The sequence below is a fragment of the Oryctolagus cuniculus genome, chromosome 8, assembly GCF_051225735.1.
Source record: "Oryctolagus cuniculus isolate XC-2025 breed Fujian yellow rabbit chromosome 8, ASM5122573v1, whole genome shotgun sequence".
In the NCBI taxonomy this organism is placed as follows: domain Eukaryota; kingdom Metazoa; phylum Chordata; class Mammalia; order Lagomorpha; family Leporidae; genus Oryctolagus; species Oryctolagus cuniculus.
In genome coordinates this window covers 129172061-129748776 of record NC_142874.1, presented here as the reverse complement: position 1 = coordinate 129748776, position 576716 = coordinate 129172061, and the positions used below count along the sequence as shown (strand labels likewise).

Here is a 576716-nt window from a genome sequence, read left to right as displayed (position 1 = left end):
TGATGTAAACCTCCAGAACTTTGAGCCAGTATTTTTATACAGTTAATTCCCTCAGGTGTTTTGTTACAGTGGCAGAAAGCAGACTAATACACAAGTTAAAGTTGGATATGCATGTTGATAATGCTTACATATGCCTACAGTAAAATAGATAATATTTTCTAACTAGTTAGAAGGCTAGGCAAAATTCCTATCTGGAAAGAAAACCACTCATTTCTATATAAGTTCTGTCCAAAGTTAAGGCCAGAAATCCCTTTTAAGACCCTCTTCAGTTAGTTGAGCATATTATCAAGTGGTCTAGTCCCATCAATTTTCTGCATCATAAACCAAAGTTGAAATAATTTGATCCAGACAAGCATTTCTATGGTTTCACCATAAGAAAGGGTAAAATAGCCATGGAATGATATGATTGAATAGATACCATACTGATGAATCTATGCTGGTAAGTTAATTGCAAAATATGATTTCTATTGCTAGTCAAATCTCAATTGATTTGGGTGAAGTAAGCAATGATTATGGAGCATAATAGTAAGGGTAATATCAGTAAGAATAAATATCAGAAAATTTTTCTATCAGGTTTATTTTTATTAAGCATTGTTTTATACAAATTATCTTTCAAAACATAACAATTTACCTAGATCATCTAATAGTTCACAGATATCAATTAAACCACAGTAGTGATACAATATGATATTGTTTGATCTATCAGGAAATTCTTACTGGTAAGACTCCTGCAGATGTGTTAATTTAAAGTTATATAACATCAGTAACTATAAGTTTACATTTAGCTTTTATCAATTGTTATTATTTTCAGCATACAAAAAAGGATCAAGAACATTGCCAATAATTTTAAATCGCTCTTTACATAATTCACAAAATTATAATGATCACAGCAGTTATCAATGGGTGAAGTAGTCGTGCTTTTCTGTACAAAATATTGCACTTGAAACTCCAACCTGGTAAGGAGGAAGTGAGTACCAAAGTTAAATGGGTGAAAGTTTGCAGTTAGTCATAGGACTAGGACTCAAATATGAGCTAAATTTATTGGAGTCAATCTTAAGTTTTCCCATCAGAACAATTGCCCTTTAATCTTTTATAAACAAATAGATTGAAAAGGGTCAGATTCCCTGAGATTTATTAAGAATATTTAATAATAATTAACATTACTTATGTTTATCAAAATAAAATCATGGATGAAGCATTTCACATTATCTTATCAAATAATTTCAACATAAGCATTATGAGTCTCTTGTTACATATGTACTAACCTCTTCCTAAACAGGTCTACTTGTTTGAAAATTTTCTGAACTTAAAACTAGCATTTGTTCATGAATCTAATATTTGGAGGAGTCCTATTGCAAGATTTTATGGAAAGTAAAGTGAGTGTGTCAGTTAGCTATTGTTACATTCGTTTCATAACAAACAATCCCAAAATTCAGTTGCTTAAAACAACCATCTTTTCTTTTTTTAATTACCAAGCCCCATCTCTACTGACCCCACACATTTAGTTATCGGATGCCTGGGAAATTTATGGAATGGAGATAGTGCCTAAGATTGGAAAATGTATTTATTGTCTATCAAAGAAAATACACGGATGATATGTAACCACATAGGAAAACAAAATCAGTATGGTGGTTAATAGTGCAAAATATAGGACATGAAGACAAAGTCTGAATCCTGAGTCCTGGAGTTACTAACAGTGTGACTTTTAGAAAGTCACTGAATTTGTCTAACAATAAATTTTCTTATCTTCATAGCATAGATAATAGAAGCTGCCACATACAGTTTTTATGAAGAGTCTATGAGTTGATACAGGTAACCATTTAGAGCAGTGTCTGGCATAAATTTGTTTGGCTATTATTATTAAATTTTCTATTCACAAGATAATATCTATAATTCCAATAAGAGTGAATAAACATGTTTATCATTTCATATACCTGCTCCCACTACTTGTCTCTTCAAATGCAATCATGCATCAAATATTTTGTACCCAAGCAAACTTGTCTTTTAATTCAATGAACTCTTTGATGTTACTTCATATTCCTAAATTTAGGAGAAAGTATTCTTTATTTAAGAGTATCTTTTGAATTAAGGAAGATAAGAACCAAGTAACGGATAGCATAGAGGAAATCTACTTGTACACAAATTTATGACCTTAAGCCATCTCATAATCATGCCTGTGGTTTCTATCCAGGGAAAGATACTAAAGAGTCACCTTCTCTAATGTTTTTAGAAGGCTATATCTAGTCTCTGCAGACTACTCGAGGTAAATGATTCTGAACTTCATGGATTCATGCAGCATAGCTAATTAGAAAGCAGAATAGAGGTTGAATAAGCCAATTTTAACAGGGTATATAAATCATAACAATTCAGAAAAAGATGCAAGATTTTTGTAACCAGTTTTTCTCCTTTTATGGTTCACAGTTCTCACTTCTAATCCAGAGCAAAATACTTTCCAATGTAGATAAAAATAAATAACTTTGGAAGCTGATTCCAGTGAATTATAACACAGCAGGGTAAAATTTTTCATGTGCACATAAACGCTTAATGATTTCCTTTTACCCATTAGACAAAATATATGCTACATGATTTAATATGTTGATATACATATCTAGATGTATATGTGTGCATATATGTGTTTGCATTTATGTCCTTATACATGACTACTAGATATGAGTATATAATATGCACATAAATAATCAGTTATACAATTTACATGATTCTTATGTGGCAATTCTGCCTTTTGTAATAACAACCTTGTGTATTTTTATTGTTTGATATTATTTGTTATTTATAGATATCTGTCAAAAGCTATTGGTGGATGCCTTAGGCTATTTTATTTAATAAAAATCTTATTGATGTTAGTTTAACCAGATTTTTCTGCTTATTTTCAATGACTTCCTTTTGTATTCAAATCAATAAACACCAAGAAATCATTTGAGTTCTAAAATGAGATATGCTTCTAATATTAAACATTTGCTATTTCCACCCACACAGAATGGTGACAAGTGTGAAAGGGTAATGCTTGCACTTTTATGACTAATGTGCTCTCAAAATTGTTACCTAATCATGATCCAGTAACAGCTTGTTACTGAGTTCTGAGGTAGCTTCAATTTTCCTTCTTTAACTGTTCTTTCTTATCCCCTCACCCCACCCCCACAGTCTATCAGTATAAATTTGCTACATTTCTTGTAGCTTTTTCTTATCTGAAAGCAACTGCTGGTCTTAGTCTAATATAAATGGTATTTTATTGATTTCGGTTCATGACATCTTTGTTTACTTCATCTCTGAATATATAAACCAAAACTTTATATAGATCATACTAAAAGAAGGCAAAGGATTATATAAGATATTGGGGAAATCCATCCAGTCTCAAGAGAGGCAATAATACTTGAGTGTCAAATGTGACACCCTAAAAGTACTACATAATTAGTGGCAGCCAAAAAGAAACATAAATACACCAAAAGTGTAGCCAGTTAATGCCCTATAACAGATGAATAGGGTGTTGTCTTCTTTGGATCCTCCCTGGAAGCCAGAAAATGGAAGGGAATTTGTCTTCTCTAAGTCCTGCAGATTTTGCAAACTTTTCATGAATACTTACTAAAAGAAATTGTGGAAAACAAGCCAAGGACAAAGTTCAATAACGGTAAACAAATTACCTTATAGTAAGATAGTTCAGTCTTTAAAATACTAATTCAGTATTGGAATATATAAGAGTCATAAAATCTGACTTTTCCTAAAAGGAATAACACTTCTTTCTTTGTGGCATATATCAATGTCTCATATATCTTTACTGTTTCATGGAACACAGTTTTGGGGATTTTGCCTTAAAATATAAATTATCTCTCTTTTGACCTTTTCTCCTAAGTCAACAAGTTGTTATTACAATTCCCTGAACTGAGAGAGGTTTTCCATTCAGCTGCTTGTCATTCAGTTGACTGAATAAAGAAATTGAGTTCTTTATAGGTGGAATAAAAGCTTTCTTGAATATCAGGGAGCAGTCTGAAATGTATCAAGAGACAGAAAAGTGCTCTCTGCCCTGACTTCCCAATCAGCATCTGCTGTACTCAGAAGATGGCCTTTTTCTTGTCTTTGAAGGACAAAGGTTTAATTTCTCCTGAGCTTCCACTTTACTGCAGCTTATATCATGTGGGTCACTTATTTAGTATTCATAACAGATGATTGATATCCACTTTACATTTAAACCACAATAAAATTATTTTGGTGAAAGTTATTTTGAAGATCCCAAGAACCAGTTGTATACTGTTATTCCAAAAGTTGATTCTAAGTGTACCTCCCATTTTCAGACGTTCCAATCTAAAATGGTATCTGTTGAATAAGTGGTGAGACCTGACTCACAGCAATAGATGCACATCACATATTTGCCTCTGAGATGGCACATTTCTCTTTTTAGTTTGATATTCAAAAATGTGATTCATTAGTTTCAATAAGATTATTGAATTAGTAAGTCTCCTTCAAATCTGTCTCTTAACCCCTTATTTAAATCACTTTGAACATGTTACTAATTACTTTATCCAAAAAGTTATATTTTATCAACTTTCTCATATCTGTACCTTCTGTCTTTTGTATTATTTTAAATTCATATCTTCTGATGAACCGAAATGATGATAACTGGTTATTCCTTAGTTTTTTTTTTCTTTCCAACTACTTAAAGACTTAGCTAAATCAGTATTTTATCTAAAATTCTAAAATGTAAATTTTGTATACCCAGTATGAAATATATATAGACATTTTTAACTGTAATTGATATTTCTCTTGAGAAATGGTTGAATCATTAATACATATGCTTTATTTCAAACAAGTCCATCTGAGAGCACAAGTCCTGAAACAGAGCATATGTTCCATCTTACAGTGTATCTCACTTTCATGGTGGTTGTATTATGTTTCATAGATTTACGTTGTTACAAACTGACTGACATTTTCTCCAAAGAGTTTCATAGAGCTATATAGAAGGTTTCAATAGATATATAAAATTATTATATATTTGTGTATGAATTTATTATGTTTTAGTAGCATTATATTCTCTGGAAGTACACAGAATCTCATTTTCAGAAATGAACTGATACTCAAATACATTGGACAGTACAGTTCTCCCTTGAAGCAATAGTGTGAAATAGTAAAATGCTGGAACCAAAGAATGGTTTTCAAGGATAGTAGGTGACCATAAGTTCCCAATGAATAGGTCAAAGCAAACTTACGAATGCTAAGACTCTGATGACAGATAACAAATTCATTTATCTTTGTATTACCTCATACCTATGTCAGTGGCCTGCCCACAGATGAGTAACAAACTCCTGTTGAGTAACTGGTTAAACATAACTGCTTGGCTAGATGGAAATATGTTACATCTCTATACAAAATAGGGGTACAAAATCTCTCAGTATTCATGGGGGGTTGGCCCAGGACCCAACATTGTGGATACCAAAATCTGCATAGGCTCAAATTCACTACATAAAATAGAGTAGAGTAGTATTTCTCACATAACAAATGCGATCCTCCTATTTACTTTAAACCATCTCTAGATTACTCATTATATGCAGTTTAATTTAAATATTATGTAAATAATTGTTACACTATATTATTTAGGGAATATGACAAGAAAAAGTGTCTGGAGATTGGTGCTGTGGCATAGCGGGTAAAACTACTGCCTGCAGTGCCAGCATCCCATGTGAGCAGATAAGCGTAGCTCCAGCCATTGCAGCCAATTGAGGAGTGAACCAGCGGATAGAAGACATCTCTGCCTCTCCTTCTCTCTTTGTGTAACTCTGATTTTCAAATAAATAAATAAATATTAAAAAGAAAAAGAAAAAGTGTCTGTATATGTTCAGTACATAATTTTTAGGAATATTTTCAATCTGACTGAACTTCCAGATGTAGAACCTGCAGATACAGAAGGCCAAATTACACACACACACACACAAGTATACACGTATCTGTATGGCATTATATATGACTGTGTATAAAAACATACATGTGTGCTAACATATACATACATGCACCTGTGTATATATAATGTATGAGAACCTCATGTCTCCCTGAAGATCAGATAAGCATGGAAAGTCAATAGGAAAAAAAGTCAGATTTATCCATTCATTTTTCAAAACTACATTTTGAATAAATGCTGAAAATTTCCTCCATGCATGGCATTTATAAAGGCTTAGTGCATATCAAAATATGAGATAAGTATCTTTTCCTTAATAAATTTCCAGAATAGTTTTATGGAGCCTAGAAGAAACATACATACACAAACCCACACAAAAATTCTTCAATTTTGCTTCATGAAAATGTCCTTTAAAGAAGAATCTATTGATAGAAAAATTAAGTGATGTATCCTTAGGCTAAATGACAATACGTGAAGAACCACTTGACAATGTCCAAAAACTGCAAAGATTCTGATCTGAACCTATGTTGAAATGAAAGCCATCAGAGCCCTTGTGGGGCTTACAAATATATATCCCATCTCTCTGGAAGTGAGCAACATTTGTAACTACTGTTGTTCTCTATTGAACAAAAATCCAGACTAAGTTCTCATTGGCAAGACAAATGTAAAACAGCAAGGAGATTCATTAAATTCTCAAAGTCCATCCCTCCTTCCTCAAAAATCCTATGTTGGGAACTTCTGAGGTTAGATTCTGTTCTAGTTCACCCTGGTGATTTTGACACATTTTCAGCTTTACTGCAAGAGGTTGCATTGAAATTCCTCATGACTGATATTTTTTGTCAGATTGTAATGGTATTTTCATTAATTTTATTAAATCTAGATAATATTCATTGCTCCTTTGTAGTGTTTGCAAGGGTAGTGCTGAAAGTACTGTGACACGCTGGTTAAAAGGATAATAGAAAAAGGTCACATGATGACCAGTGTCCCTGACAGTTCTTCCAATTTTAACACGAGTACCTGTCTGATAGCAAGGCTGATATCTGACAGCTGCTAGGATGAGGAAAGCCAAGCTCTTGAAAAGGATGTAAACCTTCATTCCAGTGCCCTTCAGGAATAACAATTTCACACGGTCCTCTGTGAAAATTCCTGATGGACAGCTCATATGTAATTGACATACCCAGGGAGGTGGGCTTTAATAGTTGATTTTGTCTTTAAAGCAATACTTGTATTTTACAATGTCCTCTTCTAAAATATGATTACTTCATCATTTAATAACTAAAATTCTGTGAAAAACATTCATGTACTTGTATATTTAGATACGTAGACTAATATAAGAAGTGAAATCTCTGGCTTACAGTAGGAGAATCTTTAACATTTTCATATAGCAGGATACATTTACCTCCCAGACAGCTGACAAGAATTTGTAAGATCAACCAGTAGCCAAACAATTATTATTTCATATATCTTTGAAAAAGAGCAATAGCTAAAATCTTTGCAGTCTTTTCCAAGGTATTAAATGAAAGAATGCTATGTATATTTTAAAATGTTTATCTAAGATGAGTGATAATTGTTCATAATTTATTAAATATTTATAATTATTAAATAATTTATATAATATATATTAATTAAATAATTTATATATAAATTTAATATCAATTAAATAATTTATATATAAATTATTAAATAATTTATATTGACAACTTGCCAATGCCATTTAATTATTTTTCTGTTACTGCTTTTCATTATAACTAGAAAACAAGAAACTTCTCAGTCTACCTCCTCCATATAACTGCCACTTACTGAAGAGTCAAAAAATAAAAGCAGCACATACCTGAACACATACCGAGACAATCTTACTGTATTCTCTTGAGGTAAGAACAAAGGAAAACATACTTTAAAGGGAAGAAATAAACAATGTTTGTAGTAATGCTAGGAGATGATGCTAACCATTACAAAATAATTATTACAAAAGACCATATACTCTATTTTTGCAGAACTTCAGGGAGAAATATAGATAATCCCTTCTCTTTAGCAAAACTGTACAGGATATATGACTGTTAGGTCTTAGTGGTTTCAATGGCTAACATATCTGTGTTCCACCAATGAAAAAAAATAGTTCATAAATATGCCCTAAGAAAAGCCAAGAGAAATTTATATAATCTGTCTACTGGGAAATAATCATAATAAACATTCCCTTATTTTGGAAAAATGGGTATCAAATACGAAAATATTTCAAAGTTTTGTGTAAAATAGGTATTATGAAAAGCTTTATGTAATATTTCAAAAAGTTTTTGCATCAGAGCCTATTGGGACAGGCATTTTCACTGCCATTTAGGATAGCCAATCCCACAACAAAGAGCCTGACTTCACCTCTTGTTTCCAGAAACTAATCCCAGCTTCCAGCTAATGCTCACCCTGGGAGGCAGTGGTTAGGTTGCTGCCACCCACATGGGAGATCAAAATTTATTGAATTCTTGTCTCCTGGTTTCTGCCCAGCTCAGCAGAACCACTGGATGGGAGATGAGAGTTATACGACTCTCTCTCTCTCTCTCTCTTTTTGTTTCTGTCTCTGTCTCTCTCTCTCTCTCCTGTTCCTTCCCTCTCTCCCACCCCCCTTTTCTATCTGTTTCTGTGTCTTTTAATTTTAATTGTAAATATATATGCACACATGTGATATATTTATTATGCATTATAAATGTGTATAAATAGAAATTGTAAATCTATTTCCCTTTGTTTCAGATTACCTGCTATTTATACCTGCTGAGAAAATTCCTACTTAAGTGTACAGATACATATGCAGTGAAGTTTATCACATTGTTTGAGGAATTCTATATTGAAGGCAATCATGAGAACCTCTGTGGGTAAATGAATTGTGAAATATGTTGAATGCACATTAAAGAATACTATGCAAGAGTTAAAATCAGAGGCAGGAATAGGTATAGCAATGCTTTTCAAAGATTTATGTATTTATTTGAGAGGCAGAGTTACAGATAGAGAGAGGGAGAGACAGAGAGAAAGGCCTACAGTCTGCTGGCTTACTGCCCAACTGACTGCAACGGTCAGAGCTGGGCCAGTCCAATACCAGGAACAAGGAGCTTCTTCCAGGTCCCCCAGGCAGGTGTAGGGGCCCAAGCACTTGGGCCATCCTCCACTCTTTTCCTTGGCTGTAGAGTTGCTGCATAAGTGCCTCTCAGTGGGGCACACATCACTGAAATTGGAGGCAAGGCTGCAGTTACTGCTGGAGCCAAAACAGGCCTGGGATGGGCACACCAGCCCTATAAGAATATGGCAGTGGGAGCAGCAGGGGGCTAATGGAGGTTAATTGGCAGCCCGAGTATTTTCAGGAATTTGTAAATTTGCATGAGCATCTAAATGAGCCTGTCTCTGAAGATTTACAACACTGCTCTAATCCCTATCTTGGACCACCAGACCGAATTCCCTTTCCCAAATCCTTCAGTTGATGTATAACCTTGCCTACGTGACAGCTGGTTTATAGAACTGCTGGTACCCTCTATATAAAAGTGGGAGTTCATAGCTATCCAGAGGTGTTCTCTTAGAATGGATGTTCCCGTCCTGTCTCCTCATTTGAAAAACCTCATACCAAGTCATTAGTAGGGAGCCGGATTGGAAGTAGAGCAGCCGGAACTGGAACCAGCAAACGTATGGGATCCAGTGCAGCAGGCAGAGGCTTAACCTACTACTCCACAGCATTGGCCCTGGTGTAGTAATTAAAAAATAACTTGGAACATCAAAATCTCAAAGCAGAGTCCTTGGACTTGAGTCCTGGCTCTGCTTCCAATCCAACTTCCTGCTAATTTACACCCTAGAAGGAAGCAGATGATGGCTCACATACTTGGGATCCTGCCAATGTGGGAGACCAAAACTGAATTCTTGGTCCCTGGCTTCAGCATGGCCCAACCTCTGCTGTTAAGGGGCATTTACGGGGTGGACTAGCAGATTGGCAATGGACCTTGTATTCTCCCCTCCCCCGTCTCTCTTTCAAATAAATAAATAATTTTAAATGTTAAATATCACCTTGATCATAGTAAAAACAATATGCAGAGCACTGTGTGAACAGAAGTAAAAAATAAACTTAGGTTCATAGCATGTTTCTCCATTTATGTGAAATAAAAATACATGTAACAAAGCTATGCACAGATATATGTACATATATACTTACCTATATATATGTATATCTTCCAAAAGAACATATAGAATAATAAGAATATACATCAGCACATCAGAAGACTTTCCATGATAAAACTGAAAATAGTGATTCGTTATTGGGAATATATTGGAATAAAACCATATTACACATACTATTAGTATATTATCAAGAATTTGATAAGAACTTGAAGTTTTCTCTCTGTACAGTTGATTAAAGTTTAGAAGACCGCCTTCCCAAGTATAGATTAATGAGTCAGTTCCAAACAATATCATAAACATGTTTACTTAGGAATTTGTAAACAGAAAAAAATGACAAACGACAAACTAAAAACAGATTTTCCAATAAATATGACAGGCATTTCCATATTGCATTGATATGGAAATTTTGAGCAGCAATAAGTTAACCCAAAATTCCTTTAAATTACATGTAAGTATTAATGGTCTATTCACTAGAATAAATATAAATGCCAAAAAACAGGTAAAAATACCCAATCTCATTCAAACCAATGCAAATTAACAAATAATATATTTTTATCAGAATTAAGCAAATACAAAATTTTATAATATTCAGTGCCTTTCACAGAGGAAGGGAAAACATAAACTAACAAATAATTCTATAAGAAAATTTTACAATAGCTAATGTTAAGCATAAGTGTCCTAAATAATGAGCAAAACTGAAGGTTGGAAATGTGACAGAAAATTTATTGAAATGGAAACAAGAAAAAAAAATTTTAAAAAGCCCTCATTTCTCAGGAAATAAAATATTATTGAGTAAATATTTAACACTAAAAGAACAAGAAGATTTATGAACCAACTAATCTTGAGTTATTCCACATTTTGATCTACATGCTAACTGAAGCTGTCATTAAGTAAGGCAGTCACAGAGACACTGAGTATGGACAGCACAGAGCTTCTGCAAAAAGCTCACAGCTAAAGAGATATCTAAGCCATAAAAGGCTCATGAAGTCAAATATCTCAATATTGAGAGGAATATAATAAACTAAGAAAAGTTGATAATGCATTTCATTCAAAAATCAGTATTAAAATCAAAACACAACATTTATATTATTTTTGATTATTTGTTCTTATCAAATACAGATTGTTGGGCCGGTGCCGTGGCTCACTTGTTAATCCTCCGCCTGCGGCACCAGCATCCCATTTTGGCACTGGGTTCTAGTCCCGGTTTCTCCTCTTCCAGTCCAGCTCTCTGCTGTGGCCCTGGAAAGCAGTGGAGGATAGCCCAAGTGCTTGGGCCCCTGCACCCGCTTGGGAGACCAGAAGGAAGCACCTGGCTCCTGGCTTCAGATCTGCGTAGGCCAGCCATAGTAGCCATTTAGGGGGTGAACCAATGGAAGGAAGACCTTTCTCTCTGTCTCTCTCCCTCTCTCACTGACTAACTCTATCAGCAAAAAAAAAAAAACAAAAAAAAAAAAAAACAGATTGTCTCTGACTGAAAGTTGTTGTTTGATTAGGACTTTTCAACTTTACATTGATGCAAAAGCCATAAATATATTCAGTAGAAACAGCACGCTTTTTTTTTTTTTTTTTTTTTTTTTTTTTTAATTTTGATCTTTTCCTAGGCTAGCAAAATGTACTACAATACTCTGTCCTGACACTGGGCAGCAGTAGTGAGCTGCAGCCTCCTGTCAGATTCATGTCACAAGAGTATTGGTTTAAGGACAGACACTCCAAAGTGTCCTGCACTGCTAAGCTTGATGTTTGCTATGAGAATTAAATGCATTTTTGACTTATGATATTTTAAAGTTTGGGATGTAGCCCCATTGTAATTAAAGGAGTACCTGCGTTGAAAGTCATTATCTCTCAATGGTAACTGGGGAACAATTTTTATTTTTGTCTTTAGTACTTTTTTATTTAGTAAATGTTCAACCATGCACAAAAATCGCATTCATATTCTCAAATATATTTAGAAAAATGTTTTAAGAAAAGTCTAATCACAACTGCAAATTAAATTATTAAACTCGAGTTCTAGTAGTGGACTTGTGTTCCTAGTTGAGAACATTCACTTCTTGAGGGTGTTTCCTGGATGAACTGGGCAAGGTCTGCGGAATCTAGGAAACTCGTGATATGAAAGGAAAACGTGAAGAACATGTGGATGTCCATCTCAGTCACTCTTGTACGGCTGTAGCAGAAAACCTCAGACTGTGTAATTTGTAAGAATAGAATGCAGTTCTTACAGTTCTGGAGCCTGCCCAGTCCGATGTCAAGGGAGTCACATCAGCCTATGGGCTTCTTGTGCGGCATCCTCTGGCACAGAGGCAGAACCAGGAAAGGGAAGAAACTCAGAGCCTCACATCCTCTTGGGATCAGCATGCATCCCTTCCTGAGGACAGAGGCACTCTGGTCTAGTACCCTCTTAAAGGAACCACATTAATTTGATGTTGATGGTTATCTTTACAGCACAACCTTTGGGGGTACACATTCCAACAACAACAACAATATTCCCAATCACAAACGAGGGCTCCAACACCATTTTATGAAAAACCTGAAAAAAGGATCTTTACAAAAATTGTCAGCTTTACAGAATAATGTGAAAATATTACAAAAGAGTCGATAATATTTTGGGATATGAAAAGTCAGAGAAGAATCAAAGTTTTGCTACCAAGTCACAAGAATAGTGAGTGACAAGCAATCTCAAAACAAAAATGATTGCATCTCTTCACATAGCTCTCATGGTTGTACCACCAGAAAAGCTGTCACATCTTCAGAGAAGCCCCTAATTTTAAAAGCAATCCTGCCAACATCTTTCATCTTGTTTTATTTCACCTGACAAAAAATATTTACCTCGTGTGATAGGAACTGTTTCATAGCTATAATTAAGAAAGTGTAATGAGCAAATGTTGGAGGCAAAACACTTTATTATTGATTTGGGTGATGTCTTTATATACACAGTTTAAAATGCAAAATATTATTGACATTTAAAAAAGGACAGGATCTCTCATACAAATCATCATGCCTGGCAGGCAATAGCTCATAAATAACATCCATTGTGGTTTTCAATGAAACATAGTCCTTAAATGTGAAGATCCCGAACCTGAATGTAACACCTTAAATATCCTCATATAATTCTCCATTTGACTCAACACCCTGCTTTCTTTAACTGCATGTTTCTGTTACCTGTTACTTCACCTTCCTTCCTCTAAATATATATATACCACAGCCTTCGTTTCCATGGCAACATGGCTCTGTTCTGCCAGTAATCAGAAGCCAGGAAACGGGAATATATTCTGTCTGATAAATAGCTAAATTGAGACTATTTACCATGGTTGAGTCATACATCAGATTATATACTATTCCATAAAATAACAGGAAACCCGTGTTTAGTGAAAACACCAGAAATATTAATACATTTGTCTGAGTACTTTATCTGACCTAATTATATTTTGGAAGATCACTTAGTCAAAAAACACGCTATTTAGCTGCATTAGATAGACCAGTGTTTATCATATTATGAGTGTGCGGAGTATAAACAAATATTACAGGATAAAAGTGTTTCATAGGTGAGGATGTTTGGAACTGTTTATTTCAGTGGTGTAAACTGTTCCTGACAAAAGTTTAGAGCATTTTCATGAACTGTGAGGGTCTAGGTTTTTTACCCTACTTGTGAACTAACAAGATACACTTCATTTCACAGATGCACAGAGATCTCATAAAACTCCTGGGTTGGAGACAAATTTCTTTGTTACTCATAACACAGAGGCAGCATAAGCAGGAAGATATTTATGTCTGTCCCCTATGGTCTTCAGTCCCAGGGAAGCAGAGTGAATGCATCCCGAGGAAGGCAGCACATGTAGCAGGTTGCATGACAACAGCAGAGGAACCCTGAATTTAGGAAATCCACATTTGTGATAACAATTAACTTGCTCCCCCCTTTGTCCCTGAGATAATCATTATTTTTATTAGACAAGACAGTAAGCATGGCTTACTTTTGCTCCACAGAGAGTATTGCTATCTTCCAAGGCTTTTCACTATAACAAATACATTTGCAAGATAGTCCAGATTGAGAACACCTTGGCTTCTGCTCACAACATGTTCAGAAATGCGAGAATCATAGGAAGAATGATCACTTAATAAACCTTTAATATGATTATCTGCATTGTGAGTAGTTAAGGAGTAAAAAGCTGTCCAAATCTAAATTTGAATATGAAAAATGTCGGGGGGGACATCTCTTAGTGCAAATAATTGAAGTAAAACTTTTCAATCATATAGACCAGACAAGATTCCCAGCAATCAACTTAATATTCCCTTACTATTACATTCCTAACTACTTTAAAGTATCACAGGACATGGAATCCTTTCATGGAATTTGATCAAAATATTTACTCAACTATAATGGTTTGTATTTGAATTCCAGCTCCAATATTTCATGTTTAAACATGAGGATTGAAAAAAAAAAAAACTCTATGGCTGGCACTGTGGTAAAGTGAGTTAAGCGCTGTCTGCAGTGCTGGTATCCCATGTGGGCTCCAGTTTGAGTCCTAGCTGCTCCACTTCTGATCCAGCTCCTTGCTAATGTTCCTGAGAAAGCAAAGGAGATAACCCAAGAGCTTGGGCCCCTGCACCCACGTGGGAGTACCAGATGAAGCTCCTGCCTCCTGGCTTCAGCCTGGCCCAGCCCAGCTATTGCAGCCATTTAGGGAGTGAGCATTCATATCAATTCTCTCTCTCTCTCTCTCTCTCTCTTTCTCTGTCTGCCTCTCCCTCTCTCTGTGTAATTCCTTCAAATCATATAAAATTCACCTTGTGAATATGTTTCTTTTTTTTTCTTTGATTACATAAAATAACTAATGTAAATATTAATTCCTAGTAAATAGATATTTTATATTAATATGTTAAAGTATGTTATTATAGAATAATATATATTGGCTTGTTTTACATAGTATAATTTGGGTAACTTCAAAATAAATCTGAAAATTATATTAATGGAAGCTCTAAAGTAAGGATAAAGTGAAAACTCAAATAAGCAGTAAATACTCACTTGTTCAGGCACAGAGAATCACGCACATAGATGAATAAAAGCATTTTCACTAGAAGATAACTAGCAGGGGTTACAGTTATGTCACCAAGATGGCAGAGTAGGAGATATCAGCCCTCAACCTTGACCCAAGAAACAAATATAGACACCCACCCAAAAGCCAGAATAGTCCATAGTAGTGTAAAAAAACAGAGTATCTACATGGCCAAGGTCACTTTGTCAGACTGTCCTACATAAGTCACCAGGAGAAAGCTAAGAGCAACTAGGAAACGCAGAGGCTGTTGGAGTCAGCCCCAAACCAGAGAGTTCCAGGTGTGCCACACTCTACTGTGCAAGGCACGAGTATCTCATCCCTCCGCGGTAATCAACAACCATTTTCACTGAGGAACCCCAGAGAGGGTGACTTGGCAGTACGCCCATGCCACACCAAGAAATGACTACCAGTGATCTTCTTGGAGAAAAAAGCCACCCCTTCTCTCAGCATGCCCTATATATGAATCAATCCATGGCTCTGCCTGAGTGCCCACACGCCCATCATGGGCTCTGTGGTGCCCTGAACCTGCTCACAAATACTGAGATACCAGGGCCATCACCATAGCAATCTGGTTCACACTCCAAAACCCTGAAACCAGCTGTGGCTGCATACCTCTGAACTCCAGGAATTGGCAGGACCACCATAAAGTTAAGGTACTCTTAGAGCAGGCATTTGGTGCTATGGTGGTGACTTGAGGTGCCACGGTGCTGTATCAGAGTGGGGACCTTGAGCCCTAGCTAGGGCACTTCCAATCTAGCTCCCTGCTAATGTGCAACCCGGGAGACAACGTATAAGGACACAAGGACTTGCTACTCCCATGAGAGATCCAGATTGAGTTTTGGGTCCCTGGCTTTGCCCTGGCCCAGTCCAAATTGTTGAAGGCATTTTGGGAGTGCACCATCAGATAAAAAATCTCTCTCTCTCTTTTTATATCTCTCTCATCTCCCCCTGTCTTTCAAATAAATGAAAATTAGTCAACACTTCTTAAATTTGTCAAATCTAAAGAGTATGATTTCCAGGTGGCTGACCTCAGAGAAATGGAGGTATGTGAATATTTGATGAACAATTCAAAGTAATTATTTTAAGGAATGTCAAAAACATCAAAGAATTTAAAGAACCATTTCAACAAAAATGAGACTAAATATGACTAAATATGAAATTTACCCAAGATTAGAAATTATTTATAAACTAAAATGGAAATTTGAATATAAAAACATGATATGTGAATGAAAATGCAATAGAAATCATACATATCAGAATTGAAAAAGTCAAAGAAAAAAACTGAAGTTTTCAAGACAGTTTATTTAAATGAAATGGGTTAAAGATATCTGACAGGATTTGTAAAGCAACAACAAAAGAGCCAATAATTTTTGTATCATATATCAAAAAGAATAGAGACACAATGCATCAAGGTGATTATTTTAAAAAGCAATGAGAGAAAAGTTCTCAAATATAGGAAAATACATAAATATCCCAATACAGGAAGGCTAAAAGTCTTTAGTCAGATTTAATCCAAATAAGAATCTACCGAGACATATCATGATCAAGTTGCCAAACAAAACAAAGACAAATAAAGTTCCTAAAGTAGTAGGAGAAAATAATAAAATTAACAAAAAGTGAGTTTCAATAAATTTAGCAACAGATTTCTTATGTGCAAACCTTATAACCAAGGAAAGAGTGGGATGATATAGTCAAATTTAACTTTATTTAGGATAGACCATATGCTAGTCCATAAAGCAAATCTGAACAAATTAAAAAATAAAATAAAATAAAATAAAACCTGTATCTTTCCTGACCACAGTAGAATAAAGCTGAAAATCAACAACTTAAGAATCTTTAGAAAATATGCAAACACATGGAGTCTGAACAATATACTCTTGAATGAATAGTGGGTCATAGAAGAAATCAAAAGGGAAATAAAAAATTCCTGGAGATGAATGAAGATGATAATACAACATATAAAAGATATGGAGACAGTAAAAGCAATGTTAAGGGGGAAGTTTACAGCAATTTGTGCCTACATCAAAAAAATTGGAAGGCATCAAAAAATGATCTACCAATGTATTTCAAAGATGTAGAAAAAACAACAAACCAAACCCAAAATTAATAGGGGAAAAGAACTTGATGTATACTAAGCTGATCTTCTGTATATTAAGATAATCAAAAATGAATCTTGATGTGAATGGAAGGGGAGAGGGAGTGGGAAAGGGGAGGGTTGTGGGTGGGAGGGACGGTGTGGGGGGGAAGCCATTGTAATCCATAAGTCGTACTTTGGAAATTTATATGCATTAAATAAAAGTTAAAAAAAATTAATAGGGGAAAAGAAATAATTAAAATTAGAGAAGAAATTTTAAAAACTAAAACAAAAAGTGAAAAAGATCAGTGAAGTGAAGGGCTTTCTCTTTTTAAAAATATTTATTTATTTATTTGAAAGTCAGAGTTACACAGAGAGAGGAGAGGCAGAGAGAGAGAGACGGGTCTTCCATCCACTGATTCACTCCCCATTTGGCTGCAACAGCCAGAGCCATGCTGATCTGAAGCCAGGGGCCTGGAGATTCCTCCAGGTTTTCCACACAGGTGCAGAGGCCCAAGGTCTTGAGCCATCTTCCACTGATTTCCCAGGCCACAGCAGAGACCTCGATCAGAAGTGGAGCAGATGGGACTGGAACCGGTGCCCATATGGGATGTTGCCTTTGTAGGTAACAGGTTTATCTGCTACGCTACAGTGTCAGCCCCAAGAGCTCATTTGAAAAAAAAAAAAATATAAGCAAAATTGATACATCACTGAACCAACCAACCCCCCCCCAAAAAAAAGAGGCAGAAGACCAAAATCAATAAAATCAGCGATGAAAAATGAAAAATGAAATGTAACAACAGATACAACATAAATAAAAAGAATCATCAAGATTAACAAACACTGACAACAGCTGTGTAACAATAAGTTGTGAAATCTAGAAGAAATGGGTAGATTCCTGGACACACACAATCTACCAAAATTGAGTCATGAAGACATAGGAAACCTAAATAGACCAATAACCAAGCAAAGATTGAATCAATAATAAAAACCCTCCCAACAAAAAGCCCAGGACCAGATGGCTTCACTGCTGAATTCTACTAGATATTTAAAAAACTAATTCCATTTCTAACAAAGATATTAAAAATAAATAAAAGGGAGGGAATTCGCCCAAATTCCTTCTATGAGGACAGCATCACCTTAAATCCGAAACCAAAAAGAGACACAATAATGATAGAGAACCATAGACCAATATCCCTGATGAACTTAGATGCAAAAGTTGGAAGTTTTTCCACTAAGATGCAGAACCAGGCAGGGATGCCATTGCTATTCAATATGGTTCTGATATTTTTATCCAGAACCATTAGGCAAGAAAAGGAAATCAAAGTGATACAAATTAGAAAGGCAGAAACAAACATTGTCCCTGTTTGATGATGACATTATTCTATATATAAGGAATGAAGACTCCGGTAAGACACTACTGAAATTCATAAGGGAGTTTGTTAAAACTGAAAGATAAAATCAAAACGCAAAAATCATTAGATTTTGTATATGCAGACAATGCCATGGCTGAGAAAGGTCTTGTAAGATCAGTCCAATTCACAATAGCTACAAAAAATATAAATACGTTGGAAGTGAGAGATCTCTACAATGGAAATTATAAAACATTAAATAAAGAAATAGATGAAGTCATTAAAAATCAAAAATTACATTCCTAGATTGGAAGAACTAATGTCATCAATAAGTCCATACTACCAAAAGCAATGCACAGATTCTATGTAAACACAATCAAATCACCAGTGACAGTGTTCTCAGATCTAGAAAAATGATGCCAAAATTCATATGGAACCAACACAGACCCTGAATAGCTAAAGCAATTGTAAATAACAAAAACAAATCAGGGGGCATCACAATACCAGATTTCAAGACATAAGCAGTTGTAATCAAAGCAGCCTGGTACCTGCACAAAAAATAGACAAATAGAAAAATGGAACAGAGTAGATATTCCCAAAATCAATTCATGCATCTACGACCAACTAATCTTTGACAAAGGAGCTGAAACTAATCTCTGGTAAAAGGATAGTCTCTTCAACAAAGGATGCTGAGAAAATTGGATCTCTACATCCAAAAGTATGAGACAAGACCTCTGCTTTACATCTTATATAAAAATCAACTCAAAATGGATCAAAGATTTAAATCTACAGCCTAATACCATCAAATCACTAGAGGAAAACATCAGGGAAACTATGCAAGACATTGTCTTAGGCAAAAACTTCTTGGCAAAGATCACAGAAACACGGGAAATAAAAACAAAAATAGACAAATACAATCACATCAAGCTGAGAATCTTCTGCACTGAAAAGGAAACATTCAACAAATTGAAGGGACAGCCACCAGAAAGGGAGGAATATTAGCGAACTATGCACCTGGTAAAGGATTAATATCCATTATCAATAAAGAGCTTAAGAAACTCAATAACAACAAAACAAACAATCCAGTTAAGAAATGGGCAAAGGGCTTGACAGACATTTTTGAAAAGATGAAATTCAAATGGCCAAAAACACAAGAAAAAATGCTTAGGACCTTTAGCCATCAAGGAAAAGCAAATGAAAATTAGAATGAGGTTTTACCTCACACCAGTCAGAATGGCTCTCCTGCAGGAATCAAGAAACAATCAATGCTGTTAAGGATGTGAGGAAAAGGTACCCTAATCCACTGTTGGTGGGAAGTAAACAAGCACAGCCACTGTGGAAGACAGTACAGAGAGACCTCAGCAATCTGAACATAGACCTACCATATAATCCAGCCATTCCATTCCTGGGAATTTACTCAAATGACATAAAATCAGCGTATGAAAGAGTTATTGCAGGCTGGCGCTGCGGCTCACTAGGCTAATCCTCCACCTAGCGGCGCCGGCACACCGGGTTCTAGTCCCAGTCGGGGCGCCAGATTCTGTCCCGGTTGCCCCTCTTCCAGGCCAGCTCTCTGCTGTGGCCAGGGAAGGCAGTGGAAGATGGCCCAAGTACTTGGGCCCTGCACCCCATGGGAGACCAGGAGAAGCACCTGGCTCCTGCTTTCGGATCAGTGCGGTGCGCAGGCCACAGCGCGCCAGCCGTGGCGGCCATTGGAGGGTGAACCAATGGCAAAGGAAGACCTTTCTCTCTGTCTCTCTCTCTCTCTCTCACTGTCCACTCTGCCTGTCAAAAAAAAAAAAAAGAGTTATTGCAGCTCAATTCACAATAGCTAAGTTCAGAATCAATCCAGATGTCCATCAACCAATGACTATGTAAAGAAAATGTGAATGTGGTATACATACACTATGGAATTCTACTCAGTCATAAAAAGGAATGAAATACTGTCTTTTGCAACAAAGTAGATGCAATGAAAACCATTATAGTTAGTAAACTAACCCAGTCTCAAAAATATAAATATCATGTTTTCCCTGATCTTTGGTAACTAATAGAGTCCAAGAAATGCAATGTATGAGCTAAATTGACATTTTGAGATTTGATTATTATTTACAGAAACAGTGTTTTTTTTTTCTTCTTACTATTTGTTGAATTCTTTACTTAGTGGAGGACTAAGCTTATGACTACAAAATAAACTGGAAGTATGTCATTGCAAAAATTAAAAAAGGAATTAGAATAGAAGGAGGAGAGTGCCGGCGCCATAGCTCACTAGATTAATCCTCCGCCTGCAGCACTGGCATCCCATATGGGCGCCGGGTTCTAGTCCCAGTTGCTCCTCTTCCAGTCCAGCTCTCTGCTGTGGCCCAAGAGGCAGTGGAGGATGGTCCAAGTACTTGGGCCCCTGCACCCACATGGGAGACCAGGGAGAAGCACCTGGCTCCTGGCTTCGGATCGGTGCAGCACCAGCCGTAGAGGCCATTTGGGGAGTGAACCAACAGAAGGAAGACCTTTCTCTCTCTCTCTCTCACTGTCTATCTGTCAAATAAAAAAAAATTTAAAAAAAGAAAACAAGGAGGAGAGAGGGAAGTTGACAGCCTCGGTGGGAGGGAATTTAGGGTGGGAGGTGTCACTATGCTCCTAAATCTCTATACAAAAATTATGAAATTTGTTCATTATATAAATTTTAAAAAATTATTTAAACAAAAAAGAAATTGTAAACAAGAACACTGAATAGGGTTCTTCAGAAATGAAAGAGAGATAGACTTCTTTTTTTTTTTTTAACTTTTATTTAATGAATATAAATTTCCAAAGTACAACCTATGGATTACAATGGCTTCCCCCCCCCATACCGTCCCTCCAACCACAACCCTCCCCCCTCCCACTCCCTCTCCCCTTCCGTTCACATCAAGATTCATTTTTGATTATCTTAATATACAAAGATCAGCTTAGTATACATTAAGTAAGGATTTCAACAGTTTGCTCCCACACAGAAACATAAAGTGAAAAATAATAGATGATTTTTTTTAAATGATGATGAAATCAGATCAGACCTATTGTCATGTTTAATCCCAGTGAGAGTCTAGTTGGGAATTGATAATTTCTTTTTTTTTTTTTTTTTTTTTTTTTTTTTTACAGAAGATCAGTTTAGTATGCATTAAGTAAAGATGAGAGATAGACTTCTTAAGCCAAACAAAAAACCGAAGGCATTCACTCGTCTTGCAAGATATACTATAAGAGTTCTTCAACTGAAAGAAAAACATGCCAATTAGCAACAGAAAAACTGATAAAGTAATAATGTAGTCAAATTCAGAATAATCTAAAAGTATAGCAGGGGTGTGTACATCACTTGTATCTTAGATAAGAAGGCTAAATAATAAAACTATTAAAATATGTCTGATGAGCTAACACCCAAGCATTTATAAGGCATTCAAACAACTCAATAACAACAAAACCATGTGATCACAAGATGTGTGAAGGAAGCAGGCATTGAGGCGCAGTCCATTAAGCCAATGTTTGGGAAGCCCGCATCTCATATGAGAGAATTTCCATTTGAGTCTTGCCTCTTCTTCTGAGCCAGCTTCCAGATAATGTGCATCATCTAAGGCAGAATATCATAGCTCCAGTATTTGGGTTTCTGTCACTTATATTTGAGATCTGAATGGAGTTTCTGTCTCCAAGGGTCAGCCTGGCCCACGCTGGCTGTTATGAGGATTTGTGACGTGAAACAACAGTTGTAGGTATCTCTCCTTGACTCTTTCTCTGTTTTCGCCTTTCAAATAAATCAAAATAAATACACATTTTTAAACGAGCAAAGTACATAAATAGACATATTGTTCAAAAAAGACACACAAATGAAGAGTGAGTAAATAAAAAAAAATGTCCATCTTCATTTCAGTGAGGGAATGCAAGTTAATAACATAATGTATCTCAAGAGCTAGTATTAAAAAGATGAAAGATATCTAATGTTGTAGAAAAAAATTGAAGATAGGAAATTCTTGTATACTGTTAGATCATCACTTGGTACAATCACTATAGAAAATCGTATGGAGATCAAGCTTCCGGCTAATGCATCTTGGGTGGCAGAAATAATGACTAGAGAGCTTGCTGCCCTACCTCCCTTGTTGTAGAACTGGATAGAATTCTGAGCTCCTGGCTTCAGCTTGACCAACGGTGGCTGTTTCAGGTATTTGAGACAGTGAACCAGTACATGGAAAATAATCTCTCTCCTTCCTTCTTTATCTCTCTGTGTATGTTTGTTTGTCTCTCTCTCTCTCTCTCTCTCTCTCTCTCTATTTCTCTGTCACTCTCCTTTAAAAACAGATTAAAATAAATAAATAATTTAAAAATAGAACTACCTCATCATCCAATAATTCCACTCCTGAGTATGCACTCAAAGAATATAATATCTGTATGTCCATCTTATGTATGTGGAATTTCATCAAGTCAAATTCACAGGAACTATGACCAAAATGGTGGTTACCAGAGGCTGTGTTTGAAAGCATTGGGTAGATATTAGCAATATGCCTACGGTATGTGATTACTAGTAATATATTATATGGCCAACAAGTAGATTTTATGTGTTATCACTACACTAAAAAAAGTAAGTGAAATAAGGCATATACTTTATAGTCTAACATAGCCATTCCACAATGCTTCAATATTTCAAAACATTATGTTTATTCAGATTTACTTGTAAGTCAAAACCATATCAAAAATTGTATGTATAAACATAGAAAAAGAATGTTTTCTTTTTTAAAAAGATTTATTTATTTATTTGAAAGTCAGAGTTACAGAGAATCACAGGCAGAGGCAGAGAGAGAATGATCATCCATCCGCTAGTTCATTCCCAAAATGGCCACAACAGCCAGAGCTGGACCCATTAGAAACCAGGAGCCAGGAACTTCTCCAGGTCTCCCAGAAGGGTGCAAGAGCCCAAGCCCATTGGACCATCTTCTAATGTTTTCCCAGGCCATAGCAGAGAGTTGGATCAGAAGTAGAACAGCTAGGTCTCTAACCAGCACCCATATGGGATGCTGGCACTGCAGGCAGCGGCTTTACCCGTTACTGATAAAGAGTAATAATAATTTCAAATATCAAATATAAATAAATAAAGACCATGCACCAGGTAGTAATTTCTAATAAAGACTAAATACAAGGGGCCGGCACCGTGGCTCACTTGGTTAATCCTCCGCCTGTGGCGCCGGCATAACAGATGAGCGCCAGGTTCTAGTCCCGGTTGCTCCTCTTCCAATCCAGCTCTCTGCTGGCTGTAGTGGCCATTTGGGGAGTGAACCAATGGAAGGAAGACCTTTCTCTCTGTCTCTCTCTCTCACTGTCTAACTCTACCTGTAGAAGAAGAAGGAGAAGGAGAAGGAGAAGGAGAAGGAGAAGGAGAAGGAGAAGGAGAAGGAGAAGGAGAAGGAGAAGAAAATCCTAAAACCAATCTGGAATAAGCTCCTTGCTCCTGGCTTTGGGCCTGGCCTACCTCAGCCTTTGCAGCTATCTGGGGAGTGAATCAGCAGATAGAAGATTTCACTCTCTCTCTGTCTCTCCCTTTCTCTCTCTAACTCTGACTTTCAAATAAATAAATCTTCAAAAAACTAGTTGCATCTTATAAACATAGCAGTGGTAGTTCTCCCTCTTTGCTCATATTCTCAATTCCAACAATGTAATTTATGTTTCCTATTTAATAAAATTATTGTAATTCATAAGATAAACAAATATGTTAAACACTGTTGAAATAAATTATAATTACTAATATCTAATAGAATATAGAGTTTCTGCCACATTCCTTTGAAGATGCTTAGATTAAAATGTGGAATTAATATTTTCATTATTTGTGTTGCTATTATTCATTATATATACTAGAGTTTTCAGTTGTGTATCATAACTGTAAAAAAGAAGTGTTTATCAATATTACTATTGACTGTCCCCCATGTTCTATAAACTACCCATGTCTATATATTTCTTCTAGTGAGTCACTTTTAAAAATTCTTAAAAGGAAATCCGGCTGGAAGTTTTAAAGCGTTGAGACTGCCAAAGCCCAGAACACCTTGGCAGTGCATCCTTCGTTAATGAGTTTGGCAGAAAGATTCTCCAGATGAGATGTCAATGGAAGTGTTTTCTGTATAAGCAAATATTCTTACTTGAGCTCTTCCCAAACGGTCTTATCTAAGCTGTCATTTTTCAGTTGTCCATGAAACTAATGCTAGATCAACATTTGTTTAGGAATTACTTTGCCAGAGTGATCAAAATATGAAAAAAAGATGATATTTTTCTGTTGGATGATTTGACTCTGAGATGTGTTTCTGACATCCAAGACATATCTTCAGAGACTTTGGGGACTGAATAGATACGGTGTCCAGAGACTAGGTCTTGGTTGAGATTTAAATCTAGAAAGAATGCCAATAGTTGATAATTAAAGTTGTGAGTAATGGTGAGATTGCCCATGGAACAAGTATAGGAAAAAAAGATTTGGGACGCACTTGAGGAATCAAAACTTTGATAGGAAGCGAAGAGCTGGCCACAGACAGGGACATATGGAACAGAGTTGGGAGATAATCACAGGAAGAAAATGTTACAGAAATGAGACTTATGAGTAAGTGAGTGTATTCAGTGTTGCTTGAAGTTATAATGTGATGAGGTGGGTTGGCACTGTGGCGTAGCAAGTAAAGCTGCGGCCTGCAGTGCCAGCATCCCATATGGGTGCCAGTTAGAGTCTTGGCTGCTCCTTTTCTGATCCAGCATTCTGCTATGGCCTTGGAAGGCAGTAGAAGATGACCCAGATGCTTGGGCCCCTGCACCCAAGTGGGAGACCTGGAAGAAACTCCAGGCTCCTGGTTTTGGACTGGCCCCACTCCAGCCATTGCAGCCACTTGGGGAGTGAACCAGAGGATGGAAGTTCTCCCTCTCTCTCTGTCTGCCTCTGCCTCTCTGTAACTCTGCCTATCAAATAAATACATAAATCTTTTGAAAAATAATGCAGTGGTGCATGAAAAATATATTTAAATATAGTGATCAAGGATTCATATGAGTTTAGTGATTCTGAAATAGAAGAATAGAGATAAAACTGCTTCCACAAAAGTGTTTATCTGAATGAATCAATTTAAAATTAGTTTCAAAGGATTAATGTGTTTACTGTACAATATGCAGCTGATATAAAGTAGAAAATATTTGCATCACAACATCCAGGAAAGAAAATTCTGAAGTATTCCCGACACGCAGTTCTATGTTGTGGCGACGAGCATAGCGTGTGGTAAGAATCCCGGGAGTCACAATGCATTCACTCAAAGCTAAACTTCACGTCCTGGCTGCTCCATTTGTGTTACAGCCGGCGGCTAATGTGCCTGGGAAAGCAGTGAAAGATGACCCAAGTCTTCAGGCCTTTCATCCACACGGGGCACCCAGTGCAGTTCCAGGCTTTTGGCTTCGGTCTGGCTCAGCCATGCCTGTTGCAGCCATTTCAGGAGTGAAACAGCAGATGGAAGAGCTCTCCCTCCCTCTCTCTCTGTGCATCTCTCCCTCTCTCTCTATAACTCCGCCTTTCAGATAAATAAATAAATATTTTTAAAAGTGTATAATTGAAATAAATATTCATAAGGCAAATCCAGCCATTTAAAGCTTGTTGGATCTTTGTTATCTACGCATTTATCCGAAGTCAAAATGTTGACTGTTGGTGTTAAATACACTTATTTGATCTGGCCCTGTGTTAAACACAATTGCATTTTCTCTTTCTTTTGTAGCTTCTTTGTTTTCTGCTTCCACTATGTTGAGTCAGTAAACAATGACCAGGCTTCACTCTCTGCTAAGGGACACACAGCTTAATAAGCCCCACGTGGAAGCCTGACAGGACTCCGCTGTGCCCCTCTCCAGGCTGATGAGCCTTTTCCAGGAAGCTTTAATGTGCACATAAAATGTCAACCCTCTGAAATAATTTGTAGAAGATTACTTCTGTGGTGATTCAGTTTGATAAGAACGGGTTTTAACAGCTACCTTAGTGGACTTACTTGTGCTGGTCTGGCTTATTGAGCATTTCTATAAAGATCACTGACGTGTGGGTGATAAGTTACAAGAAGAAGAGCTCTCAGACCACCAGCCCCCAACCATCCAGACATGCGAGCCTGTGGCTGCTGAGTGTTTGCTCACTCAGTGAATCTCTGTGTTTCACTTACGATCCAGCAGACGAGCAGCCTCCAACCTCCAGCCTGTTGGCCTCAGGTGACAGCAACTCAATTCCAGTCATCTCGAAATTTTTGTTTGTTTTTAAATAAAAGAACTGTACTATTATTTTCCATCTAAAAGGTAATAAGCTGGAGGGAAAATGTCAAAATAGGAAATATCTTTGCCTTTGAACAGCGTGATCATGAGTAATAGTTCTGGGGTGGTGTTTGTTATCTTCACTACATTTCAAATCATTTCTTTATTGGGGGAAAAATCATGTGGAAAATTTTTAAGTAAAGGATGAATTCAGATGCTCAGCCACACAGATCATTCAGATAGTTCTCATCAAACTCAGAAAGGAACCAGTATCATTTTAGTTGAAACCAAGAGTGTCATTTAACGATAAAACTTAATATATGAGAAAAAAATGTTAAACAAACAGTTACATAAAGAACATTTTTCATAATTCACAGTGTGGTAGTTTTTAATTCAAAAGATCCCAAGATCAAGAGATACACTTTTCAAAGACTACTTAATGATTATTTTCTAGAGCTGAGCTATTGTGAATCATTTGTGTTCACTCTCTCAAGTCTTTAGAAATATCTCACATTTGTCCATTTTTTAAATTTTGCTACCTCATTTCATATCTTGCTTTTTTTTTTCTCGTTGAACTGAAAAACACCAGTGCATATATTAAGGAAATTTCCTTTTTTCCCATTACTCTCATCAAATATTTTCAGACTTAAATGTTAGAGAATACAAACAAACTTCACAAAGCTTATCAAAAATTATGCACAGATTTCAAAATATCTTAAACTAAAAACAAACTTTTCATTTCCATTTTTCTATGAACTTTTTGAAGTGCCCTCATAAATTGAAATACATTCTTCAAAGTCAGATAAATTGAACTACAAAGTCAGGTCTTTAACTACATTAGAATCTAGTACCTGGGTGACAAGACGAGAATAAGCTAGAAAATTCATTTGGAAAATTAAACTTCAAAGAGGTATGTTTCCATATACAGAGACCTGATGGGTATAACTATGACGTTAATGATCTTAGTTGAAAATGTTGCATATAAATATTTGCATACTCATACAGCTGAGGGCTACATAAAGGGGGGAGCCCTGTTTTGAATCCATGTTTGCCATTATCTTCCATGTAAAGACTTAGTGCCTCAGTGTTCTAGGATTTCCACACTAATTTTTCTTTTGCTTTTAATGAGGCATGCGAAGCCCCACTTCTTCTCAGTTGTTTTATTCTACCACTCCACTTTTTCCCCTGACATACTGCAGACCCATTGTCTGAGGGAAGAGCCGCTCTGTTTCCTGCATACACCACATACCCCAGTCCACTGCTGCTGCTGCTAGTACTAAATGTGCAATATTGTCTCCCAGCCGCTTTCCGGATCCCGTTAACACTTCAGCCAGCTTCACCTATGCCCCTCATGGCGCTCTACTTTTCAACAGACTGCAGCTGTGTCTGGTAAATTGTAGTTAAAACTGATGCTATTTTTTTCTTTTATAGTATGTTTAAAAGAGTTTCTTTACCTCTCAGCCCAATTCGACTAAATTCTTGCTAAAAGTCATTCTTACAGATTTAAATTACAGATTATACTTCTTTCCTAGTACCTACATGTGTGTTCATGAAGTGAACTGGCAACGGCTTGGAGTAACACACATTAATTGATCCTAAAATCATTTCTTCTCACCAAACCTGATACACTCTTACCAAGTCATGTTTGATGTCTGTAAATTATGCTTGCTTAAAAAAGTTTATAGCATTTAATTTGTGCTAAATATTTTCTATATATTCTGTCAACCTTAAGTCATTTAATGTTCACCTCATTTTACAGAAATGGAAGTTGTGATATAAAGAGATTAAACAATATGTTCTGTGTCACATGACCAGTGAAAGGAAGAAGAGTCAGGCTTCAAACTCAGACATCCTGTGCTGTTCACTGCTTCCCAGAGGCTTCTGAGAAACACCTCGGGAGCACACGTGAACAAGCGCCTTAACGAGCCCAAGCTACCAGTGAGTTCTCTATTCCAGCTTTGGCTGAAGGAGCAGCCCGTTGCATAGACTTCACGCCCTTGTGTTTGGCTTCATTCATAAGAAATAGACCATGGATTTGCCTCAGAGATGAGGCACATATTCAGATGTACATGCGTCATCTTTCCTTCTATTTCTAAACATTCTTCTAAAAATAGCTTTCTGCTTCTAATAATATTACTTTGATGTTAGACAACTCTAAGCGGGTAAAATAGAATAGAATTTAATAGCATTGATTCTGCTGTCAGATTGCCTGGGTAGGAATCCAGACTATTGCTTATTGTGTGACTGAGGCAAGGTATCCTCTTGATAGCTCTGCTTTACAATGTGTAAAATAAGGATAATAATAGAACTTACTCCTGAGGGTTACTGTGAGAATCTAATTAGATAAAGCATGGTAACAGTGCTTAACATGAGGTAAGATTTATGTAAGTGCACAGGATAAATAAAATATGTATTATATGTTGCCATTTATTTGTATGTTAATATATAATGTATATTTAAATATATATATTTGGCCTTTGCCAGTTATTGAACAGTTATTCATATATTTTAATGACTCTAAATGTGCACAAAGAGTTTGATTCCTAAGTTTCATAAGTAAAACCAAAGAAAAACTGCTTGCTAAAGCCATTTATCCCTACATTGTTAATAAGAAGCTATTTAGAAGGTAAAGACTTAAAACTTAAAATGTAGCCTAAATTTCTCCAAGTTGGTTATAGCTCTGACTTTGTGTACATCCACCAAAGTGTAGATTTTGTTTCTATTTTATGGGAAGTGCATCCACTAAATTACAAATATTAATAGCTTGTTATAAATTTCGCTGTAATTTTTTAACCTTTCTGCTAATGTGCCCATAGATTGGGAATCAAAGAGATTTCAATGCTTTGAAAGACATATCCTAGGCATATTCCATGTTTTAGCTAACTGATGTATTAGGCTGACTTTAAAAACAACAGACAAAATTTTAGATATATAAAAGTATTAAATATAATGTAGCATATGTAAACATAAGTACAAAACACTTAATTCACATTTCTCACAGACATATTAGTGAGTATTTTAAACTCTTACAAAGTCATAGGATTTGATCACACGTGATTGCAATAAATATGCTCATGAACTGAGGTCAAATTCTAAGATGATTAGTTGAGCTATATCTAATATTGTCATAATCCTCTGCTATTTAGAAATGTCAACTGAGCAGTGACTTTAAAAAACTGACACTCCATTTTCTTATCTTTCTTTTAAATGTCATGCTGAAGAGCAAAATACATGTGGGCCAGAGAGTATTTTGAGTTGTTTTCAGTCTAAAGTGTTTATATGTTGAGGTCAATATTTATTTTGGCCTCATTTATGTGATAACATAAAACCTATTTCAATGAAACATAGAATGCAAACAAATTGAAATAGAGCATAGAAGGGAAATCTCTGTGTAACATGAAAGAGAAGAGAAAGCCTAATGCCTTCAATTCTGCTTCATGGGCCATTCAAGCTCCTATGTCAATTCTTCAATGTGTGTTCAACTGGGATACACAGGTAGAAGGAATTCTTCTCTCAAATGGCCTTTTTATGTTATTCCACACTGATTCATATTCAACTTTTGTTAGCTCCTGACATACAGTTTACCAGATTTCCACTGGGTAATGGAACTCTATTTGCACAACATATGCTTATTGAAATCTTAATATGTGACAGTCGCTGTAGTGAGTTCTGAGACAATCCTCACTATAGAGTTCTTGACAGGTCACCGAGGAAAATCAGCAGTCACAATCAATAGGATGAGGTCTTGTCAGAAACATCTGTTAAGAGGTAATGGGAGAGTGTGGAGAGTGACCCAGTTCAGAAAAAGGCACTTGGAAAAGGAATCTGGAGGAAGGAGAGAAAACCGATCTGAGATTTGAAGTCTTCACGAGAGTTCTGAGAATCTGAAGAACGTAGCAGTGACAAATACAAGTTTTGGAGTAATAGAATTCTAGTTCTACTGTGTAGGGAGATCACGCAGGTTGTTCACTGTACGGATATCACTGGGCAAAGTAGTAATCAGTGTGAGAGCTGGCCAGAGCTTTGCTTGCCAACCCAAAATCCATGCTAAGAACCGTGGCTTCTTAGAGGGAATACATTTTTCTCCGTCAGAGGCTCAGTAGGGGCTAATTTAAGCCCTGATCCTTGGATCACTCACTTAGCCTCACTAGCCCCCATGTCAAATTTGGAGACCATAAACGCAGCTGCTTCATAATGTTGTAGGGATGACATGAAACGCTTTCTACACTTTGCTTTGCGTGTACGTGGTAAGAGCTCAAAGACTGCAGTTTTCATCACCAGAGGAGATGGAGTGGAAGAGGTGAAGATGGATAAGGCTGGTTACCAACATCAACATCCCTCAAGGTTGAAGGCTTACAATAAGGAAGCAAGAGGTAAACTACTCTGAGATATGGAATAAGTCCCAAACACAAAACACAGGTGCCTCTGACCTCTTGAATGTAGAACAAGTCACTTCTCACTAGATAAAACTATTTGTTTAGTTTCTGCATTTTTTACTATCTTCCATCTACATGTTATTCCTCTTATTTCCCCTTCCTATCAAGGAGGTGAGCAAGGCACATTAGTCTTCCCGTGAATGTTGCCAGTAACAACAAAACCTTCATAGTCCTCAACCAATTGCATGGTTAGCCATTGCTCTTTTTTTTTTCTCAAAGAAATGGCTTTCACTCTGTGCAGAGATAAAGAAATTAACTTCCATTTTCATTTTTTTCAGGAAAATTTGGAGAGAATTGATATTTCAACTATCATACACTTTGCCCCTGCTAATTCTGTTCCTTCCTCCTGAACTGCTCAGGCCAGTCCCAGTGCCAAGGAAATGACTCTTTTTGATTAGAAAATAAATGGAAATTGAAGATCTGTCACAATGTATCCAGCAGAATCGCACAAAGCAAAATAATTCTTCAGCTCTGTGATGAAAGGATGAGCTCCCTCTGTGATCATTACTTCCTAGGATTGAAGAATTTATGGTTGTGTGGTTTGAAATGAAACTGAGTTCAAAAGTGAGAAAGATTTTTTGTTGTTGTTTATCTCCCAGAGGTGGATGTGCCCTGAAAAGTCTCTACCAGAGGAATATTTTTATAACCATACAGCAAAACTCACTATTGACAGATTAAATAAGTGACTGACACGAGTTGTTAATAATGTCTGATATCATTGTATTTTACTCAGATGTCCATTAAATGAAAGAAATTACCCAGGTTTTAGCCTATATGCTTTGGCCTTTAGTTCTCTGTTACGTCATTCTACTACTCATGCTGCTGAGTATACGAAAATTTCCTAACTTTAGTACTAGAGACTATGATGGATGGCAAGTATTGCCAGTTTATGTGGAAAGTGAAATCAAAGTACCAGGAAACATGCAAACACATCTATAATAAATTCAATTGTAAATTTTAAAAAGTTGATCTTTCAGGTAGCATTCAAGAACGTACTAATCAAAGATGGAAAAACAGATATTGTTCATCACAAACTCATCATGTCACATATGAAAGATTACACGTATCTCCTCCATTTCTCTGCAATGGAAATTGTATATTAGTAAGAAACATAACAAAATAATCACATCACAACCATTTAAATGGTAAAATATGTATTTATTTTACAACAGTGAATATTTTTTCATCAAATTAGAAAATAAAGACAAAACTAGATCACATTGCCTAAAATTTTGCGTAGAATTCAATTACTCAGTGTTTCATTCATACTCTTTTTTTTTTTTTTTTTTTTTTTTTGGCAGGCGGAGTTACAGAGTGAGAGAGAGAGAGACAGAGAGAAAGGTCTTCCTTCCATTGGTTCACCCCCCAAATGGTCACTATGGTCAGCGCGCTGTGGCTGGCTCACCGTGCTGATCCGAAGCCAGGAGCCAGGTGCTTCCTCCTGGTCTCCCATGGGGTGCAGGGCCCAAGCACTTGGGCCATCCTCCACTACACTCCTGGGCCACAGCAGAGAGATGGACTGGAAGAGGAGCAACCAGGACAGAATCTGACACCCTGACCAGGACTAGAACCAGGGTCCTGGCGCTGCTTTAGCTATTTTGAGTCTCTTATGTTTTCTTTCTTTTATATCAGTGTTCTTCTATTTTAAAACTTATACTGTCTTAAAGTTCTCTCGTTGTTGCCTGCTACCTATATACATTGCTACAAAATTAGACTTAAAAGATTTGCCTTCTATTTTTAAAATGTGATGTCTCGGGCCGGCGCCGCGGCTCACTAGGCTAATCCTCCGCCTAGCGGCGCCAGCACACCGGGTTCTAGTCCCGGATGGGGCGCTGGATTCTGTCCCGGTTGCCCTTCTTCCAGGCCAGCTCTCTGCTGTGGCCAGGGAGTGCAGTGGAGGATGGCCCAGGTGCTTGGGCCCTGCACCCCATGGGAGACCAGGAAAAGCACCTGGCTCCTGGCTCCTGCCATCGGATCAGCGTGGTGCACCGGCCGCAGCGCGCCGGCCGCGGCGGCCATTGGAGGGTGAACCAACGGCAAAAGAAGACCTTTCTCTCTGTCTCTCTCTCTCACTGTCCACTCTGCCTGTCAAAAAATTAAAAAAAATAAAAATAAAAATAAATAAAAAATAAAAATGTGATGTCTCAGATCTACATTTTATAAACAGCCTACCATTTTAATCCCCCTTGCATAATTTTCCCAGTTTTGACCTGTTTCTAAAGGCAACCACAGCTCCTTTTCCCAAACCAAACCTAACTCTCAGCCTAACTATTCTCTTCACCTCTCATACTCCCCCCCTATTTCTTATCAAAATAAATAAATAAATAAAATGTATGTTATCCAGATTCGGGGTACATTTCTTCTATTCTCTGTATTAAAACAAAACATTTTCCCAAAGACAAAAATCAGTTCCACTTTCTCTAGCACTGCTTGTGAAAACACATCAGTACATTAACAATCCTATAGTTTTCCATTTTATTATGTACATTTCATTACTTTATTACTTTATTATGTATATTTCATTACATGTCTTTATATTTTCTACCTAATTTAATCATCAATGGCTCATCTACCTATGTAGGTTGATGGTAACCTTGGAAGTAATCATTTCTTGCATTTAGACACATCCTCAGTGGTTAGTAAAATAGTAGCTAATGCTAGTAGTATTTAAACAAGCAAAATATGTATACAATTTTAAATATTAATCATTAACAGCATTTAACAAAATGTAATTCATTTTTTTAAGCTTTTTTCAGTTGTACTGTTTTGGAATGGCCAGCCAAATGAATGTTTGGGAAGAAATTCTTTCTAAAGAAATTAAAATTATCAAATGAAAAGCCATAACAGGAGGTCTTCCAAATTTGCTTTGAGGGGGAAAAAATACCGTATGGTTCTAACAACAACACAATCCAATTCCAGGCAATTTTGTGTGCCTAACAGATTGGGGTTTTATCACAAATATGTTGGTTAGCTAATGAATTCATTTGAGTGTGATTAACTTCTGGATTGTTGCAAACCTGTTTGTGTATGAAATTATGTTTTGGAATGATCACTTGTTGGCTTGTGATTCAAATAATTTGGTTTGTATATAGAAAATCCACTGTGCATATGGTGTGAATGCCACTTGCAAAAATATAATTCATATGAAAGGGGTAGTGTGAATTTGTGGTGACTTTGTAAATTGGCTGACAACTTATTTGGTGACATATGCCTAGAAAGAATGCTTCATGAGTCCTACAAAAAAGGATTGTAAATCCTGAATCTGAATCCCTTACTTATTCTCTTACTCATCAAAATGATATGAAGTGATCTCCTGGGGAAGCTTCTCCCAACATTTCACCTTAATCATTTCAAATAATCGTGAAGAAACATTTTGTAGTTTGTTCTATTTAATTGTAGTTTCATATGTATAATATTTGTTATATTTGCATGACATGGTTTTTAGGACATGGTAGTAAAATTAAAACAAATCCTCACAGCATTGACATCTATACAATAATAAGCATGAGAAAGAAGGCTTTGAACCAAACACCTACTGTGGCCATTTTTTAAAAACTGCTTTCTGAGGGCAGCACTGTGGTGTAGTGGGCTAAGCCTCCAGAAGAAACTCCTGGCCCCTGGCTTTGGCTTGGCCTAGCTTCAGACCTTGCAGCCATTTGGGAAATGAACCAGCAGAGGGAAGACCTTTCTTTCTTTCCTTCTCTCAGTAACTCTACCTCTCAAATAAATAATCTTAAAAAAAAAAAAAAAAAACCACTTTCTTTAGTTTCACCAAAATATTACTATCTGGTTGGTGTTTATTGTATGTAGTTAAGGCATAAAACATGACATTTTGATGTAAAAAAGCACAATGAAATTGTTATTATAGTCAAGGAGATTAAAGTTTTAAATAGAGACTATTTTTAGAGACTTATTTTGGGGAATATAGAAGAACAATATTTAAAAAATTCTTCTGACACACAATGTCTAGAAATGTTGCCAATAGATTAAGCTTTTAAACTACTTGTAAATCAATAATATAACATATGAATTATTGAGTTTACTAACACAAGAATTATAATTCACCAAAAATGAATGTGTTGGCCACTTAATATCTCATATATAATATATCCATTCTACACTGCTGGTTTTTGTTTTCCATTGGTGTTGAGAGTGAAATGATACTCTCTGTGTTCATGATGTAACAGATTTTTATAAAAAAGAAAATACTGCAATTCATTTTAATACAAATGGTATTGTTCAGCAACTCACTCGAAAAACTGCCAATCAAAAATATTCAGGAGGAATAAAGATAATTCAATTTAGAAAGTTATTGGGTTTTTACCATGTGCCACATAATCTCCTGAAACACAACGTCTTTATCTACCCTGCTCAAACATGGTGTCTGAAATCTGACATCAATAAGTTAAACTATTAAGGAAATGACTTTGTTTCCAACAACAGTTGGAACTGTTCCAACTGTTGTTGGAAACAAAGGCTGATGGTTGTATTTATTACCCATGTAACCTTTGGTACAGGGAAAAAAAGGTTAAAAAACTTGCTTCTTTTTTATTTAATTTTTTGTTTATATAAATGGAACAAATTTCATGTATCTCATACATACAACTGTATGTTATAAGTACATAATAATACTTCTCACCCCATTCTCCCTGCCTCCCTCACTCCCACCCTTATTCCTGCCTCCTTTCTTATTTTTCTTTTAATTCTTGTTATAATATACCTTTTTCCCCTTGAGAACAAGTTTTACCATTAATTGAAGCACATAAGGAAACAGGCAATGGAGTTGGGCACTTAAGCTTATCTAAAACTTATGAAACATAAGAATATCCTCCACTTAATACACTAAAATGAATTAAATCTTCAAGAAAAAGCTTTACTATTAACCCTCATAATACAACTCTTTGAGGACAGAAGTCCTGCATGGGAAGTTAGTGCACAGTGACTCTTGTTGTTAATTTAACAACACTCTTATGTATGATGTCAGTGATCACTCAAGGCTTTTGACATGAGCTTCCCAGGCTATGGAAGCCTTTTGAATCCACAAACTCCTTCAATATTTAAACAAGGCCATAAGCAAAGTGGAAGTTCTCTCCTCCTTTCAGAGAAAATTCTGAACATCCTTCTTTGATCACCAATTCTTTCCTCTGGTTTCTCACCCAGAGGTCTTTTATGTAGGATATTTCTTACCACAGTGTCTTGGCTTTCCATGACTGACATGCTCCAATGGGCTTTGCAGTCAGACCAGAATGCCTTAATGGCTGATTATGAGGCCAGAGTGCTACTTAAAGTGATTGTCTTTCTATGAGTCTGCTGTATGGACTGTTTCCATGTTGGAGCATTCACCTCTTTTTAATTCTGTCTATTATTATAATCAAACACTTAATCCTATTTGTATGATCACTTTAAAACTTAATCCTATCTATATGACCACTTTAACACTTTATCCTATCCCTATGATCACTTTAACAGTTAAAATGCTATTTCTACCACCCCAATTATGGGGACTTGGCGTCCCATGGCAAGTTTTTAAACTGCACCCTTAGAAGTAAATACATAGGGATGTATGCAGAACTATACAGTTTTACAGTTACAAGCTTCATACATTTCATAATTACAACTATAGGAACATGGTGATTCTTCCCACTGTGCCTTCCACCCACCCATACTCCCATTTCCTCCTACCTCTCTTATTCCTGCTCTTATTTTTCATTAACATAACACATATGATTAAACCTATGTTAAGAGTTCAGCGAGTAGTATGAAAAAAATAAAACTGTTCAACACTCAGGACAAGGGCTCTTCAAAGTCATCGCTTCTCAGAGTGTCAATTTCACTTCTACAGATTGCCTTTTAAGTGCTCTATTAGCTATCACAGATCAGGGAGAACACGTGGTATTTGTCACTTTGGGACTGGCTTATTTCACTCAGTATGATGTTTTCTAGTTTCATCCATTTTGTTGAAAATTACCAGATTTATTTTTTTTCTTTTACCACTGTGTAGTATTATATAGTATACATATCCCATAATTTCATTATCCAGTCTTCAGTTGATGGGCATTTGGGTTCATTCCATTTCTTAACTAATGTGAATTGAGCTGCAATAAACATGAGAGTTCAAACACTCTTTCCTATGCTGATTTCATTTCCCTTGGATAAATTCCCAGGATGGGATGGCTGGGTCATATGGTAGGTCTATATTCATATTTCTGCGGAATAGAGCTTTACCAGTTTACATTCCCACCCACAGTGGCTGATGGATCTGCCCCAGGTTTATGATGTCTCAGAGTTTATTAATATAAATGGCAAATTAAAAGATATCCTCTTTAATATTACCCAGATTTCCTCAAACAATAGGATTGTCTTAAATCAAATAGAAAACATTTGACGTTAAGGGATTAAATAACTTTTCAGAGGTCACACAGTTTCTAAGCGGCCATACTTTGACTTCTCATCCTATCTTTTTCTGAGTCTTATGCCCTCTAGACCGGAGGAACTTACCACTAAACCACACTGTCTGCCTTTTTCAGAACATAACTACTATGGGGCAGAGAGTATAATGTACTTTTGTCATTGCCACATTTTTAGCACCCAGGACAATGCTAGACATGTTACAGGCACTGAAGAAACACTTCTGGAATGAATAAACATTCGGGCCGGTTTGAAATGGCTCACTAGTATGTATGTATATTTATATACATATATGCCTGTCTAGATACACACATATATAGGTATACACATAGGAGTAAGCCTTAAGTTAATAAATAGAACATTAGCTATATCTTTGCTTTCTAATCTATCTCATTTTTACAAATCACTGGTGAATCAAAGAAGCAACCAAACAAAAATAATCATTACTTCAAGAAAAATATACTTTATAAAGTTTATATTAGAGGCAAGACTTGAATCTTTCCTTTACTATCTGAGTTAATGTATTGATGCTCCATATGATGTCAAGGGCCTATGATATTCTCTGCAAGAAAGATAGAAATAAAATAAATTATTTTAAAAAGTGAAAACTGAAACTGAACAACATTGCTGTAACAGTTAGGGTCCACCAGAGAAAGAGAACCAACAGGAGAAATAGATTGATACAAAAAGAGATTTAGAAGCATATTTATTATCAAGAAATAGTTCATGTTGTTATGGAGGCAAATGGCATCCCCACATCTCAGTGGGTGAGCTGGAGGCCCAAAAGAGCCAAAAATTTGATCCCAATGTACGTCTGAAAGTCTCAGGAGCAGGAAGGTTGATGATGTAAATTCCAGGCACAGAGGCAGCAGCTTTGAGAACCAAGAAGAACTAAGGTTTTAGTTCATGTCCAAAGGCAAGGAAAGACTATTGTTCCAGCAGGAGGATTTCACCCTAACTCCTGAAAGGATCCATTTTTGTTGTGTTTAGACCTTCAATAGATGGGATGGAAGCCACCTGTTTTACTCAGTATTCGTATTCAGTTGTGAATTTCATCCAAAAACCTTGACAGACCTTTACAAATGTACTCAGCTAAATGCCTGGGCCTCTTGGACCTGTCAAGTTGACACATAAATCTGGCTATTCACAAACCTTTCCTCCTGGTCCACTGTGAGAAACTCCTTTCACTACATCCCTTCACTCCCAGGTCTCTATTCCAAGCCTATAGTGTTTTACTGCTGTGAAAGAACTACATTGTGGTTTAAGAACATTATTAAACCTTGAGTCTTCTTTTAAAAGTCAACCTTGAAAAGTATTGCATTTCAAAAATCGAGTTTTAATTTATTTTTGATATATATGTCCTTGTTTGAAAAAAAAACCCAAACACTGTCAGATTTACTTTCTTGTTTTTACTAATATACTACTCATTGATGTGGAGCCTCCTGAAAAGAACACTCTCTTGGCCATTGTCATTGTTTTGTATGTGTTTGTGTGTCTGTGTGTGTGTGTATTCCCAAATTCTTGAATATCAAGCAACTCCAGTCTTTTTTTTTTCTTCATAGCCAATAGATTTTCATATCATTGTTTCTTAATTATTTACCTGAGGCATAGAAAATTACATATTCTTGATGAAAGTGATATCACACACATTTATACAACTTATTTGTATTATTTTATCACCTGAAAAAATATAGTATTTTTTCTCCTCTTTGTGAAATATTTGTGTGTGTGTAAGTATGCATACTAGAGGTGGGGAGAATTATCACTTATGTACCTAGCAAGGTTTATTTTTCTCTCTTCAGCTAAAAAATACTGTTGTCTGTCTTCAGTCTTTTCCAACAGAAAAATATGTTAGTCCATAGCTCCAGAGAGAGGGGGATTTCAGGAAGTTTTTCTTCTGATACACCTGCAGCTGACGCTTGTGTGTCTTTGAAGAAATAGCTCAGATTGGTGAAATGTCATTTTTGTTGTTTGTCTTTTGCAGTTTGTAATCTTGGAACGCTCCAGAAGTTTAAGAGCCAAGAGCAATGTTGGCATGAATATAAGGTCACTGGTACCTTAACACATGCCAAAAATATGATGATTGTTCTCAAAATATTTTAAGTTCAGAGAAAAAGGATATTGAGAAGCACGTATGTTAGTTTCTCCACTGCAAAAATTAAGTGAAATTGTTTTACTGAATTCAACCATGCTCATTTGATGCTGCATTTCACCAGCTCTTGAGATCAACTCAGAACACGGCCCAGACGTTTAAATAGCTATGAACTAACTCCACGTTAAGGAGTACTGACACCTGGTTTCCGTAGATGAGGCGTGGGTTCTACTGGGAATTTGGAGAAGAAACAGATTCTGCCAGTGTCTTTGCTCCAAACAGAAACATATATTGACTGAACTGTTGTAAAATCTGTGATTTGGCCTTAACTTCATATGAGACAACACTATCAAATCACTTTAAAAATAAATGCTTAGAATTAGTATGAGTAGCTACAAATACCAACATTTTCATCAGAGCTAATTGTAGGATTTTCTGGAACTATTCCAAGATTTTTCATCTAATATATTATACAGTAGTGGTGAAGATTACATGCCATATTATATGAACATAATTATAAATTAAATGAAAAATGTACACAGGGAATGTTCTTTTCAATTCACAAAAGGTTACTCTAGAATTCTAAGCATTACTTTATTTTTATTCAGTTTATTTCCAGCTAGACTAAAATATCTTGTAACTCCATTAATACTCTGTCAGATTCACAGGGCTCCACTGGTCCTCATGGACAAACTTCACCAAGAGTGACATTTTCCCTTTAGTATGACTTTAAGGTGAGTCTTTGACACAGTCTGATGTTGAAGCAGGTTATTCTCATGTGCTGTTCCTGGATGAATGGTGGCAGTCTGTCAGTGCCATGGACCTGCTTCAGGCAGGGATCAGATAACCACCAAATTAAGGGTTCTATCTAAAGATCCTTTTCAGAAATTTAGGGATTCTTGTCCCTTCTCTTACTCCTGTATTCAGTCTCAGTCAGTCACCAGGTGTTTCTTTCATGAAGGGAGTGTAAGCTACTCTGGTGAGGGTGAGCTTTGTATTAAGCTCCATGACAATCACATCTGTGCTAAGGTGACTTTCTTTGTAGGATATATAGGGTTTTTAGGTTCTATTATCATAGAGACCTGGTAATTCCTGGCCAGAGATGGAAATTCCCAGGTCAAGTTGCATGAGACTACTAAGTGGCACATTGTGTAGGCCCTGAGAGGTGCTTGAGTGTGCAGTATGGCTATTTAATATCACAAGTCTCTCTAATAATATATTACCACCCACTCCGTCTAACAAAACTCAGGGTAGTTACCTTTTTAAGCTGAAAAGAAGTCTACAGTCTACAGTATCTTGAATGATCAATGCCAAGACTCTGTTTTATAGTATAAAAAATGAACAAGATTTCAAAGTACAAGCATGAGCTTCAGTAGGAAAGAAATGAAAGGAAATATGGAAAGTATGGAATATGTTTGATGCTTATTCTTTCCAGTATATTTTATATTATCAATAATTTTAACTAATTATAAAAGTTTGAAGAGAAAATGCACATGCAGCTGAAAATATGGCATGATTACAGAACTGTAGTGATAGTAACTATTGTCCCATTTCTGACCATGTACAATGTTAAAAATACACAATACTGAGGAAAAACTGAAACAAATTATAGTTATGTTCATATAAAGATTGCTCTTTCAATAGAATCTATTGATTTCATTTATACTTAGAACCTTGTTTTAAGTAATTCTCAACAATGCACTAAACTGAGAGAAGTTAATAGGAAATACAAAAGTAATGTTCCATAATTAATAATTCTAAACCTGTTCTATAGCAAGATCTTTACTTTTTATTTTGTTAGTCATCTGTATGAACAGGGTGGGAGATAACATACATATTTTTACAAATAGGTTTATGCCTTGATCATTCCTAGCCAAAATTCGTTTTTCTTTCCCCTCATAACAAGCAAAGCTGCTCTGATTTCTGCTCTATTCAGTTTATTTGTATTCTCATCCAGCCTTTTGCGCTTTCTTGTTAACACAGTTCAAGGTCATGATGAATACTTGGTTAAGTACACTGCTTATTAGGGCCACCCTAGAGTGGCCCCCTTGGGTCAAGGTGGAGGATATAACAAGTTTCTGTACATTTTATAAAAATTCCCTTGAATATCTTGCACCTGATCATACTGGACAAAATGTCTGAGTATGAGTAGATGATTAGAAAAAAGGAGGAATTATAGCTGCTGGGCTAGGATGCAGGATTTCATGAAGAACTACAATCATGGTACCTGGAGAGAAAATACTTCAGACTTCAATAGGGTTGGGAATGGGAAGGGTCATTTATGATCTTTTTCAGAACCACAGCTGGAAGCTTCTCGTGAATGAAAGCAGTCTGACTTGGCTATCCTAAACTGTTGCAAGTGCATTAAATTTAACTGCCTGCTGCTTCTGACATTCTCTGCCAGATGCCTCTGACCATGATTTGATAGATATCCCTTCTAATCTTGCCTAGACATTTATTGGAAACAGCAGGTAATGATCCAATTTCCTGCATCTCCCATGAAAAATATCTGTCAGACTCTCTGGATACCTGCCACACCCATGTTCCCACAGGCATCACTCAGGTATTCCAAGGATAGACAAGTGCTATCCAGTGAATAGGATGGATTGGATTGACTACTTTTAGGCAGTTTCCCAAAAGCAAACACTGAATGCAATCATTCTGGCTAAATTAAAATCACTAAGACTTACTATCCAGGCAGAGACCTTGTTGGAAGTGCCATCAACTAGTATTCCCTTAGTAGTGTAGGTCCCATCTGCAGATCTGTAGCAATTATCAACATTTTCCCTCCAGGAATACCACATTTGTCTCTGGGACTGTATTTCTTGTAGGGAGCCAGAAAGTAACCTACATCCTTCCCAGAAATATAGTGATTACAGCTTACAAACAGTCATGAGAGATCTTCAGTTTTTTTAAGGAAATAATACAGTAGAGTTGTAGTTTTAAGCAACTATGGAAGTTTCTCAAAAGAGGAGGTTATATTTGATTACTTGGTATGCTTGGATGAATGATGACCTCCAAAATTTATATCCATGTTCTAATCCTTATAACCTTCAAATACTATCTTATTTGAAAAATAAGAAAAATGATCTTTGAAAATGCAATTTAGTTAAGGATCTTGAGTTAACAAGATTATCTTGGATTTTCCAGGTGGACCTTGAATCCAAAGACAGACAGAGGGAGATTCAACAGACAGAAACAGGAGGCAATGCGACTGAGAAAGAAGAGAGTGGAGCTGGCGCCGCGGCTCACTAGGCTAATCCTCCGCCTAGCGGCGCCGGCACACCGGGTTCTAGTCCCGGTCGGGGCGCCGGATTCTGTCCCGGTTGCCCCTCTTCCAGGCCAGCTCTCTGCTGTGGCCAGGGAGTGCAGTGGAGGATGGCCCAGGTGCTTGGGCCCTGCACCCCATGGGAGACCAGGAAAAGCACCTGGCTCCTGGCTCCTGCCATCGGATCAGCGCGGTGCGCCGGCCGCAGCGCGCCGGCCGCGGCGGCCATTGGAGGGTGAACCAACGGCAAAAGAAGACCTTTCTCTCTGTCTCTCTCTCTCACTGTCCCCTCTGCCTGTCAAAAAAAAAAAAAAAAAAAAAAAAAAAAGAAGAGAGTGGAGTGGTTCAATTACAAGTCAAAGGAAACACGGAGCTACCTAAAATTGGAATAGAGTGTTCCATGGAGCCTGTAGAAGAAATAATTAGCCAACCAACATTTTGATTTTGGACTTCTGGAACTGGAGATCTATAAAAGAATAATCTTCTATTGTTTAAAGCCACCAAATTAGTTATTATAACCATAGAAATGAAATTTACTAAAGAAAGTACTCCAGAATTATAAGTAATTCATTAATGTTGTGTTTCTTGTAGACAACTATCTTTAAGAAGGGAGTCATTTTACTGAAAAAAAATTGTGTAAAATATGTTTAAGATTTATTTATTTATTTGGAAATCAGAGTTACACAGAGAGAGGGAGGTAGAGAGAGAAAGAGGGGTCCTCCATCCAATGGCTCACTCCACAGCTGGCCACAACAACCGGAGCTGCACCAACCCTAAGCCAGGAGCCAGGAGCCTCCTCCGGGTCTCCCATGTGATGCAGGGGCCCAAGGACTTGGGCCATCCTCCACTGCTTTCCCAAGCCACAGCAGAGAGCTGAATCGGAAATGGAGCAGCCAGGATGTGAATTGGCACCCGCATGGGATGCCGGCACCTCAGGCCAGGGCGTTACAATAATCAATGACACAACATTGCATACAGGTCATCGTCAAGTCTCTAGCAAGGGATGTTATGAATAATAGATTTGTTCTAACTTCTTTTTTATGAATCATGGCAGTGGCTTTAAAATTGTTAACACATCCTGCTGCAACTAGAGGCGTGCTTCTGCCAAAGGAAAGACCAATCAACAAGAATAAAGATAAAATCTCCTTCTTTCCTTAGGTAGATACTGATGTTGGTTCATCTTTGTTCAACAAAACATGAGGGTGGATGTTGAACTCTAGGGTCCATGTTGAGGTCAGTATCATAAATCCTACTGCTTGGATTCTTGTTGAAAATAGCCTTAATTAAATAGTGAATAAAAAATTGAACATATTTGGTCCCTATTGTTCAGGTTAATCAGAGTGGCCAACAAAAATGGTGTGCTCATGGGAAAATTCATCAGAAGCCCAGATGGTGAGGCAACAAGTGTAATTATTATTGGGTCACAATTCTCCATGAGTCTTTCTTATCTATGAACATCTTACAAGAAGAGGTACTGACTATTTCTGATCATCTTTTCCAAAATATTTACTAAACAAAATCACCCTAGAAATAATAAAGTGCCAGATGGCCAAGTGATCCAAAACACCAGACCCAAGAAATGACAAAATATAGGCCAAGTTTACATATTGTCTAGTATCAGAAAGCTAAGATTGCCCTCTGGAAAAAGACAATCTGTCATTATAAAATACCCAGGTTCTCTAAGCTACATAATTCTTTCCTGTAATATGCCCTATTGCAAGTGCAAGTACAATCTGGCTTTCTTTGCAAAGTTTTATAGGGATTGTGGCTCAGAAAACTGGGAGAAATGCTACCACTGTGCATAATAAAGTCTTCTGAAACTCATCCAGGGGACTCTTTTGCCAGCATCCATGAAACTATGGTAGGTTAACATACAAATTTTCAAAGTAAAACTACAGAGCCTCAAATCCTTCACTGTTCTTGCTACTTCACAACATAAAAGGGATGATCAACATTGTGTGCATATTAAATCTAGTTAAAAAACCATTAATAAAAAAAGTGATTGAAAATCATGCAGAAAATCTTTTTGCCTTTTATTTTTCATAAATCTGTTTTTCTAAATTACAAATCATATTTTAGTATTAATTTCATTAACATTAGTCTTATAAAATTTACTCCTAACATATGTATGTACATCAGCTCTCTGATAATTTTTACTGTATCATATATCCTAAAGCTACATTTAAAAAAATTCTACATAGGGTGCTATGGTTTAAGTGTTTGTGTGCCCTCCATAATTCATATTTTAAGTTAATCCACAATGCAATCATATTAAGAAGTAGGGCCAAGGCTGGTACTGTGGTGCAGTGGGTTAAGCTATCATCTGCAGTGCTGGCATTCCATATGGGCACCAGTTCGAGTCCCTGTTGCTCTGCTTCTGATCCAGCTCTCTGCTAATGCACCCAGGAAAGCAGTGGAAGATAGCCCTAGTTATTGAGCTCCTGCACCATGTGGGAAACTCAGAAGAGTTTCCTTTCTCCTAGTTTCAGACCAGTCCAGTTCTGGCCATTCACAGCCATTTTGGAAATGAACCAATGTATGGATGATTCTCTCCTTTGTCTATCCCCTCTTTCTCTGTGCATTGCTGTCTTTCAAATAAAGAAATGAATCTTAAAACAAAAGAAGTCTTACTGGATTGATAAGAATGTACATTATCTTAATGTATTATCTTAAAAAATGTATTATCTTAAAAATGTATTATCTTAAAAAAAAAAAAAAGGAGGTCCTGGGGCATGGCAGGTAAAGCCACTTGCTATATCATTGGCATGCCATATAGACAATGGTTCGTGTACCAGCTGCTCCACTTCTAACCCAACTCCTTTTTTTAAAAGGCCTAGGAAAAGCAGTAGAAGATGGCCCAAGTGTCTGAACCTGGATGAAATTGCTGGCTTCTGGCTTTGGCTTAGTCCAAGCTGGCTGTTGTGACTATCTGGGGAGTGAATCAGTAGATGGAAGATGTCACTCTCTCTCTTCCTGTGTTTCACTCTCTTTCCATAACTCTTTCAAAATAAATAAATAAATCATTAAAATGAGTAGGGCCAGTAAGAGGTCATTAGACTTTAGGATTCTGCCCTCAAAGACAAGGTTGGCACCTTATGTAAAGGTTGAAGGAATTTCTTGAGATCCTTATATATCATGGATATTAATATTTTATCAGATCCATAGTTTACAAATATTTTCCCATTCTGTCAATTGCCTCTTCACTTTGTTGAGTGTTAAATTTATTCTGCAGAAGCTTCCGAGTTTAAAGTAATCCCATTTGTCTATTTTTGCTTTTATTTCCTGTGCTTCTGGGGTATTATCTAAGAAGTTTTTGCTTATACTCTTGTCTTTGATAGTTTCCCCAATGTTTCCCTCTGGTAATTTGATGTATTAGGTCAAAGATTTAGTTCCTTGACCCATTGTGAACTGATTTTTGTATGAGGTGTAATGTAGGGGTCTTCTGCATGCATGGATCCAATATTCCCCCATCAATTGTGGGTGAGATTTCCCTTTCTCTAAGTATTGATTTTAGCTTCTTTGTCAAATATTATTTGATTGTGGATATGGAATCATCCCCATGATTGTATTCTGTTTCATGGTCTACATGTCTATTTTTATGCCAGAACCAGGCTGTTTTGATTATAATTCCCTATAGTATTCTTAAAATCTTGTTATTGTGATGCTTCTCACTTTGCTTCATTGTTTAAGGTTGCTTTAGCTATTTTGAGTCTCTTATGTTTCTATATGAATTTCAGGGTCATTTTTCTAGATCCGAGAAGAATATCCTTGGTATTTTGATTGGAAACATATTTAATCTGTTGGACTATATAAGCCCTTTTCTGTAGTGTCCAGTAAGCTCAAGAAGACCCATCATCCATTCCTTCTGGAGAATACAGCAGCATGGCACCATCTTGGAAGCAGAGACTGGGCCTCTGTTACATGAATGAGTTCTCATTCTCATAGGATTGGATTAGTTACCATGGGAACAGGTTGTTACAAAGCAAGTTCACTTCTGTGGCTGACTAGTGTTTCCTCTCTTTGCCATGTGATGTCTCATCCAATGTTCTTGCCTTTCTGCTTTCTGCCATGAGGTCTTAATCATAAACCAAGAGGACACTGGTAACATGCTCTGTGATTTCCAGAATTGTGAACAAAAATACACCCCCTTCCTTTATAAATTGCCCCTTCACAGATCTTTCATTAGAGAAACAGAAAAGGACCAAGAAACTGTTAACCAAATTTCAAACCCTTAATCACATTTGGGAAGCTGATTTTGCCATTTTTGATAAATATAGCACTGTCTAGAGATTAGGTTTGGACAAATGGAGGCAGAGGGTGTTATTCTGCTATGACAATGCAACATAATTTTCCCTTGCTGTGTTAAAATATGTTACCCACAGGGAGATTTGTCATTGTTGTAGAAATTATTAAATTAATTAAACACATAAAACTGATTTTATGTTAAGTAATGTCATGGGCATTAACTAATGTCATGGTATCATTAACATTTATAATGCTTGAAAGAATTTGGCTTAATTAATATTTTATATTAATATGTTATGTGTAATTATAAGTCAAAATTTTGCTCAGGTTAGAAGCCTTATTTAAATGAACTTAATAGTAAAAATATTTATAAGTTTAATTTATTAGATTCACAAGTGTTATTTAAGTACTTAAGAAGATTTATTCTAGTACTTAATAAGAAAACCAAATGGATTAAATATGTAAATGCAGTTTAAAACTTTAGAGAATTTATCAAAGTTCATACCTTAGAATATTAATCAACCACTTGAAGTAACTATTAAAATTTTCTAGTTTCATAAATAGAATAATACTTGTACCATATAAATAAATACTTAAGAATAATGGAGAGTTTTGAGTCTAATAATTTGAACTAATATGAAATAATAGTTTGAATTAATGAAATATCACTTTAAACCAAAAGAAATACCTGATTAGTATGTATTTCCAAATGAACACAAATGAACACCAATGTCATATGTCTTATAACTTCTCAATATGTAGCATTATCCAGGCACAGAATAGGAAAAGGGAAGAGGATTACAGAGATGAAGTGAAAATAAGGGACACAGAAAGAGAACAGCTTGTACCAAAGCATTTTGCTGAGAGAATGGACCATTCATTAGCCTAAACTACTGGGATCTCTTAGTTAATTTAAGCAATTCATTGCATTGAAAAATTGTAAAAAGAGAAATATTTAATTGTCGCTCCCCGTCTTCATGGAGGAACGACACAGGACCCTGCGTTGTTCTTTTGTCTGCTCGGCCCTCCCCGGGTTTGCTGCTGGTTCTTCCCGGGTTGGCTACCGTCCCTTCCACCTCCGTGGAAGGGCGGTTCCCCCTGCCACTTTCCCCACTTCTGCGGGGGAGCAGCACACCACCGGCCAGCTCTCTCGGGGGCTGCACAGGTGTTCCTTCTGATAGATGTTCCTGGTGCATGTTGTCTCTCTCCTCCTTTATAGTCCTCTTCCACCAATCCCAACTCTGCTACCCACAGGCCGAGTATGATGCTCTCCTCCAATCAGGAGCAGGTCCTGCTGTTTATTGGTTGAACTGGAGGCAGCTGTGTAGAAGCTGTTTCCTCCTCTCCCAGAGCCATATTGTGGGAGAGCAGATGCATAGAATAAGTCTTAATTCCAGTAACAGTCTAGTCCGAGTTGCTCCCCAAGATCCCCCTTTCTTTTTATTTTTGGCGTTGATACGCGCCTGACTTCGGTGCCCCACGGCACACACTCTGCTCTGCTTGCTAGAGTTGCCCACAGGTGCTTACAAGCCCTACCAATCAGGCAAACTGAATCCGGGTCCTCTCTTCGCCATGTTGTGAGGAGGTTTTTAGGCACTGATGCGTGCCTGTGTTCGGTGCCCTGCAGCGCATGCTCTGCTAGAACTGCCTGCAGGTGTTTACAAGCCCTACCAATCAGGCAAACCGAATCCAAGCCTTCTCATTGCCGTCTTGTGGGGACACTTATTGATGTTGATAAAGTGCCTGTCTTCGGTGACCTGCAGCCGCCCACAGGTGCTTATCGTCTTACTAATCAGGCAGACCGAATCCAAGCTCTCTCATTGCCATGTTGTGGGGAGGCCTTATTTTTCTCTATTTCTCTATCTCCGGGCATTCCTATCTCTCCTATTTTACTTCTATCTGCCAGCATTCCTATTTCTCTCATTTTACTTCTAAACTTCTGTTTCTCTTATCCCCGCGGTTTCCCGGCGCCCGCCCCGAGGCTGCTTCTCGGCGCCTCGCCCCACGGTGGCTTCCAGGCTTCGCACGCACTCTGCGGTCTCCGCGCCCTTTGCGCCTGCACCATGGCCTTCGCGCTAGCCCCGCATTCCCTATCTACTTGCTTCCCGTGCGCTCTCCCCGCTTGTGCCCCACGCGCTCTCTGCACGCGGCGGCTTCCGCGAATCACACAGCCTAGCTCACGTTTCTGCCACTAGTATTCAATCTAAGTTCCCCGGGCTAACCTGGTGAATTCAACCTAGCTCACGTTTCCGCCTTACGGTTTGGCTTCCCGTCTTTTGCTCCCCGGGCTAATCTGATGGATTCCAACCTGGCCCACGTTTCTCTGCCTCTGGTTTTAGATTTTTGCCTTTTGTTCCCCGGGCTGACTTGAAGAATTACAACCTGGCTTACGTCTCCGCCTCAGCCTGCCCCCGCGGCTTCATCCTCCCTAACATATTTTTCTCTACCCGGTATGTTTCCTAACTTTTCTTCCAACAATATTCCCCTCTCATTTCTCCTGGCTTCTCCCCACAGTCCGTATCCAAGTCTAAGTTTCTTCTAGGTTTCACATTCACTTTTAATCTCCTAGCTTCCCTGCCATAGTCCGCATCCGAGTTTAAGTTTCTTCTTCCTTTTACTTTCACTTTCAATCCTAGCTTTCAATCCTAACTTCTTTCCCACAGTCCGTATCCGAGTCTATGCCTAGGCTTTGGATAGCTTCTTCCGGCACCTTTTCTGTCCAGCTTTTCCCTAGGCTCTTTGCTAGTCTCTCTCTCCGGTATTTTCCCACTTCTTCCCGCTTCTTCCCTCCTGGGTTTCCTATCCGAGTCACGGCACCATTATGTCCCTCCCTGTCTTCGTGGAGGAACGACACAGGACCCTGCGTTGTTCTTTTGTCTGCTCAGCCCTTCCCGGGTTTGCTGCTGGTTCTTCCCGGGTTGGCTACCGTCCCTTCCACCTCTGTGGAAGGGAGGTTCCCCCTGCCACTTTCCCCACTTCTGCGGGGGAGCGGCACACCACCGGCCGGCTCTCTCGGGGGCTGCACAGGTGTTCCTTCAGATAGATGTTCCCTTTAGATGTTCCTGGTACAAGTTGTCTCTCTCCTCCTTTATAGTCCTCTTCCGCCAATCCCAACTCTGCTACCCACATGCCGAGTACGCTGCTCTCCTCCAATCAGGAGCAGGTCCTGCTGTTTATTGGTTGAACTGGAGGCAGCTGTGTAGAAGCTGTTTCCTCCTCTCCCAGCGCCATATTGTGGGAGAGCAGATGCATAGAATAAGTCTTAATTCCAGTAACAGTCTAGTCCGAGTTGCTCCCCACATTTAATTTTCATTTAAAATATATGTGCTATGTTCTCAACTTGATTTGGCTCCCAAACTCATGTGGGACTTTAAGTTCCAAATTCAGAAGTTAATGATGATACAAGGGTGGAAACTATAACCCACTGTGGTGTGCAGGAGATGGGCTTAGTGAGAGGCCTCAGGCCAAAGGGATGCACCCTTGGAAGAGAGTTCTTGCAAAAGAGTTGGCTATAAAAACCAAGGGAGATCTAGATTCTCTCTCTTCTTTTTTATTTTTTTTTTCTTTTCCACTTAACAGGTAGAGTTATAGACAGTGAGAGACCGAGACAGAAAGAAAGGTCTTCCTTCCATTGGCTCACCCCCCAAATGGTTGCCATGGCCGGCGCCGCACCAATCTGAAGCCAGGAGCAAGGTGCCTCCCCTTGGTCTCCCATGCAGGTGCAGGGACCCAAGCACCTGGGCCATCCTCCACTGCCCTCCCAGGCCACAGCAGAGAGCCAGACTGGAAGAGGAGCAACCAGGACTAGAACCTGGCACCTACATGGGATGCCGGAGCCGCAGGCGGAGGACCAACCAAGCGAGCCATAGAGTCAGCCTCTCTCTCTCTTCTTTTTTTTTTAAAGATTTTATTTATTTATTTGAGAGGTATAGTTACAGACACAGAGGGGAAAAAACAGAGAGAAACTTCTTCCATCCACTGGCTCACTCCCCAGATGGCCCAATGATCGGAACTGGATCAATATGAAGCCAAGAGCCAGTACCTTCTTCCCGGTCTCCCACGTGGGTGCAGGGGCCTAAGAACTTGGGCCATCTTCTACTGCTTTCCCAGGCCATGGGCAGAAAGCTGGATCACAAGATTATCAGTGGGAACTAGAATCAGCGCCGATATGGGACTTAGCACTGCAGGTGGAGGCTTAGCCGACTAAGCCACAGTGCTGGCGCCCTCTCTCTGCTTATTGGTTCTACTAGTGCTACAGCACTGCTATCCACCTCAGAGAGCAAAACAATGGAGCTGCCAGAATTTGGACTTCAGTGTCCAAAATGGTGAGCTAAATAAACCTTTCTAATATATAATTTTCTTAAGTATTACATTTTAGTGATAATATGATAATAGAATATGTAAACATGTTTAGTTAAAACTTTGCTAGAGTATGAAGTTCCAAAATTAGAATTCTATGTAACTTTCTTTCATAAATCGTATATATAGTTAATAGTCTGCACTCTAGTTTCATTTTTATTTAAAATGTAGCCACTTGTAAAGACTTTTGTAAAGCTATACATTTAGATTTTCCCCTATATTTTATAGTACTCATTTCACTTCATTTACTTTCTCTCTTCTTTCTAAAATATTTCATTTGATTTTCATGTAAATAATGGCCTTTTCCCATGCAAGTTTCATTTGTTTAATGAAAAACTAATAAAATTATAATGATATCATTTCTATCATTTCTATCATTTCTCTTAGTTAGTATGGATTTTATCAAGTAGAAAAAAAATGAAGGTAAGTTTGTAGAGAAATGATAACACATATACACTATTGGCAGAAATGTAAATAAATTAATACAGATACCAGAATAGAGTTTCCTCAAAAAAACTAAAAGTAGAGCCACCAAATGATACAGCATGTCCACTGTGGGTGCATATATCCAAAGGAAATGAAATTCTTTCATTGATGAAATATTTGCACTCCCATATTTTTGTAACACTATTCACAATTGCCAAGATACAGAATCAGCCAAGGTATGCATTAAAGGATGAGTGATAAATAAACTGCAGTACCTATACCCAATGGAAGATCATTCAGGCATTAAAAGAATGAAACCCTGTTATTTGCAACATGATGGAATTGGAGATCATGTTGTTATAATAATTAAATCAGACAGAATGACTAATTGCACATTTTTACTCATTTTTGTGTGCCAAAAGCTAGAAACCCCAGAAGAGTATAATCAAAGTCACTAGATACTTGGGAAGGTAAAGCACGAGGGAGATGAGGAAAGGCTAGATAGTATGAAAAGACAGTTATGTAGGAAGAATAAGTTCTAGTGTTCTATGTCACTTACAGGGTAACTGGAATCTGCAGCAGCTTATGCAATATTTCAAAATAACTACAAGAGTTGAGTCCAATCCTTCCAAATACATAGAAATGATGAATGTTTGAGATGACAATGTTAAATATCCTGACTTGACATTTTACGTTGCAAATATATATTCATAGTATACATTAATTGAATTATCCACTGTACTCCCTAAATATATAGAGAACATGTCAAATTAAAAATTAATTAAAATTTAAATTATGCTAACAATAACATGAACAAGTGCACAAAATGATGTAGAAGTAAATATAAAATATTTAGGAAATAAATAGGGGTAGAAATATGTTGGTTTGTAGGAAAGAATTGTGGGAATCTATCAGTATGATTTATAGGGGAATGAAGAACTTTAGTTAATCCACCAAAGTGGTAAAGTAGCAGTTAGTTTTGTTTTAATTTCATCCTATTTTCTTATCAATGCTGCATAGAATCTGGAAGAGGAAAATGAGTTACAAAATTAAATAAGAAACAGATAATTAAAGGCATTGTGTACCATAGTAAACTGCTTTAAGGAAACATCTTACTTTTTACCATCTTGAGTATCTAATTCAATGTTTTTTGCACAGCACGTACTAAATAGTTGCTGTACTGCCTTTAAGACAGGAAGAACCATCAAGAATTGAGAATTTGTGCAGAAGATGAGAGTCTGTAAAAGACTTTCACAACACTAAGAAAATTTGAGGGTCCAGGCTATTAAAAACTACATGGGTTATTTGTTATAACTCATTAATCTGTGAACTATTTTTATCCGCTCAAACCCTCACACATTTTTAAAATAATTTCTCTGCAAATGAAAGAAAAAAAAATTGTGAAATCCACAAATACCACAATCACTAATGCAATAGAAATAGTTGTTCCTTTTTTTGGAAGTGAACTCTAAAGTTATTCAAATAATCTGCCTTCCAGTTGATCAACCCTGAAGAAATCCATAGTCCTAAAACCCTGCTCGGTATAGTTGGTCTTTGGCTTTCACTGGAAGACCATACATGTGGAACACTATACTCATGAACTAACATGGGGAGCAAGAAACTCACATTGCTTTCTCTTTTGGAATGAAAGAGGCTGAAGGTGTTCAATGAAAGATGTGCCAAAGAAGACACAGTCCCTAAATAAATCACTTTCTAAGCAGATAACTTTTCAGAAACATCTTTTTAAACATTAAGACAAAACCCAAAACACTGGCAGTGCTTCACATACCCAACACCTTGTATGAATTCTTATCATTACACTAAAGGAAAATAATCCTCTCACTGGAGTTTAAATACGGAATACCAGTAAGAGACTGGAGAAAAGAGAGGGAAGAAAAAAAAAAAGAAGAAGAAGAAGAAATGAAGAAAGAACAAATCTAATGAGTTCAGGCTAGTTGAGACTTAATTTAGCCAGGCTGTTATCTCATTAGTAAGGTGAATTTTTGCCCTGAAGGTCCCTCTTTCTTTATTTCTTTTGTTCATTAGAAGCAAATTATTCAACCAGTCCTCTCGTTATACTGCTTTTGTCAGGTCACAGTTTTCTCAGGGCTTGTGACGTGAGTACAGGACAGAGGGCTGCTCAAGAGAGTATGAAGTTCTATTTCTAGGAATGTCAATCTCTCGGTACATGGTAGAGGATTTCCTCTTTTCAGCTGCATTTTTTTTATCATAAACAATCAAAATATCAGATGCCTAGTTCTTTTCCAACATGACCTTGTAAGTGAATATTGTTGAATATTTAAATTTCTACTCAGAAATATTGTGTCCCACACTTATGTCTATGCTGAAAAGTAGTAAACAGAAGAGTTGTAAAAAGAATGTGTTTCAAATGAATGGCATATTTGTTATGTTAGTAAGAATTATTTGTTTTTAATTTAATGTAATGTAATGTAAACAATGATAGCACCATAATGTTTTGAATTTTTCTATCACTCAGAACAGGCAAAGAAATTTAGCTTTATAATATCTCTCTGATCTCTTGTTATACACCACAGTGGAATTTGATCTCCAATTGAATATCGCACAGACTCTTGACTGGAAGTACTGCGGACTGCCAAAATTTTCCCCTGAATGAGCAGCTGGTCATGCCACAAGAAATGCAACCCATCCAATCCTGTAAAACTCTTAAAAATGGTTTTACATCAGATTGTCCTCTATTTTCTTTCCAAATAATAGCATTTCTCAGCCTCCACTCCTCTTATATCCAAGTCATAATTTATATGCAAATAGAATTCTGATTATGAAACTCGATCCCCCTCAGATGAAACCTACAGAAGATTGTGAATGTACTTTTGGCTTGCTGACAACAAACACATTTAGGGAAGAAAGACTGCAACTTAGAAAAGCTTCCTTACAAAAGCTAAACCAGTCTCAAAGCCACTGAACTAATAGGACGGAATTAGCTGGGAGGAGGGGAGTGAGCCATGTGTGGAGTGTTAAGTATATCATGGCCCTGTGCTTCTTCCCCTGGCCTCACTGCCTTGATCAGCTAATTAGGAAACCTTTACTCAAACTAGTGTTAATTTGTTATTTAACCCCCAAGGGAAATGTTCACAGCTAGACGCCACTGGTGTTAGAATTTGTAGAGATACTTAGTTTGGAAATAAGGAATATCTTGAAAAATGCAATATGATAAAAGGAGAATATCCACTAAAAATTATGGTTTCATTATTTAATGTCATAAAAAATGACTTTCAGAATGAGGAGAGGCAGTTTGTGTGCAGTGTCTCAACTTTGGATCACTTGGCATATAATGTGAGTCATGTGGCTGATTAAATCCATCTCCAATGCTCCTCATAAAGCCTACTTACAACAAAAGTCACCCAAGTATCACTGGGTTCTTGGACCTGACTGACAGGAACAGTATTCATGGCCAGGGCTTGTTGAAGCCGGGCCCCTTGGTGCCATAAACGTTCATAGAACAGGCAGATTGAAATTTAAAACACATCTCCTAGGATGGAATTTCTCGGTTATAACAGGGACACACCCTGGTCAATGGTTCCTTCTGTTTCTGAAAGCTGACTATAATAGATACCAGACTGGTAAAAAACATTAGCCCACGTAGGGGACTAATCTTTGATTAGTAGTTAAGAAGCAATCTTGATTCCTAAGGTGGTGTTAATTTTCTGCATTATTTTTTATTTCCATGGGAAGGAAGTGGTCTTTCACAAAATCCAGATACTTAGAGAATATCAACATATTTGAGCAGTTTCTGAAATTAAATACAGAACCAGACTAAAAAAAGTTTTTAAATTACAGATTTTAATCCCCTTATTTTAAAAGGAAACCTTTTAGATAAAAACAATTTTAAATGTCTCCTTTAATCTTTAGAAATATTAAAAATAGATTTGAGATACTGAGAGGAAGTTTATACCTAAAGCTCAGTCATGATATGCCAGGCATTGTCCCAAGTACTTTGTGTGTATGAAATAATGTAATCTTCACAACAACCACATGAAATAGGTTTGTTATGATCTCCATTATGCAAATTAGGAAACAAGGCCCTAGAAATTTTAAGCAACTTACCCAAAGTCATACATAAGTAGGTGTTATAAATTCATTCCAAGTTTTCAGGATTTAAAATGCCTCCAAGGTAGTCTAACAGACATTATATATAATTATCATGATCATTCTTCCATGTGTTCATTGCATTTCCAAAGCCCCTTGAATCCATTTATTAGCAATTTATATAGCTCTTGCAGTTAGTGCTCTAAGCAAGGAACATGCCCCCGAAAATCAACTTCATTAAACCTTCTTTGTTTAACACTGTATGTTATACACTTCCTGCAGCCAGAAGCTGTATATGACCAGGGATGTTATTGTAGTAGCCCTTAGCATTTCCTTCATCCTCTGCTTGTGTCAAATAATCTTCAGAATCTAGGTGAGTACTCATTTTCTGTGTAGGAAACCATGAGATTCTCACATATCAAAAAACTGGAAACATGGGCAGGCACTGTGGTGCAATGGGTTAATCCACTGCTTGAACAACTGTATGCCATATCTTAATGGCTGTTTAGAGGTCATACTATTACGTGTTGCCTATCCATCTCCCTGCTAACACTGTTAGGAGGCAAAAAATCATGACCCTAGTACTTGAGTTCCTGTCATCCACATGGGATGCCCAGAGGAATTCCGGCTTCTGATACCCACCTGGCCTAGCCACAGCTATTCTGGAAATTTGCAGAGTGAACCAGATGATGGGAGATAACATCTATTTCTCTCTCTCTCTCTCTCTCTCTCTCTCTCTCTCACACACACACACACACACACACACACAACTACTTTGCCTTTCAAATAACTATAGATAAATCTTTAAAAAGACCTGGAAACTCAAGATATTTATAGAAACTTGTTCAAATGGTCTCTGTTTAGACATTGATTTCACAGAAAATTTTCCAAAAAAATTCCACTTGTCATCAGTGTAAGAACTGGAAAGCAGGTGCCAGCATTGTGGCACATCAAGTAAACCACTGGCTGCAACATTTGCATCCCGTATGGGCTTCAGTTTCTGCCCTGGCTGTTTCACTTCCAATTTCACTCCCTGCTAATGGCCTGGGAAAACAGTGCAAGATAGCCCAAGTGTTTGGGCCACTGCCACCTACATGGGAGACCCAGATGTAGCTCCTGGCTCCTGGCTTCAACCTGGACCAGCCCCAGCCATTGCAGCCATCTGAGGAGTGAACCGGTGGATAAAAGATTGATCTCTCTCTCTCTAGCTCTCTTTTTTCCCTTCTTTGTCTCTGTAACTCTGCCTTATATGGAAATACATATTTAAATAAAAGAATTAGGAAATAAAGATACGCTGGCAAATTAATAGCTTAAAATGAGTGAAAATAAAATTCAAACATAAGATTAAATTTGTACAAATTATTGATTTTGGTCAATTGCCCTTTTCTTCAGCAAATATTTATGGAGCCTGTTGTATCAGGGGAAGCCCCCTACTCAAAAGACTTAAGATTCTGAAGAATGAAAGGATTAATGAAAAGATAAAACTTTAAATACAGAAAAAGTCAAATCTGCAAGACTAAATAAAGTTGTCCCTGGGAAGAGGGTGGTGAATGAGAAAAACTCACTATAAATCATAATGGACATGCTACATGTACTTGGCTCAGAGGAAATCAAATGAAAAGTCCAGCTCATACCTGAGTATTCCAGGAGGCCAAGGGGCTGGAGTAGTGTAAGAGAGGCGCAGGAATCATGGATGGCTGCGAGAAGTGAACAGAAGGAAAGGCTGTGCAGGATATTTTTAATAACTGTGAAATTTACTCTCACTGAGATAGGGACAAGAATGACCTGAGCTCAGGAAATCAGTCTGCTGGGTGAGAAATAGGGACAATTTTGGAAAGAGAAAGACCATTTAGGAATCTTAATTAAATGTGGCTTGTAATAGGAAAGAATGGTATACATAGGTAATAAAAAGAAGTTGGTTTCTGTGCATCTTTTTGAACATAGATTTCTATTGAATCTGTCTTATTCCATTTGAGCAGTTACTAGAAACTACCAAAAACCTGTCAGTTATAAACAGCAGGAATGCATTTCTCATTGTTCCAGAGGAGGCCTGGGGAATCCAAGAGGAAGGTGCCAAAAGATTCCGTGTCGGGAAAAGCCCCATTTCCCGGTTCATAGAAACTCCTGGTGGCTGTGTGCACACATGGTGATTCAATGAGAGGTCTCTCCACAGCTATTCTATAAGGACATCAGTCCCATTCTTTTGGCCCCATGCCTGTACCCTAACTATGTACCAATTCCCCATCTCCAAACACCACCACACTGGGGATTAGGGTTCCACATAAGAATGTCCATAGGCTTAACTATGAAGTCCCTGGCTGAGTCTTTAAACAGAAAATACCAGTGGCATGGTGATGGGGAATAAGAGAAACAGAAGGGTCAAGGGTAACCCAAAAGTTCTTGTCTTGAACAATGGAAGAACATCTAACAATTCACTGAGGGGCAGAAAAGTATAGGCAGAACATATATGGGGAATAAGTTAAAAGTTCAGACTTGGGAATATATATGTTTGACACAAGTTATTAGACACATATTAGATTTCAAGTACAGATATCAAGTAAGTTGGAGTGCAAGCATTACTTAAGGACAAAGATACAAACTGAAAGAGTACATTCAGAATAACCCACATATAGACGATGAACAAGATCATGAGCTTAGGTAAGATGACCAGGGGAAGACAAGAGAACATGAGAGGATTAGGAAATAGCACATGATCTAAAATTATTTGGGAACTTCTGTTGTCAAATGGAGCAAAGGTATATGATAAAAACTCTAGATATGCATACCTAAGTATTTTTTAATTTTATGAGAGATGTTGTAGTGTATTTTTTATATTAGAGAATGATCCAACCAATTTGAAATAACTCATAGTGTAAGAGGAAACAGGCCTCCTGTAGGAGTACTGTCATCAGAAGGAAAAAATGTGTGAAGTCAGTTCTGAGAGTGTAGGTTGGGCTTCAAAGGGAATATCACCTTATACTTCTCAATGCCATGAGGCCCATTACTTCTGTTTGATAGCTTGTCCTTTGCACTACAAAAAGTATATTCCTATAAAATACAACATCTTTAAACTTAACTTGCCTAATCTTGGCTAACTATATAAAAATAAAAACAAAAAAACATATACTATAACAAAATAATAATTTTCTTTAATTTTTAGAACATGATAACAAGAGAAAAATTAAGTAGTAATGATTGCACTGATTTTGAGGATCCCTATTAACATCACAGATACAGGTACATGGTGACACAATTTCCATAGTTGTTAGATCTTCAATAGGTGTGCTCCAAATCCTTCATAGTCTAGTGGATGCCTGAAACCAGATAATAGCAAACCATACACAGACGCACACACACACTGCTCTATTAAATACATACCCACACAAATTTAATGTCTTTCCCACCTTAACTCACCAGTGACCTCTTTCCCAGTCATTTCACAAATAAAAACAGTTCCTCTCTCTTGGAGGTGACGTCACTGACGTCAGCAATGTCCAGGGCTGAGTCAGGATGAAGTCAGGAGCCTGGAACTCTATCCAGATCTCCCACATAGTTCCTGGGGCCCAAGAGCCTGGACCATCTTGTGCTGCTTCTCCAGGCATATTAGCAGAAAGCTTGAAGCCAGATCTTGTACCGACACCCATATGAAATGTCAATGTTGCAGGTAGAGGTTTAACTTGCTGTGCTACAGTGCCAGTCCAAATTTTATTTTCTCAGTGTGAGAATAGGGGTGGACCTATTGGAGGCTGAGGAAGAGAAAAAAAAAAAATCTATGAGTAAGAGGAGAGAGTTAAGGAATTAAGAATGTAGTAAGATTTTGGGGAATATTTATGGGCTTAAATAATACTGATGATTATCAGGCATCATGGCTTATAACTCTTCCTCACCAAGAAAGTCACACCAGTTGCATTAAACCAGATGTGAGGCTCTGAGTGGTGGCAGTGAGTGTTTTAGATGACAGGATAGCAACGAGGTCCAGTACAAAGTGGTTTATTCTTATGGATTAACCCTAAAGCTGGAATGTTAAGATGGAGGAAGAAACAATTCTAAATTGTTCATAAACTCCAAGCATGATAGCATGCATGTCTGGGGAACTGCCTATGTATGATGAGAGCTACTAGGGCAATGGCATGCTCAAGGCGGAGCCTACCTAAAGGTGAAGCAAGTGAAGGAAAGACTCACAAGATAAGGACATAGAAGTTGTTCCAAGTTCAGGCTGGCACCCGTGGGAACGATGGAAAATTTTGCAGTTTGAACTGTATAGCGTCTCAGCCTTGACTAGAAACAGGTAACACTCTTGGCCTGGACAATAAGTTTGAGAGTTTAACGAACAAGGACATAAAGTTTGGGGAAGGTGAATGAAAGCCACACAGAAACTAATAGCAGGGTGCCTTTTCTTTCCCTATTCCTGAAGAAGCAGGAGGGGGGATCAAAGAATGAGAAATAACTATGCAAAGAAGCCACCTGATAGACACAAGACCTTTAGTGTAGAAAACACTAACACACACTGTCCTCACAGGAAAGTCCTTGAGGAATAAACATATCAACCCCTTCCCCGCCCTGTCTTGGATCTTCTGCAAGTGATTGCCATTGATTGAATCCATAGAGAAAACAGTAAAATGTTGGCCAGTGTTGTGGCACAGAGGGTGAAGCCACCACCTGAGACGCCAGCATCACACACTGGAGCACCCGTTCGAGTTCTGGCTCCTCTGCTTCAACTTATCTCCATGCTAATGCACCTAGGAATACAGCAACTGATGACCTAAGTGCTTGGATCTCTCTGCCATCCAGGTGGGAGACCCAGATGGAGTTTTTGGATCCAGCCATGCCTGTTGTAGCCATGTGCAGATTGAATGAGTGGATGGCAGAGCTCTCTCTCTCTCTCTCTATCTCTTTCTCTCTCTCTCTTTCTCTCTCCCTTTCTCTCTCTTTCTCTCTCTCTCTCTTTCTCTCTCTATCTCTTTCTCCCTCTCTCTCTTTCTCTCTCTCTCTTTCTCCCTCTCTCTCTTTCTCTCTTTCTCTCTCTCTCTCTCTCTCTCTCTCTTTCTCTCTCTCTCTCTCTGCCTCCCTCCCTACCCATCCCCCTTCCTCTCATAACTCTACCTTTCATATAGGAAGGAAGGAAGAAGGAAAGAAGAAAGGCAGGACAGAGCTAAATAGTACAAGTAAATTGTTGAAGTAACCCTTATTCATCAGCCTTTTGGAGAATAGAGGCAATTGGGAAAGTTCAGAGAATATATAAGAAGGGTTGGGAGATGTGGTCAGACTGGGAAAAATGGTCCTCTACCTGGATGGGAGTCCAGGGATTCTGTGTAACCTGCATGATTGTAGGAAAGTGGTTTCATGGTTTGAGTCCTAATGGTCTTCTTACAAGCTTTATTGAAAAGAGACCAGGAAGAGCAGACACCACATGGAGCATGAGGAACTCTAAGAACTTCTCTTCAATTTGTTACACAGAGTTCCCTGATTTTTTTTGAAAAATTTCAAATGCAAAAATTACATTTAATACTAAAACATCATCATAATAATAAAAATAGCAGTTTTGTACACAATACTTTTTTATGTTTCTAGTACATTAAATGGATTTTTTGATACTTCACACAAAGCCCTATGAAGTATACAATGCTATCATTGCTGTCTTCTTGTTTGCAATTGAACAAGGTGTTCTGGTCACACAGACCAATAATGACAGAGTCAGCATGTAAATCTACCTTGTGTCCATTTTAAGAAACATAGCAAGAATGTAAGAAAGTATAATAAAACCATTTAATTCTCAAATGAGAAGGGCAATATTAGTAAAGAAAAAATCCAGATCATGAATATTTAAAATATAATTTCAAATATTACACTTTAAAATAATATATTTAAAATAATATATGAACAATCTAGAATTAATAAGTTGGTGTAACTTAATGAGTAAATTCATATACACACACAAATCTACATGTAAAAGTAGAGGTAAGGTAGTTACGTGTGCAAGGTATGGAATTGGATTCCCTTAAAGTTAAGTACCCACCTTACCTGGAGGCCAAATCTCTCTAGATCTCAGACTTCTCATGTGTGAAATGGAAATGCTAATCATATCAAATCCATAGTGTTGCTCTGTTAATGAGATTGTGTTCAATTTAAATTATCACAATATCTGAATTACATCATGATATTCTGGGAGTGGTTATAGGATTAGAAAACGATTGTCAGAGAAACTCATCATTGTGACTTAAGAAGAAAAAGTTATAGTTGTTTAGACTCAGTTACTATATTTATATATATTTATAAATATATAAATATATGCTATATTTATATATATAAATAGCTGATTGATAGATAGATAGATAGATAGATAATGTTTTCCCCCAAAGCTAAAGCCTTCAAAATAAGAAAGTCTTCTAAAGCAATGTAATAGGCAAGAAATTGCTAAAACTGAAGTTCTAAGACAATGTGCATTTTACTAAAAGCTGCTACCTAATGGGAATTCATGTGTGAAATTTTATTTATTTGTTAAACATTTGCTGTATGCTGCGACTAATTTCTGGTATCTACAGACCCTTTAAATCAGTACAGTTTCTGTCATTACAAATACATGATTGGTCTATTTTTAGTCTCTTCCAGATCACAGGCTCCATGCTCAAGGGTCTATGTGTTTCCAACTTCATTTCTCCATTGGTAAATATTGCCAGGGTGTGAGCATCATTGCTCCCTGATGTTTCAAGAGCCTGATGCCATTTTATTTTAATTGTGGCTTGAATCTACTGACAAGTGTACAGAATGAATAATCAAAAGAACTCAATGCACTAGGATAATGTCTTTTGTTCCAGGAGCTCCTGTTATTAACATTTTGCCTTTTGTATTAACATCTGATTTTGCATTACCATCTCCATTCCCATTTTTATGTAAATAATGGCTGACCTCTGGCACTCAATGTGTTATTAAAAATGCACACTTGGAAGCACATGTATTTACTAATTAGAACCACTCAGGGGCTTTGCAGGAAAAGAAAAGAATAGCATTCATGGTGGTTAAGTCTTCCCACTTCTTGCTGCTGCTTAAATTTTAAAATGGTATTCTTTGTTCATCTATTTTTGAAAGTGATAACAAAGATGCTTGGAAAATAATTTAATGAAACACTACTTAGTGGAGCTAACAGTATTTGAACTCAATAAATAAAGCACAAACTAAAATATGACATTTTGCTACTGATGTATATTTTGAGGTCCTTGCTGTGTAGAGGCTTAAAATTTGTATTTACCAATACCCATGAAAATGAATTTACAAAATAGATCTCATGAGGTCATTCTTTAGGAGGCACTAATTCCAATGGATTTTGAATTCATTTGTACTTCAAAAATATTTTTAAATCTCATTTTTATTAATTTTGAGCAACACACAGAAAAATTATATAGATGCTCTACTTTTATATTTTAACATATTAAACATTAACACATTTGGATTTCTTCATCATGCCTTGTGTTACTAAGAAAAGAAATTTCTAGACATATTATTATTAATGATTGAGGTACAGTGAACTACTTTTACACATCATATACACATTTATGAATTTTTTATGTGGATGCCTAAAATTTTTAGATTTCTTTCCTTTCTCATCTGATGAAATAAGAAGAACAAAGACGAACAGAAAATTTGGCTTTTGATAATTACTCTTACATTTGGACATGTGTGGGTGTGATATTCTAAAAATAAACAAATTATATTTTTCTGATTAAAAACTAGCATTCTTAGGATAAAAACGAAACATAAAATTATAGATTACCAAGGAAAATTGCACACAAACCAACCACAACAAAATAACTACTTTTAATAATTTGTTATGCATCCTATTAGACTTTTTTCTGCATTTGATTTTGGGTATACATATTTTCCCCAAAAAATAAGTTCAAACTTTCATAATATTTTAAAATCAGTTTTAATAATATTAAATGTGAACATTTCATATATTAATAAAGAATTGTCATTACCTTCATGATGATTGCAGAACTTTATAATATTCTGAGTATCATAATTTATTTAGCCAGGCCTTTCTCAATTACATTTTATTTGATGTTGTTATTTTGATGCTATTAATAGCACTGTGAAAAGAATTTCTGTACATCTTTGCACTTTTCCAATTATTTCCCTTTGCATAAATCACTAGAGGTGAAATTGCTAAGTCAGAGTGTATGCACACTTTTAATTTTTATGCATATTGCCTTCTAGAAAGGTCGAACAAATTTCCACACTGGTCAATAGGATGTGATAGTGCTTATTTTCTCATGCCCTCAGTAATTAAAGTGGGTGAAAGTGTCAATCAGCAGAAACGGCATCACCTTAACTGGCTTTTTAAAATTACAGATGATTGAAAGCATCTTCGTGTATAGTGTTAGCTTTCTAATATTTTTTTTAAATTGCAATTATCTATCTTATATTTCATGAATTTTCCAAGTTACTTTGTTTATGTTTTATACAGTAGTAGGTGTTGTTATTGCTTCAGTGGAGAAGCTTAAGATTTTTATAAATGAATAGGTAAGTTGATTTCTAAGTTATGAAAAACGAGGACTTCAAACATTTCACAGAAAATAGCATTAAATGACAAAAATATCAACTTTATTTCTCAACACAAGCTTCATACAGTTCAAGGGAATTTTTCAAAAAGATTTTATTTATTTGCAAGACAGAGTTACAGAGATGAAGAGACTGAGAGAGAGAGGGAGAGGGAAAGATATCTTTCATCTGCTCGTCCCTCTCCAATTGGCCACAACAGCCAGGGCTATGCAGACAGAAGCCAGGAACCAGGACCTTCATCTGGGTTTCCCATGTGGGTAGCAGGGGCCCAAACACCTATGCTGTCTCTACTGCTTTCCCAACAGCATTAGCAGGAAACTGGATCAGAAGTGGAGCAGCTGGTACTTGAACTGGTGCCGATAAGGGATGCCAGCATTGCAGACGGCAGCTTAACCTGATACCAGTCATTTAGTCCATTCCTAAAGACCTGAGGGTTCTAGTAATTTAAGTCTGTCAAATCAGTATTTTCAAATTATTAACTGAAAAAAAAATGGGTACTCTTTAAAGATATTTTAAAGATTAGGAAATAGGGATTGATGATTGTACTTGCTATGCCTACACGCCATATCAAAGTGCCTAAGTTCAAGTCCTAGCTCTCTTTTTGATTCCAACTATCTGAGATAATGACTCAAATACTTGGGTTACCAACACTCATGTGAATAATCCAGATGGAGTTTATGACTCCTGTCTTTAGCCTGGCCGCCAAGTCTATTGTGGCTATTTGAGGAGTAAAGCAACAGATGGAAGACAATCTCTCTCTCTCTCTCTCTCTCTCTCTCTCTCTCTCTCCCTTCCTGTTCATTGCTCATCTCCCTCCCTCCTCTTTTTTCCAACACACACACACACACACACACACATGCACACACAAACTTTTGATTTCACTTTATCTGCCTTTCAAATTAATAAAATAGATAAGAAAAAATGTTTTTTAAAAAAGATTAGGAAACAAGAAGTCAAAGGGAAGCAAAGCAAGACTATAAGGTGGGTACCTAATGACCTTCCATGGAAACATTCACAAAATTGTCCTTGTTTGCTGAAAGGAATGTGAGCAGGGGGATTATCATGGGGGAGAACTTCTTGGAAAAGACTTGTCTGGCATTTGCCAAAGTTTTGGCTAACTTCTCAGAACATTCTCACAATAAACACATGATATGACTCTTCAATCATCCAGAAAGTCAACAGTAAAATGCCTTCAGCAACCCCCAGAGTTCTTGCTATGATCTTGTCTTTGCTCTTGACCTTCACCTTGACTGGGCCACAGCCATCCCTTGGTAGCCATTACTTTGATTATGCTTTGTCTTCAGTATTATACTGAAATCATATTTCACCTCCTGTTATAACTCTTAGAGAAATGCATTAAGATCTTGATTTCACTTTTTGAAAATTTCCATTTAAATTTCTGTTCTTCTCTGCAGCTGATCTGAACAAAACAGTTCAGCCACTCATCAAGCAGAAAGTTTGCTCAACTGTAATGTTTCAGTTGGCATTGTATGAGCTGACCCAATTGAGATGTCTTTGTTGTTGCTGTTAATCATGTGTCCTCTTCAATTACAGCACAAGCAAGAAGAATTTATTCCTCACAAAATTATGAGAATGCTCTGTCAATGTGGAATTCTATTCAATATCATTTCATCCCTTCTTAAAATGCATAACCCATTAGTAAAATTCTGATTATTTGGAGATATTATCATGAGACATCAGTTATTTCACCATTCTTTTACCCAAATTTCACCATCGATTTGATGTGTGGTTTTTGCTTCAATTTTAGCAGAATTCATGATGTTCTGATACAGCTTCTTTTCAAACTTATGCTCCTTAGTGCCACAAATTAGATATTATTTAGACATTTTTAATAATTTAGTATGAGTTGATTTTGCTACAAAAATTTTTGAAATTTGTGCATATTTTTCATAATATGTATTTTCCATGAAGTTTGTGATAACCCTTCCTACAAATAAATATACTTACCATTACTTGCATGTAGTGATTCTTTTCTTCTATTTATGACTTTAGCTTACATTCAACAAACAAGAAGCCCTTATTCCTCAAACATTGCAGACTTCTATCTTTAGACACTACTCTCTAAGACCAAAATGTGCTTGCAGTAAAAACAACAAATTTTAGGATCTCCACCATTTGATTCCTAGGGCTGGAAACTTCCTTTACTGCTCTAAATACTCTTACCCATCCCCTCTTCTGCATGTGTGTATGGATTAGATATGAGTTTCTCTACCTCATATGTATTGAATAGATTTTGTAATTGTCATGACAATATTTTCCTGAGAAATAAAGTGACTGAGTAATATCGAGCTTCTAAGAATATTTATGAAATTTCAGTACAATATCCTCCTTTAAAGAAAAGTTCTTTAAATAATTATAATAATTCATATATATATACACCCAAGTTTTTAATCATTTAAATTGGAAAACAGATAAGTCATATAAATTTTTCCTATATAGAAGATGAATAAATACTATAGTCTAAGTTTTTTTATCCTACCAAGTATTTTAAATTCATTTGTAAATATTCTTGAAAAAATATCTTTCCTTAAAGTAAATCTTAGAAGGAAAAATTTCAAGAAAATTTCAGGAAACAGGGATATTTTCCCATAAAGGGAAATGTCAGATTTAAATTAATAATCCTGAAGCAAATTTTGATTAAAGAAGAAAAAGAATGCAGTAACAAGACCACACAGTTCCCATTAACCATAATCATGTAATGTAAAGGAATTCACATAATTCTTACATTTCTGATACTTCCATTATACAAAATATGGGATTCATGCTGTTAGGACTTAATTTGACAAATAAGGTATATACATGAGGACTGACCATCAAGCGTAAATATTGAATCAAAACTTTTTGAGAGGGGCCGGCACCGTGGCTCACTAGGTTAACCCTCCACCTTGCGGCACTGGCATCCCATGTGGGCCCCAGTTCTAGTCCCAGTTGCTCCACTTCCGATGGAGCTCTCTGCTATGGGCTGGGAGAGCAGTAGAAGATGATCCAAGTTCCTAGTCCCCTGCACCTACATGGGCGGCAGGGAAGAAGTACCTGGCTCCTGGCTTCGGATTGTCACAGTTCCGGCTATTGCGGCCATTTGGAGAGTGATCCAACAGAAGAAAACCTTTCTCTCTGTCTCTCTCTCTCTCACTGTCTGTAACTCTAACTCTCAAATAAAATAAACGACATCTAAAAAAAAAAAAAAAAAACCCACAACTGTTTGAAGGCCGGAGCTTTGGCAATGCAGGTTAAGCTGTTGCCTACAGCACTGGCATCCCATATAGGCACTGGTTCTTGCCTTGGCTGCTCTACTTCAAATCCAGCTCCCTGAATTACCCACCTGGGAAAGCAGCAGAAAATGACCCAATGTTTGAGCCCCTGTACCCACATGGGAAAACCAGAAGATCTTGGCTCCTGGCTTCCACCTGGCCCTGCTGGTCCTGCTGTGGCCACTGTGGCCATTTGAGAAGTGAACCAGCAGATAGAAGACCTCTCTCTCTCTCTCCCTCTCTCTCTCACTCTCTGTAATTCTGTCTTTCAAATAATATAAATAAATATTTAAGAATGAACTTTTTAGACATCTGCAGAATCAAAAAATATCTCACATACACTGTTTCATAGAAAACTCATCATAAATGTACTTTGGAAGTGAAGGAATAAACCAGTTAAGAGAAAATTATGAGACATAAGAATCAGAAAACCCAAAAGAAAGAAGTGGTGAAAGGATGTCCATGATGCTGGAGTCACAGCAGTCTTGGGGACCAATCTGGCCATAATGGAGCTGGAGAAAGAGGAGTGATTGGGAATAAGGTGAAATGATTGAGAAGCTGATGCAGTCTTCCTCTGAAAACATCGCACAGAGCATATGGGAAAAAATAAATGGCAACTATATAGACAATTGAATAATTAGAAAAAAGAAAACAAATATAGATATCATAAATGAGAATAATTGATAATACAATAGTCACTTCTTCAATGAATATTTTTATAGATTGTAAGAGAGAGGTAACTACTGGTTTAAATAAAATAGCAAGATACATTTTTAGGAGGATGGGAAAATGGGAAAGTCAGCATGTGAGACTGAGAATGGAGTTTAAAAAGTAAACCCTCTCCATTATAATGACTACTAAGTAGAAATGTTTACAATTGTTAAATAAAAATAGCAGCATAATCTAATATTTAGAAACATAAGATGCATAAAACAAGAAGCAGTTGGATGACTTAAAAACAGTTGCCTGTGAGGAGCACAAGGTGTATAGGAATGGGGCAGGTCCTACCATTTTGCATTTATTAAACTTACTGTAGCATAAGATTTTTAAAAATATATACACACACATTGCTTTTAAAAATAATTGATTTAAAACAGTTTTGCAAATGAAAAGCTTTTAAATGTTACTTCAATATAATAAAAAAAAAATCAGGAGTTTGCTGCTGCTCAAACATTAATTGGCTACATCCCTAATCAGTAAAGTACTTAGTCTATAGCTATTTTAATGATCAATGTATGTATTTGTAAGAAAATCTTTCACAGGCATGTGAAATGTTATTTTTATGTAGAACATTAATATGTTGTTTTTCCCCATCATCTTTGAAACCCCAATTCCCATAACTAGCAGTTTATTAGTTTTCTTTTCCTCCATTATTTGTGTCTAAAGTCAATTTTGAAAGTACTGTGATTTTAAGATTATAAAAAAACTAATTATTGGAGCTTTCAAATGATTTTGCATAGAATACAAATCACCAAACCAGTTTTGTTATCTTTGGCACCAGCAGTTGTTATATATTTCCTGTCTTGACTATATTCTGATTGTAATTTTTTAAAAATAGACTTAATCAAAATCAAGAAACTCTCATTTGCTCCATAAAGAGTTATATTACCACACTTAAAGACAATTCTTTACAACCCTGGAAAGCACATCAATCAATCTTCCAGAAACAGAAAACAATGGAAGTGGAATTTAGATCTTCACTACTTTTTGAAAAATTAAGAGTGAGTCATCTTAAATTCATTCTGTTTATATGATCTTTAAACATGTTAATATGTAAAAGAATTGTATTGTTATAATGTAATTTAAAATCAAATTTTGCTAAAATGGACAAAATAGAACAAATTGTGGCAGTCTATAAGAAGAAACAAAAAGATCACTGTATTTTTGTGTGTAAAATATATTAAAGTTCACTTAATCTAGAGTCATAGTATAACAAGAAAAAGCACCACAGTGAAGAAACCAAATTTCTCCAATATGTCAAATAACAAACGCAAAAACCGAGGAAATAAGAACAAGGAAGTCACTATGAAGCCCGCAAATGAAAAAGACACCCCAATTCAAGATTATGAAGATGATGACATAGAAGAAATGCAAGAAGCAGATCTCAAAAAATTGATAAGAACATTAAGAAGTTCTCAAAAACAAATTCTTGAACTACAGAAATCCTTAATGGACAAGATAGAAAATCTCTCTCATGATAATGAAATATTAAGGAGGAATCAAAATGAAATGAAACAACTAGTAGAACAGGAAACTGTGACAGTGACAAGAAATCATAATGAAGTGAAGAATTCAATAGATCAAATGACAAACACATTAGAGAGCCTTAAAAACAGAATGGGTGAAGCAGAAGAGACAATATCGGACTTAGAAGACAGAGAACAGGAAAGGATACAGTCAGACAAAAGAAAAGAAGAGGAAATTAGAAATCTAAAACATATTGTCGGGAATCTTCAGGATACTATTAAAACACCCAACATTCAGGTTCTAGGAGTTCCTGAAGTCATGGAGAGGGAGAAAGGATTAGAAGGCCTTTTTAGTGAGATATTAGCAGAAAATTTCCCAGGTTTGGAGAAGGACAGAGAAACCCTAGTACAGGAAGCTCACAGAACCCCTAATAAACACGACCAAAAGAGATCTTCACCACGACACGTTGTAATTAAACTCTCCACAGTGAAACATAAAGAAAAGATCCTAAAATGTGCAAGAGAGAAATGTCAGATTACTCTCAGATGATCTCCAATCAGACTCACAGCAGACTTCTCATCAGAAACCCTACAAGCTAAGAGGGAATGGCGAGATATAGCCCAAGTACAAGGGAGAAAAACTGCCAGCCCAGAATATTATATCCTGCAAAGCTCTCATTTGTGAATGAAGGTGAAATAAAGACTTTTCATAGCAAACAGAAATTGAAAGAATTTCTCGCCACTCGTCCAGCCCTGCAAAAGATGCTTAAAGGTGTGTTGCACACAGAAACACAGAAACATGGTCATCAATATGAAAGAAGGTAAAGGAAGGAAACCTCACAGCAAAAGATCACAGGGAATTCAAAGCATATATTAGAACTTATCTTTGGCAAATGGCAGGGCAAAGTTACCACTTATCATTAGTCACATTGAACATTAATTGCCTGAACTGTCCAGCTAAAAGACACCGATTGGCTGATTGGCTTAAGGAACAAAACCCTTCTATTTGCTGCTTACAAGAAACACATCTTTCCAACAAAGATGCATACAGACTGAAAGTGAAAGGCTGGAAAAAGATATACCATGCCAACAGAAATGAAAAAAGAGCAGGCGTAGCCATCTTAATATCGGACAACATAAACTTTACCACAAAAACTGTTAAGAGAGACAAAGAGGGACACTATATAATGATGAAGGGATCAATTCAACAGGAAGATATAACAATTTTCAATGTATATGAACCTAATTACAGGGCACCGGTTTATTTAAAAGATTTGTTAAGGGACTTAAAGATTTAGATTCCAATACAATAGTACTGGGGGACTTCAATACTCCACTCTCAGAAATAGATCATCCGGGCCGGCGCCGCGGCTCACTAGGCTAATCCTCCGCCTAGCGGCGCCGGCACACCGGGTTCTAGTCCCGGTCGGGGCGCCGGATTCTGTCCCGGTTGCCCCTCTTCCAGGCCAGCTCTCTGCTGTGGCCAGGGAGTGCAGTGGAGGATGGCCCAGGTGCTTGGGCCCTGCACCCCATGGGAGACCAGGAAAAGCACCTGGCTCCTGGCTCCTGCCATCGGATCAGCGCGGTGCGCCGGCCGCAGCGCGCCGGCCGTGGCGGCCATTGGAGGGTGAACCAACGGCAAAGGAAGACCTTTCTCTCTGTCTCTCTCTCTCACTGTCCACTCTGCCTGTCAAAAAAAAAAATAAAAAATAAAAAAAAAAGAATTTTAAAAAAGAAATAGATCATCCGGACAGAAGATCAACAAGGAAACAGCAGACTTAAATGACACTATAGCCCAAATGGATCTAACAGATATATACAGAACTTCTCATCCTACACATAAAGATTTTACATTCTTCTCAGCAGTACATGGAACCTTCTCTAGGATTGACCACATACTAGGCCATAAAGCAAGTCTCAGCAAATTCAAAAGAATTAGAATCATACCATGCAGCTTCTCAGACCATAAAGGAATGAAGTTGGAAATTAGCAACTCAGGAATCCCTAGAGCATATGCAAACACATGGAGATTGAACAACATGCTCCTGAATGAACAATGGGTCATAGAAGAAATTAAAAGAGAAATCAAAAATTTTCTGGAAGTAAATGAGGATAACAGCACAACATACCAAAACTTTTGGGACACAGCAAAAGCAATCTTAAGAGGAAAGTTTATATCAATAGGTGCCTACATCAAGAAATTGGAAAGGCACCAAATAGATGAGCTTTCAATTCACCTCAAGGATCTAGAAAATCTACAGCAAACCAGACCCAAATCTAGTAGGAGAAGAGAAATAATTGAAATCAGAGAAAAAATCAACAAGATTGAATCCAAAAAAACATTACAAAAAATAGGCCAAATGAGGAGCTGGTTTTTTGAGAAAATAAACAAAATTGACACCCCATTGGCCCAACTAACTAAAAAAAGAAGAGAAAAGACCCAAATCAATAAAATCAGAGATGAAAAAGGAAACGTAACAATAGACAACACAGAAATAAAAAGAATCATCAGAAATTACTACAAGGACTTGTATGCCAGCAAACAGGGAAACCTATCAGAAATGGATAGATTCCTGGACACATGCAACCTACCTAAATTGAACCAGGAAGACATCGAAAACCTAAACAGACCCATAACTGAGACAGAAATTGAAACAGTAATAAAGGCCCTCCCAACAAAGAAAAGCCCAGGACCAGATGGATTCACTGCTAAATTAAACCAGACATTTAAAGAAGAACTAACTCCAATTCTACTCAAACTATTCAGAACAATCAAAAAAGAGGGAGTGCTCCCAAATTCTTTCCATGAAGCCAGCATCACCTTAATTCCTAAGCCAGAAAGATGCAGCATTGAAAGAGAATTACATACCAATATCCCTGATGAACGTAGATGCAAAAATCCTATAGATTTTGTTGCCAATAGAATGCAACAACACATCAGAAAGATCATCCACCCAGACCAAGTGGGATTTATCCCTGGTATGTAGGGATGGTTCAATGTGCGCAAAACAATCAATGTGATACACCACATTAACAGACTGCAGAAGAAAAATCATATGATTATCTCAATAGATGCCGAGAAAGCATTTGATAAAATACAACACCCTTTCATGATGAAAACTCTAAGCAAACGGGTTTGGAAGGAACATTCCTCAATATAATCAAAGCAATCTATGAAAAACCCACAGCCAACATCCTATTGAATGGGGAAAAGTTGGAAGCATTTCCACTGAGATCTGGTACTAGACAGGGATGCCCACTCTCACCACTGCTATTCAATATAGTTCTGGAAGTTCTAGCCAGAGCTATTAGGCAAGAAAAAGAAATTAAAGGGATATAAATTGGGAAGGAAGAACTCAAACTATCCCTCTTTGCAGATGATATGATTCTCTACTTAGGGGACCCAAAGAACTCTACTAAGAGACTATTGGAACTCATAGAAGAGTTTGGCAAAGTAGCAGGGTATAAAATCAATGCACAAAAATCAACAGCCTTTGTATACACAGACAATGCCATGGCTGAGGAAGAACTTCTAAGATCAATCCCATTCACAATAGCTACAAAAACAATCAAATACCTTGGAATAAACTTAACCAAGGATGTTAAGAATCTCTATGATGAAAATTACAAAACCTTAAAGAAATAGAAGAGGATACCAAGAAATGGAAAAATCTTCCATGCTCATGGATTGGAAGAATCAATATCATCAAAATGTCCATTCTCCCAAAAGCAATTTATAGATTCAATGCAATACCAATCAAGATACCGAAGACCTTCTTCTCAGATCTAGAAAAAATAATGCTGAAATTCATATGGAGACACAGGAGACCTTGAATAGCTAAAGCAATCTTGTACAACAAAAACAAAGCCGGAGACATCACAATACCAGATTTCAGGACATACTACAGGGCAGTTGTAATCAAAACAGCATGGTACTGGTACAGAAACAGATGGATAGACCAATGGAACAGAATTGAAACACCAGAAATCAATCCAAACATCTACAGCCAACTCATATTTGATCAAGGATCCAAAATCAATCCCTGGAGTTAGGACAGACTGTTCAATAAATGGTGCTAGGAAAACTGGATTTCCACATGCAGAAGCATGAAGCAAGACCCCTACCTTTCACCTTACACAAAAATTCACTCAACATGGATTAAAGACTTCAATCTACGACCTGACACCATCAAATAATTAAAGAGCATTGGAAAAACCCTTCAAGATATAGGTACCGGCAATGACTTCTTGGAAAACACCCCAGAAGCACAGGCAGTCAAAGCCAAAATTAACATTTGGGATTGCATCAAATTGAGAAGTTTCTGTACTTCAAAAGAAAAAGTCAGGAAAATGAAGAGGCAACCAACACAATGGGAAAATATATTTGCAAACTATGCAACTGATAAAGGTTTGATAACCAGAATCTACAAAAAATCAAGAAACTCCACAACATCAAAACAAACAACCAACTTAAGAGATGGGCCAAGGACCTCAATAAACATTTTTCAAAAGAGGAAATCCAAATGGCCAACAGGCACATGAAAAATGTTCAAGATCACTAGCAATCAGGGAAATGCAAATCAAAACCACAATGAGGTTTCACCTCACCCCGGTTAGAATGGCTCACATTCAGAAATCTACCAACAATAGATGCTGGAGAGGATGTGAGGAAAAAGGGACACTACCCCACTGCTGGTGGGAATGCAAATTGGTTAAGCCACTATGGAAATCAGTCTGGAGATTCCTCGGAAACCTGAATATAACCCTACCATTCAACCCAACTGTCCCACTCCTTGGAATTTAGCCAAAGGAAATTAAATTGGCAAACAAAACAGCTGTCTGCCCATTAATGTGTTTTGCAGCTCAATTCACAATAGCCAAGGCCTTGAACCAACCCAAATGCCCATCACCAATAGACTGGATCAAGAAATTATGGGACATGTACTCTATAGAATACTATACAGCAGTCAAAAACAACGAAACCCAGTCATTTGCAACAAGATGGAGGAATTTGGAAAACATCCTGCTGAGTGAATTAAGCCAGTCCCAAAGGGACAAATACCATATGTTCTCCCTGATCAGCGACAACTAACTGAGCACCAAATGGAAACTTGTTGAAGTGAAATGGACACTATGAGAAATGGTGAGTTGATCAGCCCGTGGCCTGACTGTTGAAGAACAACTTAATATGTTATCCCTCTTAGTATTTTTGTTTGTTTGTTCTACTTAATACTTTTGGTTGAATACTGTAATCAACACACAAGTATTCTTTATGCTGAAACTTAACTGAAAAGTGATCACTGTTAAATATAAGAGTGGGAATAAGAGAGGGAAGAGATGTGCAATTCCGTACATGCTCAGGCTGACTTACCTCAAACGGTAGAATTAGAAACATACCAGGGGATTCCAATTCAATCCCATCAAGGTGGCATGTACCAATGCCATCTCACTAGTCCCAGTGATCAATTTCAGTTCACAATTGATCATAATGATAGGCCTAAGAACCAAAGGGATCACATAAACAAGACTAGTGTCTGCAAATACTAGCTGATAGAATCAAAAAGGGAGAGAACGATCCAACATGGGAAGTGAGATACACAGCAGACCCATAGAATGGCAGATGTCTTAAACAGCACTCTGGCCTCAGAATCAGCCCTTAAGGCATGCGGATCCAACTGAAAAGCCCATGAGACTATTTCAGGCATGGAAAGCCAATGCACTCTGGGGAAAAAAAAAAAAAAAACCTAAATGAAAAATCTCTGTGAGTGAGATCCCAGTAGAAAGAACGGGTCATCAAAGAAGGAGGTACCTTTCTCTGAAGGGAGGAGAGAACTTCCACTTTGACCATGGCCTTGTCTAAATATGATCAGAGTCAGTGAACTCAGGGGGCTTCCATAGCCTTGGCAGCTCATGACAAGAGCCTAGGGTGATTACTGATGCCATAAACAAGAGTGTCAATTTGTTAAGTCAACAACAGGAGTCACTGTGCACTTACTCCTCATGTAGGATCTTTGTCCTTAGTGTGCTGTACATTGAGATTTAATGCTATAACTAGTACTCAAACAGTATTTTTCACTTTATGTTTCTGTGTGGGAGCAAACTGTTGAAATCTTTACTTAATGTATGCTAAACCGATCTTCTGTATATAAAGAGAATCAAATAAGAAAAAAAAAGTTTGCTTAATGTCAGTTGCAAATTAAAACATTATAAATTTCAGATTAATATAAATGCCTATATTTGTGAAGATTTGTTTAAATTTTTAAATCTTTTCAGATAAAAAGAAAAGCAAGTGAACACAGCAGTTTAAAAATTAACCAGAAAGAAGAGCCAGGACTGGCACTCTGGCATAGCAAGTAAAGCTGCCACCTGCAGTGCCGGCATCCCTTACAGGCACCAGTTTCAGTCCCAGCTGCTCCACTTCCAATCCAGCTCTCTTCTACTGGGAAAGCAGTAGAAGATGGCCCAAGTCCTTGGGCCCTTGGACCTACTTGGGAGACCAGGAAGAACCTCTAGGCTCCTGGCTTTGGATCAGCATGGCTCCAGCTTTTGTGGCTATCTAGGGAGTGAATCAGCAGATAGAAGCACTCTCTCTCTCTCTCTCTCTCTCTCTCAGCCTCTGCCTCACTGTAACTCTGCTTTTCAAATAAATAAATAATATTTAAAAAATAAGAGCCAGTACAATCCAAGTAAAATATACAACTGAAAGTCTCAATAAGTGATTAACCCAAGCAAAAGAAAGATTATCTGGACTTGAAGACAGATCTTTTGTAATATCACCATCAGACAAAATAATAAAAAGTACTATAGAAAAATAATAAGAATATCAAAGCAATGAAGATAGCCAGTAGGATCCTTTGGACAAGGATAAATGATCTAATATTCACCTAACTGAAATTCCAGAGGGAACAGAGGAGAAAGATACAAAAACCTATTTAATATAGGGATAGTTAACATTTCCCTAATCTGGAAAAAAGATAGGGTATATAAAACACTCAGGATTCCAAATAGACATGATCAGTGAAGATCATCCCCATAACACATTATAGTGAAACTTCTCAAGTGCAACACAGACAGAATTTTTTAATTTGGAAGAGAAAAATCTCCAGATTACTTTCAAGGGAAACCCTATTTGTTTAACTTATTTGGGTTTTTTTCATATGAATTTTAGCATCATTTTTTTGAGATCTGCAAAGAATGTCATTGATATTTTTATTGGGATGGAATTTAATATGTTAATTGCTTTTGGTAGAATGGACATTTCAATGATGTTGATTCTTCCAATCCATAGACATAGAAAACTTTTCAGAAGCCTGAATATAGATCTACCATATGATCCAGCTATCCTACTCTTGGGAATTTACCCAAACAAAAAGAAATCAGCATATGAAAGAGTCATCTGTGCCCCTGTGTTCATTGCAGCACATTCACAATAGCTAAGATGTAGAATCAACCCCGATGTCCATCAACTATTGGCTGGATAAAGAAATTATGGTGTATATACACTATGGAGTACTACTCAGCTGTAAAACAACAACAAAAAAAAATTAAACATGCTTTGGTATTTTGTAACATAGCACAGCGAGTGTGTCTCATGACAATATCTAATATCCTGTAGAAAGAACTGTAACAGGGTCTGGTAGACTCCAAACAAAGAAAATATAAGGTCACAGAAAGGTGAGTTCACTGGTCTGGTCAATAGAAAGTATATATAAATGTGTTGAATAGCTGTGTTGGACCCCTTCAAAATGTGCCACTATCACGCGTTAATCTGAAGTTTAAGAATTGAGGGCCATCAGCTGATGCTAGAAACCTATATAGGTGCTGATTCGCATCCCAGCTGCTCCATTTCCAATCCAGCTTCCTGCTAATGGCCTGTGAAAAGCAGCAGAAGGTGGCCCAAATGCTTGGGGCCTTGCCACCCACATAGCAGAGAGACCCTGAAGAAGCTTCTGGCTCCTGGCTTTGGCCTGACCCAGCTGTGGCCGTTGCAGCCATCTGGGGAGTAAAACAGAGTATGAAAGATCTCTCTGTCTCTCTGTCTCTGTCTTTGTGTGTGTGTGTGTGTGTGTTTCCACTCTATAACTCTTTCAAATAAATAAATCTTTAAAAAATAAAATTTAAGAATTAAAATTAATACTCACTACAATAAATCTATTTAGAATGCTAACCTGGTAGGCTGGCACCTCGGCTCACTAGGCTAATCCTCTGCCTGTGGCACCAGTACCCCAAGTTCTAGTCCTGGTTGGGGTGCCGGATTCTGTCCCGGTTGCTCCTCTTCCAGTCCAGCTCTCTGCTGTGGCCTGGGAAAGCAGTGGAGGATGGCTTGAGCCCTACACCTGCATGGGAGACCGGCAGAAAGCCCCTGGCTTCTGGCTTCGAATCAGCGCAGCGCGCCAGCCCTAGCAGCAATTTGGGGGAGTGAACCAATGGAAAGAAGACCTTTCTCTCTGTCTCTCTCTCTCTCACTGTTTAACTCTGCCTGTCAAAAAAAAAAAAAAAAAAGAATGCTAAGCTGGTATAAATGTTGTTTTAGGTTTCAGCTATTATTATAGACTATACAGCACAGCTGGAGGAGAGTGACCTACAAAATCACCTGGAATCCAAATAAACATGATTCTAAAGGGTTTGAGCACAGTTAGGCTAATGCAACACCTGCAAAAATATGAGCCACCAACTTTAGTGATTATTGAACTTAAGGCTTTTACTACATAAATGCTATTGCCAATAGACACATCAAAACATAACAATGCAACTGCCCCAGATTAAACTATATACACAATATTTTTTTCCTGTACAAAGTTGAGAGCTTTAAATCTACTTACAAGTCAGCAATATTAGTATTAACCTAAATCTAAATCATTAATCACATCCAATACCAACTTTTTGATGGTCTCTAAGAATATTTGTAATTACTATTTTACAGAAATTGATGTTCAAAACGTCTCCTCGTGAGTTTCAAATTTCTAAATAATGCAACATTAATCATATTATTTGAAGCTAGTTAAAAATAAATATTTCACTAAAAGAACATACAAAGTTACTTCTACAAATTCATGGAAAATGCACATTATGAAAAAACTTCAGGGGTTTCAAAACTTTTTTGCAACAAAATAAATTTATCATGAGCCATCATCCACTGCACACCAGGATGGATTGGAAGGAAGTGGGGTTGGAAGCAGAGGAGCTGAGACTTAAACTAGTACTCAAAAATGGTATGCAAGCATCCCAAGTGGTTGGCTTAATCCTCTATGCTACAACACCCTCTCCACCATAGTAAATTTTATATGGCAGCTTGGCTGGGCCATGGTATCAATATATGTGGTTAAACATTATTCTGTGTATTTTAGGAAGGTGACTTTTGGATTGGATTAATGTTTAAGTCAGCAGAATTTTAAAAAAGAAGATTGCCTTCTATGAGCTCTCATGAGCAAGAGGGAATTCTGCCTGAAGGCTGCCTTTAGAAGCAACCTTCAACTCTTCCTTGAGTCTCCCCACTGTGCAGGCTGCTCTGCTACTTCAACCATCCCACCAGCAGATCCAAAGGTGCCTATGGCGTCATTGGAAGATCAAGGTGCTGATGGATGCCTTCATTTGTCACCTATAATGCAATCAAAATGCAAACACTTGGGATATTGAAGCAAATCACTGGTATCAGTGGGTTATTTCTCTCCTTTCAGGAAATAGCTAGGCCTCAGCAGAGAAGAAATGCTTAGCCAAGGTTCACCAAGTAACTGCCCATCAAAAACTAAATATTGGGCCAGCGCCACGGCTCAACAGGCTAATCCTCCACCTGCGGTGCCGGCACACCAGGTTCTAGTCCCGGTCGGGGTGCCAGATTCTGTCCCAGTTGCCCCTCTTCCAGGCCAGCTCTCTGCTGTGGCCCGGGAGTGCAGTGGAGGATGGCCCAAGTCCTTGGGCCCTGCACCCCATGGGAGACCAGGAGAAGCACCTGGCTCCTGCCTTTGGATCAGCACGGTGCACTGGCCGCGGCGGCCATTGGAGGCTGAACAACGGCAAAGGAAGACCTTTCTGTCTCTCTCACTCACTGTCCCCTCTGCCTGTCAAAAAACAAACAAACAAAACTAAATATTATCTCACACATCAAGTGATAAATTTGGATCTGTTTACAGCAACAGCAGCACTACATCACATAGAAGTGGGATATATAAGGGCCACCCCAAGCAGAGCTTGAAGGTACAAACAGTTATGTGAAGAAATGGCCCAAATACTCATGCTCCCCATTCCTGCTGTAGTGCCTTCTCTCTCCCATTTATTAGTATGACTTCATGATGAATTCCTCATGATCAAGGGACCGATGAAGAGAAGATTCAGGCCTCGTTTAAAATTTGTTCTGCATGATATTCAGGTGCCACCTGAGAGTGAACAGCTGGGACATTCCTCACAGACACTGGAAATGGGAAATCCCTCCAGCAGGCAGAACTTCAGCAGGGCATCTAGTTGGTGATTTTCCTTAGAAGGAGAAATGCTCAGATATGCAATTATATATGCTTAGTGATGAGCAGTGGCCAGTGGTTTGGTAGGGTAGTCAGAGACTTGGAGAGAACATAATAAAAAAAAAATTAGTGACAAGGAAGTCTGTAGAAGAGGTATTCAAGTAGGCTCTCTGAATGAGCAAAAGTGAAAATATCTGTGTCTCATTTGAGGACTCACCAAAGGGAGACTTCAACAGAAGAAGGGTTTTATAACCAAATGAGCAAATGGGAAATTCTATGGATACCAGTTTTTATTTTAAGATTTATTTATTTATTTAAAGAAAGAGTTATACAGAGGAAGTGGCAGAGAGAAAGAAGTCTTCTGTCTGCTCTTCCACTCCCCCAAATGGCTACAATGGCTAGAGATGTGCCAATCTGAAGTCGGGAGCCAGAAGCTTCTTCTAGGTCTCCCACATGGACGCAGGGGCCCAAGCATTTGGGGCATCTTCTACTGCTTTCCCAGGCCATAGCACAGAGTTGGACCAGGTCTCCAACCGACACTCATATGGTATGCGGCATTGCAGGCAGCAGCTTTACCCGCTACACCGTAGCACCAGCCCCAAACCAATCAATCTCTTTCTTCCAAAACTCCTGTCATTGCCCATTGGGTTCATGAACCAAGTCCTACCTGGTTATAATCAATTTGAGTGCCCTATTTTCCAGCGGGAGAAACCCAGCCTTGAGTTCCTAATAGGGTATCTTCTCAGAAGTAATTCTCAAGCTACCTCTTGGAAAACTGAGTGTATTGGAGCACTCCCATCAAAAGAAAGGGCATGTTTTCCTCTTACTGAAGTATACACAGTATGGATTTGTCTTCCTTGTAATCCTTCTGCTGAAACTACAATCTACAGACTCATAGAATGCCTTCTCCACCATGATTACATTCCACACAGCATCACTGACCAAGTACTTTAATGCAGATAGACACGGTGTGGCAATGGGCTCATGGTCACTGAATTTGTGGTCTTACCATGTTCCCCAGCACCCTGAAACACCTATCTGGAGATAATGCTGGAAAGGCCTTACAAATACTGAGTAACAGCACCAGCTAAGCAATTCCACACAAAAATAGGGCAAGTCTCTGAAAGAGTTGGTACATGTTTTGAATCAGCATCTAATACATGGTGCTATTTCTCCCAAAGCTAAATTCAAAGATCCAGAAATCAAAGGGAAGTTGATAATAGGGGAAATCGTGGGGTCAGTGGGTTTTTGGGAAATCTCTGTACCATTCTCTTAATTTTTCTGTGCACTAAAATGGCTCTAAAAAGGTCTTTACAGAAAATATGTGGGAGTCTACAAGAGATAATGAAGGCAATGCATCTATGATGATAGATGAAAACAAGAAGGTGGTGTAGCAAATATATATTGTTATTGTTAGGCCTTGGCAAGGGAATTAATCATTTCTAATGAAGAGTATGAAACCAGGAGAACAACTGAGGAAATGAAAGTATCAGTCTGACCATTTAGTCCATTTAAGAAAAAAGTGATACCCTAATAAAATGATGCCACATAAAAAGTTAAGAAAAAATTAAGAGACGCAGAAAACAGATTCAGAAATTGATAGGATAGTTTTATTATGAAATGTCATTGGAAAGACTGAGGTAGTGAAGAAAAGCAATGTTGAAAGAAACAAAAATGATTACTTTCTCAGAGATGAAGAAAATAAAGCTCCAATGCACTAATCAGAACCATCCTTCCGGCTAGAGCTACTGAGATAAATACGCCAGACTCCAGCAAGCATCGTGCCTTTAATTGTAGGGGTGCATGTTGAAAGCAGTCCTTCATAGAATATTAATTCCAAAAAATTGTCATCTGTTATCAACATCCTCCTGGTCTTGCTCTCACCATTACTTTACATGAAATTTGTACCCAAGTACCAGCCTACTTCCCTGTATTCATTCTTTGTTACAATCTACATACTATAAAAAGTTCTCAATTGCTTGAAAGTAATCAATAAGTAATGAACGCATGAATAAATGTCAAACAGAAGGAATATATGTAACATTATTAAACCTGTAAAGGGAAATAGAAGGTATTTTCAGAACAAACTGAGTGCATGGTTTGAAGAGATAATTTAATAATTCCAGAATTTAGTAGAAATTTCATCAGCTCATTTCACATTGTAAATTCACATCATTGCCAGCTTGAACTGATAATATACATAAATATAACCCAATTATGTCTGTTGTCATGAAATACTTCAGAACTGCATCTACTAAAGTTTTCCAAAATATTTAGATATTTCTGGAACTTTATATAAATTGATTCATTTAACTGTGCCCTAAATATTTCTATTTTACTAGTCTCTGCATTCGTTGTATGGAAAGCAAATCACCTATCAAAATTTCAGTAAATAATGATGTACTATTAAGGTTCAAGAAGTCCTCAAAAGTGTTTTAATCTTCTGTTTATTACTCATTAGGAAGTAGATTTTGGTTACCATTTTGATAAGTATATGTTGCTTATGAATATTATATGTACTTCACGGATAACAGAGAATTCACCAATGGGATAGGATCAGACTTTGTATTATAACTTTGAGTTCTACTACAGGTGAGAGTTGGATGCTGTATATCGTCTCTATCCATCCTCTCTTTCTCTTACACATCTTAAGTTCTAAGAGTGGGAAAGCATATTAAAGTTTACTCTTTCAAGGCCATATTCAAATTTTCTATCACTGAGATAAATATTACACATGACCTTCTAATTGTAATAATATTCTGTTCTATTCAGTTGATTAGATCATTGGATACATATCACCTGCAAGCTACTTTGAAATCCCCTTTTTCCTTCCATGTATGCTCATATTCTACTGTTTCTAGATCACAGATATCTGAGGAACCGGAGTGACTTTCATTTCTCAGATTTTGCAAGGGCTAGAGTCTGAATCAAACATACACATGTACATACATATTTATATTGGAGTTTCAAAGGATCGCATTATAGAAATACAAGTAAAAGTGCAATGTGGAAAGTTGAAAATCAGAGAGTGAAATAGTGGCTACTCCTCTTCCAATCTAGCTCTTTGCTAATGGCCTGGGAAAGCAGTGGAAGATAGCCCAGGTGATTGGGCCCTTGCACACACTTGGGAGACCCAGAAGAAACTCCCAGCTCCTGGCTTCAGATTGGTTCAGCTCTGGCCATTGTGGCCATATGTGGAGTGAACCAGCAGATGGAAGACCTCTCTGTCTCTCCCCCCTCCCCCCCGTAACTCTGCCTCTCAAATAAATAAATCTTTTTAAAAGTAGAGTGAACATATAAAGAGTATAGAGACAAGAGAAACGTTAGAATTCCAAAAGTTGCAAGTATAGACTGAGTCTAATGAACAAAATTTATTTGACAGCATTGAGTTATGCTCCAGTCACTATAGGCCTTGTAGGTCAGGTATTTGGATTTCATTTGAGAGAAACGGTGGAAATTATTATACATATTTCAGTGGCAAGCTCATCCACTTTCATCTTTTAATGAAATCAATACAGTATTGGTATTGATTCTTGATTTTCATTTTTATGAGAATTTTTATGTTAAAATATATGATAATAATACAGTGTTTCAGAGTTGGGCTAAAGGCCTGAACGCATTTAGAACAGTACCTCTGACATTTGCAGGGGCATATGCATCACTTGGTCATCTTGGTAATGGAAATCATGGTCTTTTGTGCATTTCTCAGAGTCCAGCCGAACATACTGAGTCAGAGTATTTTGCTCTTTATGGAGCTACATGAAACAGGCCGACCATGAGCTACAATTACCCCTCCTCAATTCTGAAGATCATTTTTCATGTTTCTTAGGCTGAGAAAATAGTAGACATCTCACAATAAAGAGAAAACAATCAAAGGGGTGAATCTGTTAGATTGCCACCTAACATTGCTACTAGGAATTTTATGTAAATCTCAGAATTTTTCAAGATAATTCTACCAGAATTTTTTGAAAATGATAGCCTAGATTCAAACACATTAAATGGGTACTACTGAGAGAAATGCTCGGTGGTTTCAGAGTTCAGAATGATTAGAATATATTTAAAACTCTGTAAGCATTTTACTTTCTCACCTCTATTGTATAGATTTAATGAGAATTTCAGGATAATCTTTCTAAATCCCTAGTATCTTTCTTACTTTTATCTCTAAAGATAAGTCAAAAGGAACATCTAACTATTGCCATTTGCATTGATATGTAAATTTGGTCATACATATTTTATAGAGACATGTAAATGGCTCAGTTGAAGCAGATTCACCTGTTTATCCTTGGATGGATGTGTGTACCCCTCTTAAGAGTACAACAATTGCAGACACCCACTTAGCATAAGCAGCTTATTAAAATGCAGTAAGGATGAGAGTACCTTGGTGAGCAATTTTCTTACGGTATTAATAATCCTGATGAAAAAACAATAGAATGCAGATATGGGCCTTTTCACCAGTGAATCGTCTAGATGTTTTCAGCGGTGTGAATTAATATAAAGGGCATGATGGTTTCAGAGAGGTTCATGCCCACTGACAAGGTTCACATTACCAGAGAAGGTAAAAAGAGGAAGTAGAATGAAAGAATGTTCTTTGACTTGGAAACAGGAAAAATAAAATGGAACTTTTACTTGGAGCCTACTTGGTAGCAAATCATAGGATGTACATATTTTTAAACGTAAAATAAATATTTTTATTATAAAATCTTTTCAGATTTTGTTATCTGAATTCTGATGAGAAACGAATGAGAGGAGCTAAACAAACAAAAAAACCTGGTCTCTATGCATAGTCAGATTATACTCTGCACTTACTGATAATTTAATTGTGAACTAAATTAGTGTTTTAAAATTTGGAGATATAAAACATGATCATAAGACTGATCATGGGTTTTCCCATATTTAAATGTTTGTTTAAGAGATGTGATGAGGACTGGCGCTGTGGTGCAGTGGTTAACACCCTGGCCTGAAGCACTGGCATCCCATATGGGCGCCGGCTAGAGACTCAGATGTTCCACTTCTGATCCAGCTCTCTGCTATGGCCTGAGAAAGCAGTAGAAGATGGCCCAAGCTCCTGGGCCCCTGCACCCGCGTGGGAGACCCGGAGGAAGCTCCTGGCTCCTGGCTTCATATCGGTGCAGGTCCAGCCATTGTGGCCAATTGGGGAATGAACCATCCGATGGAAGACCTCTGTCTCTCTCTCTCTCTCTCTCTCTCTGCCTCTCCTCTGTGTAACTCTGACTTTCAAATAATAATAAAAAAATTCTCTCTTTAAAAAAAAGAGATGTGATATTGACATTTTAAATTAAAAAATACTGATAGTTCTAAACTCAAGAGTTTTAAAAAATTAATACATTTTTTCATGTTTTTAATTCAGAATAGCTCTAAATTTACAAAATAAAACTTATGAAGTAGTACAAATAGTACCCCCATACCATATGCCATGCTTCTCCTATTGTTAATATATTAGTATATTTGTCACAATCTATAAACCACCCCCATTTACACTATTATTAACATCTGATATTAGTAATATGTATTTGTCACAATAAATTTATAGTTTAATTATAATGTAATTAGTAATATTTATTCTTTTCAGTATACATTTAAAAAGAGACAGAAGAACAAATCTTCAAATAAATTTTCATCAATCTGCTTCTGTTTATAGCAAATTTAAGATGTTAAATGGACTTTTGTTTTGATCATTCTATGGCTATCTGAACATTAGAAATCTAAGAGCAACATTTTTTTTCACTTCCTCATCATCTTCCATGAGTGAATCTCTAAGGATTTCCTTTTTCTTTTTTTGTAGCAAAATTAACTCATCCTTTCACTGCATGGATTTTTTGAAGCACACTATTATTAGTAAATTTATTTAAAGATTTATTCATTTTATTTGAAAGGCTGAGTTACAGAGGCAGAGAGAGAGAAAGAGGTCTTCCATTCGCTAGTTCACTCCCTAAATGGCCTCAACAGAGGGCGCTGGTTGGGAAGTGGAGCAGCCAGGGTTTGAACCAGTCCCCATGTGGGATCCCGGCACTGCAGGTGGCAACTTTACCTTCTATGCCACAGCGCTGTCCCTATTAGTAAATTTGTAAGCATTCCTAGTCGCCTATTCATGAAGAACATAGCTACCTAGATGAAAATAATGCATGCCTATTCTTTAGAATACTCTGAATCTAATAACATCTTTGACACAATTGTTTTTGATTTATATGTTAGCTATGATTTTACTTTTTAGAAATACACAGCCTTTAGTATTTGTTGATATAAAGAAGATCTCTTACCCTTGGATGTGGTTCACTGGCCCAATGTTTAGAACATGGAAGCATGACTGAGCATATACTATATTAATAAGGTGGTCAAATCAGCCATGCATATTTTTAAGTTGAAATGAGAATTTACATAGTGAAGAAAATTATTTTGCTATGAAACTATTGAATTACTAAATAAAATAATTCAAACAAATTATATGTGAAATTCAATTTGATGAATTGCAATAATCTCATTTTCCCTGCTAATCAGAATATGCTTCATGTATTTTTGTACTAATATAGTTTGAAATATAGAAAGTCAGAGAAAAAGACACATCTCCCATTCACTGGCTCACCCCACAAATGCCTGTAACAACTAGGGCTAGGCAAAACTGAAGCTAGGAGCCTTGAAATCAGCCTGGGTCTCCCACCTGAGTATCAGTGATGCAACCATCTGTGGCATCACCTGCTGCTTGCCATAGTGCATTTTATCAAGAAGCCGAAATTAGAAATGAAAATGGGGCTCAAATCCAGGACTTCTAAAATGGGAAGCAGACATCCCTCTCCCACCCCATCTATTATTTCTATGTTCAGAAAATTCTATGTCAATATTTGCCTTTTAAGTGTATGTGAGCACTTTTTTTTACTATGCCACATAATTACTCATTATTCTGTATGATGAGTAGGCTCCTCCAATTTTTAAGTATGCTATGTACCTCTTTTGATTTTTCTTCAATTAATGAGTCAACATGGGCATTATCTACGTCAACTGAAGTATTGAGAAAAATTTTGTAAAAAATGATTTAGGAAACTTAGAATCGTATTCCGCCTAGGTGCAGAATTTTGCAACCTGTGTGCTATAAAAAGATTGTGCTTTCCATGTTGATTCAATGATCTAGAGAAGGAGAAATCTGTGATCCAGACTTGGAAGAGGGATATCTTGACAAAGTAAGAAGGATGGAGTGGATGTAGAATGGGACATGAATATAAAATTTGTCGGACCTAGTTGGCATAAAGGAAATATAGAATGGCAAACATGGTAGGTCATTCTCAAAAATGAGGTAAGGTGATAAGATGAGACTAAAGCATTTTTACCCCAGCTTTCATAAAAAGATGATACTCAGAAGTAAAGGCAGTGATATGGATGGGTGGAAAATATATAAAATGTCAAGAAATTACAAATTATCTAGTGTAAGAAATGAAAGGCAAATGCAGTGGTTAGGAAGCTTTTGTAGTAGCACATTTTTTAGTCCTTTGAAGGCCAAATGAAAATAGTATAACTAGAAAAAAAAAAGAAAAAAATCACAGAAATTGAGGAAAGCTTATTGAGATTGTTTAAAGATAAAGCCTCTGTATACTATTTTTACTCCAAAGAATACTTTTATTTAAGGAATACAAACTTCATACATTTCATAAGTACAACTTTAGGAATATAATGATTATTCCCACCACACCCGCCCTCTCACCCACTCTCTTCTCCTCCTCCTCCTTCTCCCTATCCCATAACCAGTCCCATTCTCCACTAAGATCCATTTTTGGTTAACTTTATACACAGAAGACCAGTCCTATACTAAGTAAAGAGTTCGACAATTTGCACATAAAAAAAAAAGAAGCAAAAAAAATCTGTTCCTCAACAGTCAACACAAGGGATGTTCAAAACTATCACACTTTGAAGTTAATTTCACTTTTTTTATAAAAACTTTAAAGAAGCACCCAAGAATGGTATGTCTTTTGTGACCACTTAGACATAATTATAAGACAATTCTTTGAGGATAGAGGTCTTGCATGGGGAGTTAGTGCACAGTGACTCTTGCAGTTAATTTAACAATTATCACTCTTATGTTGACGTCAGTGATCAACTGAGGTTCTTGACATGAGCTGCCTAGGCTATGGAAGACTTTCAAATCCACACCAGTATTTAGACAAGGCCATAAGCAAAGTGGAAGTTCTCTCCTCCCTTCAGAGTAAAGTACCTCCTTCTTTGATGACCACTTCTTTCCACAGGGGTCTCAGGCACCAAGGTCCTTCATGTAGGACACTTTTCGCCACAGTTTCTTGGCTTTCCATGCCTGAGATGCTCTTGTGGGTTGTTCAGCCAGACCAGAATGCCTTAAGGGCTGGTTCTGAGGTCAGAATGCTATTTAAAGTAATTGTCATTCTATGAGTCTGCTGTGTGGACAGTTTTCCTATGTTAGAGCATTCACTCCTTTTTAACTCTATCTATTATTATTACCAGAAATTTAATCATATCCATATCATCACTTTAACACTTAAGGTAGAATTTTTACCACCCAGCTTAAGGGGATTTGGTGTTGCATGGCAAGGTTTTAAATTGTACCCTTAGAAGTGAGTCTGTAGGAATGTATGTAGAAAATGCAGCTTTACAGTAACAAATTTGATACACTTCAGAATTATAAGTTTAGGAACATGGTGATTCTTCTCACCATGCCTGCCTTCCCACCCATACTCCCACCCTCTTCCACCTCCCTCTCTTATTCACACCCTTATTTTTTATTAGGATCTATTTTCAATTGACTTTATACACATATGTTTAACTGTATGTTAAGTAAAGATTTTAAGAAATAGTATATAAAAAAACTGTTCCTCAACAGTCAAGACAAGGGTTATTCAAAGTCTCAATTTCACCTCTGCAGATTGCCTTTTAGGTGCTCTATTAGCTATCACAAGTCAGGGAGAACATATGGTATTTGCCCCTCAGAGACTGGCTTATTTTGCTAAGTATGATGTTTTCCAGATTCAAACATTTTGCTGTAAATGACTGATTTCATATTTTTACCACTGTTTAGTATTCTATAATGTACATATCCCATAATTTCTTTATCTAGTCTTCAGGTGATGGGCACCTGGGTTGATTCTATGTCTTAGCTATTGTGAATTCAGCTGCAAAAACATGGGGGTGTAATAACTCTTTCACATGCTGATTTCCTTTCCCTTTGTTTAATTCCTAGGGATGGGATGGCTGGGTCATATGGTAGGTCTATACTCAGATTTCTGAGGTATCTCCAACTGTCTTCCATGGTTACTTTACCAGTTACATTCCCACCAACAGTGGAGTAAATACCTCTTTCCCTTCATCCTTGCAAGCATTTTGTTTTTATAGTTGAGTTTTTGTATGAAAGCCATTCTAACTCGTGTGAAGTGAAACCTCATTGTAATTTTGTTTTGCATTTCTCTGATTGCTAGTGATCCTGAGCATTTTGTCATGTGTCTGTTGGCTATCTGGATTTCTTCTTTTAAACAATATCTGTTTAAGTCCTTTGCCCATTTCTTCACTGGGTTTTGTTGTTGTTGTTGGCTTTCTTGTTCTCTTTATGTATTCTGGTTATTAATCCTTTTTCAGTTCAATAGCTTACAAATAATTTCTCCCATCCTATTGGTTGCCTTTCCACTTTTCTGAGTGTTCCTTTTGCAGTACAGAAGCTGCTCAATTTGATATAAAACCATTTATTAATTTTGGATTTGATTGCTTGTGTCTCGGGGCCTTTTCTTTTTTTAACTTTTATTTAGTAAATATAAATTTCCAAAGTACAATTTATGGATTACAATGGCTCCCCTCCCCCATAACTTCCCTCCCACTCGCAACCCTCCCATCTCCCACTCCCTCTCCCATTCCATTCACGTCAAGATTCATTTTCAATTATCTTTATAGACAGAAGATCAATTTAGTATATATTAAGTAAAGATTTCATCAGTTTGCACCCACACAGAACATAAAGTGTAAAATAGTGTTTCAGTACTAGTTATAACATTAATTCACATTGGACAACACATTAAGGACAGAGATCCATATGAGGAGTAAGTACACAGTGACTCCTCTTGTTGACTTAAGAATTTGACACTCTTGTTTATGGCATCAGTAATCTCCTTAGGCTCTAGTCATGAGTTGCCAAGGCTATGGAAGCCTTTTGAGTTCGCCAACTTCAATCTTTTTCAGACAAGGTCATAGTCAAAGTGGAAATTCTCTCCTCCCTTCAGAGAAAGGTACCTCCTTCTTTGATGACCCCGTTCTAGTAGAGTTCTTTGGATCCCCTAAATAAAGAATCATATTATCTGCATAGAGGGATAGTTTGAGTTCTTCCTTCCCAATTTGTATCTCTGGGGCCTTTTCCAAGAAGTTTTTGCCTATGCCAATATCTTACAGTGTTTTAGCAATATTCTCTAATAATTTGATGGTATGGGGTCATACATTTAGGTCTTTAATCCATTCTGAGTGATTTTTGTGTAAAGTGTAAGGTAGGGGTCTTGGCTTAATGCTTCTGCAGGTGGAAATCCAGTTTTCCAAGCACCATTTTTTTGAAGACTTCCCTTGCTCTAGGGATTGATTTTATCTCTTTTGTCAATATAAGTTGCTTTGTAGAGGGTTGGATTGATTTCTGGCATCTCTATTCTGTTCCATTATTCTATCCATCTGTTTTTGTATCAGTACCAGGCAGTTTTGATTATAACTGCCCTATAGATTTTCTTGAAATTTGGTATTATGACTCCTCCAGGTTTGTTTTTGTTATATAAAATTGCTTTAGCTATTCAGGATCTCCTGTGTTTCAATATGAATATTTGAGGATGCCCTCGGTATTTTGATTGGTATTGTGTTCAATCTGTAAATTGCTTTTGGAAGTATGGGCATTTTCCTGATATTGATTCTTCCAATCAATGAACATGGAAGGTTTTTTTCCATTTATTTGTATCTTATTCTATTTCTTTCTTTAATATTTTGTAATTCTCCTCATAGAGAACTGTGACATCCTTGGATAAATTTATTTGAAGGTATTTGATTTTTTTTGTAGCTGTTGTAAATGGGATTGATCTTGGAACTTCTTTCTCAGCTGCAGCATCATCTGTGTATACAAAGGTTGTTGATTTTTGTGTATTGATTTTATATCCTGCTACTTTACCAAACTCTTCCGCGAGTTCCAGTAGTCTCTTAGTGGAGTCTTTTGGATCCCCTATATATAGATTCATGTCATCTGCAAATATGGAGAGTTTGACTTCCTCCTTCCCAATTTGTATCCCTTTGATTTCTTTTTCTTGCCTAATGGCTCTGGCTAAAACTTCCAGGACTAGATTTAATAGCAATGGTGAGAGTGGGCATCCTGTCTGCCTGCCAGAAACCAGCCTGCGGGGTCTCTCTCAACCTCCTGCATGGGTAGGGCAGGCAGCCTCACAGGATCATCCTTAGGATTCGATTGGCTAGAATTCTGTTGAAGATTTTTGTTCCTATGTACTTCAGGAAAACTGGTCTGTAGTTCTTTCTCAGTTGCACTTTTTCAGGTTTAGGAATTAAGGTGATGCTGACTTCATAGAAAGAATTTGGAAGTATTCCCTGCCTTTCAATTGTTTTGAATAGCTTGAGAAGATTTGGAGTTAGTTCTTTATATGTCTGGTATAATTCAGCAGTGAAGCCATGTCCTGGTTTTTTCTTTTTGGGGAGGGTCTTTTTTTTAAGGATTTATTTATTTATTTGAAAGTCAGAGTTGCACAGAGAGAGAAGGAGAGGCAGAGAGAGAGAGAGAGAGAGAGAGAGATCTTCCATCAGCTGGTTCACTCCTCAAATGGCCACAGTGGCTGGAGCTGGACTGATCAGAAGCCAGGAGCCAGGAGCTTCTACCGGGTCTCCCATGCAGATGCAGGGGTTCGAGGACTTGGGCCATCTTCTCCTGCCTTCCCAGGCCATAGCAGAGAACTGTATTGAAAATGGATCAGCTGGGACTTGAACTGGCACCCGTATGGGATGCCAGCACTGCAGGTAGCAGCTTTACCAGCTACGCCACATTGCTGGGTCCTGGGAGGCTCTTTATTACTGATTTAATTTCTGTCTTGGTTATGTGTCTGTTTAGATTTTATGTCTTTGAGGCTCAATTTAGTTAGGTTGTATGTGTCCAGGAATCTATCCATTTCTCCTAGGTTTCCCAGAAGAGCATACAGAGAGCATACAAAGAGCATACAGCTGGTGATTCTTTTTATTTCTGTGGTGTCTGTCATTATATTTCCTCTTTCATCTCAATTTTTAATTTGGGTATTCTCTCTCCTTTTTTTTTTTTTTTTTGACTAGTTGGGCCAATGGTGTGTCAATTTTATTTATTTTTTCAAAAAACCAGCTCTTCATTTCCCTGATCTTTTTTATTGTTCCTTTGGTTTCAATTTGTTTATTTCTTCACCAATTTTAATTATTTCTTTTCTCCTACTAGTTTTGGATTGGCTTGCTGTTGTTTTTCTAGGTCTTTGAGATGCATTAATAACTCAGTGATGTAAGCATCAATTGCTATAAACTTTTTCTTAACACTGCTTTTGCTGCATACCATCAATTTTGTTATGTTGCATTATCATCTTCACTCATTTCCAGAAATTTTGTGATTTCTCTTTTGATTTCTTCAATGACCTACTGTTCATTCAGGAGCATGTTGTTCAGTCTCTATGTGTTTCCATATGTTCTAGAGATTCCTAAGATGCTGATTTCCAGCTTCATTCCACTGTGGTCTGAGAAGATGCACGGTATGATTTCGTTTTTTTTGAATTTGCTGAGACTTGCTTTTTTACCTAGCATGTGGTCAATTCTAGAGAAAGTTCCTTGCACTGGTGAGAAGAATGTATACCCTGCAACTGTAGGATGGAAAGTTCTGTAAACTGTCAGGTCCATTTGGTCTATAGTGTCAATTAACTCAGTTGTTTCCTTGCAGATTTTTTGTTTTACTGATCTGTCCATTGCTGAAAGCAGGGTATTGAAGTCCCCTATTACTATTGTATTGGAGTCTATGTCTCCCTTTAGCTCTCTTAACATTTGTTTTAAATAGCCAGGTGTCATGTAATTAGGTACATATACATTTATAATAGCTATATCTTCCTGTTGAATTGATCCCTTAATCATTACATAGTGCTCTTATTTGTCTCTTTTAACAGTTTTTTGTGTTAAAGTCTATTTTGTCTGATTTAGGATGGCTGTACCAGCTCTTAATTGGTTTCTGTTAGCATAAAATATCTTTTTCCATGCTTTCAGTTTCAGTCTATGTGCATCTTTGTTGATGAGCTGTGTTTCTTGTAGGCAGCAAATAGATGGGTTTTGGTTTTTTTTAATCCATTTATCCAGTCTTTGTCTTTTAATTAGAGAAATGAGGCCATTTACATTCAAGGTGACTATTGATAAGTAATGACTTTGCCCTGCCATATTCCTATTTTTAACTTTGGATTTCCTTTGTACTTTTTTTTTTTTTGACAGGCAGAGTTATAGAAGCTGATCCGAAGCCAGAGGCCAGGTGCTTCCTCCTGGTCTCCCATGAGGATGCAGGGCCCAAGGACCAGGGCCATCCTCCATTGCACTCCCAGGCCACAGCAGAGAGCTGGACTGGAAGAGGAGCAACAGGGACAGAATCCGATGCCCCGACCGGGACTAGAACCTGGGTTGCCAGCACCCACAGGCAGAGGATTAGCCTAGTGAGCCATGGCACCAGCCTTTCCTTTGTACTTTTACTGAGAAATTTTATGCCTTTACCTTCTTGCGTTGTGATGATCATGTTTCTGTGTTTTTGTGTGCAGCACATCCTTAAGCATCTTTTGAAAGGCTGGATGGGTGGTGACAAATTCAATTTCTGCTTGTTATGGAATGTTTTATTTCACCTTCATTCATAAATGGGAGCTTTACAGGGTACAGTATTCTGGGTTGACAGTTCTGTTTTTTCTCTTAAAACTTGGAATATATCTCACCATTCTCTCAGCCTGTATAGTTTATGATAAGTCTGCTGTGAGTCTAATTGGAGACCCTCTGAAAGTAATCTGGCACTTCTCTTGTGCACATTTTAGAATCTTTATGTTTTACTGTTTAGAATCTTTCTGTTTTACTGTGGAGAGTTTGATTAAAATGAGTCATGTTGAAAATCTTTTCTTGTCATGTCTATTAGGAGTTCTTATGTGTTTTCTGTATTTGGATGTCCCTTTCTCCAAATTAGGGAAATTTTCTGTTATTATTTCATGAAAAAAAAGGCCTTCTAATCTTTTCTCAATTCCCATGCCTTCAGGAACTCATAGAACCCATATATTGGGTTAAATAGCATCTTGTAGATTACCGACAGTGTTTTTTAGTTTTCTAATTTCTTCTTGTTTTTTGTCTGACTGTATAATTTCCTGCAATTTGTATTCTAAGTTGGATATTCCTTCTTCTGCTTCACTGATTTTGTTGGCTTTCCACTGCATTTTTTATTTGTTTATTGAATTCTTCATTTCCAAGATTTCATTTTGCTTTCTCTTTAAGATCTCAAATTAGTAGGAGAAATTTTATTTCATATGATGTATGGATTTCATTAGTTCATGCATTTGCTTCTGATTACTTCTAAATAATCATATGATCAATTTATTGAATTCCATTTCTGGCATTTCTTCAATCTCTTTATCTTCACAATCTAGTAGTGAAGTATTACATCCTTTTGGGGAGTGTCATGTTATGTTCCTTATTTTTGTTTCTTGAATTGGTCCATTTATGATTTGGCATTTGTAGAGATACTCACTGGTGTCTTCTTTGTTTTTCTGCTGTGATGGCTTTTATCTTTTTACTATTCCTATGTGGATTACTGGAGTGTCTGCTTTCAGGGTATACCTAGAGGCATGTGGTGGGTGTAGCCAGAGAGCTCTGTTCAGTGCTCCAGGGTGAAGGGAGTGTTGAGGTGATACTTGGGTTTGGCATGGTTAATCTCTCTCTCTCTTTTAATATTTTATTGGAGGGGAGGTTTGTTCTGTTGGTACAAACTCAGCTCACTTCCTCTCCTCAAAGGATACCAGTGCCTGAGTGCTAGCTCCAGTGGGTATAATATTTGTCCACGCTGCCACATGGACCATGCAAAGGATCTCTGCAGTCCATGTTGTAAGCAGATTCCCCTGCAATGTCCCTCACCAGGGAACCAGGGAACCCTGAGCCTTCTCACACAGCCTCAGTGTTTTCACAGTCCCACAGCCTCAGCGTTTACACAGTCCTGGCACAGAAGCCTCCCACAGTCATGAGCACTCATCCCCCTGTCAGTTCTCCCCACCAGACTGAGGAGTCTCTGCTTAGCTGGCTGCTGTACCTGGACATGAGCTGGCGTAGCTGTTACATAAATCCAAAATGGCACCTACTCTCTATCTGCTTGTTACAGGGAATCATTGCAGGGTGATTGGGGAGAGAGAAATGTGACCCCCCACACACACACACTTTCTCCTCTAGTTTGGCAGGTACACTATCCCCCACAGGGCTCCAAGCTGGATTCCCTCCATCCTTTTCCTGCAGCTTTTTTTCTAGTGGCTTAGGCTGCTGCAGTCTTGTCTCACCTCACTCTCCAAGGCTGGTGCAGAGGCTCTTGGCTACTGGGGTCCTGATTGTGTGTGACCACACCCTCCAGGTAGGTCCACTGTGTCCCGCTAATTTACATGGAGTTTAATTTGCTGTTTTCTCCCTAGTTCTTCCCTGAGACTGCACTCTCTCCAGTTTTTTTAAAACCATCTTCCTGACTAGAGCAGTAAATTCCCTCTCTAATCCACCATCTTAATCTAATAATATACTCATTTATTCAAAGAAATATATACCATAAAGTTGCCACCCATCTTTTTGCAAATGAGGGAAGTGTCTACTATTTCATAAAACTATCTATGGCTAGGATATAATTTCAGTTATGCTAACTAATCAGTTTATGTCAATGTACTTTCAATATACTCCATACCTATCTGCTTAAGGAATGAAAGTACTTCTGGAAAAAAATGATATTGCACTTTGTGTGAATATTATATTTAATATATAATAAATTAATCATAAAGCACAGGTAAAATTCATTGCTCTTAATGTGGTATGGGCAAATCATAGAATAATGTATTTTTCTAGCTTATTAGAACCATAGCAATCACCATCTGCATTTTATATCCAAGCAAAGTGATAGAAAAGTTATTTAAAAAACAATGGTATATGCACCTTTACTTAGAGTGACAAAATTGTTGTTACTGTTTTAACAGTCTCCTTTATTTCTTAACTTGGAGTTTTCATAGATTCTGAGTTAATAGAAAAAAATTCAACCAAGTGAGGATTTATGGTTTGCTCTCAAGGACTGCTTTGCTGGATTGGTGCACAACAAAAATTGCTCTCTGTGAATGCATAGCCAATTTGCTGAGTTGCTTTTTCAAGGCCCTTGTGATATGCCAGCTTACTTGTCCCAATTCAAGTGTTCTAAGACCAATGCTTTGGAGAGGCCTTGAATTGTCTTCATTTCCCTGTCCCTGAAATCACTTTTTATTGGTGTGTGACAGCCCAGGAAGATTCTTCAGTTGTGAGGATAAAAGAGATGTATATGATACTGACAACCTTAGTCAACATAGACATTTGAAAGCCTTTTACAATGTGAACCATCACTGTGTAATTAAGTAAAGCAATTCAATTTCCTTGAAAATTTTGCTTATAGCTTAAAAGTTCACATTATTTTTCTTCTTGTAAGAATTTGTGTCTAGGGTATCTTTTTATCTTTCCATATACATCAGAGGGAAAATATTGACCATAAATAAAAATAAGAATGTAGTTGTATATTTTTGTAAGGATTTAAAGTAAAACATGTAGGGAAGATACCTATAATCAACAGAAACAGAAGCTAATAGATTTATTTTATTTTTAATCTGCAAGAATGATTCCAAAAGCAAAGTTAAAGAGCTGGTGATAGCAAGTTCTCTGACTGCTGCTAGAAGATTGAAATGAAGGCAAGAATGGGGTGAGTGGCTTAATAGTAGATGGCAGGCCAGGGCACTCATTCACTAGCTCCTATTATCCATTTCTTGGGGTGTGTCATGAGATAATTTATTCCCCTTTCTGTGATTACTTGGTTTTCTATAGTTTATTAAATAAGATCAGGTTTTGGGACCCATTCATTTCCTTCTTTTACATAAACATAAAAGATAATATGAAGAAGCCACTAGTTACTTCCATTCAGCATAGGCATTGCTAGATTTCTGCCTCCCTAATTACTTAAAATAATTAAACCTTGATATCTTTTATATATATGTTGGGGAATCCTTTTCTCACTTGAAACATCATGACATTTTACAGCAATTCTTTTCACAGTGTATCTTTCTTCACAGCATCATATTACAAATGTGCTTGGCCATACCACAGACCAAAAGTGAACAAAAAGAAAAAGGAAAAAGGGAGAGACAGACATTGAATGAAAAAGCTATGGTGGGAATAATCCAGCCACCCACCTGTCCTCATAGCTGGTGTGGTAGTCAAGCTGACTCGATTTGCTGAAAGAGAATGCGACTACCCCATTATGGAGGAGAGAACTCTAACTTCCTTAGTCTCAATAATTCACCATTGTGAAAACTAAATATGTTCCTTAGTATTACATTAAAAAATGATGAAGAAAAATGAGTAGAGTTTTAAAAGCTTTTTTAATCGGGTTTCCATGCTTATCCTATTACTGCGTTCCAGTAAGTAGACCTGAGTATCTTTTCTTTTATGACTGTTTGCCTTTTTTAATGGAGAGACAGAAAAATAGATTTTATGATGGATTGTTCTCCAGACAATGTTCCTTTTGATTGAGTTTTCTCTTTTCACTCTTGTTAGACCAAAGGATTATAGCAATTAGAGGAATGTGGGCTCTTCTAACTGAAAAAAAAATTTTTCATTATATCATTTCTTTATGATTCTTGTCTATGATAGAAAAATCTTAGCATAATAGCCAAAGTTCCAAAGCAATATAATTGTATAATTTTTGAGTTACAACTCTGTGTTTATCTGAAAAGACCAATTATTAAAATATATATGAAAACATTAGGCCATATTTTCCAGAAGTCATGTAATATATTTTTGAATCTCTTATTAAATTGTTACATAAGGTTTTATAAAGAAAAAGAATTTTTTTCCTTGGTATATGAATTCAAAAAAGAAATCTGACAATATACATATGACTAAATAAAGAAAAGCTACTGCTGGTCAAAGGAATGCACTATACTCCTGGGTCTTGTGAAGACCAGAAGTAACTACTACATTAAATAATATCATATTTTATTAAGTAAATTCTAGCATTGTGACAATTATGATTCAAAGAAAACCTAGGGTAAGTGTGGCACAGTGGCTTACATTGCCACTTGTGAGACCTGCATCCCATATTACAGTGCCTGTTCAACTCCCAGCTACTTCACTTCAGATGCAGCTTCCTGCTGATGAGCATCTTGGGCTAGCTGCTTGGGTGCTTGGGTACCTGCCACCCAAGACTGAGAAACCCAGATAAAGTCTGGTCTCCTGGTTTTGGTCTGACCCACCACTGGCTGTCGTGTGCATCTGTGTAGTGGATCAGCAGGTGGAAATTCTCTATGTGTCTTTTTCTCTATATATACACTTTTTAAATAAAATTAAAATAAGTACTTTTTTTAAAAGAAAAACTGGTAAATTTGTTAGAAAAAAGAAATAAATTACAGCAAGAAAATGAGACAAACAAACCTATAGGGATGATATCTACTTCTCTAGAATGTTTTGGGGAGATGAGAATGTAGAGATCTAACAAATAAGTTCTTGTGGCTAAGATCTTTTAAGCTTAGAATTTGCAAGCATAGGGGCCAGTGCTGTGGCTCAGTAGGCTAAGCCTTTACCTATGACACTGTCATCCCATATGAGTGCCAGTTCCTGTCCTTGCTTTTCCTCTTCTGGTCCAGCTCTCTGCTATGGCCTGGGAAAGCAGTAGCGGATGGCCCAAGTGCTTGGGCCTCTGCACTTGTGTGGGAGACCTAGCAGAAGCTCCTGGCTCCTGCCTTCAGATCGTCCCAGCTCAGGCTGTTGTGGCCATCTGGGGAGTGAACCAGCAGATGGAAGACCTTTCTCTTTGTCTCTCCTTCTTTCTTTCTTCAACTCTACCTCTTAAATAAATTTAAAAAATTAACAAGCATAAATTCTTAACTATTGTCCTTGTGTTATTGTGAAACCTGTACACTTCCTCTGAATGATACATTTGTTTATGTCTCACTTTTGGTCATATTAATAATTGACTAGTTCACAGGTAATATAAACTTAATCATTTATACTAAGAATCATTTAGGAATGTTAAGTATTTTGCAGTTGTGGTAATGAAAATAATATGAATTTCAGTCGATCTCATGCCCTGTACTGATAGTAATTGTGATCGTTTTAATTTTGGCATTTAGGTCTCAGGGCTAGAACGTTCTATTAATTTGAGTAGGAAAATAGTCTAACAATAGTAAAAACATAAAACTCAACCAAAAGGAACATTATCTGGAAGACAATCCATCACAACCTAATAGAGATCGCTGTTAACTTGATAGAATAATCCTTAGTTTGTGTACTTTGAAACTCAGGAAGGTAGTGTAATCCTTCTGAAATTGTAACGGGTAAATCATCATAAAACTCACTAAAATGTAAATTTTGTATATGAAGGTCTATGGTGGAGCACAAGATTCTGGCGTTTTTATTGAGCTCTTTGGTAATGCAGATGCTGCTAGACCACGGACTACACTGGAGTCGTCTCTAGGAGGCCAGCGGTGTGGCACAGGGTGTTAAGCCTCTGACTACAGCGAAGGCATCCCATATGGGTGCAGGTTGGAGTCTCAGCTGTTTCACTTCTGATCCAGCTCTCTACTAATGGCCTGGGAAAGCAGTAGAGGATGGCCCAAGTGCTTGGGCCTCTGTACCTGTATGGAAGACTAGGAAGAAGCTCCTGGCTCCTGGCTTCAGATCTGCCCAGCTCCAGTTGTTGTGGCCATCTAGGGAGTGAACCAGCACATGGGAGACCTTTCTCTCTGTCTCTAATGCCAACTCTCAAATAAATAGCTAAATCTTAAAAAAAAAAAAAAAAAAGTTTAGTAATTCTTGGTACACATGCTTATCTGTCCAATCAGAAAATTTTCTTAGTTATTATGTCAAGAGATAGAGATTTTAAGGAGTTGGCTCATGTGTTTTTGAGGGATAGCAAGTTTAAAATTCATAAGGCAGACTGGAAATTCCAACCAGATTCAATGCTGCAGTCTTCATCCTGAAGGCCTTCCAGAGTCAATCATGTCTAAGACTGTTTTCACAGCACCATCTAGCCTGGTGTTTGAGCAAACAAATAAATTAAAAATACTAGCAAGTAAGAGAAGATAACAACCTAGCTAAGTTTCCATGTAAGAGAATTAAATATCAAAAGTAGCAGGGATTAATAGAACAGTGGGAAAATTACGGCCTCTGGGCCACATCTGGCCAGCCCCTGCCTGCCTCTGTATATCCTACATGCTTAGTGGGGTTGGCATTTACAAGCATAAATGATTGAAAAGTGTGAAGAATGATACTTCATGTGCATCAGTAAAGTTATATTGGGACATAACCATATTCAGTCATTTATATGTTGTCTCTGATTGGTTTCCTGGATTCATAATTGAGCAGTCATCACAGAAATCATATCGTTCACAAAGAATGAAGATCTCATCCTTCACATACAGAGTTTAAATGTATCATTTATATATATATAATATATATATAATTATATATGATTAGATTTGAGATGAGAACACAGAGTAAGGAAAGACAATAATGGATTATAGATGTTCTCCTATTTTAGATTTTATGAGAAAGATTTGCTAAAACACACATTCCTGGCCTTCACTTCAAGTTGGCGGCTCTGTATTTCTATGAAGGGACATTAGAATTTGTATTTCTAGTGAATTACAGGTTGATGCTGATGCCGCTGGTCTGGAAATCAGAATTTGTGCTCACGTTGAAGAAATGTCTATCTTTCTTGGCTGAATAGTGGCAGAAGAACCCGTAAAGAAGTCAGGTAAAAAGCTAAAAGAGAAAACTAACACAGAATAAAAGACACAGTTTTGAGAGACATGGCATATTCCAGGATGTCAGCATGGCTCACCAATCCATACACTGATGAGTGAAAATAGCTTAGATTTATGGAAAAGAAATCTCTGCTGGTCCTTCCTAGTGAGGACTCTGTCCAGGGACCATTAATAACTATGGTACTAGAACTTCTTGACATCTTGTACCTGGAATTTGAATGCAAGAAAATCAAAGTTAATAACTGATACTTCCTAAATTATAATGATGTCACCAGACAACCTTGTTATATTCGAGATGGACACATGCTATTCCATTATATGACAAAATACTCAGGTCCATTTGATATTGAAAGAGATGAAATAGCGTATTTGCAAGTTGATACTTCTTTGTAAAATCAAAATAAACATAACTAATGTTAAAAGCCATCAAGTACCAAATTTTCAGTTCTGCAAGTAATTCAATGACAAAATATTTAATTCAAAGTTACCGTAAGTAGAACATTCTTTCCTCAATTTAAGCCTTTATAACTGATATACATATATGGCAATGGGACTTAATGCATTAAATCTGACAATCTGTTGGTATTTTCTATCATTAGCATGTGATATTTTAATCATCTTTGAAAATAAATAGGTAAATAAATAAATAAATGAAAACAGAGCCAAATTTAAAGCCTAAATAGAACTGGTATGCTTCTGAGATCTTCATAAATGAATTACTCCCAAGGAAATGTTCTCAAATTGCTGCCATTTTCCTAATGGTTTGTTTGAGAGAAAACAAAACAAACAAAACATTTCCTGCTATCTAAGAGAAAAAGGTAGGATTCTTTTACTAGAACCGGTTTGTTTTGATTTTAAAGCTATGCAAAATGATTGAATATTCTATTATAGTCACTTCTCATATTTTAGTTATAAGACAAAAAATATTTTATAATCTTATTGAAAAATAAAAATCATAATTTAAGTAAAATGTTTGACAAGTTTTCCCTTCTAATTATCTGAATGTGACAAAATTCACTAAATCACAACCAGAGTCCTATCCCCCAAATCACACACTGGAAGGCACATCTAGAAGAGTATCTACTAATATGGTTTATTGCTGCTCTGCTTTGCAAGTTTCCCATGAGTTTAGGGACAAATATCAGCAAAGGACACTACTCAAAAATATGCATATTCTTAGCTATTATGTTTTTCCTCTGAATATTTACTTGAAAAGATAGATGCGTGTGCTGAGAAAGAGAATACTCTTATTGACTATGCTTGGGCTGGCTGAGATTCTTTGCTATTTGGACAACTTTTAAAAAAAATCTGAGGACCTGAATCATGGAGGACAAACCAGAATAAATTTCTTCCCTTAAATGTGTTTTTCTTCAAATTTGTCAACTTTATTTTTTTGTTTTTATTTTTATTTATTTATTTTTTTTTTATTTTTTGACAGGCAGAGTGGAGAGTGAGAGAGAGAGACAGAGAGAAAGGTCTTCCTTTGCCGTTGGTTCACCCTCCAATGGCGCACCGCGCTGATCCGATGGCAGGAGCCAGGTACTTATCCTGGTCTCCCATGGGGTTCAGGGCCCAAGGACTTGGGCCATCCTCCACTGCACTCCCTGGCCACAGGAGAGAGCTGGCCTGGAAGAGGGGTAACCGGGACAGAATCTGGTACCCCGACCGGGACTAGAACCCGGTGTGCCAGTGCCTCAAGGCGGAGGATTAGCCTAGCGAGCCACGGTGCTGGCCAAATTTGTCAACTTTAAAGTTCTTCAATTAGGAAAAATATTTACTTGTTATACATGAATAGAAATTATGGTTGGCTTTTTTTTCTTTTAATAATCAAGAGAACGCTGTGTATGAGTCCTTGTTTTGCAATCATCACTCAGCATTTGGGAAGATTTTTGCTAAATTCTTGATTCCATCTCTGTGTCCAACTAAAATACCCAGAATGGCTTAAAAATGAAAAAGAATGAAAACTGCAATCAGAAACTCAAAGACCAAATGGAAATATAAATAGAAGGAGACAAAACAAAACAGCATGAAGTATGATCATGGTCCTACTCCATGTCATTCCATTCTTTTGCAGAGGGCCAATAATGGAAAAGATAATGTGACCCCAAGAAAAACATTCAAGAAAACATAGTAAGTTGGGAAAGAGAAAAGTAAAAATAAGAACCAATGGGAATGGACCTTTTAAGAGTGGGTAGAAGAATGAGTGGATAGCCAAATTGACTGGATCCAAATCATCATTATGTGATCTTAGGCAAATCACTCTACTCTGCTTTTAGCTGACAGAAAAAAAGTAACTCTCTCAAGCAGCTGTTATACAATTTAATATCAATGTTCAAAAACCACCTAGCACATAATACTCACAAAATATTTTATTATAACTATTCTTGTCTGCTAGTGCTTTATATGGCAAAATTAATAATGAAACATGATGATTGTCTAAAACCCATTCAGTTTAAGCACCTCTTAATGATTTTGTGCCAATACTTAAAAATTACAATCAAATTACATTTTCTTAGGAAGTTTTTTCTTTTTTTTTTTTTTTTGACAGGAAGAGTTAGACAGTGAGAGAGACAGAGAGAAAGGTCTTCTTTCCTTCCATTGGTTCACCCCCCAAATGGCAGCTATGGCCGGCGCACTGCACCCATCTGAAGCCAGGAGCCAGGTGCTTCCTCCTGGTCTCCCATGCGAGTGCAGAGCCCAAGTACTTGGGCCAACCTCCAATGCCTTCCCGGGCCACAGCAGAGAGCTGGAATGGAAGAGGAGCAACTGGGACAGAACCGGTGCCCCAACCGGGACTAGAACCCAGGGTGCCGGCGCCACAGGCGGAGGATTGGCCTAGTGAGCCGGGGCGCCGGCCTATTAGGAAGTTTTACAATTAGTCAAAAACAGTATTTAAATCTGTCTTGAAGACCACCTTAACAAAATTTCTAATGTCTCTAGTAAAATTAAATTATAAATATATATATATATAATTATAAGCTACAGTAACCTATCAGAATTCAAATTCCAGAAGTACTATAAAATTCGTTCAAACTTAAGCATGAAATGTGGGCATTCTATGGAACAAGAAAGAGGTAATCCTTTGTCACAGAGTCACGCTATGTTCTTAGGGCATTTTTTTTCAGATCTTTGTATTTCACCCAAGTTTAATTTACCTGAATTGGGTTTCAAGTTATTTGTCACAAAGCATCTCGATTTTTTTCTTGTATTACAGGCAGAAGGAAGAACTGTTTATTTTGAAAACATAATTATGTGGAAGCTCTTCATTATGGCAACATTTCCATTCCAGATTCATATTATAATATTTATTTTATTATTGCCTCTTTGTGAGGAAGTGTTTGTAAGAAATTAGCAAAAGCCTACAGTTTTTTTTTTTCAGTTTAGATTCTTGATACATAATCACAATATAAAATGAGCTAGAGTTACTCTTAAAAATGTAAACTATTTTTCTTTTGCCTTTTTAAAATCCAGAAAAGTCATTTTAAAACATATTCGACTTTTACTATAAATGGTACATCTTTCCCCAAATATCTCTGTCTTAATAAAAGCACGGAAAACACTAGATTATCCAGGTAGTGTTACTAAGTTTGAGTAGTCCATCATTAATGGAGTAACTCTGGTCTCACAGTCAAATTTAAAACTTACATACAAATATTTTCACAACTCATTCATTCTACAGCTAGAAGATATTTTTGTTATTAAACATCAGTTTTCTCGATGGAATACAATTAACAACACAGCAAGTTTTCCAAAATAACATAGATAAGATAATAAATTTCATAAAATAAAAAGTTTTAAGAGGAAAGGCAATAACCTCCTGATAAAATTCTGACAAAGCTATAATAGTGGTCACATTTCATCTACTAAAATACTGAAATATTATATAAAGTTATTAGCCTAAAACATAGCAAAATATACAAAATTTTATGAATTTTTTGTGCTTCAAATATGCAAGGTTTAATACTTAAACAACTACAACTTGAATAATACTTGGAATCTTTTCCATCTTTTTAAAGACTATTATTCAAAGGCCGGCGCCGCGGCTCACTAGGCTAATCCTCCGCCTAGCGGCGCCGGCACACCAGGTTCTAGTCCCGGTCGGGGCGCCGGATTCTGTCCCGGTTGCCCCTCTTCCAGGCCAGCCCTCTGCTGTGGCCAGGGAGTGCAGTGGAGGATGGCCCAGGTGCTTGGGCCCTGCACCCCATGGGAGACCAGGAAAAGCACCTGGCTCCTGGCTCCTGCCATCGGATCAGCGCGGTGCGCCGGCCGCAGCGCGCCGGCCGCGGCGGCCATTGGAGGGTGAACCAACGGCAAAAGGAAGACCTTTCTCTCTGTCTCTCTCTCTCACTGTCCACTCTGCCTGTCAAAAAAAAAAAAAAAAATAAAGACTATTATTCAAGCTGATGTATTTTATGGTTACTTTGTTTCAACACACAAATGAAACATTATTTAATAATACAAATGTATATCCAGTCAATATTACGTGGTTACAGTACTAGTTAACACTCTGAAGGAGAGCTTTCTTGTGCAAAGGAAAGGAGAAATGACAGAGAGAGAGAGAGAGAGAGAGAAAGAGAGAGAGAGCAAGAGAAAGTGCAAAAGAACTGGCAGAGAAGGAATGCATAGAAGAAGGAACTATAAATTGATAATTCTATAGAGGAATGGGAAATGATGGATATCTTTGAATATTAAGTGCTTTTTTGCAACTTCAGAGACCTAAATAAAAAATTATTAAAAGGTGTTGTTTCACTCAAATATCCACTGACTATAAAAAGGGCAGATTTTGCTAGATGTTAAGTCAGGTGCTAGAACATTAAAGCTGTGGACCTGATCATTTGAGTAGATGGATGCCAGGAAAATAAAGCTATTCAAGAAATGTAAAGCATTCTGTAAATTTCTTACTTTTTCACAAAATTCACTTTCCTCCTATAGTACATATGTGACTGAACTCTCAGTTTCTGTCGCTCCCCCTCTTCATGGAGGAACGACACAGGACCCTGCGCTGTTCTTTCGTCTGCTCGGCCCTCCCCGGGTTTGCTGCTGGTTCTTCCCGGGTTGGCTACTATCCCTTCCACCTCCGTGGAAGGGCAGTTCCCCCTGGCCACATTCCCCACTTCCGCAGGGGAGCGGCACAACGCCGGCCGGCTTTCTCGGGGGCTGCACGGGTGTTCCTTCAGCTAGATGTTCCCCTTAGATGTTCCTGGTGCATGCCGTCTCTCTCCTCCTTTATAGTCCTCCTCCGCCAATCCTAACTCGGCTGCCCACACGCCGAGTACGCTGCTCTCCAATCAGGAGCAAGTCCTACAGTTTATTGGTTGAACTGGAGGCAGCTGTGCGGAAGCTGTTTACTTCTCTCCCAACGCCATATTGTGGGAGAGCAGATGCACAGAATAAGTCTTAATTCCAGTAACTCAGTCTAGTCCGGTTTGCTCCCCACAGCATTCTGTAAATTTCTTACTTTTTCACAAAATTCATTTCCTCCTATAGTACATATGTGACTGAACTCTCAGTTTCAAACTTCTTGCTGAGTTTCTGGAAGATGTTGTTCTAATGGAAAAATTTGTTTCAGTTGGTAACTGATATAAACATCAACAGCACAGACCAGTTTTTTCTGCTGAGCTAATCGAGGCCGTGAACTGCTGAGTGAGAGATAAAGCATCCACTTCACAAATACAGTCAATGGTTACAGAATGGATTTTGCCTCTTGTCCACCACTCTGTTAAAATAAAAGGCAATGACACCTACCACCTCATTCAACTTTACCTTTCTTCTGTGATGGACTTGCAAATATTCTCATCATTATAGTGACAGTTTTGAGGAAATGACATAAATTGTCCCCTAAATAAGATGTTTTTCTTTTTTCTCGAGAAGCATGTATTTTCCACAGGCATAATAAATGGCTCAAAGATGGCTACTGGACAGTTGGACAAAACAGACTTCTTTCTCATCGCTTCTCGGCCTTTTGGCTAAGATCAAGTGTAGTAACAAAATTCTTTCTCTGGATATTGCTAAGAGAGCCTCTATACTGACTGAGTCACACAGCCATTCCTTAATCTCTTCATTCAACAAATATCTACAGGCAGCTGATATTTTCTATGAGGCACAGTGTTAAGATGCAATTGAGATGCAATAGTAAGCACAGATCCTCTGTACACTCTAATTAAGCAGGATAGATATATAAGCTAACTATGCAATTGTGGTAAAATCCAGCAAATATTGTAAATACTATCATTCTTCTTACCAAATTGCTTTTACAACCTATAGTAAAGATTTGATCTGTCTCATTTGGGGTGTAGTACACCATCTAAATTATTCCCCTTCTTCTGAACTGACTAATAAATTTGTTCTGTCACTGAATAAACACCTGTATGCCAGTTATTCATGTAGAAATTGGAATAAATACAATGAGAGGCAGATGCAATCTTAGTTCTTAAAGAGATTATATTTTCATGGGGTTAATGAACAGTAAGTACAAATACATAAATGAATTCAAACAGCAATGGATCCTTTTGTGATAAATAAAGCAGATTAAAAACTAATAATCATGAAGATGGAGGAGGGAAGTGATATTTGAACAGAAATCCAATGAAATTAGGAAAATCACAGAAATATCTGGAGCAAAAGTGCACCAAGAGGAGAGAGAAAGAAGTGAGAGGAATATAGCACATTTGAAATAGATCAATAAGAATAGGCAATGTCACTAGAATTTAAAATAGCAGACAAATGTGTATGTGTATGTATATAGGCTCTCATATAAGCTGCATATGTATGGAGAGAAGAGAATTGTTTAGGATATAGTGTAATTAGAGTTATGTTAGACATATTTAAAATTTCAATTGTGGAATAAGGAGTTGTTTTAGGGTTGTAGCAGCAGGCTACCATGGTACAATGTGATTTTTAAAAACATAACCCTGGGGATCGGCACTGTGGCATAGCAGGTAAAGCCACCATCTGCAGTGCCGACATCCCTTATGGGCACTGGTTCAAGTCCCAGCTGCTCCACTTCTATTCAGCTCTCTGCTACAGCCTAGGAAATGAGTAGAAGATGGCCCAAGTCCTTGGGCCCCTACACCCACCAGGGGAGACTTGGAAGAAGCTCCTGGCTCCTACCTTCAGATTAGCCCAGTTCCAGCCACTGTGGCCATTTGGGGAGTGAACCAATGGATGAAAGAATTCTCTCTCTCTCTCTCTCTCTCTCTGCCTCTCTGTAATTCTACCTTTCAAATAAATAAATAAATGTTAAAAGAATCCCTGATTAGTTTTGAATAATTTGTATATGGAAATAATGAAAGCAAGAAAACCAGTTAAATGGTAGCTTATACAATAAAAATAGTTGTCGGTGGAAGATGGGAAATTTAGGAAAATATTTTGAATGTGTAGCCAATATATCTTGTGAAGAAATTTATATGGGACTTGCACAGAGAGATGAGTAGCAGTTCCAGCATTTCTGGCTTTGGAGCACACGGATCAAGAGTACAGTTTTGCACTCATAAAACCCATGAAGCTTTTCAGCCAAAGGAAGCTCTCTGGCAGACAGCTGGGACTGGGTCTGCAGCTGGAGGGCTGTGAGTCCTGCAAGCAGATGTTTTAGGCATACTAGCACAGGTGCTGTTGAAGTCATTTACAGCTAGGAGAGGGGATGTGGACTGAGTGTAGATGGGGTAGAGGTGAAGAATACAAAGGAGGACAGAACTTTAAGGAATCGAGAGACCTGGTAGTGACTGGGCTACAGCTACACCATAGCAGTTAGGATGATAAAGAGACCTGGGTAAGAAGAAAATAAGGCAAGGGGAAATACTCAAAAATTGAACATCCTTTACAAAGGCTGGAAAACTGGATTGATAGTAAATAACATATTTGCAAATGTTGTTTTCACCAAGAGGGAGGGATTTCACATATGAGGCTTGAAATAATGATGAACTATCCGTCTCTGAATGAAACTCCTCAGATAAGCATGTTCATGGTAAAATCTCATTGTCTCCCTAGCTCATATACCCATTGCATCAACAGCTACAGCACAATGAGGACTACTTAATAAAAAGAAAATTGCAGCTTTTATTTTAGTGATTACTATCTGTTAGGAAATGCTTTATGTCCTCTAAGTAAATTATCTTTGTAGCTCCTCACTGCAATCTGACAATTTAGATGGGGTCATTCCACACTAAAGATAAAGAAATTAAAGCAGAGAAAATGTAAATAATGAGGAGACAAATACATTAAATGGTAAAGCCAGGAAACAAATGCTCCTCTGTAAAGACACATTTTCATCTTCTTAAACTAATTGCAATCTCCTATTACCTCAGACACTGCTTTCCTGGCAGCCTTACCAAGGCATGGTAGACTTCACACACAGAGGGTTGTAGGCAGACAGGTATCTACCCCACTTCTAAAGCTACCCCCAGAAAATAATCTTTTCCTCCTGTTTGTAACACCTCAATCTCTGAAACAAATACCAGAAGAACCTACTCTCTAATACCCTTTTCTGTGCCTTCATGCACAAACTTTCTTGTCTGTCATTTACTGAAAATGTTAACACCCTGAATCCTTATTATTGTTTTGGTGGGTTTTGTGATTTCACATGATGGCCTTCTAATACAATGAATGCATTAGTGAAAATTATCTTATTTGTTTTTTTAAGAGATTTGTGTAATTATTTTAAAGGCAGGACTTCAGAGAGAGAGAGGGAGGGAGAGAGGGAAAGGGAGAGGAGGGAGAGGAGGGAGAGGGAGAGGAGGGAGAGGGAGAGGAGGGAGAGTGAGAGGATGGAGAGGGAGGGGAGGGGGAGGGAGGGGGGGGAGGGAGAGAGGCTGACTATCACTCCATCCTCTGGATCACTCCCTGAAATGGCCAGAATGTCCAGAGCTGGGCCAGGCTGAAGTCAGGTGCCAGGAACTTCATCTAGGTCTCCCACATAGGTGCAGAGGTCCAAAAACTTGGGGCATCTTCTGCTGCTTCCCCAAGTACATTAACTTTTTGGTAGATCAGAAGTGGAGCAGCCAGGACTCAAATTGGCACCACATGGGATGGCAGCCTTGCAAGCAGCAGCTCAACCCGCTATGCCACAACAGCGGTTCTAAAAAAAGTATTTTAAATGGCTCTTTCCATGTGTATGAGTTTCCATGAAGCATTCCCTAGTGGCAGATGAATTTAAATTAGTCTGCTCTTCCAGATTGGGATTAGCCTCAATCCAGTCACCCTGGTAGGAAGGAGAGGGTGGCCTCACTCTGCACCCAGACCTCCTTGGTTCTCAGATGGTCCCAAGAAAATAATTCCTCTAATTCCCTCTTCTATTCATTTTCTTACTTTCATCATTATCAATGATTCTACCTTCACACAACCTCTGCCACAAACTTCCAGCATGATACCATAACTTCTACTGTGAAAGACTGAATAATTCCCAAAGTATAATTAATGCCAGCCATAAGTGGAATCACTTTGTATTAATTATCACAAATGTCAGGTGAGTTCATAACACTGCCAGCAATTTTGTTGCATTTATTTAGTCAATTCACCCGATCATCCTCCTCACCTATGTAAAGGTCCGTTTTATAAGAAATAAGCTCTTGTTTCCACAGTATCTTATCCCATCATTCTCCTTATGATACCAGCATGTGGCAATATCCTCCATCCACAGTGACTCTACCTTCAACCCTCCCCCACCCAATTCTCTAGGGTCTCCTTTCCATTCTCTACGTCTTTATGTAGCAATAATTTTAAACACTCATTTTACTACTCCATTTTGGCAACTCATCTATCTTTCTTAAACCACTCCAGTTAAGCTTTTCTGTCAAGTTCATTACTAGTATTGACTTCCATATTGACAAACGCAATAGTCAAGTCTTAGTCCTTATTTTATATAGCTTCTGTGGTGGTCCAGGTTTTCTTCCTGATACTCGTTGTTCACTCAGCCTCATACATAGAGCAGCATCCTATCAGGATAAGGCAAGTTTCAAGTTTCTCCTCACTTTCCTTCAATGGAGTATGAATAATTATTTAACAAGTAGCTAGCTGGAGGTAGTAGCAAAAATAAAAAGCCCTGATGTATACTACTTGCTGATTTCCAGGATGTAAATATCACCAACATGACCAATTTCAAGCTGCAGCATGATGAATTGAATGCATTTTTGGGAAGAGATACACAGGAGCACCCTATCGTACTATTTGTATTCCATCACACAGATAACAATAGACTTAAGTAACATCAAGAGAGTAGATAATAGAAACTAATGAAGACATAATGGGTTTTTTGGTTTTAATTACCTTTGTGTTGCACATAATTTCATTATAAATTTACAGAATTTTAAAATGATGGCTGTGTTTTGTAACAGATTGTCAGAAACCTTGAAAGATTTCTGCTACTGGGCCAGCTCTGGAGCCAAGGACTTCTCAAAACACATAGTAGAATTCTGATGTGCATATCAGTGCTACCTCAGAGCATAGGGGAGGAACATCCCCCAACCAATATCAAATGAGAACTCCTAAATAGGTGCCCTGCATTTCATGTCTCAAGCAGGCATTTGTGGGAGGCAATTTATTACACTTCTCAGCCATCCTAGCCAAACATCATAACACACTCTGATACTCTTCCTCCTTGATTGCGTCACTTTCTCTCCTAAATCTTGCTTTCTAGGAATCTCTTAAATAAATAACTTGCAACTATGTCCTTGACTCTGATTTTCCTCTGAGGGCACCCCCCTCAAAAAAAAAAAAAAAAACTAATAAAAAACAGAAGTGAAAACCAGAGGTGTTTCTAGCAAGCAATGATTTCAACAAGATTGTAAAACTAGGCCACTGTGTAAGATAAAGTTATCTTAAGGCAGAATTGCTTATCTACGTTATCCATGGGGATTTGTAGAGTCTGATACTGACTCTAGGCCAAAATAACTAGGAGATAGGCTATCTGGTAATTTATAATTTGCTATTTAATGTTTGCAACCCCCCTGGCAACAGCCAGGGCCATCTTGTTTATATTGTTTAGGGCTGTGTACCTTGGTGACTTAGACTTGGTGAAACTTCTTAGCGGCTGGCTTGGATATGTGTCCAGTGGGGCATAAAACCTCCTCCAGGAAACCATTGCCCTCACTCACCTGACAGGAAGACCCTTTCTATATGTAGTTCTCAATCGGGAGTCAAACATCACCCTCTCTGAGTGAGAAGATTCATCAGTCCCCTGTGCTTATATGCACATTATTTCTACTACTAGTATAACATCTCATAATTTCATAAATGCCTGTTAGAGTTTGGATGTTATTGCTATGCCCTCAAAAGTTCATGTGTTAGGAGCTTGGTCTTCAATGTGGTCATGTTGGGAGGCTGAACTTTTAGGAAGTGGAACCTAGTGGGAGATTCTCAGGTCAAGCAGGGATTGTTCTTGAAACAGTTAAAGGTAGGTCCCTGTGGCCCCCTTGGTGGTGTTGGTGAGATGATTGTTATAAAAGCCAGCTGCTAACCCCAACCAGTTATTTTGCTTCCTTTCTGGTGTTGTGATTTCTTCCCAAACAAGCTCTCACCATGCCATATGGCACAAGGTGATGCAACCAAGAAGGTCTTCATTATGAAGTACATAAACCCTATTTCTTTATAAAGTTAAGTCTAATACAGGTCTTTCATTATGGCAACAAAAAACTGGCTCATGCAGAATTTTGCGAATATCTTCTGTGGATTTCTGTGTAGAATTACACTGACCTGTAGAATCATTGCAGTTTCTCATCAGCCAAATATAAAATGAATCCCATTGCTGGTGGTAATTGGTATACTGACACATCACTACTGAAAGGATTCTCATTTGAGCTGGCTTGGAATTAGGTAGAGGTGAAGTGGAAACACTGGAGTAGGCAGTTCTGGAACTTGATTGGTACTGTGTATTACCAGGTAGTAGCACAGACTGATAATGAGTGATTTCATGACTGGATAGAACCTCTGCGTGCTTTCAGTCGTATTAATTCATAAGCCCCAGTGAGAGCAACAGAAGCCCATGACGCAACAGAAAAGGCCCAACTAGGATCAATCCCCAGCACATCTAGGTGACCTAAGTCAGTTTTACAAAGTGGTGGCACAGCTGCCCATGTTACCTGCTTCTGGGGCTCTGATGTCTCTCCTGTGGGTTACATCTATATGACTCAAGAGGGTTAGATCCCCCATGAACAGCTGTAACTGAAGAAAACGAGGGGTCTGTTGGACAAATTGTTTAGTCTGTTGTTTTGATGTTTGCCAAAAATGGACTTTTATGGCATTGAGTAGACTTGTGAGCAGTACACTTGGATATATATTGTGCAGGGGTGAGAAGCGTCCTGAAGTGCTGACAAACATGAAGGCTGGGGAGCAGCAAGTACCTTGGCATGTGGAAGATCAGAGACATGGTTATCTGGAGAACCAACATGTGGATGGGATCCATAGTGAGAGCATTTTTGAGTTTCACAATAATGACCCTTGAAGAGAACTCAATTCAGACAGACACCTCAAAACCAGGTGCACATGACGTTAGGTAGGAAGCTAGTAGCCTATGTGTGTGTGTGAGAAGGGCCTGAGGAAACTGGCAACTGCAAAAGTCTAGCATCTACAATTCAAAGTCCTGCCCAGACCCTGGTAACCTTCCAGGTGGTCCCAGCCCTTCCCCCATGGGAAAGCTCTCTCCTCAGCACCAAATGGGTTAGCTGGCCTGATAAGACATCCTCTTGTCAAGGCAGGCACCCTAGGGGGAAGCCCGATTGCTAACGCTAGCAAGATTCCTGCTGTCTGATAGCAAACTTGGGAAGAAATTTTTCTTATTACCTTTAGTCCTAGAGGAGGAAGCGAAGGAGAAACCTGGACCCCTTTCCCTTATAAGCTCGAGTCTAAACAAACACTGTGCACCCAGCTCTCTGTGCTCTGCTGAGCCGCCCACCTGGTCTGCCAGGTGTATTCTCTCCATTCAACCATGTACCCTTGCTTTGCCCAGTCTGAGTGACTGGGCGCTCTCTCTGTCCCTTCCATTCCCCTGAAAACCTTGTTATTTCACTCTGTGTCTCACACTTGGATTCTTTCTTGCATGAAGACAAGCACCCCACGACTTTGCTCTGGTGTCAAGGATACTTACCCCGTAGAGTTCAGTGACTCCTATCTTTGGCTTCCAAATGTATATGAAATCAGTTCATGTGTAGAAAAGTCATGATGGGAGGAGTGAAAGTTGTTCAGGGTCTCAACACATTTCCTCCTTTGTGAGGACAATTGAGCTACTGCCTCCCTGGCAGTAAGCACTTGATAACAGACGAATCCCTAGGCAGTACATTAACTATAGAAGCCACCTTCCATCCAGCTACACCTATGTCACATATGGGTGTCCCTACTCTGATTACAGGTTCTCTGCCAGTCCCATTATAGGACAGCAAATGTCTCATGTACCGACAAGTTGTCACCCAGCAGATCCTAAGGCAAAGTTTAATTTTCCAGTGGGAAATTTATGACCATGAGTACATGACTTTATGACTTATACCATATACACATCATGCTAAAGTAGCAGTCTGTCATTAGTCACCAATAGGGAAGGTCCATTAAGGGCTCATCTGAGGTATCAAAAGAGAAACTAGATAGTCTATAAAGTCAGGGTATTATCCTACTATGAATATTTTTGATAATTCAAGAACTAATGTGTTGGGGCCACTGTTGTGGCACAGTAGGTTTAGGATACCAACTATGATACTGGCATCCTGTATCAGATAGTGTGCTCCCGCCACTTTTAGTCCAGCTCCTTGCTAATGCCTCTGGGAAAGCAGCAGAAGATGGTCCAAGTGCTTGGAACCCTGTCACCTATGGGACATCTAGGCTCCTGGCTTTGGCTTGGTCCAGTCCCTAGCTACTGGCAGCATCTGGGGAGTTAACCAGTGTATGGAAGATATTTTCCTTTTTTTCTGTCATTCATTAAAAAAAAAAAAAACAACTAATACTTCCTGCTCTATCCCTAAGAACTAGAATGCTTGGGACTGGAAATTTAAGATTAAGATTTATCATCATATTCTGGGAATGCCATGGGTTGCATTGGTTCTTCCCACCACAAATTCAAATGCTGAAGCCCCAGTTCTGTGTATGTGACTATATTTACAGATGCGGTCTTCAAACAGACAAAGTTAAAAATGAGATTATCATGGTGGGCCATAATAATAAGGAAATGGGGTCCTTATGAAGAGAGATCAGGATACAGAACACACAATGGACACAGAACACACAATGGGAACACCACAAGCCAAGGAGAGCACCCTCAGAAGAACCAAACAGGGGATGCTTTGACCTTAGATGTCCAACCTTCAGAACTGTAAGAAAATGCCCCCCACCCCCAGACTGGTTTTTTATGACAGCTCTAGAAAATTAGCACAGCAATCAATTTGCAAAATTTGTTGTTTTCTATCTGCTTCCTTTACTCTGCTGTGTTGAATGTACTGGTTTGAGATTGGAAGAAAATTCTTCCTGTTCTGAACCTGAAATATGAGTATTGAACCAACAGACCAGGGCATCATTGCACTGACAGGAGTAATTGGATTTGAGTATCAGGAGGAGTATTAACTGCTTTTACAGAAGGGGGGGGGGCGCACAGAAATCTGACACTTTGGGCTCACTGGGAGCATTTCTCCAGACTTGCTATGTAACTTTTATTGCCTTGGCAAATGTATCAACCAGAGGGTGACCAGACTCAAGCAATCAAGGGCTCAGACCACTTGGGGTTGATAGAATGTCCCCAAATCAGGCAAGCAAGTAAGAATGGCTACAATGTCAGCTAAGAGCAACAGGAAATTGGAACAGGTGGTAGGGAAGGGTAAGATGAATACCGTTTTCACCTGCATGTGAACTGCAATGCTTCTTTTGTATTATATACTTTTCTACAGGTTGTGGCTGACCAATTTGTAACAGGGCAGACTAAGTGATTTGTGGTTCCCACTGCAAAAGTAAAATGTGAGATTCAGTGCTCGAAAGTAGAAAGAAAATGATGTGTAAGATACTGAAATACTGCATAAAACATTTTCCTTTCTACCTTCTGCTCTCTTTTTCTTGTCTACAGTGTTGTAAATTTCATATTTGATGTTGTGCTCCTTCTTGTAAACAGATACCCCAGCTCAGTGGTAGGCCTTCACAAGTACCTGGGATTCCCCATTAACTTATCATGTCTGTGAGTAGTTAACGGGACTGTCAGGTCAGCCCTCCTGCCAGCTGCAGGACCAATACACTTTTCATTTTTCCTAGCATTCATTGTCCTAACCCAGAGTGGACCAGTGTCCTCCAGGTGAGTGCAACTTCCATTTTGGAAAGTGTTTGGGCATCTGGGTTGGGAGTGGGCAAAATACCTGTCCCTGACTGATTGCCTGCCATGACCTTGAAGCCAGGAGCAGCACTGCCACTGCTGTGGCCCATACAGACACGGAGAGCGTGTGACTCAACACCGACCCTCTCTGCTAATGTGTCCAGGCTAGTGCTGGGAGCAAACCGGGAGAGTACAAGCCACAGACCTCACCGCATGGACGTGACCTGATGGCTACAGGGAAGGGCAGGTTGGCAGCAGTGGTCTATGGGCCAACGTGGTTAGGGGAATCTCGGCATCTGTGGTGCTGGGGCAAAGGTAGCAGAGAGCATCACATCCTTCCTAGGAGGCAGGGGGAGATGGCATTGCACTACATATAAGTTCCTAATACCCTTCTCTCCTCTCCTCCAAAGTCCACCATGGTTCTTTGCTGGGTAAGATTTCACTCCCAAAACACAAAGTCAGAGATGAAACCTGTTAAGGTGGCAACTACTGGGCAATAAGCCACACACATCAAGCCCTACTGAACATTACACTGAGTGGAACTACACAGGTCACAGGACATGAGGCTGTCTTTTTCCCGAAGGTGACTTAATACAAGACCTGAGTGTTTATCAGCCCTTGTCCTGTTGATGTACAATGTAATACATTATCCCTTTTAGTATTTTTTTTGTTCTAGTTAATACTATTGGTTGAACTCTGTAATCAACACACATTTATTCTTAGGTGTTGAAATTTAACTGAAAAGTGATCCCTGTTAAATATAAGAGTGGGAATAAGAGAGGGAGGAGATGTACAATTTGGGACATGCTCAATCGGACTTGCCCCAAATGGTGGAGTTAGAAATGTGCCAAGGGATTCCGATACAATCCCATCAAGGTGGCATGTACCAATGCCATCTCACTAGTCCAAGTGATCAATTTCAATTCACAATTGATCACACTTATAGGTCTAAGAGTCAAAGGGATCACAAAAACAAGACTAGTGTCTGCGAATACTAACTGATAGAATAAAAAAGGGAGAGGAAGATCCAACATGGGAAGTGGGATACACAGCAGACTCATAGCATGGCAGATGTCCTAAACAGCACTCTGACCTCAGAATCAACCCTTAAGGCACTCGAATCTGGCTCAAGAGCCCATGAGAGTATTTCAGGCATGGAAAGCAAAGACATTCTGGCAAAAAAAAAGAACCTAAATGAAAGGTCTCTGCAACTGAGATGTGAGATCCCAGTGGAAAGAACGGGGCAATCAAAGGAGGAGATACCTTTCTCTGAAGGAAGGAGTGAACTTCTACTTTGACTATGACCTTGTCTAAATAAGATCAAAGTCAGCGAACTCAAGAGGCTTCCACAGCCTTGAAAACTCATGACTAGAGCCTAGGGAGATTTCTGACGCCATAAACAAGAGTGTCAAATTGTTAAGTCAACAACAAGAGTCACTGTGTACTTACTCCATATGTGGGATCTCTGTCCTTAATGTGTTGTCCAACGTGAAGTAATGCTATAACTAGTACTCCAGCAGTATTTTACACTTTATGTTCTGTGTGGGTGCAAACTGATGAAATCTTTACTTAATATATACTAAATTGATCTTCTGTATATAAAGATAATTGAAAATGAATCTTGATGTGAATGGAATGGGAGAGGGAGCGGGAGATGGGAGGGGTGCGGGTGGGAGGGAGGTTATGGGGGGGAGTCATTGTAATTCATAAAATGTACTCTGGAAAATTATATTTAATAAATAAAAGTTAAAAAAAAGACCTGAGTGTACCTGGGTGGTGGAAGAGGTAGACGGGAGTAAACACCTGCAGTATCCTGGGCCATGCTGTTTTGACCTAACTTGGATGTTGTCTACAGTCATGTTGGATAATTCTGGTAACAAAATACCTGGACTACTGGATGCGTATCTTAACTTTTCTTCTTCAGGACCCACTGCTGAATCCAAAGGAACATGCAAAGGCCAACGATCCTTATGGCATGGAAGTTTGTGGATGCTAAAGCCCCTGAGGTCAAATTTCATTCATTGTGGGATGGAGACTGATGGACAAAGGCACAGGCCTTTACCTCTTGAGTCCTATTTCTGAGAGACATTCACAAAACTTTCCAGAGATCCTGGTGAAAAAGGAGTCCTTGGTTTCTAACACATCATCCTGCTGATTTTTCTTCCTTTCCCTTTCCTCATGCTTGCTTTCTAGCGTCACCTCTTGCTTTCTGGTGTCGCCTCACCTCCCAAGTACACTGATTTTAGAGATGGCAAACCAAGGTGTAGGTGGTGGGAAATGAGTGGTGAGTGATTCCACAATAGGATTTTTTCTACCAGTGTATCCTTCAATCATTGACAATAACTTCTACTAATAGGATTATTTAAAGTGTACAGTTCTGATGAGATTTTTAGAAACTAGCAAAATAAAAACAAATGTTCAGAGATGTAAACAGTTTTCTACATGCATTCAAGAAGTGGAGATGTTAAATGCCTCTCCCCTCTTTCTGAGAGTATGTTTGCTTATTTGTTTTATTTTTGTACCCTGGAAGGGTCTCAAGAATTATCTCTTTAATTCCACACAAATACAGCAAATAAATAAACTGCTATTTGGAATAAAATCTTTAATAAAATCTTTGAGGTAGTAATGGAGTTTTGAACTTTAAAGCTAAGGATTCTTTTGAAAATGTAGATTGATGTCCATTGTTTTTTTTTTTTTTTTTTGAGCTAGAGCTTGGTCAATAAAAATTGTGTTGCTGTTTTTGGGAGAGACATTTCATTTGCAGACATTGATTATAGCTTCACTATGCAGCATGTTGATGTTTATTTGTGTGGACATGAATGTTTTCCTATTTTAATTGTTACTAGATTCCAAGCTGAGATCTATGTGCTTACAGACAAGATGTGAGAGATGGTCCTTATCTTTGGCCCTAAAAGTAACCTTGAAGGCTAGATTTTGTTGAAGTTCACCCTGGTGCACAATACAATCTGTTTTATATTCTTTTTATAATTTTTATTTATTTATTTGGAAGGGGAGAGAGAGAAAGAGAGAGAAATTACTGAGAGAGAGAGAGAGAGAGAGAGAGAGAGAGAATTACCTATTCCTTCCCCAAATTCCCACAACAGCTGAGGTTAGTCCAGGCAGAAGCCAGGAGACAGGAACTAAATCTGGGACTCCCTCATGAGTCAGAACTTGAACTCGGACATTCCTGTGTGGAACACAAGTGTCTCAAGCAGTGTTTTAACTGCTAGGCCAAATGTCTGTACCTCTCTTTATATTCTAAACCCTGTAAATGGATTCTGGTATACATAATCCAGAAACTTTGTACTTAACCTTCTATGTTCCTAAACAATCGTCATCAGTCCATAAATGTGTTCTTTCACTTTTCTAGTAGCCATCTCTTATCTCAATCCACACCATTGGTTCCTTGGTTTAAGCATTTCTCATGTTTCTCCTCATTACTATGTTTCTCTCCTAATTGGTCTTCTTGACCCTACACTTTCTCCCCCATAGACATCCCACACAGAGGAACACATAAAGGTGCCAGTCCTTGAGATTAGTGATGTTCAGTAGAACCCTCTGCAATGATGGGCACAGTCTGTATTTCTGATGTCCAGCAGAATAACTCCTAGCCACATACTACTATTAAGAACTTGAGATGTGGACAGAGAAAACTGAAGAGCTGTCTCATGCTACTAGGTTCCAACTTCTTGAGGACAGGCAGTATGTTACCCTATGCTTTCTTGGAAATGTCTTCAAAACCTCTTTTCCTCATGCCACCATTTACTCTTTATTGGGGGGAAATTATTGGATCTTATTCCAGAAAACCTAACACTCATTGGGCCACTTCACATGTAATAATATGTGGGGGGTATTTTGCCTTAAAATTTGGTAACCAAAAATACATCTGAATCAGGGATGTGACAGCCTTTTAGAGGAGGCCTGGGAGAAAGGAGATTCCTCTTTCCCATTTTCCATTACAGCAGAAACTAAGCTTGTGAGGTAAGTGAAAATCTTCTATATAAGTAGCATGTAAGTGGATTTGAAGCTACCTTTTATGGGCCTTTTATCCATAAACAAAAAGTTGTTTTTAAGCTCTTGATTTGGGGTAGAAATAACTGAAATCTCCTGTTTAATCCCAAATTCAAGCCACCTTCTTCAATTTAGAGCTCCCTGAGGACATTTCAAAGAGCTCATGGAAAATGGAATTAATAGAGCTTAGTTTGGCGCAAAAATTTTTGAAATCTCTAGATAGCTTTTTAAATAATACTCATTTTCTATAAAGGTTTTCAACACTGCTCACGTAGCTGGGACTTAAAGATTTCTGCAGCAAAATAAACTTGTCTTGTGATTCTATTTTCCACAAACATTATGAAGTACTCTAGGATTTAAAAGGGCTTCATTTAATAATGATTTGAAGGCCGGCACCGCGGCTCACTAGGCTAATCCTCCGCCTTGCGGTGCCGGCACACCAGGTTCTAGTCCTGGTAGGGGCGCTGGATTCTGTCCCAGTTGCCCCTCTTCCAGGCCAGCTCTCTGCTGTGGCCAGGGAGTGCAGTGGAGGATGGCCCAAGTCCTTGGGCCCTGCACCCCATGGGAGACCAGGAGAAGCACCTGGCTCCTGCCTTCGGATCAGCGCGGTGCGCCAGCCGCGGCGGCCACTGGAAGGTGAACCAACGGCAAAGGAAGACCTTTCTCTCTGTCTCTCTTTCTCACTGTCCACTCTGCCTGTCAAAAAAAAAAAAAAAAAAAAAAGATTTGATTATCATAGGTTACTTATATCTTGGCTCAACTGGTTAAAACCAAGAAGGAACAACTCGTTAGTGCTTTGTATTTCATGTTCCCCAGGACTAATACTTGCTAACATTTCTTTGTCACTTACTCTATGCCACAATATGTTGGATGCTTTATCGATTGTTTCATTTCTATATATATATATATATATATTGAATGCCTATGCTGTTCCAAGAACTGTACTATATAATGGTGACACAGTAGTAAGTAAAACAGACATGGTTTCTACTTTTATGGAGTTTATATTCCAGAAGGAAAGGCAGGTAACAATAAAATAGGAAAACACAATAAATATGTATTTGCGATGTACTTCAAAGGAAAAAAACAGAATGCTATGATGAATAAAAATGGAGAATGGTATACTGTTTTTGACAGGAAAAGTAAGTAACCAATCCCAGTAGACATTTAACAAATGGAAGACCTTAATAATAATAATCAGCCATACAAAGTTATGAGGAAGGGGTGTTCCCCAAAAGGAAATAGCACATGCCATGATTCTGAGGTAGACAGAATCAGGAAAATCTGTGGGACAGGAATATTGAGAGTGTGGGGTGGGTGACATGCTCAGAATAAATTTATTATTGCCCCTGCTGCAGATGAGGGGGCTGTGAAAGGAGGATGGGAACCAATTTCCTCAAAGTGGAAGAGCCAGTTAAACCAAATCTATGGAATTCCACAGCCCATAAGCTTGACCATGAATAGCTAACATACCAGATGATTAAATTAATGATTCAGTGAATAAGTGAGTGTTGGGAAAGGAGTCTAGAAAGATCCGTGGGTTTCTTCAGTGAGAAACATACACAATGGTTTACTAACAGGGATTTTACTTAAGCGACAGTCCCTGCTAATGGCAGCTGATTCAGTAATGACAATCATAATTCCACCTGAGTATAGGCCTTGAGGACACAGGGATTTGCTACCATTAGATTTTGATACTCACAGAATCTAGTAGTTAAGTGATTTCTTACCATCTTAAAGTTATATTTTGTTATAATACATTATTTCAGATATATAGAACTTAGTGTTTGTTTAAACAGCTTTATATTTTATAGAAATGAGATTTTTATTTCTAGATTCCACTATATTACTACCATTAGTATATTTCACTATCAATAATGATTACTATCACAATCTTTTCTATATACAGAACAATAGCTATAATGAATTTCACCTCTTTGGAGTAACATCTCAGGAGGAGAATTTACATCAAACTTTTGAAAAAGAAAATTAAATAGGAGGAGAGTTCTATTACTGTTTCTTTACAAAATATTACCAGCTAGAATTTATACAAAGATTATTTTAAACCAGGAATTTAAAAAAAAACTTATTAGAAAAGAGAGACAGTGGGAAGAAAGAGGGAGAGAGAGAAATGAAATAGAGAGAGAGAACTTCATCAGTTGGTTCACTCAGAGAGAGACAGAGAGAGAGAGAGGAGAGAGAGAGAGAGAGAACGAGCTTCATCAGTTGGTTCACTCCCCAGTCCCCCAAGGCTGGCCTGACTGGACTGAACCTGGAACACTGAATCCTGGTCTCACATGTGGGTAGCAGAAAACCCAATTATTTGAGCCATTACCACTGCCTCACAGGATACACATTAATAGGAAGATGGATTTAGAAGCCAGAGGTATGCGTCAAACCTAGAATTTAATATGGGCAGATTTCATTCCAACCAGCATCTTAAGCCTAGGTCAAAGGTCTGCCCCCTAAGTCAATGATTTTTAACACTCTGAGAATGAGTAGACAGCCAGGAGTCCTTTCTTTTCAAAATGAACATGAACAAATGCTGAAGTATTCCCTTTTTGCCAGTTCCCTATGGCTCTCATCTATGAATGTTAAATACCATTGAAAACAGTAGACAATGCCTACTTTTAAACCTGTGCTTCTGGATCATTTCCCCAAAAGCATCTGCTTAGAACTGCCCCCTATACTTGATTTTATGCTTTTCTAAATCCTATATACGTGCATTCTATTTTTTTGCTTCTCTTTTTCTTCTTCTTAATAGTTCTTTTAAAAGACATATTTATTTGAAAGGCAAAGTTTACAGAGAAAGAAATCTTCCATCCGCTGGTTCACTCCCCAAATAGCCACAATGGCTGGAACTGAGCTAGACCAAAGCCAGGAGCCAGTAGCTTCTTCCAAGTCTCCCAAATGGATGCAGGGGCCCAAGCACTTCGGCCGTCTCCTGATACTTTCCCAGGCACATTACCAGAGAGCTGGATCAGAGGTGGAGCAGTCAGGACTGGAACTGGTGCCCATTAGGGGTGCTTAGGTGTTGTCTTAATCCACTATACCAGCCCCCAATACTACCCTTATTTTACAGTCTAATAAAATGAGTATGTAGGTGTTTATAGGTCTTTGAAAAGTTCATGGAAAATGAATGTATGATAAAACTATGCTTACTTTGCAAATTTTAAATGAGTTTATCTTTTAATACATTTTTTCTCCAAACTTTTGGATATGCTCATATGTGCACATGAACATGTCTACATACACATACCAAAACCACTTTCTCAATTTTCAGTTTCTAGGCCCTAGTCCTTCACAATTGATGCACTCATTTCTACTAAGGTATTTACTCTATTACAAGTTTCCTGATATACATTTCTTTTCTTTTAAACAAGCATCATCATCTAACTCCTTTCCTCAAGTCATTAGAATTAAAATATGAGGAAGTATGGAGATATCTCAGAAATCTGGATATAGACCTACCATATGATCTAGCCATCCCACTCCTGGGAATTTATCCAAACCAAAAGAAATCATATATGAAAGAGTCATCTGTACCTGCGTGTTCATTGTAGCACAGTTCACAACAGCAAAGATATGGAATCAACACAGATGTCCATCAACTGTTGACTAGATAACAATATTACGGGCTACATACACTATGGAGTACTACTCCGCTGTAAAAACAAACAAAAAAACTGAAATCCCATCTTTCAGAACAAGATGGTCACAACTGGAATTCATTATACTTAGTGAAATAAGCCAGTACCAAAAGACAGATCCATTTCCCCTGATCTAATAGAATACATGAAATGTAATGTATTGGACTGAGACAAAAAAATTGTATATTTTATAATATTTATATCAAATGACTCGGTTCACCAGGGTGATAGGAACAGTAAGTACAAGATCAGATCATAGTTCAATTTTTTTTAAATACTTTGTTCAGTAAGCTGTTCTTTTAATAAAGGCCATATTCTAAATGGCAGCTATTAATGAAGTATAATGTTCCATAGATGGAAAATTCTAGTTTTCTATCTTTTAGGGCCCACCTGACTCCATCTATATTCATCATCATCACAGTGTTGTGCTGATTCCCAGGAAAATCATGCAAGGTTGTGGATGGATGGCTATGAAAATACATTGAGCTGAAAAAGATGTAACTCAGAATAGAATAATTTTGACAATGTTTCCCCAGGGTGATGTTGATTAAGAGAACAGAACGTTCTTTAAGTTAACTTGATTAGCGTTCACATGGCTGCTCTCCACTCAGCATCGCCATGTAAGAGTAATATTTGCTGCAACTAAAACAGTCCTGTGGTCAAACATTTGGGGAACAAAACTTCACAGAGCCTTTGTATCTCTAGGATGTTTTGTGAAGCTCTAAGAGAAGATGAAATACTAAGGGTTTTCAAAACAAATTTGACTTTGACCTTGGGACCACTTTTAGTTAAACATCTAGAAACATTTCTTTTTTGGTGAAAACTTTCTGCTAGAGAAAAAAGGAACTTTTTATTTAATAAGCTCTCTTCTGTATTATGGAAAATCAGAACCATGTGCTTTGACAGGCTGTGAAGGTATTAAACACAAGGACTGTCAGCAAATCCTGAGAAAGACCTGAGCTACAGCACAAAATTAGAACATCATTCTTCACTTTTTTCTTAGCCTTAGCCTAGCAATGGATGGAGGAGGAGCTGCAACCCATTTGTCCTGAAAAAACCTTAGACATCACGTTTCTGATGTATTTTCCTTGATATTAATGTGTATTCTAAATGGATATCATGGATTTGGAGAGGATACAGGATCATGGACATGTTCTCTCTGACCTCCCTACCTCATACAGTTAGTGCCGTACTGCCTGGCAGGGCACTCAACACTCACACATTGTTATTTTTCATGCTGACGTCAGAGTGAAAGCCCTTCAAGCTTTAACTTTTTAAAATTACTGACGGGTTTTATCTTTAAAAACAAACTTTCAATATGATCCAAAGCAGTTTATATGCTGATGTGGCTCACAAAATATCCTCTTTACAGTCAATATTCTTGCTAATTTCTACTTTAATGGTAGCAAATCATAATAGTTGGCAGAACTTTGGATAAAAATGTGCTGTTTGGGTAGTCAGAATTTTTTTTAAATGTTCACTCTGAACATACATAATACAAAGCATTATAAAGCAGGAGTTTCCCTTTGGTTCTGGGTGAAATATTTGATTTTTAGTCCATTTCCTATTCACTGCTACCACTGACTTTTTCTAACTTCTTCTACATTTGCCAGTAATACATAAAAAACTATAAGAATGAAACTGACACCTTATGATTTGATTGTTTATAGCCCTTGTCTATATTCCCATAGAACAGTGGGTCTATTTTTTACTTGTTGAACATAATGGTAAGTGGTGTATAAGCCTGTAATTATATAGTAAATTGAAAGTTTATTATTACAAAAATTAAAAAAAAGAAAGGGAGAGAGGGAGATAGGGAAGGAGGGAGAAAGGAAGGGAGGAAGGAAGGAGGGAGGGAGAAGGGACTGAGGGACAGATGGAGGGAGGAGGGTTTGATTTTCTTTTTAGAACTATAGCTATGAAATACTTGAAATCTGTTCTCTTTGTATGAATAAACATTTTTAAAACACAGAGAAACATATCAGATGTGAACCTAATAAAATTTTGTGTAAAAGTTTGATGGAGGATAAAGAAAATTTGAAATATATTTTGTTACCTATATATAAGATAGAACCTTCTACTGGCTAGGAAATATTGGGGAAACCTAAGTTTCATTGAAAGTAAGGAAGTCAGTTTGATATGGTAATTTTAAAATGCTAACAGTGAAGCTAACTGGAGATATTCATGAAAAAGTTATACACAGAGCAAAATATTAGATAAAAGATCACCACTGGAGATTAGTATCACACTATATGAGGCTGAGTATGTAGAGACAAAGGGGTATGTCCCAGGTCCTTTTCCCTCTGTCTCACAATGCTCCTTTGGCCTTCGTCAGTCCACCATGGAGCGAGGCAGCAAAAAGGCTCTCCCAAGAGAGCAAGCATCGGCAGGCATTGTGGTGTGGTGGGTTAAGCTGCCACTAGGGGTGCCCATACCCCATATCAGATTGAGTCCCACTTCCACTTCTGAGCCAACTTCCTGTTAATGTACCAAGGAGGCTGCAGATGATGGCTCAAGTACTTGGCCTTAGCCTAGTAGTCATTGGCCTGCCACCCATGTAGGAGACCCTGATTAGTGATTGGCTTGTTTGGGGCATTTGGGGAGAAAACCAGTGGAATAAGGATCTCTTTGTGTCCCTTTCTCTCTCTCCGTCACTCTATTTTTCAAATAAATTAACAAAATCACCAGATGCAGCCCCTCTGTCTTGAACCTCACAGATTCCAAAGCCATGAACCAAATAAACTTCTGTTGTTCATAAATCACTCAGCGTGTGACAGTTTGTACAGCAACACAAAACAGACAACTGGATTCTGGGTACAAGGGAATTTATTAAAATATTATTGAATTTTATGACACTAAAACAAAAGTGGAATGAGAAGAAAGAATGCAGTAGATGAAGAGAGAAAGAGATAAGAAAGTGAAGGTAATTCTTTTATATGGCCTGACAGTGAAGGAACTGTAGTGGAGAGTCTATAAAAATAGCATATACTGAAGATATACTATGCACTGTGCATTTTCTCCACATGATGAACAACCACTTAGATTGTTCTAACAGCCAAGTTTTTCCTCAGTTAGTAGATGAGGTAACTGATGGCAGAGTAGTTAATGGCTGAGTTCATACAACTGGTAAATAACAAAGCAGGATTCGACATATTAGTTCCAAAGAACCATGTAGCCAGTGAAGACAAGCAAAACCTGGTATTTAACCCCTAGCAGAAACTAAAGCATGCTATTTTCTAAGGAGGGCAGAGGGAAGGCAGTATGAACTCATTTTTGTACATGTTGTGTTTGCAATGTCTGTGAACTAAGAAAGCAGTTATGTCAAGAACACAATTATACCCAGAGCTCTATGAAACCTAGGAGTCCTACGCTTGAGTTAAAAAAAATTCAGTCAATACTTGGCCAGTTTTATTTCAGGCCAGGGAATATTTTAAGAATAAAATGATTACAGCTGAAGACCAAATGAATACTATGAAAGATGGAATCCAGAAAACCTTCCAGAAGGCAAAGGGGAAAGTTCAGAGATAAACTAAAACACACTGAGAAGATCGTTGAGATGTTGTGAAAAGTTGCAAAGGGCAAGAACATAAGAGAAGAAAAGAAGGAAGAAGGAAGAAGGGAGAAGGGAGAAGGAAGAAGGGAGGGAGGGAGGGAGGGAGGGAGGCAGAGATTTCCCCGAATTGAAGTTTGGCATCCAGATTGAGAGTACAAAGTAAGCAGCAGGAAAATCACTTAAGGGGAAATGAAAAGACAGTGAACAATACCCTCAACGTTCTGGGAGAAAAATATTTGAACCTAGAATTCTATAGCCAGGTGAGCCATCAGTCAAATGTGAGGACACAAATGGTCAACTATGAGCATACAAAGTGTTAATAATTAACCACCATTTTTTTTAATTCAAATACTTTCAAATTCAATTTCAAGCTACAATTCTGAATGTTTTGGTAACAGAAATGTAGGAAAACATGATTTTTACAAAAACAGTCAAATGTCTACTTGTCAGATACCGAGTTTAGGCCTGGCTGAACACAGATCAAGTGCAAAATTTCTGATTTTGTAATACAGTTTATTCATAATGAGTGTATTTCATTCCATGGGGTTGCCACACAAAGAATATATTTAATTTTAGAATGTCATTCTTTAATCGTTTATTTTAGGGAGTGTTCTTGAACTTAGTAGTTAGTGCTGAAATGTATTATCATTATAATAATGCAAACAAATAGGGAGTATCCAGGCCAGCTCAGTGTCTTAGTAGGCTAAGCCTCCACCTGTGGTGCCAGAGTTCTATACTGGTGCTGGTTTGTGTCCTGGCTGCTCCTCTTCTCATCCAGTTCTCTGTTGATGGCCTGGGAAACCAGTGATGGATGGCCCAAGTGCTTGGCACCCTTCACCTGCATAGCAGGCCAGGAAGAAGCTCCTGGTTCCTGACTTCAGATCAGATCAGCTCCGGCCATGGCAGCCAGTTGGGGAGTGAACCAGCAGAGATAGAAGACCTTTCTCTCTATCTCTATCTGTGACTCTACCTCTCAAATAGATAAATAATCTTAAAAAAATAGAAAGTATTTTCTCTTTGTTTACAAATCTAATATCATGAAGTTGTAGGAGATTCATGACAAATTTTTACTTTCTAGAAATTTAGGATCAATTATGTCTTACACTTAAAAATAATCATCGCATCATCTTAATATTTTCATAATCAAACTATTTTTAAAATTAACTGCTGCCATGAAAACAAAATCTGTATTTCAGCATTTTTTTCAGCTTCATCCAGTTTGCAATTTTTAACTTGCTAAGTTCAAATAAAATTATTTTTAATATTTTATGTACAGTTCAGCCTGATTTGAATGGCTCGTGTGGATTTTCATAACGGCAAAACATTTTACTTTGCGTTTGATGACAACTTAGACAGTGAATCATGTGGTGGACTTCAAAGTTCTATAAGTGAAATTCAGGTATTATAGCTGGAAATAACTCATAAATATTTACTGCAACTTCCTGGGCTTGTAGGAACTTCCAAAACTGAGGTAGTTCAAAAATTTCAACCTTTACTAGAAGAATCTCCTGAATTATAATGTATAGCTCTTCGGTGACAGAATCATAAATCTGAAAAACTATGTTTCAGTGCCAATGTTTGGCTTACTTAATAAACCTGAACATTAAAAAAGAGTGATCAGCTGGACCCTGCATCCCATGGAGGGTCTACACTTTGCTTGGTGAAAATGTGCAGTGCATTTTTTCCTGAATGTCTCTCAGTTATTACATCAACTAAGTTAGAAAGTTGGCATGCATGATGCTTCTATCTCAATAGCATGATCAAAATTGTGGAATTTTTTGACAGATGTGGCAGGAAGTTCATGTTTTTGTTTTTTTTTTTTTTTTTCAGATAAATGTGTCACATTTATCTTTGGAGAGCAATCAGGCCTTGGGTAACTTCTTAACAGCTTTGAGTTGTTTCCTCATCAGTAAAATGGAGGTGATAATATGAATGATGCATTTCCATAAAGTACTACATTTTTCTCTATTTCATCTTTTCTACCTTTTCAATTTTAACTGCAGGATTAGGCAACATCTCTCTCCTTTTGCTTTCATAAATCTTTACTTCCTTAGCAAAGGAAGGGGAGGGACAGTCTACTTGGAGACAAAGATGTCAGATTTATTTAACTGGGACTATTTATTGAAATACTAAATAATACCCTTATAATAGTGATTTTATGCATGGTCAAAGGAGTTAGGGATTTTTCCTGGGCCTGGTGATGTCACTTTTATGAAGCAAATGCAAAAACAATCACAAATGATTCATTTCACTGAATATAGCAGATTGTCATCTCTGCTATTTACAAAAAGTGACCAATATGATACAATAGTTACAGAAAAAGAGGGTGCGTTCCCAATGGCACCACGTCCTGTGACAAGGCAAACCCTCAGCCCATCACATAAGCAGATGTATGGCAATGAGGAGGTCTTAGGCTGATCCCACTCCAAAAATGAACCTTTGCAGATGATACCCATGGTTTTCTGGTGATTTTTCTTCAAGTAATATTGCCTTACACGGTCACAAATCAACTTCTAATTAGGTTTTGACAGAGAAATGCTTATATCTTACAGTTTCTGTGTCAATCTTTATTTGCTACGATTATTTGAGTGCAAATACTCATTAATGTGACTTTGAGGAAATCAGATGCTGATCACCTTTTACATAGTTAGCATAGGACATTCAGATGTTTTTATCAGATATAACAGAAACCATTATACAAAAGCTGTAAGTTTAAAGTCTTGGGAGAGGTTTAAGCATGACAATCGGATTTAACTGTATTCAAAGGGTATTTTTATTTTCTGAAAAAATATAAAATTTCATATCTTACACTACAAAAACATGTACACAAACCAAAAACACACAGAACTTCAAATGGGAAAAAAATTTACAGAAATGCTAATCCTTCCTTGAATTAACTCTGAGACAGGGAGTTCAGACGACCTGCTGCCTATCACAGAGTAAAGTACACAATAAAGCTGTGTCCGACCTGGCTGACACCAAGAGATTTTCATCAACATATTCACAAATGACTGGGTCTAAGTATTATTCTCAGACTATTATAAATGCAATATACACACTTATAAATAATTAACATTACAACTACAGCAGTCTAAAGATTCACAAATATGTTGATCACTGCAATTTCCCTTAACAGAGTCCCAGGCTGAACAAACATGACATATTATGCCATCTTTAATTCTTTGAACATTTAGAAGGAAAAACAACATTTAATTCTGATTATCATAGATAGACTTTCAATTGGTGTGTTCTCCTAATTTATAATTGCATGGTCCTTCTGAAAAAGAACATTCAACAATTTACATTTGAAAAGAACTTTTTTTAAAGAAATGAACAAGAAATAAAAATAAAATTATTATCATTTTATACATTACTATGAAATTAACAGCATAACAGAAAAAATATCCAATGTAACCTTCTGTGCCAGAGTTGGGAACATGATGACTTATTCTAATTATTAAATTTAAATCAAGTTAGCATTTTGTTTACTTTGAGGTTAAACATCAAGCAGGACATAAGACAGTAAACTATTCTTACTCTATTACACAACAACACACATCCAATAAATTCTTAACACCTGACTCAAACTCTGTTTGCCAGTCATATGCACCATTACAGCCAAAACATTGTCCAATGTAAATATCTCTGCTTGTGCTTCCAATAACCCACTTTAAATGGAAGAAAGAATGGCAGTAGAAAATATTTAACTTTCATGTAGAGATTAAATAGCAGATATACAAACATGTAAGTGCTTAACTATACTAATTTTCCATTTTGAACTTGAGATGAGAAACTGTGTCCTCACCATTGCACACTGTTTAAAACTCTTTTGCAAACTGAGTTAAGGATGTTTGGTATTGGTTAGGGAACACTGAAACTAATAGTGTTGGCCACACAAGTTTAGATAATATTTCAGAATATAAATTTTACAGTAATCCTACAGCTTTAGAACACTGACATGGTAAATAAAATATAAGAAATGAAAGACCATGCATGTTAAAATTTTTAAAATGGGAAAATTAAAATCTACATTTTTACATATAATTGATACATTTCAGAAAGAGTAAATGACTAGATATCATAGTACATGTAAGGAAATAGCAGGATTAGAAACAAATTATGATTGATAAAGTAGTAACTGAGCATCTTTATCAGGTACTAGTAAGTTGAAGATGATTCCCTGCTTGTACCTATTTTTTTAGAGTCCAACAATGAGAAAGACTGACACCCTACAGTTCTTGCTACTGACAATAACCATAACGTTATCTGTTATTTGACAAATCTACAGTATGTGCTAAAATTATCAATGCAATATTTTTTGTAGTATTGTGGATAACAAGATGAACCAACAGCATAAGAAATCACACAATCAAATCGGTCAGGCCTTGCCCTGGGTTACTGCCTCACCATACTGCACAAGGGCCTCCTCCTCTACTTGTTCAATTTCTCACATTTATAGATGAGACGGGCGCTTTCCAATTGGTGAAATATCCAGTAGTGATCAAATGTTTTAGAAAGGCATTCTTTCCTCTTTTGGGAGGGAATGTACACCTTATTCAGAAGTATCATCCCCTAGAAATTCTCAAACAGATGGAGATATGGTTGAAAGATGTGTGGATATGGAGCTATAATTTCAAATTATTTTCCACAATGAACACCAGAATTTCAAAGCAGGCAAATACATTTGATCGAAATTCATTTATATTCTTCCTCTCTGGGAAAGAGGAAACTTACATTATAACTGCAAACTGTGGTCACTCAAATTTTCCCCTACCCCTCCAACTGTCTCTGCACAGAGGACGTTAGGAAAAAATTTAGAAAATATCTTTGTTATGTCTAAGCATTTGCAGCTAGTCCACCAGCTGTAAAAATGTTTTCCTTTTAAATCACTAAGTCTATTCTTATTTTGAAGTTGCTCAATTGTTACTTTATCAGTGGAATTAAAAAATTCTAACAAAATTCTGTAATGTGCAACACAATCTCCAATTATTTATACAAAAGGAATTAGTTTCCTTAATTTTCTGTTAACTGAAGTAACAAATGCAACTTTAATAATGTGACACCTACTTGTGAGTTTATCAACACACTGCTGTCAGCTTTCTCTGAAAACATCATTGCAGTGCTAGAACATAGTCTCTGAGGGCCCATGGTACTTTTCAGCACTGTTAACAATCACTTGAAAATTCATCCAATTTCTTTTCTTTTTTTTCTTTTTTTGTGGTAACTGTCAGTTTGGCTTTTCATTGTTCCTTAGCAAAGAGCTACTTTACTGCTTAAGTAAAGGGTGAGTCGGATAGAAAGAAGTTTATTCTTATATTTGCTAACATTCAAGTAAAACAAGTGCTTGGGTGAAAGTGGCGTTAATATAATACTAGCATATGTCCTACACATTCATTAATCCAGGCTGCTCTGATATTCTACTGTCATTGCTAATCATGAGGAGACTACAATTTACATAAATACTCTGTTCTCTGAATAACCACATACCATTCCAAGATGTATATAAAGTATGATAGCACAAAAATGTTGGTTTTCTCACCAAGGAACAGAGGTTTGTACAATTTCCAATAAGCTGTGGAATGTGTGCCATAAATATATCTTTACCTGCTGTGGTATACAGAGTATATGTGACAGGTCTTATACTCTGATAAGTCTAATTCATTATAACTTCAAACTGGTTCATCCAGATAAATTCAATACCATGTAACTTGACACAAAATAAAATTAGCCAATGAACAGAATCAACAAATGAAACTTGTCAAAACATGAAACAGAAAATTCTCAAGGAAAAAAAAACTATATATAGAAAGTGGTCATCATTTCATTGCTGCCCTAATATCAACTTTTCTTGAGCTGAGCTACAATGGAAATGGATACAAAGGATTAACACTTGAGGGTGATGCTTAGTGCTATGTGTCTGGATTTAACAACATTAACAGACGCCTGCAAAGTTAAATCCTTCTACATCCCGCTGAAAATGTGCCCTTCAGTGTCAACTTTGCCTGACAAGATATTTTCTGGGACTCAGAAAGGTGAAATTTCTTACAGGGGTGCAAGATTAATGGCTGGAAGAACTGCATTGTCACAGATAACACAAAGTGTGTTTAAAAAGTCAAAGGGGATTTTCTCTTACAGACATTTCCTGTTAGTGAATGGAGAGATTAGTAGCTTTTGGACACTGAAGAGGCAAAAGAGACACGAGCCTGTGTTAAAGATTCTTTTCATTGCTTCCTTATCCCCCTATTCATATTACACTCTTGTACACTTGTTCCTGTACACTTCTAAAATTAAAATACTATTTAAAAGGCAAGCAGAATGGTAATGCACACATGTGCAAGCACACATACACAACTCCAACTTAAATCAGTACCTGCATATATTGCAAATTATACAGTATATACACATGTATACCCAATAGTCTCCAGAAGAGCAACTAAAAGGAAATCTGATAACACAGAAAAATAAATATACACCCTGTATTGTACTTGTACTTGTTCCACCAAGTGACATGTTTATACACTAGTTTCTATAACTTAGTGCTGTGTAACAGCATTTTTAAATTACAAAAGAAGATATCTATTAAGAAAGAATCTAATCATATTGCTCTTCAATACACTTCTGTAGACAATTAAGACTTTAAGTAAACTTCAGTGAACTGCAGCTTTCTTAGCCCACCAATGGCTATAAAACTTTTCCTTTCAAGTAGATCCCTGGAAGTTTTGAAAGGGACTGCCTTAGTTCAGTCTATAAAGGTGCTATATAGTCATCTATTTCAGGTAAAATGGGAAGAATGTTCTTGCTATAACCTAACGTTTAAGATCATGGTCTTATCCTAGACAGGTTTCGGCTGCTTCATGAAAACTGAAGAAACCGAGAGGAAGATACGGAGATTTCAGGAAAACATTGGTTACAAATACTGTGGCCAAGGCCAATGCTCTTTCCTAACATTTAGGAATCACTGCTTTCCCTTTTCTCTACTTTTTTGATAAAATAGCTCTCAGGGTAGTTAACAAAGTGCAGACTCTTTCACTTTCAGAAGTGACATTAGCATGAAGTTACAACGGCACCATCCCGGTTACCAGCTGCACCTTCATTTCTTGAAGGCTGTTCATGATCTTCTTCTGGTGACCGACAAGAGTCACTCCAAGCCGCCTCAAATCCCTGCGTGAAGAGAGCACATGTTGGGTGTATGCATTGATTCAATTGGCAGCACACCTCAATATGCCACACTGGCCAAAGGGCACACACTTCACAGACCCTCGTTAGATTACAGTCAATTAAGACGAAGAAGGTCCAATTCTCAGACAGGCTCTAAAACTGTACCTTGAAAACACTTGTTTGCAATCAAAGAGTATTTACCCCATGAAGTGATATAATAATATACATTTGCCCCTGTTTGGAGAAATTATTTCAGTGGCACACAGGGGAGGCACAGAGAACAAATTTGTACATCTTACCAACAAATATTAAACTTAAAGGGTACAATCGCACCAAAGAGTTTTGAAAATGTAGACCTATAATATACACAAGCGTTTTTTCCCTTCTGCTAAGAAAAGCATATAATATACTGCTAGAATTTTACAGCCAAGCAATTGAAGATTCCACTTTTCAATGATGTATTCTATATAGTCACTTTATGTAACAGGTATGCTTAGGAGATAATCATCACTACATCGCCCCATAACAATATTTTAAGCTATTTTCGAATTTAGACCTAAAGTAGCAGATATTTCTTCCTTTTCATGTAACACCTAGGCTTTACTGGCATTTAGAGCATTGGGAAGATTACACGGTATCAGATAGTCTTTGCAACCAAGATACTTCTATGAATTTTATTTTAAAGAGGTTATTGTATAAAAACTGCAAATGTTTATATTTTAAATTGACCTATCATGGAGCTCAAGATAAACATCCATGGTTTTAAAAATTTTATTTCATAGGATATTCAGGAATGATGTTGCTCTAAACTATGTATTTTCTTTCTTTTTTTTTTTTTTTTTTTTTTTTTTTTTTTTTTTTTTGGACAGGCAGAGTGGACAGTGAGAGAGAGAGAGACAGAGAGAAAGGTCTTCCTTTTGCCGTTGGTTCACCGCGGCCGGCGCATCGCGCTGATCGGATGGCAGGAGCCAGGTACTTCTGGTCTCCCATGGGGTACAGGGCCCAAGCACTTGGGCCATCCTCCACTGCACTCCCGGGCCATAGCTGGCCTGGAAGAGGGGCAACTGGGACAGAATCCGGCGCCCTGACCGGGACTAGAACCCGGTGTGCTGGCGCCGCAAGGTGGAGGATTAGCCTAGTGAGCCGCGGCGCCAGCCAAAACTATGTATTTTCAAATACAATAATTCAGGTAAGTTTCACAAATGAGAAGTATTAATTACAGAAAAAGAAAATGAGCACGAACCACTTTAAATCCTAAAGAGCAAAGATGTTTGCCATGTTAGACTTCTTTAGAGCAACATATTCTTTACAATATTCTGCCAGGAGTACAATATGTTTGCATATCAGTAAATATATTAATTTCAGAGTACCTTGGACTTTATAGAATTGATATCAGGATATTGGTATAATTACAAGTAAATTTGCATAGTTTCAGGTAAATCAAAGAAATCTCTTAATTATTAGAAAATAAAAATGGAAAGATACTGAGGCTGTGCAAGTATTAATCTTAGAAAGTTCTGCTTGTTGAAATCATCTCTTAGGTTTCTAGTTCCCTGTTTGGATTCTTGATAGCTTATGAGTGTTTCAGGAAATGACAAGTACCCACCCAAGAAAAAAATCTACTGATTCTTATGATGGAAACATTTTTTCTCAGAATATGTAAGATATCAAAGTTAATTATAAAAATAACAAAGGTATGGAAAACAGTCATCAGCAGAACTAAAAATCAGTAAAAATTCATTTTGAAGCAAAATCACCACACGTAAAGTAAAGAAATTGAGTATAAAACAGGCAACTCCAGACTAAGCAAGGGATGAGAGACTTGAATTTAATCTTGTCTCTTTTCATCAAAATGCACATTTCCTTCCTTGCCCATGTTAACACATGGGCTGGATAATTCTTTGTTGTGGGAGCTGTCCTGTGCACTGTAGTACTGTACTACATTCAGCAGTATCCCAAGCCTTCAGCCACTGACATCAGAAGCAAGGAACTACAACCAGCCTTTGGCTGCAACACAAAGTCTTCAGATACTACCAAATGTCCCCAGAGTGGCCAAGTCTCCTCTAGCTGTGAACCATATCATTCAATGTAAATCTAACAGGTATCACCTACTTCTATGCTAAAATATATAATCCCAGGAGACAGAGTTTTTAAGTTTCCCTGTTTTTGATCAGGAAACAAAGGCTTGAGAGTTTAAATCACTTGGCTAGATACCACAGGTAGTTGCTTTAGGACTATAACCAGAATTACGACTAAAACAGGTACATGAGAATAAAGTCCATTTCTTGTATTTCTGAGATATGGTATTGAGACAAGCACTTCATACTACTGTAACAATTTATTCATTTGTAAAATGAGAACTATATTGGGGCCGGCACTGCAGCACAGCAGGTTAAAGCCCTGGCCTTTAGTGCTGGCATCCCCTACGGGCGCTGGTTCTAGTCCCAGCTGCTCTACTTCCGATCCAGCTCTCTGCTGTGGCTTGGGAAAGCAGTAGACGATGGCCCAAGTGCTTGGGCTCCTGCACCCTCATGGGAGACCAGGAAGAAGCTCCTGGCTCCTGGCTTTGGATCAGCACAGCTCCAGTCATTGCAGCCATCTGGGGAGTGAACCAGTGGATGGAAGAACTCTCTCTCTCTCTGTCTCTACCACTCTCTCTAACTCTTTCAAATAAATAAATCTTGTAAAAAAAATGAGAACTATAGATGTAACATCAAATATTCAAGTTTATCAAATGAAGAGAATATTGAATAAAGAGAACCAAATGCAGATGAGGGAATCTCATAAATTAGTGGAAAAATAAATTAGAGGTGGGTATTATTGGGCAGAATAAGGCACAGCTTGTGACATCGGCATCCCAAAAGGGAGTGCTTGTTCGAGTTTGGGTACCTCTGCGTACAATCCAGCTTCCTGCTAATGCATTTTGCGAAGCAGGGGATCATGGCCCATGTACATGGGTCACCGCCACTCATGTGGGAGACTTGCATGCAGTTTTGGGCTCCTGGCTTTGGCCTGGCCCAGCCTTGGCTGCTGTGGGCACTTGGGGAGTGAAACAGCAGAAAAAGGGTCCCTCTCTCTTTTCTTTGCCTCTCTGCCACTCTGCCTTCCAAATAGACTAAAATAAATAAAATATAAACATTTTAAAAAGTGGAATTAACATATAAAAGTATTTTGGCACAAAAAGTTCTAAAATCCATGGAAAGTTTTCATAACATGTATTATCCATGAGCTTTTAGAAGACTCTTGGTATTTCTTTGATAAACACTATGATAATCAAATTTATACTTATCAGTTTCCATTATGGGCTATTTAACATTCTCATATTTCCACTTATGTGTTGTGCAGAACTGTGTAGACGTGAATACTCATGGGTGCTCATGGTTCAAACCCAGGAGGGAAAAGAAAACCTAAAATTTTAAATTTCTGAACCTGAAAATAATTCACTGGCAGAAAATTTGGATTAGAAATACTATGCTCCTAAATCTGTATATATGAAATACATAAAATGCATTTACCCTATATAAATAAAAAATTAAAATTAAATTAGATTAAATAAATTAAGAAAAATGTAGAAAAAAGAATAAGCCTGATTTCAAACCCCCTGCCCTCTGTCTGGGCAGGCTCAACCTCCACCCTCTGACCTCCCCTAAAGTCTTATTTACTTAAAAAAGAAAGGAAGTTTTAAAATATATTTGTATGATATAAACATTTTTAAACCCATGGTTGATACTCACAAACCCAGATTGGGAAATGCAGCTAAGCAACCGCAGACTAAGTGAATTATTCACTCTTCATAATTGCTATGTGTATTAGGAGTGAGATTTGAGAATGAGTATTAGTTTATTCTTCATGACCTGAGCATAAAGAGTTTATAGATTTCCTCTCTCTAACAACACAGACTTTTCATATAAAAACAAATATCCCATTTGATGTGTGAGCATGTGTATGTATGTGTATGTATTCCATATTCCAAGTCTGCTTTATCAGTACATTATTTCAGTTTATATATTCATGTATTTACTTGAAAGCCAAGAGGGAACAGAGAGAGAGTGGGAGGGAAGGAGGGGAGAAAGAAGCAGTGAGGAAGAAAGAGGGTTGAGAGAGACAGAGACAGAGAGAAAGAGAGAAAGAGAGAGAGGCAAAGACAGAACCAAATCTTCCATCTGCTGGTTCACTCCCCAGATGCCTCCAAACCCAGAACTTGGCCAGGCCAAAGCCAGGACTCCACCCTGATCTCCCCTATGGCTGACCGGGCAGTATCTAAGCTCTCACCTACTGCCTTCCCAGTTTGAACAACAGCAGAAGACTGGATGGAAAACAATGTAGTATGGATTGGAACTAGGCAATCCAATGTGAGATACAGTGTCCCGAGATGAGATTTAACTTGCTATGCCACAATGCCCATCCCTATTCCAACTACAGATTGTTGGTCTATAAATGATATCAAGTCTCTGGTTTGACTTATTTTTATTTCTATACCTGAACTTGTTTTATAGCAATTAGATATAAATATTATTTCATCCTCTAGAAATCATTTAACCACAAGAATGACCAAATTTACCACGATGCTTATATCATGCTAAAGAATACTGTTTTGAGGAATTGTGTTTGGTTAATCAATGCAGATATAGAATTAGTGTTTATGTAAAAATGACCTTTATACTACCTTAGAACATTTCATATATGTAGCTATTAAGTTAAATTTGTTTTGAATTTCCTCAGTGAACTAATCATGTACAATTTTCTATCAATATCAATTACTCTGCTCCACTTTTTTCTTTTGCTCTCTCTCCCTCCTTTTCACTTCCTCTCCCCACGGGAGGTATGAAAACAAAGCACTGCATTTTACACACTGCCATAAATGATGTGTCTGTAATGAAATGCTGCTGTTTTTCTCTAAATCTGACCTGTTATTTCAAGAGCTGTCCAATTAATGTGCAGAGATTTAGAAATAGCATGTTTACAATGCATGCAATATACAAATATCTCTATACAATGTGGCTTTCAGAGAAAAAGCAAAGGAGAAATAAGACTATGCAATTTAAACAGTATCAATAGTAAAACAGTTGCCTTAAAATAATCCATTTTACTGTTTTGTTTTTCTAATGGTATTACATTTGAGAGCTAAAATGGCATTAGAAAAATATATGGTAAAGGATAACTTTAATCCAATATTGGTCAATGAATTAAAGTATTTTACATACTTTTATCTTCCACTTTTGTATTTCCAACAATTCTCATTGTATTACCTGAATTATATTACCTGAGATGGTCAAATTGGCAATAAAATATCAGATATTTGATAAAATAAAATGTTTTAACATTTAATGATGAAGTTGCTGACTTATTTATAATGCTGTTTTAAAAATCTGGAAATGATGTGATATACTATTTTTCTCATTTCCACTTTCTATAGAAGGAAATTTCTAGGTAATTAGTTTTAAATGTTTCCTCTTTTAAATATTTTGTTACTTTAATCATGACCACGTGTAATCTTATGCAATACCCAAGGCCAATTCTAATGATAAACTGCATTTCAACATAGGCTTATGACTTGAAACATAGCAAAAATATATTTGGCACATAAACATAGTTTAATTTTGTGGATAAAGCATGACTAGTTTTATGAGTCAAAAATATAAGAGTTGCAATTTGGGGGATTACATTCCAACATTTTTTCAAACATGATTCCACAGTATTAAATATGGGAATGAAAACACTGTTTCAGCATATTATAATGCTAAACTGGAGGAATTAAAAAACAGAGAATAAGCTGTGTCTGTTTGATGTTGGAGTCAACTCTTGATTATTCAGGATTGAACTCATCTGATTGTGGATGGCTCCTTGCTCATCCTTCTCCCTTCTGCTTTACACACTTTTCAGCCACATCACTGGAACTAAGCCCCCCATTATCAACTGGACAGGAGAAGGGAGAAGAAAGTTCAACGAAGATTCACTCACTTTCAGTGTGTATTGTTTTTGTCCTCTTTCTGCTATGCAGTTGTATGTTTGTCCTATTTTGATTAACTTAGGAAAATTCTATTACCAGTTTTTACAGTGATTATACAAATAAACATATCTGCCTTTGGCAACAGGAGATTTAACAACAACTCATTAATATTTTTCACAACAGGTAAGCTACTATGAGGGGTAAATGTGGAATTTTAGAATAATTATGTAGAAAAAAAAGGACAGTAAATTCTCCTATGTGTACTTTAAGCAAATAACAAATTATGCATAATATTTATTGGTAAATTAGTAAATCTAATTGAGTTAGTCAAATAAATTTTGGCTCTAGATTTGGAAAACTTTCATTTTAGTAGTTTAAGATTCCCTTGCATTGAAAGTGACAGGAATCTCTTCCATTTATACGAAATTTAAATTAATTGGATTTTGCTAATTTTCTGAATAATCAAAAGTTGACAGTACTGACAATAATGCTTTAAGCAGCTGTTATTCTGTTCTTAACTGAGAACGTCAGATTCAATTTGTAGCTCAAAATTCACCCTGTTGACAATAACTCACTGCACATATACATGAGCATACAATTTGTACCATTACTGCCACAACCATCATTCTAGGATGAATTCTACACACAGAGCAGCAAGATTTCAGCATGGAGAACAAAGCAGACAGAAACATATAAGGTTGAGAGGCATTTTCATTGAACATGTTTTGACTTCAAAATCTCTCTAAGTTCTTCATTTCCTTTCCCCATTAACCCATACAGGTATGTACTGGCAAACAATTCATAAACAAGTCAAACCTCCATGAAATAAATTTTTAACCAAAGCATATGATTAAAGAAAACTAACATTTTACTTTTATATTTCTAAACCCACCACTGAAACAAATTTGATGTCCAAATTATAACAAATTTTTAGTTAATTTATGGCAGTTTGGTTATCTGCTGCTGCTTTATAGGGATTGATTTTTATACCTTTCTCTACACAGTGGTAACAGCTATGAATGCATTCTTTCATTATATTTCTGCCATGTCATGGCAATAACTCTAGGAACAATATTATGTTATACTATATATATGAGGCTTCATTAAATTATTATTTATATAGTTGAGTGAAAAATTTGACCGGGTGTTTTGAGAGTTGTCTTTGTCTTTTGCTGATAATCCCAGTTCCCTGTTACTAGCCTGTAGCAGAGTTGTCTTTTTTCTCTTTTTTGGGGAGGAAAAACAAGTAAAAAGTATAGTTTTTTTTAATTCTTGAACAACCAAGTAACTGATTAATCACTATTTTGTGAATAATTTCATATTTCAGTAATTTTTTTTATGAATTACAAAAAATGCAGTCAAAAACACAGTGGACAACTGTTGAACTCTGCAAGACATTAGCTTCACCGGAGTTATGGCTTTTTGTTTCAATTCCTAGTCAGGAATATGTTCATGATTATAGGCTCCAGGATTATGAAACAATCGACTCAAGTGGATGAACATTCTCTGAACAGGAAGAACTTAAATGTGTAAAGCTGCTTATGTCACTTTACTGTCTTCAAGTAAAATGATTAAAACACAAAAATATTTCCAAGAATGTAATACAGCTAAAGGCAATAAGCTGGGAAGAACCATCTTGTAAGAAGACAGAAGAAGTTGTCCTGTTACTGATTGAAAGAAAACACAGAAAATGAGGAGAATTTGGGGACAGCAATGCAGACAGTAAAGTAAATACAAAAGAATGAAAGGAATAAGAAAAAGTGAAATCATAATGCTAAAATATTTAGTTTATTTGTGGTATTTTGGGCCCCCCCCAGAGATTAAGTAAAATAGATAATTAATACAGAGAACATTCTTTATAATTATTCTATGAAGAAGCTAAAATGTAGAAGATGTGACTATAATGAATGTGCTATTTGAATAAAAAAGAGGCTTTGTTTAATGCAAATAATTTTATTGCATATTTACAAGTAAACTGACATTGGGTAGAAGAAATACCTACAGTATCATTTTAATATAAAATGACAAATGACTTTAATAAATTAAAATGACCATTTTTACTGAAAAATTAAATAGCAATCATGTAAAAATATTTTTAAATTATCAGTCAATTTTCAGTACACTATTTTAAATATAGCACAAATGAGTTCCTTGAGTGTCCAAAGAAATAATGAGCAAAGCATATTTGCAGTCAAGTAGATATGATTTGGTGGTGACAGTGAGAATGGGGTTCAATAAATTAAGATTGCAAGCTGAGCGCTGGTTGACTTCAGGTCCTCTTACCTAGTGGTATGAAGGAAGAGAATGCTGAGAGGGTGACTTTAATGGGTGATAAATGGTGGTACCCTGTTACCTTTTGTGGAGATGAGCAATGAACTCAATGAATTAAAGAATGCCAGAATCAAAGAGATGGTGAGAGTGATTGCTTAATATTCGTATTATGTGAAGCAGTGTAATAAGGAATGTGGCTTAGTGCTTCAGAATATTCTATCATTTTCTAATCCTCACAACAATATGTTAACCTTTCAATTTGCAGGTAATTCGAAGTAATTGTTATAGTCACAGGTTAAAACCTTATTAATGTTAATGTGATCTAGATGGAACCACCATAAGGACAGTTAATTTTCACAAATAACAATTAGGCTAAAATAATTACACATACAGAGTATTTAATAAAATACAAACAATGTACAACCTTAAAGAATTTAATATTTAACTCTAGTGATTTTCATTTGATAAGATTTGATAAACTTTATCTTAAACGTGCAAACAGAAAAGGGCACAATTGGTTCCACTGAGATTGTAACAAATAACAAATCAGAGGCAGGACTGCATATATCCTTAGATTGTAAGAATATAAGGTGCACCATTCAGAGGTTAAGTGGGATTCCTGCCAGGAACACTTTCTTTAAGCTGTAGTTGCCTGGGTGGTATATGAAGAGAGCCAAAATTTATGAAAGTTTGGTTGTTAGGTAGGATTAGCCACACCAATTGTGCTTACAGTTTGTTTCGTTTCATATTTACATTCATAAACATAGCTATCAGTATAAAAACTTGTCAAGAAAACATCTTTTCCACAACACAAAATACCAGTATCTTGCCAAGGATCTGTGAGTCCAATTTTTCAAATACTCAAGTGCTATTTGTTTGAAGCACAGAGGCAAAGATACCGGCACAGAAGCATTAACCATGCAGTTGTTAACAACACGGGCTAAAAAAGATGAGGCATCTTTGAAAGCTGCCACACAGGGACAAAGATTAACTGATTTCATACCTTGACCTCATCCAGATTGGTTTCTGAACATTTTTCTTTGCCCTAGCAATTATGTAAAAATTATCAGAAAAATTACTCACTCCAAGGTCACCTGAGCCACAGCGTCCATAGAACTGTATCCATTTTCCATGAAAATCTCTGTATACCGGCCCATCTTGATTGCTTCTAGCCATTCACCTACTGATCTGTAGGCCCCCGATCCTAGTGGGACATGTTCTGCCAATAAATTAGATACTCTAAAACACAGAAAACATAAATGTTAGAAGCAATACTTTAACTCTTTTACAGCAACATTTATTATAAAGTTAACTAATTTTCAATTGCTATTTGAGTCTTTAAGTATACTTGCCGGGCAAAAATATACAAGTGTAAACATGAAAGAAAATGATCCAATAGACATGATGATACAAAATCAGTCCACAGAGATTTTACCCATAATTAATGAGGACTTTTAACAAGTAACTTTTCTACAAAGTAAAATAACAGCTAAAGATTTTATATAGTATAAACACATAGACAGGAGGGCAATAAAACTACTCTAAGCCACCATAATGGTAGTTGCCATCTCATTATAATTTTTTTCAATCCTACAATATGTATAACACCAGGAATGAACCCTAGTGAAACTGTGGATTGTGAATGATAAGTCCATGTAGGTCCATCAAGCTATAATAAATATGCCATTCAAGGGGTGGTTGTTAATGCAATTGAAGAAGTGAAGACTGTGTGGTATGAGGTACTTTTCACTCAGTTTGGCTGAGAATCTAACCTAAAATTGTGTTCAAAAGTGGTATACTAAAATTGTTTCAGGTAAAGAAATTTATCTGTGAGTATTTTCTACTACTTTTCTGTTTATTAAAATAACATAGGAAATGATAATCATTAGATATATTTGGAGTTATTCCTGTAAATCAAATTGTTTCTAAACTTTGCTAGAGGAACTCATGTTAATTTAAGCTCATTTCTCAGGAAGTCCAGAAATTATTTATCCTTTACTCATGCTCTTACATAAGGAAGCTTAATTATTCACCTAGAAGTAGTAAAACCTGGAAAACAAAATGTAAACCCAAATATACCATAAGATACTTTTAACTATATTAAGTTCAAATTTTTTGGCCAATAATGATAATAACATGATGATGGTGGTGGTGGTGGTGATTTGTAGAAACATATCTTAATGAAGTAATGAAGAAAAATGGTAAAAGGTACATGTATCAAAACATAAAAAAATGCAGGTCCATAAACAGGAAGTTACTTAAGTAAATTTCAACTGTAAGGTGCAAGACACAAATATTTTTTTTTCTACATAAGCTTTCAGCACTTCCTCACATTCCATTTATACTACAACCTACTTGTAATTTTTTCAAATTCAATTATATGAAAATTTCTCTCAGGTAGCTATGATCTCTATGTTGCCAAAATCCATGGACAAAATTCAATCTATAAGTGCCTGATCTCTTAGAAATATTAAACTACCTTAGCCGGCGCCGCGGCTCACTAGGCTAATCCTCCGCCTAGCGGCGCCGGCACACCGGGTTCTAGTCCCGGTCGGGGCGCCGGATTCTGTCCCGGTTGCCCCTCTTCCAGGCCAGCCCTCTGCTGTGGCCAGGGAGTGCAGTGGAGGATGGCCCAGGTGCTTGGGCCCTGCACCCCATGGGAGACCAGGAAAAGCACCTGGCTCCTGGCTCCTGCCATCGGATCAGCGCGGTGTGCCGGCCGCAGCGCGCCGGCCGTGGCGGCCATTGGAGGGTGAACCAACGGCAAAGGAAGACCTTTCTCTCTCTGTCTCTCTCTCTCACTATCCACTCTGCCTGTAAAAAAAAAAAAAAAAAGAAAGAAATATTAAACTACCACATAACCACTTGCCTCTCCAAAAAGTTATTTATTTATTTATTTAAAAACCAGAATGTCAGAGAAAGAGGGAGGGAAAAATGAGAGAGAGAGAGAAACAGCGAGAGAGAGACAGGTAGAGAGAGATATATATCTTCCATCTGCTGGTTCAAAGAGCCTCACCAAACAGGTCTGGGACAGGAACTCCGTTCTGGTCTCCCACATGAGTGATGGGGCCTCAGTGCTGTGGCATCTTCTACTGCCTTTCTAGGCTTGTTGCCAAGAAGGTGGCCAGCACACACTTAAGCACTCTGATCGGGGATACCAGCATCCTAAGCCGTGGCTTAACCTGCTATGCCATAATGCCAGCCCCTATCATCCGTCTCTTGAAATGCGGTTTATAGATTGTTACAAATAAATCTTACTAATGTAAGTGGATAACAATATAGCAAGCTGGGTGTGGGGTATATGGGAACTCTGCACTACCTCACAATTTTTGTTTTGTAAATTTAAAACTATTCCAAAACAAAGTTAAAGGAAAACAGAGATCATACTATATCTCAACAGTTTTTGAACCACTATTTTCTCTCTTTTTTTTTTTTTTTTTTCTGGCTACCAGGACCTCATGTGTACTTGGATTCTCTTGACTGTTCTTTGCCTGTTATTTCTTATTTTAAAATCAGGAGGGAACCATGACTTGGCCCTACATCTTCTGTACTCAGGCTATCATTCAACTCTTGTTTGGATGACTTTACCTATTTTGAAGGCTTCAAATAGAAATCTAATTTTTCAAATTTTATATATACACTAGAATACATATTCTTACACCTACTTTTTTCCTCCTCCATTCTCTTAGGAATATCACCCAACATGGCCAAGCTAAATTCTGTACCTTCTCCCATTCCACTTCTCCTGAAGCACTCCCCGTAATAGAGTATGATGCAAGTGTCCACTTTGGCTGCCCTCATTCTCAGCATAATCTATCATGGTGCATACTATCCATTCTACTTCCAGTAGATGTCACACCTATTTCTTTATCTCATTTATCACCACTATTTCCAAGACAGCACCATGCTCACCTGCACAATAGTTCAAGTCTCCTAGTCATCTTCTTGAATTCTATTCTCAATCCCATTCCAAAACCAAACACAAGTTTTCTTTTGAGGTTTGTTTTTATTTTGTGGACTCCATAAAGACAGATAAATAGGACTATTAGCTTAATGTTATATACTAGGCACATAGCATACAATATGACACCGAGTTGAAATATTAGTGAATAAATGAACATATTCTCATAATTTTTAGTCATTAAGCAATGGAATTCAAGAATTTTTAGAGATCAAAGTGTAAGAAAAAATATTTAGAAGGTAGAATCATTGAAGGTGAAATTATGGAAGAGTTGCAATTTTCTTTTGTAATAGCAGGGTCTATAGTATGATCATGGCAATGACAGTTCAAGAAAGGTTAGAGAACAAAATGACTGAAGAAATTTTCAAGGTATTGAGAGATATATAAGTATCACCTACATGAACACTGAAACCATCAAATCTTGTAACAGGATAGGGATGGAGTGCAAATATGACAATGAATAAAGAATGAATATCTTCTAGAATTTGGCTTTGCAAATGATTCAATAAAGGAGGGTAGTTAATGCTATGGCCTAAAGCTACATTTGTTTAAATAAAACCAAGCAAACTCAGTCCTACAGAGTGCACACAAGGAAACACAAAAATCTTTAGAGGATTTTAAGCTGCTCTTAACTACTATAATAATGCTCATGTAAATTAATGCAATTTCAGAACATTGAGCATTTCCTTTTAATATTTCATTTCCTTATGTCCATTTGTGACAGCATAACTAATTCAAACAAACAAATGAAAGAAAGGTCTAATATTTTATAAACAACTTAAAAACAGATACTCAGGGAACAATGTAAGGGACAATTGCTAAGAAGATGGATTTTGCAGTTGCTGCTAGAGAAAGTTAATGATGCCTGAACAGAGTGTGAAGATTCATTCCTCATTTGTATTTAAAATGACTTTTGCCTAGTAAACAAGTGTTATGTCAAAATCATAGAACTTATGTAACTTTATCAACAAATTGTTTCTCATTTAGTTAATGCTAATAGGCAGCCAATTCAGTCACTGCCACAACATTCTTTCTATATAAATATACAACTGCCTCATGTATAGGGAACGTTTCTTGCATGGAATCAAATGAATTCATTTTTTGAGAGGATAATTCTACTCAGATAAACAGAAAAACATGTTTTATAAGTATGAAACATTATTTAAATTCATTTAAGTATTATGCAGAAAAGTAAAAAAATATGGTTACTTGCTCATAACTTTTATCCATAACTCATTTATCAGTTTTAAGTCTATATTAAGCTCATATTAAGTGATTAACTGAGTATCTCTTACAACTGTTAAGCGCCAAAGAGTCTCCAAAGTTGTCAATTTTCATAAAATATGAACACTAAAATGACGTCATAAGTAAATGACAAGAACTAAAGTACATTCTGAAGAAATCAAAGAGTAATTAGTTTGATTTTTTTAAGATTCTGTTTATTATTTGAGTGTTAGAGTTACAGAAAGATGGAGAGACAGAAAGGTCTTCCACCCACTGGCTCACTCCCCAGATGGTTGCAATGGCTAGAGCTTGGCCGATACAAAGCCAGGAGCCAGGAGCTCCCTCTATTCTCCCACATGGGTGCAGGAGCCCAAGCACTTGGGCCATCCTCTACTCTTTCCCAGGCCATAGCAGAGAGCTGGATCATAAAAGGAACAGCCAGGACAAGAACCAGCACCCAGTGGGCTGCCAGTGCCGCAGGCAGAGGCTTAGCCAACTACACCACAGCATCAGCCTCTGTATGATATTTCTAACTTAAAATTTATCAGTGCTTAATTGCCTTTGCTTTATTGGTCATATAAAGTTGTCTCCTCCATTCACATCTATCCTTCAATGTACAGGAAGATACATAAAGGTAAGAGTTTTATTTTTATGCTACCTCACTATGGCTCCAGCTCACATATTTCTGAAACTAGCATGTTATAGTGTACTATTAGATTAGGTGACAGTTGCTTTTAAGTATATTTTATTCACTTTTATTTCACTCACTATAAGATAGTAACATTATACAAAAAGTCATATGCAAATAAATTAGCATCATATATACTCAGATTAGCATGTATACAAAAAGGAATTAATTGATGACATATTTGTGGCATTAATCTGAATTAGTTATTTTCAGGAAAAATGCTCATGCCTGGCTTTGTACCTGCTTGATGCATTAACCAATGTCTTCAGACTACTTGGGTTGCGTATCAGCTTGTCCAGCATGTTGACTATTTCATCAAACTTGGGCCTACTATTTCGGTCCTTCTGCCAGCAGTCCAGCATTAGTTGATAGAGAGCAGCAGGGCAGTCCATGGGGCTTGGCAGACGGTAGCCTTCCTCTACTGCTTTAATCACCTGCAGAAGGCAAAGCAAAATCAGAACCTCAACACTGCACATCTAACAGAGTAATCTGAATCTTTCCACCGTCCATTTTCATTCTCTCTTATCCATACTCTTGCAAAATCATGGGCATCACTATCTTTCCACTTCTACTAGCTGCAAAATAAAACAACATTAAAAACACACTATCACTACATGAAAAGCAAAGCTTTCTTCACATATTTTAGAAGTAAAATAAATGGCAATCATTTTTATTGAAAATGTTGGCAAAGGGTAATTTGTAAAATTAATTGACATAAAATATACAGTTCATGTTTTATTTATCCTTGCATTCTGGAATCAAACAGAGATTAAATTTTCTAGTGATTTCTCCCAAAAGTTAATGTCTTTTTAATGAAAAATATGTGCAGAGCAACATTTTTTAAAGTAATAGAACTGCAATTTTACTTCAAAAGAGACTTGTGGATGGTAAATGATGGATAAGTCAAAGGCTAAATTAGCATAACTGTCTCATGTATCATTTAATAATATCAAGCTTTGACTGTTTATTATCATCTGCTGATTCTGTCGGGAATTCTGAATGACTGTCTAGTAGCATAAGCATTACAAATGTCATTGATTTTAACCATAACCACATATGTGTGCATCGGTCTAGTTGTGATGCTGTTTTATTGGAAATGGTTGTAATGTGGCTGTTACCATCAAAATATCTAACTCCAGAAGAGAACTGCACAGGATGCTTCACAATTCATGTCTTATTCAAACTAAAATCTCCAATATTTGAGAGACACCAAAAACCAATATCGGTGAACATATTTCTGATATCTTAGAATGGATATATCTTTAACAGCTGAATTGGTTACATTTTTCCAAGGGGCATTTAGATTTGGTCAATGGAAAAAAAAATGAACAGAAGAGGAATTTTACAAAGATAATTCTTAATGACTGGAAAGAAACCAGTCCCTCTGTGATAGTCACTGGCACCTGAGTAAGTGCTGCTGCAGTGGGAAAGAAGATGATTCGGCCAGTTTGAGATGTGTCTGGCACAGGAGTGGCGGGGGGCAGTAGTCGAGAGCAAAGGAGTTCAAGCCCATCACACTGGACGGCTGTGTCTATTATCATCAAGTAAGCAAGTGTATGGAGGAGAAGCTACCAGGTGTAATTCAGGCTTCTCTTATTCGAGGTGAGTGGAGAACACCCAGATGGCAATTTGCAGGGACCTTGCTGGCGCACAGGATCTGGGCTGATAATCCACATGTGAGGGTCATCAGCGATTGGTCACAGCTTGAGGTCGGTGTAGTTTATTTCTCCACAGGAAAAGCCTATAATAAAGGTTCCCGAGAAGCACCAATAATTATGTGCAGAGAGAGAAATAAAGTACTCAAGGACTCTGAACATCAGTGCTCAGAGAAATAATTGGATCACTACAGGCAAAAGATCCAAGGGCCATCTATCACCTTAATTAACTCACTTAACTCAAAAACAATTATAGGAAAATCATAGAAAAAATATTTTCAACTGTAATGTCTGGCTAACATAGCCACTGCATTAAAACTTAACAAATATTGAAAAAAATGAAATCATAAAATAATGAAGAAGAAATAGAGGGTAACCAAAATCACACACAAACACAAAAGGTAAAAATGCTGAATAATTTTTGGAAGCTATCCTCACTGGTAATAAACAACACTAAAAGAATAACAAGTATCATTTGCACTCATGTATTAATGGAGATTCATTAGTTTACTTTTTGTAACATGTCTTACTGCTGATAAGAATACTGAGTATTCTCTTTAAGGACATCTTTGTCCCAAAATAAGAAGTCCTAATATAGCTAGTATGAATCATGAAATGGTTTCAGTATGCAATGATAATGGTAATTCACATTTACTTAAATTATGATTTATTTCACAATGTGCCTTTTCCCCAATGCTATTATCAATTAGTTCTATTTTCTTCTTTCGCACTTATCTAAAAATAGTCTTAACTACACTTAGCACTGACTTTTATATGTTACTATGAAAAGAATAAATTAAATCAATTCATTAGTTTTACAGCAACTTAATAAGTTATTTGACCTGTGAAGTCATTTATAGAATCTGTTACTTAATCACTTTTATTTTCAGGTAAATTTGTATGTAGAAATATGACTTCCTGTCAATAAGTTAACTTAAAACTTGACCCAGATAATTAAGTCTCTAAACGTAACTGTAAATTCATCTTTAGCATTTATCTTTAAAGTAGGAAGTATCGCTTCAAATTTTGTCTAGAATTGTTGAATTGTTTTCATCTTAACTATTGTTCCCTTCATGGTTTTAGTCATACATGATAGTACTAGTACTCGATTGATTGGTGAAATCTACCTACATCAACATGAGTTCCATTTAGGCTGTGAACTTTACCATAGAGTTTATACCATACAACCAGATGAGTCATAATCTCAAATGACTTCCTCATTACTACTATATTTGTTAATCTGGATGTTTGAGATGATCAAAGGGAGGCAGACTTCTTAAGACAATTAGGGCCAGTTCAGAGGTGTTACATCTAAAACATTAATGTAAGTCATGCATTTTCTTGGCATTGACACGTAAATATTCTGAGCACAATTTAAAGAATGCCACCTTTCCTTTTTAAGGCTTACACTCCAAACACTATAGCCCTGATATAGTATTGTTTTAAAGATTTATTTATTTATTTGAAAGGTAAAGTTACAGAGAAGAGGCAAGGGGGGTGGGGCAGAAGAGAGAGGAGAGAGGTCTTCCATCTGCTGGTTCACTCCCCAAGTGGCTGCAAAGGCCAGAGATGGGCTGATCTAAAGCCAGGAGCCGGGAGCTTTCTCTGGGTCTCCCACATGAGTGCAGGGGCCCAAAGACTTGGGCCATCTTCTACTGCTTTCCCAGGCCATAGCAGAGAGCTGGATTGAAAGTGGAGCAGCCGGGACTTGAATTGGTGCCCATATGGGATGCCAGCACTACAGGCAGTAGCTTTACCCATTACGGAAGAGAAGTCCATGGAACCACGGAAGAGATGCTCTCTGGAAAACAGGTCTGTGCTAGAAAAGGGGCAGAGTGTGACCACCATGCAAATGTGTCTCTGAGATCTTCATCTGCAGAAAAGATACCTGATCAATGAGCTTCACTGCTGCACTCTAAACGCTTTATCACATTGGCACCAAGGCCATGCTTTGTATAGTTTCCTACCAGCAGTCACTGACCATGGTAGGGACAATAAGACAAGTCACTCTCATGAGGCCAGGGACTCCCAGGACAGGCCGTGTCGGATTAAGGATTCCCCAGGTGTTCCAAATTCTTTTGAACTGCAATTCTTTCTCACATGCTTGCACCCAATCATCCTTTCTCCAATCTCATTGTATCTGGGAATAAAGAAGTGTCATACATTCGGATCTGACTAAAAGGTCCATGAGAGTCTCGCAGGCATGGAAAGCCATGACACGGTGGCAAAAAAACAATCTAAATGAAGGATCCTGGCGAACAACACTCCAGCAGAAGGATCAGGCCATCAAGGAGAGAGGCGCCTTTCTCTGAAGGGAGGAAGGAACCTCCACTGTGATATGGCCTTGACTAAACAAATACAGAGTTGGTGAACTCAAGGGGCCTCCATAGCCTAGACAGCTCATAGCAAGAGTCTCGGGTGATTGCTGACGTCATAAATAAGAGTGCCAATTGTTAAATCAACAACGGAGTCACTGGGTTCATGCTCCCCTCGCAGGATCTCTGTCCTTAATATGTTTATCTATGAAACTCAAAAACAACACTACTAGTCGAACAATACCCTATACCTGGTTCGGTTGTGTGAGTGCAACCTGTTGAAATCCCTGCTTAGTATAGACTAAATTGATCTTCGGTATATGAAGGTAACCGAAAATGAAACGTGATGAAGGGGGGAGAGGGGAGAGGAAGTGGGTGAGGGGAGGGCCATGGGAGGGAGGGAGGTTGGGGGGAAGCCACAACAATGCAAAAGATGCATTTTATATTCTACTTAAAACTATTGGTTGAGCTATGTAATTAATACACAATTACTCTTAGGTGTTTAATTAATGCTATAACTAGTACTCAAATAGTATTTTACACTTTATGTTTCTGTGTGGGAGCAAAATGTGGTAATCTTTACTTAACATACGCTAAATTGATCTTCTGTATATAAAGATAATTGAAAATTAATTGTGATGTGAAAGGGAAGGGAAGAGGGAGTGGGAGAGGGGAGCATTGTGGATGGGAGGGAAGACACGGGTGGGGGGGGGAGGCTATTGTGGTCCATAAGCTGTACTTTGGAAATTTATGCTCATTAAATAAATTAAAAAAAAATAAAAAAATAAAAATTATAGAAAAAAAAAAAAAAAAAAGAAGTGTCATAGACTGGTATCTTTTCAGTTCTCTCTTTCGTTTCTCCATAATTTCTCTTGCAAACACCCCCCCCATTCTAAGGATTTATTTATTTTTAAGACAGAGTTACAGAGAGAGGTAGAGACAGAGAGAGGTCGTCCATCCGCTGGTTCACTCCCCAGTTGGCTGTAACGGCCGGAGCTGCACAGATCCAAAGCCAGGAGCTTCTCCCAGGTTTCCCATGTGGGTGCAGGGGCCCAAGGACTTGGGCCATCTTCCACTGCTTTCCCAGTCCATCGCAGAGAGCTGGATTGGAAGAGGAGCAGCCTGGACTAGAACTGGCACTCATATGGGATACTGGTGCTTCAGGCCAGGGCGTTAACCTGTTGCACCACAGCGCCCACCCCCTTTCCCCTATACTAATAATCACATATATCTAACGTCCTCTTGGCATAGCTTCTCAGAGTACCCCAACTCCAGATTATCTCAGAGGGTCTCTGATGCAGACTGTGCATGTGTTATCTATATTTATCCTGCAGCAGAGTATCTACAAGGTGAGAATTATTATGCACACTCTGGAGAGGAAACACTTGAGGGTCCAGATGGTTAAGTAACTGTTCAGGTAACATAGCTAAGAAATGGTGGTGGTACCTCTCACATTCACAGATTTTTGACATGTAAACCTATCCTCTTTTCATCCTGGCATTGAGTTACATCAATTAAAATCAGGAATAAGTAACATCTCCCAGGAAAATTATGAGAGAAGAACCTTCCACAATAGAATCATATTTATGCCCCATAAAATCTACGTGTATGCATAAAGTTCACAGAAAATAGAATTAAAATAGCTTAAACAGATTTTTTGGTAAAATTTATTTTAAAAGATTTTATTTGTTTACTTAAGAGGCATAGTTACAGACAGAGACAGAGAGAGAGGACCTCCATGCACTGGTTTATTCCCCAAATGGCCAAAAGGGCCGAAGATGCACCCATCCGAAGTCAGGAGTCAGAAGCTTCCTATGGGTATCCCACGTGGGTGCAGTGGCCCAAGCACTTAGAAGAGGAGGGTTATACAGGGAACTTGGGCATCTGCAGTGCGTTTCTATGAACTAAATTCTATCTAAGGAGCACTATACCACTATTATTTGATTGAAATTTCACATATAGGGCTATTACTACAAACTTTGAGAATCACCACATATGACTATATATATTTTAATGTATTTCTGGAACTAATCTCAGATAACATAACACAATTAGATGTACCAGTACCGTCTCAAAGTTTCTTTCTTGTTTTCAATACTTATTAAAGAAATATTAGTATGTATTTTTCTTAGTGCATCAATCCTGACCAACACAGTTCCAAAGATTAAGGAGATCTAAGGAATTCTCAGTTTAGATTCTTTTCCTGTATAATCATTGGAACTGACAGAGAGTTACAGAATTCAAGGTATTCTTGGCTTTAAATTGAAGAATTTTATTTTGTTATTATTTTTGTTAAACATCAAGGTCCATGAATTTTAAGTCAAAGCACTGATATTTCTGTATCATTCTTTCAAAAGAAGTCAGACTTACAGTGAAGATACCAGTTCCAAAAAAAGTTACTTAGATCCAAGGGCAGCATTATCCTCAGAAAACCGGTATTACGTGGGACCGACGCTATGTCACAGTGAGTAAAGCTGCCGCCTGCCCTGCCAGCATCCCATATGGGTGCCAACTGAGTCCCAGCTGTTCCACTCCCAACCAGTTCCCTGATAATGTGCCTGGGAAAGCAGCCGAAGACGGTCCAAGTACTTGGGCCCCTGCTCCTGCGTAGGTGGCACAGAAGAAGCTCCTGGCTAGCAGATGGAAGATCATTCTTTCTCTCTGTCTCTCCTTCTTTTTCTCTGTAATTCTGCCTTTCAAATAAATAAAATAAATCTAAAAAAAAAAAAACCCAAAGGTACATTATATTCCTTTGTCCAATATTCTCACTTTAGACATTATTACACTGTGGCTAAGAAAGCTGAATCAGGTACTCATTGTCAAGTCCCAGTAATCTGCAGGATGAGAATTAAATTCCCCATACGCCTACTTTAGTTGGTAACAGTATTTTACCTGTTTGTTTTTACCATAAAATATTCCTGCTTTTATAGTTTCAGATGTAGGTGTGTCACATCAGACACTGAAACAAGGAACAGGAAGTGGATGAGACAGGGTCCACTACAAAGTATGTTGACCTCCTGTGGCGTTACCTCTTCTACCTGCCATCCAACCAGATCTGGGCTGCCAGAAGAAGTAATACCTGCTGGCTTACACTGTGTAGCACAAGGAATGCAGAGAAAACTGATTCTTACAAAAGTGACAACAATAATTCTAATATAACACGATTAAAAGATGACTTAAATGAATTTCTGAAACATTCTGAAATCCTCATGCTTAGTGGAATCTGTGTTCATACACTCTACAGCACACAAAAGAGAAAGACTGTCATTAAACACAAAGGCATAATGGAATGGGGGCTGGAGCTGTGGTGCAGTAGTTTAAAGCCCTTGCCTGAAGCACCAGCATCCCAATCCAGCTCTCTGTTGTGGCCTGGGAAAGCAGTAGAAGATGGTCCAAGTCCTTGGGATCCTCCACCCACTGGGAGACCTGGAAGAAGCTCCTGGCTCCCGGCTTTGGATCAGCACAGCTCTGGCTGCTGCGGCCATCAGGGGAGTGAACAATGAACCAGCGGATGGAAGACCTCTCTCTGTCTCTACCTCTCTCTGTAACTCTGTCTTTCAAATAAATGAAATAATTTTTTTTTTTTTAAAAAGGTACAATGGAATTGTCTTTGCTGGTTATTTTAGATTCTGAAAAATGTTGACACTTAAAATGTTTGCTGTTAATAAATACACTTCTCTCCAGATTACAGGACATTATTTTAGCATCTTAAGCTTGAATCAAGTTAATAGTTTGATATTTATTTTAAAATGTCTCAGGCCGGTGCCGTGGCTCACTAGGCTAATCCTCTGCCTAGTGGCGCCGGCACTCCAGGTTCTAGTCCCGGTCGGGGCGCCGGATTCTGTCCCGGTTGCTCCTCTTCCAGGCCAGCTCTCTGCTGTGGCCCGGGAGTGCAGTGGAGGATGGCCCAAGTGCTTGGGCCCTGCACCCCTGGGAGACCAGGAGAAGCACCTGGCTCCTGTCTTCAGGATTGGCGCGGTGCGCCGGCCGCGGCGGCCATTGGAGGGTGAACCAACGGCAAAGGAAGACCTTTCTCTCTTTCTCTCTCTCTCACTGTCTACTCTGCCTGTCCAAAAAAAAAAAAAAAAAAAAAAAGTCTCAGTCATTCTAGTTGATTTTTAGGATATGTTGTTACAATTTTTCTCTGTGATGGCAGCAGCAAATGTAAATCAAAAGAAAGCACTGCTGCATTCTGCCCCCTTGACAAAGAGGAAAGTCTTCTCGATACAATTTACATCGTCCTAGATGGACTGGAAATGTAACATTTTCATTTTCATGGTGGCAAAGTCCTTTCAGAATCAGAGTATTTGGGATACAGAGACTGTGGGATGTGTCACTTAGAACTGTCAAATCAGTGCTTCTACTTTGCTCTCAGCACTTTTTTCTAAACAAATATTCACTGATCATTATCTTCAAATACAGTTGCTTTGTCATGTTTCCTGGATACAAAATAGGATAGCAATTTTGGCATATCAAACTTAGTGCTATCTCTAAAACCTAAATGTCACTGTGATCATGGACTTGCTGAAGAAATAAGAAAGCATGTAACAGGCATTGTATTGAGAACAGACATTTTAGAAAGATCTGTAATTATATGATCAATTTCCAGAAACCTCATTCTAATTCTTAGAAAAATTTTCCAAAGCCAAAATATTATTTGTATTGTTATAACTTCCTAAAAACATTACATCAGCATCATCCTGGGTTTTTCTCAATAGTTTGAAATAACATTATCTGAAAAGAGTATCAAGACAGCCAATTGCAGAAATCAGGAAAAAGATTTACAAAGCAGTAATAAAATGCAAAGGAAGCAACTGTGAAAGTAAGATTGTCTGATGCCACAATGCCAAAGGAGCTACTGAGTATCAAATATTTGAAAATAGAAAGCAAAAATACATGGTGGAGAAACAGCATTATTACACAAGCTATAGGCTGCATCAAGAATGCTACTGGAACAGGAAGAGGTAAAGGATTAGGGAATTCATCCCACATCCTCACATCTTCTTGCTGCTACATCCTTCTCTGTGTAACACTAGTGCCCACCCACTGGAACAGTGTACACTGACTCACAGCTTTGATGATGGATTTTAGCAGGCAAATATATTACAGGCTGAGGTACAACTGGGTTCCTGTTGACTTTAAAGTCCTTGGTATATGAAATCACATTTGAGTTAGCCTGATAGTTTCAGGAAAAAGATGAGAGGCTTGTGAAGGGGTCTGTGGTGGACCAGCATAGATCGACAGACCTCCAGAAACAAGTGAATATGACAAGCCTGAAGAAACTTCATCTATCACCACTGTCTACTATGGTACATAATTTTATCTGTGACAGATATAAGTATGTTATGCATATTTTTCAATAATGAGGATGATCGGCTACAGATTCGGAAAGACTAGTAAGTATAACCAACAGAATCAAAATTTCAACTATCTTACATATGAGTACCAGTTAACTAGGCAAATCAGAGACAAACATTTCCTTTGAATGAAGCAGGCTCATGGTGGGGAACAGTGCTTGAATTCTTATGGGCAGAAAGCAAAACAATAATTTCACAAAAATTAAAGGGCATAATAGTCCTGAAATAAGACCCAAGATTAAGTTACAAGCAAAACCACATAGTGCTCTGTTGGTCATGTCAGCATTTGGCATTTATCTGAAGAATAAGAAGTAGTGAGTCTGGTCTCAGTCTAGCCTAGATCAATCCAAAGTAATCATTACATATTGAATTGAATATGTTATATTTTATATTCAATGAGAAGGCTGATCATTGACTGGAAATGAAAAGAAGAAATCAGACATAGATTCAACTGGAGACAGTGTGTTAGGTTAAAAAAATTTATTTTTGGAGAATGATGTTGAAATTCTTGGTGTAGCTTTCACTGTTTCTGTGTCCTTAAGAGTTATTTAACCTCACTATGCCTTTGTTTAGTGACCACAAATCAGGAATAGAAATAGTGCTTCTCTAACCACAAATCAGGAATAGAAATAGTGTTTCTCTAATGGGTGGTTAAATAAAAATATATAAATACACATAGCAGAAATTGAATGACAGATACACTATGGTTCTGCCATTAAATCACGAAGCTAAAGACAACAGAAACTATCTTCTCCCAGAATGAAGAAATACAAGACAGCACCGCCCTCCCCAGGTTAAGAGAGTGAGGCACCCAGGAAACCGACTGCAGCCGTTTCAGGTGACTTCAAGTTTCACCAGCCTGCTGTTGGCTTGCTGAGAGGCAGGGACCCACAGACACACTTGGCGGTTGCCATCAGAGAAAAGCAGCATGAAATAATTCTTGGGAAAGCTGCTATGTGGTCATAGCTTCACACCTGCGGACATCTGAAAGAAGCCAGGCCGGCTGCAGCAGCTTGTGTGGGAATCTCTACAGGGGGAGCACCAGGAAAGCATTCAACTTAGTAAAGCAGACCCCAGCGTGGTGCAGAAGACTCACAGACAGTGACCAGGGGCAAGGCAGTGGTCTTGTGCAAGTGGTGGTGGTAGGGGTGGGCATCTGCCTCCTTTAGGGGCCTCGTCCAAAGGAGGCCCCCATCAAAGGCCACTCATGCTCCTCCCTGGAGAAGTCACATCTGGGTGTCTGCCCACAGGCAGCTTCAACAACCTAATGCTAGGAAAGTCATCTTGCACTCTTCTTTGCTAACTCTTCATCTGGACCCCTCAAGAAGAACCCAGATGCAGACATTGGCAGAGGAGGAGGCAAAAAAATCTCACCATGCTTCTTTGTCAAGCCTCCTAACTAGGCGCAGGGTGACCTGGGGTTGTGGACAACACCATGAACTGATTTGAGATTGACTTTAAATCACACTTAATGTCATGTGATGATTTTAAAATGTGCACTTATTTAAGGGGAAGAGAGACATAAAGAGAGCTCTCATACACTAGTTCACTCCCCAAATGCATGCAAAGCTGGGGCTGCAAAAGGCCAAACTTGTGCCTGGATCCCAATTCAGGTTTCCCAGCTGGGCGGCAGGAACTCAAGTACTAGAGTCATCACCTGCTGCCTCCACCCGTCAGCAGGAAGCAGGAGCACAGCTGAAACGGAAACCCAGACAACCTGATGGGGGATCTAAGTGTTTCAACTGGCATCTTAACTATGAATTTAACCTGCACCTCTAACTTCTATAATAGAACATAGGTGCTAATACTGGCTTGGGACTGCTGTTTCAACACAATTTGGCTGGATATATGGCATATGTCCAACAATCCCTGGGACTTGCACGGGAAAGGAGAATCTTATAGAACATGGAGGGAAAAAACATTGGAGAACAAAACAATAATTTAATAAGTATATTATGGAGTTAGAACTGTTCAATGTACTAGCTTTACAAAGAAATTGTAAAAATATTCATTAATAAAGCATTTAAGACAGTATATGACATGAGGCTCCATAAATGTTTACCGCTTATATAATGCTTGCTATTTGAATGAAAAAGATCAAATTTTAATATGATACAAAATGGAAAGGCCTGCACTAAGCATTTAATGACAGAAAATACAAAACAAAGACCAAAGAACCAGGTGTCAGACCTCATATCATAAACATTTTGAAAGTGAGAAGATTCTTTCATGGTTCCCTTAATTCTAGGATTCTATTATAACAAGTATGAATTGTTTTTTCACTGTGGGAAAAAAAGTCTGTTTTTCTCCTCCAATTAAATAGACAATTCAACTCTTCTTAATGTGTTTTAATTTAAAGAAACATAGACTATTCTCTTTTGTCTTTTAAGAGCATCCACTATTAGATCAATATCACTCATCCTTTCAGTTTGAGCCTTAGCTGCCTTTATCAAATGCAAATCATAGAAATCTGCCTGTCAGGATTCATTCTTTGATGGCTCTTTCTTCATCTTTGAAAATGATACTGACATAAATTGAGTGAAACATCACTCTGGTGCAGCTAAAACTGTCTGGCAAGGGACTAGATTTTTATATAACTGTAACTTATGTTACTTTGTACTAAGACATCATTAGCTTTTGCATGAAGGCTATTTCGACAATAACAAAATGGGTCACAGGGTAAGAAAAGTATTTCATATTCTTTAAGGAACTGTCATTTTAGGAAATGCAAAACACTACAACTGTCTTGACTCAGAGGACACAGCATTTCTTTCCCAACTCGAGAGACAGTATTTCCATACTCACATCTTGATTGGTCATCTCCCAGTAGGGTCTCTCTCCGTAAGACACAACTTCCCACATTACAATTCCATAGCTCCAGACATCACTGGCGGAGGTGAACTTTCGGAAAGCGATTGCTTCTGGGGCAGTCCATCGGATTGGAATTTTGCCTCCCTAAAAGTGGAAAAAAAGAATAAAACAAACTCCTTGCATATTTCAGATCGATGTGGGGATATGGCTGTCTCATGGAGAAGGTCTGGACGGAGATGTAGCGTTTTTAAAGTGAAACTGTTGGACTGAACGTGGTCTCTTTTCACATCTCTCCGTCCATAAGCACTTGTAGACTAACTACTGATTGGTTGCGCAGAAGTTCTCTAGTTTAAATTCTGCTTGACTCGTGGAGCACAAACAGGACCTACAGCTCAATTACAGTACTCAGGATGGCAGCTCTAAGTACGGGAAAGCAGGGATCAAGCAGATCAATAAGTAAGACGCTAGGAATATCTGAGCATGAGTGAAAGACTCCAATTCCCTCTGAGCTGCTTTTGACACAGAAGATTTAAGTGCAAAGCCCATGCTGCTGAATACAATCTTAATAAGTTTACCAGTTAATAAGACAAGCATGAAGATCAGGTAGAAAGCTATTCTTTCCCTCCACATTGCGTCCTTTTTTAAATTTTGTTTTTATACAGTTTAGCCTAAGATTTTGGTATCTTGGAAAATTCAACCAAAAGAAAAAGTATTGAACCTGGGTTATCGGTAAAATATTATGATATTGTCAAATGTGAGATTTTTCTACATGGTGGAAAAATGGGTTTGATCTTTTTTTTAGTTCACATCAATACTTTTATATCCTGCTCCTTTCAGGGTAAAAATTTTCTCTTAAGTTTTAAAAGCAGCCCAAACTAGAAAACTAAGTATTTTACCCCAAAGCAAACACAAAAGGTCTCTCAAAAGTTCATAGAAAATGCATATTACAAGCTAACTGTGTGTGAAAGGCATATTTGTAGAAAGAGAGGGAGGGAGGGGAGATGCAGAGGGAGAGAGAGAATGGGGGAGGAGAAGGAGAGAGAGAGAGAGAAAGAGTGAGATTGGTTGACTGAGATATTGCTCTTCCATCCACTGGTTCACCCCCCCCCCCCCCCCCCCGCAGATGGCCACAATAGCTGGGGCTAGGCCACATAAGCCAGGAGCCAGGAGCTTCATCCAGGTCTCCTACGTGAGTGGCAGGAGCTCAAATACTTGGGCCATCTTCTGCTTTCCCAGGGACATTAGCATGGAGCTAACATTGGAAGTGGAACAACCGGGACTTGAACCAGCACCCGTATGGGATGCTGGTGTTGCAGGTAACAGCCTACCCACTGTACCACAATATCAGTCCCAATTTCAAAATGTCTTGTTCCAAATAAACTTGTCTTTAAATTCCATTTTTCCAGGAATATTCAAAGTACCCTCCTATTGAAAAAAAAAATAGAAAAGTAAGTTTCCAGTATTTTATTCTAAAAAAGACTAACATATGCCTTCCCATTTTTCAGGAAAGGAATTATTTAATTCATGACCCAGGGAAAAAAATGGAACTTAAATTGCTGTTATGAATCAAATTACAAGATATATGAGGAAATAACACTTTTGCATTATGCCTGAAATTATTCTGGAAGTTGAAGGTAGGTTCAAATTGTTTGCTCCTTAGATCTATGGCAATGCCATTTGAAGACAACTGTTCTGAAAATTATTTATTTTACTTTTTTAATTAAATAAAGGAAGCAAATCTCATGTATTTCATACATACAGTTTTAAGACCATAATAATACTTCCCAATCTACCTCCCCTACCACCCTCCTTATTTTCATTAATTAAATATTTTCATAGCTCACTCAAGACTTAGTTATTCATAGAACTGATGTTCTAAAATGTCCAATTAATAAGACTCTTCGGTTTGTATTTTCTTGAGTGTGTTAAACATCAGCCCATACTTTTTCTGCTGGTCCTCTGAGCATCCCATGTGTCATCAATAACATCCAAAGTTCCAATACCATCTCATCTCTAAGTACATACAATTCCTTCAAGCTGCCACCATTCCCCTCCTCAGAGTACATCTTGAGGGTCTCTGGATATCTGTTCATATCCCTGGCCTGAAGCATGACATACTGACACTGACCTTGAAGGATATAAATTTGCATGTAACTAAGACACCAACCAATCACCCTGGTAAAGAACTATTCTATGACCCCAAGTGCCAATTTTATTAAGTGCAACTTTTATCCCAGGAGAACTCTTAATTGAGCTTTCATTTAATGCAAATACTTGGACTGAAAATGGCAGTTAGGTCTAGAGGAGGAGACCTATCCCAGCATTCAATTGATTGATTTATTGAGCTGACCTTTGGAAGCCTTTGTCTGCTTGGGTAAGTTACACTTGTGCATTGAATATAGTGCAAATACCCAAACATATGTAGTCACAAAGCAACAACATAAGTAAAAAAAACAAAAAAAAAACTTGCTTTATAAACCATGAAATAAACTTCATTAGACTATCAGCAGATGTCTAATAATTTTAAAAAGGTGAATGAGTGGTGGGCATGTTGAGATGCTGCATGTGACACCCATATCCCATCCAAATTGGAGAACCTGGGAACAAGTCCCAGCTCTACCTCTCATTCCAGCTTCCTGTTAACGCAGGAAGGTAGATCTTAGCAGACAACAGATGATGGCTCAAATGATAGGGTCCATGCAACCATCTAGGGAGACCTGGATGGCATTCCTGGCTCCTGATGTGGCGTGGGCAAAACTTAGCTGCTGTGGATAGAATGATCCAGTGGATGGGATCAATCTCTCCCTCCTCCCACTTGCATGTTCTCTCATTCTCTCTATCAAGCAAATAAATTTTTAAATGTTGAATTCAATAAAACATGTAAGTCAGCTACCCAGAGTATGAGAACTAGGAAAACACTGCTCTGTTTAAACAAAAGGTAACTGAATTGTATGGCTAAGGGATCAAATGATGAATCCTTGATTTCAAAACAGGCATTCTGACACAGAGGATATCTAGCGGATGCCACTGAAAAGATTTACAATCAAATATGGGACCTTATGAGGGATTCAAACCCAGGAGGTACAATATCACAAACTGTCCAGAAAATTCTGTTGTAGTCAGGTTGGCAATCATCTATAGGAAAAACTCAATTATATACCCTATCATCAGGAAGCAATTACTTCACTGGAAAAGCGTTAATTTATGCTAATTATGACCACATGAGTTAGTGACTGATTTTCCATCGAGGGGGGCTTAACAGTTTCCATGGTATGTGAAAAAAGCAATTAAGCATTGCAATACCTCATGTCAATCAAAAATATTGAAGAACTAGGTCTTTTTTTTTTTTTTTTCTTTTCGACAGGCAGAGTGGACAGTGAGAGAGAGAGACAGAGAGAAAGGTCTTCCTTTTGCTGTTGGTTCACCCTCCAATGGCCGCCGCGGCCGGCGCACTGCGGCCGGCGCACCGCGCTGATCCGATGGCAGGAGCCAGGTGCTTACCCTGGTCTCCCATGGAGTGCAGGGCCCAAGCACTTGGGCCATCCTCGACTGCACTCCCGGGCCATAGCAGAGAGCTGGCCTGGAAGAGGGGCAACCGGGACAGAATCCGGTGCCCCAACTGGGACTAGAACCCGCGTGCCGGCGCTGCAAGGCGAAGGATTAGCCTTTTGAGCCACGGCGCCAGCCATGAAGTAGGTCTTTCTTCCAGCACAAGGGACATCCTTTATAAAAAGTTGGATCTAGGTATTATCATATTTATTTTATAAGGGCTTATACTATACAGCAGAGAGCTTAATCTACTCAATAATGCTATATAAGATATACATTCATATATATTTGTATACACATACTATATACATACATATATATTTGTCTTAATATAGGATCATTGGTCTTGGATTTTTTTACACTTAAAACTGTTATTTACTTTGTTGCATCCATTCTGAATTCAGAATATTTTTAGTATGTTTAGCTAAAATAAATGATCAAGACTGGGAAAGTGAATACTGAGTGTCATTGAGTTTAATATTTGAGTTTGCTGATTTCTAAAATGAGAATTATCTGATTTTGATCCTCCCTCTCTCTGCAAGACTTTGTTGGAGAGATGCCCTTTTGCTATTTCCTTTAACAGCTTTAAAAATTAAATGTCTCTAGTCTGTGTTTCAGAAATGCATTCTGTTAGATCTTACCCTTGTGGTGTAGGCTGCCTCAGGATCATCTTCCAGTACCCTGGAAAGTCCAAAGTCAGACACTTTGCACACAAGGTTGCTGTTGATTAAGATGTTCCTGGCAGCAAGGTCTCGGTGCACGTAGCCCATGTCAGACAGGTACTTCACTCCTGCAGCGATGCCTCTCAGCATGCCGACGAGCTGAATCACTGTGAACTGCCCATCGTTCTTCTGCAGAAGCAGTGTGGAAATATTAGTCTACCTAATCACCGGGGGACCGTTTCAAAGGGTCTTCCTACAGTCTCCAAATGAATCCCGTCATCCATCAAGACTCACACGCAATTTCTATCTGACGGAGAACGGAAAATGTCGGAACGTACATGGATAACTTGGTAACGCTTATCTGTCCTCTGCTCAAAGCAGACACAGGCTTTGAAAGACCTTTTCAAAAACCTCATTTAGTTACCCTTTGCTGCATTGTAACTCCGTTATTCTCAGTCATCAGAGGAGTCTATTTGTCACCCTAGCCTAGTACTTGCCTTGGGTTAACACTGCATGTATTTGGAAGTGATTTAAACAAAGCCAGTTGGGGTGGTACACTGGGGGAAGATGAAGTGACTAGCGGGGACACGGGGCTTCCTGCAGCAACACAGGGGAAAGGGATGGCTGAACAGGGACCAGGACAGTGTTAGCGGCGCTTAGAAGCGGGCTGTGTTCGCTAATCAGCGCTGTCACACAGCCTCCAGAGGGCTTTACTGATGCTTATTCTGAAGTAAAGAAATGATGTGACTTTCTAAGACTAGAAAACTTCCGGGTAAGAAGAAGAAATTTGGCACAAGAATCTGGTGGGGGCTTGAAATTGGAAGAGAAATTTGGACAACTATCAATTCATTGCACAGGGTCCACTTATAACTACTATAATTATAATCATGCTACCATCCCATCCCTTTTCCTGATCCATAGCAACAGTCACCAATTTGCAGACACAAACTGTCAGCCTATGGGTGTAATCAGGCCCACAAAGACGTTACAACAGATAACAAAGTGTGTTTACTATTAAGGGAAGATACCAACATTTACAGTTGTTTGACCATCTGACATGTTGGTGCTTCCATGTCACCGATGTGAGTACTGTGCTGGTGCCAGGAGTGCCTGCCATGAGCTCCATAGACCTTCCAACAAGTGTACTTTTCTGATTTCATGAGCGCTAAGTAAGTTAAGAAGATGTAAAGGCTTCCCTCCTCTCCCCTCCCTCAAGTTCCCCCTCCTTCTTCTTCAAACCCTTTCCCTCTCCTGTTTCCTTACTTCTTTATTCTTCGTTTTTTGTGTATTTCTTTTTCTGCAAATTAATAGATACTTCAATAAAACCGTAGGGATGTGTAATTTGTGTAAGGTTCTGGAAAGGATAATTTTCAAACCAAAGTGAATTTTGGAGTATAATTATTCTGACTCCATATATTTCCACCCTATTTAAAAGTTTAACTCTAAAGTGGCCTAATTTCAAGTTCACCATCACAGTCACTATATAAATAATACTTTGAACAACTAAATGAAGACTAAATTGTACCTTTAAAAATGTATCGAGAGAGCCATTCTCCATGTACTCTGTCACAATCATCACGGGTTTACCTGAAAAGAGAAGGGAGTGAGCAAGGCCTCTGCTTCTCGATTTCTGCATTCTTATCTGGGAAAATTTAACTAGAAGATTTTCTTATCACATATATTTACATATATATATATGTATCTATGTATATGAATGCATACACATGTGTATATATATATACATATATAAAACATCTTCTTGAGTATCAAGTATATTCCTGACATGATGAGATCTTAACCTGGTATGATGGATGGGATTAGTGAGAAATAAAAAAGAACAAAGTTAATAACAGATGTACACACAAGCCTACACACAAATATACAAGTGCCAATACCAGAACTGAGTTATATAAATAAGCAAGCTTAAGGGTCATTGTATTTTCATGGAGATAATGATATATCAAATAATATCTATGAAAACACTGGGGACATATTCTTCCTCTTCAAATTCCTACACAAAAACACCTATCCTATCTACCTGACCTGCTTAGGATTCCTTAAGTAAATATTGTATTCTCCACTTTACTTTTTGGTTATTCCTTCCTTTACGGTAAATCTCCATTCTTCTCTTCACTGCACACTTAGAATTTCTATCACCGTATTTTTTCATTCTTCAGAGCTCTGGTCTAATTCACGTGGCGAGCGACAGCTTCCCTAGCCATCATTTCCGGGAGGGGTTTCCTCCTGTCAGACCTGTCAAGGAGAGGTGGCCTAGAGAGTACATCAACAGGCCCTGGAGCCTTCCTCCCTGGCATTTAATCCAGAAACAATCACACATTCAGATGGTTTTTTTAGGCATCAACTTCACTAGATAAAGGGATACCTGACAACGTGGCAAATATTATTTCTAGTGCACAGGTGGTAACGTTTTCAGAAATAACTAGCTGAGCATCCGAGTGTATGAAACATGGACGAACTTGGCTTCAAGTGGGTGGACACCACCAGCTGGCCCTTCTGCACTGGGGCCAACAAATGCAGAAGGTGGACTGGTTTTCTTTCTCTGAGAAGTGGGAGAGATGGGAGAGACCTTTGCCTTGCTGGAGATCAAAACCGCAGGCTTGCCCTTTTGGATGCCAGGGCTCATTACAATGACCTTTCCTCGCCCCACTCGCAGGTTTGGACATCCAACACCATCTACTCTCCCAATTTTAAGGCCTTTGGACTTGGACTGAGCCAAGCTAATAACATTCTAGACTATCCAGCCTATCAAAGGACTTGTAGGCAGCCATAACTGCATGAACTAATTCCTGTGATAAATCCCCTCCCACATATCCGTATACATATCCTATTGGTTCCATCTCTCTGGAGAACCCCAACTAACTCGCAGTCTTGAGCAATTCAATTTACTCTTTTTCTCATCTTTGAAAGGAAAACAACTCTGGCATCCACAGCACAGGGCTGTTTTGAGAACCCACCAAGTCACATGGTCACCTAAGGCACAGAGAACACTCCCTGTCACTTTGAATTTGCTATGTAAGAGTTAAATATTGTAGCTTTATAAATTTTATTAATTTTCAATGTGTTGGGTTAACATCCTTGCTAGACATAGTTGACTAAGAGAATAAATCATATGTTGTTAGCTCCCATAAAATGACTGTACATCTGTAATCAGTATATCTGCAATACAGAATGAAAAATGCTAGATTATCACAAAAATCAAAAAAGCAAAAAGAAAGAATGGAGGAAAGCATCATTATGTTCTTAGAATTATAACTATGAACTACATGAAATCTGTTCCCTTATATTAACAAATAAGTAAAAAAATATTTAAAATACAGTGGTCAGTTTTATTAGTCAATATTAACCTTACTATGTTTTAAACAGTGCTCCTTTACTTTTTAACATAAACATACTAAATAAAATTAAAGCATTAATTTAAATTATTTTGAGTTGAGAAAGAAGAGATTTATGACAGCACAATTATATATCCATTTAATTAACTTTTTCTATTATGAAAGGAAATAAGGCCTACACAACTGTGAAATGAATTACGATGAACTAAATGGTATTCTCCAGAAGGGCATCTGTATTTTACTCGAGTACTAATTAATTCAGGTCACAGAATTAGAGCATGCACTTTATACACACCACGTTATTCAGACGTGCAAACAGAGATAAAGTATGACAATCACATATGAAAAAGAAATAACTGGAGGAAAAGGAATTTCTCATTCCAAGATCACTTAAAACTCAGTTTGCATAATAAGGTAGGGCAGTCTAAATTCCCACTTAGATACTGATCTTTTACAAACCTTTAAAATTAGTATTCCTTTATTGGAATGTGACAAGTGCATTACAAAGGCAGACACAACTCCCCTCATGAGATTTATAAAAGTTATAAAAAGTTTTATCAATATAATTCAGTTAACATACGCTTGTAGATGCTTAGTTTATGAAAAATATCACATGTGTAGAAAAGGTGTATTAGAGATACCACTTGATCTGAAGCCTGATGAGAGAAGGCGCCCCTGGCATAATAACAGGAGACCTGTATTCTGGCAAAAGCAGCAGGATGTGCCGAGGCAGCTTGACATGAAAAAGCCTATCAGATTCAAACATGGCTGGAGTTTCAAATTTTGTTATTTATTTTTTTTTAAACAGTGAACTGACAGGACATGAGGTAAGGACTACTGATTTTATTTTATTTTATTTTAATTTTTTATTTTTTTTTAGGACTACTGATTTTAAAATGAGGTAGAAACGCAGTACCTTACTTAAAAAAAAAATAAAGAAAAAAAGAAAAAACCCAATGATTTAGATTGTATTTGAAAATGGTCCTGACATCCTGACAGAATGATAAGGAAAATTATGTACATTTTTTTCTTAGTATGACTATAATCATACTAATTAAAAGAAATGCTTCCAATTTAAATTTTATATAAAGGTATTACCACACCCATTTTAGTATACATCAGATTAACTCTAAAATAGACAACATTTTGCACTGCATGCTTTTGGTTCTACTCTCACATCTCACAGCCCACATTAGCCTTTTATTTCTATATGAGGTCATCTTTTAAGAGCCCAAAATTAATAATGCCTTCTGGGGATGATAGTCCAACTTCTTTAGCACAGTACTCATGCGGCAGAATTTACACCAGCTACAAGACTGGAGAGCCAGGGCACCCTGCTTTCCTAGGCATTGCCCCTGCACTGGCCTGATCCTCAGAATTCAGAAATACCCAAGGATGATGCAGTATATTCATACAAAGGGGACATATGGGCACTTCTCAGAGCAGCACTTACTAAACAGTACAGTACTATTTCAATGCACTTACAGCTAACAAAGCCAAAAGAATACATTCAATTCCCTGGAATTAGCCAGAGATTCCAGGAATCCTCCCTGTGTGGCTATACTCAGACTCGCCATCACTTATACAAATCTTTGTGACATCATAAGGGATTTGCAGAACTGAATTCTAGAAAACACCACAGGACAACAGCCTTATGTCTCCTTGGCACATCTTAGGCCTTATGAGCAAAGACCTTGTCCATCAAAGCAAAACACTGGTCTACTGCTATCATTATCTACTGCACCCCTCACCCTTTATGCTTACAGATCTTTCCCTATAAATCTACATGCAACATTTTCAGTTTCTTCTCTCTTGGCTTAGAGGTCCTTCTTTCTGCCTATCTTTCATCTTTTTTAAGATTTTATTTATCTATTTGAGAGGCAAAGTTACAGACAAAGAGGAAGAGACACAGAGAAATGTCTTCCATCCACCAGTTTACTCCCCAACTGGCTGCAACAGCTGGAACTGGACCATTCTGAAGCCAGGAGCTGCTTCTGCGTTTCTAACATGGGCGTAGGTGTGGGGAGCAACTGGGAGCAACTCAGACTAGACTGTTACTGGAATTAAGACTTATTCTATGCATCTGCTCTCCCACAATATGGCGCTGGGAGAGGAGGAAACAGCTTCTACACAGCTGCCTCCAGTTCAACCATTAAGCAGCAGGAGCTGACTCTGATTGGAGGAGAGCAGCGTACTCGGTGTGTGGGTAGCCGAGTTAGGATTGGTGGAAGAGGACTATAAAGGAGGAGAGAGACAACATGCACCAGGAACATCTATCTGAAGGAACACCTGTGCAGCCCTCCAGAGAGCCGGCCGGCGGTGTGCCGCTCCCCCGCGGAAGTGGGGAAAGTGGCTAGGGGGAACCGCCCTTCCACGGAGGTGGAAGGGACGGTAGCCAACCCGGGAAGAACCAGCAGCAAACCCGGGGAGGGCCGAGCAGACAAAAGAACAACGCAGGGTCCTGTGTCGTTCCTCTGCGAAGAGGGGGAGCGATATAATGGTGCCGTGACTCGGATATGAAGCCTAGGCAGGGTTTAGTGTCGTTCCTCCACGAAGAGGGGGAGCGACACGTAGTGGCCCAAGGACTTGGGCCAACTTCTACTTCTTTCCTAGGCATTCGGCAGGGAGGTGGATTGGAAGAGGAGCAGCTGGGACACAAGCTGGCACTCAGATGTGATCCGTGCTGCAGGCGGAGGCTCAGCCTACCACGCTATAGCGCTGGACCCTATTTTCTCTTATACTCTTTCAGTTATGAGTCAGTGGGAAATACATTCACCCCGCAGCATCCAAGGGAGACTGCTCAGCATCTCTCTAGACACCAAAAATCTGTCAGTTTCCAAGTCCTTTATATAACATAGGGTATTATTTGCATATAACCCATATCCATTCTTCTATACCCTTTCAATCATCTCTAGACTACACCCTTACAATCATCTCTAGATTATGTAAAAAGCCTAATGCAATGTAAATGCTATATATGTAATTGTTAGATGTATTGTTTATGAAAAGTAACAACAGATAAAAAATCAACTCTGTATGTGTTCAAAACAGAAGCAATTATTTTTCCCCCAGATATTTGGAGTTGGTTGAATCCAGGGATGCAGAATATGTAGATGTGGAGGGATAACGGCATTGACCACCGCTCACTCAGTCTAGTAAGCAGGGTTTGCACAGGATTCCCTGTAAGAGTATCTCCTTCCTGGGTAAATTTGTATAATAAATACAACTCAAATTCATTGAACTTAGAGAACAGAATTTATACAAGAGAATTCCCTGATCAGAAAATGTATGAACTGAATAATATACACTTGGAAAGAAAAAGTGATTACTTTTTGGGAGATGGGCACCCGATTTTCATCTTGAAACATTTTTTAGCTAGCATCACCTAGTTTTAAAAGTCAAATTAATTATACATGACAGCACAGGTTGTAATGTCAAAAACAAAAAAACGTTTTTTGAGAAATATGATAGGAACCTAAATCATTTCTTATATCTCAGATGATGAGGGAAAACCAATTAAAATGAATATTTGCAAACAAATATGGTCTTCTTCTGCTGACAAGGATAAGATGCTTCAGAAACCATTCGATTATTTTCCATGCTGGACTCATTTTAATGCTAATTACATTTAGTTTGGCTTATGTTTTGTCTCAGTTCCTGCTAGCCTGCAAGAATGACATAGCAATAATTAACCTGGCTTACTCTAACCCTTGCAAATTCAATAAAACTGTATAAATCATTTTCCATTATCCAGTTTGAAGTACAGGCAAAGAATGGATCTGCCAATAATTTTGAAAGCAAATTATCAAAAATCCATAGAAAAAGAGCTCATAAAGCATGTCAAAACATGATTTTAATCAGAGTAGAGTTTCCATATTACTTTGTATTTATAATTCACCTAGGGTCCAGCCCAGGCAGAGTCCAAAAAATAGAAACACATTATTTATGGAAGTCATCTTTGTAATTGATAATAATAAAAGGGCTCCAATTTATTGCTTTATTGACCGCCTACTATTTATAAGGCACTATCTTCTTATTAATTCTTACAAAAACTAGGATAGCTCATCAGACTTTTTCAAAGAAAGAGAAGTTCAGAAAAGATCCCTGCATTATGAGTTGACAACAGGTCATATAAGAAGCAAAGCTGGAAATCCAATTCATATCTATTTAAATATAAAGGCTTTTTCCCTTCTTCCATACAAGGACCCCCATAATTTTGAAATATTTGCTTTAAATGTTAAAGTTCATTTTAAAATCTCAGAAATATTCACTTTCTTGTATTAATACAAAATTGATCATCATGACTATGTCATTCAAACAATTCCATCACTGAAGGTTGGCCTCATAGGAATTCAGCTTCTCTCAATAAATATTCTATTTTTGCTGAAGGTCATTACTTGCATATGCCCCAAGCAGTCTACTGTGGAATGACCTTGGACCCCACTTATAAAGGTACCTCAAGTACTTCAAATCACAGAAGTAGACAGTAGAAAGGTGGCTGCCAGCGGCTGAGGCAGGGAGGGGCTGGGCAGCTGCTGTTCCATGACTATGGAGCTGCAGTTACGCAAGGCAAGAAAGTTCCGGAAGCCTGCAGTACAACACTGTGCTGAGTGTCAACAACAGTTCACCATACAATTAAACATTTATGAGGAGATCAGATCTCATGGTATATATTTTTTTCTTTCCCTTACAATGAACAAGAAATGAGTTTGTTTCCTTACTGTGTAATACTTTGGTGCCAACATTCAGTACAAATGCTGCAAGAGAGAACACAGTATGTCGTTCCGGACCATGCAATCCTTGGCATCAGACATCTCCACGTTTGGAGAAAAGAACACGGGAGGTGTGCTCTAACTCTGCTTCTCAGAGCAGGGTCCCTGACAGTAGCAGGAGAATGGTCTGGGAGGCTGTGAGAAATGCAAAATGCAGTCCCATCGCGTGCGTTGAAAGATATTCTGCAATTTCATGATATCCCCTGAGGCACATTGAATTTTGTGAAATTTAGCTAGGCTGTATCACGAGAGTTGCTGCTAACTCTGGACTATTTTATCTGCATTCGTTCCAACTGCTCTGCTGAACCCACTAAGTCATCAATAAACACGTGATCCCACTCAGGGTCACCGGGGAGCTTTCCACTTGGAAGCAGCCTAATTCACTGGAAAGCTACCCAGACGTCTACATGGCTATACCCTGCTTAAACTTCTACACCTATAGTTTCATTTTAGGATGACACCTTCTTTAGGTTGTATTCTATTTAGCATAAGAACAATGGAGATTGTTTGAAATGACTTTAATTTTATTCCAAGAGAAACTTGGGATAAAACAAATATGGTGAATCAATTATTAATGGCCAACCAGAACATAGGATCTTGTGCTTGTACTGGAAATAGATAAGTTTTTTTAAGAGGGATAAACAAACCAGATGACAGCAACAACATGTAAAAGCTATGGAGTGGCTAGTTAGCATGCAGAAGGGTACTCAGATATTTTAATTTTATTATGGTCTTTATCGGCTGGCTAACATGTTAGGGTAAATCACTTATAAAATTATATAATTCTAATTTAGGGAAATATGATTAAAAAGCTTTATACCTCCCTTGAGAGAAGAACATAAAAATGCAAAATGTCCCCACAAGTAGAAATCCCAACCTTTCAAAACATCCTCCTTTATTTCAGATTCTTTATATTAATGCGAATTTTCTTAGTAGATACTCAATTCTCAAATTAGAAAATAAACTGAAATTTCACATTGGTGAATGTGCAGAAATTAGACTTTTCGAGGGGGGGGGTAGGTACAGAATCAAAACACTGTGAAATGTGACAAATTTTGTTAATAATGATAAAAACTGGGCCAGTGTTGTGGTACAGCAGGTAAAGCCACTGCCTGAGAAGCTGGCATCCCATTCGGGAACCTGCTACTGTCCCAGCTGCTCTACTTCCAGTGCAGCTTCATGCAAATGGCCTGTGAAAAGCCAGCAGTGGAAGACAGCCCAAGTACTTGGGACACTGCCACTCACACAGCAGACCCAGAAGAGGCTCCTGGTTTCAGCCTGGCCCAGTGCTGACTGCTGTGGCCATCCGGGGAATGAACCAGTGGATAGAAGATATCTTTCTCTCTACCTCCCCCCTCCTCTAATTCTGACATTAAAATAAATAAATAAATATTTTAAAAATTAAAGTAACAAAACACAATGTTAGTATTGGTCAATTTATAAATCAATAAATATCTATTTCTATAGAGCTATGTTTTTTCTCAAATAACTATTAGTTAGATTTTTTAAAAAAAAAGGTAATTTCTAAATTACTCATAATTACTTTCATGTATTTATTAAACCTCTGTACATGCCCTAAAGAAAAGCAACTATCAAATAAAGAGCTGGCTTCTGTATAAATTTCAGTTTTAAAATTGCTTATTTTCTTCATAGTTTATGACTGGTTCATATAATTTAAGTTTTTGTCTGTGTGAAATGGAACATAGAAAATTCAAGCATACTGAGGCAGGCCTTGTGGTGCAGTGGGTTAAGCCTGCATCACATACTGGAGTATCTCATTGAAATTCCAGCTACTCTGCGCTTCCAATCTGGCTTTTTGCTAATGGTCTGGGAAGCCCAAGAACTTGGGCTCCCGCTACACACATGAAAGACCTGGTTGGAGTGCCTGGCTCCTGGCTTTGGCATGGCCTATCATTGGCTGTTGCAGGCAATTTGGGGGCAAACCAATAGATGGAAGACACCTCTCTCTCCCTCCCACCTGTCCTCACTCTCTGTGACCTACCTTTCAAAAAATAAATAAATCTTTACAAAATTTCAAGTATATTCATATTCAGACATTTTCACTTGTGCTCTTTATCACTAAAGGCACATCCAACTTTATATACAACATTCTGTAATTCTATGCTGACATCCCAATTTTCATATGTCCACAACTGATTACTCACCATAATCATGCTCCTGCCAAACTCTTCTCCATAAATCTTCCCTCTTTCCTTTAAGGCACCCAGGGCAAAATAGATAATTATCCTAGACTCCTTTCATTCACAAGGAACCTTACTGGGACTGATTTCAAATTATCTAGACAGGAAGTGGGAAGTAAAGCTAGCAGGTAGGATGCCCTCATCTCACACTGGAAAACTTGGGTTTGAGTCCAGCTCAAATTCCTGAATCCAGTTTCTCTCCAGTGCAGATACCTGAAGAGAGCTGTAATGGCTCAATATCGCACTCCTGCTGTTCACATTGAAGACCTGAGTCCCAGGCTCCCAGCCACTCCATTAAGACCAGTGAATACTGTGAGTTGCTTCCTGACTGCCTCTCTGGCTCCTAAACTGATAGATAAATATTTTTAAAATGAAGGGATGAAGATTTGACTGAACGATAAACTTGCTGTTTGGGATGCTCATATCCCATACAGAGTGCCTGAGTCTGCATCCCGGCTATGTTCTCCATCCCAGTTTCCTAGCGTGGACTCTGGGACGCAGCACATGAAGGCTCAAGCACTTGGGTTCCTGTCACTCACGTGAAGGACATGATCTGAGTTCTCAGCTCCGAGCCAGGCCTGCCCAGGGTCTGCTTGTTGCAGGTAGTTGAGGAATAAAACAGCAGATGGGCTCTCTCTCTCTCTGTCTTGCCCTTCTCTCTGCTTTTCAAATAAATAATGTAAATAAATTTAAAAATTAAAAAAAGAAACACTGGCTCAAACTGACTATCCAGACCAAGCCACCTGACTGCTCCTATTAATGTACAAATTGCATTTTATCACATTTAGGCTATAAAGTTTTTATCAGATCAGAGAGACTGAAAAGTCTTTATAAAATCTCTCTTCTTCTGATATCTCTACTATGAGCTCTGATCAGACACCTGTCCCTCGTTCCTTTGCAGCAACACTGGCCTACTTGCTGTTTCATGAATATTGTAAACAAGTATGATTACAACCTTGCTGGTCCCTCTTCCTGTACCCATGTCCCCAGATGTCTGTAAGGCCCATGTCACCCTTTTCAAGCCTTCTCTAAGAAAAACCAGAAACCAACAAGCCTCAGGTCCTAATCTGCTTACTCAGTTTGGTGTTTTACATTGAACGCATTTTAAGTTATGTGCTTATTTGTTTGAATCTCTGCCACCCAAAGGCAACCTCTGTAAAGACAGGAACTCAGTCTGTTTAATCTCTGCTGTAGCCTCACTGATTAACAGGATAGACAAACATTAGGTTATCAATTAATATTTTGAATAAACAAGTGTTTCTTTTCTTGAGTACACAGTATGATGAGATACGATGTTGATTATACAGTTTAAGAGCTTAGGTTTTAGAGTCAGACAGAGCAACTGTTTTAAAATATGGCACTAACTCATGCTAGTTTCAGGATTTTGGATAAGGTACTTTACATCTTTAATGATAATGTTTCCCATACGTAAAATGAGAACAAATACTAGTGCCTATAGCGTAGCATCAGTGCACAGATCAAAGGGACAGATAAAGGGTATTACACTTGGTAAACTTCTGCTGCTAATGATTAGTAGTAGTAATAACTTATATGTGCTAGATCCTGTGAAAGGATTCTGAGGCAGTTTTTCTTACATTTTTAAAATTTTTTCTAAAAAGCCAGTGGTCTTACAGAATAAAGTTCTTTAAAAGAAAATACAAATGATATTATTCTAACCAATTTAAATGTTTCCACAAGTACAGTTTAGTCATTCACTTAGTTCATTTCATTCATGTCTTTAAAAACATTTACTGAATGTGTCTGCAACTGTGAGACTAGAAACCTATGTCAATTTCAAGGAGAAGGGGGAAGAAAACATGCAGATACAGCTGTGACATCATGGATAGTACGCCCAAGTGCAGAGACAAGCTATTGACTCTCTTGGCAAAGAAGTCATTCATTCAACAAACACCTGAAGTGCTTACATATGCAGGACACTTCATCTCAAAACAAACCAATGAAAAACAAAAATCCCTGCCCTCTAAAACTGGTATTATAATGTAGACGTGGGAAGCTTTCCACTACTCAATCATTCAGCATTACTGAGTGCCTACTCTTTGCTCTGCAGACACTCAAGACTGAATAAAAATGAAGGCAAATGACGCTGACCTCATGGAGACACCTGCCTTTGAACTAAATCTGAAAGCAGAAAGGGAAGACAAACTAGGATGAGGTGAAGAATCTCAAAAGAACACAGCAAGAGATTTGGAGAAGACAATAGGATATGGAAAGGTAGTGTAGTTGTATCAGAAGAAGTATCTGATTATTTGCATTTTGATCAGTTGGTTTACTTGCATGATGATGAAGTTTGACAGGAGTGCAGTGATTTAGCAACAGCTACATGAAGCAGTGTGTACAGAACAGACTAAGGCTGAGGCGCTGTCAGACTGTTGGAATAGTCCTAGGTAATACACAATAAGAGCCCTTCAAGGGAAAGACCTGATGAGGCAGAATGAAATAATAAGGTAATTATAATAAATTGATAAATGAGTCAAAATTGTCTGATAACTTATGTCATCACTGTCACTGAGTGTACAATCTATTTAAAGTAAGAGGAGGCAGAGATTCTTCTAATATTTTTGTAATATTTTGCATGCATTTATTAATTTCATAGGAGAACTAAGGTTTGTTATATATGATTAGAAATTGTAACACTATTCTCCTTTATATTTTTTTTCTTTGATCTTATTAAATAGTGAAAGCTGGCACTGGGTATATTCCAATAAAGTGTGGTGCATTGCAAATCAATCAATTAAGCCAGGACCTGTGAGTCTTTTACAGCATGTGTTATGGAAGCTCTGCAGAATAACTACACACACACACACACACACATGCACATCCTGTTTCATAACAAATCACAAAAGGAATCTGAATGGGAGCCCAAGCTTCCGGCACATCACACAGTGACAGGAAAGCTGAAAGCTCTCAATGACACCACCCACAGGAGTGCTACTTCGGCTCCTGCCCCAGCTCCAATCAGAAGAATCACAAGATTTAGTTGCACTTATGTCTCATTATCTGTGTGCTGCAGGTTGAGAATAATTGCTGAATAAATTAGCATCAGATCAGAGAGCATGAAATTAAGGACACAAATAAAGTGAGATGCAACATGGTAAATTAAAAACAAGTTGAAGACTTCCTAAGTTGAATACCAAGAGCTACATTTATAAAAGGGATGATTTCAATTCACACAGAATATAAAGTATACACAAGTAAATATTTAAGTATTTACGTTTTCCTTTGCTTATAAATTTAGCCTCATGGTGGGCAGTAAAATCGCAGAATTATTCATTAACAGGTCAGAAATGTAAAACTGTCATCAAATCATACTATAATTTTTTAGGCTAGAATTCACAGAATCTAGATATGTTCATTTGTTGATACTGATACTAGTTTCTAAAAATAAAGGTTTCAGATATACATACATATAATATTTATATTATATAAATTTATATATAATATATATAAAATTTAGCCATAATAATATTAGAGGTTGTCTTACTTCATCTCAGTCAATACTCACGGAAAACAAATTCTGTAGTAATTATTATTACTGTATAATTAATAATTTCTAATAATTACTGGAAATTGTCCAATACTATATGATGCATTCACTTGAACAGATTGAAACAAAATAATATTCACCAAAATAATTCCCTGCCATTTTTTCATACACACAATTCTACTTACACATCCTTAGACACTCACACTCACATAACTTGACATGAGACTCACATGACAACCATTTTTTTTTTAATTTTATTTTTTTGACAGGCAGAGTGGACAGTGAGAGAGACAGAGAAAAAGGTCTTCCTTTGCCATTGGTTCACCCTCCAATGGCCGCTGCGGGCCATGGGGTGCAGGGCCCAAGTACTTGGGCAATCCTCCACTGCACTCCCTGGCCACAGCAGAGAGCTAGCCTGGAAGAGGGCAACCAGGACAGAATCCGGTGCCCCGACCGGGACTAGAACCCAGTGTGCTGGCGCCGCAAGGCGGAGGATTAGCCTAGTGAGCCGTGGCACCGGTCCCACTTGACAATCATTTAAAATGTGCATTATATTCCTCTTTTTATGTGACATTGAGGCTCCAAATGTTCAAATCAAGTACAAGTGATTGGCACAGATTTAGACACAACAGCTTACACAAATGCTTAGGACATGATCTGTGTCTTCAAGGGTTAGAAGGTTTTAGGCAAGGAGCTGAAAAATACATGTAAAAGAGACAAAAAATCTAAAATTTGGATACTATTTTTAGATCAAAGAAAGAAACATAGTCTACTGCAAAAGTTTTACACAAGCACAGTGGTCATGAAAGAGATGATATCAGGGTCATGTGATGAGCAATTGCTTCATGGAAGTAAAAAAAAATTGAATAGAGATTTGAAGGAATTGAACAAGTAGTGAATATGAGGATGTAAGTTTCAGAGAAAGAAGCAATATAGAGGACAATTTAAGAAACATAAAAATTGACTAAGAATAAAATGGATATGGAAGAATTCAGAACCTAGGAAGAGAGATAAATGGAAAAATACCAACTGTGTAATATCATGTGCTGACTGTGTGCTGCATCCATTCTAAACTTTATCTGACTTTTAAAACAATGATGTAGTTATTTTGAAAAGCAAATTTACAGAGAGGGAGAGTGGGGAGGGAGGGAAGAAGGAGAGAGAGAGGGAGAGAAATATCTTTTATCCATTGGTTCATTCCTCAAGATGGCAGCAATGGCTACTGATAGGCCAGGCCTAAGCCCAAATCCAGGAGCTTCATACAGCCTCCCACATGGGTGACAGGAGCCCAAATATTTGGCTCATCTTCCATTGCTTTTCCCAGGCCATAAGCAGGGAGCTTCATTGAAAGTAGAGCAGCTAGGGGAAGTGGTGCCCATATGGGATGCTGGTGCCACAGGCAGCAGCTTTACTGATACATTAACACCGGCCTCTGAAATTTTTTCTGACTTAATTCATGTTGTGTTCAAAATAACACTGAGATTTTCTCACCCCACGTCATTCATAGGAAACTAAGGTTCCGAAGGCTTAACAAAGTGGTGCCCAGCCACACAGTGTTTGTGACAGAACCAAAATCCAAACTGAGTGACCAGATTCATAGTTCAGTTTCTTGAGCAGCATGGAAAGTGATCTTCCATGGTCAAATTGATCCAGCACAATTCTGAACACTGCATCGTATTTTGTGTACATCATTAGGGAGGGTAGCCTGCTTGTCCAGGGAGCTTGCCCTTCACCCTGGGTGATGGGAGGTCATGGTCAGAGTTCATTTGAGGGAAGTTAAACTTGGCAGCCATGTAAAGGATGAGATGAAGACATGAAATTTATCAAATATTTGCTCCTTATTGATTACTAGTATCATCATAAAACCTATATTTTACATCATGTATATTATATATCATAAAACATAAGAACTATATATTATATACCATAATATTTATTATGATACCATTTCTGCATAGGCAATCATTTTATGGAATCTTTGCTATTATGATTCTTATTCTTTTTTTTTTTTTTTTTTATCTTGGTGTTTGGTGGTTTTTTTTTTTTTTTTTTTTTTTTTTTTTATCTTTTATTTAATGAATATAAATTTCCAAAGTACGACTCATGGGTTACAATGGCTTTCCCCCCCAAAACTGTCCCTCCCACCCACCACCCTCCCCTTTCCCACTCCCTCTCCCCTTCCATTCACATCAAGATTCATTTTCGATTATCTTAGTATACAGAAGATCAGCTTAGTATACCTTAAGTAAGGATTTCAACAGTTTGTTCCCACACAGAAACATAAAGTGAAAAATAATAGATGATTTTTTTTTAAATGATGATGAAATCAGATCAGACCTATTGTCATGTTTAATCCCAGTGAGAGTCAAGTTGGGAATTGATAATTTCTTTTTTTTTTTTTTTTTTTTTTACAGAAGATCAGTTTAGTGTACATTAAGTAAAGATTTCAATCGTTTGCACCCCCATAGAAACACAAAGTGAAATATACTGTTTGAGTACTCGTTATAGCATTAAGCCTCAGTGTACAGCACATTAAGGACAGAGATCCTACATGAGGAGTAAGTGCACCGTGACTCCTGTTGTTGACTTTACAAATTGACACTCCTGTTTATGGCATCAGTAATCTCCCTATGCACCAGTCATGAGTTTCCAAGGCTATGGAAGCCCCTTGAGTTCTCCGACTCTTATCTTGTTTAGACAAGGTCATAGTCAAAGTGGAGGTTCTCTCCTCCCTTCAGAGAAAGGCACCTCCCTCTTTGAAGACCTGTTCTTTCCACTGGGATCTCACTCACAGAGATCTTTTGCCAGAGTGTCTTGGCTTTCCATGCCTGAAATACTCTCATGGGCTTTTCAGCCAGATCCGAGTGCCTTTAGGGCTGATTCTGAGGCCAGAGTGCTATTTAGGACATGCGCCATTCTATGAGTCTGCTGAGTATCTCACTTCCCATGTTGGATCACTCTCCCCTTTATTTATTCTATCGGTTAGTGTTAGCAGATACTAGACTTGTTTATGTGCTCCCTTTGACTCTTAGTCCTTTCATTATGATCAATTGTGAACTGAAATTGATCACTTGGAATAGTGAGATGGCATTGGTACATGCCACCTTGATGGGATTGGATTGGAATCCCCTGGTATGTTTCCAACTCTACCAATTGGGGCAAGTCAGCCCGAGCATGCCCCAAATTATACATCTCTTCCCTCTCTTATTCCCACTTTTATGTTTAACAGGGATCACATTTCAGTTAATTTTCAACACTTAAGAATAACTGTGTGATAATTACAGAATTAAACCAGTCATATTAAGTAGAACAGACAAAAAAAAAATACTATGAGGGATAATGTATTAAGTTGTCCATTAGCAGTCAGGGCTATGCTGATCAAGTCACCATTTCTCATAGTGTCCATTTCACTTCAGGAGGTTTCCTTTTTGGTGTTCAGTCAGTTGTCACCGATCAGGGAGAACATATGGTATTTGTCCCTTTGGGACTGGCTTACTTCACTCAGCATGATGTGTTCCAGATTCCTCCATTTTGTTGCAAATGACTGGATTTCATTGTTTCTTACTGCGGTATAGTATTCTAAAGAATACATATCCCATAATTTCTTTATCCAGTCTACCATTGATGGGCATTTAGGTTGGTTCCAGGTCTTGGCTATTGTGAATTGTGCTGCAATAAACATTAGGGTGCAGACCGCTTTTTTGTTTATCAATTTAAACTCCTTTGGGTAAATTCCAAGGAGTGGGATGGCTGGGTCGAACGGTAGGGTTATCTTCAGGTTTCTGAGGAATCTCCAGACTGATTTCCATAGTGGCTTGACCAGTTTGCATTCCCACCAACAGTGGGTTAGTGTCCCTTTTTCCCCACATCCTCGCCAGCATCTGTTGTTGGTAGATTTCTGTATGTGAGCCATTCTAACCGGGGTGAGGTGAAACCTCATTGTGCTTTTGATTTGCATTTCCCTGATTGCTAGTGACCTTGAACATTTTTTCATGTGCCTGTTGGCCATTTGGATTTCCTCTTTTGAAAAATGTCTATTGAGGTCCTTGGCCCATCTCTTAAGTGGGTTGTTGGTTTTGTTTTTGTGGAGTTTCTTGATCTCTTTGTAGATTCTGGTTATTAACCCTTTATCTGTTGCATAGCTTGCAAATATTTTTTCCCATTCTGTCGGTTGTCTCTTCACTCTCCTGACTGTTTCTTTTGCAGTACAGAAACTTCTCAATTTGATGCAATCCCAATAGTTGATTTTGGCTTTGACTGTCTGTGCCTCCCGGGTCTATTCCAGAAATTCTTTGCCTGTGCCAATATCTTGAAGGGTTTCTCCAATGTTCTCTAATAACTTAATGGTGTCAGGACGTAGATTTAGGTCTTTAATCCATGTTGAGTGGATTTTTGTGTAAGGTGTAAGGTAGGGGTCTTGCTTCATGCTTCTGCATGTGGAAATCCAATTTTCCCAGCACCATTTATTGAATAGACTGTCCTTGCTCCAGGAATTAGTTTTAGATCCTTGATCAAATATAAGTTGGCTGTAGATGTTTGGGTTGATTTCTGGTGTTTCAATTCTGTTCCATTGGTCTATCCATCTGTTTCTGTACCAGTACCATGCTGTTTTGATTACAACTGCCCTGTAGTATGTCCTGAAATCTGGTATTGTGATGCCTCTGGCTTTGTTTTTGTTGTACAAGATTGCTTTAGCTATTCGAGGTCTCTTGTGCCTCCATATGAATTTCAGCATCATTTTTTCTAGATCTGCGAAGAATGTCTTTGGTATCTTGATTGGGATTGCATTGAATCTATAAATTGCTTTTGGGAGAATGGACATTTTGATGATGTTGATTCTTCCAATCCATGAGCATGGAAGATTTTTCCATTTTTTGGTATCCTCTTCTATTTCTTTCTTTAAGGTTTTGTAATTTTCATCATAGAGATCTTTAACGTCCTTGGTTAAGTTTATTCCAAGGTATTTGATTGTTTTTGTAGCTATTGTGAATGGGATTGATCTTAGCAGTTCTTTCTCAGTCATGGCATTACTTGTGTATACAAAGGCTGTTGATTTTTGTGCATTGATTTTATATCCTGCCACTTTGCCAAACTCCTCTATGAGTTCCAATAGTCTCTTAGTAGAGTTCTTTGGATCCTCTAAGTACAGAATCATATCGTCTGCAAAGAGGGATAGTTTGACTTCTTCCTTCTTGATTTGTATTCCTTTGATTTCTTTTTCTTGTCTGATGGCTCTGGCTAAAACTTCCAGAACTATGTTAAATAGCAGTGGTGAGAGTGGGCATCCCTGCCTGGTGCCAGATTTCAGTGGAAATGCTTCCAACTTTTCCCCATTCAATAGGATGCTGGCTGTGGGTTTTTTATAAATTGCTTTGATTATATTGAGGAATGTTCCTTCTATACCCAATTTGCTTAGAGTTTTCATCATGAAAGGGTGTTGAATTTTATCAAATGCTTTCTCGGCATCAATTGAGATAATCATATGGTTTTTCTTCTGCAGTCTGTTAATGTGGTGAATCACATTGATTGATTTGCGAATGTTGAACCATCCCTGCATACCAGGGATGAATCCCACTTGGTCTGGGTGGATGATTTTCCTGATGTGTTGTTGTATTCTATTGGCCAGAATTTTATTGAGGATTTTTGCATCTATGTTCATCAGGGATATTGGTCTGTAATTTCTTTCAGTGCTGCATCTTTCTCTGGGTTAGGGATTAAGGTGATGCTGGCTTCATAGAAAGAATTTGGGAGGATTCCCTCTTCTTCGATTGTTCTGAATAGTTTGAGAAGAAATGGGATTAGTTCTTCTTTAAATGTCTGGTAGAATTCAGCAGTGAATCCATCTGGTCCTGGGCTTTTCTTTGTTGGGAGGGCCTTTATTACTGTTTCAATTTCTGTTTCAGTTATGGGTCTATTTAGGTTTTCGATGTCTTCATGGTTCAATTTTGGTAGATTGCATGTGTCCAGGAATCTATCCATTTCTGATAGGTTTTCCTGTTTGCTGGCATACAAGTCCTTGTAGTAATTTCTGATGATTCTTTTTATTTCTGTGGTGTCTGTTGTTACGTTTCCTTTTTCATCTCTGATTTTATTGATTTGGGTCTTTTCTCTTCTTTTTTTAGTTAGTTGGGCCAATGGGGTGTCAATTTTGTTTATTTTTTCAAAAAACCAGCTTCTCGCTTGGCTGATTTTTTGTAATGTTTTTTTGGATTCAATCCTGTTAATTTCTTCTCTGGTTTTAATTATTTCTCTTCTCCTACTAGATTTGGGTTTGGTTTGCTGCAGTTTTTCTAGGTCCTTGAGGTGCGCTGAAAGCTCATTTATTTGGTACCTTTCCAATTTCTTGATATAGGCACCTATTGCTATAAATTTGCCTCTCAATACTGCTTTTGCTGTATCCCATAAGTTTTGATATGTTGTGTTGTTGTCTTCATTTACTTCCAGAAAGTTTTTGATTTCTCTTTTGATTTCTTGAATGACCCAGTGTTCATTCAGGAGCATGTTGTTCAGTCTCCATGTGTTTGCATACTTTCTGGGGTTTCCTGAGTTGCTAATTTCCAGCTTCATCCCGCTGTGGTCTGAGAAGCTGCATGGTATGATTCTAATTCTTTTAAATTTGCTGAGACTTGCTTTATGGCCTAGTATGTGATCAATCCTAGAGAAGGTTCCATGCGCTGCTGAGAAGAATGTGAAGTCTGTAGATGTAGGGTTGAAAGTTCTGTAGATATCTGTTAGATCCATTTGGGCAATAGTGTCAATTAAATCTGCTGTTTCCTTGTTGATCTTCTGTCCGGATGATCTGTCTATTTCTGAGAGTGGAGTATTGAAGTCCCCCAGTACTATTGTATTGGAATCTAAATCTCCCTTTAAGTCCCTTAACATATCTTTTAAATAGACTGGTGCCCTGTAATTAGGTGCATATACATTTATAATAGTTACATCTTCCTGTTGAATTGAACCCTTAATCATTATATAGTGTCCCTCTTTGTCTCTCTTAACAGTTTTTGTATTAAAGTTTATTTTGTCTGATATTAATATGGCTACACCTGCTTTTTTTTGGTTTCTGTTGGCATGGAATATCTTTTTCCAACCTTTCACTTTCAGTCTGCATGCCTCTTTGTTAGAGAGATGTGTTTCTTGTAGGCAACAAATAGTTGGGTTGTGTTCTGTGAGCCAGTCAGTCAAACGGTGTCTTTTAACTGAAGAATTCAGACCATTAATGTTCAATGTGACAATTGATGCGTAGTGACTTTGCCCTGCCATTTTCCCGGAAATATTTTCTAGTATATGCTTTGAGCTTCCCATGCTCTTTTACTGGTAGGTGTTCTTCCTTTCCCTTCTTTCATATTGATGGCCGTGTTTCTGTGTTTCTGAGTGTAGCACATCTTTAAGTATCTTTTGCAGGGCCGGACGAGTGGCCACAAAGTCTTTCAATTTCTGTTTGCTATGAAAGGTCTTTATTTCACCTTCATTCACAAATGAGAGCTTGGCAGGATATAATATTCTGGGCTGGCAATTTTTCTCTCTTAGCACCTGTGCTATGTCTCGCCATTCCCTCCTAGCTTGTAGGGTTTCTGATGAGAAGTCAGCTGTGAGTCTGATTGGAGATCCTCTGAGAGTAATCTGACGTTTCTCTCTTGCACATTTTAGGATCTTTTCTTTATGTTTCACTGTGGTAAGTTTAATTACCACGTGTCGTGGTGAGGATCTCTTTTGGTCATGTTTATTGGGGGTTCTATGAGCTTCCTGTACTAGGATATCTCTGTCCTTCTCCAAACCTGGAAAGTTCTCTGCTAGTATCTCACTAAAAAGGCCTTCCAATCCTTTCTCTCTCTCCATGCCTTCAGGAGCTCCTAGAACTCGAATGTTGGTTTTTTTAATAGTATCCTGTAGATTCCCAACAATATTTTTTAGGTTTCTAATTTCCTCTTCTTTTCTTTGGTTTGACTGTATGTTTTCCTGTGCTCTATCTTCTAAGTCCGATATTCTCTCTTCTGCTTCACCCATTCTGTTTTTAAGGCTTTCTAATGTGTTTGTCATTTGATCTATTGAGCTCTTCATTTCATTTTGATTTCTCTTGACTATTACACTTTCCTGTTCTACTAGTTTCTGAGTTTCATTTTGACTCTTCCTTAAAATTTCATTTTCACGAGAAAGATTTTCAATCTTGTCCATTAAGGATTTCTGTAGTTCAAGGATTTGCTTTTGAAAACTTCTAAATGTTCTTATCATAAATTTTTTGAAATCCGTATCTTGCATTTCTTCTATCTCATCATCTTCATACTCTTGGCTTGGGGTGTTTTGCTTATTTGGAGGCATCATAGTGTCATCGTTGATCTTGCTCCCTCTATTTCTGTGTTTGTTACTCGGCATAGTTAATTCTTCTTGCGTCACTGTGCGCTTTTTTTTTTTTCTTTTTTTTTTTTTTTTTTATACTGTGTCCGTGTTAAGTGGACTGCCTGCTGTTGGAGGAGCCTTGGAGGCTTGAGACTGAGAGCTCTGCCTGGTTCTTCCTGGTTAAGGGTGTGCAAAGGTGACACCCTCAGGTTATGCGTGGTAAATCTCTCTCTTTTTATTTATTTATTTATTTTATTTATTCAGGGGGTAAGTAACACTGCAGGGCAGGGCTGTGCAGAATTGATGGTATTTAGCTTCCAGTCTTTGGCTCCTCTGGACTCCCACTGGGTTGCCTAGGCTACTGAATTGTAGTGACTCAGTTCCTTAACTCTCCCCCATTGATATGTAAATCCAAAGAGCAGGCCTGCTCTTTGTCTCTTGGGAATTCTTCAAGCCGGCCTTGTAACCTTTGCAAGGTTAGGGGGAAGAGAAACCCCGAAGCTTTTTTTTTTTTCCTTCTTTCCGGTAGTGAGTTTGCTGCACTTTCCGGTCCCCCTCTAGATTCTGACCCCCGTTTCCCCACCAATGTCTCGGGTTATTGAGCTCACCTCCCCTTCCAGCGCCGATGTGTGGACTCGGAGCCCTGAGCGTCCCAAGTCTCCCCGCTGTTTTCTGTGTGGCATGCACTCTCCTTGGAGCACTGTTGCGCAGACCCTGGGGCTTCTGCGGCTGGGTCCCGCGACTTGGCTTCCGCGCGGTGGGCGACCTTGTTCTCCCAGTAGGTCCTCCGATTCACGCCTGCTCCATTCAGAAGGGTTTCCCCTGCAATTTTTTGTTTGGTTCTATTTTCTGCGGCTACCGTAACTCCCCTTTTATTAAACTAAATTTTCCCGGACTATCGGTGCGCGCCCTCACTATTCCGCCATCTTGGCTCCGCCTCCTCTATTATGATTCTTATTCTACAGTATCTAGCACCAGACAGTATCTAGCCCACAGATGGAAGACCAGTGTAGTGACATCAATATTATTAATTTATTTTAGTGTAGCTTACATGATATTCTTTACTATTCTTATTAATAATATCACCACAAATTCATCCTAGTATATAATTATTATAAAGCATTTTTCTTTCTTTTTTTTCAAAAAATATATTTGTTTCCTATCTGCTGTCTGATTCTCTCTTGTTGCTGTCTCCCACTTTTCTATAGCAACTAATTCTTTCTGATAAGACCTCAGAGTGTCCTTTTTGCACCAGCAATGCCTGCCTTGGGTTACAAGTAAGAGAAAAATAATGTACGGTGTTCACTAAAAAGTTGGGAGAAATACATCTAAAATGTGAGATAACCTACAAGTCTGCAGGTAACTCTCTTTCATTGTTGTATTTCTCGTAGAGTATCCATACTGGATATGTGGATCTCTTTAACATGTGTGGAGAAAAACTCTTCCAGGAACACAGGCTAATTCCAAAGCACATTCAATCATTCACATGATAAATTGTACTACGCACTTTTTCTAGGACATGTGAGGGCTTTCTGTTTTCTGTCCCCAACTTCAGAATGATTCATGAATTGAGTATGAACTTAAATGATAGACTATTTCATTTGCTTCTTTGGGCCTTTTTTTGTGAAAAGGCTTTGTTTTTGTTGCTGTTGCTGTTGATTTGTATTATTTGCCATATTTAAAATATAAATGGCATAAATGGATGTTGAATCAATTGAAATTGCTTTCTAAGTTGTGTACTAACTGAATATATTGCTGGTAGCCATGCTTGAGGCATATTAATCTCAACCTTTGTGGATAGAAACTGGAAGTTGATAAAGCAATTGAAAGCAAGTCGACAGAATTATCTTTGTCAAAGTTCTCAGATAATTTTAATAATTGGCATGTCAGGAAGGAGGGATGAAGGCAGAGCACATAATACATAGGAGTGCTAAAGCAAGAATGAACTAAACATAAAAAATGGTTTCCGTTCATGCCACATAAGATATTTGGTGACTGAAAATGATTTTAATCCTTTTTTGGGATGGTTTGTTACACATTTGTAAGACATTACAAGAAATTTAAAAGGGATGTAAAAATCGAGATATTTCTGAGTAGGAACCAGATCTGCTTTAGCAAAAGTTGGTCACAAGGGCCTTCTCCAGTCTTCTGAGGTTGTTTCCTTCCTGAGAACTATTAAGATACCATATAGACAAGCATGGAAAGCCAAGACACTATGGAAAAATGTTCTACATGAAGGATCTTTGTGAGTGAGACCCCAGTGGAAAGAAGTGGCCAGCAAAGAAGGATGCACTTTTCTTTAATGGGAGGAGAGAACTTCCACCTTGCTTATGGCCTTGTCTAAATACTGAAGGAGATTGTGGACTCAAAAGGCTTCCATAGCCTAGGCACCTCATACCAAGAGTTTCGAGTGGTCACCGATGTATACATAAGAGTATTAATTGTTAAATTAACAACAGGAGTCACTGTGCACTAACTCCCCATGTAAAACCTCTGTCCTCAATGGATTGTATTATGAGAGTTAACTGTAAAACTAGTTCTCACTGTTTGTGTATGTATATAAATTGTTGAAATATTTACTTTGTATAGAGTTGGTCTTCCATGTACAAAGTTAATTGAAAATGAATCTTGGGGCTGGTGTTGTGGCATAGCAGATAAAGCCTCCACCTGCAGTGCTGGCATCCCATATGGATGCTGGTTTGAGTCCCAGCTGCTCCGCTTCTAATCTGGCTCTTTGCTATGACTTGGGAAAACAGTAAAAGATGACACAAGTCCTTGGGCCTCTGCACCTGTGTGGGAGACCTAGAAAAAGCTCCTGGCTCCTGGCTTTGGATCACTGCAGCTCTGCCCATTGTGGCCATCTGGGGAGTGAGTCAGCAGATACAAGATCTCTCTCTCTTTCTCTCTGCCTCTGCCTCTCTGTAACTCTGCCTTTCAAATAAATAAATCTTAAAAAAAAAAAGAAAATGAATCTTAACAGAGAATGGGACTGGGAATGGGAGAGGGAAGAGAAGGAGGGGTGGGAGTGTGGGTTGGAGGGTGGGTATGTTAGGAATAACTATATTCCTAAATTTGTATTTGTGAAATTTGCATTCCTTAATAAATAAATTTAATTAATTAAAAAGAAACCATGTAGAAAAATTAAATACACCAATGCATCTGGCTATGAAGAACTGCTTGAAACATGGCAGGGCATCTAGCTGTCCTATTAAATGTTTAACTTCAATCCCACAATCAAAACTTTGAAGTTAACATTTCATTAGGATAAAAAGTGAAAAAGTCAGTATGAAAACCTGTGGCTGTCTTTACTACTTCTTTTATCTGTATATATTTTTCCCTGTTATGTCATTCCTAGTTAATGGGTTCATACATATTACTGGGAAAAAATAAAAATTCAGCTCATTTAAATAATCTTTGACAAATATATAAACAATATAGGAGAAATATCATTGAAAATGGAGAAGTCAATGCATTACTATGGTTAATGTCTCATGAATCTAACATTAATAGCAGTCTATGTAGATATTCATGAGATGCATGCACACATGCACACTTTGCCATTGAACTTACTTTTGGTCACAACACCTTCCAAGTGGATGATGTTAGGATGATCGAACTGCCCCATGATACTTGCTTCACCAAGGAAATCTCTGCGCTGCTTCTCAGTGTAGCCCACCTTCAGGGTTTTGATAGCCACAGGTAATTCTCTTTTACCTGGCAGCTTCAGACGTCCACTACACACCTCGCCAAATTCACCTGTGATAAAGAGGGGAAAAACACATATTCTCATTTGAAATTCTTACTACAATGTTCTGAGCGTATTAAGACTTAGACCAAAATAAAAAACAGAGAAAGGAATCCAGGCTTTATTATTATTAATGTGAACAGAAATAAGTAGTATGTTGGGAAAAATCATCTGCAGATGATGGTAACACACTGGTGTCATCAGCTTCACCCACTTCATCTACAAATTTAATAAAAATTTATAAAGAAATTTAAAGACACTGACTGCAAATCACTTCTTGCTTTTATTTCTCATCTAGTAGTACTATTAATAAAGAGACAAAATAATAAAAGTTTACAACTCTACAAAAAGGAAACAATTTAAGGCAGAAATGAATGGTGTAAATAATTTTGGATATTATAAATTTCCTACATACATATATATATATATACACATTAACAGTAGAAGGTAAAAACTTATTTAGCTGAAAAACACATATGTATTTTATTTTGTCAACCATATATTTGCTAGTTTAAGCATGCATGAGATAGAAGGCTGCAGTAAGAAAAGGTCAATTACATACAACTTTGAAAGGAAGACAATTATGAAAGATTAAAGACATTCCATGTTTGATTAGGACATTAACCTATTATATTCTGTAGTACAAACAAAACTCAGAAGTCAGAAGGAAACATTGCCTTACCTGCTCCAATAACTCTTTCGATGGTAATACATGAAGCTTCTATCTCCTTGGCAAATTCATGTACAGCTTGGTTGGGATCCTCATAGGTATGTGGATCAATGTAAGTTCTTACTCCAGGCAGTTTAACTGTAAAAATAAATGGGCATTACAATACAAGTGGCCATCATGGGTGAGTACATTATAAACTTTAACATACTCTATGGTTTATATCTCTAATTTCTAGAAAGAAGAAGCTAAGCTTCAAGGATAGATCATCTCCAGAGTTCTGAGAGTCATTTGTACAGCTTTTGCATATTGTTCTTGTCATTTAAAAAAAAAATCTGGATTATTGCATGTATACAAAATACATGTGTGGTGATGTATTTGAGTAAATACATCTTTCAAAAATAATATTCAGAACATCAGCTTCTGAGGCAAAATGAGACAATTCTGTTTATTAAACTGGAAAATGAAATGCCTGGAATTTATTTTCTGTTTTATTTTTCACTTAGAGATATCATCACAGATTACTAATTTTGACTTTATAAGGAATAATTTGTAACAATTTTTCTGGTGCTACGGTAAAACAAAGGCTAAACACACATATCAAAAGAAAAGAAGAATTCTACATGTTGCATAATGCTAAACCGGTTCTTCTGTTTCATGAGTCAATTTTTTCAATTTCAGAAACTACCACTGCCACATGCACAGTGTTAGTGTTTTTGAGGAAAAATATTAAATAAGCCTATGAAATGGACTTGAACATTGAAACATGAGGTATGCCTATAGAGATTTTACTTTATGTTCATGCCAGTAACAAAAACAGAAGAAACTCTTCATCATTGACTTGACAAATTAACTGAGCCATCATTATTTATGGAAAAATTAAAATATCATGCTTAATTTTTAAAGTTCTTATTAAAATTAGATTTTCTACATTTCTTAGAAGTATCATCTTTTTCAAGGCACTTGACCCAAGGTTGCTGATATCGGATTACAACTGTAGTGTTAGAGGGAGGAAAAAAACTGAGTAATTTTACTCATATAACCTAATGGTGTTATTCATTGATAGATTTCTACCTATAGTGCTGTTAGGAATTAGAATTAGCTTAGAAATTCCCCACCCTGAAAAGAGAACAAAGCAATCAACAAGTCTCTCCTACTTTGTTTTGCTTTTATTGTACAACGTGCTTACTGTGCCCATTATGAAAATGCATCTTTTCCTCTTCCGGATCTTGCTTTGCTTTGCTGTAGCCACACCGCCTGGAATAAAGTAAGCTACAATTAGCTTCATCGCAAAGGGGTGAATCAGCCACATCTACCCAGAAGCACGGAATGCTACTGAAATTACCGTAATCCTACACTGATCATCATCCTAACAACAGGACATAATACCCATATTCCTTTTGGATGCAAGGAATGAAGGGAATCCTTTTGCATGAAAGGACTTCTCCCACCAGTATTCCTCACTCTGACTCACCTAGATTTTACAGGGAAGTCTGATGTTCTACAAACCCATTTTTAAACTTCTCTTCACCACATACCCACATGCGGAACATTGCTCTTCTTGCTCCCTCTTTAACTTGTTTTGTCAGCTCAGGGACTTCTGCCTGTTTTGTCAGTTCAGTGGCCTCTGCTGAGACAGTGCCTCTGATCCAATAGCCTCCCAACTATACACCCTCCTCTACAGGTTTTGTTTGTCTTCTTCTCTCTCTTTCTCTATCTATGTCTCTCTCTCCATTTCTATCTCTATCTCTGCCTCTCCTCTTTATCTCTCTTCCTCTCCACAGTTTTGTCGTCTTCAGTGGTTTCTCTGGCTATATTCCACTCACATGCAGCCAGGTCACTATGAAATTGACCACAACCTGCTATACCTCCTAGTTCCACTCCTTAAAACTTAAGTCTGTTTTTCTCATCAACCCACTGATTTGCAGGTCTTGCAAACTGTTCTTAACGCTGACAAACTCTGTCCTTCTAAGACTCACAGATGAGCTCTTAACCTCTACATCCAAGGATGTGTCTCCCTTGTTGATGGTGTTGAGGAACCCCCATCACTAAGGACTTTTCTAATGCTTCTTGCTGCTCCCTACATTTATGCAGGACATCTCTTAAGGACCTCTGAATGACCTTATCTAGTTTTCTTCTCAAATAATCTGTTTCTACCAATGTAATTAATACTCCCTATCTCTGATTTAGTTGTTTAGGATTATACTCTTATTCCTGATATATTTATTCTATGGGGATAGATGTATTTATTGTATAGGGATATCCCCCTGGCATTCACACTCAACGGCTCTGAAGACAGACAGCAGTGAATTTCTCTTTACTTCTCCCAGTGCAGAGGTCTTTTTCTTTTCTTGTTCATAACACTGTCATGGCCTTGGTCACTTAAGTTCAAAGCTTTACTCTGTGTCCTTCACAACAAAGTAGTTGCCAAATCCCAGGCATTAAACAATGTAAATATCTTACAATCCATCGTTGCCTTTTCATTAGCTCTACCTCAATTAAGGCCTTGCCATTTTTCATCTGGATTACCCTAAGTGCCTCTGAAATGATGCTTCTTCATTCTGTAACTCCTTCTCTAAACTATGATAGATACGTTTGTAGCCAAATTAACTGTCTATAAGACGTGTTTGATTGCATTAGCTCTCTACTGCAAAATCTTCAATAAAATAGCAAGGCAAATATTCCTAAATGTAGCCTTAAAACATATTTGCAGCATCATGTCCAAATGTTTGTCTTCAGGAATACTAAACCTTTCCCTAAAATAATCAAGCTCTCTCTCCATGCTTCTATACCTTTGCACATAATTCTATAGGCTCCTTCACTGAATATGTTCTTCCTAGCAATTTTTAGTCATCAAAGTCCAGTTCAATTTTGTCCTTGATACTCCAACTTAATGTAATCTTATCTTTTCCGAAAATAATAGCTTTATCTAAACTCTTTTTGTTAGACTCCCAACTCCACGGTACAGCATATTCATTTTGGTACACTGCTCAGCTCCCTTACTGCCTGTCAACTTCTTGAATGATGACAACTAGCAGTCATCTATAAATTCCTCCAGTGATCTAGCACCTGACTCAGAGTTGGCACCAAAAATATCTGTCACACTGATGAATGAGTAAATGAATGAGTGAAAGACATTTTATTGTGTCTACACAATGACAGGTATTTGGAAAAGAACCATGAAGATGAATACTGAATTGATGTGGGACATGATTAACCACAGAACATGAAACAACTAGCTGAAATGAAAATATTTAAATTAGCTTTAGTGAAACTCCAAGGAAGTGACTGTACTGTTCGTAAGGCCCCACCACAAAACTGAGTTAATTTAAAACAAAATCTTCATTTATTTTTGCATTGAGAAAACAGAGCCAAGATGGTAGACAAAGTATTTTCATCATAAATTTGGTTGAAAATCAATTGTTGTGTAAATAAGGTATCTAATATATACTCACTAACAGAGACTGCTCCTAGGTTACAACTCTAGCATATTTTAAATATCTTGTATATTTTGATAAACATTAAAAACTATTTTGTCATTTCATGGTATGCAATTAAATATGTATTAGAAAAACTGGACAATACAATTAATATATCATTATTTTTTAAAAATACAATTTCCTTTTCACATCAAGGAACTGGCAATTAATTGGAGAAGTTTAGCTAGTGCACTTTTTGAGTAAATTTGAAGTAATATACTTAATAGATAGAGAGTTCTTGGGCTAGGGAAAATACACAACAGGAACTGGGTGGTTTTTCAAATTTTATCCTTAACACTTGGATTCATTTGTCATTTAAGAGCCCTTAAGACATCTTGAATCACCTCACTGCAGTGAAATGGGGAGAAAAATCAAACACATGAAACCATACGGAAATCGTATTTGGTCTGTTCAGTAAAGATTTGAGGTATTTTATTGTATTTGTTCATAATTTTGCTAGGTGTTACATTATCCTTCCCATCTCTAATGTATGTATCCCTGGAGGAAAGCATTATTGATAGTTCTTTTTAACAGTGTTCCAAACACAACTGTGTGAAATTATCTTGAGATTTATGTTAAATAATACTACCAAAAAGTTTTGTAATTGGAATCTAAAAGACCTAAATGTATACACTTTCTTACAATTTACAACAGGAAATTAACATCTACTCCACCTTCAACTCTTCCAACTTCAAAAACAAAAACAATCGGCTTTCAAAATAGCCTTTATCTAAATAAGCTTCATGGATACTTAATTTGCATGCAAATTCCTCTTATGAACATGGAAATAAAACTTTGTATTATATCTAAAAATGATTTGGGAATACACTGGTGAGGAACGGTTAACATTTTATTGTGGTTATTAGTTGGGAAGGCAATGGAAAACAGTTATTTTTGACTATGGGCAACTCTGGAGTTCTAAAACATATACGGCTGTATGTTGCATTAACATATAAAATAAGTTCTGGAATTCCCCCCAAAGCATCATTAAAACAAGTCTCAACAAGATACAGCAAGTAAACTTGCAGCTGGCAGGACTGGCACTCCACAGCCGTTCAAGCTCACTAACAGAGCATTGCAGGAAGCCTGTTCAATCAGAATCATCTACTGTGCCTACTCCAGATGTATAATTTTCAGCAATGAGCTCGTCAAGAATATGGTATCCTGTACATAAATTATGTCATCCTGTACATAAATTATGCCTCCTACTTTGTGGAAATATGTTTTTTTCTGAATGAAAAAGAAAGCATCTTCATTTTACTTCTTATCACAATTTTAATGAGCTTTTAAATTATTGCACTAATATATCTGTAGTGTTTGTATTTAGGATAATAATCTTTTAATCATTTATACTCATATTCTTCCAGAAAACAATGTGGTTTAAGCTTTTAGAAATGAAGATGGGTATGAGAAATTATATTACATGAAGGCATAACTAACATCATTTAATTAATATTCAATAAAAGTCCCAGAAATGCTTGATATATAAATATCACAATTACCTTATGAGTGATTTAGAAATTAATTCATTTTCTAGCATACCTATTCTAAGGAGTTGGATAACACCACTTTGATAATAATAATAATACCAACCTTAAGAATTTGGTCCCAGCCATAACATCTAAATTTGAAACTTCCAAATTATATGAACTAGAAAACGATAATCTTTATGCATGCATGGAGATGCCAGTGAATAATTTAGTTCTTGGGCATAAATCTAGGGCTTGATAATGAGTTAAAGATATGAATGTCAAGCACTCCAGAGAACCAATGCCCAAAGAGTAATTGACTAAATGGCTCTCTAGTGGCCAATGTGGAAAGATGAACGAATAGACAGCCAAAGAGAATGCAAATCCTTGCTCAACAAAAGCCTCTGCAAAGTCAGATTTTTTCCCTTGCTTTACCTACAGAACTAAACACTGAAAGCTTTTTCACCTTAATCTAAAAAAAGGAGGAGTGGGACAAAATGGTGAAAGAGGAGTGTGTTTGTAATTCTATTTCATTGAGCACATGCAGACTACCTCAGAAAAAGGCACTACTAGTTTTTCTAGTTGAAATTGATTAAGAAATGCTTTTCCTATACTCAGAAAACTGTAGAAAAGTATTCAAAAGAATTACAGTACACACAATTTCTGTGTTTTACTTACTGAAAACGAAATACTCTTAATTTAGTATTTTTTAAAATCACATGATCTATTCAACGTGAGTTGACATAACAATGACCACAACCATTGCATATAGTATTATTCAAAAATTTTGCTCCTGGAGTATTTAAATAACGTTACAGCTTTTTGGAAAATACATTGACTTTTTCAAATCAGGATTCTCTCCAATTAAACAAAATTAGTTTTAATAAAAGTTCAGCTGATTGAGCCTCATAAACTAAAGATGTTTTTGCAAAGAATGAATGAAATGTTTAGATAACATCTTCAATAACAGTGTAGCACACATGAATTTGTACATCTTCCATTAATAAACTATTAAAAGTCTTTTTAGGCAAAATGTTCCTTAGCATTAACAGGAGTACCTGAACAATTTCAAATACTTCCACAAATTCACAGATTGATTTTAATCTATTTTCAGTGTTGAATTAAATTTTGACTTAGACTTCTGATTTAACAATATGTTTCCTAAATTATGTCATATGATTATAAGCTCTCCTTGTTTTTTTTTTTTTCTTTTTTTTAAAAATTTTTTTTTTTTTTTTGACAGGCAGAGTGGACAGTGAGAGAGAGAGACAGAGAGAAAGGTCTTCCTTTGCCTTTGGTTCACCCTCCAATGGCCGCCGTGGTTGGCGCACTGCGACCGGCGGCACCTCCAATGGCCGCCGTGGTTGGCCCACTGCAACTGGCGCACCGCGCTGATCCGATGGCAGGAGCCAGGTACTTATCCTGGTCTCCCATGGGGTGCAGGGCCCAAGCACTTGGGCCATCCTCCACTGCACTCCCTGGCCACAGCAGAGAGCTGGCCTGGAAGAGGGGCAACCGGGACAGAATCCGGCGCCCCGACCGGGACTAGAACCCAGAGTGCCGGCGCCGCAAGGTGGAGGATTAGCCTAGTGAGCCGCGGTGCTGGCCTATAAGCTCTCCTTGTTTTCAACCAGTTTTGTTCTAGTGCTGGAATGTGTAAATTCCTATTAATTATTACCTACTATATGGGTGCCTCCACTGGATTTTTCAGTCAGAGCAGGCTCACTTAATATCTCCTATCATCTGAGTTTCCCAATATTATTTAACAATAGGACTTTGGAATAGTTCACGGTTATATTTTACACAGCATACCTTCCATCAGAATTTAATATACTCTGCATTTCAATCAATCCTCACATCTGCTTTAAAATGGGGGTCTAAAATTGTTACAAGTGTCTAATTTCTATCCTTTAGCTCCCGTCCTGCTGTACAAAAGGTAAGAATGTTCCACATAAATCCTGGTGAACATCTTGTAATGTTGAATGAATAATGTCTGCAAAGTATGTGTGGAAATAAAAAGCAACTCACTTAAAATTTCAAGATGCTATAAATAAGACAGTTAAATAAAATTAAGCTACTAATTAACTTTAACATCACTAATACTCCTTTTTGCCAGAGAAATTGTTTTTTGCTTTACATCTCTGAAGAGAAATTTTAAAATATCTATTATAACAAGAGTTACAGTTCTGCTTATGTCTCTAGTCATAAATATATGGTAAGAAAATGTATTTAAAAATGAACTTGATTTTCTAAAGATCACAGAAGTGAACAAACTAAATATTTCCACATTCAAAATAGTGAACTCCCTTCTCCCTGTCATTTGAACGCCTCTGAAAAAGGAATAAATGAAATGAAAACACTGGAAAGCATGAAAACAGGTGAATGAGGGAAACAATCTGACATATGTTTGATATAAGAAATAGATGTCAGGACTCTGGGATACTTCATATGGACTCATAATTGTATTATACATATAAGTGTATGTATTGGTTTCTGTAAACATAAATTTAAGTAAATACTCAGGGATAACTGGGGACAATATTTTAGAAATTATACATCGTATTTCCATTTAAAAATCAACTAAACACTGTTCATTAGCAAAAACATATATTTTCTTTCAGTAGTGAAACAATGATTAGGTTCTCAAGCCAGTTGCAATGGCATAAAGGCAGTGACGACTGATAAAAGACACCTCTGTAAAAAACAGGGGCAATCCTAGAGACAGGTGCTGAATTTTATTCAGAAATAATACAGAACAGTGTCCATCACTGCATAGGTTTCAGTCAAAGCAGGGAGACTATTTGGAAAATTAACACCATGTTTATGGAGGCCACAACAAAGCAAGAAACTATAGGGACGAAAAATAACTTGAGGTAGAAGGATCAATGTTGGCAACGTGTGATCACAATTTTCATTTCATAAATGGAGAATTATATATTTTAAAAATAATAAAAATGCTGCTTACTGGTGGGAAACATGACAGACTAAATATCAAAACCACTGAGCCAGACAGAAGTTTTCATTTAGCCAGTTGTAGAATCAAGGGTCTCGATCAATGGATTTCAAATAATGTTCATTGGAACCTAGATTTCCATACGGTATCTCGAGGTATTTCTAAAAGCCAACATATGTACCAAAGGTTTTTAATGTATATGAGTCACCGTTAAGGTCAAAATGAATCAAACATATATTCATGAGTGATATTCCAATAAATGAAAACAATGAGATTCTTACAATCAAAATCAAACTGTCTGTTTATTAATGCTGATGACAGTGTTCCCTGAAAATTATTTATATAGTAATTGACAAATGCTAGTATAGTTACACATGCAAAATTAGGAACAAGATTTCATATTTCTTAGGATTTTACTGACTATAGTAGAAAAATGGTTCTTCTCAATAATTTGATTTCCATTAGGTAAAGTTTTTTTTTTTATCTCTAATGGTATATTCTAAACTAAAGCCAACTATACTGAAACAATGTTGTGACTTGAAATTGTAAAACAGAAGTTCAGCAAACAGTGATCAAAACATTTGCAACTTTCATTCTTCCAAAGTAATAATCTTAAACAATATTTTCATTGTCTAATTTACATATGCAAAATTAAAGTTTGTTTCTTTTGCTTTATTCAGTTTTTTTAAAATTAAGATTGCATTAAGAAAAATTTCTAGCTGGTCCATGAATCTTTCCATGAAGATTATTAGTCTTTTATTGAGTTCCTAAATGCATCTGTGACTAAATTTTATTTTGCACACACACATACATGTACACCCACACACATTACATGCACCCATATATATGCCTCCATAAGTCCTAGAATTATTCAAAGAAAGATATTAGAAAGAAGGTTTTTATCTTCAGTTTCCTGATGAACTCTCTGTGAAGGAACAATTTCACCTTTTACTATATAAACCTCCAAATAGTAGTTGTTAGTTGTGAAGCCAACTATGCAGTGGAAAAAAGGTATCACTTTTAAAAGTAAAAGCATATCAATCTAGCTAAACTTAGTCTTCAATTTCCTAAGCCAAGGACTCATACACATTCACACAGCCATCGAGGTACTTTTGAGTTTAGTTCTGGGTAGACATAGATGTCAATCTTTCTTTTTTCCTAAGATGATAAATTTTGCCTATATTGCTTCAATAAGAATTTATCTCTTAAAACAACTGTATTTGAAACTGAAGCAGAATAGGCAATTCAGCGACCATTTTTTTTTTTAGTTTTTCATAGTACAGTATAGAAAAGACCACAATACAAAGCCATTTAACATTTTAGCCACAGACACATTTCAGTTTTTATTTGCTCTGTCACTGAAGCTCCATGCTTCTAAGAATTTCCCAGACAAGTTAACTATTTTGAGATAAATTGATACTTTTATATTAGCTTTAAGTTTTTACAAATATGAAATTTGCAAAAGCTTGAGAGAAAGATCTCTGAATTATATCAGTCTGTGCTTGTTTACTCTCCCTTGTTCTCAAGAGATCACTGGTATACATTGCACCATTTCTCTCATGTGCACTTGAGTGACGCATTCACACACACTTTTTTTTCACACCTGCACACATTCACACACTTTATTTAATCAACAAAACTTATGCCTAGACAATACAAGTCACAACTTATAATGCATCTAGAAAATGTAATAATTCTCTAAGATGCATCTTGTATATTATCTTTTCTTTGTAGTTTGACAATGAATGACAACTCATTCCAATAGTGCAAGGAGTTAGAACCCTTAATCTATGAAGTAATCATCTGAAGTATTTAATTTTTACAGGGAGGTTCACCATTGTGTAGGAGTTCCTCTAAATCTGTGAATAGAGTTCTCTTCTGACTTTTACATTCCAGGCTACACTATTATATAATCCAGATGCATATTTAGGGTTTGTCTTCATAAATAATTGTGACTATCTCATTTAACCAGTGATTCCAAAAATGTTTTTTTTTTTTTTCACTTTACTGGTATCAAATTAGGAATATCCCTCCTACCATCAACAATAGTTCAGGCTTAATAAAATAAGGTAAAACATTTTAAATTGCACATAGTTTCCTTCCCCCATGCCATATATAGCCACGATAATTATGACAATAGCTGATTGCAGTCACGTTATGGTCATCGCATGGTTCTTGAAGATGGAGAAGGGGATTTCACCTTGACAGAAGTAGCACTTTATTTCCATGAGTGATATGGTTTTTACTAATGGAACAACAAAAACAGCGACATGTTAAATGCGGAACACATGTTAAATCTTACAGTGTCCTGGCTTTCCGTCAGAACCATGCTAACAGCCTCAGAAGAGAGGTATGAAAGCTTGACATCAGGATGATGTGCTGCTATGTACAGTGTTTTATTTGGAATAATCCACTGTGACGTCACTTGTCAGGCTTCACATCTGGGGACCAGTTTCACCATCTTCTTCTCACTGTTAGGGTGTACGCGTGTACTAACTGTTAAGAATGTACACAAATGGAGAAAGCAAAGGAACGCTGGCGGCGATACACAGAGGTGGACAGCACAGAGGAGTGAAAGCGGGAGGCACCACTAACCATATTAGGCTTGGATGGGCAACAGCGCACAGGGAAGAAGCCCTTCCACAGCCACATTCGCAGCAACTGTAAAGCAAACAAGAGAGCCCAAGATAAGGAAGAGATCCCAACCCCTGGAAGACAGAATCAAGACACTAAGAATTTATGCAGGTGTCTGCTTTGCTTTCCAAAAGCAAAAACCCCTAGATGCATGCAATCAAGTATTTTCCACATTACCTTTCAAGTTAAGAAGCATTTTACGGATTAAAAAAGTAGAGTTGCTCTAAGCAGTTTTCATTTCACTTAAAGTGATTACTTAGTAGGAAATATAACGAGCCACTATATTTTAATTCATTGTATATAATTAATAAAGACATACAAATAAAGAGGTAAGGCCATTTAAATATATCTTCCCTCAAAAATTCCCTCAAAATTTGCATTGGAAGACATTCTATGTAGCCCTTTAAATACATGTTTTGCATGTAGCCCACAAGTTTAGAGTAACAATGAAGTCTTCCTCATTAGGTTCACTGATTTCTTAGGTCAGTGGTATTACATTATCACAGTCAATGTTATGCTTATGTGATTTCTCCAATCACTTCTGGAAGGCTCCTGATATAAATTTTCATTTTCAGATTTTAAAACTGCATTTCCAAATATGTATTTTCAGACCTATTTGTCACATTAAAAGAAAGCAAACTTTATATTACAGGTATTTTTCTGGATATTGCAACGTTTGAGACTCCTTAAACTTTTCCATATATTTATAGCAAAAATAATCCAGAAAATACAAAGTAACTTATTTAATAAAATGCACTTTATTGATAGAAACCACATAACTGGCTGGCAGAATATAGTGAAGAAGTTATTTAGTGCTTCAATGCATTTGCTTTCAAGTATTTTTTCTGAATAACATTCACAATGATTTCAAGAGAACTGTAATGTGAACTCAGTTATGATACAAAATACTATGTCTTGGCTTTTGTATAAAATCTATTTGGGGCTTGAATTACTGGAAATGTATCTACTATGTTTTAAAACAAATAAGGAAAAGATAATAAAATTTAAACACCCAAACTGATGCAGACAGACAATATTTCCAAGTCAGACTCAAATGGGTCTTTTTCAAAAGAAAACATTGTTCCATAAATATTTTTGTAACACTCACAATGTCTCAATTTTTAGTAATATGAATTGAGATTTGGCTGTCACTCAAATGGAATATTAATAAACAAATGGGTACTAGAACAATTATTTTGAATTTGACTATCTATTAAAATATACTCTTAAAATTATGATAATTATTTTCCTCATAGAAATACTGGAAGTTGCAGTAACAGTATATCAAAATATTAAAATATTCAAAGACTACATTAAGCATCTGTGGAATATTCTGGACCTCTTGTATGTTATATTTCTTTGTATTTACACTTATTTCATTAATGTTGTTAAGATTTACTATACTCCTACATGAGTTCATTTTCCTATTGCTTCATTCTTATCACAGCACTCAGATCAAGGTTAGGAAAACCACAGCACACAGGATAAATCCAGCCACCATTTGTTTGCAAAATGCAATCTCATTGGAACACAGCCAGGCCCCTCCTTCTTGCTCAGACTCTTGAGTGCCAGTGTGGCTCAGTGAAGCAGCCGTGACAGGGACTGAACTGCCTGCAGAGCCGAGGCAGTAGCTCTCTGGCCCCACCGAGGAACTGTACCCTCCTTTCTTGTACTATTAGTTTCTTGAAATGAGGATGACTCCTTGATCTTTCTTCTTTCGGTCACAATTTAAGCATGCGATGAATGACACTTGTTAAGTGGCCAATGTTTCACTGTAACTGCTATTAACAGAACAATTACCTCAATTTACTGATATCTGACACAGAAACTTCGCATACATATGTCCATTTCAAACAGCACAGTTCCAACTCAATAAATAATAAATAATGTTTGATTGTTAATGAGCGTATTCAGTTGGATTTTAGTGAGAAAAGATGATGATGTCTGCTCAAGCAGTCAAACCATCCTTGTAGATGAAAGTGTGTGCATAGTTTACAAACGTATACAGGACTGTGCTGGAGAGCGTGCTCATTGCTCTCTGGCCATTCCCTAAAAGGATTTGTCTAATACTCTGTTGGACCTGCATACTCAAGAGACCCATTAATTATTCCAAAGAAAACAGAACATTTTTTCAGTTCTCTCAAATTAAAAAAAATTAGTGAGACCTGTGTCTTACCAATTAGTACACACACACACTCACACACTCACATGCAATTCACTGTAATATCAAATTGACATTTTAGTTCTGAAGAAAGCATTAAGAAAGAACTAAATCACCTTACCTATCATTAGAATTCTCCTTAACACTTTCAATAAAATTCATTCAAAAATCCTGATACATGTAAAATCAAGCACTTCTTCTCTGATTTTTTCTTAATCATTGTTATAGATTTTATTGATATTAGATTTTCTTTGTCTTAGCCTGAATAAACTGCCCTGGGTAACTCAGTGAACTCTTCTTTGTCTAGGGTGACAGCGGTAGAGTAGTGATAACAATGGATCTTATAGCACAGGTTTGTGGAAATACAGTGAGAGAATATGTATATTTCACTTTGAACAGATTCTTACACATCAAACATTTTGGGTAAAAAGCGGTTGCTGTTACTCTCAGTAACATTATAATCAGTAGTATAGAATAGAATCTCATTCTCTGGACAGAATTTTTTTCATGACTCATGTGATATTACCATCCTAACTAATCGTATTTATAATATAAATGAATAATTATATTCACTTCAATTCATATAAATAGTGAATGTAATTAAAAATAACTTTCTACAAAATATGTTTTCTAAGAATTTAAAAGATCAGAGCATCTGTGGATTAATATGTGACTAAGAAAATTCAAACTGAAGTCCCTTTTCTAGAAACATCTGAAGTGGATTAACAACCCCCAAACAAGTTTTCTGGAATCAACTCAGAGAACGCTGTTACAGTAACATCTCAGCACCAGGTGGTATAAGGCATAGTTTTTCCTCAATCAATCAATTCTCAGATAAGTGCAGGCTGAAAAGCCTTACAACTCTTGGAGATAATTTAGAAATAGAAACCAAAATGTGCTAGAAATAGCAACCAATCTAATTTCTGTGAACTACAGTTCAAAGTGGGGTACATTTGCATTCCCATCAGTTTTTAGCACCTGGAACTCCGTAAGTAACTGCATGAAGCTATTACAAGATCATTATTATCCAAGTTTAAAATAGGTAAGCACTTCCTGGCTTATAATCAAACACTGTTGGTCTCTGTTTTAACAGGATATTTCAACATGTCCTTCAGAAGATAAAAATATGATAACATAAGCTTTCCAGACCTGGTGTAGATTTGAATGAAATTACTTTAGCCAGAGCTTTCTGAAAGGTGTATATATGTATGTATATGGTGTAACTGTAAGAGAGAACCTCCCCCCAGCAAGCAAGGCCATTATACCTCCAGGGGAAAGATTCTCAAAGGTAGTAGATCAGGGAAGCAAAACCACAGCCCATGGATACATGATGACTTAGATTCTTAAACAAGAGATCAGACAAGTGGATAAGAAAAACACTAACATGCTCATAGATAAATGAAATGAAGGCAGGAAGAGTAATTTCACAAAAAGAAATACTCGGAAAATATTTTCCCTTTGTTTGTAAACAATGGGGGAGCTGAGACTATAATATTACCTTGTTTACTGGTTTTAAACTGAAATAACCAGGAATGAAGGTTCTCATTGAGCCAATGCCCTCACTCAGGGCAGATGGGATAGATCCTTTAGAAAACAACACATATGAGCCCTGACTTTTCATAGTTCAGCAACAGTTCTACTTCATAAGAGTGAGAAAGCAGTACATAATCAGGAGAGACCCTTCAGACGTTAAAGGATGATCTTTTTCCTGGGCAGGTGGGAATGAGGCAGTGGGAATGCAGCTGCCACACTGCCCTCTGGCTACCAGGGGAAGCCCCCACCACTATTCTGTGTCTCTGAGCTTCAGTATTTAGCAGCTTAGATCTGCTCAGTGCATTTTCAAACTAACAATACATTCAGCCTACGCTTGCTTTATAACCATGTTAAATTGAGAAGCATCTGTACAGTAAAATGTATCAAAGATCATCATGGTGCTACAAAAACAGTGAAGAACATGAGGTCTGTAGTCAAACTAGAAGTAGGCCTGGATGTATTCATTACTATAGGTATGGCTTTGGGTTGAACAGTTATTGATGAAAATGAGGTAATAACACTATACCACAAAAGGTTGAAGAATGGCTTAATAACACACATAAAATTCTCTGTGCTGTTCTGTGATCACAGCACTTAAAAGTTTCTAACTGATATTACTGTCTTAGCACAAAGAGTGGGATGAAAATAATAAACACGAGGCTGGACAAATATTTTAAAGGAATTAAATAAACAACATAGTAAATGAATACAGGAAACAAAAACATTTGTGGAGTCGATGAAGCAATGAGATACTAATTTTTTGGTATAAAATAAATGTAGAAGTTACCTATGGGTGAGGGGATGGGAAGAAATACACTATAGTATTAACCTCTTTAAATCAGATAAAACTGAGTGTGAAGAGAAATAAAATGATGGAACAAACATAACAAACCTCTAAGATCTACTGTTGTAGTGTTACATTAAATATCATTATGGGAAGACTTTTAGTTTTGTTTTTGTTAGGCCATTTCACTTCAGAATTTGAGTACAACAATAAAATAATTGAAACAATTCCAACTGTGCTGATTTCTGCAATACACTTTCACCATTTACCAGTTTTAAAGTGAGAAAACTAATTAAAATGTATAATTAACATTCACAACATGGGAAACTGGGGAAACTGTCCACTGTCATTAATACTGACGATGTTAACTGTGTTATACATTTGTTGAGGTATCCCATGATGCTCTGCTGCCACATCCAGAATGTCCACATCTCTATGAAATCCCAGGTTGACATCCTGACCTCTGTAGTGGTATTACAGGTGATCAGGTTGTGAGGCATAGCCTCCAGCGAGGAAATCAGGGCTCCCTCTCCAAGTGTCCTTGTCCCTTTTTGATTATGTGGACAAGAAGAAAGAACTGCCTGCAGGCCAGGACAGCCCTCATCAGGATCCAAACAGACCAGCTTCTTTTAAAAAGCATTTACTAACTGGGGCTTGTGCTGTGGTGTAGTGGGCTAAGCCTCTGCCTGTGGCTCTGGCATCCATATGGTCACTGGTTTGTGTCCCAGCTGCTCCTCTTCCCATCCAGCCCTCTGCTGATGGGCTAGGAAGGCCGTGGACTCTGCACCCATTGCGAAACCCAGAAGAAACTCCTGGCTCCTGGTTCAGATGGGCCCGGCTCCTGCCATTATGACCGTTTGGGAAGTGAACAGTGGGTGGATGATCTTTCTCTCCATCTCTCCTTTCTGTCCCTGAGTCTGCCTCTCAAAACCATAAATCAATCTTTACAAAAAGTATTTATTATTTATTTAGAGAGACAGAGAGGGGGAGACAGAGACAGAGATCTCCCATATTCTGTGAACTTAAAGCCCTTCTAAAATTTACAGCTGACTTCCTGATGATGTAGGGCTAAAACTGTAAAGCAATCTTTCATATAATTCTAGCCCTTAGTAGTAAAATTTTCTAAAGCATTAAAGGATGGGTAGCTTCATAATATTCAATGTCCCAAACTCTACTATATATAGATATTTTTAAGATTTATTTATTTATTTTGAAAGTCAGAGACTCAGAGTGGGAGGGAGGGGGAGAGAGAGAGAGAGAGTGAGTTTTTCCATCTGTTGGTTCTCACCCTTCTCTCCCTAGAGGCCCGCAATGGCTAGCACTGGACCAGGCCGAAGCCAGGAGCCAGAAGATTCTTCCAGGTCTCTCACTTGAGTGGCAGGGGCCTAGGTACTTCAGCCATCTTCAGTTGCTTTTCCCAGGCCATTAGTAGGGAGCTGGCTGGAAACTGGTGCCCATATGGGATACCTGCTTTGTAGGCATCGGCTTTACCCACAATGATACAACGCTGTCTTTTCTGTTATATTATTTAAATGCATATTTAAAATAGACAATAAATCATATAAATAACTGAGGTAAACTACACATGCTTCAAGAATTTATAAAACAAACAAACCAAAACTCTACTAAGTGTCCCACTTAATGTTTTAAGGACAAAGTCACAATCAAATACTCACTTTAATGTTGGGATCAAAATCTCTCCTAATTTTTTTGTGGAAAATAACTACTAGGACCTAAAAATATCAAACTAAATGAAAGAAAAAAGAAGACAAGGTGAAATAGATTTAGACTGCGAAGCAATTGCTTTTTCCCCAATCTATACTTTAACGATAGTTCTCTGTACTTTCCTTGTTCCTTCATTGCAGTGGGCCAGGCATGCTTACAACACATTAGCTTCTTCTCCCATGAATGCCACAATGTAAAGGGATTGATGTAGCAAGCAAACGTTATTGAACCCTTTAAATACAGTTTGCTTATTCCAGCATATAATTGAACTCAAAACAAATTTCATGAAATATTAACCACCTTTTGTAAACATTTTGTAGACACAATTATTGTCTCTATTAGCAAATATTGACTGAGAATCTATGTGCTACCTATTCTTTAAGAATGGAGAAATCATGTATTAAGAATTTTCTACCTCCATATAATATAGTTGTTCAAAAGCTGGATACAGATTAGATTCTGCAAGGGAGCTTGTAAGCAAAAAACAAATTAAAAACAATGTCCAGTCCTTACCTTTTAGCAATTAGGTAAGAACAGGTTGATCTTGGAACCCAAACATCACTATTTTTCAAAAGCTCTTAGTTACTTTCTAAATTCTCTTCAAGCTAAAAACTACAGATCCAATATATACTCAATGAATAGTTACTGCATTGAGTGATGTGTCTTACAACAGTCTTAGGGGAATTTACTTAATGAATGAAAAGGGAAAGGTTTGTAATTAGCATATAAATGATCTGCATGCTAATACAAACTTCTAAAGTGCCTGTAGGTGCTTAAAAACAATTTGTTCTCTAGTAAGTACTTTAAATAATTCTCCAGTAATTTGTTTACAATGTTAATTTGTATTATATACAAATGACAACTGGTTTTGCAAAGTAACTAAACTTCATTGTATCTCCTATTAATTTAAATCACAATTGTTCCCTTTAATACTTTAAAGATTTATTTTAACTTTAAGTTTAGTGGTCTTTAAAATTATTCTGTTCTTTTCCGTTCTATATTTCAATACTTGGTACTTGGATTTTCTAGGAGTCATAAAATCTCAAACAATAACTAAAATTATCTATATTCAACATCCCCATTTTGTACTTCTGAGCTATTGGACCATAGACTTAAATTCATGTAAAAGCAAAATCCAATTTTCTGCCCAGACTTGCAAGGAAAGAATCTTGAAGAAGTGGTGAATATTTGAAATACAATATCATTCTTTGTGACCTGTTTTAGAGCTAGATTATATCAGAGCTATACTACATTTAATATAACGTGTATGTAATATAGTGATGCTCCTCATACTGACATTTCAGTTAATGACAGAACATATGAGGGTATGGATTACACAGCCCAGATGTGAAGTAGGCTATAAACCACACAGATTTGTATAAATGCACTCTCTTATGCCTGTACAATGAGGAAATCAACAAATGTCATCTATCAGGACGCAGATCTTTCGTTAGGTAACCCATGATAAGGTGCTGAAATTACACACACATATACACACACATACACACAATCAGGGGCAATTCTAATAAGAAATTAAAGATATGATTTCTTCTTTGCTTTCCCATACAATTTTCTGAAATTAATACAAGCCTCCTGGACATGAGATTGTGGCAAAAATAATGGGTCAGAAAGACATATGCCTTCCCATAGGAATCTTAAATTTTCTCTCTTGAAAAATAAAAAACCATTATCACTACTATCACCACAAAAACTAAAAAGGCCAAATATTAAGAAAATCTTACTTATTTTCACTGGAGGCAGGAGGAGCAGGAGGGTGGAGGGGAACAACCCATCACGAGATGTTTTAAAAGCTGACGAAATCCTTCTGTGGTTTTGAGAGCACACGTTTCACAAAGTTCACCACAGAGTCTGTGTCCCACTGGAGGATTCTCCAGGGCCGCCCTGCTGCTAACATCAGTACTTCTGTAGGAGTCATGGTACTCCCCTGCTAACTAGCTGTACTCACATGTAAATGATCTGAGCATTTGGGAACCTCTTCCTCCCTGAGTGTTTAAGAGTAGGAAACACAGTGTGGGGAAAGCAGGAAGAAAGGTGTGCCTTTAAAATTTTTAAATGCTTTATGAATGAGTCATAATCTGAAACAAAAAGAGACAGACAACATAGAAGTCATGCATTCCCCTGAAACAGCAATGAAAACAAAACTGTTTTAAACTCTATCATGTGCCGTAAAAATATCACACCCAACGATGAAAATCTCGAGTGCTTATGGGTGTGAAAACTAACTTCGTTATGTTTAAAAGAACAGTTTGTATATGAGAAAGTGCATATCATCAACCAGGCAGGAAGCAATGGGTGATGAGCCTAAGGATCATCAGTAAGGACTGTGGAAAGCCTGCGGGCTGGGCTAAGGAGTGGCAGGAGACTGGACACGCTGTGTGCATCCATGCCTACGTGCCTCCTCTATCGTCCTCTCAAACCTCTCAGGTAACGTTTGTCTTCATCCGCAAGGTGCACACAGCTCAAATCAATCATTTCTGTCACAATATTTCTATACTCACTCTGGCATGAATAATCGTATCTTATATCCTCACACCAATTTGTTCTCAATTCTCTCCAAATAGCCACAATCTATAGCAACCAGTTCAGGAAGCCAACCCATGACCCATGTAATCACTGGACCAAGTAGTCAAGACTTGCTAACTGCCAGCTTCCCTTGTTCTTGTCCCCACTTCTAAATTAGGACCAACCAAAGGGAGCCGAATCCCCTGGGATGCTCTGATTCCAGCTGGCCCACTTTCAGCTTCCCCAGGCCAGCAAGCTCCGATCAGGCCATACACAGAGCCTTCCCTTTTTTCCATCATAGAGCTTTCACCCTATCCAGCCTGCTTTTAAATCTCTGCCAAATTCAAGAGATGTTGGCTGACTCCCTTCTACTGCACGCTCCGGAAAAATATAGCTCAAATTTGTTTTCATCGTGGTGGCTTCAGTTTATTTCCACAGAAGACAGCTTTACTTCGTCAGTGAAGGGAAAAGCCAAAGATTCATTTGTGCAATCAAGCACCATCTTAGTTCTGTCTGAATCTTGGGATTCTGTTTCCAGCAGGCTGCTGCCTATGCTAAGCAGACATCAATTACCTTCTAACTAGAAGCCTAAAGTTACTAGAAGCTTCTTCCATTGAACTTCTGCCTCCCTCTCATTTCACAGCTGAATTAGGTCTCTCTCTGAGACCACTTGGAGAAGAGCACGTGACTTTAATGACGCACCTGCAGTGTGCTCAGCTATTTCAGGTTTTAATTTATTTTGAGAAAAGTAGAGAGAAAATGTTCCAGCAGATAAAGTTGCAAAAATGTGATGCTAATTTTGCCAGCTTAAAAAAAGTAAGACTAATAGCAAGGCTTTGATGATAACATGGGTTTTAAAAGCTCATTTGTTTTAATAAAAAACAGTATTGATTAAAATAGGAGTGAGTTCCAAAGAAGATAAATAAGTCAAAGAAACAAGACAATCATGTAATTCCTTATTTTTTAAATTCTTTCATGATGAAGTCAGTAGTTGAAGCACATCTACCAGCAATAAATATTTAAGGTGGAAAAAATCAAAAGGACTAAGGTTTCAACAATTATTTCACTTTCAAATAATAAAAGTAATTGTGAAAGCATATTGAAATTACCAAAATCCAATGTATGTATGTATTTTTGGGTTAACATAAAAGTGTTAAGATAACTGATTATATGGTAATGAGTTAAAATGAAGCTAGATGCTACATTTTCATGTCAAACTATTCATATTCCACATAAGCACACTCTGTTTTCTATAATTATTGACTACTAGTACCAAATAACATACTTTAGTAATTATAAATGTTTAAGAGTAAATATTGTGATGATGATGATAAATTGGAACTAATCCATACATTTACACATATATTGTATAACTGGTTAATTATGGATTAAGCTGCTTTGTACAAACACGTGTAAAAATATATTGTGTACAAAATGCTCAAATGAAATATTTATAATTCTAATTATTTATGATCCCCAATAAGAATTCACCTGATCAAACATGAATAAATATTTCAACATTACAATATTTAAACTCATATGATACTACTACAAGCTAGACAAACTAACAGGATACCTTTGATAGCCCGGACCCAATTTGGAGACAAAAATATCTATGAATACCTTTATTTGAGTTTTGGGGGCTCAGTGATAAAATACTACACACTTGCATAAATTTGTGAAAAATATAAACTCAAATTCCCAAACAGAATTACTATTTTAAAATGCAAAATATTATTCTGGAGACAAGATTTGACCCTTTCAATAATACATCTTTACTATATCAAGGACTAAAATCCCCCTAGCCTATAGTTAAAGAGACTGTATATGCGGTTTACAAAATAGGTAATAAAATTGCTAATTACTATATTTTCCCTTATATATAAATGAACCTATTAAATCTTGAATATAAAAAAGAAATGCAATTGAAAACACAGAGCTGTTTTTCTCCTATTAAATTAGTAAACATTTACTAGGTTGCACACTACCAGGCAATTTAATGCCTGCTGGGAATGCTGTCTAGTATAAAGATTTAACAGCTGTTTGTCAATATGTATCAACAATCTTAAAATAATTGTATCAGTTTACCTAACTGTAAACTAGATGACCATATTCTAATGTTTAAAGACATTAAAGACAGAAATAGTAACAAAAGAAAACACAAATCCTTTCTAAAACAACCCCAGAAAACTAAATGAGGAAAACATGTAAGAAAGTATTTGCTCTTAAAATATTTTCAGTTACTCAGGTATATTTTATGTGATAATGTTAAATGAAATGAAATGAAGAACCAAACTATATTATGAACTCAATTTTAAATATAAAACAACTTAAATATGACAAAGTATTAGTAGTGATTGTCATTCATATTTGCATGACTTTTCTTTGTACATTTTGTCTTATATGTTCTTTATGATTTTTAACCAAAAAAACTAGCCTAAAGAAAAGAGCAGCTAGAAAGAAGTCAGATCAATCAACTTAATCATGCCAACTTTGTAAAATGCAATGTAAAACACACACTGAAATGTACAGAAAAGGGAAACTTACAGGAGCAGGGAGCAGAAAGAGTACCCAGTAACATCAGGGAGTGACCGATAATCTGACATCCAAGGAGAGGTTGGAATCCAGCTATCCTTGGATTGTGCGATCTGTATAACTGTGTGTATGGAGTTACATTGCAATGACTGGGTAGGCGGATGGAAGCAAAACAACGATTTTCACTTCAGGACCAGTGGTGTCCCAGGATCCCCCTCAGAGATTTCCAACCTGGGTTATCTGAATCCTCTAATTAGAGTGGGGCTTTTCACGGGTTTGGAAGAGTCGGTACTGTGACTTTGGGTCCTGATGAGACCTAATGAGTTAAACTGCACAGGCCCCATTCAGATATGTGGAATGTCAGCAGGGATTTCTTCTCATTTCAATTTTTTGGTTGAACATTCAGAAGCCCTGAGGTTCAAGCAGAAAGATACTGGATGGTAAAATAGATATTTACTTGGAATTAAAAAGTCTCTATTTCCCTCTTGGACTTGCAGCGTGATAATACACAGCAGCACAACTTTGGAATGATGAATTATAAATTGTTTAGACTCTAGAGAAGGCCAGCTTTTAGGTTTTTGTTGTTGTTGTGTATTTGTTTGAAAGGCTGAGTGAGAGTGAGAAAGAGAGAAAGGAGAGAGAGAGAGAGAGAGAATATCTTTCATTTGTTGGTTCACTCTCCAAATGACCACAACAGCTAGGTCTGGACCAGGCCAAACCAGAACCAGGAACTCCATCCTAGTCTCTCATATGGGTGGCAGGAGCCCAAGTACTTGGGCCATATTCCAGTGTCTTCCTAGGTGCATTAGCAGGAAGCCAGATTAGAAGTGGAGAAGCCAGAACTGGAAACACATTTTCCAACTTACAGCCATGAGCCTAGTTAATGATGGCAGTATGTTCTGAAAAATGTGTCCCTGATCAATTTCATCATGTGCAAACACTCTGGTATGTACTTAGACAAAGCTAGATGGTGGAGCCTACTGAACACCTAGGCTTTTTGGTCAAATCCATTGCTTCTAGGTCACAAACCTGTATAGCATCTATTCTCCTGAATACCAAAGGCAATTACAACAATTATTATATAAAAATATATATATTTGTATATATAAACCAAAAAGGTACTGTAAAAATAAAACATCAGCGATTTTTCAGCTTCATATGGGACCACCATCATATACAGGGTCCGTCCTTGTTTGAAGTGTAGTTAATGACTACTAGAGAAGATGTGAATCCAGAAGACCACTATAGATACAATTGAAACAGGTGGAACAGGACTAGGTAAGAAAAAAGCAGATATGGACATAAAAATCAAGAAGGCCCTGTGTGTTACAAACCATGCAAGTGATAACAAATGTCGATTTCTGGTTTCTAAAATATTTTTCTTTCCAAAATATTTTTCACAAGAGAACAATCGTCAGCATCACCTGGCATGTGAATACTGAATTCATGCTGATTTGATGAAGCCTTGTTAGATTTAAGTGCACCTTTTTCATGACAAGATAGATTAGTCATTTCAATAGCTAACTTTCATCTTAAAAGTTTTCTGAGGGAAACAGAACCTATGGTATTTACTGAAATTGCAGCAAATTAAGAAAGTCAGAATAACTGTACTTTTAATGTCACTAACTAGATAAATAGTTATATTGAATTTGAAATCCTTCAAACTATAGTATTACAGCTGTGGCATATTTGACCTTTTCATAAACAATATTAGGTCTGAGGGCTTATAGTGAGATTCCAGCATATTCAGGAAAATTAACATTGGTAGATGCAATATTCAACTCATCCTACATTATTAGAAGTTTTAAAGATTCTTCTTTGACTCTTGGTTCTATAGTTGTATGAGTACCATTTACAGTCTGATATATAATATGTGAATTTATTAAATATTTAATGGGTAATATGAGCATTCATATTTTACAATAGGTATCAGTGTACATTCATTACTATATATTAAACAGTGAGTGTATCAAACAATTGAGTTGTTAAACAACCAAAGATACATGACTTTAAACTGAACATAGATAACAGATTTTTTGATATTTTAATGTTGGTAAAACGTACAAATCATTTATGGATAGAATCAGTCTTAACAAACGCTATTAAATTTGCTTCAGGAAAATCAAATGAAATAGGCCTGCTGGTGTCAGAATAACAGTAGCACCCCTAATACAGAGGGATGGAGAATTTTCAGAGGTGTGTACATGTTGTTTGTGCGGTACAGGGTACTGTTTGAATCTACTTCAATGGTCAATTTGAAGGAACACTAAAAGAAATTATAAAGTTTGTCTGAACATAGCACAAGAAAATGTGTGAGAAAGAAAGCTTTCCTGGCCTGACTTGATACGTTCTTGGTTTTAGGACAGAAAGTAGACCTGTGAGTAGCTAATGGAAAAAATAATGTCTGCACTAGTTTTTTTGCTACCATAATGAAATATCTAAAAGAGTCTTCTTATAAATAAAGGAAAAAGTTTATTTCACATGGTTTTGGAAGTTCAAGAACAAGATTGGGTAGCCCTACCGGCTGGTAACCAGTGAAAGTGGTAGATGGCAATGTCATGACATTGGAGGAATAATCACATTGCAAACCAAGAAGGCAAGAAGAGACTGGTTCCAACTCAACTTTTATGAGTACCCATCTCACACTAATTCCCTTAGGAAAGCACGCATGCTCCCAGAGGACTAAAGACCTTCCAGTGGGTGCACCTCCTAAATATCCATATTGGACCAATTTTCCACACTAGTATCATTAGTAATGGTTCTAAGCATGAGTTTGGAAACCATAGTCTATTCAAACCATAGCAACATCATAACTATATTTCTAATATCTCAATTATAGTATTTATATATTTTTATTTTATCCATAATAAGAAATTTCAAAATCTCAACAAGCATTCTGGCTACAGAGAATGCTCTTCTAAGGAGCTAGTCAATTCTTAGACGTAGCGGAGGGATTATCATGTTAAATGCCTTGGATTAAAAAAACTAACCCATTCAGAACCATACCTCTTCCATCCACTCTGTACCCTCTGTAGGCAATACTTTCTCTGCCTTAATCGTCCCTGCCCTGGCTTATCAGAATGAGTCAGTCCTAAACTATTTGCCCTGCTCTGCCTTGCATTTACCACAGAAACCACAATTTAGGTCCTGGTTCTGACTTTACTCTCACTCCTCTTTTGCTTCCAGACATAAATCCAGTGTTTTACCCTGTCTACATAGGGTGTCATATCTCCTCTTTCTAGGGCCCACGAGTACAGTAAACTGTTATTCTGAGATGTTTCTGTATTTCTCCTTTTGCTACTAGATGATTGACCTTCATATAATATATACAGGAACTGGAACAAATAATGGATATAGGGTTCCCAAAACCAAACCTTAATCTTACAAAGAGAAAACAGCTCATTAACAAAAACAACAACCCTGAAAGAGTCACCAAACCACAACTAAAACCAACTGAGGTTATCTGTAATACTTATGGCAACAAGATATGGAATGTGTATCAACTAGTGAAAGCACACATATGTCAAAGATCTGAAATACAAAAGTATGATACTTTGTGAAATTCAAAAGTCAGAGGATTAAGAAGTACCAAAAGAAACAAGGAGTGAAACCTGGTAAAAGAATTTTGGTAAGCAAGATTACTGGGATTTAATATGCTACTGTTAGTATCACAGTCATCAGATGTACCTGAAGTCACTCCTTCCATTGACATAATAAGAATTCAACTTTTCAAGAATGAGTTGTTAGAAGCTTATCTTTTTTTTTTTTTTTTCTGGTTCATGCAGGTCTTTCAAGGCACAAATCTTGAATACATATGACTTTCAGCTGGCATTGAAAATCATTTGGGACATTTTGCTTCATTTTTCAGCAATGAGTATACTCCTAACATGGCTCAGAAAATTAACTGATTTTTTTTTTGTTGTTGTTGTTGAATAGATGTTCTACCCTTTGACACAGGACAGTGCTATTGATTTTCATTGCGGAGTCAGGTATCGGGTTCCTGTGAGAGCCTGCATTATTGTCGACTCTGAAAGATGTGGTAAAATTCCCAGAAACCAGCAAGGTCTTCCCCAGAGCCCTGGATCTTCTGAACACGCCAGCTGCTCTCGATTTCAGGTGGGGATCACATTCTTACAGAAATGGAGCTTCGAGCAAATGGAACTTAAGAGAAAAAGTGTATTTTGTTCTTGTGGTTGGGCTTTTGACCTGCCCTTTGCTTCCTATTAGCTGAAATCTAAGAGTGTCTACATTCTTTACTAAAATAATTTGCATTGCTGCCAATCAACATGAGCCTTTTGTCTCCAGGACCAGGAAGTTTTCCTTTTGAAAGGTTTTCCTCAGTGAAACTGCCTGAGAGTTATGCTGATTTCCATGCTTCCTCTGTGAGAAGCTTCAGCTGGGATATTCAATAGTGTTGAACAATTGAGATGGTAACCCTTCTAGGCTCAGTGTCCTAGGACAACTGACTTCCCACACTAGGCCATTAGTTACTGCTATGCCTCTAGTATTTCTGGCATTATTCTGCCCTGATCTCCATTTTTCAGTCATTAATAAATTATGATATGCTCTATAATTATTTTTGATTCAGTCTTTGAAGAAAAAATATGTAATCACAAGAAAATAAAAGGGATTACAAACCTCAGATACTAACCCAATACACATGTCTGGATTTATTATTGTTTTATAACATCACATCTATTGTTAATTCATATAGTGCAGAGATTTAATGAGCTCTTGGATTACATGTGCAATTAGAAATATTGGTCTATCATTTAAAAATAAAAGCATCAGAGTAAAATATTTTCATAAATTTTTACTTATAAAAAGAGAAACCATATTATCCTAGTTATATTAAAGATGACAAATACATCAATGGATCCATGACACTCCCAACCTACAGAAAATTAGGAGGGAAAGATCAGAAAGCTTATGAAAAATACATATTACTGGAAAATATTTGTTTTGTATCAAAAATAAATATATTTTAAATATACTTTCCATGAACTTTTTGAATTTCCCTAGCACAAATATTTTTATCTACATTATTATATATAAAAGATATTCCTGCCTGATATACCAGGTACGTCATGACATTGGCACAAGTGGGTCTACACATCCAATAAAGCACAGTGTAAGTCAATGAAGATTTCTTAACTGCTATGTAGTACTTCTTGAAAATCATTCCATGTATTTTGTGACAGCACCAAAAAGTGTTTTATTTAGAGAATGCATATTTATGGGTTGGGCATTCTATTATGCTTCTGTTATAACTGCTAACATGTTTAACCTTCTAAACTATCAACATTAATATGCATAAATGGACAAGGAATTTCAAATGGAGTTGATGCACTGCTCATCTTTAGTTCCATAATTCATGAGGCATTCATTCAGTTACATTACGTGTGAGAGCCACACAAGTCTTTATCTTCTAAATACTTACTGGCAGGAAGAAGACAGAAAATATGTATGCTACATCCTATACTACGTGGTTTCAAGTGTTAAACTCCATGAGATATACTGATACTGTTCGAAGTCTTCAATGGAAGATGAAAGTGCTTGGGCGAAGGAATGGAGGAAGGCTGTATGATAAACTGGACGGTGCAGGTCTTGACATACGCATAAGGCTTCGATTTTGAGAAACGGTAGGAAGCTTCTTCTGTGATAATGTTGGATATGAGTAAAAGTGCACAGTGAGATCCTCTTTCTTCCCTCGGGTCCTGGAGTTTTTGTGATACTGACCTTATCTTCAGGTTCACGTGCCAGCTCCTACTGTGCTGGGCCTTAAAATGTAACTTTTCCATCTCTTCAACTTTAGTGAAGGTCACGGTGCTGGGTGTCAAATTTCTGTGAGACCCTGTGCTATGTGAGCTCTGACAGTGAAGAGCATCAAATCAGAGCTGGGTTCAATGCAGTGGCTACTCTCCCATGGGTAGATTCATAGCTGTGCAGTCTCCTGATACCTCATGGCCATTCCTTCTCAGATTGTTTGGCTGGAAACTTTCCCAAGGGCTTCCCAGGGCTCTACACAACAACTTCATTAGTTTTAGGACTCAACCCAATGATGTCACTGTATTTGTGCCACAGCATTCTTCAGTCTTGTGTCTCAAATGGCACAGCAGACATCATTTTAACAGGTCGAACTATCAGCACCTACATTTTGGATTTTTGTTTTAAATATATGGAACCTTTTAGTTACTTGATCTATCTCTTTTGGATTAAATTACTTTGAATCTGGCTTTTGCCATTTGCAACCAAAGAATTCTACAAAAACAAAATAAAATATAACAAAACAAAACCATCACACAGCAGTATCATTGGAAAGGCAGTTTGAACAACATCTTCAAAATTCTTGATCTCCAGATCTGCTCCTTCAGTCATACAGTAGACATCTCCTGGGACTCTTCATGACTATCTGTGTATTAAAGCCAAACACATATCTCTAAAGACAGACATCATATTAATGATCAAATAAAAGCACTTCAGTGGGAGAGTAAAATGTTAAGGGTTCACAGAGGTGACACTAACCAGCCTTCACAAAATCAGGACTGCTAATAGATCTAGGGATATTTGGATTTTGTGTGATTTTATAATAAATGCAATTTGCCAACTATAATATTCTAGTAATAGGTAAAGGCAAAACCATTAAGATTCAATGTATTTTTAGGCCGGCGCCGCGGCTCACTAGGCTAATCCTCCGCCTTGCGGCGCTGGCACACCGGGTTCTGGTCACGGTCAGGACGCCGGATTCTGTCCCGGTTGCCCCTCTTCCAGGCCAGCTCTCTGCTGTGGCCAGGGAGTGCAGTGGAGGATGGCCCAAGTGCTTGGGCCCTGCACCCCATGGGAGACCAGGATAAGCACCTGGCTCCTGCCTTCGGATCAGCGCCATGCGCCAGCCACAGCAGCCATTGTAGGGTGAACCAACGGCAAAAGGAAGACCTCTCTCTCTCTCTCTCTCTCTCTCTCTCTGTCTACTCTGCCTGTCAAAAAAAAAAAAAAGATTCAATGTATTTTTTAGTTTATGTTAGCATAGTTACATTGACATTAATTTCTAATTGACAATCCTATTACTGATCAGTTTGGAAAAATTTTAAATGTTAGTACAACTGTTTTTAACAGAGAATCAGAGGCTTTGTACACAAGATTTCAAAAGTTTGAATGTCAAATGTTCTGGGGAAATTATATAGTGAAGATCAAGAACCCTAAAGTTAGAGCAGGGTTCAAGACCCAGTTCCTCACTGACTAGTTGTGTACAATAATCTATCTTCTAGACACTTTTCCAAGGGAAGAGTGGGGATAAAAATCTCCTCTCTACTGGTCTGTGACTTATACTCTTGCAGAAATGAAATGTCAAAGTCAATAAAAGACATAGGCAAGTGCTATGTAACAGCAATCAAAGATGAGAAAACAGATCTGGCATGCAGAGGAAGGAAGCATGGGTCAGAAGCTGAGTAAGTGCACTTGAGAGGATGTCACTGAGCACAGAATTGAAAGAAGTGAGGAGAAAACCATGCCTTTCTCCAGGGTCAGTGAGTTTTGGGCAACAGGAAGAGTCGGTGCCAATGTCCTAGGCAGTGGCCAATTTAACAACGTTTAAACAGCAAAGGGATACTGGTATCAGTATCTACAGATTGAATATAAAACTGGCACTGAGATACTGCTTGGGAAGCCCATAGAAGAAGGACTAGCAATAGGGCAATATGTAATTATAATGTAATAACCATGCTACTTGCATCAGGCAAAGTGGCTTCTCTGAAGGCTTTAGAACATTTCAGACCCATTGAAAAGTACTCCTTTGAGAAATTACGATGCAATGATGTCAGTTGTAGGCAGAGTTTTGGCCTTTGCCTAAATTAAACAGTTGCATTCAAAACAGTTGCATAATTATTTTATTTGGCTCCCAATGAGCTTGAAGAAGACATTTTATATCCTAAGGATTTTACTCTTAAGCCATTGCTTTTGTTAACACAGGAACTGGGACAGGCATGTAATAAGAACTCAGATATTTCTAGAAGTAATGAATAGAACATCATGTTGGTACAAATGAGAAGTTACCACGAAAAGAATGATTCCAGTCTTACTTAAATTCTTCACTTCATCCTTGTTTTAGGCCTCAAAAACAAGGCTGAAAACATCTGGGGCAAAGGATATTGATTTTTTTTTTTTTTTTTTGTCTTCCATGAATGCGACTTACCTTGGTTTTACATGCAAAGGGGCTTAGTAAATCTTTATAATGGATGATTATGCAGAAGCCGTCATTTACAGCCTGTTTTACTCTTCAGGGAACTTGAAAATAATTACAAAAAGACTAAATTTTAATGTGATTTTTCAAGTAACAAAAACATATAAAGAAGTATTTTATGAGTCTGCTTGTTTCTCTAAGCTTCTGACATGGTCTTAGTATCTTAATGTAGACAGGCTAGCTTCCAAATAGAGTAATAGAGTATCTACTGACTACTGAAGAATTTTTGCCTCTGCAAACTATGAGACTTTTTCAAATGGATCAAGTTTCAGTTGTTTAATGGAAAGCCAGGGAAATAGGATTTAGTAGTTCTATGCCCTGGCACAGGATTTCAAAATGACCAGGGCATACAAAGGAAGACATTTTGCCTGGAAAACAATAATTTCTTGAGGTCTTAAGCTACCCCTTAGACTAAATGTATCATCTCAAGAATATCATAGCAAGAAAGTTGCATATGAATAATAGCCTTAAAGTCACATTCAAGGCCATGCAGCATAAAGGGATCATTCATTCTCCTAGGGAGATTTTTTCTGTTTTTTTTTTTTTTTTGTCTTCCAATTTCAAAGTTGGCAAGAAGCTTTACCTTTTTTGGTGTTTATATGAAAGAATATGTGCAATATAGCAATATAGGTAGCAGTGTGTATCATTTTTCTTTTCATAAATATGTGGGATTAATCTGAAATGAAAGAAAGCTCAGGCATTTTCTTGAAATATAATTAAATTCATGAATATGAAATAAATGAGCAATCAAAAATAAAATATTATAAGTAGTAGTTAATCTCAATACCTTGATATTGAGGAAGAATCAAATAAGAAATAGATTCTGTACACTAAAAGATGATTTGCTTTGTATTTTCTATACCACTAAAGCCCATAATTTTGAGCTTTATTTTAGACTACGAAGTACCCAGTACTTAACATTCAAATTTAGGCTGTAAGATTCAAATGTGAACACAGAGGGGGAAAACCTCCACTTCATCAAAGGAAGCTCAGAGACCAGAAAGGGCACAAACACTTTCTCAGACATTACCTGGAAGAGCTTGGAAATGAAAGAGCGATAGCTTAAAGAATTATATCTATAAAGTTGTTTCTTCACAAAATTATGATACCAGAAAATTATCAGTGACCAATGTCTCCATTGACAAAAGAAAAAGATTAAAGAGCCATTACAATAAGCCAGCCATGTGAAAGGGTTTAACTTATATTCATCCTAAGATAATTAGTTTATGGTTTGCTGAGGGCATATCAATTGTTTTGTAATCCCACAGAAAAATCATTTAAAGATAATTGGGAAAAAACGTAGTGAAAGGAGAGTTTGAACCTTGCAGAAAATGCTATGTAATAATGAAAACCTTTAAAACAGACAGCCACTTCGCCATTTTTTAAAACTAGTCATTTGCTTCAAGATTGATATCTGTCTATGACATTTTAAACTATGTGTAGGTATGAAGCTTCCAAAAGATTTCTACATAATCAACTGAAGCCTCAAAAAAGAATTAGAAAGTCTCTATATTGACTTCTTTTTTTCTCCTTGAATGCATTTTATCATTTAAAAACTAGAGTATTTTTTCTTTAAAATGGATACAAGTATGCAAGAACTTAAAATTCTTTTTCTTCTGGTCTAAATAAAAATATAAATTGCCAATGAATATGGATCTAGAAGATATGTTTTCTCTTTGGTCCAAATAATGACAGAAATCACCAATCATTGTTACATACAGGTCATATTAATGTTTTACTATATATAAAAGTAAAATAAGGTTATAATGTACAGATAAGTCAAATTATTTTTAATTAAAAGACGTTACCTAGAAGTAAATAGTTGGTTTACAATATAATAATCAGAAGAAGAAAAGTGATGAAAGAGGGAAAGCTCAAGGTGAGAAAAGTGTCATAACATTTTATGTATGTGGATCATATTTTGGAACAGAAAGGAGAGAGGATCACACAGAATTCAACTTCTTACATCATTCTTTGGACTGTCTTTTATTCTATAATATGGTAGAACTCATAGTTTTCCAAATTTGCTTAGATTTTGGCTATATTTTTTCATTTAGCATTCTTCTTATTTGACAAATAACTGCATTGAGTCACAGCAATCTCCCTCCAATAGTGCAGGAAACACAAGATTCAGTCAAAAATTGCAATGTTCATTGCATCCAATGAGATGGGAAAGTCTTTCAAGAATCCTGTCATTTAGGTTTTGAGTAAACATAGGTACATCTATTGCAATCATCAAGTAATTTGTTCATAGAGTAAAACAGAATAGCCAATTATATTTCTATCATATAACACATGTCCCCTTAAGTTCAAGAATATAAAAATGAAGCAGGGAAAATTTCTTGCAAAAAAATTTGCTTGTAAAATATTTAAGCCTCAGTTTTTTTTTTCTTTTTTTGTTTTTGGTGGTGGTGGTGGCCCTGGGGATGGGGTAGGGGGTTGAATTTGCTATCTTGTCAACTGTACAGTTTTTATGACAAGATTGGAGAAATCCGCTTATCTTCCAGAAAGCAGGGTCAGACTGGACATTCTTCTCAGTTACTACAGAGATCAAGGGATCACACCCTGGGTTCCCTGGGTTGAGTAGGCCTTTTTTTTTTTTTTTTTTTTTTTTTTTTGTAATATTTGTTTATTTAGTTGAAAGGCCGAGCAACAGAGACAGTGACAGAGAAGCAGAGGAAGAACCAGGTAAAAAGAGATGTTTCAACTGTTTGTTTACTCCCCAACTGGCCTCAGTAGCCAAATCTGGGCCAAGCAGAAGCAAGGAGCCAGGGACTCCAACCTGGTGACGGGGCTCCAGGATCCAATGCCTTCCCACTTGCATTAGCAGGAAGCTGGATCTCATGGGGTCTAGCTAAGACTTGACACAGGTACTCCCCTCACATGCTGGCCCCTGCTTGGTCTTTTTTTTTTTTTTTTTTAGATTTTTTACTTATTTATTTGACAGGTAGAGTTTACAGATAGTGAGAGAGAGAAAGAGAGAGAGAGAGAGGGAGAGGGAGAGGGAGAGGGAGAGGGAGAGGGAGAGAGAGAGAGAGAAAGGTCCTCCTTCCATTGATTCATTCTCCAAATGGCCACAACGGCCAGAGCTGCACCGATCCAAAGCCAGGAGCCAGGCGTTTCCTCCTGGTCTCCCATGCAGGTGCAGGAGCCCAAGCACTTGGGCCATCCTCCACTGCCCTCTCGGGCCACAGCAGAGAGCCGGACTGAAAGAGGAGCAACAGAGACTAGAACCAGTGCCCATATGGGATGCCAGCGCCGCAGACAGAGGATTAACCTAGTGTGCCATGGCACTGGCCCTCCTGATTGGTCTTAATTGTCCTTAACAGACCACAAACTTCTCTCTACCCAGAATTCTAAAGATGCATAACTGCCCTTCTCATATTAAAAGTAAGCAATGGATCACTAAATATATTCTTGAGAAACTTCCAACAGTCTTAACAAGAACTAGAAGAAATAGAATTTTCAGCTACAAAGAGAATGTTAAGGGAGTAGCAATACATTATGAAAATAAACTGTTACTTTTGTAATTTAAGTATATGGTCATAAATCTTTTTGGGTCACAATACAGTGTATTGAAAAGTGCCTAATTTTGTATATTTATGAGTTGAAGAGGTGCTGAAGAGCCAACAATAAATGAATAGAACAGTAACAAAATCAATATGAATATTGATTTCCTGACCTTCTTTTGGGAGCCTTTCAGTACATTTTCCCATTTTTGTCAGGTTTAAATATTTCCTTGAAGATTTTCATCAGGTTTTCTTTAATGGTCTAACTCGAAATACCTTTTCAAATGGACAGCTCTCATTACTAAATATCCCTTCTACCAGTGGCCTGGATAAAACATATGAAGATGTGTTTGTTGCAGCTATAGAGCATACCTATTTACATATTTACTTATTTTGTTTTATTTTTAGGGAGTCTGATTATGTTTAGCTCAATGTCAGAAAATGGCTTGTACTAAAGCTCTCCTTTGGATTTTTTTAGTTTTGTTCAAAAGCAAAAATGTAGATATGTAATACACATATTCATGTATCTATGCATATGACATTCGATAAAGTTCACTCTTAAATCAGTATACACCATGACTGATGTATTCTGGTTAAACTTCAGCAGCGGAAAATAAAAGCAGTCACTGAAAGGGCTTGGTTATTTCCCCAACTCCTTGTCTGCCAGGACAAGGAGTTCTGTCCATCAGGCTGTAGGAACAGATGCTGCTAACCAGTATCATCAGTTCTATCTCAAAGGTCTACTGGTCAGAGATATGGACCATCTTGAACACTAAAGAAAACTAAATTAGGCAAGTATATATACTCTCGAGACAGAAAATAATCCAGAATGAGAAGTAAACTACATCAGTAAAAGAGATCGAGTTATGCTAATAACAGAGTAAACAATAACATGTTAACACTACTCTTAAGAAGAGAGCATCCCCGGAGAGACAATTCCTGTGCTTAAAAAAATTAGCACTCACATGCACAAGATAAGGCTTAGGAAGTAAGTCATACACTGGGGTTATCTACTGCATGCCTTATTTGTTTTGGGATGTGCTACAGAACCAAGTGGTCAGATCAAGGTAGGGAAGGGATCAGCTGCAAAATTTCAGAATCATAGCTTCCTCTCTTACCTTCCACTGAGGAGGAAGCCGATAACCACTGCCAACAAAATGACTCCCACTGTCACGGACACAGCAATTATAGGAATCTGGCTTTGATCGCTGGATGCTGCAACTGCTGATAGGAGACACAGAAAATGGAGCTTGTGGTTAAAGTGATCATCTGCATTCAAAATAAAAGCTGCTTAATAGCTGGCAATCAAGTCATGGTCCCAGCCCTTTACCCACACACGGCTGAGATTCCCCCCTACTATCTTTTCTCAAAAGTATGTAATTGAAAAGTCATCTTTAGGAGAAAATATTTACACTTCAAATAGAAATGCAAAACCATCACTAAATTCAGTGATAATTTCTTTGTCTTCACAAAAAAATGAATGCATATTATTTTCACAGTATCCATCTAGCGGCCTTAGGTTTGCAAGATACAATGGGACATCCTGCTTGGCTTGAAATACCTTTATCCAAGAAGGAGGTGTTAGGTATGTAAGATTTGACAATTTTAGAGTTTGCATGCTGTTGTTGTCTAGAAAAAAAAGAATGTGATTAATTCAGATGGGATTTTTTTTCCCCAGAGACATAGCTTGAAGTCTAAAATAATGGGGCTATGAACTCATTGAAGTTCAATATAATATCACTGTTCTGAATATAATTTAAAAGAAAACACAATTTTAAGCAGAATATAATCAGTGAGTGAGATCATTTTTTGAAAAACATCAAGGCATATATTTCCAAGTTCAAGATGTCTGCAGTTAGATTACATTCATTTTTATTACATTTTATTAAAAAAGCACATGGATTTAGATAAATATTTATATTTTAATAACATAATTTCTATGATAAGAGAAACATGGACATGATTATCTGTACCTAAATAAGCAAAGATATGTTTCACTTGTATTAATAACTAACCCTGATTAAAATAAGAAACCTCTAGTGCATAATACATTTTACTAATAGCCTCAAGAATTCTTTAAGACAATTCCTACGTATTTCCTGTTTAAGACATACTCACTTGGAAAAATCGAGAAAATTGCTAGTTCACCTCCATGACACCAAATTTTAAGGAAGCAAAACTAAGAACACATTCTCCGTGCTTTGCTTTTATGCCTTGCCAAATTTGGGCCCAAAAAGAGTTTTGGATTTCACACTTCCCTTTTATTTTGATCACCTTGTCCTTAATTCATCTTTAATCCTTAAGATACATTAATTTGTTGGAAAGGCAAAGAAGGAGAGAGAGAGAGAGAGGAGAGATTGAGAGAGTGAGAGATTTTCTGTTAGCTCATTCTCCAAAAGCCCACAACAGCCAGGACTGGGCCAAGCAGAAGCAGGGAGCCTGGAAATCCATGCAGGTCTCCCAAGTGTGTGGCAGGAACCAAAATACTTGGACCATCAGATGCTGCCTCCCAGGCACATTAGCAGGAAGCTGCACTGGAAGCGTGCAGCAATGGGTCCCTGCTCCAGGCACTCTGATACGGAACACTGGCAGGCCAAACAGGAACCCCACCTGCTGGGCCATAATGCCCACCCCCTTAATTGTCAACATCCAAAATGGACTCATTCTCTGGCCACTTTTTTGCCTTCAGAACCCAATACTATGGACAACAAGTTTGAATGGAACTATGATCCATCAACCTGTATTCTTACTTTCTGGGTGATAACATTTACGACTCAGTAATCCTTCACCCCGATTTCTCCTATTCGCTGATGCTACAGTCTATGGTAAGGAATTTAGTTACTGAGTACAGTGGAAATGGGGTGCGGGAAAAACTACCCCTCAGGCACAGTAGCCTTCACTAAGATTTGCTTTATTAATCTCTAAACTCAGACCACTTCTCTCCCTGCTTTTTCTCAATTATTTTTCTTTTTTGGCAGAAGGCACCTTTCTGGAAAAAACCATGCAGACTTGGCCTACAGAAGTTTGGTGTTGCTGGTGCTGCGGCTCACTAGGCTAATCCTCCACCTTGCAGCGCCGGCACACCGGGTTCTAGTCCCGGTCGGGGTGCCGGATTCTGTCCCGGTTGCCCCTCTTCCAGGCCAGCCCTCTGCTATGGCCCAGGAGTGCAGTGGAGGATGGCCCAAGTGCTTGGGCCCTGCACCCCATGGGAGACCAGGAGAAGCACCTGGCTCCTGCCTTCGGATCAGCACGGTGCGCCGGCCGCAACGGCCATTGTAGGGTGAACCAACGGCAAAAGGAAGACCTTTCTCTCTGTCTCTCTCTCTCTCTCACTGTCCACTCTGCCTGTCAAGAAAAAAAAAAAAAGTTTGGTGTTATTTTGAATGGGTTCTAACTGTTGCATGGAAGCCTCTGAACCTCCTTATTAAGTAAAAAAATTATCTCCCTAAAATCCTTTCTCATTTTCTCAATGCACTAATCCATTCCACTCCCCTTGTTTAGAAATGCAACATTTGATAGATAAAAGTGAGTGGCGGCCTGTACTGTGGCATACTGGGCTAAGCCTCTGCCTGCAGCACACCGACATCCCATATGGGTACTGATTCAGTTCCCACCTGCTCCTCTTCTGATCCAGCTTTCCAATAATGGCTGGGGAAAGCACAGAGGATGGCCCAAGTGCTTGGACCCCTGCACCCATGTGGGAGACCTGGAAGAAGCTCCTGGCTCCTGCCTTCAGCCTGGCCCAGTTCAGGCTGTTGCGGCCATTTGGGGAGTAAACCAGCAGATGGAAGACCTTTCTCTCTGTCTCTCCCTCTCTCTGTCTGTAATTCTACCTCTCAAATAAATGACAAAATATAAAATAAATAAATAAAAGTTACTGGTGGTGGCCTCTGACACCATTGTTAAAACCCCTTTGGCCTTTTCTGAGACCCTGCTTCTTCAAATATCCTCCAAAATTAAAAAAAAAAGAAAGAAAACAGGAAAAAAAGAAATACCCCTGTGCCACACTACTGTTGCAAATCTAGTTTTGTGATATTCTGTTTTCATCTTTGTCAACAAGTTCCTTAGAATGATATACTACCATAGTTTTAATCATGTTATTATTTTAAAATTTATTATATTGGTAAAAAAATTAAACAAAAGCCTCCCTTCAGAAGAGATTTTTGTTCCCTGACAGGCTGCTTCTGTGCTACATACAAGCCTTTGGGGAAAAAGAAATGCTTATACTTCAATCTACTGGCATTATTTCAACCTGATTAGAAATCAGGACCAACGTTTAGTAGACACAAGGGCCAAGAAAATTGTATAACCTTTTAAGATCGCATTCCTTTACTTTTCAAAGAGGGATAATTTCCCTTGACCATTGTATTTCTGTTAAGATCAGCAATTATATATAAAAAGCAATTAGCAGAGTGCTTCAACTACTGCCAACTTTAAATAAATAGCATCAGCTCCTAGTTTATTTACTATTATTATTTGTCAGCCTCCTGTCTGGGTTATATGGAACCTGCCCTGTCCTCTGATGGCCAGCATTATTAAATTCTCTCTGAAACTTTTCTTTTCTGCTTTGGATTCCAAGGATGATATGCTATTCACTAAATGGAGTAAGTACTTCTACATTCATCTTACCTTGCACAATAGTAAGGAATCTGACCTTGGTGAACCTATACCTCATCCTGGAAGCTATTTGCTTCCTATGATATCAGACAACACGTTTTCTCTTTTTCCTCTCCTGAAGTGGTGCTTTGTCAGCTCTGCTGGATCCACATTCTCTTCCAATGTCTTCGATGTGATTCTTGGTGAGTGCTCACCCCTGATCTTCCTCACTTCTCCCCTGCCTTTCTGCTTTTGCTCCTTCCTTAACTTTCTTCCTCCCTCTCATGGATACTTCTTTGCTTGTGACAAAATAACTGTCAGCTGCTGTACTCTAACAATTATTTCTCTCCAAGCACCACTTTTTTTTTTAAAAAATAACAGACTGTTTTCCCCTTTATTGGGATTTTATTGTCACATAAAACCAAACTTTTAAAACTGACCCTTATACCACATCCACCGTCAAGGGCATTAACAAAACACATCAAAAAATGAACATACCATAAATCAAGCCAATAATCAAAACTGACTTGACATCTTTCTGGTTTCTTTTAGCAACCATTGAGTCTTTCTTAACCGTTACTCCCCCATGAATTACTTAAATATTTTTCTGTTTCCTTTTCCCCCTATATATCACTTCCTTTCATCCAATAATCATGCATTTGATTAAAATGTATACAATCATAATCACTTTATAAGTACTGTCAAATAACAAACATTCATGTTTCTATGTCTTTATCTAATGCACATTGAAATCAAGTCTTTTTTTGGTAGGACAGTCAAATAAATCATGGAATTAGGAGAACTTAAGGAATACATTTTTATTTTTCTTTAAATTTTGCAGCATTTTCTAAGTTCTTTGCTAGCTTTTATCATTGACTATTTCACATTCACTGATTAATGTGATTTCTAATAGCAATTATTTACACAGATTTTGTATTATTTACTCCTAGTTTGTCTTCAGAGCATAAAGAGTATCATTCATTGTATTAATTAAGATGGCAACAGAGACTTTATATGGCTGTCAGTGCTTCATGCTTGCTCATTCATTACTAGTGGGATAAAACGGAGGCCCAGCATGACCTATGTTTATCATTGAACACATTCTAAACTTGTAATCCATAGGAATATGAATCTTTAGGCACCCTTTTATCCAGATTTCTTCTGTACTTAAAACAATTCGTTGAGAGAGTTGATATTGTCTTGGAAAAATAGTTGAGCAGTAGCTCCTGAAGACTGAAAAGCCAAGTTTAAAGCAATGGTAACACAATTACAGAAACTATTCTAGTATCCTTAACATATTACATTTAAGGATTTATTTTTTATTTTTTATTTTTTGACAGGCAGAGTGGACAGTGAGAGAGAGAGGCAGAGAGAAAGGTCCTCCTTTGCCGTTGGTCCACCCTCCAATGGCCGCCACGGCCAGCGCGCTGCGGCCAGCGCACCGCGCTGATCCGATGGCAGGAGCCAGGTACTTCTCCTGGTCTCCCATGGGGTGCAGGGCCCAAGCACTTGGGCCATCCTCCACTGCATTCCCTGGCCACAGCAGAGAGCTGGCCTGGAAGAGGGGCAACCGGGACAGAATCCAGTGCACCGACCGGGACTAGAACCCGGTGTGCCGGCGCCGCAAGGTGGAGGATTAGCCTAGTGAGCCGCGGTGCTGGCCACATTTAAGGTTTTTTAACAGTTACACATTCACACCATTCTTGGAAATTTTGAGGTAGTATATATTGAAAAAAATCACAATTCTTTTTAACCTCACATGTTTCCTAGCTTATGTTTGAAAAGTTAATAACAGAGGCTGACACACGTTTTAGAACCAGGTTATAAGAGCTTTCGAAGACCAGGCTGAGATATGAGACCCTTCTCCCAACAATAGGCACTAGTTAACTTTCTTAATCAGGAGAATCTCATTGAAGTTATAATTTTTCATAAATGATGTGAGCATCTAGGAGGCAGTGGAAAAATTTGAAACCCATTGGCAAGTAAGTAATCCCATGAAAAGACATCGAATATCTTAGCTATCAGGAAAGTTCAATATGAAAACCAAAATGAAAGGTCATTGCCCAACAATCCAAAATGACTAGCAAATAGTGACACCACCAAACGTTAATGAAGATGCAGAGAACCTATCATCCATGCGTCTCTGGTGGGAACGTAAAATGATGAGGTGATTCTGGAGAACAATTGGCAGCTGTTTAGAAAACTAAACATATAATTACCTTATAACCCAGCAATTCTACACTTGGGAATTTATCCCAGGAAAATGAAAACTTATCTTGACTCAAAAAAATATACACAGTTGTTCATGGCATCTTCATCTGTAATAATGAAGGCTAAAATAAGCCTAGATGTCCTTTTACATATTAACAAACCATGATAAGAAAAGGGGCATTTGGTTAAACAAACAATGATATGCACATACCATGAAACACTCTTAGTTATCAAAAATAAGCAAACAGGATGCCCCCAACAACATGAATCAATCTCTGGGAAATCATGTTGAGGAGGAACAAAAGCCAATTCAAACCATAGGTCAACTCCTGAATAATTCCACTAATGAAACATTTTTGAAATATCAAAATGAAGGACAGATGAGTGGTTTCCAGGAGATTAGTGATGGAATAGGTGTTGTTCCTAAAGGTAGTGTGTATGGTTTTAAAGGCAACACTTGGGATCTTTATGATGTTTACACTATTTGATATTTTCATACCTACCTCAACCCAAACAAGTGATCAACCTGTCACACAATGTCCAAACACACCCATACAAAGGAGCATCAGATAATAGGACTTAAATCTGTGGGTTGTTTAAATATAAATATCTTGGCGGTGATATTATATTTTAGTTTAACAATATGTTACCATTTGGGAAAACAGAAATTTATACTAGACTTTTCTGTATTATTGAAAACAATTGCATATGAATTTAAAGTATCTCAATAAAATTCAAATTAAAGACCATAATAGCATTATTCTATAAGTTTTTTTTTTTTTTTTTTGACAGAGTCAGACAGTGAGAGAGTGAGAGACAGAGCGAAAGGTCTTCCTTCTGTTGGTTCACCCCTCAAATGGCTGCTATGTCCAGAGCACTGTGCTGATCCAAAGCCAGGAGCCAGGTGCTTCCTCCTGGTCTCCCATGCAGGTGCAGGGCCCAAGCACTTGGGCCATCCTCCACTGCCTTCCCAGGCCACAGCAGAGAGCTGGACTGGAAGAGGAACAACTGGGACAGAATCCGACATCACAACCGGGACCAGAACCCGGGGTGCCGGCACCACAGGCGTAAGATTAGCCTAGTGATTCGTGGCGCTGAATCTATTCTATAAGTTTTTAATACAGCCTTGAGAATAGGTAAGAGTTGGATAAAAGAAAGTGATGCATTTAAAAATCTGAAGAAAATAAAAGTGATTACTGAATTTAGGCCAAATAGGATTTAAGACAGATTCAATGACAATCTTGAAGTTTCAAGACAAGTTAGGTTAAAAGAAGTAAGAAAGAGTAAGTAGAATGGTTTCCTTCACAATACGTTGATTTGTTGGTATGCTGATAGTCAGTCTTTGAGAACAAGCTAAATACATGGAATCAATTGAAAAAAAAAATATTTATTTAAGAGGTAGAGGAACAAGGGGGGGAGGGGCCGAGAGAGAGAGAGAGAGAGAGAGAGAGAGAGAGAGAGGGAGAGATACCACCACCTGCTGGTTTCTCTCTCCAAATGCCTATAAAGCTGAATCCAAAGCCAGGGACTCAGTCACTTGAGTCATCATTGCTACCTCCCAGGATCTGCAAGAGCAGGAAGCTGGATTCAAAAGCAGAGGCAAATACTGAACTCAGGCACACAGATACGGAAAATGCATATTCCAACCAGCACCTGAACTGCTAGCTAACACCTGCTGATAAGGTTTAAATGCATGATTTTTATGCATGATAAAGTTAAAATGAAGAAGATAATAGTCAAAGCTTGGGGGGGGGGGAAGAAGGCTGGAGATTTTACATCTTAACCCTCATATTAAATAGTCTTTTGCAAATAAATATTATTACATTCCTACTTTTACTAATATTTCCATTTAGTTTGAGGGCTCTATTTTTTACTTACAACATAATGTAGATCGGAAAAGAAAGTTCCTGTAATCATTTTACTTTCTTTTAAATAAATGACCAAAGCATAATGTAAATTAATAAATAATTTTAATTAAGCAAATCAATAATGAATCTATGAATTATTACATATCATTTTAGGAATGGAGTAATCTATTAGAAAATTCTTTTAAAAGTGTGTTTAAGCTAGCTTTCCCATAATATTTTTGTCCACATACATCCCTGAGTGATACAATTTACTTGTCTTAGTAGTGTGACTCATTAAGGAGAGTATGCTTAACTGTCACCACTGGGAGAAAAAGCACTGATCACTTTAGGGGAAAATAAAAATACTTCTATGACAGCATAATTCTTGCATTCAAACACTATGAGACCTTGCTGGGGAAATAATATATGCAAGTAAATAATTAATTATATTACCAAGAAATTGCCATATAAAATAATTAATATTATTTCACAAAAGCCTGCACAACAATAGTCAAGTGAAAGGCTTCTCACACAAATGCTACATCCCTTCAGAATGAAGTCTAATTTGAATCATCATTGCACCTCAGCTTTTACTCCCTGTGAGACGATCTGTCTTGAGAAAGAAGGGAATGCATCCTACAACTTTTTGAGTCACTCACAGTACCCATGGTGAAAGGCCTTCTGATAGACTGATGGTAAAAACCAAATGTCTTTAAACAATCAAAAACGATTATTATAAAGTGGTATTTGTAATAAGTATTTCATTCTTCAGCACTAAATGCATGATAAACTCACTGTCTGCATAGATGTGTGCATCTGATTCTCATGATTTCTCCAAAGCCTCATAGATACTACACACTCAACATACTCCTGCTGAATATGTCCACAAAGCATTCTACATCCAGATCAAGACTAGTGCGTATAATGCTCCCAAGTGCTTGCAAACACTTGCACACATACTCAAGTAAAAATAAGATCTACCAACAGCTAGGAGGCAGTAGAACCCTAAAATATTTTCATTACCTGTTGCTAATAACACAAAATTTATTTTTGAAAAAATATTTTCCTGCTTTTACATTTCCTCTAGAAATTATGTAGGAAAAATTTTAAAGCAGCAAGTCTCAAGTGAGACGTTGTAAAATTGTAAAAGAAAATAAGTGCATATTAGTTCTCTCAGTACTCTGATGAATTTTGGCATGCCTAGAAACTGCTATTTAATAAAGTATCAGATGGATGTTGAAAAGTCTGCAGGAAAAATAGTTGCTGAACATGTCAATATCCTAAAAGCGAGTAGAATTTTGCAATAGTTTTTAAAATGGCATTTTTCATTTGCATAGCTATAAAGACCTCAGGCATATTTTGAGATATTAAATATGGCTTTGTTCCCAGAGTTGGCAGGTCGCACAAGAAGTACATATTACTAATGTCCTAAATAGCACCAAGAGCTATTAGAATGGTCAGCTTACATTACACATCTTTTGTCATTAATCCATTTTGGGTTCAAGGTGTGAAACCAAATAACTAATTCATCACCAAAATTATGGGACTTTTCTAATTAACCTTATTTATTATTATCAAATCTATGAAGAAAATTTTCTAAACACCATTAGTGATTCAAATTTTATTTCCTCCAATTAGATCTCAGCTATGGAATTTTCCTTTGATTTGCAAGAAAATTTCTACCATTTTTCTCAATGGCACACTTACCTATATAAGATTCAGTGGGGTGTCACATAGGAAACTACCTTTTTACCGTTTAAGTAATGAAAAATATTTTCTGGGGCTGGCATTGTGGCATAGTGGGTTCAGCCACTGCCTGCAGTGCTAGGATCCCAAACGGATACACACTCGAGTCCTGGCTGTGCCACTTCTGATTTAGTTCCCTGGTACCAGCCTTAAAAAGCAGACAAAGATGGCCCAAGAGGTTAAGCCCCTGCACCTTCGTGGGAGACCTAGAAGCTTCTGGATCCTGGATTTGGCTTAGCCCAGCTCTGACCATTGCAGGAATTTTGGGAGAGAACTAGGATGGAAGATATCTTTCTCCCTCTCTCTGCATATAACTGATTTTCAAAATAAACTGATAAATCTTCAAAAAATTATTTTGTAATTCTATTCAACATGCTTCCTATAGCATATCTTGAATTTTCTAGAGTCATTTTCCATAGATTCACTAAAATTTTAATAATTCTTCTAATACTTGCAAAATTAATTCAACAACTAGGGTTTCATTTTGTTGATTTTTAAAAAATGGGCATGTTATTTTCTTTATTTTAACATCACTAATTTTATAAAAATAGGCTTTACAAAGTGTACATATACACATTTATGTTTTTTTAAGGTTTACATATCTATTTGAAAGGCAGAATTACAGAGAAGCAGAGCCAGAGAGAGAGAGAGAGAGAGAGAGAGAGAGAGAAAGAGAGAAGAGTCTTCCATCCACTGGTTCACTTCCCAGGTGGCCCCAACAGCCAGAGCTGTGCCAGTCTGAAGGCAGGAACCAGGCGCTTCCTCTGGGCCTCCCATGCTGGTGCAGGGGCCTGAGGACTTGAGAGCTGGATCAGAAATGGGGAAGCCAGGTCTTGAACCAGCGCCAATATTGGCAGCCTGCACTGCAGGTGGTGGCTTTACCTGCTACGCCATAGTGCCAGCCCCATGTACATACACATTTAACATTTCACAGTACTCTTGTATGGTATTCTTTTATAATAATATTTTAATAGTGTCTGTTCTTTCATCTATTAACAAGTCAAGTTATTGAACTCTTTTTCTAATCCTACTTTCAATATATTTTCTTTAAGAACAAGTAAATAATGTCAACATTTTGTTGAACTTAAAGAGGAAAAGATTTTAATGACATTTGTTTGGGGGGGGGAGCAAAAGAGTACCAAAAGCATATTCAGAACATTTTCAGATTCTCCACTGAAAAATACTATGAGATATTTAAAAGTTTTTAAGAAATCAGAGCAGCCCCAGAGCACCATTTTCTTACCAAACTCAATACTGGAGTTCGTTCTCTGTGGAATTTTCCTGGAAAGAGTAAACCTAGTAACTTCGCTCAATAAAGCAAAAAAGTAAATGGCAATAATTCAATAAAGTGTGGCAGCCATGGGAAGAAAGCCTTTAAAAGTGAGGTTGAAGCATTTTGAAGGATTTCCTGATGCACCATCTCCCAGCAGATAAAGGCGATGAGGATGAGCAGGAGTGTTAACCTGCAGACCTACCATAATAGCATGACACAACGCTTCCTACCTGAGGGGGTCATGCCTGGGAGACAGAGAAGGACAGTGAGACTGACAGAGGGCCCAGGGAGGGTATTGATCCACTGACTCTTTTCTGGTAACCATTACAGAGACATGAGTTGACAGTAATTAAAATGACTTACACACTGGGATGGTTTCAAACTCGAATCTTCGACTGAAGACCCCATAGCCTGCTGCTGTACGTGCTCGAATTTGGAAGACATAGACTGACGCTGGTTTCAGGCCCTCTGCGGTAATGGTTGTCTCTTTAGATTTGATAATTGTGTAGCTGGTCTCTTGGTCCTGGATTACACAAAGATATAAAAAAAAAGAATATGAGTTTCTCATGGCAGCAAAACTTAGACTCACAGATCACAAAGTGAACCAGAAACCAATGAACTGTCTATTAGTACAAACATCATGTCTTAGGAGAAAAAGCCCTGTGTGTCCTAGGTGTGCTACTTCCAGAAAAATCCTGAAGTATTTTCTAGAACCTAAAGTGGTAGTGACATGCCCGCCACCCATCTACCATCCTTGCCTTTGGCAAAAATAGACCTGTAAAACTGTAAACACTGTGTTGCAGATCAATTAGTTTACAGAGGTTTCCATGATGTTTTTGCTGTGCCTGTTTTCCTCTGAAATGTTGTATTAGAGCATATCAATTGCGATGTCAGTCCAGAGAAAGATGACAGTGTCTCACACGCTGTTATGTGTGACTTCATGCTTTACGTCTTTGGTGAATGAACTTCATAACTGCAGTTAAGGCTTGGGAGCAGAAATCAGCACCTCACTGGAGAACGTTAATTCATTAAACTTTAAAAAGGATCATTAATGGAAAAATACAAATAACCTGGAATTTTCTTTTCTTTAAAAAATATTCCCTATGGAGGGGGGAGATGGCAAAGAAAGAAGTGACGGAGTAGGAAAAAAAAATGACTGGCTTCTATTTTGACAGCTAACTATAAAGTAACCATCCATAACCCCTCTGAGGTTACCACCTGATTTTAGTGTTGCCACTGAAAGCCCATGCTAGAATAAAGCAGTTGCACTATTACTGCTCTCCCCAGTGCCCTTGACTGTGATATTGGGGTAGAAACTCTTGCTTGCATTTATTTACAGAGATGTTATTATAATGAAACATGTCATGCACAAGAAAACAATTTATAAACTGAAATATACGTTTTCATTTCCGTTATTTTTAATTGTTTTCTCAACTCAAATCTGACTAATAAATGCTGATTTCTAATCACTTTCAATAATACCACTAATCCCATTTAAAATAAATAGCCTGTATTCTTCTTTTAAAATACTCATATCATTCCTCTTTTAGTGTTCTAACGTAGGAAATTATTTCTTAGAGATAAGTATATCCAAATTTCTCTCTAAATAAATATGCTTTAATTTCAAAACCAAATATGTGTTTCTCACTCATTCGAGGCAAATGATTGAACTTTAGGTTTCAATGGGCAGATTAATTTATTATTAGAAAGACTTTAAGAAGGTAATTAAGACCTACAAAACTTTAGTACATCAGCTAGTTTCTTCATTCACTCCATGCATTGATCTTCTACTGTCTATTATGTCTTCTATATACAGCAGTAAAAAGCCAATTTCTTAAAAAAAAAAAAAATATTTATTTATTTATTTAAAAGACAGAGTTACAGAGAGGCAGAGGGAGGGAGGGAGGGAGGGAGGGGGAGAGAGAGAGAGAGAGGTCTTCCATCTGCTGGTTCATCCCCAAAAAGGTCCAACGACCAGAGCTGTGCCAAACAGAAGCCAGGAGCAAGGAGCCTCCTCTGTGTCTCCTACATGGGTGCAGGGGCCCAAGCACTTGGGCCATCTTCTACTGCTTTCCCAAGCCATTGCATAGAGCTGGATCAGAAGTGGAGCAGCTTGGATTCGAACCGAAGCCCATATGGGATGCTGGCACTGTAGGTGGTGGCTCTACCCACTACGCCATAGCGCAGGCCCCCCAGATAATTTCTTGATGTATTTCTTCTAAAACTTGTAAGAAGCTTCTATAACATATGGAGAGTCCTGGCAAAGCTCAGGTTTATTAATGAATAAACCTGATGATAAGGTTTATTACTTCTCAATATTAGAATAAATATTATTGCTCAATAATATAATTATCAGTTCAGCTATGTTGCAGAAATATTTTCAGTAAGAAATGATTAAATGTCTGCTGATACTATTCTCATTTATTTAGAGAGATTTAACGTGGTTAAAAATTTGCTCAAAACTAAAATATGATTCTGACATATTTTATATCATAATGATTTTAACAAAATAGTAACATTTACAATGTAAAACAAGAAGGTTTTTTTAAAAATAAATAACAGTTTTAAAAGGAATAACAGCATTAGAATTCCAGACACATCATTAACTAAGTAGGTGTCAAGAGAGATGTGAGTACAGAATTCTGAACCTCAGTTTATGCCTCTGTGAAATGGAGATTATCGATCAAGAGTTTCTGCGGGAGAATAAAATACAGTTCACAGATGTAGCTCAAAGCACAGCCTGTACAATGTAGTCAGTTCTTGTGGAATTTGATTATTCTTAACTCCACAGCATGCTGGTAAAATCTTCCACTGAAAAGTAAAAATCAGGGGCCAGTGTTGTGGCTCAGCAGGTTAAACTACTGTCTTCCATGCTGGCATCTCATCTTTGAGACCCAGCTGCTCAACTTCTCATCCAGTTCTCAGCTTAATGAGCCTGGGAAAGTACTGGATGATGGCCCAAATCCTAGGGCCTTTGCCACCTACATGGGAAAACTGGAAAGTATTTAAGCCTGGCTCAAGCCTGGCTCAGCCATGGCTGTTGTGGCCATTTGGGGGAGTGAACCAGTGGATGAAGATCTCTCTCTTTTTTTTCTCTCTCTGCTTTTTAAATAAACAAATCTTTTTTTTTTAAAAAAGAGAAAAGTAAAAATCAAGACAATGTATAAAAATTGGTATGGCTATAAACATTAACCATTAAACATATAATGAATATATTCTGTAGAATGTATTGAAACTGATACTTCTGTGAATAGGTGAAAAACATTACAAAGAAACCAGTTATGGCACTCCTTGTAATAGTGTATGATTAAGTACCAACTGCAAATATTAGACAACACTCTAACAATTAAAGTTATATACTAGAGTTATATATATAATGTTATATATTATAACATTAATTAATGTTATATATATGTTAGAATCTAATTGTATATCAATGTTATATATATATATATGTTAGTTAGAATCTAATTGTACATTTCATCTCTGAGTTAGCTGAATACTGTACTAGAGAAGAGAATTTAGCCAAGCATCTACGTAAGGGATGAAAATGAATGAATTGATTTTGTGGGTGATCTAAGTGTGTTCCAGAATTTACTTCTGTTCCTGTCCTTTAACCTACTCACCTGTTAAATTTTTTTTTCCCATTACAAACCCTCTATACATGTCGTCAACACCCACAACCACCTGGATGCCAATTCCTGGCTCAGGGCAGTGGCTTTTGCAGCTTTGTGCCCCAGCTGAGCAAATGAGCTGCATTCCCCAGCTGCTCTGCAAACACTGTTCCCACGCGGGGAGGGGCGGGCCTCCGCAGCCCCAGCCAGCTGGCAAACACTCTGCCAAGGGGCAGCTTCCCTCTTCCTCTGCCTTTAATTAAGAGATGGCAAGGGGCCCATCACCACGCCAGAGCAGAGAAGCCCAGTGACCTCCATTAGAGGCGAGCAGTGCAAGGCAGGAACGCCAGCTGGCAAGCGCATGTGCCCTGGAAAACTCTGCCACCTGTGTCTGGCCAAAAGCCATCCACTAAAACAAGTGGTGTCTGCAGGTTCAAAATGAGCTCCAGAGATCCATCCAGACCTGTCATCTCAATTCACGGTATGAAAACCCCATGGTCCCATTTTTTTTTTTTCTTTCTTGAAAGTCTTAAAAGATACGTACATGTATTTTATTCATACAGTGTGTTCAATAACCAGGTTTGACAAAAAGGTCTGGGAATTAGCATCTTCATGTAAAAAAGCAAACAGTGATTAAGTGGAGTTAATAATTATCTATTATATAAAGATTTTGCTCTTTTTAAACATATCACAGGTGATATATATATATATGGAAATCTTGGTTTCTTTTTCGAAATCATCGTTGCTTACTGAGCTTTGCAAACTGCTGTAGTTTTGCAGCATTAAATGTAACTTCAGTAGAAACAATCCCTACTTAAATAAATTAATTCAAAAAAATTAATGGATAAAGAAAATAATTGCACAACATGGATAAAATTCACTGGAAGAAATATTAAGGGAAATGATCTCCTCCCTCAGTTTGTTGAGTAACTCTATTAAAATGTACCAACTTGGGGCCAGCGCCGTGGCTCACTTGGTTAATCCTCCGCCTGTGATGCCAGCATCCCATATGGGTGCCAGGTTCTAGTCCAGGTTGCTCCTTTTCCAGTCCAGCTCTCTGCTATGGCCCGGGAGGGCAGTGGAAGATGACCCAAGTGCTTGGGCCCCTGCACCCGCAGAGGAGACCAGGAAGAAGCACCTGGCTCCTGGCTTCGGATCAGTGCAGGGCTGGCCATAGCGGCCATTTGGCGGGTGATCCAACAGAAGGAAGACCTTTCTCTCTGTCTCTGTCTCTGTCTCTCTGTCTATAACTCTACCTGTCAAATAAAAAAAAAAGTGTACTAACTTAAAAGCATTTAAATATTTGCTCTTCTTAAATAGTATACACAGAATGAGAGTCATGCATATGTCGAATAGTGGAAGTGAAAATATCCAAGGTTGCATGTATAGGGGAAATGAGGGATACAATGGTTTCTAGAGGCTGGCAAGGGCATCCATCTACTGTGCCTCTTTGAGCACTGTCAGATTGTTCTCCAGAGCACATTTCAGATGCAGGCTGCATATAGATCACAGTGGAATGGGGCACAGTTGGCTCCATTTCTAAGTCACACACTCTAGGTCAGCTCTGCAAGTTCCAACCCCATCTTTAGCATCCATTTGCATAACTCTATCAATAGCTCACAGGGCTGTGGAATAAAAGAGAGGAAAGGGGATGATTATTCCCTTTAGGCTGCAACTACCATATGTTAAAACAGGGAAGGTTGAACAAAAGAGACAAGTCAGGGAAGAAGAGAATAGCAAGGAACTATAGGGAATATGAGGCACCCATATTTGATTTTGAATCTCCCAAATGAAAAGTAACGCATAACACAGTGTCAGATGTGTCTTATGGATCTTTACAAAAAATATGGAAGGGCATTACTATGCCACTAAATTTTCTTTTATCCTAGTAATAATTTTTTCAATATGTACTTTAAATATGAACTGTCTTATGAATATAAATCCAACAAAAATTTTAAGAAAAATGGAATTAAAAGGTAATTTTATTTTGATGCAACGATTTTCTGAAATCTATGAGCACTGTTTCATAAGGTGCACGTCCCATGAACTTTCTGTAGGTCCCTCATGTGTTGGATGTGCACCTATTTGGTCAGTTCTTCCTGAACAGAGTGGGATTTATGTCCTTTTACTGGCTAGATGCAGGTATGGTTTTCCCCATAGCACGTGCTGTCACTACTGAAGATCAGCAGCTTAAGTGTTAGGCATACTTTCAAAACGCCCTGTGGTTTCATCTTTTTAGTGCTGGGAAATCTAGTTAAGCCAGTGTTGGACTACACCACAGCACACAGGCAGCAAAAGCTATCTGCAGTGGAAGAGCATGTGCAGAGCACTCCTTGTACACTTGTAGCCTCCATAGTCGTGCCCGGAGAATCAATTGTCATCGATTCACACATGAAACTGCAACATACTCTTCTACAAATTGGGTAATTGCAGCTGCTGAAATGAGAGACAGGGAAGAAAGGACAATTTTCATTCTATTAGTCCCACCTTTTCAAAATATTTGATTTCATATTCTAGGATGATTCCATTGGGGCGATCTGGCTCTTGCCAAGACAGAGAGATGCTGTTTTTGGCAATTTTCCCCTTCTTCACGTTGGTGACTGGCGAGGGGGCTGCAAAACAATACAAGTAAAAAGAAACTTGATTAATAGAATCCCTGAGATTGTATCTTGTTCTCCCTATTGCAAATATTAACACTTTTAGAATATAGTGTAATACAAAACCCAAACAGTGACACTTTCTTTTAACATGGTAACTACTTAACTTTCTCTATGTGAGTATATTATGAAGTGATTTACAAATGTAAGTCAGGTAAATATTCTGAGGATTTTTTTTATAATAAAACTGTAGTAACAGAATGTTGCCTTAATTTTCTCTTTAGAAGTTCAGAAATACAGACAGATTATTATACTTTTTTGGAAAATGAAGAAGGTTTCTGTAGCCTTACATGTATCTTTTATGTTTGTAAAATTTATAGAATATGTAAGATTCCCCATGATGCTAATGCATTCATAATTACATACATTACCACATTTCCACAACTTTAAGGCTCTTTAACATATTTATTAGTTTTGAAACACATGGGTCCTGCAACCATTAATAAATTTATGTGTTACATTTAGTGAGAGTTTCCTTCAAAATGCTATTAAATGTGTACTATGTATTGAAATCTATAGCAAATAGATGAAACATTTTCTTTGCTTTCCATTTTACCCTAATATTTCATGAGAAAACACACACACAATCAGTGTGTACACCAATTTCTCTTACAGTGTCTTTTAGATGACTACTTTCCTCATGAAAATAGGAAAAAGCTGTATATGCTATTTCAGACAGGTCTGGATATTCTGAGTTCACAAAACATCTGGATATTGAAATCAAGGTCTGTATTTATCAATTTGTTGAGTTTGCATAGACCTTCTTGGTTTAACCACAATGCAGGGTATTGATGAATAGTTTTTGCTGATGCCGATGTCCTCTAGCTGTCAGATCTCAGCTTTCATAAAAGATGTAAGAAAACCATCATGGTCCAGTCATCCGTGCTATGTATTTAAAAATCAGGCATAGTGAGTCGTGTAGAATCTAGGGCATAGCCTGATCAGAGTATTAACCAACAACTAGTGAGGTTAAATTTTAAATATAACCTTGTTCAGACAACCGGTCATGTTTAACCTTTCTAACACCCCTAGAAAAGGCAACCAAAGCAGAGGCTCCACTTTGAGCAATAGACCGCAAGAGCAATGCGTACTGGTGTCCTCTGAAACCCAACAGCAGTGTGAAAGTGAAGGAGGTAAGCTGATGATTTTTAAACAGCAGCAAAATCAACTCATGTTTCCTCTGCTCAGACATCAACTGGGACAGCCACATTGCACAGCCCAGTGGCCGGGTTCAAGTCCTGGCCCTGCCTCCTGATTCCAGCTCCCTCTAATGCAGACCCTGATAGGCAATGGTGATGGGTAAAGTAACTAAGCTCCTGCCATTTACATGGGAGACCTGGATTGAGGTATTCAGGCTTTGGTCTGACTCAGCACTGGCTACTGTGCGTGAAAGGAGCAAGGGGATCTCTCTCTCTTCAATAAAACTGATTTTTAAAAATTTGTTTATTTGCATTCAAAAAATCTTGAAATTTTGAAAAATACATACATTTACATAATACACATTTCTATGAACTTTCTGAATATCTCTCATATGCATGGTTTTCAAAAATATTCTAAATCAAACTAAACCAATCTTTTAATTTCACTTTATATGAACATTTTGAAATACCCTTATATATCTTACCTTTACTTTCTTTTTAACCCTTCCAACTATAACATAGACTGTACAATGGTAGGGATATCATTTGTTTCATTCTGTGGTATCTTTAGTATCTACAATTGTCTCTGGTATAGTGCAACAGTCAACACATGCTTACAAAATGAACAGATGTAAAAATTCAAGAGTAGATATTCATAATGTTTAAAATTTGTTAGTTTTGATCAATGACAAAAACTTAATGAAACTCAGGGTACATTTGTCTTTCAGGGAAAATAAGATACACAGAAATAAATATAATTTGTAAGAGACAAAATGAGTTAACTGGTGTTTTATATACTTATAAAAGGGTGACAGCGTTTTTGCATTTTAATGCATATGTTCATTCTTTTCATTTCAGAACCTGTTGACATTTGGGTGAATGATGCTTTGCTCTTGTCTTGCTGCCTTAACCATGGACAGTTCTATAAAATTATCTGAACATGAAAAGAAATGACTGCCTAAGAGTGATACTGATATTGCAGTTTACTTTCTTGGAAATTGTAACTGAAAGGCAGCTCTCACAGTCAGATTTGGGCATCACAGATTCCCCCTCAGGGAGGAGTCATGCCGTGTTCAGCTCTGAGGATGCTGCACCCTGAGACACAGCAATGTGGAAGAGTGAGCTATGAGCTGCCTACTTCAAGGTAGCATCTGCAGCAAAACAGCGAGTTTCCTTAAATAGAAACAGTAACAAAGGATTAAGGAAGGCAATCGATTCTTTTAATGTGTTTTGTCTAGTAGTAAATATTTTGTCATAAATTTAATCACAAATTAACTTACTCTCCATATATATATATTATGCATTATATAAAGATTAATTCTTTTACTAAAGATTAAAATTCCTCCACATTCTTTTTCACTTCATTATGGTGCAAACATCCCTTGAACAGGATATATTTTTCAGAGACAAATGCCAGTTTTCCTTGACAAGACTTCTGGTATTACAACCTTTCTATTCATGAATCACATTTAACACATATGCTCCATGAAGGCAAGTATTTATTTGGTTTGGTTCACTGCTATATTTCCAGGGAAAGACTATTACTTGGCACATAATAATTTACTAAACCATTCTGAATGGACGGATGGATGAATAACTGAATGGCAAATACATACATCATCATGTACCATTCTAAACCATTTTGGTCCATCTTCGATGTACATGTAAGGATAATCTTAGTTTGTGAATTGTGCTTTATTTTAAAACAATCTATTCTTTCACAAAATAATCAACCATTTCAAAGTTAAGCTATCGAATAACTGCAAATACAGATACAACCAGCTCAAAGTGGAATATTTAGTGAATTACTCGTGTCCATCAAAGTGAAACCTGAATTGTTTAGCTTTCAAAAATCGCTTAACAAATGCCACTGTTTTCCAAAGTTGGTTTTCTCAGGGCCTAAAATATTCTTTAAAATAATGGTTCAAAATGGGAGAAGATTACTTTTGATCTTAGAATAGTTCAGGAATAACTTCCTTTGTGACAAGAGCATGTCCACATTGCTTGAGAAAAGGTGATCAAAGTGGGGGTACGGCCGCTCCCACGCAGGACCCCACCACAGCAAAGCCAATCAACTGTGCATAGATCTTTCAGTACTGGGGACACGTTCAGTTTATCCTACCTCTCTCCCTCACTGATACCTCTTGCTCATTCTCTGCCCACTCAAACTTCTATTAAATCTGACATCAAACAAGAATAACAGAGCACGTCTGCCTATAAAATGGTTTTGGATGATGTCAAATTATAGACTGATTCCTGTTCTTGAATAATACAAAAACTGTCAAAGATACAAATTTGTAGAGAGACAAAATGATTTACATGACTCCCAAGTTTTAGTACTGGATTTTTCTGTAGTATAACTTCCATATAGGATCTGATTTTTGGTACCGGTATAACTTGTAAGAACCTAATCCTTTAGACTAGTAACAGTTCTCATTACAGACTAATTCTTGTCTGTTTGAATATTTTAAATTACCTTTTGAATTGATGTGATATACTGATTAAAAAGAGAAGACTATTAAGTTCCCACATATCTCATACCCAGAGTGCTATATTAGGTACATATTACATTATTATAGTGTATCTATCATAATGACCACTACTGACTTAGTAACTGAAGCCCTTATTCAGATGCCCTTAGTTTCCTCCGTGTTCTGTCTCAGAGCCCCAGCCAGGACACCACATTATTTGTGGTCATCATCTTTCTTTATGCTCTTCTCAGCTATGACAGTCTTCAGACTCTCCTTAAATGAATGACCTTGACAGTTTACAGACATATTGATCACATATTTTACAGACTGTCCCATAACTGGAATTAATTTTTTTGGTAATGATTATACTAGGATAGTGAGTTTTTTGGGGGGGAAATCACAGAGGCAAGTTATTATTCCCATTACATCACATCAAGAGTACCTGTGATCTGTATAACATCAAGGTTCTATTAATGTAGATCACAATACTGAGGTAATATTTCTAAGTTTCTCCATCGCAGTTATCTTTTTTCCAGCTTCTCACACTTTACCCTATAGAAGTCACTAGATGCAGTTCACATCGAAGGAGTAGAGATTTATGATCTGCCTTTGTGAGGATGGAGTGTCCACTTAATTTATTAGGAAATTTGTACACTACATTTATCTTTTCTTTCTCATTTTAAAATATATTTAATCATAAATTGACATCAACATGGAGTCATGGAGTTTTATAATACATTGATTTATAATCTAATATCTTATTTTGTTCTTCAAACTGTTAGTTTTTGGCCACTAGAAGTTCCTTCACAGATCCTTTTTCTTTGGCAGTCCTTCAGCTTTTGAAAGCTGCGTTTGTTAGTTTTCTCTGTTCTTAATTCTTGAAATACACAAGACACTCCAAGGTCATGTTGCTTATCTACTGCCCCATTCCTAGAAGGAGTCATTTCTTTAAGGAACATTGATTTCTTTATTGGAGAAGGGCATCAGAAACCCAGATCTGGGTGCTAGTGTGCTCCTTGCAACTGAGATGCTAATACTTCTAGGCTGACAGAACAAGCAAATGAATACATTAACTCAGGTATATCTGTAAGTATTTCTTCATGTTTCCATCTATGTTAAGCTACATAAGTATACCCTGACATTGCCAGCTCTTATCAATCACTCCATGGATCATTCTACCCTCGTTACCTTACTTACCTGTAACCTCCCTTTCAAACAGAGTCTCCCTCGGCTCCCACATCTGCCATCCACTTGTCTAAATGTTCATGCATGACTAATTATTTAGAAAGTGTTACCCCATGTGCAAGTTACTGATAAGGATATTTTGCAGCAACCTTAACACCTAAATGGCAAAAAGCAGTAGTATAGAAAGCTCTGTCATCAGCTGTATGAGGATATTTCAAAATGTTTATAACACATGGAATTAAAATTTAAGTGTAAAAACCTACATATATCTTAACTGCATCTCCACTGTTTGAAAGTGCGCCATCAGTAACTGACAGCTGGAGCCATGTTTTTCTCTGCCATGTGCAATTTATCATACTTAGAGGCCTTTAGTGACCTAGGTGAGTCTAGGCTAGTATACCCCAAAGTACAGATTACTACATATCTTTCTTGGAAATTTTGACACAGTAGGTCCGACTAAGATCAAAGGGTCTCACTTTTAACAAAGATGCCAGTGGAATCATTTTACTGGTAAAATTCAGAGAACATCAAGGAAGATTAATTTTTAATGGACTTGTATAAACTTAAATATGTATAGCTGGAACCTGGGTCGATATTGCATGTTATCCTGATCTTTGTGACCACGTTTGTCTTCCTGCACTTAAGGAATTTTTTTGCTCCTGATATTTGATATTTTCCTGACCCTTTAGTATATTTTGGTAAACTGATATCCTGGTTCATTCAAACATAATGCAATTTATTCTAATCAAGCTAACATCTCCATTTAATTAGAAACACTTATGTGCTGTTCACTCTTGCCTGCTAAGTCCTTTTGAGAGCTTCTGACTTTTTAAAATGTACAACTACTGCTTTGTTGAAGACACTGTGATCTCCCTTCTGACTGAACTCTCACACCTTGCACACCTTCAGTGATTTCTCCTAAGTATAATCAGTGTGTCATTCTTCACACCGTCTTGGTCATGTCATCACTATGCTCAAAACGGCAACGTGGTACAGTACACCACAAATGTTCTGCCCTCTACCTGAATCGCCAAACGCATCTCCTCTACTGTCCTTGGTTCCCTGTGTTACTCATGAACACTCTCAGTTTTTCCTGCCTTGGGAACTTGACACATGTATGTCTCTTTGTTGAGAACATACTTCCTGAATTCTGTATGAATTTCTCTTCAGTCTATTCAGGTCTTTGAAAAGCATCAGTTGTATTTTTAGAAACAAGCTATATTTACACACTAATCTATCATTCAATAGCTCCATTATTTTCTTTATTTTGGCCCTGCCTGAAATAATGTTTATTTCTTCACTGTCCCTTCTGGCTATCCGATTCACTGCTTATCTCCTGTGTCTTGAAAATTCCTGGAATATAGAATGATCTTTAATTTTTTATTATGAATAAGTTACTTCTGTAGGATTTAAAGCTAATAAATTATATGTAATATGTAACACATGGTTGTACTTTCCAGTTATCAAATAAACTGTCACATGGACCAGTCAAGTCTCCTACCTTACCTGTTTGTACTCTCCCATGCCAAAAGCAGCTACCACTATTTGCCATCCATTGGCATAATTGTTTAATTCTCATATAGACATACTCACAATGACATACTTCCAACGTATTTATGACACAGCACAATACAGATAAAGTTACATGTGAATTTAGTACATGCTGAATACGTACATGATGTACTGCTGAATATGTACATCAGAGGTTATTAAAACAAAAATAGCTATTTAAGTATTTAATAAGTCTAGAGATTTATGGGGTAGAAAGTAAAGAACTGGTTTTTAGTCTATATTCTATCACCCCAAACAAAATGAGGGCTACTGAAATATATTTTAAAGCATAATACATATATATATAATTTCAAATTTATACAGATAAAAACAATTGCATATATAGGAATAAAATGATAAAAAAAAACTTGAGTGTATTTTGAAATTCAAATACATTATCTGAGTAAAGAATAGACTTTTGAAATGATAACAAAGAAGGTACAGGTTTTAGATCTACTGTCTCTGATTTCGCTCTCCATAAAATTTTCTTTCATTTCTTCATAAAAGAAGATGGAAAAGGAGAATGGATTAAATTGGAAGACATTTCCCAAATAACATTAAAGTAAGATACAGTGATAGAAATTTCAGAGACATTATATTCTGGAACACCACAAAACATAAATCCAACCCATTATCTGTAACTTACGTTTTCCAAGATGAAATTACATTGATATTGACATAGTAATTTTATTCCTGCTTTTCCTAAGTGTACCCAAGTATACACTCATGATAACAATTCCAATTAAAATCTTCCCAGAGACTACACACACACACTAGTCTGTGGATTTTATGTATGCATATGTATATGTACATATGCTAAATGCATATTTAAAGAAATGTGTGTTTAGATAATTCTTTCTTTACATACACACATGCACACATCTGTGCTAAGATTATCATATATGCTAATGATATGTATATTTAAATAAATGTACATATAGATAATTTCTCTCTGCACACACACACACATACAGAGAACATACAAGAGGGAAACAGAAAAAGAAAGGAACGTCATGTGTAGATTGATGTTTTTGATAGCAGTTTTAATGAAATACATAAAATGATCCCTTTCCTATATTTGTTTTAGAGTATGCGTCTATCACTTGAAGATAAGGAAATGAGTACATAGCTTTCCTAAAGTAAGTCAGAAATGCAGTTGTTGAATTATCCTATGTACATATCTAAAATTGTTAACAGGACAGTATTGTAAAATACACACACACAAATCTATGTATTTAGTATATTTTACATTTCTTAGAATATATGCAGTCTATAAGCTGCAAATATCTATTATATCTTTATACTCTTATTATGTTGCCATTTGAGACTACTGGACCAAGGAAAATTACTATAATGCACTCGCAACACACCTGGTACCCATGGTCTCTACAAAAGAAAGAGGGCATTTAAAGGTTTCTTTCTCAAATAAAAATTCAATCTGCTCATTCATTCAAAAACCTACAATCACTTCATCTTAAAAGCCTGCAAGTAGATCTTTTGATATATGATCTCAGTGAAGTTTTAAAATGACCATTTCACAAAAATCTGGCTTTAAATGTCACTAGCTCTAGAGAGATTTCATCTTTTTTAATAAAAAGAACCTATGAACCAGCTTGTTCCATTAGACATAGTTTTTTTTTTTTTTTTGGACAAACATTTGAAAATCACAGAGTCTTAAAAACATAGCACTTTAACTGGGAATTAAGAGTAACCTAAGTGCAAAACTATGTGTGTCAAATATTATTCTGAAGTCACACTTACAATGATCTAGTTAGAAAATTGTGATAATACAAATAGAGAACTGTCTCACTGGGGCTTATAGTTACCATTCTGCAATTGTGCAGACTATAAAAACAAATTGTGTACATAACAAGGTGTAAAATGACGGCATGCCTTTTTCAGATAGCATAATTAATTCCATACCAAATAAAATATACTGTAGAATTTATTTTTCATTTATTACTCACTATTATCTTATAGTGAAATTGTAATACACCAAATGGTCCTAACATCAACAATTACTTAGTCTTAGTAACCACAATACTCATTTTATAAGAAACCAAATTTAAACAAAGTTTACAATAACCTTTTTAAAATAAAATGAGGTTATATCTAGGAAATAATGAGGCACAGTTGGAAAACTTTAATCAACAATGTATTAAGTTATATTATGTTCAAGGGAATAGAGTCCCATAATTTTCAATATTGTTTTATCAATATTAAACCTTAATTATGGGTTATGGCAATTAATTTTATAGGTAGATAAGTAGTAATTAGGTCAAAAAACAAACTCCCACAGCTCATGTCCTTTTTTAATGAGAAAAAATTAATCTCTTCTTATAAATCCACCTTATGTAACATCTTGTTAAACACAGAATAAGCCACTAATAGTTACAAAGCCATAAAGTACAAACTCTAATTGAATTCTTAATTACTTCAAGATTTTCACAATATAGCGTCACTGACAAAATACTGTAAAAAGCAACACAAATATATCATAAATATAAACACGGTACATGTCCTCTTTTTTCTCATTGGTCTTAATCTTAAAACACATAAGAGAGGAATCATTTAATTCACGACAAACCACAACAATAACTTGTCATTTACATATTGATTATATTTCCGTTACACTATTAAAATCCAGGACCATTACATCTTCTTTTCCTAAATATATTTTCTCTGAGGCCATCTGCCAAGATTACTTTGAAATTTGAAGTTGGGCCAATGGACACAGAAAATTGAACTTCATGGCTACAGAACAACCATGGAGACCTGAGCAGTGTTTATCAGGTGCGCTTACAAACATTCCAATCACAATGTTTTTACACAGCGCAATTTCTTGCAGCAGCACCACAGGCTGGTACTAGAGCTAGAGAATTAATGCTACAGCTGGTCAACCTGTTACAGTGCAGGAGAATGCCAAATTACTACAACATTCTGTTTTGAAATCAGTGATGTTACCAGATATTTAATTTCGCAGTTCTTTCCATAGGACTAACTTTAGTGAATCAAACTAGATATTCTCCAAGTTGTGGAAAATGTCAACTAATGCTGAAGTGACACAGGTCATGTCATTTTCTTCTTGGAGGGATCACACAGAGACATGGTCAAAGAACACAAAAATATAGCCCTACACATTTGTCATCAGAAGTTCAAATGACCTAAAGTCCATAATTTTGTGCCACTGAAAGAGTAGTTTGTGCTTATATATACAAAAATTAAAATTGTATGTAGTTCTGACTATAAAATGCTCAAGGTGAGGGATTTTGTAAAAATTTCAGGTATTACAAAGAACTAAGTTCAACTTTATTTTGAGAACTTTAAAAGTGTTTGAAAATGTTGGCTAAATAAATTAACAAATGCATGTAGATGAATGAAAAGATATATATGTTATTATAATCATATTACCATGGGGATACAATAATTTATATTTAACATTATGAGCCAAACACTTTATAGTCTAAGCTCTTCATACACATTAACTCATTCAATTTTCCCAACATCCCGAAAACTACAATCACCCTCCTTGAGGCACAGGAAACTTCAGTAACTTGGCCAAATTCATCCACCAGGCTTTGGCAAATCAAAGCCATCCCACATCAGATTGTACTCCTAAATATTATTCCATAAAATAGGAAGTGGGAAAGGGGAGGGTTGCGGGTGGGAGGGACGTTACGGGGGGAAGCCATTGTAATCCATAAGCCGTATTTTGGAAATTTATATTCATTAAATAAAAGTTAAAAAAAAAATAAATATATAGAAAAATAAAAAAAATCCATAAAATAAAGAAAGAAGGCTCATAATAGAGTTGTTACACTTACTGTGTATCACAAATCAGATTAGAGATTATTACAATTATATAATTTTTCTTTTAAACATTTTAACATCTTTATTTTTTTTTCAATATCCTTAGAGGTTTGCATAGCTGATGACAACAAAAAGGAAAACAACACTGTTTCATAGTTATTAGGTAATCCTTTATTGTCACATATCATGTATATAATCCATGCCATGTAATTTTGTCTGAGTTGTATTTCCTAATCAATAGTCCTTAAATTTTTATTATCTATTTGAAAGGGAGCGGGAGAGAGAGAAAGAGAGATTGAAAGAGACAGAGAGAAATTCCCAACCACTGGTTCTCACTTAAAGTTCATATTTATTTAGGAATGATATAATTTTCTATATTTAAGGTATCTATTATTTTACTCAGTTTATTTTTACTAGTCCATGTTTTATATTCATTGACCACTATGTGTAGTGTTGTTGATTGCTACAGACTGACTTAGTAGTCCCAGCTATGTGTTAGGTTGTCAGGGTCTCCCTTGTGGATAGGGGGACTCCAAGTGCTTCATCCGTAGCCTGCTACCTCTCGGGGTGCACATTAGCAGAAGGCCAGGAGTGGGAGCAAATCCAGATGCTCTGATAAGCAATATGGCCACGGTGACCACTAGGTCAAATGCTTATGCCAGTTTACAAGTTGTATCTGCTGTAACACATCTACAGTTACCTGTAGAGATATCTTGGATTTAAATTCCTCTCTCTCTCTCTCTCTCTCTCTCTCTCTCTCTCTCTCTGCCTCTCCTCTCTGTGTAACTCTGACTTTCAAATAAATAAATAAATCATAAAAAGAAAAAAAAGGGCGCCAGCACTGTGGTGCAGTGGGTTAACACCCTTGCCTGAAGCGCCAGCATCCCATATGGACTCTGGTTCTAGTCCTGGCTGCTCCACTTCCCATCCAGCTCTCTGCTGTGGCCTGGGAAAGCAGTAGAAGATGGCTCAAGTCCTTGGGCTCCTACACCCACATGGGAAGCTCCTGGCTTCGGATCTGTGTAGCTCTGGCCGTTACAGTAAATTGGGGAGTGAACCAGTGGATGGAAAACCTCTCTCTCTCTCTCTCTCTGCCTCTCCTCTCTATGTAACTCTGACTTTCAAATAAATAAATAAATCTTAAAAAAAAACCCTGAAACTTATAAAATCTCATGGAATGTCCCAAGTCAAGTCATAATCTTCGCCCTCGTTTAAAATTCATATGGAATGACAACACTCCATGTGTTCCATGATACCAAAGGTAAACTATGCATTTTTTGAGTGATTCCTTGAAAGCTAAGTGCAAGTTCAACCTTCTCTACTCCTCATAAATTCACATGCAGACACTGTGAAGCAAATATTACCATACAGAGTCATAAATACCCTCTAGGTTATGTATATTCAAAATTTATACTTAACAAAATTAGTATTTCTTTTTTTTAACTTTTATTTAATGAATATAAATTTCCAAAGTACGGCTTATGGATTACAATGGCTTCCCCCCCCATAACGTCCCTCCAACCCACAACCCTCCCCTTTCCCACTCCCTCTCCCCTTCCATTCACATCAAGATTCATTTTCAATTCTCTTTATATACAGAAGATCAGTTTAGCATACATTAAGTAAAGATTTCAACAGGTTGCTCCCACACAGAAACATAAAGTGAAAAATACTGTTTGGGTACTAGTTATAGCATTAAATCTCAATGTACAGCACATTAAGGACAGAGATCCTACATGAGGAGTAAGTGCACAGTGACTCCTGTTGTTGACTTAACAAATTGACACTCTTGTTTATGGCATCAGTAATCACCCTAGGCTCTTGTCCTGAGCTGCCAAGGCTATGGAAGCCCCCTGAGTTCACCGACTCTGATCATATTTAGACAAGGCCATGGTCAAAGTGGAAGTTCTCTCCTCCCTTCAGAGAAAGGTACCTCCTTCTTTGATGACCTGTTCTTTCCACTGGGATCTCACTCGCGGAGATCTTTCATTTAGGGTTTTTTTTTTTTTTTTTTTTTTTTTTTTTTTTTCCCAGAGTGTCTTGGCTTTTCATGCCTGAAATACTCTCATGGGCATTTCAGCCGGATCTGCATGCCTTAAGGGCTGATTCTGAGGCCAGAGTGCTGTTTAGGACATCTGCCATTCTATGGGTCTGCTGTGTATCTCACTTCCCATGTTAGATCATTCTCTCCCTTTTTTATTCTATCAACTAGTATTTGCAGACACTATTCTTGTTTATGTGATCCCTTTGGTTCTTAGTCCTATCATTATGATCAATTGTGAACTGAAATGGATCACTGGGACTAGTGAGATGGCATTGGTACATGCCACCTCGATGGGATTGAATTGGAATCCCCTGGTATGTTTCTAACTCTACCGTTTGAGGTAAGTCAGCTTGAGCATGTCCCAAATTGCACATCTCTTCCCTCTCTTATTCCCACTCTTATATTTAACAGCGATCACTTTTAAGTTTTAGCACTTAAAAATAATTTCAAGGTTAATAAATGAACAGTAAATTTAAAAAGAAGTCATAAAACAGAACACACATGTCAAGTAATACAGGAGAGACATGCAATATTCATAGGATAAACTCTCCCTCTTTCCTCCACTGTACTCCTGTCCTCAAAACTCATGCCATCTCTCTCTCTCATTCTCTGGGGGAATTCTAGACACCCCCAGAAGGAAACAATTGGTTCAGCAATTATCTGCATTGCCCCATTCTTCTTTCTTAATATTGCTGACAACCTAACATGTACGAGGGACTAGTCAATCAGTCTGTAGCAATCAACAACTCTATACATTTAGGCCAATGAACATAAACCTGGAATATTAAAAAAAAGTCTGGCAAAAGTACTGGATACCATAAATATTAAAAGTTACAGGACAATTCCTCTGAGAGTTCATACACCTGCTTCCCAAACTGTACCATTCCTGTGTACAGTGGGTGGCCTCATTTATCTTTGTAGCCTCTGTAACTAGAAAGAGAACAAGTACATGGTTTGCGCCCAATAAATAAAATGGTTCCATCAATCAAGAAACCAATGAAACAGGAAAGTGACACCAGATATTTCTGACAAGTAGTGGAGATGTAATATCATCATTAAAAACATAATGGGATTTTGGCTTTTCAAAATCTATGGATTAAACTGACAAATACCATGTTCCTTGTATATGAGCTTCATTGGAAAAATACAAAAGGAAATAAACCTGCAAAACATCCTCATGCTATTCACAAGTTTGAGTTTATCTCCAGTTGAATGTCTACCCATACTATTGATTAGTAGAAATGAAAAGATAACCAGTTCACATGAATACAAAGAAGACTTGAGGCAGCTGAAAATCACCAAGTACTGCAATCCATGTAACTTCATCATATGCCTCAAGGATATGTTATATGCAATTAACTGCTGTAACAGCATATTTACAAATGTAGAAATTCACCATTTTTTACAGTAAAGCAAGAGTAATCAGTAATCCATTTTAAGACACTGAAAAACAAGTTTATTAACTCTTCTTTGTAGAGAGTGTCTGTAAGTTTCTAATTGGAAACAAAAGTGAGAATATTTCTGGTATCCTCCTTGGAAATCATCTAACTAGTCCTAGACTGTCAATTTGTTAAGTTCATTAGTTTGCCGTTTTTATTCTTCATTGAGTAGAATGTATCCTACATTTTTTAAGTTTAATTATTTATTTGAGAGGTAGAGTTAGAGAGAGAGGGAGAGACAGAGAGAAAAGTCGTCCATCTTCTGGTTCATTCCCCAAATGGCCACAATGGCTGGAGCTGAGCCCATCCAAAGACAGGAGCTAGGAGCTTCTTCTCCAAGCACTTGGGCCATCTTTCACTACTTTCACAGGCCAAAGCAGAAAGGGGGCTCAGGAGAAGAGCAGCCGGGATGCTGGCACCACAGGCAGAGGCTTAGCCTACAGCACCACAGCACTGGCCCCTGTATCTTACGTTTTATACAGTAGGTAGATACAGTTACTGTGTGCATTCATATATTACATATATGTATATATGTAAATATATTTAATAACTCTTTGTTTTAGTACTAAGAGCTTGTAAGTAGTAGAGTTGTGATTTAAATAGGAAAGTACAAATCTGATGGTACCTCACATGTTGCTTCTTTATATAGTGATACAAAAAGGTGCTCACCAAAATCAATCTGAAGTGAGTTGTAATACTGTAAAATATATACATATATACATGAAATGTTCACCTCCTAATTCAAAATATCATATTTATATTTAACTATCTAAACTGGAACAAAATAAAGAATATAAGTATAATTAAAGAGTGAATAATATTTTTTAATTCATTAAAAACCTCACAAGGTATTTGTTTTTAACACAGATTCTTTATATTTGGTAAACTTAAAAATGACAAATAATATAAACATTTCATTCTGTAAAAACAGAAACTAAATGATTTACATAAAATTTAGGTAAAGCTTATATTAAAATATATACAAATATATAACAAACTATTCCAAGGTCCAGTCTAATTATTTGACCTGTGATTGGTGAAACACAGCCCTAAACACACACAGCCATCTTTGAGATTATCCTGGAATGTCTAATCAGCTTACTGTGGCAGGAATAGTGCATGTGGGTCTGGATTCCACTCATCCAGATACTCACACACATTCCAGTACTGTGTTGTTCTGTTGTGTCAATTTCCTGCAAAACTCACCATAAACTTATTATCTCACATTTCTAGAGGTCTAAGGGTTGTAGCGTTGTGAGGCTCCAGGAGAGAATCCATTCCTATGCCTTCTGCAGTTTCCAGAGACTGCCAGTATCCGGGCTACAGCCTTCCTCTGCACTTTCAGTGCATATCCCTCCAGCACTGAATTCAATCAACACATCCCCTTTTTATCCAAGTCCAACTCTCCTGCCTGCTTTGTGTAAGGAGCCTTATGATTATATTGCTTTGATTCACCATACATAAAAAGCATCCCAATCTCAACATCCATCCTTTGATCACTTCAGTAAAGTTTCTTTTCCATGTCACGTAGTATATTCTAGGGATTAGTATGTGAATATTTTTGCCTGAGTGCCATTATATAGTCTCCCACAGTTATACGTACTCTAATTTTTACCTTCGTTGTTGTGTGCAATGTGGATCACTGTATGTGGCTTGTCTTCCTATACAACACTCTTAGGAAGCATTTTTATGAAAATGTCTGTTACTGAATTATTAAATGCATCTTTCCAATTACATTTTAGATACGCATAGATAAACACTTTCCATGGGTTTCCTCAGACACAGTTAGCATATTAGTATCCTATTTGTACTTATTCATGCAGGATTTTCCCCTGAAAATTGATCTCATCTCTGAAACATCACTAAATATGTTTTGCAAGGCATCCCTTTTCTGTGTTACCTCCAAATCGTTTTTCATTCTTCACTTGCCTTGTTCAGATATTAATGTGCCCTTCCTTAAATTGTTTTGAAATTCCAACAGGATAAGCACAAAATTCTCCCCTTGAATCAAGATTACTGACCTACATAACTTTGCAACCAATTTCATTAATAAGTACTAATGTTGAGACCAAAATGTAACTATTCTTATCAGACTATGAAGTAATTAACACAAGGCATATTCTGTATAGGAAGATATATGACTTTTCTGCCTGTTTCAGAGACCGAAAAACACAGGTGTGCATTGTGTTTTGTTAAGATATAGTGATAAAAACTAAGACTTTTATTCAAGTGGGACACCACAAAAAATGTAAGTCCTTATAATTTCCCCAATTCCCTCCCTATATGAAAACTGTGATATACAAAGGAACACAAGTTTCCCATTAATTGCCTATGTTAGATATAATAACCTCAAAAAAGAAAGCAAATCACCTATACTATGCAATTCCTAACACTTGGCCATAAACTATAGATATATACACACACACACACACATACACACCATGGGCAAGTTCATGAATGTTTTATTACCACATATTAAATCCCAGTATACTGTCACTGACTATTATAGATTTTGGTAATAGGTGTCTTGGATTAGTACATGATTTGTATCTACTGTTACAGATTTCTGTACTCAGAGCAGAAGCAGTTTCATTGATTTGACCACACAGATGGGCTAAGGAAAATATTTGCAGCATTTAAATAAAAAACTATGCTGGAAGGCATAATATATAGTCATAATAGCATTTTTCATGGTATTTTCATCTTCAAAGGATTTTTTAAGTATAGAAGATACTGAAAAATCAAAATATTACAGGTCTTGATGCTGATTCACTTGGCCTTAAGGAAAGAGCTGGAGTAACCAATGAGATTGAAAGTTTCTAGAAATAACCTCAAAGGAATTAAGAGTTGCCAGAGAAAGAATTCTGTTAGCTGTGGCAATATTTGCCATTCCCCACTCCTTGTTTTCTGAAAAGTCTTGGTGCCTACTTGAAAACCCACTTCTTGTACTGAGAAGAGGTTTTATTCTGGCTCTACCACTATCTTAGGCTGATAGGAAATGCTTTTCTATATTTCAAGTTAGGATTCTGCAGTAGACTGGAGCAGACGCTCTCCACTATGCTCTCTGAAAGTTAAAAGAAAAATATGTACACAGGTAAGGAAACATCACATGGGCCCTATTAGGTACATAGGATGTACTATGTGTCAATTCAAAAACAACACTTTTAAAGGACTGGAAAGAAAAAACACCCTTCTGAATTGAAAAACTCAGTCCTCTGACAAGCAGTAAGTATACTGCCCATCATTCCAATTAAATACTCGCATTAACGAAAATTATCCTATCAACATGATTTTTGCCTACTCTAGGGTTTTGAACATTTATCATGTTTCAATTTAATTAAAAATCTTATCTAGTAGTGGTAAGCATAATATTCTGAATGAACAATAAAAGCATCACTTGATAAAATAACTGTAAACAAGATCAAGCTCCTTTATGAAGTAGATTAAACTTGATGACTGCTTATTAATTTGATCTATATTTACAGGATGTAGATTAGTTGAGGTAGATTCTTCTTTTGAGACTGAGTTCTGATGAAACAGAACTTGAATTAGGAGTCATATATAAAAATTATTATTGAATTATTTGTATTGTTCAAACAGTATTTAATACCTTGAAGAAAAGTGTTCTGTGTTTTCTAGCCCATAGCTCTCTAGGTTGACTAAAAACTACCAAAAGCACACACATAAAGCCAATCTCTAATGAAAAACATTTTCTTGGGAAAGTTCCATATTAAATCTACATTTTTTCCCTCATAATTTAAAACTTCTAATGGCCTAAAACCTTCAACAATTATATGTCCTGATTAAATAAGCACTAAAGATGACGACGTATTGATGGAGCAATCCAATGAGATGGATAAAACAAAGATAGTTTGGCACTGTATTTGTACTAGAAATTGATTAATTTGTGATTCAATATTTTCCATTTCTTAATATGACCAAATTTCAGTAAAACATTCCTAGACTCTGTAAAATATTCTTAGATTCAGCTGCACAGCAGGTTTTTTAAAAGCATATATTTTAAATAGTCAAGTCAGCATGAGCTCACATAAATATATGAATGACTACAAGGATAACTACCGTGGACTATTTATATATGAGATTACCTTCCCATAACTACCTTGCACCTACTGGTAGGTGGAAATCTCACTGACACTGATTACTTACATGATGTCAAAGGTTTTTTTTTTCCCCCCAATAATTCAGCACTCATTCTTCTTCTTTTTACCTTCTCTTGAGTGAATGGTACCAGGATTTTGATCTGTGTATTTCCATCACAATAGTGTGATAAGGGAAGAAAGAAAACTCTTTTAGCAGTGCTCACTGCCCAGAATTTATGAATAATCTTCTAATTTTTAAGTGTACCTGAATAAACTGAAAGGGACATTTCAAGAATATGTAAAGAAGAAAAAATATCAAAAACACAATAATTCCTAATAGGAATAAATAAATGCTACCATAATTATAATTTATCTTATTTCAAGTCCTTGTTTACTCCTGCATTTCTAAGGTATTTTTCTCCGACTACTACAGAGTCTCTGCTTACAATATTCTTGCAAAAAGTGAAACAAAGTCACCTTACTGGGCTTTCATATTCTCTTAAAAAACTCTGACTTCCTGCCAATCCCAGACTTCTTTCTGCACACAATGACCATGCTTACAAGTGTTGGCAAACCTTTCCAAAAAGGCCTTGAGGGTGTCCATTTTCCAGCATGAAGGTTAGTTGCTCATCTCTTCAATTCATAAAAATCACATATCATATTTTAAATAATTCATAAATACTAAATGATATTTCATTTTAATAGATGTTAAAATACAACTGACTATATTTCAGTAGTAGTATTAAGCAAGAATATAACATTCTGAAAGATATAATAATTAGGAAACTGCCCACATTTCTAATACAGAGACAATATTACCAATCTCTCTGATTGCAAACATCTTGCTTCTATTTATGAAACTGGATTGCATTCTGGAATTCAGAGTGAACCTGGACTCTAGCTTAAAATCTGCCAAAATGTGGCAAATTCAGAAATCCTTCAAGTGCCTCAGTAGATCCATTAGTAAAATTAGGATAATATCAGTTTTCTCTAACTCACAAAGTCTCAGGGATGATGGTATATTAAATGTAATGCTAAAATCATTAAACCATAAAACTCTCTATATTAAAAATTAAAAAACTTTCACATCATGAATTTACACCATTAAATTTTAAGCATCATTTCCTTTTTGTCTCCTGTGATATGTGATAAAATGCCATAGTCATCATGCTGTATCCTTTCAAAATCGTGTCACAAATGAAAGCAGTATTTACCTATTCTCATAAGCTCATGGTACAATCATTCTTTCACTTAATTAAATACTTGCAGAGGGCCTGCCATGTGTCAGGTACCAATTAAATGTCTGGAAAGACAGCAATGAACAACAGAGTGAGGCCCACCCATTCTTGAAGCTTACATTCAAATTTCTATTGATTAATCTCTAAACCTATCTACTTAGTGGCCAGGATGTGAAAAAAATCATATTTATAATACAAAATGTTCCATTGAACTCTGTGAATTCAGATCACTGCAAAAGGTGCACATCTGCTTTTCAACTCATTCTTCACTCTATGAAATGCCTACATCGGTTTAATTAATTAATTAGTAGAGTTAAAGTCAGTCACTTCTTGGAATTATATCTATAGACATGGATATTAATGTAAAAGAAAAGTGACTATAAATATATATCTGTATGTTACACACACACACACACACACATATATGCATATATTTTCGTCGAATGTCATCCCATCACTGCTTTCTAAAATATCAGCTGAAAACTATGGAAACACATAAAAGACAGCTGAGGACAGATTGAAAATTTGAATATGGAAGAAGATAGGGTGAAGCAATAGCTAAGACATGGAATCAACCTAAATGTCCATCAACGGATGACTGGATAAAGAAACTATGGGATATGTACTCTATGGAACACTATACAGCAGTAAAAAACAATGAAATCCGGGCATTTACAACAAAATGGAGGAAGCTCGAAAACATTGTGCTGAGTGAAATAAGCCAGTCCAAAAGGGACAAATATCATATGTTCTCCCTGATCGATGGCAACTAAACGAGCATCTAAAATGATACCCATTGAAGTGAGAGACAATGACATGATCAGCCCTTGTCTAGACTGTTGAGGAACAACTTACTATTTTATTCCTTTTAGTATTTTTGCTGTTGTTGTTGTTGCTCTGTTTGTTCTACATAAGACCACTGATTGAACTCTGTAATCAATGCACAATCATTCTTAGGCGTTTAAAATTGACAGAAAAGTGATCTCTGTTAAACATAGGAGCGGGAATAAGAGAGGGAGTAGATATATAGGTTGGCACATTCTCACTCGGACTTACCTCCAATGGCGGAACTAGAAATGTGCCAGGGGATTTCAACTCAACCTTACCAAGGAGTCAGGTACCAATGCCAACGCACTTGGTAAAGTGATAAGTATAAATACACAACCAATCAATAAGATGGGGTAAGTGTCGAAGAGATTACACAAATAAGACCAGTGTAAGCAAATAATGAAGGATAGAATTAAAAGGGAGAGAATGATCCTGCAGGGGAAGTAGGACACACAGCAGACTCATAGAATGGCAAACGCCCAAAACAGTACTCCTGCCTCAGAATCAACCCTTGGGACTTTCGGATCTGGCTAAAAGGTCCATGAGAGTCTCACAGGCATGGAAAGCCATGACACGGTGGCAAAAAACAATCTAAATGAAAGATCCTGGTGAACAAGACCCCAGCAGAAGGAACAGGCCATCAAGGAGAGAGGTGCCTTTCTCTGAAGGGAGGAAGGAACCTCCACTGTGATACGGCCTTGACTAAACAAGTTCAGAGTTGGTGAACTCAAGGGGCTTCCATAGCCTAGACAGCTCGTAGCAAGAGTCTCGGGTGATTGCTGATGTCATAAATAAGAGTGCCAATTGTTAAAACAACAATGGGAGTCACTGGGTACATGCTCCCCACATAGGATCTCTGTCCTTAATGTGTTTTACTAGGAAACTTAAAAACAACACTACTAGTCAAACAATACCCTATACCTTGTGCGGTTGTGTGAGTGCAGCCTGTTGAAATCCTTGCTTAGTATATACTAAGTTGATCTTCAGTATATGAAGGCAATTGAAAATGAAACTCGATGAAGAGCGGGATGGGAGAGGGAGTGGGAGAGGGGAGGGTTGCGGAGGGAGGGAGGTTGGAGGGGGGAAGCCACAACAATACAAAAGTTGCACTTTGTAAATTCACATTTATTAAATAAAAAAATTATAAAAAAGAATATAGGGTGAAGATTAATGGGGAAAATGTCCATTGCACAAAATCTTAATAAACCATTAAGATTAAGGGACTGCAAGTAAGAAGCCCTAGAGTTTTAGAAACCATTATATTGAGTAGCAGTGGCAGCAGCTCAGTGCATGCAGACAGCAACATGAGGGGTGAAGGAGCCATTCTGACATCAGTACCAGCTGTAGAGGCTCTTGTTGGCACCTGGAAAAATCAACAGCCTTTGTATACACAGACAATACCATGGCTGAGAAAGAACTTCTAAGATGAATCCCATTCACAATAACTCCCCCAGAACTAAGTACCTTGGAACAAATTTAACCAAGGAGGTCAAAGATCTCTATGATGAAAAGTATAAAACAGTAAAGAAAGAAATAGGAAAATACATGCAAAAAATGGACATTTGGCAATATAAAGGAAATGTATGGTGGGTGACAGCAGAAAAAGAGTCTTGAATAGGAGTTTTAATCAGATAAATGTATCATTGATTTTGTAATTGGGATATTTTACATTAATGTTGTTAATATTACTATTGTTATTACTCTCTTATTTCATGTGTGAATATAGATTCTACAAATCAATTATAAGCTCCTGAAAACAATGAATCCTCTTCTCCAACTTTAGTCTCCCAAATTCTAGTGGAAGCAATTGTATATGAGTAGCAATTTTTAAATGATTGTGATCCCTCTTGTGGACACTTGTTACTGTTGGTGATGGTGATGATACTAGTAAATGACAAATCATTTAGTGACAATGCAAAAGGTTGCAGAAATAAAAGTAAACTGAATATGCAAGAATCTGATAGACTTGAATTACATGATATGAACAGGCAGACAAGAGCGAAGAGATCTTAACAAATATCAAATTCTCAGCTGGGCTAAGTAGTAAACAGAGGTAAGCATAAAGATACTAAAATAATTGTACCTCTACATGGAAGGGCTTTTACTTACCAGTATTTGGGTACTAGATCTAAAGAGTTCTGAGGAATAACAGTACCAGGAGCTTGAATATAGGACTGTATTGCAGAGAAGAAGAAAGGAGTCCATACACAGCATATACATACATGTTAGTTATATTCTTAAATATGTATTACTGAACCATCATCATATATGTGCCATATTAGGAAGATATCTCTATAAAAGTGCACAGACTGTCTGGGATAGGAAGAAGGCTAGTGCACTGAACAGGAGATAGTAGGAAAACATAAAAGTAAGGAATTTTGTTTAGTCATTAATCTATAGTTTTATTTGAGAAGTGGAGAGACAGACTTAGAGAGAGCTCCCATGCACTTGCTCACATGCCAAGTGTCCGCAACAGCTGGGGCTGGCACAGGCTGAAGCAGGAGCCAGCAACCCAGTCCAGGTCTCCCATATGGAGGAAAGTACCCAAGAATTTGAACCATCACCTGTTAACTCCCAGGGTATGTATGCATAAACACAAAGATGGGGTTGGAAACAGATCCAGGACTCAAATCCAGGCACTTCAATAAGGAATATGGGTGCTCCAAGTAGCACCATAACTATCTAGCTAAATACTCACCCCAACTATGGATTTTTAAAACAATAAAGAAAATTAAAATGAACCCCCATCAATTTTTTGCCCTTTTTAAAGTAAATTCTGTTTTTTTTTCCCAAGAAATTTATAAGGCATTAACTGCTTTGACTAAAAACCCTACTCACCCCACTTCTCCCACATAACACACATTTTTAGTGAAGAAAAATGAGCACTTACCCAGTTGGAAAGCTGAAGGACATCATGTACCCTACAGTAACATATTAAATCAACCATAAACTAATCAAAAGTTAAATATGTCACAAACTTCTACTGATTTATTCACAACAGGGTTTTTTTCTCTATCAATCTTTCCTAACCTCCACTCCAATGCCATCCATAGGCAAGGGTCCTGCAATCTAACTCAACAATTTCAATAGTCTCTACATGGTGAATTACTGCCATCCTATGTAAAATTTAAGCTCTTAGCCTGGTATACAAAGACCCTGTCCTTTCCTAAGCCTATGCTTCTGGTTTCACCTTTCACTGCCCTATCGCATGCATTTCCCTCCAGCCATCACATCTTTCCGCTCAACACTGATCGCGAGCAGAGCCAACACTTAGCAAGTCTGGAGGTCACAAGGAAAGACAAATTCCTTAGGGAAATCAACCAGGCTGGGGCCCGAAAATGATTTTTTCCAGTTACCAACAAAATGGCTAATGGTTTTATTTGAAAAAGAAAAAAATGCAAGAATATTAGGTCAAAGGAACAAAGAATAGGAAAAGAAAATTAAAAGTAAGTTGTTACCACAAGAGATGAGACTGTGTAACTGAAAATAAAAGTGAGAGTTCAGAGCTATTGATAGTGAGGAGATGGCAGAGCAGAGTTGAAGGGATTTCTATTTGAAAATACCTCTAACAGGCAACACTTGCAGACAGACTGTATAACTCTACACACAGAACTAAATTAAATATACTAAACTTGGACAAAATCTTACAAAACTCAAAATAATCCCATGTAGTAGATGCTATTAACCTCATTTTACAGATAAGGATACTGAAGTAAGAACAGACTACCATTAGTGTTGGAGTTTATCACACCCAAGGAATCTTACACATTGTTTGTTACCATAATGTGTAATAGGGGTAATATCCCAGAAGAGGTAGAAAAACTTGGATACTTGAAAACATTCATATTCATATATAAAAACTACAATGCATTTTGTAAAGAAAACAGAAATATTTAGCAGTATAGTTTAGTTAGAACAATATACAAGTTAGCTTAATGTGTGATCTGTTTGTGTCCAATTCCTAATATAAAGGATACATCATCATTTGGTAACAGAAACATCTCCCATGGGACACTTAGGATCAGAATCTATCACTCTTTAAATCTCTCAGTTGATCAAGATTGTATTATGCAAACGCTGGCTAGAAATTCCACCCTAAACTCAAGTGAAATTACAATATACTGACATTAAAATATTTAAGTTAAGAAGAAAGCTCATTGGGCTGACGTGTGGCATATCAGGCAAGGCCATCGCCTACAGTGCCAGCAACGGTTCGCGTTCCAGCTACTCCACTTCTGATTAAGCTCCCACAAATATGAATGGGAAAGCAGCAGAATATGGCCCAAGTGCTCAGAGCCCTGTACCCATCTGGGAGACCCAGAAGAAGCTCCTGGCTCCTGGCTTCGGTCTGGCCCAGGCCTGTCCACTTGGGGAGTGAACCAGCAGATGGAAGAATCTGTCTCTCTCCCCCACCACTGTTTCTCTCTTCCTGTAACTCTGCCTTTAAATTTTTTAAAAAAATCTTGATCATATATAATATATAAATGAATGTAAATGTAATAGTTTTATTATAACTTCAGAATTTCATCAATGATTATAATTTAATCATGAGATTATGGAAAAATATATGAATTTATTATTTTCTTCTAACAGAATTTTCCCTAAGTCTTCACAAAGAAAAGCAAATACAGGGAGAAATTCTCTCTTCTTGTCAGAGGAGATATGAAGTTATCTTCTCTTAGTTGATAACATGAAGTGTATTTCAATTAAACCTGCTACTTTGTGGTAGTTCAACATGTATGTTAAATGTTATTTTTCAAGAAACATTCATTCATATTAAGTACACCTCTGTCTACTGCGAGGTATGTGCTTGTCCCTTTTAAAGTTACTGGATATCAAAACACATCCCACCTACCAGGCAAATGGAAAGCAAGTCTTTGGGGATTGAGGGAGTAGACACCAATTTGGGAAGGACTCTGATGCCTATAAGAAGAGAGAGAGGCCGGCGCCGTGGCTCAACAGGCTAATCCTCTGCCTAGTGGCGCCGGCACTCCAGGTTCTAGTCCCGGTCGGGGCGCCGGATTCTGTCCCGGTTGCCCCTCTTCCAGGCCAGCTCTCTGCTGTGGCCGGGGAGTGCAGTGGAGGATGGCCCAAGTGCTTGGGCCCTGCACCCCATGTAGACCAGGAGAAGCACCTGGCTCCTGCCATCGGATCAGCATGGTGTGCCGGCCGCGGCGGCCATTGTAGGGTGAACCAATGGCAAAGGAAGACCTTTGTCTCTGTCTCTCTCACTGTCCACTCTGCCTGTCAATAATAATAATAAGAAGAAGAAGAGAGAGAAGCAGATGGAGAGCAAGAGTGGGAGCCCAGTGGGTATTTTGGGGGAGCAGTAGTTTGGAGGAAGGCAAACCAAAGGAAGTGGGTCAATGGACTTGTGTGCAACATATAAACTGTAGTAGGAGCGAGCTGTGCTGGAACTTCTGTCTATAGCTGTCTGCCCAGGCCCATGTGAAACGTTCAAACAAATGTCATTTTGCCATGAGCAACTCAGTTTCCAAACTTGTTTTCCTGCCAGTAAATTATCAGAAGTCATTCACCGGATAACAGACAAAAAGTTAACAATTTAAAAATGAATAATGCTTGTCAATACACTTGCATATATACTTTATAGCACACTTGAATATCCTGATATCACAATTAAAGAATACATAATTAAGGAAAACAATGAATAAGCATTAGGGATTCATCTTGACCACACTCATTTTGAATACAGCCTCAGTCTTGTTCTTCAGGTACACCTGAGAGTCACTCCAAGCTATTAAGGATAAACAAGTCATGAAGCTAGACTTCTAGGGACTGGCACTAATGCCGTAGTTCAGGTCCTGACTGCTCCACTTCCAATCCAGCTCCCTGCTAATGCACCTGAGAAAGCCTGTGGAAGATGGTCCAAGTGCTGTGGCCCCTGCACCCACACAGGTGACACAGAAACTGCTCCACACTCCCATTTTGGGAGTGAACCAGAGAGTGGAAGATCTCTCTCTCTCTTGCTCTTTCTCCTTCTAAGAAATAAAAAAAAAAATTTAAAAACATAAACTTCTACTCTTACCTGACACTCTTATCTGATGCCTGAAAATGCAAGTATTTCTTGAAAGAGTACAGGTGCATTCAGATTAGCCAAGGAGAGCTGGGTCTTCAAAATCCCCTTTCTCAGACCTCATTGCACAGGGAACTACACTTGTCTCACTGCTGCCAACCTAGGGACATGCCTCTGCCCCTAAATCCTCCAAATAAATCACATCTTTTGTAATATTAACTGTTTTATTTCATTCTTGACCACTTTCACCCTTTGGTGGCTTGTTTTCCTATACTGAGCATTTCCATAACAGATAAGTAAACATGAAAAAAAGTGCTTACATTCATGTAAATTAAAGCATTACTCATCCAAATGGCAAACATAAAAATTCAAAAACATCATACATTATTAAGCATGTGGGATATTTCCATACTTTATTAGTAAACCCACAAATTATTTGAAAAACATTTTTAAGCTATTAATTAAATTTAAAATGTATAAACATAACAGAATTTATCTTTACTACTTGGAAGGCATATGCATAAAGTTACCATTTCCTCTAGCTTTATTTATAATGGGAAAAACAATAAAGACAAAAAGGAAGAAAGGAAGGGAAGGAGAGAAAGAGGGAGAGAGAAGAAAACTGAGAAATTGAATGAACAATAAATCACACTATATTCACTTGATAGAATAAGCTACAACGTTAAACAGCAAAATAGAGGAGCTACTGTGCTATAGCACAGTAGGGAAAGCCACTGCCTGCAGCTCCAGCATCCCACTGGGCTCCGGTTCGAGTTCCAGCTGCTCCATTTTCAATCCACCTCTCTGTTGTGGCCTAGGGAAGCAGTAGAAGATGGCCCCAGACCTTGGGCCCCTGCTTCCTCCTGGGAGACCTGGAAGAAGCTCCAGGCTGCTGGCTTCCAACAGGAACAGCTCCAGCCATTGAGGCCATTTGGGGAGTGAGTGAATCAGTGGATAAAAGACCTCTCTCTCTCTGCCTCTCTGTAACTCTTTCAAATCAATAAATAAATCTTTAAAAAACAAAATAGATTATGTTACAATTATTATAAGTTATACAAATTCTGACTTGGGAATTTGTAGAAGACATTTTAAGAAGAAAATAAATGGATCATTTGGACCATCAAGCTTATCAGAGTGAGAAACTATCTCAATTTAAGAATATGATTTGTGCTAATTAAGCAAGGAAGATCTAGCCAGCTCAAATGAATTTCTTGATTATATCTTTGTTGTAATATAGGCACATATCAAGGATCTTTCACTGTGTTCAAGTATCATGCTAGGCATTTTGCAGAATTGAAATCAATTAATCTTCTACATATCCACATGTGTTAACTAATGTTATTATCCTATTAAAAATACAGGCAAGGGCTAAGTAAATGTTCCTAAGCAAAATGTCCAATGTTATCTGTCTTGTAAGAAGCAGCTCTTTGCGAGTCATGATGGATTTCATATTTGATGCTCCCCTACATTCATATGTTGAAGCACTAACACCCAATGTCATGGTATATGGAGATGGGGCTATGAAAGGAACATGAGCTCATGAGGGTAGGGTCCTCAGAATGGGAACAGTGCCCATACAAGTTGAGAAAAAGTGCATTTTCCTCCCTGCATGCATGAATGAAAGAGAGGCTCACCACTGAGGACACGGTAAGAAGGCAGTCGTCTGCAAGCCAAGGAAGCAAAGCTGCTAGCACTTCAACCTTGGATTCTCTAGCTCCCAGAGCTATGAGAAAATAAAGGTCTGCAGTTTGTGCCATCCCTTCTATGGTATCTGGTTGCCATATCCCTAGCTGACTACAAAGATTGACCACCTACTTCTATGCTATAAATTTTTAAGGAAGCCTCGCTCTGTGCACCTTTGCATCTCAGGGGTTGGATTTGGGTAAATAACTATTCACACTTACACATTCAGGTGATAAAGTTCTAAAATCCCAAATTTCTCTACATGTATAAACAATACAGTGCAATAAAATAAAATTCATCCACTAAAATGATTTTTTTTTCTTACAGACAGCAATAAGAAATTGCATAGCCATTTTGTGTTGTCCACAGTGGCATGGGAAAGTCAGCACAAACTGGCAAAGTCCTGTAAGGTGAGAAGGCACTGAGACCAGAAGAGGGTAAGTGACTTGCTGGCAGTCACACAGTCACTGCCTGATACTCAGATGCAACTGTCAAGACTCAGATCTGTACTAAGTTCACTGGATCACGATCATTTATACAGTGAACTTCAAAAGTCAGAAACCTTTTAAAGTCCCTATTTGAACAAACTATCTTCTCCAACAGCTCTTTTCATAGAACAATGCTAGAATCCTCAAACACCTTGGAGACTTACCTTTTAGAAGAGCAAATCTGAAATGTCAGGTTTAGTGGATGAGAAGGCATGGCTGCAGTGTCCTGGGGTGTGCCCTAGTTATTTACAACTTGTCTAAACTCAGGCATTTTACTTCATAGATGTTTCTGCTTTTCAAGACTAAAAAAGTGTATCCATATAAAATCTCTCCTATCTGAATGCTATAAAGCTCTCCAAATTTTCTAAGATGAACATGGATTCTATTTACTTAAAACTAAACCTGAATTACAGTGGGTCTAAATAGGTATCATGTCAGATATTTCAACAATGGGTATTTAATATAGGAGGTTGTTTTTACTGGTGGTAAAGTACTGACTTAGATAAAGAGGAAATATTGATGCAACCCAGTGGCAACAACTCCAAGAAGCAGTTAACATTCCTAGGTCAAAGGAAAGGAAAATTGGGAGGATATCAGAACCAAGAAGCCTGGCAACAGCTGGCAGCTCAGGAGTCTCCAAGGAGAGCCTCTGAAGGGTGCAGAGAGGCTGGTTCTGAAAATGCCTAAGTGGGGAAGGTGGCTGGAACCACCTGCTGCTGTGAACAGGAAGAATTATAGCTAGGACAAAATGCCTGGGACTGCAAGCAAATGGGATGGATGACTTCCCTTCTCCATTCCAATCTCCTATGGCTTCCCATTAGTACACTCTTGACTGTGGAGAAACCAGTTTGCTGGGTCTCAGCCCTAGCTTGGCAAAGTGGCCTGCACTAGGGTGGGTTTCCAGTGGAGAGAAACTCATATACCATCTAATTCTCCTACAAAACACCTTGTACTCCTAAGCTCTTTGGTGTCTATGTGTGTGTGCATGTGTGTATGCGTGTGTGTGTGTGTGTGTGTGTGTAAGGGGACAATGACGGGGAGAGTGCACAGGTACTTTCTGCTGCTTTGGTTTCCACTATGACAATCAACATCTATCAGCAAAAGGTTGTATATTATATAGTGCTCCCCATTATAATATTCTTACTGTGAATACTAGGTATTTTCATTTGAATTATCATATTCAACATTCATCAAATCACAGTGGAAAAGATGAAATCAAAGTTCTATTTACTGGATAATTACTGTGGACAGTACACTGATAGAAAGACTTGTATAGATGTCCTTTTACAGGTATATTGTCAGATTTTCCAAGCTAGAGGAAGTTTAGAAAGGTGAAGTGCATGGCTCACTTCTGCACAACAGCATTTGAAATCACTGTATTCTTGTTGTTGCCATTGCATTTGGTTGCTGTTTTATTTTGCCTTAATCACAATTCTGGAAATACCAAATGTGTCCATTAGGTTCTCATGAATTTAGCTAAAATAGCATCCAAGAGTACTGAGTACACATGTACTTCTCATTCCAGATCAGGAACACATTTTATTTAGTTCGTTTTTCATGCCACTGTAGCTAACATTTATCTTCTCTTTGGGTAGCTCAATTATAATACTTTACTAATATTTATTGAGAAATAAATAGTAATTCCAAATAGTGATACATTTTTTATTGCTTTAGAAGCATTTGTAGATATTTGCTCAAAAATTTAAAATTCTTTTGTCTTTACACATTTCCTATGGCCATAGATACCTATAAAATAGATCTTATTCTTAGTTTTGTTTGACTTAGACATTTAACACATTTTATTTTGTTGAACCAATACAGAAAACAAACAAAAGACTGGTTTTAGAAGATCTGCACACAGCAAATTCACTATGTTTTATCATTTATTCTTTAATTCCTATAAGTAATTATTCTTTCGGATTTTCTTTCTACTTTGAAAACATTTATTTTCCTTTTCAATGTCTGGTATAAATGTCTGGTATAAAAGTTTATGAAATAGTAATAAAACAAGGGTTGTGGCAACTTCATAGTAATTCCATTTTAAACTCATCGAACTTTAGTGGTAACACCACAATAAACTGTTTTTCAAAAAGTAAACTACGAGAGAAGGGTATTATTTATTGTTTATGCAGTACATAATGTTTCTTAAGTGCTCAATAGACATTTGCCAAAACAGACAAAACATTATGATTGGGGACTGGTGTCATGGCATAGCGGGTTAAGTCCCATCCAGCAGTGCTGGCATCCCATAAGGGCACTTGAATGCAAGTCCTGGCTGCTCCACTTCCAATCCAGCTCCCTTCTAATGCGCCTGTGACGGCAGCCGAAGATGGCACAAGTGCTGTGCTCCTGAATCCACATGGGAGACCTGGATGAAGTTCCTGACTCCTGGCTCCAGCCTGACTCAGCCCCAGCCACTGATGCCATTTCGGGAGAGAACCAGCAAATGGAAAAGTGGAAGATTTTCTCTCTCCCCCACCTCCTTCCCTCCCTCTCTCCCCCTCCCTCCCTCTCCCTTTCTCTCTCTCTCCCTCTCCCTTTCTATGAAACTGCCTTTCAAATAAATAAATAAAACTTGAAAATATTTATGATTTGAACTGTGTTATATGTACATTTTAGGTTTATATGCAAATTTTTAAAAGCCATTTATATTTTCTTCTTGCCATGAAGTATCTGACTAAAGTTTATAATGAGTGGACAGAAATATTAACATTTTAAACAAAAAATTGTATTTTCCTGACTTTATTGTCAATGCAAAAGAATACTGATGGTCACAGATGTAAGAAAATTGCTTAAAATGAAATATGGACACCAATAAGCCTTCAAATATTGCTGTTTATTAGATAATTTAATTGATCATTTAAAGCTTTCTGGGTAGTGAAGATGCCAACAGGATTGTGAATACTCTAAATAAAATTTATCATCAAAAATGCTAACTACATCTGAAACTGCTTCTTTGCAGACCAAACTTTTAGCTGTTCTATACAGAATTAGCCATAAAAATGAAACATTAATATATGAGAAGTAGAGGCTCATCATTTTTTATTACAAGCAGTTTTCACTTCACCACATTAAACAGAATATCTGTGTATGACAGTCTTAACTTGCAAGCTTGAAAAAGTTAGTTGTCATCTAAAATTTGAGCACTTTTTTTCCTATAGATTAGTGGGCCATGTATTTACACAGTGACCTTCTCCCTGACAGATTAGACTTGCAGCATTCATCATTCAAACCAACAAAAGGATTAATGTTCTTGCACAAAAATATTAATCTTGGTTCAAATAGCTGTGCTCAAATCAAATATTTCAAATCCATATATGAGGACAGCCTCAGGAGCAAAGCTGACAATTCCTTCCTCCTTCTCCCCTAGTAGCTGAAGGAACGAAGTGCTACCAATGAAGGATGCTACCATTTGTGAAGTCCACAACTCCTATTAACACTGAATTCATTCTCAAATTTAACAATCAAAATACACCCCTCCTTTTTTCACTATTGTCCTCTGAGCCACTGTCATATATCTTGGGTCCATCATTAATATCCTAACTGATCAGCCTTCTGCCACTCTGTCCACATCACCATTAACAAAATGGTTGCCAAAGTTATATGTTTAAAAGAAACCTCGTATTTGTAGAATCAGGCAAGTTTGTCCAAAAGAAATGAGTTATAAATCAAGATACAAATAATGTCCAGAATTCAGCCACTTAAAGGAATTCAGGGAAGCATGTTATTGGTGGAAAGAGCACTGCATGTGGGGTGTGTGTGTGTGTGTGTGTGTGTATGTATGTGTGTGTGGTGTACACATTGTAGCACAGGAGGAGGGCACTGGATGATATTTGGGGCACAGACAATAATGGGCTACATATATGCCAATGGTCCCATAAGACTCTATCACATGGTGACATAGCCATCTTAGTTTGTGTGAGTATAGTCTATGAAGTTCTCACGAAGATTAAATAAACTAACTTTGCATTTCTCAAAATATTTCCCTGTCATTAAGTGACATATGACTGTACTTAAATCTGCTTCTGTGTATCTATAACACAATTGTGAATTTGGAGAATGAAATATGAAGCTAATGAGGTAAGCAAGGGTACATATAACGAGCCAATTAGGTTTATTGAGGAGTTTATGCTTATTCTAAGATCAACCAGGACTATTGAATACTTAGAATTAAAGAGTGATATCACCAAGTCGGTATTTTCAAAAGCTTACTTTACTTACAATGGAAACAGTGGATAGTGTGGGTGCTGTAAATGGACCTTTTAGACATGACAATATTGTCCATGCAGACATTTGCTGCTGGGTGAAGACCATGACTCTGATATTTCAAAGGCTTCTGCAAGTTAATTCTACTACATCACTGTACTACAGCCACCAGTATGGCTGATGCTAAACACAACCATGGCTCCTTATGTCTTAGCTGCTACCTGCAAGGAGGTTTTTACAGTGTTATGTGTACATCAAATATCAGGTAATACACACACACACACACACACACATATCTGACTATCTATCTACCTATAAGAAAATAACTTTCAAGTTTAGACTTGAGAGTAATTCAATCACATTGGTTACTCTTCAAGCAGAAATGGACAGAAACCAGATTTCAGATTCTTACTGAATATTATGCTTGGGTTCATAGTCTCCAATCAACAAGAGGCATTTATAACCTATACCCTGTCAACACAGACAGTTTACAATTTGATTTCTTTGCCACAGATGATCTCACTGAGTTGCAGAAAAGTGTAATGATAAGACAGGAAATGAACTAAAAATAACTTGGAATTTCTGGCATTTGAAGAAATTTATCCTAGTCTAGCAAAAAGAAGCCATAGAAACATCTATAAGATAGACCTGAAAAATCACAACATAATGACAAATATTTTAAGATGATCCCTTCAGAGGGAAGAAATACAGTAAATACAATGAAAAAATCTAATGAAGTTCAAAAAGAAGACTATGAAGAGCCAAGAGAAGAAAATATTTGAAGACACAATGGTGATCAATGTACAAAATATGAAAAGGTTATATCCTCATATTCGATAATAATGTCTTCTATGAAAATATGACATCAATGTCAACTTCTTGTTCTATGGAACCTGTAAACCACAAAGACAAAAACAAGATAAAATCTGAGTCCCCAGAGAAGAAAGGAGGAAAATCTACACAGATAATTCACACTGATAACAGGAGGCTACTCCAGAACACAACCCAAGACTCTCAAAAGAAATTTAAAAACATTTATTGTCATGCTAAGAAATAAAGATTAGCCACAGTTCCCCATAATTATTAAGTTATAATTTTTGCACTCAATTATACATAGAAATAAATAATAAAATTAATAAATAGGTAAAAACACAATGGACAGTCTATGAAATGATTCAAATATATAGGTATAAAGTGCACTGTATACTACAGAGTGTCTTTAAAATCGATAAGAAAACAAAGAAATGTCAAAACAAAATTTTTTAATTAAAATACCTCCCACATCATAATGAAAATAAATTACAGATAAATTGAAGATTATTATATGGAGACCCAAACATAAATTTTGAGAACAGAAAACATAAGAATATGAATGTTTTTTAAAGACTGACATAGAAAAGTACAAACCATGTAAAGCAAAAAAATTTTTAAATATATTTAGATGAAAGGCAATGTGTTTTTTTGGAAAAGCTTTTTCCAAAAATCACACATTTATAAAAATTGACATAGCTTAAGAACAATAAAAATTACTATCTAATGAATGTGAATAAAGAAGATTATTACCATAAAATTTTATTTTAAAAATAACTAGGGAATTTATAGGATAAATTCCAATGCCCAAAATTTCATGAAAACTTTTAAAAATTTTTTATTAGCACAAAGAAAATGAAAAAAAATTGGATTCATTTAACACCCAAAATTTTAAAAATCTGATAAAAACCAAGTATTAACAAGAGTTTATGGGAAGGATCTTTTACATTGATTTCCATTTTTGTGAATTCCAACCTGCATAATCTGGTGGGAAATTTGAAAACTCTGCCATCAAAGAAATTTGAATCTATATATCTTAGCCAATAAAACTAGAAAATGAGAAAAAGGAGCAATGTACGACGATTGCTTGCATTAGAAAAAGAAACTGTCAATATGAAACCCTATGTCAGTGCAAGGTTTGAATAGAGATTATATGTTCGGTAAAGTTGATGCACAGGTACTGTAACAGGTTGCACTGTTTTCCAACCAAAGAAGGTGTCGTCCTAATCTCCAGTACCTATGAATGTAACCTTATTTGGAAATACATGTAGAGTCCTTGCAGATGATCAAGATAAGATGAATCCATTAAAGTGACCCCTATCAGGATGGCAGCCTCAAAAATAAAAGGAATTTGGCTAGAGACCATGACAGAGAGAATGCCTTCTGAGGATACAGATTAGGATACCATGAGCCAGAGAAATACCAGAAACTGAGAGGAAGACTGGAACTACTCCTTTGCAGGAGCTTTCACATCTTGATCTGAGATACTAGACTGTGGAACTGTTGAGACAAGAATTCTGCTGTTTAATTCACTCAGTTTGAGGTACATATGGCTATCAAACACAGCAAATTCATGCAAATATCAAATTAACTAAGTCTTTAAAAGCACTGAAAAAAAAAAGATGTGCAAGAGTCATCTATTCTGGGGAGGCTACTAGAAGGTGTTTGTAGAAATTTTAATGTCTTTTTTGGAAAGAGAAAGCAAACTTAAGCTCATGAGGGAGATGATTCTTTCTGCTGATTAGGAAGTGTATCCCATCATTTTAGGTAGGCATTTAATTGTTTCAACTTTTAAAATACTATCAATGAAACATATAGAACTTACATTATTTTGCATTTTAATACCCAATAGATCTATCTATGCTATTATAGCAAATACAAAATTATTCATGACCATTATGTGGAGAAAAAGATTTTTAGATCAACATGAAATCTTGAAGTCAGTTGTTTCACTCACACATTTAAAGCAGAACAGCAAATTATGTCTGATTGTATGAAACATTATAAACATCCTTCCTCCTTGTAACTATCATTCACATCAAGTCATTAGATATTGGATTAAAAAATGAAAGTGACATAGTAGCATACCAGTCTATTTTCCCTGATGGGATGAAGTCACCTACATATTGATTTCCCGTTTCAATCTCTCAAATGATTAATTTGTTCACATAGTAATCGCAGAACAAAGTATAATATTCCTAAAGAAACTTAAAATAACCATGACATCTAATTTATCAGTACAAATCCTAAATCACTTTTTTTGTTCTGGTTCTGTGTCTTAAAATTGAAACATGAGTAGTGCTTTGCCCCTTTAAGTATAACTTTACACAGTCTGAAAGGGTATTCACGTGTGAGAGGAAAGGCTTTCCCCACTTTGGCTAATGCCTGCAGCATGAACAGTGAAACCTTATTCTTTACCGCAGACCTTCTAATGATACTTCAAAGCCTTCAAGAGCACACTACAGGCTGTTCAGAAGTGTCCACTGTTACACGATGAAGCTCGGCTAACAGAACAGGTAGATTTAGCAACACTGTAGGATAAGCAGCTTTCTCCTAGGAGGTACTGTATATCCTAGACATTGGCTGGCTGAAAGGCAACACTACATTTTTACTTTTTAATTGAGGAAAGATTATTTGAACGCAAAAACAGGTAGATTGTATTTTTCTCACAGTATGTTTTAAAGGATCATCAAATTGTTAACATTTTTTGACAAAACAATTTTTTTAAAGATATATCTATTTATTTGAAAGTCAGAGTTACACAGAGAGAGGAGAGGCAGAGAGAGGTCTTCTATCCGATGGTTCACTCCCCAATTGGCCGCAATGGTCAGAGCTACACCAGGAGCCAGGAGCTTCCTCTGGGTCTCCCATGCGGGTGCAGGGGCCCAAAGACTTGGGCCATCCTCCACCGCCTTCCCAGGCCATAGCAGAGAGCTGGATTGGAAGAGGAGCAGCCGGGACTAGAACCGGCGCCCATATGGGACGCTGGCACTTCAGGCCAGGGTGTCAACCCACTGCGCCACAGTGCCGGCCCCGATAAAACAATTTTGAACAAGACTTTTAACCACGTTAAACAATCCAAAACACAATACCACAGTGAATATATTATGTTTTCCTAACCACTGAATTTAGGAGGTTCCAGGCATATAGATTTAGAATCTAGATTTAGGAATCCTAGTTATGGTATCTAAACATGATATATAAAGGACAGGACTACTCCTTTATAACAACTAAAATCACAGGTAAGAAACAACCAGACAATACAGCCTTGAGCACTAAAGTATTATGTAATATGACTATTTTCCATAATCATAGTCTGGGTTGGTTAACAGTAGACTATTTAAAACTTACTTTATACTTGTAATATCATTACAAGATTTCTAAAATAACTCCAATAGGCCTAATGTCAAGGTCAGGTCTTTATATATACACATCACTGCTATGTCAGATGCTTATGAATATTTATGTGTGTGGCCCATGAGGAAGAAGTATGGATGTTATCACGAGTGGAAGGAATCTGTGAAAGATACAGGAGGAATCAGACACCGGCTATTTATGAGACCGCCTGACGCCAAAACGACCTTTTGGTCTCCTTAACTTATTTATTTTCAGTTATTTGAGGGAGTGGAGGGGAGCGGAGGGGAGGAGAGGAGAGAGAGGAGAGAGAGAGAGAGAGGAGAGAGAGAGACACACACACAGACACAAAGAGCACTCCCAAAATACCACAAATGGCCAGAGCTGAGGCATGCCAAAGCCAGAGCCAAGAATTCAATCCAGTTTGCCACATGGGTGCTGGGACCAAGTAGTCGAGCCCACCTGCTGTCTCCCATGGTGAAAGAAAGCAGAAAGCTGGAACTAGGAGCAGAGCCAGGAACTGAACTCAGGTACTCTGATACGGGATGCAGGCATCCCAAGCTGCCCCTTAACCAGTGCAACAAACACCATCTCCTTCCCCCCATTTAATTATTGCCATTTTCTCCTTTAAATTTCCAATAAACTTCTATTATTTTGTTAGTCAAAGCTAATATTTCAATTCCTTAAAACCTTTTAATGGATGATGGTGGAGAAATCTATCTAGTTAACAATGTTACAATCATTAGAAGAATGGATTGTAGAGAAAGAAAAAATCAATTCCAGTGAAAAGTTTCAAGCACTTTCAGTTTATCAAAAATGCTACTGATAGCCCCTGTGGGTAACTTATTGGTAAGTTACTTCTCACAAGCTCAGTGATTGGTATGCAGTGAGGCAGGAGTCAGGATTTATAATTGATTTCTGTGTAATTCTTTAGACAAAAAGAAATTAATACTTTTTACATGCAAAATTTAATTTTTGTAATAAAGTAGTTTGAAATGCGTACTCAAAAAGAAGTGAGAAGATAGTATAAAAATTTTGTTCTAAATGATGAGGTATGTCAGATATATTATTCTGCACTGTTTCCACTTAAGTTACACACAGACATACACATTTTGGCAAAAGGCATGGGAGGGTTAGTTACTCTAAATAGTATCTTTTGGCTATAATGTAAATTAAAATGTGTTATCTCAAGAATTAAGAAAGAGAGAGAGAAGGAAGGGAGGGAGAGAGGGAGAGGGAGAGAGGGAGAGAGGGAGAGCAACAGAGAAGGAGGGAGGGAGGGGGGAGGAGGAGGGAAGGGAGAGAGGGAAGGAGGGGGAAGGGGGGAGGGAGAAGAGAGGGAGAAAAGGAGTGAAGAGGAGAAGGAAAGGGATAAAAGGAAGTATTATATTTTTAGAATTCCATTTGTGAACTACACTCTTTCTAGCTATATCACATTAACAGGAGACTTGAAAAGAACTGTGTTGTAGCAATTACCATGCTTTTGCTATGACACCGAGATTCTAATATATTGACAAATTCCATAAAAACACTCATTTTGCTGTGGTTATTAAATGAAACAATATATAAAAATTAATTTAGAACTAAAATATTTTAAAGTATTATAAAGGTTAATTTTTATTATAAATATTACAAACTTTTTTCAAACTATTGATCTTATGAAATGGTCAATGGACCTCCAGTAAATTTGTCAGACACGTAGTTAACTCAGTGAAAAATTATTCTAGTGTTTCTAGAAGTTCAGATCAATGTCAGATGCACACTGGACAAATAGTAACACAAGCCAAAGTCTAGGACTGGTTCTATTTAAAGGATGGTAAAAAAGCGTAAGAGAACACTGATCTGTAGCTGCAGTTGTGTCCACAGATTCAGCAGCCTTTAGAATGTACATGTTATCCAAGTCAGTCAATGAGATCATGTAACAGCGCAAAAATGCATCACAACACTCAGAGTTTATCAACAAAGGGTGAACCTGCCTCAACAAATTTCAAAGTGCAGGAAAACTATGTCTGGGGAAATGATCCCATTCTAACTTAAATCGACAAGAGAGACTGCAAAGCTTGATTTTAAAATTTCAAAGTAAGACCTCAAGTGCTACACAGTGGAAATACTTTCAAAACTGCAATCTTTAAACTTTCTTATAAACAGCCTTCAAAAATTAACCTTTTTTTTTACAGAGGGATGTCTACATTACTTTCTTAGCTCTCTCATTCTCTCATTCATAATTTTGAATAAATGAGTCATTTCTCTTTTTTAATAGAACACTGCCTAAATTTCAATGCACAATTTATTTGGGTTTGCATATGCAAACAGCTGCATACCAGACCTGCTGTTTTTTTTTATTCCTTGTTGTTTTTGCTCCCTACCTCTTGAGAAGGCCTATCACAAATACTGACAATTCAAAGTTCCTGGTGGAAGTCACTTCTCAAATTTGCTCATAACTTGAGTAATCAGGATACATTGAACACTGTGAGGAAGGCATATCGATGCATAAAAATCATTGATGCATGCCAGATAAACACTGATGAGCAATTTTCAGAATCTTATTTCTATTTCTGAATTTAAACACAAATGCTCAAAACATGTACAACAGGTTTTCACACATTCTGAAAAGTTATGAGTTCTGAGGTTATTAGAAATATTATGTCCCTAATAAGAACAGAAACTACATTCCAAGCTCACTAATTATACAAGTTCTATTAGTTACACATCTTTAATTTTTATTAACTGAATTTGGAAAGAACTTTCTCCCCCTCTTTATGGAAAGATCAGATTTCAGAGCTATTCACAATTACAATATTTTCCCCACTTATCAAGGTAGGAGAGGCTTCCTAAAACAAAGCTGGTGGGGGGGCAGAAATGCTTGTTAAAGAGAACCATGAATCAGTGAGAAAAACTACTATGCAAATATGCTGGAAATCAGCAGAGTCAGAGTGAATGCCTGAACTGTGCTCTGGCAATGAAAGAAAAGGGACCTCTAAGAGGACAGCAGAGAGAAATTCTACACTAGAAGCAGATCTTTACTGCTTTTGCCTGCTTCAGATTTCACAGCATTAATTTCTGTGGTTCCATTTGTGACCTATTCTTTACCATCCTCCAATTTCCTGTTCCTTCATAGGAAAGGAAGAAAGTCGGATGATTCCAGGCACAATGTGGAAAGCACTCTACTTTTCCAAATACACCAGAAAAAGAAGCCGTGCATTTCCTTTTAGAATCAATGATGAAATGCCAGTGATGATTAGTATGTCACATCAAGATTTTAAACTAATCTGATATGCTGCTTAATTTATGATAAAGTTTGAAGGAAGCCAATTAATGGATGAATCTTGGAAATGTATGATTGAGATTTTAATAAACATAAAAGGTTCACAGAACACAGTTATTCTAAACAAATATGACTTCATAAAAGAATATCAGGAATGAGAGAAAAATGCATATAAACATACAAATACAATGCTATTCACTGGCTTTTAATACATCACCTACTTCAAAATTATTAGTACTATATGAAAATTTTTCTTTCCATTAAAAAAGTCACCTATTGACTTCTCAAAAATTGATTAGCAATATATAAGTTTTCCTTCTATTTTTAAGAAAGCCATGGAAGCAGTCTGATGGACATGCAGTTATTATTCCTTCCTTTCAATTTGGTTAAACTGCTCAATACCTGAAAACGCATAACCCTACGAGTGCTGCTGCTGCCTCAATGCAGCGATAAATATCACATACACTGTAAATATTACTGTTTTATTAGGATGTAATATGTCAGTATGACCCAGAAAATGACAGAGGGGAAGAAGTGATCATCTGAGAAATTACCTCCAAAAAAATCCCATTAGTATTATTTTTAGAGGTAGGAGAAATAAAACTTTTAGTATGCTATCATTGATGAATTTAAATAAACATATCACAGTCATTTCTCCTGTAGGACTGGATGGGAAGGGGCACAGCGGGTTTTCCATGAAGAAATCACACACTGCTTGATTAATGAAGTGCACATGTGAGGATTCTGCCACGCTGCTTCGTGATGAAGGCAAGTTAGCTAAACTCAGTTGCCTCGACGGCTAGATGGGGACAACACCATGTGTACATCACAGGGACACATATTTTCTCTCAATGTGGGTATACATTCTATTTTTGTTAACTAGCATTTTCTGAGAATCACTTTAAAATGTGTTTCTCAACTAAGAAGTCAAGAATTCAAAACTGGGGGCTGCCACTGTGACGTAGCAGGCTGAACCTGCACCTTCAGCGCCAGCATCCTATATGGGTGCCAGTTCTAAACCCGGCTGCTCCTCTTCTGTTCCAGCTCTCGGCTATAGCCTGGGAAAGCAGTGGAAGATGGATGGCCCAGGTACTTAGGCCCCTGCACCCACGTGGAAGACTGGAAGAAGCTCCTCGTTCCTGGCTTTGGATCAGCCCAGCTCTGGCTGTTGCAGCCATTTGGAGAGTGAACTAGCAGATAGAAGATCTCTCTCTGTCTCTCTCTCTGCCCATAATTCTGCCTCCCAAATAAACAAATAAATATTTAAAAACAATAATTCAAAACTGCAAATCGTTTTTTCTCCTTCTTCATGATTATTTTTCTGATCACTAAAGAGTTTCAGAGGTTAACACAAAGCTTCCCTAAATATAGAACAGCACCTACTACATCAGGATTAATAGCAAAAATTGGGTGAAACATAGATATTTTGTCCTACATTACATCTGTATACCACGGGGTCTCTGACTTTGGAAATGCCAAGGTAGCAGATATTTATGCATTTCAGTTTTACTTTTATGGAGGAATACTGAAGACTAACCTTTTGGAAGCAGTTCCCGATACTATGATAAATGATAACATAAACATCATTGTAAGATATTTTTCACATTTCCTGTTGTTCCTTTATTTTTTTGACAGAGTTAGACAGTGAGAGAGAAAGAGAGAAAGGTCTTCCTTCCGTTGGTTCACCCCCCAAATGGCCACTGCGGCCAGCACACTGCAGCCAGTGCGCTGCACTGATCCAAAGCCAGGAGCCAGGTGCTTCTCCTGGTCTCCCACGCGGGCGCAGGGCCCAAACACTTGGGCCATCCTCCACTGCCTTCCTGGGCCACAGCAGAGAGCTGGCCTGGAAGAGGAGCAACCAGGACAGAATCCAGCACCCCGACTGGGACTAGAACCCCGGGTACCGGCGCCACAGCCGGAGGATTAGCCTAGTGAGCCGTGGCACCGGCTCCCGTTGTTCCTTTCAACAACTAACAAAAAATGTAGGAGGGGCTGGCCTTGTGGTACATCCAACTAAGCTGCTCCTGTGGATCGTGGCCTCCCAAGCTGGGGTACCAGTTCAAGTCCCAGCTGCTCTGCTTGTGATTCAGCTTCCTGTTAACACATCTGGGAATTCGGGGAATGAACCACTGGATGGAACATGTCTGTCTCTCTCTCTCATTCTGTGTACGTGTGTGTTTGTGTTTGTGTTTATGTCTCCCTGTCTCTCTGTCCCTCTGCCTTTCCATGCTTGAAATACTCTCATGGGCTTTTTAACTCAAAAGGCCTCCATAACCTTGGCAATTCATGACTAGAGCCTAGGGAGATTACTGACACCATAAACAAGAGTGTCAAATTGTTAAGTCAACAACAGGAGTCACTGTGCACTTACTCCCCATGTAGGATCTCTGTCCTTAATGTGTTGTCCAATGTGAATTAATGCTATAACTAATACTCCAACAGTATTTTACACTTTATGTTCTGTGTGGGTGCAAACTGATGAAATCTTTACTTAATATATACTAAATTGATCCTCTGTATATAAGGATAATTAAAATGAATCTTGATGTGAATGGAAGGGGAGAGGGAGTGTGAGATGGGAGGGGTGCGAGTGTGAGGGAAGTTATGGGGGGGAAGCCATTGTAATCCATAAACTGTACTTTGGAAATTTATATTTACTAAATAAAAGTTAAAAAAAAGAAAAAAACAAAATTGTTATAGAGTAAATGTATAAATGGAGGTAGGTTTATTGTATCACTCATATATTAATTCATTTAACCATTTATTTAGCCATTCATTTATATCATTTGTTAACAAATTTGTTATTTTGCTCCTTTTAGGAGATGATTATCATCAGTAGGAAGCCAGTTAACAAAGTCATTAATATGTAATTGAGTATAAATTTATTCTTCCATTATAGGCTGTAACTTTCTAATTCAAAATGATTTTTCAGTATAATTAATTTTAAGGGTCTATGTCATACAAATGATAACGCATGTGAATTTTCATACTTAGACTTTTGCAAGAGACTAAGAATGAATTTAATTTTCATAGTGCCTGTAAACCAGGTAAGCAAGAAAAGTATAAACAGAAATTAGAATTACCATGTTTCTTTCTTCTAGAAATTAAATAGTGGTCAATTCCATGCAACACACATCCAACGATTTTATGATCCAATAACCACATTCAATGCTTAGTTCAATTCGTAACTCATTTTAATCTGTAAACAATGTAAGAGGCATAGTACAACTTAATAATGCATTTCAATTCAAATTTTCTGACCTAACATTTGCAAATTACCTTTCCCATCACTATAAAGTAAGCAAGGCAACAATTCGAAATACTAAGCTGTATTCACGGAAAATTACCTTTCCAATTTTCCTCAACTGTTACGCTATACAATGCACAAATCACAATTCTCTATGGATTTTCATATGTCTTATAATATATAAAACTATTTCCATTTACCCAATAGCACAACAAAAATGTGAATTAATAGCTGGATATGAGGTTTTTTCTTTCAATAAGGATATCAGTTCAGTGGTCTTAAATGCAACTGATCACTGACAGAAGATTTACTGTTAAGGCATGATTATCTTCAAATGTTATAATTCTCCACATACAGAAAATTATAATGGAGGAATCTGTATCAAATAATATAGTGTTTACTGAAGACATCTGCCATTATAAAATTCTGAAAAGAGGAAAAACAAAATAAAGAGATTTCTTTGCCTGTGCATTTTCAGCCTTTTATTAGTTAGAATGACAATGAAAGAAATGCTGAAGCCAATAGAGCTGATACTGGGGGCTTAATTTTTTTTTTGCAGGAAACCTAAGGTAGAAGTCATTTTGAAATAGAAAAGCCAAAGAGAAAGCTATGAAGGAAAAACCATATTTGTTGATTCTAAAATATCCAGTTACCCAATCCAACATAAACTGCTTGGACAGTTTCACTGAAATTATGTCTAGTGCTAAATTGTGAACAGGGAACACTACTCAAGTCATATATTGAAATGATCTCCCCTCTACATGGGATTATCTAGGAATCACAGCATAAGACACTTGAAATATAAATTCTTGACCTTTTTCCCAGATTCATTTTCATTTTAACGCAATGTCTTGAAAATAAGTAAACGTATTTTTATCTTGAAATAATATTTACATATATTGACATATATATATATATATATTCTGGAGATGGAAATACACTAAATATGCATGAATGAACAATTATGTTAACCTACATAGAATTTTAATACTAAGTAGTATCAAATTTGAAATGAATATTTATATGACCTACATATTTCCAAACATGGATTTAACTGACTGGAGATAGTCAAACATTTTTTAAGGATTTATTTTATTTATTTGAAAGACAGAATTACATAAACAGAAAGGGAGAGACAGAGAAAGAGAAATTTTCTATCTGCCGGTTCACCCTTCAAATGATCATAACGGTCAGGGCTGGGCCAGGCCAAAACCGGGAGCCAGGAGCTTCTCCAGATTTCCCACTTGGGTCATTTTCCTATGCCATCCTTCAGCAGGGAGCTGGATAGGAAATGGAACAGCTGGGACTCAAACCTGTGCCCATATGGGATACTGACATTATAGGCAGCGGCCCGATTCAGCACACCACAGTGCCAGCCCCCAAACATGGCTTTTAATTTCAGCCTCACCATTAACCATATTATTGAAAAATTACTTAATTTTCTTATGCCTTAGTTTTCTTAATTTCCAATGAAGATTCTAAATAGAAATAATAGAGAATTAAATAAAACAGCATACAAATTACTTAGTTTTTTGCCTGGAACATCCTAAATGCTCTGTAACTATTAGCTACAAGTAATAGCTTTCCAAGGCCAACAGCCTTAGAGAATACATACAATATTATATTTAAATAATTTCATAACAGAGAAACATTTGAATATTACTCATTCTCTTTTTGAATATAATGATGAAAAATAAACTGCTAGATACTTACATTGACTTTTTCAAATAATTTTTACTTATTTTACATTGGAGAATTATTTAAATATATTTTTCTCTAACATTTATAATAGTAATGGTGAAAAAGTGTGTGTGTTTATGTTTACAAGTGTGTTTCTGCAAATATATGAATGTATTTGTGGGGGTTCTTGTTTGAGGTAAGAAGAGAGGAGAATTAGATTATATCATATCGATTTTTAGTATTTTTCATTTTCTCAGATTTCATTTTTAACCACTTTACAACATTATAATGTGAAAAGTCAGCAGTTTGCTATTCATGCTATAAATCCTATGGGTGATAAAACATACAGGAACACTGAAAACAACAGAAAGATTTACTGCACTTTCATTCACGTTGTATCTCTACAATGCTCCACAATATTCCCACAGTTTAATCTTTTTGAGATTTTTGTTCACCTAATAACAAACCAACAACCAACTCTGAGAGCTGCATTGAAAATTTATTCCTAGCCATCGGGACTAAAGAAATGTATGCACCAAGTTTGGTTTTCTGGTGATGAAGATGTATGTGAAGAACAAATCCAATCACTATTCATGATTAACACTACACTTGTGTTTGGCTATACAATTTTGGACTTCGGGTTTTTTATGTAGTTTATTAATATGTATTTAAAAATCTATTAACAATAAATCCTATGAATGCAAAGAAACTGTCTATTGCTCTAAATCTAAATGTGTTACATTATCCTCTTTTAAAGAACTTCCAACTCACTGTAATATATTTTACATATAACAAGTAAAATCCCAATTATTTCTCAGTATTATCTTGTGCTTTTTAAAAAGTATTTATTTTACTATACACTTCTTTAAAATGTCACCAAATATATATCACCGAAGGTTAGATTAATGAAAGCCATCAAGAAAGAATTGCTTTTAAGCACATTATCTAGCCTTTAAAAGTATGGATCATGATCTCCTCAAAAGATACATAAACCTTGTAACCTCAGACACAATGACACATTTAAGGGTACAGAAAAAATTCTTTGACAGCTATAAAAAAGGGGCAAATTTTAAAACTGATGTATCCAGAGATTCAAGCTTAGGCTTTGAAAAAGGGCCATGAACATGTTGTGAAATGTAAAATGGAACAAGGTAGAGCAAAAGACAATGAAGAGAGTATTATTATAAAAGGAAGTCTGAGCAGGTCCACTGAGATACAGTGACACAATATAATTGATGTTGCACAATCAGGCAGCTAAGCAAGCAGAACATGCTGTCTACTTCAGGAATCAGGTCTATGCACACATAAGATGACAGAGATGGTGGACAGAGTGACAGATGGATGAACAGATAAGCACATTCAAACATTTTCATACATAGGGCACGGCTACTGGAAAAGCCCGGCTTTTACAATTTAAGAATAAACCGGCTGTGTAGATTTGTGGATCATCTTATGAGAACTAATATAGTCTGTGGTTAAAATGACATTTCTGAAGCAAAACACTCTGGGCTCTAATTCTGATTTCCCTACTGATTGGTTGTATGCAAATGACTTAGATTCTTGATCTGTCAGTGTTCTCTTAAGTCAATGAGAAATTATTGTAACATGATGATAATATAATTGTCATTTTCTGCCCAGAGCAACATCATGGATTTTGCAATATTTGGTAAATATTGCTTCTTGCTGTAAAGAAACTTCCCTCACATTTGGTGACTTAAGAACAATGATTTAATAATCTTAATAATCCAAAGCACTAGCTGGGTGATTCTTCTGCAGAGCTTGACTGCATTCATCTTGTAAGAACTGGCCCTGGGTTTGTCCTAGAGGGGTGTACTTTCAAGCCTCAGGTGTCAGCTGGGGATATGGGAGTGACTGCCATGGCTGGAGCTCCAGCTCCCATCAAGGGCTCTCCATCCTCAAGGGAGATGGACTGGGTTTCTTCAACATATGGTGGTGTCAGGGCTCCAAGGATGGCAGGGAAGCTGCAAACCCTTAGAGGCACAGCCATTAGCAAAACACGTGATTCCTGTGGCCCTCTATGAGCTGGCCATACTCCAGAGCTGATGGATTAGACTCAGCCTCTTGACTAAAGAAGTGTGACTAGAGGCTGGTGGTACAGTGGGTCGAGCCGCCACCTGCAACGCCAGCATCCACATGAGCACCACTTCAAATATCAGCTGCTCCACTCCAGATCCAGCTCCCCGGTAACACACTTGGGAAAGCAGAGGAAGATGGCCCAACTGCCTGGGCCCCTGCCACCCCTGTGGGAGAGCCAGATGGAATTCTGAGCTCTTGGCCCAGTTCCAGTTCTTGCGACTATTTGGCAAAGCGAACCAACTGATTGAAGATCTCTTTCTCTCCCTCTGATTCTTCCTGTTTCTAACTCTGCCTTTAAAACAAATAAATAAATCTTTAAAAAAATGTGTGGCTATATTTTTATAGTCTACCATAGCTGTTATTTTTATTTTGGGAACTGGATGATTAAACAGAATCCCTATCTCTGCATAAAAAATAGAATGAAATAAAATTTTCCCTCAGGTCTCTAAAGAAGCCCACAATTGATATGTGTAATCACTGGAATACAGAAACTGCACTTACTACCCATTATTTTTCAATAATGTTTCCTAATATTTTCTCAAGAAATCAGTATGTGGTACACAGAGGTATGTATTGGTACATAAACAGTATTAACAACATCTTTCACCTCCACTTTTTAAAATGAAGTGGATCCTTCTACCATGTAAACAGTGTGTGTACTTGCACGATGCACGTTTGCTCACTCTGAAATCGCACACAGCTCTCCATGTGGAAGTCCACTCAGCTGAGATGACTTTTTATGTGGGCATTTAATCGTGACAGTCACACCATGAAATCAGTGGTATCAGTGAGGTCAATCATTTGGCCCAAACTGAACTGTAGTTACTGCAAATGAAGTCATGAATCTGTAAAAATGATTCTTCAAAAGTTATGTGAAATGTCATTGCTATTTTAAAAAGTTTCTTTGATGTAACAGAAAACTCGTTAAACAATCAGTACTGCACTACTATAAGAGCAGGACCCCAAAGAAATAAACAAGGTACAATGTGAACAAGTGCAGAATGAAGATTCTAGAACTCTGCACCGTAGAACTGTACTTTCCAATTATCGGGTAGCCTTTGACAAATACTTCACTTGCTACCATCTTCACTTAAATATTGATGCACTCAGATGTGGTAAAAAATCATTGTCTACAAGCCAAATCATACAAAATCTTCAGTCTTTTTCTCTTGGAACTTAGGTGTTTATTTACTACAAAATTATTTAACTTTAGTATGAATCTTTGGGGATTTTACATTTAGTCAGACAGTGTAGGTTAATGCATACTGAGATGCTGAAATAGGTAAGGAATAAGAAGTTATAATGAAAATGCTAAAATGCAGACATCAAGCTGATTTAGTGTATTAGTGAAAATGTATCCTGACTCCTATATCTAAAATTTCTACTTTAATATTTAAGTTTAAGTAAGTGATTCAATATTATATTTGATTCTCATACTAAAAACCTGTACCCATTAAAACTATAACAATATGAAGCAGATTGACATAGAGATCTCATAAAGCTGTGACTTTCATCCAGTCTAAGAATTTAGAAAATGTGGTAGTAGAGTATCATGAAGTAAATGAGTGCAACTCCAAATACATGAGAGATCTTCAAAAAGTTCATAGAAAATGGATTTTATGAAAGAAACTGCATGGACTTGAAAAAAAATGGAACCAAAATAAACTCACATCCACTTGTTATCATGTGTCAGAACAGCAGCTACTATGAGTCACCAAGAAGGATAAAACATCAATTTGAAAAGAGTCCTTATCATGGCAACACGAACTGCTAACATTTAAGCAAGAAGAAACATCGAGTTAATGGTGAAGCTTGGGTGGAAAAATAGTGAAATTATTGATGCTTTATAAAAAAGTAATGGTGACAATGTCCCAAACAAATCAGCAGTCTCCAAATGGATAAATTACTTTAAGAAGGGATGAGGTGAAGGGCTGGCGCTGTGGTGCAGCCTGCAGTGTCAGCAATTCCATATGTGTGCTAGATTGAGTCTCAGCTGTTCCACTTCCAATGCAGCTCCCTGGTAATGCACCTGGGAAAGCAGCAGAGGAAGGCCCAGGTCTTTGGGCCCCGGCACCAACGTAGGAGACCCAGAAGCTGCTCCTGGCTACTGGCGTTGGATCAGCTCAGCTCCAGCCACTGTGGCCATTTGGGTAATGAACCAGCAGATGGAAGACCTCTCTCTCTCTCTCTCTCTCTCTCTCTCTCTGTGTATGTCTACCTCCCTTTGTACCTCTATCTTTCAAATAAAATAAATCTTTAAAAAAGAAGGTATGAGATAATGTTGAAGATGAAACCCACAATGGTAGATCATGCAAATCAATTTTTGCATGTAAATTTAATCTTGTTTGTGCCCTCACGGAAGACTCTGACAATTAACAGCAGAAACGAAAACAAACATCATAAACAACTCTACTTGTCTAGCTTACACAATTCTGACTGATACATTAAAATTAAAAGACCTTTTGCTTGATGGATGCTGAAACCATTGCATACAAATCAACTGACAACAAGAACAGAGCTTTCAATGGAAGTTGTAAACAAATGAAACCAAGATCATGAAGCCTTTCTTCCAAGTATTGTACTGGGAGACGAAACATGGTTTTAGCAGTACCATCCTAGAGACAAAACACAATGAAAGCAATGGCTACCAGAAGATGGAAGTGATATGGTCATGACAAAAGTGGATTGATTACTCAAGAGCAAATGCTAGGCAACAGTTTTGTAGATGTTCAAGATATTTTGCTTGTTGACTGCAGGGTCAGAAGCTATAGCACCAGTTTATCCTGCTTATTATGACAGTGGTTTGACAAAGTCAGCCCAAGCTTCAGCAGAAAAATGCCCGAGAAAGTTCCCTCAGTGCCCTTCTCCACCATCACAATGCTCCTGCTCATCCCTCTCATCAAACAAGCCCAGTTTTGTGACAGTTTTCCTGGGGAATCATTGCGGAATAAAATGTATAATTTTTATTTTACCTTTTAATTCCATTTCCACAAACTTTTTGTTGTATGCTAAATAAAATATACAAGTTGTGTACTAAATAAAGTAATAAGTTCATATACAGATGCATTGTAGAAGTTTTGCTCATGCACATTGACTGAAACTCAATTTCATTCAATGTATTAAGTTTTAAAACTTGTAAAATTTCATATATATACAGTATTTTCTGATTTTTTTTTCTATTTCTAATCAATTTAAAATGACTGGTTTGCCTGGAAATTAAAAAGTAAAAAAAAAAAAGCTAGGTACAATCTGCCTCAAAGAACTGATAAAGCAACACCAAATGAGAAACAAGCACATTAAAAAAAACTTAAATAACCTAACTTCAATAAATAATAATTTATACAATCTTACAAATATCTGAAAATCTACAGGTTGTGATCATTAAAATGAACAATGATTTTGATATAACAATGAAATTTTAATGCTGAATGATGTACACATGATGAAGTCAATTTTTTTAAAGATTTATTTATTTATTTCAAAGTCAGAGTTACACAGAGAGAGAAGGAGAGGCAGAGAGAGAAAGAGACAGAGAGAGAGACAGAGAGAGAGACAGAGAGAGATCTTTTATCCGCTGGTTCACTCCCTTATTTGCAGCAATGGCTGGAGCTGCGCTGATCTGCAGCTAAGAGCCAGGAGCTTCTTCCCAGTCTCCCACAAGGGTGCAGGGGATCAAGGACTTGGGCCATCTCCTGCTTTCCCAGGCCACAGCAGAGAGCTGGATTGGAAGTGGAGCAGCTAAGACTCAACCCGGTGCCCATATGTGATGCCAGCACTGCAGGCAGTGGCTTTACCCTCTACACCACAATGTCAGCCCCAAAGTCGATTTTTAAAAAGCATTTGAAGAGGAAAGTACACAAAATCATAAAATTATGACCAAAGGCCAAGGTTGATGAAATTGTAATAATCCATCTTGGAAACAAAGTTGATCTGGAGGTGATGAAAGAGTCACAAAGAATTGGTATTAGTATTTTTTCAAGGAGATCAGTTTTCTCTTTATGAAATAACACGTGGACCAGCATTGTGACGCAGTGCGCTAAGCTGCCGTCTGTGATGTTGGCAACACATATGGGCTCCCGTGCGAACTCTGGTTGCTCCCTTCCAATCCTGCTCTATGCTAATGTGTCTGGGAAGGCAGTGGAAGATGAACCACATGCTTGAGAACTGCCACCCACATGAGACACCCAGATGGGTTTCCTGGTTTCTGGATTCAGCTCCTGCCATTGTGACCATTTGAAGAGTGAACCAGCAGATGGGAGCACTTGTATGTGTTCTCTCTCTCTCTCTCTCTCTCTCTGTCAGTAGCTGTCCCCCCCACTCTGTAACTCTGCCTCAGATTAAATAACTAAAATGTTTTTTAAAAAGTTTTATGATTAAAATAGATGCTTAGTTTTCCTGATTTGAAACCAATAAACTATCAATTAATTATGTCAATTTATTCATCCATTAAATATTCATTAGTACCTGTTACATGTAAAAAGCATAGCAGCTGCTGCAAATTCAGTCATTAATAATACATGCACAATGACTGATTAGAGGCCAACAAACAAAAAGCGAAGGGAATCAGAGCAAGACCGATGTCTCCCCCATAGAGTCCTGCACTGTCACACTATGTAACAACATCTTCCAGAATGAGAATAGCAAATGATCTGAGAATTAGGAAAAACGTACAAACTGAGTAAGCTACATAGTTTTAGAGGGAAAAACAAAATGCTGATGTATGGAATAGAAAAATCTAGAGGGATAAAGGCTGTGTGTATGTGTGCGTGTGTGTGTGGCTGTGTGAGGTGGGGGCACATCCTTTTAAATGGGATGGTCACTGTCGCTCCCCCTCTTCGTGGAGGAACGACACAGGACCCTGCACTGTTCTTTTGTCTGCTTGGCCCTCGCCGGGTTTGCTGCTGGTTCTTCCCGGGTTGGCTACCGTCCCTTCCACCTCCGTGGAAGGGCGGTTCCCCCTGCCACTTTCCCCACTTCCGCGGGGGAGCGGCACACCACCGGCCGGCTCTCTCGGGGGCTGCTCAGATGTTCCTCAGGTGTTCCTGGTGCATGTTGTCTCCCTCCTCCTTTATAGTCCTCTTCCACCAATCCCAACTCTGCTACCCACGCCGAGTACGCTGCTCTCCTCCAATCAGGAGCAGGTCCTACTGTTTATTGGTTGAACTGGAGGCAGCCGTGTAGAAGCTGTTTCCTCCTCTCCCAGTGCCATATTGTGGGAGAGCAGATGCATAGAATAAGTCTTAATTCCAGTAACAGTCTAGTCCGAGTTGCTCCCCACAGTCATGAAATGGTTTTGAAAATATATTTGAATCAAAGGTGGCCCAGGTGGGGAAAAGCATGAATATTTTGGAGAGGATAATTCTATACAAGCATAAAATAAGTATGAATGTCTTGAGGACAGAATAACCCCAGAAAGTTTAATGATTAGCAAACAAGCAAGTGGATCTCACGAAATGAGTGAGCCAGAAGATGTTGGGAGATACGTACGATCAGCCAGTGAGTGAAAAAGCCCCAGTTCCCATAGGATTATGTCTTGTAATAAAATGCAAATTCAGTAGAGGCTTGTGAGCAGGATGTATATCAATTGATTTTTTTGTTTTTAAATATTTACTTATTTACTTGAAAGGCAGGGTTACAAAGAGGGAGAGGCAGAGAAAGAGAGACAGAGACAGAGACAGACGGAGAGACAGAGACAGAGACAGAGAGGTCTTCCATCTGCTGGTTCACTCCCCAAACAGACACACAGCTAAAGCTGGGCCAGTCCAAAGCCAGGAGCCAGGATCTTCTGAGTTTCCTAGTGGGTGCAAGGGCCCAAGGACTGGCCATCTTCCACTGCTTTCCCAGGCACATTAGCAGGAAGCTTGATCGGAAGTGGAGTAGCTGGGTCTCAATCCGGTACCCATATGGGATGCCGATGCTGTGGCATAGCGGGTTAAGCCACAGCCTGCCGCAACTGATATGTTTTTAAAAGATCCTGGTGGCTGCTATATTGAAAATAAACTATAGCAGTCAAGATGCTAAACAAGGACATGAATTAGGAGACTATCGCAGGAATCTAGTTAAGAAACAATGGTGGTTTGGATCAAGATATTAACAACGGAAGAAGTGATAACTAATGAGTGATAGATAAATTTAGTTGTAGACTAGTTAGGAGTTACTGAAGCTTAAATGTGACATTTTTAGGGAAAAAACACACCAAAGTATTGGAACTGTCAAAGCACACTTGACAATACCTGATGATAAGCACAGTCATTCCTGGATTGTTTCTTTTCTTTCTGCTTTTATGGCAAACAGGCCTGTTATTAAAGTCAGATACTCAGTGAGGATGGCTGCATCTTTTCTGTATCATTTCATTCATGTCTAAGGAAGCAAACCCAATGCACTTTAGTCAGCAGCTGCTTCTCACGAATTTCCCACATCTTGCCCACATCTGGGAACATACAGCAAGAAATGAGGCAACAAAAATTGGTACCTGTTAAATCACCACTGGAACACAGGAGTGGGTTATGAAAGATATAACAAAAAGATGACAAGAAAAAAAAAGAGTAAAATTTAACTCTGGTTCTCAAGAGATACTCACATAGCAAACCAAAGTTACAATGATTAATTCATTTTCTACTCAGAATAATCACGGGGAATAAGGCAGGGTGCCACTCTGTCTGAACAACATATATGAATGGGAAGAGGAAAAGCAAAAGAGAATTTGCATGCTCACAAAATAAATCAGAGTTCTTCTGGTGATTTCCGAGTGAGAAGTAAATTCTTCAGTTAGGAAAGTATTCCAACGATTGTAGATTTGTTTCAAAAAATGGCCCTAATTCTCCAACTCCTCAATCTCTATGCCATTTGTCATGTGACTTTGCAGCTCCTCCTTGTTGTTAGATGGAAAACCAATATTGTGATTTTTTGAGATTTCTTACAAGTTTCTGGCAGCAGATTACTTTGAAGTGATGACACGCTATTTATTTCATAAACCTGATTTATTATGATAAAAACCTTGGCCGACCTGTTGCAAGTTTAAAGATCATAAAGAGAAAAGGTTAGTTATTGCAACTCAAGTCATCTTAAAGCAGCCTGTCTTCTGTTCTTCATGTGCATAAGAGTTCAAATAACATCAACAAAGTCACTGTGGTAGGCAGAATAAAGGCCGTCCCAAGAGACCCATGTTCTAATCCATAGAACCTCTGCATACGGTACATTTTAAGGGCAAAGGGAAGTTAAAGCTACAGATGGAATAAAGGTTGCTAATGAGCAGATAAATTATTCTGGATTATCCAGGTGAGCCCAGAATAATCACAACAGTACATAAGAGTGAAGACGGAGGGAGAAGAGGCGGCCAAGGTAAGGCAATGCATGGAAGTAAGCTATCACTGATAGCCTTGAAGAGGGAGAAATGGGACTATCATCAAAGAACGCAGAAGTCCTGAAGCAAGACAGGCAAGGAAATAAATTCTTAAGCTCTGCTAACACTGGGATTTTAGCCCATGAGAGACTTGTATTTCTGACTTACAGAATTTGAGGCAATAAATGTTGGTTAAGTGTGGTAATTTGTTTTACTAGCAGCCAGAAGGAACATAGTTAACTATGCAACCTGCCCTGATTACACGAGGTTAAGGAAGCAAGGTAAGGCAAGCAGGTACATCCAGGGGATAGTGAGTTTGGAGGTGGTTTCTTACATAGTACACACTTTTGAAATGAAATGTCCTAACACTTTTTTTTTGAAATGTCCTAACACTTTTTTAGTGACAAGAGAAGAAGTTCTAGAGCAGCGCTCTGAGGAACAAGTAGGTACAGACTGATAGGAAGGGTAAAATAATTTTCCAAAGGAAATACAAAAACTACTCAAAGGAAAAAAAAATACTCATGTGTTATCTTCAAAACATCTATGAGATGGATCACGTGAAATACCTCTGCATTGATTCCAAGATTTTTTGCACCCAAAATTAATTTTTGAAGTCTATTTTTCCATGGACTTTTTGAAGTATCATATTTGAGTGTGTGTATCCCTGTTTGAGTGTCAGTGTGTGTGAGTATCTGTGTGTAGGACTGGATTTTCCAGGAGCAAAGGATTTTACTCACAGGGATACTTGGAATACCAAGAGGCAACCCTTCAGAAAACTCTTACGGATAAGAACAATGCTCTACAACATGCTGGCTGAGTTCTAATGCCCAAAGCAACTCCATCAACCCTGTACATCTGGATACATCGGGAGTTCCACAGAGAACATCTATCAGAACAGACAAGCTGGCTTATTCCTAACTCCTCCTCACAGTGATGGCTTCCTGGATATGGACTCTCAAACTGGCCCTTGAGAGTCAAGTCTGAGTCTTTTAACAATTGAAGGAAGCAAAGTTTTCTTGCCTTCTGGATGATATGGTACATACATAAATTCTGGAACTGCTCTAGTCATTTTTCTGTGAAGGGAGAATTGCAGCTTGATATAAAGTAGACTGAGAAGATCCAGTTGTGCAAATCTCAGAGAAAAGAGGACAGATTCATAATCACAGCTCTTCTGAAACCGATGCTTTTCCATGATAAAACAGAACCTCTGCATTGTTTAAGTAAGCTCTAGCTGAATTTATGTTACTTGCAGCTTCAAGGCTGCTACAGTAACTATGAATTTAAATCTCTGGATTACTAACTGTGCATAAAATTGAGATACAAGTTATATACTTCAGAGTTGCTGTGATGAGCAAAAATGGTACTGGATGATGCTTTTTATCATTTGTCTTTTAGAAAATATTGTGTAAGGAAAAATGACTCATGGGAGAATTAAAAACCAAAGCAATATTTGGGTCAGAAAAAGCCTGGTATACCTTTAGTTTTTCTGAGTAAGAAGCCACAGGGTTAGACGCCAGTGAGCAGTGTAAGGATTATTTAAGAACTGCTTGGAAAAAAGGAACACATTCAGGACAAAAGCAGATTCTGGATTTTGTATTAATTTCACCAAAAATATTTTAGACCCTTTCTTAGGTAATTTATTTAACATACCCCATTAAAATTTAGGATAACTTGAAATGGACCAAATAGTTTAGCTACAACCACCACTGCTGTTGCCAGCATTTTTAAAATAAGTTTAAAGGACACAGAGTTTTCGGATAAATCCTGATTACAAATGAAAATATGAAAAATAAACTATACACTTAATGAAATAAATCCAAAGGAGAGCAGTGTGCTGTCAAACCAAAGTATAGCTGCACCAACAACCAATGTGATATTCTCTCTCTCTCTCTCTCTCTCTCTCTCTCTCTCACACACACACACACACACACACACACACAGTATCTGGTTCTAAAGATGTTCATGGTTTGTCTCTATAAAGGCTTTTACAATTTCAGCCCAAGAATTTAATCTCATGTGAAAGTAACTGAAGAAGCTACAGAAGCATTTTCTAAATATATGCAGAACATTTTTTCTAAAGTAAATACCTGCAGTACATATTTTCTAAATAGTTGCAGAACATTCATTGCCTCTGCAGCCTTGTACTAACCAACTACTTCATACCATCTCTCGAAAAGAGCACAGCGACATAGAGCAATGAATGTTTTCCTTAGAGAAAGTAGAGAAATTGTAGGACTAGAAATAATGGTGGTAGTTAGATACCAGAGAAAAATGTAAAGCTGCATGATGTTTAAAGTCCCCATCAATTACGTTTAGTAATTTCACAGTCTTTATGGATACACCACTCATGTTTCCAGGCGAAAGTCTGGAGAAATATCTGTAAATTCCAGGAGAAACTGAATGTATATTTTCCTTCAGAGGGTACTGATGACACCATCTTATTGGGAAACACTGAAAATCATTAACATTTGAATGCTTTTATTCTCAGATACTTTAGTTATCTGAAATGGGTGAAAATAGAAACCATTAGTAGCAGCCCTACCACTACCCATATTAAGTTCAAAATGTTATCAATTTGCTTTTTTGAAGGAAACTTTTTTTCTGACATAGAAACATTTCCTCTTAAATGAATAGCATATCAAAAATTCATTAAGTGCATATACTATGAAATGAAGCCTTCCTACTATGAATATACTGTTAATAGAAAAAATAAACTGAATGATTAATAATTCCTAAGAAAATCAGTTTCATCTTCAAATAGCACCTGCTATTTTATTAGGGAAGAAAGAAGATAACTCAAAAAATAGACACAGACTCTCTAAATTTGTATACTTTAAACAAGCAGATGTAATAAAATCAGAGAAATTTTAGTGTCAGAAAAAAAAATATTGTATATATACTGTGCTCATATTACAAGTCTAGAAATTATTAAATGAGCCATAATTCAAGCATCAGTTTTTAATGTAGGTCATATTCTTGGGCTTTAAAGGCTTGAAAATTCAATAAATTATTGCATCTTCTTCTATTGGAGGAAAATTTGTAAAAAAAAAAAAAAGTGAGAAAAAAAGCTGGTACTCAAAGGAAATTTGCTTAATGGAGTACATTTCCATCTGGAAAAAATCTCTTCAATCTATGTGCTCCTTCTGAAAAAGAAAATATTGTTGTCTTGGAGCCAAAGTACACATAGGTAAGTTGCTTTGACTCTATTTCAATGAAGTATCAAATGGCATGTGAATTATTAATAAAATGTAATACAACTGAGAAAATAAAAATGCTCCCAATAGTAAGATAATCTTGATAGTTTTTTCTCATTTCACTGTGTGTTAACAGTTCATTGAACAATGGGTCTTATCACTAAAGATTGACTATGCTGGCATTGATTCTCCTCAACAAGGCATGGACATGTAAATAGACAACAGAGCAGTTGCGAAAATGAATTTTAATCAATTGTTAATCACTGCAAAAGTGTACCGTGATTAAGCAGACTTGAGTGAAGTTTCCACAGACACACCCATGTCATAATAGAGGAAAATGAGACAGAAAAAAAGACACTGTGAAGTCCACAGGCCAATCCATGCAGTCACTCAAAATAATGAATGTGATGCTATCACTATTGATTTTAATGCCCAACTGCACATTAATTCCTTACTAATTATCTTATTTCATTAGTCTTTATCATTCAATTTTTATCCAGTGGGAAAATAAGATCCTATATAGACAGAGCATGGCTTTGACTACTTCAGTATATTTCAGGATGCTCTGTAGAGTAGAATAAATACAGGAGAAAGTGAATAAATACGTGATATTTGAATGTCAGGGAGTTAATTTCAGGGAAACCACTTGAAAAAGTTATTTCAATACACTGTGCCACAAATTTTCTGTATCCCAAGTACTCTGGGTTTATAATATAACAGTGGATTCATGCATATGCTTGACTTAAACATGATTTTGCATCTGTGGTTTCACTACTATAAGACATCTATAAAGCACACTGACAAGACTTACACAAGGCACAATTACAGTGCCTAAAGAAGACACAAATCATACAGTTAGGCTGTGGAGTCTACGAGAATGCACTTTAAGATACATGTTTAGGTAATTCTTAAATGAAAAATATTGTGAATTTCCAATAAACAGCACGGTAATCATTGCATAAAATCTTTCAAGAACGGACTTAGTCATATTCAGTGAATCCTTTTGGCAAGATTACAGTGTCTAAACAAGACATATTAAGAAAGTAGACTGGCTATTTAAGCATGACATTAAAGAATATCTATTTCAGGGTTCTGAAAACCTAAACCTATGAATTAGGGTTGTATCTGGATCTGGATCCTCAATTAAAAAAAAAAAAAGAAATGTCAAATAAATAAAAAATAGTATTCAGACAACATCTCTATAGTAACTGGAATTATAACACTGATTTGAATAAGAGAAGCCATCAAACAACTTCTCAATGAATTATATTAACAAACACAAGTATGTGAACTTTCTTGTTCCCCTGTTCCCAGGAAACATCTTAGAAAAGCAGAGAGAACAGATAGTTCTAGAGCCCTGTATTCAGAGTAACCTCATGGAGGCAGAATTGGCTCATATCAGAGATCAGAAGCAGCTTTGGCACGGAAGCAGCAATTTAACAGGATCCGAAAATGGAGCTATCTTGGATAATTTGTAAGAAAACAGGCTCCCATAGAGGAAACAGCACTGTGACGCTCTATAGTAACTCAGAATATAACAGCTGTAGAGTAAGAATTCCTTGATTCAGATTCCTATTCCCTCACTTAACAGATCCAAGATCTTGGGAAAATCACTACACATATTTATCTTCCAGTTTAAAAATGGCAACAGTAATTTTCTATCATGAGGATATTGCTAGGATCAAATAAAGAGAGGTAAATGAAGTTCTTTGTATAAAAACGTGAGGAGGTGCTGACATGTGCTCAGCATCATTTTCAGATATTCATGTTGCCCCAACAGGGAGAAAGAGAAGAGACAGAAGGCCCTGTACTGTTTTTGCAGTCTTTTAGGTGAGTATCTAGCGAAGATAGTCAGTGAACAAAATCATTAAGTTTTCATCAATGAACAAAGCATGCACGTTGACAGGTTCTAAAAATGGTCCACACCATCCTCTAATCCATATTAACTAACAGTGATGAATTATGGACATGTTCATTGCATTAGAATCTCATCTTTGAACGGTTTTCAAAACAGCAAACAGGCATGGTAGCAAGCACAAGCCAGAGCCTCAAGCAAGCCAGGTTCACAATAGACAGACAGCTTCAGTTGGCAAAATTTAAAGGATTTGTTGGCAACCATACCAGAAATCTAATCTTGACAGAGACACTTCAGTGTGAGGCCAATATATGTAATTAAACAAAACATTTTTTCTCCAGATATTTTCCTTTTAAAATTCAATAATTCACCAAATACCCATCCCCATGTGAAAACGATGTAGTCAATGAGATTTACACTTTTCCAAATACATACTGATTTAAATAAAAATTTTGAATGTTTTCTATACAAAAAGTATCTTCGCAGTTTGCTCTTATTTTGATACTATCACATTGCTGTTTCTTTATGCTATTGCTATGGATATTTAACAAAACTAGAAAGATTCAATGTTAATATTAAACTCAATGTTTTAAAAAATCATTGTCTGTTTAGTTCACATTATAGAAGAACTTTCTTGGTTTAATCCAAGCTTATAGCAGGTGACTTTTGTTATCAATAGTGTCAGTACTTCTAGTCACTATTTTCATTTTCAAATGTTCATCTTTTTCTACACATTATACTCATAAAGTCCAAACCCTATTTTCCCCATAGTTTATCCCATGAATTCATACTATTTGGAATATTACTGAAAAGTCTCTTAAGTGTTACTATGATAGCATTTTCATGTACTTTGTTACATGCCAGATATTATACTAGCTGTTTTAAAAATATTAACTCATTTAATTGTTGTAATCATCCTATGTCATATGCATATTATTTTATTGCTCTTTATAAGTGGATAAACCGTGGCCTTGGGATAGCTATCTAGATCAAAACACTAGCTAATGACACAGGCAAGTCAGAAACCAGATACTTTGGCTCAAAAAGTCCAGATCTTTAGCCAAAATTCTAATCATCAGTCTTATGTAACAGATATAAGAAAACACAGTTTCTTCTTTGTTTATTTCATTTTGAAGATAATAAAATATATTCAGTCCACCATGTAGGAAAAAGGTAAAGTAACTGACAACAAGGTCCAGTACTTTGTTTTGTGTTCTTTTTTTTTAATTTTATAAACTTGTATATAACTGAATTTAAAAATCACTATTCCAGGACTTCAATCTGAATATAGACTTCCTACAAATAGGGTGGTCAAAGAATCTAGGCCCCTATGACTGGTGAAAGTTCGTAAGACAAATGTAGTGCATATGTAGCAGTAAAAAGCAGTACGTTAGATGGTCAAAATCAACATGTGTGAATGTAAAGACATTTTGATTATGGTGGAAAATTTCTGGACAGAAAGAGGCATATAATATAGCCAACAATTACATTAAAATATATGTATATACTATTAAATAAACATTCTGTAATAAGAAAACGCAAACATATAAAATAGTTGCTCTTAATTTATGAAAATATTCATTTATTTATTTGAAAGGCAGAGGTAGAGAGAGAGAGAGAGGAGAGAAAGAGAGAGAATCTTCTTGCTTGCTGGTTCATTCCCCAAATGGACACAATGGCAAGAGGACCCCATTTTGATTTCTTACATGGGTGGTAGGGGCCCAAGCACTTGGGCCATGTACTTTCCCCATGCATTACCAGGGATCTGGATTAGAAGTGGAGCAACTGGGTCTTGAACCAGTGCCCATATGGGATGCTGGAATTGCACATAGAAGCTTAACCTGCTGCACCACAATATCAGTCCCCAAAATGGTTGCTCTTTAACTCAGGAGAAGAACAAATGGATTTGGGATAGGAATCAAGGATCTGTTTAGTGTCAGAGGATGGCAAATCTGACAATATCAGGTATATAGGGGCAGGTGTATCATCATGTATGCCCACCTCAAATAAAGTACTTCTTGAAGACAGTATTTTTTGTGAACAAACTTCATCTGTTTTAGTATTTTAAGTATGTGAGAAATACAAAAATATGCAAATGGCAGACTGTAGAAAAACGTATTTCAAGGCTATAGGACTAGGCCGGTGCCACGGGTCAATAGGCTAATCCTCTGCCTGCAGCGCCGGCACACCGGGTTCTAGTCCCGGTCGGGGTGCCGGATTCTGTCCCAGTTGCTCCTCTTCCAGGCCAGCTCTCCGCTGTGGCCCAGGAATGCAGTGGAGGATGGCCCAAGTCCTTGGGCTCTGCACCCGCATGGGAGACCAGGAGAAGCACCTGGCTCCTGGCTTTGGATCAGTGCGGTTTGCTGGCCGCAGCACGCCAGCCGCAGCGGCCATTGGGGGGTGAACCAATGGAAAAGGAAGACCTTTCTCTCTGTCTCTTTCTCTCACTGTCCACTTTGCCTGTCAAAAAAAAAAAAAAAAAAAAAAAAAAAAGAATATAGGACTAGCATTGTGGCGTGGCACTGCAGGTAAAGCCACCACCTGATATGCCGGCATTCAATATGGGCACTGGTTGAGTGCTGGCTGCCCCACTTCCAATTCAGCTCCCTGCTAATATGCCTGGAAAAGCAGAGGAAGGTGGCCTAAGTGCTTGGACCCCTCTACCCACATGAGACACCTCAATAAAGTTCCTGGCTCCTGGCTTCAGCCTGATCCAGCCCTGGCTGTTGTGGCCATTTGGAGAGTAACCCAGCAGATGGAAGATTTCTCTCTGTGTCTCTCCCCCTTTCTATGTAACTCTGACTTTTAAATAAACAAATAAATCTTCTTTAAAAAATTCACTGAGAGCTTAAAGACATAAAATAATCAGCTCAAACAAGTGCTCAGTTTAAGGGACCCTAAGAAGAGGAGGGAGCCCCCAGGATGCCTGTGAAGACGGATGGCAGCCATTCATCAAGATCCAGTGTGTTTCCCCAGACTGTCTGAATTACAATGCGGATGGAATATATTCACTTTACAAAAGGACCACTGACTTGGGGGGGAGTGAGAAATCCAGGTCATTAGAATTTTCAAATAAACAGGAGAACTCAGGTGACTCAAAATATTCTTAACTTCTAAAACATAAGCACTTTGTGCTACCATTTAATCTATTCCAAAACTGACAAGAGAAGCCATTCCTTCATTTCTTCAATATCCACTTCGTACCTCATCTAACTTGGTTAACTGAAGGCAGGAAGCAATTCTCTTCCTGCTCATTTTCTTCTACCTCAAGAACCCAACATCCTCTTGGGAGCCAATTATCTAGTTAATGTGGTACAACCTTCTTAAACCTGAGACATGCAGGGTCTACAGCTTCAGTGTGAACACACACAGGAAGCTGTCTGTGTGTGTGAAAATGGATTTTACAAAAAAAAAAAAAAGAAAGAAAATGGATTTTACATTTTCCTGATATAGAGGCAAGAACGAATCGTGTAGATGATTAGATTGTAGAGTCAACCTGCTACCCCTGGTAGCTGGCACAGGTGCTAAATGCTTCTTTAATCATTTGAATACAATCTGGACTGGAAAGTGGTCTAAGTTAAATTACAGTCCTGGGCATTACTTTTATGAACTGGGAGAAGGAACTCAATGACCTACTGAAATAGAAATTTTAAGGCAGATTTATTGTCCAGATCTGTGAAATCATCCACCGATTACATCTTCAGAAATGGCCCCAGAGACACTCTCTTTGCCACGACAACAATAGAAAAAAATAAGGATGTTGTTGCTTTTTAAAAATTTCTGTCACTTCTGTTCTCTGTATGTGTGAACACAGAGCTTGAAACTCCACTGAAATGACTGCCTGGTTACAGCAGGTTTCAGGAGTGGAAGAAGCCAGAGCTGAGCTTCAGCCTGAAAGGAGGGTGAGCACAGATCTCATACAGGCAGTAGGGCTGGAATGGTAAGAACTACAGTCTCTGAACTAATAGGACAGTTGATGTGAGCTCCCAATGGTAACAAAGTCCAGGAATCAAATCTAAATGTAGTGACCCAGTCAGTTAGGGCCTTTTCATGACCTTCAGACTTCCATTAGTTTATGAGCCCATGGCCATTTAACCAAGAGAAAGGGGCTACCCTTAAAGAAGGCCTCGGCAAGAGCAATGCATGTTAACACTTTTCATCTTCCGCTAGCATTTCTGAAAGGCATCTGCAACCATTTCTAAATACACTGGAGAGCAAAGGGCTTGGAGGTAAACAGCCCAGCCTTTCAGAGGTTATTGACTATTGCCCTTTGAGCTAGCTCTGATACCAGAAAACCATTAAGAAACAATGATGGAGATGGAGGCTACAAGGGGCTTGGGTGAATGGGATTTGGGGCTGAGTCCACTTTATAGTTGGCACAGTGATACCTCTGATCTATCTTTCAGTTATTTCACTAGTCCTCTGTGGTGTACTTGGAAAGTTTATTCTGTAACTATAAAAACAGCCCTTTTTGCCTCAGGGGTCTATGAAATAAAAGCTGTAAAATTGTAGAAATGGCAAAACTAAGGACCTCTTTCCTCTCCTACTAAACGAGGAAACACAAATTCCTAGGAGAATCTGTGCCAACATCAATAATATGGAAAAAGAAAGAGGGTTACAAATACATAAGGAGATTTAAATTGTCTGATCTATATAGAAGAAAACAATGTTGGCAACTAAAAATGTGTTTCATCACACTTTGACTAAAATGAAAAGTGTTCTATCCACCAAAGAGAATCAACAAACACCCTGGCACCTGAAAGAGAGGAGGAAGAAGGGTGAGAGTGTGGGCGGGAGGGAGGGTAAGGTGGGAAGAATCATTATGTTTCTAAAGCTGTATATATGAAATGCATGAAGTGTGTATACCTTAAATAAAATTTAAAATAACACAATGGTCAAACAAGTGATAATCAAGCTTTAAATATCTCAATAGAGATCACCAGAAAATGACTCCTCTCTTTTTACAGGAACAACAGTGCCCTTTCACCCTCTTATTTCTGTTTTCTTAAATGTCTACCTCTACAGCTTAAGCCATCGTGCTGGTCAACAAGGTTGGGAGTAAAATGAAAGGGTCTGGTGAACTGGGATGATCACATCCTCCAGATACCACAGCGAGAAGCAAGAAACCACACCTTCAAAAGACAGGGATCCTCAACTTTAGTGATATTTCCAGTACACTGGGGCCAATGAGGAGATAGTCTCCAAAGTAAGAGACAAGTTTGCTGCACTTACACTGATGTCATGTCAACACAGCTCTCCTGAGGGCAGGTTCCAAGCACTTAAACAATTAAAATTTGGTATACTTCAGTCTTTATGCAGAATTCTGTCCCTTTGCATATTAAATAGTAATTCTTGTTTTGTGATTAGATTGAGCTTATTTTCTCTTGGGATAAAATATACATATGTGTACATTAAAAGAGCTATAAACTAGCTTAAATGTACCTAGTGCAGTTATTTTTAGGGAAAACTTTACATAGAAAATATGATAAATAGATACAAATTTATGAGCCAACAAAACTTTCAATGAAACTGCTTTCAACAGAATTTTTAATTCGTATACTATATGGCTGTCATTCAATAAAATAATAATAATCATAGCATTTAACAAATTCCACAATGATTTTTAATCCATTTACAATTAAAATAAATCACTTAAACACATTTATCAGAAAAAAATCTTTAAAAGAACTTGCGACTAAAGTTTTATACAAAATCCAGATAGGGTTCAGATTATTTACAAAATATTCAGACACTGAAAATTAAATACAACAACTCACTGCCTGCAGGATTGGTACTTGATGTTTCTTCAGTCAAGTAGCCTGAAATTTAAAGCTTTTGAGGAGTTACTTGGACTTGATGATTTTTGTGGAAATTGAGTTGGTCTGGAATGATGATACTAGGGAAAACCTTGTTTTGACTTTTGGTTAGGCTTGGAAGAATTTTACACTGTATACCATGAACAAATGGGAAAAAAGTAGCCAGCAAAAGTCAACAAGATGTGTGCTCTGAATATGAGTGTTTGTTTTATGTGATAGCTATGCCATAACCAGCTAGATAAAAATTAATCTTTCTCGGCATTTAAGATAGTCAAGTCCAAATAACATACTTTGAAGTCTAATGGGCCAGTGCATCAAAGACAACTAGAACAAGTATTTATTTATTTACCACATCATGAAACAAATAAACAGTCACTTTCTGTATCTAGCTCATCAATGGAGTCTTTCAAGGAAGTTAAGGTTTCTCAAGCAAGAGAATTTTCAACTGAAGAGAATGTCAACTGAAGTTTCCTATTGTGACCAAGTAAGTCTGAAAGATGCTATATAGGGGTGGGTACTGTGATGCAGTACGTTAAACCTCCACCTATGGCGCTGGCATTCCATATGGGTGCCAGTTCGAGTCCCAGATGCTCTAATTCTGATCCAGCTCCCTGCTGGTGGTCTGGAGAACAGCAGAGGATGACCTCAGTGCTTGGGCCCCTGTACCCACGTGGAAGGAGCTCCTGGCTAGAGATCTGCCCAGCTCTGGCCATTGTGGCTATCTGGGGAATGAACCAGTAGATGGAAGACTCTCTGTGTCTCTCCATCTTTGTGTAACCCTGCCTCTCAGATAAATAAATAAACCTTTAAAAAAAAAAAGAAATATGCTAGGTAAGAAATGTCAAATCATAGATTTTATAGCCAGAATTATTTGAGAGGTCATAATTTTAGAACAACAAGTTAAGTCAACATTTGTGATGCCAGCATCTCGTATCAGAGTACTGGCTTCAGTTCTGGCTGCCCAGCTTCTGATCCAGCTTCCTGCTAATATGCCTGGGAAGGCAGCAGAAGATGGCTCAAGTACTTGGGTCCCTGACACACAAGTGGGAGAGAAGGATGGAGTTTCTGTGTCCTGCTTTGGCCTGTCCCAGACCTGGCTGTAGTGGCCATTTTGGGAAGTGAACTAGTGAATGGACAGTCGGTCGGTCTCTCTCTCTCGCTCTCTCTCTCCCCTTCTCTGTCCATTGTTCTGCCTTTTAAATAAATATATAAATAAATCTTTAATAAAGCCAGTATTTTTCTGATATGTGAAGATGTCCAGAATGACTCTAACTGAATTACCCAGATACCGTGCATTATTTGGGGGTACTCTTGACTGTTTCCCCCAACTTTATGCATCAGAGGAAACTGAACTCAGTGTTAAGCGCTTTCTTTTTCTTAAGAAAAACTCTTAAGTGGCATCCGATAGTTTCTGAGACTTATTTTGGATAAGAATTGATAACCAACTCCATTTCCTCCTTCCACAACTGAGAAGCTTACACTAACATTACGTGAATCAGTCATGCACATCCTATGTCATTGTGCACACTGGTGGCAAGGATGCTTTCCCAGTCCAAAGCCCAGCAGAGACACCAGTGAGGGACAAAGCTGGACAACCCTGGACTGAGTTGAGGTCCAATCACAGGGGACAGCTACATATTTTGGCTTTTAATGTCTTTATCTTCTCCTCCCAGATACTTTTCTACTTTTTGTTAGAAAAAAAAAAAGTTACACGTAATTCTTGGGCTTAGAATGATTTCTTTCCGCACAGTTGCCTGAGTTTTTAAATCAGCTGCAGTTTATCTTGGACTTCCATTTGATCATGTTGGTTTGCTTAAAATCGAACATGTGAAGGGAAAATGCAGAGGTGTTAGCAGCACAGACAATAGTCTCTACTCGCTAGTAACAATGAAATACACACGTGGAGCTTAGATTTGTTTTTACATGGTTGCACAGCAGTTCACAGCTATTCAAATTTTGCTAAAATGAACCTAGCAAAATTGGCTTAACTCACTTGTGTTAAAATAACAATAGAAATAAATTTTCAAAAGACTATCAAAATCTGCAAAGAAAATTCAGCAGTGATGCCAAGCAAGCAATCAAATAAATAAGCAAATAAATTCTGCCTGATCACAAGGTAAATGAACAAATTAAAAAAAAAAAAAAAACTTGAATGTAACAGAACAACAATGAAAGTAAATTTAAGGTATAAACATGCTCTGAATGGAATTAGATAAGACTAAACACTTTCCCGCAAATGTATGTGATACAAAAATATATTTTTAAAGCAAAATACTAAATTAGGATATATGTATATTTTGATCTGTGGGTATATGTGGGCTTAGCTTTTATTCGTTTAAAACTCATAAAGCATTTTGAGATGTTTTCTGATCTACATCCTGGCTTTCAGCTGATGGGTATTCTCGCACAGAGCTGTCAACCTAGCGCCCCGGCTGCAGAGACAACGGAAGGAGCTAGGCCTGAGATACCCGAAGTGGTGGGACATGGCACTTACCTGCTTGATTTGTGGTTACATTTACAGACACAAACTGCCGGGCTCCTGGGCTCAAGTCGGACACTCCGTTCACTGCCTCAATCTCAAAGGTATAGTTTGTGTGAGCGAGCAGATCCACCATCATGACAGAGGTGTTTTTCAGGCCGATTTGCTGGGGGAGGTACCTGACATGACGGCCACACTCCTCACACACACCTGCATGGGAGTTGCACTTCTTGCATGCAATATAATAGGACACATCTTTCCTTCCACCAGTGTCAGCAGGCGGAATCCATTCCAGAAAGACACTAGTCTCATTAACATTTGAGATGGCATTCCGAGGGGCTGAGGGGGGTCCTGGTTTGGAAAGTAAAGTGAGAAAAACATATTTTCAGATGATATGAATAAGGCATTGTTTACCCACTAATCCCTGGCCTGCAGGAAATAAATCAAGGAGATCTGCAACCTCTCTTTTAGGTCATCATTTGTAATTATCTTTGTCAAAGCGTGCCTCGGTTTTTAGGGATAGCAGTAGAGGTTACACCCTATGGGAATAATTAATCTTAGCATTGTTCTAACACTAGTGCAGGAAAGACAGATGTTTTGCTTGGTGTATATGAAAATAAATCATGGAGTAAAACTATGTATGCACAAGAAATGCTAGATAAGATCAGACATTTGAACACTAACTAGTAGGTGGATCTCTAGGGGCCATGCTGATTATGTCCTTGTTGATAGTAATCTGTGAAAACCAGGAAGCAAACATGAAGTGCCTCCTAATCCATGAGCCAGTGTGGCTCTTGGAAGCAGATTCTGTAGCAAGTAAATTACCAGCCTTGCCTCCCATCAAAAGTCGCCTCTTAGTTGGTAAATCACCAGTGTAATTTGAGACCCTATATCCTATGCCAAGAAACCAGTAGGATTTAAGTAGCTGGTCAACGTCGCAACATCGCATAAAATTTCTCTTATTTCACTTTTCTTTTCATATTATGGTTTGGCGACTTGTGAATATTACTTCACTGGAAAATCTAAAATACACTTTAAAAATAGCCGTAAGAAACACTACTAGGATGAATGAAATTGTTCACATTTTCGAAGATCGTAGAACAAATTTTAGTCTCTAATAACCCACTACAATAAGGAATGAAATGCACTTAAATCAAACATAATACAGACTATAGAATAACATCTTCGAGTACTACCAATGTAAATTTCCTAACTTCAGAAACTATTTAGCAGACATTTCATTTTTTCAGCCATATGGGAATGGAGACTGGATGTAAAAATCTCACTTCAGTGAGATGGAACAGTTCCAGTAAAATTCTAGTAATAGGATTCACATTTAGCATTGCTTAAATGATTTCTCAGGTACAATGTAACAATACTCTATTTTTATATATTTTTTTTGCTTCTGAACCTAATAATTAGCATATAGTAAAATCTAAAGTTGATTATATAATGTGTAACTCTACAGTTGACTTTTAGATGGATTTGAAACTTCAATCATCTGTTCATGTTATATGATCAGATATTCTCAAAACAAAAATTCAGTAGTCTTGATTTTAGAGCCTTAATTATTACATCTCTCCCTACTGGGAAGAAAATAGAGCATGATGGGTGTTGAATATTTCAAAAACCAAATGAAAGTATGTAGGATGAACTAAAGTTTATCTCAGCATACATTGTGTGTTCTAAATATAAGCAGTTGCACTAATTTCTACTTAAATTTTCTAATCATGACTGTTGAGGAACAAATTTAAAATTGGAAAGAAAGCTACCTAGTACTTAGTGATACAGCTGTATGAATGACATTTAAATGAATAAATCCCATAACTAAGGAATTGAACTTTTTCCCCAAAACAATCCGCACATTGACTACATTTAAGATTAAATCCCATGAATTTTCCATATATGCAAACTCATATACTTCAATACAGAACAGTTCCTTTTATGTTGAAACAATTCTAAAGTGGACAGACAAGCATTATTGTTTACTAAAAACTTTAGCTTATAACATTATGGAGAAAATGGAATTTGTGATCAAAATGTTACATGATTAACTTCTAAGAACCAACAGAAAATAAGAGTCAAATATGTCTAGCTTAAAAATACGTTATCTGGTTTTTCTTTCGTCAGCTGAAATGCACTTGCATTTAACACCTTCCCTGGAAGTTTGTAAAACTGATAAACATTTAACTCTTCTTTCACTTCTGACTTTTTTGCTAACAGCTCCTCTAAGTCAAAATGAAACTCAAACTCAAGCAAAGTACTCCAAGTTAAAAAAGTAAAGGCTCCACCTAACGTAAACTTAAAGAAAAATGTAATGATATTCCACTGCCCCATAAAAGTTACAGTGCTTGAACCAAAGTAGAGTTGTGATAAGTAAGCTTCATTAAAAAGCAGATCCATCACAATCTTAGTTTTCATTTTTGTTTGATTTTTTCTTCTGTGTCTGTAAAATTCTGTTTTCTAGATTAAAAATATTTACAACTATATATTCCAGAAAAAATTATCAAAATGAGGTTAAACTGTGAGTACAATTCCAAAGATCCAAAAGCAAAGTGAGGTTCATGATCTTCATCTGAACATCCACCTAGCCATTAATGGATCAAATGCAGAATTTGTGGTACTGCAAATGCAACTAAAAACAGACACACACAGGCACACACACTTTAAGGTTATATATTTGAAAGATCTCATACATGAATGCCAAGAGTCTTTTTTTCTTAAGAAATGCATACAAATCAGTGTTCTTTTGACAAACTCACTAGAAACTCACATACCTGCACAGAGAGAAAATGCCAAGCCTGCCTGTGATCTTTCTACCTAAGAGTGCTGCCGATCAGACCCTGCCATCAAAGCACAGCCTCTCCCCCTTCCCCAACCCTAACAAATCTACAGAAAGGAAGGCTCACTTCATGCCAGTAAAAGCAAGGCAATAGCTGGACTATTTAAGTAGGGCACTAATTAGAAAATTAACAATATTTCAAAGGTAATTCAATACATGTTCTCTCTAACGTCACCAACTCCACTCTCTAGCCAACATTTTTTTTTTTTTTCTATTTAGGGTCATTCTTTTGCTCTGATTTAAATAATTGTTTACATCCCCACTTCAATCAATACAAATCACATCCACTCATGATTTGTATCTCCTCCATTCAGATGCCCTCCAAAAGCCTGTATAATAATGTCACCTACTCATCTGCAGAGGAATCTTTTCTCACTAGTAATTGTTTACTACATAAAATTATCTGTCTATGGACAAAAGAAGGATCTTTACAAATGTAAAGCGAATTAATGACAATTATTTGAGAAATTCTGAAAGTATGTTCAATTGACACTATGAAATTCAGACAAACTTCAGCTTGTGATTATTTTACAAGAAGGACTTAATACTGTTTTTCTATTATTAATGATGAACAGCAAAAATTCTTAAGACTTTAGAATACTTCTAAGAATAAATACAAGTTACTGGGACCTAAAATAGTAACATAAGGTAGATAACAGAAATTGAGAGAGGAATTCACTTTTATTCCCTTTTATTTCTGTTTTTGTTTGAAATTTTGCTTTTGGGAAAAAAAATTCAGGAAATGATGTCATCTAGTAAAAACTCCATAAATCTATGACATTCCCAGAAAACTAGGAAAACCAAAGTACCAAAAGCCTGGACAGATCACTGCAGATTTTGAAATTAAATGTTCAATATTCATCTACTCTGATTACACAATTAGCGAATATGTTTTTAATAGTAAAGGCCACGCACTAACAAGAAACATGACAGCTTTTTGGAAACCCTAAAGTGTGGTTTGCATTATACTCTTGAATCTGATTGGCAACCCCAGACCTCCAGGTTCTTGAAATGCTTCCTATCTTTTATAAATGACCCATTCATCAGCCTTGACAGCTTAGTGGGACATGCTAGCTAAGAAGGGGAAAGTGCCACTTACTCCATGTATATGTGAACAGAAAACTGACCTAGGAGGCAAAAAACAAAAACAAAAACAAAATAGAGCCTGAAAAGGAAGTGGATTAACCAGTAATGTTGGCTATCGTGAGCATTTAAATAAAAGACAAAATAAAAGGAAAATTTCTGGGTCTATGTCTCTGATGCTGACATAAAAGTTAGGGGAAACGATGCTTCTAAAAGCAAATAATACAAAGATACTCAGATGTTTCAATGCTTCTCAAGGAAAGAGAAATCTAGTGACAGTTATATGAAGATCTAACATTATGCCTGTTTCAGAGGAAATGCTAATAGAATGTAACAGGCTCAGTCATGCTGTTTCTTCAAACGGGTGAAAGCTAGCATCACCACATATCCATGGGTTTCCTTACTTGTGCATGCCATTGTGGGTGGATCAGACTCCCTCCTGAAATAATCCTTTTCACAGACACAAGAGGTGGATGCTTCCTCATGGGTGTAACTGTGAGGTGGACATTTGCTGCAGCTCTGGCTGTGAGGTGAGGCTTTGAAGAACCCAGGTCTGCACACTGTCAAGAGAAATAAGAAACTAAGCGTTTCCCAGGAATAGATGCAGCATTTGTTTTGTGAGTCATGTCAATATTCCGAACAGCATACACCAATTACAGATAACACAAGTTTTTGCATCAATTTCAAGAGATTGTCATTAGCTTCTGGCTCTTAAATATCAGGATATTCATTCAGATAATCAAATATTTATGTAAGGTATTTAAATTAAACACGTATGGAAAGCACAGATGTTTATTTTTATGATACAGGAGCTTCTAAGAAATATTTGTAAAAGGCAAATAATTATGTGTATTTGAAAATGAAGTGGTTCTTTGGGTACAATTTCCTTTATTCTATTATTATTGAACATCTATGATGAAGAAATGCAATTATCCCATGTGTTCCTTGAATAGCAAAGTACATAGTAGGTCATCAGAATTTTGTTACTGAATTAATCAATTAATTAGTAGATGCTAAAAGCTTACAATTCCAGTCGATTGGGGTGGCAGCATACTGAACTAGTATATCACTCATATTATGTTAATGTCAGTTGGAGTCAGACTTAAGGTATTTTGTTTTACATTCAACTCCATTTTAGAATTTGTCTAACATTTAATTATTCTAATATCTACAGTATTTATTCCATACAAATTATAATGATCTATAAAGAATAGAAACCATACCTTACTAGTTTTACATTCATAATATGTACCCCAGTGTTTGGCCATAATTGGTGTTCAAAAAATGTTACAAAATGTATGTGAATAAATGACATAGTAGGAAGGTTGTAACTGTGAGAAGTTGTTTGAGAACATTCCCTGCTATTTTTGTTAATTTTTATAAGTTGGTAGTCAGGTAAATAAATTCTTGTAAAGTAAATCTTTGATCCTGTGGATTTCCTAGCCATTTATATGTCTTTCTTCTCAATCACTAATGAAATCAAATTGTAGAATTCCAATTGCTTAGTGGGAGCAACTGAAGCACACCTAACTGATGCCTAGAATACTTTTTAGGGCTTACTTTTCATAAAACTAATCAATTCTTCTATTTTTTTCTATTTAAAAAATTCACTACATTTACTGAAAAGTATTTTTTCAAGCATCAATACACACTTGCTGCTGCTCAAAGGTCAACTTGTATTTCAACAGAAATTTTGATAGACATAATGAATTGGGACTGATTTTCATATGCTGTAAATGATCTTGGGCTTTAGTAATCCATCACCACGAGTAATCAGGAGTTGGCAAAAATGAGAAGGTACTCTTTTCTGTGGATCTAATTATGGTAATACTAAAGCCTTAATGCTCTTATAAACTCAGAGAGAATGTGAAGGTCTTTGAAAGATAAGAAGAGCTTTTGATAGTATTAAGGGTACTCTTGTAGTTAAATGATTAGGAGAAGATTTAAAATATAATTTTTCTCATAATAGGATTCCTCCAGCAGCCAATACCATATGTAACTAAGTTATCCAATTTTTCTTCTTTTATCCTTTTAGGAAACCCATTCTCATTTTAAACTCTATTTGCTTTCAAAGACAGAAAGTGTCAATTCACATATTCTGCATACTTGGAATTCACTTATCACTCATCAAAGAAAGTCACTTACTTTCTTTTTAATAACTGCCTTTCAAATGCTTTACATATTAGCATATATAGCACTGCTGTTCAAACAACCATGGCAGCTTTGAAAACAGAAATGATATAAACATATGGAAACAACAGACAAATGGATCTTCCTCTGCAGAAATTCAACAAAATTCTCTTGGCAGGTGCAATGGGCCTCAGATCCTGCGTGGTACTGGGTTACAGAGGTAAACAGGATGCACATGCCCTTGCTCATAGGAGTCTTAAAGATATCACACAAAAAATTATGAATGCGATTTTTTCCCAGGATAGAGAAAGAGAGGTAGGAGGGTACACAGACAACTAGGATTTACTTATTTAACTTGTATTGGTTTATTTGATAGAAGACTAGAAAGAGAGAGTGCCAGACAGACAGATGGACAAAAAGAGCTCCCATCCACTAGCTCACTCACCAGGTGCCTGCAAAGGTCAGTACTGAGGCAGGGCCAAAACTGGAAGTCAAATGCAATCTAGATCTTCCATGTGGGATGGAATTTACTTGGACCATCACCCTGCCTCCAAGGCTCTGCATTAGCAGGAATGCTGGAGTCAGGAGCCAGAGATGGGATTTGAACTCTAGTCAATGGATATGATTCACAGGCATCTTAATCACTAGGTCAAACAACCAGTCAAGATATCTAGTTGAAATGGAATTATCAAACACTTCCATCAGGAAGTTAGGTCTCTGCTGGTATTTGAGAGAACAGGAAAATTATCCAACTTGAGCAGGCACAAAGCAGTGTTTTAGAAGGAGAAATCCGTTCCAGGGACTATACAGTGAGGATAGACAGCTGGAATAAACTGGAAAGGACAAATTTATACAAGGAAGAGATCACCAGGTCACAAACCTCATTTTTCATTAATTACAGATGGTCCTTAACTTGCAATGGTTCTAGTGGTGAGTTTCTAGCTTCAACAGGGAGGGAAAGCAATGCACATTCTGTAGAAACCATGCTTCAAAATTTGCATTTTGGTATTTGCCTGGGTTGGCAATATACACTTTGATAATCTGTAATTTTGAGCAGTGGCAGTGGCTGCAGCTCCCAGCTTCCCAATCCTATGGTTATGATATACAAAATTTGTGCTTGGTGTTAGATGGACTTTGTCCAATTGTAGGCTTAATGTAAGTATTCTAAGCACCTCTAATGTAGATGAGGTTCAGTTATGATTTTTCATAAGAGTTTGAATACATTTTTGAAGTATGATATGTACGCTTTATAATGGGTTTATCAAGATGGAAAACCACTGAAAGTCGAGGAGCGTCTGTATTTGCAACTTTATTGTATAGATAAAAGGAGGTCATTACAAGTGTTTTCCCCCTCTAATATTACTAAGACATAACTGACAAAATTAATATATATTTGCAGTAACTGAAGGTTTCAAACAGGGAAACAATGAGATCAAAGTGGTGTTTAAGAGATAATTTCTCCATGCATCCAGGTGCATTCTAGTCCTTTAAATCCATTATTTAAGCAAGTCTCCGCAAATTCAAAAAAAACAAAAGTATACCATACATCTTTTGGGACTACAATAGAATGAAGCTGGAAATTAACAACTCTAGAATCTCGAGAACATATGCAAACACATGGAGACTGAATAATATGATTCTGAATGAACAGTGGGTCATAGAAAAAATCAAAAGAGAAACAAAAGAAAACGACAATACAACATATCAAAACTTCCGTGATACAGCAAAAGCAGTGCTAAGAGGAAAGTTTGGCTAATCCTCCGCCTTGCGGCGTCGGCACCCCGGGTTCTAGTCCCGGTTGGGGCACCGGTTCTGTCCCGGTTGCTCCTCTTCCAGTCCAGCTCTCTGCTGTGGCCTGGGAGGGCAATGGAGGATGGCCCAAGTGCTTGGGCCCTGCACCCACATGGGAGACCAGGAGGAAGCACCTGCCTCCTGGCTTCGGATTGACGGATTGACGCAGCGCGCCAGCCGTGGAGGCCATTTCAGGGGTGAACCAACGGAAAAGGAAGACCTTTCTCTCTCTCCCTCTAACTCTGCCTGTCCAAAAAAAAAAAAAAAAAAAAGAGGGAAGTTTATAGTCATCAGTGCCTACATCAAGAAACTGGAAAGGTATCAAAGAAACAAGCTATCAAAGCCCACCTTTGCTGTGGGAGTAATTTTTTCTCTGTCTCCAATTCAATTGCTGCTCTCTTCTGCAAAGACCCTCAAAGACACACACAAAAATAGCCTCTCTTCAGCTACCCTGGCACTAACCCAGTCCAGTTGACATATAAGCTTAACCTTTGTAGCTCTGTTATATCCTTCAGGAAAGTTTCACGCATTTCTACACACAGCTAGTATTTACTACTTTCATGAGTACTTTTTTCATAACTTGGTTGACATAATAAATAAATACTTTATTAAATATGCTAATAGATATATTTTATATATGAAAAGTTTTGATTTTATATATTTATCTTATGTCTGCTTACATAATTTTTCTTGTATGTAAAGTTGTTTTTCTTTAGATTCTATTGTCTCTTAAAGGTAGATAATCATAATATTTACAATGATGATATTCTTTGGTTTGTGTCATAAAATTTAGAATTGTATGATACATTTTATATACATATATCAAAGGAAAGGGAAATAAAATGTACAGTCTGTTGTGTTCTACAGGGTTCAAGATACAATTAACCTTCAGAAAAGTTATTGGATATATCCAATTATGCATTATTGAGAATGACAGAAAATCACTATAAACAAGATTTTTACCATAGCTCTATCATATGAGAATTATCAGAGGATAGCAGCTAAGTCAAATTTGATTATTTAATAGATTTTTCAAAATGAGGGACCATGAAGATAAGCCTGCCCAACTTTAAGAGATGTGTTTACTAAGAAAAACAGCTTAACACAGAACACTATAAAGAAACTAGAAACTCAAAATGTATCATATTTAAATCTTATAAATAGCACTGTTGTTATTGACAATATTTGAACAATTCTCATAATTAAAACATCTTATTAGTACAAAAACAGGTATTGTGTAAAAATATGGACACAATTAAAATATAATTAAATTGTGAACTATAAAATTAGGCAACACCACTTGAGTGACTACAAACAGGAACAGGAAAAGTATCCTGTTTAAGACCCTGGCTTGGGCCGACACTGTGGCTCACTTGGCTAATTCTCCACCTGCGGCGCAGGCACCCCAGGTTCTAGTCCCGGTTGGGGTGCCGGATTCTGTCCTGGTTGCCACCCTTCCAGTCCTTCTCTGCTGTGGGCCAGGAAGGCAGTGGAGGATGGCCCAGGTCCTTGGGCCCTGTACCTGCATGTGAGACCAGGCTGCAGCGGCCACTGGGGGATGAACCAACGGAAGGAAGACCTTTCTCTCTGTCTCTATCTCTCTCACTGTCTAACTCTGCCTGTCAAAAAAAAAAAAAAAAAAAAAAAAAGACTCAGGCTTGTTGGCTAATAGGATAGGAGATTCAGTGACTGAAAGCAACAAGGCTACTATTTTTTTTAAATATTTATTTGAAAGTTGGAGTTACACAGAGATAGAAGCAGAGGCAGAGTGAGAGGTCTTCCATCTCCTGGTTCACTCTCCAAATGGCTGCAAGGGATGGAGCTGTGCCAATCTGAAGCCAGGAGCCAGGAGCTTCTTCCAGGTCTCCCACATGGGTGCAGGGGCCCAAGGACTTGGGCTGTCTTATATAATATAACTCAGTCAATAGGTGTCTGTGATTTAAATGTTGTATGGCACATATGTACACCTTCACTAGTTGTTTAATGGTATTTAATATAAATATATCCAATTAAAAGAACATTAAAGCAACAGCTTTAAAAAATAGCATCCATGGGCTGGCACCATGGTATAGCAGGTAAAGCTGCTGCCTGCAGTGCCGGCATCCCATATGAGTACCAGTTCAAGTCCTGGCTGCTCCACTTCCAATCCAGCTCCCTGATAATGTGCTTGGAAAAGCAGCAAAAGACAGCACAAGTCCTTGAGCCCCTGCACCCACGTGGGAGACCCAGAAGAAGCTCCTGGGTCCTGGCTTTGGATTGGCCCAGATCCACATATTGATGGAAGATTCTCTCTCTCTTTCTCTCTCTCTCTCTTTCTCTCTCTCTCTCTGCTTCTGCCTCTCTGTAACACTGCTTTTTAAACAAATACATCTTTAAAAAACAATAACATCCACTGTGTGTATAATGTGTCAGATACATACATTTATATGTGCATAAATAAAATGATGAAATTGTGAAGTGTATACACACACACACACACACACACACCCTGAGAGAGGCAGAGTTAAACAGTCTGTGGACAATGGAAATAAAAGTTTGAGTGCAATAAAAATTTCAAATCCATGCATAGATTTTTGTTAATTTTTTGCTTTTGTTTTTGTAATGATACACAGGATGGGACAAAAGCATACAATGCAACATTTACAAGTAGGATAAACGGAAAATTCTGGCTTAGGATCTTGACCTTGATAGCTAAGAAGTAGTGTTTTCTCTTTTTTAAAAAATTATTTATTTATTTGAAAGTCAGAGTTACACAGAGAGAGGAGAGGCAGAGAGTGAGAGAGGTCGAGACAGAAGGAGAGAGGTCTTCCATCCGATGGTTCACTCCCCAGTTGGCCACAACGGCCAGAGCTGTGACGATTGGAAGCCAGGTGCCAGGAGCTTCTTCCAGGTCTTCCATGAGGATGCAGGGGCCCAAGGACTTGGGCCATCTTATACTGCTTTCCCAGGCCACAGCAGAGAGCTGGATCAGAAGTGAAGCACCCAGGTCTGGAATTGGCACCCACATGGGATGCCGGCGCTTCGGGCCAGGGCGTTAAGCCCCTGTGCCACAGTGCCGACCCCAAAAGTAGTGTTTTCTCCTTGTGCCACTGGCCTTACCTTATAGATTCAAAAGACAATCCTGTCTGTATAACAAAATTAAGTCTCCTTGACAAAATGAAAAGTATACAATTAAAGTCTACTCTTTTGAAATAAATAACCATATGTAGAATAAGTATAGTGATTAGATTATCTCATTCAATATTTATCTCAAGCAACTACTAAAACAAAAGAAATATTCTTCGGTCAAGTTAGAGAATTACTGCCCAGATTGTTTATAATTTGTGTTTAATTAAAACATTAAGAATGCAGTTCTTTAAAAGGCATATACAGCTAGATACAGTTAAACAATAACAAATGTTTGGCAACGATAATTTTCTTTAAATACAAAAAGCTGTGTTAAAAACATGCCCTCTGAATGTTTATGACAGTCCACTTGAATGCCAGAAAATCGCATATTGGTAGCCATGAATGTAAATATAATGAAAGAAGGACAGAGAATGCAGAGGCCATACAGTCTGTTCTAAATCAGTTTCCTCCAAATTGTACACTGAGAATTAAAATGAATGAAGTCATTTCACAAATGTTCAATCCCTATCTATGAAATGCTCCTCTTTTGAATTGAAAATCTGTAAATTAGCAAAAGCAACTGGCTAATGCAGCTCATTTGGTAAAAGCAGTCATCTATTTGCCCCTAATTTTCAGTGTGCAAGTGTCCTACTGGGTCTCAAATTAAACAATTTCAGATGTCAATATTTAAGGGCATATTCTTTATTCACAGAATGGGAAATTCATACCCAAAATAACTTGATAAAAACTGCACTGCGTTAGATTACTCTAAAAGCTTCATCCAAGGAAATGCTCAAATATACTCATTTTTCCCATAGCATTAGATATTACATTATTTCTATTTATCAATGCTAGTTAACTTATTCATTCTTTTCTTAATATGATCAGTACTATACAATCATTCACTGATTTTTACAGTTTATTTTACATCTTTTATATCTGGCGATCCCAATTTCAAAACCAGAATTGACTTTTTTATTTTCTCCAAAAGCCAGAGAAGGGAGAAAAACCAACATCAGACAAGCAGTAACAGCAAAAGGCTGCTATCAGAGATGACTGGAAGGCAGGTTCCTGATTTTGTAAAATAGAAATTTAGACTTCAAGGTTATAATCCTAACTCCAATTCAATTATATTTTAAAGACTACTCCTTTTCTATTGTTATTTCCTGGCTGTCATTTTGCCACCTTTTCTCAGAATACTCCCTGTTTTGTGACCACATGACAGACAGCAATGACAGAAGCCACACTAACAAGACACAATATTTATTCAGCAGGACACCAGCTTCAGCTGGTGGACAACACTCCGCACAGACTCAGATAATTAGCTCATGTCTGCCTTCAATTAACACGAACAAGGATTAAGAATCGTGGTGAGCATCCCAAGAGCATCCTGTGTATAAGCTCAGACTGTTACTAGCAAGATCCACCCCCCCCCTTTTTTTTACTATTGTTTTTCTCATTACTCTGGTCTCCACAATGCCTGCTATTTCAGTCCATGTGTCCACATGCTATAGAGGACCACATACTTTGAGGTCTCACACACTTGAGTTCAAGTCTTATTAATGTGTACATCTTTCTCTGTGTGACCCTTGAGAAGATACTTTACAACCTGGATACTAAGTTCCTTTATCCCCATAATAGTACATCTCTCATGAAGAATCTGTAAGGGTTTAATAGGAACACCCACATGCACACAGGAGGGATAACAAAAAGTCTGAGAAAGAATGCAGTTTGAAGACATTTACTTTGACACACAAAAAGTTTGAAGTCCACGCGTAGATTTTTCAGGATATCTATACACATGAACTTTGTGAGACATAAACAGTAGGTATCCGAAACAATAATGATGAATTTTATGATCAATATGTCAGTCCCCATTGGGTTTTAGGTGCTTAGGATTCTGTTGATTTCTATACAAAACAGATTTCAATCTCACAATCAAGGGAATACAGAACCGGAAATGACCTTGGATGTGACTGGCATGTCCCTGATACAATCCACGAGGACTGGCTTGGAAAGGAAGCTAGCAGTAAGCTCTCCCATGCCCGCTGTTGCCCCATTGAAGGGACCATGCTAACGAAATGTGAGAGTTTAACACAACACCTCATAAAGAACTGAAAATACAGACTAACAGTCATTTCAGGACTTTTACTTATTTAATCAAGACACAAGGAGATGAAATAATCTGAGGTTATACTGAAATTTGAGACTAGAATTTTGGTCTGTCATTCTAATATTATGCTCTGTCAAATATATCATTAAACTGCTCTCAAAGGGATAATAATTCATTTTTAGAGAAAAATAGATGTAATAGAATCACATGCCACCAAAAGTATTGCTTTTTCTCTTAGACTTCACCTTTTCCACTATTAATGTCACCTTAAATATCACAACAATCTTCACTAACATCACCCATTCCAGACTCACTGTCACCAACCTCTGGGTATATCAGAAATAAAGCTATAACTACTTCAAAGAATTTCGAAACAGCCACCTCTTTTGAATTTAAACATCTTATGAGATCACTTTACTAAGAGTAAGTCTGATCTTTCCAGTGAGATCTGGTATAAACTGTTCTAAGGCTAAATCTGTGAACATAAAACATAAACCAATATACCCAACTTTTTCTAAATCTATTCTATATGCAGGCATTTAAAAGTTAATCTGCTGGCAAACTCTGGAAAAAAATAACCGACTTTCAAAACCAGATGTGTGAGTTTACTAGAACCAAAAGTCTTTAGTCCTATGATTAGGCATGTCATGCAGATTTGGCTGTGGATCTGTAGAGAAACAAGGAATCTCAAATTATTATGTGGTTTGGACAAATGGAGTAATTTGTGGTTAGAAAATGTGACATTTGGGAGAACTTATTTTGGTGATTTATGTCATATGTGTTTGCTCAACCCACATTTAAGGGCCTTCATCTAAGTAGTAAGAAGTTACAAATGTGCTTCTTGAGGAGCAACTAAATATTCATGACAGATTTTGATTTACTTAAGTGCACAAATCGTAGGAAGTTTTTATCTTTATATATTATTCTTTGGTGATGGGTAGTGCTTAAAGATAAAAGTAGAATTATTCCTAATTCCAAAGACTTCTAAACATTTAAAAGTCTTTCACCTTTTTGTGTTTTGAAGGTAACAGAGGCCCTACAATATGTTTATCTACATTGTAAAATTCAATACTTCATATTTATTTATCGTGTGCTGTACGCCAGCCATGTCGTAAGCATACTGCACTATCATCACTCTAGACCTCCCAGTTCATTCCTTCCTTCTTGAACTGTCTTCTCTACATAATTACTTATAGTCCCTTATTTTTTTAAATCTTCTCTCTCTCAATTCTGTAACTCCTGTAATTTTACAGTGGCGATGCTTGATCTACTTCAAATCATAAAGTGAATTCTCTGCCTTCAAGTTGTTTTCAAATTCCCTTTACCTTTTTTCTCTAAATATGCACAGGTTTCTCCTGATGACTGTGTCCACTGGTACATGATTCCTGTCTCATGCCCTCCTACTGGTCAACCTGTGAAGGCTTCCCCTTGCTCTGTGGAAGAGTATATTCTCTACAATGGCAGCTCTAGTCTTGTAGTCTATACTCTCCTCTTCAAATATGATGTTGGAAGTATTATTAGTAAGTATATTTATGTCCCTGCCCCTCGAATCTGAGCATAACATAATCGGAGGAGAAGTGATGATGAGCATCTTACTGCTAGGTTTAAAAGCTAATACAGGCCGGCGCCGCGGCTCACGAGGCTAACCCTCCACCTTGCAGTTCCGGCACACCGGGTTCTAGTCCCGGTCGGGGCGCCGGATTCTGTCCCGGTTGCCCCTCTTCCAGGCCAGCTCTCTGCTGTGGCCAGAGAGTACAGTGGAGGATGGCCCAAGTGCTTGGGCCCTGCACCCCATGGGAGACCAGGAGAAGTACCTAGCTCCTGCCTTCGGATCAGCGAGGTGCGCTGGCTGGCACCAGTGCAGTGTGCCGGCCACGGCGGCCACTGGAGGGTGAACCAACGGCAAAGGAAGACCTTTCTCTCTGTCTCTCTCTCTCACTGTCCACTCTGCCTGTCAAAAAAATAAAAAAATTAAAAAAAATTAATACAGTTTCTCTGTTAGCTTCTTGTGACACTTAATCTTGGAATTGACTCAGTAACCTGTAGAAAAACCCAGTGGTCACATGAAATGGCTACATGTAGGTGTTCTAGCTTACAAACCCCAATAATATCCGATCCCAGAACTAAAAACAACTTCTACCTGAGTGAATCTTCACAGTATTCCAGCCTCCAGTATGTGAGCTGCATCCGTTGATGAGTGCAACAGAAATGATCTGTTCACACAATGCCCTGACAAAACCGCATCTTTGTAATCAAAATGAGTATGTGACATTCTGACCAAAGAAGTTCGGAACAACTATTAAACAGCATTAATATCAGAAAACTATCATTTTCCTTCCTCTGATTCTCATCACAAGTCACACGCCATAAAACTCTGTAAAGATTCGATTTCCTTGAGCCTCCCTTCCATTCCCTGAGGATTTGAGCTCTCGACTTTTATCAAGATTTTCAACATTTTTCCTGTAATGATGCTTGGTAATTAGAATATCCGTGTACAAGTGCCCAACAAAACATTCAGTCTTTGATCTCATTTTTGACAATTCCATTTTACCTGCCTCAGCCAACATTTCCTCTAATAGAACAATTTTTATAATCAATTCAAGCCTTGTGATTACCAATACCTATGAACTTCATGATGTCAGTTTCAAACATCTCACCCTCCACTTCCACCTGTTTTTAATCACACTTTACTCCCTCTAGTGCCGACTCCATAAGTTTCTAAAATCCACTCCACTATCATTAGTAGACTACTAAATTCGTTACTTGTTTTTATCACTTTATTGGTTAGCATCTCAACACAACCTAATCAATCTTTCACTTGATCATGTGCTTGACTACAGCTGTGTAAGGGATACAAAGCCATGCTGAAAAAGTGTATTTTCCATTTAAGGTAATCAACTTCAATTGGACCTTTAACGATATTCTAGGACATAATTCCATGCAATTTCACTTTCCTTTCCAAACCAGGCAGCTATTTCATACTACCCTGCCCCTCAATTTTATTTGTTCTCTTAGCAGAGGTTCTCATTTCTCTGGAAAACAGAAGCAGTCCCAAGAAGTCTTATAGCAGAGTACATTAAAGAAATTCATTAGAAAAATGGTGTATAAAATTTTGAAATGAATGTACAGTCTATTTTCATAATATGCATTTCCTATGATCTTTCTGAAGACCTCTCATGCTAGTCCATATAGCCCCACCTGCCCAGAACCTGTTCCTGACTCATATGCCTCAACTTTTTCTGCCAATATGGGTGAACAGACAGTATAACCAAGCCCACACCACAGAAATAAAATGCCCCAGGTGTGGGAGTTAATTTTGTGCTCTATTATGTGTGTATCCTTTCATTGTACCACTCTCACTTAATATTCACTGTATTAGAATTTTGAAATCAGGTAGTATAAATCCTCCTTACATTGTTCTTACATTTTTAAAAAAGTACTCTGTCTCCTCAAGTTCATTTATAATTCCTTGTGAATTAACCAGCTTGTCAATTCTAAAAATAAAGTGGACTAAATTTTTAACTGAGATTGCCTTGTCTCTATAGATAAACTTCAGGAGCCCAAGTATCTTAATGTGACTCCACCAATGTATTAACAAGATTACAAGATTATTTCTCTCCATCAATTTTATCTCTCAATAATATTCTATGATTTCCAGGAATGGTGAGATCATATAGACCTTTGTTAACTTTACACCTCAATGTTTTATGTTTTCTTGTGAGATTATCATTTGAACTGCTAAAATTTTCATATCCAAACATTTGCAGCAGCTAATAGAAACAATCTTCATTTGTACATTATCCTCATATTGCAAGTTTGTGACAAGGACTTTTATTTGTCAACTTGTCTTTTTTTTTTTTTTTCTCAGTATAGGGAATACTTTATTTGAAAGATCTTGAGCATTATTTCATCTTCATTTTCCATTAAGGCAGTAACATTCTTCCTTCCTGGAGGCAGACGGGGGAATAATCACCTGAGGCTACAGTAAGCTCAGACTAAAGTCAAAGCGAACCACCATGCATAAAGATGCAGCAGAAATACCAGCTGTGGGTGGGGAGAAGCCACATCTTAGCTCCCTGAGCCCACTGCCAAGGACAAGAGCCAGAGCAATGCTTTCCACCTGCTTGGAAAAGAGTGGCCAAGTTGCATTACATCCCACCCTTACAAGATACCTCCCTGAGGAGCCCTTTCTGGGAAACAAAGGAGTCTAGTGTTGGCTTGCATGGAAATTGCTTAATCTATTGGAGCTGCTCACATCCATACTGTTCTTCTTGTCTGGCTACCAGTTGAAACTTAATCCCCACTGTAAAGTATTAAGAGGGTACCGCTTTAATCATTCTATGGTGTTTGAAGGTGGAACCTGTGAGATAATTACAGTTACAGGAAACATAAAGATGATGTGATTGCGATCCAACAGAACTACAGGTTTGTAAGAGCAGGAGAGACCTGAGCTAGATGCTGTATCTCACCATGTGATACCTTCCCATGACATGACCCCGCAGGAAGGACCTCATCAGATGTAGCCCCTCAACCTTCGACCTCTAGAACAGTAAGCTTAATGAATGATTCTTCTTACCATTTTTTAAAATTGGCCCAGAGACAGGGTTGCAGACTGGAGGGAGAGAGAGTGAACAAGCACTCCACCATCCACTGGTTCATTCCAAAAATATCTACAATTGCCAGGGCTTGGCCAAGTTGAAGCCAGGAGCCCAGAAACTCAATCTTTGTCTCCCACGTGGGTAGAAGGACCCAACTACCTGAGCAATCACTTGCTGCCTCCCAGGATGTGCACTAGCAGGAAGCTGGAATCTGAAGCAGGAGCCAAGACTCAACCCAGACGCTCTGATACCAGATGTTGGCTTCTTAACTACCAGGCCAACTGTCTGCTCAGGATAAAGAAAGGATTACTTTATAAATAAATCTGTGGTATTCAGTGATTGCAACAGTGGCTTAAAACACATCAACAGATAGCTCAGATAGTTCATAAAATCTCTAAGTATGTTTCTGAGTCTGTTTCCAGGAGAAATTAGCACTTGAATTAGGGGACTAAATAAAGAAGTCCCCTTAACCAAAGTGGATCAGCATCCTTCAATTCAAACATAACAAAAGTAAGAGGAAGGACAAATTCATTCTCTTTTCTTGAAGAGGCACATCTATGTTCTCCTGCCCTTATACCTTAGAGCTCCTGGTTCTTGGAACTTCAGACTTGGACTTAATTATACCACCAAGGGTCCTGGTTCTCAGCTTGCAGACAGAGCATGGGGCTTCCTCTCTATAATCAAATGAACAAATTATTATCTCTCTTTCACTTTCTCTCCCTCCCTCCTTCCCTCTCTCTCTCTCTCTCTCTCTCTCTCTCTCTCACACACACACACACACACACACATCCAATTGATTTCAATTTGTTAAATCAATTATGAATTTCAGCAGTTGTTTTACATATTCTGTAACATATTATCTATAAAAAGACAATTATCTTCTTCCTTTCATATTGTTTGTCTTTATTTCTCTCTTTCTTGCCTTATCACAGTGGCTTAAAAATTCAGTAAAATACTGAATAAAGGGCTAGTACTGAAGTCAAAGTTAATCACATTGTGGTCTGAAGATATTAAGTAAAACTTCAACCTTTTAAAACTCACTGAGATTTATTATATAGCATAGTTTGTGGTTTACCTTGGTCTGCCCTTACAGAGTGTGCATTTTCCTGCTGTTAGTATGATAGTCTACAGAAATCAATTATGCTCAGTTGGTTCTTAGTGTTGTTCAAGTCTTCTAAATTTGTATTGATTTTCTATCTACTTGTTATATTAACTGCTTAGAAAGTATGTTAATTTTCTCCCACTGTGATTGCAGATTTATCTATCCCTCTATTAATTTGATCAAACTTTATTTCAGATACATAGAATATGCATATGTATGACTATGTCATTCTGAGGAGTTAATGACTTTATCAGTTTCAAATAGTCCCCTTTGAACACTTCTTATTGATAATCTAATTTTATTAAATATTAATTATAGCCACTGTAGCCTTCTTATACATCTGGTTTAAATGTTATATCTTTATTCATCCTTTCATTTTCAAACTGTGTCTTTATATTTAAAATGTGTTTCTCTAAAATATAATAGATATTATTCATTTGTTTAATATTCCTGTATTGCCAGCAATCTTTGTTCAGAATAGTTTTATTTTTGATTGATTATAATGATAAGTATTCCTTAATTATGGAGACAAGCCAAGTAACACTTAACAGTTGCGCATATAGTTATATTTAAGTCTACTCTTATATTATCTATCTTTTCAGCCTCTGTTTCTTTGTTCTTTATTCCTTCTTTCTTATTCTGGATTATTGAATTTTTTTCTTAGTTCTCACCTCTAATCTTCTATTGACTTTTTAGCCCTTCTTATTTTCATTACTTTGGTAATTTAAAAAAATTAACGTGCATCACTTTTCATGTTGAAAAAAACTGATTTCTCTGTGTGGGGAGCAGCCCGGACTGGACTGAGTTACTGGAATTAAGACTTATTCTATGCATCTGCTCTCCCACAATATGGCGCTGGGAGAGAAGTAAACAGCTTCCGCACAGCTGCCTCCAGTTCAACCAATAAACTGTAGGACTTGCTACTGATTGGAGGAGAGCAGCGTACTCGGCGTGTGGGCAGCCGAGTTGGGATTGGCAGAGGAGGACTATAAAGGAGGAGAGACACGGCATTCACCAGGAACATCTAAGGGGAACATCTAAGAGGAACACCTGTGCAGCCCCCGAGAGAGCCGGCCGGCGGTGTGCCGCTCCCCTGCGGAAGTGGGGAATGTGGCAGGGGGAACTGCCCTTCCACGGAGGTGGAAGGGACAGCAGCCAACCCGGGAAGAACCAGCAGCAAACCCGGGGAGGGCCGAGCAGACGAAAGAACAGCACAGGGTCCTGTGTCGTTCCTCCATGAAGAGGGGGAGCGACACTCTGTACCCCATATTTATTCACAAAGAAGCTATAACACAGTACTTGCAAAAAGACAGAAATACAGACTTATCCAGGAAGTTTTTTCTGTTCTTAATTTTATTTTAAGATAAGCCAGTTTCATGTATTTCATATATACAGATTTAGGAACACTGTGATACTTCCCACCCTACCCTCCCACCTGTTCTCTTCCTTCCCCTCTCATTCCCACTCTTAATTTTTGCAAATATCTATTTTCAGATACTCAGAAGATTAATCCTTCACTAAGTAAAAAGCTCAACAACTAGTAAGAGGAAAACACTGCACTTCAACAGTAGAGACAAGGGCTATAAATAATCATCAAATCTCAAAATGTCAATTTCAGTCCTGTACACTACATTTTTGATACTCCATTAGTTAACACAGATCAGGGAAAACATACAGTCTTTGTCTCTTTGGAACTGGCTTATCTCACTAAGTATAATGCTTTCCAGTTATACACATTTTATTGCAAAAGGCAGGATTTCATTTTTTTTTTACAGCTGAATATTATTCCATATTATATATAATATATTTACCATAATTTCGTTATCCAGTCTTCAGTTGATAGAAACCTAGGTTGATTCCATATCTTAGCTATTGTGAATAGAAAGTTCTTTCAAAGTTTAAATACTTAAAGTTTAAATCCATAGCATTTAAGGTCACTCATCATTTCTGCTATTAGTATTAGATACATTAAATATACATTAAAGCAGTTATTCTCAAAATGAGAGTATTCGTAAGGCAGGTATCTGGTGCAGCAGATAAGATGCCACTTACGATGAATATATCTCATATCACCATGTCTAGAGTCCTGCTAACACAGATCCTGGGATTCAGCAGGTGATGGTTCAAATAGTTGTATCTCAACCAAAACCAGATTAAGTTCTTAGCTGCTGGCTTCAGGCTGGCCCAACCCTAGCTGTTGAAGTATGTGAGGACTGAATCAGCAGAATGATATCTCTCTATCTCTCTGCCTTTCAAATAAATACAGTAAGTAAAAATAAGTAAATAATTTTTTGATAGGCAGAGTGGACAGTGAGAGAGAGAAACAGAGAAAGGTCTTCCTTTTCCATTGGTTCACTCCCCAATGGCCACTGTGGCCAGCGCACCACACTGATCCGAAGCCCAGAGCCAGGTGCTTCTCCTGGTCTCCCATGGGGTGAGGGCCCAAGCACTTGGGCCATCCTCCACTGCACTCCAGGGCCACAGCATAGAGCTGGACTGGAAGAGGGGCAACCGGGACAGAATCTGGCTTCCCGACCGGGACTAGAACCTGGGGTGCCGGCGCCGCAGACGGAGGATTAGCCTATTGAGCCATGGCCTGGCCATAAATAATTTTTTAAATAAGACTTGTAACCAAACACAAAACAGTGAATTACTGACTTTTTATAAAAGTAACACCCTGTTACAAATTTAACTAACAATGAATTTCCAGTGTTACAAATAAGACAAAAGGATACATATGGCATTTCAATTAGTCCAATTCAAAACACTGAATTACAGTTGGCCCTCTGGGTTTTGCGGATTCCATATCCATGGATTCAACCAAGCAAGAATGGAAAATATTTGGGGAGGGAAATTGTCTATGATGATTCTGGAACAAACTTTTTTTTTCCTTGCTATTATTCCCTAAACAAAGCAGTATGTATACATCATTTACTCTGTACTAAGTATTATGATCTAGATAGGTTTTAAAGTAACTGGGAGAATGTGCATAGGTTATACATAAATATTACACCATTTTATATGAAGGACTTGAATATCCTCAGATTTCAATGTCCTTGAGGCTTCCAGAAACAACTAATCTAATTGAAAGAAGACCACATTTTGCCTTTGAAGAGCTGTGATATTTCAAATTTGATGTTTGGATTTGTTCGCCATCATAGAAATACTGGTTATTATGTAAGAAAAGGAAAATTCACATCTGTTTTGAATTTCCATATTTTTGTTGTCCTTTATTTCATCTTTCCTATAACAAATTTGGCAGTGTAAAATGGATCCAACATCTTAGATTATAAGATAAATAAAAGGCTGGTTTAAACTTCTGAGTTTGCTCTACACAGATGAGCCTGATCATTGTTTTCCCATGTTAGCTGTACAATGGTACAGGAAATGCACTGGTAAACCCTTTAAACAGGGTCACTGAGAAAGCTCCTGAAGAGGAGGTATGTTTCAGGTGTTTCTGAGAATAGAAGCAATATGGAAACATTCTGTTTCATACTCTGGTCCCTGCTCTATTTTCTTTCAACATTTACTTTTTTCAATTTTGTGTGTGTCAAAATTAAAGAAAGCTGAGTTTGTGAAGTAAGCATCTTAGAAATGCCAAACCTAAACTATTCTGATCCTAATCATCTGAGAGTCAGTGTTGGTGAAGTCTGCCCTCTAAGACAGCAACAGCAAGCATTTCCCTTTTGCTTCGCTGTGTAACCCAGCTCCTGTTCCCACGTTGACAAATCCATTTCCTATTGCTCTGCATAAATATACCACAAAGTACCCATCTGCAGCAAGCTGTTCAGCCCAATGTCTAAGTGTCCATACTGAGAGCTGCCAGAGCTGGAACGGTGAGGTTCTGATTCTGAAAATCATTATTCAGCCTAATGTTTCCCTTCATTTAAATTTCATAATCCATCTAAACTCTCATTTTAGTTAACAAGTAGTTATAACTCTTTGAAACACATCTTTGGAACTCAAACCAATGGGAAGAGGTCTAAGATCTAGTAACTGACTAAACATCCCAGGAGTGCTGGAGTTGGAGGGCGCATCTGAGAACCTGCACTTGTACTGCATCTTCCCAGGAGGCACTGAACCCTTTGTGTCCCGGCACTTTGAGAACATGAGAGACTGAGGCTTTCTGCTTCTGCAGGATTAATCAAGGTAGTTGGTCATTGTCCATGAACCATATGAATACACATTTTTTTAGCAGGTGTACCTGACTTACTCAAACATGACATTCTCTCACACTTTTCTCATCATTTTTATCTGTCTTTCATATTGGCAAGTAAAAAGGCTTCTTCACATTCAAATATAATTTAAAAATCAATGTTGATTCTTCTCCAAACCTAACCTGTCATCCAACTCATAATCTACAGGACTGATATTTTCAAGCTGATTGTTAAATAATACACAAGTGCATTTCAAAAAGTTCACAGCAAAAATTGAGAGGTAACATTATTAAAAATTTTGAAATTTACGCAGTTTTGCATAATATACCACTTTAAATGAACTTTTTTGAAAAGCCTTGGTTTGGTCTGAGTTCAGTGATTAGTTGAAAACAAGAAGTTTAAAATGTCACAGAGTTCATCATCTCATTGCATGAGAACTCTGCTTTCTCAACACCAATGTACAAATGATGCAGATATTCGGTTACGTAATAAAAACAGCAGAGCACCTGGGAAGTTCACGATTGACTTACAGCTGTCCATATCACATAACCGTCATCCATCCATAAGGTTGGGCATTCATATGTGATCTGTCCTTCATGAACTGTTCACTTGTATTTCCTGTTCATTCAATTCACTGTGCTTAAAATGATTCAATATCACTTCTGCAATAGTCTGAGTTGGCATCATATTGCACATTTTATTGTAAACCACTAACTCACTATAAGAGATACCAGGAGAATCGAAAGTGTTTCAAGGGAGTCAAAAATGCATAATCAATAACAAAAAGGGGCCAGCTCTGCAGTGCAGGGTAAGCTGCAGCTCCAGCAACCCGTAGGTGTGCAGGTTCAAGTCCTGGCTACTACGCCTCCAATGCAGCTCCCTGATAATGCGCCTGGGAAAGATGGCCCAAGTTCTTCAGCTCCTGCCACCCATGAGGGAGACCTGGATGAAGTTCCTGGCTTCCTGCATCAGCCCTGTTCATTGCTGACTTCTGGGGAGTGAACCAGAGGATGGAAGATATTTCTCTTTCTTTTTTTCTCTCTCTCTTTCTGCTTTCAAATAAATAAAATCAACAAAAAGCCAAACGTTTAAAGGAAAAGCATCATCAAGTAGTTGCTAACTTAGGGTCAGTTAGTACATTTAATTGAGTTCATGCTCTGTTTTCTTCATTTTTATTACTCAGTCTCATAGAATCAGTGGTTACACTATTTAAATAACATTAGGTATAGAGTATAGTATTTATTATATGTTATACTATATATTGCCAGAAGGTTGTAAAAGTAATAAATATTGCATAAAACAACTTTGCATTCTTTGTATTTGTTCTTCAGTTTGTCATGTATAATAATTGCTTGGGATTTGAAGCTACAAACCAGAACAGATTTTGTGTCTTTCTTTGCTATATAGTAATAGAGGGGATACTATAAAGGGTTAACTTTCCTACAGTTCCTTGGCAGTTGGCATTTGTAATCTGTGTATGAATAAATACCTGGGTTAAAAAATTCTGGAAGATATAAAGTTATTTTTCTATACAACAACAAAAAAATTTTAACCAAGTATGCAAATAGAAAAACAGGTTTCAATTGAATTCACAAATATGGTGTTCTACAATATTTTTCTTTATGAAATCATTCTAGCATAAGAAAATAAGAACTCACAACACAGAAAACAGTCTTCACATAGATAATAACAAATATGTTCCAAATATGTACAATTGCTTTGTTTCAATTTTTAAAAGGTATGTTCCAAATAGTATTCATTTATTTTTAGACTCCTCCTGATTTTTTTCAGTTGTTTCTAGCTCCTCCTGTATAAATAAAATTATTCACAAATCTGAACACAAATGAAACCTAAAGACAAGATCTTGGTTTCAAAGGAGTCCAACTTCAAATTCACACAAAGATAAGGAGACTTCTGGGTGCTTCACTTTCTTTTTTAAAATCTTTTATTAATATAAAGAAAATAGATTTCATGTATTTTATAGATAAAACATTAAGAAGATAACTGTTATGTCCTCCCTCACTCTTCTTCCCTCAATCCTCCTCTTTCATTTCTCTTTTAATACTTTCACAAATACATAATTTTAGTCCACTCTATAATTACAGGCTTAATGCACCACTAACCATAATATTGAAGAAGTTAAAAAGTAAAAAGACCATAGGAGTATAAACAAGGGCTGAAACTACAATCAAATCACAAGTTGTCTGCCTTGTTAATACACATTTTTTGTATTCTATATTAACTACTACATATCAGAGAAACATATGATATCTGTCTTTTGGGAACTGATTTATTTCACTAAGCATAATGCTTTCCAGTTGCATCCATTTTGTTGCAAAAGGCAGGATTTTTTCTTTTTTATGGATGAGTAGTTTTTCATAGTGTACACGTACCACATTTTCCTTATCCATTCATCAGTTGACGTACATCTGGTAGATCTTATATTTTACCTATTGTGAACCGACTTGCAATAAATATGGGGATACAAACAACATTTTCATATGTCGACTTCAATTTCTTCAGATAAATTTCCAAAAGATGAATGGCTGGGTGATACGCTAGATCTATTTTAAAGTTTCTAAGGAATCTCTATACTATCTTCCATAATGTTTGTTCGAGATTACAATCCCACCAACAGTGTATTAAGGTACCTTTTTAACCACACCCTCACCAGCAATTCTTATTTTTTGATTTCTGGATGACAGTCATTCTAACAGGGGTGAGCTAAAATCTCATCATGGTTTTCTTTTTTTATTTTTTTGTATTTTTAAAATTTTTTTTGACAGGCAGAGTTAGTGAGAGAGAGAGAGAGAAAGGTCTTCCTTATTCCGTTGGTTCACCCCCCAAGTAGCCGCTACGGCTGGCACGCTGCGCCGATCCAAAGCCAGGAGCCAGGTGCTTCTCCTGGTCTCCCATGTGGGTGCAGGGCCCAAGCACTTGGGCCATTCTCCACTGCACTCCCGGGCCACAGCAGAGAGCTGGACTGGAAGAGGAGCAACTGGGACAGAATCTGGCGCCCCAACTGGGACTAGAAGCTGGGATGTAGGCGCCGCAGGCGGAGGATTAGCCAAGTGAGTCAAGGTGCCAGCCCATCATGGTTTTCATTTGTATTTCCTTGCTGTCTAGTTATCCTGCACAATCTCATTTATCTGTTGGCCATTTGTATGTCCACCTTTGAAAAACCCCTGCCCATGTCTTTGCCCATTTCTTAACTGGATTGTTTCTTTTGTTGTTTTGTTGTTGTTGTTGTTGTTGTTGTTCTTTATAGATCCTGGGTATTAACCTTTTATCAGCTGCATAGCTTGCAAATAGTTTCTTCCGTTCTGTCAGTTGCCTCTTTGTGGAGTGTTTCCATTGCAGTGCAGAACCTTCTTAGCTTTATGTAATCGCATTTTTATTTTTGCTTTTATTGCCTGTGCTTCTGGTTTTTTTTTTTTTTCAAGAAGTCCTTACCTATGCCAATGTCTTATAGAATTCACCCTAAGTTTTTACCCAGTAATTTGATGATATCAGGTTATAGATTGAACCCCTTGATTCATTTTGATTTGATGTTTTTTCTTTCCAAGAAACATTTTTATATAAGGTATAAATGCCTCATGCTTTTTCATAAATGCAAACATAGGAATACAGTGAATCCAAGGTGTATGAGGATCCTGTTTCATATTTCTGCATGTGTAGATCCAATTTACCTAGCACCATTTTTTGAAAAGGCCATACTTTATTCTGGGACTGATTTCAGCTTTTTGTCAAAAATTAGTTGTAGTACCCTTCATTAATTTCTGGGGTTTATATTCCATTACATTGGTCTACATGTCTCTTTTTGTGCCAGTACCAGGCTGTTTTGATTACAACTGCCTTGTCGTATGTTTTGAAATCTGGTATTGTGATGCCTTGAGTTTCAATTTGTTTTTTAAGACTGTTTTAGATACTGGGGATCTTTTTTTGTTTCCATATAAATTTTAGCACTTTCTCAGCTAAGCCACAATGCAAACCCCTCTTGCACTATATTTTAAATTGGTCACAGTAATCACATAATAAAGCCACAGGAATGAAATTTTTACAGAGAGATTAGAAAAATTATATATATATATGTGTGTGTATGTAAAGTTTTCAAATCATAAAATATTATGAAGTGATTGAATAAAGAAAGAAGGGCTCTAAGAACAGACTAGAATGTGAAAAGCAGACTGGGGTTCGCCTACCCACTCAGAAATAAATAGGTATATGGATGCATTTTTTCCACATTTCTAAAATGTAATATTCACTGTTGTCTTACAGCTCTATATTCTAAAAGCATGCATTTCTATGCAATTTTTATTTGTACATTTATATGCCATTTATCATGTTATACAGATATTTTTATTTATTTTTTAAAATTTTTATTTAATAAATATAATTTTCCAAAGTACAGCTTCTGGATTACAGTGGCTTTTCCCCCCATAACTTCCCTCCCACCTGCAACCCTCCCATCTCCTGATCCCTCTCCCATTACATTCACATCAAGATTCATTTTCAATTATCTTTATATACAGAAGATCAATTTAATATATATTAAATAAAGATTTCAACAGTTTGCACACACATAAAAACACAAAGTGAAAAATACTGTTTGAGTACTAGTTATAGTATTAATTCACATTGGACAACACATTAAGGACAGAGATCCCACATGAGGAATAAGTACACAGTGACTCCTGTTGTTGACTTAACAAATTGACACTCTTGTTTATGGCATCAGTAATCTCCCTAGGCCCTTGTCATGAGTTGCCAAGGCTATGGAAGCCTTTTGAGTTCACCAACTCCAATCTTATTTAGACAAGGTCAAAGTCAAAGTGGAAGTTCTCTCCTCCCTTTAGAGAAAGGCACCTCCTTCTTTGATAGCCCGTTCTTTGCACTGGGATCTCACTCACAGAGATCTTTCATTTAGCTTTTCTTTTGTTGTTTTTTGTTTTTTGCCAGAGTGTCTTGGCTTTCCATGCCTAAAATACTCTCATGGGCTCTTGAGCCAGATCTGACTGCCTTAAGGGCTGATTCTGAGGCCAGAGTGCTCTTAAGGACATCTGCCATTCTATGAGTCTGCTGTGTATCCTGCTTCCCATGTTGGATCTTTCTCTCATTTTTAATTCTATCAGTTAGTATTAGCAGACACTATTCATTTTTGTGTGATCCCTTTGACTCTTATTCCTTTCATTATGATCAATTGTTAACTGAAAATGATCACTTTGACAAGTGCGATGGCATTGGTACATGACACCTTGATGGGATAATTGTAATCCCCCGGCACATTTCTAACTCTACTGTTTGGGGCAAGTCCAATTGAGCGTGTCCCAAATTGTACATCTCAGATCTTTATTATGTGTATCCATATTTTCTCTCTCCAAACTATAAGCTCTTATATGAACAGAACTATGTTACAAGTATTCCAACATATCGGTTTAGAAAGAATGAAATATGACTCAAATTAGAAAATAAAGTAAAATAAAATAACCTGTAGTTAAATATTTGCTAGTGCATATGTGGCCTACTTCATGACTGCACATTTGCTATGCATTTCTGTTGATTTAATAATTTTGAAAAAAACTGGTAACATCAACCAAAATGAAGAAGATTTTTGAGTATTCACATCAATAATTTCCCGTGAGAAAGAGTTCATTGACAGTTGCTGAAACACTTTAAAAGTAGGGACATATAAGAGATCTATTAGCTGGTCCTGCAATCCACAAGAGGGATTCCTGAATTTTGTGGTCACAAAAATTCAACCCTAAAAAAAAAGGTCTGCTATACACCATGTATGTATGTGTCATCTAAAAATCACATCTCCTTGTGTCAGTTATAATTACCTCTTTTAGAAATATATTATATCCTCTGTCATTTCCTGAGTTTCATGTATAATCCTCTGTATGCATCCTGTGCCTTAAGGAAAACCTACACTTGATGAAGTAGAAGATACTTTAAATTTTAGAGTCATTCAATTTTCCAGCTGCTAAATGACTATTAACTAGATATCTCTCAGAATATCAGTATAAATGATGTTGGATTTGGCATGAAATATAATGTTTTATTTTAAATTCTTTGAATGAGAAACAATGCAATTTCATTCATTCACGATTCTTTTGTATTTGGGTCCCAGAGATGTGAAATGCTAGCATGAATCACAACTACAAATTTAAATCTTTTCATGAGCCTAATATAGAGCTCTTCACATGTTAGGCTGGAATGTTTTCATACAATATATTTTTTCTCCTGTCTAAAACTAGTTATCAATCTGTTTGCTATGAATCTCTTCTTGGTCTTAAACTTCACAGATACACATCTGTGGGCCATTTAGGTAACCTACTACACTCGTTGGAACCATTGAAAACCTATTTACTATACCCTAAAGAGCAGTGATTTCTGCCTTAAAGTGTTCACATTTAAAGTACCATCTTTCTCCAATAAAAAACATAAAGAAATAACGGAACAAGGACCTTACTAAAAACATACAAACTCATCAGTTTCTCAAAGAGAAGTCCACTGGGATGAATAAACTGGAAATATACCAATCTAGGAGTGATATAAGAATAATCAAAGTTACACCTTATCAAATTTCCCCATTTCTTGCCTTCAAACAAGCACCAAGAGACTTTTCAGAATCTGCTCTCTTTCTGGCAGACACTGCACAGAGCTGACTCCTATCTTACACACTGTTGAGAAGAGAAGACTTCTTTAACTGACTCTGCCCAGTTACTTGGGCAAACCACCCTGTCTGAATTTCAGTTTTTGTATACCAAGAGCAATAATAATACTCTCTCACTGTAAAGTTAAAGTTCACCATGTCAATCTAGCTCAATACCTGGCACATTAGGTAGTCCATTCATTACAGGTGGAATCATTTTTCATTTATCAGGTATGATGGTTGTCTGATAAATGGGATGGTTTGAGAATGACATGCATCTACTGTGAGAGAACAGTAACTTTACCAGACATTCCAGGATACACAGTATACACTGTGAGTATGCTAAGTGCCAAGTACACACAGCACAGAATAGCCAACCTCAACCAGTTCAGGGTGAGTGCTCTTTCTAATTAAACTGTAAAAGAAGCAAAAACAGCAACACAAGGTATTTACTGTAATTCTAACTCTATTTCACTGAATTATACTGCTCTCAAAATAATTTTATTTCCTGGGTTCTATGAAAGATTTCATCCTATAGATATGGAGTACTAGAGTCTAACATGAAGAAAGTTAATTGTAAGGCATCTCTCTCCTTGGTTAAATTTCTATGTCTGTTAGAATATATTCTCACAATACCTCACTGTTAGTCAAGACTACAAAATTAGCCTGGTCTCTGACATCAATTTGAGGACACCAAAATGCCACAAAAGCCACACTTTACATGAGGACAAGATCACTATCCATATACCATATCACTATCCATACCCATGACTGGAGTATCAACCCACCTTCTTAGGACCTGAAGGAACACTCTCATTTCCTTCTATTTAACTGACTCTTTACCTTCAACAAGAAAAAATTCAGCTGCTTCAAATGACAAATTTACAAATAATTAGGAAAAGTATCATAGAAAAGAAAAAAAGATAAAATTAACAATTTTACTTCTACTTTGGGAAGTGTACATTGTAGTTACATTTCAAAGATATCACACTAAAAGCCATTTAAAATACTGATATTACTGAGAGATGCATGAAAAATGACAAGAAGAGAGTTTGTACATTGTGACAAGGATATGAGCTTTGGAAAGAAATTGGGCAGTATCTGTCTAAATTCCACCTTTATGTATACTTGCTAGATAGACACTCACATGTATGTCACAAGACATGTAGTAAGATGGTTATTCTGTTATTACTTGGAATAGGGACAAAACTAGAAATAATGAGCAGTGGTATACTACATTGCAATTAAATTAATTAGACTTATGTTTAACACAAAGATAAATTATGACAAATATTGTTGAGAAAACAGTTTAAATTACAAATAGAATCTTTGCCTACTAGGTAAATATTGTGGAATCAACAAAGTGGTATACACTGGATTGGAGACACACACAGAAAAGAGCAGGAGGGAGGGAGAGACAGAAACATAAATACACAGAAATCTAACTTCAAAACTTTTTATACTTGGAGAGGTTTATGGACAGGATAAAATGAATAGTCTCCATTTTTATTTTTTATAATAAAAAATAGCATAAAAATCTTGAGCATTTCTCATCTATATTTTCAATCAATAATCTCTATGGTTTGGTATAAAAATCTGAGAGCAGTAATCCTGCAAGGACTAGAATCACTAGGAAGTAAAGTTATAAGCACTCTTATTTTTAAAATGTTTAGGAAAATAAATCTATGTTCATGTGTTTAACATTAACAGGCTCATTCACTTCATTGCATTGATGAACGTTTAAGATACGATCAGCTTGAAAGGAAACAATCTGACCAGAAAAAAGAGAGGAAACACCATGTCTCCCCTAAGCTATTTCTTACATAATGAGAGCTGTAATAAGCCTTCTGTAGATGTTTGCAAATGTAATTATACAAAGGCATGAGCTAAGCCAATCAACTATTAGGTGCCATAAGCCAAAACACCACAGAAGAAAGAGCAGCAACCAAATTTAGCTCAATTACTACAAAATTAGATAGAAACTTAATGTGCTTTAATTTTGGTGCTAATTTTTGTAATGCCAAAACCAATACATTTATCAAAGCACATGTTTCCACTGAAGTGCATTTTGGATACTACTAAAGAAATGTGATTAAGTCACCTCTTCCTGCCTCCTGTTGTCCTTAAGAAGAAAAAAAACAAGTATTTGAAATCTGTAATGAATGACGTCTGTGCAGGCACTCATTCATTAAAATCCATGTTTTAATGCTTAATTGAGGAATTCCCAACAGGGAAATAATGGGTTTAATATGTCCAGTGACTGGCATACTACATACCTGTCACAGATATGCAGAACAGCCATTACTTTGATTTCCTTTTGTTTCACATTATTTTTCCATCTTTAGTTACATCTGAATTTTAATTCTGTTCACATTCTGCTATTACTAGGAAAGTGGCCTGAAGCGGACAGCAAGAGGAGCGCACGAAATCGAGCACGTAAATCACTTCTTCCACAGCTCCATAGCCAATTTAAAGAACATCCTGGCATTAATGCCTGGAAATAATATACTGCTGAGCCTGCCACAGGAGAGGGACTCCACTTCAAATTATAGGACAGTCCAGGTGACCGTGCAATTACAATTAACCTGCTGCCCACAGTGTCAGTGATAAACAGTCAGGCAAGAGCTGGGTCTAGAAAAGCACTCGGGTAATGTGAAAGTGTGACTGGATGCCGGAGAGAAAGCTTTAAAAACAATTTTCAATTAAAACCTCTCGCGATCACAAAATTAGGTTTCAGTAAACTGGGTAGTTTTTTTTTTTTTTTTTCATTCAAATAGCTATAGTGTATGATGTTTGTTTTGTCTTTTTTTTTTTGTTTCTTTTGTCATACTATTTGTTGAACTTCTACTTAATTTTTAGTTAATCTTACAAATATAAAGTTAACTGAAAATAGATCTTTGTAAAAAATGAGAATGGGAGAGGGAGGAGGAGGAAGGGTGGGAGTGTGGGTGGGAAGGAGATAGGGTGGGAAGAATCACTATATTTCTAAATTTGTATATACGAAGTGTATGAAGTTTGTATTCCTTAAATAATAAAGAATTTTTTAAAAGCAACTAGGCAAAGTGTCAGACACATAATAGGTGCTCAAGAAATGCATACAGAAAAAAGGAGGAACACAAGCTCATGTGCAAAAGCTCACCATCTTTCTAATCCTCATGCAGCTGTCCAATGTTTAAAATGCTTTTTCGAATCACTATTTTGCACAACCATGTTTATATGTAATAACAACTATGCTAATTTTCTAATATCAAAGTCAGCAAGTGTATTGTTTCCTTTGAGGTTCATAAATACGTAAGTACATATGCACACACACACTCGTGTGTGTGTGTGTGTGTGTGTGTGTGTGTTTACATAGAGAAGCAAAAGAATAATAGTGCCAACAGAGAGCTAAGGAATCAGAATGGCCAGCCAGGCAGAAGTCCAGTGTAAATTGTAGAAATCATTGAACATACTGTAGAAATCCACCATAAATGGAGAAGCAGTATTAGGATAATGGTTTATCTTAGTAGAGATACAAAACGAGTATGGAGTAGTTTCTGCATGACACAGTGCTGTTTACTTTTTAAAGTAACTGACTTTACACAAATCACCAAACCTTCTTGAGCCCTGGTTTCCTAATATAAGCTCTGCACTGCAGTGGAAAACAAGATTATGATAAATACAGTCAACCGCCTATCCACTATCCCTTCTTTTCTTTTTCGATAGATATAGGGAATGGGATAGAGATGGGGATAGGGACATAGAGGGGAGATAGATAGATAGATAGATAGATAGATTAGATAGATTAGATAGATAGATAGATAGATTAGATAGATAGATAGATAGATAGATAGATAGATAGATAGAAGATAGAGGCAGACATTCATAGAGCTAGAGAGGGTACCAAGTGTGCACTGCTATAAAACCACATTCATCAGCTCTCCTTGTGCAACTGAAGTGGGGAGAATTCTGTCAGATCTAAGTGGAAGTAGCTGTGTGGCTTGCAGGCAAGTACTTATAGTGCTGAGTTAGCCAGAAGACACACCTGCTTTCCTTTCAGCTCCCTGGAATGTGCAGCTGATTGTTGGTAATGCAGGGGCCATCCAGGACCAGTCTACAGTTTCTTAAGAATGGAAGCTCTATACACAGGATGGCTTTGCAAAACGACAAGAATGAGGGCACCTGACAGCAAATAGGTATCATTATCGATACTAGGCTGAATATCCCCCCATTACAGGAGAGAAGAAACAGTTTCACTTATTTGCATAATGAAACTTGCTGAAGTGTTTGGCTTTCAACAGACGGTTATTCTAATGGATACATAAACTTGTCTCATAGGAATATTGCATTGTATTGCACTGTGCTCCATGATTAAATGAGGGCATGTTTCTATTTGGCTTAATCTACTTCTCATCCTTCAAATAAATCTGCTTCATGTTTGAGGTCTGACCTTCAATATCGTCTTCTCATAAAGACCTTCCTTGCTATCAGGCTCAATATGAAACAAGTCCTTCTGTTCTTTCTTGAAAGCACTTAGCACAATTCACAAACATGTACTGGTTTACATTCTAGTCTGTTTCTCTCCATTGTGTTTTATGAAACAAGGTTATAGTAAATAAACACAAATGATTGCAGGGTAATGAGTAATAAACATATGTTGGACAAACAAATATAATATTGAGAAAAGGTATTTATTAGCTCTCTTTCTAAAGAACTATTTAATTTTTCAATTGGCAGAGTGACAGCAATACAGGGAGAGAAAAACAGACAGAAGGAGATCATCCATCTCCGGTTCACTCCCAAAATGGCCACTAAAGGCAGCTCTGTGGCAGGCAGGCTAAAGCCAAGAGCAAACAACTCTGTTCTGGTCTCCTACATTGGTGGCCTGGACCCAAATACCCAAATTCTTGTGCTATCATCTATTGGTTTCCCAGACACATTAGAAGGAAGTTTAATGGGATGTGGAACAGCCAGGACTAGTGATGGTTTAACTCACCGTGCCACAACATTGGCCCCTGATTATCTCTTAAACATCAACTCAACTGCAACTGGAAACCATTATGCTTACTGAAATAAGCCACTCTGAAACAGAAAAATATCACATGTTCTCTCTGATATATGGCAGCTACTATAGAATACAAAAAATGTATAGGCATGAAATGGTCACTTTGGGATGACTGTCATTGTTAGCTCATGTTTACACTTTTGTGGAACTGGGGTCTTCCCACTTTTTATGTTTAATATTATGATTGGTGACAAAGTAATACTATGAACAGAGTAGATGAAAATTATATTCTTGTAAAAGATGATGAAGAGGGGGTATGGAAGGAGGGTGACAAAGGAGGAGCAGGTGAATGAGAGAAGTGTGGTTTTCTTCTTGGAACTGTACCCAATGGAATGCATAAAATCTGCTTTTCATATTAATAAAAATTTAAAAAATGGAAAAATATTATTTAAATAACATGCTTCACAATATACTTTAAAAAGTATAAAATTTTTCATTTATTTTCAATTGATTATCAATTAGGAATGGAATTTGATGTTTTTTAAATTTCCCATTAAATATTGAAAGCTCTTCAATGACACTTGAACTATCATCATTCTTTATTTGAAAGACTCTTAAGTATCTTATTGAAATAATTATATTTGGTAACATAATCATCTTCAATTCAGTTAAATAAATTCTGTTACCAGGTTTCTTCTCACCATGAAATTTTTATTTAATCATAGGCTAATTCTGAGTAGCTTTACACTATTTTGAGGTTTTATACTTTCGATTAACTTCATCATTTTGAAATTCTTTTCTCCTGGATCTTATCCAACCATTTCAAGGTCATTTAGGGCTTTTTCTAATGTCTTTTATTTTCTTTTTCCTCTAATTCCCTTGTCTTTGAATCTGTGGCCAGCCGTATTTCCTCCTTTTTCTTACACTCCTTACTTAATAATTCTACTTAGTTTAAAAAACAACTTCAGCATTTATAGACCTGATTGCCAGATTCATACTTTGAGATCTGAGCTGTTTTAATGCTTCACGCATGCTTTCTATATGAACTCTCAAAGAGTCATACTTCATTGCTATCCCTACCGTCATCTGAAATAGCCATTTGTCACACCACACTTCATTCTCAATTGTCTTCTCCTTCTGTCCATCTCACCTTGGTTAACGATGCACTCAAAATACTGCCTCCCCCACCAAGCACAGGGAAAGTGTGCATTTTGATTCTTTTTTTTTTCTTTACTTTATACACTTAGTCAAGGCTAACAAAATATCTTGGTTCAGTAACATTACTCTCTTCCCACTTCAATTTCAATTATTCTGACTCAAGTCCTTATTCTAAACACCAAATCAATGTTGAGACAGATTATTCTATACAATAATTAAGATCAGGCAGTATCTATACTCTTCATCCTTGGTAAATGTGCTGCTGATGTCTTAGCAAGTGTTAAAAATAATTTTAATTGCGCTAGATATTTTCCCATTTGCAACATTTTTTAAAGCACTTTCACTTCTACATAGAATGTTGGAATTTATTAAACTGGCTTCTTGTTCCATAAGTAACTGAGCTAAGCAAAATGGATATCATTATACTCATTCTAATATTTGGAAACTCAGCATTGGCACAATTAATTGCACTGCTTAAAGTGACACAGAAGGAGTGCCTGAATTAAAACTCAGGTTTGTGTCATTTTCTATACTATTGTCTGACAAGATAGCAATATATTACCCAGCACTTTCTTTTCTATCTCACGAAAGGCAGAGTGCTATGCTTAAAACTGTGAATACCAACTCTAAATTTAAACTATGAGAAGAGATTTTCTACAAAGAAAGTCCTTCAAAAAAAGCTAGAATTAAACACGTACAAGGAGTATAACAAAGGAAGAAGGAGCTTTACATTATACACTCTGCACTAAGTGTCTTCAGAAAGGTCACTAATGAAATCAATGTAACACAAAATGTCTGTGCCTTACACGTTTGATGCCCATCTAGGTAACACCTTTACACGTAAATTACCATGTGAAAGACAGTAAGGAGCAGATAGATGTTTGGCACAGTGGTTCACAGGCTGCTTGGGATACCATGTCAGAGTGTCTGATTCAAGTCGCCAGCTCCTCCAGTTCTGATCCAGTTTCCTGCTAATGTAATACTTGAGCAGAATATGGCTCAGGAATTGGAGTCTCTGGCCCCCACATGGAAGGGCCAAACTGAGTTCTTGCCTCCAGGCTTCAGCAAGGCTCAGCCCTGGCTCTGGTGGGCATTTGCAGAGTGAACCACAGGATCTTTCTCTGTCTCAGTCTCTGTCGCCCTTTCTTTGCCTCTCAAATAAAATGAAAGTAATTTAATAAAAGGAAAGAAGTGTCTATACGATATTCTGTAGAAGTAATTATCTACTTTGTGTGAAACTAGAAGTTATATATTATTTATATTCATGGAATTTTAAGTATGTATTTAGATATTAAAAATTCAAAGTAAAAGCTAAATAATAGTCATTTGGCCATTCCCTACATTCCTGTCATCTGTTAAATAGATTGTTTACACAAATAAATTAAGGCCACTTGGGGAAAGTTGTTTACATAAATGTTACTTTATAGCATTTCCTATTTTCATTGAATCTGCAGTAACATGGCTGGAACAAAATAGTTGCCTTTTGGAAATACTTTCTAATCCAACAAAATAAAAACTCAAACTTAAAATATCTCTTTTTTCTAATATTTTCAGATTATTCAGACATTCTAAGGTAATCACATAGAAAACAGTGTCATTAAAAATAGACATATCAGGGCTGGTGCTGTGGCGTGGCAGGTAAGGCCACTGCCTGCAGTGCCGGCATCCCATATGGGCACCGGTTTGAGACCCGGCTGTTCAACTTCCAATCCAGCTCTCTGCTATGGCCTGGGAAAGCAGTGGAGGATGGCCCAGGTCCTTGGGCCCCTGTGCCCATGTAGGAGACCCTGAGGAAGCTCCTGGCTTCTGGCTTTGGATCGGTGAAGCTCCGGCCATTGTGGCCAATTGGGGAGTGAACCAGTGGATGGAAGACCTCTCTCTCTGTTTTTCCTTCTCTCTCTGTCTCTCTTTCTCTCTCTGTGTAACTCTTTCAAATCAATAAATAAATCTTTAAAAAAAAGTAGACATATCAGAGATAGTCCATATATATGTACAGTAATTACTGCATACATCATTTTCTGCCAGGTCAGAAACAAGAACTCAGATAAATGACACAAGTTGATTCAGATCCTGAAAACTATGGAGTTCAGCATATTTCTATTACAGACACAATGTTCCTGTCTTTGAATAAAGATTATCCTAGACGAGTAGTCAGAACAAAATGGTGGCTCAGCTGCTCTAGGGATCACCTCCCCACAAAGGCAGTAATGTGTGCAGCTACTCATGAAGTAAGCTCCCTTCACACGAGGTAAGGACACCAGGTCACAGACCATACTGCCCAGCTTAGTGTAATAATAAGAAAATATGCACTGACGAAGGCATGAATGAGTTGCCTGCCATCACTCCTCCACCAGCTCCATGCCTTAGTTTAGACAGGTAACTTCACACCTGTTTGGGGGAAGAAGAGGAAACTAAGTTCAGATCTCAGACCTGAAACTCAGTACCATTCCTGTCACTGTAAAATCCAGGGTCAGACAGAATCCCACAGTTTCTGTCTCCAAGCCTGTAGCTGCAGGCAGTTTCTTTGGAATCTCCTTAGCCAAGTGGCCACGGGACCACATTCACCACCCCTTCCATAACCTCCAGCAGTCAGTAGAGAAAGAGTCTAGTTGCTGGGTAGTAGATGGAAAAAGTCAGACAAGACTTTGCCTTGAAGCCCAGTGCTGGGTCTGCCTCCATGTGATCCTACACAAGGTAAAGCCCAGTGGCTTCTGTCTCCTAACTATGTGCTTGCAGATAGAACCCCAAGATCTTCTCTGGCAACAGGAAGAAACCTGCACCACTGTGGATCGCAGTCCTTTCGTTCACTGGGCACCAGCCTTCAGGGACCTACAGCACATTCAGAATTCCACGGTGCCTAACCACAGGCCAGTGACTGTGGATGAGGCTTCTGAGCCTACTGTGGCCCCAGCAAAGTCTGCACTGACAGACCACCCATTTCTAGACGCATTACCAGTTCATCCTGCACAACAAATGAACAGTTAATCTGGGACAAACTTAAGATAGGGGTTCTCTGTAGTGTGAACAAAATAGCACCACACTGAGAGCAAGACATGTGGCAAATTTCAATTTAGGGCTCCATCTAGTGCTAAAATGGCACAAATGTCCACAAGCTCAAAGAAAATAAGCAGAAACTTAGAATTTCTAGAAAGCAGTTATGAAGCCTGGGTATGAGAATTGGTAAAAAAAAAAAAATCAAATCTTTCACCACACAGATGATTCCATACATCAACTGACAGAGAACATTCAAGGAATCGTGACCTCAACTAATGCACCTAACAAAGTATCAGAAACTGGTAGAGAGTAACTGATATATGCAAATTCTCTCCTCCAAAACTAAAAATCACTGTTTGAAGAAAAACAGAGAAACAATTCAATACTCTAACTACTGAGAAACTTAACAGAGAGATGGAGTTTTTTTTAAAAAATCAAAGCAAAACCCTTGAGAAGGAAAGAAAAATAAGTAAAATTAAAAATACAACATAAAGCGTCAACAACAGAATACCTCAAACAGAAGAAAGAATTAGAGTTTAAAGATAATATATAAAAAATATCTATAGTCAGAAGGGATAAAACAAAAAACAACAAGAATGAAGAAAGCTTACGGAACCTTCGGGACAACATTAGAAGCAAATGTTTCAGTTACTGGGATTGATGAGGAACTTGAGAAGGTCAACCAGATAGAAAGCACCTTCAAAGACATAATAACAGAAAGTTTTCCAAACCTACAGAATTACCCAGGTCTCCAGACACAAGTTCAGGGCTCACTAGTCTCTGAACCAAGTCTACCCTAGACGTTTTATGGTTAAGTTCTCCAAGGTTAAAAATAAAATTTCCAAAGGTGCAAGAGAAAAGAAACAAACAGTACATAAGGTGTCCTGATTTGTCTGCCTGATGGTGACTTTTGGACAGAAGCTTACAGGCCAGGAGAGGACAGGATGAAATGTTTACAGTACTGAAAGGAAAAATCTGCCCATTAAGAACTTGGTACACAGAAAAGCTGTCCTTCAGATATGAAATTTCTTCAGATAATGACATTTCCTGAAAAATAGAAGCTTGGGTGAATTTATTACTGCATTATCCTACAAGATATTCTAAAAAGAGTTTTTGAAGCTGAAAGGGAGTCTCACAAGTAAAATAGATAAACAAATGAAATATCATAAGGTAGAAAAATCACTGACTATAGAGCCTAAGAGCAAACCCATGTATCTATAGCCTACAGACATTGACAAAGGACCTAAGAACACACACAGAGTGGAGGACAGTCTTTTAAATAAATGCTGGAAAAATTGGATATCCACATTCAGAAGAATGAAACCAGACCTGTTGTCTTTCACAATAAAGAAAAATCTACACAAAATGAATTTAAGACCCAAATGTAAAGCTTGAAACTGTAAAAGTATTAGAAAACATAGAGGACCACCACAGGACATTGGAATGGACAAGAATTTTATGGATCAGATCCCCAAAGCACAGGAAACAAAAGCAAAAATAGGTGGGATTTCATCAAACTGGAAAGCTTTTGCACAGAAAAGAAAACCATTAACAGAAGGAAAATGGGAGAAATGGGAGAAAGCTCTTTCAAATCATACTTCTGGTAAGGGCTTAAAATCAGAGTATATAAGGTACGAAACTATTATTATAGGAATATTGCTAATTAAAAATGGGCAACAGAGCTTAAAAGAAGACAAATTGAATAAAGAAATTATGGTATATGTATGCCATGGAATACTACACAGAGGTAAAAAAAAATGAAAAACTGTCATTTACAACATAATAGATGCAACTGGAAACCATTATATTTAGTGAAATAAGCCAGTCCCAAAAAGACAAATATCATATGTTTTCCCTGATCTGTGGTAACTAAGAGAGTACCTGAAAGGTAATCTAGAGAAGTGAAATTGAAACTTTTAGATGTGATAATTTTGAACAGCCCTTGTCTTAACTGTTGAGGAACAGGTTTTTTTTTTTTCCATACTATTTGTTGAACTCTTTACTTAGTGTTGGGTTAATCTCATGTATATAAAATTCGTTAAAAATAGGTATTTGTAAAAAGCAAGAATGAGAATAGAAGAGGGAGGAGGAAGAAGGGTGGAAGTGTGGGTGGGAGGGATGATAGGGTAGGAAAAATAAGTATGTTCCTAAATTTGTATATATGAAATACATAAAGTTTGTATACCTTAAATAAAAGGTTTCTATCTTTAAAAAAGAAAAAAAAAGACTTCAATAGCCTACAGGAACATTAAGTCAAGCCACACTGAGTTACTAACTCACTCTATTTGAAATGGTTATTATCAACAGAATAGAAAATGGCAAGCACTAGAGAGTGTGGAGGAAAAAGAAACCCTCAGACGTTGTTGGCTGGTATGTAAATTCATACTGTCACTGTGGGGGGCCCATGGAGGTTCCTCAGGAAATCTAAAGTGGAGATGCCAGGTGATCCAGCAATCCTATTCCTGGGTGTGTGTCCAAATGAGATGACATCCATCTGTTTAGGAGACATCTGCACTCTCATGTGTACTGAGCAATTTTTGCAAAGGTCAAGGAATGGAAAAAACCATGGTGTCTATTAACTGATGAGTAGATAAAGATCTGAAACATACACAATGAAATGTTATTCAGTCATTACAAAGAAAAATCTTGTAATTTGAGATAAAATGGTTATTAATGTCAAACAAAATAAGCATGGTAAAGAGACACAAGTACCACATGATCTCACTCATAAGTTGAATCTAACAAATAACAGTCTCACAGAAGTTGAGAGTAAAACAGTGGTGACCAAAGGCTGAGGTGAATATGAAGGAAGAAAAGAGTGGAGAAAGTTCTAGAACAAGAATGAGAAGTTCTAGAACAAGAATGAGATGTTCTGGTGTTTAACTGCACAATAAGTGACTACTGATAATAACTGCACACACACACACACACACACACACACACGAGGATTCTGAATGTTTCCACCAAATAAGAGAATAAATGTTTGAGGAAATAGCTATGCTTATCCAGAACTGAACACTGTACAATGTGCACATATTTTGAGTCATCACACGATACCCAATAAATACATATAATTATGTGTATCAGTTAAAAACTTGAAAGGAAAACATAACTTCAGGCCAGAGAAATGTACCAAACACAATAAATATGCTTAAGTAAATATACATATCACGTTTCCTGGAGAAGTAACCATATTGGGAAATAACCTGCTGAGATGGGCTCTAATTATTGGGAAAGAACCTTTAGCTCTGGTTTATCTTTAAGTGGAAAGAAAACTCCATGATACATTCCCTTGATGTATCTTGAGAATTTCTGAAATCCTTGGTTTATTCACATTTTCATGCCTTTGTTCAATGCCAAGAAGTAGCTTGTCCTTGCCGATAGATAGAGTTCGTATGTTGCAAATGGTCTCATGGTAAATCTTACAACTTATGAATTTGTACTTGTGAGCTAAAGTCAAATAATGAACTTTTTATGCTTTTACTTTATTATTCGCCATGGGATTTTCTTCTAATCTATTAGTAGCATTTAATTGCTAATGGGACTATTGTAATCTTGTATAACATGTTATGCTCCCCTTGTCATAACTAAAAGTCCCCAATGTCTATGTCAGGACAGAAACAAAGTGCTGAATCACAGGACACAGATGGAACAAGAAGGTGAAGGCATATAGAAATACAGCAGGAGGCTAGCTGTTTTCCCACTACTGAACAATTTTGGAGTCATCAGCATCAGAGATTCCCACTAAACCCAATTTTGAATGCTGAAGGAACAGATTAATTCATTCATGAATCTTAAGTATTTAGAACACGCATCGTTGTCCAATTTCTCAGCCCATTAAAACCAGAATTATATATTTTCTTACTCTTTATTATTATAAAATTTATTCAAGATTTTAAAATCTCTATTTTTAAAACATTCAAAAATTTTCAACACAAGAAAATTTCAATACATATAATATTTGCTAAGGGAATATGCTAAGGATTCTGTTCCTTAATACTGAGTTCACAGTGTTAAACAATAAGGTCATAATACTAAAATGTTTACTGTATCAAAAAGAGCAAAGTATGGGCCCAATGAAGGGAAAACAGCAGAACTCATTTAGGAAAAACTGAATCAGAAATGCAGACCTACCTTTGCTGGTGATCTCATAGAGATACAGCATAGAAATAATTCTAGTATTGTTTATCTAGAGATTACATTTACCCAGTTAGGTATTATGGTTCTGTCTTTGTATATAAACAGAAGGTTTAAATATCCTAAAATATGTAGTATTAATAATCTAAATAAAATATCACATTAAATAAAATTTCATGGTTTTAATATATATTGTATTGATCAGTATATTAGTGGATCAATTATTCTTTGCAATTTATACATCTGTTAAGAAGCATAATACTTCTTATTACTTGGAAAGAGTGGATCTGTATCTGCTCCTCAGTGCCTTGAACAGACAAAGGCCCCCTCCTAATCTCTTCTGAAGCAAAGAGATAAGCAACTTATCACTGCGATCTGACTTTTTTCAGTTCACTTAACTTGTTTAAAATATGACAGGCATCAAGAGCTCTGTAATTGGGTCCTAACTGAATCACAAGGAAATCACTGCATCAGAGACAGTCTCACAGAAATCAAATTCAGATTTTCAGAATATAGAGCTTTTACTGCTACTTATCTAATGTATGAGTGAAACTCTACATTTATTAATCGTGTGACAAAAATTTTGCAACTCTTTCAAAGGTTAATCAAGGTGTTACTGGACCAATTTCACTGTATTCTGCTATTTATATTCTTGTTATTTGAAAGGCAGATAGAAATAGACTGAGTGAGAAGGCAGAGACAGAGATCTTCCATCCTCTGGTTTCCACTCCAAAGGACCAAACTAGAAGAGTTCGGCGAGGCTGCAGCCAGGCTGCTGGAGCGCTATCTATCTAGGTCTCGTCCACCTGAGGCGCAGGGACCCATGTACTTGAATTGTTAACCTGCCGCCTTCCAGAGAGCACGTGAGCAGGAGCTGGAGCGAAGCAAAAGTTCAAATCCAGGGACTCCAGCATGGACCGTGAATCAAAACTCTTCTTAAAATCTGCAAGGTCACTGAATTCTAAATATATATTTTTAGAGATATTGCTTAAATAAATTAAATCAGATTTTGAACCGAATCACAATCCCAAGGTATATATAAGCTTGCATTACCTCAATGATTTCTTCCACAAGGTGAGACATCCATACCTTTCATTTTCAGAAAAATGAAATATGAAGCGTAAAAGTAATTCATATAGAATTACTGGAACATTAAAGTTATAAAAATACTCACATTTAGATGTCAGTTTAAGAATAATGCATGACACCTATGGAGAAACAAAAACTAAACCTAATCAAGTTTTGTTTCAAGTATTCTACACTTGGATTATCATGATGTGGTAGAATTTGTGCATTTCCTAGAATGGTGTTACCATGATGACAACCTAGTTTCACATTTTTTAAATGGTAGGTAAATTAATCACTTTCATATTTTAATTGGGTCAGGCTATGACTTAAAGGGACAAATTTTCCATAAAACTCTTGGGATCCAAAAATTAGAACATATTTCTCACAGGAAATGATGAATATCCATATTTTCCCTGTGGTAGAAATAACAGAATGTACTGAACCAAAATTCATTTTCAGTTATAAGAAAATGGGATACAGACCACTTATTTTCTAAGATTCTTTGTAACTCAACTGAGCATGTCTTCACATATAAATTGGAACATTATCATCTCAAAGTTAAGAAACAAAACTGATCTTCATCAAGAAGTCTTATAGTTACAACATAACCATGTGATGGGTGAGAAATATTTTATAAAAGTATATGACAGAGAAAAATTCTAATTATTCAGATAGAATTAAACTGCACCTTGCTACACTGGCACTTAATCCCTACAACTGTAGCAATCAATATAAGAGAATCCTATCTCCCCAGTAGAATATATTCCCAAGTAAAGAAACTGCCACCAAATAAATATCTACAAAACAAGCTCAAGTCTATTGTCCTTATGTTGGTTCAATGTTGTTTAGTTTAAGCACCATTTTCATATATCTGGTATACCTAATAGCCGAAAAGTAGTTTTAGGCTCAACCAAAAAAAAAGGGTCAATTATGAATTTGTCTCATATCAGGAATGGAAGTTCAGCATTGCGAATTCCAGGGCTAGATAAATAATTTCTTCCTTAGTAGTTAATCTTCTAATTTTTAATTAAATAGTAAAATATTTGAGAGTTTACATATTTAGTTCACTTCTTAGAAAACAGATAAAATCATAAAAATGCAAGTAACTGACACAAATTCTGCTACTAATGTGCACATCAGAAATGGAAAACTCAAAAGATGAAAGATATTTTGCTCATTCCCTTTTCTATTTTCAACAGTACATTTTTAGAAACTAAAAATAATCACCTCAGAAAATGTATTTGCCCATCAGATAACATTAAAAATAGGAAAGTTGCACCAAAAAGTCATATTCACAAACACAATCATTCAATTACATTAGAAAAATATTTATTAAAATATTTCTCTCATATTTTTTTTTCATTTTAACAACAAAAATAGCACCCCTTGAAGAAGAGGAGAGTTTTATTTGCCAGGAGCTTCACTCGAATCCACTATTACTTAACAGGGCACTTATATCCTTGTTTCTGACAAGAGAGAAAACTTGCACACCTTACAAAGTGGAAAATAAAGATTTTTTTGAAATAAGATTGTAGGCAGAGACAGCAAACCCCTCAATCTATTCTCCATTCCTAAGCACAGGATTTCTTGAATTTTAGCTGGAACTCTAGAGGATCAACTAGGATCCTAGATACTAGATGTGACCACGTGACCATGTTTGGGCAGACTGGGTCTAAGGAATGACACAGCAAAGCTGAAACTGGTTCTGAACTTCTGTCCTCCTGTTTCTCAGGTTGGTGACTGTGGGGAGCAACTGGGAGCAACTCGGACTAGACTGTTACTGGAATTAAGACTTATTCTATGTATCTGCTCTCCCACAATATGGCGCTGGGAGAGGAGGAAACAGCTTCTACTCAGCTGCCTCCAGTTCAACCAATAAACTGTAGGACCTGCTCCTGATTGGAGGAGAGCAGCGTACTCAGCGTATGGGTAGCAGAGTTGGGATTGGCGGAAGAGGACTATAAAGGAGGAGAGAGACAACATGCACGAGGAACATCTAAGGGGAACATCTATCTGAAGGAACACCTGTGCAGCCCCCGAGAGAGCCGGCTGGCGGTGTGCTGCTCCCCTGTGGAAGTGGGGAAGTGGCCAGGGGGAACCGCCCTTCCACGGAGGTGGAAGGGACAATAGCCAACCCGGGAAGAACCAGCAGCAAACCCGGGGAGGGCCGAGCAGACGAAAGAACAACGCAGGGTCCTGTGTCGTTCCTCCACGAAGACGGGGAGTGACAGGTGACATTCTGCCAGCCAGCATCCCTCCATGATGTCTGGCCAACTCACCCTAGACGGCCGAGACAGAAATAAACTGATCTCCCCTCTGAGGTGCTGTTTTATGTCTCTGAAACCCAAGGTAGCCTGCACCCTACCTAACGCACAGGCTAAGTGACATTTGCCTAATATTAGGATTAGAAATAAACCACCCACAGGTGGAGAGGGCTTTAATATCCTAGGAGAAGAAGGTTCTGGAATCCTGGAAGTTGTCTCATTTTCTCAGATGGTGAAAGTTTGACAAGTTAACGTCTCCTTCCCCATATTCTACAGTTCTAGAACAACGAATCTGTCATCTTCTAAGAAAATCTGAAATTTAAAAATGAATGCAGGTAAAATATATACTGCCAAGTGGTAGGTGCCATAGCATGTCTGAAATAACTATGTTTCAGAAAAAAGTGGCTTCCCAAAACCTGGTGGTCGGCTGGCACCGCAGCTCAACAGGCTAATAATCCTCCACCTTGCGGCGCCGGCACACAGGGTTCTAGTCCTGGTCGGGGCACTGGATTCTGTCCCGGTTGGCCCTCTTCCAGGCCAACTCTCTGCTATGGCCCGGGAGTGCAGTGCAGGATGGCCCAAGTGCTTGGGCCCTGCACCCCATGGGAGACCAGGAGAAGCACAAGACTCCTGGCTTCGGATTAGCGCAATGCAACGGCTGCAGCGTGCAGGCCGTGACGGCTACTGGAGGGTGAACCAATGGCAAAAGGAAGACCTTTCTCTCTTTCTCTCTCTCTCTCACTGTCCACTCTACCTGTCAAAAAAAAAAAAAAAAGAAAAAAAAATCTGGTGGTCAGGTTCTCAGTGTCTCACTCTCCACAAGGTCGGGTGCTTGCATTTTTGCCTGGTTTCTGATATCTAGATCCACACACTAAACCTTTCATTTCAGCAAAGGTGAAAGTTGTCTTTCGCTTGCAACTTCAAGACAGAAAACTGGGAGGAAAGTCTGCTTTTTACAGGCATTTTTACCCCAAAAGATGATACAGAAAGAACAAATAATTTAAAATAATTCAATGAAATGTATTTATGAGAGAAAGTCCTATTAAGGAAATCCATAAGACTGCAAGAACACGCAACAAGAATAACACCACTTGTACTAGGGAGCAGAAGGCATGAAGTGCACAGATAGACTCACCATAGGGCATTTTTTGTTATTCCTACCAGATGCTTTGAGCTTGCTGAAAGTCTTCCTGGGTCTAACGAGAGATGACAAATCCATTCTCCTTTCTCAGGAGAGTAAATGAGACTGTAGCTGTAATAGCTACTAATTAGATTGATGCTGCATATTTCTTCCTATTCCATCATTATTCTACCCAAAAATGGATTCTAAAATTCAAATTGGAAGAGGTTTCTTATAAAAATGGTTAACATTCTGAAAATATGAACAATTAAAACCAGGAAGGAGAGGTAGAGGAGGTGGAGGACAGAAAAACATTTGTTTGAATACAGTATTAAGGAAACCAAAATCTTTTATGGGTCAGGTGACAGAAAGGAAGTAGTAATATTGTCTTGATATGACAGATATCTTATTTTGATTATGGAGATGTGATATAGAAATGCAGACATAATTTCATTTGCTGCTATTAAATTTTAAAGTAAAGCTGAATGTTCTTGAATCTTATTTTACAATAAGGTGTGCATGCAACTCCATTATTCTCCCCAATAAATGATTTTAAAGGCTATTCCATTCCAGGGCATTTTTTAAATTTACAACTTACAAAAAAAATAAGCATTTATATACCGTGGTCCTTCTACAAGGATGTTCTATTGACAGGATAATGATGCTGAGAAAGTCAGCACCATGCATGGAATCAATCACAATGAAACACATGTCAAGAATGTATGGAAGGTTATCATGAATGTTATAAATGAACTGGTAAAAACAAGAAATGTGTCAATAACAAATGTCACTGTACAGAACAAAGGATAGATTCTCACAGCCTGAAGAGAATTTTGAAAAGTTGTATTTTCCAAGTGGAAGAAATATGAACATGAAAGCGTATTTCTTTTCAAAAAATCAAGTCATCTCCCATATTGCACGCTTCCCCTGTACAATGGGATCTGCCACCAGACAGACTTTGTCACTGGCAATGATCTAGTACAATAAGCAATCATTTTTCCCTCTTTGAACTGTTTATTTTCCTCCATGTTTGGTGCCCAGAGGATATCTTTTCAGTAAGTGTTTGAAAAATAATTTATATTTTGAAAATAGAAAAGACTATAGTAAAACAAAAAAAATCATATCAGATGGTTAATTTTTTATAGTAAAGGAGAGAAATATTTCAAGAGATGCCCACAAACAAGAAATTAAGATGGCAGGCTCCTGTCACACCACTAACCGTACCATGATGAAAACACTCTAGGAATTTATTTAATACCTGCCTAGTTTCAGCCAGATTCTTAGACTGTCAAGTTTCAGAAGAGAAAGTCAAGTGTATCTAGCCTAATTTCCCCTCTTGTATGACTTTTTTCATCGTTTTTCCACTTCCCCTCACTCCTCCCTTTAATGGCTTGAGTTTCTAAGCACCTCCCCAACATTTCCACCTGCTACCCTAGAACCACATAGCAGTTACTTTTTTATGAAAAATTCTTTTCACACGTATTAGTCACATTTGACCACTGACTTCTGTCTAATCAAAGGAATGCTTTTTGGCAAAGGCAAGACTGTCTGTACCACCCATGAAAATATAACTGATTTTCCCTCTCCTCTTTCTTTCTTCCTCTCTTCTTCCTTCTCCTCTACTGGCCTCTATTTTTCTCTATACTTAGGACATATGCTTTATTTCCCTCCTGAATCTCAAATCTGCAATTCTTCTCAAAGCATATTTAAATAGACAAGGACAAAATGTTCAATCGCAATAGACAAACACATTGTGGTCAACTAGCACAGGTTTCAGAGGGCAAACCCCAGAGACCATTCAGCAGTCCCCTGGCCTATGCCCAACAAAGGGGATCTCCATTTCCAAAGTAGTCCTGTTCAGTAACTGTGAAAAGTATATGCTACTATGACAATAGCTCAGAGCAGAAACTCAGGAGTAACACATGATGCCAAGACATGAATGGTGTTTGTGAGATACAACATAGATTGCTATCCATTATTTAATAATTTCCTTAGACCTAGACAACCAGAAGGGAAAACACATTTATAGAACTTAACTGCTAGCACTAAAAAATTAGAATATGTATGAAATTGAAGTCCTGAGGAATTCCAGAGCTCAAACTGAGGGAGGAGTATCAGTAGGAACACAGGTTAAAGTGGAAAGCGTAAAAATACTTCGAATACTGGGTGGTTTTCTGAGTGACAAAAGATAGTATATGCCCAGCACACATAAGTAATCAACCATTGTAGACCCATCAGGAGTTTACATATGGGGCTGATGATTCCGTTTGCTAGGACCAATTCACCTGGTCTCGTCTGGAAGGGGATCTACTGGCAACTACAGAGCACTGGTCCCCTGCCAGTTGGCCATTAGTACCTATTTAACAAATCTGTAATGAGTCAAGTGTAGAGCAAGTCAGGAATGCCAACTTGCCTCATCAACTCCACTAAATTAAGCTCTGAAACAGAGGCCTGTAAGAACCAGACACACAAATCAGATATGTACAGCCTAGCAGGACATATGGTCTCTGACAGACCTGCTCAGTTCTGGCAGGTAGCTTAGAAGTAGTAAGACAATATGCAAACAAATGGCCACTGAGTCAGATCTAGCTCTAGCTCGGGCATCTGTACTTGATGACCCCTGTGTGAAAGAACCAAACATTGGTAATTATTTTAATTTTTACTGCAAAATGGACAAAGTATTATTTATTCATTTTATTATTTTACTTTGTTTACACTGTGCAGGGTTTAGACATCATTACCAACATGTAATAACTCAATATATTTATGGGATACACTGTGGTATTTCAAGACATTTAACACAGCATGCACTGATCAAATCACAGCGATTTGCATTTCCATCTCCTTATCATTCATGATTGAGGCCTTTGAGCTCCTCCCTTCTAGTTATTCACAAATACATAATGGGTTATGATGAGCTACCATCCCTTCCCTGTGCTATGGAACATCAAAACATACTCCCTCTATTGAGCTGTGTTTGGAGACCTGTTTCCCAGCCTCCCTCTATCCCTCCTCTGCTTTCTCTCACATGTAGAAGTTAATTTCTCTTTTATGAGTACATGGTAAGACAATGAGAGTTTGGCAGCAGTGAGATGCTTTAACTTCTGCTTGTCATAATTCATGCACAATATTCATGGTAAAGGAACATATACAATAAAATTATAGCTATCTTGTACACTAATTAAAACAAATATTTATGAGGCTTATTAATATTGTGTTATGGATATAACATAAGATATAATCTTCATTAGGCTTTTTTGTTCTTTTTATTTCAATGGTAGAGAAAGTGAGGGATAAAAATTCTGCATCACTGATTCACTGCCTAAATGCGTACAACAGCCAGGGTTGAGCTAAGCCAAAGCCAAGGGCAGAGACCTCCAGCTGGATTTTCCAGGTGTCAGGGACCCAAGTACTTGGGCCATCGACTGTTGCCTCCCAGGGTCACAGGAATCTGGATCAGATGTGCAAGAACCCTGATTCAAAGCAGGCACTTGAATATGGGATGTGGGTATTCCAAACAGCAATCTAACTACTTCACAAAGCACCTGTTCCCAGGTTTGTTAGTATCTGAGAGTAGTGATTAATAGGGGGATGTGCTCAGTGCTTTTTTTTTTTTTTTCCAATTCAGTTCAGCTCACTTTCAATGGTAAAAATAGGCTTTCCTGGATATCTGTTAATCCAGTTTTCTAATTGTTCTTGTGTGCATTCAAGTTCTCTGTCTTCTCTGTAGTTCAATATCTTGAGCAAGACAAACAGATACTTCAACAACTGTCCTCTGATTCTTGAATGTTATTTATAATGCCAGTTTCCTAATTTTGTTCAAAAGTGGCAAGTGAAACTTTAACTCCATGAGACTCAAATAATGTGGATAGCAATGACTTTTGACTCTCACTACAGAAATAAATGCTGGCATCATTATTTAAAACAACCACTGAACCTCTTTCAGTCACCAAAAGCAACTTTTTTGTTGTTGTTTTCTAAGAAGAAACACTTCATTTTTAAAATTCGTACAAATTCAAGGCAACTAAAACCATGTCTGGCATAACTTGCAAAGTAACCTGTGTGCATAACATACTCACTAAAACTTCAACCTCTTCCCTAACAGAATAATCATTCATAAGTCCCCATGTGACTGGAAGAAACAATTCTGTAATGGAAGTGTCACTGCAACCTTAAATATAGCATTCACCACCGTGAAACTATAATAGCAGATGCTTGCAAATGCCTGGTGTGATGAATCAGTGCTGAGAAGGGAGAGGAAGAGCTCAGTGCAGGGGTGTAGGGGGAAGGGGGAAGAGTCCCTCACACGCACAGCAGTAGACAGATTGCACTGACAGAGGCACTCTTGGATGATCTTGGCTTTCTGCACCCCGTGGACTTCTCTGCTACCTGCAGTGGCCTATACATCAAATGGACAAGATAATGAAGATTCAAAGGCAAGTAGAAAAGAAGGAAAAAAAAATATGAATGACTTTACTGCTATCACTTGGGCGATGGGAACAAAAGAAAAGTAGGTAATAAAAATGAGCAAATGAGACAGGGAAGCCATTTATACAAAGGCCAGTCAATATACAATGCCTAACTCTCTGACATATTCCATCATTTAGAACAGTTCATAATCCATTAATATTTTTAGTTTGCCTTGTGGTATTATATTCAATACAGTGTTCTGATTAAGTCATTTCAAGTTACTTTAATGAAAGAAAAATGGCTTTCACAATCACCTCTGGTAGGTGCGTGTCTGGCACAGTAGATAAGATGCTGCCTGGGATGCCTGCATCCCCTATCAGTGTGCTCGGGTTCAAGTCCCAGCCGTGATTCCGATTTCCAGCTCCCTACTAATATACACACTGGAAGGCAGCAGGTGATCGCTTGGGTCCCTGCCACCACGATGAGAGATGCAAATGGAGCTCCTTGCTTTGGCAAACCCAGACCTTGATGGTGCAGGCATTTGGGAAGTAAACCTACTGAGGGAAGATCAGTATTTGTATGTGTGTCTCCCCACCATTCAAATAAATACAAGTACTTTTAAAAAAAAAAAAAAATCCTTGGACTTCCTCTTTTGATTAGGATGAAATGGATAATTCAAATTTGCTCTCTTCCCCACCTCCCCACCCCCGTGTTCTTTCCTATTTCTGAGGAAATCAGAAAAGCAAACCAAAACATTTGAAAATATCTTCCTGATATTTTGGGAGACTTTCTTTAGCAATTTTGATTCTCAAAATGAAATGTTAAGTGGTCCTTTGATAGGAAAGACAGATTGGAATCCACAGTCACCCAAAGATAGTATTTTGTGCTGGAAGAGTTAGATGGGCTGGAAGATACCGGATAAATAATAATTGCCTTGGAAAGTGAGCCCGAAAGGTTGCAGACTGGATAAACCCAGAGGGCAATCTCATACAGCATTCTGCGTGGCTTCAGATTAACTGTTCCTGAAACTGGAACGAGATGATCCCAGATTACCAGTACTTAGGACCCTGGGCAGAAAAAGATATTCCTTTAGCTCACACATAGACACTTTCCAATTACATAACACATTATCACAAACAACTAGGACTATGAGGTAGGATAACATGAGCAAAAGCCAGCATAAAACAACCACCAAGTCCCAGCATCGTGGCACAGCACATTAAGCCATGGCTGGAGACAATGGCACCCCAAATCAGAGTGACTGCTCAAGGCTCCACTTCTGATCCAGATTTCTGGTAATGCTCCTAGGAAAGCAACAAGGATGGCCTAAGAACTTGGGTCCCTGACACACGTGTGGGAGACACAGAAGTTCCTAGCTCCTGGCTTCAGCCTGGCCCACAGCAAGCTGTTCTGACCATTTGGAAATGAACCAGTGGATGGGTAGATGGGTATCTGTTTGTCTGTCTTTTTCTCTGTATCTTTCTTTATCTGTTGCTCTTTCAAATAAGTATTTTTTAAAGCAATAACAACAACCAATATCAACTGATCCACCAGGACTACAGTACTGGAATTATCAACATCGATTTTTTTTAAAGATTTGTTTTATTTATTTGGCAGGCAGAGTCACAGACAGAGAAAGGGAGAGGGAGGGAGGGAGGGAGGGAGGGAAGGGGAGAGGGGGAGAAGGGGAGAAGGGGAGAAGGGGAGAGGGGGAGAGGGGGAGAGGGGGAGAGGGGGAGAGGGGGAGAGGGGGAGAGGGGGAGAGGGGGAGAGGGGGAGAGGGAGAGAGAGAGAGAGAGAGGTCTTCAACCCACTGTTTCACTCCCCAAATGGCCACAATGCCAGAGCTGGGATGATCCAAAGCCCAGAGCCAGGAGCTTCTTCTGGGATTCCCACCTGGGTGCAGGGGCACAAGGACTTGGGCCATCCTCTACTGCTTTTCCTAGGCCATTAGCAGGGAGCTAGATTGAAAGAGGAGCAGCCTGGATTTGAACTGGTGCTCATATGGGATGCCGGCACTGTAAGCGAAGACTCAACGTACTATGCCAGAGTACTGGCCCCAACACTGATATTAAATAATCAGAATTCAGCCATTTTAAAATAACTATATAAAATATATATTCACTGAGAAAAACAAGTATAATTTTTTTCAGAAATTAAAAATGTATTTAAACGATTAAGAAGTATAAGAAAATTGGGAATTCCAAGGATGGAATAAAAGCATATTAGACAAAGTAAAAGAGGGAGTTAATGATCTGGAATATAAGAGACAAAATTCCAGATTGAAAAGAGAAAAATAATGGGTAATGTAGAAAACAAAGTATGAGACAAAGATCATGGACTGTCAAGTATTAAACTACTTCTTATTGAAGTCAGAGAGAGGAGAGATACAGTCAGTCAGAATTAATGTTTAATAACACAATGACTGACAATTTTTTAAACTTGATGACATATGTGAAACCACAAATTCAAGCAATTCTACTAATTCCAAGCAGGAAAACATAAAGCAACACACATGGGAGATGCTCTGGTCTTCTGCACGTCTCACAAGCAGAGGCACTGTCTGGCTTTGTTCTGGAATACCTTTACACAGATGCTTGCAAAGCACACAGCCTCAGATGAAAGACAGAGACCTGGAGCCAAGAGCAAGTTTCTGTATGTTCTGATATAATAAATGTAGAGCCATAAACTCTGCTGTCCTCTTAGCTCAAGATCTCTCACTTGAAATGCAGCCTACTGAGTGAGCAGGTGTCGCCTGGACTTTTCTCATCAATACGTGGGTACCTGGGCTCAGGGACTTTGCCTAAGTACTAACTGTCTGGCTGGTGCTAATGCCATAAAAAGCGAAGTCTTCTGACTCTGATCTAGGAACATCCTGTCTCTGCCAGCATCTATGAAACTGTGGCAAGCTAATTCTATTTGGCTTGCAAGTAGAGTCAAAATAGCAGGCCTTTCATAGTTCTTAACACAGTCATGCAGTAAAAGTACAGAAACCTAAAAAGAAATCTGAAATTTGTCAGAATATAACAAGTAAGAAAAAGTAGACTAACAACTAAATTTCCAACAGAAATCATAGAAGATAGCATAATAAATCCATCAAGACCTAGAAGAAAATGCCTGACAACTTGGAATTATATAATCAGTTAAAACAACCTCAAGATATCAAAGTGGTTTTCAGACAACCAAATCACAGGTTCACTACCAGGAGACACAGAGTTAAGCAATACTGAAAGGTATGCTGACAGCAATTACAGGATGACAGACAGAAGGGCCTAGTTGCAGGAATGATGACAAACAGAAAAAAGTGTTAATATATGCAAAACTTATGACTAATATTTATACAATAATGATGATGTGTGTTTGAAAGAGTGAAAATTAAAATTAATAAAAACAATGGCATTCAGACTAGAAAAGGATTAGTAACCTTATTTAATAATGTTATCTTAGCTTATATTTGTTCCAAGAAAGACACAGAGACAGACAGAGAGCACTCTCATCCACTGGTTCACTCTCCAGATGCCTGCACAGCTGGGACTATGCAAGGCAGAAACCAGGAGATAGGCACTCAGTCCAGGTTATCCATGTGGGTGGCAGGGACTCAAGTACTTGAGCTGGTACCTGCTGCCTCTCAGGGTGGGCAGCATCAGCAAGATGGAATCGGGAGTGGAACCAGGAATGGAAGCCAGGCACTCCAATGTGGGTGTGCTGTCCTACGATGCCCAGTGCTTGCTCCAGAGCTGCTTTATGTTACAATGAGTAGAGAGGTGGTTAAGTTGCTATTTTTTAAGATTTTTTATTTATTTATTTGACAGGTAGAGTCACAGACAGTGAGAGAGAGAGACAGAGAGAAAGGTCCTCCATCCAGTGGTTCATTCCCCAAATGGCCGCAACAGCCGGAAATACACTGATCCGAAGCCAAGAGCCAGGTGCCTCCTCCTGGTCTCCCACTTGGGCCATCCTCCACTGCCTTCCCGGGCCACAGCAGAGAGCTGGACTGGAAGAGGAACAACTGCGACAAGAGCCCGGTGCCCATATGGGATGCCAGTGCCACAGGCGGAGGATTAACCAAGTGAGCCACGGTGCCGGCCCCTAAGCTGCTATTTACTTACAGAAGAAAATACAAACATATTCAAATTCCTATTCTGAATATGTCTTCACATAGAAAAGACTGGCAGAGTCTTAAACTTCATCAGTGTTACAGTTTGTTTCCTTGTTTTCAACTTTACATAGAAAAGGCTGTTGTTAATTGGGCATATACAGAATTCTGTATACGCCCAAACTTTGATATACAGGGATACTTCCCTTATACAATGCAAAGTTAAAATCAGTTCCTGTCCTGGTAAGATTGACTGAAGTATCTTTGAGTGACACTGCTCAAAGTCAAAAAGGACACTGCAGATTTATTTACAAAACTAAATATTCTACAGTATTTTAGAATCCTCTGTATTAGTATATAATATCACTATTTATTTTTAAACACTTTTTAACATAAATAGATTTCATGCGTTCCATAAAATTCTAAGAAGAACATATTTTCCTCCTTCCCTCCCCCTCTCCCTCAATATCCCATCCTTCCTTTCCTCCTTCTTTTTTTCTTTAACTTTTGCAATAATGTAATTTCAATTTACTCTATAATCACAGGGTTAATGCAGCAATATCCATAATGTTCAACAAATAAAAAGCAGAAAGACCATGTTCCACAGGAGTATAGGCAAGACCTAGAAACAATAATTGAATAATAAGATGTTGACTTCATTTTTACATTGTTTTCATTATTTCATAAATGTCATACTTTTGTACATACTTTTTATATATTTGATATTTGAAGAAATTCACCAACATTGATTCATCTTAAAGCATAAGGGAGAGAATGAACGTTAATAACAGTTAATGATTATCATGAAGCTATTGCTTTTATCTGCTTTACTGAACTGAATCATATATAACATAAGGAAAGAGAAACAAAAACAAGTAAAGGTTATTTTTAGGTGCTAGCAATTAATTCTTCAAAACTGTTTCATGAATAGTAAGGGAAGGGCACATCTATTTCTCTTATCTCTGGTCATTCAATCAATGTGAAGACTTGTTGAGCAATCACAAATTATGGATGCTATTTCATTCCAACATGAAAATGGCCATTTCAGTTAATTAGTATTTTAATAATATTTCAAAATATTTTGATTCCCCCAGTAAATATTTTGTGAACTACAATGACCAAAATAAGTGTTTTTCTGATATATTTACCCAATAGCTTTTATGTTCCTCATAAACTGTACTACTCCTAAAACCTCTCCAGAGTGCAACATTGAAGAATCAATGTCAAAAGCATAAGCCACAAAAAAAGCCTAGATTCAATGTTTCCTACTAGGCTACAAAACACCTTATATTTACTCCATGAAGAGGAAATAGCTAAGCATGTGTGCAAGTTGTACACATACACCATGTATAGGGTGAGCAAGTAATTTACTAAAAGCAAATTCACCTTTAAGAGGTAAAGAAATCAGTTTTCATAATCACCCTGAAGCTAGTGCTGTTTTGTAAAACCGGGTTGTGTGTTTACCCTGAATAAATAGCAATTGGCTTTCTTTCATCAATGGGCCATATGGTAAAAAAAAGAACAAGATAAGCTATATTCCTATTTTTCAGAATTTACTGTTGATTGAGTTTTTTTTTTTTTTTTTTTAGAAAGCTGTTGTTTGGTAAATTCTCATGATTTTTCTTAACTCTCAAATGTGAATATGTCTTTACAAATGTTTGCAGGTCTTATAGACTTTACTTTTTATTGTAGTATGTCAAGTATATGTTGTTAAGTTATTTCAAAAAGAAGCATTCCAATAGATTAAAATTTTATAGTATTGTTATTGCATAGACAGTGTCAATTATCAAACTAAATAACTAAGGTAGTCTTCCTTATTTTTGCCCATATTGGTTATATCTCTCAGTATTTATAACAAACAACATTTATTAAGCCATTTAATTTCAGATTCCATGAATGCAACCCCCACACCCCCACTTAAGTAATAAGATTATCCATACCATCAGCAGCTACTGGTTGATAAAATGGATGCTATTTTTTTTTTTAGATTTTATTTATTTAAGAGGTAGAATTAGAGGGGTTTTCCAACTGCTGCTTCACTCCCCAAATGGCCACAATGGCCAGAGCTAGCCAATGTGAAGCCAGGAGCCAGGAGCAGGTGCAGGGGCCCAAGTGCTTGAGCCATCCTCTATTGCCTTCCTAGGCCACAGGAGGGAGCTGGATCAGAAGAGGAGCAGCCTGGACTAAAACAGGCACCCATAAGGGATGCTGTCGCCACAGGTGGAGGCTTAGCCCACCGCACCACAGCAGCAGTCCCCCGATACTGATGTTTTAGTACAGAACTTATCAAGTCTGCATTTGCAATATTTGCAATTATACTTTGGTAATAATTGTTTCCCTTACAGTCTGGTACAAGAACAGCACAAAACACTATTAGTGACGCTCATCCTGAACAAGCAGAGCAATGGCTTGGGTCTCCATCACTTCTACCTGTCTGCTCAGTGCCACCGTTTTCATTCAGAGCAAGGGGAAAACAAGACACCAACATCGCTAATGAAGCTGTTGGGGCCCTGGCCTGACGTCTTAGAACAGCCAGAGCAGACGCCGACTTCGTCAGTATTGAAGACTTACAGGAGCTGAGAGTGTTTTCCAGTTGAGCATTGTTCCAGTTCTTTGAACCGACTGCCATGGATTCCTGGAGCTTGACCACATTACAATTTTCACACTTAGCAACTGTAAAATTGTTAAAGCGATATCTTTCCACACGGTTTATCCATTATTACTGCTAAGTTTGGCATACCACCTTAGTTACGGACTTTAAATGCCACTTTCATCACTTCCCAGGGTAACCTTGGCCATGAAATCGGAAAATCAGATCATTTTCTGGTCCGTTTTCTTCTTTTTCTTTGGATGAGATTAGATTTTGCTACGCTTGACTGACAAATCTCATTTAGGATTCAAGGAGAGGCCTGAGCCCCGACCTCTTTAAGAAGTGGGAGGTGAGATGTCTTAGGCAGTGATGAGGAAGAAAGGACCAATTTCAATTCATCACACAAAGGCAATTAGTGATTAATTCACACTGTGAGACAAAAATACTCGTAAAATATAAAGAGCCTAAGTGTCAGGTCACAACATTATTTAAGATTCTTTAAAAATACCAATCATATCCAAGGATATTTCTCTGCATATTTTGTTTCCTTTCGATGGTATTTTTAGATATGCTAAATTGGAATGTGGCAATCGAGATTATTTTTACCTGATTAAATGTCTTCTATAATTAGTAGGAAAAATCATATTTTCTTAAAAAAAGTCTGCATCATACCAAATTAGACACCACTTCTGGGACATTTTAACTTAAGGTCAGTAGTTTTATTATTCATGGACAGAATGCCAAATTGCTGAGTTGCACAGTTTCCAAACAGCACCTGCTTTGGAGATACTGATCCATTTTAGAAAGGATGACAAACACACGCTTGGCAAAGGAATGAAAATTACTTGTGATGTGCCTCAAAATGAATATTACATGTTCCAGACTTTGTTCTTTGAGTATGGTGGGTTTAAAACCTCAAGGATAAGTTTAGGGATGTGTTGGCACTTCAAAATCTAGCTCCTCTTATACAAATTTACATTAAGCTCATTAGAAGAAGAAATTCAACTACACATATTATCTTGAGAATTTCAACAATTAAATGGATCCAGAAGCCATTCTGGCCAACTTCGTGGACCTGCTCGACACTAGAAGGCTATTTGATTTAAATATGGAAATCTACAAAAAATAATGTTACCTTCAAAGATAGAGCCAGCTAAAAACAGTTGTTACTTTATATTCATCTCTCCTCCTATTTTTTCATCAATGATCACTGCATCACATTTCCATCACTGAGATTCCAGTTAACCTCAAAAGGAGCACATGGCTGTCCTCAGTTTCTCTATTGTTGCATTTACTTTCTGATTTGTTCAGTCAGTGCAGGGTTCAAGCTAAAAGAATAAGCTGAAATTCATTCCACAATATTCTGTGAAAAGAAATGTGGGTCACAGTAGCTTACAGAAACTATCAGATAAATATTTGTGATAGATTGGGCCATCTCCCTTAATCTCTCTGGCTGTATAAATATTTCAGTGCATATATCAAGTGTTCAGATGTAGGACCTCAAATGTTTTAAAATCAATTATATATGAAGAGGTTCACACTGCCTAAAAATTTAAATAACTTATTTTTCCACAAAATGGAAAATCTTTCAATAATATGGTAATGTGCACCAACCTAATAGAAAACCCTAGTGAAGTTTGATTTCATTTTATATACCAGGTACATTTCTAAGCAGCTGTGCAAAGCAAGCATATATATAAAGAATAAATAATAAAAACTCAGTGAATTTCATTATATTCTCAGGAAGAATATCTCAGCAAAAGATGCTGTTTCTGGTACAAAAGAAAAATATTTGTGTACCCGAAGACTTTCAAGGTTCATTTAATAAAACAGCCTTCTGATCCCCTTTGCTTCTAATTTCATATGCTGTTTGAAGACGCTAAGCAAAGAAGAAAAAAAATTCCAGAAATCTGAACTTCTTCAAATTTCAGAGATACACTTCCTCACTTGAAAGTTCACACACATATATATAAAATAAAAACATATCATCCATGTGATTTTTTAAATTTACTAGTTATATTAATTTCTTTGAGTTTTATCATTTAGTTGCCTATAATTTTTGCCATACTATGTGAAACCAACAAAGATCATCTCTGTTTTAGTCACCAAATAATGATTATTTATCACATTCTGTATAAAATTAATTTTGTTAAAAGTTAACAACATGCTACAGGAAATACAAATAGGATTTCAGATGGTCTCAGAACAAAATCTGATAGCTAATATCAGAAAAAAAGGTGGCAAAGCAAATGCATAAGTATTTATAATGAAAATATAATGCAGATTTTATTTCTCCTGAATCTCTATTTCAATTATTTAAAGAAATGCTAACATTCACTATATATGTCATTAAGAACCTGCCCCACTATGTGTGGTTAATGGATGTCTTCATCACGAAATATTTTTCAGTGAATATTTTTACTCCATAAAAATTACTCTCTTTCTGAAGACAATGATATGAATCAGCTGATCCTCCTTGATGCACAAAGTATTCATTGAGAACTCTCGATAGGGTCAACTATTGTTTCAAGGCCTGGCTATGTAACTGAGAGGGGAGCAGCCTTTGTCCCTGGAACCCCAGCATTTATATCCCATAATATATCTGTGATACTATGCAGTGCTAATGTTTCAGAGACCAGAAGAATAAAACACCACTACCTCCATTCAACAAAAAGTAGATTTTTAAATTATTTTTTTCCATTTAAGGATGGTGTGCTTTCTCTGCAGGTTGTTTTTATGCTTTGTTTACTTATGTTTCTACATGAATTCACACCAATTAACCCAAAGCTGCCCCTTTTAGTGGCATTTGAAAATGTCGACCATACTCTGATTCAACCTCTTTACGGCAAGATGCATCTTCGCTTGCATTGGAAGCAAGTACCCAGGATTAGCAGATTAGGAACAAATAATAAAAAGCTCTGGTAGCTTGGAATCCATCAGTAAGAAATGTCCATGGCTGTAGGTGGACACACTATCATGAATCAGAATAATGATTTGCAATTAGTGCTTTAAATTTACACCCCAATGCTAGATCCGCAATGCACTCTAACAACCACAGTAACAACAACAAAAATGAGCATCTGTCTGTCTGCAACTGATCAATGAAATGAATTCAACTGCTTTATTTTGAATTTCCCATATTACACACTCTAACATACTGTATGAACCTGGGCTGTTTCATCGAGCACATAAGGGGTCACTACAGTATTCTGACAAATGACAGTGACTGATCTCTGCGAGCTTTTCAACTCAAAATCGTGAGGCTAAACCATTACTGTAAGAGTCAGGTGCTATATTAAGATCATAAACTTGGAAAACTAGGATAACACCCACAGATAATATTTTTAATTTGGCATTTTTCAATCTGCATGTATCTAGAAATTTTTTGTATTGTCTTCCAAGTTGTTATAAAATAATCTAAAGCAAAAAAATGGAAAAATATATTAAAATAGCTTTCCAAATGTTCAGTAATTTATAATTTATTCTTCAAATAAAAGCCGTTCTGAACCCAATTCTAGCTCCAGTGTATTCTTTTTTAATGGAACTAAAAGAATACTCATACTGATGCATGTGCGCAGGCTTCACCAAATCCCATTGATATTTTATAATGTGAGAAGGACCTGTGCCCTGGATAAAAGATCAGTAGCCAGTCTCCTTGTGGAAAACACACCTTTCTACTGACACATCAGTTCTGAAAAAGCATAAAGCCAATTTGATGGCAAGTGTGGAGATGTGTTATTTCACCACGAACCAGATTAAATGAAACAGGCTCAAGAGATCCTGCGAGAACTATTATGATGTCAATACAATGTTGTTCCATGAGTGGCAGGGCTAAGCCAGGGGCAATTCACCCTCTCTCCAGTGGAAGTCCAGCTGCACACTGAGCACACTGAGAGGAAGACACGGCACGTACGCAGCACGTGTAGAACCAGCCTCAGCATGGCTGGTATCATTTCTTCTCCAGTGAAAATAAGCACGGGGGAGTGGGGACCAAAGAGAGGGAATGTGAAAGATTAAAGCATCTTCCATCAGTAACAAAATATTACATTTGGCAAAAAATAATGTAGCTAATAGTCTGAGGCTCCTGGCGATCCAAATCACAATGAGAACAATTTCCTAGACTATAGAGGCTTGTACAAATTTTAAGAATCAGCATAACATATTCGATTTTAATATTTTATCCCTAATGCTATTTTCAAGGTATAGGTAGTGGTTAACAAGTGATTATTAGCACTGGCACTTGGCTTGATTTTACTTTAGCCCCATCAATTGCCCTACAGAATATTATAGCCCGAGAAAAATATTTGCTCATTTGCTTTGTCTAAGAGCTGAACACTCATGTGTTCAAATACACGTCATATATTTGTTAAGAGCTATTGCAGTTAAAGCTATTAATAGTTGTGTGCCATGTAGTCTCAATCACTTTCAATATTCTGTCCCAGTTCCATATGGAGAAGTTTTAAACCTTCACTTTCTCTTTTCAACAAGTAATGGACATGCATTATATGTCCTTTATTTGGACAATGATAGGAATCATTTTATCTAGTTTCTTGTTGTATAAGGTATGATAAAACTTGGATTAGAAAAGTAAGGTTGATGCGTTAAGTTGTTAAAATGTGTATGAAATATTCTAGGTTTGACTCCTGGGACTAAAAACAAAAGGAGACAGGTGAGGGACACAGAGATAGTGATTGTGGCTGAATATATCTCATCTGTCACTTATACTGAGGTATAACTGCTTCCTCTAACCCTACAATTTCCATCCTGTTTCATAAATTTCATAATGAATTTTGAAACAAATAAGAGACCAGTATGCCACAGAGATGACAACCTATAACTAAAGGAATTAAAAAATTAAGGTCAACTAAAGACTTATCAGTGTTGAGCAATCATTATTCAATAAGTATTAATGTTATTATTCTTACTCCTCATTTATAAAATATTTATAAGCTATTCATGAGGTACCAAACTTTAAACTGGGCTCTGAGGCCATACCAACAAAGAGAACAGAGAAAAGTCCAAAATGACAAAACACATCCAGGAAGACTGTTTCACTAACTCATGAATCAGAAGACCAAGCAGGGAGACAGAGCAACATGTGTGGGGGATGGGCCCAAACCCAGGGGAATCTGTCATAAGTAAGAGGGTTGGACTAGGACGAGACGGGAAAGGCAGACTCCGTCAAACACTTTCCAAGGACAGACAAGACATCGAGACAGCAGTCTGAGGCCTCGGCGCTGGGTGAAGAAGGGAGCCATAAAGGGAGACGGATTGTGACACCAAGACTGAGGGATCTTCCAGATCAGTCTAAGGATTCCAAGCCACAGTTCTTCGTTTGCAGTTCTCAGCGCAAATTTATTTCCACATTCCACCCTAAAGTGTGTGTGTGGAATTATGCATGCACTACAATTACCGACAAGGATAACACATCCCATCTGCATCAAGTGAACGATGCACACTGAAACTTCCCGAAGTTCACCGTAAAAATTAAACCTAAATTGCACACTGGAGTTGCTTCAGCAAAAAATAGAGAGACTATCATTATGATACTTCATTTATATCATATCTCTCAGCTTCTTTGCGTTGCTGTTTATCTTAGATAAGTCTGTGTGTGTGTTTCTGGAATATTTATTAAAACACCTTTATACATTACATGCAGAAGGAAATAACCTATTGCAGACACTTCGCAGGAATCTGTCATTATTTTCATTTTGTTGGAAAAGAAAATAATTGTAGAGTGTCGCTGTAATTTAAACCTGGCATTTCTGCCTGGCAACTCAGCATTTTAATCAAGATGCCAAAATTTTTCCAAAGCATATTTCTCATTAAGAAATTATTTTAAAAGCAGATAATAATCTTCCGATACATTTTTGTCTTTCATTAAACAAACATTTCTAAGGTAAAGCTGTCTGTGGTAAATTTCACCCATTCTCATTCTCATTTATTTTTCTCAGATGGCCTCTTTTTCATTCACTTATTTATTAACAAACAATCATTTTCCATTTTACCATCTGCTGAGTTAGCACAAACACTCACTCATAAAGACAGACAAAGCACACACAAAAACTAGAGATCTTTTCCATAAATTTGAAAATCACCTCAGAGAAAATCCACAGGTCCTGAATGAAAGCCCTCCAAGGGCCCATCCCCTAGCTGTCACCGCAGCAGTGGGCGTGGGGCCTCCTGTCCCCATGCTAAGGTGCACTCTGCAAGTGAGTCGGACGGACTGGGGCAGGAACGCATTCCTTTCAGGCACAGTTCCTAAGATTCCTCCTGCCCCCAGCAACCTTGAGGCTTCTTTGTGGTCTCTCCACAAAACTGCGTTTCACAAGGATTTCACAGGCTCTTCATCTTTAATAAATATTAGCCAGCAGGCGAAGTGGGCAGGTTCCCCTGTGTGGTGAGAGCTTGCGAGCACAGTGGGCTTGTGGGAAATCCCTGAGGGGTCTGTGAGTAAACAGTGAGTGTTAGGATGCCTTCCAGAAAGAAAAAAACGTACCAGAAATTTTCACTGACTTCTGGACTGACTGTTTTTCCACAGCTAACCGCTGCAAAACAACAATTTTCAACAGACTTTGCAACTACAGGCAGTTTTCCTTTACTGCGTGGATTTCTGACAAGATAAAAAGACTGCATCATTGAAAACATAAATGTTTTATGTGCAGATGTTGGCATTAAAATGTTTTATTATACCTACTACAGGAGACAACCTGCCAGTACCAGTGCTGGTACATAAGCATATTACCTAAGCCCATAAACTCTGAAAGGACAGCGTCTGGACTCACCCGCCCAGTCACAGCCAGGGCTCCAGTCAGGGAGAAGATGCTGGCTTCTCAGCAAGTGTGAAGTATTATAATGTACTGGACTCTAAAATCTAAAGCTCATTGTTCTGAAACAAAGTGACTGTTTCTATCAGATACAATCCCCCCCCACCAAAAAAAAACTTCAGGGACTGCAAAATGATCATTCAATCATCACCCCTGCCACCTACATCTTTTCATACAGGGAATATCTGAAGGAAACTGATGCATTTACCCAGATACCTAGATTGCATCTCCACAGGCTGTTTTTTGGGCAGTTGCGTAATGTAATTTTCTGAAAGCGAGATTCCCTGTACAAAAGAGTGCATAGCTATTATTCTGTGATCACAACTTAATTTTTACTCCATATGAAGAAGGTGTAGATTTTTTTCTTCAGTGTATTGTTCTGAGGATCTTTTAAAATAATTTAAAAAAATAATAATTTTATTCTGAGAATTATAGTATCTTCCTATTATGGTATGAATAGTGAAATCATTACAGAGAAGAGTTTATCACCATCAGGATAAACATCATTACTCCTATATTCCATTTGCCCCGCCCATTTTGGGAGCAATAGAGGAAGTACTTAAATTGCAACTCATTGTCAGCTTCCCATGCCATCATCCAAGCTGCCTTTAAAGTCCCTGGTGTGGAAAATGACAAAAGTAATACAAAATTCCCCAGCTTAATTTTGAATCCTTATTTTCATGTAAGGATTCCGGCAAATACTTCCTGTTGTTAAGTGCTTCAAGGAGTATGCTGAGGATAGATGAACTAACATGGAATACATACAATAGGCTTTCAGTTCTTTGAAAGAAATGTCTTAGTAAAATGCAATGCTTTGGTTTTCGTTAAAAGCTGTCATGGTGATTGTTCAAATAACCTATTGAGGATCCTTTGTCTTCCCATGGATTGTACTTAAATCATTAATTTATAAACTCTGGATTAAAATAAAAATCTCGCATTGAGGATAATGTCACTTTACATCAATTTCATTAGCAATTACAAGGCACTTATTGGCATCAACTCATACAAATTCAAATGTGTGCCGGTGCCAGCTCTCTGCTGTGGCCTGGGAGTGCAGTGGAGGATGGCCCAAGTCCTTGGGCCCTGCACCCACATGGGAGACCAGGAGAAGCACCTGAATCCTGGCTTAGGATAAGCGCGGTGCACCGGCCGCAGTATGCCAGCCGCAGTGGCCATTGGGGGGTGAACCAACGGTAAAGGAAGACCTTCCTCTCTGTCTCTCTCATTCACTGTCTAACTCTGACTGTCAAAAAAAAAAAAAAAAGAAATTCAAACATATTATCCCAGATGATCTGTAAGACTTCGAATTATGGACAAAAAATTTCAATACCTACTGCAACATTATTAAGAGATAAAAAATTCACACATGAGGAAAAAAACAATATTCTAACTTCCCTATTGCTAAAATCAAATGATATACCTTTTCTATGATGGGGAATTCTCCTCAGAAATCTATATTCATGGCAGCTGCATTGTCAGAGTGCCATTTTGTTAGGCAATGTGCCAGCAGCAGGTACAAAATACTGATGATATACACAGCCACAGACATATGGCATGGCCAGGCGAGCATCCTTTGTCCCTTGGTTTGAAACCACCAATCACTACCATGGGCAGGCAGGGACCAGGCTAAGTGTAATGTGCTGTGCGATGACATGACTTAGCTGGCAGGTGTATTTCTGAAGTTAGGCTGTTCACAGTGGTCAACTGATCAGATGGTCACTTCCTAATCTCTCACAAGTAAATAAATCATGGATTGAGTAAAAGCAGAGAGCAAGAGCAACAGGAGCATTAGGCCACTGAAATTAAGACACACTGTATTGATTTAAATTCTTTCACTGCCTCAACTCATCACCAAGTCCATGTGCCTCCATTACACTAAAAGCCAAATACATGTATTGATTTGTGGTAGATTTCTTGGAAACCACAGGGTAGAATGAACCACAAAAGGTTGAAGGGAAAACCATTCTAGGAAATAAGTTTTAAGCAAGATTGATATACCAGAAAATTGAAGACACACCTAAGTACTTCGGAAGAATTGCTCTCCAGCTCTCAATGGAGCAGACTTCTCTAAGCCACACTAGGGAGCAATTTCTGGTGAGCGTCCAGAATGACAATATTCAGAATGAGCTTGATTGATACCTTCCATCTAGTTAACCATGGTTATCAGACAGCCAGTTATCTTCAATCAAATATCACAATGCTCTTGATTCCTCTGATTATTTGGGACTCGAGCCAAATTTCAAGGACATTGGCTATCATTTTATAAGAGTGAGACCTGCTAGGCCTACCAACAAATATTTTCTGGTTGCATTTCTCATCTATGATCCAAATAAACTTGGGTGCCCACTAGTTCAATTATAATTTCTTAACAAAGACTTTGTTGATTTTATTCTAATTTAATGAAATGAATATGGCTGATTTCTACATTTCCACCCACATCTGAGGAGTAGCCACTTATGTATTACTCTTCAGGAATTTCTTGACATCAACTGACCAGAATTTAGATTTTAATCCTTAAAGTTGTGCTTCTCAATCTTTTTCTTGCATGCTTCAGAGACATTTCAGGGTTCTCCAACATAACTTTGAACGTTGGTGGATTATTTGTATACTTTTATAGTATACTTCAACTGCCTCAATTTTGAAGAGAAAGAATACTACTTCTTGAAACTAGACTTAAAATATTAACATAAAAAAACCTTTAGATAATTGGAGTCGTCTTCATGGATAGTTCAAATAACATATTCATAAGAACATTTTGCAATCGTATATCCATGCATGGGAAAACACACTGCTCACTACGCAAGGAGGTCAGAGAGAACATACACATGGAAACCTTCTGGCCACTCGAAAACAAGTGACTTTTTCCCTTCACTGTGTTACAATTCTCAAAAAGGAAGCTTCTCACACAAAATCACTTCATGGACTTACGAAATATTATAAAGACAATCTCATGAGTCTTCAAGACATGAAAGACACTCATGAACTAAATACACTGTACCTAAAGCTTTGCTTTAGTTAAAACATGATGATTTGGTAGACCATAGTTTCAAGTGATAGGATTTAAATTCATGCCCTTGACTTTCCTCTGCCTCATGCTATCCTGCTGGTTACAGTCACACCTGCTTCTCATGCAGCTATTTGGCTGTTATTTACCTTTTTGTTCCACTTGGCAGGGCTACCCCTCGTCCAAAATGTGATTAATTTTATTATTTAAGGGTTGTTAATATGTTGATAAGTGATGAAGGCTACATTGATAACTCTTAACAGATAACATTTACACTGTCAGAGTGGCCTTTAGAGCCTTCACTAAAAGTGAGAGATAAAACATTCAGAATTATCTCGAGACACAACAGCATTTTAGCATCCTTCAGTCACAGAGTACAAGCAGTTCCAGTTCTCACAAGAATCTAATTATATTTCTAAAAGAGTAAGTAAGAAGAAATTACATTATGGTGAGGTTTTGAACTAGAGGGAAACATGAACTGTTTTTTAGAAATTCTACTAAGTTGAAAGATTTACAAGCAGAATTCTCCAGATATCTCCTTTATGGGAAAATAAGGATGAATCAGCATAAAACATGTGTAGCAGAAAATACCAAAACCACATGTCTCATTCGTAATCAGTGTGAAAACTAAAGACTCAAAGCAAGCACTTTTTTGATGAAAATATTTATAAATTAGCACATGCAAACATGGTTAGTTTTTAACTGGAGGAAAATAAAGTTATTTCTCCCATTTCAGTCCATTGAAAATCTTCTGTGGGTGAAGAAAGATTTTTATATACAATGTAGCACAAATTAAGGATCAGCAGTATGAATTTAGAACTCATCTATTTAGAAAAATCCAGGGCTAATAAGCCAATATAAATACTATGACACATTGTACAATTACTAGAAAGATTTCTTTCAAGCTATTTTTTTTTTTTTTACCAAATCCCTTGTTGAAAGGCCTAGGGCTAAGCATTGAACTAAGTTATCAACTGTAGTTCACCTTATTTACTCCTGCTATGTTTTGAAGATTTTTAAACAAACACAAAAGGTTTCCTTCATTCTAGAGTTTACCTTTGCATCTTATTCCATATGGTGATTTCACAGCACAGATAACTCAGGAGAACTGTTTTTCCTGCAGATTAATTGAAATTCATTTTTTTTTAATTTTTTTTTTGACAGGCAGAGTGGACAGTGAGAGAGAGAGACAGAGAGAAAGGTCTTCCTTTTCCTGCAGATTAATTGAAAGTGCCCTTATAGCATAGACACTGAACTTAGCTTTAAAATCAAGCAACACACCCCAGCAGTGCTGCAACCCAAGAGAGGCTTTGACTAAGTGGCACAACCACTTCTACTAACCTTTCCCAAGGCGGGTCCTATTTAGTGGCAAAATGTTGGAGTCCCAGTTGTTGGAAGCTGAAATATTTTACCAAGAGTTGGTCAAAACCACTCATCCCTTTTTTCCCTCATTTCCATGTGATTTTGGACTTTCGTGAATTTATTTCCATATGTCTTGCTTTCTCATAATCTGGTCATGTATCTATGTATCTTCCAAAAACTCATAGAAACAGATATCACACAAACACTGTACTTAAATTTGAAAACGTTTTGAAAAAAATAAACTCATTTTTAAATTCCATTTTCTATGAAGTAAGTCCCCTCTTAAGTGTTTTTTCATCATATTCGTTTAGAAGCATGGACAAATGACAACTGAGATCAGTTTCTGTCTACATCATTCCTGCTACTATCAACTTTAAATGCTTTCTAGCTGCATGTACCAGTTATTCGGTAAAATAGCTGGTGTACTTGTGAAATGTTTACACATTTTGAGAGATTTCTGACCTCACAAAGGCAGATAAATATCTCCTTAAGTTAGAAAAAAAATAAGTATTACCAAGATTAAGCAATATATTTGTATAGGGGTTGATACTCATATAAACTTACAGAAACAACACTACAAGGATACAGCATTCCCTACTGGCTGTCTCTATTTCTTATTAGTAGTATTTCTAACATGGTGTTTTCAATTGAAATCAAGTCCCAGATAAATTCCTTACTTAATTTATGAGCTAATTTTGCACATTTGCCACCAGAAATAAATCTGATAATAGTCTATAATTTCCCTTTCATTACATAGGATCTAGCATCAAGTGTTATACAGCTAATTAAAAATATTAGGTTGAGACCTGCAGAAGTATGAGAGAACTTCAAAAATGCCATAGCAAAATGAAATTGAAAGATAATGTGTGTGTTCCATGAACTTTCTGAAGGCTCCTCGTATGTAGACATCCTGCAGGAAGCCATCTCACACCACTTCCACCTGATCGTAATTCCCTGGCTCCTAATGGTGTTCCTCTAAAATTCACTGAGAGTAATTCAACTAAGACTCTTCCCAAATTACCTTTCCACAGACAGCATTTTTAGGTAAGAAGCTTCCATGTCAATGGTGATCCATTTGCTAAATAGATCAGAGTTAATAGAACGTAAGCAGGCTAAATTTTATATCACTATTCAATCGTGTGAAAAGAGCACTTTGACTTCAGTACCTAATATATTCAGCGAAATTTCACTTCAGTAAGTCTCTTCTTAAGCCTTCACAAACTACTTAAATTCCAAACTTCTACTCTGTGTAACAGGGAAACTTCAGAACTCATAATCAGAAAACATATCGCTGGTTTTCAAGAAAATTTAATAAAGGATTTCTACTATGGGCTTAAGTAATTTATATTTTGCTTACATTCCAATTTATTTTATTCTATTACAAGGATTTTTGAAAAAGCCATAGTGCTAAAAATGTAGAATTATATATATATATATCACCTTATTTTCATAATCTATATTTCCAATAACATTCTGTTTTCAGAAGTGTTAGAAAACTTACATTTGTGTCAGGCAAAAGAAATGCATAACAGGTAGCAACGCCTTTTCAAACAACAAGATATTCCACAAGGTCAGAAGCAGCTGAAACTCCAGCTAACACATATACACAGTAAACACCTTGGGCAGTAAAACACAACCACAAATTTCTAAAAAGGCTCATTTATATTAGAAATACAAACATAACAAACCAAAAGTACAATACTAATGTAAATGAAAATTAATTATTTGTAGGTTTACAACTTTAAATAAATTATGAATACTTCTGATTTCCCATTCACATTAAAGTGGTAAGTAGGAGGCTATTTTTATGTCATTTTCCCCCATATGATCCTTCCTTCAAATCTGTTATGTTAGAAATGCTGTGATGTTTCATTTATCCAATTCTTGGGTTACAATCTTGAATTCTTCAATTCCTTCCAAATATCCTTTCAGACTTGTCTTTCATAATTCCACTGTCCTTTGCATTACAAAGAGACCTCTGTGGGGGCCCTACTTTTACAACAGGCAAGTATGGTAATTAAGAGCCTTCAGTCCCTATTTTCTCATGGCTGTGTAACTTGGAAAACAATGGGGTCTCCTCTGTCTGTTTAGCAATTCCATTCATGCAACAAAGATGTTCAATGTACATGTCACAATATAATAACAGTCTAAATGGATTAAATTGCAGTGTGTATTAAACACACAATTCTCTCTGGCAGATGTATCCAGATATTTTGTGGGGCAGCACTTAACATGCTTCATATCCAGTAGAAAGGCACAAAGTGACACCTCTCAGGGTTTCTTAAAAACCCTCTCCCAGAAACTGAGACCCTTCTGAAACACCTTTCCCTAAGAACTTTTTCAGGAAATAAGCCACAGTGTCAATGGTGAACCCTTTGCTAAATCAATTTCACACTTTTTCTTCAATTCCACCCACCCACCTTCTTTTCCTTTTCTTTCCTTCATTCTTTATTATTTTTTGATGGAAATCCAGAGAGGCAGCAAAGTGCTACTCCAATTTAATTTTCAGCAGAGACCCTAAGTGTATGTGCCCCAAAGCTCTGAGGTTGCTAGAAACATCTGCCGATTGGCAACGCCTGTTCCCGTCAGTTGCAGTGCCTGTCTATGTTGAACCACTCATATCCTTAACAGGAGTGAAATGCCACTGACGGCATGCTAATTATTATCAATTGTTTTTCTTACCAAAACTGTATCATTACTAAGGACTATTTTGAATATACGATGGTTGTTTCAGAATATGAACGAACTTTTTAAAAACATGTATTTATTTTTTGATGAAACAATGTAAGTTTGTTTTTTGCGTGTAAATGTTAAGGATGTGTACTTACACATGGTCAGCTGCTTATAGGTTTCACATATTTAATATCAGAGAACTACATCATTTTTGACTACCCATGTCCCTAAACAAATACTCCACACTTCTGTTCATGCATATATCAAACTGGCAATTAACAGAAACTTGAAAATTTTTAGCTATAGATACTGTGAAAACAAGGAGAAAAAAATCTTGCCTTTCTTAGGTAACGTCATGAAAAATTTTTTTCTACTTCTTGAAAAATTTAAAAGTATTTCTTGTCTGAGGCATAAATGAATGAACTTGATAGATGATTTGCCACCAGAAATGAACTTCCTCGTAACTTCATCTCTTAGAAAACTGCATGAACACACTGCTGATCCTAAGTTTTAATACTTGATCTTGGAATGGCACTCACCACCACAGCAAAGACATATATTTTGTACAGATGATGCTGTGGCACATAAGTCGACATCAAAATAACAGAATTTGGGCCCATTATGTTACCTATCTGTTAAGGAAAAGATACAGCCTGAAAAAGCTCTGACAAGCAGGAAACGTAAATGTCTGAGTACAAATTGGTGTTAGCCAGCCTCCAACAGTATATGACATTCTGCGACTGAAAACTGAATGGAACAGAAGTGCAGCATTTTTTCAAATGATGTATACAGAAATTCATCATGCAACATCTGAGCGTGTATATCTTAAAAAGCATATTTTGCAAAGAACACTAAAGACAGAACACGGCCACACCTAATAACTCAAGGCTTTGAGTGATATGTGTCACATACTCACAAGGAAACTCAAAATACAGATCAGTAGATCTCCCTCCTGCAGGGAGACAGGGGAACTCCTTTGTAAGTTATGCTGTTTTTAAATTGATGTCCTTTATTTGTAGATTCAGATTCATCCTTTTTCTGCCCCTTTCAATTCAGAATCTACCTACTGATGATCTAATTTTCCTCTGATGCTTTTCAGAAATAAATAAAATATTTGCTAGTTTTCATTACAAAATCTTGGGGCAGGAAGAATGGAGATCTACTTACATTCATGAAGAATTGATACTGAAAAAATGTTTCTGTTTTTAGTCAAACATACCTTTTACTTCATGAAGAGGCTCTCGTTCATCATGGGCAGAGTCTGTGGCTAGGACTCCACACTGCTTTTGTCTCCTCTAGAGAAAAAGTGCCTTTGCACCTCACATGGTAAGTGTCTCTTTCAAACAACTTTCCATTTTTGTTAGAGATAGACAGCTCAGGAAGGAAGTAAAACACCCTTGAGATATGATTCCAACAACAGTTGTTGAAGAGAAAGTAGGGAAATAGACTTATTTTGCTCAAATCAAAAGTGTGAGAGTTTAATATGCAGAGCTTTTAGATACCTAACACAAATCATCTCCCAAAATACAATTAAATTTGACTTAATATCCCTGATCACCAACATTCTTTCCTGTGATATGAAAGACTGTATTTATTCACAATTTGAAATATCAAATAATGATAGACTATATTTAGATTAAAATCTATTTTAAACATCAACTATAAACAAACATGTAACAGAAACCGAACAGAAAATGAAAAAAAATATTAATGGCTAAGCTAAATCTACTCACTGTTCCATTTAAAAAATAATCTTCATTCCCCATTATTGTTTCACTTAGTACTAAGGAAATTATTAACAAATGTGTAATGATTATCATTCAACAAAGAACAAATTATTTTTAGGAAATTACTTGTCTGGAAAGGCAGAATGTCATATCAATAGGAATAGTGTCCTGAGAACACATTTCCACATTAAAAATTGTTTGTTATTTAAAGAAAATAGCTTCTTATAAATATAAAAATGAAATGACTCTACTTTCATAAGTTTTCCAATTTTATGAATACGGCATTAATTTTAAGGTTATAAGAAGGATTTATCAACTGATCTTTACTTTTAATCTACTGTTTTAATCATTAAGAGCCAGCATAGGCCGGCGCCACGGCTCACTAGGCTAATCCTCTGCTTTGCAGCGCCAGCACACCGGGTTCTAGTCCCGGTCGGGGCACCAGATTCTGTCCTGGTTGCCCCTCTTCCAGGCCAGCTCTCTGCTGTGGCCAGGGAGTGCAGTGGAGGATGGCCCAAGTGCTTGGGCCCTGCACCCCATGGGAGACCAGGAGAAGAACCTGGCTCCTGGCTTTGGATCAGTGTGGTGCGCCGGCCGCAGTGCCCTGGCCGCGGCGGCCATTGGAGGGTGAACCAACGGCAAAAAGGAAGACCTTTCTCTCTCTGTCTCTCTCTCTCACTGTCCACTCTGCCTGTCAAAATAAATAAATAAATAAATATTAAAAAAAAAAGCCAGCATATATTCTAACACTAGTGTGACCAATATTTTTATTTAATATAACATATAGTTTTAAAAATAACTATGCTTAATATATTTAAACATAATAAAGATAAATTAATTTTTGAAAAAGAATATTCCAATTATTTCAGACTATGCGTAAGATTTTTGCAAATACATAAGTCCCGGGTGTGCAGTGGAGGATGGCCCAAGTGCTTGGACCCTGCACCCCATGGGAGACCAGGAGAAGCACCTGGCTCCTGGTTTCAGATCAACGCTATGCGCTGGCCGCAGTGCGCTGGCCACGGCGGCCATTGGAGGGTGAACTAACAGCAAAGAAAGACCTTTCTCTCTGTTTCTCACTCACTGTCCACTCTGCCTGTCAAAAAAAAAAAAATCTACAGCAATGTATGGAGGCCAACATTGTACCGCAGCAGGTAAAGCTACTGCCTGTGACAAAGGCATCCCAAACAGGTGCCAGCTCTCGGCCCAGAGGCCCTAGTGCTGATCCAGCTCCCTGCTAATGGCCTGGAATAAAGCAACAGAAGGTGGCCCAAATGTTTGGGCCCCTGGTACCCAGGGGGAGACCCAGATGAAGTTCTTGGCTTCAGCCTGGCTCGGACCTGGCTGTTGCAGTCATCTGGGGAGTGAACTAGCAGATGGAAGATCTGTCTCTCTAACTCTGACTTTCAAATAAGTAAATATTAAAAAAAAAATTCTACAGCAGTGTAATGTCCTAGGCATTCCTATTGTTTCACACTCACTCACAGATATACCCAGAGCAACTTACAGTCCTACAGGCTCCATTCACAGCCACTGCCCTACACACATGTACCACTTCTTATATTTTGTCATAGTTTTACTGTACCTTTTCTGTGTTTAAGTATGTTTAGATAGACAAGAATTTACCATCGTTACAATTTCCCCCAATATTCAGTACAGTAGCAGTCAGTGGACAGTAGGCTACAACTTCTAGGCTTTTGTCAACACATACCAGGATGCTGACACAAGGATAAAGCCACCAAACCATGCAGTTCTCAGGATGTACCCCCATTTTAAAGCAATGCATATTTTTCATTATAAATATGTTTTCTTCACAAGAGGTTTGTTTTTGTGGAGTTTTCAAGACTCATTCTGTTTTGATTTTGTTTGGATTCTCTATGCAGTCAAAATTCATGTTTTTACAGGTGTCTATTAGCATGTCAAAACTTGATTCCAAAGTTCTATTACATTTCCAAATAGTTTTATGTCGTGAAATCAGCACATTGTAGCAAGCCTTCCAAAATCATGTTATAATGCTCCATGTTAGAAATGCAACTCTCCAAAATAATTAATACAACATCTGCTTTCTACACCAGCTTCCTTCCCATTCCTTCAATTTTTGAATCAATAAAATTTCTACAATTAAAGCCAATGTAAATAGGAAAGTGTTATTTCCTTCACTCTTTCTCCATTCTTATAGCTGAAAAGATCTTTAGAAATAAATTGTGGCCCTGGTGAAGATCTAGTAAATTCCTTGTAGAAATAAAACTATGAAATATGAATTATTTCTCTCATGAGTCAATTATTATTACTTAAAGTATCTGAAGAAAAATAACTTTTAAGGAATAAGGAAGAAAATAATTTAAGGGTTATTCTAAAGCTTAGCTATTTTTTTAAATATTTATGTGTTTATTTATTTTACTAATTTATCGGAAAGGCAGAGTGAGAAAGAGAGAGAGAGAGAGTTCTCCCATCTGCTGCTTCCCTTTCCAATGTCCCCAATAGCCCAATACTTAACCTTGGACTCCCAAGTGGACAGCAGGCACCCAAGAACTTGAATCGTTGCACATCAGCAGTAACCTGGACTGGAAGTGGAGGTGGACTCCATCCCAGGTGCTCCGTTATGGGAGGCAGGTGTTCCAAGTAACCTACTGCACTGCACCATAACAGACACACCGAAGCTTAGTTCTCTTCCTTGCATAATATTTATTTCTTATTAGTCTTCACTGAGTGATGAATTTCTCATGTTCCTCTTTAAACATCACCCCTGAATAGCAATGGTGCTTCCCAAGCTTAAACTCAAGAGTACAAAGGTTATTCTCATCTTCAGAAGGTTTTGTTCTAAAATCATTTTGCAATTACTTTTCAAGTTTGTATGACTTATGGATGTAAGAATTTCATTATTGATAACGTCATCATAATTATTTTAGTGATTTTATCACTTGAATATATCATTAGCCCCTCAGGCACACACACTAGAGGTGAACATATGGACCAGAAACAGAATTGTAGCTCGATATTTAAACTTAAGTCTAATTTACATCTAAAAGCTTGCATGCATGAATCATCTCAGTAATATGCGAAATAAAGGAAAAGAGTTTAGATGCTTAGCGCAAATGACATGCTTACAAATTTCTGTCACTTTTAATAATATAATGAGCCTTATGCTAGCTGAAAAGTCTCTATAACAATTGTGGCTGCAAACCTGTTTGGCAAAGAGTTTCAGGTTATGGATATGGAATAGTATAAGTCCTTGTGCAGAGAGAACTAGAAATAGAAAGAAGTAAAATTAAGATAATGTGCCCCTCATGTTCATCATGTATTTGTATAATCATATTCAACACAATTCTGGAAAGTACATTTGAATATCTTTCAAAACTTTTTGCACCGTGTTTGTGTAAAGGTCCCATCACTGACTGGCCTTGCTTAAAACCCCTGCAAATTAAAACAGGCTCTCTGGCACCTCACCTTCAGTTCCAGATCAGCATTAAGGAAATTGTAATGCTGGCAACAACTGCTTTCCCTGGGCAGTTTCCTTTCTAGGAATACCTGAGCAGTACAGGAGTGTAATTTGGAAGAACGCTATCCCACAAAGAAGACACGAGCTTTCACCTGGGGAAGAAAGGGTTATTTGCCATAGAAAAGGACAAACTCAGGAAAAATAAAAAGAGAGAGAGAGAGAGAGAGAGAATGGAGCAATCGTAAGATGCAACAATCTGGGACAGATCAAAGGGATTAAGAGAGCAGATCCGGGAGAAAGGCTCAAATGGAGTGAAGGAACCAGACTGGCCCTCTGTATCTTCACAGAAGACATCTTCCAGAAACTACTGCTCAGCACCCAGCATGGGTCGGGGTCCAAATCTCTGGAGCAGCCTCCTTGTGCCTTCTCTTGATGCGCAAACACCACGCTTCAGGCACATTAGGAAGTAGAAACTTCTCTGGACCTACTATACTTTTTGAATCTACATGGAGACGTCCGGCTCCCTGAGTTCTCTTCTACTTGGTGAGACTCTTGTCTGCTCCCGGAGTCTCTCCCAGGCACTCTCTTCCAAGGATGGAAGCAGAGGTGGTTTACTTCCTCACCTACCTGAGCCACTTCCCCTTCCCCTCTTTGTGAAGGGTTGAAGTTCATAATTAGATTTGCTCCTAAATTGGATCAGCTTTGCTGCAAATATACTGTCTTGTCAAAATTTGTTTCAAGTCTTGGCCAAATTATTACAAAATATATACTACTATGGTTTTAATGATTTTGAGACTATTTTAAAATTTACTTGATAGGAGTAAAGTTGAGCATCTTTTCATTTGATTATTACTTATAGCCCTTGCCTATTTCCCTTCTGAACTGTATTGTCGCTCCCCCTCTTCGTGGAGGAACGACACAGGACCCTGCGCTGTTCTCTCGTCTGCTCGGCCCTCCCCGGGTTTGCTGCTGGTTCTTCCCGGGTTGGCTACTATCCCTTCCACCTCCGTGGAAGGGCAGTTCCCCCTGGCCGCATTCCCCACTTCCGCAGGGGAGCGGCACACCGCCGGCCGGGTCTCTCGGGGGCTGCACAGGTGTTCCTTCAGCTAGATGTTCCCCATAGATGTTCCTGGTGCATGCCGTCTCTCTCCTCCTTTATAGTCCTCCTCCGCCAATCCCAACTCGGCTGCCCACACGCCGAGTACGCTGCTCTCCTCCAATCAGGAGCAAGTCCTACAGTTAATTGGTTGAACTGGAGGCAGCTGTGCGGAAGCTGTTTACTTCTCTCCCAGCGCCATATTGTGGGAGAGCAGATGCTTAGAATAAGTCTTAATTCCAGTAACAGTCTAGTCCGGTTTGCTCCCCACACTGTATGCTTCTTTTTTTTTTTACTTTTTATTTGTGGTACTCTTTATTTAGTGAATCACTAAGCCTTCGACTATAATGTAAATTAAAAATGTATCTCAAAAATAATAAAATATGATATTGAAAATACCTTATCAATCAGACTGCAATCAGTCCCACCATCCTCAGACAGTACAAACTCTACAAAAAATTAGGCAATGGCATAGACTTTTCCTATTGTGATCCAAAGTCTTGGTTCCTAAAATATCACCAGTGTAGAGCTCTCTGTCCATATGGAAAAGCTGGCAAGGTATAAAAATCAGACAAGCACAAGATATGCTGTATGGAATATGCAATTACCACCCACCCAAAGAGGCACTGTGTCTTCATAGTCATCTCCCCCAATTTCAATTCCACCAATATATGGAGCACTTCAGAGGCAATGGGCAGTAAACAAATAACAAGGTCTGTAGAATGTAGCATAATACAGTATTCAAACAAAATAAAACCATCACTTGACATCAAAGATTTAGTCTGTAAATACAGAAATATTCGAGATTTTTAAAATGAATGATACCTATAAAAATCAGGTAAAATTTGTCCCGTAATGGTTAAGTGCCATCCCTAAAATATGTACTTACTGAGGGCAAAATATAAAAGTGAGGAACTGAAACTAACAGCAAAGACACCCACATCCCACATCAGAGTACTTGGGTTCCGACCAGCCTCTGGCTGCAGACACCAGCTTCCTACTAATACAGACCCCCAGAAAGCAGTAGTAATGTCTCATCTGGGATCCTGCAACCCACGTGGGTAACCTGGATTAAGTGCATGGCTCCTGGCTTCTGCCCCCAAGCAGTGAGACTGCAAGAATTTGAGGAGTATGGCAGCAGATGGGAACACTCTGTTTGTCTCTCTGCTTCTCAAATGAATAAACACACACACACACACACACACACACACACAAACACACATACATACACAGACATGAAGAACTTAAACCTTTTATTTTTTGTGCACAGACCTGGCCACATTTTCCTTATTTCCTATTGTGGATTGTCATTTATCTTATAACTCTATGCACCTGGGAAATCTCTCACCCTAGACACATACAAAAAGTTTGAGAAGTTAGGTTAGGACAGGCAGGCATTTGGAGGAGTGAGTGCCCCTGGGAATCAGGCTTTGACTTCAAACTCAATGCAAATGCAGGTCCCTGGTCAACTCGCACCCTGTCCATCAGTTTGAAGGACAATTCTCTCTCCATACAGAAAGAAATGAATTTATACTCCCGCATAAATGGGAAAAGGAAGCCCAATGTTCTTGAGTGGGCATAAAACTTTCTAAACTAGTATTAACAGAATACTGTATGTGCACATTACTCCAAAATAAAGAAAAAACTGTTTGCTAAGAATTATTACTGCAGGTAAGGTTTTTTTTGGTTTGTTAATTATTGGGCTTAATTTGCAGCCACTATATTTTATTTTTCTATATAAGTCAATATATACTGTTTTTCGAAATTTATTTCCTCTGCCTGTAATATAACTTTAGGTAAATTTTGCATATACATCACGATTCAACCTTCAATTTCAAACAGATAAGCTTACTTACTACTTGGGTTTAATTGTAGGTAGAGGCATTAATACATGAGGGAATACACTAATGACATAGATGCCACAGTATCAATAGATATCCAGCCATAATTCCTGGAAAATACTTTAAAATGCAAAAGGTCAAGTGGAAAGTAGGCAGTTAGCACCAGTGTTCAGTACCGTCACACAGCCTGTCACTCTCCTCTCACACCAGCCAGCGACGTTATCAATTAGATAACGAGGGGTCCCCACAAACTCACAACTTTTGCTCCTGGCTCACTTTTCCATCACCATACGTTAGAAGAACAGGTAGCACTTAACTGGATTCCATGAATATTTATTGAACAATTAAGTACAAATTAATTTTAAATCATTGTTAGCATTTGATTTCTGAAGTTTTAAATTCACAAAACAAAAATTGTGAAGCAATAATACAAAGAGTACCCATAAGCCCCTCAACCAATTTCCTTTATTAACATCTCATATTAAGTTTAGAGCAGTAAGTGCTTATATTAAAAAAGAAAGATCTTACATAAATAATGTTAATTCATAAAAATGAATTATATCATGAGATATTTCTTTCACATATCAAAATCATTACATCTATATCAAATCTCTCTCTTTCTTATCTCTAATCTTCTATCCTTCCCAAACAGATCATTAATGCTATGTCAGGTTATTTTCTGAGTTCCCCATATGACCCCCTCCCTAATATTAACTCCATCTCCACCCCCAGCTTTTTAGGGAGGGAGATGAATACACATGTCACCAAACAGGCAGCTCTGCCAATTCCTGACTTCTTCCCACAGTTTTACACTCAGGAAAATAATGGCTGTGGTTTTGCCTCCTCCCTCCCTCCATGGGAAGATCTGTGGCAGAAACCTGGGTAGAAAGGGAGAACACTGGGACATTACAGGTAAGTCAGACGCTCAGCCTGCCACAGCAAGCGATCATCTTGAGCACCCAGGGTGTGGTGGGCCCGGGCAGCCCCAGGGAGCAGAGGAGACAAATGCACCTGTCAGACACATGTCCCCAGCACATGTGCTTTGAGTGGTCGGATCCATTAACACACCAACAGTGCAGATGGTGGCAGTAATGACTGAACTCCAAACCTATCAAGACTTCCAGCATGCAAAGAATGCATGTAACGTGAAGATTTATATGTAGAACGTTCTTCAATTTTGCACTTAAAAGTATATATGATGTTTATTTTTTTACAGGAATGCGAACAGAAAGGACACTCTAGAAAACATGTATTTGAGGCTCACCAACAAATATGTGGGCGATATTGAGAATCAAGATATAGGATATAATTTCACAGTAGCCTAAAGAAAATGGAGGAAAAAAGTTAGATTGAAAAAGCCCTTATAACCCATTTTTGAGTATTTCCAGAGCATACAATTTGACCATTCTTGTATAGAGAATTCCTTAATGGGATAAAACGTTAGAGTGTGCTATTAAAAGTGGTAACATTACATTTCTGGAAATAATCATACACCATAGTAATCTGATTTCCAATTAGATGTTAAATTAGAGAAGGTAGCTTAGTGTAAGAAATAATTTGTATTTGATGTTTCAAAATGTTAATCTAAAATAGAAATTACTACAAGAGAGTACAGCTTTATAGCCAGCAGGTGTGTTACTTTTTTGGATTAAAAATTATTCAAAAACTCTTAAGTGATTAATTCTTTAAAAAAATAAGTAATTAAACAAATAGGCATGAGAATGTGGAATCTCTACTTCTTCCCCATGTTATGCTGTCAGTGCTGTTTTTCCAGGTATGACTGAGAAACTAGAAGGCAGAAAAAGGGTTGCATTTGTGTGGACTGTAGGCAGTTGGGTAAGGAACATAAATATGTACTCATCTGTGCTCTAAGCTGCCATCAGCTGTCTTAAGATTGGGGACAATGCAGCCTAAAGAAGCATCAATGTGAGATACACAAAAGATCTAATTACATTTAGAATATTTTGCTATTTATAATTAACAGTACTTTTAAAATATTTCATAATTATAAAAGTAAAAGATAATTATCACTCGTTGTATTTATTAAACATGAATTCAAAATACAAGCATTGCTCATTGCATTTTCCCATAACTAGTAGAAACAACTTTCAGGTTTGCTGGCTTACACACTCATGTGCACCTACTGTCTGCTCAGAGTGACTCCAAGATGAATACTCCCATTTTTCTGAGAGCTGATTTCCAACCAATCATGTGTCAGTTAATAAAGGTGAAGCAATGAACCCTGCTAGTGCCAAGCATGGTAGCCTTTGTCTAACAGTAAGTTGATCTCTGGAGTTCTCCTACCAATGTAGACTTTATACACCTCTAAGTACTAACAATGATTTTCCAGCACCTTCCATTTATAGGGCAAGTAACAGACACAAGTGAAATTACTGATTGTGCAACAAAGATGAAAAGATTGCTTTTGAAGAACTGCATTGTGTCTCAGCACATTAAGCCCACCTGCAATGCCAGCATCCCATCTGGGCACAGGTTCAATTCCTGGCTGCTCCACTCCTCATCCAACTCTTTAATAATGCAACTGGGAAAGCAGCAGGAGATGCTCCAAGTACCTGGGCCCATGCCACCCATGTGGGAGATCCAGGTGAAGCTCCTGGTTCCTGGCTTCAGTCTGACCCAGTCCCAGTCATTGCTGCCATTTGGGGAGCGAACCAGAGGATGGATGAAAGAAAGCTCTCTGTCTCTCTCTTTCTCTCTCTGCCCATTGCCTTCTGAAATGCTTTCAAATAAATATTTTTAAAAGCTTGCTTATAACGTTTAAAATGTCAATCCCCTCTATTAATATTCAAGAAAACATACTAAAGAGAATGTAGCAGCTTGTAAATGTGCAAAACTGAAGGATAAAGCCAGGAAATAACCCAAGGAGTTCATTTTCATGAAGAAGCCTAGAGAGTTTTTTGCCTCAGACTTCTAAACTGTGAACAAAAGTTTAGTCACTTTTTTAAAAGAAAACATGTTCAATCTCTCATGGTTTACCTAAAAATTTTATAATCTTATTATATGAAAATATAAAGCTAGGGCCGGCGCCGTGGCTCAATAGGCTAATCCTCCACCTTGCGGCGCCGGCACACCGGGTTCTAGTCCCGGTCGGGGCGCCGGATTCTGTCCCGGTTGCCCCTCTTCCAGGCCAGCTCTCTGCTATGGCCAGGGAGTGCAGTGGAGGATGGCCCAGGTGCTTGGGCCCTGCACCCCATGGGAGACCAGGAAAAGCACCTGGATCCTGGCTCCTGCCATCGGATCAGCACGGTGCGCCGGCTGCAGCGGCGGCCATTGGAGGGTGAACCAACGGCAAAGGAAGACCTTTCTCTCTCTGTCTCTCTCTCTCACTGTCCACTCTGCCTGTCAAAAAAAAAAAAATATAAAGCTAAAAATAAAAATATTAGTTTTGGTTGCTATAACTACAAAACCACATAATATCACAGTTACTGTAAACAAAATTATACAATCAATAAAATTCAAAGTAATACCAGTGAAAGTGACAGTTGAGGTTATTTTGATGAACAAAAATGCTACTTTCAGTTATACTACAGCATTACATGGGGAATTTCTGAGTTCAGTGGAAAGTGATCCAACTATTTTCGAACTATTCTGTATTAACAGATGTGAAAACTTATACAAACAATGAGCATTGGTTTCACTTGGTCATGCATCATTGGCAAATTATTTTGCTCCATTCTTTTTATTACCTTTACTCTGGATAATTAACATTTAAGTAAACTGAATCTAAATAATGTTTTCCTTAGAAAGAGTGCAAAGGCAGACCTGAAAATATTGCATATTTGTCCAGTATTCAGATTTAGATTCTATTTATTTCTTTAGATTTTCTACTAAATTAAAAAATGAAATGCAAATATCCTAGTAAAGGCTTTTAGGGACCAGAGGAACATGTCTGCGAAGCTTCATAATAAGGAAAACAAATAGAACACGTCACTGCAACACATGCCACTTCAGCAAAAGGAATATTCTGAGTTTAAGGCAAATGAGAATTTATCAAGAATAAAACAAAACAAAAACCCAACCAAGCTTCTCAGTCCTCTCTCTGCTTGCCTAAAAACCAGACACAGATCCACCAACAGAAAGAGGTCCCTCCCCATCTCTCTCCCGGGATGCACAACGGCTGGTCACTGAAGACACCTGTACATGCCTATCAGTCCAGAGATGGCACCAGAGGACTCCACATGACAACCTTCAGCAACTTAGGCTGCCATTTGTCCCCCTTTTATTTGCCTCCTCATGATTTTCAGGGCCCTAGAGGTCCAGGTCTCTTCCTTTATTTTGTCACTTCTGAAACTGTATTGATCTTTGTTGCAAATGTTCTGAAGAGACTTCAAACAGTTCATGGAAACATGGAATTAAAGAGATGTTTACTTTGGTGCAAATATATTTTGGAAATATATGAAAATCTTCTCCATGCCCTGTATCTTCCATGAACTTTTTGGAGATCCCTCATTTAAGTGTAAAATCTAAGCATTCCTTTGAGCTGTATGTATTTTAAATTAGTTATCTCCCAGATATACACAGGACACATCCATGGTAACACCATTGCTTGTTTTTCTTGTTAATCTGTCTTTTGCTATAGGTATCTCAGCTAAGAGTTTAGAAGTATGAAGGGAAAATTATTTTTCCTCCCCTACAACAGCAGTCCCTCTCTTTGAAGTCCAAATGCAGAGACAGAGCAAGTACAGTGACCTGCCCAAGGCCATGTTCCTGGCAGCGATGGTTTGAGTATTTGAAACATCACTAATTATTTATGTGCTCAGTGTCAGGCTTGGTCTGTAAACTTAAACTGTTTCTTTTTCTCACTGTAAAGATATATACCATTTACATAGAATAATGCATTTTAAAATTTATCAGCCATAAGAATATTTTTAATTCTTATTCATTTTTACTGCAATAAGTTAAAATTATTTATAAGATTCTGAGTTAAAGATGTTTTCAAAGCATTGTTCTTCCTTAAATGAGATGTAAGCTAGGAATAATTAAGTAAATGACATAACTATTCACATCAAGTTAGTAGCAAGTTTTTTCACAGGCAACCCAAATTATTTGCTAAACTCACGAGACAAATAATCAAGAATTTTAACAACACTGTTTGCAATTCTTTTTCTTTTATAATTTATTTGAGAGGCAGAGAGATAAGGAGAGCTGCCATCTGCTAGTTCACTTCCCAAATGCCCTCAACAGCCAGGACTGGGGTGAGCCAAAGTCAGGAGCCAGGAACTCACTTTAGGTCTCCCTCATGAGTGGCAATGACCCAATTATTTGAGCCACCACCTGCCACCTCCCAGAGTCTACATTGGCAGAAGTTGGCATCAGGAGCCAGGGTCAAGAATTGAACCCACGCATTCCAGTGTGAGACATGGGGGCCTTACTGACTACACCAAATCATTACCCTTATACTTCTTTACACATGGACCTTTGGAAGTCTAGAAGAATCATTTAATCATTTCTCTTTAACTGAAAAATAATAAAATATCCATGTCCTTACAATGTAGGAATTTTAAATGTACATAAACATATTACAAAATCTTATTTTTCTATAGACACTAAAAAGCATTCCTTATCACTCAGAGCCTAATTTGCAGTAAACACTTCCTGAAATAATTTAGGAAAAATAAGTAAATAAAGGAACCCCTCCATATGCTCTAGAGGAAAAAATAGTGTAATAAATTGAAACGAACATTGTTCATGTGATAACTTAGGTAAGCGTCAAAATTTCCAAAAGCCAAACAATCTACGACTCATATTCTAGATATCACAATTCTATTCTTGGGCTAAGGCAGGCATTTTTACCCCTGCCTTGTATAATTTTTAATTTTACATTTTATATTTGAACTAAATGATATGGAAAATTATGCATCAGATAAGCATAATCAGGTATTCCTTCCTCATAAAATATTTCTCTTACTTCCTTTTCCTCTGGAAGGCAAAGCCTCACTCATGATAGTCTGGATACCATTAAGTAACTGGCAATTGGGAGGAAAAAGAAAAATTTCCAAGTCATCCTAGTCTCATCCTTTGCAATAAAAAATAATTTGTTTTTTGGCAAATTATCAAAATGCAGTAAATGAAGTGCTTTGCTGCAGCTGAAGTTTTCTGGTAACTAGTCTCCAGATGACGAAAGTTACAGGGATTTCTAACTCCTGCAGCCTTGCGTGAGAGAAAAAGCCAACAATAAATCCCAGCATCTGATGCAATGGGACTGTACCGGTGCAGTTTGTGTATAATCTTCAGGATACGGTTTCTACAAAATGTGGTAAAAAGAAATTTACCAACTGTCCCATACTTACTAAAAATTCTGCAGTGCTATAGAAAAAACAAAAATATCTACTGAGAATCTGGCGGACTGCTTGTCCTTTGATCAAACAACTTTAAATGTGTACATAACAAATAATATTTTTAAGCTGCCTTTGCCATTAACTCCAATTTTCCTTTCTTCTTTCTTCATTCCCTCCATAAAAGAGGAGCACTACAGAAACTAGAATTTCCGTGTTTTTTTTACCCAACAATAAAAATCTTTCTAAACTGTTTGTCTTTTGGGCCATAAGCCAATTCTGTCTACCAGTCTTAAGCAATGGACAAAACAAATAAAATCTCTACTCGCAGGGAGTTTATACTCTAATTATAGGAAATTATTCATATTCAATTATGTTTTTAAAAATATTTAATGAAAAACTATTGTCACTAAATAGAACATTATCAAAAGTTTCCTAATAGTAGAGGTCAAAAAGGAAGTTAAAGTTAAAAAAAACTATAATAAGCAACAATAGGGGCCGGTGCTGTGGCACACTGGGTTAACGCCCTGAACTGAAGCACTGGCATCCCATATGGGTGCTGGTTTGAGACCTGGATGCACCACTTCCAATCCAGCTCTCTGCTATGGCCTGGGAAAGCAGCAGAAAATGGCCCAAATCCTTGGGCCCCTGCACCAGGAGGAAGCTCCTGGCTCCTGGCTTTGGATCAGTGCAGCTCCGGCCATTGCAGCCAATTGGGGAGTGAATCAGCAGATGGAAGACCTCTCTCTCTCTCTCTCTCTCTCTCTCTCCTCACTCTGTGTAACTCTGACCTTCCAATAAATAAATCTTTGTAAAAAAATAATCAATAATAATTAATAAAAACATAGCTTCAAAGTTTTTTTTTAAATAAGATTTACTTATTTATTTGAAAGGCAGAATTACAGAACAGGGGTGAGGGCAGACAGTGAGTTCGATTTTCCACCTGCTGGTTTACTCCCCAAGTAATCGTAACAGCCAGAGCTGGGCCAGGTCAGGAGCCAGGAGCTTCTTCTAGATGTCCCATGTGGGTGCAGAGGCCAAAGCACTCGGGCTATCCTCTGCTGCCTTCCCAGGCTCATTAACAGGGAGCTGGATTGGAAGTGGAGCAGCTAGGACTGGAACCTGCACCTGTATGGGATGTTGGCATTGGCAGGCAGTGGCTTTACTCAGTATGCCAAAGCTCTAGTCTTCCATCATCTCATAGTTTATGTCATCCTACAGAAGAGGATATTAGTTGTTAATCTTACTATTTTTCTAGATTGGAATGGAATCTCCAGAACATGTAAAATATATGACCTAATACATACACACACACACACACACACACACATATCACTAATATAATTCAGTAAAATTAAATATGACAATAGTATATCAAGGTTTTATAATGAGAAGAACAATAGTTTGCAGTGTATAAAGGCCCAGCAGAATGAAAGCCTGATTGCACAATGAATAATGCATATTGCCTATGGTACTAATTAACCTTGTACTCCAGGAAGAGATCTTAGAACAATGAGGCTAATTTGAACGTGGTCCAGCACTGTTCCCTATGGCTTGTGGTTATCACCCTGAAGAGCATGTAAAATCTGACTTTTTTTGATGAGAAATATATATATTTGTTATTGTTGACCACATAAATAACAAAATAAACTATATTTAATATTTTTAAAAAGTAGATTAAAGATTTATGTATATATAATATTGTAAATATAAATAATATATTAGCAGTACGTATTATTTGGCTAAAATTTCAACACATTATCAACCCAAGTAGCTCAGTAAATCCATACAGTTTAGTCACTCTTTCCATTCATGTACATAAGAATTTTCCTTCTTCTTACAGTAATAAAACAAATTCAAAGGAGATTCTATAGCCAAAGCCTGTAATGGGAATATCTGGTTCAACTACAAGCATCAGTTGATTCAAAATACAACACTTTTCCGTTTCATGACTAAGTCACTCTTGGATGGAAACTAACAGAGATGCCGGAGAGGATGGAAATATCTTCAGCTGAAACTGCTACTCTTCAATGTTTTACCTACAGGATTTGAACTACTATTTAGATAGATTTTGCAAATAAAAAGTAACAATTCAAATCCTTATTTCCAAAAATCCCTTTGTAAGAACTTAATGATCAGGATTCTGGTAGCTTGACACAGTTGTGTACCCACAAAGAGTGCTCCCAGGCGACAAAGCTTGTCCACACAGCAGCCTCTTCTCTACTCTGCATTTATAAGTAGCAGAGCAAATAAGAATTGGTATGAACAAAACTGAAAACCTAGTAGACACAGTAATATAATCTAATGAAATTTGTGTAAGCTTTCTTTGTAACAATTTCCTTTCAGAGGTTTCCATATGCGTAAATGTCACTCTCCATGGAAATCCTTCATGTCAGAATTGCTCCCCGTTTATCAGGAAAAAAAGCATGCCTAAATGCCATTGAGATTTTTTTAATTAAAAATATTTCTCTGACAATGCTGCTCCAGGGGCAGATATTGTACACTAGGTTAAACTGCCACTCTGGATGCCCACATCTGTGTCTGAGGGTCTGGAATCCACTGCTGCCTCAACTTCCAATCTAGCTTCCTGATCATCTGCACCCTCGGAGGCGGCAGGCGATGTGCTGCCCACATCGAAGATTCAGCTGGACTTCCTGGCTCCCGGTTTTCCGCCTGGCCTTGCTATTGTTGCTGTTGTGGGCATTTAAAGAGTGAACCAGTAGATGGAACCTCTTGTGCTCTCTTGCTCTTGCTCTCTTGCTCACTCGCTCTCCCTCCCCCCACCTCCCATCTGTAAGATGAATGATTTAAAAAAAATAAAAAGGAACAGAAGCTGTGACTCTGGAATGAATGGTGAAGGCTTTTATTTAACTCCATCACTTACTATTACCTTTTTTACTTCAATCTGGTCTTCTTTCTACAAAACGTAAAGAAGCACCTGCTTCAAAAGCAGCATGCTTGTGAGTGTGTGTATCTAATTTACCCAGTGGATTCAAGGTGCCTGAAATAGTGTGTGGCACACAGAACTTTCTATTGATTACCGGCATGTATCATTGTCATAATTACATCAACAGCATCCTTACCATCATCTCCAGTGAGAGAACAAAAAAGGATCTATGGTACCTAACAATTCCTATAGCAGGTCTTCAGAGTCAGCCTGTGTCTTTACGTGTCACAGCAATTCCATGTACCCTCTCTGCTTTGGCTCTGAATAAACAGAACACACGTCTTCTTTCGGACATGTGAAATCCAAAAGAGCTTTATTTTAAGAATTAATTTAAGATTTTCTCAAGGAGCAAAGGTATGTAAATGGATGGAAATGAATATATATTAAGAGAAATTTACAATGGGGAAAAACCAAAGAAAAAGGGAAAATAATAGAGGATTTAAGTGGAATTAATCAGGACAATGCTAGAACAAAGCAGCTTTAGAAAAGGATATTAAGAATTGGAGAAAAGAAAAAAAAATGAAATGACAACCTGGTTTTAAATCCCTAGGAGTTGGACCTCAGAGTTTTTCAAAGTCAAATACTACCTCACAAAAAAATCTTTCATAGAGGTGTTTTAAATTTAAGAACTAAAGTAGACAGTGCCTTCATTAGTTTAAACATGATATATACATTTTGATAGCAGAGATGCTGAAATGGCAGAAAGGAAATAAGACAAGTCTTTTTGTCTCTATGACCAAAGCAAAGGACACTGTTTTGGAGAGAAAAGGGAGAAGTGAGGATTGTTGGAGACCCCAGTTACCTTTAGCTGGGGGCCTCTCCTCCCTTCACAGAGACCACAAAACACCTGCTGTACTCAGCAGGGATAAATGCAAGATCCAGGAAGCAAATAAAATTATGTTATAAATCAGAAACTGGCTATGAAAAAATGAAGTGAAGGGAACACACAGCAGTCAGGGATACTTATTGGCCTTATTATGTAAAACTAGTAATACTTGTAGCACTAAAAATGAAATTAGCTTTTACTTAAACACACTTAAAAATATGAAAGCTATCATTTTCAGAATGATGAAATTAAAGTCTCCTAAAACTAACAGAGGAAAATACAAAAAGAAAAATAAAGGGTGATAAGGAATGAGTATGAGGAAGAGAGGGAAAGTTTTCTTGGGTATTTCACTCTATGCTCATATTTTCCTCAAATCCTGGATTATTATGATATAAACAATGAAGAAGTTTGATGGCATATATATATATATATATTTATTACATTGAATCATATGAAATTTTTTACTTTAGAATTGATCACCTATTAGGAAATTTATAAATATACTCAATTTAATGTAACACTGTTTCCACTAAAAGTAAACAATATATTCAACTTCACAATAATTACATCAATTTTAAGTTCATCTGTGATTCTTTTAGCATTACTGCACATGTATCTAAATATAATTAGATCTTTTTATATTTTCTCTGACAACTGGTATCAAGTACTGGTCCTTGAATTTATTTATTTGAAAGGCAGAGTTAGAGAGAGAGAGGGAGAGAGAGAAGGGGAGAGAGAGAGAGAAAAAAAAAGAGAGAGAGAGCTTCATTCACTGGTAACTCTCTAGATGATCATAATAGCCAGGGCTGGGCTAGGCTGAAGTCAGGAGCCAGGCGCTTCTTCCAGGTCTCCCACGTGGGTTACAAGGGCACCAACACTTGGGTCACCTGCTGCTGCTTTTCCCAGCCATTATCAGGGAGCTAGATCAAAAGTGGAGCAGCCAGGACTGGAACCAGTGACCACCTGAGATGCCAGTGTTGCAGATGGCAGCTTTACATGCTATGCTACAACGCTGGACCACTGAATTTGATTAAAAAAAAAAAAAAACAGGTAGCAGCTGCCATTTTTATTCACATCAGCTCTACAATGTTTATGCTTGTTCTTCGCCTAGAAATTTCTCCCTGAAATAACTAAAACTTGAGCATTTTTATTTATTTTTTTAAATTCAAAAATATAGTGCAATGAAAATTTGGAAAAGTCAGTATTTTCTCATAATGCAATACATTCTGAGAATTTAGAAAATTCAGGGTTTTTTTCTCTCAAAGTTTAATAAAATTTTTTCAAAGAATTGAAGCCTTGAAAAAAAAAATATTTGAAGCTGACTACTAATTCAGGGTACTTGGAAGTCATTAGCCACAGTTTCCTCAAACATAAAAAGAATAGCAGATATCCAGCTGAGTGTTGTTGGGATTAACGTGTTTCCTAGGAGCCAGTGTTGTGACACAGCAGGTATAGCCACCACTTGTGAAACCTGCATCCCTGTGGGGGCCACTGGACGTCCCAGCTGCTCTACTTTTGATCCAGCTCCCTGCTCACGTGCCTTGAAAGCAGCGGAAGATAGACAGCCCAAGTGTTCGGGCCCTGCACCTACTTGGGAGACTTGGATGGATTCCAGGCCCCTGGCTTTGGCAGTCACCTAGGAAGTAAACCTTCAGATGCAAGATATCTCAGAAGTGTACCTGTGAAATGCATGAAATCTGTTCTCTTTATATTATTATAAATTTTAAAGATAATTCTCTCTCTCCCTCTCTCTCCATAACTCTAACTTCCAAATGAATAAATACATCTTAAAAAAACAAAAAGCCTTTCCTATACAGGTGGCATACAGTAACTTCTTTTTTCCTTGAACACATCTGCTTTCTGTGTTAGAACAAGAGGTCTTCTGCCTTTGCTATCAGGCTGATCATTTAACTCACATCACTCAACAGAGAAGTAACAATTCTTTTAATTATGCTAATTTGTTCAGAAAGATGTTTGCTCAGCGTTGTGCTTGTGTTTCGTTTTGTATTCTTTTGTAAAAAAAATCAACACAAACAGAACAGATTTCATAGGTACATACTTTCCTCCTTTCTTCTTTCCTTCCCTCAATCCCCTCTTTCCCATTTTTTTCTTTAATTTTTGCAAAAAGATAATTTCAGTCCACTCTATAATCACAGGGGTAATGCACCACCAGCCATAGTATTCAAGAAGCAAAAAGCAGAAAGACCACAGTTCCACAGGAGTATAAACAAGGACTAAAATCAGCAATCAAATCTCATGATGTCCATTTCGTGCGAGTTCTGTTCTCTTCAACCCTCAGCATCCCGCGTGGCATGAAAACACCTCAGAGGGGAAGTCTCCTCCAGGCAAACACCTTCCACCTGCTCCCTGCGCAAGCACGGAGCACTGCTGAGGACAGAAAGGTCCCCCTGGCTTCTCCACTGTAAAAATCCAAACATTAGACCTGGCCCAGCAGGTGCCGACCAGCTCCCCACTCACAACACACAGCCCAGTTTGCTTTTAATGCTTCCATTGCACACACCAAGCAATACAAAAACAACAGAATAAACCAAACCAGACTTGAATACAATGCCACTTCAATATTCCAGAGGCCAAATCATTAAAAACGAATCCCGTGCTATTTAGGGGCACAGACAAGCAAGGCAAAGTAACTTGTGCACCCTGGAATGCCATCAAAAATGGATGGCAGAGTCTTCACCTACAATCATAGTTCCTCTCACAAAAGCATGTGTATTGGGTTCACGGCCAGTGTCAACTCTCCCAATCTAGAAGTGTCCATTGAAAAAAAGGTGATAAATTCCAGTTTGGTTCCAGACTTTGTACCAAGTCTCATGAAAAGGTGCCAACTGGCCGGGGTCAGCAAGAACGCTGGAACCCTATCTGGTCTTGCTCATACTTTGCGTGGTTCACTGAGTCTCGCCTTGCTTACTCATTCCACTCTCCCGTCCACCTCCTTGCCACCTTCCTGAATGGCCTTCCCACTTCCCAGTACGAGGTCCTAGAGTAGGCATGATTTCCAGAAAGACAACTATGGGGTCCCCAGGTCTTTCCGGGGTGTCTCCCTCCCCTGGGTGCCACTCACACAGACAACACATTTAGCCTGCAGGCGACGTGAGTTGAGATGACACAATGAAGTGAACCTCAAATGCACTTGAACAGAGAACACAGAATAGAGGCGAGAGACGCAGACTTGGAAACAGACACACCTGGGCTCAAACGTCAGCTTGCCACTTTCCCATCTTGGTTTGTGTGATGTTAGTAAAATTAACCTTCTGAGCTTCAGCTGCCCCAGAAACTGTGGCTCACAGGATGTTGTCAGGCTTAAAAGACAGAATATGAATAAAACATTGACCAGCACAGGCACACAGCAGTTCTTAGCATAGACGTCAGCCCCTCTTGCCGTGCCATCCAAGCTACAGCAGCCTGACAACTCTGACATTCAGATCCTGCGTCTCCCTTCCTGGGATCCCTGCCTTTTAGACCCCACTTGAAAGTACAACTACTCCCTGTGGCCCACTTTTGTCTTTTCTAGAAACAAGGTTCTTTTCTACTCACTTTAATTCCATTCCCGTCCTCACTTCAGAGGAAAATCATTTGCACCCTCCTGAGGACTCATCACGGGGACAGCTCGGCCACTCTCCCTGGATGGTGACAGATCGCCCTTGGCTAAGACATTCACCTTCATCAGAGTGTTCCAAAACTGTTCTCACCCAATCCTGCTCACTGAATGCTTAATTTCTCCTTTCTTCAGGTCTAATCAAGGCTCTTAATTAATGGACTCTCCACTCATGTAACACTCATGTAATCTCTTGCAACAAACACAGTGTCAAGTTTATTTCTCTCTAAAATGAAGATCCAAACGGTTACACTTCCACTTATGAAAACCACATTCAGAGAGCCTCCTTAAACTGACAGGCCTTGCTGTGAGTAGCTGACCTACTGTGACAGGCCTAGCTGTGAGTAGCTGATCCGGTGTAGACTGGATCAGACTGGAGTGTGCTCCCACTCCCCAGGGAGTTACAGACTCCTAGAGGGAAGGCCACAGCCTCAGGTGCTGGGGTCACAACATACAAATGCTAGCACGCAACCAACATCCAAAACAAGCAAGCAAGCAAACACGCAAGCCCCAGCATTTTATTTAAGGATATCTCTCGGTGAAGTTGCTTAAACTCTCAACGCCCACCAGCACCCACGGAGCATTTTCTCTGTGCCCAGGCCTTAAGCTTCATGAGTTCCAATCTTTAAAATCGAAGCCAGCATTTGAAACCAGAAACACCATGTTTACTGTAGGAGAGAGTAGAAATCTTTGTCAGTACAGGTCGGTTGCTACCGTTATGTTCTGAGAGCACTAACTACTCAGGGCTTGGCAAAACAGTATAGAAGAAATCAAACTAAAGGGAAAGAGAGAGAGAAGTGCTCTCGTTGAGTGTTATTTTGGTGAAACTGTTAACAGATGTTTTCCTCTCATCCACAGTGGGATAAAAAAATTCTCATTCTGCATTAAAATCCATTTTTAGCTGAATGAAAGGCAAAGGTTCCCCAAGTTTACGTGTCTGCATGGACATGAAGAACACCACCCTGACCTCCACTGGCTGTATTGTTCCTGTTTAACGTCCATCCCCACCTCCCCCTCCAGCCACTGCCTGTGTCAAAGAAAGCTGCTGCTGTCACAAAACAAGGGGTCCTCATTGTTGTGACATTTCATTTATCCGGGCAGCAGCACGCCTGAAAGGCGACTGCCTGTTCTAAGTAAAGTATGGAAGACAATCAAACGCAGTTAAGCAAACCAGTGTTGACATATTAAATCATGCTTGAACCAAGAGAGCAAAAACAGACGACACGCAAAACCTTCTAAAGAGAATCTTAAATAAATAAATAATACAGGTCAGTCTGGTTCTAAAAAAAGAAGCTTTTAGCATTGGAAAATGTTGGGGATAGGTGAACAGGAGGAAATCACTCACAGGACCAACTAATGATGTTGCTTTCAGATTGTGAGGTGTAAAACTGGTGAGTGTGGGGAGAGGAAGCATGAGGGAGACACTGGGAAACTTTGCTAAAATCACACAATTTCCAATCTATAACATGGAAAACAAAAGTGTGGTAGTCCCATTCTTTATTTTAGAAATCTCCTAATGGAATCCTCTCAAAGCGCTTTGAATTCATCAGAGGAAAAGGCCTTATGCATATGGAGCAGTGTATTATTATTCTCCCTCACAATCACACAGCAGGAACTTAGGGGCATTCATTCTCCAAGCCTGATTCCTGCTAATAATTCCATCAAAGGGATGGAGTTATCCATCAGTCAAATTATCATTTGCTCTAATTGTTACTTCCCCAAACTGTGGCTCTTCATTTTTTTCCTTTCCTTTTCTTCTGTAAACTACACCTCCAACAGCACTAAAATGAGCAGGATGTCTTCAAGCTCTGAAAAGATCAAAGCATATCAACAAATCACTTCAGTTCTTATAAATGAAATCCTAAGGGCCAGCCTCAAATGCAGACAAAGCACTTAAACACCAAAGAGAGTCAAACACTGGGAGAAGAGATGTGATCCCCACCCATGACTAGAAAAAATAAAAGGATATAAAAGCATTTTCATGTAATGAAAACCATGAGTTATGAGATCATTTGATAGCTTAGAATTCACTTGATTATTATTGTTGTTGTTGATGGTGGTGGCACACTTTCTAGAAGGAACTACGCCAGAGTGAGTGACCCCATGGATTTTGCTTCATAATAACTGTTATGTCTTTCTGGATATATATATATATATATATATATATATATATATATTCAATTCCAAGGCAATAAACAATACAATTTCAGTGAAAGGCATACTTGTTCTTTTCTATAAACAGCATAAACTAGACCCATAAATGAGCTAAATAGATATATGCATATAAAAAATTAAGCTACAATTATTAGCTAGCTAGTTTTTCATGTAATCCACAAAAGAGGTAGAGTTTTCAAGGCTAATCCATACAGGAAGTTCACTAAATAAATCTGCAGATAAGGCACCAAACATTTAACATCTCATTCCGATATGAACCTAAGAAAAGGTACTGCTTTTTATTCAGGTTTATCATTGATACTGTATGTGATTACAGCTACAGATCAATAACAGTGGTTAAGTGTGGCTATACACTATATAAAAATTATAAGTAGGACAAAGAGTCTGAAGTTAGATAAATGACTCTAATTCTAAATTTAAATTATAGTGACTGTGTGATACTGAGTGCATTAACTCCTTCCCTCAACTTAACCCAGGCCTAATTATACCTATTAATTAACTGACCATCATAAAACTTCCAATTCATACGTTAAATTTTCATTAAGGTCACAAAATACAGTATGCTAAAAAATTATTGTATCTGCCTTCAAACTTAAATACTTCTTTATTCTGCATGAAAGGGCCATCATGTTTTACTTATCTAACACACTGCTGATGGAACCTATCAAGATTTCTATCCATATTAATCTTCACTTGTAAGCAGCATGAAAACTATGATTAATCTTATTGCAATAAACAGTATTAACACAGCACTTTAAACTCACATCTTTTGTTCTTTTTTAAAAATGACATGATTTGATTAATTGCTGAGTTGACTAATGAAATAAAATTTAATTTGTGCTATCACTTAGGATTCTTTATGCTAAAATTATTTTAAGTGAACATTCCACCTACTACTTTTGTGTTCTGTGGTTTCACAAATATACTGTATTCCTTTCTGTGTTCTGTATTCCTTTGCCAAAGCCAAAATACATTTTCCCTAAGTTAATTTTTAAAACTTTACCTTTTTATTAAAATTTAAGAGATTGTGATCCCTAAAAAAATGGGAGGAATACAAAGAAAAATTGTTTATGTCTTATAAATCACTTTAATTCTAATGCTACTTGCACAAGAAAAATACCTCTCCTCTGTTAAAATGACAATGCTTATTGAAACAGAAGTTACTTTATTTTCCAAAATTCTCATAGCTTAATTTATATTTTGCATATATTTAATATATAACAAAATAGCAAGTGTTGAATAAAACATGAAATATATCTTTGAAAAACTAACTATCTTGATTTTTGATCTAATGAGTATCTTTCAATTTAGTCTAAGGAGGATTCAACTGAAGGCATTATATATATCATTCAATGATTTTGTTTATAAGCATATAACAAAATAACACGTGCTGAGTAAAACATAAATGAAATATATCTTTGACAAAAGCAACTATCTTGATTTTTGACCTAATGAGTATCTTTCAATTTATTATAAGAAGGATACAACTGCAGGGATTATATATCATTCACTTATTTTATGAATGTATAGGTCCACTGTATGTCAAAATCAAGGGTTTTATGTTTGGGCACTGTACACTCAGGGAACTACAAAGTGAGCCACAGAACTGATTGATTTGCAGAAGGCTTCCCATGCCAATAACATGAAGGGATAAGAAAACCTAGAAGTGCTCCAGCTAGAACACCCAGAAATCCTGAATTAAATAGAACATAGTTTGGGGTTCCTGTTATTATGCTATATTGAAATATAAGAAATCACAAGAAAATTGAAACATTAAAAAGCCTGGAAAGGGTAATCCAGAGGACAGAGAAACAACGAGAAGGCGAAGCCTCTTGAGCTCAGCTGTGAAGCTGATGCGGGGCTGCCCTGCAGCACAGGTGGGCTGAGGTGGGCTCTGGGAAACCAGCCGATGTGGATTTGCACGTTCCGGGATCCATGACCACTGTCCTGTCTCAAGTGGGAAGTCCTTCAGGAGCCTGAGAGCTTAAAGAGCAGTCTACACCCTCAAGAGGACTGCCCCGGGCAGAAGGACAGCACAACGAGGCCTTGTGTGTGGCAGCGACCTCGATGGAGAAAAGAAGTCATCTTCTCTGTGAACCTGTGTCGGTGGCGTTCCCTGGGGGAGGTTCTGGAGTACAGATTCCTACCAGCCAACAAAAGCTAAAAACATGACGACACCTCTTGACCCTGGCTGCAATTATCAACTTTTTAAAGACAGTACGGATGCACTGGGGTTGGAGCTGTGGCGCAGCAGGTTAAAGTCCCAGTGTGCAGCACCAGCATCCCACACGGGCGCCGGTTTGAGTCCCAGATGCTCTACTTTCAATCTCCCTGCTAATGCTCCTGGGAAAGCAGAATAGGATGGCCCAAGGCCTTGGGCCCCTGTACTGGTGTGGGCGACCCAGAATAAGCTCCTGGCTCTGGATCGGCTCTGTTCCAGCCATTGGGGCCATTTGAGAAGTTAACTCGCCAATGGAAGACCTCTCTGTCTCTCTCTGTTTCTACCTCTCTGTGACTCTTTCAAATAAATAAAATAAATCTTAAAAAAAAAAAATACTGATGCTCTATCCAGTGCCGTCTAACAAAATCAGAATCTCTCTTCAGTGTGCCCAGCAACAAAAGGGCATAAAACGACTACGTTGCACTGTAAATGTTGGACACGGACAAATCAGGTAAAATTGTGTCCCTACAAAGTACATCAGAAAGAAATGCGAAGTCATGTAAGGACAGCCTTTGAGTCAACAGGAAAACACAAGCATCCCACAAAAAGGCACACTAGGATTCAGGTATCTTATTTTTTCTCCACATTTCTGTGGTTTGATTGTTTTCCCCACCTTACAAGTATTGTCTTTTTATGGTAATGGGACAAAGAATCGATAGTAAATAGGTGATTCCTAAATCAAGATTCAGAAATTTAAAGAAATCAACGTTGCTAGATCTAACACTGTGAAAATGATATAAGTACAATCTATATAATGAAACTATTTTATAGAGCATTTTGAAGGGAGGAGATACATAGCCAACCTATGCAAAATAGCTCTTATACAATATGGGTAGTGCAAAATTTTGATATGTTCACAGAGGTCAGTGTAAATATATCCTGTTCTTTGTAGCTGCACCTCAGTTTTTCAATCCGTAAAATGTCTATCAGTGCTTCTTAAACTTGAATGCACAATAAAATCCCAAAGGCTCCTGCTACAGACAACACAGCCTCAGATTCAGTGTTTCTGGGATGGGGCCCGAGATTCTTCATTTCCCACAAATTCCCAGGCTTTGCCAATGCTGCTGGCCCAAGCAGACGACATAATGTGATTCACAGGTGCATATTACAGCATGCAACATTTCACAGAGAAGGAAAATAAGGTTTTGTAATCTGGCCTGCCACACATTTACCAAACACAAAAGTGAGACTGCAACTGAGGTTCCCCACGAAAGCACAACACCCCTAATTTCCTGAACACCCCAATATCTCCTGACACTTTTCACAGATCAATTTGATAATGGAAGTGTATTTAATGATTTCATGCAGATATTGGTTATTTTTTTGCTTATCATTTCTGTTAACATTTTGATTTTGCAATTATAAGAATCAAAACTAACATTAAATTCTTTATTCAGTCCGACTTGGTGAGTTTTCAACACTGAATTTCTCTGCATACATACCTTCTATGAGAATTGTACTGATTCAAGTTATCAGACTTTACATAAATCCTCTTCTTTGGTATCTAATAAGAAATATACAAATAAAACAAAAGGACTATGCTTTGCTTTCCTAGTGCATTTAAATGTTACAGATTGTGAGCAAATTCTAAATATATCAATTAAGACATGTGAGATTAAAAAATATGTAAAGATCTTTGTGAGATCTTTATCATTAAAATGTTTTTTCTGATAAGCTTTCTACAATAATTTGTAATAACAAAAGGAGCTTACCCAGTGCCCTTCATTTTCATAGAGAGATGTTTTGCACAAGTATATGTGAACACAAAATATAGTCCTTAATTTTCCATCTGTGTAATCGCAATGGAGCCCAAGTCCATCAATGTTACGGCAAAGTGCTAATACAGAACACGTCTTCACCGTGATAAAACATCCTAGAGACCTTCCAAAAGTAAAATTTACAGAGATGTTTTTACAATTATTGTAAAGATAAAGTAGAGCATGTATCTGCTACATCTGAGAAGATAGAAAGATGCATAGATAGATGTTCAGAATTTTCACTAGCATATTTTCTTTTTAGTAAGAATGCAAACTAAGGTCCAAAGTTTGACCAGGAGGGATTACAGAACGTTTGGTTCTTTTCCTTTCTTTCACTGCCAAATCACCCTCTTTTTCTACCCACATGCAGAAGGTTGACTAGTGCACTATCAATCAATCAATGAAAAAAATTTTTTTTAAAAAAAAGCTTTTATACTTTGGATGGGTGTAATAATTTTCAGACACCACTCACAAATGGATTGTTTCAAGTTGGAGAAGCACTTTTCATTCTACATATTTATTCAGAATGCTCTTTTTTGTAAGATTTACTTTTATTTATTTGAAAGGCAGAGTTAGAGAGGGAGGAAGAGACAGAAAGAAAGATCTTCCATCAGCAGGTTCACTCCTCAAAAGGCCACAAAGGCTGGGCTGTGCCAGGCCCAAGCTAGGAGCTTCTTTCTGTTCTCCAACATGGGTATAGAGGCCCAAGCACTTGGGCCATATTCCACTGCTTCCCCAGGCACATCAGTGAAGAGCTGGATCAGAAATGGAGCAGCTGGGACTCAAACCAGTGCCTACACGGTAGGGATGCCCGTGTCACAGGCAGTGGCTCAACCTGCTATATCACATGCCAACTCCAATCGTTTAAGATCAAAACAACTTTTTAGGTGGTAAAATCAGAAATTAAAAGGTCTTTAATTTGTTATATTTTAATATACAAATAGATTGAAAGAATGCAGCATAATACAATTCTAGAAAGAAAAGACGCACAAATCAATGTACTAAAGTAGACCTGCTCTGGAAGCGCCTGTTTGCCATGCCGTTTTCCACACCCTTTACATGCTGGCTTGGCCATGTCCATGTAAAACATCAACCACACTTGAAAAACTAAAAACCTTTCCTACCGCCCCATCTAAAATAGCTCACTCCACCCACAAGTACTCACACCACTGTCAGAATTTCCCCCAAACTGTAACTGGAGACGGGAAATCCTACGCGTGTCTACACATATCTGCATTGCCAGGATACAGAAACTGTACTGTAGCATACAGTGCTCAGCACAATAACAACTTAAAGAATGAGTGGTAGTTTCTGGGCAGGTAGCAATACTTTCAGCCTTGAATTCCTGGCACAATCTTTATAAAGCAGGGTCTATGATACTTACACAATAGGTTCACTCAGCAAATGCGAATGTGGGCTTATCCTTTGGTAAGCAATATGGCTAAACAATATACTACCTAGATAGAAAAACCCACTTAACTGTCTAATGAGTGGCTACCTTGCATTTTATAATAGAAGACCTATATTCCTGTAAGCACATTCTATCTTTAATGACACAGACAGGAAATAACTCATCTTAACTGAGTTATATACAGTGTACTTAGCCTTGTGCTCAGCAGTTTTCATGTATTAGCTCAAAAGACTGCCATGAAGTGGTTAAAGAGGAGAAAAGGAAGGAGCAGATGGATTGAAGAACATGCACAGGGCCACCGTGCTGATACATGGCAGAGGCAGGACTAGGATCCAGGCATTCCGACTCAGAAGCTGCGTGCTAACACTAGTGCCGGTCACACGCAACATGCATCCCACCGCATTCTAGTTCGGATTCCCACAGTGCCAAACGTACACCTCCTTCACTCTGTGAAATTCAGAGGAAGAAACACCAAATTCCACGTCTGCAGAGGTAACCAGTCCATGAGGCTATCTATGAACAAATTTAGTTTTAGTGGCTCATTCGTTCATTTGGAAAGAGCGGGAATATTTGGAATAGTGGTTCCCAACTGGAAACGATTTTCCCCCAGTGTGATTTTGGCAATATCTGAAGATATTTTTGACTGTCAAAATGAGGCACAGGGTGTTCTGTTGCATCTAGTGGGTAGAGCCCAAGGAAGCTGCTAACCATCCTATAATGAGCAAAACACTATCCCTGCTGCTCCCGCCACCACCACCACCAGGAAAAAAGCATCTGGCCCAAATTATTAATAGCGCCAGTGCTGAGCAAGCATGATCTGGAAAACACAAACTGGGACAGGCATTGTGGTTCAGCAGGCTAAGCTGCCGCTTGGGCTGCAGACATCCTGTATCAGAGCCATTTCCAGTTTCAGCTACTCTGCTCTGCCCTCCCCCAAGCTCCCTGCTAATGCACTTGGGAAGGCAGCACAGGATGGCCCAAGTACCAGGCTCCTGTCACCAACAAGGGAGACCTGGACAGAGTTCAGCTGAGCCCAGTCCTGGCTGTTGTGGGCATTTGAGGAGTGAGCCAGCAAATGGAAAATGTCTACCTTTCTCTCTCTCTCACTCGCTCTCTCTCTCTCTCTCTCGCTCTCTCGCTCTCTCGCTCTCTCTCTCTCCTCCCTCCTTCCCTCCTCCCTCCCTCCCTCCCCTTTCCCTGTCACCCTGCCTTTCAAATTCATAAATAATTTTTTAAAAGTAACAAAACCAAATATGGACATAGTCTAATAGAACTAATCTGAAAGGATGCCACAGAGCAATTTATTTGTTATTAAAAAAAAAAAAAAGACCATGTGAGACAGCTGTAAATCTGCTGAAATAGCTACTTAATTGCCTGGGTGTCTCCTCTCAGCTGCAGGACAGGGACACACACATACATACATACACACCACTGACATTCTGTACTGTCATAATTTCTTCAAATTTTGAAATTAAAATCAGCTTCCCTTTACTGCATAAAACATCCCAAGTTGAACCAAAAGTTCAACTGCTTTGCTGTTTTTTGGTATTGTGCCTAATTAAAAATAACTAGGCTGTCCAATGCATAGTTACACGAACACCTAAGCCAGTATAGTCTCAGCCAATTTCGTCTCATCATAAATACACACCAGAAGTATGAATGACCGACATACTGCTCCCTGCTGTATCTGTACTGTTTCTGAACCAAGGATCTTTCTTGAGTCGGGTATTTTCACTACATTTTCCTAACTGTGCAATCACCTCCAAGCTGGACAATTAATAAGTGCCTTTACTCCACAGCCCCTGGCGTGGATCCCCCCTCACTCTGCATTCTAGTTTGTACTCCATACCCTCATCATTCTCACTGGTTTTGGCAGTGTCCCACTATCTAAATCTCTTCCCTCCATTTGACATAAGTGAAGCTATAATTATCTAAGGCTAATTTCAAATTACAACTTCATTCCACTTGAAACTCATGAAGATTAGTGGTCTTGCCTTGCATCTGAGTAAAGCAGCAACATAATCACAAGAGAACTCAGCAGGCAACATTTGATTCATGTGATCTCAATTACTTCTGTCAAACACATTCAGTTCAATAAAAAAGCAGAAACTCCCAAAATGGGTTTTTGCTAACCATTTTATACTCAAAAAATAGTCTGCTTGTGTCTCGTAAGGGAAGAAAAATAGCATGAATTTCATTAGAAATAATAATAAATAACAAGTAGGGAAACATACTTAGATAAATAGGTTTGGGATATTATTTGTTTCTAAATGTAAAGAACATTTCAAAGAAATAAATGGGTGTACTTAAGCAGTTCATTATTGGAAATTCAGTCATATGAGTAAGACTAACAAAAATAAATGTGCACTATACTAAGTTACTACAACAGAAACGAATACTTTGTTATCTCAGCAAAATCATTATTAGAGGTAAGGAATTCTACTTTTCTTCAAGGAAGTCATATGAAGACAACAGATCATGAACTGTTCAACCTGACTCCCTCAGTCATGGCTCCGTGATTTTCTGGAGTCAGGTCATGTGTTCAGGAGCCAGCCAGCATTCTGAACACCAGAGATGTAGCCTCTAAAAGACATTCGGTCCCCTCCATCAGGCTCCACACATATAACAGGTCATGGGCATGACAGTGCTGGGACATCTTCCAGCACAGCTGCAGTAAATATCACTATACTATGATAATCATTACAACAGATACATTCAAACTTCAGCATAATATATTGTTAATTAAATCCTAACAGTTTGGTTATCAAAGAAATTGAGTAATCAAATGTCATGCTATAAATATATTTTGATATATACAAAATTCACTAAGATGGCCTCTATCATAGTTAATATAGGAAGTGTCAATCACATGTGAGTTAATACCCTGGACTTCAGAATTTGGTCCGATCGGCATAGGATTAAGGAAGGTTCAATTTAAAAGACATGTTTGTCAATTTTCAGAAGGACCAAGGAGAATTACATGGACAATACACATGTGTAAAGGCAGTATTTTAAAACACAGCGTTCTTTTATGATTTTGCATGTGCCCTCTCCTCTCTTCGGAATTCACTTCCTTCCCCTAGCCATTTGGTTTCTTTCTTATTCCTGAAGTTAACAAACATCACCTTTGCCATCAATGGGCAGGCAGTACAACCAGGGTGGGAAGAGTCATTAATGAAGTAGTAGATCAACAAACATTTGCAAAAGCATTAAATCTAAAGAATTCTATGACTGAAAGAATAAGTGAATAAATACCAGTTAGGCTGGACCTTGTCTTGAACACAGAGACAGCTTTCTGTGAATAGGGGATACTGGAGCACAGACGAGGAGGATCCACACACACTGACCAAACATAAATGAAGGAGAGGAAAATTCCAGAAGGAGAAAATAGAGTCACAAAAGAACAAACAGTAAAAGTGAGCAAACTGCCTTTGAGAAGCTGAAAAGAGCTAGTATGGGTAGTGCACAGGGTAGGGGCAGTAGCATAGTTTAAGAAGAGTCTGCAGAGGTGACAAGGGCAAAACCATGTAGGGACTTAAGACGATTATAAAAATGCTGGCTTAAAGAAAACCACTGATGTGTATAATAACGTGAATCCATATAGGGCAGAGGGCATATGTGGCAAGAAAGGAAATGAGTGTTTACAATAAGAGTTGCATTCCTCTGGCTCAAATATCAGAACGACTGGTCATTTATTATATTTGAAAAAACAGGATTCTAACAAGGCAGGCTCTTAAACTGATGGAGAAAGCAAACAGAAGTGGATGATTTAAAGAGCTGGGTGGTACTTTCCATAATCACTTTATAAGGGATTGAAACTGAATGCGTAGGAAGCAGATGTCAGGGACGATTCTGAGATTTCTGGCCTATCAGACAGAAAGCATAGTTCAAAAACATCAGCGATCCACATTTAAACGTCTGAGGATGCTGTGTTAATGTCATAGAGTGAGTCAGAGCCATAGTGGCATTTTACCTTATACACCTGCCCCCCCCACACATTTTCATAGACATATTGTATAACCATAAAGACCGCAAGAGTACTTGTGATGTTTTCAATCTCCAAAGCAAATACTCAACAGGTACTTGTTCATTCAATGAGTTATTCAATCAATATGTTGTTATTTACAGAACATTGTTCCTTCTGCAATGGCACACATCATGTGTGTGCTGTAAAACACCATGAGTCAACACTCAGACTCATAGACTCCACTGTGTACTCACGGACTCCATTGTATACCACACTCTCAGCCCAGTGAGGTCTATAGACTGCCTCACACCCACAGCTAAGATTCCTATCCCCAGGGTTGGACAAATGCGGGAATTCAGTCATTTAGTAACGTGGTCCGCACTGCTCACTCTGCAGTTCATCTCGCTGTCACACAATTCAGCCCCTCCTCCTCAGTTACTGAAGTGTAAGGAGAGGAAGAAGATGTACGTTAACGCTTGCACTGAGAAATATGACAGCCAGAACACTGTCTCCACAGCGTAGTTCTTCAGTACCAGCAGAATGTTCTAATCATATTCAGCAATCAAAATTGGTCCCCCAGAACCTCAGAGCCCCTTCTGTACCCCGTCAACCTGAATGAAGGCAAAAGTCACTGTGGTCTGAACCAAAGCATCCACATACTCCCTAAAGTGATGTGCACCAATAATCAAATACAGCATGTTGATCTATAATACTAACAAATGTGTAATTCCTAATTCATATTTACATTATTTTAGACCGAAATGTGTTCACAGCACTGTGCTTAATTTCTGCTGCTTCTGATCCTATATTTAACATTTCACCTGAACTTAAACCAACAATTCTGCTGCGAAACAAAAGTTAATTGCTCTTTAGAATTTTCCTTTATGCCCAATTATGAATCAACCATGATTCATTTTGCCAACATACAAGTATTTCAGAAACATAATTTTAATTTCACAAAATCAGATGTGTGTGTTTATAAATCAAGTGCAGAGAGTTGTGAATTACTTAGAAAACTGACCACAGAATTAACTGTAAATGGTAATACATAGGACATGGAATCGGAGCTGATGCTGAAAAAGGAAATTTAACTACAGTGCAATGTGTTTCTGGAAAGAATTGATCAACCAAAGTCATTAGGATGTACAGGCAATTTTTCTAGTTTCATTTTCCTGGCTCTACAATCCATCTACAGTCAAGCCTGAGTAAAGGAGCAAGTCTGAGCCACATAGTAAAAGTGGACTTCAGATAAAGGCAGCATCTAAAGCTACAGGAGGGGATCAGGGGACTGGTCAGCATCTGGACTGTCCCCAGGTGATACCCTTGAAAGTCCGTTAGCTACTCAGAATGCACCATCACGGTGAAACTGGGTTTGGGCTCACAAGACTGAATTTTTTTTAAAGGGAAGAAACATCTATTTTCTTCTCCATAAGCTGTCTTCCCTTAACATCAAGTATTATTATCCTGTTCCAGAAAACCACAGATAAAGATCCAAGTTTAAAAGACAACTCACCATGCTGTGGGCAAAACGAGGGCACCTTCAGATGAACAGGGAAGCATGCATGATCAAGTTTCAATTTAAAAGAAAAATTAAAACAGAAAAAAGTGTCCAAGAGCAAACTGCTTTGAAATGGCCTTTAATATTGCCAAGTAGTTCTTTTTGTGGGGCCTGGCTTATTATGCATCTAAAATTGATCTGTAAATTTTAAAAAGAAAGCATGTAACAGCAACCGCATGTAAACAATACAGTAAACTAAGCGCTGTCAGCTTACAAATGTTTTGCTCTGAAGTTCATATGGCTGAACTCACTTCTGAAGTTTTTAAAAGGCAGTAAAAAGTAGGCCAAAACAAACCTCATCTAAGATCTTACATTGGAATTTCATATAGCAAGTGAAGGGTAGAAAACAGCTTCATGGAGAGAAATCACGCAGCAGCAGCAAATAATCATGCAATGAAAGGTATTAATCTCCTGGCTTGGGTTGTTCAAAACTAAAACTTCTGAAAGCAAAATGAATATGAAATATTACACCAAAAGTCAGAAACTCTCTGGATATTAATTATGTATAGCAAATAGAATACTGGACTAAATCATCATTACCAAAAGTTTTAAAATTCTGAGAAGAGAAAAATCAAATGAGAAGAGAAATAATCTAAAGACATGAGGAAAGTAAAAGGCCATTTGCTCAGGATCATGGGCGGAAACACATAAACATGCTGCAAGCGAGGCAGGTGGCCCCTGCGCCACAGGCGCAACTCACCTTGGCAGGTGCCATTTTTCTCCTCATATCCTGCCTTGCACATGCATTTCCCGATGGGCACCAGCCACTCCCCCTCCGCGCTGCAGTGCATTTTGGGAGGCTCATCTGTCACAGAATGGTTGACACAGGAGCCTGACACTTCCAGCAACTGTGAAGAATCTGCTCCAGTGATGGTGTCGGGGAAGACAGCCAAGTGTCGCACCACGGAAGGGCATTTCTTATAGTACACACGCACAGAAACCAGAGCGATGCAGGCGCCAACGTCTTGGAAAGCAAGATAGAAGCCCTTTCTGGTCAGAGGCCCCACATCTCTGACCTCTGTATTCAGCTTCATGACACGGTCACCGAGGTCCAGTTCCGTAAAGCTCTCGTCAGCAGCAATGGTATCGATTTTGATGTACTGGTTTTCCTTGATGCTTCTCCCGTTTTCATCATCAGACTCAAAGTAGTACATGTTGAAAGTTTCTTTGCAGGTTCCCAGTCCTCCGGGAAGGCTGTTGCAGTCCCGCAAGGTGAACTTGAGCTCTATGAAGATTCTGGAAGCACCTTCATTGGAGATCCAACTGGTCAAAAGCCAGTTGTTCTGATTCTGTTCCATAACTTTGCATACTTGGTATGTGTGGATAGGGGCATAGTTTTCATCCACTTCACCAATCTCTTCCCACTGTACAATATAAATGAGAAAGATTTAAAAATTCAAATAAATAGAAAATAACCAGGAAAGATAGCAAAAAAAAAAAAAAAAAGTCAAGGAAAACTAATTCAGATACAGAAATGCCTCTGGTCTTGACATACACACAAATTCCGACAAATTTCATGGACAATGGAATTAAATGATAAGTTTATTTTGGAGTTAAAAAAAAAGTTTTGAAGTCCATGTATACTTTTCTGTAATACACACTTTCTTTGAACTGCTTGAAGTATAGTATTGAGAAAATGAGGTCAATATAATGTGCTCGGAAAAGAGATTCATCAACATTTTTATTTTCTCTTTTAAGTTAAGAACTTATTATTCATTGCATCCACATAAACCAAAGATTAACATATATGAATGATAGGCCCCAGGGGGAAAAATGTGCATTTCAGAGTAAAAAAGAAAATTGAATGTGGATGAAGTTCATCAGAAAGGCAAAGCAAGTATATATTGGGAAGAAAGACAAGCATATAAACAAATAGTGAAGACAATGTTTAACTGAAAAACAAAAATAACAAAGCACAATTTACAAAAGAGAGCAGTAAAAGTGGCAAAGAGGCAGAAAATTTTAATGTGATAAAACAGTCATTTATTCAATTCTGTCACATTATAAATGACACATCAATGTAACAAAGGCTGAAAGAAAATCCATTAATTTAAAATTAATAATAGTCTTTATTTCATTGAACCCATCTACTTAGGAGTCTTTCACAAACTGGATAAATATTTACTCATAGATTTGTTCATAGATATAGACAGACATAGAGATAAAACTATAGAGTGATAATATGGATGGCCTTATATTTCTAATATTAACTCACTTCCTGCTATACCCTGGAAATGCACTAATTGTTTCTTAACAATATATTATTTTATGCACAATGAACTGAAGATTTCTAAATATATAGAGTACATGGAAAAAAGTCAACTATGGTTTCTGTAGCTTCCAAAATGTCATTTAGTCAAAGAAGAGATATAAAGCTCTTTCTTTATAAGTAAAATGCTCCAGTTCTGAGAACTTTAATGTACTATAATGACCTTCTCAACAGTACAGAACCCAAATTTTTAATCTTCATAAAGATGTCATTATAATTTAAGAAATGTCTTAAGCCTTAACAGAAATTATGTGTACAAAACTACATATAATTTTTGTTTAAATCTTTAATGTTCCTTTAACATAGAGCAATGAAATCGCACTTTCAATAAATGTAGAATAAGTGATTTCAGACATAAAGTATTACAGATAATAAGCTTCACACAAAGTCCTATCTTTACATATGAAACATAATAGTGTTAATTCTTGATTCTGTTCAATTGGCAAAGATTTGAGTAATGGAAAATCAAGGGATGGATGCAAATAAATATTGTACCTTAGACAACCACTCTCAAAATTCTGGTTTCCATTTGACGTATAAGTAAAAGGCGATAATGAGGTTTAACTACTGAGCTTATAAAATTCACAACAGAGAGCCATCACGATTTCATCTTGCCTAACAACTTACAGGTATTGTATTATGGAAAGCATTAACTCCTTCATTTAATCTCATTTTGACCTCTCTGAAAATGTACATAAACTCCACCTAGCCACTGATTTTGTAAATCAGCTTCCTATTTTATCACTGTATTATACTACTTACATTTTCCCCAAGTGAATTAAGTACTAATCTATTATAAATGGCTCTTGACTTTCATAATTAATACTTCACACAAAAGAACACCTCAGCTAACCAAATGAAACAGTTACAATCATGAATTTAGTACAACAAAATTAATTAAAACTATATTCTTTCAATTAGTAAAAGCAACAGAAGCATAAAAAAAACTCTTCTTCAACAAAAAGGAATCAAAGTCTTCATTATTGCTGTTCTAAATATTTTTTGTGATAGTTCTCCAGAAAAAGACCCAAAAGGATTTTAAATCAAGGGCTTTAAATCTCTTATAGAACACACATTTCTGCATCATATAGTCTAGGAGAGTCTTGATAGCAAGTAAAAGCAAGTAGAATAACAGCACCTTGCAAGATTATAAGCTGAGCAACTCAGAGTCCTTGTCTGTACAAAGTCCAGGGTACCACAGATATTATTAAAAATGCAAGCCAAGCAGCACTTGAAAAGAGAGCTTACTGGTTCAGGTGATAATTTCAGAGTGTGTGCATAAGCATCTTCCTTCTCTCAACAGTCTCAAGAGAGAAATCTGATTTTATTTGAATTCAAAATCTATCATAAGATTTTGTTTTTCTTTCTAAGTATCCACAATACAAAGGCTGAAATTTATATTTTTAATAAACAGAAAACCTTAATTATGGCAATAAGCCATTCAGAGAATTAAATGGGTATTTTGTGCATCTGACACCTGCTCTCATTTAGACAAATATATTAAAAATGAACAAAAAGTTTCCATTATTTTAGGTTCACGTTCTGAAATAAAACTCAGAACTCTTACAAAATTCATTCTTCTTACAATATTCAATTTTATTTTATCTTCTTTAATACAAAAAGTACATTTCAGTGTCCTCAGTAAACATCAGGTATGGGAAAAAAAAAACACACAGGGGATGAAGAGAAAAACAACACACACTAAAAATGTGGCAGGCATATTCTTAGACATTTCTATGTCACATCAAGGAGATGACAGTAATTCAATGAAGGCCACAGACAGCACACAATATTTTCTGTTCAGTTTTTGTTGGATTTCCTCTGATTTCATGATTTAATAACAGTATTTGCTGATCCTTCGGTTGCTACAAGTGATGAGCCTGAGTATTTTGGGAAGCGCGGGTCACCAAAAGCAACATGCTCTGCTCTGCAGGCCTGGCCGCTCCCCAGAGCTCATCCTCTGGGCCCTTGCTGTTCTCTGTTTCCACTTTATTTCCCGTGCCTCTGCCTTCTGATGAAAGAACTGGTTTCACAGTCCTTGTCAGCTGGTTGGGTACTGAGGCTTACTCCTCTTCCCTCTAGGCACTGAAGACTCCACACCAGCTGCATTCTCAACTCATACTGGCCAGGCACCCCATGTCAGCCACGTTCAAAGAAGTCGCAAAAAGGACTCAGGTTTAACATCCATATGTGTGCCACAGAGCTACGCCAGCCATACAGTTTCTCCCTGCTTGCCTCTCATCGCCTATCGGGCTTCCTACCTCAAGCACCTGCTATCTCCCACTACCCTGTTAGCACTGCTCGCGTTTTTAATCCCCAAATTATACATCATTTCTTTTTGCTTCAGAACTTGAAAATCCTGATTCAGAAGTTGAAAACTGAATCACATCCCCAAATCATCAACAGGTAGGTAGCATCATGAGAACGGAGTTGATTTGGACTTTCAAGTTATCAGAGGATGTCCAAGATCCAGTTCCATCTGCATCATTGTGATTTCCTCTTTCTTACTTCCACATCAGATTAGTCTTATGAAGGAAAGGTAAGGTGTTAAGCGACTTTGTAGCAGACATCGTAATACAAACACTTGACTGGTTTTATACAGAGGAAGGCTTATGAGGCTCAGGTCCCAGTTTTAGCCCTCGTTCTCACAATACCTGCAGGTATAAACCAAGATCTAACCTGGCACTGACCATGCAGTCTGGAGTAAGGAATGAAAGTCCCCCAAACTATTTATCTGATGTTCAATGTAAGACATCAGAAGTGTGTTTATAAGATCCAGTCTCACTGCTAATTTTGGAATTAAGAAACCAGAGACAAGATAATTGAACGGATTTGCCCAAACTCGCACAGGACATGCTGACCATCTGACTCGCCCCTTGGCCCACACGGTTCTGTCCTGGATGTGTGGATTTCTGTGTTGTTCCTTGATTCACTGCATTCATTGCTATCCCAACTTCCAAAACCTAAATTCACATTTTTCAGATTTCATGTAACTATACATAAACCATTCTTTCTATAGAGTAATGCTCACAAACTCACATAGGAGGGTAGCGTGACAGCTGTTTTATTTTCAGTTATTAGCTCAGAGCCTGGCACTGCAGGACACAGATTGGTGTACTCAATAGATTTTTTTTAAAGATTTTATTTATTTTATTTGAGAGGTAGAGTCACAGACAGTGAGAGAGAGAGACAGAGGGAACAGTGAGAGAGAGAGAGAGAGAGAGAGAGAGAGAGAGAGAGAAAGGTCTTCCCTCCGCGGGTTCACTACCCAAATGGCCGCAAAGGCCGGAACTCGCCGATCCGAAGCCAGGAGCTTCCTTCTTGTCTCCCATGCAGATGCAGGGCCCAAGCACCTGGGCCATCCGCCACTGCACTCCCGGGCCACAGCAGAGAGCCAGATTGAAAGAGGAGCAGCAGGGACTAGAACTGGCACCCACATGGGATGCCGGTGCCGCAAGCGAAGGATCAACCCAGTGCGCCACATTGCTGGTCCCTCAATAGATATTTGATACTGAAATAATTTACATCGGTGACACACATATACCACCTTAGTCCAGAGATATCATTATTTAAAAATAATTTAAATACAGTAAATTCATTACTTTATAATTAGAAAGTTCTCAGTACTGATTTAAAGATACTTTCTTATTCCAATTAACTTACAATTTTATGTTTAGTTTTACATAGCAATTTGTGAAACTATTTTTCACTGGCATTACATTTTGCCAATTATAACTTAGCTGAGGCATTTTATTCTTGAGCAAATGTTTTCAAAATATTCATTTTTATTTTATTTGCTTAGATTTCTTCAACATTTAAAGTCCATATACTAGCCCATCAGTTGGAGACACTATGCCTTATTTCCTACTCTGGTCAAACAACAGAAGGACAGTCTCAGCAATGCTTTTTGGCGCAGCAGTATAAAAATCTGTCAAGGAATCACTGGTTCCAGATCTGTCCCGATATCAGCAAAGCATGACTTTCTAAGAAATTCTTATCACCTAAAGCCTTCTTCGACCATCCTGCTAACTGCTTATGATTCCTTTATATCATGATATGTTATATGATGCCTTACAAAATGCTCCAAAACAAATAAATTCTAGATTTCCGGTTTCATTGGAGATATTTTAAGGTGTCATTTACTACATTTTTCAGTGTGTGCTATGCTTTGTTTACACGCTACATTTGGCGAACTTCACTGAAGATATCCCCATGTCAACATTACAAATTCACAATGTTTTCAAAACTGCAATAATGTCCCATGATCTCAGAAACCGCCTGCGAGCTGTCTGACCACGCACTGATTTGGAAGTGTGGTACCTTCTCATTTCAAACAATGAGAAATACATTCTAAATGCTACCTCAAAATTATATTTACTCAAAGTAAGAATTTCTGCAAGCTCTCTGATATGCAAAGATCAGATGACACAGAAAATTTTTAAAAAAATAAACAGAAACTACAAACACAGTAAAGGTAATCTGTTTTTTATTGGTGCCTTGTTAACTACACTTTCATATTTTAATATCATATTTTCAGTTTCATTATTTCAGTATTTTTTGTTTTGCCAAAATAACTAGAATGAGGCCAGATTTGGGCCTGGGACTCATTATGCTTACATAAGATCATTCTGTATTTCCTCTCTGTTAGAGGTACAATGCAGCTCATTTGTCTGTCTTCCCAAGCAGAAGTATGACATTGCTTAATGCAGTCAATCTAGGACATTTCCTCTGACACAAACTGGACTAGAAAATCCACAATGGGTCAGTGACTTAGGAACATGATTAATGGCAGAGTAGTTTTTGTTTTTGTTTTGTCTGTTTGCTACTGCTGTGCTTGATGTGTTATAACTAACTGGATGCCATTTCTCTTTAGGTAGACCTACTGTATTTCTAAGAGCAACGCACTTCAGGTAAAAATATCAGTCCCTCACCAGCCTGCCTTTCCATTGCAGCCCAATGGCTCCAACGGTGAAGAGTCAAATAAAAGAGCAAATGTCATCTCGAGTCATAATGCTCTGAAAGCCATTGTGTTATGATTCAAAAGTGATCCTGCGACGTGTGAACATCTCAAAGCTAATACAGTACAGAAGCAAAAAGGTAGCCATGTTTTAGAAAAATGTTCCTATTATACACCGTGTGAACAATACAATCATACAGAAGACAACCACGTCATTTTGCAGACAAGTGAACTGAAGCCCAGCACATCTGACACCAAAATCAGTGCCAAGGTAATGTCTACGATTAGAACTCTCTGATTAGAATTATGAGTTTCTCCTGCGTAAGGGTTAAAACTACAACACTTAAGTAAGGCCACATGATGTTACTTCCACCAACAGAAAACTTTTCACTGCCTAATGGACTAGGTATATGTTTTCAAAAGATAAATCACGGACCTTTGGTAGAACTGTAGCGCCCACCATTCTTTGTTCAGCGTCCTTTGTAACAAGATCACAGGCATTTATTGGGTAACAGCAGCATGTTGGTTTTATGCATAACCACAAGGAGAAAGGTTTAGAGCTATAGCTATAGTTCTTTAGTAAAATAAATATGATTAAATGTACCAATTTTCAGCAAAAGTCATCTGAATCAAAATCTTGTTACATTTGTTCAATAATGTTAGTAGAAAAAAGACTTGTGTCAAGTAGGAGTTTGACTTGTTTAAAACATCTTTAAAATTCATGAGTATGATGTAGCAATATTGCTAGAAATGACTCAATTAATTTTTGGTGCATAAAATAAAACTGAAGATGATTACTTTATTGTACATAGAACAGTACAACTATTTATAAACTCAATTTAATTCATGAGACAAATAAAATCACTTGAGAAAGACAGGGATTAAGACTCTCAAGTTTCTATGAATATTTTCACAGGGAAATTAACAGACAATTGAGCACCTACATACAAGAGTAAGTATGAATCTCAAAGAACAGACTTCTCCCACTGGAAAAATAAAGCATAGTTTGCTTTGCCTTCAATACTGGGCTTGATATTTCCATATGGATCCTTTATTTTTTTATTCTTTTTTAGAAATGCATGCAAGTTCAAAAGAAATAAACTTGAGGGTAAAGAATTCAAAAGTAGCATAACAGATCAAAAATGAATCATTAGGTATTTTCAATTTAGCCAAGAAAAATCTTAAATAGCATTATGAAGATAATCTAAACATGAAAAAAAGAAAACATATACACCAAGACTTTATATATTTATTGTTTTGCTATTCTACTTTTAGGAAGAGATATATCAAACAGTTTCACAATGAGGCAGGCATTGCGGTGCAGCAGCTGAAGCTGTTAACTTGGGATGCAGCATCCCATATGGAAGTGCTGGATTGGGTCCTGGCTGCTCCACTTTCGATCCAGCTTCCTTTTACTGTGCCTGGGAGGCAGCAGATGATGGCTTGAGTCCACCATCCACATGGGAGAACTGCAATGAGTTCTGGCCTCACCCAGACTCAGCTGTTTCGGGCATTTGAAGAGTGAATCAGCAGATGTAAAATAGCTTTCCTCCCTCCTTCCCTTCCATCCTTTCATTCTTTCATTCTCTCCCTCCCTCCCTCACTCCTCAGTCACTCTTTCAAATAAGTCCTTAAAAAGTAGTTCTGCATCCCATACAATAATTGAATGTGTCATGACTATTTTAAGACTTGAAATGTAGCATTTTTCCTTGAAAATTTTACTAGTGAAAAATGCAAATTTATTAATTCAATAATAATTTTTAAAGATAGAATGAGCTAAGTGGGTAGACATGTCTGAAATTAACAAATTAATAAACTGAATAAAATTTAACATGATCTCACCAAAAAGCATTACATACTATCTAATTTGTTGGCGATTTTGTGCCATGAGTAATTATTACAAAGCAGCTAAAAACAGGGTTATAAACCACTGAGGCACTCATTATGGCACCACTCTATCAGAGGACGTCACCGTGCTTAAGTTAAACTGGCCTACATTTTCTACCACTTTAAAACAACAGATGATATAGGACTTGATACCACGTGAAACTATTGTAAAATGAATAATCCTTGGTGTCCAATTAGAGAATTTTACAGAGCCAGTGATTTTATATCTTTCTAGAGTGACTGTAATCTCAATTATGTACTTGCTTAATTAAGCAAGAATACACATTCACCACAAAGCTTTTGAGATTTTACCAAGGAAACTCAAACACTTGTCTCATGTTTCAGGGTTTCACAGGAACACACAGACTCATAGCATGAATTCATTCTTAATAGTCATGATGAGAAGCTGGAGCTGTCTTCCCAATGTTATTTCAATGTCTATGTTTGCAGTAACATGTAAAATTTGAAAGTCACATTATTACACCTTTGAACATAAATTCTGTCCTATTATAAATGGCTATAAAGTCCACGAAAGCTTTCTTCTCAAAGCAGTAGGAATGTTTCAGTAAATGAGAAAAAAAAAAACTTTCACTTGAGATTCAATTTAATGAAAATAAAGTAGATTAACCTCTGGTGTGCTTAATGTTTCAGAGAAAATAAATATAATTATACTCTTGCTACTCTGGCAAGAAAAAAAGTTTTCAGTAAACCATTTGCAATTCTGCATTATATATGTAGCTTATAAAATACATCAGAAAATACAACACTGCGTGTGCTCTCTGTTCTTTATCCTGCCCTCATTTTTCAGTAGATAATACTCTGCTTGTGGTGTAAACCTTGACAACAGCCCCCATAAATCAATTCCATATCTCACATTAATCATGTTCTTGTAATCAGCGGCCATTCAACACAAATTTCCAGCTCACTTTTTGTTGGGAAACCATCACATTATGTTGCCAGAATAATGACTAAACTCCACCCCATCCACTTTTCACAGCCGAATCAATAAAATTCTGTAGAAAGGGAGGCCACGTTCAGTGAGTGTGCTTTAAAAAGATGTATTTATGTATTTGAAAGGCAGATATATGGAGAGGCAGAGGTGGAGAGAGAGGGAGGAGGTGAGGGGAAGGGGGGGGAGGGAGGGAGGCAGGGAGGGAGACAGAGATTGATTGATTGATGTCCATCCACTGGTTCACTCCCCAAATGCCCACAACATCCAGGGCTGGCTCAGGCTGAAGCCAGGGGCCTGGAACTCCATCCAGGTCTCCCACACAGATGGCAGGGACCCAAAGACTTGGGCCATCTCTGATGATTTCCCAGGCCCATTAGCAGGAGCCAGATTGGAAATGAAGCAGCCAGGACTCAAACTGATGCTCGTCAAGGATGTCAGTGTTGCAAACAGTGGCTTAACCCACCACACCACAATGCTGGCCTCCAAAGATGCCTTTATATTTATTCTTCCTACTGTGGTCTTCTGCCTCGTTCCAAGCCTTTCTACATGGTCCCTTAATCATGGTGAAGCATTTTGCTTAGCCTAGTCACCACAGATGAAAATAAAATAAATTAATTTTGCCGTATAATTTTGATCTTAGTTTTAACAAGCATTGAACTGCCATTTTCTCTGCCCAGCAGAACAACCCATTTCACCAATAAAATCATATAATACAAAACATAAATAAGGCAAATGTAAATAACGGGTAAGTCTAGTTATGGCACCAAAATACATAATCTGGCGACAGTAATTATTAAATATTATTTGGTACTTCCACATCTACTTGTAAATGAGAAAAGATGACTCTCGCTGTGTTAAAGAAGATACTATAATCATGGCAGGTAAATGCTCCTGACCCCCATTTATTTCTCTGTTTGCTGTAAAACTCCAGTCCTTGGCACTGAAGTATCATAGAGTCCCTGGGAATCTAAGTGTCTAGACTATTTCTCCATTCCATTTTGACTGGGTACACTAAATTCAGGTTCATGTTTCATGCATTGAAGTGTGTGCTCAAAAGGACAAAACGAGAAGATGTGGAATCAAGTGTTATCAAAGTTATCAGGAACAAGGACTCTTTTGATACTTGTACTGGGAATCAATATTGGTAGCCAACTTTCGGGAACTGACAATACATGGTCAATTTGACAATGCTTTAAGTCCTGTATTTTCACTTGTGTCTGAGAATACACATGCCAAGATGATGCCTCAAACATTACAATGGCCAAATGGAAATATTTCACACAATCATTAATAGTAAGAATAATGTATTCTATTCATTTTCTAGATCAACATAGTAATCCAGTTGTAAGAAGATCTCAGATATACAATGAGAGGAAATGTAAAATTTAATAACCTATAAAACTGTTGAGAAATGCAACAATACTATGATTATGTTTTATTCCAGTCACACAATGTAATGCATGAAACTACAACATTTTCAGGAAAAAAATACAGTAAATCCATGAATACAGCTTCAGAGAATTCCAGGACAAAAGAAAATGCATCAGCGTATCTATAACAAAAGTTTTACAACCCAAAAGAAGAAGTTGAACACAAATGGCAGATAGAACAGTTGCATCAAAGTGAAAATGTTCCCAAACTGATGAGAAACATCAAAATGCCCACTGAACCCAATTAGTGAACATATAAAACTCCACGCCTAGTTTCACTACTGAGTATCAAAACATGAAAATATGTTTGGATGAAGCAATAGGAAAAGATCTCATGTCGGGAGCAGGGAACTTGATAATCAGCCAACTCCTTGGCAGATGCAGGCTAGAGGGGAGGAGAATGAGATCTGAACGTGTGGAGAATGAACACCTGCACCTCAATAGTTCTGTATCCAGCAAAACTAACTTTGAAAATAAAGGTCAAAACTCACAGGTAAAACATAAATAAACCAATTACAAAATAAGAACAAAAGGCATGAACGGACATATTACTGAAGAGAACATCTAGGTATTAAAAAAAATAGCCCATGGAAAGATATTATTAGCCATCAAAGAAATTCAAGGCAAAACCATAGTGAAATATCACTCTACATCTAACTGTAATGACTGGGGAGTGAACCAGCAGATGGAAGACCCTTCTCTCTTTCTCTCTGCCTCTCCTTCTCTCTTTGTAACTCTGAATTTCAAATAAATAAATAAATCTTTTAAAAAAAAGAAAAGAAAATCATTCCCCTATAATTAAAAACTATAATAAATAATATTAAAATATCCAAATTTTAAAGTGTAGAACAACTTAGTTGTCAGGAGTTAAGAATGAGGATTGAGGAGCAATAATGTTACCAGCATAGTCATAAAGAATGACTGAAAGACCTTGTGGTGTCGTTTCTGTTGCTGTCACACAGCTGGTGAATGTGCAATTCTACACAGTTGATGAATCTGCACAGGGTTTAATACACATACACACACAAAGAAACAGAGAGGAGGGAGTTGAGACATGCTGGGGTGAGGGTTAGGGAGAAGCTGTGACACAGTTAATACTCACATACACAAACACTGTAACTTAGAAACATTGCCTACAAAGCTCATATTTTAATTCACCGAACCATGATGCTTTGCAAAAGAAAAAAGAGGATGGGAACACAAACATTCCTAGGAAAGGCAATGAGTGGAATAAATGAAGTCTCTCCGGTATTCTTTCAAACACACAGCCATAAATTTCACTCCCAAAATGCTACTGTGTGTTTCATTTTTGCTTCTCTTTAACTTTTAATTAAAGCCTAAGTAGTTATTAAAGTAATATCACTCAAGGTATTTTCCATGCACTAGAATGTCAGTATTTCCTATACAAGAAAAACAACTTTTCTCAAAGGAGACTATAAAAGTCCTTTCCATGTCATCTCAAGATACTAAACTGAAAGCTTTGAGAACTCTGTGCACATCTGTAATGTAAATCTGTACAATATGCATGTACACATAATAAGGGAACACAACAAATTTTCCTATTTGATTTTAAACAATATTTCTCACACATCTGGCAGGTGATTCGTTTTCATGAGACACATGTGCAACCTGCTGACCATTCTCACATTTGGAGAAATTTCAAGTAAAGGCTTTCACTGACAAAGGCTTGGGATGTGGCCACTTGGAGGGAGACGCTATCATAATGGCTTAATTCTGACTTCTCCTCTTGCACACCAACTTACATCCCATTGTCAATTTACATATCTATATGTCCCAAGAGATTTATTTCCTTGTTTTTGTGGGAAAGAAACCAATTGTCAATCATCCATCTCCTACACAGTGTTAAGGATTATGCTTGGAGGGGCTGACCCTGTGGCACAGCAGGTTAACGCCCTGGCCTAGAGTGCCAGCATCCCATATGGGCGCCGGTTCAAGACTCGGCTGCTCCACTTCCAGTCCAGCTCTGTGCTATGGCCTGGGAAAGCCGTGGAAGATGGCCCAAGTCCTTGGGCCCCTGCACCCACGTGAGAGAGCCAGAGGAAGCTCCTGGCTCCTGGCTTTGGATTGACGCAGCTCCAACTGTTGCAGTGAATTAGGGAGTGAACCATCAGATGGAAGACCTCTCTCTCTCTGCCTCTCCTTTCTCTGTGTAACTCTGACTTTCAAATAACTAAATACATAAATAAGAATTATGCTTGGAGAAATGTGCAAATTCAATACATTGCTCATTGAAAGTATGCATGTAAGAATCAGACAAACAAAAGAATGAATGAATGAATGAATGACTCTTGATGCTCTGCTCAGGGATGTGCTATGACCTGCAGCAGGGGAGCAGGAAGAACTGAGTGGCACCTATTTCCCCTTCCTTTCCTAGAAGCAATTTAGTCAAAGAACACTTGGCCTATCAGCCCTGAAATGCTGCCAGCCTTCCACTCTGGCCACTGTTTTCTTCCTCACAATAATGACCCCCACCAGCAGAACAGCGAGGAAAGAAAGAGAAGGTTAAGCTCAGTGCTGTCACATGTGGTTAAGGACTGGCAGCTCCAGGAAAGGTTTTGTAGTGAAGAGAATTGAATCTCGTGGAAAAGGGTACAGCTTGAATCACTGTGAATCCCACTTATTTGTAGATCCCTGCTCTCAATTATCACTGGGAAGTGACAGTTGGCAAACCCATGGAGGACTCAGAAGCTTGTAAATTTTTAATAAATCATCAAAATAAAACACAAGCTCCTGAGATTCATATAAATAAAAGCAGGATTTACATTATGGGATGTTGAAGCTTTCTCTAACAAGATTTTATTTTCTGTCTTCTCATGCAAAATATTTAAATTATGGAATGCTATCTGAAATTCCTGTTATAAGGGAACAAGATATAATTAGGTGGGCTATATGTAAAGTCCAAACACTGGGACAAAAATTCTCTTCCTCTTACCACCAAAAAAGAAAAACATGAGCCCCAATGACTTGTTCACACATCTGTTCACTTGGCCCAAAACAAGAAGGAAAGTCAGAAGGCTAAACCTAAGAGTTACTTTGATAAGTGTGTGATAAGCTATCAGGTTTCATTCATTCTTTGATTGCATTCATAAAAAGTAAATCATATCAAAAGAAAATAACTAGAAGTTTATCACAAAATGCAGCAAAGCAAATTCTTATTAGAAAAAAATTAAAAGCAAAGGATAGAGTAGAAATCTTAATACTCATAATTCAACCCTCATTTTTTACTGGGAATCTCTGAGTACCTTTAAAAAAAACTATCTAAGAGAAAAAAGGCAAGAGAGAGAGACAGAGAAGAGGGAGGAAAAGAGACCAACAGTGTTCACATTCATTGCTTCATTCCCCAAATGCCTGCCTCCAACAGCAGGGGCTGAGCCAGGCCAAAGCCAGGGGCTAGTAACGCAGCCTAGGGCTTCTATTTGGTGGAAGGGAGGCAAACCATCTGAGTTTTCACCTCCTGCCCCTGGAATGTGCAAGAAGCTGGATCAGAAGCAGAGCTCAGACTTGAACCCAAGCTTTCTGAAATGAGGGTGGGCATTCCAAGCAGTGTCTTAACCATAAAGTTAAACGCTTGACCCTCAGTGTAAATTTAATTTATTAACATTCATAAGAATTTAGAGCTGTGTTTTGGAGCAGAGCTACCGGAAGCATCACTGGGGCATAAACACTTCCACAATAATCTTCCCCCAAGCAGGAGCTACATTACGACTTCCTACAATCCTACTGCAGAGAAAGCTCAATCCTGCAATGATTTTGTCACACAAACATGCTCCACATATACTAGTTTTGGTTTTTCTCATATTTGATGAGAAAGTTTATATCTAAGTTCCTTAGATGATTGCATTTATAATCTTAGTAAGTTTCCATCTGAGACACTTCATTCATAACCATTTAGCACTGATAAAGGAGCAACATCCATACTCGCCCTAATCACAGGACTGCATCATTAAAGGTCCATGAAAGAATAAGCTACTCCTAGGGCCGGTGCTGTGGCATCAGGGGTGAAGCCTCCACTTGCTGCGCTGGCAACCCACATGGGGGCCGGTTCAAGGGCTGCTCAACTTCTGATCCAGCTCCCTGCTAATGGCCTGGGAAACAGTGGAAGTGAAATTGAAGACTGACCCCCTAAAATTTTATACAAAAATGTGGCCCCTTAAGGTTCCCCAGAAGTGCCATCTGAGGTGCCGCATATGCTACCAGAAATTGGGGTGCCTTACGATTTCACCACAGGCTTATTAATAAATCCCCAATATTAATAAGCCCGAGAGGGTTCTTGCCTAATATTTAGATAAGAATTCTAAATACCGGCACAGATAAACAAGGCAGCATGGTACGTTTTAAGCTTTTATTTAGTGAGAAAGATGCAAAGGAGAGTGAGAGCTTTATCTAAGAGATGTAAATCTGGGTTCATACTGAGCACCAGAATTCAGCCATGTGGAGGAGCATCTAGGCCAGGAAGCCTAGGGCACGTGGCCCGAAGGCCCCACGCCCTGGAGGTGCAGGGCTACAGCAAGCCCCCTCCTGGCAAGAGGCCAGGGGAAAGAGAAGGGCCCGGGACACACCATGTTTCAGGCTTTTTTTTTTTTTTTTTTTTTTTGATAGGCAGAGTGGACAGTGAGAGAGAGAGAGACAGAGAGAAAGGTCTTCCTTTGCCGTTGGTTCACCCTCCAATGGCCGCCGCTGCAGCCGGCGCACCGCGCTGATCCGATGGCAGGAGCCAGGATCCAGGTGCTTTTTCCTGGTCTCCCATGGGGTGCAGGGCCCAAGCACCTGGGCCATCCTCCACTGCACTCCCTGGCCATAGCAGAGAGCTGGCCTGGAAGAGGGGCAACCGGGACAGAATCCGGTGCCCCGACCGGGACTAGAACCCGGTGTGCCGGCGCCGCAAGGTGGAGGATTAGCCTATTGAGCCACGGCGCCGGCTATGTTTCAGGCTTTTAACCCACTTCCAAAGGGGAGTGGTTGATTAAACTGATTAGCTGGTGGGCACCCAGGTGTGGCAGGTAGGGGCATGAGATCACACAGGAGTGTGGTGAAGTATCAGGTAGGGTGTGAGGTCACACAGGGGTGTGGCGAAGGCGTGGTCCTCCAGCTCACAAACCTAATCGATTTTAACCTGTATGCCTGCCTACTTCAGAAGATGGTCTAAGTGCTTGGAACCTTGCACTCATGTGGGAGACCTAGAAAAAGCTCCTCATTCCTGGCTTTGGATTGGCCCCGCACCAGCCATTGTGGCCATCTGGGAAGTAAACCAGCAGATGGAAGACCTGTCTCTCTGTCTCTCTCTCTGTAACTCTGCCTCTGAATAAATAAATAAATCTTAAGGGGAGGGCTGCGAGTGGGAGGGAAGTTATTGGGGCAGGGGGGAAGCCACTGTAATCCATAAGCTGTACTTTGGAAATTTATATTCATTAAAAAAAAGTTAAAAATAAATACATAAATAAGCAAGCTACTCCACCAGAAATCAACCCATGTCTGCATCTGTACACTTGCTGATAAGACATTACTGTATAAGCATCTACACTCATCTACATGTTAATGTTTTCTATATATATAGGGAGTATTTCTGTAACAGGTTATATTTGAGAAATTAAGATTTTGCAGATATTCTCAAACTAGTACTAAACATACACACACATCTATTTATTCATTTTTTAAAAGCTGAGTTAAAAGAAACATTAAAATAATAGCTTTGGTATTTAAAAATGAAATATAAAGTTTTATTCAATTTAAAATCAGTAACTATAAAGAATGCATACCTGCAAAAACTGAACACTGACATTAAATAATTGAACTTGATTCATGGCAGCACAGTTTTGAAATGTATCTCCAAGTGAAAAATGACTTATGACTGATATAATTTTTTCCTCTTTAAACCATCTTAACTCATCTTCTTCCTCTGTTAAAGCTGACAGAATTAAACATTCAGCAAGAGCTATACTGAGAGAGGTGCACTGAATTCCCATTCACTCTAATGGGGTCATGCTTATATGTATACATATCAAAGAAACATGAGTTTACCATTCCCCTATATAAAATCAACTCAGTTTCTCTTCTTTGTATTTCCTTCTAAATTATCTACTAAATATATCTCATTTTTTTTGTTTTCTTTTTTTTTTTTTTTTTTTTTTGACAGGCAGAGTGGACAGTGAGAGAGAGAGAGAGAAAGGTCTTCCTTTGCCGTTGGTTCACCCTCCAATGGTCGCCGTGGCCGGCGCTCTGCGGCCAGCGCACCACACTGATCCAAAGGCAGGAGCCAGGTACTTATCCTGGTCTCCCATGGGGTGCAGGGCCCAAGCACTTGGGCCATCCTCCGCTGCACTCCCTGGCCACAGCAGAGAGCTGGCCTGGCAGAGGGGCAATCAGGACAGAATCTGGCGCCCCAACCAGGACTAGAACCCTGTGTGCTGGCGCCGCAAGGCGGAGGATTAGCCTAGTAAGCCGCAGTGCCGGCCCATTTTTTTGTTTTCATAAACAACTGTCAACTTCCTAATTCTACTGATCCCTTAGCTTAATCTGTATGATCCAGAACAGACAGTTCCTAACACTGGTTTAATCATTAACTGTATCATAACCACCTCCGATGGTTGTTAAAATGTAGATTCTTTAGCATCTGAAGAAGATTATACCAGATCTACAAAATCCTCGAGCCCAGAAGTATGTATTTTAATAATATGATAATATTATGTAAAATCTCTTAAGAATGTAGTATGTGACTAGAACTTTGCTGAAAGTTTTACATGTTCTAACACAGGTTATCACTATCCCAGTCCAATGAGGAAGCTATGACTATCCAGTTGAGAAAACGCAGAATGCTAATACGTTGTGGAGCACTGATTCTGGCAGTAGTACTTCAGAAGCCTGGCTCTTGACTCTCACCAAGTACACTGTCTCTCTTGGGTAAATCAAATCTCCAGTGAAACTTGTAAGAGAACGTCTTAGTGACAGTAAGCCAGTGGATGTGGGAGATAGAGCGTGCTGAACCCCAGGTATCTACAGCAGGAAGGTTCCTCTAAGTCAACAAGAACGTTTCCCGAGAGAAGCGGAGAGACACACACATGTACACGTGTTCGTATTTGTGATCCTTCTGCAAAACACTTCATTTTTTTATGTTTCTTGAATTCATTCTTTTCAGAGTTACCATTTGCACTTAGGAAGCATTCATGATATAAAATCTTCTAGCTTTTGACCTAAATACTTTATCCTACAATCCTAAAATGCATTTCTTACAAGTCTGAACTTACTTTTTGTAAGGAGCAACTCATCACCATTTGCCATACTATACGCATATGGTTTGCTTTAGGGTTTTTGAACAGATCAACATTCTTTACTTCTTGAGAGAGCCCACAGCTCACTACAGGCAGCAGGCAAAGCTATACCTGTTCTTAGTGTGAGGCCCAGAGGAGAGAGAGGTGTCAGAATTGGAAACAGAGAGAAGATGTTGAGTTGAATTAAAAAGAATGTGCTCCCCTTCCCTCAAGTCAAAGTGAATTTGCACACTGTTCTGTTAAATACATTAAAAATCAAATTAGGACAAAAGTTCCTTCAAGACACCTGAATCCCATTCCGGCTTTATCTGTAAGCAAGCCACCATCAGTCCTTTAACCTGCCTACAGAGACACAGGTAACATCTTAATTTTTTTAAGCTCTTATGTCTACCCTCTCTCTGTTCTTTACCTTTTATTTATGACAGTTACACACCATTGAAAGTTATTTAGTATTGCATATCTGTGGGTTAATATGCGTGTATCCTTTTGTAGGAACTGAAGTTCAAAGTGAAACTTCCACTCTTGAAACTAGGTACATGTATGGCCATGATAAAAGCAGACCACATTCTTGACTAAAGTTTTCTTTGTTTAAGAGTCTGCTAAAACAGAAACAATATTAAGATTCTCCAAAACAAAGAAAATTTAAAGAAATGTGTTCAAAAACAACCCAGAAAATTTGAGGGATCTGCTAACAGCTTTGCATAAAATTATAAATGTTCACATATGCAAAGCAGAAAACTGCAGAGTGGCCTAACTTCTGCCTTCTTAGAGTGTCAGGAAGACAGGCAGGAAGAAAAGACTGAATATTCAAGGAAGCGCACATTTCAAAATGCCATTGTGCATACTCTGACATTCGTATGTATCTCAATGAACTAAATTTCCCATAATATGCTGAAACTCAATGGAGCAAAGAAACAGGGTAACTGATAACCTCAGACAAGGTCTTGAAAAACTGATTCTCCTCTTAATCAGGGTACAGCCTCATTTGAAAGATGAACACTGCAGCAATGTTTAGCAAGATGAAACAGATAACACGAAATAAAAGCACTAAGGAACACCACTTGCTCACCCAAATTGTGTGTTCTTTATATATTCCTGCTATGACAATATGCACCAGCCCACAGGACACCCAGACCCAAAAGTAGCAAATGTTACTGAGGCCAGAATCAGCATGGAGCCAAAAAAATTGTATGCAAAGAGTGACTTTCACTCATCTATAAATCTTTTGAAAGCAAAGATGATAATATAGGCATTATTTAATACTCCAAAGCCAAGTAGAGTCCCTGGTACATGGTACATGGGTGACACGACATTTAGCATTTAATATTTACAGCTTGCATCATTTAGAACCATTCTCATTAGAATTTGAGCAACAGAAACTCTGTCACTGCTCCATTTACAATGTTCATGGCATGCATACAGTAGTTAGTATAAATATATATACTATTTAGGATAAAGCAGCTTTATAGTCCATGTTATTTGAGGAACAGACAAAAAGAAGTCACCAAAACCAAAGTGAAATATGTTCACAAACCATCATCCAACACATAAAGTAAAATCTAGAATGAAAGATACGGTCAGGTATCTTTCTAGGATATGAGTTTAAATGGTGGATATTCCCAGAAACTCTTCCAGAAGGTTCTAGCAGGTGCTACCGTTATTAAAGCTTCCAGCATGTTTACAGGCGCAGTTCTGGGCATCCTTTTGCTGCGTTTCAGCATCTACTCCTAGACTGCCTATGCAGGGTGTGTGTGTGTGTGTGTGTGTCACTGAGCGTATTAGCAATTCTGGAATACAAAGAGAAGGTACACTGGGCGTGAGCATCACCATCAGTATTCTGAGTTTGGAGGCGGCTACAGTCCATTAAGTCCTCAGATTAAAGTTTCCCTTAAATTCTATTTTGCTGCAGCCTAAGGAGTATGATTAAACCTTAGATGAGTGTCTTAAGGTTAAAATTATTCACTCAGGCCCAACTTGCTGGAGGCACCCTTATATTAGTTCTGTGAGATTGTAGTGTGTCCAGCTTGCTTTATTTTATAGAAAAGTAACTTTCTTTTGTGTAGAATCAGCTCTAATCAGTATTTGATTTGGTATACTCGTCAAAGATGAACCATAAACTTATTACAGTTTTTGATTAAATCTACCAACTAGTGTCTGGGTAAACACACTGAGTTAGAAATAATACTCAGTATTACAGCACTACAAAGCATTTCCAGGAAAACATTTCCACTTCTATCTAGTTTACTTTTTCACATATGGACCTAAGTGAGGTTACCAAAGAGCATTCAAGGCGGAGGTCACAAAGCAGATTCAATAAAGCCCTGGACAGGAAGTCAAGTGCTGTTGTCTATAAATGAAGACACAAATCTGACATCAATCCAAAATGTTAGCCAATGAGCCATCAAATTCTTCAGTAATTCTTAAGAAAATGGACATGTGTGGTAGGCATTTCATGAAAACCAAATTTCTTCAATTTAATATTTTTATTTGTAATATAATCCCCTTTTTAATGAAATTATAATGATTAAAGAGAGTATTTATGGGTTTTTATTTAGGAAGTGCTTTAAGTGTAATATCTGACTGGTTGATGAATGGCATCACTCCTCTTTAATTCTAGGAGATTCTTATGGCCTGAATCCTTTCTTTGACTGTGGAAAAAAAGGAATAAATAATGCCTCCTACTTGGACTTAGTCTGGCTTCTGAGGTAAACCATGTAGAGTATTTAAAATTCAAGTTCATGTAACTTTAATTATTAATAAGAGCTGAGTGGCTGGTGTGTCATGTAGAAATTCAGCAAAGCTGAGAACTGTCAAAACAGAATATTAATATTTAAAGATATGAACATATATTCATTATATAAAATCCTCATCATCTGATTTGTATAACATGAGTTTAGACCATTTAGCTTATGGAAAGGTTGCACCCTCATATAAATTGGAGATAACCTTTCTTAAACTTGGAAGTGATACAGCTGCCCAAAAAAGCACTATTTTGATTAAGAAAAGATAGGTCCTTAGACAATTCTTATAAAAGGCTACCAACATATATAAGGTTGGCACATATATTACTATTTCACATTACTGTTTCTAAGAGAATCACATTCAAAGTTAGAAGCTCTTTTACAACAGTGCCAGGGACTAGACTCTCATTACTGAAAAGGATGAAAGCATTCCCTTTCAACCTCAATTTACATTCATTTATTTGTCCTATCAGTCAACAATTATGGTGACCAAAATGATGCCACAGAGACACAACAGTGAACAGGAAAGATAACTGCATTCTCTTTGCATAATACTTAACATGCCATCAAAGGAAGCACAAAACAATGAGTATGTAATATATTAGTGTAATATGAGGGTATGTCAAAGTTCACAGAGAAATGAAATCAAAATAAAACTATTTTCAATAAAATTTTGAAATCTGTACACAGTTGATGTTTTTCTTTTATAGCTTTACAAGATGGCTGTATGAGGCGTGAGCATCAGGGTTTTGGAATTCTAGGCATAGGCAGAAGAGCCACTTCATATGTATTCAGGCATGAAGAGTTGAGAGTCAATGATATCCTAATGACTGCCTGAACGGGAATCTGTATACCTCACTATACAACAGAAAGAGATCACATCTATTATTATGATAATTCCTGATGAAATCAATGAAAAGCTGTACATGATGGAAAATATTTATCTCAGTCTTAGAAATAAATAAGCTAAGTGTTTTAATTTAACACAAACCATGTGCTCTGACCACACCATGACAAATACCACGATCAGCAATGAAAATTTAAGTTTCTATTTAGCAAAGCTACTTAACCCTATGTAAAACTTTAGAAAATGCTAAAAAATGTACATATCTGTTCCATCAATAACTAATGAACAGTGGACAGAATATTAAGGTAAAATCCATGCTATTAACCTACTTTCACATTACACTGCTACCAATTATGATATACTCATCGATCAAACAATGGGAAAACAAAAAAAGCTAGGACTTACTTATTATTTGTGATAAGGAGGTTAGAATAAAATGAAACGTTATGCCTTAGGAAATGTTAAATAATCAGGAGGTATAGAAATGCTGCCTAAGTGCCTCTCAGGGGGGGCACACCTCTGAAATTAGAGGCATGAGCGCATTTGCTGCTCATGCCAAAACAGGCCAGGGATGGGCACACCTGCCCCATAGGAATGTGGCAGCAGGAGCAGCAGGAGGCTAATGGACATGAATTGGTACTGGGGTATTTTTGGGAATTTGCAAATTTGCACAAGCATCTAAATGGGCCTGTCTCTGAAGATTTGCAAAACAGCTCCAATTCCTATTTTAGACCACCAGACGGAATTCCTTCTCCCAAATCTTTAAGTTGATGTATAATCTTGCTGATGTGCCTGCTGGCTTGTAGACTTGCTGGTATCTAAATAAAAGTGAGAGGGCAAAGCTATCCAGTGGTGCTCTGAGAATGGATGCTCCCATGTCCTGTCTCCTCATTTGATAAACCCCACAAGGAGGCAGTAACATAGAACGTATTGAATTATTTTAAACACAAAATCAACTTTAGTGAAACTCTGTAACAAAAATTCAACATTTTAGTTTGTCATTATTCACTATCTTTCATAATAATGATTCACAAATTCACTGCAGACTGTGGCTGCCACAGCTTGATGGATGTGCGCCATGCTGCTTGCAGACAGGGATAAGAACCTGTGTTTACTGCTATTAAGCAGTGATTTTCCCTTTGAAATCCTAACAAAAGAAATCTCATTGCTGTACACCACATAATATTTTTTAAAAAGTGAAAGTAGATGCCTCTAAGGTCCACCAACTGTTGAAAAATCACTTCATAAGTAATGGATGAATTCTGTACACAAAATAGGCATTTAAAAACAAGTGCTGTATAAAAAAAAAAGTTGTCACTGGCATAGATTTTCAGTGTTTATAACACAGGATGGATCTTGATAGCACATGAATTTAAGATTTGGACAACTAAGGAAAGGTTAAATATTTTAAGTGATCTCTTATGATGGGACATATTAAACTGCATAGTACATAAATTGTTGAAAAGCTAGTGAGAGCTAAGTTAACATCAGAATGTAATAATGGACTGAGGTAATAGAAGAAAAATCCAAGTGAAGCCAATTACGGTGATTCACAAATCTATTTTTTTCTGAAACTGCTAGTTTATCATAAAAAATATGTAAAATTGTTACCTGTTTCTTTACATGAGTATACAGAAAACATAATCTATAAAGAATTTTGCCCACTACATATACAACTCGGCATATGCAGATACAATCATACTTGATGTTATGCAGGAGGTAATACCACCACTTCCTCCATTCTTTAAATACTTGCAACTATCAATTACTACATTCAGGAGTGGTAAGATACCAAATATTTAAACCATGCTTAAAATTTATCTACAAAGATCTTTTGTGAGGTAAATCAACATTCTCATCTCTAGAAAGATTTAATAACTGACCTAGATGACCTAATTCTTAAAAGGAGGCCACTGCAAAAAATCAGCTCAACTCTTAAAAATAACTGGGGAGGAAATTGCTCACAATACAGTAATAACTGATTTGATTTACAGCTAAAAACAAATAGAACTTATCTTGGTATTACTCAATTGGCACAATCAACTTCCAGATCCTTGTATGTAGGTGTGCTAGCAATCATTTTAATACTCACTTAAAGAATGCATTTCAATAAATGCTAACTGAATATTACATACAGCATATTTGAGTAGCAATTTTACATTTGGAAAGAGGCATTATGTAAAACATGTTTTGATATTTAAATTTATCACTGGCAATGGAAGAACAAAATGCATTAATAAAAAAAAAAGTGATTTTGAACTTTTCAGGTTTCACAAATATTGTGGCCTAATATCATAAAATGTAAGATATGTTAACTATATTCCCCAAGTACATAGAAAACATGACCATTAGCTATGTCATTATTTGGCTGAACGTTACTCATTTGAATTTGAAGCTTAAATTTCCTTGTGTTGTACACAATGTGTACTGCTTCATGTATTTAATTGCACAAGGGTACAATTGGTGGTTCTTGGGCTCGCTTATTAAAAAGTCAATGAGTGCTTGTTGCATCTTTTTGTTTTAAGTGCCTAGCATAATTATGGCAAATGATTCATTGTGAAAAGTTTACTAGACAGAAATGAACAAATGAATCCAAAAATATATCAAGACCTTAGTTCAAAAGCATTATTATAAGGTTTTCTGTAAACACACACAATTTCAAATCAAAATGATATTTAGAAAATCTACTTGCCCATGTGTGATGCAGCAGATTTATGGAAAAGATACATTTCTTCTCAGGGGAGTGAACGTGAATCCATATAACTTTCTGTGGGATTTTTCACAGCTGCCTTGTCTGTCCTTACCATGGAGCAATGAATGAGATTACACAGATGTTTAATGAGCATATGAGCTACATAAATTATTTAGTTTCTCCCTTATACAAATTAAAAGGAAATTTGTTTTACTGAACACTCAGGGAAAAGGTAGATCTGAAATCCTCTCTAACCACAGTCTGCATGTCTAAGTCGGTGTGTCTCTGTACCTGAATGTAGGACAAGCCTGATCTGGCCCATCTAACACAGGAGAAACTACAGATAGGCTATGATTTCCAGGGGTAGGCTAGCCGGTTGATACTGTGTTGTCTAAGAAATGAACATTAAGAAAATGAATCTTAGGTACTGCTCTGTAAGCAATTACAGAAAAAATAAACTTCTATATTCCTATTTATCTGTGTTCACATACATTTTGAAAATGAAAACAAGTTCTTTGTTTGAATGAAAATGTTTAGTAAAAACTATATTTTGCTGGACATTTTTCATGAAGATGGTTACAAATATGGATGGTGAAATGTTTCCTGAGAGAACAACTTGTGAGAAGTTGCAAGTCCATAATTAAAGGAGATGTTAGGGGCCAGCCTTGTGGCATAGCAGGTAAAGCCACCGCCTATGACGCTGGCATCCCCTATGGACACTGGTTCATGAACCAGCTACTCTACTTCTGATCAGTTCCCTGCTGCTGGCCTCAGAAAAGCAGCAGAAGAAGACTAAGTCGTTGGGACCCTGCACGCACATGGAAGACCTGGATGAAGCCACTGGCTCCTGGCTTCAGCTTGGCCCCATCCTGCCTGTTGTGGCCATCTGGGGAGTAAACCAGTATGGAAGATCTCTCTCCCTCCCTCTCTCTCCATAACTCTGACTTCTAAATAAATAAGTAAATATTTTAAGTGTCTTTGCACCATTTAAAAAAAAGGGGGGTGGCTTGAAATATTCATAGAAGAATGCAACTGAAAGATTAAAAAATAGATATGAGCCCTTATCATAGAAGTTAAGACACTGTTTTGGTTGCCTGTATCACATATTGGAGTGCCTGTAGTTGATTTCCAGCTCCGTTCCCAAGTTCAGCTACCTGCTGACGCACTCTCCGGAACACAGCAGGTAATGACTCAACCAGTTATGTCCCTTTTACCCATGTGGAAAACTTACTGTGACTGCTGTTTAAGTGATGGTAGTTCCCATAGCTTTACACTATGTGAATTCACTTAAACATACCTCTTTAATGTATATTAGAACAGGCTGGCCATCCTTGTCTAATACTATGAAGTGCTTCATCTATAAAACCCTTTGGTTCATTTTTTGTGTTCCATAGCTATGTCATAAATCTTTCATCTGAAAATGTAGGGAGGCTGCACAACACAACAGAATCTTCATTTCAATATTTCACTGGTTGTATATATGAACTATATGAACTATCTTCAATCCCATCTCTAGTTTCAAAGGACAACACAATATACATACATATATATACAGATATAGATAGATAGATAGATGTCAGAAATGAACTTCGGTGCACTAATGAATAATGCTACCTTGAAAATTACTGATGTCTGGCTAGTTAGAAAGCACTATCAACACTGAATGAAATGATAGTAGTACTTAACCTTCTAGGTTAATGATATTCTAACACTGCTTTTGGGAACCACATTAAGTATCTTGATATTGGTATTAAAATTATACAGGTTATTTTCATCAAAATGACTCTATATGACCCTAATCTATATATTTTAAGAATGTAAAACAATTCAAAAATTATGATGATAAATGAACTATCCCATTATTTACTCTGGCATCAAAATAAGGCAAACAGCAAACCAGAGAATCTTATTTATGGAAGTGACTATTTTTCAAGATTATACTCACAGTTATGCCTTTAATTGTGCAGACTAGAAGGATTTGTGGTGCAAACTAAATAATCTTGCATTATTTGAATAATTTGTAATCACAGTAGACCTTGTGATTCATTGGCTTATCACTCATTTGCATGTTATAATCAACTAAATCCTATGCATGCCCAACTATACAAAACTCTGCCTAAAATGCAACTTCCCCAACTGCCTTGGCAGCAGCTGTGCTATCCCGGTGAATACATGAGGGATTAAGTTAGATGTTCCTGAAGTATACAAATAGCATTTCTTTTTATTTTTTTTTTTTATTTTTTTTTTTTTTATTTTTGACAGGCAGAGTGGACAGTGAGAGAGAGAGACAGAGAGAGAAAGGTCTTCCTTTGCCGTTGGTTCACTCTCCAATGGCCGCCGCTGCAGCTGGCGCACCGCGCTGATCCGATGGCAGGAGCCAGGATCCAGGTGCTTTTCCTGGTCTCCCATGGGGTGCAGGGCCCAAGCACCTGGGCCATCCTCCACTGCACTCCCTGGCCATAGCAGAGAGCTGGCCTGGAAGAGGGGCAACCGGGACAGAATCCGGCGCCCCAACCGGGACTAGAACCCGGTGTGCCGGCGCCGCAAGGTGGAGGATTAGCCTATTGAGCCACGGCGCCGGCTCACAAATAGCATTTCTATTATCTTAGTTCCATATCAAATGTTAAAGAAATAAAATTGGATTGGAATATATTTGCTCAATGAGTTCAGATTCATAAACTATGTCATTAAATATTCATAATAGCATTTTAGAAGTGTTAAAATCATATAAGGGAATCTCACATAAGGAAAAGCAATATGAACAGACAATAAAGGTTGCCTTTCTCTTTTGTTTCCGTATGTTTGAATCTACAACTCGTCTCTAAGCAAGAGATAACTTTAGATGCAGCACAGGGACTCTCAGAACCAGGTCAACAATCACAAGGGTGATTTTCTCGGGCTCTAAGGAAACAATGAGCTAATAGGATGTTATTAGTTTTATGCCTACTCATAATAACTGGATATACACAGTCAAAGTAGCTTGGAGGGACAGAGGTATTTGTGTTATTAAAAAAAAAAAAAGAAGGATGACAATGCTGGTGGCACTGTGCAGTAGGTTAAGCCACTGCCTACAACATCAGCATCTCATGGCAGGGCGCCAGTTTAAGTACTGGCTGCTCTGCTTCCAACCCAGCTCTCTGCGAAAGTGCCTGTGGAAGTATCCATGAAAGCAGCAAAATATGAGCCAGTGCTCGGGCCCCTGCACCCACGTGGAACATCCCAATAGAGTTCCAGGCTCCTGGCTTTGGCCTGGCTGAGTTCTGGCTGCTGTTGCAGCCATTTACAAAGTGAATTAGTGGACAGACTGTCTCTGTCTCTATCTCTCCCTCTTGTTATCCCTCTGCTTTTCAAACAATCTTTTTTTTTAAATCTTAAAAAAAGAGAAAAGAATGAGGATGACTAAAAGACAATCAATGACTAGCAATAAGATAAAATATTCACCCAGAGTGGGACATATACCACTACAATACTTTGAAAAATCAAATAAGTCAATTAAATAAAGTATTGATTCCAGGGTAAAATTCATGTGCAAATTGGGCTTTAGAGATGCAGTAGATATAAGTCTGTCATAACTCATTTCATGACAATTTTTTATATCAATGCCTCTTTTTACAACTAAATAAACTTTATACAAAACAACTTTATACTGATGGAAATGCTTCCTCATCAGAATGCCTGAGACAACAATCAGATGAAACTGAGAATATTTTTCCAGAAGCACTGTCCTTCCTTTAGGAGTGCCAGCAGCTACAGCAACACTGACACTACGTGTCTGCATCTTCCTTCCCAGCCCAGCTTACACTGCTTGCATCAGTGCTGAACAGCTGGACTAAGTGGATCCACCATATCTGTCCTAGGTAGAATGTGCAGCATCTCCAGGCAATGGGAGCTGGTTGCTTCAATCAAGGAAGGGAAAATGGGAACGGTAGGGAAGCCATGGGCAAAATGAAGCAAACGCATCTTGTGTGTGGAGGGAAGAATAAATAACTGGTCAGAAGCAGGAACTAGAGACAGGAGATGACCACAGCCTGCCTCACAGGAGCTTGCCCAGTCCCTGGGTAACATTATTTCAAGAATTTAATCGATCTTAGGTCCTGAGAGTTAACAGTAAATCTTTTTCTTTCTCTTACACTAGCTGAAGTCAGTTTATGTTACTTGTAACCAACAGAAATTTAAGAGACTAAATAATAAATAACTGAATCAGTTTCAGTTATCTGGGAAACTATAAAGTTAGAATCCTTCTGGGAAAATAGCTCTGTAGGTGATAATTTATTTTAATAATGTTTGAATGAAATACTTCCCCCATATCCTCACCATCAAAGAGAAGAAAGGCAAGTACTACTTCAGCTGCTTTGAAAATAGAGCCTGTCCTACCTTACACCTTATACAAAAGTCAACTCAAAAAGGATCAACGACATGAATCTACAACCTGATACCATCATATTACTAGAGGAGAACACTGCTGAAAGGCTGCAAGACACTGGCACAGGCAAAGATTTCTTGGCAAAGACCCCAGAAGCACAGGCAGTCAGAACCAAAATAAACAATGGGATTACATCAAGCTGAGAAGCTTCTGCACTGCAAAATACTCAGTAAAGTGAAGAGGCAACTGACAGAATGGGAAAAAAATATGCAAAATATGAAACTGATAAAGGATTAAAATCCAGAATCTATAAAGAGCTCAAGAAACTCAACAATAAAACAATCCAGTTAAGAAATGAGCAAAGGATTTGAACACACATAAGAGGAAATTCAAAAGACCAACACACACATGAAAAAATGCTCAGGATCACTATTCATCAGGGAAATGCAAATCAAAACCACAATGAGGATTCACCTCTCCCCAGTTAGAATGGCTCTCCTGGGGCCAGTGCTGTGGCACAGTGGGTAAAGCCGCTGCCTACAGTACCGGCATCCCATATAGGTGCCAGTTTGAGTCCAGGCTGCTACATTTCTAATCCAGCTCTCTGCTACAGCCTGGAAACACAGTGGAAAATGGTCCAGGTCCTTGGGCCCCGGCACCCATGTGGGAGACCCTTCTGGGAGCTCCTGGCTCCTGGCTTAGGATTGGCCCAGCTCTGCCCATTCTGGCCATTTGGGGAGTGAACCAGTGGATGGAAGATTTTCTCTTTCTCTTTCTCTTTCTCTTTCTCTCTGCCTTTGTCTCTCTTTAACTCTGCCTTTCAAATAAATAAATAAATCTTTTAAAAGAAGAATGGCTCTCATACAGAAATCAACAAATAATAAATGCTGACAAGGATGTAGAGGAAAAGGTACACTGTTGGTGGGAATGTAACTAATACAGCCATTGTGGAAGACAATATGGAGATACCTCAGAAAGCTGAAAATAGATATACCATATGATCTAGTAATCCTACTCCTGGGAATTTATCCAAGGGACATGAAATCAACATATGAAAGAGTTATCTGTACCTCCATGTTTATTGCCAATTTAATTCACAATAGCTAAGATATGCAATCAACCTAGATGTCCATCAACTGATAACTGGATAAAGAAATTATGGTAATATATACACTATGGAATATTACTCAGCTATATAAAAAAAAAAAAGAATGAAATCCTGTCATTTGTAGCAAAATGGATGCAACTGGAAACCATTATACGCAGTGAAACAAGCCAGTCCCAAAAAGACAAATACCATATGTTTTCCCTGATCCGTGGTAACTAATAGAGTATAAAAAATGTAATGTATAGGAGTGAAGTTGATATTTTCAGATTTGATGACTGTTTACAACCCTTGTCCCTACTTTTGAGGAAAAGCATTTCTTTCTTCATACTATTTGTTGATGTCATTACTTAGTGTAGGGTTAATTTTATAAGTATAAAGTAAACTGAAAGTAGATATTTGTACAAATTATGAGAGAGAATAGGACAGGAAGGAGGAGGAAGGGTGGGAGTATAAGCAGGAGAGAGGGTAGGGTGGGAAGTATCACTGTGTTCCTAAATCTGTGTAACTGAAATACATGAAATCTGTCTACTTTAAATAAAATTTTAAAAAGAAAAGAAAATAGAGTTTGTTGCTCGGTGCTGGCCTGTTCCTGCACCTCTGCTTTACATTAGGCTTATTTGATGCACAGGGTTTCAGAGATTTGGCAAGCCCGGCATCAGTGAACCTACCAAAGAATAATCTTCTAATCTGCTGGCGATTGTTTCCTTCCTTCACTGGGAAATTTTCTTTCTTGCTGCCATGAATGTCATTTGATCTGTGAACATGAACTGTTCATCAATGCAAACAAACGTTTTGGGAAACTCTACATATGTGCTAGTAACTAAAATGCCAGGATGACTTTCAGCAAAATCACTCAAATTTTCTTTAATAAATTACCTGGGTGACTTATTTAACAAGTAAGTAAGTTTTCCATCTATAAGTTTCAAGGGATACATAGTTCAAAGCTACGTAGAGAATATGTTAACAGTCAAACACAATCAGCTCAGAAATCTGCTACAGGCATGGCCTACTACTATCTCATGGGGGGGGGGGGGGACAAGAGCAAGAACCAAAACCAAGGATGATGGTGACATCACACAGAGTGCTTCAAGGGGCAAGGCATGGCGCTAACCACCACCATCACTGTCTCAGTTCTAATCCTTATGACAACTTTGGGTAGCAGATGGTATCTGACAACATTTATTGATGAGAAAACAAAGAACCCAAGAGACTGGCTAGGTACGTATCAGGTAAGAAGCCGTGGAGTCAGGTTCTGAACCCAGTTTGGCTTATTTCAACATCTTTACCCTACTGCCTCTCAGGCGACCAATGTTTGTATGAACTAATAATTCTAATGAATGTAGTAGGGAGTAGTCCCAGAGTTGCCCAGACATTTGTGTAGTTTGTGTGTTTTGCAACTCAAGCAGTCGTCATTCAAAACTTATAAACTTATCTATTCAAACAGTTGGGGATAGAAACTGTGTCCTCTTTTGTTACTGAAATCTCAGTGTTTGGCATGTAAAAAGTATTTTGGTAAAATAAGCCATAAAATTAAATATTTTTGGCTCAGCCTTGCATAAGGCCAAATAAATGAGAATCCCTAAAGCCAAATTTTGACATATTGTTTTCTCCATCCCATTTTTAGCTAAAAATGTGCAGCCTCTGGGGTCCAACAATCACCGCTTCTTAAAGATAAAAAGGCCTTATTATGTGTCAGATAGCAGCACAGACTTGATGTGAATGTATATTTGAGGCATAAGGTGAGGGTTAGAGGTAGGAACAAAAGGATCTTCATGCAGAGCAGCTTACGGTGTTCATGGAAACAATGGGCAGCACTACAAATATCTAATTTGCAGTGTGCTCAATACCTAAATAAGAACTGTATCGACCGAGCCTCGGAAGTGGTCATCCTTCTGGGTGGTAATGAAAGGTTTCACATTGCATAACTTGAGCTTGGCCTTGAAAAAATGATTAGCATTACCACGGGTAGTATGGAGGGCACAGGGGAGTATTTCAAGTTAATCCTGCAAAACACTAGAGGGAGAAATGTGTATTGAATCCTTTGCAGAGTTAACAAGAGACTTCAGTTCATAGGAAGGAAAAGCTGGTGGGGTGTAAAGTCTCAAGGACAGCAGCAACATCTAGCCTCCAAAAAAATAAAAATCCCAAGTTGAATAGTTTCAACCATCATTTCCTGCATGAGTGTGAGCACTGAACAGTAGAAAGGGAGAGAGACAGAATAAGGCAATGAATAGCAAAAGCCTCAAAAAACTTCAAATGGAAAGGAGTCTAGAGCATTCTTGCTTCCCCTGCTGCCTTTAATGGAAATAATCAACAGGAATGCTGGGTGATTACAGTATATTTTTTCTCTGTGGGAGAGGGAGATTATGTACTCAGAACCATAAAGCATTTGCTTGCAAAATTAATTCAAATTGAGTTGCATGGGAGCACTGTCACATGAATTGAAAACAGCTGAAGGATTTCTTTTTTTTTTTTCCAGGGAAAAAAAAAGGGATCATGATAAGCAGCAATCAAACCACTCGGAAATGTACCCGGTGTTTATTTAACGTCTTCATTAATGAATAGGAAGATGTGAGTATTAAAAAAAAAAAAAAAAAGCAACAAACAGCATTATATTCACATATGGAAAGTGGTGCAAATATTGAGAGAACAGATTTTTTTTTTTTTTCAGAAGAAAAAGGACTTTAGACTCAGATTCTGCATGTACTACATCATTGGGCAGGAAAACATCTACACAGAGAACCATCCAGGCAAATCCCTACACTAAATAACAGGGGAAAGGAAAATGTTAGGACTCAATATGAAACAGGTGGGAATTATATAGGAAGACAACTGTGTGCTCCAAGCTCGTGCAGATGTGCCTCGCATCACGGGAGAGGCAAGGGATAAGATTCCTTACAAAATACCTGCAACCCCTTTTCACAATGACGTTCCCTAATTGTTAGGTAACTGGAAAGCATAATTCAAAGAAGGAAAAAAGAATCAGACTAAGGGCATTTAGCCTAGCAGTTAGGACATCCATGCTCAATCCCAGCTCTGGCTCCTCCAAACTCCAGTTTCCTGCTGATGCAGACACTGGGAAGCAGAGGTGATGGATTAACCACTGGGTTCCTGCCACCAACATGGGAGACTGGATAGAGTTCTCAGGTCCAGCTCCAGCCCTGGCATAGTCCCAGCTGTTAAGGACATTCAGGCCGGTGCCGGAACTCACTAGGCTAATTCTCCGCCTGCGGCGCTGGTACCCTGGGTTCTAGTCCCGGTCGGGGCGCCAGATCCTGTCCCAGTTGCTCCTCTTCCAGTCCAGCTCTCTGCTGTGGCCCAGGAGTGCAGTGGAGGATGGCCCAAGTGCTTGGGCACTGCACCCACATGAGGAGACCAGGAGGAAGCACATGGCTCCTGGCTTCGGATCACACGCAGTGCACCAGCCGTAGCGGCCATTTGCGGGGTGAACCAACAGAAGGAAGATCTTTCTCTCTCTCTCTCTTACTAACTCTGCCTATCAAATGAAAAAAGGACATTCAGGGAGTGAACCACCAATGGGAGCTCTGTCTGTCTGTCTCCCTCTCTCATTTTTTTTCCTATAAAAGAATTGGACACAAAGCTAGACAAAGAGATGAGCATCACAGTGCAATCTGAAGAATAAAAAAAAAAAAAAAAAAAAAAAAAAACCAGATGGAGGTTGGAACTGAAAGAAGGATTTCAAGAAATGATATGCTAGTTGGGAGGGACAGAATTCTTCTCAGAATCACATACTTGAGGAAGTGACACTTAGAACAGAACCTAAATGGCAGAACATTTAGTGACCTGCAGTTAAAAAGAAGGGACTAACAAGAAGACAACAAGGATACAGGTCATCTTCCAGCTAATAATACAGGAGTGCTTCCAAAGTTCAAGGAAATAGAATTAAAAGGTATTGCATATTTCCCATGAACTTTTTTAAAAATGATCTATTTGTTTCAAAAGGAAAGGAAGAGAAAAAAGATATCTTTCATCTGCTGCTTCACTCTCCAAGTGGTTGCACCAGCCAGGTCTAGGCCGGGCTGAAGCCACAAATCTGGAACTCCATATAAGTCTGCTGCACAGGCCACACAGGTGGGAGAGACACAAGCACCCAGACCATCCTCTACTGCCTTCCCAGGAGTATTATCAGGGAGCTGGATTGGAAGTGGAGCAGCTGGACTCAAACCCGCACTCCAATATGGGATGCCAGAGTTGCAAGTGGTAATTTAATCCCCTCTACTACTATGCCAGCCTAACCCTGGACCTATGGATGAATTTTCCTATAATGTGGGCAAAGTGTTTCTGAGACCTTATAGAGAATATAGTTGCATTATTTTATATTGATTTTAAATATAAGGTAAAATCAGAGTGATAATGAATGAATAATACACAAACACCTCAATCCTACTTTGCAGGAATATACTGTGGCCACTACCAATTCATTCTGCGTGGTTACATATATTTAAGACATGACCAAAAGTTGTTTCATTTGCAGAAATAGAGCTGGACGTTTTAAATAACTTCCTTAATAACTGCTAAGTTTCTATGAGAGAAGTATAAATGCAAAATGTCATGTCGTAAATTATTTTTTAAATTATTTATCTTAATTACCTTATGGATCGGCCATGTTTCTTGTTTTTCTAAAAAATAATGACTACAAAGATACCCTGGATTGGACTTGTTCATTATCCTGTATTTGCATTATATATGATAATGTTCAATCCCCTTAGAATTCATTTCTATCACTGCCCAAATAAAGAGCTTTTCTACAACTACTAATGTGTTCTTTTTTTACCCACTTCAGCATCACTTTAATCTTTATCAGGCTCTCCATGCTCCACATGGGCCTCAGAGCTTGTCATTATCTCATTCAGTAGGAAGCAAAACCAAAATAAAATTCTGGCAAAACCCACGGTGATCATAACCAAAATGGAAGAGATTAGCAGTGCTCAAATATTTCTCCTCCTTTTCTGCCTTTAATTTTGTGGAGAAGGCATCATACCCCCCAGCACACAGACATACACACACACACAGACAAACACACACACATACACACACACACACACACTTATGCCAAAATCCAACTATCAGAATAGGCAATCCAGCTGAAGTTTTCTTGATTCGGGAGAATGCACATAAAACACTAACAATATATTCACAGTCCTTTTTGAGTAATCCAAAGCTGAGTTATTTTCTACTCTGAAAGTAGGTGCACAGATTCTCTATCTGAAATAGATCAGAAAATAGAACAAGAAAACAAGAAAAGCTATAAGCTCTTATTTTGAAGGACACATGCAGGGCTATTGCTTTTTCTTTCTGCTCCACTCCCCACTAGGGAAAGAACAAGTTACTCTATCGCCTTTGTATTACAAACAGGATTTAGGTCTACATTCTGAAATTCCACTTAAATTAATAAATTTGTATGAATGATTTTAATAGTCTCTAAGACAGACATAAGAAAAACTTTAAACCCTGTTCTCTTTATTTGACTGGGAGAAGAAAACCGCAGTGAAAACAAAAGCAGGGCTGGCAATACAACTCAGAGGTGACGCTCAGGGGAGCATGGAGGTTCCCCAGTGAGCACTACAGGAAGTGCAGACAACCCAGCAGGGAACAGGCTGGTTCCACCAAAGCAGAGGAGGCAGGTGCACCTACGATCACGTGCAACAGCAGCATGTGGGGAAAAAGAACAATCATGGCATTTCTAAGCATAATCTGCCCTAAACAAACACCACAACCATTCACTTTATTCTCATCAGACTAAGCCTTGAAAACACTTGCTAAAAATTTCCAGGAAACAATCATGTTTACGTCCATGCTCAGACTGTATAGATGGATCAACATCAAATGTTCCAGAAAGTGGCTGACATAACTCTAGTATAATTAGAATGAAGGAAAATATTTCTCTAGGGCTTGTGCACATAGGCTGGTAAAGTTCTGAATACCAGTTGACAGTTAAGGCAGAAAGAGAAAGAGAAAAGGAAATCTTAGTGAGAAAATAGGTATTTCAGACTCCATAGGCTCTCGTTATTCAGCCAAAAGATTCATCAGATAAAATTTCATTATTAATCCACCATAAAGATTTTCATAACTTTAACTGAAGTTGGATTTACATGAAACATAATTTTTGCCTTTAGAAAAACATATTTACATTCCTAAAGATTTTATATACCTTCTTCTAAAGTCTAGACTTGATACTGTTACCACACATTTGGCACTTAAGTGGCAGAGTGGATACTTGTAGAAAATGGAGTTCTTAACTTTATAGACAAAACTACTTCTCAAACTCCTAAAAGCTGGTATATTAAAAAAGAGGAATATTTTATGATAAAAATATATGCACTGTGATGCCACAAAAAGATGGTGGGGTGCTTAAATGCATTTTACCAAGGGAAGGAAGACAATTTGTAAAGGCTACACACCATGTGATTCCAAGCATACAACATTCTGGAAAAGACAAACTGCAGAGACAGTTACAAGAACAGTCAGAGGTTAAGTGAACAAGTGAGGAAGGAAGGGCATGACACAGAGGTGAACAACAGGGGTTTTCAGAGCAGTGAAACTGTTCTGTATGATCCTATAGTGAAAGACCCATCTCATTATATATATTTTTTTAACTTTTATTTAATGAATATAAATTTCTGAAGTTCAGCTTATGGATTACAATGGCTTCCCAACCCATAACTTCCCTCCTACCCACACCCCTCCCCTTTCCTGCTCCCTCTCCCCTTCCATTCACATCAAGATTCATTTTCAATTCTCTTTATATACAGAAGATCAGTTTAGCATATAATTAAGTGAAGATTTCAACAGTTTGCACCCACACAGAAAAACAAAGTGAAAAATACTGTTTGAGTACTAGGTATAGCATTAAATCACAATGTACAGCACATTAAGGACAGAGATCCTACATGAGGAGTAAGTGCACAGTGACTCCTGTTGTTGACTTAACAAATTGACTCTTGTTTATGGCAGCAGTAATCACCCTAGGCTCTTGTCGTGAGTTTCCAAGGCTATGGAAGCCTTTTGAGTTCAGTGACTCTGATCATATCTAGACAAGATCGTAGTCAGAGTGGAAGTTCTCTCCTCCCTTCAGAGAAAGGTACCTCCTTCTTTGATGACCCATTCTTTCCACTGGTATTCTCACTCGCGGGAGAGCTTTCATTTAGTTTTTTTTTTTTTCCCCAGAGTGTCTTGGCTTTCCATGCCTGAAATACTCCCATGGGCTTTTCAGCCAGATCCGCGGGCCTTAAGGGCTGATTCTCAGGCCAGAGTGCTGTTTAGGACATCTACAGAATGTACAACAGATCTACAACAGAAAGATCAAGCTCCACTATTAACTATGGACTTAGGTTAATAATAACATATCAATATTGGCTCCTCAAGTATAACAAATCTAACTCCATTAGTGCAATGTGTTAGTAATGTAAACAAGCTGGGTGGAATTTTAAGGTAAAGAATACACTTTTCTGCTCATGTTTCTGCAAACCTAAAAGATATATAATTTATTAACTTTTAAAAAGCAAGTGGTCACATGTTCACAAATATTTAAAAATAAAATCTGATGAAAATATTATTAAAAGAGGAAGGAAAACAGCATGAAACCTGATGTATCACAAGACCTCTTCCTTATTTTTAGTCCCATTATCAGAATCTAGTAACAGAAATACTATGACTGTTCAAGCAGTGCCCCCACTTAGTTGAGGTTAAAAAAGCTAGAAAAGCTCAATATAAGACCTTGACCAAAAAAAGTGATATGGAAGGAAAAATATGTATTTACTCAGATAAGTGGTGAAATCCATAATCAACTTACAATCAACTGACATCAATTAAGAATGAAAACACCCTGTGTTTTGCCTGTTCGTTTTGTTTACAATTAAAGGTCAGTTTTAGGAGTGGTCATTGCAGCACAGCGGGTTAAATCACTGCTGGAGATGACATATCCCTTTTCAGAATGCCTGGAATGGTTTCCAGTTAAACTTAGTGAAAATAAACCAGTTCCAGAAAGACAAACACCATATGTTCTCCCTGATTGTTGGTAATTAATAGAGCACCTAAAATGTAATCTTTAGGAGTGAAATTGCCCTTTTGAGATGTGATGATTTTTTACAGCCTTTGTCTCCACTGTTAAGAAACAGCGGTGTTTTTTTTTTTTTCATACAATTTGTTGAACTTTTTACTTAATGTAGGGTTAATTTTATGAGTATAAAGTTAACTGAAGGGGCTGGTGCTGTGGCGCAGCAGGTTAACGCCCTGGCCTGGAGAGCTTGCATCCCATATGGGCACCAGTTCGAGACCTGGCTACTCCACTTCCAATCCAGCTCTCTGCTTTGGCCTGGGAAAGCAGTAGAAGATGGCCCAGGTCCTTGGGCCCCTGCATCCACATGGGAGACCCAGAAGAAGCTCCTGGCTCCTGGCTTCGCATCGGCACAGCTCCAGCCATTACAGCCAATTGGGAAGTGAACCAGTGAATGGAAGACCTTTCTCTCTCTCTGCCTCTCCTCTCTCTGTGTAACTCTGACTTTCAAATAAATAAATAAATCTTAAAAAGAAAAAAGTTAGCTAAAAATAGATCTTTGTAAAAAATTAAAGTGGGAATAGGAGGGGGAGGAGGAAGAAGAGTGGGAGCACAGGAGGAGGGAGGGTACAGTGGAAAGTATCACTCTGCTCCTGAATCTGTATGCATGAAATATATGAAATTTATATACCTTAAATAATTTTTTTAAAAGTGAGGGAATAAATTGTCACAGCCTTTTAAAACAAAACGAAACAAACAAACAAACAAAAAAAAAAAAAAAAAAAAAAAAAAAAAACAGGCCTGGAATAGAGTTCCACTTCGGCCTGCTTCTGACCCAGCCTCTTGCTAACGCACGTGAGAGGCAACAGATGATGGCTCAAGTACATAGGTTGTTGTCACCCTCACGGGGCACCAACATGGAGTTCCTGGCTGTTGGCTTCAGCCTAGCCTATCCCTGGCTCTTGGGGGCATTTGGGGAGTGAACCAGGAGATGGGTGATTTCTGTCTGTCCATTTGTCTTCTACTCTGCCTATAAAATTAATCAATTTATTTAATAAAAGTTAAGAAAAAATAAAACAAGTATAAATTCTGGAAGGTTTTTTCTATTTATAACCTTCCCCTCCCTTTAATCATATTCCAAGTGAAATAAGAGTGCTAAGTCCACATCAAGTGCTGTGGCCTGACCACTTTTAATTTCCACCGACCTCACAGGACCAGTCATATGCCAGAGAGAGAGCTGAATGCTTCTTTCTTTTAGTCACCAAAGTCTACTTTCTGATTCTATTTGCAAAGAAGCAATACAGAAGGAGCTTTGTCAGCCACCATTCTATTTCTTTAGTAATTCAGGGGTCACATGGTGCATTCAAATGTATGTCATTTTTATGCTAAAAACAGCACCATGAGATACATGCTATAACAGCCATCCACTCTGCTTAACCAAAAGGAAAGTCTACATTCATGAGGCCCAAAGCATTACAAACAATTATACACAAGTCTGGGAATCAAGTGACTTATCCTATTTAGTGTGTGTGTGCATGTATGCTCATATACTTTTATATTTATACAATGCACAGACAACATAAAAATGCAACATATATTAAGTACCCAATGTGCTATATGTTGTTTCTTTTTCTAAGATTTTTTTTTTAAATTTTATTTATTTGAGAGGTAGAGTTACAGACAGAAAGAGCAAGAGACAGAGAGAAAGCTCTTCCATCCACTGATTCACTCCCCAAATGGCCACAATGGCGGGAGCTGACCCAATCCTAAGCCAGGAGCCAAGAGTGCCTTTAGGTCTCCCATGCAGGTGCAGGGGCCCAAGGACTTGGGCCATCTTCTATTGCTTTCCCAGGCCATAGCATAGAGCTGAATCTGAAGAGGAGTAGCTGGGACTTGAACCAGCCCCCAAACCAGATGCCGGTGCCACAGGAGGCCTAACCAACTATGGTACAGCGCCAGCCCTAAGATAGACAGACAGACAGATAGATAGATAGATAGATAGATAGATAGATAGATAGATAGATTTGAAAAGCAGAAATGCAGAAAGAGATCTTCCATCCCCTGGTTCACTCCCTAAATGGTCACAGCAGCCAGGGCTGGACCAGGCCAAAACCATGACCCAAGAGCTTCTTCTTGGTCTCCCACATGGGCGCAGGGACCCAAGCACTAGGATCAGAAGTGGAATACCCACGCACCCCAAATGGGTGCCAACACTGCAGGCGTAACCTTCTATACCACACTACCGGCCCTGCTATACAGTATTTGAGAATGAATGACCTACCAGGGAATATGATGCAACCCACTCTTGTTACATAAAGCTGTCTTTGAGGGAATTTGCAATTTCTTCTCCAGAACCAATTCCTCTTTTCTCTACATCAAAGGTCTTGCACCTTCCAGAACCTTCTCATGAATATGAAAACCTAACCATCTGGGTGGTCCATCTCTGGTGTTAAATAATCAGTATCATGGAACACATGGCTTTGCAAGAGGCTCTGTCTCCGCCGGCGCCACGGCTCACTAGGCTAATCCTCCACCTGCGGGGCTGGCACACCGGGTTCTAGTCCCAGTCGGGGTGCCAGATTCTGTCCCGGTTGCCCAGGAGTGCAGTGGAGGATGGCCCAAGTCCTTGGGCCCTGCACCTGCATGGGAGACCAGGAGAAGCACCTGGCTCCTGGCTTCGAATCACTTGTCAATCAGATGATTTCTTCCCCAGGAAGTACTTCCCCTTACCCGGGACCTGGGGGCAGCACCATGTACACACTAACATTTTCTAAGGTCATAAGAAGCCAGGTAAAGTGGCAGCTCTCTCTGTCTCCACCCAGAAGGAGCAGTGTTGAAAGTCCCTCTTGACGTTTCCTGGCCCACTCTCCCTAGATAGAGCCCACAAGCGCAGGTGAATTCCCTCACTTTGTAAATAAACACTGTCACACTGCACATCATGTTTGTGCCTATACTTAAAATTTTTCTCTAAGTAAAAGGCAAGAGTCTAGAATAGACATTTAGGCCCAACCTAGTCCACAACAGTATGAGGAGAAAAGAAATTAACTAAACGATCAAAGGAAGGATATTATGGACTGTCAGCACTACAAGTTCTTCTCCAGGTCTCATATAGTTGGTAATTATTGTAAAACTGAACCTCATGGGAAAGCCATTTGGAACACAGTTAAGTCATGCTTGGGACATTCATGCTCCCTATCTGAGTGCATGGTTCAGAGTCCCAGATCTCTGCTTCTGATCCAGCTTCCTGCTACTGCAACCCTGGGAGGCAGGGGAGAACGGCTCAAATACTTGGGTCCCTGCCACCTCTACATGAGAACCAGACTGAATTCAGGCTGCTGACTTCAGTTTGGCCCAGTTCTAGCTGCTGCAGGCAGCTGAGGAGTGACCTAGCAGATGAAGTTCTCCCTATATCCATCTCTCTATCTCTTCCATTCAAATCCAGTGAAAATAAATGAGCCTAAAATTAAACCTCAGTAACTTCTGTCCTGTTTTATAAATTTTAATAAAGCCAACGGAGTAAGTTAAACTTCCAATAAATATTGATTGATGTTTTATTCCAAGTCAGAAATGGATCCCAGTTTTAGAAACACTGTAGAGTAGTAAATATGGAACCACTCCAAGAATTCATCAGATGGCTGAGTATGGTGTAGCCACACTAACTTATGCCACTCTGAGATATGAAAAGAACAAAGGACTGCATTTCCAGGGGTCTGACAGATGGAAACTTTCGTGAAGAACTGGAAAAAAAAAAAACAAGGACGACTTTGCAGGATGAGAGAGAACACAGAGACACCGCTGCAGCCAGCCTCACAGCGCAGCCAGCTGTGAGCAGCCCTCTTACCACATCAAGGTAGGAAAAAGCTGTCACACACTGACAGGGAACCTTGCAGTCATCCGGTGACTTTTACTTCAGCCTGGACAGCTGACTGGGGTCAAGCAAGTGCTGGGCTTGGAGCAGGCAAGAGGATTTACTTGCTTCCTTCCAAATGCCCACTCCCACAGAGCGCCATACTGGGCACCGGAAAATCCTGCAGTGCAGCTCTGTTCTCCACCAGCAGCAAACTCAGTCAGGACAAAGGAAGGACCCTGCACCAGTAACTGCGGGATCAGCCCCAGAGCTCTGCTCACGCACCCTATGTGAGAAAGGGGGATTCACCTTGCTTGTGGGGGCTAACACCAGAAGCTGCCCACAAAAAAAATCCATGCCCACCCTGGGAGATCAAGATGATGACCCCACTATTTCCTGCAACACCCGGACTGTAACAATTCCTTCTAAATTGCTCAGTGCCCCTGGAATCAATCCAGTGGACAAAGGGAATAATCTACCTGAATTCCAGCTCTCTGGGCTCATGGCCTCCACGGTCGAATCTCCTAGACAACTTAGAGTCACCTTGGAGGACTGGAACAGGGTTCACTTCACATCCTCCAGTTCTAGGACTAGGGCTGTTGGTATTATAAGCTCCAGCACCAGCTGGACTCTCCTAGCACGACCTCCGGAAGGGTCCAACCATATCACACAGTCCGAGAGCCACAGCACTATTTTTCTTTCTGTTTTTCAAATTAGATGACCTCATTGGTCCTACTCTAACATATGCTTATTTTTGCTTCCACCTGCTCAATCTAGCTGTAAGTAGTAGGCCCAGTACTGAGTTTTTCATTTTAGCACTTTCCAAATCTAGAATTTGTTTGTTTCCTTTTTTTACATTTTCTCTTTATTGATGTTTTGGATTTTAAGAGATATTATTCCTATCCTTTGCTTTAGTTCTTTCACTATATATAAAATAGAAATAAGTAAAATTTGTGGGGAAGGAATTCTCAATATAATCTCTATTGTTTTTGCCCTATATAATGGTAATGCTTTCTTGTGTCTTTGTCTCATAGCTTTTTGTTGAAATTAAGATGGCTAAAATAATATTTTGTGGAGACTACGCAAACTGGACTCTTCCCACCCTCCAAAGCTTGTTGTCATTTATTTGTATAAGTGACTTCTCTAAGTGAATCCTGTGAACACTGTATTGCCATCAAAGTCATTACTTCGTTACTTATCAGCTAATGCTTTAGCAGATTTCTCCTAAAAACCTCAAAACAATAAATGTCCTCCTCTTTGCTCAGGATCTCTGTGTTTGTGTGCATGTGTGTGTGTGCGTGTGTTGGAGCACCCCTTAAGCATCCAGATAGCAGACAGGCAATTAAACTCTGCCATAAGCTGGACTTTCTGCTGGTGCAGGCCCTCCAGGCCTGTCAGTGATGAACAGTTTTAGGGTTTTCTCAGGCCTTGCTTGAGCATACATACATCCCTGGGCATGTACACAGCCCTACCGATGAGCACACCCTTCCCAATTCTCAACAATGTACTGGAGAACTTTAAAGCTCTTGATTTTTGTACACAGTCTATTGTTTATCTCAAATTTTACTCACTGCCATAGACCAGAGAAAATCTGGGCAACTTCCTCTCTGTTTTGAAAAATGCTAAAGCAGGAAAAGGCTTTTTGCCTAGGACATCCCAAAGTCCAGCGAAATCAAGACTGCCACACAAATGTAAACTTCGAGAGAGCTGCCGACTCAAATCATTACAATTCTTTGCTATGGAAGGTCGGAAGAATCTCCTATCCTATTCTGCTACCTCTACTGTCTACCAGGTTGCCAGTCTTCAGGTTGATGGCAGTTTTTTGCATTTCAAGGCTATCTCAAGGCTGGGGAGGTGGAGGCCAGGCGAAGAGGATATGCAGGCAAGGTGAAAGACTAAAAGATTGAATCACTCTTCTTGAATAAATGTCTTCCAAGGGCTAAGCTGATTTCCAGAGTTCTCAAAGAGTTAATGCTCATATTTTCCCCAGTTTCCTCAAGTTTTTTTTTTTAAATTAAAGAAAGCTATTTTGGAAGCCCTACTCCACAACTATTGCTGACACCATTCTGACGATCTACATTTCACCCAGGATTATTTTGCACGTATAATCCTAAATGGTACAGTGTGCCAAAACACATTAAAAATTGTGTAAATTTTTACTATGTGTATATTTGAAGAATAACTATCTTTAAAATATAAGAGAAAATTTTCCTCATTTTGCATTCAAATGATTGTATTTGACACATACAATGCATGGATTTCACAATTTTTTTATATTTGCATTTTGTAATTTTGTAAGTTAAATAAGTAAATTGATCTCAGCTTTCAACCAATACTAGCTGCAGATGTATTGCTTTACCACCTTTATAATGCAATGATTATATAGCAAATCAGTAGCAAATTGAATGTTCTTTTTATATAAGCGAACTCTGAAAGTGTGTTCATTGTTTCAACCTAAAATGCTTAAGGAAACTTTCTATTTCTTTGTGGAAAAATACTCAGAAGAAAATAACCTATTTGTTATTCGGTCATTGCAAACTTCCCTAATGTCTGTTCACTGTTGGAGCTCATTTGAGGTCGCTGTCACACATACCTTTCCAGACAAACACATCTTTCCTCTATCAACAACAAACATGTAAAAGCCCAAGTTCATCTTATGTGCAGCATAATGACAGGAAATGTATCTTACATTTTAGGGGAAATTAAAAAAAAAAAAAACTTACGCCATTTTTGGGAAAAGCAATCCATCCTAGGTCTCCCATGACCGTGCGTGAATCCAACAAATTCACTGAAAAAGAAAGAAAAAAAGTTAGGAAAATATATAATGCTCCCCTATTCGAATAGTGTTACTAAAAGTGTGCAATTTTTCATGACTGAAATTAGATTTAGCTTTCATTATGATGAATAAAAGAGCTATAATTTTTTAGGAAACATTGCTGGAATGCAAGCGGACAAGTGATTTTGAGCAAACATTTGGAGAATTATTAGAGCAGAAATTTATACACAAGTCATTAACTCCCATACTTTTGTGCCAGGCAAGAATAACGACAAAGAACTAATAATCAAGAGAAAAAAGAGACAAAATAAATGCCCATCAAAATGAAAGTCCCACCAGCTTGCCTTTTTTGTAAAGGCACTAGAGGTTTAGGGCTTAAGCTGCAGCCATGAAACTGTAGTAAAACATATTTTATTTTCTTCCAGAAAGCTGTTATGAAGCAATTAACAAATAATTTACATTAAACAGTAATAAACTATTCCTAAGCTTATAACTTGATGTGATATTATCCAAAATCTGTAATCTAAATTGCAAGTTTAATTAAGAAATAAATCTCTATACCCTTAACCAAGACAAGGAAACTGTAGCAATTCTGGAGGTTGTTGCTATGGTTAAGAGTCCACCACTGCATTCCCAAATTTAGAATCATAGTCTAAAATGTGTTTGTGTGAATCTATCAGATTCATTATGTCTGAGAATCATAAAATGTTTGGAATCTCCTAGAATGGAAGTGTGACTATTATCATTACAAATAGAAGTTATGGATAAGTATGTACACACATGTATGTACAAACCCTCTGTCTCTCTCTCTTATACACACACACACACACACATACACACATATTCATATACATATAGTCCCTGAGAAACCAAAGTGACTCAAAGAGGGACCAGTGCTGTGCCAGAGCTGGTTAGGTGGCCACCTGTGACACCAGCATCCCATATATACCATTTTAGAGCACCAGTTCAAGTCCCAGCTGTTGTACTTCAGCTGGGAAAGCACAGAAGATGGCCTAATAGCCTGGGTCCCTGACCCCATGTAGGGGATGTGGCAGAGGCTCCTGGCTCCTGGCTTCGGACCAGCCCAGCTCTGGCCGTTGAGGCCATTTTGGGAGTGAACCAATGGATGGAGAATCTCTCTCTGCCTCTCTGCGCCCCACCCTCCGTGTGTGTGTGTGTGTGTGTGTGTGTGGCTCTGCCTTTCAGATAAATAAGTCTTAAAAAAACAAGGTAGCTTGAAAACAACTATCTCATAAAATGCTTTCAGCCTAGATCACAAATCATTATTTTTCCAAACTAGACTTAATCCTCATGGATGTTCATGGCCCACTGTACACTAGACCACTTTGACACTGGTGAGCATGGCATATGGAGCCAAAGGGAAAACATTTGGGTAATTCCTAGTCTGAAGTAGTTAAGAATCCTTATGTCATATTCAAGAGCCAATCTCCTGAAATGTCACCAATTCTAAATGGATTATTCTATCAGCAAGTATAAGCCTGGGGCTGAAAGAATAACAGGTAACAGTCTGGCAAATGTGTTCTAATACTATTCCAAATGGTTTTTGTACCAAAATAGATTTATGTTTTAAATTCTTTTTTCCATGAACTACTTGAAACCTTTGAATGTCTTATAAAAATGAATATCTTATAAAGAAATTCAGAAGTCTATAATGATATTACTAGCATTAAAATAATCAAAGAAAGGCACGTGGCCTAGTGGTTAAAACGCCATGTCTCCTATAGGTAGTCTGGGTTCAGTTCCTGGCTCTGACTCCTGATTCCAGGTTCTTGCTAATGCAGACCCTGGAAGATGGTGGTGATGGCTAAGTAATTGGTTCTTGTCACCCATGTGGGAGACCTGGATTGCCTTCCTAGGTCCAAGCTACAGTTCTGCCCAGCCCTGGCCATCCTGTCCATTGCAAACATTTGGGAAATAAATGAGAGCAGATAGGAGCTGTCTCTTCCTGTCTGTCTCTGTCTTTCAAACATCACCCACAAAGTTTCATATATGTGTGTGTTTTTCTCTTACCAGTTATACTGCGCATTCTCTTACTGCATTGAGTTCTTTAACTGTAGATACACATGCCACATAACATTTGCACCATCTTTATTCATATCATTGTGGTTTTGTGGACTAATAAATATGTAGAGAGTTATTAATTTCTTAGAAAACTGATAGTCTAAATGAAAAGTTCTTTTAAAAACAACAAAACAAAAACAAACCAAAGCTGTTCTAGTACCTGCTGACCTTGGAAATCCTGCCAGTCACATTACTACACCTGACTTCTCAGTTAGATTCATATTCCCATTTTCACTCTATTGTGGGCTTTCCTGGTTTCCATGGGAATAAGGCTACATTAAACATAAATGTCCTTGTCCTCATTTTGGTTTTTCTGGGACACTAGGGCTGTGTCTAGACATGACTGAATACCAGGGGAGCACAGAATCTAAATTGTTATGTTTATTCATCTTAATGATTCATTTGATTAACCTTGGATACTGAGCAGCACATCTGTGTAGATCAGGAAAAGCAGAGCACGCCAGCACACCAAGAGCGTTAACTCTGATGACAGTGGAAATGAACTTAATCCTGTGGTGGCAAACTGACGTGCACAGGAATTCTAGGAATTCATAGCCAGCTTGCCAGGAGAAACACCGCATTCCTTGTAGACCTATTACTAATATGTGCATCTGAAATATTCATTATTACCAACAGAATTCCACCTATCCTTTCAAAATCTGATTACTTGAATTTATTTAATATTACCATTTTCATCTTCTTTTTAAGCTTAAGGTGTGTGTGTGTGTGTGTGTGTGGAGGAAATGAATGATCTCAAAATAATAGCTTTACTGCTAATACAATATATTAGGAGTTTCCAATATTGGAATACAACACAAAATGCATGAAAATAACCATAATAGGAATCTATATGTCCTCAGTTTTGGTGATGTTATCAAAAGGCTTTCTTTAGAAAAACACATTAGGAGGTTTACAGGAAATCATGGATGTCACTAACATAGCTTTCCTCCTAGAAGCAAATGATTTCAGAAAATCCACAGTGCAAAGATATTTACATACACCATTACTCAATTGGAAAATGAGGAAAAGAGAGGAAAATTAAGTGTCTTATTAATTGCTGGCAGATTACTCCATTAAAAGGTTGTTCACACAATACAGAATGAATTGGGGTTTGAGGCATCCCATAAAATGAAAATTCACATATAAATTTTAAAATATGCATCTTCCTTTTAGCACCATGCTTGGAACAAGCTGCGTTAGCTATCTAAAACACCCTTCTCCTCTGGAATGGCTAGTTCTTCAGCTGACCTTCAAAATATTTCAGGATCTGTCATCCTAAGGAACACATTTCTGATCCTCCTTGTTCTAAATCTGTTAGGTATTATTACTGACTATTCTATTAAAACTAATTCTTATCTCCAGAAACTTGAATGCAGAGAACCGTACTGTTGCCCTAAAGAACACCATGTTTGGCTCACGCCTCTGCACACAGCCTGAGCCTGCAGGTCCTGTGAATGAACCACTGGAGAGACAGATCAGGAGGGTGTGCCTGACGCAGCAGACACCAGTGGCTCTTGGTATGGATAGTTGATAATGTACAGGGACATTTTTAATTGCAAAATATGGAGGATGGGGAGAGTATTTGCTACCAGCCTTTAATGAGAAGAAGTCAGACACATGGAAAAACACCCCAGGAACAATACTGGCCCACATTTTGCTAGTTGAGAAGCCTAATGATGCCACTAGAAAATCTCCACTCTCGTAATTCTTTGTGTAGCAAACCAGAAGCATGATTTTCATGGACATAATTTAGCATGTGAGTGTATGAGTCATTCCTTACAAATCAAAATAATGTTACTTATATAAGGGAAGAAAAGTCATAAAATAACTTAAATCTTATTTAAGGAAATATAAAGTACTCTGACTATACAATGCCCCTAAATTATTTTCATGTAACCAATAAAATTATTACAAGTGCTCATTTCCCCTATTAGTTGTATAAAAGATGGAAATGCAAAATGAGAAAGTTAAACAAAAATCCCCAAAATTTAGACATAATATATATGCAAATTTTCAGAGGTTCATTTTCCAGTTTCATTACTAGACTTATTAAGAGGGGGGACTGGCCATAATAAAGCACAGTCACTAAGTGTCTTCTGTGCAACAATTATAGTAATTAAGTTGTTCTGAATAGTATATATGCTTGTTATGAATTGCAATGAATACAAAATGAGTATTGATCCTCACTGTACAACTTAATTAAAACTTGTCCAGGAGAAGTCACTAATGAATATAATTAGCTCAAATGTTTGATACCACCATTATTCTTGAAGACATTAATTAGATATCAGGAATTTTATACAAAATATTTTTATTCTATTATTTATGGTTTTAAAACAGTCAAATGATTAAACTGAGAGACAGCCTTCTAGGTCATTTTCCTTGAGCCACAGAGTAATTACCACATTGCTAGGCATACTGGTTGGTATTCTACTTAGTCATTAAGAAGACTGATGGGGCCAGCATTATTGTGGCGCAGTGTGTTAATACCCTTGCCTGAAGCACTGGCATCCCATATGGGTGCCTGTTCGAGACCTGGCTACTCCACTTCCGATCCAGCTCTCTGCTATGGCCTGGGAAAGCAGTAGAAGATGGCCCAAGTCATTGGGTCCTTGCACCCCCGTAGGAGACCCGGAAGAATCTCCCGGCTCCTGGCTATGGATCAGTACAGCTCTGGCCGTTGCGGCCATCTGGGGAGTGAACCATTGGATGGAAGACCTCTCTTTCAATCTCTCTCTCTCTCTCTGTGCAACTCTGACTTTCAAATAAATAAATAAATAAATCTTAAAAAAAAAAAAAAAGACTGATTACCCAGAAGGAATAACTCTACAAAGTTCAAAGGCTGTTTACTCTATTGCAAACCCCCAAAGTTACACAAAAGAAAAACCTCACTAACACAGGAACTAACATTTCCATTGGTTCACTCTGCAACAGCTGGGGCTGGGCTAATACAAAGCCAGGAGCAAGGAACCTCCTCCAAGTCTCCCACGTGGGTGCCAAGGGCCCAAGCACTTGGGGCATCCTCTGCTGCTTTCCCAGGCCATCAGCAGGGAGCTGGATCAAAAGTGCAGTAGCCAGGACTCGAACCAGTGCCCATATGGGATGCCCATAATACACGTGGTGGCTTCACCAGCTATGCCACAGTCCAGCCTCTACAGGAACATTTTAGAAAAAAGCATCAGGGGCCAGCCCTATGGAGTAGTAGGTTAAGTTTCTGCCTGCAGCACCAACATCCCATATGGGCAAGGGTTCAAGTCCCAGCTTTTCCACTTGCAATCCAGCTCCCTGCAAATGGTCTGAGAAAGTAGCAGTGGAAGACAGCCCAAATGCTTGGGATCTGATGTATCAGAGAAAAAAAAATCACATATAAAATTTAAAATACACATCTTTCTTTTAGCACCTCGCTTTGAACAAGGTGCTTTAGCTATCTGAAATGCCCTTCTTTCTGAATTGCTAGTTCTTCAAGTTGTCCTTCAAAATATATTTTAGGATCTATCTTCTTAAGGAAAACATTTTGATCCTCCTGTTCTAAATATGTTAGATATTACTACTGAATATTCTATTAACAACTAATTCTTATCTCCAAAACTCTTTCTTTATATCTCGTCAAGTAATACTAGTCCCCAAAAGTGGGAAAATTTACTGGATTCCCTAGGAAATATAGGCACATGAAAATGAATATTTTTTTCAGACTCTGAGGAGTCAAAAGACAGATAACAGACAGGTGATCCCAACATCATCCTTGGGCAAGAACTTGAAAGAATATGTGACACCTGATGACCCAGAAGAAGTAGAAAGCCACAGGCATAATCCTCCTTTTATATTGTCTCTAGGTTTTTCCCATGACTTTACCATCAACAACACTATGACAATGGTAGTTACAGCACCACCACAGTCTGAAGAGAGAATCATTTGGATTAGTTGAGAGAAGATGGCACTGTCATTCTTGAAAGGCCTTGAAGCAAAGTCCCACTGCATAAAGTATACTTTTGATGGATGTCTGCTTATTGATTTCCACTTAACAATATCAGAAAAGCTACTGGATTCAATTACAACACACATTTAACTAATCTGTGGGAACAAACTCCAGGTGCACAGCTGTCTGGCCTCTCCATGGTCCCACTCAGACAGATGTGATTTCTCGCTTCCAGGCTAAATTTTATAATTTGACAACTGCTGCAGGGAACAAAGAACAGCTGACAAACTAAGTGTTGAGAAAGACATGTGTTTCCCACTGGAAGATTAAATTTGTAAATTTGGTCAAAATTGTGTTTTAGGTTTGGGGTGTTGGGTAGATTTCTTGGCAACTCCTGCCTTGAAGGCAGGATTCCATAATCAACTGTACTCCTATGGACAATGAATCAAAGTGTACTCATTGCTTTTGCAATTCACTTCTTGTAGAAAAAGGAAGATAGAATATGAGGTCAAAACTTACTGAGTACTTACTTGTGTCAGCAGCTTTCCTGATCAATTCATGTATTTCTTTCCTTGCATCATCTCAACACACCTAGAGGTTCAACAAGAGCTCCAGGAGGCGGCAGTCCTGTTCAGAACCCCAGCACCAGGGAAATCAAGGAGGAAGAACTCATGAAGCAATCATTGAGTTCTTAGTCACAAATTCGGAGTCTGGCTTCCAGCTTCCAGCAGCTAAGTCCCCAACTTAGGATGTGGACGTAAGATCATTCTACTACAGCCCCCATCCCCTTGGTTTCCCAAAAGACACTAACTAAGCCCTAAGCAAGAATGAATGCACCTGCTTTGCACATGAACCATGGATGTTAAACACTGCTTGAGAAAAATCACACATCAGTGGCATGAAATTGGCCATCAACATTACCTGACAAGCCTATCCTTGTGCCAGTAATTCTCTTGTATATCAACCACAGTGTTTTGCAAAAACTCTAACCAAAATGTATTCAAAAACAAACTTCACACTCACTACCAATAAAGACTTGGTCTCTGTCCTCTTTGCGACGTAAACTACTGAATGAGTTGTCGATACCCTCCAAAATTTTTCTCATTCTTAACCTAACCCGTTAAAATCCATCTTCCACCACCACCATTCTACTAAAATTTATGTTACCAAGTTCAACAATGAGAATTACGTAGCCCTGAGTCCCTAATTTGCTATGTATTTAGCCAAGATCCCCAAGGAGAAACACTGCCACACTTTATCTTCAATGAAAATCTATTTCTCTGAATTTCCTCTCTGTCTCTGGATATTTCCTGTGTCTTCTGTAAGCTACATTCCCTAGACCAAGCCTTCAAACCTAAATTTTGATCAGTTCTTTACTTTTGTAGATTCTCTTCTCACATGGTTTGTGATTAGGACTTCACATGGAAATTTAAAAGGAGCTTTGCCAAAGAATAGAAGTCTTGGTGTCAGCCCGTACATCAACCAATAATGATGGAGAATGGCTAATGTATTTCTCTTTAATTTTTGATTGGCTTTTTATGTGTTGATTTTAAAGGAAAATCAGCATATACCTCTATGTAAAGACCACAGAGGAAAACAGAAACTTCAAATCTTCATTTATAATCCAAATGTTAATGACTCCCCAAAATCCATGTGTCTTTGTCAATTTCTCTCTTGCAATTCTTATCAACTTATAAAACCATCTACTACATCTATGACATACGGTCATCCCAAATTCAGACAGTCCCACAAGAACAAAGAATTTTCCCTGAACAAGAAAAAAATCCTTCTCTAATGTCCCCCGTTTCAGTGAGCACAATGCGACAGAATTATTGTTCCACCCGGAAACGTGAATCCCTGTGTCATCCTCTGTCTTTTGGCCCCCAGTGCACTACTGAGCAATTCTCACCAATTCTAACTGTATCTTATTCATAACTTTTTACAGCACCTCATCTATTTCACGTCTAAGTAAGTGTAGCCAAATCCTGTCCATGAGTTTTCACATGAAACAATCTTCTACCTGGTTTCTCGGGAGAGAGGCCTGAACCCTTGACAAATTCTTCAAAATACTCTGCCCAGAAAGATCTTCCTAAACCACCAATAGGATCATGACATTCCTGACTTCAAACCCAGTAACTCTTTCCTATTGTTTTAATATAAATAATTCCAGACCCTTTCTTCAAGGAGCAGTAATGAACTTGTTTGCATTCCAATTATGTGGCCCACTACTGATTCAGTACTGTCCAATGAGCTGTGAAGGGATAGCAAACATTAGTTCAGAAGACTCCTGACCAGCCTGCAAGTTGCTGGGTACGGATGTATTTCCCGACACCAGAAGAGCCATGGAGAGAAAATGAGAAGCAGCGGGACAGCAAAGCCTACAGATTAAGGTTGGCAGAGTGAAGGGAAAGGATCAGTTCCAAATTATATTGTAAAACTGCTAATCCACCTTAACTTGAAACCTGCCTCTCTTAGGACTAGCTTTTATATGGGAAAATTGAATTTTGTTGCTAATCCAGTGGTGAAGTGATTCGCTGGTAAGTGCAGAGGAAGCCATCCTAACCGATACAACTTCTAAGTGGCTGAGGTCGAAAGCAAACCATCTCTCTCCTTCCAGAGCCTGCCTTCCTCCCATCACGCCACGACACCTTCCAAGCTCTATTTACAGATTCCAATGCAATTCACAATTCAGTCAAGTAAACTCTCCGATTAATAATCTTTGCGGTGATATCCAGGAGATGATTTTTGTTGGCCTATCCAATCTTATTAAACTGAGTTGACTGCAAAGAACAACCAGTGCCTTCGTTTGCTCCAAAATACATTTGTTTTTGTTGGTATCAATCATTTTGTTCCAATATGTTTTCATCACCATAATCGAAGAAGTTTCAGCCAGTATCCTTCAAAATGAAGCAGTAGAATGTGCACAGCATTTTTCAAACAGCTTTGATTGGGCAAAGATGTGTCAGAAACACACACTAAAGGTTTTGATTTGGTAATACACTCTAAAAGCATGAATGCAAACAGGTGGCAAAGAGAAATTCAGAATTAGTATTCCCTTGGTTGTTCTGTACAAAGTTTTTAGGGAAATCTAACACAGAAGCCCACTGACAGCTAAATGATGACTAATGAGCCGTCTGCTACATTCACAGGACACATGGCATGAAAAAGAGCCAGACCATATGGTTTTTAGTGGCCACCTTGTCAGGTGTGGTAACCAAAAGTGTCACATCTTACATATTCTTTTTTATGTTAAAGAGAAAAGTCAAAATTAGATGACATAGGAGTTTTGAAATTCTTCACAACACAGATGTCCTTTAAAATCTGATTAGTTCCAAACCATGCTGTGTTTAGGTAATATATGAGGCTACTGCTTTCAAAAACAAAATACTGAGAATCCTAGACACTTGAAATCAGTGTGCCTGTTCATAATTCTCTTTGAGAATGGTTCATGGCACAGAAAACATCCACTTGTCCTATGGTTCTGGTTTTGCAACCAGGTGACCTTGTGGAAATGGTTTTATCTGGAGGCCTGAAACTCTTGTATTTCTAATGTCCCTGATTAACACCATTAAAATAATCTGTCTCTGTATTTAATATACATTGCATCACTAACAATCCTAACAACAATGCTCTAGTTTATTACTTCATCCATTTTACAGATAAGGAAATGGAAGCTGAGAAAAGTTCAAACGCCCAAGATCTCTAAGCTAGTAGACACATAGAACCTAAATCCAAGTCTAAATCCAGTATTTTCTCTTGTTTGCATATTGTTTCTGCTCCAATGTCCAACTGCTCAACACAAATGTTCACTCCTTTGAAACTCTTAACTCATGTTAAGGAGTTCGACTGAACTAGTGAATCCTGAATGGTGTGTTACCGAAGTTGGCACTTACTATAATGCTGTAATCCCAGTGTATGTAAGATGGAAGTCTGAACAGAATACACATTAGTTTTTCCTTAGGGCCTCACAGTTTAGTAGCAAATTTCTCAAAGTCAGAAATTTTGTAAAGATTCCAAAAAGCAAAAGAGTAAGGAAAAAAAGTAATGATAGTCCCTCTTCTGTTAATTGTTTATTTTGTGATTCATTGTGTTTTAAGAACCTTAATTGGCATGGAAAGCCAAGACATTCTGGCAAAAAAAAAAAAAAAAACTAAATGAAAGATCTCTGCAAGTGAGATCCCAGTGGAAAGAACGGGTCATCAAAGAAGGAGGTACCTTTCTCTGAAGGGAGGAGAGAACTTCCACTTTGACTACGACCTTGTCTAAATAAGATCAGAGTTGGTGAACTCAAAAGGCTTCCATAGCCTTGGCAACTCATGACAAGAGCCTAGGGTGATTACTGATGCCATAAACAAGAGTGTCAATTGTTAAGTCAACAACAGGAGTCACTGTGCACTTACTCCTCATGTAGGATCTCTATCCTTAATGTGTTGTACAATGTGAATTAATGCTATAACTAGTACTCAAATAGTACTTTACACTTTGTGTTTCTATGTGGGTGCAAACTGTTGAAATCTTTACTTAATATATACTAAATTGATCTTCTGTATATAAAGATAATTGAAAATGAATCCTGATGTGAATGGAATGGGAGAGGGACTGGGAGATGGGAGGGTTGCAGGTGGGAGGGAAGTTATGGGGGGGGGGGGGGGAAGGCCACTGTAATCCAAAAGCTGTACCTTAGAAATTTATATTTATTAAATAAAAGTTAAAAAAAAAACCTTAATTGGGACAAATAGAGCATGTATCTGTCAAACACATTTTGTTCTTAAAAAGCACACAAAATATTATCAGAACAGAATGGAGAATGTATGCGAAACTGATACTTCATTTTGAATGAATCCTTACCCTGGTCCCTAATTACCCTAAATGCTTGATTAAAATATATGAACTTCAAAGCAATCTATATAACCATTAGCTTTCCAGCCTTCTGGTTAGGATAAATGACTAGATGTCAACATTCACTAAAACAGAAACTTAGAAAAATTCACAGTCTGTTTTGTAAGGTAATATCATATACCAAAAATGATCAAAAGTGTGTGTGTGTAAGTATGAATCACAATTTTTGATGGTAATTTGACTCATTATTTTTATGTCAGTCTTGCAGTTCAGTTAAATTATGATGCAAATCCTACATGTTTTTTATTACTTAAAATAGAAAAATATTAACAAATCATCAAACAATGTTTTTAGTATTGGAAACTGGTCAAATATAAAGTAATACAGTACTAACAAAGTACAATAAATATTGTTCCAAGTAATTTTAGGTGTCTGAACACAAGAAATTTCATATCCAATTCTCATTATCTAACTAAAAAACTACTAGTATTCATGAAAGAAAATATTTTTAAATCAATTTCTTGAAATATAAATGATATATATTATATATATACAAACACTATATATATTGTGTATATACACGTGTGTGTATATATATTTATATAGGGAGAGAGAGAGAGAGAGAGAGACATAAAAGTTTGATATAGTGGTAATCATTTTTGACTACTTAGCCGAGTGCTAACTTGGTCAAAATATAACTCCAGTTGGTGGTTATTCATCCTTTTCCAAAGATCACAATGGCAAAGACAAAAATAAAGTAATAAAGTAGAACAAAAGTACTGTTATTTTTCTGGCACAAAGACACTCTTTTATGCGCATAAACTGCTCACATCCTCTCTCTTGCGTTAGCATCAGAATCGCACTGGTATCTGGAATGCCAGACAATGCATCCGACTGGGCTTGGCCCATAGTGATAATCATGCTCCTATTACTGCAGCTCCCATGGAATCTGGTTGCCCTGTTGTGCACGCCTGGCAGAAATCTCCTTGTCATTTTCTGGGAAATTCTCCTCGTCCCAGCTAAAAGCATAATCCAGCTAACAGGGTTCCTGGCTCCCGGCTTCCCTTCCTTTGCCTGTACTGAGCTGTGATACTGGCAGATGTGGCAGCCTTCGTGAAATAGGAGGCAGTGAGCATGAGTGACGCCAGGAAAATCAAAAGGTCTGACCTAACATCATGAAGCCACTGAACCTGAGCCACCAGACACCTGCCCTGAGAGTTCTTTTAGGAAAAAGAAAACTCCATTTTTAAGCCACTATTAAATAGCTTTTCCATTATTTGCAACATACTATTCTACCATATAAACTAAATAAGATATAAACAAGTGTGGAAAATGCCCAACTCACTGGCTTAAGATTTTTCAAGTTTCATAGAACATAACACCTAGAATGAGAGTTCATTCATTCACCAAATACGTACTGAGCATCTACTGAAGTGCCAAGAACCACAGGAAGCATCCTGCTGATTCTGACTGCTCAACCTTCCAACTGCCTGGCTTTGAGAGCAGAAACTTGTTCCAATATATTTTACCTGTGAAATAACATAGATACACCCTAAGAGACCCTCTTAGAGAATAATTATCTGAGTTAACGTTTTGCATTCAGGGATACACACACACATACGCAGTATATACAAGTGAGTTTAATATTATTTGGAAAGACAAAAGGGAAATATTAATCAGACCCTAAACCTTGAGGATCAGTTTTGAAATCAGTGGCTATATCATTCATTATATTTAAATGATACTTGAATATTTTTGCATCTTGATACTTGCTTTTATGAATAACTTTTTAAAAAAAATTATTTATTTACTTCAGAGGCAGAGTTACAAAAAGAGAGAGAGAGAGATTTCTAGCCATTGGTTCACTCCCCAAATGGCAGCAACAGCTGCTGCTGAGCCGATCCAAAGCCAGGAACCACGAGCTTCTTCTGGGTGTCCCACATGGTTGCAGGGATTTGTACCATCTTCTACTGCTTTCCCAGGCCATCAGCAGGGAGTTGGATCAGAAGTGGGGCAGACAGGATTCAAACCGGCACCCATTTGGGATGCCAGCACTGCTTAACCTACCACACCATAGCACCAGCCCCATGACCAACAATTGTTATTTCCTACTGTGCACTGTTATCAGATATTCATCTTTATCACCTTTAGCTTTAGGATAGTCTCATTTTTGACATTAGTAATAGAAAATATTTATATAGTATTTACTGAGTCTTAATCATATATAAGTGAGATACAAATATACCATATGCATATAAAAGAGTACTTGAAAAGGCTCTTGGAAAAATGGAATTAAAAGATAAGTTAAGAGTGGACATTTGGCCTACAGGTAGGATATCAGTTGAGATACCCATGCCCCATATTGGACTGCATGAGTTTAAGTTCAGAGTCCCATTCAGATTCCAGATTCCTGCTTCCTGCTTAATGTGCCCAGGGAAGCAGCAGGTGATGGCTCAAGTAGGAGAGTCCCTGCCTTCCGTGTAGAAGACCTGGATTGAGTTCTAGGCTCCCAGCTTCAGCCTGGGTCTTCCCCAACTCTTAGACTCATGTGGGGAGTGAACCAGTATTGGAGTTCTATGACTGTCTCTCAAAGAAACAAAAAATTGTTTAAAAAAGAATAAGAAAACGGGTAAAATGTAGATGAATAAGTATATGGTTGTTTCAGAATATGTATTCTCCATAAACTTTTTGAAGATCCATGTTAATTACAGACAAGTGTTAATTATATTTTATTACCTATTTTATATATAGTAATTTTTGCACTGAAATACACTTTTGTAAAATATATTTATTTATTTATTTATTTGGATGCCAGAGTTGCACAAGGAGAAGGAGAAACGTGGAGACAGATCTTCCATCTACTGGTTCACTCCCTAAATCTCCACAATGAAGCCAGGAGCCTCTCCCAAGCCTTCCATGTGGATGACAGGGGCCCAAGTACTTGGGCCATACTCCACTGTTTTCCCAGGCCATTAGCAGGGAGCTGGATCAGAAGTGGAACAGCTGGGACTTGAACCAGCCCCCATATGGAATACTGGCATCACAGGCAGCAGCTTTATCTGCTATGCCACAAAATCAGCCTCTGAAATATACTTTTAATTCCATTTTCCACATACTCTTGAAAGTTGCCTCATATACACTCATAGCATTTTTTTAAGTGTGCTATTTCTGTTATCCATATTTGAATCACCAGCAGTATTTTTTTTTAATGTAGATACACTGGCTCCTTCTAAAACCAACAAAACTGGGGTATTAGGTAGAGCTAGGAGACTGCTTTTTAGAAAATTCCCCACCTATTCACCATCCAAGTCATTCTTATTCTCAATTAGAGTTGACAGCATTAGAACTGGGCGATGCCATGATTCAATAAGGTGAATCTACCTATCACACAGTTGGACTGTTGTGGCAATGTCAAATTGCAAGAAGTCTCTAAAAGCTAACTCCCTGTCTTTATGTTGGGATCACTGCACACTGGCACCCATTCCAGTCCACACATCCTGCTTTGGGTACCTCTGTTCTCAGCAAGCGTTCTCTAACAAGGACAAAGATAAGAATTACTTATAGATGGTTCTCAAACTACAGATTCCAAAAGTATACATTTCCATAGAAATTGCTGTAGTAAGCTTCTATTTGTTGAGCTTCGGCTGGGGCAGACAGCATATTTAATCACATTCTGAGTTGGTTCTGATGAGCACCTGCAGGTTAGGAACCATTCATTGGCTCAGAGTAAACTTTACCTTCTAATTCACTTCTCAAGTACATGTTCCGAAAGCTACAAGTCAGGATGGTTTCACACTGATCTTGTGCACAACACAGCTCTCCTATATTTTAACACAGTGCTTTTCAGATGGATCTCACCGTGGCCCCAGAGGCTCTAAGGAGACATGACTCAGTAAAGAAAGCTGATGAAGGGAGGAGGAAACAATGCAGACCAGAGAATCAGAACTGCTTTATGTACTGGGCATCCACGGTGATTTCCTCTGAATGAGTTTACACTGTCTGCTACCCAACACCAACAAAAAAGCTTGAAAACCACTGCTAACACTGTCCTTGGCTTTCCACAATGACTTACACAAGCACCTATCTGATGAAAATCAGTTCAAGAATAGTGTCTGCAAATACTAGCTGATAGAATCAAAAAGGGAGAGAATGATCCAACATGGGAAGTGAGATACACAGCAGACCCATAGAATGGCAAATGACCTAAACAGCACTCTGGCCTCATAATCAGCCCTTAAGGCATGCGGATCCGGCTGAAATGCCCATGAGAGTATTTCAGGCATGGAAAGCCAAGACACTCTGGGGGAAAAAAAAAAAAAACCTAAATGAAAGATCTCTGTGAGTGAGATGCCAGTGGAAAGAATGGGTCATCAAAGAAGGAGGTACCTTTCTCTGAAGGGAGGAGAGAACTTCCACTTTGACCATGGCCTTGTCTAAATATGATCAGAGTCAGTGAACCCAGGGGGCTTCCATAGCCTTGGCAGCTCATGACAAGAGCCTAGGGTGATTACTGATGCCATAAACAAGAGTGTCAATTTGTTAAGTCAACAACAGGAGTCACTGTGCACTTACTCCTCATGTAGGATCTTTGTCCTTGGTGTGCTGTACATTGAGATTTAATGCTATAACGAGTACTCAAACAGTATATTTCACTTTGTGTTTCTATGGGGGTGCAAACTGTTGAAATCTTTACTTAATGTATACTAAACTGATCTTCTGTAAAAAAAAAAAAAAAATTATCAATTCCCAACTTGACTCTCACTGGGATTAAACATGACAATAGGTCTAATCTGATTTCATCATCATTTAAAAAATCATCTATTATTTTTCACTTTATGTTTCTGTGTGGGAGCAAACTGTTGAAATCTTTACTTAATGTATACTAAACTGATCTTCTGTATATTAAGAGAATCGAAAATGAATCTTGATGTGAATGGAAGGGGAGAGGGAGTGGGAAAGGGGAGGGTTGCGGGTGGGAGGGACGTTATTGGGGGGGAAGCCATTGTAATCCATAAATCGTACTTTGGAAATTTATATTCATTAAATAAAAGTTTAAAAAAAAAGAATATTGTTCATGGCTTCATTCAATATCCCAAACAAAAACACCACTATGATCAGCTTCTCTCTGACCCCAGCGTCAGAAAAAAATGTTCGTTTCCTAATGAACTGACAGGTATTCTACCAGGAAATGAGAGCTGTGTAATGGAAAGCTGACACTTTAGATTTCTGTTCAATTGCTTTCCCATTGGTGGGAGTGAGATTTTCTTGATATGAGTTTTCCATATTTCCTAACACACATACTATTCTTACACTCATTTTCTTATAAAGCATATGATTTTTATAAAACAGGATTTCTTCCTTGAAAGCATACATAAAATACAAATCATAAAACTACTAAGTACACTTAAATAAATGTACATTCCAGCAAACTGGATGTAATTAGCATCCCAGCTTCATAAACACCTGACTCCTAGCCTATCAACTTATGGGCTGTGTGACTTGGTACAAATTATTGAACTTCTCCAAAACTCAATTTCCCTCCTTAAATGGAATAATAATCTCAATCTCAGAATGTTGTTGTAAGAAGCAAAGATCCTATGTTAACAGTCTTTATGAAAGCTGTTACATTCCTCCCAAGTGGACAGCCAGTTCAAAGAATTTTTATAATTTATTAGAATCCCACATAAATCCTCTGATATTTCTGATGTATTTGTAATTATTTCATAATAAATGAAAAATGTTATTTTTTCTAATGGGATAATTAATTACACATACTAACCAAACACCAACAAAAGTATAGTTACACGTTTTAAAATGTCTCCCATATATATAAATCTATGCTTTATGTCTACTCTATTGACATGTTGATGGCATCCTTTTTCCTGCTGTTTTCCCTGCAATATTAAGAATTCCTACCACACTGTAAATCTAAAGGGCTTCATAAAGTAAGTGACAGTCAAAATAATCCAGGAAATCTAGAACAAATGAAAGAGTAAATCCATCTACTCCCAAGAAATTTAAACCGTTAAAAAACAGATGTTTTACATTAATTGTTTTTCTGGAGGTAAAATTAAGTCATGCTTAAAGCAGAAAATTTTACTTAATGTCGTCTAATAGTGGCTTGAGTAAGTTATACAAATTCTGTGAATTTATCATAAGTGGGGGTGGGTGAATTAAATTACAAAGAGATGGTGACCACAGGCTATCTATGAATTGTTTTCTGGTGCTTGCTAATCTTAGTAGAATTCTCTTTTCACTGATACTTCTGGTAAATCTAAAATAAAGTATTTTACTGACACATGTCTTGGTATTAACCTGCTTTGGTCAGTGAATCACCCAGTCTTTTGGCTGACCATGTGTCTGTTTACCAGGCTTTATGACATAGACCTGGGACTTTAAGACCCATCTTTAAGATGGGCCCCGCCAGACAAAATGGGCATAAAAGTCAAAGTGGAGCCCAGCAGCCACTGCTGACAAGAGGTTACACCCATGCTCTGTTATGCTCCGGATTCCTGGAAAACCACTTTGCAGCCCTTGCCCAGGCACGTTCCCTTTTCAACTGCTGAGATAAACAATCTCCGAAAAGTTCCATTTGGCCACCCAACCTGACTACTGAACTATAATATGCAGTTAGGAAGGTGTTCAGCCTAGGAGTTAAGATGTGACTCCCCTACCTGAGTACCTGGGTTTGATTCTTGGCTTAGGTTCCTCACTCCAGCTTCCTGCCAATGCAGACCTGAGAGCCAGCAGAGGATAACCTAGGTGATTGAGTTCCTGCCCCTCAAGTGAAAGACCTGGATGGGGTTCCTGGCTCCCAGCTTTGGCCCTGGCCAAGCCCCAGCTACCACAAGCATGTGGGGAAGGAGCCGGCAGATCAAGGGTTGGTCTGTCTTTTTCTCTCCCCTCTCCCACTCCTTTGCTTCCTTTTCCCTCTCCCTCCCAAATAAATAAATAAATTTAAAAACAATCTAAATCAGTCAACCAGGACTGAGTACTTCCTCCATCTCCGCTCTCCATCCCCTCCAGTCTTCCAGCCCTCTTCTGCATAGTGGACTAGAGTAAGAACTTGGGCAAGCACTTTCTCTCTCTGAGACAGCCCTTCCCTTGGTTCCTTTGGGAGCAAACTTACATTTTGTACCAAAGGCTGTGCTCCCCAGTTTGCAAACTGTTTCCTGAAATAAAGATTCCTTTCTATCTTCAATTATTTTCGAGTGAAATTCCACTGACAATAAACAACAGATACTAATTTCTAATCGGTATGGGTTCAGGAAAAGAGCTATATTGGCTACACTAGCAGTAGAGTAATAGGTGAGACCATGTAAGATTTAACATATCAAAACACCAATGCCATTCTTTACAGAATTATAAAAACAATCCTGAAATTTACATGGAGTCACAAAACACCCAGAATCACCAAAGTGATCTTGAGCAAAATAAATCAAGCTGGATGCATCACAATACTTGATTTCAAAGAGCACTACAAAGCTATAGTAATTCAAACAGCAATGGACTGACATGAAAACCAGCATACAGATCCATGGAACAGAACAGAGAGCCTAGAAATTAATCCATGAATATACGGCCAACTGAATTTTGACAAAGGTGCCCAGAATATACACTGGAGATCAAATAATCTCTTCAAAAATTGGTGCTGGCAAAACTGGACATATATATCTAGAGAATGAAATTAAATCACTATTTCTCACCATATACAAAAAAACAAATCAAATAAGATCAAAGATCTAAGTTTAAGATTTGAGACTAAAACGGTGCTAGAAGAAAATGTAGGGGAAACACTTAGGACACTGGTGTAGGTGATGACTTCTCGGAGAAGATCCCAAAACACAAGCAACAAAAGCAAAACTAGGCAATTGGAACCATACCATATCCCATAATCAGAATCTTCTGCACAGGAAAGGAAAACAACAGAGTGAACAGACATCTGACAGAATGGGAGAAAGTATCTGCAAGCTACTTATCCAACAAAGGAATAATATCCAAAATGCATCAGCAACTTAGGAAAGTGAACAAAAACAATACAATCCAGCTAAAAAAAATGGATAAAATACCTGAAGATAGTTCTCAGAAGAAGCAGAAATCACCAACAAATATATGAAGAAATGCTCCAGTATCACCAGCCATCAAGGAAATGCAAAACAAAACCACAATAACATATCACATCATCCCTGTGAGAATGCCAATTATAGGGAAAACAGAGAGCAACAAATGCTGATGAGGATGTGGAGAAAGGGGGACTCTCAGACCCTGTTGGTGGGAATGTAAATTAGTACAGCCACTGTGGAAAACAGTATGGGGATTTCTTCAAAAAACTAGAAATGGAACTGCCATATCACCCAGGAATTCCGCTAGCCGGCATATGTCCAAAATACATGTACTCATGTGTCAAAGACTCATCTGCTCTGCCATGTTTTTGGCTATTGTTCACAACAGCCAAAATACAAAATCAACCAAGATGTACATCATTAGGTGAATGGATAAAAGAGTAGGATATATATATATATATATACAATGGAATATTATTCAATTATTAAAAACAATAAAACCCTGTCGCTTGCAGCAAAATGAATGAACTGGAGAATATCATGTTGAGTGAAATAAGCCAGACACAAAAAGACAAATTCTGCATATTCTCTCTATGTGTGGGAGCTACCATAGGGGAAAAAATTTAAAAAAAAAAAAACTCAATGTGAATATAAAGTGTTGATTATTAGAGGCTGGGAGAGGGAGGCGTGATAAAACATTTAAATTCTTTTTTATTAGAAAAATAGGGGAAGCTGGATGTGATTCTTTAATTGTGACAAAAACCCTAACAGAAGACATTAACAGGGGACAAGGGGGAGGGATATCTGGCAACTCTATTACTACATCACAATTTTTGTTTTGTAAATTTAATACTATTCAGAAATAAAGTATTTTTTAAAAAACACATGCAGTAAACTTAAAATCAGAGATGTCACTTCATGCCATTCATTAAACATCAATGTACAGAGTATCCCATCCATCTGTGATGTTCCAGGTGGAGGGCCAGGTACTGGAGCTGTCTCTCAATGCACTTGGTAAATGTAAAAATACAACAAACATCAAAACCTTCTACCGTCAATTTCCTTGGGTTTAACTCATTTTGACTGGCAAATCATACTCTCTCCTCTGGTCGTGAATTTCCAGTTCAGAAGAAATCTTTTCTCTGGTTAACCTTTACTTTCTGCAGGGGTTTCCACTCTGATCAAACATCAGAAACATCCAAAGAAGTGAAAACCTAATTCCACCCACGTGTGATAGGCTACATCTGGAATTAAAATGAGCACACAATCTTGTGCAAATCGGTCTGCACAGAGCTAGGCATAAAAATCACATGGTCCAACTGGAGGCAGGAAGTGAGGGTTTCCGGTTGAGCTCTGGACATCCAACAGCCCTGAAAACAGTGCTCTGCCACAGGGGCCTGGCCGGCAGGGACCAGGCGCAGGTGGGAGAGGGGAGCCGGCAGCCTACCACTGAGGACGTCACACTCAGGCTCAGGGAGCTGAGGATGCTGGAGGGCCAGGGAAGCACCTTACACATGGAGTACCTAAGGGCTGTTTGAGCAACTGAACTGAAGCCAAGTGCTCTTCCTCTGATGTTTCCATTTACAATAAATATTAGACAGGACTCGCCCACTAATATAGAAAAGTAGGCCTTGTTAAATGTCAGAATGCAAACTCACACTATTTTCTTAGCACATGTAATCCCCAACACTGACACACTACATACTATATACCAGGACTTCACAAAGTACTTTATTGATGTGAACTCATTTAATCTTTGCCACGCTAAACCATATTGCATTAACATTCTGTTTTATAGATGAGAACATAGAATCAGAGAGGTTCCTGACTTGCCCAAGGTCACACAGCTCCAAGTGGCTGAGCAAGGCTCTCCAGTGTTACAATGACTGCAGGGAAAGGACACTGACTTTTACGCTAGTGCTGTGTTTTTGATAGATCAAACATTCTTGTTTCAATTACTTCATTTATAACGACGATTTTCTCCATTCTATCCAACAGAATTTTTTATGAGTCATGTGGAATAATGTACTGCCTTAATATAAGCTTATAAAAGTGATTATAAAATATTTAATGTAACTCCATGTGCAAAGGAGTAAAAAAGCACTGAAGGTACTGAATTGGACAGGGGACAAAAGTGAATGTGGGGGCAACTGGAGAGTGGGGAGCACCCGGACTGGACTGAGTTACTGGAATTAAGACTTATTCTATGCATCTGCTCTCCCACAATATGGCGCTGGGAGAGGAGGCAACAGCTTCTACCCAGCTGCCTCTCACCAACTTGACAAGCTGCAGGACCTGCTCCTGATTGGAGGAGAGCAGCGTACTCGGCGTGTGGGCAGCCGAGTTAGGATTGGCAGAGGAGGACTATAAAGGAGGAGAGAGACGGCATGCACCAGGAACATCTAAGGGGAACATCTGAAGGAACACCTGTGCAGCCCCCGAGAGAGCCGGCCGGCGGTGTGCCGTTCCCCCACGGAAGTGGGGAATGTGGCAGGGGGAACCGCCCTTCCACGGAGGTGGAAGGGACGGTAGCCAACCCGGGAAGAACAAGCAGCAAACCCGGGGAGGGCTGAGCAGACAGAAGAACAGCGCAGGGTCCTGTGTCGTTCCTCCACGAAGACGGGGAGCGACAAACCAGCACATTGAAGATTTCTCTCTGTTTCTCTATGTGTGTCTTTGTTTAAACCTAAATACAGAGTTGACAATTCAATGTTAAAAATAAATAGATCTCTTTCTTAAAGTGAATAAATTTTTTGTGGAATCTTTCAGTCCATCCTCTTATGAGAGAGTAGTGCTGCCTAAAAAATAAATTTTCAGGCTGTCACAGCTTAGGGTGAAACTATGTTGTCAAAACTCTATTCCTAATAGAGAAAGGGCTAGCAATCAGCAAAGGAGACAGCACTTTGGGGAGGAGAGGTTCTTAATGGATTTTGGGGTGTACAAAGCTAGGTCTGGAATCTAATCTGGGCTGGGGATTGAGAACTGAATTGTTTCTACACTAAAGTAAGAGGGAAAAAAAATTACAAAGATAAAGCACACATGCTCTGAAATGAAAAGAGGAAATGTGTGGGAAGAGATGTCGCCCTGTGTTCCTGAGCTCCAGACAACTGGAAGATATCAGCAGGGGGAAATCAGCGCAGAGGGGGAGAGGACCAGCAGTCCCTCAGCTGTTGATGAGAGGGACAAACTGGAGTTATGAGTGACCCTGAGTGGGGCGATGCAGGACACCATATGATTTTTTTTTTTTTGCATGCACTTTTACTGGACTTCCCTCTGTCTATGGAATAAGCCAGTGTTTGGATGGTGAGGGTCAGAGTGACTGAGCGTGTCTGGGAGACAATAATTACCCCCATCTGGAAGGCTGACAGGAGCAACACGGCCATCACCCTGCCTGGGTTTAAAGCGGGCTCTTCCACTCTCAGATGTGTAACCCTGAGAAGTTATGTCATCATGGCCTACCTCACTGTCCTCGTGTGTACATTGAGAGATGGTGAGGATAGCAATAATACCATTGCCTAGGCTCATTTTGATGAAAATAAGAAACCGCTTAGAAAAATGTCTGCCACCTAGAAAAGTCAATAATCAATGTCAGCTCCAATCATTACATATAGGTGAGTGGACACATGAGCACACACTCATATATACTGTACAAGCAGATCTAAATACAATGCATTCCAAAGTTACTTAAACTCCAGTATGCTTGCCTCCATAAAAACATAATTCCTCATAAAATATTAAAACTTTAGAAAAGATGGCTGGTGCTCACTAGGCTAATCCTCCACCTTGCGGTGCCGGCACACCGGGTTCTAATCCCAGTCCGGGCACCGGATTCTGTCCCGGATGCCCCTCTTCCAGGCCAGCTCTCTGCTGTGGCCCAGGAGTGCTTGGGCCCTGCAGCCCATGGGAGACCAGGAGAAGCACCTGGCTCCTGGCTTCCGATCAGCACGGTGCGCCGGCCGGCTGCAGCGCACCAGCCACGGCGGCCACTGGAGGGTGAACCAAAGGCAAAAGGAAGACCTTTCTCTCTGTCTCTCTCTCTCACTGTCCACTCTGCCCGTCAAAAAAAAAAAAAAAAAAAAAAAAAAACACTTTAGAAAAGATAAAGATTCATAGCTCCAAATAATATTTAAACACAGCATATAATTGAACAGATCAAAAAAAAACTGTGCAAGCGTATTTCAAAATGGTCATGAAAATATGGAATTAAGGCAAGTTTACTTAGTTTATATGAGGGTCTTCAAAAATTCATGAAAATGTATATTATCAAAAAAAAGTGTGGATTTCAAAATGATTGGCTCCAAATAAAAGTTACCTTTCAACTCCATGATTACACAAATTTTTCAAGCTGAACACAGAGGTGTCAATTTGTACCGTCAGATATCTCAGGAAATGTCTAAGGATTTGCTTCTCCACATTTTCCACACAGCAAGATCTTCCAGGTCACTGTAATGACTTTCTCTGTCTCTGTCTCTTTCTCTCTCCCTCTCATTCATATACATATATATATACATACATATATATACATATATATATACACACATATATATACAGTCATCATACCTATTTTTTAAAATATTTGTTAAAATAGGCCGGCGCCACGGCTCACTAGGCTAATCCTCCGCCTGCAGCACCGGTTCCCCGGGTTCTAGTCCCGGTTGGGGCACCTGATTCTGTCATGGTTGCTTCTCTTCCAGTCCAGCTCTCTGCTGTGGCCCGGGAAGGCAGTGGAGGATGGCCCAAGTGTTTGGGCCCCTGCACCCGCATAGGAGACCAGGAGGAAGCGCCTGGCTCCTGTCTTTGGATCAGCACGGCGCGCCAGCAGTAACAACCATTTTGGGGATGAACCAACGGAAGGAAGACCTTTCTCTCTGTCTAACTCTGCCTGTTAAATATATATATATATATGTATATATATTAAAATAAAACTAACACCATCCCATTCTACAACTATATACACAAAATACTTGAATATACTGCCTAATGTGTTACTGCTTGATGTGTTTTGTGGCTAATACATAAATATCTGCCCTCTATCCACTTACCTGGGAGGAGCTGAGGCAAAAAGCAATATTTACAGTCCATGCTCCTTGTAACAATGGTTTTCCCCTTATTTACTAATCAAATACCAATATTCAGTACTAAATAATGAGGCATTCTGGCAGAAAATTAGGACAATTCATGTGGTTGATTTTGAGCTTGGAAAGCCCAGTGGAAAATCTGCATAAGAAATTCCTTTTGTTAGACTGCTTTCCCAGCCAGACTCCCCTTACTCATCCAATCCAAGGAAGATGAAGATCAGTGACTGTGCAGTCATATTTCAAATACTCTATATATAATAGTGGGAAAAAGACAGGGACTGCCTTTTTTGCAGCTGTAGGAATTTTACTAGACAACATAAACATAAACACATCATTTCACTTTCACAGCAACCCTATGGGTATGCCATAGCATCTCCATCTTAACTACTGGAGGGGCAGAGTTGAATTCGTGATCTTCAAACCTCCCTATTCTGTATTACCCCACGAGAAGCATAATTATGGTGAAGCAAAAAATGAAGCTACAGGGCCCTCCAAAGAGTTCACAAAATCTGTACTGCTGTTAAATCTGCAAAATTAACAGATTCCTTTGCTTAAGGATGTTCCCTCAAACAATGTAAGGATTTGCCCAACCCTTATACAGCCAGCAGTGTTAACCCACGTGGGCTGCACCTATTGTTAATCAGTTGCAGGTCCAGGTTTCCCCCACCCCTCCACAGCTTACATTGGTGCTCTGCCAATTAGAATACAGATAAATGCACTGACGTTTAAAAAAAAAAAAAAAAAGGTCAAAGTTTTCAAAGTTAATAAATGAGGGAAATTGGCAAAAACAAGAGCACGTGTATTTGTTTCTTTTGGAATTCCAAAGCCAGTTTTTGTTTGTTTTTCTTGCTGATTTTTCTGTAATTCCATAGAACCTAATTCTCTCCCTATGTCCCAGGCTGAAATCAAACACAGGACTCTAAATCTGCAAGATGAATGTTGTCCCTTAGTTCTGTTGCTACCCCCTCCCTTCCCTCAGGAGAAATCAAATATGATGACTTGAAAGCAGATATAGTTTCTATTCTTCTGACACAGTTCTCCAGTGCTCAGTCGCACTTCCTGTCTCAGAAGGCTGGCTGCACCGCTTTAAGAGGCTGAGCACTGTAGCACTCCACTGCCTACACTCAATGCTTGGAGGAGCAGGGTCCACTGTCATCTTGCACCAGGCAGGGCAGCCTCTATCACCTTCCTGCTAGTGACAAGCCCAGCGCTTAGGGGGAAGCAGGAGCTTGGCTCACGGAGCAAGCTCCTGCTGTGGACTGCTGGGCTGAGCTGGTGCCAGCTGGACGTACCTGCTGAGTTAGTCTTTCCCTAGAAAAGACATTAACAAGCATCCTGGAATGGAAAGGACAGCCAGGGCAAGTAAGTGAGCTGTCTTGTAAGAAGGGCAAAAGTGGCAGAGATGGGCTAACCTGTACTTCACATTTCTGAAATAAGCCACCATCTGTTCTTTAAGGACTGGATCATTAACGCTGTCTTAACACCTCATCTTAAAGCCTACTTCCTGGATGGTGTTGGAATGTAACAGGCTCAGCTCAGGATCTTACCCACCTAACTCCCCTTGACTTTGTGGAGATGAGAAGGAGCAAGGAGAGAGAGGAGAGAGATGTGACAGATGAACATAAGTGTGACATTATTTTAAGGGAAAAAAGACACTATCCATCTCTGAGTACAAGAACAGACTGTATTTTCTCTAAATCTTCCAATACTTAGCCTGAAACATGTTTCCAACTAGGAACATTTTCTCACAAAGCATATGCAAAATATTTCAGCCCTCAGGTCTTGGCTCTTGGAAAACACACACACACACACACACACACACACACAGAATCATTACTTAACAGTGTTGTGGGCCCAGTTTATGGAGAGCTGTAGACAAAGTAACGGCTGCAGAAGACAGAGCCTGGGCAGCCTTCCTACAGGTGAAACAGAGGAACCAGCCCAAACACCTTGATCCCAGTTATTTCACCCGCGGGCTGCTGAACACCACAAGTGTGTGGCATATCTCAAAAAAATATAAGGTTGTGGGTGGGAGGGACATTATTGGGGGGAAGCCATTGTAATCCATAAGCTGTACATTGGAAATTTATATTCATTAAATAAAAGTTAACAAAAATTATAAGGTTTCTCAGTGAAAGAGAAGGGTAAGACACCTGGTTATACAAACCTAGATGAACCAGAGAGCTATTTTGCTTCTTAGCCAGAATGTTTTATCTTCAGAACCATTATGAAACAAATGTGAGATTGAAATGTGTGTGTGGTATTTTTTTAAAAAAAAAAGCTAAAAACAAAACTTTTATTAATATTGATTTTATAAAACTACTATGCATCAATAAAAATATTAAAAAGACAAAATGTCTGTGATGATGCCAATCTGACCCCACTCCCACCCTTTCTTCCACCCTCACCACAATCTTTCCACACACCCCAGAACACATCCGCAGGCAGACATCGCACTCCCAGCAGAAGTACGGCAGGCTTCTTAGAAGCACAACAACTGAAGGCAGGAACAGCAAGTCACCGGGAAGCGCAAGGGAAAGAAGGCACAACCCAGACTCTACCTGTGCTCACTCAACAAAGTTCTGGGTGCTCTGCATGGTTTAAGTAATCACTTATCAGGAATCGGAGGGGAGCTCCAAAAGTTCATGGAAAATAGAAAGAAAAGGCATGTTTGTTTTGGTACCAAAATTTGGAAATCCTTGTGTAGTTTCTTTATAACGCATTTTCTATGAAGATTCAGGATAAAATAATACACAAGCTGATGGCTGCATACATAGGCTGTGCGTCCTGTACTAAAAGAAGCACTACAGAAAATTAGGAACAGAACCTGCCAGGTTTGCCTTAAGTGGAATACAACTAACTGGTTCTCCAAAGGCAAAACATACGGCTTTCTGAAGATTTTCTGGGAATATTTCAATAGTAGAAAGAATTCTTAGTTTCTTTAAACTGCTAAAGATTTAAAAAAATTGAAGAAGTTATACTAACATTAAATGGCAGTTAATAAATGTCATCATACCAAACCTTAGAGCTTTTAAAAACTCCAAGTGGGGCACACAGTAAATTATAGTTTTATTTTATGACTTTGTAACACCTGGGATTCTCATTAGGAACACTAGATGAAAAATGTGAGTTTTTAGAAACAAAAAAAGAGCAAGACTATAAATTATTACACATTACAAAAAACACAATTCAAATCTGTATCACACAGAACTTTTAATTTTTCTTTGAATCAACAGATTATATCAAGAATTTTTATAATAGTGAAATAAAAGAGAACTTAAAAATCTCCATTTCTCATGAATTTCATTGAATTTATGTTTTACACAAATCAAATAGTCCATATAGTAACTATAAAAAGAATTTTAAGTTAGAGCCATGTTTTTATATCATAAGAATAATTAGTACGAATAGATCTTCTGTATGTGAAATCTATAACATCAAAATAAATTTCGCAACTTTCAATAGTCAGGAAGGTCTGTACCACTATTTGTAACTTCATTTGGAATAATTATGGCATTAGTGATGCTTTGAGAAAATTTTTCATTACAGTAATAACCATGTATATGTGAAAATGGGTTAGTAAAAATGAACTGCTCTTCCAAATTTATAATTTTTACACTGCAATTCATCTGGCATTATTCAAACACTTTAAAACCATTTCATTAACTCTTAAAAAACAAATGTCTGAAAAGCTGAAAAGTAAAAAGGCAAAATATCATCTAAATGCTTTGAAAGCTAAAAACCAAAATACTTAAAAATGGGTCATTTCTATTTTGAAAGAATTTTTTCAATGAAACCAGTAATTCATACAAGCTGCTCACAGAGAATAACCATCAAATCTTCCAGTTTTCCAACTGCTGTATAGCGCTTTAAAACTGTCAACGCATGGGACAATCTACCATTACTTATCTGCTTCCTGTATGTAATGCATCTCACTGCACAATCACATTTTGTTGGTTAAGATGTACATTACTATCAAACTCTCTCTTTAAAAGATTAACCATTCCAATCTGTGGCTCCAAAGTTTTTAGAACTTTGTTTTACACCTACCTTTATATCCACACCCATAGAAACATGTCGTGTGATTAGACCAGGAGAGATCATATGAATTTTTTAATGTCGATTAATTACTCTGTTAGGTGTGTCTATGTATACAACAGCCCAGAATATCTCTTTGAGGAAATTTCCACTTATCCTATTGATTATATATATTTTGATAAAATATCTAGATTTGTATTTACCCAGTGCAGCATATCAAAGGAGCTATTCTGCTCCTACTGAGATATACTCACCAGAGATATAACAGCAAGAATCACCCTGCGTCTCTAAGATAACAATTTACATTTTAGCTCTCATATTGCTTTTATAATCACGATTTACTCTCAGAACAAAAAGGCAAATAAATACTGCAATAAATTTTCAATGGTTAGCACGCACAGCTTGATGTTTCATGAAAACCACTATAAAGCTAATTTAATATTGTTGAAATGCCGTAACTCTCTCCAAATAATTAGATACCTCCGCTAACTTAAAATAATTCACTTGTACAATGGACTACACCTGCTCATTTAAATCAAAAAACAATGTATAAAAGAATTATCAATTCTCTTTACAGTAGTCATTTCTTCACAATACAGTGTATTTTTCTTTTCAAAAGTACTGTGAATTCAAAGCACAAAAGTAAAAACAGCTACAGTTAATATAATAGCAAACATTAGACTTTGTTTTTACAATGAAACCTAGAAAGGTTTCTTCCAAATGAAAGCAAAATTAAGTAGTCATTCAAGCAAATACAGTCAAAAACACTCCAAACAAAGGAGATTCAAGAGGTAGATTCAATCAACACAAGCGGAGTCATTTCCTCAACAGTGGCAATATAAATACAGTATTTAATTAAGCAGTTTGGGAAGACCTGTGTCTCCAGAAAGTTCTGTGTGTCACGGTGTAAAGAAACAAAATTTTTATGTAAAGAAACAAAAGCCACGTGCTCTAAATGGTCACCTTCTATAGAGCACAGGAATATATAAATAATGGTAAATAATGCATTTCTAAGTATAAAATGTGAATCTTCCTCCCTCCCTGGGCAACTCTATCCCTTGTGGTTTGGAATAAAGACTTAACAGGATTTTTAGGTGAAAACATTGCAAGAACATTCTCAATCAAGGAGAAATCGCCAGTGTGTAAATACAGGATTTGCCCACCACCTGTGTTACATGAGGAACTAAAACCACCTTACCTGAAACCCTGACACCCAGAAAAGATCTCTATCTCAAACAACAGCTTAATACATCAAGCGCCAGCACCCCACCCCGTCCCACCTCCGCCCCGTCCCAGTCATGGTTTATTAAGCAAAAAGCCAAAACTGCATGGTCTCGTCTGGTGCCAACAATCTAAGATTCAAAAGGGGGTAATGGCTCTCTTTTCTTGTTAGTAATGTCCCAGTGAGGGAATGATTTTACTGTCCCTTTTCTGTGGAGTCCATGGACTTAACTGAAAGGAAATGAATTACAACAGAATGACAAGGCCACAAAATGAAGCCATTTAGTTTTACAAATCTATTATGTCCGCCAATCTATTTTATGGGCCCAGTTCTATTATAAAACAGGGGAGACCCTAACCCAAACTTCTTTTTCTTTTCTACCTTTCCAGTGAAGATGTGTACCATTTTATGATTGCTGTGTTTCTTTTCTCAGAACCTTTCTGTACCACCTTCTGAACGCTGCAGCATGTTGGGGGACAGAACCTGGACTTTTCCAATGCAAACTGCTGACCACCCTCAGAAGCTGTCTGCTGGGACGTTACTGACTGCAGCTTCAGTGACTCAAGCTGGATTCACTGCGGGTGAATCATTTTCAATGCAGAGCTGTTCAGCAGTAATTGGCCAAGAGTCCCTGCTGCGAAAAGCACTTGTCAAATAATGCTTGTTTACAAATATATCTCCAGACAGCAAAAAGTGGCAGTTACAAAAAGTGGCAGTTACGGAATAAGTTCAGGGCCACCTCCAAAATTCATAGCCCTGGACATGCCCCCTAATTAGAGCTATTAAAATTTTCACTTGTTGATACACTTCCTAATAATATGTGTCCTTTGTGATCAATCTGGGCCAAGTCTCTTGCTAAAAATCTTTCTGAATTACTCACACTAATGTGTAGTCTATGTATCATAGATTAAAGGTTTCTTTTGCATGGAAGTGTTTATGCCCAACTTAACACAACTAAGAATGTACTTATACATTTATTAAAATTCTGGATAAAAAGTTTTATTCTTGTTGCTATTCAACACTTTCTAATATTTTAAATAAATTTCAACATCATTTCAAGATTCTAGATATGTTTATCTTCTGTTCAATTCTGTTTATGATAATCAAAGATAAATTTAGAAATGAGTTATATTACATATGTAAGTTTACATTTATTTCTATCTTCATAAAAAAAACTTTTCCCACAAAATGAGCCCACATATTATTCCTACATATAAATGCATATACTCACAACGGTTTGGAAAACCACTACCTACCTAGAGACTACAGAAAGAACAATATATGAGCTCAAGCTATTCATGAATTCAGTGTACACTTAACTCTGTCCCTGACCTTTCAAAGTTCCTGCAGGAACAAACAAAAACTGAAAAACTCATCCTGAGACAAATTAAAAAAAAAAAAAGTCTCCTTATATTTTAATATATTTTGCTACTCGGTGTAAAGTGACACTAGTATTGAGAAACAGAACGAATGCAGATTCCACAGAACAGAAATAAAAAAAAAAAGTGACACTGACGTAAGGATGTTAAACTGCTGGGCAGAGATGAGAACCACAAGTATTAATAAAGACTTTATTTCCAACTAAGTACATAGTGACGTGTCACCGAATGCGCCGGGGACATCACGCATGCCTTGGTGTCCGGCCCCTCCGTTCTGGTTCCACCACCCTGAACCCCCAGCTTCCTGTCGCCCCAGCTCGGCTGCCTGTTCCACCCGCTGAGGGAGAGGCAGGCATCAGCCTACAGGTGCCAAAAACCTTGCAACACCTTAGCAGTCCGGGGCTGCTGCTCACCCGCAGCTGGCTTCCATCTCCTCGGCCCCTTCCCCTCCCCTCACCGCCCAGGCTAGGTTCTGCCCAACCCGCCCAGAGAGAACGCACTTCAGCCCGGAGAGACTCCCCCTCACTCCTACCTACCTGCCCACCCACCTGGAGAAAGCCTGCAGGCCAGGTGAGTGAGCCGCCTGCACCCACGCCTGGGCGCCCCTTGCAACAAAAAGACCCCTGGCCCTGTAGCAATCCTGGGGATTTCTCCGCGACGTCACAAACGCTCTGTGGCTTCAGAAAACACTTGCACAACTTTTCCGGGAAGGGAAAACACCTTGAACCCGGGAGATGACATCAATAGGCAGGGCATTTGAACGAGAGACGCATTTTAAAGAAAACCTGTGTGTGTGTGTGTGTGTGTGTGTGTGTGTGTGTGAGCGCGCGCGCGCTGGGGAAGGGGGAGATTCTCCAGCGAGAATGTGACCGCCTTGGGGACGGGAGTGGGGAGCCTGACCCTCCCGCTGGGTGCTCCGAGTCCCTGCGCCATGCCGTCCCCTTGCCAGTCCCGAGGGCACCCACCACTGGGCCACCGCTGCTCCACCTTTCCGGGCCCACGGCCCCTGCCCCAAAGGAGTGCCAGGAATGTCTTCAGAAAGGTTCCGCACCTCCCGCTTCGCATGCACCGACCCAGGCCCAAACCCCAGCCTTCTAGCCCCGGGGATAGGGTGTTCAGAGTTGTCGGGGGTGGGGGGGCGCAGCTGACCGCTCCCAGCAGCGCCAACCGCGGTCTGAGACGGGGTGCCGCCCCGCACCCTCCCGCCACGAGGAAGGAGCCCCGGAGCTCAGCGAGACCCGCACGCAGGCGGGGTGTGAGCCTGAGGCGCACGGCTGCGGGGACAGGGGCCGAGGACCGAGCACTGCTCTGGTTTGCCTGGGGCGCGCGGCTGCAGCCGGATGGGGACCAAGGACCGAGCACCGCTCTGGAAGCCTGGGGAGCACGGCTGCGGGCGGACGGGGGCCGAGGACCGAGCACCGCTCTGGGAGCCTGGGGCGCACGGCTGCGGGGACAGGGGCCGAGGACCGAGCACTGCTCTGGTTTGCCTGGGGCGCGCGGCTGCAGCCGGATGGGGACCAAGGACCGAGCACCGCTCTGGAAGCCTGGGGAGCACGGCTGCGGGGACAGGGGCCGAGGACGGAGCACTGCTATGGTTTGCCTGGGGCGCACGGCTGCGGGCGGACGGGGGCCGAGGACCGAGGACCGCTCTGGTTTGCCTGGGGCGCGCGGCTGCTGGCTTACGGGGGCCGAGGACCGAGCACCGCTCTGGGGGCCTGGGGCGCACGGCTGCGGGCGGACGGGGACCGAGCACCGAGCACCGAGCACCGCTCTGGGAGCCTGGGGCGCGACACAGGTGTTGGCGCTCGCGCCGGGTCCTACTCTCCCCCAGCGCGGAGAGGACAACCTTGGGGGTCCCGAACACAGGCTTGGGCTAGGAGAGAGAGAGCTGCGCGGGGCGGACGGAGCGGGTCTCTTCCCGTCCCGGAGACAAGCCCGGGTGGATTCCAGCTGCAACTTCCCAGCAGCGACACCCCAGGCCCTGCGCTGGTCCTCCCGCGGCGCCCCACTTTCGCGCCGTGAGAGTGCCAAGGAGCCCCTCGAAGAGAAGACCACCGGCAGTGCGGGGCTACTTCTCCTTTCGCCACCCTCCACCCTCGAGGAATCACAGCACTTGCCACGCACCCTGGAAGAGCAGCTGGCGATGCCCTACATAACGGCTCGCGGAGCATCCAGCCAACCTCGCCCACCACGTTTCCCATCCCGAGCCTCTCATAACGGTTTCTAAACGCCCCACAGCTCCCGGGGTCCCTGTCTCTGAGCTCCCAACAGTTCCCATTCCTTGCAGCCAGAAACGCCACTTCCCCCGGCGCCCTCCGGGAGACCCAGCCGCACCCAACCTCCCGGTGAGGGTCCCAGACCCCACTCTCTCTCCGCCTGGCTACCGACTTCCCAGGCCCCCGGCCGACCCCTGTCCGCGGGCAGGTCGCTCGCCCAGCACCCCGTGGCAAATGTCAAACAATGCAGCCAGGGACCGCGAAGAGGCAGCGCCAAGGCCGGCGAGCGCGCACGGCGGGCGGTAAGGTGCAGCCTTCCCGGCGCCCGGCGCGCCGCGACCCTCACTCCCAGGCCCCGCCTCGCCCCTCCGCCCCGGGTCGCCGCGGTCCCCACGCCCAGTCTCCTACCTTCGTTGCTAGGGCTGGCCAGGAGGGTCCGGAGCGCGGCGCACAGGAGAAGGCACGTCCAGAGGGGAGCCATGCGAGGTGTGGAGCAGCAGCCGGCCAGGGACGCAGAGGGGCTGGAGGTGTCGCCGCCGCCGCCGCCCGGCGCCCGCTGGCTTCTCGCGGCGCGGGGCCCCGAGCCCCGCATCTTCTCCCAGCCTCCTTCCCTCCTGTCCCGCGCAGCTCCGGGCACCGGCTCCTGCGTCGCGAAGGGACCGAAGGAGGCTCGGGGCTCCTCCACGCGCCCCGCGGGGGTCTTCCGCCTTCCCGCACGCGGCACGCGGCGGCTCTTCCAAAATGCGGGACGCACGGGTGCGCCGAGACGGCTCAAGTTTGCGTCGGGCTCCCTTCGTGCCCCCTGCGCAGGGCTTCGAGGGGATCCCAGTTCTCAGTCCGTGCAGTCCCGGACGCGGGGCCAAGGCGCCCGCGGGGGTCCCGCGTCCCGTGCCGCCGCCTCTCTAGACTTTTTTAAGCGTCATGATGTTTTCCAGTGGCACTGAGAGAGGGTCCTTTTCGGTCTTCAGGGCTAAAATGGACGAGGGCAAGGGAGACAAGTCATCCTAAGTCCAAAACCCCAATTTAAAAAGGGGTGGGGGGGGCAAGCAGGGTGGCGAGGAATAAAAGGAGAGGGAGTCGGAGAGCACCCGGAGAGAGGCGAGCGCAGGTAAAAGATCCCGGGAGTTCCCGGAAGCCGGCGAGGGAGCGCGGAGCCGGCCGCCGCGGCCCGGAGCTGCACCGGCGCCCGCGGCGCGCAGGCAGGCGGCGAGTGCGCGGCTGCGAAGGCGAAGCGGAAACTGCGCGGCCGCGGCGCGCTCCTGCTGTGTCGGGAGCTCCGCGGCCTCCCCGCGCCGCGCCGCCCACCCCGCCCTCCGCCCCTCCCCAGCTCCCCGCCCTCCGCCGGAGCCCCCTGCCCGCGGAGCGAAGGCGTCGGCAGGCTGCCCGGGTGAGTGTTGTCTGCGGGCGCGGCGCGTCTTCCTCCGCGGAGAACGAGGGCGAAGGCTCCGCCTGACGACGCCGGCGAGCGCCGGGCTTCAGCCCCGGGAGCGGCGGGCCCCTGGGCTGGCACCTGGCCCGCTGCCCGTCCCAGGCTCGGGGCGTCCCCAGCCCGGCGGTCACGTCGCCGCGCGCCCGCAGCGCCGCGGGTTTCTGGCCAGTTTCTTGAACACTGCTGTCGCTGCCTGCTGCTGACCCTTTTTCTCTCCTGCCGGTACTTTCGGTGGCTGGGATGCAATAATTACTCAATGGCCCAATATCTAAGGATACAGGCGGCAGCTCTGTTTGAGGTCGCGGGGGAGGCGGAGTAGCTGGTGCTGAGATTTGTACTATGCCAGGGACCAATGTGATGATGAGCGCATTCATTCATTCCGTGGACAGAATGGGTTAGTGTTTTAGAAACTGTATGATATGCAGATACAGGCAATTAATTTCAGTGAAATTAGCAAGGGTCAGATAATTCCAGGGCTTTTAAGAATTGGCTGATTGTAATTGCTTGTGTTCTGTTGCATCGAGAGACTTACAAGTAATTAAGAAAAATAGCTTAGGACATTAACTTTCTGTGTTTCAACTCTTCAATACCTTCTCTCGCTTTACTCTTTTTCCCCTGAATCTGCTCATTCTGTCTTTCAAAGGCATACACCTGGAAGGCAATTTTAGTACACTGGCCTTAAACAAGCAAACAAAAAGGCTGCAGAGAAAGCATCTACAGAAAAGTGTGATTTTAGAAGAGCGAGATCTCACGTAATTTGGGAGGTAGTCACCACTGCCACTCATAATCTCACCGAATGAAAGGGCTGCTCGCCAGCTTTGCACACTCAGACCTGTGCTCCGCTGTGCGTGAGTCTCTCACCATCCTTACCGGATGACATTTGTTTTCCGTTTAAATACTTGCAACAGAGATGAGAGAATAAGGCAACAGTGATGCAGTTGTGTGAAGAGGTGGCAACTCATCTTTGATGTATTTTTTCCCCCTGAAATGTTTTGGCACCAGCAATCTGAAAGCAGCTTCTTTCTATTATAATGTGCTCCAAATGCATGAAGCCAATGTAGAGAAATGGCAGGGAATCAGTCTCTGAGTTTGGCAAAAAGCCTCACAGGGAAATGGAAAGTTAAAAATTTATGTTTCTATTTGAGGACCATTCAAAATGTAAGCCTGCCCCCCTCCCGTTTATAGTTGAGTTACTTAAAAATATCTAAGCAGAATACCAACTAAGATATCTAAAGACTAGGAATACATAATCAAGCTAATAGAAGACAGAGGCAGTTTAATGGGGCTTTGGGCCAGTTGCTTTACTTCTGTGGGCCTCAGTGTTCTCATCAGTTGACAAGGAGATGATCTTTCTTCCATGTTCTTTGCATTTCTGTGTTACTCCCCTGCATATCTATCTTCAGTTATTTACTATAAAATACTCAAATTGCTTCAGCGTAGAATTTAAAGATTTCTACTACAAAAGGCTTCGGCGGGTTTTCTATTTCATTTCACATGAAAATTTCCAGCTCAGTGTTCCTCTGAAGTCGCTGGTTTTTGTACCTGCCACTCCATTCTACAGCAACTCCACTCTCCAAAAATATGTAACATCTGCCCCCAACACACACACGTACACACACACACACACAAACACACCCCTCCTCTCTCATGCCCAATGCCCAAGGAGAGTCAGACGTTCAAGGTTAATGCTTTCTTATCCCAGCAAAAAGTGACTTATTTCTCCTCTTCCAGGTATCTGTCGCTTATGAATTGTATCAGTCAATGCAATGCCAAAACCTTGTGAATGGAAAACTGGAAAAATTTGTCTAACTCTAGGTATATGTAAAGGAACCAAAATAATTTAAATCAAGGATGTTAAATAAACCCTGGGACACTGGTCCCTTATGTCATTCTTGTGTGATCTTGAACCCAAGATTGCTGACATGTTAAGTGGTTAAGAATATGTAATGTACAAACCTTTTCTATTCTCAACCTTAAATGCCATCGATGGTTCTCATTGTGGTTTTTAACAGTTATCACGTATCTTTGAATGAATAACAGCTGTCTAATGAAGCCTCAGTGACAGCAACTAAATTAAAATTAGTTTTTCATCTAAGGAGAGTTAATCTGAGAAGGCAATGATGATGGCTCAGGTTGGACCTAAGTGGCAAAGAAGATCTTGCACACGCGGTCATGTGCTAATTTTTGTCATGTAAACCTTTTCACACACCTATAGGGCCATGACATTGCTTGAAAATTCGGTATTTTTTTTCGTCTTTCATATTTATTTCTTTACACAGCTAAAGGTTATGGTATTGGTGTCAGTTGGGATGTCCTACTGGCTGCATTTCTAATTGTTTGAGATGACTTCCATGGACTCAAAGGATGAAAGTGGCTTTATTAACAAACTTTCATGAAGGAAGGATATTCATAGTAACCTTGATAAGGCATCTTGAGCTCACTAACTGCATAAAAAGTTTTACTACTGTTATTAAATTCAGCATGTTAATAAACCAAAACATCTCTTCACTGCATTCAAATGAGAACAAATGCTATCTTGATAGAAAGACTTGCTAGCACTTACTTAGAGTTTATTCTGTGTGAAGTCTTAGGAGATGTTTTTACAGCAGATATTTTTCTTAATGCTAGCACTTCAGCCATGATGCTGATGTAATTATAATGATAAGAAATCAAGGAAAGGAGGTCAGGTGACCTGAGTAGTCTCACAGCTGATAAGTCCTGGAAACTTTGACCCGTGGCCCTGACGCTATTTGAAACTAATATAACAGAAGCGAGAAATAAAGTTGATAATCAGTTGGTGAGAAAAAGACTATCCCAGAATTCTGCATTGTTGGAAGCAATTAATAGAAATATTCCAGTTTTCAAGTCCATTTAAATGCAAAAGTTATTAAAAACAAAAAATATAAAGCAAGGCAGATAAGCAGGAGAAAACAAGAAACTGAAGACCATAACCGAACACTATTTGGAGAAAAAAATTGTTTCTTGTACACAAGGACATGCACACATTTGTTTATATACAATGGAAACAATAGATCAAATCAAGACAATAACAAGATTGAGGTCTGTGACCCAGTAATTGTTGCATAAACAGATGGCCCCAAAATCATGTCAACTCTGGTAGAAAACATAAGCAATACTGTTTGTAATAATGTAAAGAGAACTCCATAAACCTCAGAGCATTTTACCCTAAGATACTATATAATAGCAGTTTTTTACACAATTGTCTCAAATGTTTTACCACATAGCTACATTCTCTCTTTGGGAATACTTGCTGAAAAAAAAATAAGAAAAGCAAAATTTTAACCCATAATGGGTTTTACATGAGAAATTATAAGATACCCTAGTAAAACTATCAGATGCCCTAAGGAATTTAATTTTTCAGGTGCATGATTTGCTTAAGAGAATACAAGTTTGGTGATGTAACTTTGATCATTATTTTGATCCAAAGGTAAATTTTGACAAACATTTATTTAAGAAATCTTGAACATAAAATATTTTAATCCTTGTCCAGCAAAATTTTGATTCCTGAAGTATTAGAATCCCTTCTTTCTATTGAAAACCCACATATCCTCCTATTGTCATAAAATTAAATCTTACTTAAATTTAATCAGATATCACTTGGGCATTTAATTAAAAATGACAAGTTGATAACATTTAAATAAATTAATGAGGTTTTGAAAATATAAATTATTTCCTTAACAATACATTGAGATTTTAGTCACTGCAAACTTCACTCACTAAACATGTTCTTATAAAAATCACTATTTTTATGAATGCTGAGAACAGAATGAAATCCTCAAAGTACTCATGATTATTAATAGGAAGTTTTGTGGCAAAAAAGGAGAAACAAGATGTTCAAAGAAATTACAGTGAGCCAAAGAACCGCAGTGGTTGTTGATGTTGATTTATTCTTTAACCGTTGCTATATCCATGTGCTGGTATTGCAGACACTGCAGTAAGTATGAAGCCAAGGCTGCTGCAGTTTCTGACTTGCCAGAAAGTTCTGTGGTCATGGTGTGTCTCCAGCGTCTTGGACAACTGGCATTGTGAGTGAAGCCATAAGCACTGGAATGAGCAGCACTCGTGGAACTGAAGAAGTACAAGAAGTGTGCACATGAGAGAAGACTGAAGCCGTCCAACTGTCAGAATAACTGCTGTTTATTCTAGCCCATCTGCTGGACTCCAAAGGTACTTGCTAATAAGTGAAAAATAAGCTGGGACATTTTACATATTCAGAGGTAGGTTAATTAAACTCAGTACGTATACCGATTTGAAATTTTTAGCTGATCCATTCATTGATGATGTTTTATTATATAACTAGCCATAGTTTGCATGGAGATGGGGAACACATACATTTACTCAATGGCATAAGTAAAAGAGGGAAAATATTCAACTGGGCTTTTGATACCACTGTTGATTATGGAACAGAATTAAAGGAAAAAAGCAGTGGTAACTCATGTACTCTCCTATTCTATTGGTGAGATGCAAATCTGGAATACTTTTTGCAGAGTGATTTCACAATATCTTCTGTTGTTTTTCACATTAGTTAATTTTAGATACAGCAACTATATATATTACATATATTTAAATTAATTAAAACAAAGTAAAATGGCCTAAAAGATTAACCATAGTGCTACTTTAATAGACAGAAATATACTTTTTAATTAGAAATGTTAAATATGTTAGTCTGTCTATAAAACAGAACGTTATGGATTCATTTAAATGCCTGAGAGAATGCATATGTACATAATAAGGTCACTCTGAAATAGCAAATTATAAAGGCATAATGAGAAGAAAAGTTCTTTTAAATTGGAAAATGGTATGCCATTAATATAATTTGAATATGACTGGTGGATAATTTGCATTTATTTTCCACTTTTAATTTTTGCATTTTATATAAGATAAAGTAAAAAATTCTAGTGGAAATGGTGTGTGAACCCTTGCACACATACACACACAGGATGAAAAGGAAAAGAGAAAAAGAAAGAGGAAAGAGAAAATTGTAGAAAGAAGAAGAGAATGAAAACTTTTATTACCATATATTGTTAAAATAAAATTTAATTCAGTGGGCCTTTGCCCTTATACTGAAAATGGTGAGAAGCAACTGTGTGACTTAGTCATTCTCTGTGACACAGCCGCACTTCCATGTATTGCAAACGTTCTGAGGCAGGATTTCATTGGTGTGCCTCCTGTCTCAGGGAAGTCTAAGTTCTCCAGCTCCCTCACTTGATTGATCGTAGTTCTGCTCCTGTTTTCTTGCTGCTTACTTCGTAATTGACCATCTCCCTCTACCGTTCCTGTTACACCTGTAGGTTATGAATAGCTAATTATCCTAAAATATATACAAAGAGAGGAAGGCTGGATCAGAAAATCAGTATAAAGTTAGCATTTGACTTCCTGAAATCGCATGGCTAAGGATTCAGGGTCTGAGATAGCACAGAGATTGGCTTCCTCACGTGCTCTTCTGCTGTGCATCTTCCTGGATTCCTCCCTCTTCCATCCTTCCCTTCTCAGCATTAACTCCGACAACCCCAACCGCAGTGGTCCATTTGCCGTTACTATGATGAGTTACCTGAAGCTTGGTGACTTATATAGAGTTGAGGTTAATTTTGGATCACAGTTCTTGAGTCCAAGGCCAAGGAGCCACATCAAGTGGGTTTTTACTGGTAGACTTCCATAACATACCAGGCATTTTTGGCCAAAGACAGGGAGTACAGGGATATGTCTGCTCTAATCTCTTTCTCTCTCTCTCTCTCTCTACCTGCTTTTCTCCCTCCCCCTACCACTCTTATAAAGGCTCTAGTCCTCAATCAAGGGAGCCACACCCAGTTGAATTTAAATGATTCTAATCCTGTCCCAGAGGCCCCCCACCCCCAATTTGGACACCATAGTCATATTGAGCCCAGTCTCTTAACACCTCACAATGGGGATTGTATTTCCACACATGAACCCTTGGGGCACATACTCCAACTGTATCCAATCCGTAACATCCACCACCAAGCAGAAGATTCCGTAGTCATTTTCCTCAGGAAACCTTTCCTTGCTGGTCTCTCCCAAGGAGGCTGTACTCACAGACGACAGCCATCACTACTCCCAAATCCCAGAGAGAACTTCCCTAGTTTTGCTGTCTCAAGATGGAGCCATTTCTTGAAACAGTACTTTTTCCTTCATGTTTCATCCTTGCCAAATTTTTTAACTTTTACAAAACCATAGAAAACTCCATAGAGGACAAACACCTATTATTTTAAAGTGATTGAAGGAGGTAAGGTAAAGTCAGTGAAAATGCTGGTGGTGGCTTATATTACAGCTGATTGATTACCCGGAAGACACTGGCAAGTCCCTTTTGTTTGTGTGGTAGAAATATATTAAACTAGCAATAGTGAGGGCCTCTGAAGAAGAACACCACACAATAAAGGCCTAAGCATGGGCACAGGGATGGCATTTGCCCTTGTATTTAAGTCTCCTCCTGTGATGTTCACATTTTGTAATCCCGTTTTGGAGTGCCTGGTTGAAGGACTGATTATCCACTGCTGCTCCAGCTTCTGATGAATGTGCCTGGAAGGAAGCAGATGACGGCTCAAGTCCTTCGGTCCCTGCCACCCCCATGAAAGACCTTGATTGAGTTCTTGGCTTCTGGCTTCCGCCTGCCCAGGCCTATCTGTTGCAGGTATTTGGGAAGTGAACCAGTGGTTGGAAGATCTCCATCCATTCATCTCTCTGTCTCTGTCTCTCTTCCTTTCAAATGAAAAGAAAATAAATTAAAAATTCTTGAAAGAAGGGCCTAAAGTATGAATCCTAAATCACAAATCCAAACCATGGTTTGGAATATACCAATAGTTCTAATTGTTACATGTGAATTTGGTTATTAAATAAAAGTTAATAAAAATTAAAAGTATGTTGTTTCATAAAACTTAAAGCATTAAACAGAAGATTTTCTTCCAGAACAAAAATATCTTCCTCTTCCTTATCTTTACAAAATATATTCCCAAGATTACTTGTACCTTAGAATCAAATTCCATTCTATGTTTACAAAGAGTAATCAAAAATGCCAAAAAAGACAGAATAGAAATTCCCCCTGTGGTGTTTTTAACAACAAAACAACTTCCAAGTTCTTTCTCAGGGGCCTGTGTGCACAGTTCCCCTGCAGACTTGCACAGTGCAGTGGTCTTGGGACGACAGCTTTTGCTGTCCTCCCAGTGCACTGTGACTAGATGTGAGCATTTTGAGGAAATCCCTCAAAATCTAATGGGACTCGCTTTTGCAACATCACCATTTCTCTTAAGGGTTTGCCTGTCAAAATTATTTTGCTTCAAGTGAGTTTTTGGTAAACATTTTGTGTTGAGATAATTATAGATTCACGGGATGTTGCAAAGAAATGTGTGAAGTCTCATGGCCCTTAAATTTCCCCAAGTGTTAGCATAAAATCAAAACCAAGAAATTGACACTGGCATAATTTATAGAGCTCATTCAGATCTCAGCAGTTATACACATCCTCCTGTGTGTGTGTGTACACATGTGTCGATGCAGTTTTATCACATGTGTAGCCTTGCTAAATCATTAGGAAACTCAGGATGTCAAACTGCTATCACTAAGGTAACAGCTTTTTTTGTTGTTGTAAAGAAGTATCTGAGGCCACTAATTAATGAAGAGAAGGTTTATTTAGCTCTTTATTTGGAAGGTTCAAAGTCCAAGATCAGGCAGGCGCATTGATTTCAGCCTTCTTGCTGGCAAAGTCCCTAAGTGGCGCAAAGCATCACATGGCAAAAAACATCTGCCTGGATGTCTGTGCAGTCACTAGCAGAGCCACCAGGATTCAATCATGAGGGCTGCACCCTCGGGACCTCATCCAATCTAATCATTTCCCAAAGGCCCTGCCCCTACACAACATAATTGGACTAAGTTTCCATCCTTTTATTGTCATATCCTTAGGACTTTGGAGTATGAAGTCCTGCCTGAGTTCAGGAGCCAAATCATCAAAACCATAGCAACTACAATATTCCCTCAAGTTGCTCCTTCATACCCACACACCTGTGAACCACCCCCCCACACACACACACATCCCTTCACTAGTCCCTGGAGACGTCTAGTCCATTTTGTACTGTCTCATAAATGTCCCACAGATAGAATTCTGTTGTATTCTTTTGAGATGAGTTTTTCACTCACCATAGTTTTCTTGATGTCCACCAATAACTAGTTCCTTTTTTATTGTTGAGTAGTATTTCATGGTTAGGATATACCACAGTTTCTTTACCAGTTCACTCACTGGGGTCATTCAGGTAGTTTCCAGCTTTGGGCTACAACAAATAAAGCTGCCATGAACGTTTGTATACAGGTTCTTATGTAAAAATAAGTCATCAACTCTGTGGAATAAATTCTCTAGAGTGCAACTGTTAGGCTACATGGTAAGCTACTTTTCATCATCAGTTTTCAAACTACGTTGTTACTGTCATGGCTATTTAACCCCAAATTATCCAACAAAAACAGGATGAATCATACCCAATTATGTAATAAATCACCTTAAAAAGAAAACAAGAAGAAAAATAAATAAAAAGAAAAGTAATCAACATGCATATAAAACACTGAAATGAAATAGACTGTGAAATATTAAATAAATAAAATGTTAACAGAAAATCAAATGAATATCTTGATACATAAATTCTACAAGCCACTTGTATAATTTCAAAAATCAAAATAGTATCAAAGTATCTTAACGAACTAATAGCCACAGCAATCTACATGTCCTTGATTCACTCAAAATATATTCTACCTCATTCTATCACTTAAAAAAAATTGTTTCAGATTCTTAACACTTTGTATTACAGCATCCGAATGAGTAACTCATATCACTTGGTCCCAAAGTGACATTTCAAAAGATGAGTTCAAATACATTTCCAGAGATATTTTTGAGTTCATTCAAGCTGAGCAGTACGTCTTATCTTTTGAAATGCCAAGCGGCTAGTCTGAGGAAAATGGAGACAGATCTCTTTTTAAACATCATCATACATGTAGGCATCAGATTTGACTTGGTTTATCCAAGTACATTGGTGGAAAATAGCATATTTATTTCTCTGCAAAGGGTTTTCTTTTTCAGAAAAAAAAGGAAAAGGAAAAGCACTTATAAAGCAAAAATCAGCAATAGTAGTCATTTTGTATCATGACTTTTACTTGAAATCCCATTTTTTGAGTATTCTCATGGCTTTAGGTAAGTTAAAACTTTTATTATTATGAAAAACCAATCTAAGGGCTGTATAATCTAGATCAAATACTTTAAATATGAAATTTAAAACCCAAAGTTGACATTTACATATTAAAATGTAAAAATTAAAAAGAACCATCTAAAAACACCTATGGACCCTTAACCCCACATGACTAAGTGTGAACTTCCATATTTACTTAAAGTCATTGTGAAGTACATATGGGTGAATTTTTGTATTACATAAAGGCAGTGATTAAATACATTTTGTGATCCCTATTTACCAAATGTCTGTTAAAATATTTTTAAAACAAAATCACAAGAGCAGGAGGAAAGAAAAGAAACAACAGAAAAACATTTTGGAAGCTGGGGAGCAAATGGATGAATTGTAAATAATGAAAAGATCCCAGAAAGTGGAATCCTAAATCAACAGGTGGAAAAATTAACAGCAATCTGATTTTTTATTGTATGTCCCAAGAAAGCTCTGAAATTTATGGCATAAGGTAAATCTGACATAGAATAATGGATAAAAAAATAAATGTTAATTAACAGTATGTTTTAATCAGAATTGGATTTTCAGATTCTGGTCCCAATCTATGTGGTTCTATACAGGATCCTCTTCCTCATCTCACCCAACATTGGGGTTTTAGTCTCTGGAAAAGGGAAAATAAAAAAAGCCTCTGTTCTAGTTTATATCAGGAAGAATTAAAATAAGAATAGCATCCTGAAAGCATTGGCTTTATTAGTTGGTTGATGCTGTAAAACAAACCAGTCAGCTCCTAATTTCTAGGAACTGGGCACAGCTTACCTGGCTTCTGTGGTTCTTGGTCTGTCGAAGTCTGAAATGAATGCTTTATACAGAACTGTAGTCACCTGGAGACTGTGCAGGTGAAGGACCGACTTCCAGGTTTACTTTGTTGGCAACAGTTGGTTCCTTGTAGACTCCTTGAAGCTGTCCTCAGGTCCCTGCCACGTGGTTCTCTTCAACATTATGTCATGCTTCATCCAAAGAAGTTGAGATGATCAAAGAGTGTACAAGCAAGATGGAAGTTTTCACCTCTTCCTGTCTCATTTCCGAGCTGATATCCTTGAGGGTGGGCATTTGGCTTAGTGATTAAGATGCCCTTGTCCCATTTTGCGGTACCTGGGTCCAAGGCTTGACTCTGCTCCTGTCTCTAGCTTCCTGCTAAATGCAAGTACTGAGAGGCAGTGGTGGCTCATTAAGTTCTAACCACCCAGTGGGAGACCTGGATTGAGTCCCTTGCTCCCCAGCTTCAGTCTCTGCCCAATCCTGGCTATTGCAGGCATCTGGGGAATAAGCCAGTGGTTAGGAGACTCTTTCTTCTGTCTCCCAGACCCTCACCAGCTTCCTCTCCCTTTCCCTTTCCTGTCCTCCTCCCTCTTCCTCTCTCTTTAGTTTCTCTCTCAATTAAATATTTTTAAAGAACTTACTTTCTATAACTTTTGCCTATGCCTCAGACACAAAGTTCTGGGTCAGTCTACACTCAAGGAGGGAGTTATACAAGGATTTGAATGTTAGGAGATGAAATCATGGAGGACATCCTAGAAACAGTGCCCTCAACTTCAGACTTGCCAGCCTTCATCCCCTACTAGGCTCCAAATAACCCATGGAACAGGGCGTAAAAGTGGACTGGTACCCAAAAAGAGTTTTTTGAAAGTTAAATACCTTTGAAATGAAAAACTCAAAAAAATGTTAATTATACTTGAATGAAATTAAGCAGGGAGACAGTATGTATTTTGCAAGTTCTCCAGATGTCTTATATTCACCCATGTGGGAGACCCAGAAGAATTTCCTGGCTCCTGGTTCCTGGCTCCTGGCTTTGGATCCGCCCAGCTCTGGCCGTTGCGGCAAATTGGAGAGTAAACCAGGGGATGGAAGACCTCTCTCTCTGCCTCTCCCCTTTCTCTGTGTAACTCTGACTTCCAAATAAATCAATCTTTTTTTTAAAAAAAGAAAAAGACATCTTGAATTGCATATCAATGACATTTGCATAGTAATGACAATGTAAATGGTGTGGATATAATAAAAAATTGATAAGTAGGAGTTTTAGAAGGATGGAGAAAGATGGCTATAGAGGGAAATGATTAAAAAGAACTAAAAACTTTATATTAATGAAATCAGCAGTGTCTAAATGTTTAAAAATTCAAGATGCTGAAGTATGTATGTGTAACTTAGAGATACAGTGTTATACTAAAGGATAATGAAAGAATTGAAATGATTGATAGTGGATACAGTTGGCTAAGGAGTGGAGAAAATGATTCACTGTATCAGAACCGTATAGAATCATGTGATTCTTAAGAATGTGCCTAAGACTGTTAAGAATAAAATTGATACAGCTTGTGCATTGTTGTACATTGTAACTTACACCTAATTTAGTTTCTGTGGTTGGCAATGCAATGGAGACCCTTGAACATGTTTTATGAGTCTGTTAGAAATGGAACTGAAGAATTTTAAATATGGACATTTTAAGTTTAACTAGAATTCAACCTGTTTTATAAAATCTTTCAATTGAAATATTCCAAGCGTGAGAGGGCTGAATGTTGTCACCCTTATTCTCCTCAAAGCAGGATGTAGTTCTCCCTTGATAAATTATTTCTCAGTAAACTATTCATTTACTTTATTGTTAAATTTCTGTACTGTGTTTTCTCTAAGGAGTACATGGGGTTTCATTTTTTTTTCTAGGCAACAATAAATTCAAGAGGACATTGAAGCAAAGTCAATAGAGATCTAGTAGAAAAATGATTGCAATTCAAATACGTTATATCAGCAAAGGTATTGTTCACGTGTGGAGGAAACAGCCAGAGACCTGTGTAGTTTCAAAGGAACACACCCAGATATTTTTCCTTAAAAAATTGCTAGAAGAATTTTTGCATATCACAGACAGATGCATGAAATAGAGCTAAGGAATGGCTGTGAAGCAAATGCAGTGTTGTGGGCATTTGTGGAGTGAACCAGCACATCTAATCAATTTCTTTCTCTCCCTCCCTCCCTCCCTCCCTCCCTCTCTCCCTCTCTCCCTTCTTCCCCCTCTCTCCCCATCTTAGTCTTTCAAATGAATAAAAATAAAAAATAAGAATTTAAAGATTAGAATGTGCAAAATCACTGACATCTATGGGTAGGGATATGCTATTGAATGTAAACAAATGATGTAATTGTAACTCCAAAATAGTATATGTAATATATGTAGGTCTTAAACTGTGGAGAGATGAATTTTTCTTTAAATATAAGGCCAGTGAACTCAAGATAAAAATAAATATGAACTGGGGAAAAATGCTTGAGAGGTAATATAAGGTAAATGAATAAAAGATTCTAAAATTAAAACTTTAATTTTAGCATTAATGTAACTTTAGTCTTTTAAACAAATGTGTCAGTATGTCATTGTAAAAATTAAAAGGAAAAATAAGAAGGAGGAAGGAGGGTGCGAGTGAGGGAGGGAGAAAGGGGGAGTAGGGTGGGAAGTATCATTATGCTCTTAAAACTGTTTATGAAATACATGAAATTTGTTCCCCTTATATAAATTTTAAAGGTAAAAAAAATCAAAACATTTAGGCAGTCAAATTGAAATTATATCTCCATTTAAAAACTTTTATTTCAGAGAGAGAGGGAGAGAAACAGATTGTTCCAATTTGCAGGTATACTCTTCAGATGCCCACAATGGGGAGATGGAAATGCAATCCAGGTCTCTATGTGGAAAGCAGGAACCCAATTACTTGAGCCACCGCTGCTGCCTCCCAGGGTCTGCATTAGCTGAAAGCCAGAGTTAGGAGCCAGAACCTGGAAAATGAACGCAGGTACTCTGTTGTGGGGAGATGGTGTCCTGCTGGCATCTGAACCATTAGGCAAACATCTACTCCAGCACTATATTTTTAAAAATCACAACAGAAGGAATTAATACAGTGAAACAAAAAAACAAAAGAACAACAGCAAAATGGTTAAATTATGCAAAGTATTAAATGTAATGCCATGGAAATGAATGTGAACATCTTCAATCCCTTGGTTAAAAGTTAAGATGCTTGGGGCCAGCAGTGTGGCACAGAGGGTTAAGCCACCACTTGAAAACATGGCATCCCATGTTGGAACACCACTTAATGTCCCAGGTGTTCTGCTTCCAAATCAGCTCTTCTGCTCCCCACTAATGCACACAGAATATAGCAGAAGTCAGCCCAAGTACTTGGGCCTAGGTCATCCACGTGGGGTGGGAGGGAGACCTGGATGGAGTTCCAGCCTCCTGGATATGTTCTGGCCCCGCTGTTGTGGGCATTTGAGGACTGAAACAGTGAATGGAACACCACCACCACCACCCCCCGCCTCGGCCTTTCAAATAAATAAAATATTTTTAAAAATATGCTCAGCTCAGTAACAGAAAAATCCTTTCAGTATTATTGATTCATAGATGGTTTCCCCTAAAAATATTCTCTCCAAGAAAATCTGAGTGCTAAGAAAATTTGAAAATGATTTAGATAGGACGTGAAATGATAGGGAGAGCATCTGAGAAGAAGTTAAATTTATCTATGAGACTTCTCTGCTGTGTAATTTCTTCTCATTGTGAAATGATGTGCTCAAAGATCACTTTTTATTCAAGTAATGGCAATACAACACAACCCTAAAGAATGCAGTGGAGGATGGCCCAGGTCCTTGGGCCCTGCACCCGCATGGGAGACCAGGAGGAAGCACCTTGCTCCTGGCTTCGGATCGGCCACTTGGGGGTAAACCAACGGCAAAAAGGAAGACCTTTCTCCCTGTCTTCTCTCTCTCACTGTCTAACTCTGCCTGTCAAAAAAAAAAAAAAAAAAAAAAAAAAAGAATTCCTAAGGGCTAGGGAAGTATTGGTCAAAGGGTACAAAGTTTCAGTTAGAGACAGGAACAAATTGTGGACATCTATCATTTGGCATGATGGCTATAGTTAATGTACAATGCATTAGGTAGCTGCTAAGAGTAGATCTTAACTATTTTTCTTACAAAGATAATTGGTGAGGTGACAGGTTAATGAGCTTAATTTAATCTTTTTGAAATGTATATTTACATCAGAACATATTTTTCTCCATTGCAAATATATACAGTTTTGTCAATTATACCTTAATTTTTAAATTACTTATTAACTTATATATTTGAAAAGCTGAGAGACAGAGAGAGAGAGAGAGAGAGAGAGACAGAGAAGTCTTTCATGTGTTGGTTTACTCCCTAAATGGCCACAACAACCAAGGCTAGGCCATGTAGAAGTGAGGAACCAGGAAATTATTTGGGTCTCCCACAGGGATAACAGAGACTCAAGTACTTGGGCCATAATCGGCTGCTCTCCATGCACATTAACAGGATGCTGGATCTGAAGCAGAGAACACCAGACTCAAAGCAGAACTCTGATATGGGATGTGTGCATAAATTTTGGCTTAACCCAGTGCATTATACTGCTTGCCCCATTATACCTTTTTTTTTTTTTTTTTTGACAGGCAGAGTGGAGAGTGAGAGAGAGAGACAGGTCTTCCTTTTTGCCGTTGGTTCACCCTCCAATGGCTGCCACCGCTGGCGCCGCACAGATCCAAAGGCAGGAGCCAGGTGCTTCTCCTGGTCTCCCATGGGGTGCAGGGCCCAAGGACTTGGGCCATCCACTCCCGGGCCATAGCAGGGAGCTGGCCTGGAAGAGGGGCAACCAGGACAGAATCCAGCGCCCCGACCGGGACTAGAACCCAGTGTGCTGGCGCCGCAAGGCGGAGGATTAGCCTATTGAGCCACAGCGCAGGCCCCCATTATACCTTGATTTTAAAAGAATGAATGAATGACTCCCTCCCTTGGTATTTTAAAGTGACTTCTAGTGTGGCATTTATACTTTTTTATTCTAATGACTCTTTGCTTTATTATATAAAGTCTTTGGTATGAGAAAACGAGCTAGGCATTTTCATTGGCGACATCTAGAATGATATCAGATGTGTATGTATTCAGATCATGTTTATGAGTTGACTTTTAAATCCTCTCTGCCTCTCTGTAAGTAATAACTTTTCATAAATTGTCATACTTTATAATTTTGTGATAACCAATATATAGTCTAATTCATACATCCTTGAATGTGTTAGAATATTTTAAGTTGTAAGATCATGGTAATATTAACTTTCAAGATATGAAAATAAAATGCTGATTTTCAAGTATCTGCATTTAGAAGACATACAGGTTTTCAGTCTAGCAGCACAAAAATATATTTAAATAGTGCATATATTCATATAAATATATACACAAATGAATTTTAGTCCTTTATCAGCTATTTCTCATCTTTTCACTAAACAAGATTTTGTGGGTCCTATTTTGGAATAGTAAGAAACCTAGTAAAAAGGCACAATTTAGCTAAACCGCTTTAAAATTTTTTAACATTTCTTAAAATAATCACAACAGTATGTATGATGTCAGAGATTAAACTTAGACCTGAGTTTCTTCTGGAATCTTTTAAATTAATTAATTTATGTTTGAATGGAATGACTTTTTCCTTTTAGTTTAATGAAAGAATTTCAATGACATCCTACATATCAATTTTAAATACAGGTCCAAATTTAAAAGTATTAGACAAACCTTATCTTAGTTATGAGTCACTGCAACCAATTCCACTGTTTTATGTAAGTAAAAAGCCACTAAGTAATAACATATTTTAGAAAGATATGCATTAAATTTCTAATGAATCTATATGCACGTATATAATTGCTATTAAAATTTGCACAACTACTGGCAAAATTGCTGTAATTGTGTTTGTTACTGTGGCCAAAAAGCTCAATGCCTGAGAAAGAGCCATTTTCCCTATTCTCTGTTACAGTAATATTAGATTTTTTAAATATTGTTTTCAAATAAGTCTCTGGCTCAACCTCATAGTCCTGTCTGCTCACTGTCCCCCAGGTTGAAAATTGCCAATGAGTGCTGACAGACTCAGTTATTTGTTCTTTTTCCTGGGTCTGGGTGCTTTTAGTTGTGTGAATTTGCCTTGAGCTATACAGACCTTTCTGTCTATCTTGTCTGGCTTGCCATTCTCAGATCTGAAATAAGAAACCCAATTGGAAGACCTTTGAGCCACCCATTGATTGTGGCAGAACACATTAACAAGTCATGCCTCTTATAGAAATTAAGTATCTGCAAGTTGATCAGCAGTGAAGGGAAAATTTGTTCTATGTTGACATGAAGAATATAATTTTTAAATTTTGTTTTAATTTTGTTGTTTGTAAGGCAGAGAAACTGAGACAGAGATCTTCCCTCTACTGGTTCATCCCACAAATTCAACTGCCGAAGATCAGTCAGGCTGAAGTGGGGAGCCTTGAAATCTATCTGGCCTCCCACATGGGTAGTAGGGACCCCAATAATGAGGCCATTGTTTGACAAGCCGTCTAACAGAGCTTAAATATTTAATAAATATATATATAAAATAAATTGAATCTGTCTTGTGAGAATTCAAATTTCTGTAATGGAAAGCAATTACCCATGAGCTACACATTCTTCATTTTTTTCTCCTGAATTTCAGACCTTAGGAAGGAATATACATTTATTTCTCAGACTCATAATTTCTCAAATCAATACCTAAGAATTGAGCAAGAATTTTTAGCAAACACTGTAATTCATCCCTCATTGTCTCATGCATGTGCCATACACTGGTTAGAGACAGTCATCCTGCCTGTAATACTTGTATGTTTGTTCTCTTTATTATGCATAAGCTCCTAGTCTTCTTGTAGTGGTTTCATATCTACCACTCTACAGTGTTTCTAAAACTGGGCTCAGTTCCTGACTTGGAATAGAAAGCCAATAAATATTTATTGGAAGGATAACATTCTCCTTCTTTAACTTATAGAGTAAGTTACTGGTTACTGAGATATAGTCTTAAATTATTTTTCATTTTATTTGAAATAAAGAGAGAAAGAATTAGATACAGAGATAGGCAAGGGATTCTTCCATCTGCTGCTTCACTCCCCAATTCCTTTGAACAGCCAGGCTTGGGCCAGGTTGAAGCCAGGAACCCAGAACTCAATCCTGGTTTCCCACATTGGTTGCAGGAACCCAACTATTTGAGCCATCAGCAGCAGCTTTCGCAGGGTGCACTTTAGCAAGACACTGGATCAGGGGAGCTAGGACCCAAGACAGGTACTGTGAGTTGGGATGTGGGTGACCCAAGCAGGGACTTAACCTGCTTCACCAAGCATCTGCCCCTGAAGCGGATAAATGAATGGAAATGGCATGACTGACAGGTTATCTGCATAACTCCATAGAACACAAACACACACAGAGAATCTGTATCTGGAAGGAGTTGACGAAGATGTTTGTGGCCTGAGGGGATAAGGCTAATAAAATTTCTAGACAGGCAGTTAGTGAGACACTGTTCTTTCTAGCAGATAGAAGAATTAATACTACCTCTATGTCGAGACCTGTGTCCCCAAACTTCTTTAGTAACACCCCATCATTACTATTTTGGACCAATATCCCCAAACCTAATTACCTGTAAATTATACACTACTACTACTTCTTTAGCAATATATTATATACATAAATAATACATATATGTATATATATGTGTACAAATTATAGAGGGTTACACATGAAGACTTTAATTCATTACATAATAAGTAAAATTCAAGTTATATTTTTGATAGTTTAGAACATTTTTGTCGACTTTATGTCATTTCAACTTAGTCTATCATGGATTTTGTGTTGTGTGTCCAAAGATTGAACTTGATTACCAAATATCAGTGATGCCATATTTGATGTTTGCTCATGTTTTGATGTTATCTTGAATGCCTGTTTATTTGGAAAAATTTTTTTAAAAACATGTATTTATTTATTTATTTGAAAGTTTCAGAGGGAGAGGGAGAGAAATAATGAGAGAGAGAAAGATGGATAGATGTTGATATCAGAGTCAAGAAAATGAATTACTTCTATGACTAAAATACAAATAAATCTTATAGTGTTTCCAAATCATATTTTTCAATGAAACTTAAAGAGAATATAATTTAGTGGTCAGAGATAGATTATTGAAAGTGTAGTTAAAACCACATTTTTAATGAGAAATTAGCATGTAGTTTGGGATACAAAACTCACAAGAGTTTCAGAGAGTTGAGTTACATGCTTTTAATATGGCTATCTGTTATATCTATTTACTTACATGAACATAGTTTCCTCATGCTCAAATACATTTTTCCAAAAATTAATAAAATATGTGTTCATCACTGTTCTCACAGCAAAAACAAGCAAACAAATCGTCTGTGTATACAGGAGACAAGATCTTTCATCAACTTTGTATTACACTTCTATATAATAGTAAAGGTATGTTGAAGTAGAATCATTTTTTAATTTATACTTTATTATACTTAAAGGAAATTTAAAAAATATTTTAAACAAACGCTTCTTATAATAAACAAAAAAATACTTATAACAAAAGACTTACATCTTTTACATTTGAATAATTTCCTAAAGAGAAATTTGGATTTATTTATGACATGAAGAAAAAACATGTAATAGTACCCTGGCTGATATGTTTCTTTTAATTTGGTTATGCTGCATATCAAAAAAACAAAATTGCATAGCATGTAGTTAAAATGGTGAGACACCGTATCTTTTTTAAATACTACTGTTTAAAAGGGGTACATTTTCAACAATTGTGTATTTTAAACTGTTACAATTTACTTGTCAATCTGGGAATTTTCTTGATAATATATTTTTATTCTAAATTCTTATGTGGGTATATGGGAAAAACAGTGCTTTGAAAACCAAGGGCTTAGATGAACATTGTCATTAAATTATCAGCCTATATTAGAAGTTAATAATGATACAACCCAGTCATACTTTAGTCACCAGATAACAGTGTCCTTAAGGATCATAGAAGGAGGCTGAGAGAGAGAGAGAACATTATTACAGAAGGTGTTTTTTTTTTCCCAAGGATTTTTGTGGTTTTTTTTGTTTGTTTGTTTAAATATTTATTTTATGTATTTGAAAGACTGAGTTGCATAGGGAGTTACAGAGACAGAGAGAGAGAAGTCTTCCATTCCATTGGTTCACTCCCCAAATTACTGCAACGGCCATGGCTGAGCTGATCCGAAGCCACGAGCCCGGATCTTCTTCCAGGTCTCCCATGCGGGTCCAGGGGCCCAAGGACTTGGGCCATCTCCTGCTGCTTTCCCAGGCCATAGCAGAGAGCTGGATTGGAAGAGGAGCAGCCAGGTTTTGAACTGGCGCCTATATGGGATGCCTGCGCTTCAGGCTGGGACTTCAACCCACTGTGCCACAGCGCTGGCCCCTAAAGAGGAGTTTCTTTGATCTGATATAAAACAAACTTGTATTTCCCTAAAACAAGGATTTTTTTAAAAATATTTATTTTGAAAGAGTTACAGAGACAGGGGGAGAAGGACAAATGTGAGATCTTAGATCCACTGGTATACTCCCCATATTTACACAACAGCCAGTGCTGGGCTAGGCTGAAGTCAGGAGCCAGGAGCTTCACGGGGTCTCTCACATGGGTACAGAGCCCCAAGCACTTGGACCATCCACCACTGCTTTTCCCAGGAGCATTAAGCAGGATACTGGATCGGAAGTGGAGCAGCAGAGATAGAATCAGCACCTGTATGGAATGCTGGTATCACAAGAACAGCTTTGCGCCACAATGCCAGCCCCATTTTTTTTTAAAGATTTATTGATTTATTTTGACAGAGTTGCAGAGAGAGAGGAAGAGACAGAGAAAGTAAAATAGGTTTAATTACTGGTATTCCTCAATACAATGTGTATTGTGCCTTTAAATTTATTAAAATTGCTACCTAAAGGTTTATGGGTTTGAGGGTAGTCTTCTGTGGTAAGGTGAACTTATTTTGTAAAGTGTATTTTTGCACAATTACTATTAATACTGTTACTGCTACTATTTATATGACCGACTTTGCATGGGTCATCATAGACCATAGTCTACTAGTCAAATTTGAAAAGCCACATGTCATTTTAATGTATTTTCTCACACTTGATCTTAGCCAAAAGGCTGAGAAGCGATTTTTTAAATATATTTTCTAAATTGATAACTATTACATTATCTGCAAAGAATATTATTTAATATGATATTGCTGCTTTCCATAGCATCTCTGCTTTTAATTGTTAGGAAAATCTGGCATAGTGGTTAACAGTTAGCTTGAGATGCCCCCATCCCTGTTGGAATGCCTGGGTCTAAGTCTCAGCTCCCCATCTCAATTCCAGGTTCCTGCTAATGTCCACTCTAAGAGGCAGCAGGTGATGACTCAAGAAGTTGGATCTCTGCCACCCACATAGGAGGCCTGAATTGAATTCCCGGCTACTGACTTCAGCCTGGTGGAGTTCAAGCTGTTGTGGGCATGGAAGTAAAGCAATGGGTGGAAAACCTTTGGGTTTGTTTTTGTGTCTCTGCATTTCAAATACATAAAAAACTAGCTAGTTCATTTTTTTAGAAATAAGAAAAGCTTCTCAACTTTAAGCTTTCTTTGCTTCTAATTGGTAAGAAAAAAGTTTTTCAATAAATAAAAATCACACAGATGCATACACATATTGCATTTTAGAATGAGGACATAATGAACCTGCATTATTCACTTTGGGGACATGGAGAAAATAAGTGATTAAAAATAATCCCATTATCCAAATGCCATGATCTACACTGATGTACTCTCTGAGTGGGTAGGAAACCAGAAAAAAATGAAATTCAATTCAAAAGGTAATACTTGAATACAAGCTAGAACATTCTGTTATACTTTGCCTTGGTGATGTTAATCAAACACTTTTTAATGGTGACTTTAAAAATATTTATTATAATAGAGATATTAAAATGAGTAAGATATTGGATATTTTCTTTATGCCACTTATTTTATACATTATATTAAATATTTTTAATATGCACATTATCTTTGACTGCTTTTCCTTCATGTTACCCACTTGTTTCTAATGTGTATGCATTATCCCTGGCTTTATTCTTTGTTTTGGTTTCTTCCCTGGTGACACAAATGGCATTCTAGGTTCCTTTTTGGTGACATGCAGCCATGTTACTTACATCCAGCCTATTGAATATGAAATAATTTTCCCTCTTCTTGGAGTGGGTAATAAGCATCCTTCAATGTGTAGGCTATTCTCTTCCCACCAGTTGGCAAAAGGAGAGGAACTCAAGGACTTAGAGGTGGGTGCAGCCACAATCTAGAAGGTTCCCGGATGCCCAGATGACCCTGAGGAGCAGTATCACTGGAAGGGTGTATCCCTTCTCTGGTGTATTTTCTCACCATCCCCAACTCTTTACACATTAGAGCCTCTTCCACCATTTTCCATCACAGCTCCTGCCCCAATGCCCCTCGCTCATACCAACCTTGCTGCTCTGTTTCCAGAGACCAAGTTTTTTCTCTAGTGTGTCAGCATTTATTTATCCAATTTCCTAAAACTCCTCAGTTTGCCCTCTTCTGTCATTCAGATCTCTTATACCATGTTCTTTTTGGAAGTGATTTCCCTGAGTTGGTTATTTGGTGTGATGGTTGAGAAGCTACTTGAGATTCCCCCATGACTTTCAGAGTGCCTGGTTCAAGTTCTGGCTCTACTCCTGAGTCCAGTTTCCTGCTAGTGCACACTCTGAGAGGCAGCAGGTAATGGCTCAAGTAGTTGTGTCCCTGTAATCCATGTGGGAAATTTGGATTGCTGCATTATGTTCCTGACTCCAGGCTTCAGTATGGCCCAGTCATTCATGTGCTTTGGGTATTTTGGGGGCTGAACTAGTGGATGGGAGCACTTTCATTTACCTGAGTGTCTGTCTTTTTCTGCCTTTCAAATAAATAAGAAAATGAAGGATTTTCCTGATTGTCCTGTTTCTACCATAGCTTATCAGTCTTCAGCTCCTTATTTTGCTGATTTTTTTTCCCAGTGCTCACAACTTTGTGACATTTGATATGCCTGTTGAGTTTCGATTCTACTTCCTAGAATATAAGTTTTCCCAAAGCAAGTTGATCTGTTCTGTGCTATGTATAAGAGTACTTGCAAAGGTCCATAGGAAAATAGAAAGTTTATTTTGGTGCAAAACAATTTTGAAATCATGCATTTCCATGAACTTCTTGTAGACCCTTCACGCGTGCTACCCAGGATAGTACCTTCCTTATAGTTGAGGCTCCATAAATTCAGTACACAGGTAAACTAATCAACAAATCAACCATTATTATCTTCTAGGTTAATTGTAACTGTAACCAAAATCAAAAGGGTTTTAGGTACTTTTCACATGTACCACATCATTTGGATCCCTCTCACTCTCCCTCTACTTCTCCCTGTTTTCTTCTCCTTCTCACCTCATATCTCTTTCACATGTTTCACTATCTAGACATGTAGAACATGTGCTTCAAAATTACCCTGTTTTGAAGTCACAAGGGCAGAGCTGGAATCCACGTCACTTTACTCTTTAGTCCAGAGTCTGTATGATTACCGTAATACATCTTCTCCATCAGACAGTTTATAGGTTCAATCTTAACTCATACCTCACTTTTACCTCTTTAGCACAAGGGCACTTCTAAAAGTTCATGTGAAAAAGGTACTAAAATATAAGCTTAGGACAGATGTTGTGGGGCAGCAGGTTAACCTGTCACTAAGGATGTCTGCATCCCATGTCAAAGTAGTTTGGTAACAATGCCTGGTTGTTAGCATGCAGTGTTTTCAACACTGATCCATAGCACCGAAAGAACCACACAAATGGTTTGCGCAGATCTCACTGTGAACTCAGATTCTTCTGCAATGACCCGCAGTAGGCAACGAAGAAACACTGAGTATGTGGAACCACATCCAGTGATTGTCCAGAGACCCTGCTAAACCCTGCACCCCTCTCATAACCCCCAAGTCCCATGGTTGCAGCACACAAAGCTCCCACAGTCACTGGGTGCTGAGGTTTCATTCTGCCCCCCACCCCCAGACTGTCCAGCCAACATGGAGGCAGATGCTCCCGGACCCAGCTCTGCCTTGATGTCTTGATCCTGGGAGGCTGTGGGCACCTCACCATCCTACATAGTTACCCAACCAACTTCTAGCCAGGCTTAAAGTCAGTGGGGACTGTGGATTTTTCCCTCCACTAGAATCTCTGGATCAAGCATGTGGACAAGAGCCACTGGCCAAATGTTGCTTTCTTCTACCACTGCCGCCAGTACTGCTGAGAAGATGGCGCCTGTCTCAGCCACTTCCTGTGCGCACACACAAAGGCTTCCACAGCTCCCACTCAAACCCAGATTGTGCCTACTCTTTCTCAGCCTGGCAGTAGCACTGTTGGGGGGAAAATTAACCAAGATAACTGTCCCCCCTCTATTTCCATTGGGTCTACAGGCAACTGCTCGCAACTGCTAGCCCCCAGGGCTCCAGTCCAGACTCACAAAATACCTTTCCTCTGGTTGTGTCACCGTGGGTTGCTGTAGACAGGTATCACCTCTGTCTCCAAGCTGCTGCCTGTGCTGGCTCTCAGCTGCTGCAGCCATTTGTTGTGTTTGTGCATTTGTTGTTTGTGCTGCGCACCTGTACCCTCAACACAGGTCCCCAGCATTCCTCTTCCTCTTGTAGGATTTCCAGTGTGGTTTTCTCTCCAATCCTCCCCTCAGAGTACACTACCTACACTTATTTTTCTTTTTTTGCTACTTATCCCTAGCCTAGCGTGGTATGTCACTCCCTAACCCGCCATCTCAGAATCATGAATAATTGTTTGTTGTATACATTTTCCATTAACTTTTGGAAAGCTTTTTATATTTTTTCAATGTTTGCTTTTTTGCTGCTCTTTAACTATGTTGGTAACATTTTGAAAGAAGTCACCGTATCTTAACATTATAAGAAGTTGATTTTGCTCAAATAGCTATATTGATTGACTCAATAAATTATAGGAATGGGTGTCTGCACAGTGGTTAAGAAGCCACCTGGGACACTTACATTCCATATTGGAATGCCTAGGCTTGAGTCTTGGTTGTGCTGTCCATCCCAGCTTCCTGCTGATGTAGACCCTGGGAGACAGCAGGTGATGACTCAAGTAGTTGGGTACCAGGCAGCCACATGGATAGACCTAGACTGCATTCCTGGTTCCTGGCTTCAGTATAGTCCAGCCCTAGCAGTTGTGGAGTGACAAAGCAGATGACAGATCTCTCTCTCTCTCTCTCTCTCTCTCTCTCTCTCTCTGTATCGCTCTCTCAGATACATAAAAATAAAATAAATTTTTAAAACTTTTACAACTAATTCTACATAGCTTAATGTGGTACCATTTAGCATTTTTACTTTAAATTTAGCACAATCCCCTGCTTATATATATGTTTGGAATATAAGTACAATTTTCTAGTCAAGTACCCATATAGTGAAGTAATGGCCATGTTTTATGCTTTTGGAATAGCAATGAAGACCTGAAGCTCTTGGTTCCTTTTTGGCGTATCTCCCTGGTCTTCTGTGAAGACTGTTCAATAAGTTAATCAAATAAATAAGTGGCTAAAGAGCTTGTCATGTCTCTTCGTTCAATGATATACCATGTGCTACAAAATTCTGCTACCTTTTGCACATTGGGTGTTCTTCATTTGTATTTGGACATATTTTTTTCTCATGTAAAATAGTCTCAAATAGTTGTAAAACAATAAGAACTATGTAGCATCATGGTAATAACATATGCTGCATTTCTTCTTAGACAAAGAAAAAGCAGTTTTTCCTCCATTAAGTCATGTAAGCTATGTGTAGAGCTTGCATCAATATAATGCTTGCATTGAAGCACGAGATTGAGCTTTCTAAGAGACTGTTTGAGATTTTTTTTTTGTTACATACTTTTAGACTTTGCTTTTGGATTTCAGCCATAGTTGGAAAATGTATGTGAAGAATTGTGTTCTTTCTAATTCTTGCTTTTTTGCTTTGGAATGGCTTCTCTAATTAGTATTTGAAACACATACATTAATATATATATAAACTATGCAAGAGGCTTTCTAATTTTTAGAGAAAATATTGCTATCTTAATTTTGAATTTTGATTGTTAATCCCATTAAAGTTTTTTACACATAATTAGAAAGTTACACCCAGGTCATGTTTTCTAAAGCAGCACACTCTCTTGCTACTTTCCTAATAGCTTACTATTTTAAATGTGAATTTTCTTGTTCTTTGCCTTCCTCATCTGGAATGGTAAGCTCCATGATATTAAGGCTTGAGTTATTGCTTTTTAAATTATTTTATCCCTATACCCTGGCACAAAATAGTGTGATTAATTTATGACTGGATGGAGATGTGATTGAATTTATATGTTAATTCTAATTCATATGTACCAGGGAAAATACTAACCACAGAAAATCAACTACTTGAAATTTGTCAACTTTTAAAAATACTTACCACACTAATGCTATTCATTAATAAGCACAAAATGCAAAAATGAAGACTACAGCATACATATTAGAAAAAATATATTTTAACAATATAGTATGTATAATCTGATAATTGTCCTATAATTATTTAATGGTACAATGTTAATATTTCAGTATAAGTGAAATATCTCAGTTTTATGTTCTTTAAGGTAGAAAGTCATAGTTTTTTTCTTTTTATGTTACAAATGTATCTGGCAAGGATCCTTTGAGTTCTCATTTAGAAACCCTGGCAACTTACTTTAAAATAGTCTATTTGTTCCTTTCTAACTAAACGTGTGAGACACAGAAATAGAACATTGTGTGGTAGCACAGATGCTACGCTGCGGCAATGGTGAGGATGCTGACGACAGATGCTGCCTCCGTGGTGTCAGCCAACATAAAAGGATGGGTATTACTAGTCACAGTCACTCACAGTGCACTGGGCCGTGGCAACCCTGAGTGCACAATCTCATGTACTACAGGTGATCTTTTACGTCGGATATAATAAACTTCTCAAGTTAATTTGAAAGGAAGATAAATTCATTTGATGGCCAGTAGTGTGAATCACCTGTTAAGTTATAGGGACGTGTTTTATCCTCTACGGTAAGAGGAAACCAACAAAATTTGCAAGAGAGAAGATAGTAGTAGCTTTTTATAAGTGATAAGCATATTAAATAAGATCATTTCCTTTTTTGGGTGAACAACTAAGGAAGATGAATAATTGGAGTCCTAGTGAAATTAATAAAAGGCAACCTCCATTAAATTAAATGTGTGGAATTATGTTCTTTCCATGCCACTAAAAACAAAGGTGTAATACTTAGATATCTCTCATGTAGTGTTATTTATCACAAATGGATTTTGACCTACATATGTAAAATAATCAAACTGAAAAGCACCCAGTACATTATCAATAACTACAGTCACCATGTTGCACAATAGTGAGTAATTATATGTATTATCTGAATAATTGCTTAAAGAGTAGACCTCAAATGTTTTCACCATGCAAAATGATGAGAAGTTTGTAAGGTAAGGAATATGTTAAATAGCTTAATCCAGTCATATCATGACATTTACATATGTATATAATATATGTATATATTATATATACAGAATTTATTTACAAAGTATACCATATTAAACCTTCAGGGTGAGAAAAATCAGTGAATCTATTTTGTTCATTTCACAGTCCATGTGAATTCAAGCAGATCCATCTTTCTATTATTGATTATTTCAACTACAGATGTAACTCAAGTCACCAAATTACATTTGTCTTGTCCTGCGTCAAGTTTGAGTTGTCAGAGATGAGAACCTGGGCACTGGTAATGTAAGCGTGTAGTGATCCCAGGAAATATGAATAAGAAAGTGGTGCAGCTGAGGTAGGGAAGAGACGTTTGTGTTAATGGAATTAATACTACCTAGACTATAGGCAGTCATCCCTCCGTGGACCGTTTGGCACACTGGGGAAAAGCCTTCAGAATCACCCCTCCAAAGGAAAGGAGGTCTTGCATTTATCTGTTGATCGTTCCTTTCCCCTTGCTTCAGGGTTGTTGGAAGGATATCAACTCTCTGAAACTTGCAGTTTGTCCCTAATTGCATCTAAGTAAGTTCTTGAGATGCCAATGAAATCCTCTGACAGACAAGATGGAATAAGGGCATAAGGCAAAAATCTGAGGGTGTGCTGGAACCTTTCCACTGGAACTGCTGGTGAAAGCCTGTCAGCGAGCGCCTGTCAGATGTAGGATAAGCAGCAGCAGCCGCAGCCTGTGCTGCTCTTTGTAACCTGTACCGTGGTAACTGGGTGTTGGAGGGGAGCATTTGTTCTGTGTGTTCTTGTGTGTACTTCAATTGTGCTTTAGTATGAATATTTCTTATAAAGTTAAAAATCATTGCCAGCAAAATTTTTGGAAATTAGTAAGGTTAAAACAAATGGTGGGGCTGGCGTTGCAGTGTAGTGAGCTAAGACTCTGCCTGCAGCACCGGCATCCCATATGGGCACCAGTTCCAGTCCCGGCCGCTCCACTTCCTATCCAGCTCTCTGCTATGACCTGGGAAAGCAGCAGAGGATGGCCCAGGTGCTTGGGCCTCTGCACCCAAGTGGGAGACCTGGAATAAGCTCCTGGATGCTGGTTTCGGATGGGCCCGGCTCTGGCCATTGCAGCCATTTGGGGCGTGAACCAGCAGATGGAAGGCTTCCTTCTCTATACCTCTGTAACTCTGCCTTTCAAATAAATATATCGTTTAAAAAATGGTAGCATATAAGAATGAGTCTAGATAGGATAATTTAGCTACTATAAACACTTTATTTTTATTATAAAATTTCAACACTTGCATAGGAAGGGTTCTTAAAATAGGGTTATTAGGAATATCATTATGGAATACAAAGGTGATTTTCATTGAAATTGTTTTGCCCTGATGCATCCTCAGTCTAAAGAAAAACACACTATGAAGAATTTCTTCTCCATTAGGATGAACAATTTTAAATTAATATTTTCTTTTGTTTTAAAAATGCGTTTGTTTACTTGAAAGGTGGAGTTAGAAAGAGAGAGAGATGTCATCTAGTGGGTCACTCCTCAAATCAAAGCTAGGAGCCAGGAGCTTCCTCTAGATCACCCCCATGGGTATAGGGGCCCAAAGACTTGGTTCATCCTCTCTGTCTTCCCAGACCCATCAGCAGGGACCTGAATGGGAAATAGAGCAGCTGGGACCTAAACCAGTTGCCATATAGGATGACAGTGCTGCAGGTGTGGCTCCATTCATATTATTTTAATTGCCTTATAATTTAGTATCAATAAATTGATTTTCATCAATGTGTATAAATTTAAAATATTTATTAGGTTCTCATGTTTATTTAGAGACAGTACATTTCTTCCTTCCTCCTTCTTTTTGATTATGTCAGAGGTCGTGCAGAGGGACAGAAAAAAATAATCTGCTACATTTATTTGGAGCAAAATAGAATCAGCATAGCTCGAGCTGTGTCCAGGTCTGCTTTCAGCCCTCTCTGGAATACTTGCCATCTAAGTTCACACAAATGCCACCAGGTGAAGGGAATAGGTCAGGGCACAGTCCTGCCTGCCCCTTTGTTCAACCCCCAGGCGTGCTGATCTGTGTATAGCCATTCCCTTGAAGCCTCAAGTGCTTCTGTGTAATTCTCTGATGCATTTCATTCATGCGTTTATTGAAAGAATATTTTCTGAAACTTTAGGATGCATTGGAGATCAGAAGCAAAACTAAATAGGTAATGTTATTGGGACTTTGCTAATCATAGGTACGAATTAACCATGGACCACTGAGCTTTCCTCAAATCCTTTTTAGTTCATTAACTATAATTAATACTTTATAAAATACACATACTTTTCTATACTCTTCACAATCAATAAGATAATCATTTTTTTCCCTAAGCAATACCATGACTTCTAATTAAATGATAGACACTTTAGAGCTTTTGAAGAATTATCAATGATACCTAAAAACACCGCAGAGGTCTGGTGTGTCCTGCATGTCCAGATGACCCTGTCCCTATCACTGCCAGCCCCCACAGAGTGATACGCTATTTTAGGAAAAGTCTGTGCCCATAGTTTATAGGCGAGGAATTGGAAGAGATCCAAATGTAGTGCCAGCCAAGTAATTGAGGCCAGGGATTAAACCTTGAAGAGTTGGACTTTCTACTTAAAATAAGTAGCAGTTAAAGAGCTAAATCTGAGCTGGCAGTCCTGAAGGTCAAAGTTACAACTTTTAAAATATAAGAATAAATTCCTCCAGGAAGTAGCAGGTCTAAAAGAGTAAAAGGAGGAAGCAATTAGCATAGGCTAAGATTAAATTGAAGTGGTCCCTGGGCAGGAGTCAAGAAAGGATGTTCAGGGTCCAACGCTTGCTTTTTTCAGGTACTAAATGTGCTCATCATCACCATAAAGAGGCGTGAGAATCAGCAGTGGAAAATTTGGGAAATTCCCAATAAGTCACCAAAGAATGTGGGGATTTGGGAGGTTACATCATCTAGAAACTCAATGAAAGAAGTGAAGCGCAGATTTGACTTATGGTCAGGGAGTTGTTCCTTGGGAGAGGTTACACTTTTCCTACTTTCCTGAAGCCATCATCGCTCATCCTGAATGCACACATCTGAAAGGCTTTGGCTGGAAATGAAGACTCAGTGTGAAATCGGAGAAGACCCCCCTAAAATTTACACTGAAATGTGGCCCCTTAAAGTTCCCTGGAAATGCTATCCAGGGTGCCACATGTGCTACTGGAATTTGGGGTGCCTTAGGATTTAACCACAGGCTTATTACTAAATCCCCAATATTAATAAGCCCAAGAAGGTTCTTGCCTAATATTTAGAGAATTCTAAATATCAGCACAGATAAACGAGGCAGCATGGTACCTTTTAAGCTTTTATTCAGTGAGAAAGATGCATAGGAGAGTGAGAGCTTTATTTAAGAGAGAGAGGTGAATAGGGGTTCATACCGAGCACCAGGAACCAGCCACGTGGAAGAGCATCTAGGCCTATATCTGGGCCAGGAAGCCTAGAGCACATGTGCTGAAGGCCATGCGCCCTGGAGGCGCGGGGCTACAGCAAGCCCCCTCCTGACAGGAGGCAAGGGAAGAAGAGCAGGGCGGGCCACACCATGTTCCAGGCTTTTAACCACTTCCAAAGGGGAGTGGTTAATTAACCTGATTGGCTGGTGGGCACCCAGGTGTGGCCAGGTAGGGGAATGAGGCCACACAGGGGCGTGGCAAAGGCATCAGGGAGGGGCATGAGGTTACGCAGGGGCGTGGTGAAGGCGTGGTCTTCCAGCTCACAAATCTAATCAATTTTAGCCTGTATGCCTGCCTACTTCAAGTGGAGTTTTCTATTCATAATTCTGAGTCTGAGTTACTCCTTGGACAAAGGTGTTTAGTCCACTGATTTTTTTTTTTGTAGTGTGACATCACTATTATTGTCACTATCTCTGCTTATAGCTGTTACTATCAAATTGTTATACTCTAAGAGAATGTATAAGTGCAGAGTCTGTATCAAATAAACACATCTGTGGATTAAATTGAAATCATAATCTAATGCTATTATATTTTCTATACTTTCTAATTTAAAATATAACATGTCATACTTCTTAATAATGCCAACCATATCATGGAGGATTGAGATTGGGAATTAGAAGCAGTTTAAAAATCCATAAACAATACAAGCAACCAAGAAAATTTTAAAACTTTAATGCAATTAAAGATAGAGCTTTATCATTACAAGAAAACAAACCAGACCTTTTACAGACATCAACTATGTGACCTTTGGCAAATTAATCTTATACAAGTTGAGCAATGTCACATCATTGACTAGTCCATGGCTCAGGATTGGCCAAGCGCTAGTATCAGCATTTCTATGAAGGTATTATTGAATGTGATTAGCATTAAAATCAGTAGACATTAAGTAAATAGATTACCTTCCATCATGTGCATAGGTCTCAACTAATCAGCTGAAGGCTTAAGAGGAAAAGTCCTACAAAGAATTCTGTTTCCAGACTGCCTTATTCTTGAACCACAAAGTCACTCTTCCCTGGGTCTCCACCTTGCAGGACTGCTGTGCAGATTTCTCACTTGATTACCCACACAGTTGTATAGCCAGTTCCTTAAAATCTCCCTCCTCCTCTCCCCCCCCCCACCTTCTCTCCTTCTCTGTCTCTCTGTCTCTATCTCCCTCTTTCTCTGTCCCTCTTTCTCCATCTTTATCTCTCTGTCCCTCTCTCTCTCTGTCCTGCTCCCTTCCTCTCTCTCCCTCTCCCCCTCTGTCTCTTTCATGCACATCCTGTTCTGTTCCTTTGCAGAACCCTGGAGACCATGATCACCATCATGCATGATGACAGTACCATGAAAGTGACTACCACTTCACAGATGCACCATGGCACAGGGAAACAGCACACACATTTGAGCTTAAATTCTTTCTTCTAAGTAAGCTTTGAGAAGCTAAATTATTCTTATAGACTATTAATTAAGAGAGGAGTAGGGAATAAGTGCAGAGTCATAGTACGCTGGGGGATTGACTGGGAAAAAGTCCTTCATGGGAATCCCTTGATCAGTCATTTCACATAGTGACTGCCTTGAGGCTCTTCGTTTCCTCTATGATATGGAAAAGTCTCAAACATTTATCCGCTTTTGTTAAAATCATGCATTTTAGTGTTTCTAATGAGATCCCTACATCTTAGAATTGTAAAGGTGCTCTTCAATGATCAATAATGGATATTTCAGTGGCAAACAATAGGAACTGATTTGATAATTTTGACTTTAGTGTTTGAATTTATAAATGCCCATGAGTTGATAGTAAAAGTAAAGATAAAAATAATGATTTCCATACAGAGGAAAAAGACCTAAAAATAATAGAATTTGGAAACATCATTTTATAGCAGCATTTTATAATCCACTTGAGCATATTTAATTCGTGGATTTTAAAATGCTCTATGAAAATAAAAGGACGTTACAGAACAAGACATAAACAGCATATCCATGTAACACTTTACAAATTAATTACCGATTATAAATGGTTTTATTGACAGGCAGAGTTAGAGAGAGAGACAGACAGACAGAAAGAAAGGTCTTCCTTTTCCCATTGGTTCACCCCCCAAATGGCTGCTACAGCCGGTGCACTGCACCAATCCAAAGCCAGGAGCCAGGTGACTCCTTCTGGTCTCCCATGCAGGTGCAGGGCCCAAGCACCTGGGCCATCCTCCACTGCCTTCCCGGGCCACAGCAGAGAACTGGCCTGGAAGAGGGGCAACCGGGACAGAACCGGCGCCCCAACCGGGACTAGAACCTGGGGTGCCGGCGCCGCAGGTGGAGGATTAGCCTATTGGCACCGGCCTGATTATAAATTTTAAGAATACAACTGGTGCAGGCAGTGAGGCTGGTGCTGGAGCTACCTATCTGGGATACCTGTATCCCACATTGGAGGATCTGTGTTTTGAGTCCCAGCTCCACTTCCGATTCCAGCTTCCTGGGTATTGCGTATGTGTTCTTCGGGAGGCGGCAGTGATGGCTAAAGTAGCTATGTCCTTGCTATCAATTTGGGAGACTTGGAGTGAGATCCTGGCTCCAGGCTTTGGCCTGGCAATTGCAGGCATTTGGGAAGTGAAACAGTGAATTAGACTCTCTTTCTCTCTCTTTTTCTGAAATCGGACAAACCCCCTAAAATTTACACACAGATGTGGCTCCTTAAGTTTCCCAGAAATACTATCTAGCGTGCCACATGTGCTACCGGAATTTGGGGTGCCATACGATTTCACCACGAGCTTATTTAGAAATCCCCAATATTAATAAGCCTGAGAGGGTTCTTGCCTAATATTTAGAGAATAATTCTAACTACCAGCACAGATAAATGAGGCTGCATGGTACATTTTAAGCTTTTATTTAGTGAGAAAGCTGCATAGGAGTGAGAGCTTTATTTAAGAGAGAGAGAAGTGAATGGGGGTTCATACCGAGCACCAGGAACCAGCCACGTGGATGAGCATCTAGGCCAGGAAGACTAGGGCACATGGCCTTCGGGCACAGGGAGGCACAGGGCTACAGCAAGCCCCCTTCTGGCAAGGGGCCAGGGAAGAAGAGAAGGGCCACAGTGTGTCCCAGGCTTTTAACCCACTTCGAAAGGGGAATGGTTAATTAACCTGATTGGCTGGTGGGTACCCAGGTGTGGCCAGGTAGGGGGATGAGGTCACACAGGGGCGTGGTGAAGATATCAGGTAGGGGCATGAGGTTACATGGGCATGGCAAAGGCGTGGTCTTGTAGTTCACAAATCTAATCAATTTCAGCCTGTATGGCTGCCTACTTCATTTCTGTCTCTGTATCTGTCTCTCTTTCCCTCCTGCACGTCTCTTCGTAAAACGAAACAAAAATATCGTTCGAGATAAAATATGTATCTGTCTCTCTTTCCCTCCTGCACGTCTCTTTGTAAAACAAAACAAAAATATCTTTCGAGATAAAATAAAAAGATCCAGCTTTTTTTTTTTTTTTTGGACAGGCAGAGTGGACAGTGAGAGAGAGAGACAGAGAGAAAGGTCTTCCTTTGCCGTTGGTTCACCCTCCAATGGCTGCGGCGGCAGGCGTGCTGCAGCTGGCGCACTGCACTGATCCGATGGCAGGAGCCAGGTGCTTCTCCTGGTCTCCCATGGGGTGCAGGGCCCAAGCACTTGGGCCATCCTCCACTGCACTCCCTGGCCACAGCAGAGAGCTGGCCTCGAAGAGGGGCAACCGGGACAGAATCTGGCACCCCGACTGGGACTAGAACCTGGTGTGCCGGCGCCGCAAGGTGGAGGATTAGCCTAGTGAGCCGCAGCACCGTCCAAAAAGACCCATCTTTAAAGAGTAATCCAATTCAGGATAATTCATGGAATTATGTTCTCAAATCATCTTATTCTGCATGTAGTGCCATATAAAATACCTAACACCACCCACAGAATATTAATCCCCAATACATTTAATCTGAAAGTAGCTTCTAGGCATGGCATTCATTTAGAGGAAATATGGGAGATGAGCGAACAAGGCCAACATCACCACAAGAAATGCTTACGCATATCCAGGGTGTGGGGCAGTCTGCTCAGTTTTCTACAGAATATGACTTTTCTGACCTGGAATATTCAGTGTCATTTAAAAAATAAAGACAGTGTTCCATGTTGGGACAAGACTGTAAAGGGACAAAAGAATGTATCTTACCAAAAATGGATGAGATTTTATATTAGCAATAATACAATCTTACACTTGTTTGCAGCAGAGAATTGACATTACCAAATGTGCTTTTTCATAAATACCGCTGTCACAATTTGGAAAAAATGGTAGATTTGGTTGCAGTAGTACTATAAGAGAGAAGTAGAGGACTTAAATTAAGCCTAAATTAGAAGCAAAAATTGTGTGAGATCTTTGACTTGGTGACTGAATAAATGTGATTTGGAAGGAACAGGTGAGTCCAACATGCCTTGAATGAGCCAGTCACAAAGACAGGAGATACAAAGTGTAGCAGGGTGATAATGAGAGATGGTTTCAGGTAAACTTTCGAACTAACATTGCTTTCATGAGCTCAAAGTGGAGAGACAAAATTTGGTACCAACTGTTCGTAGATGCTGACTACAGTTTTGGGCAGAAAATTACATAACTTTGGAAGAGTACTTGAAACAGAACAGTGCAACCCATTGTATTTAGTTTCTTGTTACTGCTGTAACAAATTAACACAAATTTAGTAGCATAAGATGGCACAAGTTAATTAGCATACCTTCTGGAAGCAGAACTCTGAAGCAAGCCAAGTCATCACAGGGCTGATTGCTCCTGGAGGTTCCAACCAGCCTGCCTGCAGTGCTTGGCTTGTGGGGGCATCACTGCAGAATCTGAGTCTGTCATCGCCCTGCCCTTCTGACACTTCCTGGATCACATGCACAGTCTGTTTGGTCATGGAAGGTAACATATCCATAGAGTCTGAAGATTTGGACATTACTCTCTCTGGAGAACATTATTGAGCACACACATCACATTTGAACCCATGGAAAAGGAGAAATTTTTTTTTAAATTGGGTAAATAACTTCTGTGAGTCAGAGAAGTAGAGAAAAAAAAAACAGGCCCCATTTGCCATTTTAACTATAAATGGCCAAAGGTGGTTAATATGGCCCAATAGAGCTCTTCCCACACCTCTTCAGTTGGACGTTATACATATACTTCCTGATAATATTGAGCCCATGTCTTTGTTGACAGACCTGAATTTATATTGCTTGAAGTTCTCTCATATTTACTAGTATTTCTAATCAGAGTCTGGATGCTGACATTAGTTTGTGTCCCCTGTTCATAGTCAGGTTTGGAGATTCATCTACACTCATGAAACCTTGGAACTAATGACAGATTTTACTGGACTCTTCAAGTATCAGCCTGGGCATTGCAACACATCTGTTGCTGTGGGAAGCACGCGGTTTTATCATTTTACTAATGATCGTTGAGTGTCTAGTTAGTGCCAGGTTTACCAGAACCCCAGTACTCAGTATCATTGAAAAGTTTACATTCTACAGGGCTTGTCCAAAAACAGTGGTGCAACTGAACACACAAACACACACACAAAATCAGTCTATTCTAAGATGATGTTCATAAGACACATAATTGTTTTATATACTTTGGAATTTGACTTATAGATCAAACTTTGCCATAATACTAAAACACCATTTCATTACTGTTAAGATATATCTGTAATTCCAGAGACATAATAAAATATATTCTGATACTAATAAAGTGTAACAGTTCAATACATTGTTGTTCTGACAAAGTGAAGCACCCAAACTAACTGAACTAAGGAGATTGATGATGGTTAACGGGAAAACAGATTGTTTAGTTCTACTCAAAGGACCAGAAGTTATCAGGCCACAGCCAAAAGATGCTTGCTTTTGTTTGTTTGGTAATTTGTTTGCTTGTTTTGTTCTCTTAGCCAACATTTCACAGAGGTACAAGATTAGAGAGAAGGCCGAGTAAAAAGTTTGGGCCTGTGCTTGATAGGATTGCCTGTTTATTGAATACACAACTAGACACTGACGATATTGAGAATGGATACAGCTTTCTGTATTTGGCCTGGTTATCTTCTCTGGATGCTTTACTGGTTCTCACAAAAGATGAGAGAGCAGGATGACATTGTTGAACGCCATGTGGAAGGGTGAGAAAGTGCTAAAGGAAACATGGAAAAGTCTCAGCAGATGCATGGGAGCAGGAAAGAAATGCCATCTTGGAAGATGAGGTATGTTGGTATTGTTGAAGCAGAGTATAATGGCAGCTGAGTCTGACAATGAGATCGGGCAGTTAAACCATCATTTTATGAAGGAAATAACAATTCCTGCTATTCTAAGGAACTGAACTTCTAATCAGCATGTGGTTATTGCTAGAGCAAGAAAGAGATGGTCAGATCTACCTTTGGGGGAAAATGGCTTTTTGTGATTGTAAAAACAATACCCTTTCAATACAAAAACGACACATTCCCAACAGAATATTTCAAACAATATATAATTATAAAGAAAAACATTTCAGCTGTATCAAACATTCGGCTCAGGTATGCCACCACTGTTACTAACCTGAGATCTATGTTGCCCAATATTTTTCCGCATAGGCAACGAAGACACATATACACCTGCAAATCATCCTTAGCCTGTTTAGTTTTACAGTTTCCTTCTCATTGCACTAGGGTATACATATGTAAGTCCATTTTGTGCTGCTTTAAGAAAATAATTGAAAGTGCGTACTTAGTAGGGAAAAGAGATCAACTTTGCTTCTGACTCCAGTGTCTGGGAAATCCAAACAGTACCGTACCAGTGCCTGGCAAGAGCCCTCTGGAGAGTTAAACATGGCAAAGAGCCAGTGAGTGTGACAAGTGGTGAGTGTGGAAGGGACCATGTGGCGGGAGAGGAAGCAAGAGACCTGGGAGCTCCCCCTGTCTGCCCCTTGTAACAACTGCTGTAGTGGGAACTACTCAAACGACTGACTCCTGGGAGATCCAGCCACTCCGTGAAAACAGCATGAATCCTTGCAGGAGGGTGGCCATGACCCAGTCACCTAACCAGCTCCCAGTAAGTTCTCACCATCTTTCAACACGGCACACAGGGGGCCAGACTTCCAGGAAATAAGCCTTGTGAGACAAACCACATCCAAACCATAGCAAAATATTCTATTTCATTTTCTATGAGGGGACTTCCAAAAGTTCTGGGAAATAAATATGAAAAAAGCATGCATGGATTTTGATATGTGTTTGCTCCAAAATTAATTTTTTTAATCACATTTTGCCATAACTTTTTGAGGCTTCTCATACTACACATATTAAAGTCAATAATACATATGAAATGCATATAATGTTACACAATTTTTCACAACATAGATATTGTATTTGCCTTACATAATTTGAATAAATCTGTAGCATTTAGCAGGTACGTGTGCTATGACTACTTGCTCACTATCTCTCATCACTACTGCCTAACTTATTATACCTAGGTGTATGATGAATGTTTAATTTTATTTGAACCTTTGTCTTTACTTTGCTTGTATCTTTCCTTGCTTATGTTTCCTCCCCATTTTTGCTTTTAAAAATATTTACTTTTTTATATCTCTGAATGGCTATATTTAAAAATTTTAAAGTCTTATTAAGTAAAGAATTAGAGGTTAAATACTATTTGCAAATGGAATTTCTTTCAATACAATTATTTCTTTTTTTTTTTTTTTTGACAGAGTAGACAGTGAGAGAGAGAGAGAGAGAGAGAGAGAGAAGAAAGGTCTTCCTTCCATTGGTTCACTCCCCAAATGGCTGCTACGGCTGGCGCGCTGCGCCGTTCTGAAGCCAGGAGCCAGGTGCTTCTCCTGGTCTCCCACATGGGTGTAGGGCCCAAGCACTTGGGCCATCCTCCACTGCCTTCCCGGGCCACAGCAGAGAGCTGGACTGGAAGAAGAGCAACTGGGACAGAACCGGTGCCCCAACTGGGACTAGAACCCGGGGGGGTGCCAGCACCGCAGGTGATGAGCCTAGTAAGTCGCGGCGCCGGCCTCAATACAATTATTTCTAAAATCTATTTTTTCTCCACCACGTTGCTATAACATGTGCATGAAGCATCAGAGATATTTCATAGACTGTGGTCTATTGGTCACTCTGGGGGTTATCCATGAAAATAAGGCATGGTTTTTAAAGCCAAAACCAAAATAGAATGTGACTGACACCTATAAATGACTCTTGACTATGCTCCACCTGAGCCCTGAGGACATTGAAGATGGTGTGCTTTCAGGATACTGAGAACACTCGTTTTGTGATCCATCCATGTAGCACTTTGTTATGTTCCATGTCCCTGCAGGGTGCTCAGTATTAATGATGATACTAATCATGACAAGTGCATACTCATAATTTATAGCCCTAGAATATCATATATACTCATACCTACGTGAAGTCTATGTGTATGCATTCAGAATGTGAAGCCAAATTTCTCAAGCCTTGAAAAAAGGAAAAGCTGGGTCGTCTTAGTGTACTTGGAGTTGGTCTTACAGATTAAACCACATTTACTTGTTGGTAACTTATTTTAGTAATTCACGATTTCAGAGGGCATTAGGACAAGATGCTTACATCACAGCAGTGAGCTGAGAATTAAGCTAACTTCATTACTATCCAAGCAGAGTTCATAAATTGCTACTTTTTAACTGCAAATTCCCGCACCTTCAGTTTCAAACCACATCTATTTACGGGAAAGAGAAGAACAAAACAAGCACAAGTAGAGGTGGGTAATAAAAGACACAGGTTATTTTTGTTAGAAGATTTATCAGTATAACACGACTATTTGATTAGCTTTCGATGTCTCTGAGGTTCTCAGAGAAGTGAAGAAGTTAGGATTGTGCCTAGGAAAATGAGAGTTCTCCCTTGTGGATCTCAATGCCATTGCAACCAATGTGTCTGAGAGTCAGGGAACATCACAGCGAACTAGACAGAAATACTTTATTACTACATTTCAGGTGAGCTTTCCTGGAAAGATATGCAGGAACCACAGTAAGGCACTGGGCAGGAAAAAGAATGAAAATGTTTCAGTGCGTAGTGAAAGTGCTCATCTAGTTGCCAAAAGGTCACATCTGACATCCACAACTGTTCAGATAGAAGCTTTAAAGCGAGACTTAGCAGACTTTTCTGTAAAGAGCCCATCAGTAATGTCTCTGGCTTTGTCATCCACATGGTCCACAGGGCACCTGCTCAAGTCTCTCATGGTAGTGTGAAGTAGCTCTGGACCATATGGAAGTGAAGGGTGAGGCTGTGGTCCAAAAGGCATATTTGCAAAACAAGGGAGGTATCCGACAGTCTTCTGGCCTTAGTGTGCTGATTTTTGCTTTAAACCATGAACATGAATGTGAGCTGTATCTGAAAAGGAAGTGAGAGCCAGAATGATCGAGTGAACTATTGTATTAAGATGGTCAAATTACCCCAGCATTGGTGATACTCTAATTTGGCAGCTCTAGACACCATAATTCAATGATATCGGGTTTTTTCAGGCTGATTTTTTCATTCTTGGATGAAAAACTTAGGCTAGAATTTAAGGTCAGATTGTACTCCCAGTGAGGACAAAATAATCCAAATAAAAAGTTCAGGTCAAGAATAGGTAAGGAAGATTATGGATTCACTGGCACACATGCAGCATAGCTGCTCTTAGCGTTTAATTCACATTCCACATGCTATTGGCACCATATACTAGTCAAATGGGCTTGCTCAGGAACTGCTTCAACAATCCGGCAGAGTTTAGACTGTAACTTTTGTACAGACAAAAACATATCACTGGTTGCTACTGAAAATATGTAACAATGATCTCTCCAGTACTTACTTCCTGACAGACAGCTCTTGAAATTCTTTCTAGGGGCAGATGCATGACCTAGCAGTGAAGAGGCCCCCTGAAGGGCCAGTGTGGTCACATAGCAATTGAGGCCACAGCCGATGATGCTGACATCACATATGGCCACCAGTCTGAGGCCCAGCTGCTTCACTTCCTATCCAGCTACCTGTCAATGTTTCTGAGGAAGCAGCAGAAGATGGCCCAAGTACTTGGGCTCCTTCACCCACATGGGAGACACAGATGAAGCTCCTGGTTCCTGGCTCTGTCTAGCTCAGCCCTTGCTGTTCTCTCTCTTTCTCTCTCACTCACTCACTGTGTGTGTGTCTGTCTGTCTCCCTCTCTCTCTGTAACTCTGCCTTTCAAATGATGTTTTGATAAAAAGATGCTCCCTGTGACACCCATATCCCGTATCAGAGGTTATAAGTTAGTTCTTAGCTTCCCTCTCATTCCAGCTCCTACTAATACATACCCCAGAAGGCACCTAGTGATGGGTCAAGTGATTATGTTCCTGCCACCCACATTGGGGGCCAAGATGGAGTTCCAGGCACCGAAGTCTCACTGTGGCCCAGCCCTGGTTGTTGTGGGCATTGGGTGTATGAACTAGCAGTTGGAAGATCTTTCTTTGTCTGTGTGTCTCTGTCTCTTTCTTTCTGCCTCTCAAATAAACAGTAAATAAAGCACTTTTCTAGTAAAAAATACTACCAATTTTGTAGGTATTTAGTCTTATAATATCATTACCTAAAATTTTGCTTTTAGTAAATATCTTGTAGTAGTTGCTTATAGAATCCTTGTTAGTTTATCATATTGAATTTCACAGTTTTCTGTTTAGAAATTTAATTTGAAGAAAAAGGGCTACAGTTGTAAAAAACCATGCCAGACCATGAAGGATATAGTGTAGCTGTCTGACAATTGACATTATGGGATAGTGGTAAACTTTGAAATCTAATTTTTAATTTCTTCCGATTACTCCTTCTTAAGACATTTTAGGATCACCCTCCATGAAGCAGCAGTCTGATTAACTTCCACTTTAAATAAGCCTCAATTTAGAGTGAAAATTAGTCATCCTTTTGAAAGAACTCCTGAGAAGAAAAAGAAAAAAAAATCCCAGGACATTACAAAGTAACTGGATATTTTAAGACTCATCCAAAGAACAACCTCAGTAAGCATCGAGAGTGAGCAGTTTTATCTATATTTTAAAAAAGAGCTGAGTCATCTTAGGAACTGAATATGTCATTTTATAGTGTCAGTACAACAGAAATACAACGTGAGTCACAAGTCCTCCTTGCCAGATTATACAGGTTTCGAGAGTGAAAGGTTCTCAGTTAATTATTATTGAATATTACTGGATTACTGTTGGGAAGTATATGCAAGTATTGACAGTCTCTTGCTACAATGTATTTTAACTTTTTCAGGACATTGTAGAGTTGCTTATCAGTTTCTAATACACCATGTTGTAGAATCACCATTTAACATTTTTAATAATTAGCTAGAGCAAGTTCTTCTTTCTTAAGTGGCACATGTTCATTTTCTGTCTTTTTGTCATCTTTACCACCTGCTAGCAGTGTTTCAGGCGACAAAACAGCAGTGTTCTCACAGACAGTGCAGCTTCCTCCAAAATGGTGGCGATTCAGATGGCTCCAGTAAAACAAAACCTTGAAGACCATGATAAATGGCTTTTATTTCCTTTTTGTAAACAAATCCTTCCTTTCTTTTTGATGTTTAAACCTTGGGTTGAAAAGAATGATCAAAAGTATTTGGGCTGGATATATATGCATCTAGGAGGATTTTTTTTTTAATAAAGAGCTGAATTTTATGTCTCCCGGTCTTTTTTTTCCCCCAGCTTATCTATAGACATATATGTTTAAGCAGTTATCTGTTATCAGAAATTAACTATCATATTTTGACCTTATTTTATGATACCTGCTTTCCAATTATTTTTCCTCTAGTTAAAGAAAGAAATGCTCTTTCTTTCTAGGTGGTACATGCATCTAAATATTATCTTTTTTTCTTTTTACTGAAAACCTTTTCGTAATTAAAAAGAAATGTTGGTGACATGAAAAATGTTTAGAAGCAATAAACACAATAAATATTAAATAATGATTCTGCTTAAACAACATATTTTGAATACAGAATGATGCTTTAATATATTGAAAATTAATTGTTTGTAGAAAAATATATTCGTGGTTTTCTAAACTACCAATGTCCTACATTGTAGGTTTTGCACTTCAAAGGATGGTAAAATTTCTTATTAATTTAGGAGAGAGAAAAGAAAACATTTTAATCAAAATATAAAATAATATATTTTGAATTGCTCCCTATTAATTTCATTTACAAGTAAAATGAAATTAATGGTCAAAACATTTATAAGAACTACAGTTATGAATAACAATTTATCTTCCAACACTTAAACATGTTGACTGAATGGGATGAGTAGGACAGTATTGACCTACAATTTTTAAAAATAAAACTGTGTGGGTTGGTTTGACTAACTTATACCAGTTCCAATAAAAAGAAGTCAAAACTTAAATGAGTTGAAAATGTAAAAGAAAATCACATCATAACACTTCAGTACTTTTGAGAGGAAGAGTAGTCAAAAGAAAGACACTTACCAAAGCAACCCTGAACTTCTCCAAATATTCACTTTTAAGTTATAATACTGAACAAAATATAAAAATAAATTACAAAACAGATAGTACAATCCTACCTACTAAAAGTTTAATTTTATTGAATCAACTTACAAAAACACTTTTGAATGATAGTGTACAAAGTGATGGTATATAGAAGTAAACAATGCAATTCTTGACTTCAAGGAATCCAGTCTTTGGGGGAAGAAAGATAAATAAAACCAATCCTTTCAATACCGTGTGATCAAATAGGTAAGAGCAAAACGGAAGGTGTTTGGTGCAGCCGCTAAGGCATCACTTGGTATTCCAACATCTGATCCTGGAGCACCTGGTTCAAGTCCTGGCATTTCCACTTCCCGGTTGGCTTCTTACCCTGGGAGGCAGTGTGTGATTTCTCAAGTGCTTCGGTCACTGTCACCCACAATGGGAAACTTGACTGAATTCCTGACTCGTGGCTTCGGCCAGGCCCACCCGTGCTGCTGTGGAAATTTGGGAGAGAACCAGAGAATGGAATGTCTGTCTTTCTGTCTCTCTGCCTTTCAAATGAAGTGAAAAAAAAAATAAAATTTAAAAATTAAGGGGAAAAAAAGACCAAAAATGGAAATATTGTAAAACTCCACAAAAGAGGTAGTCCAAACTCAGCATATGATAGGAGAAGAACTGTTGGAAAGGAGATTCCCAGAGAAAGTCAACTGAATAAATTCTAATAATACTCATTCAGACAAGTAAGTGGAACTAAATGTTTCTATTCCATGTGAAAAAAAAAAAAAATGCCTCGTGGGCCGGTGTTGTAGTAGCACATAAAGCCTCTGTCTGCAGCACTGGCATCTCGTATGGGTGCCGATTCAAGTCCCAGCTGCTCCACGTTCCATCCACTTCCCTGCTAATGATCCTGGGAAAACAATGGAAGATGGCCAAAGTTCTTGACCCTTTGCACCCATGTGGGAGACCTGGAAGAAGCTCCTGGCTGCTGGCTTCAGCCTGGCCCAGCCAAGGCTGTTGCAGCCATCCTGGGAGTGAATCAGCAGATGGAAGATATTCCCCTTGTATCTCTCTCTCTCTCTGTAACTCTACCTTTCAAATAAATAAATAAATGTTTAAAAATGCCTCCCCAAAATGCAGATATAGATGCACAGAACGATAAAATCATACATAAATAGTACCTAGATTGTCTTTAGAGATAAAGGTTAACACAGGTAAACTTCTTTCACTTGATTGTGAAAATAAATGACATTGATTTTGATCTTCATAAAATAAAGGATCAGATTTTGGAGATAAATGATTGTGAGAAATTAGTGACAAATCAGTGTTACTTATTTCTTAATTTTATACTGCTTCCTTTTAAAATTATATGCAGTAGCATATATAGAAAATACTATTTTAAAAGGTTAATAGAGTTTAAGCTTTTGTAGTTTATTTTTAATAATGCTCCTGCACAAAGAAATAATAAAATAGAAATAAAAATATATATTTGAAAGCAATGTAGATTGATGAAAGTTGGGAAAAACTAAAGGGGAGTCCACTCTTGAATGGATACCAGAATAAGTGAAGTTTGTGCGATTTTAGATTTTTGAATGAATGAGCATTTTTGAACGAATGAGGTTTCCCTGAAACAGGAAACCATGGCATTATTAGGTTAAGGTACCAGAGGACAGAGTTTGGTATAGGAAGGAATTTGGAAATTCATGCAGGAAACTGGAAAATAAAGAATTGGATAGGAAATAAAAACAAAAAAGGCCTCACAAATCTTAATAAAACACTAATTTTTAAAAAAAGTCATTTCATTTGAAAGTCAAACCCATGAACACAGATGAGAAAAACACAGAGAAATCTCTCATTTATTGGTTTATTCTCCAAATAGCTATTATAGCCAATTTTGGGCCAGGGTAGAGCCAGGAGTTGGGAACTCAAATCTGTGTCTCTCATGTGGGTGACAGGGATCCAACTTTGAACCATCACCTGCTGCCTCCCAAGGTGCACATTAGCAGGTAGCTGGAATGAGGAGAGGAGCCAGAACTCAAACCCAGGCCTTGTGATACAGCACGAAGACACCTCGAGTGATGGTCTACACACTGCTAAACACTGATTCCAGAACACTAATTTTGTTTTCGAGGCATGAAAGACAGCATAGGGTTGCAACAAAAAAAGTAATAGCTAGAACCTGAGAGAGCTGAAAAGATATTTCCATTGCTGCCCACAAAGCTGAGACATAGTTTGATTTCAGCTGGACAAAATGCCTATTTAAAAAATCAATCCTCTGAAAGAGATTACAACAAAATCTACAGTCATTTGTGTATAATGTGCAGTCAGAAATCAACAGAATACAAAAAAATAAAATACAATATTATGCACAAAAATGTATTCAATGAAAATATTCTTAAAATTATCAAAATATTGTAATTCACAATCAAGGAATTTGAAGTAACTATTAAAATATGCTTAATAGGAATGGGCATTGGTCACAGTAGCTAAAATGTTGCTTGGAAAACCCACACTGGAGCACCTGGGTTCAAGTACCAGCTTTGTTTATAATTTCTGTTCCTTTTGGGTGTTTATCTTTTGGAATCTGCAGTTTCACAGTGATGGGGTTTATTGATGCTCTTGTATCTGCAGTTTGATGCTTTTCCTCAAATTTTTGAATTTTTGCTATAATACATATCCAACTAATTTTCTTTCCTCTTTTCTCTGTCTTCTCCTTAGGACTCAAATTATAGTTATGCTAATATTTCCATTACTGAGATTTGATATTTTTAATTCACCTGTTTTCAAGTTCATGTTGTTTTATTTTGCTGCCTCTTATCTATTATAAATTGCATGCAGTGAAATACTGATTTCAGTTATTGTACCTATTAGCTTCAGGGCTTGGAGTTCTTTTACAAATAGTTCTATTATATTTCTCATCTATTTACTTATTATGAATATATTTTCCTTTCAATCATTGAGTATACATTCAATTAATTGTTTTATTGATTTGAAAGCAGAGAGACAGAGAAGAGAGGACAGACAGAGACATCCTCCATTTACTGATAGCCAGGAACTCTATCTGGGTCTCCCATACCAGTGACAGGTACCCACGTACTTGAGCCATCACCTGATGATTCTAGAATGTGCATTGTATGAAACTGGAATTAGAAACAGAGCTGGTACCTGAACCCAGGTGCTCCAGTGTGGGTTTTCCAAGCAACATTTTAGCTACTGTGACAAATGCCCATTCCTATTAAGCATATTTTAATAGTTACTTCAAATTCCTTGATTGTGAATTACAATACTTTGATAATTAAGAATATTTTCATTGAATTCATTTTCTTTGTGCATAATGTTGTATTTTAATTTTTTGTATTCTGTTGATTTCTGATTGCACATTGTACACAATGACTGTAGATTTTGTTGTAATCTCCAGCTAATTTTTCATGAGGAAAAAATCTGGGAGTTAGACTACAATAGAACAATATCTCTAATGTGCTGAAAAGAAATAAATTATCAAATATTGTGGTTCTAGAAAAAGATTTTTAGAAATGAAGAAAAATTATAGATAAAGCAAAATCAAGAAAATTCAGATTTGCACAAAAAAAGGCTAAAGGATGTAATTCAAAAGGAAGGGAAAAAATACCAAATGATAAAGTGAATATATATATGCAGGGTATACAGATATAAAATATGAGTAAATCTAAAAAAGCAATTTTTCTTCTAGCCAAGATGGAGGAAAATGGAGCAGATTCATCCTGTCACCAGAAATAATTAAAAACCCAGACAAAAAATAAATGCTGTCTGAGATTCTAGCATCCAATATGGGTGCTAATTCCTGTCTTGGCTGCTGCACTCCCAGATCCCTGCTAATGTACCTGGGAAAGCAGCAGAAGATGGCCCAAGTGCTTGGGACCCTGCCACCCATGTAAGAGACCTGGAAGAAGCTCCTGGCTCATGGCTTTGGCCTGGTCCAGCCCTGGTCCTGCAGCCACTGGGGGAGAGAACCAACAGATGGAGGACCTTTCCTTCTCTCTCTGTCTCTCCCTCTCTTTATAATGCTACTGTTAAAATTAATTAATCTTTAAAAATAAATAAATAAAACAATGACTTACATCCGGCAATGCAAAAGCAATCTTAAGAGAAGGTTAAGGGTCTGGTGCTGTGGTGCAGCGGGTTAATGCCCTGGCCTGCAGTCCCGGCATCCCATATGGGCACCAGTTCGAGACCCAGGTGCTCCACTTCCCATCCTGCTCTCTGCTATGGTCTGGGAAAGCAGTAGAAAATGGCCCAAGTCCTTGGGCCCCTGTACCGGCGTGGGAGACCCGGAAGAAGCTCCTGGCTTCAGATTGGCACAGCTCCGGCTGTCGCAGCCAATTGAGGAGTGAACCATTGGATGGGAGACTCTCTCTCTGTCTCTCTCTTTGCCTCTCCTCTCTCTGTATAACTCAGACTTTCAAACAAATAAATAAATCTTTTTTTTAAAAAAGAGAGAAGGTTAAAAGATACAAGCAATACAATGTTCGGAGCTTATTGTCTTAGTAATATAACTCAGACAGACCTCAGCAGTCTCCCCAGTGAAGGAGATGAGGATGAGAGCTTACAGAGGCCAAGACAACTAAGTTTCACAATACAGAGTATAAGAAATTTCACAATGCATGTGTGTGTGTACAGACACGCATACACACACACACATACACACAGAGCTCCTGACTGATGCAAAGAATTAGCTTCCTACCGATCAGTGCGTGCCTGAAAAATAACTGAATCCAGAAAAGGAACACCAAATGTAGTAGAAATCACAATCCTGACAACTCACCGTGATGAAGATTGCCTGTGCTCAATAGCCAAAGTGGAATGTTTCACAATTCCTGAAGCAACAGGTGGAGCACCAGGAAAAGCTTTCTTCCCAAGTGATTTTAAATTAACACTAAACACCACTCCACTCACACCTAATAAAGCCTAAAGTCAACATCCAAGACAGTCAAGTGGACTTCAAGTAAGTTAACTATGCCCTGGATGGATGATCAGGAATATGAACAGAAATAGAAAAAAATGTCTAGTCCAAACAAGCACAAATCCACATTGGTCTATCATCCAGTGATCATATGCTCAAGTGGTAGAATATATTGCCCACACTGTATTTTATCAAAATTACCCTGGAAATTATGCAAATGATAGTTAGACTCTGACAATACAGCAGAAAATGTTCAAAATGGAATACAGAATAAAAATGGACAGAAAAAAGTTTGAAAAAGCATTTTCTGTGGATGATACGACTTCTAGCACTCTCATATATGTACTTCCTGGGAGAGAGAATATGACTTCTTAATGATAAGGCATCAATTCCTCAGGATATTATAACAATCTTGAGTATTTCTATTTATAGTAGACCTCAAAATTAATGAGGGGAAGCTTCTAAGAGAAATTGAGAAATCCACAATTAAAGTTAGAACTTTCAATATCCTATTTCAATAGTTAACTATAAGATCTGTAAAGATAAAGAACAATGCTTTCAATCAACTTGACCAATGGACAGTTATATAAAGCCCCACCCTACGACAGGTGAACATTCTTTTCGGATGTGCATGTGGCATTGCAAAGACAAATTATGTCCTGAATCAGTTTCTATACCTCACTAAATGTAAAAATGGTTCAAGTCATATACAGTGAGATGACTACCCATGATTGAATTCAGTATTAAAGAATTAAAATGATAAATGGGAAATCTCCAGATATTTTGAAACCAAATCATACATTTCTACATAATCTCTAGCCCAAAGAAGAAATTTGGTACACATTAGAAGTTATTTTGAGCTGAATAAATATGTAAACAAAACTCATCAAAAAATTCTAAGATGTTGTAAAAAAAGTAACTAGAAGGGAATTCCCAATTTAAGAAAAGAAAAAGTCCTCAAATCAAAGGCCTCAGTTCCCACCTTGAGAAACTAAGAAAAGAAGAGCAGTCGAAGGCCAAATTATGCAGAAGTAGAAAGTATGAAAGATTGGAGCAGAAATCCAGCAAGTAGAAAATAGAAAAGAAATACAGTCAATGAAGCCAAAAGCTGATTGCTGTAAGATAAATACTCTAGCCGGGCTTACCAGCCAGCAAGTGAAGAGGTAGATTGTAATTATCAGGAGTGAAGGAAGTGCCAATATTGGAAATTCTACACATAATGAAAACAGTGAAGGCGTATGATAGACAACTTTATGTCAGTAAGGTTGACCACTTAATGGAAACATCAATAAATTCCTCATCAATTTATGATAAACAGCTGATGTCATTAAATTTGACCATAAGGTTTATGCTTTTCATAATACATAAACTAAAGATATTCTCCCCTCACAAACTCTGGACTTATGAAGGAAATTGAATCTTCAGTTACAAACTTTTCCTCTCAACACCTAGAAGTTTGCATTTGCAGGATTATGTCAAATATTATTAAATAAAATCCCACTGATTTAAAAAAAATTTCTAAGAGAATTTAAGAAAAAAAAGGAGGAGGTCACATCTGGTAACACTAGCATTTCTCTGATATGCAAACCAAAATGATACTGCAGGAAAAAAAAATTCCATGAATCAATATCACACATGGACATAGTTATGGAGATCACATGTGGCACTCGTCAGGCAGGGAAAGTTCCTAGCTCACGGCTGTGGAAAAGTCCCAGTTCTGTCCAGAAAGGTATCTCTCCTGATTTGTAGGAAACTCCATTGGATCACAAGACAATGAAACTCAATCAAGTTATGAGGAAGCTGCCCACCACATATAAGCTCCTCAAATCACAGCAACTGGGAATCAGACTTGTTACCTGGCAATATATCCAATAAATGTGTCCTTACTCACTCTCCCTGACTGCTCTGGTGAATTATTTCTCCACAGGGACACCAGCCCTCATTTGTTGCTTCCCCTGACAATAATAATATTAACTCTTTTTTGTTTGGTAGGATCTATCTGTTTGAAAGGCTGAGCAAGAGAGGGATGGGGGAGAGGAGTGAGAGGAGGGGAGAGAGAGAGAGAAGAAGAAGAAAAAGAAGGAAGAGGAGGGGGAGGGGGGAAAGGGAGAAGAAAGAAGGAGAAGAGGAGAGAAAAAGAGAAGAGAGAGAAACCAAATGAGAAGCAGAGAGAGAGAGAGAGATCTTTTATTCTCCAAGTAGTCATAACAACTAGGGCTGGGTCAGGTGGAAGTCAGGAACCAGAAATTCCATCTGGGTCTCCCACCTGAGTGGCAGGGGCCCATGTACTTGGCCATCTTCTGCATTAGCAGGAAGCTGGCTAGAAAGCAGGGTGGCCAGGATACAGACTTGGAGTCTGATATGAGATATTTGCATCGCAAGCCACAGCTTAACACCAGCTCTATGATATTGGTTCTTAAAGTAATTTTAGCAAACAGAATCCAACAAAACATTAAAAAAGCTAATAAATTATCCCTAGTAGCATTTATCCCTAGGAAAAAAAAGATTAGTTTAATAATTGGATGGCAAATGATATAATTCACCATATTAACATAGAACAGTAGCAACAGCGTAATCCTTTCAATGGCTGGAGAAGAAGCCTTTGGTGGGATTCAAAATAAGCATCTATATAAAAGCAAATAAAAGATTGCAAAATATCTGAATTAATCACAAGAAAAAAAACTAAACCTCAAAATAGTAGAAACATAACAAAGATCAGGGGTGAAACAAATGAAATGGAGACAAAAAAAGAAGTTGGGACCAGCACTGTGACATGGCAGGTAAAGTTTCTGCCTGCCATGCTAGCATCCCATATGGACGCTGGTTCAAGTCCTGGTTGCTCCACTTCTGATCCAGCTCTCTGCTAAAGTACCTGAGAAAGCAGTGAAAGATGGCCCAAGTCCTTTGGCTCCTGTACCCACATGGGAGATCTAGAAGAAGCTCATAGTTCTTGGCTTTGGTTTGGCCCAGCCCTGGCCATTATGGCCATCTGGGGAGTAAAATAGTGGATGGAAGATTTCTCTCCCTCTGTCTCTTTATCTCATTCTGTAACTCTGTCTTTCAAATAATAATAATAATAATAATAATAATACAAACATAAATGAAGTCAAGAGCTGGTCTTTTGACAATCCAAAATTAAAAGAATTTTTTCATGGTTCACATCAGTGGTCATCAGAGAAATGCAAATTAAAACCACAATGAGACTTCACATCTCCCAGAAACACTAAAATGATAATGGATGACAACAGTCAAATGTCAGTGATGATGTGGTGCCAACAGAAGGTCTTGTCCATTGCTGAAGGAAGGTAAATGGTACAATCACTTTGGAGATAAAAGCTTGAAACATCTTATGAAGATAAATATTCAATCTAGCAATCCTATTTCCAGAAATGTAAACAAAAAAGAGAATGCCAAAGTGTTCTTAGTGAGTTCATTCACAACAACCTGAACCTACAAATAGCCTGTATGCCAATCCTCAGAAGAGTGAATGAATGATGGTGCATACATATTTCAAATCAGTATGTTGCAGATCCACACTCTGAAAACCAAAACACAACAAATTGTTGACGTACACACAGCATTGCTGAATGACATGGACATTGGTTGGGTTGAGCCAAAGAAGCTGCACACAAAAGGCACAAACTTCGTGATTCCTTGTATATGAAGTGCTAGTCCAGACCAAACTGAATTATGGTGAACAAATAAATCAGAACCATGATCTGCTCTGGGATCAAGAGTAACTGACAAACAAGGATTGGGAAGTAGTACTGTGCTAAGGGTAATAGTCTGTGTCTAATTAAGAAAGGTGGACTCTATGGATATCCATGTGATAAAACTATACTTTTAATACTTGTACATTTCAATCTACACAAACTTTACCAGAAAATTCGACTGAGAGTGGGAATGGGTGATGGTATAAGTTAAACAAGGATGTTGCCTCTTGCATCTTAATGTTGATACTTTTTGGAGCTGAGTGATGGATGCATGAGTATTCAATACACTCTTTTGTTTACTTGATTTTGAAATTTTCCATGTTAAAATGTTTCAAAAAGATGAAATCACTTGTGTTCTATAATTAAGAGCATGTGTATTTGTGTGGGAGAGTGGTGACAATGATAATTATTGCAGAAAATGAAGGCTAAGAAAGGGTACTTTTATGGAGGATTAAATTGGAAACTTTGGCAACAAAGACCATCCTAAATGATTAGCTGTTATTTAATACATGATGCTAATCAGCAGGAGCATCAGTGTGTGAGTGAGAAGGCAGCTAGGTTTATGTATCAGAGACCCAGGTTCCCAGTTTTGTTCTTCTTTATTAGCTTTGTTACTTTGTGCAAAGCAATTAACCTTTCTGAGCTTCAGCTTATTCAACTCTAAAATAAGATTAATTGTCTCTACCTCAAAAAGTGGCAGGGAAAATTTGGCAATCTTAACACATTGTAATCAGCTATTACTTTGAAGGAAATTTAGTAGATATTAAAGGAAACTTTGTTTTCCTTATTCCCTAGCACACCCTTGGACCCCATCCCCAGTCTTCTTAAAGGAAGATATAAGAAATTAGGATTTGCATTAAATTTTGTGAATGAGTCCATATATGCTTGTAACCTTGGGAAACAAAGGTTGAGGAAAGATTAATATGGTAATAGGAAAATTGGATTAACAGTCAGTCTGAGGTTGCCTTCAGTACAGACAGCTGTCAGTTGTGCAGCTTCAGGTAACATTTTCTTTGATGTGAAATTGATACAATAACTAAATTGTAAGGATAAATTAAATATTGTACATAAAATTTCCTAAACAGTGTTATTTTGTATATATCTTATGCTAAACAAATTTAACTTTCCTTTGAAAGAATTTTTATTTATTTGAAAATGAGAGAGACTCAACCAAGGGTTCATTCCCCAAATACCTGAGATAGCAGGAACTGGACCAGGCTGAAGTCAGGAGTTAGGAATCCAAACCAGTTGTTCCACATAGGTAACAGAGACCTAAGTAGTTGAAACATTACTTTCTGCCTCCATGGGTGAAGGTTGGCAAGAGGCTGGAGCTAGGGAGTGAATCAGGGAATGAAACCCAGGCTCAGAAATATGGCATGTTCGTCCCTCTAAGTTATTATTAGTAGAATAAAATAAGTGATATGGAAGGATAATTTTGATGATTTATTAAGAAAAATTTGGAACTAGCCAAGTATAGAATGGAAATGAAATTTGAAAGAATGCTCTGTATGAAGAGGAACTGAATTCTACAATTTTGTGAGAACGAAGGATATCTGTAACTGAAGAGATGTTTTCACTCACTGATATTGGGGCAGAGTATACATTATGTCCACTCTAGGAACACTAACTCTGGTGAGTTATAATAAATAATTTTGTAAACACAGTAGCTCACACTGTTTAACTAGATCAGAAGCAGCAAAATTACCTGTAATTTAAGGAGATTTATATGATCAAACATACTTAACAAAACTGGAGTCCAAGAGTGAAGGAATCTGCCCTGAGGCTGAAGGCTACAATTCTGAAGAGTTGGGTATGATGGTTTCTGAGCTATCAACTATCATTTAAGTAAGAAAGAAGTCTTAATTTGTGATGATAATAATAATACCATAGTACATATATCATGTATCACCACACCTTGTGCTATTTTAAATAATAAAATTTCACTTTTGTGATAAATATACAGAAACACTAGGTTACTGCTGTAGTAATGTACATTAGTAATGAACTAATGTAGCCTTGCTTTCTATTAAACTCAACAAAAACTCTAATGTCTGAAACATTTTGACTTAACCATAAGATAAAATTACCAGGATTTAAGTTACTTATCCTTAAATTTCTTTGGGAGTGTAGCTATCTGGCTGTCTTGGTTTATTCTGGCTGCTATCATGGAAGCACCCTAGACTGGGAGGCTTATAAGCAACCGACGTTTTGTCATACATTTCTGGAGACTGAGATATTCAAGCCCGCATATTTGAGTGTATTGAGGATCTGCTTTCTCATAATAGCTGTCTCATTGTGCCTTCACATGACACTAGGGGCAAGGGATGTATGTTTCTGGGTCTCTTTTATAAAAAACATCAATCCTATTCTGGAGAGCTTGTCTTTCCTAAAAATATTACCTGGAGTATTAGGATTACAAAAGAACATTTGTGGGCGATGGTGATAAGCAATCTATCCATTGCTCTAGCTAAATATGGGACTCCAAACAATTAATACACTATTTAAAGAATTAGCTAAAATATAAACCCCACAGTTTAGAAACAGAGCATTAAGTTCTTGCAAAGTGAAAGACAATCTCAAGGTTTTCAGTATCTATACAGATGGGAAAAATGGTTTCACAATTCATTTAAAACATACATACACACACACACACATACACGAATGTATTGCCCACAACACGATCTGAGCAACAATATATAGAGTATTGAGACAAACTAAGCAAAATGCACTATTATTTCCATATTGCATGTTGGTCAGAATCAGAAGTGCAAGAGAAGATGATGTAATCATTACTTTTTGTAAGTTTAATAATGATCTCTAATGTATTTTAGCTCACTTGTTACTCTAAGCTTCAAAGTAACTCATTTATTCACCATCCCCAAATATCTCCAGCTTTTTTCAAGGCTTATATTTTTGTGCTGTCTTAGTTAATAAAAGACATATTATTTGGGGACTTAATTGTGGAAAGATTGGCCATAACCTCACATTATTTTTGACAACTAATTACAAATGTCCCCACAAGGAAAAACCCAGGCCTGGTTGGCTTCACTGGTGATTTCTATCAAACATTTAAGGAAGACATAAAATTAATACTAGGCATAGGTAATATTTTTCAATTCTTTCCAGGAGGATGATTTTATTCTGACACAAAAGCTAGGCTAACACAAGAAAACAAAACAGAAAAACAACAAAGAAACCTAGATCAATATATTGCGATTCCCCAAAAGATTAGAAATTGAAGGGAATTTAATCAACCTTATAAGGGATAGTTATGAAAAGCCTACATTAAATATCATATTTAAAGAAAAAAGACTGCTTTCCCTGTAAGTTCAGGATAAAGGTTGGTTGCTGGCCCTTGCTAGTTCTTTTCAGTATTGTATGGGAGGTTTTAACGGTTGCTTAACTGTATGCTTACGTCCATTAAAATTTATGGACTCAATACATTTAAGTTTTGCAAAATTTAAAATGTTTACAAAATAGAAATAAATGAATTAGGTCTTTTATTTATCCATATGTGTACAGTAAAAGAGATATAGAAAAAACAATTATTTTCAAAATTTGTCTTTGCATCATGAGATGCTTATAAAAGTATAACTTAAGCTTCATTTGATTATAAAATTTATAACTGTCTTTCACCAAGGTATGACTATGTTTTCCCAAGAATATGTGATCCTCAATTAGTTCATGGAAATGATTACTATAAAAACACATAGATTTCAAAATATTTTAGTGCTAAAATAAACATCTTCTATAACTTGTAAAACAGAAGTTTAGATTGTCTTACTCAGTTGCTACAGGTTTCAAGGGTGTTGGTTGGCCATTATTGTAAATATTCATAAGAATTTCTGTGGCTTTTGATCAAAATCATTTGCCTCTTCCCCTGGCAATTGGGTTATCTGAATAAGCCAAATTATTCAAATTGTAAGTGAAGTTAAATTTTTATATACAAAACCAGGTCTTCCAGCATGGGTCTCATTTTTATATCCCATATTACATATCTCTATAAATAAAAACAAACTTATACTATGATAAAGATGATTTTAAAAATTATAAATTATATCATTATCCATAGTATATACTTATCTACAAAAACACCATTTCATGGCTCCATGAATATATTTATCACAGAGTAATATCTGTAAGTTACTATTTAAAATGGAAGGCAAGAAATAATAATTAGCAACAAAAATTGCAAAATACAGCAGATACTCTCGTTTCTAAATCCTTCAAAATATAACATTAAAGTAATTTACATATACATATATATTCATTAACAGTGTTGAGCTATGAAAGGGAGAAGAAAATATTAAGCTTTCTTAATGTTCTTATATTGATTGATAATCTTTCAATATCAAGATAGCAAGGAATACAAACATTTCATCAAAACTACAGTAAAGTAAGTGTGGAGGGAGGGACCTGCATTGTGGTGTAGCAGGTTCAGCCATAGCCTGTGATATTGGCATTCCATAGCAAAGTGCCGATTTGAGTCCCAGCTGTTCCGTGTCTGAGTCAACTTCCTGATAACGTGCTTGGGAAAGCACTGGAGGATGGTCTAAGTGCTTGGTCCCTGCTACCCACATGGGAGACCAAGAAGGAGTCCCAGCCTTTTGCCTTCAGCCTAGAACAGCTAGGGCTGTTGCAGCCACTTGGAGAGTAAACCAGAGGATAGAACAATCACTCCCTCTCTCTCTCTCTCTCTGTCACTCTGGCTTTCAAATAAATAGTTAACTCTTTCATAAAAGGATGGTGAACATAATAAATAAGCACTGTGAATAGTGTTTAAGACATGCTGAAAAATCTATTAATGTGTGTTTCACACATCCTACTTTCTAGTAGGGTACTTAATAAAGTTAGTGGGAAAATGTATGTAAAATATGTTTATTTGGGTGCAAAATAATTTGAAACTCATGCATATGAGGGAACTTCTAAAAGTTTGTGAAAAATGCATACTTTGAAAAAATGATGCCTAGCATAACTTGCTCCTGTTGTAATAGAATAAAAACAGAAGTCCTAGAATATAAGTATACTTCAAAAAGTTCCTGGAAACTTGGAATTAAAAGACAAGTTCATTTTGGTACAAAATATTTTGAAATCCATGCATAAGTTTTTCATAGTATGCCTTCCTAGGTACTTTTTGAAGATTCTTCATATGTTCTCATTCATTTGCAAGTTTGCTCCATTATCTAATATATCTTTGTAAAATTAAGCAATATAAAGAAATAATATGATGGGAATGGAAAGAATTAATTTAAATCCTACATCCATTATGGAATCAGGATATGGAATTATATTTCCACATGATTGGATCTCAGATTCCCCCATAATGCCTTCTAACACCATAAAAACTTTGTTTCTTCAGAATTGTGAGTGCTAAATGAATTTTAAAAGGGATTCTTCAAGATATTTGGAAAAAATAAGGCTAGGAAGGTGAGGTTTCCACTAGAATATTGGAATAGACATTTTTTGCTTTTTTTGTGCAATTCATACTGGAACTGTCCTTTATGGAAAACTATCCGCATTCCATGGATTACATATATAGACCCTGGGTACATCACTGGCAAAATTCACAAACAATTTAACACCTTGGTGAAGAATAATGGGACACAGGATATCTACCTCACCCAGGTGAGAGCAATCAGATCTTACTGTGAATTTATTGGGTCTGAGAGCCTCCTTTGTGCAAATAGAACCATAATGCCATGTAAATCTGGGAGTATTAGATGAGCATGGGCCACCGCATTGGCTGGAGAGCAAGGCAAACTGGTGGAGATGGAGAGAGTGGGGGTGGAGAGAGAAAGAGAGACAGAAGGGATAAATGAATGGGGACACAAGAGGCAAGAGCAGAGCTATTGCGTGGGTTCTCTTACTTTTTATTTTCAGTCCCCATTGTTTCTAAGGACTGACTGCATTGTTTTCTTTGGATTCAATGTCATATCTTTGTATTCATATAGTAAATTCACTGGGGTTTTCCTTTGATTGATTGATTTTGTTTGTGGGTTTGTTTGCAGTTGATTTATTGTTGTTGTTTGCGGAAATTATTTGGAAAGAACTAGGGCAGTGTCAGTGAGATCAAAACTAAATGTAGGAGATTCGTTTAAGGAGCATTTCAAAGAGGGACTGACAGAATTAAAGCTGCTGAAATATATAAGGGGAAACCTAAATCTTAGAGCAAGCGAATACAGAAGAGGTATTTAATTAGCTTATCTCTCAGGCTAGTGCTTCACTAAGCTAATGAATATCAATCTTTAAAAATCCATTTATTTAATTTATTTGAAAGTCAGGGAGATACATGGAGGCATAGACAGAGATCTTTGATCTGTTGGCTCACTCTGCCAATGCCAGCAATAGCCAGGACTGTGCTTGGCTGAAGCCAGAAATAGGACCTCAGTCTGGGTCTCCCCATTGGATGGTAGGGTTCTAGCCACTCAGTCCATCATCTGCTGCTTCTCAATGTCTGGGTTAGCAGGGAACTGGAATCAGGAATGGAGCTAGAAATCAAACCCAGACACTCTGATATGGGATGTGGGTGTCCCAAGCAGTATCTTTACCACAAACCCAATGCCCACCCCTAAATATAAATATTTTAACCTGGGATTGAAATTATCCTCTGGTAGAAACTTAAAAATTAGTGTTGATGAATAAACTTAAGATTTCAGAAAAATTGTATTCCTATAAATATGTGATTTTTTATTATTGTATTTGTTATATATCATTATAAAAAATCATACCCTGTGGGGAGCAACCCGGACTGGACTGAGTTACTGGAATTAAGACTTATTTTATGCATCTGCTCTCCCACAATATGGCGCTGGGAGAGGAGGCAACAGCTTCTACCCAGCTGCCTCTCACCAACTTGACAAGCTGCAGGACCTGCTCCTGATTGGAGGAGAGCAGCGTACTCGGCGTGTGGGCAGCCGAGTTAGGATTGGCGGAAGAGGACTATAAAGGAGGAGAGAGACGGCATGCACGAGGAACATCTAAGGGGAACATCTAAGGGGAACACCTGTGCAGCCCCCGAGAGAGCCGGCCGGCGGTGTGCCGCTCCCCTGCGGAAGTGGGGAATGTGGCCAGGGGGAACTGCCCTTCCACGGAGGTGGAAGGGATAGTAGCCAACCCGGGAAGAACCAGCAGCAAACCCGGGGAGGGCCAAGCAGACAGAAAGAACAGCGCAGGGTCCTGTGTCGTTCCTCCACGAAGAGGGGGAGCGACAATACCCTTTTAAATTTGGGAAGAAATTTGGTATCATATATTAAGTGCTCAACTTAATTTTGGGAAAGTCAAATTTTAATCTACATTGTTATCTTTTTCATATCTTAATGTATATTCTTATACATTAATTTTTCTTTGATAATTGAAGATATCAATTAAGGAGATCACTGATATTATGAGTTTAATCCAAAGACCAATAACCAGTAATCATTGACTTGAAGTAGCAGATGTCGTCCATATAAGTAAGCTATGTTTAATAAAATGAGAATAACAACAGATATGTATGATTGCTTAATATATGTATATACCATTATAAGTAATTTACAAACATCAATTTCTCTAACCTTTTCAAGAGGCAGGTGAGACAGGCACAGTCGCTTGTTGTCAAATTTCAGATGCAGAAACAGGCCTGGGGTGGTTAATGGACTTGCTCAAGGTTAGCCAGAAGAAAGCAGCATTTTCATTCTAGTTGTCTGGTTCCAGACTCTGTGACCTTTACCATTTTTCTCAGCCTAACCGCAAATGAAATGCTATTCATAGATTTTTAATAGTCTTAATCTAACCCAAATATATTGTTTCAACAAGCCCTGTACAGTACTGATCATCTTTTGTGTTCTTCGCCACTTCCTTCATTTGAGCAGACCCAACCCAATGGCATTTCGATGTGTTCAAGCCTCCCATATCTTAAAAAATATAATCTCTCCATCCTCTTTATCTCATAGCTAAACCTTTACTGTATTCCTCTTTCCCTTTGAAGTAAAAATTGCTGTCTATTGCTTGTATTTATTAACTCTACTGCTTTATAGTTATTTTTTCCCCAAACTCATTACAAGCCATACAATGTAACCACAACTCCTCCCAAAGATTTTCATTCTGAGTTCATTATTGCTCTTTTGTCACTGAGTGGGATGAGGTTTTTAAAACCTTTTTGGAGCTGTCATCTCATTAGTTTTAACCCTGCAGAGTCATTTGTTCTCTTAACTAACCTGATGTTCTTTTCTATTTAACAACTACTTTTCTGTAACTTTGCTGGTTGATTGCTTTAAAACAAACTACTAAGTGATAGAATACATGCATTTTTTCCTTTATACATTTAAAATATGACACTGGTAAGGCAGCAAAACAAAATGCACATTGCAGAGGGGGAAACACACTGGTCCTGTAGTTTGAATCTGATAACACAGTATGTGTAAGTCAGTGGAGGAATGACTGCATCTCCACAGTTTATGTGAACAGCAACAACACATTTCTTTGTGTCCCTTGAAAAACAAAGACAGCAACAGCTGATGACAGGTTATATTTTCTGAGTTGTGTGTGCAAGGGTTGTCTTTCATGTGCTAAACTGGAAATTACCGGCACCCAAATTGCAGAATGGAGTTCAGTGATTTGAAAGAAATTTTGGAAGCAAAAATGGACAAGAAGTCTTACAGCACTAACATTCTTGGTAGCACAGTGAGTGGTAGTGTCTGTGTATTTGTGGGAGGCAACAGGCGATGACTTGTCTGGTTGGAACCCTGCCACTTTCATGGAAGACCAGGATTGATACCTGGCTCCTGACTTCAGCCTGACGCAGCCTGTCTACTGCAGCATTTAGGGAGTGAACCAGTGAATAGAAGGCCTCTTTCTGTCTCTCTTGTCTCTGTCTCTATCTTTCAAATAAAATGAAAAAATTTTCTAAAATTACAAAAAAAAACATGTTATTTTTGGTGCAAAAATTATTGAAATTCATGTATTTTTTCATAATACCCATTTACATGAATTTTCTGAAAATTTTAGTCATTTGAAAGGCCAAACAGAGGGAGCAGGGATGGAGAGAAAGAGTGAGAGTGAGAGAGAGAGAAAGAGAGAGAGAGAAATACAGCAAGCATACCTAATTACACACATACAGGTCCCATATCCTGGCTCACTCCCCAAATGCCCACAATAGTAGAGCTGGGAACTCAATCTAAGTCTTCTATTGAGGTGGCAGGAACCTAATTGAACTGTCTCTCAGGGTCCACCCTAGCAGAAAGGCAGAGCTGGGACTCAAACCCAGGCAATTCAACATGGGACAGGAGCATCTTAACTGCTCAACTCCTGTCCTTCCGTAAGTTTTTTGAAGATCCCTTATATGCATGGATTTCAAAATTATTTGCACAAAAATATATATCTTTTCATTCCATTTTTACATGAACTTAAAAAAAATTATTTGAAAGGGAGAGAGAAATCTTCCATTCCCTGATTTATATCCCAACTGCCTGCAACAACCAGAGGTAGCCCAGACTAAAGCTATTCAGATCCTGGAATTGAATCAAAGTCTCCCACATGGGTGGCAAGGACCCAAGTAGTTAAGGCATCCAGGGTGTGCATTACCAGGAAGCTGAATTAGAAACATTGGAGCTAAGACTTGATTCAGGCACTCAGATGTGTGGTACAGGCATCCCAAGAACCATCCTAAACACTATGCCAAACACCCACCCCTCCATGGCCTTTTTGAAGTCCATTTGTATTATTATGAAATTGGCGATGAAATGCAGAATCATAAGATGACTGTCTGTGGTGCCCATGATTATCTGATTACTATTCATCTTCTCTGGATTATACACTCCATGAGGGCACGTGCTCTGCTCTTCAGCATCTTACTCCAGAGGGTGAACCGGTTCCCAAGCACATTAAGTGGATAAACTTCCTAACAGGCAAACATATGCATAAAGATCAGTTTCAAGTGATACTGCCTTTCAGAGCAAGTTGGAGTCGTAAGGGTCCTATTGACCAGAGAGGTCCCTAACGTTAAAAGATATTGAGGCTTTTGCTCCTTGAGGTCAGTGAAACATTTCAGGTCCTACAGTAGTGACACCCAAAGGGCATTCCTAAATTTAAAAAAGAGGCATTCTTGCAGCCTACAGTTCTGGGTTTAAGTCATATTGCCAGCCAGTTCTTCTGACATTATTTACTGGCACAATTCTTCAAGCACTTCTAAAATTGTGCATAACTGTCATCACTGTTCAGTTGGATTTCAAGATTTGTGGCTTTTTTGAGGTATTTATAATCTGTTCACACCTGCCTCCTGAGAACCCTTAATATCATTTCATCGGAATACTCACATCCTTGTGTAATTAGGCTCTACCTCATTGCTCTTCGTGGGGAACTTTCATACACTAGTCAGATGCTTTCCTTTTCCTGGATGTCAGAATTACAACTATCATAGACATTATAACCACATCTGATTAGATTCTGTACTTCTTATAAGATCACTTTGTCATCTCAGTAACTACAACCTTGAAGTCATGCTTGGGACATATTGTACAGTATACACTTGTGAAGATTAAAGTCAGGAATTGTGACTATCACATACATAAAATTCACTAAAGTTCCCAAGCATGAGGGTACTTTAAAATGTTCTTGAAAAGATGAAATGAAAATGTAGGTTTATGTCACTGCAAAATGCTTTTGAAATCCAGGCATAGTTATTTTTATAGTATACATTTCCATGCACTCTTTGAAGACCCCTTGTGTTACAGAATGGACGTAAAGCAAGCAGCAGTGTCACTCAAATCTACCTTCAGCATGTTATTCCAATGTCGCCAGGCCTTGAGCAGATGAGGAATCACACTGGCAGCTTACTCCCAGAGCAGATGGAAGAATGCTAGAGCTCAACCAAGTCCTCTCCCTGGGATTGTAGAGTGTCCCACATTTTCTTGCAAAACAAGTCTGCTCCGAGCAGCTGGCACTGCCACTGCTGCCTGCCCCCTCAGCCATCGGTGTTATGTTGCTCATCTATCCATTCTCTATTTGGGCCCCTATGAATGTTGCCCCTTCGCTGGGCTCCTGTGCTGAGGAACACGGTTCTCGTCCTGTGAGCTGCTGTCGCTCTTCCAAACACTTGTGTGTGCATGCAAGAGACACAGTGCCAGGTGCACAAGGCAGTTTGCAAGGAAGCAGGAGAGAACACTTCAGTACCCGTTGACTTACACCATGTCAGAGCAGAGGGGAAGCCAGGCTGTGTATCTTTCAGTGAAGTAGATTTTGCTTTTTAAACTTATGGTCTTGTCTTCACAGAACTTTCAGGCACTAGAATAGAGGAAGTATAAGAGTGGCTAATATTCCAGAACCATCAGCTCTGTAATGAGAAAGTTGTCCATGTGAGAGTCCCACTCCCTGTACAGCTCTTTACACTTAGAGTAGAATATTCCAGAAAACTCCTTAGCCACTTATCTGGGGCCAGCCTTCTCCTAGATTACCTTTGCAATTTCCATGCATTCTGGAACTCTCACTCATAGCTGATAACTATAACATGGGAAATACACATTGTTGGCTGACTCAGTGACAACCAAACATGTTTTGTATATGTCACTGTAAATCTGACTTCAAAAATAAATCAATCTGAAAAAAGCAAAGAAAGAAAGAGAGAGAGGGAGAGTGAAAGAGAGAGAGAGAGAGAGGTCGGTCTTCCATCTGCTGGTTCACTCCCCAGGGAGTTGCAACAGCCAGGTCTGGGCCAGTTGAAGCCAGGAGACAGGGACTCCATACTGGTCCCCCATGTGAGTGGTAAGGGTATGAACACTTGGGCCACCCTTCACTGCCTTCCTCGGTGCATTATCAGAAAGCTGAATCAGAAGCAGAGTAGCCAGGTCTCTAACTGTAGTTTGATATGAGATGCAGCCATTGCAAGTGGTGACTTAACCTACTGCTCCACAATGCGAGCCTTTCCTTACAGGAATTAAGAGAAGTACGAAAAAAGGAACATGAACAAAGGTACCATCTACGGGGCCGGGGAGGTGGGTGTTCACTGGGATGAAGGCAAAGTCAGGCCTTCCCAGAAGAAACCTCTCTCACGCATGTTACCTTCCATACTTGGATTCCTTCCATGCCAAACAAATGACGTATGTAAGTACAGTGAGAGAACAAGGAGGACAAGGATTCCTGCCTGCTCTGTGAAAGAAGTTCTCCTTCACTCTGTCCTGAGAAGCCATTCCTATTAAGTGGCTAATTGATCTCTTCAAAAGAATGCATTATTATTATTTTTTACTATTCACATGAAAGAATATGAAGGATAAATTTTTATTTGTCCTATGTGAAATAGTGCCAGAATGAGGTTGTATGAGATACTTAGTTCTATGTGCCCATATACAATGTCCCGAGAGATTTTGATACAATCAAGATATTTCATTCAAAATTTTCCAGTTTTTTTTTTTTTTTTTTTGACAGGCAGAGTGGACAGTGAGAGAGAGAGACAGAGAGAAAGGTCTTCCTTTGCCGTTGGTTCACCCTCCAATGGCCGCCGCTGCAGCCGGCGCACCGCGCTGATCCGATGGCAGGAGCCAGGATCCAGGTGCTTTTCCTGGTCTCCCATGGGGTGCAGGGCCCAAGCACCTGGGCCATCCTCCACTGCACTCCCTGGCCATAGCAGAGAGCTGGCCTAGAAGAGGGGCAACCGGGACAGAATCTGGCGCCCCGACCGGGACTAGAACCCGGTGTGCCGGCGCCGCAAGGTGGAGGATTAGCCTATTGAGCCACGGCGCCGGCTTCAAAATTTTCCAGTTTTTAAAAAGTAGATTTACAGAACTTCTCCCATGACATTGAATAATAACATCTCATAATGGTTTTCAAATTGCTTATAAACAAGTAAGAAAAAAGAAGACATATACAGGAAAAGTAGAAATAATATATGATTACACATATGTGTTTGCACATATATATGCATTTGAGTAGATGTGCATATGCAGAGACAAAGAATTATGGGAGCCAAACAGCAAAACGCTATTTCTTCTAGAGATTTTAGGGAAGGGAGTAAATGATTTTAAAAAGTCTTAGAACTACTAACAATATCTCAACTTCCTAATATTGAAAGCTGTTTTGACAAAGACAAACCAAAAGAGAGGGAAAAAAGATTAGAGAAAGAAGAAATTCTGATGCAGTGGAAGATCTCTTGGGGACCAGGGGCAGCAGGCTGTCTGTAAGTACACACAGGGCTGCTTCCATGGTGAACTCTCTTCGATTCTTGGTCTGTATCTGCATCACATATTCTGAGTCTCTTATCTGTGTGAGAACTGAAATGTCTTTCAGGATAGATTCACATGATTCAAGCCTAGAAACTGACGGGGAGCAGAATGGTGGCTTATATATTAATTAGGATTATAAAAAAGTCACATGAATGCCATCTCCCATTGAGAGACCAGCATATTCCGTGCTTTCTGGCAGGGCTGTGTCATAAGTCAAACTGTAGTCAAAATGTTGCATAATGAACTTGATGTCAGTTAGGGGACACAGTCCATGGTTTTAGCAGCAATTTTTTTTTTTTTTTGACAGGCAGAGTGGACAGTGAGAGAGAGAGACAGAGAGAAAGGTCTTCCTTTGCCGTTGGTTCACCCTCCAATGGCCGTCATGACTGGTGTGCCACGGCCGGTGCACTGCGCTGATCCGAAGCCAGGAGCCAGTTACTTATCCTGGTCTCCCATGGGGTGCAGGACCCAAGGACTTGGGCCATCCTCCACTGCATTCCTGGGCCATAGCAGAGAGCTGGCCTGGAAGAGGGGCAACCAGGACAGAATCCGGCACCCCGACCGGGACTAGAACCCGGTGTGCTGGCGCCACAAGGCGGAGGATTAGCCTAGTGAGCCGCGGCAGCGGTCTCTAGCAGCAATTTAAGGAGTATGATCATTTTACCAGGGCAGCTATAATACCGAAGTGCTCCACCAAGACCTTTAGTACCTTAGAGAGTGGTGAAGTGAGTGTTAGCTTAGCAAATTTGCCTTTTTTCTTATTTTTCTCTTTTTCTTTTTTTCCCACTTGTTTTCAAAAGATATATTCTTTCTTTAGTTCTCTTAATCACTTTTATGAAAATGAATATAGACCTTAGACCTCCACACTTCTTTGAGTTTACTTTGCAATCACATTATTTTTGTACTATATCAGGATGTACTTTGTACATGGAAGCGCATGACACGTATCTTTTGAGTGAAGGTGAGCTTACTAATACCATATTTTGCAGATACTGGAACTCTAATCAGCTCTGTATTTTCTGGTTATTTTCAATGCTACTTCCTAATGAATTCCCTCTGAGAGTCTTTGCCATAATTTATTTACTTATTTTTTTGACAGGCAGAGTGGACAGTGAGAGAGAGAGACAGAGAGAAAGGTCTTCGTTTTGCCGTTGGTTCACCCTCCAATGGCTGTTGCGGCTGGCGCGCTGCGGCCGGCGCACCGTGCTGATCTGATGGCAGGAGCCAGGTACTTCTCCTGGTCTCCCATGGGGTGCAGGGCCCAAGGACTTGGGCCATCCTCCACTGCACTCCCTAAATGATTAAAAAATATGACAAATAGATTTATGGAAGTAAAAATCTTTACCTATCTGAACCTGAGTAAATCATTGATTCTACTTGCATTTTTTTAAAAAAAGATTTATTTATTTATTTGAAAGAGTTACAGGGAGAGAGATCTTCCATCCACTGGGGTCACTCCCCAAATGGGCACAATGGCTGGGGCTTGTGCAACTCAAAGCCAAGAACCAGCACCTTCTATTGGATCTCCTATGTGAATGCAGTGGCCCAAGAACTTGGGTCATCCTCCATGGCTTTCCTAAGTGCATTAGCCAGAAGCTGGAGTGGAAGCAGAGCAGGTGGGACCCAAATCAGCACCCACATGGGATCCTGGCACTGCAGACAACAGCTAAACACGATGCACCACTGTGCTGGCCCCTCTACTTGCATATTTAGCATAATACACATGCCGTACATTTTGTTGGGAGACTGGTCTAAGGGTGGTGGAAAATGATTTAGGGAAGACAGGGTGGGCTTGATCCTAAATACCTCAGTGAATCTCAGCATTTCTGCTTCTTTGTTTGACAAGAGATTAAAATGACTAATTTTTGTATCAAGACTTTCCCTATTTCCTCCTAAAAAGCCTATCATTTCCTCTTGGCATTTACTTGTATTTCCAGGGTGCTCAATTGTTTCTCAACCAGAGACTTTCTGTCTTCAAAGATTTCCAGTCTACTCCAACCTTTAGCCATATGGCTCTTGCTTCCATCTATCATCTCCTATTAGTAACTATTGTGTGCTGAGCATCTTGGTATGTGCCAGGTGTTACCTGGCAACCTATTGAAAAGCATGCTGGGCAATTCCAACAATCTGCTGGGCAGCTATCATGAGAAACATGCCCAGAAGCATCTGTACTCAGGGCTTCAGTCCTCATGTCTTTGATTGTATGGCTATAACAAAATACCACAGATTAGATAGCTTATGAAGAACATAAATTTATTCCTTCCAGGCCTGGCACCTGGAAAGTCCAAGCTGAAAGCATTGTCAGATTTGCTGTTTGGCAAGAGCTGGGTCTCTACTTCCACGGTGGCACTTTTAATTCTGCATCCTCCAGAGAAGAGGAACCCTCATAGAAGGGGGAGAAGAGCCTAATAGAGAGGACCCACTCCCCCAGGACATTTGTGTAGTAGCATTCTTTCATTCATGAGTACCTGAATACCTCTCATCTTCAGCTGATTTTCCCAGGCCATTAGCAAGGAGCTGGATCAGAAGTGGAGCAGCCAGGACTGGAACTGACACCCATATGGGATCCCAGTATTGCATGCGACAGTTTTACTTGCTATGCCAAAATGCCAGTCTCTGTACACTTTCTAGGAGCATCATTCCACAGATGAGAAAATTGAGAACAAATTCCCCAAGTTCATTGCTACTGTCCCCCAACTTCAAAGTTCCTCAGCATGCACTACAGTTCATGTTTCACTTCTGTTGGAGTGCAGTGTTTTGGGTCCATACTTCCAAGTAAGACAAGATTAGCACCCCATTAGCAGGCTGTCTATATGTTCTTCCTTAAATTTCTTTGAGACAGTTGTTCATCTTTCAATGTCTTCATTGGCTTACAGATATCAGGGTACATGAAATATCATTGCATCCTCTGAAAGTGCTCCCATTCTTGTGTTGCTTGGGCAGAGATATTTGTTGGTCTGAGTAAATTCCTGAATATTATTCAAGAATAAGACATAATTGCCTCTCAAGTTTGGTGATGGTAGTCCTTGCATTCATATGAGGATAATATAGTTCTCCCTTCCAGGCAGCAAGCTGTTGTCATATTCCATGTCCCCACATAGCAAATCCTTCTGTTGTCCAGTCTATCAGTTGCCATTCTCTTGGCTAGATAGTAGGTTGTTGGTAATGGCCCATGAGCCAGTGACAATGTAGCAATATTTGGCTATAGGGGTTGCATGCATGGTCTATGTGCAGCTTGATTCATCATTGGACAGATGTCTACATCCCGTCTTTTAAAATATGGCCACCCACTAGCCCAGTGGATCCAGTCTGCTTGTCAAAGCCATCAACAAATCATGCTCTATCACCAATAGCCACATATCTGAATATTTGAATCTATGCAGCCACAAGGGAGCCAAAACTTTCCTGATGAGTCACTTCTGTTAAGTTAGCCAAATTGCTAATATTCCAACAGGGTCCTGGCTGAGCCCCAACTTGAATGTACATTTTTCATTTGGAAAGTAATCTATTTGCCCTGTATATTTTTAACGGAGTTTGTGAGCACCCAAGGGAGAATGGGCTGTTATAATTGCAGTGTCACACTGCACTCCAGGTGTAAGCCATGCAGTCTCCACCAGTACTCAATATCAAGCAAGGAGCTCCCATTTGAAAAAGTTTTATCTGAAAGTTGCTTTTGGCAACTTATACGTTCAAAATGCAAGAGACTGGTCCACTCCAGTGACTATTTTATGTTGCCACATATGCTATTCAGCCTGCTTAGATGTTGTGGACACATATAATTCCACTCTGCTACAGACTTTAATGGTTCCAAAAACAGTGCCTTGGTCATGACTTGTTGAATTATTTCCAATGCCTGCTACTATAAAAGACTCAGTACAAAGTTGATAGCTTTGTTGGTCATATAACTAAGGGGAGCTAAAGAACACCCAAGTGGGATACCTGTTGACAGCAACCATAGTGGCCTAGCAGTTGTTTTGTCTCCTTTCTGTTAGTTGCTACCACCAGGGCTGGTAATTGTTTGCTTAATGGTATCTAGAATTCTTCTTTGGCTTCCTGCCCAAGTAGTCTTGGCATTCAGCCTGTGCAAGTCCATTGTAAGTCTCCAAGCTCTGAAGCCAAACTGGGTTGTAACACTTTTTTTTTTTTTTCTGTAGCATATCCTGAAATTACAAAGTAATGGTCTGTTCTCTATTCCCTATAAAGTACTATTTTTAATGAATAACCCATTTGGACTTGGGTAGCTTGGTGAAAGTCAGGAGGGGATATGCCCCACTTTCACTACTTCAATGCTTATCTGAGAGAGCCATGCCCCATTAGTTTCTATGCCACAGTAGGCAAAAAATGTCAATGCCAATAATACACTCAGTAGTGGGAACATGGTCACTGGCATCTGAAGTGGCCCAAAGGACCACACCCACAGCAGATCAGCACCATAGGTCACCTGGTGTTTACTTCAAAATCTCCTGGCATTTTGACTCTACTTTTCCCCCAAAAGAGATCTAGAAATATTGACATGTAGACTACACATGCAAGAACCTCATGAAAGTCTGGGTCCACTCTCTTTTCCCCTTGTGTCTTTACAGGAATCTAGGGCCACTGGCTTCTTATGGGGACCAAGAGACCTTGGCCCTGACGCAGAATGCAACACAGCACAAAATGTTTGGTTCTCTGATGTTCCTCAATCAAACACAATATGTGGGCTACACAAGACTCCCTTGGGATTTCTCCATATCTATTCTGCAGAGAGTGTGTCTCCCTGTTAAATTATGCGTTGTGTGTGTTGGTTCCTTCTCTGATGCCACAGAGTCTGAATATACAATCCTGAGCTCTCCAGTCTCCCAAAGGCATAGTCACAAAAGTGTCCTACACCAGGGATCAGACAGTACTCTTGTCCAGCCTCTGTACCTCTAAGTCAACATCTCTGTCCTGGGATAGGTATAAGAGTGCATTACTCCTTTCTGCTTTGCCAATAAACCATGGTTCTGTCAGATTGGATCCTGTGCTCTGCACCAATTTTCCAAAGCGCATTCACTGTGCATGGCTTATCAACTGGACTGAGCCCAGTGACACAGAGAACCCACACATGACAAGTTATGAAGCAGATTTATTTCTACAGATAGGCCACAAGGGAAAACAGAAGCCTAGAATTTATGGTAGGCTAGTCCTCCTCCAAAGCTCAGGAAAGCTGCCTGGGAGAATATAGAGTTTTGTCTGTACAAGTGGTGCAGGCCTTGTGTGCTGTCACACATGCACCAGAGCCAAAGAAGTTCAGAAAGCAGCCCACTATGGGTTTTATACCCTGGGTGCCACATGGAATGCTTAGCAAAAGCATTGCAAGACATCCTGTCTCTAAGAGTGTTAGGAACATAACCTGGGATGTTGCAGCCAATCCTTCTCTGATCCCTGGTGTGGGATACTTTTGTGACTATGCCTTTGGGAGACTGGAGAACTCTGAGGTGTATGAGAAGGAACCAACACACATAGTGCATAACTTAACAGATGAGGAGACACACTTTCCACAGAATAGATATGGAAAAATTCCTGGGAAGTCTTATGTAGCACATTCTACAGTTGTTTTTGAGAATGACACGTGATGGATGGGTCATTCCCAGGTCCCAAGTAGAGGAAGAAGAGGATCGGTTGAGCAACTGACCCAGACCACGAGCTATAGTAATTCATCAGACATTTATTTAATCTAGATTTGAAGTGGTTTCAGGTTGAATGCAAAACAATTCTGTCTACCTCTTGAAGAAACTCTTTCATTTTTGAATTATATGAAGAGCAAAGAGAGGGAGAGGAGAGGGAAGGAAAGAGAGAGTCAGAGAGAGAAAGGAAGAAGCAGAGTGAGAGTGAGAGAGAGAAAGCATTTGAGGATTTTCACCATCTTTAAATTAAAGAATATATTCTACTGATCATAATCCAAAGAGAATAATATCTAATAATAGACATCCTATATCTAGATCAAGCATAGTAATTTTGTAATTAAATTCTCTTGCACTATATCTAAAACGGACCCTCCTTACTCCTAAATTTCAGATTGCCAATATGATACATTTTTATTTTCCAATTTTTCTGACATTATTCTGATGGAAAGAATGATCTATGGTTTTAATTTCTCATATTTTCTGTGAAGATATATTTCCTGCATGAAACTTCAGCCAAGATTTTACGTAGTTGAAAACTTCCTATACATCTATGCATTTTCCCACCAAGCATGCAAAATGTTAATGATATGTCTGTATCTTTATTTTATGGCAAGTGTTTTATGCTGACCCAATCTACAGAAATGTGATCCTTCATTAGCAGCCTGGTTACTGACAGCTTGATTTCCTCCTAACATCTCGCATTATCCTACTATAGGGCAAATGTAACAGGAGGTTCATTTTTGGATATTGTTTTGTACACAGATTAACATTTAAAACTGTTTTCATAATTAATGTACTTAGAATGTACTTATTCCTTTAGGGATTTAATTTTTCCCTCAATATAAGCTTATCATTTTGTTAGTAGAGAGAAGTAGTATGCTATAATGGCTTTCTTGGGAAATAAATATTTGCATGAGGGCTTGGAAGAACAAAACATTATACCTGATAAATAGCTTAACTTTGAAGCTTTTATGCAGGTGTATTTTCGATTACTTTCTCTACTTGTATGAAAAAAAACCCACAGATTAACATATCAGAGCAAGTGACTTCTAACTTGTTTATTTATTTGAATATTATGCAGTTGAAAAAAATTTGTGACATAAACCATGGGTTCTTATAAATTCTTTAGTTTCATAGCACTCATTTGTTTTGTATACAGGTTGGATGATTTTTAACTGCTAGCTAAAAATTTGGTGGTAAAATTATACATATTTAGAGTCTATGATGTATAAGAAACAGGAAAAAAAAATCTGGAATTGTGAATTCATTCTATAGCAGAGCTCCATGCTATAGAGAGGAGATCTTGTTCAGCATTGTAATTTGAGCTGAGGTAGGCTCCCCTCTAAGTAATCACAATACTCAGTCTCAGCTGGATACGGGTGCTGTTTCCACAGTGACACTACTTTAGCAGAAAATGCTCCTCAAACTGCCAACGTTGTCCAGTATCTGTGACTCTCCCATGAAATAAGTAGCTCCTGGAGATGAACTCATGATTGAAAATTACAATGCAATGGAGGAAAACTCATCATTACAGAAAGAGTTCATAGATGAAACAGAATTGAAAATAGACTTTGAAATAAATCTTTCGGGCAGGCGCTGCGGCTCAATTGGCTAATCCTCCTCCTGCGGCGCCGGCACCCTGGGTTCTAGTTCTGGTTGGGGCACCCGGTACTAATCCTGGTTGCTCCTCTTCCAATCCAGCTCTCTGATGTGGCCTGGGAAGGCAGCGGAGGATGGCCCAAGTGCTTGGGTCCCTGCACCCACATGGGAGACCAGGAGGAAGTATCTGCTCCTGGCTTCGGAAGGATCGCAGTGCTGGCCGTAGTGGCCACTAGGGGAGTAAACCAACGGAAGGAAGACCTGTCTCTCTGTCTCTCTCTCACTATCTATAACTCTACCTGTCAAATAAAAAAAAAAAAATTGAAAGTCAATAAATTAAACAAGAATAGCATGGCCTAGAGAAAAAACAAGGCAGGAAGAAAAGCAGACAGAAAGAAAATATGGAAGAAAAATCAAATTAAAAGTCTGGAAATAAGAAACAAGGTCATCAAGGCCAGCTCCATGGTGCAGTAGCTTAATCCTCCGCCTGTGGCACTGGCATCCCATATGGGCGCTGGGTCCCACATGATGCAGGGGCCCAAGCACTTGGGCCATCTTCCTCTGCTTCCCCAAGTGCATTAGCAGGGAGCTGGATCAGAAATGGAGCAGCTGGACTTGAACGGGTGCGCTTATGGGATCTTGGCATTCTAGATGTTAGCTTAACACTGGCCCCAGGGAACTGTTTTATAATGGAGAAAAGAAATGAGCCTCAGGTTTAAAAATAATCTCTAATCCCAAGCAAGGGAAATATAAGCAAATCCACAACTGATCATAATAAATATTCAGAATACCAAAGTTAACCATATATATATATATATGTATGTATGTATGCATGTATGTATTTCAGTTATGAGGTGAAAAACATAGAGTATCCTAAAAGAAAAGCCTTTGGCTGTAGGGTTTCCATGAGCAACAGAGGCCAGTGATGTCTAGAGATGTGAAAAATTAACCTAGAATTCTGTAATGAACTGTTTTTGGAAAGAGAGTGAATTTGCAGATTTACAAAGATTCATAGACTTTATTATCATAGGTTATCATTGAATAAACCACTAAAGGATATCCACTAGCAATAAGAAAATGAAAGAGATAAGAAAGAATTAGTACACAAAGAGCAAGGATGAAAAAGTAAAGTAAAATATTCAGTAAATCTAAATTTTGACTTATATTTAGTAGCATTATTTTGCATAATTATAGACTAAAAGTAAATGGATCTAAATTAATAAGCAAGGACTGTGCCTGACACTTGAAGGATATGCACTGAAATGTCACCAACAACTGTTTTCTACCTTAAGTGTATTCCATGGGAGCTGCCTTGGATTACTCTCTATCCCCACAGTACACTCCATACTCAGAATACTCAGAGTCTCTTCTTCTGTAACTCTGAGCTGTTGTCTTTGATCAAGTTTCTGCACTTTGACTAATCGTTCATTATACAGTGTAGAAAATCAAGGTATCGTTTGGATGGTATAGCTAGATTCCAAGAAAAATATTTCCTCATTTCTCATTCTCAAGATAAAAAGTTGCAAATCCAAATCCTATATTTCATCAGTTATATGGAGCAACATGGAAAATATATCTTTAATTTATTTGGTGTCAATATATGTCAAATATTTTGATATAGAAATATCTTCTTCCTTATTCATAAACCTATGACTGGAGAATTTTTGTAAATGCATTTGATGGTTCAACTGAATGTATTTCAATTTCAGCCTAACAATATTGAAATTCTCCCTCGTTTTTGACATTCACTGTTTTAATTTTTAAATTAGTAATTGATAGACATAAAAATCACAACAGAGTCAACTTTTTTTTATTTAATGAACATAAATTTCCAAAGTACAGCTTATGGATTACAATAGCTTCCCCCCCCATAACTTCCCTCCCACCCACAACACTCCACTCTCCCGCTCCCTCTCCACTTCCATTCACATCAAGATTAATTTTCAATTATCTTTATATACAGAAGATCAATTTAGCATCATATATTAAGTAAAGATTTCAACAGTTTGCTCCCACACAGAAACACAAAGTGTAAAATACTATTTGAGTACTAGTTATAGCATTAATTAAACACCTAAGAGTAATTGTGTATTTTTTTTTATTTTCCCTCCCACTCACATCCCTCAATCTCCCGCTCCCTCTCCCATTCCATTCACATCAAAATTCATTTTCAATTATCTTTATATACAGAAGATCGATTTAGTATGTATTAAGTAAAGATTTCATCAGTTTACACTCACACAGAAACACAAAGTGTAAAATACTGTTTCAGTACTAGTTATAGCATTACTTCACTTTGGAAAACACACTAAGGACAGATCCCACATGAGAAGTAAGCACACAGTGACTCCTGTTGTTAACAATTTGACACTCTTGTTTATGGCATCAGTAATCGCCCTAGGCTCTAGTCATGAGTTGCCAAGGTTATGGAAGCCTTTTGAGTTTGCCAACTTCGATCTTATTCCAACAGGGTCATAGTCAAAGTGGAAGTTCTCTCCTCCCTTCAGAGAAAGGTACCTCCTTCTTTGATGGCCCCATTCTTTCCACTGGGATCTCACTTGCAGAGATCTTCCATTTAGGTCTTTTGTTTTTCTTTCCAGGGTGTCTTGGCTTTCCATGCCTAAAGTACTCTCATGGGCTCTTCAACCATATCCGCATGCCTTAAGGGCTGATTCTGAGGCCAGAGTGCTATTTGGGACATCTGCTGTTCTATGAGTCTGCTGTGTATGCCGCTTCCCATGATGAATCGTTCTCTCCCTTTTTGATTCTATCAGCTAGTATTAGCACACTAGTCTTGTTTGTGTGATCCTTTTGACTCCTAGACCTATCAGTGTGATCAATTGTGAACTGAAATTGATCACTTGGACTAGTGAGATGGCATTGGCACATGCCACCTTGATGGCATTGTATTGGGATCCCCTGGCATGATTCTAACCCCACCATTTGGGGCAAGTCCTATTGAGCATTTCCCAAATTGTACATCTCCTCCCTCTCTTATTCCCACTCTTATATTTAACAGGGATCACTTTTCAGTTAAAATTTAAACACCTAAGAATAATTGTGTGTTAATCACAGAGTTCAACCAATATACTAGAACAAAACAAAGAGAAAATACTAAAATGGATAAAGTATTACATTGTACATCAACATTCAGGACTAAAGTTATATTACTAATAAAAAAGTTCTAGCAACCTTAATGGCTTTAGTGGATTATTGTTCATTAGATATGTGAGAAACACACTTATTAATGTGGTTCAGGAAACTTGAGACTTGCCATTCACTTAGAGCTACTGTTCTATTTTGTGCTTCGTTACTTAGGAGAGCTTTGACCATACCAAGTTCTGGGAATGGCTACCTGGGAATGACATGTAAAAGTGGAAGTAATGTCTTTAATTCACAGCTATATATAGACTAGATTTTATACCCAAACACAAGCAACTCTTTTTTTCTCATAAGGGTTGTAAAAGCTGGGTACAAGCTGCCCCAAGCTACCCAACTGTTATTCTGCCTTCCTGTCATAGAAGCAGAGGGGCTCATCAGTTCCCTAAGCTCATGGGGAGAGATTTAAAGTCCTCTTTGTTCTTTGTCATTGTTGCTTTCTGAGTAGAGAAAACCTCTTCTTTCCCAAGCAGTAAGAATACTGTTCTTTATATAGTTTGAGCTACTACACAAGACAAAATATATTATATTGCATTATAGTATATTTACTATATGATATCATATAATTTCTCAATTGCCATTGCATCCTATCAAAAGTAAACCAAAGCTTAGTATATTAAAGAGTACTATATGAAGAATCATTAGGCTTCAGTGGCAATTCCATTTCCTTGAGAAAATATTTTGACATCGCTGAACACCACCTTGTCTAACTTCCAGGATTTTTCTGAAATCAAACCAGACAAGGTATTCTATAGACTAATAGAAAATAAAAACTATATCATTTAAAATATCATTTTATTCTATTTTATTTGTGAAATATTTGCATTGTATGTTTTATTTCATCTGTATTGTTGCTATCTCCTGTATTCTCCTGAAAGACAGCTAGAGTTATATATACTTGGAGACATTCCTTATAGATTCAACTTAATAGTCCAGTGATATTTTATGAACATTCCCTTGTATATTTATGATTCAATCAATCTCAAGGATCCTAAAAGAGCTTTTGTAATTTTACATGAAGCATTTCCCAGTGACCCTTGAGTAGGACACAGTAGAAGCGTGTTAGCTCATATGAATAAAACGTACTTCATGAAGAACCATTCTGAGATAAATTTCCTGTCTCCTTCATGCTAATAACTCTGCACAGAGAAAAATAGATCCCCCCACATCCTAGTAAAATCAAACACATCCAGGAAGTGGTCGTATGAAGACTATGTAAAAATTATTCCTGGGGCTGTGAGTATAAGCAACAGTTACTATGTTACTTTTAACCATGTTTGAAATTATGTGAATAAAATATTTCTAAGTATCATTAGTGTGATAAATGGAATGACATGATTATTTCATCACAGTGGTGTTGAAAAATCAAAGAAAAAGTAATGTGGTTATTCTCTGTTGAGCATTAAAGTCAGGTATCCTAGTGTGAACATGAGCAGAGGCAGATAAAAGGAGCCTGGGGAAATTCACAAGTACTTTCATTAGAGAGAATTAGTACCTCTGCCACTGGAGAAAGGAGAGATAGAGAGCCCTGCATGAATGTGAAAGCCAAGCTCAGATAAGACACCTGCTCAGTTGCTCTCATACGCCTTTGCTGCCTTTGCTAGAAAAAGCCACTGTAAGCATTCGCCACAGCCAGGTCACTCTGGAGGAAAACTGAAAGAGAAGTTCCAAATCATGTACCAGGAAAATGAAATCCTCGACATTAGATAGACAAGCAGAAAGAATTCAGGGACAAGTCTCAGGGATATTTCTCCTACTTTGTGTATCAGAGATAAATTTCAAATATTATAGTAATAATGGGGTGTGTAACAGAAAGCAAAATTGCATTAGGTTTACATATTGCCAAATTCCTTTTTACCTCTGATTTTGCAGATAAATTAAAAAAATTAATGTAAACAAAATGATTCCATGTAGTTCCTAGATACAACTCCAATGATACAATACTATTTCCCTCTGTCCTCCTTCAATTCTTTCTTTTTTCTTTTTTTCTTTTTGCAATAACATATTTTTAATTTAACTTAATTTTTATAATTACAGGCTTAATTTTCCACTAAACAGAGAGTTCTACAAATAAAAAGTAGATAGACAAGTGTTCAATAGGAATATAGACAAGGGATATAAACACTAATCGAATCCCAAGATGTCAATTTCAATCATAAACATGACATTTTTTGTACTCTGTACATTAGCAACCAAAAATCACAGAAAATGTGATATTTGTCTTTTTGGGCCTAGCTTATTTATTGTCTTTAATTGCATCTATTTTGTTGCAAAGGAGAGGATTTCATTTTTTATGGCTGAATAGTATTCCATTGAGTGTGTGTATATACCACATTTTCTTTATCAGTCATCAACTGATGGACAAATAGGTTGATTCCATATGTTAGCTATTGTGAACTGTGCTGCTATAAACATGGGGGTACCAATTACTGTTTCACATGTTGATTTCATTTCTTTCTAATATATTTCCAGGAATAGAATGGGTGGTTCATTATATATTTTGCAGCTACAGTGCCTACAACATTGTCTGGTTCTTTAAAAGTACCCAATGAATATTTGAAGGAAAAGCAAAGGAATACATGGAGTGATACAGTATTTTCAATGTTTTCTTCAAGTTTTCTGTATCTTACTGGGCATGGCTACCTTGATGTCACTGATAACTGAGTCATTCTTTTAATTTTTCTATTTTAGAATGAGCTACTCTGATTCCTGTTAAGTCCTCAGAAATCGTATCAGTGAATGACAACCTCAAATCCCTTTTCCTTATTTTCTTTTCTTGTTTGAAAAAGTAATTAATTACAGAAAACTTCCTGTAAGAATTATGCATACATATGAAGGAATTGTGTTTTCATTAGGATCAGCACCTTGTTGAAAATGGCAATTTCAGACAAATCGTAATTACTGTCTGTTGACTTTGCTCTTAATTTTTCTACTCAACTATTAGAATATTAAAGAGTCTTTGTGGAAGCACACACAAGTTAATGAACAAAACTGTTACCTAACAGGGATGACTTTTAACAGATCATCATTATATGGAACTAAGAATCTTTCTAAAAACTAGGCTTTTTATATTATATTCCAAATACCTTCTTAAGTCTTATGTTGATATAAAACCCAAAATGAAAACATCATTGCAGCATTATAGCCAAGACATGGAGTGAGCCTAAATGTCCACTAGTGAGTAAACAGATAAAAGCATGATTTTATATGATATTTATTGCATAATGGAATATTATTCATTCTTTTCAAAACAGAAATCATGCTGTTTTTCACATCATAGATAAATCTAGAAGACTTTGCACTAAAGTGAAATACAGCCAGTTAGAGAAAGTAAAATATTGCATGAACTCCCTAAATGTGGAATGTAAAGTCCAATTCATAGAAGCAGAGAGCAGAATGGTGATTAGAGATAGTGGTGGGAAAATGCAAAATACAACTCCTCAGGTGTATTCTATTGAGCATTGATATATACAATATTTACTAAATGATACAGAGCAAAACTGTAGAATATCTAACTTTGTAAAAATAATCAAAACCAATTATTGCCTGTTAAACTATTTTTGTTCATTAGATTCTGAATTTCTTAAGAGTAAAAGATCCTGTCATATTCAACTCTATACCACTATAATCTAGAAAACAATATTTTGTCATTTATGAGGGTCCTTTAAAAAGTTGGTAGAAAATTAATTGAAAGATGATGGTTTTTTTGGTAACGGAAAATTTTGAAATCTTTATGATTTTCAAAAGAGTTCCTGGAAAGTGTGTATTATGAACAAATTGTTTATCTTTGAATTCCATTTTTCCAGAAACTTTTTGAAGTACCTTCATATATATTGCACTTGGAACAGTCTCCATTTCCTTGTAAATATCTTCCATTTTAAATATTTTGTGCCTATTTTTTCTTTTCAGTTGATATCAAAAAGATACTTTTAAAATTATTTATTTATGTATTTGGAAGGCAGAGTTACAGAGAGAGAGGGAGACACACACACACACACACACACACACACAGATCTTCTATCCACTGGTTCCCTTCCCAAATGTTTACATCAGCCAAGGCTGGGCCAGGCCAAAGCCAGGAGCTCGAAGCTTTTTCCAGGTCTCCCACATGGCTGTAGAGATCCAGACACTGAAAGTGCAGCAGCTGAGTCTCTAACCGGTGCCAATATGGGGTGCTAGCTTTGCAGGCAGTGGCTTTACTGACTACGTGACAATGCTGGCTCTCAATAAGATTCTTAATTGTTTGAAAAATCAAGCATGAACCCCATAACTGAAGAAGTTGGGACCTTTGCTTATCACTTTTAATAAATACTTTTTGCCAACATGCTATAAAAATTGTACTA

At 38.0% G+C, this 576716-nt stretch overlaps 1 protein-coding gene, 1 non-coding gene and 2 pseudogenes across 18 annotated transcripts; 2 read left to right on the top strand and 2 right to left on the bottom strand.

Moving 5' to 3' along the window:
• The first annotated feature begins 107520 nt into the window (after positions 1-107520).
• LOC127483375 (U2 spliceosomal RNA) lies at positions 107521-107596 on the top strand (annotated as a pseudogene).
• Positions 107597-130805: 23209 nt separating this feature from the next.
• EPHA5 (EPH receptor A5) lies at positions 130806-497506 on the bottom strand. Of its 14 annotated transcripts, none has more exons than XM_017347528.4 (18): positions 496637-497506; positions 463343-463407; positions 418924-419587; positions 315410-315565; positions 311096-311431; positions 243556-243680; positions 237818-237977; positions 226900-227002; positions 202734-202799; positions 193427-193494; positions 192253-192378; positions 191396-191581; positions 167183-167244; positions 165637-165846; positions 161441-161590; positions 149549-149742; positions 144519-144674; positions 130806-135217 (listed from the first exon to the last, which is right to left on the bottom strand). In XM_017347528.4, the coding sequence occupies exons 1-18, from the start codon at positions 496818-496820 to the stop codon at positions 135112-135114; spliced, it is 3117 nt and encodes a 1038-aa protein (XP_017203017.4). In that variant the 5' UTR covers positions 496821-497506; the 3' UTR covers positions 130806-135111. The 14 variants fall into 14 exon arrangements, with proteins under 14 accessions (XP_017203017.4, XP_008266027.4, XP_069903328.2 ...); XM_008267805.5 differs by having other exon boundaries at positions 226900-227005; positions 496637-497504; XM_070047227.2 differs by lacking the exon at positions 496637-497506 and adding an exon at positions 494561-494704 and having other exon boundaries at positions 226900-227005.
• Positions 497476-518713, top strand: LOC138843394 (uncharacterized). Of its 4 annotated transcripts, XR_016212150.1 has the most exons (5): positions 497490-497615; positions 499389-499472; positions 501605-501895; positions 516067-516151; positions 518060-518713. It is a non-coding gene; the product is annotated as an uncharacterized LOC138843394 (transcript). The 4 variants fall into 4 exon arrangements; XR_016212151.1 differs by lacking the exon at positions 499389-499472 and having other exon boundaries at positions 497476-497615; positions 501605-501845; positions 518060-518711; XR_016212149.1 differs by lacking the exon at positions 499389-499472 and having other exon boundaries at positions 497476-497615; positions 518060-518710.
• On the bottom strand, positions 517727-517859 carry LOC149125166 (U2 spliceosomal RNA; annotated as a pseudogene).
• Positions 518714-576716: the final 58003 nt, after the last annotated feature.

What these genes read in the sequence shown, in the direction of transcription:
- EPHA5 (XM_008267805.5), bottom strand. Translation starts at nt 496,820, where the DNA reads ATGCGGGGCTCGGGGCCCCGCGCCGCGAGAAGCCAGCGGGCGCCGGGC. An exon ending in GGCCAGCCCTAGCAACGAAG is followed by an intron (nt 463,408 to 496,636) that starts GTAGGAGACTGG and finishes TTTCTTTTTCAG; the next exon opens with TGAATTTGTTGGATTCACGC. An exon ending in CTCTCGATACATTTTTAAAG is followed by an intron (nt 165,847 to 167,182) that starts GTACAATTTAGT and finishes CTGCTTCTGCAG; the next exon opens with AAGAACGATGGGCAGTTCAC.